Source organism: Petromyzon marinus, unplaced genomic scaffold (genome assembly GCF_048934315.1).
Source record: "Petromyzon marinus isolate PM22_M1 ecotype Great Lakes invasive population unplaced genomic scaffold, UKy_Petmar_22M1.pri1.0 PM_G_Scaffold_45, whole genome shotgun sequence".
NCBI lineage: Eukaryota > Metazoa > Chordata > Hyperoartia > Petromyzontiformes > Petromyzontidae > Petromyzon > Petromyzon marinus.
In genome coordinates this window covers 94,403-575,000 of record NW_027422997.1, presented here as the reverse complement: position 1 = coordinate 575,000, position 480,598 = coordinate 94,403, and the positions used below count along the sequence as shown (strand labels likewise).

Sequence of the window (480,598 nt, the reverse complement as noted above, 5' to 3'; positions counted from 1 at the left end):
GTCCATGTAGTCATTGATCAGACTCATCGGTGTGGTATCATCACCAATACAGAGATGGGTAACTCTAGGCCCATTTAGTCATTGATCGACTCATCAGTGTGGTATCATCACCAATACAGAGATGGGTAACTCTAGGCCCATTTAGTCATTGATCAGACTCATCAGTGTGGTATCACCAATACAGAGATGGGTAATTCATAATAAAGGTTTTTGGGTTAGATCGCGTTTATTTATAAATGTGTCGTAACCCTCCACCACCCGACATGGCCAATCAGCAAAAAAAGTGTCACGTTGACAAAAAGACAAATAGTTCACTACTTTAGCCTACCGGTGTGTTGAAGAGTGAATCCACATTTACAATTTGAGTACGACGTTTCGCTGGTAAATACATCCAGCAATCATCGGGCAATTCGCCAGAATGGTAAAGCCCTCGCTTGCTCCCGGTTTTATATAGAGCAGCAGGGTGACGTCATCACTTAACTCATATCAGGTGCAGTGATTAGAGGCGGAGGGGGGGGGGTATTGTAATTATATAATCGATTGATAATCAGTCAATGGTTATGATTAGTAATGAGTTGTAGATTAGTAATTCTTTAAATCAAAATGTAATGTGTATTATTTAATAATACGCTTCCAGGCCGCACTAAGCCTGTAGCTGTCAGAGCGATTAAAGTTATTCTTGTTCCTCTCAATTTCAATGGATTCTCTAATTAGTCTTTGCCAGTAATAATTCGTTTTACACACCACTGCAACATTGTCAAAATCAATTGAGTGTCCTTGTTGACAATCATGTTCTGCCACTGCTGACAGTTGTGTTTGAGATAATTTAATATTTATCTGATGTTCTTTTAGTCTTACGCTGATGTTACGTCCCGTCTGTCCAATGTAGCAGCTGCCACATAAACAATTAATCCGATATACACCTTCTGTTGATAATTTAGGTAATGCGTCTTTAGTGCAAGATACTAGTTTTTAAATTTTGTGTACTGTACCAAATCTTACTGTAATGTTTTGCTTTTGCAAAACACGGGCTAATTTGTCAGTTACTCCTGAGAAATATGGAATTTTTATTGTTTTAACAATCTGGTCGCTTTCAGCAGTATTGCTTTGCGATCGTGATTTGGCATTCAGTGCTCTGTTAATTTGAGCATTATTGTAGCCATTCTGTCGTAGTGCGTCTTTAACGTGTTTAATCTCTCTCACTAGACTCTCACCATCTGACACTGTTTTAGCCCGATGTATGAGCGTCTTGATAAGTGAGGATTTCTGAGCTGGATGATGATGTGATTCTGCATTCAGATAGGTATCAGTGTGCGTTTGCTTTCTGTAAACGCTGTGTTATTTTACCGTTTAGGCCATGTCCAAGCAAAATATCTAGGAATGGGAGTGTGTTATTCACCTCCATTTCCATGGTGAACTGGATGGCCGGGTTTTGTGCATTGAGATGATTTAGAAAATCATTAAGTGTATCTTTACCATGTGGCCAGACAACCAAAGTGCCATCCACATATCTAAACCAAAAGGATGGTTTCAATGTGCTCGAGGCAAGTGCTCTTATTTAAAAGTTTTCCATGTACAAATTTGGTATAGCAGGGGATAAAGGAGAACCCATTGCTGCTCCTTCCTTTTGTTTAAAGAAATCCCCTCTCCATAAGAAATAAGTGTTATTTAAACAATGGCCAGCAAGTTTCATAATATCTTTTGGTAAACCGGTATTCTTTACTAGTGTATCAAGTAATTTAAGCGATTCGTCCACTGGAACCTTAGTGAATAGAGAAATCACATCAGAGTAAGTTTAATATCTTTAATCACATTCACAAGATGTTCTGAATTTTGGTCGCGAAAGCCTATGTGTTAAACTAAACAGAGATGGGTAACTCTAGGCCCATGTCATTGATCAGACTCATCAGTGTAGTATCATCACCAATACAGAGATGGGTAACTCTAGGCCCATGTAGTCATTGATCAGACTCCATCAGTGTGGTATCATCACCAATACAGAGATGGGTAACTCTAGGCCCATGTAGTCATTGATCAGACTCATCAGTGTGGTATCATCACCAATACAGAGATGGGTAACTCTAGGCCCATTTAGTCATTGATCAGACTCATCAGTGTGGTATCATCACCAATGCTCACTGCAGTGAAGACTGCCTCTGGCAAGCCACACATGTAGAGTTACCACTTTCACACCGCGGGGTCAATTAGCTGGGCTAATTCAAAGCTGCTTGAGAAAAATACAATACAAACTCAGCGTCTGATGTCACGCTACTGCTAAGGCAAGATGAGCCTATCATAATAGTAACACTGTGTGTCTGTGTACACCTATGTTAATCACACTGTGTGTGTGTACACCTATGTTAATCACACTATGTGTGTGTACACCTATGTTAACCACACTGTGTGTGTACACCTATGTTAATCACACTGTGTGTGTGTGTACACTATGTTAACCACACTGTGTGTGTGTACACCTATGTTAATCACACTGTGTGTACACCATGTTAATCACACTGTGTGTGTGTACACCTATGTTAATCACACTGTGTGTGTACACCATGTTAATCACACTGTGTGTGTACACCATGTTAATCACACTGTGTGTGTACACCTATGTTAATCACACTGTGTGTGTACACCATGTTAATCACACTGTGTGTGTACACCATGTTAATCACACTGTGTGTGTGTACACCTATGTTAATCACACTGTGTGTACACTATGTTAATCACACTGTGTGTGTACACAATGTTAATCACACTGTGTGTGTACACTATGTTAATCACAGTGTGTGTGTACACCATGTTAATCACAGTGTGTACATTTATGTTAACCACACTGTGTGTACACCTATGTTAACCAAATGCCAACGTTGGCTCAACGTTGCATGTTTACTGGGTTTGAATTAAAATGTTGTGTTCTCGATGGAGTAATTTCTGCCCCTTCTAAAATTTTCAACGCTTTTACCGAACTTGATTCCTCTGTCTGTCGTGGTCAAAATTCGTGTAATAAAAATGTAGTCTACTTCCTGTCGTCCAATCAATTACACATGTTGCACGCGGTGACGATGCATAGCCTGTATTAAAATCGGCATCAATTCATCAATTCATCGCCTCCTTTCCAGCAATTAAAAATAAGATTTATGGACGGCATCTTTAAAAAAATTTGTGCAGGTGGGAAAAACGCCGCGGTCCCTAAACTGCGGAATCGTCTCGCGCGACGAGCAGGCGCCTCGTGTCTGAGGCGCGCCTGCTCCGTGTGCGTGTTAACGAGATACGGACAGCATCACACGCACACACAAAAAAGTAGCACGTTGAAGATTAATTTATAAAGTAATCAATCAATTAAGCGGCTCTTTTAAAGCAATTACAATTTTTTTTGTATGGACGGATTATTTAATTTAATGTTTTTTTGGCTAGGTCAATGAAACGCCGCGGTCCCTAAAGTGTGGAATCGCCTCGCCGGGGAAGCAGGCGCCACGTCCTTCTCTCACGGCGGTGAGTTATAAACTATTTAATTATTGTTGTTATTATTATTGTTATTATTGTTAATCTTTAAAGCTTGTGATCAAAACGTCGTCCACTTCCCGTTGCCCACTCGACTTCTTCTTTACCTTTTAGCGCACTTTAAAATAAGAAGGCGTTGTTTAATAATAAAACGTCGTTGTTGTTATTGTGTGTAAGGCGTTTCCAGGGTAGTCCTCGACTTACGACGGAGTTGCGTTACAGCGACCAACACCGTAACTCGGAAATATCGTCCTTAGCCTAGCCGGGAGTCTTACAGAATGGTGATAATTTAGCAAAAACAGAGATAATTTACAGTAGTACTGTATAAACTATATACCGCATGTATTTATTACAATACTGTATTGCACAGTGAAATGTAAAGTTAAACAAACAAGGTAAATTCTTAGACTATGAGCTGCAATTTAATATAAAGTTTTTTCCAGGAAACAATCCTATCTAAGCTATAACAACTTTAAACATGCATTGAACATAGCGTATCGTATGTTGTACTGTACTCGCCAAGATTCGTACCTCGCACGTCGCTGCGTTTGCCTGCCGCGCGAAATTTAAAATATTTTAACAATTTTGTCTTATCGTAAGATCGTAAGATCGAAATAGCGTAAGTCGGGGGTCGTCGTAAGTCGGGGACCGTCGTAAGTCGGGGACCTCGTGTGCTGCCCTGCAGGCTGTCACCACGTGTGATGTCACCTCGTGTGTTGTCACCACCACGTGTGTTGTCACCACCTCGTGTGATGTCACCACCACGTGTGATGTCACCACCACGTGTGATGTCACCACCACGTGTGATGTCACCACCACGTGTGATGTCACCACCACGTGTGATGTCACCACCACGTGTGATGTCACCACCACGTGTGATGTCACCACCACGTGTGATGTCACCACCACGTGTGATGTCACCACCACGTGTGATGTCACCACCACGTGTGATGTCACCACCACGTGTGATGTCACCTCGTGTGCTGTCACCACCACGTGTGATGTCACCACGTGTGCTGTCACCTGTTAATGAACTCCGCGTTCAAATCCAATTAAAATTAGTTTTATACATTTGTGGCGGCCCATTGTAAAACCTCAACACACTGAGATGTCTCAGAATATTGAAGTCAGCAACCCCCCCAAAGTCAAAATCCTGGCTCCTAGCCCACTGACCCTCCTCCACCTACAACACGTGGAGATCCCTTTATACAGCAGTGGCTTGGCAAAGAGTTGCAAATCATTATTGTTTTATATTTTTATTATTTTATTGTTTCCCTTCTACGTGGTGACTTTACCGAAAGAACCAAGAATATAATAATAAAACAATAGTAATATAATAATACAATATTAGAATAACATTTAATATATAATATAAAATATATAATAATTAAATATTTTAGTTACATATTATAATAGTGATATAATAATATAATAATACATTTTGATTTAAAGCTTTTGTGACTGCAGGGATTCATATTCTTGGTTCTTTCAGTAGAGTCACCTGCACGTAGAAGGGAAACAATAAAATAATGAAAATATAAAACAATAAAATTGTTCTTGCTGTGTTTTTTCTTGCTGTGGTTTTCACACCTGATGATGATTGCTTGTGTTGCAGTCGAAACGTCGTGATAATTTTATTGTTTTACATATTTTTTATTGTTCCCTTCTACGTGGTGACTTTACCGAAAGAACCAAGAATAATATAATAATATAATAATAATAGGGGTTATTCCTCTTATTTTTTCTGGCAATAAAAAGAAAGCCGTCCCTTGGTGTGGACCAATCAGTTTGAAGGACAATGCATCAAATATTATCATAGTATTTGTGTTTTGTTTACATTTTGACTGCAGGTATTGTGGTTAATGCAGTAACATGAATCCTTGTTAAAAGGTTTCAGTTTTGTTGCCAGAAAAAAAGGGGAAACCCCCCTCCCCTTATTATTGTTATTATTGTTATTATTATTGTTATTATTTTGGTTATTATTATGATGATGCAGTGATCACCTTTGTGTTGGGTGGTTTTGACTGTAGCCGCGGCGAGGATGACCCAGAGTCTGCGTGAGGGTTTTATGGTCCTCCTGCATAGACCCAGATGTTGATGAGGCCTGTCAACCCCCCTGCCAGCACCACCACCACCACCATCACCACCACCATCATCACCACCACCACCATCACCACCCTCACCATCACCACCATCATCACCACCCTCACCACCATCATCACCACCATCACCACCACCACCATCACCACCATCATCACCACCATCACCACCATCACCATTACCACCACCCTCACCACCACCATCACCATCACCACCCTCACCACCACCACCACCACCACCCTCACCACCACCATCACCACCATCACCACCACCATCACCCTCACCATCACCACCACCACCATCACCACCATCACCACCACCATCACCACCATCACCACCACCATCACCACCATCATCACCACCATCACCACCATCACCATTACCACCACCCTCACCATCACCATCACCTCCATCACCACCACCCTCACCACCACCACCACCACCCTCACCACCACCATCACCACCACCATCACCACCCTCACCACCACCATCACCACCACCCTCACCATCACCATCACCTCCATCACCACCACCATCACCACCCTCACCACCACCACCACCACCCTCACCACCACCATCACCACCATCACCACCACCATCACCCTCACCATCACCACCACCACCACCATCACCACCACCACCACCATCACCACCATCACCACCACCATCACCACCATCACCACCATCACCACCACCATCACCACCATCATCACCACCATCACCATTACCACCACCCTCACCATCACCATCACCTCCATCACCATCACCACCACCATCACCACCCTCACCACCACCACCACCACCCTCACCACCACCATCACCACCACCATCACCACCCTCACCACCACCATCACCACCACCCTCACCATCACCACCACCATCACCCTCACCACTGTTGTATACAGCCCCTTTTTCCACAATTAATATCCATAAGAATATTTACGGATGCATACACATAGATTTCTTTTTCCCTTCTTTCGTGACAAACAATATATTTTTTTAATAATGAATAAAACCCGTAAGCCCGAAAAACGAAAAACCAGATGTCGGTCATAAACAGGCCATATATATAAAGAAATAATAAAACTCTCAAGGCGAGGATGTAACAGCTATCGGCGAAAATCTCCAGATGAACAAGAGTTTGATGGGCCCCTTAGGAAAGGTCCCTCCGAGGTCAGAACACCAAGAGAGTAGACACCAGACGCCAACAGGGTAAATCGTATACAATTTTTTTGTTTCTTATGTCGGTAAAACAAAAATATATAATTAAAAGGCAACAACAAGAATAAGATCAAATTAACGGTCCTAACGCTCACTCCAATTAAGACCAGGCCACCAGATACATCAGTGAATTATTATCCGATAATTAATTCGCTATCAAATGATTTTCACCTTTAATACTTACTGTTAAAACAAAGCTTGGAGACAAATACCGAGTCACATCAAAGGTTTTCGAGAAGGAATGAGACAACGGGCAAACTTGCGAAAGAGTTTAAACAATATACCAAGCAACCCCGACCACCTTTGTCTCTCACAGCGCGGAGAAGCAGGAATTACACCTTATCACGAGGGGCCATCTGGAAAAACCAGCCGGGTTTGATGAGGAGGTACACCCCACCCCACACACGGCAATCAGGCAAACAAAGTTTTAAAGAAATTGCAATATAACATTAATAATAACGTGTTCACCTTACACGACATTCCATTATAGAACCTTACAGAACCAAGGGATATGGATTCCAACAATCAAGAAACGGACCTCTTAAACTCAGGATGATAATTATTTTTCTTTTTAATAATTCCATCATAACAATTCGAACCTCAGTAAAACCGAGAGGTGGCGGGAGGACGTAGTTACAAACACGAGTCTTGGCAAACATGGGACCAAATGGTATTTGAGAAATATAAGTCGAAAGTATAAAGAGATAGGTGCTCCCGACCACCTTTGTCTCTCCCGAAGAGCGCGAGAGAGGAATTTCACGCCAGGGCAAACAGATCGTTATCGCAGGAGCCATCTGCCACACACGGGACTTAGTAGTGGCCCCACCCCACCCTGCACACGGGCAGCAAAAGAGCGAGCGTGCTTTAAGTTAAATAAACTGTCACACATTTATAAACACAAAGTGACGAAAATTAAAAAAAACTAAGTAAGAGCCAAGGTAACGGGGTGGATTAGGCTGGTAGAATGTGGAGTCGAAATGATATTTGCAAAGTATAGAGAGATGGGAAGATCCCGGCCACCTTTGTCTTTCCCTGCAGCACGTGATAAAATGCATACGCTCGGAAGAGCATCTTCACTTGGAAACAAATCAAATACTATGAATCACAAGCATGATCATAACTGTGTATGATAAGATACCAACTGTGATGTGAAATGTTAAACTTAAAAAAAAATCGTAACCATTTCTTTGTGCGTCGAAAACGTGTACGAAAAGGGGGGGGAACCCGCCCCTCTCTCTGGGTGGATGGAGTAGACAACCAGACGCCTTCAAGATGAATCGAAGTGTCTGTTGTCTTGATGTTTATGGCTTGAGGAAAGACCCGAACAGAACCGTGTCATAAATGACACACACAAAAACATACACACTGACACACGAACCCCCCCCCCCCCCCACCACCGACACACGAACCCCCCCACCGACATACGATCAGATCAAAGATAGCTCCGCCTCGTGAGGGGGAGCCGAGAAGGAGAGAGATTTTTGGCATAAAAAGGAGCCGTTTCAGCATTGAAATCAACTCATCAGCCCTCGGGGGCAGCTCAACAGAAGAAGACTCATCTCAACTCAGCTCAACAAAAGAAGACTCATCTCTACTCATCTCAGCAGAAGACCCGCTCAACTCATCTCAGCAGAAGACCAGCCATCACCGACGCCGGAGACGCCTCTACAACTCGCCGAATTGGCGAGTGTCGCCGATTGGCGACCCGCTGCCGCTGTTAGCGGCCAGCGCCACCACGAGCGAATCGTGAGCCTGCAATCTACAACCGCCGACGACGGAGCACCAGCGTGCCAGCTGCTCGCAGACGCACTGCGCGCATTACCTACCGTCCGCGTACAACCGCGCCACTGCGGGCGTGCTTCTATCGCCATCTACCAGACGGTCATCGCAGCTACAACAACGTATCTACTCGTTCACCAACGTCCGTCGAGTCCGAACCAACTACTGAAAGAAGAATCAACTGATACGTATGATACACTGCCCCCCACTACACGACAAACCAGACGTCTGCTTGACGCAAAGAATCGATTCCGAATATTGGCCTACTCTTTCACCACTCATACCATTCAACACACACACGGGTCATTAACAAAGCCTAAAACCTCAAGCCATTGAATTATCCGTGATTGTGGAAACATCGCAACGAACGAGTGAATAATCCATCGTTTTTAAGAGTGTTCATAATTTTCCTCTGTAATATTGTGCTGGGGCTGTACTTCTAACCGCATAAATTACCAACTGACCCATTAACAAGGATTAATTCTTGGCACCTCACCACGGAGCGCCGCTCGCGGGGGTGAAGAGCGGGTTCAACCGGTTCCCTGTCAAGGGTCTGGCCACAATTAATTAAAAGATTTGCCCGAGATAAGGATCTCAAAAGGAAACATCGCCACCCATTGAGTTGCGTTGAGAAGTCGATTAGAAATACTTGAGTCGTTCGTTAATATTTTTCTTTCTACATAATCTTGCTGGTATCCACGAATGAAATAACGAATTCAAACGCATATTTGTGCCTCCAAGAATAATACTGGTTGGAGTGCCCTTTCAACGAGTAGCGTTGCATAATAATCAGTCATCCTATTGTTAACAACGTGACAATAATTGCATTAAAGGCCACGCATGATCAATGACCGAATGCTGTGTTGTGTGACAATTCAAGTAACGAAGCATTGCGGCCATCGAGTGGTGTTGATAAGGCAATTAGAAGTATTTCAGTCGAACGCTTTAAATTCATAATCGTTATGAATCAATGAACGAACATCAACGTGGTACTGTGCTGACGATTTCAAGCATAATAACTTCGCATATCAGAATGTATTAAGGATTGGATACGAATCAAAGACCAAGTGCCGTGTTGTGTAACAATTCAAGCATACGAGTTTGCATATTATAAAGTTAAGGTTTGATAGAATAGTTCGCATGTTTTTAATCTCTCTCTCAACAACCGATCGATTGCGTTACGCGTCGGGAATTAACCACAGGTGCCGCTATCGAGGTGAAACAACGCAATCGTGATGGTATCATGTTAACGCTGTGTTGAAATTCCAAAATCCCGAGATTGAGTTTTTATATTATCCAAAAATTAAAGTTAGCTAGAAATAAAATTGACTAAAGCAGAAGGTTTGTGTGTGCTTCTTCCTGAAATTCTGCATAATATTCTGCGTATGAGATCTGAATCCTGGGGACCTATCATAAGCACGCTATCACCACACATAATCCATAACACACATAATTCATAATGTTCAATCGAGAGTAATCGTATCCTTATCGATAATACGGAATTAAAGAGCAGAGTCGAATCGACTCTCTCTCATTCACGCTCACAACGCCTGCGTCACTGCATACGATTAATTGCGTTATTCCAATTCATAACACAATCCTCGTCACCGAGGCTCGACCTGATAATCCATAACGACCTGCATTGTCCTAACCATGCCCACTCGCATAAATTAATTCCACTATCTCTCGAATCAGCTTAATTTATGCACATAATTACACTAAATAACATAATTTCCGATAAATTATGTAAATCTCAAATTTCATTTAATTTTCATTATTTTCATCAATTTTCATAACACCTATATATACAACATATTGGGGGCGTCGTCCGGGATCTCTCGCAGACAGTTTATGCTTGAACTAAGGAACAAATCACTGTTGTATTAACCAAGGTATTATGATCTATATATACAACAATGTACTATGGTGTAGTGTTTACTGTAGTGTAGTGTGTACTATAGTGTAGTGTATACTATAGTGTAATGTGTACTGTAGTGTAGTGTATACTATAGTGTAGTGTATAGTGTAGTGTGTACTATAGAGTAGTGTATACTATAGTGTGTACTATAGTGTAGTGTATACTATAGTGTAGTGTGTACTATATACTATAGTGTAGTGTGTACTATAGTGTAGTGTATACTATAGTGTAGTGTATAGTGTAGTGTGTACTATAGTGTAGTGTATACTATAGTGTGTACTTTAGTGTAGTGTATACTATAGTGTACTGTATACTTCAGTGTAGTGTGCACTATATACTATAGTGTAATGTGTACTATAGTGTAGTGTGTACTATATACTATAGTGTAGTGTGTACTATAGTGTAGTGTGTACTGTATACTATAATGTATACTATAGTGTAGTGTACTGTATACTACAGTGTAGTGTGTACTATATACTATACTGTAGTGTGTACTATAGTGTAGTGTGTACTGTATACTATAGTGTAGTGTATACTATAGTGTCGTGTGTACTATAGTGTACTGTAGTGTGGTGTGTACTGTAATGTAGTGTGTACTGTAGTGTGGTGTGTACTATAGTGTAGTGTGTACTACAGTGTAGTGTGTACTATAGTGTAGTGTGTACTATAGTGTAGTGTGTACTGTAGTGTGGTGTACTGTATACTACAGTATAGTGTGTACTATAGTGTAGTGTACTGTATACTACAGTGTAGTGTGTACTATAGTGTAGTGTAGTGTGTACTATAGTGTAGTGTGTACTGTAGTGTGGTTTTGTACTATAGTGTAGCGTGTACTATAGTGTAGTGTGTACTATAGTGTAGTGTGTACTGTAGTGTAGTGTACTGTATACTACAGTATAGTGTGTACTATAGTGTAGTGTACTGTATACTACAGTATAGTGTGTACTATAGTGTAGTGTAGTGTGTACTATAGTGTAGTGTGTACTGTAGTGTGGTTTTGTACTATAGTGTAGCGTGTACTATAGTGTAGTGTGTACTATAGTGTAGTGTGTACTGTAGTGTAGTGTACTGTATACTACAGTATAGTGTGTACTATAGTGTAGTGTACTGTATACTACAGTATAGTGTGTACTATAGTGTAGTCTACTGTATACTACAGTGTAGTGTGTACTATATACTATAGTCAAGTGTGTACTGTAGTGTAGTGTGTACTGTAATGTGTACTATAGTGTAGTGTACTGTATACTACAGTGAAGAGTGTACTATATGCTGTAGTGTAGTGTGTACTATAGTGTAGTGTGTACTGTATACTATAGTGTAGTGTGTACTGTGTACTATAGTGTAGTGTGTACTGTATACTATAGTGTATACTATAGTGTGTTCTATAGTGTCGTGTGTACTATAGTGTACTGTAGTGTAGTGTGTACTGTAGTGTGGTGTGTTCTATAGTGTAGTGTGTACTGTAGTGTGTACTATAGTGTAGTGTACTGTATACTATAGTGTAGTGTGTACTATAGTGTAGTGTGTACTATAGTGTAGTGTGTACTGTATACTACAGTGTATTGTGTACTATATACTATAGTGTAGTGTGTACGATAGTGTAGTGTGTACTGTATACTATAGTGTAGTGTGTGCTGTATATTATAGTGTATACTATAGTGTAGTGTATACTATAGTGTACTGTATACTACAGTGTAGTGTGTACTATATACTATACTGTAGTGTGTACTATAGTGTAGTGTGTACTGTATACTATAGTGTACTGTAGTGTGTACTGTATACTATAGTGTAGTGTATACTGTATACTATAGTATAGTGTGTACTATAGTGTAGTGTATACTATAGTGTGTACTGTATACTATAGTGTAGTGTATACTGTATACTATAGTATAGTGTGTACTGTAGTGTAGTGTGTACTATAGTGTATACTATAGTGTAGTGTATACTATAGTGTAGTGTGTACTGTAGTGTAGTGTGTACTATAGTGTGTACTGCAGTGTATAGTGTAGTGTGTACTGTATACTATAGTGTATACTATAGTGTATACTATAGTGTAGTGTATACTAAAGTGTAGTGTGTACTGTATACTATAGTGTATACTATAGTGTAGTGTATACTATAGTGTAGTGTGTACTATAGTGTGTACTGCAGTGTATAGTGTAGTGTAATAACGCGGGTTTGTGACGGTGTCAGGGCCGCTGACGGCAGGGGGCAGTGCACACGTGGGCGTGAGGAGATCACGTGGGGAGCCCAGGACAAAGCTCTGCCCCCCCCCAAAAAAAATATAAAACATGATTCAAATCGCTTTAAACTATTGTTGTCATTGTAGTGCGTAGTTAATGTGGCGCTGCACTCTGATGTTGTAGGTAAAAAACATTAAAAAGTCTATTTAATTAAGTAGAACGTGTTGTCTATTTAAAGTTGCGCAATTTGATGTGACGTCACATTTCTCAAACCCCCCACCCCCCCCCCTGTCACACATCGTCACAAATGTCTGACCCCCCCCCCTAGGTGCGTGACGTCATTTACGGACGGCCCCTAACTGTCAACAGCCTCCACACGGAACAGGCAGTGACGTCACGCGTAACAGACCCAACATAGTGACGTCACGCATAACAGACCCAACATAGCAGTGACGTCACGTGTGTACAGACAACACAGTGACGTCACGCGTGTACTGGACCCGACACGGCAGTGACGTCACGCACGCACCGGACCCGACACGGCAGGGACGTCATACATCGCTACGCATATATAAGGTGTAATACAGTTTAGTGACGACGCCTAGCTCGCTGCTTTCTCGGCACTTGACGTTGATGGCACACCCGCCTTAGCGCAGTGTCAGTGGATTCACTCGAGGAGGAGGGTGCAGCCCCTCGTGCTACTGCTGGTCCGTCGTGCTCCCCACCCGCCCCTGGTCCATCATGGCCCATGCACCTCCTACGTACATCGTGCTCAATTCTACGCTAATTCCTTTGTCAAAGCGTTTTGCTTCCTCCCACACAGCTTAAAGGACGCGTCCTGGGCTTGGCTGTTTTCACTCCAACGCTGTCCTCGTGACAGCACGGTCCCCTTCACCTGATGAAGGCCACTTGTGTTGTGGCCGAAACGTCGTGATTTTTTGTTATTTTATTTTTTGTTGTCTTTTACGTGATTTTACCGAATAGAACCAAAGAGTATGGAGGGTGGAGCTCTGTAGACCCCCTCTAAAGGGGATTCCCAAGCTGCCTCTTCCACGTTGGTCAGATGTCTTGGAGGCGGTGGCAGTACCACGCGGTTTACTCCACCACACGCGATCTCTTGATTCATTCACTGTGGTGATGGACCCGTGGATACTGCTCTAGACGAGACTGTCTGGAGGACAGCGCTGGAGTGAAAAAGCCACGCTCAGATCGCGACCTTTAAGCTGTGTGAGAAAAAACAAAGCGCCTTAGAGTCGCGGCATCTGAGCGTGGCTTTGTTCACTCCAGCGCTGTCCTCCAGACAGTCTCGTCCCTTCACCTGATGAAGGCCGCTTGTGTTGTGGCCGAAACGTCGTGAGAATATTATTGTGTTATTTTATTTTATCAATTTATTATTTTATTCTCATTCTACGTGGTGGTGACTTTACCGAAAGAACCAAAGAAGATGAATCCTTGCAGTCACGAAAGCTTTAAATCGAAAAATAAAATGTTTCGCTCCGGATGAACGGCCGCAAAGTATTATCTGCGTTTTGATTTAGCGTGCCGATCTTAAAGGTGCATTGAGAAATGTGATACTCCGACCGATGCTCCTGTTGTTTGTGGAGTAACTCATGTAGCCAGCTATGGCTCTAGGATTTGGTGTTACATGTTGTTTATGTAGTTTATTGTTAAAAATTCGGTCACAGTCCCTATGATCACTGTTACGTTGCATTTATGGCTTTATTTTGGTGATTTCGAAAAGTTTTTTGGTTTGACTATGTTTTTGTTTATTGTAGTACGGAGTTAGACTGATGGCCTCAATCTAAGTTGTCTTTTCTAGATTTAAAGCTTTCGTGACTGCTAGGATCCATACTCTTTGGTTCTATTGGGTAAAGTCACGTAGGTGAAAATAAAATAACAAAAAAAATTAACAATTAATTGTCTTGTGGTTGTTGTTGTTGTTGTTTGACTTGCATCCCACTGGGATTATAGCACACAGCGTTGGTGTACGGTGCTTTTTCCAGGAATGTTTTTGCTGTTTTTTTTTTCCCATGGATTTTCTGTTTTTACGCAGTCAACACAAAGTCACTTTAAGATGTTTTTCTTGTTCGTGTTTTTGTTTTTTGTGTTTGTTGTGGTTGCACCCGATTCAAGAGCCGAATGGCTCACAGGGCTATACCAAAATAAACTGAACTGATTGCAATTCCAGAATTCCACCAAGGATCTCAATCTGCGACGGTGCAGAGTTAACAGTGACAAGGGGATTGGTAAAACAGACCTTGAACGCCATGTCAGACAGCACCTTGCTGAGGCCGTGAAGGCTAGCAGGCACGTGTCTGTGTCTTCTTAGGGCTGTAGCCCAGGCAATGGACGTACTGCAGTCTCCAGAATCAGATCAAAATGCAGTCTGCCGTGTGTTAACATTCACGACAGCTGCGTTTCATTAGGGATTTTGCTTTCATTTTTAATATTGTTGCTTCGGCCAATCAGCGCCCGGGGATTTCGACCCTCCCCCCACCCCCGGGAGGGGGAGTGGCTTAGAGTGGAGGGGGAGTGGCTTAGAGTGGAGGGGGGAGTGGCGTAGAGCACGTGGGCAAGTGACCCCCCCGGGGGGAGTGGCTTAGAGTGGAGGGGGGAGTGGCTTAGAGTGGAGGGGGGAGTGGCTTAGAGTGGAGGGGGGAGTGGCTTAGAGTGGAGAGGGAGAGGCTTAGAGTGGAGGGGGGAGTGGCCGTAGAGCACGTGGCAAGTGGCTCTGAGCAAGATGGCCCAGCTGTTGACACCACCAGGAAGGGGACCCACAATGACAACTCCCGCCCGGCCGCCTTTGTCTCTCTCGGCGCCACACGCAGGTACCGGGCTGCTGCTGCTGCTGCTTGTTACTCGCCCCGCGAGGTGTTGCTCACGTTAAGGGCTGCTAGAGGCATTTCTGTAGAGTCCACGATGGGCCAGGCGGTGGTGTTGGTTAGGGGGGCGGGGGGGTAAAGTGTGGGGGTCGGAAGCTCTCGGCCGAACGTCCAACTGTAGGTGCCAGGCTAGGTGCACGTACTGTCCACCAGCACGTACTAGTAATCGATGCTCGATTCCTATTAAACATAAATCGATTCTTCCACCGTTCAACAAAGGGGGGCGGTGGAATCGATTATATGAAACTATCATCGATTCCACGAATCGATTATCCATTGTTTTGTTTGGGGAGCGGTGGGTGTAGTGGTGAGCGCTGCGTTGCGCTACGAACCTGGCGACTTGGCTTGGGCAAGGTGAGGTAATTTACCTTTGTCACTGGGTAAAAGTGTAAAGGTAAAGGTGAAGTATTATCACCCGGTAAATACGGTGCCTTGTTTACCGCCACAAAGCTCCGTGGCCCTGTCCGTGGCCTACATTTAATAAGTAATATTAAAAAAAATGTTTTATTAAAAACACGCTTTAATGAAATGTGCGAGTAGTAATGTCAGAACTACCTATGAGATCTTCACTCAAAACTGCTCTAGAGGAGTTGTACACCCCTAGCTGCCACTGCTATTCAGTGGCCTAACATATGGCTCTAGATTTTGGTGTTATAATTTATTTACGTAGTTTATTGTAAAAAATTCGGTCACAGTCCCTATGATCACTGTTACATTGCATTTATGGCTTTATTTTGGTGATTTCGAAAAGTTTTTTTTTGTTTTGGCCATGTTTTTGTTTATTGTAGTACAGAGTTAGACTGATGGCCTTAATCTTAGTTGTCTTGTGGTTGTTGTTGTTGTTTGACTTGCATCCCACTGGGATTTTTTGCACACAGCGTTGGTGTTCGGTGCAATTTCAGGAATATTTTTGATGTTTTTTTTTCCCTGGATTTTCTGTTTGCACAGTCACACAAAGTCACTTTAAGATGTTTTCTTGTTCATGTTTTTTTGTGTTTGTTGCGGTTGCACCCGATTCAAGAGCCGAATATCTCACAGGGCTATACCAAACTAAATGAAACTATGAACTAACTATGAGAACTCCACCACGACTCCGGGCAGTGGGCCCGAGCTCGCCACGACGTAAGGGGCCGTGGGCAATTAGACGCAAACCGAAACATAACATGTACAAAATAATGTTCTTTGGTTCTTTCGGTAAAGTCACGTAGAATGATAATAAAATAATAAATTGATAAATAAAATAACACAATAATATTATTATTGTGTTATTTTATATATTATTATTTTATATATTATTATTGTGTTATTAAAATAACACAATAATATATTTTATATATTATTATTGTGTTATTTTATTTTATCAATTTATTATTTTATTATCATTCTACGTGACTTTACCGAAAGAACCAAAGAAGATGAATCATTGCAGTCACGAAAGCTTTAAATACAAAATAATGTTTAAGATATATTTTTATTTTATTTTTAATGATAGAATATGGTATTGTCATCAGTATGACATAAGTATACCGAGTTTTGCAGTCGATACCACATTGGGAAGTGGGTTAAAATTGAGTTACAAGATTTGAAGATACAACGACAGACAGAGTGAGTTAAAAGAAAGCGTGTACAATTGGAATCATTGAGAGTATTCTTTGGTTTTTCCGGTAAAGTCACGTAGAAATAATAAAATAAGATAATAGTGTATGGCGTTTCGATTGCAACACAAGCAATCATCATCAGGTACAGAAGAGCTAAATTTACGAGAGCGAGGAGACACGTAACCGCAGATATATGTACAGACACAGATACAACAGGGGATACAGCGAGAGAGAAACGTGGGAGCACACTAAATATAATTCCTGCAGTCACGAAAGCTCCAAATTCAAGTATCATTGAGAGTATTCTAAATGAATAAAGCACTCTACCTAGCGTGTACCTGCATGTGTAGTAGTACCCCAGTAATTACTACCCTGTAATGGGGTCATTTGTATGGGGTAAGCGTAAAAGGTCGGGTAAAGGTAGGCTCGTTGTTTTTAACCTTTAACCTTACCTGCTGAAGGGTAAAAGGTAGGTAGAGTGATTGTATTGTGGTAAGGTAAAAGGTAGGGAAAAGGTAGGCTCGTTGTTTTTAACCTTTTTCCTTACCTGCTGAAGGGTAAAAGGTAGGTAGAGTGATTGTATTGTGGTAAGGTAAAAGGTAGGGAAAAGGTAGGCTCGTTGTTTTTAACCTTTTTCCTTACCTGCTGAAGGGTAAAAGGTAGGTAGAGTGATTGTATTGTGGTAAGGTAAAAGGTAGGAAAAAGGTAGGCTCGTTGTTTTTTTACCTTTTACGTCACGACAACTTAAAATGTAGCAATGTGAGAGATCCTCGCCACGCGGTTGGCTAGGAGATGTTAACTCCCTCGCCTGGTCTACAGAGGTCCGTGGGTTCGATCCCGACCCTGGCGATACCTTCTGCTGCTGCTACTGAATGTTTGAAGTCTGTATCTCTCTGTCTCGCTCCCAGGTGCCCCTCGGACCACGAGGATGGAGGAGGAGATGAGGAGGGCCGGAGGTGGCGACCATCAGAGAGGAAGGGGAGGAGGTGGTGGAGGTGGTGGAGGTGGTGGAGGAGGTGGTGGAGGTGGTGGAGGTGGTGAAGAAGCTTGGGCGAGGATTTGGGCTGGTTGTGGAGGGTGGCGTGGACTTACCAGAGAGGGGGCCTGGTGGCACTATGATGGCAGTGGTGGTGGTGGATATGGTGGTGGCTATGGTGGTGGAGGTGGTGGTGGAGGTGGCTATAGTAGAGGTGTCTATGGTGGTGGTGGAGGTGGTGGTGGTGGTGGTGCCACGATCTGTGACGTGTTACAGAGACCCCAGCAGGTGCAGAGGGGATACGTGGAAGGAGGTGAAGGATCTGGAGGAGGTGAAGGAGGAGGTGAAGGATATGGAGGAGGTGAAGAAGCTTGGGCGTGGATGTGGGCTGGTTGGGGAGGGTGGTGTGCACTTGCCAGAGAGGGGGCCTGGTGGCGCTATGATGGCAGTGGTGGTGGTTGCTATAGCGGAGGTGTCTATGGTGGTGGCTATGGTGGTAGCTATAGCAGAGGTGTCTATGGTGGTGTCTATGGTGGTGGCTATGGTGGTAGCTATAGCGGAGGTGTCTCTGGTGGTGACTATAGCGGAGGTGGCTATGGTGGTGGCTATGGTGGTAGCTATAGCGGAGGTGTCTCTAGTGGTGTCTATGGTGGTAGCTATAGCGGAGGTGTCTCTGGTGGTGGCTATGGTGGTAGCTATAGCGGAGGTGTCTATGGTGGTGTCCATGGTGGTAGCTATAGTGGAGGTGTCTCTGGTGGTGGCTATTTGGTGTCTATGGTGGTGCCACGATCGGTGACGTGCTACAGAGACACCAGCAGGTGCAGGGGGGAGACGTGGGAGGAGGTGAAGGATCTGGAGGAGGTGAAGCAGCTGGAGGAGGAGGAGGTGAAGGAGAAGGTGAAGGAGCTGGAGAAGATGAAGGAGGAGGTGAAGAAGAAGGAGCTGGAAGAGGAGGAGGTGAAGGAGCTGGATGAGATGAAGGAGGAGGTGAAGGAGGAGATGAAGGAGGAGGTGAAGGAGGAGGTGGAGGAGGAGGGGGTGGAGGAGGTGGAGGAGCTGGAGGAGGTGAAGCAGCTGGAGGAGGAGGAGGTGAAGGAGCTGGAGAAGATGAAGGAGGAGGTGAAGGAGGAGGTGAAGAAGCTAGAAGAGGAGGAGGAGGTGAAGGAGCTGGAGGAGATGAAGGAGGAGGTGAAGGAGGAGATGAAGGAGGAGGTGAAGGAGGAGGTGGAGGAGCTGGAGGAGGTGGGGGGGTTGGGGGCCACCACCACCGTGGGAGGACAAGAAGGAGAGCGCCAACAGCAGAAGCAGGTGGTGAGTGTGGTGGTGGTGAGTGTGGTGGTGGTGGTGAGTGTGGTGGTGGTGAGTGTGGTGGTGGTGAGTGTGGTGGTGAGTGTGGTGGTGAGTGTGGTGGTGACCTACCTGATGTTCATCTTCTCTCTCTGCCCCCTCTGTCCACACTCCCCTCCCAGCTGACTCACCGCCCGGTGAGGAGTCAACGCGGCCTGACTCAACCTGGGGTCAATCTCCCCCCCTGGCGGAGTCGCTCCCAGGCGGTGTATCGCCAGGCTCCTGTCAGTCACCCCCAGCTGGTGAGCCGCCCCCAGCTGGCTCAGCAGCTGAGTTACCCCTGGATGATGAGCCCCCAGATCCAGTACCACTGGGTGATCCACCCCCCACAGCTGACTCACCCCCCCCAGCTGACTCACCCCCCACAGCTGACTCACCCCCCACAGCTGACTCACGCCCCCCAGCTGACTCAACCATGCCAGGTGATTTACCTACAGCTGACTCACCCCCCCAGCTGACTCAACCCCCAGCTGACTCACCCCCCCCAGCTGACTCACCCCCCCAGCTGACTCACCCCCCCAGCTGACTCACCCCCCCCAGCTGACTCACCCCCCCAGCTGACTCACCCCCCCCAGCTGACTCACCCCCCCAGCTGACTCAACCCCCAGGTGACTCACCCCCCCCAGCTGACTCACCCCCACAGCTGACTCAACCACGCCAGGTGATTTACCTACAGGTGACTCACCTCCCCCCAGCTGACTCACCCCCCTCAGCTGACTCACCCCCCTCAGCTGACTCACCCCCCCAGCTGACTCACCCCCCCAGCTGACTCACCCCCCCCAGCTGACTCACCCCCCCCAGCTGACTCACCCCCCCCAGCTGACTCACCCCCCCAGCTGACTCACCCCCCCAGCTGACTCACCCCCCCAGCTGACTCACCCCCCCCAGCTGACTCACCCCCCCCAGCTGACTCACCCCCCCAGCTGACTCACCCCCCCAGCTGACTCACCCCCCCCAGCTCACTCACCCCCCCCAGCTGACTCACCCCCCACAGCTGATTCACCCCCCTCCCAGGTGACTCACCCCCCCAGGTGATTTACCCACAGCTGACGCACCCCCATTGGGTGGTGTGGGATTGTCAGATGGTTCCTGCCATGGCCAGGACACGGCGCTCACCACACAACGTGAAGATGTAACGTGTACAGCCTGGGGTGTCAACAAGCCTGGAGTGTGGTACGTGTTGTGATGTTAGTAACGTTTTACTAAATATGGAAATGTAACATACAATCTGGATTGAGGTTGAATATTTTGTGATGTTTTAAAAGTTTTACTAAATATGGAAATGTAACATACAATCTGGATTGAGGTTGAATATTTTGTGATGTTATAAAAGTTTAACTAAATATGGAAATGAAACATACAATCTGGATTGAGGTTGTATATTTTGTGATGTTATAAAAGTTTTACTAAATTTGGAAATGTAACATACAATCTGGATTGACGTTGTATATTCTGTGATATTATAAAAGTTTTACTAAATATGGAAATGTAACATACAATCTGGATTGGCGTTGAATATTTTGTGATTTTATGAAAGTTTTACTAAATATGGAAATGTAACGTACAATCTGGATTGGGGTTGTGTATTTTGTGATGTTATAAAAGTTTTACTAAAAATGGAAATGTAACATACAATCTGGATTGGTGTTGTTTATTTTGTGATGTTATAAAAGTTTTACTAAATATGGAAATGTAACATACAATCTGGATTGAGGTTGTATATTTTGTGATGTTATAAAAGTTTTACTAAATATGGAAATGTAACATACAAACTGGATTGAGGTTGTATATTTTGTGATGTTATAAAAGTTTTACTAAATATGGAAATGAAACATACAATCTGGATTGGCGTTGTGTATTTTGTGATGTTATAAAAGTTTTACTAAATATGGAAATGTAACGTACAATCTGGATTGGGGTTGTGTATTTTGTGATGTTATAAAAGTTTTGCTAAAAATGGAAATGTAACATACAATCTGGATTGGTGTTGTATATTTTGTGATTTTATAAAAGTTTTAATAAATATGGAAATGTAACATACAATCTGGATTGGCGTTGTGTATTTTGTGATGTTATAAAAGTTTTAATAAATATGGAAATGTAACATACAATCTGGATTGGTGTTGTATATTTTGTGATTTTATAAAAGTTTTAATAAATATGGAAATGTAACATACAATCTGGATTGGCGTTGTTTATTTTGTGATGTTATAAAAGTTTTAATAAATATGGAAATGAAACATACAATCTGGATTGGCGTTGTGTATTTTGTGATGTTATAAAAGTTTTACTAAATATGGAAATGAAACATACAATCTGGATTGGCGTTGTTTATTTTGTGATGTTATAAAAGTTTTACTAAATATGGAAATGAAACATACAATCTGGATTGGCGTTGTGTATTTTGTGATGTTATGAAAGTTTTAATAAATATGGAAATGTAACATACAATCTGCATTGGTGTTGTATATTTTGTGATTTTATAAAAGTTTTAATAAATACAGAAATGTAACATACAATCTGGATTGAGGTTGAATATTTTGTGATGTTATAAAAGTTTTACTAAATATGAAAATGTAACATACAATCTGGATTGGCGTTGTTTATTTTGTGATGTTATAAAAGTTTAACTAAATATGGAAATGAAACATACAATCTGGATTGAGGTTGTATATTTTGTGATGTTATAAAAGTTTTACTAAATATGGAAATGTAACATACAAACTGGATTGAGGTTGTATATTTTGTGATGTTATAAAAGTTTTAATAAATATGGAAATGTAACATACAATCTGGATTGGTGTTGTATATTTTGTGATTTTATAAAAGTTTTAATAAATTTGGAAATGTAACATACAATCTGGATTGAGGTTGAAAATTTTGTGATGTTATCGTTTTACTAAATATGGAAATGTAACATACAATCTGGATTGAGGTTGTGTATTTTGTGATGTTATAAAAGTTCTAATAAATATAGAAATGTAACATACAATCTGGATTGGCGTTGTTTATTTTGTGATGTTATAAAAGTTTTAATAAATATGGAAATGTAACATACAATCTGGATTGGTGTTGTATATTTTGTGATTTTATAAAAGTTTTAATAAATTTGGAAATGTAACATACAATCTGGATTGAGGTTGAATATTTTGTGATGTTATCGTTTTACTAAATATGGAAATGTAACATACAATCTGGATTGAGGTTGTGTATTTTGTGATGTTATAAAAGTTCTAATAAATATGGAAATGTAACATACAATCTGGATTGGCGTTGTTTATTTTGTGATGTTATAAAAGTTTTACTAAATATGGAAATGTAACATACAATCTGGATTGGCGTTGTTTATTTTGTGATGTTATAAAAGTTTTACTGAATATGGAAATGAAACATACAATCTGGATTGGCGTTGTGTATTTTGTGATGTTAAAAAAGTTTTAATAAACATGGAAATGTAACACAATCTGGATTGGTGTTGTATATTTTGTGATTTTATAAAAGTTTTAACAAATATGGAAATGTAACATACAATCTGGATTGAGGTTGAATATTTTGTGATGTTATAAAAGTTTTACTAAATATGGAAATGTAACATACAATCTGGATTGACGCTGTATATTTTGTGATCTTATAAAAGTTTTACTAAATGTGGAAATGTAACATACAATCTGGATTGGCGTTGTGTATTTTGTGATGGTATAAAAGTTTTACTAAATATGAAAATGTAACATACAATCTGGATTGACGTATATTTTGTGATGTTATAAAAGTTTTACTAAATGTAGTGCCGTGAATTCACTCGGATGACAACCGTCTCTTTTTCCGCCATCACTTTTATTCCATCGTTCCGTACACACAGTAATTCTCTCCGTGCTCCACCAACTCGGACACTCCGATTTACTTCAGCATCGTCCGTGCATCCCCTTCCACACACAGTGTTAGGTGAAGGGACCGTGCTGTCATGAGGACAGCGTTGGAGTGAAATCAGCCAAGCCCAGGTCGCGTCCTTTCAGCTGTGTGGGAGGAAGCAAAACGCTTTGACAAAGGAATTAGCATAACAATGAGCACGATGTACGTAGGAGGTGCATGGGCCATGATGGACCCGGAGCGGGTGGGGACCATGACGGACTAGCAGCGGGGGGAGGGGGGGGTAGAGTGAGTGAGTGGAGTGAGTGGAGTGAGTGAGTGGAGTGAGTGAGTGGAGTGAGTGGGTGGAGTGAGTGGAGTGAGTGGAGTGAGTTAGTGGAGTGAGTGAGTGGAGTGAGTGAGTGGAGTGAGTGAGTGTTCATAGTTCATTTATTTGGTATAGCCCTGTGAGCCATTCGGCTCTTGAATCGGGTGCAACCGCAACAAACAACAAAACAAAAACGTGAACAAGAAAACATCTTAAAGTGACTATGTGCGACTGTGAAAACAGAAAATCCAGGAAAAAAAACATCAAAATATTCCTGAGATAGCACCGTACACCACCAACGCTGTGTGCAAAAATCCCAGTGGGATGCAAGTCAAACAACAACAAGAAAACTAAGATTAAGGCCATCAGTCTAACAAGGCCCGTGTGTCATTGGAACACACGGGCCGTCACGGATACGCGATTGTGTTGCCGTCACGTGACACGTCCCGCACAGTCACGTCGCACCCCCGTGTCGAGCCATTAACAAGAAAGCAACACGTCACACGATTGTGTCACTGCCACACTGCCGATGCAGTGTGGCTAAATAACGAGCAATTACATGTCGTAGAATCCATTGTTGTAGCGTGATCCCTGGACGAATTGCGCATTATAAATGTCAATTATTTTTATTACAATTCCCCCATTGTAATAAGATGGTTTTTTGGGTTCTTATTTTTGTTTTTGGGTTTGTTGATGGCTCACAGGGCTACACCAAATAAACTGAACTGAACTTAGTAATAGGTTTTTACCCTTTTATCTGGCACCAAAACTGACACCTTTATACAAGGGGATCATGTTTGCAATAACCACAACACAAGCAGTCAAAATGCAAACGAAAAAGAGACAACTCTGATAATGATATTGGCACTGTCCTTGAAGTTGATTGGTCCACGCCCGAGACGGCATTTCTTAGAGCCCAGTCTCCACTGGTGTTGGACCAGACGACACCAAAAGGCGTATCTTGCTACTGGCAAAGGAGGTCTCGTAATGACCTGAACTTAACCCGTGTCTACGCTCCTGGCCTTCAACACGGCGACACGGTGCAGGATACTCGCTGAAACCTCGCGCATCGTGCGGCGAGGGGAGACCTTCGTCCAGCAGCGGAGCGGAAGAGCAGCTGTCCGTGTGCGCAATGGGAACCGTCAATGAGACCGGGACGCGCATGGAGCTTTGTTTTCAAGGAGTCTTTCATTAAAGCCAGACGCCTGTTTGAACGATGAGCTCCTGCAGGCATATTGCCACGTGACGTTGGCGCTGATGTTACGTAGGCCAGGCGTTATTCGTAATGTTTGGGACGCTTTCAATCGGCAACCCAAGCAATCGGGATGGCGAGATTAATCTTCTTGGTTCTGTCGGTAAAGTCACCTAGAATGGGAATAAAATAATAAAATAATAAAAATAAAACATTAACTTAAGCGCTGTCTTCCCGACAGTTCTGTTTCTTCACCTGAGGAAGGCTACTTGTGTTGTGGCCGAAACGTCGTGAGAATTTTATTTTATTATGTTTTATTTTATTATTTTACTTCCATTCTACGTGGTGACTTTACTGAAAGAACCAAGAAGATGAATTCCTGCAGTCACGAAAGCTTTAAAAAGGCAAGATTAATGTTTAGTTTTTGGCTGCTACAAATTTGCACGTACAATCTTAATTCGTTGAGCTTTAATTTGAGATAGCAAGGTCGCTTCTGAAATAGAGCTATATAGCTCACTGGGCCTTACCTGGTAAAATAATAAATAGTTGTAATAGTTGAGTTGTAATGTACCATCCAAGGTTGGCATGCTTATATATGTGTGATATAACCTACCCTTGGTACATTAGCAGTGGGATGATTGGCTGCCACCGTGTTCTAAACTTGTGTTTACTACTGCACTTCTAATGACTATCGATCTATGACTTAAAGTTATCGCTTTTAAACTCCTGGGGAATTTGATTGGACAAGCGCACACACACATCTCATTTTCATTATTTCCTTTTGGGAGCACAAATCTGCTCTGGAGCTGATTTGTTCATGCGTCAGAGGTATTCCTGTGAGTTCCAAAAGCGTTCTGGTTCCATACACCTGTAAATATGATTAGAAGAACCAAACTTAGGTAAGAGAGGAAGGGCGGAGGTCAAGTAGACAATTAAACAAATATATGTTTTGGCTAAGGTTGGGGGTTAAATTTTGATTTAAAGCTTTCGTGACTGCAGTAATTCTTATTCTTAGCTCTTTCGGTAAAGTCAAGTTGAAGGGAAACAATAAAATAATAAAATATATATAAAACAATAAAAATTCTCACGACGTTTCGACCATAACACAAACGGTCGTCATCAGGTGTGTTGGTTTGCATAAATTTATTTATTTTCAAACAGCGCATTTATTTATTTAAAAAGCGTCAGCGCCACGTGCAGCGATTTGTCAGTTTATTTAGAAGGACGAGTCCATCTATGTTCTGAAAAGAGGAGGGGGGAGACGAAAAATTAATGTATGCTGTCTGAAAGCCACCGTAAGCGTGAACAATCAATTAAGACCTGAAATGGTTAATCAAATCTTTCCAATGATTGCTAAGCTAGAATCCATCTTTTCAGTTGAAATTGTCTCTGTGCTTGTATATGTGGATAGCCTCATGAACGAATCTCTCATGGTAGCCAGATGGCTTACAAAGAACCTCTGTCTTGGAAAAGTCAATGTCATGTGAGCCTACTGAATTATAACAGTGATCTGCCACGGCCGAGGTGTTGGTCCTACCGTGTTTAAGGTCTGCTTTGTGTTCATGAATGCGGTCCAAGACATTGTGTTTGGTTTCTCCAATGTAACTACTACCACAGAGGCAACTTAGTTTATAGACACCAGGGCACTGTATGTCCGGAATCACATCTTTTACAGACGGAACCAGATCACGGATTTTATGTAATGTGTTGAAACGGACCTGGATCTTGTGTTTATTCAAGATTTTGGAGATCTTTTTTGTGATCCCCGCAATGTAGGGTAAAGTGATGGTTTTGAAAGGCTCCTCAAGAGGGTCCTTCTTCATGGTTTGAGTGATAGCTTTGCGGATGGTATAGTCGGAGTAACCATTAGCCTTAAGAGCTTGGTGTACGTGCTTGAGTTCACTGCCTATGTGTTCCTGGTCGGATATGCATTGGGCTCTATGGTACAGAGTCTTGATGAGAGAATTCTTCTGTGATGGATGGTGGTGGGAATCCGGTTTCATATAAGCATCCGTATGGGTAGCTTTCCTGTAGACAGAGTGGCTCATTGAGCCATCAGGTCTCTTTTTAATTAGGACATCCAAAAAAGGTAGCTTGCCATCCTTTTCGACTTCCATGGTAAATCTGATGGCTGGGTGTATGGAATTTATGTGGTCGAAGAATTGGTCTAGAGCAGGCCGGCCATGTGGTCAGATGACAAAAGTGTCATCCACGTACCTCTCCCATAAGGTTGGGCGCAGAGTGGCAGTCTGGATGGCGTCAGTCTCAAATCTCTCCATGAAAATGTTAGCTATAATGGGAGATAGGGGGGAGCCCATTGGGGTGCCCTCAGTTTGTTTGTAGAACGTTCCGTTCCAAGTGAAGTATGTATTGGTTAAACAGTGTCTCACCAGGGGGGGTACCTCAGTGTTTAGTCCTTGATGAATAAAGTCTTCAATGATTGCGATGGTGTCAGGTACAGGAACTGACTGGTGTAGCTAGCCTGGTGGTCACCACCTGGCAAGATACACTAGTCACGTGATAACTAGTGTAGCTAGCCTGGTGGTCACCACCTGGCTAGCTACACTAGTCACGTGATAACTAGTGTAGCTAGCCTGGTGGTCACCACCTGGCTAGCTACACTAGTCACGTGATAACTAGTGTAGCTAGCCTGGTGGTCACCACCTGGCTAGCTACACTAGTCACGTGATAACTAGTGCAGTTAGCCTGGTGGTCACCACCTGGCTAGCTACACTAGTCACGTGATAACTAGTGTGGCTAGCCTGGTGGTCACCACCTGGCTAGCTACACTAGTCACGTGATAACTAGTGTAGCTAGCCTGGTGGTCACCACCTGGCTAGCTACACCAGTCACGTGATAACTAGTGTAGCTAGCCTGGTGGTCACCACCTGGCTAGCTACACTAGTCACGTGTCTCTGGTCTGGCGGGCACAGACCACGTGCAGCGAGACGCCGTACACTCAGTGTTGCTCTGCTACATCAGTTAGAGTTTTTAATTTCCGCCAACAAACCGCGTCAAATATATCCTCAGCTATCAACAACAAATTAAATACGTCATTTTATATTTTCCTCTCACTCTCTCTCGAAAAACGAACCGTATTCCAAATATGTGCACGCAATACACATTCGCGAAAATCAAACACGCATGAATATGAAATATCGCAACAAATATCGTGCCACACCGCGATGAATTGACCTGCAAGTCTCGTGGGGGGGGGACCTCCCTTGCAGTTTGCAGCGGCACGGCTGAGACGCTTGACTGGGAGGTACTCACTTGATGACTCCCACTAGCAAAGAAACCTCGTGTGCAATGTCTCTGAAGCATCGGGAATTAACGTAGCATTAGCCCGGGCAACAAAAGAAGCAGATCCCCCCCGTGGTAACCTTTAACAGACTGTTGGGGCAAGTGCCCGTTAGTGAGCACCTCGGAAGCAGAATGTTTTACACTGGAGAAATCCGATGAGCTATGAAGCTCTTTTTCACAGATGTCCAGTAGGCGCACGGGGTGAGAACGTTAAAACAACACAAAGTAGAATACGTGATGGTAGTGCAAAGTACAAAAATGGTAAATAAATCGCCCAAACACACACACGCACGCAACTAAACCATCCCCATCCTACCAGGCAAAGCCCAGTGAGCTGCTATTAACTTATTTTTCAGAAGCGATTTGGCCTATGAGGGTCGACTGACTGAGATGACTGGCCAATGCACCGCCATTGCCCCCCACTACACACACACAGTGTGTAGGTACACACACACACTGTACACACAATGATGTCCACGTTGTTGTTGCTGAGTTCACGCACCCAAGAGAGGGGGCAATGGAAAATGAATCTAAATCAACTTAAATTGCATCCCCGCTCTGTGACGTCACCACTCAGCATGACCTCATCGGCATGAAGTGCCAGCAAGCGGTGTACCTCGCTAGTGACGTCATGTCACCAAGGTATTCACACTCTCCCAACCCCGTCCACAGCGCTCTTGAGCGTGACGTCACCTCCGCTTGGGTCACTGCAGATATCAATCCAGTGGCAATCCTTATTTGGGCAAAGCTACGCCCAGTGACTCGCGGTTCATTAACATAATGTGTCCGTTGAAGCCGTCGCGAGTTTATTGCGACGGGTTCAGCTGCCACGCCCCATCTCTCGACATTTGGCCCGGACTCATTAACATAATTTGTTCAACGTGACTTTACGTGACTTTACCGAAAAAACTAAGAATATGAATTACTGCAGTCACGAAAGCTTTAAATCAAAAAATATAATTTGTTCAGTTACAGAGCAGCTCATTGTGGGAGGGGCGTGTCTCTTACTCCGGAAGTGACGTCATGTTACCTGCTTACACGCGTGACGTCGCCAGGTAACAGGAGGCTGCTGATCCGCGCTTGCACTGAAATCCGAGGTGAGAAATTATCATGGTAGTGGTGGTGGTTGTTGTGGTGGTGGTTGTTGTTGTTGTTTACCAAGGTAGAGCCTCTCTCTCGTAGGGATGTCAGTTGAGTAGCAGCGAGCATGGGAATCGATGTCCAGGTTGGAACTTTACAACGCGGGGCCTAGCCACGCGGGGCCTTGCCTCCTGCCCTCGCCTGATTGCATTCACTTTAATTATCTCTCTTAAGTTTAATTTGTCTTCACCCGGCTCGCCACTTTGTAACTTTGTTTTATTGTAAATATTCACGCAGTTTTTATTTTCTTTTGTTAGCAGGCCAAGCCCGCTTGAGCTGCTATACCGCTCTTGTTATCAGAAGCGACCTGCCCACAACAACACAAGGTGAGGCTTTGTCAACGTGTGTGAATGTTTTGACTTAAAACTTTGGTGACTGCAGGAATTAATATTCTTGGTTCTTTCGGTAAAGTCGCGTAGATAGAAAATAAAATAACAAAAATAAATGAAAAATATTTTTTTTTTAATAAAGTAATAAACCCACGACGTTTCGATCGCAACACAAATGGTCTTTATCTTATTAAATTTAATCTGTTATTTTTATTTTCTATCTACGTGACTTTACTGAAAGAACCAACAATACGTGTGTCAATGTATCTATCGATCAAAGACGCTAAGCGCGTGCCGCTGTTGACTCTGAATGTGTGGAGGGGAACACCTTCACCACGGGGAGAGAGACAGAGACACGGATAGCCTCGGCTATGTTGATGATCCTCGATTCATTACTTGGTGAAGTGAGGAAGAATTAATGCTGAGCAGATGAAGGTGGCCAGGCATGGTTCTGGTCACACCACCACCTGTTTACTCATGGCAGTGTGTGACAGTGTCAAGTTTGTGTTTGCAGTAAAGTCTATTAACTCTGTTGAACATGGAGGTTATATCAAAACAATAGTTTATTTTCCTCTGGAACTCTTTGTAAGAATGGAAACAGGAGGTGAACACAGCACACACATGCAGCTGAATTCGGAACTGTTCATCCCAGCATTCAAGGACATCTGAGCCTGGATTCACATCTCTTAAGTTGCGATTGAACAATAATTTATGCATAACACAAATAGTATTGTTTTCAACACCCTTTGCTATGTCAGCTGAATTTAGCTCTCATAAATATTCCTTTTGTAACCACAGCCGAAATTGTTTGCTTAGAGTTTTGGGTTAACATTCATCTTGAAGATATGAAGGCTTCCAGGCATATTAATGACATTTTCCCTCTCATTGTGTGCCCTAACAGCTCGTGGAGAGAAACCCTTCAGGTGCATTCTGTGCGGGAAGGTGATTGCAGATTCATCAAATTTGATGAATTAGGGAAACTTTTTCACTACATCATGAATATATTAATAAGTATAGACGTGTAAGTCACGTGTGCATTCATCTGTGCCTGACGTGTAGATGGTGTGGATATTCTTTTTTTATGTCTGCAGCTGACGCTTCCTCTGCAGAATTGTTCTGATGGAGCAAAGGCACTCAGCGCAGCTCGGTACGACAAGTCAACAATGCGACCAGTGTGCATACAGCACGGACCGGACTGGAAATTTGACACGGCACCAGAGAACTCACACAGGAGAGAAACCCTTCAAATGTACTCTGTGCGGCAAGGCCTTTTCAGATTCATGTTATCTTGTAACACACCAGAGAACACACACGGGAGAGAAACCCTTCAAGTGCAGTGTGTGCGTGAAGGCATTTGCACATTCATCTGATCTTGTAAAACACCAGAGAACACACACGGGAGAGAAACCTTTCAGGTGCACTCTGTGCGGGAAGGCGTTTACAGTTTCACCAAATCTTAAAGTACACGAAAGAATGCACACTGGAGAGAAACCCTTCAAGTGCAGTGTGTGCATGCAGGCGTTTGCACAGTCATATGCTCTTGTAAAACACCAGAGAACACACACGGGAGAGAAACCCTACAAGTGTACTCCGTGCGGGAAGCCGTTTGCAGATTCATCAAATCTTCGAAGACACCAGAGAACACAAAAGCATTACAAGGAGCGGAGTCGGAGTCTGAAATCAGCTTGTGAAAGTCAAAGTGCCGCAATAAGCCCATCCCTCATGAAAAAAGAACCGGACGAAAATCCCAGCTTGGACACTTTTAAAGGTATCAAGGTGAAATATGAAGAGGTGATGGTGAAATGTGAAGAAGTGATGAGCGAAGAAGTGAAGGTGAAATGTGAAGATGAAGATTCAACTCCAAAATGGGACCTTCACATCGTGAAGCAGGAGGTGAATTCTGACTGTGAGTCAGAGTGAGGCAACTCCCAGCAGTTTGTGGAAGTGGAGGTGTGGGTGGACTTGCTCCTAGACAATACAAAGTCAAGTGGAGACCCGGTAGATGTGTAAGCCAGAGACGATGTTGCCCCAATAGATGCACCTTTGTGACAGGCCTTTAATCACAAGAATGCAAAGTTGAACACTTTGTGGGCCCGTGGGTTGGGTAGATCTTTAACCAGGAGCGAGAGACAATAAGCCCCCAAGCATTCACTATGTTATCATAATAATTGCTTTTACATGGTGCTTGCTTAATTGCCTCAGCAACTCGGAGTTTTGTATCTCAAACGCTCGAAGAGCATCCCCAAGTAGCAGCTGCCCCTGTGTGGCACAAGGTTGTGGCCCTGCCTTGGCCTGCATGTGGACAAGAGCCTGTCAGTAGGGGGCGATGATTGATGTGTCATCTCAGTTCTGTAGTTTGTAGGTAATGTTTAGAATTTGCTCAATTTTCACTCAGATGCCAGCATGCAATGGCCTACTCGTTTTGAATGACACAACATTATGTTTTACATACACTGTGAAGCAGACTGCAGCTTTTTTTTAAAAGCTTGTTAATACGATGTAACGTGATGCAGTATATTTCACTGCAGTAATCCAATTTTGTTAATATGCCTGTCAATAATTTAGAATGAATACTTGTCTGGTTTTGTGCATTCTTGTAACATTTGATCTATAAGGGTCAAACATTGAATAAGTGATGTTAGGACAAAGTGTGTGTGTGTGTTTGGAACTAACCTGTACAGAGAACTCAGGTGATACCCGTTGTTCTTGTGATACAGGTCAAACAGTGTTTTTGTGTTCCACGAAGCGTCTGCCTCTGGAGCAACTCATTGTCTTTGAAATAGGGAGCACGCTCGGATCATTCATCATTTACAAGGCATACCACTTGAAAGTTACACGTATAGGAGGAGGTACATTCTCTACAACACGAATTATAGTTTTGTCTTACGTGTTGATGTAGATTTTGTCTAACTGGGACTAGAAATGCTCCTTGCTGATTCACGTCTGGATGTTCGTACCTATCGGTTGAAGCAAACCCCACTGCTGTTGTTGAGACGCTGTGCACCAATAATGGTCCAACACATTGACGGCCTTCAGGCCAGGAAAGTCACAACATTTGCACACGAAGGACGCATTCACGCAAGCACCCGGTGCTCCGGTTTGAAGTTTTAAAATGAAACATCTTTGAATCGTGTTGTGTTTTGAATTAGATGATTGTTATTTCTTTATTAAAAGCTTAAAAGTTCATTTTACACTCGGAAGGCTTCGTTGAGAAGGACATTTCGTGTGAATTTTCTCTCGTCGTTAAGTAGACGGCCTTGCCGGGGGTTCGGTTCGATGCGGACTTTCACCTGTTTGGGATTGCAGGATCGAGATAAGGCGACACGGAGCTGCTGGCCGTCTGCAGATCGATTCCAACGTAATCGAGCGTCTGTCCCTGCGCCTCCGTCGTTGGTACATGGGGTGCGTTTCTCCGTTGTGGAGTTTCTCGATAATGTTTGGAATTACCCCAATTTTTACCGTGAGACCAACATGCAATGACCTGTGCGTTGTGAATGACAACGTTATATTTTACATCTGCCGTTTAGCAGACTGCGCATATTGTGGTGAATGTTGCTGGGGTAGCCAGGTGTGCCTGTCGGATTTTAACCTTGAACCTCTGCAATAAATAGAGAATGTGCTACCACATTCTTGGTTCTTTCGGTAAAGTCACGTAAATAGAAAACAAAAAGAAAGGAAAAAACGCGTTTATTTTTATTATTTAAATCGTCAATTTCTTTTTTTCTTCAATGTAACATTTTTTTAATTTACGTGACTTGACGGAAAGAACCAAGAACGTTAATTCCTGCAGTCGCGAACGTTTTGAGTCAAAACAGAATGCGCCACCACTCGGCTCGCCTCAATCTGCGTGGAGGCATGGGGGTGGGGGTCAGACTGAGAGAGTTTCTCACCGGCGCAGAACTTTCACGCAGAGGCTCCACGCAGCTTCGTGCGGAGCGACAGGCCAGGCAGCTCCCACACAGCGTGGTGCAGCTCGTTAACATTTACAGTCTTGCTTCTTTCGGTAAAGTCACGTAGATAAGAAAAATTGGAAAGTAATAAATTGATGAAAAGATGCCCATTGGTCGACTGAGATGACTGCCCCCCACAGTGTACACACACACACAGTGTACACACACACACAAACAGTGTACACACACACAGCGTACACACACACAGTGTACACACACACACAGTGTACACACAGTGTACACACACAGTGTACACACACACAGTGTACACACACACACAGTACACACAGTGTACACACACACAGTGTGCACACACAGTGCACACACACACACAGTGTACACACACAGTGCACACACACACACAGTGTACACACACACACACTGTACACACACAGTGTACACACACAGTGTACGTGTACACACACAGTGTACACACACACACAGTGCACACACACACAGTGTGTGTACACACACAGTGTACACACACAGTGTACACACAGTGTGTACGTGTACACACAGTGTACACACACACAGTGTACACACACAGTGTACACACACAGTGTACACAATAATTTCAGTTTATATATTTTGGTATACCCCTGTGAGCCATTCGGCTCTTGAATCAAGTGCAACCACAACAAACACGAACAAGAAACACATCTTAAAGTGACTACTTTGTGTGTGACTCTGCAAACAGAAAATCCATGAAAAAAAACAAAATATTCCTGAAAAAAGCACCGTACACCAACGCTGTGTGCTAAAAATCCCAGTGGGATGCAATGTCCACGTTGTTGTTGCTGAGTTCAAGGGAGGGCGCAATTGAAAATGAATGTAAATCAACTTAAACTCCAACCCCGCTCTGTGACGTCACTACTCAGCATCACCTCATCGGCGTGAAACGCCAGGGGGAGTTGTCCCTCGCTAGTGACGTCATGTCACCAAGGTATTCACCCCACCCCGTCTACCGCGCCCTTGCAGCAAGCCGTGGTGCCTGTCGTGCTGGGATGGCCCTGCCGTGTGCGCGGCCAGCTGCCTCCTGTAGGGGGGGGGGGTTAGACAGGGGTGTGGGTGAGTGACTGTGTGGGTGGGTGGGTGAGTGAGTGGGTGACTGAGTGAATGTGTGAGTGACTGAGTGGGTGAGTGAGTGACTGAGTGAGTGGGTGGGTGACTGAGTGAGTGGGTGAGTGACTGAATGAGTGGGTGATTGAGTGAGTGGGTGAGTGACTGAGTGAGTGGGTGTGTGAGTGAGTGAGTGGGTGAGTGAGTGACTGAGTGGGTGAGTGAGTGACTGAGTGGGTGAGTGGGTGATTGAGTGACTGAGTGGGTGACTGAGTGGGTGGGTGACTGAGTGAGTTGGTGAGTGACTGAGTGAGTGGGTGGGTGACTGAGTGGGTGAGTGACTGAATGAGTGGGAGAGTGACTGAGTGAGTGAGTGACTGAGTAAGTGGGTTGGTGAGTGAGTGACTGAGTGGGTGGGTGAGTGACTGAGTGATTGGGTGGGTGACTGAGTGAGTGGGTGGGTGACTGAGTGAGTGGGTGAGTGAGTGACTGAGTGAGTGGGTGAGTGACTGAATGAGTGGGTGAGTGACTGAATGAGTGGGTGGGTGACTGAGTGGGTGAGTGACTGAGTGGGTGATTGAGTGACTGAGTGAGTGACTGAGTGGGTGGGTGACTGAGTGAGTTGGTGAGTGACTGAGTGAGTGGGTGGGTGGCTGAGTGGGTGAGTGACTGAATGAGTGGGAGAGTGACTGAGTGAGTGAGTGACTGAGTAAGTGGGTGGGTGAGTGGGTGAGTGAGTGGGTGAGTGACTGAGTGAGTGGGTGAGTGACTGAGTGAGTGGGTGAGTGAGTGAGTGACTGAGTGGGTGACTGAGTGAGTGGGTGAGTGACTGAGTGGGTGAGTGAGTGAGTGGGTGACTGAGTGAATGTGTGAGTGACTGAGTGGGTGAGTGAGTGACGGAGTGAGTGGGTGGGTGACTGAGTGAGTGGGTGAGTGACTGAATGAGTGGGTGATTGAGTGAGTGGGTGAGTGACTGAGTGAGTGGGTGTGTGAGTGAGTGAGTGGGTGAGTGAGTGACTGAGTGGGTGAGTGAGTGAGTGAGTGACTGAGTGGGTGAGTGGGTGACTGAGTGAGTGAGTGAGTGACTAAGTGAGTGGGTGGGTGAGTGAGTGGGTGAGTGAGTGACTGAGTGAGTGGGTGGGTGACTGAGTGAGTGGGTGAGTGACTGAATGAGTGGGTGAGTGAGTGACTGAGTGAGTGGGTGAGTGACTGAGTGAGTGGGTGGGTGACTGAGTGAGTGGGTGGGAGACTGAGTGAGTGGGTGAGTGACTGAGTGAGTGGGTGAGTGACTGAATGAGTGGGAGAGTGACTGAGTGAGTGAGTGACTGAGTAAGTGGGTGGGTGAGTGAGTGACTGAGTGAGTGGGTGAGTGACTGAGTGAGTGGGTGGGTGACTGAGTGAGTGGGTGGGTGACTGAGTGAGTGGGTGAGTGAGTGACTGAGTGAGTGGGTGAGTGACTGAATGAGTGGGTGAGTGACTGAATGAGTGGGTGGGTGACTGAGTGGGTGAGTGACTGAGTGAGTGATTGAGTGACTGAGTGGGTGACTGAGTGGGTGGGTGACTGAGTGAGTTGGTGAGTGACTGAGTGAGTGGGTGGGTGACTGAGTGGGTGAGTGACTGAATGAGTGGGAGAGTGACTGAGTGAGTGAGTGACTGAGTAAGTGGGTGGGTGAGTGGGTGAGTGAGTGGGTGAGTGACTGAGTGAGTGGGTGAGTGACTGAGTGAGTGGGTGAGTGAGTGAGTGAGTGACTGAGTGGGTGACTGAGTGAGTGGGTGAGTGACTGAGTGGGTGAGTGAGTGAGTGGGTGACTGAGTGAATGTGTGAGTGACTGAGTGGGTGAGTGAGTGACTGAGTGAGTGGGTGGGTGACTGAGTGAGTGGGTGAGTGACTGAGTGGGTGAGTGAGTGAGTGGGTGAGTGACTGAGTGAGTGGGTGTGTGAGTGAGTGAGTGGGTGAGTGAGTGACTGAGTGGGTGAGTGAGTGACTGAGTGGGTGAGTGGGTGACTGAGTGAGTGGGTGAGTGAGTGACTGAGTGAGTGGGTGAGTGACTGAGTGAGTGGGTGAGTGACTGAGTGAGTGGGTGGGTGAGTGAGTGACTGAGTAAGTGGGTGGGTGAGTGGGTGGGTGAGTGACTGAGTGAGTGGGTGAGTGACTGAGTGGGTGACTGAGTGGGTGACTGAGTGAGTGGGTGAGTGACTGAGTGAGTGGGTGGGTGACTGAGTGAGTGGGTGACTGAGTGGGTGAGTGGGTGAGTGACTGAGTGAGTGGGTGACTGAGTGAGTGACTGAGTAAGTGGGTGGGTGAGTGGGTGGGTGAGTGACTGAGTGAGTGGGTGAGTGACTAAGTGAGTGGGTGAGTGACTGAGTGGGTGAGTGAGTGACTGAGTGACTGAGTGAGTGGGTGGGTGACTGAGTCAGTGGGTGAGTGAGTGGGAGAGTGATGGGTTGTTGATTCAACGCTTAGCCGATCCCACGCGTGGACGATTCTACGGGTTATAGATTCACTCCTTGTTGATTCCACTCAGTATCGATTCCACTCGTCATAGATTCTATGATTTATAGATGCGAGTTATTGAACATTTGATTCAAGAATCGATCCGCGCGTGTCTGTACTAGAAATCACGGTTATTGGATGTAAGTCGATTGTTGGATCGAGTCTCGCCGAATTTGATGGCGTCAGGAATCGAATCGCTTGAGGCTGCAGTCTCCATGGAGACGCCGTTCGTGACGTTACCGCAAGATGGCGGCAGAGGAGCAGTGCGGTGAGTGATCTGGGGTCGTGGTGAGGGTTGTGGTGGTGAGGGTTGTGGTGAGTGACCTGGGGTGGTGGTGAGGGTTGTGGTGGTGAGGGTTGTGGTGGTGAGGGTTGTGGTGAGTGACCTGGGGTGGTGGTGAGGGTTGTGGTGGTGAGGGTTGTGGTGGTGAGGGTTGTGGTGAGTGACCTGGGGTGGTGGTGAGGGTTGTGGTGGTGAGGGTTGTGGTGAGTGACCTGGGGTGGTGGTGAGGGTTGTGGTGGTGAGGGTTGTGGTGGTAAGGGTTGTGGTGAGTGACCTGGGGTGGTGGTGAGGGTTGTGGTGGTGAGGGTTGTGGTGAGGGTTGTGGTGAGTGACCTGGGGTGGTGGTGAGGGTTGTGGTGGTGAGGGTTGTGGTGAGGGTTGTGGTGAGTGACCTGGGGTGGTGGTGAGGGTTGTGGTGGTGAGGGTTGTGATGGTGAGGGTTGTGGTGAGTGACCTGGGGTGGTGGTGAGGGTTGTGGTGGTGAGGGTTGTGGTGGTGAGGGTTGTGGTGAGTGACCCGGGGTGAGGGTGGTGGTGAGGGTGGTGGTGGTGAGGGTGGTGGTGAGGGTTGTGGTGAGTGATCTGGGGTGAGGGTGGTGGTGGTGGTGAGGGTGGTGGTGAGGGGTTGAGGGTGGTGGTGAGGGTGGTGGTGAGTGAGGGTGGTGGTGAGTGACCTGGGGTGAGGGTGGTGGTGGTGAGGGTGGTGGTGAGTGACGTGGTGGTGACGACGGTAGTGTTGAGGGTGGTGGTGAGGGTGGTGGTGACGGCGGTGGTGGTGAGGGCGGTGGTGGTGAGGGTGGTGGTGAGTGTGGTGAGTGTGGTGAGGGTGGTGAGAGAGGTTGGTGAGTGAGGGTGGTGAGTGAGGGTGGTGGTAAGTGTGGTGAGGGTGGTGAGTGAGGGTGGTGGTGAGGGGTTGAGGGTGGTGAGTGAGGGTGGTGGTGTTGAGGGTGGTGGTGAGGGTGGTGTTGAGGGTGGTGGTGTTGAGGGTGGTGGTGAGGGTGGTGGTGAGTGTGGTGGTGTTGAGGGTGGTGGCGAGGGTGGTAGTGAGGGTGGTGGTGTTGAGGGTGGCGGTGTTGAGGGTGGTGGTGAGGGTGGTGGTGAGTGTGGTGGTGAAACGTGGACCCCCCTAATGGAACATCTTCGCCGGTTAGAAACATTTAGGCTGGCCTGCCTACGATCCATCCTGGGTTTAACCAGACTGGATTGTGTGAGCAGCTCACAAATCCTTGAAAGATCTGGGCAAGGTCCCATCGGTGAGCTCCTCCGGCGGGCAAGGCTGCGATGGCTGGGTCATGTAGCCCGCATGCCCAGCCAACGCATGCCGAAACAGCTTTTGTTCGGCCGGATTGAGGGGGCTAAGCGGGCGTGGCACGGGCTAGAGAAGAGATGGAGTGATGTAGTACAGGAGGACGTGGAGCTGAGTGGACTTGCCGATGACTGGTACCAGCGGTGTCAAGATCGGCCTCTGTGGAGGAGGCTCGTGAAGGATGCTACTGGGCAGTTGGAGGTAGTCGCCCTCCAACAACAACGGAGGGCGGAGGAGCGATGCTCACAACAACGAGCGGAGCGCCGGGTGACTAAAGCACAGCAGGTTGGCACAGTAGGGGGCACAGGTGGTGCATCAGCCAGTCATCTCAGTCAGTCGACCCGTGGCACCTGGGTCTGCCCCGTGACCTCCTGCCAGCGGGCGTTCGACACTTCACGTGGCCTCAGGGTGCACATAGCCTGGCACAAGCATTGTGGTGACGTCACCGCCACTTAGTGGCGAATGGCGGTTGTTGTTGTGGTGGTGAGTGTGGTGGTGTTGAGGGTGGTGGTGAGGGTGGTGGTGAGGGTGGTGGTGTGGGTGGTGGTGAGTGTGGTGGTGTTGAGGGTGGTGTTGAGGGTGGTGGTGTTGAGGGTGGTGGTGAGGGTGGTGGTGACGGCGGTGGTGGTGAGGGCGGTGGTGGTGGTGGTGAGGGTGGTGGTGAGAGTGGTGGTGGTGAGTGTGGTGGTGAGTGTGGTGAGTGTGGTGAGGGTGGTGAGAGAGGGTGGTGAGAGAGTGTGGTGAGTGAGGGTGGTGGTGGTGGTGAGGGTGGTGGTGAGTGTGGTGAGGGTGGTGAGGGTGGTGGTGAGGGGTTGAGGGTGGTGAGTGAGGGTGGTAGTGGTGAGGGTGGTGGTGAGGGTGGTGGTGGTGGTGAGGGTGGTGGTGAGGGTGGTGAGTGAGGGTGGTGGTGAGGGGTTGAGGGTGGTGAGTGAGGGTGGTGGTGTTGAGGGTGGTGGTGAGGGTGGTGGTGAGGGTGGTGGTGTTGAGGGTGGTGGTGTTGAGGGTGGTGGTGAGGGTAGTGGTGAGTGTGGTGGTGAGTGTGGTGGTGTTGAGGGTGGTGGTGAGGGTGGTGGTGAGTGTGGTGGTGGTGACGGTGGTGGTGAGGGTGGTGGTGAGGGTGGTGGTGAGGGTGGTGGTGAGTGTGGTGGTGTTGAGGGTGGTGGTGTTGAGGGTGGTGGTGAGGGTAGTGGTGAGTGTGGTGGTGAGTGTGGTGGTGTTGAGGGTGGTGGTGAGGATGGTGGTGAGGGTGCTATTCGCTAACACCCATTAGGAAGCCACTGGAGCTTATCCCCTTTAAATCGAGAACGGCGTTTTGTGTGAAGTTCCTTGTCCCACCCCGCACCTCCAATTAGCATGGCTGGCTATGTACGGTGCGATAGAAGTTCAACATACATACAGACTCACACAGAGACCCACAGACTCACACAGAGACCCACAGATTCACACAGAGACCCACAGACTCACATAGAGACCCACAGACTCACACAGAGACCCATAGACTCACATAGAGACCCACAGACTCACTCAGAGACCCACAGACTCACACAGGGACCCATAGACTCACACAGAGACTCACAGACTCACTCAGAGACCCGCAGACTCACTCAGAGACAGACAGACTCACACAGAGACCCACAGACTTACTCAGAGACCCGCAGACTCACACAGAGACAGACAGACTCACACAGAGACCCACAGACTCACACAGACCCATAGACTCACACAGAGACCCATAGACTCACACAGAGACCCATACACTCACACAGAGACCCATACACTCACACAGAGACCCACAGACTCACACAGAGACCCACAGACTCACACAGAGACCCACAGACTCACACAGGGACCCATAGACTCACACAGAGACTCACAGACTCACACAGAGACCCACAGACTCACACAGAGACCCACAGACTCACTTAGAGACCTGCAGACTCACACAGAGACCCATACATTCACACAGAGACCCATAGACTCACACAGAGACCCACAGATTCACACAGAGACCCACAGACTCACACAGACCCATGGACTCACACAGAGACCCATAGACTCACACAGAGACCCATACACTCACACAGAGACCCATACACTCACACAGAGACCCACAGACTCACACAGAGACCCACAGACTCACACAGAGACCCATAGACTCACACAGGGACCCATAGACTCACACAGAGACTCACAGACTCACACAGAGACCCACAGACTCACACAGAGACCCACAGACTCACTTAGAGACCCGCAGACTCACACAGAGACCCATACACTCACACAGAGACCCATAGACTCACACAGAGACCCAAAGACTCACACATAGACACATAGACTCACACAGACACATAGACTCACACAGAGACACATAGACTCACACAGAGACTCACAGACTCACACAAAGATCCATACTCACACAGAGACCCACACAGAGACCCATAGACTCACACAGAGACCCACAGACTCACACATAGACACATAGACTCACACAGAGCCACATAGAATTACACAGAGACCTATAGACTCACACAGAGACCCACAGACTCACACAAAAACCCATAGACTCACACAGAGACCCATAGACTCACACAGAGACCCATAGACTCACACATAGACACATAGGCTCACACAGAGAAACATAGAATTACACAGAGACCCATAGACTCACACAGAGAACCACAGACTCACACAGAGAGCCACAGACTCACACAGAGACCCACAGACTCACACAGAGACTCACAGACTCACACAGAGATCCATAGACTCACACAGAGATACAGTACACGCAGTACACACGCAGTACACACAGTACACACACAGTACACAGTACACACACACAGTACACAGTACGCACACACAGTACACACAGTACACACACAGTACATACACACAGTACATACACAGTACACACACACAGTACACACACAGTATACACACACAGTACACACAGTACACACACGGTACACACACACAGTACACAGTACACACACACAGTACACACACACAGTACACACACAATTCACACACAGTTCACACACACAGTACACACACAGTACACACACACAGTACACACACACAGTACACACACACAGTACACACACAAAGTACACACACGGTACACAGTACGCACACACAGTACACACACAGTATATACACACACAGTACACACACACAGTACATACACACAGTACACACACAGTATACACACAGTACACACACAGTACACACACAGTACACACACAGTACACACACGGTACACAGTACACACACAGTACACACACGGTACACAGTACACACACACACACAGTACACACACACACAGTACACACACATAGTACACACAGTACACACAGTACACACACAGTACACACACGGTACACAGTACACACAGTACACACACACAGTACAACACACACAGTACACACAGTACACACACATAGTACACACGGTACACAGTACACACACACAGTACACACACAGTACACACACACAGTACACACACAGTACACACACACAGTACACACATTACACACACAGTACACACACACAGTACACACACGCACACAGTACACACACGCACACAGTACACACACACAGTACACACACACAGTACACACACATTTCACACACAGTACACACACACAGTACACACACACAGTACACACACGGTACACAGTACGCACACACAGTACACACACAGTATACACACAGTACACACACAGTACATACACACAGTACACACACACAGTACACACAGTACACACAGTACACACACAGTATACACACAGTACACACACACAGTACACCCACACAGTACACAGTACACACACACAGTACACACACAGTGCACACACACATTAGTACACACATGGTACACAGTACACACACGGTACACACACGGTACACAGTACACACAGTACACACACACAGTACACACAGTACACACACACAGTACACACACGGTACACAGTACACACAGTACACACAGTACACAGTACACACAGTACACAGTACACACACAGCACACACACACAGTACACACACACAGTACACACAGTACACACACACAGTACACACACGCACACAGTACACACACAGTACACACAGTACACACACACAGTACACACACACAGTACACACACAGTTCACACACACAGTACACACACAGTACACACACACAGTACACACACACGGTACACAGTACACACACAGTACATACACACACAGTACATACACACACAGTACACACACACACACAGTACACACACACAGTACACACACAAAGTACACACACGGTACACAGTACGCACACACAGTACACACACAGTATATACACACACAGTACACACACACAGTACATACACACAGTACACACACACACACACAGTACACACAGTACACACACAGTACACACACAGTACACACACACAGTACACACACACAGTACACACACAGTACACACACAGTACACACACACAGTACACACAGTTCACACACACAGTACACACACACAGTACACACACACAGTACACACACACGGTACACAGTACACACACAGTACATACACACACAGTACATACACACACAGTACACACACACACAGTACACACACACAGTACACACACAAAGTACACACACGGTACACAGTACGCACACACAGTACACACACAGTATATACACACACAGTACACACACACAGTACATACACACAGTACACACACACACACACAGTACACACAGTACACACACAGTACACACACAGTATACACACAGTACACACACAGTACACACGGTACACAGTACACAGTACACACACACAGTACACACACAGTACACACACAGTACACACACACAGTACACACATTACACACACAGTACACACACACAGTACACACACGCACACAGTACACACATGCACACAGTACACACACACAGTACACACACACAGTACACACACATTTCACACACACAGTACACACACAAGGTACACACACACAGTACACACACGGTACACAGTACACACACACAGTACACACACAGTATACACACACAGTACACACACACACACAGTACATACACACAGTACACACACACAGTACACACAGTACACACACAGTACACACACAGTATACACAGTACACACACACAGTACACCCACACAGTACACAGTACACACACACAGTACACACACAGTGCACACACACATTAGTACACACATGGTACACAGTACACACACGGTACACACACGGTACACAGTACACACAGTACACACACACAGTACACACAGTACACACACACAGTACACACACGGTACACAGTACACACAGTACACACAGTACACAGTACACACAGTACACAGTACACACACAGCACACACACACAGTACACACACAGTTCACACACACAGTACACACACAGTACACACACACAGTACACACACACGGTACACAGTACACACACAGTACATACACACACAGTACATACACACACAGTACACACACACACACAGTACACACACACAGTACACACACAAAGTACACACACGGTACACAGTACGCACACACAGTACACACACAGTATATACACACACAGTACACACACACAGTACATACACACAGTACACACACACACACACAGTACACACAGTACACACACAGTACACACACAGTACACACACACAGTACACACACACAGTACACACACAGTACACACACAGTACACACACACAGTACACACAGTTCACACACACAGTACACACACACAGTACACACACACAGTACACACACACGGTACACAGTACACACACAGTACATACACACACAGTACATACACACACAGTACACACACACACAGTACACACACACAGTACACACACAAAGTACACACACGGTACACAGTACGCACACACAGTACACACACAGTATATACACACACAGTACACACACACAGTACATACACACAGTACACACACACACACACAGTACACACAGTACACACACAGTACACACACAGTATACACACAGTACACACACAGTACACACGGTACACAGTACACAGTACACACACACAGTACACACACAGTACACACACAGTACACACACACAGTACACACATTACACACACAGTACACACACACAGTACACACACGCACACAGTACACACATGCACACAGTACACACACACAGTACACACACACAGTACACACACATTTCACACACACAGTACACACACAAGGTACACACACACAGTACACACACGGTACACAGTACACACACACAGTACACACACAGTATACACACACAGTACACACACACACACAGTACATACACACAGTACACACACACAGTACACACAGTACACACACAGTACACACACAGTATACACAGTACACACACACAGTACACCCACACAGTACACAGTACACACACACAGTACACACACAGTGCACACACACATTAGTACACACATGGTACACAGTACACACACGGTACACACACGGTACACAGTACACACAGTACACACACACAGTACACACACACACAGTACACACACACAGTACACACAGTACACACACACACAGTACACACACGGTACACAGTACACACAGTACACAGTACACACACACACAGTACACACACAGTACACACAGTACACACACACACACACACAGTACACACACGGTACACAGGACACAGTACACACACAGCACACACACACACAGTACACACACACAGTACACACACAGTACACACACACAGTACACACACACGGTACACAGTACACACACAGTATACACACACAGTACATACACACACAGTACATACACACACAGTACACACACACACACAGTACACACACAGTATACACACAGTACACACACAGTACACACACACAGTACACAGTACACACACAGTACACACCCAGTTCACACACAGTTCACACACACAGTACACACACACAGTACACACACGGTACACAGTACACACAGTACACACACAGTACACACACACACACAGTACACACACACAGTACACACACACAGTACACACATGGTACACAGTACGCACACACAGTACACACACAGTATACACACAGTACACACACACAGTACACACGCGCACACAGTACACACACGCACACAGTACACACACACAGTACACACACACAGTACACACACATTTCACACAGTACACACACACAGTACACACACACAGTACACACACGGTACACAGTACGCACACACAGTACACACACAGTATACACACAGTACACACACAGTACATACACACAGTACACACACACAGTACACACAGTACACACACAGTACACACACAGTATACACACAGTACACACACACAGTACACCCACACAGTACACAGTACACACACACAGTACACACACAGTGCACACACATTAGTACACACATGGTACACAGTACACACACGGTACACACACGGTACACAGTACACACAGTACACACACACAGTACACACAGTACACACACACACAGTACACACACGGTACACAGTACACACAGTACACACAGTACACAGTACACACAGTACACAGTACACACACAGCACACACACACAGTACACACACACAGTACACACAGTACACACACAGTACACACACACAGTACACACACGCACACAGTACACACACAGTACACACAGTACACACACACAGTACACACACACAGTACACACACACAGTACACACACAGTTCACACACACAGTACACACACACAGTACACACACACAGTACACACACACGGTACACAGTACACACACAGTACATACACACACAGTACATACACACACAGTACACACACACACACAGTACATACACACAGTACACACACACACACAGTACACACAGTACACACACAGTACATACACACACAGTACATACACACACAGTACACACACACACAGTACACACACACAGTACACACACAAAGTACACACACGGTACACAGTACGCACACACAGTACACACACAGTATATACACACACAGTACACACACACAGTACATACACACAGTACACACACACACACACAGTACACACAGTACACACACAGTACACACACAGTATACACACAGTACACACACAGTACACACGGTACACAGTACACAGTACACACACACAGTACACACACAGTACACACACAGTACACACACACAGTACACACATTACACACACAGTACACACACACAGTACACACACGCACACAGTACACACATGCACACAGTACACACACACAGTACACACACACAGTACACACACATTTCACACACACAGTACACACACAAGGTACACACACACAGTACACACACGGTACACAGTACACACACACAGTACACACACAGTATACACACACAGTACACACACACACACAGTACATACACACAGTACACACACACAGTACACACAGTACACACACAGTACACACACAGTATACACAGTACACACACACAGTACACCCACACAGTACACAGTACACACACACAGTACACACACAGTGCACACACACATTAGTACACACATGGTACACAGTACACACACGGTACACACACGGTACACAGTACACACAGTACACACACACAGTACACACACACACAGTACACACACACAGTACACACAGTACACACACACACAGTACACACACGGTACACAGTACACACAGTACACAGTACACACACACACAGTACACACACAGTACACACAGTACACACACACACACACACAGTACACACACGGTACACAGGACACAGTACACACACAGCACACACACACACAGTACACACACACAGTACACACACAGTACACACACACAGTACACACACACGGTACACAGTACACACACAGTATACACACACAGTACATACACACACAGTACATACACACACAGTACACACACACACACAGTACACACACAGTATACACACAGTACACACACAGTACACACACACAGTACACAGTACACACACAGTACACACCCAGTTCACACACAGTTCACACACACAGTACACACACACAGTACACACACGGTACACAGTACACACAGTACACACACAGTACACACACACACACAGTACACACACACAGTACACACACACAGTACACACATGGTACACAGTACGCACACACAGTACACACACAGTATACACACAGTACACACACACAGTACACACGCGCACACAGTACACACACGCACACAGTACACACACACAGTACACACACACAGTACACACACATTTCACACAGTACACACACACAGTACACACACACAGTACACACACGGTACACAGTACGCACACACAGTACACACACAGTATACACACAGTACACACACAGTACATACACACAGTACACACACACAGTACACACAGTACACACACAGTACACACACAGTATACACACAGTACACACACACAGTACACCCACACAGTACACAGTACACACACACAGTACACACACAGTGCACACACATTAGTACACACATGGTACACAGTACACACACGGTACACACACGGTACACAGTACACACAGTACACACACACAGTACACACAGTACACACACACACAGTACACACACGGTACACAGTACACACAGTACACACAGTACACAGTACACACAGTACACAGTACACACACAGCACACACACACAGTACACACACACAGTACACACAGTACACACACAGTACACACACACAGTACACACACGCACACAGTACACACACAGTACACACAGTACACACACACAGTACACACACACAGTACACACACACAGTACACACACAGTTCACACACACAGTACACACACACAGTACACACACACAGTACACACACACGGTACACAGTACACACACACAGTACATACACACACAGTACATACACACACAGTACACACACACACACAGTACATACACACAGTACACACACACACACAGTACACACAGTACACACACAGTACACACACAGTATACACACAGTACACACACAGTACACACACACAGTACACAGTACACACACACAGTACACACACAGTACACACACAGTACACACACACAGTACACACACAGTTCACACACACAGTACACACACACAGTACACACACACAGTACACACACACGGTACACAGTACACACACAGTACATACACACACAGTACATACACACACAGTACACACACACACAGTACACACACACAGTACACACACAAAGTACACACACGGTACACAGTACGCACACACAGTACACACACAGTATATACACACACAGTACACACACACAGTACATACACACAGTACACACACACACACAGTACACACACAGTACACACACAGTATACACACAGTACACACACAGTACACACGGTACACAGTACACAGTACACACACACAGTACACACACAGTACACACACAGTACACACACACAGTACACACATTACACACACAGTACACACACACAGTACACACACGCACACAGTACACACACGCACACAGTACACACACACAGTACACACACACAGTACACACACATTTCACACACACAGTACACACACAAGGTACACACACACAAGGTACACACACACAGTACACACACGGTACACAGTACACACACACAGTACACACACAGTATACACACACAGTACACACACACACAGTACATACACACAGTACACACACACAGTACACACAGTACACACACAGTACACACACAGTATACACAGTACACACACACAGTACACCCACACAGTACACAGTACACACACACAGTACACACACAGTGCACACACACATTAGTACACACATGGTACACAGTACACACACGGTACACACACGGTACACAGTACACACAGTACACACACACAGTACACACACACACAGTACACACACACAGTACACACAGTACACACACACACAGTACACACACGGTACACAGTACACACAGTACACAGTACACACACACACAGTACACACACAGTACACACAGTACACACACACACACAGTACACACACGGTACATAGGACACAGTACACACACAGCACACACACACACACAGTACACACACACAGTACACACACAGTACACACACACAGTACACACACACGGTACACAGTACACACACAGTATACACACACAGTACATACACACACAGTACATACACACACAGTACACATACACACACAGTACACACACAGTATACACACAGTACACACACACACACAGTACACACACACAGTACACACACACAGTACACACATGGTACACAGTACGCACACACAGTACACACACAGTATACACACAGTACACACACACAGTACACACACAGTATACACCCAGTACACACACACAGTACACCCACACAGTACACAGTACACACACACAGTACACACACAGTACACACATTAGTATACACACGGTACACAGTACACACACGGTACACACACGGTACACAGTACACACAGTACACACACACACATACAGTACACACACAGTACACACAGTACACACACACAGTACACACACGGTACACACACACACAGTACACACAGTACACAGTACACACACAGTACACACAGTACACACAGTACACACACACACACAGTACACACACGGTACACAGGACACAGTACACACACAGTACACACACACAGTACACACACACACAGTACACACAGTACACACACACAGTACACACACATTATACACACAGTACACACACAGTACACACACAGTACACACACACAGTACACACCCAGTTCACACACAGTTCACACACACAGTACACACACAGTACACACACACATTAGTACACACACGGTACACAGTACACACTCAGTACACACACACAGTACACACAGTACACACACACACAGTACACACACGGTACACAGTACACACAGTACACACACACAGTACACACACACGCACACACAGTACACACAGACAGTACACACATACAGTACACACACAGTACACACAGTACACACACAGTACACACACGGTACACACACACACAGTACACACAGTACACACACACACAGTACACACACAGTACACACACAGTACACACCCAGTTCACACACAGTTCACACACACAGTACACACACAGTACACACACACATTAGTACACACACGGTACACAGTACACACTCAGTACACACACAGTACACACAGTACACACACACACACAGTACACACACGGTACACAGTACACACAGTACACACACACACAGTACACACACACGCACACACAGTACACACAGACAGTACACACAGTACACACACACACAGTACACACACGGTACACAGTACACACAGTACACACACACAGTACACACAGTACACACACACACAGTACACACGGTACACAGTACACAGTACACACACACAGTACACACACAGTACACACACAGTACACACACACAGTACACACATTACACACACAGTACACACACACAGTACACACACGCACACAGTACACACACGCACACAGTACACACACACAGTACACACACATTTCACACACACAGTACACACACAAGGTACACACACACAGTACACACACGGTACACAGTACACACACACAGTACACACACAGTATACACACACAGTACACACACACACACAGTACATACACACAGTACACACACACAGTACACACAGTACACACACAGTACACACACAGTATACACAGTACACACACACAGTACACCCACACAGTACACACACAGTACACACACAGTGCTCACACACATTAGTACACACATGGTACACAGTACACACACGGTACACACACGGTACACAGTACACACAGTACACACACACAGTACACACACACAGTACACACACACAGTACACACAGTACACACACACAGTACACACACGGTACACAGTACACACAGTACACAGTACACACACACACAGTACACACACAGTACACACAGTACACACACACACAGTACACACACGGTACACAGGACACAGTACACACACAGCACACACACACACAGTACACACACACAGTACACACACAGTACACACACACAGTACACACACACGGTACACAGTACACACACAGTATACACACACAGTACATACACACACAGTACATACACACACAGTACACACACACACACAGTACACACAGTACACACACAGTATACACACAGTACACACACAGTACACACACACAGTACACAGTACACACACACAGTACACACCCAGTTCACACACAGTTCACACACACAGTACACACACACAGTACACACACGGTACACAGTACACACAGTACACACACAGTACACACACACACACAGTACACACACACAGTACACACACACAGTACACACATGGTACACAGTACGCACACACAGTACACACACAGTATACACACAGTACACACACACAGTACACACAGTATACACCCAGTACACACACACAGTACACCCACACAGTACACAGTACACACACACAGTACACACACAGTACACACATTAGTACACACACGGTACACAATACACACACGGTACACACACGGTACACAGTACACACTGTACACACACACACACATACAGTACACACACAGTACACACAGTACACACACACAGTACACACACGGTACACACACACACACAGTACACACAGTACACAGTACACACACAGTACACACAGTACACACAGTACACACACACACAGTACACACACGGTACACAGGACACAGTACACACACAGTACACACACACAGTACACACACACACAGTACACACAGTACACACACACAGTACACACACATTATACACACAGTACACACACAGTACACACACAGTACACACACACAGTACACACCCAGTTCACACACAGTTCACACACACAGTACACACACAGTACACACACACATTAGTACACACACGGTACACAGTACACACTCAGTACACACACACAGTACACACAGTACACACACACACAGTACACACACGGTACACAGTACACACAGTACACACACACAGTACACACACACGCACACACAGTACACACAGACAGTACACACATACAGTACACACACAGTACACACAGTACACACACAGTACACACACGGTACACACACACACAGTACACACAGTACACAGTACACACACACACAGTACACACACAGTACACACAGTACACACACAGTACACACACGGTACACAGGACACAGTACACACACAGTACACACACACAGTACACACACACACACAGTACACACAGTACACACACACAGTACACACACATTATACACACGGTACACACACAGTACACACACAGTACACACCCAGTTCACACACAGTTCACACACACAGTACACACACAGTACACACACACATTAGTACACACACGGTACACAGTACACACTCAGTACACACACACAGTACACACAGTACACACACACACAGTACACACACGGTACACAGTACACACAGTACACACACACACAGTACACACACACGCACACACAGTACACACAGACAGTACACACAGTACACACACACACAGTGCACACACGGTACACAGTACACACAGTACACACACACAGTACACACACACACACACAGTACACACACAGTACACACAGTACACAGCAGCACCATGCCCATCATTGTCTTCCAGGCCCCGCGAGTGATCTTTGCCCTGTTGACGTCACTGTCTGCCCCCCCCCCCCCCGCGTTGCCCTGTTGACGTCACTGTCTGCCCCCCCTGTTGACGTCACTGTCTGCCCCCCCCCCCCCCGCGTTGTCCGCCGCAGTCGTTTGCTCGAGCGACGGGGCCAGCGACGTGGAGATGTTCGCGTTCAGCGAAGCGACGTGAGTGTGTGTACGTGTGTGTGTGTACGTGTGTGTGTGTGTACGTGTGTGTACGTGAGTACGTGTGTGTGTGTACGTGTGTGTGTGTACGTGTGTGTGTGTACGTGTGTGTGTATGTGTGTGTACGTGAGTGTGTGTGTACGTGTGTACGTGAGTGTGTGTACGTGAGTACGTGTGTGTGTACGTGAGTGTGTGTACGTGAGTACGTGTGTGTGTGTGAGTACGTGTGTGTGTGTACGTGAGTACGTGTGTGTGTGTGTACGTGAGTACGTGTGTGTGTGTACGTGAGTGTGTGTACGTGAGTACGTGTGTGTGTGTACGTGAGTACGTGTGTGTGTGTAGGTGTGTGTGTGTGTGCACGTGTGTGTGTACGTGTGTGTGTGTACGTGTGTGTGTACGTGTGTGTGTGTACGTGTGTGTACATGAGTACGTGTGTGTGTGTACGTGAGTACGTGTGTGTGTGTACGTGAGTACGTGTGTGTGTACGTGAGTGTGTGTGTCCGTGTGTGTGTACATGTGTGTGTGTGTGTACGTGAGTACGTGTGTGTGTGTACGTGAGTGTGTGTACGTGAGTACGTGTGTGTGTGTACGTGTGTGTGTACGTCAGTGTGTGTGTGAGTACGTGTGTGTGTACGTGAGTGTGTGTGTCCGTGTGTGTGTGTACGTGTGTGTGTGTGTACGTGAGTACGTGTGTGTGTGTGTGTGAGTGTGTGTGTACGTGAGTACGTGTGTGTGTGTACGTGAGTACGTGTGTGAGTGTGTGTGTATGTGAGTACGTGTGTGTGTGTGTACGTGAGTACGTGTGTGAGTGTGTGTGTACGTGAGTACGTGTGTGAGTGTGTGTGTACCTGAGTACGTGTGTGTGTGTACGTGAGTACGTGTGTGTGTGTAGGTGTGTGTGTGTGCACGTGTGTGTGTGTATGTGTGTGTGTGTACGTGTGTGTGTACGTGTGTGTGTACGTGTGTGTACATGAGTACGTGTGTGTGTGTACGTGAGTACGTGTGTGTGTACGTGAGTGTGTGTGTCCGTGTGTGTGTGTACGTGTGTGTGTGTACGTGAGTACGTGTGTGTGTGTACGTGAGTGTGTGTACGTGAGTACGTGTGTGTGTGTGTGTACGTGTGTGTGTGTACGTGAGTGTGTGTACGTGAGTACGTGTGTGTGTGTACGTGAGTACGTGTGTGTGTGTAGGTGTGTGTGTGTGTGCACGTGTGTGTGTGTGTGTGTACGTGTGTGTGTACGTGTGTGTGTGTACGTGTGTGTACATGAGTACGTGTGTGTGTGTACGTCAGTGTGTGTGTGTGTGTGAGTACGTGTGTGTGTACGTGAGTGTGTGTGTCCGTGTGTGTGTGTACGTGTGTGTGTACGTGAGTACGTGTGTGTGTACGTGAGTGTGTGTGTACGTGAGTACATGTGTGTGTGTACGTGAGTACGTGTGTGAGTGTGTGTGTATGTGAGTACGTGTGTGTGTGTAGGTGTGTGTGTGTTCACGTGTGTGTGTGTACGTGTGTGTGTGTACGTGTGTGTGTACGTGTGTGTGTGTGTACGTGAGTACGTGTGTGTGTACGTGAGTACGTGTGTGTGTACGTGAGTGTGTGTACGTGAGTACGTGTGTGTGTGTGTGTGTACGTGTGTGTGTACGTCAGTGTGTGTGTGTGTGAGTACGTATGTGTGTACGTGAGTGTGTGTGTCCGTGTGTGTGTGTGTACGTGAGTACGTGTATGTGTGTACGTGAGTGTGTGTGTACGTGTGTGTGTGTACGTGAGTACGTGTGTGAGTGTGTGTGTATGTGAGTACGTGTGTGTGTGTGTACGTGAGTACGTTTGTGAGTGTGTGTGTACGTGAGTACGTGTGTGAGTGTGTGTGTACCTGAGTACGTGTGTGTGTATGTGAGTACGTGTGTGTGTGTACGTGAGTACGTGTGTGTGTACGTGAGTACGTGTGTATGTGTACGTGAGTGAGGGGGTAAACGGGGGCTCTGGACGGGTGCGAGGGGCTGGTAACCCCTCCACCTTCAATTAATTACCACGAAACCACGAGTTAAACTGAAATATATAACTAATAAGCTTGTGCCGGAGGCCCCGGGGGGCCAGGCGTCTATGACGTCTCCTGGCCAAACCCCAATTGGCGGAGCCAGGAGATTGAATATCCACCCTCGGGGCTCCTCCAGAAACAACGAAAAGCCTCTACGGGTGGCCACGTGGAATGTTCGAACGCTCACTGCGGAGGAGAGGCTGCCACTCCTCTGTCGGGAGCTGGACCGGTACCGCCTGGATCTATGCGGCATTCAGGAGGTCCGGTGGACCGGCTCTGGCTCCTGCCACCATGAGGGTTGGACAGTCCTCTACTCGGGGCAGCAGACTGCTAAACAACAGGGTGTGGCTCTTCTTTTGAACAAAAGAATGAAGGGGGCGTGGGAGCGTGGCGGTGAGGTGTGGGAAGCTGTAAGCCCCACGCTACTTTGGGCTCGCCTTCCCATCAACCGGAGGCGAAGAATGGTGGTCGTGGTTACTTATGCCTCCACCGAAGATGAACATCCGTGGAGGGATGCAGGCAAAGCCGATGAGTCAGATGCCTTCTATGACCTCCTGTCACAGGTGCTCGCTAAAGTGGCCCCTCGGGTAGAGTCATCATGTTGGGTGACTTTAATGCCCGAGTTGGTCATGATACTGGCACCTGGTCTGGAGTGATTGGAGGGCATGGGCAAGATCAGCTCAATAACAACGGTACAAGGCTGCTAGATTTTTGTGCAGCCCATGGGCTTGTAATTACCAACACGCTGTTCCGGCATCGGCGCATCCACACAACATCATGGATGCATGCCGGGTCCAAGCAAGAACATCTGCTGGACTACATAGTGACGGACCAGCGGATGCGAGCCTATGTCCTTGACACCAGGACCTACCGTGGAGCTGATCTGCCCTCTGACCATCGACTAGTCATCTGTAAGATGCGCCTGCCATTCTTCCACTCCGGTGGTGGGTGTACACCCAGGACCCCATTCCGACCTAAAGTGGCCTGGTCTCAGTTATCTGATTTGCAAGCGAGAATTTCATCATCGCTTGCGGCTGGGATTGGCATCGTCCCCGACTCCTCCTGATGTCGAGGGTAAATGGGCGAGTTTAGGACTGTGACTCATGCAGCTGCAATGGCTGCTTTGGGTACGCGGTCCAGACCTCCCCAGAGACCCTGGCTGACAGAGGAGGTGTTCAGGATGGTTGAGAAAAAGCGACAGGCCCACTGTCATCGGCTACAGAATCCCACGTCAGAGAATGAGGAGGCTTACCGCAGCCTTCGCTCGGAGGTTCGGAGAGCTGTGAGGCGCTGCAAGGATGGGTGGTGGTCGCGGGTTGCTGAGGAGATGGAGTCTGCCTCAGTGGCCCGCGATCACAAATCTCTATTTAACTCCATCAAAAAAGTAACCTGCAGCGCCACACCTATTACCATCATTAGGGGAAAAAACGGTGATCCAATCTCCGACCCCCAGGAACAGGTTTGCAGATTTGCTGAGCATTTCTGTGAGGTCCTGGGGGAGGGAAAATCCCTCAGCCAGGAAAACATCGTGGCACAAAGTGAGGATGACCCTGCTGAGGCTGTGGTGCCTCAAATATTGGAAGAAGTCACCCCCTGTGAGTGGCTGGCTGAGGTGCCATCTGTTGAGGAAGTACTGAAGGCGATCCGGAGTCTGAGACCAGGAAAGGCAGCGGGCAGAGATGATCTCCCAAGCAAAATGCTGAGGGAGGGTGGCGTTTGTGCACAGACTGCCCTATATGACATCATAACAACGGTCTGGGCCGCTGGACGGGTTCCGCAGGATTGGAAGGATGGCCTGGTGGTCCCCCTCTTTAAGAAGGGGGACCGCACAGACTGTAACAACTACAGGGGCATCTCACTCCTCAGTGTGCCGGGAGAGGTCCTGGCAAGGATTATTCAGCATCGCCTTGCCAGGCACGCTGAGGAGAGGCTTGCGGAGCCCCAATGCGGTTTCAGGAAAGGGCGGTCCTGCACAGATGCCATATTTTCTGTCCGTCTGCTACAGCAGAGGTGTAGGGAATTCCAACAAGACCTACATCTCTGCTTTATTGACCTGGTCAAGGCCTATGATACCATCAGTAGGCCTGGGCTCTGGGTCGTTCTTCGTGCTTTTGGAGTACCTGACCCTCTGCTCACGATCATTAAGGACATTCATGATGGTGAGCGGGCCCGGGTAAGACTACGTGGCCGGGAGTCAGAGCCATTCCCTGTACTCCTTGGGGTGCGACAGGGATGTCCTCTGGCTCCCACATTATTTAACATCTATTTTGACCACGTAGTTCGTGAAGCCTTCAATAGCTGTACCGGGGGAATCTTCATATGGTAGATATAATGGGAGGTTAATCGATGCCCGGGTGCGGTCAAGGGATGGCTCCCTATTGCTCAACCACGTTATGTATGATGATGATTTGGTAATAGCTGCTCAGTCAGAGGAGGAGTTGGAGACGCTGCTGCTGAGACTGGAGCGTGCCACTAAGAGGTGGGGCCTTACCATCAGCCCCACCAAAACTAAGCACCTGCCTGTGTGAGGAGCTCACAAATCCTTGAAAGATCTGGGCAAGGTCCCATCGGTGAGCTCCTCCGGCAGGCAAGGCTGCGATGGCTGGGTCATGTAGCCCGCATGCCCAGCCACCGCATGCCGAAACAGCTTTTGTTTGGCCGGATTGAGGGGGCTAAGCGGGCGCGGCACGGGCTAGAGAAGAGATGGAGTGATGTGGTACAGGAGGACGTGGAGCTGAGTGGACTTGCCGATGACTGGTACCAGCGGTGTCAAGATCGGCCTCTGTGGAGGAGGCTCGTGAAGGATGCTACTGGGCAGTTGGAGGCAGTCGCCCTCCAACAACAACGGAGGACGGAGGAGCGACGCTCAGAACAACGAGCGGAGCGCCGGGTGGCTAAAGCACAGCAGGTTGGCACAGTAGGGGGCACAGGTGGTGCATCAGCCAGTCATCTCAGTCAGTCGACCCGTGGCACCTGGGTCTGCCCCGTGACCTCCTGCCAGCGGGCGTTCGACACTTCACGTGGCCTCAGGGTGCACATAGCCTGGCACAAGCGTCGTGGTGACGTCACCGCCACTTAGTGGCGAATGGCGGTTGTTGTTGTTGTATGTGTGTGTGTGTGTACGTGAGTACGTGTGTGTGTGCGATCGTTGTTGTCATCGTTGTCTACTCTGGAGGAGGAATCCGATGAGCTCTAAAGTTTCCTTGTCACTCGGGCAACCACAGTCACCCTCAGTCAACCACAGTCGCCCTCAGTCAACCACGGTCACCCTCAGTCAGCTACAGTCACCCTCAGTCAACCACAGTCAACCACATTCAGCCACAGTCAGCCACGGTCAGCCACGGTCAACCACGGTCAGCCACAGTCAACCACAGTCAGCCACAGTCAACCACAGTCAACCACAGTCAGCCACAGTCAACAACAGTCACCCTCAGTCAACCACAGTCAGCCACAGTCAACCACATTCAGCTACAGTCAGCCACGATCAGCCACAGTCAACCACGGTCAGCCACAGTCAACCACAGTCAGCCACAGTCAACCACAGTTAGCCACAGTCAGCCACAGTCAACCACAGTCAGCCACAGTCAACCACAGTTAGCCACAGTCAGCCACAGTCAACCACGGTCACCCTCAGTCAACCTTGGTCTATCACGGTCAACCTCGGTCAACCTCGGTCTATCACGGTCAACCTCGGTCTATCTCGGTCAACCTCGGTCAACCTCGGTCACCCTCAGTCAACCTCGGTCTATCACGGTCAACCTCGGTCAACCTCGGTCTATCACGGTCAACCTCGGTCTATCTCGGTCAACCTCGGTCAACCTCGGTCAACCTTGGTCAACCTTGGTCTATCTCGGTCTACCTCGGTCTATCTCGGTCAACCTCGGTCAACCACGGTCAACCTCGGTCTACCTCGGTCAACCTCGGTCAACCACAGTCAACCTCGGTCAACCTCGGTCTATCACGGTCAACCTCGGTCAATCTCGGTCCGGCGCAACAGGGGAATTGGGGGATGCGGGTTTAATGGGGCACGGTGGTGGCTATGAGATGTTAACTACCTCGCCTGGTATACAGGAGGTCGTGGGTTCGATCCCGACCCTCACGCCTGCTGTATATTTGGAGTTTGCGTGTGGCTAGGAGATGTTAACTACCTCGCCTGGTATACAGGAGGTCGTGGGTTCGATCCCGACCCTCACGCCTGCTGTATATTTGGAGTTTGCGTGTGGCTAGGAGATGTTAACTACCTCGCCTGGTGTACAGGAGGTCGTGGCTTCGATCGCGACCCTGACGCCTGCTGCTGTATATTTGGAGTCTGCGCGTCTCTCTTCCCGTGTTCACTGCGCGGATTTTCCTCCGGGTCCTCCGGTTTTTCCCCCAACGCATTTCGAATCAACACCATCACGCGTTCAACAGTATTCGGCTGCTGTAAGTGTCCACGCGATGACCACCCGCTTAGTTTTCATCCGTGGCCAGGACACCTCTGAATGAGAGCTAATGGCACAGTGGGCCTCACCCGGTCAAATAAAGGCAATGACAGTGAACACCTCGGATGGCGAGCTATGATTCGTTCCGGAAACGTGTTCGTCACCCAAGGCAATCGCGCATCAAAGCACCCGCACATCTGCTGTGATCACGTGACGCTCGGCGGTGCAACGCGTCTACACGTCCACTACTCGTATCGCTAAGACCCTCGCTCGTGTATCAAATTAATATTTATTTAAAGATGTTGCTGCTCTCGCGAAACACTCACAGAGCAAGCCACTCGCAGCCCACAAAGGTTTTTACCTTGCAGTTACTTTGGTTCTGCCTGCTAAGGCCACACGGGGGATCTCCGTCTTTGTGTGCGTGCCGCAGGCCGGACTCCGTGGACGCGTCCTTCGACCTGGTCATCGGCCACCTGGAGGAAATCATCATGGGTAGCGTTGCAGTGTCCCCTCCCTCCGTGTCGTTCGTCCCTCCGTCCGTGTCGTCTGCCCTTCTGTCTGTGTCGTCTGTCTATCTGTCTGTGTCGTCTGCCCTTCTGTCTGTGTCGTCTGTCCCTCCCTGTGTGTCGTCTGTCCCTCTGTGTCGTCTGTCCCTCCCCCTGTGTCGTCTGTCCCTCCCTCTGTGTCGTCTGTCCCTGTGTGTCGTCTGTCCCTCCCTGTGTGTCGTCTGTCCCTCTGTGTCGTCTGTCCCTCCCTCTGTGTCGTCTGTTCCTGTGTGTCGTCTGTCCCTCCCTCTGTGTCGTCTGTCCCTCCCTGTGTCGTCTGTCCCTCCCTGTGTGTCGTCTGTCCCTCCCCCTGTGTCATCTGTCCCTCCCTCTGTGTCGTCTGTCCCTCCGTCCGTTTGTCTTCAGCGGCTGTCCTGATGCTCAGCGTGGAGCGGAGGGTGGAGGAGGTTGCGGCGGTGACGGCGGTGACGGCGGTGACGGCGGTGACGGCGGTGACGCGTGGTGACGGTGGTGACGGTGGTGACGGTGGTGACGCGCGGTGACGGTGGTGACGGCGGTGACGGTGGTGATGGTGGTGACGGTGGGGACGGTGGTGACGGTGGTGACGCGCGGTGACGGTGGTGACGCGCGGTGACGGTGGTGACGGTGGTGACGGTGGTGACGCGCGGTGACGGTGGTGACGCGCGGTGACGGTGGTGACGGTGGTGACGGTGGTGACGCACGGTGACGGCGGTGACGGCGGTGACGGTGGTGACTGCTGTGATGGCCGTGGTGACGCGCGGTGACGGCGGTGAAGATTATTTAGATAAATTCTCCACGCGATGATCTGCTACCTTGAGGCCATCATTTGAGTGGCCACGTGGCTGCGGCGAAAAGAGGCCCGTAGCTCGGTGGGCTTTACCTGGCCACGTCAAATGGCTTCGTGTTATTTCTGTACTTGTTGTTGTTGGTGATGTGCTCACCTCTCCTGCGCTTGGAACTCCTGTCGTGTGCTTCTGTTGCATTGTCCGTTTGCCGTAACGTTCTGGCCCTGCTGGACATCTGTTTTATAAAATATATATATAAAGAAGAGCTTTATAGCTCATCGGATTCCTCCCGTATGAATTAATATTTCTATTCAGAGTATTTGCTGCCTCAAATGAGTACCTGCTGCGGTGTGTAAACATCGCCACTGGGGAGACAAAGGCGGCCGGGCGTGGTGCTGGCCACCCACCCCCTCGTGTACCATTCCGGCCTTCATAGGTGCTGCTCACTAACAGCGCTTGCCCCTACAGTCTGTTACAGGCCACACGGGGGATCTTTGTCTTTGGTGATGGCAATGATGGTCCAGCAGCGAACATGGCAGTCCTGGTTCTCGGTGTAGAGGCGAGGTTGCGGTGACTCACTCTGTGATAGTGGTGGTGGCGGTGGTGATGACAGTATTTGTGATGGTGGTGGTGGTATGGTAATGATTCTGTGATAGTGGTGGTGGCGGTGGTGATGACAGTATTTGTGATGGTGGTGGTGATATGGTAATGATTCTGTGATAGTGGTGGTGGTGATGACAGTTTTGTGATGGTGGTGGTGGTATGGTAATGATTCTGTGATAGTGGTGGTGGTGGTGGTGGTGATGACAGTATTTGTGATGGTGGTGGTATGGTAATGATTCTGTGATAGTGGTGGTGGTGATGGTGATGACAGTATTTGTGATGGTGGTATGGTAATTATTCTGTGATAGTGGTGATGGTGATGACAGTATTTGCAATGGCGGTGGCGGTGGCTATGGTAAAGTATTTGCGATGGCGGTGGTGGCTATGGTAATGATGACGGCACTGGCCGTGGATAGTCCTGGCGTGGAGAGGAGCTTGCGAGGACTCAGCGAGTCGTGTTTGACCGTATATTATTTTCTACCCCCCCCGCCCCCCCTGCCCCCCCCCCCTGCTCCCCCCCTGCCCCCCCCCTGCCCCCCATGCGTGGCACTGGGCAGACGGAGGCTTCCAGGAGATGCAGCGTAGATTCATGGACGAGAACTACCGCGAGTTTGAGGACACGGAGGAGAACAAACTCAGCTACACACAGATCTTCCACCAATACGTACTACGCCGCACACACACACATACACACACATACACATACACACACACACACAGATCTTCCACCAATACGTATTACGCCGCATACACATATACACACATACACACACATACACATACACACACATACACACACACACATACACACAACAACAACAACAACCGCCATTCGCCACTAAGTGGCGGTGACGTCACCACGACGCTTATGCCAGGCTATGTGTACCCTGAGGCCACGTGAAGTTTCGAACGCCCGCTGGCAGGAGGTCACGGGGCAGACCCAGGTGCCACGGGTCGACTGACTGAGATGACTGGCTGATGCACCACCTGTGCCCCGTTCTGTGCCAACCTGCTGTGCTTTAGCCACCCGCCACTCCGCTCGTTGTTCTGAGCGTTGCTCCTCCGTCCTCCGTTGTTGTTGGAGGGCGACTGCCTCCAACTGCCCAGTAGCATCCTTCACGAGCCTCCTCCACAGAGGCCGATCTTGACACCGCTGGTACCGGTCATCGGCAAGTCCACTCAGCTCCACGTCCTCCTGTACCACATCACTCCATCTCTTCTCTAGCCCGTGCCGCGCCCGCTTAGCCCCCTCAATCCGGCCAAACAAAAGCTGTTTCGGCATGCGGTGGCTAGGCATGCGGGCTACATGACCCAGCCATCGCAGCCTTGCCTGCCGGAGGAGCTCACCGATGGGACCCTGCCCAGATCTTTCAAGGATTTGTGAGCTCCTCACACAATCCAGTCTGGTTAAACCCAGGATGGATCGTAGGCAGGCCAGCCTAAATGTTTCTAACCGGCGAAGATGTTCCATTAGGGGGGTCCACGTTTCGCAAGCGTAGAGAAGGGAGGGAATGACCGTGGCCGAGAAGACCTGAAGCTTAGTGCGGAGCGACAGACCAGGTAGCTTCCACACAGCGTTACGCAACCGATGAAAAGATATTGCCGCTCGACTGATTCGGAGTGAGACCTCTGCTGTTAAACTGGAGCCAGTCATAAGCACACTGCCCAGGTATGGGAAACTCTCCACTCTCTCCACAACTGCCCATCACCGATTGGGAGTTGTGGGGGTGGAGTGTCCGATGGTACAGAATACCCAGGCAGGTGCTTAGTTTTGGTGGGGCTGATGGTAAGGCCCCACCTCTTAGTGGCACGCTCCAGTCTCAGCAGCAGCGTCTCCAACTCCTCCTCTGACTGAGCAGCTATTACCAAATCATCATCATACATAACGTGGTTGAGCAATAGGGAGCCATCCCTTGACCGCACCCGGGCATCGATTAACCTCCCATTATATCTACCATATGAAGATTCCCCCGGTACAGCTATTGAAGGCTTCACGAACTATGTGGTCAAAATAGATGTTAAATAATGTGGGAGCCATAGGACATCCCTGTCGCATCCCAAGGTGTACAGGGAATGGGTCTGACTCCCGGCCACGTAGTTTTACCCGGGCCCGCTCACCATCATGAAGGCCCTTAATGATCGTGAGCAGAGGGTCAGGTACTCCAAAAGCACGAAGAATGACCCAGAGCCCAGGCCTACTGATGCGCACACACATGCACACACATACACACGCACACGCACACACACGTATACACATACGCACTTGCGCACGTACGCATGTACGTGCGCACACACGCACATACACACATATGCACACACATACACACGCACACACACACGCCTTGTGTGGGGTGGGGTGGAATTGTGTTGAGTTGGGTGGCGTTGAGTTGGGTGGAGTTGAGTTGGGTGGAGTTGTGTTGAGTTGGGTGGAGTTGAGTTGAGTTGGGTGGAGTTGAGTTGGAGTTGAGTTGAGTTGGGTGGAGTTGAGTTGAGTTGGGTGGAGTTGTGTTGAGTTGAGTTGTGTTGAGTTGTGTTGAGTTGGGTGGAGTTGTGTTGAGTTGAGTTGTGTTGAGTTGGGTGGAGTTGTGATGAGTTGAGTTGGGTGGAGTTGATTTGGGTGGAGTTGAGTTGGAGTTGAGTTGAGTTGGGTGGAGTTGTGTTGAGTTGGGTGGAGTTGAGTTGGGTGGAGTTGTGTTGAGTTGGGTGGAGTTGAGTTGAGTTGGGTGGAGTTGTGTTGAGTTGAGTTGGGTGGAGTTGAGTGGAGTTGAGTTGAGTTGGGTGGAGTTGAATTGGGGTGGAGTTGAGTTGTGTTGGGTGGAGTTGAGTTGGGTGGAGTTGAGTTGGGTGGAGTTGAGTTGAGTTGAGTTGGGTGGAGTTGTGTTTGGTGGAGTTGAGTTGGGTGGAGTTGAGTTGGGTGGAGTTGTGTTGAGTTGGGTGGAGTTGAGTTGAGTGGAGTTGAGTGGAGTGGAGTTGGGTGGAGTTGTGTTGAGTGAGTTGTGTTGTGTTGAGTTGGGTGGAGTTGAGTGGAGTTGTGTGGAGTTGAGTTGTGTTGAGTTGTGTTGAGTTGAGTTGGGTGGAGTTGTGTTGGGTGGAGTTGAGTTGGGTGAAGTTGTGTTGTGTTGAGTTGGGTGGAGTTGAGTTGAGTTGGGTGGAGTTGAGTTGAGTTGTGTGGAGTTGTGTGGAGTTGAGTTGTGTTGAGTTGAGTTGGGTGGAGTTGATTTGGGTGGAGTTGAGTTGAGTTGAGTTGGGTGGAGTTGTGTTGAGTTGGGTGGAGTTGTGTTGAGTTGGGTGGAGTTGAGTTGAGTGGAGTCGTGTTGAGTTGGGTGGAGTTGAGCTGAGTTGGGTGGAGTTGTGTTGAGTTGGGTGGAGTTGTGTTGGGTGGAGTTGAGCTGAGTTGGGTGGAGTTGTGTTGAGTTGGGTGGAGTTGAGTTGGGTGGAGTTGAGTTGGGGTGGAGTTGAGTTGTGTTGGGTGGAGTTGAGTTGGGTGGAGTTGAGTTGAGTGGAGTGGAGTTGAGTTGTGTTGGGTGGAGTTGAGTTGGGTGGAGTTGTGTTGAGTGGAGTTGGGTGGAGTTGAGTTGAGTTGGGTGGAGTTGTGTTGTGTTGAGTTGGGTGGAGTTGAGTTGAGTTGGGTGGAGTTGAGTTGGGTGGAGTTGAGTGGAGTGGAGTTGAGTTGTGTTGAGTTGGGTGGAGTTGAGTTGAGTTGGGTGGAGTTGTGTTGTGTTGAGTTGGGTGGAGTTGAGTTGAGTTGGGTGGAGTTGAGTTGAGTTGGGTGGAGTTGTGTTGAGTTGGGTGGAGTTGTGTGGAGTTGAGTTGGGTGGAGTTGTGTTGGATGGAGTTGTGTTGGGTGGAGTTGTGTTGGGTGGAGTTGTGTTGGGTGGAGTTGTGTGGAGTTGTGTGGAGTTGAGTTGAGTTGTGTTGAGTTGAGTTGGGTGGAGTTGTGTTGGGTGGAGTTGTGTTGGGTGGAGTTGTGTTGAGTTGGGTGGAGTTGTGTTGAGTGGAGTAGAGATGAGTTGACTGGAGTTGTGTTGGGTGGAGTTGAGTTGAGTGGCACGTGCCCCCCAGTGATGGTGATGGTGGTCATGGTGATGTTGATGGTGATGTTGGTGATGTTGGTGATGTTGGTGGTGATGTTGATGGTGATGTTGATGGTGATGTTGATGTTGATGGTGATGTTGCGATGTTGCAGATGGAGCTCATTGAGGGCTACATTACCGCTCAGCTGAGTGCGCGATTGCCTGGGTTCAGCATGGCTACATTCGTGCAGTCCCTCCCGTGAGTCAACATCACCAATATCACCATCAAAACCAACATCAACATCACCATCAACATCACCATCACCACCAACATCACCAATATCATCATCAACATCACCACCAACATCACCACCAACATCACCATCAACATCAACACCAACATCAACATCACCATCACCACCAAAATCACCAGCATCACCAATATCACCACCATCAACATCAACACCAACATCAACATCACCATCAACATCACCATCAACATCACCACCAACATCCCCATCAACATCACCACCAACATCACCATCAACACCAACATCACCATCAACATCACCATCAACATCACCACCAACATCACCAACATCACCATCAACATCACCACCAACATCACCGCCAACATCACCAACATCAACATTACCATCAACATCACCACCAACATCACCATCAACATCACCACCAACATCACCACCAACATCACCACTACCATCAACATCGCCATCAGCATTACCATCAACATCACCATCAACATCACCATCAACATCACCACCAACATCACCATCAACATCACCATCAACACCACCATCACCATCAACATCACCACCAACATCACCATCAACATCACCATCAACATCACCACCAACATCAACATCACCACCAACATCAACATCACCGCCAACATCACCATCACCAACATCAACATCACCCCCAACATCACCATCAACATCAACATCACCAACATCAACATCACCATCACCACCAACATCACCACCAACATCAACATCACCACCAACATCACCACCAACATCACCATCAACATCACCACCAACATCACCATCAACATCACCATCACCACCAACATCACCACCAACATCACCACTACCATCACCATCAACATCGCCATCAACATCACCATCAACATCACCACTACCATCAACATCGCCATCAGCATCACCATCAACATCACCATCAACATCAAAATCACCACCAACATCACCATCAACAGCACCATCAACATCAACAACATGAGCGTCTTCATCACCATCAACATCACCATCAACATTATCAATAACTTCACCAGCATCAATAACTTCACCGTCAACAGCATGAACAACGTGAATCACATAAAACACGGCATTATCAATAGCATCATCAACAACAAAATTGTCAACAACATTTTCAATAACATAATCAACAACAACATTGTCAACAACATTATCAATAACATCATCAACAACAACATTGTCAACAACATTATCAATAACAGTCATCAACAACATTGGCAACAACATTATCAATAACATCATCAACAACAACATTGTCAACAATATTATCAATAACATCATCAACAACAACAACATTGTCAACAACATTATCAATAACATCATCAACAACAACATTGTCAACAACAATATCAATAATATCAACAACAACATTGTCAACAACGTTATCAATAACAGTCATCAACAACATTGTCAACACCATTATCAATAACATCATCAACAACAACATTGTCAACAACATTATCAATATCATCAACAACAACATTGTCAACAACATTATCAATAACATCATCAACAACAACATTGTCAACAACATTATCAATAACATCATCAACAACAACATTGTCAACAACAATATCAATAATATCAACAACAACATTGTCAACAACATTATCAATAACATCATTAACAATAACATTGTCAACAACATTATCAATAACATCATCAACAACAACATTGTCAACAACATTATCAATAACATCAACAACAACATTGTCAACAACATTATCAATAACATCATCAACAACAACATTGTCAACAACATTATCAATAACATCATCAACAACAACATTGTAAACAACAATATCAATAACATCATTAACAATAACATTGTCAACAACATTATCAATAACATCATCAACAACAACATTGTCAACAACATCAATAATATCATCAACAACATTGTCAACAACATTATCAATAACATTAACAATAACATTGTCAACAACATTATCAATAACATCATCAACAACAACATTGTCAACAACATTATCAGTAACATAATCGACAACAACATTGTCAACAACATTATCAATAACACCATCATCAATAACAACGTCAAACAATATCATCATCAATAGAGTTATATCAGCAACATTATTGTCATCAACAGCATTATCAATAACAACAACATCATCAACATCATCAACAACAACAACTTGCAATGTCCGTCATGTAGCTCGGAGGTGATGACGGTGGTGCTGATGGTGGTGATAGTGGTGCTGATGGTGGTGATGGTGGTGCTGATGGTGGTGATGGTGGTGGTGTGGTTGGTGGTGGTGGGGATGGTGGTGGTGAAGATGGTTGTGGTGGGGATGGTGATGGTGGGGATGATGGTGGTGGTGGTGATGGTGCTGGTGGGGATGGTGGTGGTGCTGATGGTGGTGATGGTGGTGGTGATGGTGGTGGTGCTAGTGGGGATGGTGGTGGTGATGGTGGTGGTGATGGTGGTGGTGGTGATGGTGGTGGTGATGGTGGTGGTGCTAGTGGGGATGGTGGTGGTGGTGATGGTGGGGGTGGTGATGGTGATGGTGGTGATGGTGGTGGTGATGGTGGGTTGAGGTGATGGTGGGGGTAGTGATGGTGGGGGTGGTGGTGATGGTAGTAGGGGTGGTGGTAGTAGTGATGGTGGTTATGGCGGTGGTGATAGTGGTGGTGCTGGTGATGGTGGTGATGGTGATCGTGGTGATGATGGTGGTGATGGTGGTGGTGCTAGTGGGGATGGTGGTGGTGATGATGGTGGTGGTGGTGGTGGTGATGATGGTGGTGGTGGTGATGGTGGTGGTGATGGTGGTTTGAGGTGATGATGGGGGTGGTGATGGTGGGGGTGGTGGTGATGGTGGTGGTGATGATGGTGATGGTGGTGATGATGGTGATGGTGATGATGGTGATGATGATGGTGATGGTGGTGGTGATGATGGTGGTGGTGGTGCTGATGTCGCAGGGAGCACAAGGAGGAGATGACAGGAGACATCTTTGATCTCTTGTTCACATTCAGCGACTTCCTCGCGTTCAAGGACATGTTTCTGGATTACCGCGCGGTACGACACAGACACATAGACTCACACAGAGACACATAGACTCACACAGAGACCCATAGACTCACTCAGAGACCCATAGACTCACACAGAGACCCATAGACTCACACAGAGACCCACACACTCACACAGAGACACATAGACTCACACAGAGACCCATAGACTCACTCAGAGACCCATAGACTCACACAGAGACCCATAGACTCACACAGAGTCCCATAGAGTCACACAGAGACACATAGACTCACACAGAGACCCATAGACTCATACAGAGACCCATAGACTCACTCAGAGACCCATAGACTCACACAGAGACCCACACACTCACACAGAGACCCATAGACTCACGCAGAGAACCATAGACTCACACAGAGACCCATAGACTTACACAGAGACCCATAGACTCACACAGAGACCCATAGACTAACGCAGAGACCCATAGACTCACACAGAGACCCATAGACTCACTCAGAGACCCATAGACTCACACAGAGACCCACAGACTCACACAGAGACCCACAGACTCGCACAGAGATCCACAGACACACACATAGACCCATAGACTCACACAGAGACCCATAAACTCACACAGAGACCCATAGACTCACACAGAGACCCATAGACTTACACAGAGACCCACAGACTCACACAGAGACCCATATACTCACACAGAGACCCATAGACTCACTCAGAGACCCATAGACTCACACAGAGACCCACACACTCACACAGAGACCCATAGACTCACGCAGAGAACCATAAACTCACACAGAGACCCATAGACTTACACAGAGACCCATAGACTCACACAGAGACCCATAGACTCACGCAGAGACCCATAGACTCACACAGAGACCCATAGACTCACTCAGAGACCCATAGACTCACACAGAGACCCATAGACTCACACATAGACCCATAGACTCACACAGAGACCCACAGACTCACACAGAGACCCATAGACTCACACATAGACCCATAGACTAACACAGAGACCCATAAACTCACACAGAGACCCATAGACTCACACAGAGACCCATAGACTCACACAGAGACCCATAGACTCACACAGAGACACATAGACTCACACAGAGACCCATAGACTCACACAGAGACACATAGACTCACACAGAGACCCACAGACTCGCACAGAGATCCACAGACTCACACATAGACCCATAGACTCACACAGAGACCCATGAACTCACACAGAGACCCATAGACTCACACAGAGACCCATAGACTTACACAGAGACCCACAGACTCACACAGAGACCCATATACTCACACAGAGACCCATAGATTCACTCAGAGACCCATAGACTCACACAGAGACCCACACACTCACACAGAGGCCCATAGACTCACTCAGAGACCCATAGACTCACACAGAGACCCATAGACTCACACATAGAGCCATAGACTCACACAGAGACCCACAGACTCACACAGAGACCATAGACTCACACATAGACCCATAGACTAACACAGAGACCCATAAACTCACACAGAGACCCATAGACTCACACAGAGACCCATAGACTCACACAGAGACCCATAGACTCACACAGAGACACATAGACTCACACAGAGACCCATAGACTCACACAGAGACACATAGACTCACACAGAGACCCATAGACTCACACAGAGACCCACAGACTCACACAGAGACCCCTAAACTCACACAGAGACCCATAGACTTACACAGAGACCCACAGACTCACACAGAGACCCATAGACGCACACAGAGACCCACAGACTCACGCAGAGACCCACAGACTCACACAGAGACCCACAGACTCGCACAGAGATCCACAGACTCACACAGAGACCCATAGACTCACACAGAGACCCATAGACTCACACAGAGACCCATAGACTCACACAGAGACCCACAGACTCACACAGAGACCCATAGACTCACACAGAGAACCATAGACTCACACAGAGACCCACAGACTCACACAGAGACCGACAGACTCACACAGAGACCCACAGACTCACACAGAGACACATAGACTCACACAGAGACGCATAGACTCACACAGAGACCCATAGACTCACACATAGACCCATAGACTCACACAGAGACCCATAGACTCACACAGAGACCCATAGACTCACACAGAGACCCACAGACTCACACAGAGACCCACAGACTCACACAGAGACCCATAGACTCACACAGAGACCCATAGACTCACACAGAGACCCATAGACTCACACAGAGACACATAGACTCACACAGAGACCCATAGACTCACACAGAGACACATAGACTCACACAGAGACCCATAGACTCACACAGAGACCCACAGACTCACACAGAGACCCCTAAACTCACACAGAGACCCATAGACTTACACAGAGACCCACAGACTCACACAGAGCCCCATAGACTCACACAGAGACCCACAGACTCACGCAGAGACTCACAGACTCACACAGAGACCCACAGACTCACACAGAGATCCACAGACTCACACAGAGACCCATAGACTCACACGGAGACCCATAGACTCACACGGAGACCCATAGACTCACACAGAGACCCATAGACTCACACAGAGACCCATAGACTCACACAGAGACACATAGACTCACACAGAGACCCATAGACTCACACAGAAACCCACAGACTCACATAGAGACCCATAGAATCACACAGAGACCCACAGACTCACACAGAGACCCACAGACTCGCACAGAGATCCACAGACTCACACAGAGACCCATAGACTAACACAGAGACCCATAAACTCACACAGAGACCCATAGACTCACACAGAGACCCATAGACTCACACAGAGACACATAGACTCACACAGAGACCCATAGACTCACACAGAGACACATAGACTCAAACAGAGACCCATAGACTCACACAGAGACACATAGACTCACACAGAGACCCATAGACTCACACAGAGACACATAGACTCACACAGAGACCCATAGACTCACACAGAGCCACATAGACTCACACAGAGACCCATAGACTCACACAGAGACCCACAGACTCACACAGAGACCCCTAAACTCACACAGAGACCCATAGACTTACACAGAGACCCACAGACTCACACAGAGACCCATAGACTCACACAGAGACCCACAGACTCACGCAGAGACCCACAGACTCACACAGAGACCCACAGACTCGCACAGAGATCCACAGACTCACACAGAGACCCATAGACTCACACGGAGACCCATAGACTCACACAGAGACCCATAGACTCACACAGAGACCCATAGACTCACACAGAGACACATAGACTCACACAGAGACCCATAGACTCACACAGAGACACATAGACTCACACAGAGACCCATAGACTCACACAGAGACCCACAGACTCACACAGAGACCCATAGAATCACACAGAGACCCACAGACTCACACAGAGACCCACAGACTCGCACAGAGATCCACAGACTCACACAGAGACCCATAGACTAACACAGAGACCCATAAACTCACACAGAGACCCATAGACTCACACAGAGACCCATAGACTCACACAGAGACCCATAGACTCACACAGAGACACATAGACTCACACAGAGACCCATAGACTCACACAGAGACACATCGACTCAAACAGAGACCCATAGACTCACACAGAGACACATAGACTCACACAGAGACCCATAGACTCACACAGAGACACATAGACTCACACAGAGACCCATAGACTCACATAGAGACCCACAGACTCACACAGAGACCCATAGACTCACACAGAGACCCACAGACTCACACAGAGACCCACAGACTCGCACAGAGATCCACAGACTCACACATAGACCCATAGACTCACACAGAGACCCATAAACTCACACAGAGACCCATAGACTCACACAGAGACCCATAGACTCACACAGAGACCCACAGACTCGCACAGAGATCCACAGACTCACACAGAGACCCATAGACTCACACAGAGACCCATAGACTCACACAGAGACCCATAGACTCACACAGAGACCCACAGACTCACACAGAGACCCATAGACTCACACAGAGAACCATAGACTCACACAGAGACACACAGACTCACACAGAGACCGACAGACTCACACAGAGACGCACAGACTCACACAGAGACCCATAGACTCACACAGAGACCCATAGACTCACACAGAGACCCATAGACTCACACAGAGACCCATAGACTCACACAGAGACCGACAGACTCACACAGAGACCCACAGACTCACACAGAGACCCATAGACGCACACAGAGACCCACAGACTCACACAGAGACCCACAGACTCGCACAGAGATCCACAGACTCACACAGAGACCCATAGACTCACACAGCGACCCATAGACTCACACAGAGACCCATAGACTCACACAGAGACCCACAGACTCACACAGAGACCCATAGACTCACACAGAGAACCATAGACTCACACAGAGACCCACAGACTCACACAGAGACCGACAGACTCACACAGAGACCCACAGACTCACACAGAGACACATAGACTCACACAGAGACGCATAGACTCACACAGAGACCCATAGACTCACACATAGACCCATAGACTCACACAGAGACCCATAGACTCACACAGAGACCCATAGACTCACACAGAGACCCACAGACTCACACAGAGACCCACAGACTCACACAGAGACCCATAGACTCACACAGAGACCCATAGACTCACACAGAGACCCATAGACTCACACAGAGACACATAGACTCACACAGAGACCCATAGACTCACACAGAGACACATAGACTCACACAGAGACCCATAGACTCACACAGAGACCCACAGACTCACACAGAGACCCCTAAACTCACACAGAGACCCATAGACTTACACAGAGACCCACAGACTCACACAGAGCCCCATAGACTCACACAGAGACCCACAGACTCACGCAGAGACCCACAGACTCACACAGAGACCCACAGACTCACACAGAGATCCACAGACTCACACAGAGACCCATAGACTCACACGGAGACCCATAGACTCACACAGAGACCCATAGACTCACACAGAGACCCATAGACTCACACAGAGACACATAGACTCACACAGAGACCCATAGACTCACACAGAGACACATAGACTCACACAGAGACCCATAGACTCACACAGAGACCCACAGACTCACACAGAGACCCATAGAATCACACAGAGACCCACAGACTCACACAGAGACCCACAGACTCGCACAGAGATCCACAGACTCACACAGAGACCCATAGACTAACACAGAGACCCATAAACTCACACAGAGACCCATAGACTCACACAGAGACCCATAGACTCACACAGAGACACATAGACTCACACAGAGACCCATAGACTCACACAGAGACACATAGACTCAAACAGAGACCCATAGACTCACACAGAGACACATAGACTCACACAGAGACCCATAGACTCACACAGAGACACATAGACTCACACAGAGACCCATAGACTCACACAGAGACACATAGACTCACACAGAGACCCATAGACTCACACAGAGACCCACAGACTCACACAGAGACCCCTAAACTCACACAGAGACCCATAGACTTACACAGAGACCCACAGACTCACACAGAGACCCATAGACTCACACAGAGACCCACAGACTCACGCAGAGACCCACAGACTCACACAGAGACCCACAGACTCGCACAGAGATCCACAGACTCACACAGAGACCCATAGACTCACACGGAGACCCATAGACTCACACAGAGACCCATAGACTCACACAGAGACCCATAGACTCACACAGAGACACATAGACTCACACAGAGACCCATAGACTCACACAGAGACACATAGACTCACACAGAGACCCATAGACTCACACAGAGACCCACAGACTCACACAGAGACCCATAGAATCACACAGAGACCCACAGACTCACACAGAGACCCACAGACTCGCACAGAGATCCACAGACTCACACAGAGACACATAGACTAACACAGAGACCCATAAACTCACACAGAGACCCATAGACTCACACAGAGACCCATAGACTCACACAGAGACCCATAGACTCACACAGAGACACATAGACTCACACAGAGACCCATAGACTCACACAGAGACACATCGACTCAAACAGAGACCCATAGACTCACACAGAGACACAAAGACTCACACAGAGACCCATAGACTCACACAGAGACACATAGACTCACACAGAGACCCATAGACTCACATAGAGACCCACAGACTCACACAGAGACCCATAGACTCACACAGAGACCCACAGACTCACACAGAGACCCACAGACTCGCACAGAGATCCACAGACTCACACATAGACCCATAGACTCACACAGAGACCCATAAACTCACACAGAGACCCATAGACTCACACAGAGACCCATAGACTCACACAGAGACCCACAGACTCGCACAGAGATCCACAGACTCACACAGAGACCCATAGACTCACACAGAGACCCATAGACTCACACAGAGACCCACAGACTCACACAGAGACCCATAGACTCACACAGAGAACCATAGACTCACACAGAGACACACAGACTCACACAGAGTCCGACAGACTCACACAGAGACCCACAGACTCACACAGAGACCCATAGACTCACACAGAGACCCATAGACTCACACAGAGACCCATAGACTCACACAGAGACCCATAGACTCACACATAGACCCATAGACTCACACAGAGACCCATAGACTAACACAGAGACCCATAGACTCACACAGAGACCCACAGACTCACACAGAGACCCATAGACTCACACAGAGACCCACAGACTCACACAGAGACCCATAGACTCACACAGAGACCCATAGACTCACACAGAGTGCCACAGACTCACACAGAGACCGACAGACTCACACAGAGACCCACAGACTCACACAGAGACCCATAGACTCACACAGAGACCCATAGACTCACACAGAGACCCATAGACTCACACAGAGACCCATAGACTCACACAGAGACCCACAGACTCACACAGAGACCCATAGACTCACACAGAGACCCACAGACTCACACAGACCCACAGACTCGCACAGAGATCCACAGACTCACACATAGACCCATAGACTCACACAGAGACCCATAAACTCACACAGAGACCCATAGACTCACACAGAGACCCATAGACTCACACAGAGACCCACAGACTCACGCAGAGACCCCATACACTCACACAGAGACCCACAGACTCACACAGAGACCCACAGACTCACACAGAGACCCACAGACTCGCACAGAGATCAACAGACTCACACAGAGACCCATAGACTCACACAGAGACCCATAGACTCACACAGAGACCCATAGAGTCACACAGAGACACATAGACTCACACAGAGACCCATAGACTCACACAGAGGCAATAGACCCACTCAGAGACCCATAGACTCACGCAGAGACCCATAGACTCACATAGAGACCCATAGACTCACTCAGAGACCCATAGACTCACACAGAGACCCTTAGACTCACACAGAGACCCATAGACTCACACAGAGACCCACAGACTCACACAGAAACACATAGACTCACACAGAGACCCACAGACTCACACAGAGACCCACAGACTCGCACAGAGATCCACAGACTCACACAGAGACCCATAGACTAACACAGAGACCCATAAACTCACACAGAGACCCATAGACTCACACAGAGACCCATAGACTCACACAGAGACACATAGACTCACACAGAGACCCATAGACTCACACAGAGACACATAGACTCAAACAGAGACCCATAGACTCACACAGAGACACATAGACTCACACAGAGACCCATAGACTCACACAGAGACACATAGACTCACACAGAGACCCATAGACTCACACAGAGACACATAGACTCACACAGAGACCCATAGACTCACACAGAGACCCACAAACTCACACAGAGACCCCTAAACTCACACAGAGACCCATAGACTTACACAGAGACCCACAGACTCACACAGAGACCCATAGACTCACACAGAGACCCACAGACTCACGCAGAGACCCACAGACTCACACAGAGACCCACAGACTCGCACAGAGATCCACAGACTCACACAGAGACCCATAGACTCACACGGAGACCCATAGACTCACACAGAGACCCATAGACTCACACAGAGACCCATAGACTCACACAGAGACACATAGACTCACACAGAGACCCATAGACTCACACAGAGACCCATAGACTCACACAGAGACACATAGACTCACACAGAGACCCATAGACTCACACAGAGACCCACAGACTCACACAGAGACCCCTAAACTCACACAGAGACCCATAGACTTACACAGAGACCCACAGACTCACACAGAGACCCATAGACGCACACAGAGACCCACAGACTCACGCAGAGACCCACAGACTCACACAGAGACCCACAGACTCGCACAGAGATCCACAGACTCACACAGAGACCCATAGACTCACACAGAGACCCATAGACTCACACAGAGACCCATAGACTCACACAGAGACCCACAGACTCACACAGAGACCCATAGACTCACACAGAGAACCATAGACTCACACAGAGACCCACAGACTCACACAGAGACCGACAGACTCACACAGAGACCCACAGACTCACACAGAGACACATAGACTCACACAGAGACGCATAGACTCACACAGAGACCCATAGACTCACACATAGACCCATAGACTCACACAGAGACCCATAGACTCACACAGAGACCCATAGACTCACACAGAGACCCACAGACTCACACAGAGACCCACAGACTCACACAGAGACCCATAGACTCACACAGAGACCCATAGACTCACACAGAGACCCATAGACTCACACAGAGACACATAGACTCACACAGAGACCCATAGACTCACACAGAGACACATAGACTCACACAGAGACCCATAGACTCACACAGAGACCCACAGACTCACACAGAGACCCCTAAACTCACACAGAGACCCATAGACTTACACAGAGACCCACAGACTCACACAGAGCCCCATAGACTCACACAGAGACCCACAGACTCACGCAGAGACTCACAGACTCACACAGAGACCCACAGACTCACACAGAGATCCACAGACTCACACAGAGACCCATAGACTCACACGGAGACCCATAGACTCACACAGAGACCCATAGACTCACACAGAGACCCATAGACTCACACAGAGACCGATAGACTCACACAGAGACACATAGACTCACACAGAGACCCATAGACTCACACAGAAACCCACAGACTCACACAGAGACCCATAGAATCACACAGAGACCCACAGACTCACACAGAGACCCACAGACTCGCACAGAGATCCACAGACTCACACAGAGACCCATAGACTAACACAGAGACCCATAAACTCACACAGAGACCCATAGACTCACACAGAGACCCATAGACTCACACAGAGACACACAGACTCACACAGAGACCCATAGACTCACACAGAGACACATAGACTCAAACAGAGACCCATAGACTCACACAGAGACACATAGACTCACACAGAGACCCATAGACTCACACAGAGACACATAGACTCACACAGAGACCCATAGACTCACACAGAGACACATAGACTCACACAGAGACCCATAGACTCACACAGAGACCCACAGACTCACACAGAGACCCCTAAACTCACACAGAGACCCATAGACTTACACAGAGACCCACAGACTCACACAGAGACCCATAGACTCACACAGAGACCCACAGACTCACGCAGAGACCCACAGACTCACACAGAGACCCACAGACTCGCACAGAGATCCACAGACTCACACAGAGACCCATAGACTCACACGGAGACCCATAGACTCACACAGAGACCCATAGACTCACACAGAGACCCATAGACTCACACAGAGACACATAGACTCACACAGAGACCCATAGACTCACACAGAGACACATAGACTCACACAGAGACCCATAGACTCACACAGAGACCCACAGACTCACACAGAGACCCATAGAATCACACAGAGACCCACAGACTCACACAGAGACCCACAGACTCGCACAGAGATCCACAGACTCACACAGAGACCCATAGACTAACACAGAGACCCATAAACTCACACAGAGACCCATAGACTCACACAGAGACCCATAGACTCACACAGAGACCCATAGACTCACACAGAGACACATAGACTCACACAGAGACCCATAGACTCACACAGAGACACATCGACTCAAACAGAGACCCATAGACTCACACAGAGACACATAGACTCACACAGAGACCCATAGACTCACACAGAGACACATAGACTCACACAGAGACCCATAGACTCACATAGAGACCCACAGACTCACACAGAGACCCATAGACTCACACAGAGACCCACAGACTCACACAGAGACCCACAGACTCGCACAGAGATCCACAGACTCACACATAGACCCATAGACTCACACAGAGACCCATAAACTCACACAGAGACCCATAGACTCACACAGAGACCCATAGACTCACACAGAGACCCACAGACTCGCACAGAGATCCACAGACTCACACAGAGACCCATAGACTCACACAGAGACCCATAGACTCACACAGAGACCCATAGACTCACACAGAGACCCACAGACTCACACAGAGACCCATAGACTCACACAGAGAACCATAGACTCACACAGAGACACACAGACTCACACAGAGACCGACAGACTCACACAGAGACGCACAGACTCACACAGAGACCCATAGACTCACACAGAGACCCATAGACTCACACAGAGACCCATAGACTCACACAGAGACCCATAGACTCACACAGAGACCGACAGACTCACACAGAGACCCACAGACTCACACAGAGACCCATAGACGCACACAGAGACCCACAGACTCACACAGAGACCCACAGACTCGCACAGAGATCCACAGACTCACACAGAGACCCATAGACTCACACAGAGACCCATAGACTCACACAGAGACCCATAGACTCACACAGAGACCCACAGACTCACACAGAGACCCATAGACTCACACAGAGAACCATAGACTCACACAGAGACCCACAGACTCACACAGAGACCGACAGACTCACACAGAGACCCACAGACTCACACAGAGACACATAGACTCACACAGAGACGCATAGACTCACACAGAGACCCATAGACTCACACATAGACCCATAGACTCACACAGAGACCCATAGACTCACACAGAGACCCATAGACTCACACAGAGACCCACAGACTCACACAGAGACCCACAGACTCACACAGAGACCCATAGACTCACACAGAGACCCATAGACTCACACAGAGACCCATAGACTCACACAGAGACACATAGACTCACACAGAGACCCATAGACTCACACAGAGACACATAGACTCACACAGAGACCCATAGACTCACACAGAGACCCACAGACTCACACAGAGACCCCTAAACTCACACAGAGACCCATAGACTTACACAGAGACCCACAGACTCACACAGAGCCCCATAGACTCACACAGAGACCCACAGACTCACGCAGAGACCCACAGACTCACACAGAGACCCACAGACTCACACAGAGATCCACAGACTCACACAGAGACCCATAGACTCACACGGAGACCCATAGACTCACACAGAGACCCATAGACTCACACAGAGACCCATAGACTCACACAGAGACACATAGACTCACACAGAGACCCATAGACTCACACAGAGACACATAGACTCACACAGAGACCCATAGACTCACACAGAGACCCACAGACTCACACAGAGACCCATAGAATCACACAGAGACCCACAGACTCACACAGAGACCCACAGACTCGCACAGAGATCCACAGACTCACACAGAGACCCATAGACTAACACAGAGACCCATAAACTCACACAGAGACCCATAGACTCACACAGAGACCCATAGACTCACACAGAGACACATAGACTCACACAGAGACCCATAGACTCACACAGAGACACATAGACTCAAACAGAGACCCATAGACTCACACAGAGACACATAGACTCACACAGAGACCCATAGACTCACACAGAGACACATAGACTCACACAGAGACCCATAGACTCACACAGAGACACATAGACTCACACAGAGACCCATAGACTCACACAGAGACCCACAAACTCACACAGAGACCCCTAAACTCACACAGAGACCCATAGACTTACACAGAGACCCACAGACTCACACAGAGACCCATAGACTCACACAGAGACCCACAGACTCACGCAGAGACCCACAGACTCACACAGAGACCCACAGACTCGCACAGAGATCCACAGACTCACACAGAGACCCATAGACTCACACGGAGACCCATAGACTCACACAGAGACCCATAGACTCACACAGAGACCCATAGACTCACACAGAGACACATAGACTCACACAGAGACCCATAGACTCACACAGAGACACATAGACTCACACAGAGACCCATAGACTCACACAGAGACCCACAGACTCACACAGAGACCCATAGAATCACACAGAGACCCACAGACTCACACAGAGACCCACAGACTCGCACAGAGATCCACAGACTCACACAGAGACACATAGACTAACACAGAGACCCATAAACTCACACAGAGACCCATAGACTCACACAGAGACCCATAGACTCACACAGAGACCCATAGACTCACACAGAGACACATAGACTCACACAGAGACCCATAGACTCACACAGAGACACATCGACTCAAACAGAGACCCATAGACTCACACAGAGACACATAGACTCACACAGAGACCCATAGACTCACACAGAGACACATAGACTCACACAGAGACCCATAGACTCACATAGAGACCCACAGACTCACACAGAGACCCATAGACTCACACAGAGACCCACAGACTCACACAGAGACCCACAGACTCGCACAGAGATCCACAGACTCACACATAGACCCATAGACTCACACAGAGACCCATAAACTCACACAGAGACCCATAGACTCACACAGAGACCCATAGACTCACACAGAGACCCACAGACTCGCACAGAGATCCACAGACTCACACAGAGACCCATAGACTCACACAGAGACCCATAGACTCACACAGAGACCCACAGACTCACACAGAGACCCATAGACTCACACAGAGAACCATAGACTCACACAGAGACACACAGACTCACACAGAGTCCGACAGACTCACACAGAGACCCACAGACTCACACAGAGACCCATAGACTCACACAGAGACCCATAGACTCACACAGAGACCCATAGACTCACACAGAGACCCATAGACTCACACATAGACCCATAGACTCACACAGAGACCCATAGACTAACACAGAGACCCATAGACTCACACAGAGACCCACAGACTCACACAGAGACCCATAGACTCACACAGAGACCCACAGACTCACACAGAGACCCATAGACTCACACAGAGACCCATAGACTCACACAGAGTGCCACAGACTCACACAGAGACCGACAGACTCACACAGAGACCCACAGACTCACACAGAGACCCATAGACTCACACAGAGACCCATAGACTCACACAGAGACCCATAGACTCACACAGAGACCCATAGACTCACACAGAGACCCACAGACTCACACAGAGACCCATAGACTCACACAGAGACCCACAGACTCACACAGACCCACAGACTCGCACAGAGATCCACAGACTCACACATAGACCCATAGACTCACACAGAGACCCATAAACTCACACAGAGACCCATAGACTCACACAGAGACCCATAGACTCACACAGAGACCCACAGACTCACGCAGAGACCCCATACACTCACACAGAGACCCACAGACTCACACAGAGACCCACAGACTCACACAGAGACCCACAGACTCGCACAGAGATCCACAGACTCACACAGAGACCCATAGACTCACACAGAGACCCATAGACTCACACAGAGACCCATAGAGTCACACAGAGACACATAGACTCACACAGAGACCCATAGACTCACACAGAGGCAATAGACCCACTCAGAGACCCATAGACTCACGCAGAGACCCATAGACTCACATAGAGACCCATAGACTCACTCAGAGACCCATAGACTCACACAGAGACCCTTAGACTCACACAGAGACCCATAGACTCACACAGAGACCCACAGACTCACACAGAGACACATAGCCTCACACAGAGACCCATAGACTCACACAGAGACCCATAGACTCACACAGAGACACATAGACTCACACAGAGACACATAGACTCACACAGAGACCCATAGACTCACACAGAGACCCACAGACTCACACAGAGACCCACAGACTCACACAGAGACCCATAGACTCACTTAGAGACCCATAGACTCACACAGAGACCCATAAACTCACACAGAGACCCATAGACTCACACAGAGACCCATAGACTCACACAGAGACCCATAGACTCACACAGAGACACATAGACTCACACAGAGACCCATAGACTCACACAGAGACACATAGACTCACACAGAGACCCATATACTCACACAGAGACCCACAGACTCACACAGAGACCCATAAACTCACACAGAGACCCATAGACTTACACAGAGACCCACAGACTCACACAGAGACCCATAGACTCACACAGAGACCCATAGACTCACACAGAGACCCATAGAGTCACACAGAGACACATAGACTCACACAGAGACCCATAGACTCACACAGAGGCAATAGACCCACTCAGAGACCCATAGACTCACGCAGAGACCCATAGACTCACATAGAGACCCATAGACTCACTCAGAGACCCATAGACTCACACAGAGACCCTTAGACTCACATAGAGACCCATAGACTCACACAGAGACCCACAGACTCACACAGAGACACATAGCCTCACACAGAGACCCATAGACTCACACAGAGACCCATAGACTCACACAGAGACACATAGACTCACACAGAGACACATAGACTCACACAGAGACCCATAGACTCACACAGAGACCCACAGACTCACACAGAGACCCACAGACTCACACAGAGACCCATAGACTCACTTAGAGACCCATAGACTCACACAGAGACCCATAAACTCACACAGAGACCCATAGACTCACACAGAGACCCATAGACTCACACAGAGACCCATAGACTCACACAGAGACACATAGACTCACACAGAGACCCATAGACTCACACAGAGACACATAGACTCACACAGAGACCCATATACTCACACAGAGACCCACAGACTCACACAGAGACCCCTAAACTCACACAGAGACCCATAGACTTACACAGAGACCCACAGACTCACACAGAGACCCATAGACGCACACAGAGACCCACAGACTCACGCAGAGACCCACAGACTCACACAGAGACCCACAGACTCGCACAGAGATCCACAGACTCACACAGAGACCCATAGACTCACACAGAGACCCATAGACTCAATACAGAGACCCATAGACTCACACAGAGACCCACAGACTCACACAGAGACCCATAGACTCACACAGAGAACCATAGACTCACACAGAGACCCACAGACTCACACAGAGACCGACAGACTCACACAGAGACCCACAGACTCACACAGAGACACATAGACTCACACAGAGACGCATAGACTCACACAGAGACCCATAGACTCACACATAGACCCATAGACTCACACAGAGACCCATAGACTCACACAGAGACCCATAGACTCACACAGAGACCCACAGACTCACACAGAGACCCGCAGACTCACACAGAGACCCATAGACTCACACAGAGACCCATAGACTCACACAGAGACACATAGACTCACACAGAGACCCATAGACTCACACAGAGACACATAGACTCGCACAGAGACCCATAGACTCACACAGAGACCCACAGACTCACACAGAGACCCCTAAACTCACACAGAGACCCATAGACTTACACAGAGACCCACAGACTCACACAGAGCCCCATAGACTCACACAGAGACCCACAGACTCACGCAGAGACCCACAGACTCACACAGAGACCCACAGACTCACACAGAGATCCACAGACTCACACAGAGACCCATAGACTCACACGGAGACCCATAGACTCACACAGAGACCCATAGACTCACACAGAGACCCATAGACTCACACAGAGACCCATAGACTCACACAGAGACACATAGACTCACACAGAGACCCATAGACTCACACAGAAACCCACAGACTCACACAGAGACCCATAGAATCACACAGAGACCCACAGACTCACACAGAGACCCACAGACTCGCACAGAGATCCACAGACTCACACAGAGACCCATAGACTAACACAGAGACCCATAAACTCACACAGAGACCCATAGACTCACACAGAGACCCATAGACTCACACAGAGACACATAGACTCACACAGAGACCCATAGACTCACACAGAGACACATAGACTCAAACAGAGACCCATAGACTCACACAGAGACACATAGACTCACACAGAGACCCATAGACTCACACAGAGACACATAGACTCACACAGAGACCCATAGACTCACACAGAGACACATAGACTCACACAGAGACCCATAGACTCACACAGAGACCCACAGACTCACACAGAGACCCCTAAACTCACACAGAGACCCATAGACTTACACAGAGACCCACAGACTCACACAGAGACCCATAGACTCACACAGAGACCCAAAGACTCACGCAGAGACCCACAGACTCACACAGAGACCCACAGACTCGCACAGAGATCCACAGACTCACACAGAGACCCATAGACTCACACGGAGACCCATAGACTCACACAGAGACCCATAGTCTCACACAGAGACCCATAGACTCACACAGAGACACATAGACTCACACAGAGACCCATAGACTCACACAGAGACACATAGACTCACACAGAGACCCATAGACTCACACAGAGACCCACAGACTCACACAGAGACCCATAGAATCACACAGAGACCCACAGACTCACACAGAGACCCACAGACTCGCACAGAGATCCACAGACTCACACAGAGACCCATAGACTAACACAGAGACCCATAAACTCACACAGAGACCCATAGACTCACACAGAGACCCATAGACTCACACAGAGACCCATAGACTCACACAGAGACACATAGACTCACACAGAGACCCATAGACTCACACAGAGACACATCGACTCAAACAGAGACCCATAGACTCACACAGAGACACATAGACTCACACAGAGACCCATAGACTCACACAGAGACACATAGACTCACACAGAGACCCATAGACTCACATAGAGACCCACAGACTCACACAGAGACCCATAGACTCACACAGAGACCCACAGACTCACACAGAGACCCACAGACTCGCACAGAGATCCACAGACTCACACATAGACCCATAGACTCACACAGAGACCCATAAACTCACACAGAGACCCATAGACTCACACAGAGACCCATAGACTCACACAGAGACCCACAGACTCGCACAGAGATCCACAGACTCACACAGAGACCCATAGACTCACACAGAGACCCATAGACTCACACAGAGACCCATAGACTCACACAGAGACCCACAGACTCACACAGAGACCCATAGACTAACACAGAGAACCATAGACTCACACAGAGACACACAGACTCACACAGAGACCGACAGACTCACACAGAGACCCACAGACTCACACAGAGACCCATAGACTCACACAGAGACCCATAGACTCACACAGAGACCCATAGACTCACACAGAGACCCATAGACTCACACAGAGACCGACAGACTCACATAGAGACCCACAGACTCACACAGAGACCCATAGACGCACACAGAGACCCACAGACTCACACAGAGACCCACAGACTCGCACAGAGATCCACAGACTCACACAGAGACCCATAGACTCACACAGAGACCCATAGACTCACACAGAGACCCATAGACTCACACAGAGACCCACAGACTCACACAGAGACCCATAGACTCACACAGAGAACCATAGACTTACACAGAGACCCACAGACTCACACAGAGACCGACAGACTCACACAGAGACCCACAGACTCACACAGAGACACATAGACTCACACAGAGACGCATAGACTCACACAGAGACCCATAGACTCACACATAGACCCATAGACTCACACAGAGACCCATAGACTCACACAGAGACCCATAGACTCACACAGAGACCCACAGACTCACACAGAGACCCACAGACTCACACAGAGACCCATAGACTCACACAGAGACCCATAGACTCACACAGAGACCCATAGACTCACACAGAGACACATAGACTCACACAGAGACCCATAGACTCACACAGAGACACATAGACTCACACAGAGACCCATAGACTCACACAGAGACCCACAGACTCACACAGAGACCCCTAAACTCACACAGAGACCCATAGAGTTACACAGAGACCCACAGACTCACACAGAGCCCCATAGACTCACACAGAGACCCACAGACTCACGCAGAGACCCACAGACTCACACAGAGACCCACAGACTCACACAGAGATCCACAGACTCACACAGAGACCCATAGACTCACACGGAGACCCATAGACTCACACAGAGACCCATAGACTCACACAGAGACCCATAGACTCACACAGAGACACATAGACTCACACAGAGACCCATAGACTCACACAGAGACACATAGACTCACACAGAGACCCATAGACTCAAACAGAGACCCACAGACTCACACAGAGACCCATAGAATCACACAGAGACCCACAGACTCACACAGAGACCCACAGACTCGCACAGAGATCCACAGACTCACACAGAGACCCATAGACTAACACAGAGACCCATAAACTCACACAGAGACCCATAGACTCACACAGAGACCCATAGACTCACACAGAGACACATAGACTCACACAGAGACCCATAGACTCACACAGAGACACATAGACTCAAACAGAGACCCATAGACTCACACAGAGACACATAGACTCACACAGAGACCCATAGACTCACACAGAGACACATAGACTCACACAGAGACCCATAGACTCACACAGAGACACATAGACTCACACAGAGACCCATAGACTCACACAGAGACCCACAGACTCACACAGAGACCCCTAAACTCACACAGAGACCCATAGACTTACACAGAGACCCACAGACTCACACAGAGACCCATAGACTCACACAGAGACCCACAGACTCACGCAGAGACCCACAGACTCACACAGAGACCCACAGACTTGCACAGAGATCCACAGACTCACACAGAGACCCATAGACTCACACGGAGACCCATAGACTCACACAGAGACCCATAGACTCACACAGAGACCCATAGACTCACACAGAGACACATAGACTCACACAGAGACCCATAGACTCACACAGAGACACATAGACTCACACAGAGACCCATAGACTCACACAGAGACCCACAGACTCACACAGAGACCCATAGAATCACACAGAGACCCACAGACTCACACAGAGACCCACAGACTCGCACAGAGATCCACAGACTCACACAGAGACCCATAGACTAACACAGAGACCCATAAACTCACACAGAGACCCATAGACTCACACAGAGACCCATAGACTCACACAGAGACCCATAGACTCACACAGAGACACATAGACTCACACAGAGACCCATAGACTCACACAGAGAAACATCGACTCAAACAGAGACCCATAGACTCACACAGAGACACATAGACTCACACAGAGACCCATAGACTCACACAGAGACACATAGACTCACACAGAGACCCATAGACTCACATAGAGACCCACAGACTCACACAGAGACCCATAGACTCACACAGAGACCCACAGACTCACACAGAGACCCATAGACTCGCACAGAGATCCACAGACTCACACATAGACCCATAGACTCACACAGAGACCCATAAACTCACACAGAGACCCATAGACTCACACAGAGACCCATAGACTCACACAGAGACCCACAGACTCGCACAGAGATCCACAGACTCACACAGAGACCCACAGACTCACACAGAGACACATAGACTCACACAGAGACGCATAGACTCACACAGAGACCCATAGACTCACACATAGACCCATAGACTCACACAGAGACCCATAGACTCACACAGAGACCCATAGACTCACACAGAGACCCACAGACTCACACAGAGACCCGCAGACTCACACAGAGACCCATAGACTCACACAGAGACCCATAGACTCACACAGAGACACATAGACTCACACAGAGACCCATAGACTCACACAGAGACACATAGACTCACACAGAGACCCATAGACTCACACAGAGACCCACAGACTCACACAGAGACCCCTAAACTCACACAGAGACCCATAGACTTACACAGAGACCCACAGACTCACACAGAGCCCCATAGACTCACACAGAGACCCACAGACTCACGCAGAGACCCACAGACTCACACAGAGACCCACAGACTCACACAGAGATCCACAGACTCACACAGAGACCCATAGACTCACACGGAGACCCATAGACTCACACAGAGACCCATAGACTCACACAGAGACCCATAGACTCACACAGAGACCCATAGACTCACACAGAGACACATAGACTCACACAGAGACCCATAGACTCACACAGAAACCCACAGACTCACACAGAGACCCATAGAATCACACAGAGACCCACAGACTCACACAGAGACCCACAGACTCGCACAGAGATCCACAGACTCACACAGAGACCCATAGACTAACACAGAGACCCATAAACTCACACAGAGACCCATAGACTCACACAGAGACCCATAGACTCACACAGAGACACATAGACTCACACAGAGACCCATAGACTCACACAGAGACACATAGACTCAAACAGAGACCCATAGACTCACACAGAGACACATAGACTCACACAGAGACCCATAGACTCACACAGAGACACATAGACTCACACAGAGACCCATAGACTCACACAGAGACACATAGACTCACACAGAGACCCATAGACTCACACAGAGACCCACAGACTCACACAGAGACCCCTAAACTCACACAGAGACCCATAGACTTACACAGAGACCCACAGACTCACACAGAGCCCCATAGACTCACACAGAGACCCACAGACTCACGCAGAGACCCACAGACTCACACAGAGACCCACAGACTCACACAGAGATCCACAGACTCACACAGAGACCCATAGACTCACACGGAGACCCATAGACTCACACAGAGACCCATAGACTCACACAGAGACCCATAGACTCACACAGAGACACATAGACTCACACAGAGACCCATAGACTCACACAGAAACCCACAGACTCACACAGAGACCCATAGAATCACACAGAGACCCACAGACTCACACAGAGACCCACAGACTCGCACAGAGATCCACAGACTCACACAGAGACCCATAGACTAACACAGAGACCCATAAACTCACACAGAGACCCATAGACTCACACAGAGACCCATAGACTCACACAGAGACACATAGACTCACACAGAGACCCATAGACTCACACAGAGACACATAGACTCAAACAGAGACCCATAGACTCACACAGAGACACATAGACTCACACAGAGACCCATAGACTCACACAGAGACACACAGACTCACACAGAGACCCATAGACTCACACAGAGAACCATAGACTCACACAGAGACCCACAGACTCACACAGAGACCGACAGACTCACACAGAGACCCACAGACTCACACAGAGACACATAGACTCACACAGAGACGCATAGACTCACACAGAGACCCATAGACTCACACATAGACCCATAGACTCACACAGAGACCCATAGACTCACACAGAGACCCATAGACTCACACAGAGACCCACAGACTCACACAGAGACCCGCAGACTCACACAGAGACCCATAGACTCACACAGAGACCCATAGACTCACACAGAGACACATAGACTCACACAGAGACCCATAGACTCACACAGAGACACATAGACTCGCACAGAGACCCATAGACTCACACAGAGACCCACAGACTCACACAGAGACCCCTAAACTCACACAGAGACCCATAGACTTACACAGAGACCCACAGACTCACACAGAGCCCCATAGACTCACACAGAGACCCACAGACTCACGCAGAGACCCACAGACTCACACAGAGACCCACAGACTCACACAGAGATCCACAGACTCACACAGAGACCCATAGACTCACACGGAGACCCATAGACTCACACAGAGACCCATAGACTCACACAGAGACCCATAGACTCACACAGAGACCCATAGACTCACACAGAGACACATAGACTCACACAGAGACCCATAGACTCACACAGAAACCCACAGACTCACACAGAGACCCATAGAATCACACAGAGACCCACAGACTCACACAGAGACCCACAGACTCGCACAGAGATCCACAGACTCACACAGAGACCCATAGACTAACACAGAGACCCATAAACTCACACAGAGACCCATAGACTCACACAGAGACCCATAGACTCACACAGAGACACATAGACTCACACAGAGACCCATAGACTCACACAGAGACACATAGACTCAAACAGAGACCCATAGACTCACACAGAGACACATAGACTCACACAGAGACCCATAGACTCACACAGAGACACATAGACTCACACAGAGACCCATAGACTCACACAGAGACACATAGACTCACACAGAGACCCATAGACTCACACAGAGACCCACAGACTCACACAGAGACCCCTAAACTCACACAGAGACCCATAGACTTACACAGAGACCCACAGACTCACACAGAGACCCATAGACTCACACAGAGACCCAAAGACTCACGCAGAGACCCACAGACTCACACAGAGACCCACAGACTCGCACAGAGATCCACAGACTCACACAGAGACCCATAGACTCACACGGAGACCCATAGACTCACACAGAGACCCATAGTCTCACACAGAGACCCATAGACTCACACAGAGACACATAGACTCACACAGAGACCCATAGACTCACACAGAGACACATAGACTCACACAGAGACCCATAGACTCACACAGAGACCCACAGACTCACACAGAGACCCATAGAATCACACAGAGACCCACAGACTCACACAGAGACCCACAGACTCGCACAGAGATCCACAGACTCACACAGAGACCCATAGACTAACACAGAGACCCATAAACTCACACAGAGACCCATAGACTCACACAGAGACCCATAGACTCACACAGAGACCCATAGACTCACACAGAGACACATAGACTCACACAGAGACCCATAGACTCACACAGAGACACATCGACTCAAACAGAGACCCATAGACTCACACAGAGACACATAGACTCACACAGAGACCCATAGACTCACACAGAGACACATAGACTCACACAGAGACCCATAGACTCACATAGAGACCCACAGACTCACACAGAGACCCATAGACTCACACAGAGACCCACAGACTCACACAGAGACCCACAGACTCGCACAGAGATCCACAGACTCACACATAGACCCATAGACTCACACAGAGACCCATAAACTCACACAGAGACCCATAGACTCACACAGAGACCCATAGACTCACACAGAGACCCACAGACTCGCACAGAGATCCACAGACTCACACAGAGACCCATAGACTCACACAGAGACCCATAGACTCACACAGAGACCCATAGACTCACACAGAGACCCACAGACTCACACAGAGACCCATAGACTAACACAGAGAACCATAGACTCACACAGAGACACACAGACTCACACAGAGACCGACAGACTCACACAGAGACCCACAGACTCACACAGAGACCCATAGACTCACACAGAGACCCATAGACTCACACAGAGACCCATAGACTCACACAGAGACCCATAGACTCACACAGAGACCGACAGACTCACATAGAGACCCACAGACTCACACAGAGACCCATAGACGCACACAGAGACCCACAGACTCACACAGAGACCCACAGACTCGCACAGAGATCCACAGACTCACACAGAGACCCATAGACTCACACAGAGACCCATAGACTCACACAGAGACCCATAGACTCACACAGAGACCCACAGACTCACACAGAGACCCATAGACTCACACAGAGAACCATAGACTTACACAGAGACCCACAGACTCACACAGAGACCGACAGACTCACACAGAGACCCACAGACTCACACAGAGACACATAGACTCACACAGAGACGCATAGACTCACACAGAGACCCATAGACTCACACATAGACCCATAGACTCACACAGAGACCCATAGACTCACACAGAGACCCATAGACTCACACAGAGACCCACAGACTCACACAGAGACCCACAGACTCACACAGAGACCCATAGACTCACACAGAGACCCATAGACTCACACAGAGACCCATAGACTCACACAGAGACACATAGACTCACACAGAGACCCATAGACTCACACAGAGACACATAGACTCACACAGAGACCCATAGACTCACACAGAGACCCACAGACTCACACAGAGACCCCTAAACTCACACAGAGACCCATAGAGTTACACAGAGACCCACAGACTCACACAGAGCCCCATAGACTCACACAGAGACCCACAGACTCACGCAGAGACCCACAGACTCACACAGAGACCCACAGACTCACACAGAGATCCACAGACTCACACAGAGACCCATAGACTCACACGGAGACCCATAGACTCACACAGAGACCCATAGACTCACACAGAGACCCATAGACTCACACAGAGACACATAGACTCACACAGAGACCCATAGACTCACACAGAGACACATAGACTCACACAGAGACCCATAGACTCAAACAGAGACCCACAGACTCACACAGAGACCCATAGAATCACACAGAGACCCACAGACTCACACAGAGACCCACAGACTCGCACAGAGATCCACAGACTCACACAGAGACCCATAGACTAACACAGAGACCCATAAACTCACACAGAGACCCATAGACTCACACAGAGACCCATAGACTCACACAGAGACACATAGACTCACACAGAGACCCATAGACTCACACAGAGACACATAGACTCAAACAGAGACCCATAGACTCACACAGAGACACATAGACTCACACAGAGACCCATAGACTCACACAGAGACACATAGACTCACACAGAGACCCATAGACTCACACAGAGACACATAGACTCACACAGAGACCCATAGACTCACACAGAGACCCACAGACTCACACAGAGACCCCTAAACTCACACAGAGACCCATAGACTTACACAGAGACCCACAGACTCACACAGAGACCCATAGACTCACACAGAGACCCACAGACTCACGCAGAGACCCACAGACTCACACAGAGACCCACAGACTTGCACAGAGATCCACAGACTCACACAGAGACCCATAGACTCACACGGAGACCCATAGACTCACACAGAGACCCATAGACTCACACAGAGACCCATAGACTCACACAGAGACACATAGACTCACACAGAGACCCATAGACTCACACAGAGACACATAGACTCACACAGAGACCCATAGACTCACACAGAGACCCACAGACTCACACAGAGACCCATAGAATCACACAGAGACCCACAGACTCACACAGAGACCCACAGACTCGCACAGAGATCCACAGACTCACACAGAGACCCATAGACTAACACAGAGACCCATAAACTCACACAGAGACCCATAGACTCACACAGAGACCCATAGACTCACACAGAGACCCATAGACTCACACAGAGACACATAGACTCACACAGAGACCCATAGACTCACACAGAGAAACATCGACTCAAACAGAGACCCATAGACTCACACAGAGACACATAGACTCACACAGAGACCCATAGACTCACACAGAGACACATAGACTCACACAGAGACCCATAGACTCACATAGAGACCCACAGACTCACACAGAGACCCATAGACTCACACAGAGACCCACAGACTCACACAGAGACCCATAGACTCGCACAGAGATCCACAGACTCACACATAGACCCATAGACTCACACAGAGACCCATAAACTCACACAGAGACCCATAGACTCACACAGAGACCCATAGACTCACACAGAGACCCACAGACTCGCACAGAGATCCACAGACTCACACAGAGACCCACAGACTCACACAGAGACACATAGACTCACACAGAGACGCATAGACTCACACAGAGACCCATAGACTCACACATAGACCCATAGACTCACACAGAGACCCATAGACTCACACAGAGACCCATAGACTCACACAGAGACCCACAGACTCACACAGAGACCCGCAGACTCACACAGAGACCCATAGACTCACACAGAGACCCATAGACTCACACAGAGACACATAGACTCACACAGAGACCCATAGACTCACACAGAGACACATAGACTCACACAGAGACCCATAGACTCACACAGAGACCCACAGACTCACACAGAGACCCCTAAACTCACACAGAGACCCATAGACTTACACAGAGACCCACAGACTCACACAGAGCCCCATAGACTCACACAGAGACCCACAGACTCACGCAGAGACCCACAGACTCACACAGAGACCCACAGACTCACACAGAGATCCACAGACTCACACAGAGACCCATAGACTCACACGGAGACCCATAGACTCACACAGAGACCCATAGACTCACACAGAGACCCATAGACTCACACAGAGACCCATAGACTCACACAGAGACACATAGACTCACACAGAGACCCATAGACTCACACAGAAACCCACAGACTCACACAGAGACCCATAGAATCACACAGAGACCCACAGACTCACACAGAGACCCACAGACTCGCACAGAGATCCACAGACTCACACAGAGACCCATAGACTAACACAGAGACCCATAAACTCACACAGAGACCCATAGACTCACACAGAGACCCATAGACTCACACAGAGACACATAGACTCACACAGAGACCCATAGACTCACACAGAGACACATAGACTCAAACAGAGACCCATAGACTCACACAGAGACACATAGACTCACACAGAGACCCATAGACTCACACAGAGACACATAGACTCACACAGAGACCCATAGACTCACACAGAGACACATAGACTCACACAGAGACCCATAGACTCACACAGAGACCCACAGACTCACACAGAGACCCCTAAACTCACACAGAGACCCATAGACTTACACAGAGACCCACAGACTCACACAGAGCCCCATAGACTCACACAGAGACCCACAGACTCACGCAGAGACCCACAGACTCACACAGAGACCCACAGACTCACACAGAGATCCACAGACTCACACAGAGACCCATAGACTCACACGGAGACCCATAGACTCACACAGAGACCCATAGACTCACACAGAGACCCATAGACTCACACAGAGACACATAGACTCACACAGAGACCCATAGACTCACACAGAAACCCACAGACTCACACAGAGACCCATAGAATCACACAGAGACCCACAGACTCACACAGAGACCCACAGACTCGCACAGAGATCCACAGACTCACACAGAGACCCATAGACTAACACAGAGACCCATAAACTCACACAGAGACCCATAGACTCACACAGAGACCCATAGACTCACACAGAGACACATAGACTCACACAGAGACCCATAGACTCACACAGAGACACATAGACTCAAACAGAGACCCATAGACTCACACAGAGACACATAGACTCACACAGAGACCCATAGACTCACACAGAGACACATAGACTCACACAGAGACCCATAGACTCACACAGAGACACATAGACTCACACAGAGACCCATAGACTCACACAGAGACCCACAGACTCACACAGAGACCCCTAAACTCACACAGAGACCCATAGACTTACACAGAGACCCACAGACTCACACAGAGACCCATAGACTCACACAGAGACCCAAAGACTCACGCAGAGACCCACAGACTCACACAGAGACCCACAGACTCGCACAGAGATCCACAGACTCACACAGAGACCCATAGACTCACACGGAGACCCATAGACTCACACAGAGACCCATAGTCTCACACAGAGACCCATAGACTCACACAGAGACACATAGACTCACACAGAGACCCATAGACTCACACAGAGACACATAGACTCACACAGAGACCCATAGACTCACACAGAGACCCACAGACTCACACAGAGACCCATAGAATCACACAGAGACCCACAGACTCACACAGAGACCCACAGACTCGCACAGAGATCCACAGACTCACACAGAGACCCATAGACTAACACAGAGACCCATAAACTCACACAGAGACCCATAGACTCACACAGAGACCCATAGACTCACACAGAGACCCATAGACTCACACAGAGACACATAGACTCACACAGAGACCCATAGACTCACACAGAGACACATCGACTCAAACAGAGACCCATAGACTCACACAGAGACACATAGACTCACACAGAGACCCATAGACTCACACAGAGACACATAGACTCACACAGAGACCCATAGACTCACATAGAGACCCACAGACTCACACAGAGACCCATAGACTCACACAGAGACCCACAGACTCACACAGAGACCCACAGACTCGCACAGAGATCCACAGACTCACACATAGACCCATAGACTCACACAGAGACCCATAAACTCACACAGAGACCCATAGACTCACACAGAGACCCATAGACTCACACAGAGACCCACAGACTCGCACAGAGATCCACAGACTCACACAGAGACCCATAGACTCACACAGAGACCCATAGACTCACACAGAGACCCATAGACTCACACAGAGACCCACAGACTCACACAGAGACCCATAGACTCACACAGAGAACCATAGACTCACACAGAGACACACAGACTCACACAGAGACCGACAGACTCACACAGAGACCCACAGACTCACACAGAGACCCATAGACTCACACAGAGACCCATAGACTCACACAGAGACCCATAGACTCACACAGAGACCCATAGACTCACACAGAGACCGACAGACTCACATAGAGACCCACAGACTCACACAGAGACCCATAGACGCACACAGAGACCCACAGACTCACACAGAGACCCACAGACTCGCACAGAGATCCACAGACTCACACAGAGACCCATAGACTCACACAGAGACCCATAGACTCACACAGAGACCCATAGACTCACACAGAGACCCACAGACTCACACAGAGACCCATAGACTCACACAGAGAACCATAGACTTACACAGAGACCCACAGACTCACACAGAGACCGACAGACTCACACAGAGACCCACAGACTCACACAGAGACACATAGACTCACACAGAGACGCATAGACTCACACAGAGACCCATAGACTCACACATAGACCCATAGACTCACACAGAGACCCATAGACTCACACAGAGACCCATAGACTCACACAGAGACCCACAGACTCACACAGAGACCCACAGACTCACACAGAGACCCATAGACTCACACAGAGACCCATAGACTCACACAGAGACCCATAGACTCACACAGAGACACATAGACTCACACAGAGACCCATAGACTCACACAGAGACACATAGACTCACACAGAGACCCATAGACTCACACAGAGACCCACAGACTCACACAGAGACCCCTAAACTCACACAGAGACCCATAGAGTTACACAGAGACCCACAGACTCACACAGAGCCCCATAGACTCACACAGAGACCCACAGACTCACGCAGAGACCCACAGACTCACACAGAGACCCATAGACTCACACAGAGACACATAGACTCACACAGAGACACATAGACTCACACAGAGACCCATAGACTCACACAGAGACCCACAGACTCACACAGAGACCCACAGACTCACACAGAGACCCATAGACTCACTTAGAGACCCATAGACTCACACAGAGACCCATAAACTCACACAGAGACCCATAGACTCACACAGAGACCCATAGACTCACACAGAGACCCATAGACTCACACAGAGACACATAGACTCACACAGAGACCCATAGACTCACACAGAGACACATAGACTCACACAGAGACCCATATACTCACACAGAGACCCACAGACTCACACAGAGACCCCTAAACTCACACAGAGACCCATAGACTTACACAGAGACCCACAGACTCACACAGAGACCCATAGACTCACACAGAGACCCATAGACTCACACAGAGACCCATAGAGTCACACAGAGACACATAGACTCACACAGAGACCCATAGACTCACACAGAGGCAATAGACCCACTCAGAGACCCATAGACTCACGCAGAGACCCATAGACTCACATAGAGACCCATAGACTCACTCAGAGACCCATAGACTCACACAGAGACCCTTAGACTCACATAGAGACCCATAGACTCACACAGAGACCCACAGACTCACACAGAGACACATAGCCTCACACAGAGACCCATAGACTCACACAGAGACCCATAGACTCACACAGAGACACATAGACTCACACAGAGACACATAGACTCACACAGAGACCCATAGACTCACACAGAGACCCACAGACTCACACAGAGACCCACAGACTCACACAGAGACCCATAGACTCACTTAGAGACCCATAGACTCACACAGAGACCCATAAACTCACACAGAGACCCATAGACTCACACAGAGACCCATAGACTCACACAGAGACCCATAGACTCACACAGAGACACATAGACTCACACAGAGACCCATAGACTCACACAGAGACACATAGACTCACACAGAGACCCATATACTCACACAGAGACCCACAGACTCACACAGAGACCCCTAAACTCACACAGAGACCCATAGACTTACACAGAGACCCACAGACTCACACAGAGACCCATAGACGCACACAGAGACCCACAGACTCACGCAGAGACCCACAGACTCACACAGAGACCCACAGACTCGCACAGAGATCCACAGACTCACACAGAGACCCATAGACTCACACAGAGACCCATAGACTCAATACAGAGACCCATAGACTCACACAGAGACCCACAGACTCACACAGAGACCCATAGACTCACACAGAGAACCATAGACTCACACAGAGACCCACAGACTCACACAGAGACCGACAGACTCACACAGAGACCCACAGACTCACACAGAGACACATAGACTCACACAGAGACGCATAGACTCACACAGAGACCCATAGACTCACACATAGACCCATAGACTCACACAGAGACCCATAGACTCACACAGAGACCCATAGACTCACACAGAGACCCACAGACTCACACAGAGACCCGCAGACTCACACAGAGACCCATAGACTCACACAGAGACCCATAGACTCACACAGAGACACATAGACTCACACAGAGACCCATAGACTCACACAGAGACACATAGACTCGCACAGAGACCCATAGACTCACACAGAGACCCACAGACTCACACAGAGACCCCTAAACTCACACAGAGACCCATAGACTTACACAGAGACCCACAGACTCACACAGAGCCCCATAGACTCACACAGAGACCCACAGACTCACGCAGAGACCCACAGACTCACACAGAGACCCACAGACTCACACAGAGATCCACAGACTCACACAGAGACCCATAGACTCACACGGAGACCCATAGACTCACACAGAGACCCATAGACTCACACAGAGACCCATAGACTCACACAGAGACCCATAGACTCACACAGAGACACATAGACTCACACAGAGACCCATAGACTCACACAGAAACCCACAGACTCACACAGAGACCCATAGAATCACACAGAGACCCACAGACTCACACAGAGACCCACAGACTCGCACAGAGATCCACAGACTCACACAGAGACCCATAGACTAACACAGAGACCCATAAACTCACACAGAGACCCATAGACTCACACAGAGACCCATAGACTCACACAGAGACACATAGACTCACACAGAGACCCATAGACTCACACAGAGACACATAGACTCAAACAGAGACCCATAGACTCACACAGAGACACATAGACTCACACAGAGACCCATAGACTCACACAGAGACACATAGACTCACACAGAGACCCATAGACTCACACAGAGACACATAGACTCACACAGAGACCCATAGACTCACACAGAGACCCACAGACTCACACAGAGACCCCTAAACTCACACAGAGACCCATAGACTTACACAGAGACCCACAGACTCACACAGAGACCCATAGACTCACACAGAGACCCAAAGACTCACGCAGAGACCCACAGACTCACACAGAGACCCACAGACTCGCACAGAGATCCACAGACTCACACAGAGACCCATAGACTCACACGGAGACCCATAGACTCACACAGAGACCCATAGTCTCACACAGAGACCCATAGACTCACACAGAGACACATAGACTCACACAGAGACCCATAGACTCACACAGAGACACATAGACTCACACAGAGACCCATAGACTCACACAGAGACCCACAGACTCACACAGAGACCCATAGAATCACACAGAGACCCACAGACTCACACAGAGACCCACAGACTCGCACAGAGATCCACAGACTCACACAGAGACCCATAGACTAACACAGAGACCCATAAACTCACACAGAGACCCATAGACTCACACAGAGACCCATAGACTCACACAGAGACCCATAGACTCACACAGAGACACATAGACTCACACAGAGACCCATAGACTCACACAGAGACACATCGACTCAAACAGAGACCCATAGACTCACACAGAGACACATAGACTCACACAGAGACCCATAGACTCACACAGAGACACATAGACTCACACAGAGACCCATAGACTCACATAGAGACCCACAGACTCACACAGAGACCCATAGACTCACACAGAGACCCACAGACTCACACAGAGACCCACAGACTCGCACAGAGATCCACAGACTCACACATAGACCCATAGACTCACACAGAGACCCATAAACTCACACAGAGACCCATAGACTCACACAGAGACCCATAGACTCACACAGAGACCCACAGACTCGCACAGAGATCCACAGACTCACACAGAGACCCATAGACTCACACAGAGACCCATAGACTCACACAGAGACCCATAGACTCACACAGAGACCCACAGACTCACACAGAGACCCATAGACTAACACAGAGAACCATAGACTCACACAGAGACACACAGACTCACACAGAGACCGACAGACTCACACAGAGACCCACAGACTCACACAGAGACCCATAGACTCACACAGAGACCCATAGACTCACACAGAGACCCATAGACTCACACAGAGACCCATAGACTCACACAGAGACCGACAGACTCACATAGAGACCCACAGACTCACACAGAGACCCATAGACGCACACAGAGACCCACAGACTCACACAGAGACCCACAGACTCGCACAGAGATCCACAGACTCACACAGAGACCCATAGACTCACACAGAGACCCATAGACTCACACAGAGACCCATAGACTCACACAGAGACCCACAGACTCACACAGAGACCCATAGACTCACACAGAGAACCATAGACTTACACAGAGACCCACAGACTCACACAGAGACCGACAGACTCACACAGAGACCCACAGACTCACACAGAGACACATAGACTCACACAGAGACGCATAGACTCACACAGAGACCCATAGACTCACACATAGACCCATAGACTCACACAGAGACCCATAGACTCACACAGAGACCCATAGACTCACACAGAGACCCACAGACTCACACAGAGACCCACAGACTCACACAGAGACCCATAGACTCACACAGAGACCCATAGACTCACACAGAGACCCATAGACTCACACAGAGACACATAGACTCACACAGAGACCCATAGACTCACACAGAGACACATAGACTCACACAGAGACCCATAGACTCACACAGAGACCCACAGACTCACACAGAGACCCCTAAACTCACACAGAGACCCATAGAGTTACACAGAGACCCACAGACTCACACAGAGCCCCATAGACTCACACAGAGACCCACAGACTCACGCAGAGACCCACAGACTCACACAGAGACCCACAGACTCACACAGAGATCCACAGACTCACACAGAGACCCATAGACTCACACGGAGACCCATAGACTCACACAGAGACCCATAGACTCACACAGAGACCCATAGACTCACACAGAGACACATAGACTCACACAGAGACCCATAGACTCACACAGAGACACATAGACTCACACAGAGACCCATAGACTCAAACAGAGACCCACAGACTCACACAGAGACCCATAGAATCACACAGAGACCCACAGACTCACACAGAGACCCACAGACTCGCACAGAGATCCACAGACTCACACAGAGACCCATAGACTAACACAGAGACCCATAAACTCACACAGAGACCCATAGACTCACACAGAGACCCATAGACTCACACAGAGACACATAGACTCACACAGAGACCCATAGACTCACACAGAGACACATAGACTCAAACAGAGACCCATAGACTCACACAGAGACACATAGACTCACACAGAGACCCATAGACTCACACAGAGACACATAGACTCACACAGAGACCCATAGACTCACACAGAGACACATAGACTCACACAGAGACCCATAGACTCACACAGAGACCCACAGACTCACACAGAGACCCCTAAACTCACACAGAGACCCATAGACTTACACAGAGACCCACAGACTCACACAGAGACCCATAGACTCACACAGAGACCCACAGACTCACGCAGAGACCCACAGACTCACACAGAGACCCACAGACTTGCACAGAGATCCACAGACTCACACAGAGACCCATAGACTCACACGGAGACCCATAGACTCACACAGAGACACATAGACTCACACAGAGACCCATAGACTCACACAGAGACACATAGACTCACACAGAGACCCATAGACTCACACAGAGACCCACAGACTCACACAGAGACCCATAGAATCACACAGAGACCCACAGACTCACACAGAGACCCACAGACTCGCACAGAGATCCACAGACTCACACAGAGACCCATAGACTAACACAGAGACCCATAAACTCACACAGAGACCCATAGACTCACACAGAGACCCATAGACTCACACAGAGACCCATAGACTCACACAGAGACACATAGACTCACACAGAGACCCATAGACTCACACAGAGAAACATCGACTCAAACAGAGACCCATAGACTCACACAGAGACACATAGACTCACACAGAGACCCATAGACTCACACAGAGACACATAGACTCACACAGAGACCCATAGACTCACATAGAGACCCACAGACTCACACAGAGACCCATAGACTCACACAGAGACCCACAGACTCACACAGAGACCCATAGACTCGCACAGAGATCCACAGACTCACACATAGACCCATAGACTCACACAGAGACCCATAAACTCACACAGAGACCCATAGACTCACACAGAGACCCATAGACTCACACAGAGACCCACAGACTCGCACAGAGATCCACAGACTCACACAGAGACCCACAGACTCACACAGAGACACATAGACTCACACAGAGACGCATAGACTCACACAGAGACCCATAGACTCACACATAGACCCATAGACTCACACAGAGACCCATAGACTCACACAGAGACCCATAGACTCACACAGAGACCCACAGACTCACACAGAGACCCGCAGACTCACACAGAGACCCATAGACTCACACAGAGACCCATAGACTCACACAGAGACACATAGACTCACACAGAGACCCATAGACTCACACAGAGACACATAGACTCACACAGAGACCCATAGACTCACACAGAGACCCACAGACTCACACAGAGACCCCTAAACTCACACAGAGACCCATAGACTTACACAGAGACCCACAGACTCACACAGAGCCCCATAGACTCACACAGAGACCCACAGACTCACGCAGAGACCCACAGACTCACACAGAGACCCACAGACTCACACAGAGATCCACAGACTCACACAGAGACCCATAGACTCACACGGAGACCCATAGACTCACACAGAGACCCATAGACTCACACAGAGACCCATAGACTCACACAGAGACCCATAGACTCACACAGAGACACATAGACTCACACAGAGACCCATAGACTCACACAGAAACCCACAGACTCACACAGAGACCCATAGAATCACACAGAGACCCACAGACTCACACAGAGACCCACAGACTCGCACAGAGATCCACAGACTCACACAGAGACCCATAGACTAACACAGAGACCCATAAACTCACACAGAGACCCATAGACTCACACAGAGACCCATAGACTCACACAGAGACACATAGACTCACACAGAGACCCATAGACTCACACAGAGACACATAGACTCAAACAGAGACCCATAGACTCACACAGAGACACATAGACTCACACAGAGACCCATAGACTCACACAGAGACACATAGACTCACACAGAGACCCATAGACTCACACAGAGACACATAGACTCACACAGAGACCCATAGACTCACACAGAGACCCACAGACTCACACAGAGACCCCTAAACTCACACAGAGACCCATAGACTTACACAGAGACCCACAGACTCACACAGAGCCCCATAGACTCACACAGAGACCCACAGACTCACGCAGAGACCCACAGACTCACACAGAGACCCACAGACTCACACAGAGATCCACAGACTCACACAGAGACCCATAGACTCACACGGAGACCCATAGACTCACACAGAGACCCATAGACTCACACAGAGACCCATAGACTCACACAGAGACACATAGACTCACACAGAGACCCATAGACTCACACAGAAACCCACAGACTCACACAGAGACCCATAGAATCACACAGAGACCCACAGACTCACACAGAGACCCACAGACTCGCACAGAGATCCACAGACTCACACAGAGACCCATAGACTAACACAGAGACCCATAAACTCACACAGAGACCCATAGACTCACACAGAGACCCATAGACTCACACAGAGACACATAGACTCACACAGAGACCCATAGACTCACACAGAGACACATAGACTCAAACAGAGACCCATAGACTCACACAGAGACACATAGACTCACACAGAGACCCATAGACTCACACAGAGACACATAGACTCACACAGAGACCCATAGACTCACACAGAGACACATAGACTCACACAGAGACCCATAGACTCACACAGAGACCCACAGACTCACACAGAGACCCCTAAACTCACACAGAGACCCATAGACTTACACAGAGACCCACAGACTCACACAGAGACCCATAGACTCACACAGAGACCCAAAGACTCACGCAGAGACCCACAGACTCACACAGAGACCCACAGACTCGCACAGAGATCCACAGACTCACACAGAGACCCATAGACTCACACGGAGACCCATAGACTCACACAGAGACCCATAGTCTCACACAGAGACCCATAGACTCACACAGAGACACATAGACTCACACAGAGACCCATAGACTCACACAGAGACACATAGACTCACACAGAGACCCATAGACTCACACAGAGACCCACAGACTCACACAGAGACCCATAGAATCACACAGAGACCCACAGACTCACACAGAGACCCACAGACTCGCACAGAGATCCACAGACTCACACAGAGACCCATAGACTAACACAGAGACCCATAAACTCACACAGAGACCCATAGACTCACACAGAGACCCATAGACTCACACAGAGACCCATAGACTCACACAGAGACACATAGACTCACACAGAGACCCATAGACTCACACAGAGACACATCGACTCAAACAGAGACCCATAGACTCACACAGAGACACATAGACTCACACAGAGACCCATAGACTCACACAGAGACACATAGACTCACACAGAGACCCATAGACTCACATAGAGACCCACAGACTCACACAGAGACCCATAGACTCACACAGAGACCCACAGACTCACACAGAGACCCACAGACTCGCACAGAGATCCACAGACTCACACATAGACCCATAGACTCACACAGAGACCCATAAACTCACACAGAGACCCATAGACTCACACAGAGACCCATAGACTCACACAGAGACCCACAGACTCGCACAGAGATCCACAGACTCACACAGAGACCCATAGACTCACACAGAGACCCATAGACTCACACAGAGACCCATAGACTCACACAGAGACCCACAGACTCACACAGAGACCCATAGACTCACACAGAGAACCATAGACTCACACAGAGACACACAGACTCACACAGAGACCGACAGACTCACACAGAGACCCACAGACTCACACAGAGACCCATAGACTCACACAGAGACCCATAGACTCACACAGAGACCCATAGACTCACACAGAGACCCATAGACTCACACAGAGACCGACAGACTCACATAGAGACCCACAGACTCACACAGAGACCCATAGACGCACACAGAGACCCACAGACTCACACAGAGACCCACAGACTCGCACAGAGATCCACAGACTCACACAGAGACCCATAGACTCACACAGAGACCCATAGACTCACACAGAGACCCATAGACTCACACAGAGACCCACAGACTCACACAGAGACCCATAGACTCACACAGAGAACCATAGACTTACACAGAGACCCACAGACTCACACAGAGACCGACAGACTCACACAGAGACCCACAGACTCACACAGAGACACATAGACTCACACAGAGACGCATAGACTCACACAGAGACCCATAGACTCACACATAGACCCATAGACTCACACAGAGACCCATAGACTCACACAGAGACCCATAGACTCACACAGAGACCCACAGACTCACACAGAGACCCACAGACTCACACAGAGACCCATAGACTCACACAGAGACCCATAGACTCACACAGAGACCCATAGACTCACACAGAGACACATAGACTCACACAGAGACCCATAGACTCACACAGAGACACATAGACTCACACAGAGACCCATAGACTCACACAGAGACCCACAGACTCACACAGAGACCCCTAAACTCACACAGAGACCCATAGAGTTACACAGAGACCCACAGACTCACACAGAGCCCCATAGACTCACACAGAGACCCACAGACTCACGCAGAGACCCACAGACTCACACAGAGACCCACAGACTCACACAGAGATCCACAGACTCACACAGAGACCCATAGACTCACACGGAGACCCATAGACTCACACAGAGACCCATAGACTCACACAGAGACCCATAGACTCACACAGAGACACATAGACTCACACAGAGACCCATAAACTCACACAGAGACACATAGACTCACACAGAGACCCATAGACTCACACAGAGACCCACAGACTCACACAGAGACCCATAGAATCACACAGAGACCCACAGACTCACACAGAGACCCACAGACTCGCACAGAGATCCACAGACTCACACAGAGACCCATAGACTAACACAGAGACCCATAAACTCACACAGAGACCCATAGACTCACACAGAGACCCATAGACTCACACAGAGACACATAGACTCACACAGAGACCCATAGACTCACACAGAGACACATAGACTCAAACAGAGACCCATAGACTCACACAGAGACACATAGACTCACACAGAGACCCATAGACTCACACAGAGACACATAGACTCACACAGAGACCCATAGACTCACACAGAGACACATAGACTCACACAGAGACCCATAGACTCACACAGAGACCCACAGACTCACACAGAGACCCCTAAACTCACACAGAGACCCATAGACTTACACAGAGACCCACAGACTCACACAGAGACCCATAGACTCACACAGAGACCCACAGACTCACGCAGAGACCCACAGACTCACACAGAGACCCACAGACTTGCACAGAGATCCACAGACTCACACAGAGACCCATAGACTCACACGGAGACCCATAGACTCACACAGAGACCCATAGACTCACACAGAGACACATAGACTCACACAGAGACCCATAGACTCACACAGAGACACATAGACTCACACAGAGACCCATAGACTCACACAGAGACCCACAGACTCACACAGAGACCCATAGAATCACACAGAGACCCACAGACTCACACAGAGACCCACAGACTCGCACAGAGATCTACAGACTCACACAGAGACCCATAGACTAACACAGAGACCCATAAACTCACACAGAGACCCATAGACTCACACAGAGACCCACAGACTCACACAGAGACCCACAGACTCGCACAGAGATCCACAGACTCACACAGAGACCCATAGACTAACACAGAGACCCATAAACTCACACAGAGACCCATAGACTCACACAGAGACCCATAGACTCACACAGAGACCCATAGACTCACACAGAGACACATAGACTCACACAGAGACCCATAGACTCACACAGAGACACATCGACTCAAACAGAGACCCATAGACTCACACAGAGACACATAGACTCACACAGAGACCCATAGACTCACACAGAGACACATAGACTCACACAGAGACCCATAGACTCACATAGAGACCCACAGACTCACACAGAGACCCATAGACTCACACAGAGACCCACAGACTCACACAGAGACCCACAGACTCGCACAGAGATCCACAGACTCACACATAGACCCATAGACTCACACAGAGACCCATAAACTCACACAGAGACCCATAGACTCACACAGAGACCCATAGACTCACACAGAGACCCACAGACTCGCACAGAGATCCACAGACTCACACAGAGACCCATAGACTCACACAGAGACCCATAGACTCACACAGAGACCCATAGACTCACACAGAGACCCACAGACTCACACAGAGACCCATAGACTCACACAGAGAACCATAGACTCACACAGAGACACACAGACTCACACAGAGACCGACAGACTCACACAGAGACCCACAGACTCACACAGAGACCCATAGACTCACACAGAGACCCATAGACTCACACAGAGACCCATAGACTCACACAGAGACCCATAGACTCACACAGAGACCGACAGACTCACATAGAGACCCACAGACTCACACAGAGACCCATAGACGCACACAGAGACCCACAGACTCACACAGAGACCCACAGACTCGCACAGAGATCCACAGACTCACACAGAGACCCATAGACTCACACAGAGACCCATAGACTCACACAGAGACCCATAGACTCACACAGAGACCCACAGACTCACACAGAGACCCATAGACTCACACAGAGAACCATAGACTTACACAGAGACCCACAGACTCACACAGAGACCGACAGACTCACACAGAGACCCACAGACTCACACAGAGACACATAGACTCACACAGAGACGCATAGACTCACACAGAGACCCATAGACTCACACATAGACCCATAGACTCACACAGAGACCCATAGACTCACACAGAGACCCATAGACTCACACAGAGACCCACAGACTCACACAGAGACCCACAGACTCACACAGAGACCCATAGACTCACACAGAGACCCATAGACTCACACAGAGACCCATAGACTCACACAGAGACACATAGACTCACACAGAGACCCATAGACTCACACAGAGACACATAGACTCACACAGAGACCCATAGACTCACACAGAGACCCACAGACTCACACAGAGACCCCTAAACTCACACAGAGACCCATAGAGTTACACAGAGACCCACAGACTCACACAGAGCCCCATAGACTCACACAGAGACCCACAGACTCACGCAGAGACCCACAGACTCACACAGAGACCCACAGACTCACACAGAGATCCACAGACTCACACAGAGACCCATAGACTCACACGGAGACCCATAGACTCACACAGAGACCCATAGACTCACACAGAGACCCATAGACTCACACAGAGACACATAGACTCACACAGAGACCCATAGACTCACACAGAGACACATAGACTCACACAGAGACCCATAGACTCACACAGAGACCCACAGACTCACACAGAGACCCATAGAATCACACAGAGACCCACAGACTCACACAGAGACCCACAGACTCGCACAGAGATCCACAGACTCACACAGAGACCCATAGACTAACACAGAGACCCATAAACTCACACAGAGACCCATAGACTCACACAGAGACCCATAGACTCACACAGAGACACATAGACTCACACAGAGACCCATAGACTCACACAGAGACACATAGACTCAAACAGAGACCCATAGACTCACACAGAGACACATAGACTCACACAGAGACCCATAGACTCACACAGAGACACATAGACTCACACAGAGACCCATAGACTCACACAGAGACACATAGACTCACACAGAGACCCATAGACTCACACAGAGACCCACAGACTCACACAGAGACCCCTAAACTCACACAGAGACCCATAGACTTACACAGAGACCCACAGACTCACACAGAGACCCATAGACTCACACAGAGACCCACAGACTCACGCAGAGACCCACAGACTCACACAGAGACCCACAGACTTGCACAGAGATCCACAGACTCACACAGAGACCCATAGACTCACACGGAGACCCATAGACTCACACAGAGACCCATAGACTCACACAGAGACCCATAGACTCACACAGAGACACATAGACTCACACAGAGACCCATAGACTCACACAGAGACACATAGACTCACACAGAGACCCATAGACTCACACAGAGACCCACAGACTCACACAGAGACCCATAGAATCACACAGAGACCCACAGACTCACACAGAGACCCACAGACTCGCACAGAGATCCACAGACTCACACAGAGACCCATAGACTAACACAGAGACCCATAAACTCACACAGAGACCCATAGACTCACACAGAGACCCATAGACTCACACAGAGACCCATAGACTCACACAGAGACACATAGACTCACACAGAGACCCATAGACTCACACAGAGAAACATCGACTCAAACAGAGACCCATAGACTCACACAGAGACACATAGACTCACACAGAGACCCATAGACTCACACAGAGACACATAGACTCACACAGAGACCCATAGACTCACATAGAGACCCACAGACTCACACAGAGACCCATAGACTCACACAGAGACCCACAGACTCACACAGAGACCCATAGACTCGCACAGAGATCCACAGACTCACACATAGACCCATAGACTCACACAGAGACCCATAAACTCACACAGAGACCCATAGACTCACACAGAGACCCATAGACTCACACAGAGACCCACAGACTCGCACAGAGATCCACAGACTCACACAGAGACCCATAGACTCACACAGAGACCCATAGACTCACACAGAGACCCATAGACTCACACAGAGACCCACAGACTCACACAGAGACCCATAGACTCACACAGAGAACCATAGACTCACACAGAGACACACAGACTCACACAGAGACCGACAGACTCACACAGAGACCCACAGACTCACACAGAGACCCATAGACTCACACAGAGACCCATAGACTCACACAGAGACCCATAGACTCACACAGAGACCCATAGACTCACACATAGACCCATAGACTCACACAGAGACCCATAGACTAACACAGAGACCCATAGACTCACACAGAGACCCACAGACTCACACAGAGACCCATAGACTCACACAGAGACCCACAGACTCACACAGAGACCCATAGACTCACACAGAGACCCATAGACTCACACAGAGTGCCACAGACTCACACAGAGACCGACAGACTCACACAGAGACCCACAGACTCACACAGAGACCCATAGACTCACACAGAGACCCATAGACTCACACAGAGACCCATAGACTCACACAGAGACCCATAGACTCACACAGAGACCCACAGACTCACACAGACCCACAGACTCGCACAGAGATCCACAGACTCACACATAGACCCATAGACTCACACAGAGACCCATAAACTCACACAGAGACCCATAGACTCACACAGAGACCCATAGACTCACACAGAGACCCACAGACTCACGCAGAGACCCATACACTCACACAGAGACCCACAGACTCACACAGAGAACCACAGACTCACACAGAGACCCACAGACTCGCACAGAGATCCACAGACTCACGCAGAGACCCATAGACTCACACAGAGACCCATAGACTCACACAGAGACCCATAGAGTCACACAGAGACACATAGACTCACACAGAGAACCCATAGACTCACACAGAGGCAATAGACCCACTCAGAGACCCATAGACTCACGCAGAGACCCATAGACTCACATAGAGACCCATAGACTCACTCAGAGACCCATAGACTCACACAGAGACCCTTAGACTCACACAGAGACCCATAGACTCACACAGAGACCCACAGACTCACACAGAGACACATAGCCTCACACAGAGACCCATAGACTCACACAGAGACCCATAGACTCACACAGAGACACATAGACTCACACAGAGACACATAGACTCACACAGAGACCCATAGACTCACACAGAGACCCATAGACTCACACAGAGACCCACAGACTCACACAGAGACCCACAGACTCACACAGAGACCCATAGACTCACTTAGAGACCCATAGACTCACACAGAGACCCGTAGACTCACACAGAGACCCATAGACTCACACAGATACACGTAGACTCACACAGAGACTCATAGACTCACACGGAGACACATAGACTCACACAGAGACCCATAGACTCACACAGAGACCCATAGACTCACACAGAGACCCATAGACTCACACAGAGACCCACAGACTCACACAGAGACCCACAGACTCACACAGAGATCCACAGACTCACACAGAGACCCATAGACTCACACGGAGACCCATAGACTCACACAGAGACCCATAGACTCACACAGAGACCCATAGACTCACACAGAGACACATAGACTCACACAGAGACCCATAGACTCACACAGAGACACATAGACTCACACAGAGACCCATAGACTCACACAGAGACCCACAGACTCACACAGAGACCCATAGAATCACACAGAGACCCACAGACTCACACAGAGACCCACAGACTCGCACAGAGATCCACAGACTCACACAGAGACCCATAGACTAACACAGAGACCCATAAACTCACACAGAGACCCATAGACTCACACAGAGACCCATAGACTCACACAGAGCCACATAGACTCACACAGAGACCCATAGACTCACACAGAGACACATAGACTCAAACAGAGACCCATAGACTCACACAGAGACACATAGACTCACACAGAGACCCATAGACTCACACAGAGACACATAGACTCACACAGAGACCCATAGACTCACACAGAGACACATAGACTCACACAGAGACCCATAGACTCACACAGAGACCCACAGACTCACACAGAGACCCCTAAACTCACACAGAGACCCATAGACTTACACAGAGACCCACAGACTCACACAGAGACCCATAGACTCACACAGAGACCCACAGACTCACGCAGAGACCCACAGACTCACACAGAGACCCACAGACTTGCACAGAGATCCACAGACTCACACAGAGACCCATAGACTCACACGGAGACCCATAGACTCACACAGAGACCCATAGACTCACACAGAGACCCATAGACTCACACAGAGACACATAGACTCACACAGAGACCCATAGACTCACACAGAGACACATAGACTCACACAGAGACCCATAGACTCACACAGAGACCCACAGACTCACACAGAGACCCATAGAATCACACAGAGACCCACAGACTCACACAGAGACCCACAGACTCGCACAGAGATCCACAGACTCACACAGAGACCCATAGACTAACACAGAGACCCATAAACTCACACAGAGACCCATAGACTCACACAGAGACCCATAGACTCACACAGAGACCCATAGACTCACACAGAGACACATAGACTCACACAGAGACCCATAGACTCACACAGAGACACATCGACTCAAACAGAGACCCATAGACTCACACAGAGACACATAGACTCACACAGAGACCCATAGACTCACACAGAGACACATAGACTCACACAGAGACCCATAGACTCACATAGAGACCCACAGACTCACACAGAGACCCATAGACTCACACAGAGACCCACAGACTCACACAGAGACCCATAGACTCGCACAGAGATCCACAGACTCACACATAGACCCATAGACTCACACAGAGACCCATAAACTCACACAGAGACCCATAGACTCACACAGAGACCCATAGACTCACACAGAGACCCACAGACTCGCACAGAGATCCACAGACTCACACAGAGACCCATAGACTCACACAGAGACCCATAGACTCACACAGAGACCCATAGACTCACACAGAGACCCACAGACTCACACAGAGACCCATAGACTCACACAGAGAACCATAGACTCACACAGAGACACACAGACTCACACAGAGACCGACAGACTCACACAGAGACCCACAGACTCACACAGAGACCCATAGACTCACACAGAGACCCATAGACTCACACAGAGACCCATAGACTCACACAGAGACCCATAGACTCACACATAGACCCATAGACTCACACAGAGACCCATAGACTAACACAGAGACCCATAGACTCACACAGAGACCCACAGACTCACACAGAGACCCATAGACTCACACAGAGACCCACAGACTCACACAGAGACCCATAGACTCACACAGAGACCCATAGACTCACACAGAGTGCCACAGACTCACACAGAGACCGACAGACTCACACAGAGACCCACAGACTCACACAGAGACCCATAGACTCACACAGAGACCCATAGACTCACACAGAGACCCATAGACTCACACAGAGACCCACAGACTCACACAGAGACCCATAGACTCACACAGAGACCCACAGACTCACACAGACCCACAGACTCGCACAGAGATCCACAGACTCACACATAGACCCATAGACTCACACAGAGACCCATAAACTCACACAGAGACCCATAGACTCACACAGAGACCCATAGACTCACACAGAGACCCACAGACTCACGCAGAGACCCATACACTCACACAGAGACCCACAGACTCACACAGAGAACCACAGACTCACACAGAGACCCACAGACTCGCACAGAGATCCACAGACTCACGCAGAGACCCATAGACTCACACAGAGACCCATAGACTCACACAGAGACCCATAGAGTCACACAGAGACACATAGACTCACACAGAGAACCCATAGACTCACACAGAGGCAATAGACCCACTCAGAGACCCATAGACTCACGCAGAGACCCATAGACTCACATAGAGACCCATAGACTCACTCAGAGACCCATAGACTCACACAGAGACCCTTAGACTCACACAGAGACCCATAGACTCACACAGAGACCCACAGACTCACACAGAGACACATAGCCTCACACAGAGACCCATAGACTCACACAGAGACCCATAGACTCACACAGAGACACATAGACTCACACAGAGACACATAGACTCACACAGAGACCCATAGACTCACACAGAGACCCATAGACTCACACAGAGACCCACAGACTCACACAGAGACCCACAGACTCACACAGAGACCCATAGACTCACTTAGAGACCCATAGACTCACACAGAGACCCGTAGACTCACACAGAGACCCATAGACTCACACAGATACACGTAGACTCACACAGAGACTCATAGACTCACACGGAGACACATAGACTCACACAGAGACCCATAGACTCACACAGAGACCCATAGACTCACACAGAGACCCATAGACTCACACAGAGACCCACAGACTCACACAGAGACCCATAGACTCGCACAGAGATCCACAGACTCACACATAGACCCATAGACTAAAACAGAGACCCATAAACTCACACAGAGACCCATAGACACACACAGAGGCACATAGACTCACACAGAGACCCATAGACTCACACAGAGACCCATAGACTCACACAGAGATGCATAGACTCACACAGAGATCCATAGACTCACACAGAGACCCACAGACTCACACAGAGGCCCATAGACTCACAAAGCGACCCATAGACTCACACAGAGATCCACAGACTCACACATAGACCCATAGACTCACACAGAGACCCATAAACTCACACAGAGACCCATAGACTCACACAGAGACCCATAGACTCACACAGAGACCAATAGACTCACACAGAGACCCAAAGACTCACACAGAGACCCATAGATTCACACAGAGTCACATAGACTCACACAGAGACCCACAGACTCACAGAGAGACCCATAGACTCACACAGAGACCCACAGACTCACACAGAGAACCATAGACTCACACAGAGGCACATAGACTCACACAGAGACCCATAGACTCACACAGAGACACATAGACTCACACAGAGACCCATAGACTCACACAGAGACCCATAGACTCACACAGAGACCCATAGACTCACACAGAGACCCACAGACTCACGCAGATACCCATACACTCACACAGAGACCCACAGACTCACACAGAGACCCACAGACTCGCACAGAGATCCACAGACTCACACAGAGACCCATAGACTCACACAGAGACCCATAGACTCACACAGAGACCCATAGACTCACACAGAGACCCATAGAGTCACACAGAGACACATAGACTCACACAGAGACCCATAGACTCACACAGAGACCAATAGACTCACTCAGAGACCCATAGACTCACACAGAGACCCATAGACTCACACAGAGACCCATAGACTCACACAGAGACCCATAGAGTCACACAGAGACACATAGACTCACACAGAGACCCATAGACTCACACAGAGACCAATAGACTCACTCAGAGACCCATAGACTCACGCAGAGACCCATAGACTCACATAGAGACCCATAGACTCACTCAGAGACCCATAGACTCACACAGAGACCCTTAGACTCACACAGAGACCCATAGACTCACACAGAGACCCACAGACTCACACAGAGACACATAGACTCACACAGAGACCCATAGACTCACACAGAGACCCATAGACTCACACAGAGACACATAGACTCACACAGAGACACATAGACTCACACAGAGACGCATAGACTCACACAGAGACCCATAGACTCACACAGAGACCCACAGACTCACACAGAGACCCACAGACTCACACAGAGACCCATAGACTCACACAGAGACCCATAGACTCACACAGAGACCCATAGACTCACACAGAGACCCATAGACTCACACAGAGACACATAGACTCACACAGAGACTCATAGACTCACACAGAGACACATAGACTCACACAGAGACCCATAGACTCACACAGAGACCCATAGACTCACACAGAGACCCATAGACTCACACAGAGACCCACAGACTCACACAGAGACCCATAGACTCGCACAGAGATCCACAGACTCACACATAGACCCATAGACTAACACAGAGACCCATAAACTCACACAGAGACCCATAGACTCACACAGAGACACATAGACTCACGCAGAGACCCATAGACTCACACAGAGACCCACAGACTCACACAGAGACCCATAGACTCACACAGAGACCCATAGACTCACACAGAGACCCACAGACTCGCACGGAGACCCATAGACTCGCACAGAGACCCATAGACTCACACAGCAGAGACCCATAGACTCACAGCAGAGTCCCACAGACTCACACAGAGACACATAGACTCACACAGAGACCCATAGACTCACACAGAGACCCATAGACTCACACAGAGACCCATAGACTCACACAGAGACACATAGACTCACACAGCAGAGACCCATAGACTCACAGCAGAGTCCCACAGACTCACACAGAGACACATAGACTCACACAGAGACCCATAGACTCGCACAGAGATCCACAGACTCACACAGAGACCCATAGACTCACACAGAGACCCATAGACTCACACAGAGACCCATAGACTCACACAGAGACCCATAGAGTCACACAGAGACACATAGACTCACACAGAGACCCATAGACTCACACAGAGGCAATAGACCCACTCAGAGACCCATAGACTCACGCAGAGACCCATAGACTCACATAGAGACCCATAGACTCACACAGAGACCCATAGATTCACACAGAGTCACATAGACTCACACAGAGACCCACAGACTCACAGAGAGACCCATAGACTCACACAGAGACCCACAGACTCACACAGAGAACCATAGACTCACACAGAGGCACATAGACTCACACAGAGACCCATAGACTCACACAGAGACACATAGACTCACACAGAGACCCATAGACTCACACAGAGACCCATAGACTCACACAGAGACCCATAGACTCACACAGAGACCCACAGACTCACGCAGATACCCATACACTCACACAGAGACCCACAGACGCACACAGAGACCCACAGACTCGCACAGAGATCCACAGACTCACACAGAGACCCATAGACTCACACAGAGACCCATAGACTCACACAGAGACCCATAGACTCACACAGAGACCCATAGACTCACACAGAGACCCATAGAGTCACACAGAGACACATAGACTCACACAGAGACCCATAGACTCACACAGAGACCAATAGACTCACTCAGAGACCCATAGACTCACACAGAGACCCATAGACTCACACAGAGACCCATAGACTCACACAGAGACCCATAGAGTCACACAGAGACACATAGACTCACACAGAGACCCATAGACTCACACAGAGACCAATAGACTCACTCAGAGACCCATAGACTCACGCAGAGACCCATAGACTCACATAGAGACCCATAGACTCACTCAGAGACCCATAGACTCACACAGAGACCCTTAGACTCACACAGAGACCCATAGACTCACACAGATACCCACAGACTCACACAGAGACACATAGACTCACACAGAGACCCATAGACTCACACAGAGACCCATAGACTCACACAGAGACACATAGACTCACACAGAGACACATAGACTCACACAGAGACGCATAGACTCACACAGAGACCCATAGACTCACACAGAGACCCACAGACTCACACAGAGACCCACAGACTCACACAGAGACCCATAGACTCACACAGAGACCCATAGACTCACACAGAGACCCATAGACTCACACAGAGACCCATAGACTCACACAGAGACTCATAGACTCACACAGAGACACATAGACTCACACAGAGACCCATAGACTCACACAGAGACCCATAGACTCACACAGAGACCCATAGACTCACACAGAGACCCACAGACTCACACAGAGACCCATAGACTCGCACAGAGATCCACAGACTCACACATAGACCCATAGACTAACACAGAGACCCATAAACTCACACAGAGACCCATAGACTCACACAGAGACACATAGACTCACGCAGAGACCCATAGACTCACACAGAGACCCACAGACTCACACAGAGACCCATAGACTCACACAGAGACCCATAGACTCACACAGAGACCCACAGACTCGCACAGAGATCCACAGACTCACACATAGACCCATAGACTCACACAGAGACCCATAAACTCACACAGAGACCCATAGACTCACACAGAGACCCATAGACTTACACAGAGACCCACAGACTCACACAGAGACCCATAGACTCACACAGAGACCCACAGACTCACACAGAGACCCATATACTCACACAGAGACCCATAGACTCACACAGAGACCCACAGACTCGCACAGAGACCCATAGACTCGCACAGAGACCCATAGACTCACACAGCAGAGACCCATAGACTCACAGCAGAGTCCCACAGACTCACACAGAGACACATAGACTCACACAGAGACCCATAGACTCACACAGAGACCCATAGACTCACACAGAGACCCATAGACTCACACAGAGACACATAGACTCACACAGCAGAGACCCATAGACTCACAGCAGAGTCCCACAGACTCACACAGAGACACATAGACTCACACAGAGACCCATAGACTCGCACAGAGATCCACAGACTCACACAGAGACCCATAGACTCACACAGAGACCCATAGACTCACACAGAGACCCATAGACTCACACAGAGACCCATAGAGTCACACAGAGACACATAGACTCACACAGAGACCCATAGACTCACACAGAGGCAATAGACCCACTCAGAGACCCATAGACTCACACAGAGACCCATAGACTCACACAGAGACCCATAGACTCACACAGAGACCCATAGAGTCACACAGAGACACATAGACTCACACAGAGACCCATAGACTCACACAGAGGCAATAGACCCACTCAGAGACCCATAGACTCACGCAGAGACCCATAGACTCACATAGAGACCCATAGACTCACACAGAGACCCATAGATTCACACAGAGTCACATAGACTCACACAGAGACCCACAGACTCACAGAGAGACCCATAGACTCACACAGAGACCCACAGACTCACACAGAGAACCATAGACTCACACAGAGGCACATAGACTCACACAGAGACCCATAGACTCACACAGAGACACATAGACTCACACAGAGACCCATAGACTCACACAGAGACCCATAGACTCACACAGAGACCCATAGACTCACACAGAGACCCACAGACTCACGCAGATACCCATACACTCACACAGAGACCCACAGACGCACACAGAGACCCACAGACTCGCACAGAGATCCACAGACTCACACAGAGACCCATAGACTCACACAGAGACCCATAGACTCACACAGAGACCCATAGACTCACACAGAGACCCATAGACTCACACAGAGACCCATAGAGTCACACAGAGACACATAGACTCACACAGAGACCCATAGACTCACACAGAGACCAATAGACTCACTCAGAGACCCATAGACTCACACAGAGACCCATAGACTCACACAGAGACCCATAGACTCACACAGAGACCCATAGAGTCACACAGAGACACATAGACTCACACAGAGACCCATAGACTCACACAGAGACCAATAGACTCACTCAGAGACCCATAGACTCACGCAGAGACCCATAGACTCACATAGAGACCCATAGACTCACTCAGAGACCCATAGACTCACACAGAGACCCTTAGACTCACACAGAGACCCATAGACTCACACAGAGACCCATAGACTCACACAGAGACCCACAGACTCGCACAGAGACCCATAGACTCGCACAGAGACCCATAGACTCACACAGCAGAGACCCATAGACTCACAGCAGAGTCCCACAGACTCACACAGAGACACATAGACTCACACAGAGACCCATAGACTCACACAGAGACCCATAGACTCACACAGAGACCCATAGACTCACACAGAGACACATAGACTCACACAGCAGAGACCCATAGACTCACAGCAGAGTCCCACAGACTCACACAGAGACACATAGACTCACACAGAGACCCATAGACTCGCACAGAGATCCACAGACTCACACAGAGACCCATAGACTCACACAGAGACCCATAGACTCACACAGAGACCCATAGACTCACACAGAGACCCATAGAGTCACACAGAGACACATAGACTCACACAGAGACCCATAGACTCACACAGAGGCAATAGACCCACTCAGAGACCCATAGACTCACGCAGAGACCCATAGACTCACATAGAGACCCATAGACTCACACGGAGACCCATAGATTCACACAGAGTCACATAGACTCACACAGAGACCCACAGACTCACAGAGAGACCCATAGACTCACACAGAGACCCACAGACTCACACAGAGAACCATAGACTCACACAGAGGCACATAGACTCACACAGAGACCCATAGACTCACACAGAGACACATAGACTCACACAGAGACCCATAGACTCACACAGAGACCCATAGACTCACACAGAGACCCATAGACTCACACAGAGACCCACAGACTCACGCAGATACCCATACACTCACACAGAGACCCACAGACGCACACAGAGACCCACAGACTCGCACAGAGATCCACAGACTCACACAGAGACCCATAGACTCACACAGAGACCCATAGACTCACACAGAGACCCATAGACTCACACAGAGACCCATAGACTCACACAGAGACCCATAGAGTCACACAGAGACACATAGACTCACACAGAGACCCATAGACTCACACAGAGACCAATAGACTCACTCAGAGACCCATAGACTCACACAGAGACCCATAGACTCACACAGAGACCCATAGACTCACACAGAGACCCATAGAGTCACACAGAGACACATAGACTCACACAGAGACCCATAGACTCACACAGAGACCAATAGACTCACTCAGAGACCCATAGACTCACGCAGAGACCCATAGACTCACATAGAGACCCATAGACTCACTCAGAGACCCATAGACTCACACAGAGACCCTTAGACTCACACAGAGACCCATAGACTCACACAGATACCCACAGACTCACACAGAGACACATAGACTCACACAGAGACCCATAGACTCACACAGAGACCCATAGACTCACACAGAGACACATAGACTCACACAGAGACACATAGACTCACACAGAGACGCATAGACTCACACAGAGACCCATAGACTCACACAGAGACCCACAGACTCACACAGAGACCCACAGACTCACACAGAGACCCATAGACTCACACAGAGACCCATAGACTCACACAGAGACCCATAGACTCACACAGAGACCCATAGACTCACACAGAGACTCATAGACTCACACAGAGACACATAGACTCACACAGAGACCCATAGACTCACACAGAGACCCATAGACTCACACAGAGACCCATAGACTCACACAGAGACCCACAGACTCACACAGAGACCCATAGACTCGCACAGAGATCCACAGACTCACACATAGACCCATAGACTAACACAGAGACCCATAAACTCACACAGAGACCCATAGACTCACACAGAGACACATAGACTCACGCAGAGACCCATAGACTCACACAGAGACCCACAGACTCACACAGAGACCCATAGACTCACACAGAGACCCATAGACTCACACAGAGACCCACAGACTCGCACAGAGATCCACAGACTCACACATAGACCCATAGACTCACACAGAGACCCATAAACTCACACAGAGACCCATAGACTCACACAGAGACCCATAGACTTACACAGAGACCCACAGACTCACACAGAGACCCATAGACTCACACAGAGACCCACAGACTCACACAGAGACCCATAGACTCACACAGAGACCCATAGACTCACACAGAGACCCACAGACTCGCACAGAGACCCATAGACTCGCACAGAGACCCATAGACTCACACAGCAGAGACCCATAGACTCACAGCAGAGTCCCACAGACTCACACAGAGACACATAGACTCACACAGAGACCCATAGACTCACACAGAGACCCATAGACTCACACAGAGACCCATAGACTCACACAGAGACACATAGACTCACACAGCAGAGACCCATAGACTCACAGCAGAGTCCCACAGACTCACACAGAGACACATAGACTCACACAGAGACCCATAGACTCGCACAGAGATCCACAGACTCACACAGAGACCCATAGACTCACACAGAGACCCATAGACTCACACAGAGACCCATAGACTCACACAGAGACCCATAGAGTCACACAGAGACACATAGACTCACACAGAGACCCATAGACTCACACAGAGGCAATAGACCCACTCAGAGACCCATAGACTCACACAGAGACCCATAGACTCACACAGAGACCCATAGACTCACACAGAGACCCATAGAGTCACACAGAGACACATAGACTCACACAGAGACCCATAGACTCACACAGAGGCAATAGACCCACTCAGAGACCCATAGACTCACGCAGAGACCCATAGACTCACATAGAGACCCATAGACTCACACAGAGACCCATAGATTCACACAGAGTCACATAGACTCACACAGAGACCCACAGACTCACAGAGAGACCCATAGACTCACACAGAGACCCACAGACTCACACAGAGAACCATAGACTCACACAGAGGCACATAGACTCACACAGAGACCCATAGACTCACACAGAGACACATAGACTCACACAGAGACCCATAGACTCACACAGAGACCCATAGACTCACACAGAGACCCATAGACTCACACAGAGACCCACAGACTCACGCAGATACCCATACACTCACACAGAGACCCACAGACGCACACAGAGACCCACAGACTCGCACAGAGATCCACAGACTCACACAGAGACCCATAGACTCACACAGAGACCCATAGACTCACACAGAGACCCATAGACTCACACAGAGACCCATAGACTCACACAGAGACCCATAGAGTCACACAGAGACACATAGACTCACACAGAGACCCATAGACTCACACAGAGACCAATAGACTCACTCAGAGACCCATAGACTCACACAGAGACCCATAGACTCACACAGAGACCCATAGACTCACACAGAGACCCATAGAGTCACACAGAGACACATAGACTCACACAGAGACCCATAGACTCACACAGAGACCAATAGACTCACTCAGAGACCCATAGACTCACGCAGAGACCCATAGACTCACATAGAGACCCATAGACTCACTCAGAGACCCATAGACTCACACAGAGACCCTTAGACTCACACAGAGACCCATAGACTCACACAGAGACCCACAGACTCACACAGAGACACATAGACTCACACAGAGACCCATAGACTCACACAGAGACCCATAGACTCACACAGAGACACATAGACTCACACAGAGACACATAGACTCACACAGAGACGCATAGACTCACACAGAGACCCATAGACTCACACAGAGACCCACAGACTCACACAGAGACCCACAGACTCACACAGAGACCCATAGACTCACACAGAGACCCATAGACTCACACAGAGACCCATAGACTCACACAGAGACCCATAGACTCACACAGAGACTCATAGACTCACACAGAGACACATAGACTCACACAGAGACCCATAGACTCACACAGAGACCCATAGAGTCACACAGAGACCCATAGACTCACACAGAGACCCACAGACTCACACAGAGACCCATAGACTCGCACAGAGATCCACAGACTCACACATAGACCCATAGACTAACACAGAGACCCATAAACTCACACAGAGACCCATAGACTCACACAGAGACACATAGACTCACGCAGAGACCCATAGACTCACACAGAGACCCACAGACTCACACAGAGACCCATAGACTCACACAGAGACCCATAGACTCACACAGAGACCCACAGACTCGCACAGAGATCCACAGACTCACACATAGACCCATAGACTCACACAGAGACCCATAAACTCACACAGAGACCCATAGACTCACAAAGAGACCCATAGACTTACACAGAGACCCACAGACTCACACAGAGACCCATAGACTCACACAGAGACCCACAGACTCACACAGAGACCCATAGACTCACACAGAGACCCATAGACTCACACAGAGACCCACAGACTCGCACAGAGACCCATAGACTCGCACAGAGACCCATAGACTCACACAGCAGAGACCCATAGACTCACAGCAGAGTCCCACAGACTCACACAGAGACACATAGACTCACACAGAGACACATAGACTCACACAGAGACGCATAGACTCACACAGAGACCCACAGACTCACACAGAGACCCACAGACTCACACAGAGACCCATAGACTCACACAGAGACCCATAGACTCACACAGAGACCCATAGACTCACACAGAGACCCATAGACTCACACAGAGACTCATAGACTCACACAGAGACACATAGACTCACACAGAGACCCATAGACTCACACAGAGACCCATAGAGTCACACAGAGACCCATAGACTCACACAGAGACCCACAGACTCACACAGAGACCCATAGACTCGCACAGAGATCCACAGACTCACACATAGACCCATAGACTAACACAGAGACCCATAAACTCACACAGAGATCCATAGACTCACACAGAGACACATAGACTCACGCAGAGACGCATAGACTCACACAGAGACCCACAGACTCACACAGAGACCCATAGACTCACACAGAGACCCATAGACTCACACAGAGACCCACAGACTCGCACAGAGATCCACAGACTCACACATAGACCCATAGACTCACACAGAGACCCATAAACTCACACAGAGACCCATAGACTCACAAAGAGACCCATAGACTTACACAGAGACCCACAGACTCACACAGAGACCCATAGACTCACACAGAGACCCACAGACTCACACAGAGACCCATAGACTCACACAGAGACCCATAGACTCACACAGAGACCCACAGACTCGCACAGAGACCCATAGACTCGCACAGAGACCCATAGACTCACACAGCAGAGACCCATAGACTCACAGCAGAGTCCCACAGACTCACACAGAGACACATAGACTCACACAGAGACCCATAGACTCACACAGAGACCCATAGACTCACACAGAGACCCATAGACTCACACAGAGACACATAGACTCACACAGCAGAGACCCATAGACTCACAGCAGAGTCCCACAGACTCACACAGAGACACATAGACTCACACAGAGACCCATAGACTCGCACAGAGATCCACAGACTCACACAGAGACCCATAGACTCACACAGAGACCCATAGACTCACACAGAGACCCATAGACTCACACAGAGACCCATAGAGTCACACAGAGACACATAGACTCACACAGAGACCCATAGACTCACACAGAGGCAATAGACCCACTCAGAGACCCATAGACTCACGCAGAGACCCATAGACTCACATAGAGACCCATAGACTCACTCAGAGACCCATAGACTCACACAGAGACCCTTAGACTCACACAGAGACCCATAGACTCACACAGAGACCCACAGACTCACACAGAGACACATAGCCTCACACAGAGACCCATAGACTCACACAGAGACCCATAGACACACACAGAGGCACATAGACTCACACAGAGACACATAGACTCACACAGAGACCCATAGACTCACACAGAGACCCATAGACTCACACAGAGACCCACAGACTCACACAGAGACCCACAGACTCACACAGAGACCCATAGACTCACTTAGAGACCCATAGACTCACACAGAGACCCGTAGACTCACACAGAGACCCATAGACTCACACAGATACACGTAGACTCACACAGAGACTCATAGACTCACACAGAGACACATAGACTCACACAGAGACCCATAGACTCACACAGAGACCCATAGACTCACACAGAGACCCACAGACTCACACAGAGACCCATAGACTCGCACAGAGATCCACAGACTCACACATAGACCCATAGACTAACACAGAGACCCATAAACTCACACAGAGACCCATAGACACACACAGAGGCACATAGACTCACACAGAGACCCATAGACTCACACAGAGACCCATAGACTCACACAGAGACGCATAGACTCACACAGAGATCCATAGACTCACACAGAGACCCACAGACTCACACAGAGGCCCATAGACTCACAAAGCGACCCATAGACTCACACAGAGATCCACAGACTCACACATAGACCCATAGACTCACACAGAGACCCATAAACTCACACAGAGACCCATAGACTCACACAGAGACCCATAGACTCACACAGAGACCCATAGACTCACACAGAGACCCATAGACTCACACAGAGACCCATAGATTCACACAGAGTCACATAGACTCACACAGAGACCCACAGACTCACACAGAGACCCATAGACTCACACAGAGACCCACAGACGCACACAGAGAACCATAGACTCACACAGAGGCACATAGACTCACACAGAGACCCATAGACTCACACAGAGACACATAGACTCACACAGAGACCCATAGACTCACACAGAGACCCATAGACTCACACAGAGACCCACAGACTCACGCAGATACCCATACACTCACACAGAGACCCACAGACTCACACAGAGACCCACAGACTCGCACAGAGATCCACAGACTCACACAGAGACCCATAGACTCACACAGAGACCCATAGACTCACACAGAGACCCATAGACTCACACAGAGACCCATAGACTCACACAGAGACCCATAGAGTCACACAGAGACACATAGACTCACACAGAGACCCATAGACTCACACAGAGACCAATAGACTCACTCAGAGACCCATAGACTCACACAGAGACCCATAGACTCACACAGAGACCCATAGACTCACACAGAGACCCATAGAGTCACACAGAGACACATAGACTCACACAGAGACCCATAGACTCACACAGAGACCAATAGACTCACTCAGAGATCCATAGACTCACGCAGAGACCCATAGACTCACATAGAGACCCATAGACTCACTCAGAGACCCATAGACTCACACAGAGACCCTTAGACTCACACAGAGACCCATAGACTCACACAGAGACCCACAGACTCACACAGAGACACATACACTCACACAGAGACCCATAGACTCACACAGAGACCCATAGACTCACACAGAGACACATAGACTCACACAGAGACACATAGACTCACACAGAGACGCATAGACTCACACAGAGACCCATAGACTCACACAGAGACCCACAGACTCACACAGAGACCCACAGACTCACACAGAGACCCATAGACTCACACAGAGACCCATAGACTCACACAGAGACCCATAGACTCACACAGAGACCCATAGACTCACACAGAGACACATAGACTCACACAGAGACTCATAGACTCACACAGAGACACATAGACTCACACAGAGACCCATAGACTCACACAGAGACCCATAGACTCACACAGAGACCCATAGACTCACACAGAGACCCACAGACTCACACAGAGACCCATAGACTCGCACAGAGATCCACAGACTCACACATAGACCCATAGACTAACACAGAGACCCATAAACTCACACAGAGACCCATAGACTCACACAGAGACACATAGACTCACGCAGAGACCCATAGACTCACACAGAGACACATAGACTCACGCAGAGACCCATAGACTCACACAGAGACCCACAGACTCACACAGAGACCCATAGACTCACACAGAGACCCATAGACTCACACAGAGACCCACAGACTCGCACCGAGATCCACAGACTCACACAGAGACCCATAGACTCACACAGAGACCCACAGACTCGCACAGAGACCCATAGACTCGCACAGAGACCCATAGACTCACACAGCAGAGACCCATAGACTCACAGCAGAGTCCCACAGACTCACACAGAGACACATAGACTCACACAGAGACCCATAGACTCACACAGAGACCCATAGACTCACACAGAGACCCATAGACTCACACAGAGACACATAGACTCACACAGGACTCATAGACTCACGAAGAGACACATAGACTCACACAGAGACCCATAGACTCACACAGAGACCCACAGACTCACACAGAGACCCATAGACTCACACAGAGACCCACAGACACACACAGAGACCCACAGACTCGCACAGAGATCCACAGACTCACACATAGACCCATAGACTCACACAGAGACCCATAAACTCACACAGATACCCATAGACTCACACAGAGACCCATAGACTTACACAGAGACCCACAGACTCACACAGAGACCCATAGACTCACACAGAGACCCACAGACTCACACAGAGACCCATAGACTCACACAGAGACCCATAGACTCACACAGAGACCCATAGACTCACACAGAGACCCATAGACTCACACAGAGACCCACAGACTCACACAGAGACCCATAGACTCACAATGCGACCCATAGACTCACACAGAGATCCACAGACTCACACATAGACCCATAGACTCACACAGAGACCCATAAACTCACACAGAGACCCATAGACTCACACAGAGACACATACACTCACACAGAGACCCATAGACTCACACAGAGACCCACAGACTCACACAGAGACCCATAGACTCACAGAGAGGCCCATAGACTCACACAGAGACCCATAGACTCACACAGAGACCCACAGACTCACACAGAGACCCATAGACTCACACAGAGACCCATAGACTCACACAGAGTGCCACAGACTCACACAGAGACCGACAGACTCACACAGAGACCCACAGACTCACACAGAGACCCATAGACTCACACAGAGACCCATAGACTCACACAGAGACCCATAGACTCACACAGAGACCCATAGACTCACACAGAGACCCACAGACTCACACAGAGACCCATAGACTCACACAGAGACCCACAGACTCACACAGACCCACAGACTCGCACAGAGATCCACAGACTCACACATAGACCCATAGACTCACACAGAGACCCATAAACTCACACAGAGACCCATAGACTCACACAGAGACCCATAGACTCACACAGAGACCCACAGACTCACGCAGAGACCCATACACTCACACAGAGACCCACAGACTCACACAGAGACCCACAGACTCACACAGAGACCCACAGACTCGCACAGAGATCCACAGACTCACACAGAGACCCATAGACTCACACAGAGACTCATAGACTCACACAGAGACCCATAGACTCACACAGAGACCCATAGAGTCACACAGAGACACATAGACTCACACAGAGACCCATAGACTCACACAGAGGCAATAGACCCACTCAGAGACCCATAGACTCACGCAGAGACCCATAGACTCACATAGAGACCCATAGACTCACTCAGAGACCCATAGACTCACACAGAGACCCTTAGACTCACACAGAGACCCATAGACTCACACAGAGACCCACAGACTCACACAGAGACACATAGCCTCACACAAAGACCCATAGACTCACACAGAGACCCATAGACTCACACAGAGACACATAGACTCACACAGAGACACATAGACTCACACAGAGACCCATAGACTCACACAGAGACCCATAGACTCACACAGAGACCCACAGACTCACACAGAGACCCACAGACTCACACAGAGACCCATAGACTCACTTAGAGACCCATAGACTCACACAGAGACCCGTAGACTCACACAGAGACCCATAGACTCACACAGATACACGTAGACTCACACAGAGACTCATAGACTCACACAGAGACACATAGACTCACACAGAGACCCATAGACTCACACAGAGACCCATAGACTCACACAGAGACCCATAGACTCACACAGAGACCCACAGACTCACACAGAGACCCATAGACTCGCACAGAGATCCACAGACTCACACATAGACCCATAGACTAACACAGAGACCCATAAACTCACACAGAGACCCATAGACACACACAGAGGCACATAGACTCACACAGAGACCCATAGACTCACACAGAGACCCATAGACTCACACAGAGACGCATAGACTCACACAGAGATCCATAGACTCACACAGAGACCCACAGACTCACACAGAGGCCCATAGACTCACAAAGCGACCCATAGACTCACACAGAGATCCACAGACTCACACATAGACCCATAGACTCACACAGAGACCCATAAACTCACACAGAGACCGATAGACTCACACAGAGACCCATAGACTCACACAGAGACCCATAGACTCACACAGAGACCCATAGATTCACACAGAGTCACATAGACTCACACAGAGACCCACAGACTCACACAGAGACCCATAGACTCACACAGAGACCCACAGACTCACACAGAGAACCATAGACTCACACAAAGGCACATAGACTCACACAGAGACCCATAGACTCACACAGAGACACATAGACTCACACAGAGACCCATAGACTCACACAGAGACCCATAGACTCACACAGAGACCCATAGACTCACCCAGAGACCCACAGACTCACGCAGATACCCATACACTCACACAGAGACCCACAGACTCACACAGAGACCCACAGACTCACACAGAGACCCATAGACTCACTTAGAGACCCATAGACTCACACAGAGACCCGTAGACTCACACAGAGACCCATAGACTCACACAGATACACGTAGACTCACACAGAGACTCATAGACTCACACAGAGACACATAGACTCACACAGAGACCCATAGACTCACACAGAGACCCATAGACTCACACAGAGACCCATAGACTCACACAGAGACCCACAGACTCACACAGAGACCCATAGACTCGCACAGAGATCCACAGACTCACACATAGACCCATAGACTAACACAGAGACCCATAAACTCACACAGAGACCCATAGACACACACAGAGGCACATAGACTCACACAGAGACCCATAGACTCACACAGAGACCCATAGACTCACACAGAGACGCATAGACTCACACAGAGATCCATAGACTCACACAGAGACCCACAGACTCACACAGAGGCCCATAGACTCACAAAGCGACCCATAGACTCACACAGAGATCCACAGACTCACACATAGACCCATAGACTCACACAGAGACCCATAAACTCACACAGAGACCTATAGACTCACACAGAGACCCATAGACTCACACAGAGACCCATAGACTCACACAGAGACCCATAGACTCACACAGAGACCCATAGATTCACACAGAGTCACATAGACTCACACAGAGACCCACAGACTCACACATAGACCCATAGACTCACACAGAGACCCACAGACTCACACAGAGAACCATAGACTCACACAGAGGCACATAGACTCACACAGAGACCCATAGACTCACACAGAGACACATAGACTCACACAGAGACCCATAGACTCACACAGAGACCCATAGACTCACACAGAGACCCATAGACTCACACAGAGACCCACAGACTCACGCAGATACCCATACACTCACACAGAGACCCACAGACTCACACAGAGACCCACAGACTCACACAGAGACCCATAGACTCACTTAGAGACCCATAGACTCACACAGAGACCCGTAGACTCACACAGAGACCCATAGACTCACACAGATACACGTAGACTCACACAGAGACTCATAGACTCACACAGAGACACATAGACTCACACAGAGACCCATAGACTCACACAGAGACCCATAGACTCACACAGAGACCCATAGACTCACACAGAGACCCACAGACTCACACAGAGACCCATAGACTCGCACAGAGATCCACAGACTCACACATAGACCCATAGACTAACACAGAGACCCATAAACTCACACAGAGACCCATAGACACACACAGAGGCACATAGACTCACACAGAGACCCATAGACTCACACAGAGACCCATAGACTCACACAGAGATGCATAGACTCACACAGAGATCCATAGACTCACACAGAGACCCACAGACTCACACAGAGGCCCATAGACTCACAAAGCGACCCATAGACTCACACAGAGATCCACAGACTCACACATAGACCCATAGACTCACACAGAGACCCATAAACTCACACAGAGACCCATAGACTCACACAGAGACCCATAGACTCACACAGAGACCCATAGACTCACACAGAGACCCATAGACTCACACAGAGACCCATAGATTCACACAGAGTCACATAGACTCACACAGAGACCCACAGACTCACACAGAGACCCATAGACTCACACAGAGACCCACAGACTCACACAGAGAACCATAGACTCACACAGAGGCACATAGACTCACACAGAGACCCATAGACTCACACAGAGACCCATAGACTCACACAGAGACCCACAGACTCGCACAGAGACCCATAGACTCGCACAGAGACCCATAGACTCACACAGCAGAGACCCATAGACTCACAGCAGAGTCCCACAGACTCACACAGAGACACATAGACTCACACAGAGACCCATAGACTCACACAGAGACCCATAGACTCACACAGAGACCCATAGACTCACACAGAGAAACATAGACTCACACAGGACTCATAGACTCACACAGAGACACATAGACTCACACAGAGACCCATAGACTCACACAGAGACCCACAGACTCACACAGAGACCCATAGACTCACACAGAGACACACACAGAGACCCACAGACTCGCACAGAGATCCACAGACTCACACATAGACCCATAGACTCACACAGAGACCCATAAACTCACACAGATACCCATAGACTCACACAGAGACCCATAGACTTACACAGAGACCCACAGACTCACACAGAGACCCATAGACTCACACAGAGACCCACAGACTCACACAGAGACCCATAGACTCACACAGAGACCCATAGACTCACACAGAGACCCATAGACTCACACAGAGACCCATAGACTCACACAGAGACCCACAGACTCACACAGAGACCCATAGACTCACAATGCGACCCATAGACTCACACAGAGATCCACAGACTCACACATAGACCCATAGACTCACACAGAGACCCATAAACTCACACAGAGACCCATAGACTCACACAGAGACACATACACTCACACAGAGACCCATAGACTCACACAGAGACCCACAGACTCACACAGAGACCCATAGACTCACAGAGAGGCCCATAGACTCACACAGAGACCCATAGACTCACACAGAGACCCACAGACTCACACAGAGACCCATAGACTCACACAGAGACCCATAGACTCACACAGAGACCCACAGACTCACACAGAGACCCATAGACTCACACAGAGACCCATAGACTCACACAGAGTGCCACAGACTCACACAGAGACCGACAGACTCACACAGAGACCCACAGACTCACACAGAGACCCATAGACTCACACAGAGACCCATAGACTCACACAGAGACCCATAGACTCACACAGAGACCCATAGACTCACACAGAGACCCACAGACTCACACAGAGACCCATAGACTCACACAGACCCACAGACTCGCACAGAGATCCACAGACTCACACAGAGACCCATAGACTCACACAGAGACGCATAGACTCACACAGAGATCCATAGACTCACACAGAGACCCACAGACTCACACAGAGGCTCATAGACTCACAAAGCGACCCATAGACTCACACAGAGATCCACAGACTCACACATAGACCCATAGACTCACACAGAGACCCATAAACTCACACAGAGACCCATAGACTCACACAGAGACCCATAGACTCACACAGAGACCCATAGACTCACACAGAGACCCATAGACTCACACAGAGACCCATAGATTCACACAGAGTCACATAGACTCACACAGAGACCCACAGACTCACACATAGACCCATAGACTCACACAGAGACCCACAGACTCACACAGAGAACCATAGACTCACACAGAGGCACATAGACTCACACAGAGACCCATAGACTCACACAGAGACACATAGACTCACACAGAGACCCATAGACTCACACAGAGACCCATAGACTCACACAGAGACCCATAGACTCACACAGAGACCCACAGACTCACGCAGATACCCATACACTCACACAGAGACCCACAGACTCACACAGAGACCCACAGACTCACACAGAGACCCATAGACTCACTTAGAGACCCATAGACTCACACAGAGACCCGTAGACTCACACAGAGACCCATAGACTCACACAGATACACGTAGACTCACACAGAGACTCATAGACTCACACAGAGACACATAGACTCACACAGAGACCCATAGACTCACACAGAGACCCATAGACTCACACAGAGACCCATAGACTCACACAGAGACCCACAGACTCACACAGAGACCCATAGACTCGCACAGAGATCCACAGACTCACACATAGACCCATAGACTAACACAGAGACCCATAAACTCACACAGAGACCCATAGACACACACAGAGGCACATAGACTCACACAGAGACCCATAGACTCACACAGAGACCCATAGACTCACACAGAGACGCATAGACTCACACAGAGATCCATAGACTCACACAGAGTCCCACAGACTCACACAGAGGCCCATAGACTCACAAAGCGACCCATAGACTCACACAGAGATCCACAGACTCACACATAGACCCATAGACTCACACAGAGACCCATAAACTCACACAGAGACCCATAGACTCACACAGAGACCCATAGACTCACACAGAGACCCATAGACTCACACAGAGACCCATAGACTCACACAGAGACCCATAGATTCACACAGAGTCACATAGACTCACACAGAGACCCACAGACTCACACAGAGACCCATAGACTCACACAGAGACCCACAGACTCACACAGAGAACCATAGACTCACACAGAGGCACATAGACTCACACAGAGACCCATAGACTCACACAGAGACCCATAGACTCACACAGAGACCCACAGACTCGCACAGAGACCCATAGACTCGCACAGAGACCCATAGACTCACACAGCAGAGACCCATAGACTCACAGCAGAGTCCCACAGACTCACACAGAGACACATAGACTCACACAGAGACCCATAGACTCACACAGAGACCCATAGACTCACACAGAGACCCATAGACTCACACAGAGAAACATAGACTCACACAGGACTCATAGACTCACACAGAGACACATAGACTCACACAGAGACCCATAGACTCACACAGAGACCCACAGACTCACACAGAGACCCATAGACTCACACAGAGACACACACAGAGACCCACAGACTCGCACAGAGATCCACAGACTCACACATAGACCCATAGACTCACACAGAGACCCATAAACTCACACAGATACCCATAGACTCACACAGAGACCCATAGACTTACACAGAGACCCACAGACTCACACAGAGACCCATAGACTCACACAGAGACCCACAGACTCACACAGAGACCCATAGACTCACACAGAGACCCATAGACTCACACAGAGACCCATAGACTCACACAGAGACCCATAGACTCACACAGAGACCCACAGACTCACACAGAGACCCATAGACTCACAATGCGACCCATAGACTCACACAGAGATCCACAGACTCACACATAGACCCATAGACTCACACAGAGACCCATAAACTCACACAGAGACCCATAGACTCACACAGAGACACATACACTCACACAGAGACCCATAGACTCACACAGAGACCCACAGACTCACACAGAGACCCATAGACTCACAGAGAGGCCCATAGACTCACACAGAGACCCATAGACTCACACAGAGACCCACAGACTCACACAGAGACCCATAGACTCACACAGAGACCCATAGACTCACACAGAGTGCCACAGACTCACACAGAGACCGACAGACTCACACAGAGACCCACAGACTCACACAGAGACCCATAGACTCACACAGAGACCCATAGACTCACACAGAGACCCATAGACTCACACAGAGACCCATAGACTCACACAGAGACCCACAGACTCACACAGAGACCCATAGACTCACACAGACCCACAGACTCGCACAGAGATCCACAGACTCACACATAGACCCATAGACTCACACAGAGACCCATAAACTCACACAGAGACCCATAGACTCACACAGAGACCCATAGACTCACACAGAGACCCACAGACTCACGCAGAGACCCATACACTCACACAGAGACCCACAGACTCACACAGAGACCCACAGACTCACACAGAGACCCACAGACTCGCACAGAGATCCACAGACTCACACAGAGACCCATAGACTCACACAGAGACCCATAGACTCACACAGAGACCCATAGACTCACACAGAGACCCATAGAGTCACACAGAGACACATAGACTCACACAGAGACCCATAGACTCACACAGAGGCAATAGACCCACTCAGAGACCCATAGACTCACGCAGAGACCCATAGACTCACATAGAGACCCATAGACTCACTCAGAGACCCATAGACTCACACAGAGACCCTTAGACTCACACAGAGACCCATAGACTCACACAGAGACCCACAGACTCACACAGAGACACATAGCCTCACACAGAGACCCATAGACTCACACAGAGACCCATAGACTCACACAGAGACACATAGACTCACACAGAGACACATAGACTCACACAGAGACCCATAGACTCACACAGAGACCCATAGACTCACACAGAGACCCACAGACTCACACAGAGACCCACAGACTCACACAGAGACCCATAGACTCACTTAGAGACCCATAGACTCACACAGAGACCCGTAGACTCACACAGAGACCCATAGACTCACACAGAGACCCATAGACTCACACAGAGACACATAGACTCACACAGAGACACATAGACTCACACAGAGACCCATAGACTCACACAGAGACCCACAGACTCACACAGAGACCCACAGACTCACACAGAGACCCATAGACTCACTTAGAGACCCATAGACTCACACAGAGACCCGTAGACTCACACAGAGACCCATAGACTCACACAGATACACGTAGACTCACACAGAGACTCATAGACTCACACAGAGACACATAGACTCACACAGAGACCCATAGACTCACACAGAGACCCATAGACTCACACAGAGACCCATAGACTCACACAGAGACCCACAGACTCACACAGAGACCCATAGACTCGCACAGAGATCCACAGACTCACACATAGACCCATAGACTAACACAGAGACCCATAAACTCACACAGAGACCCATAGACACACACAGAGGCACATAGACTCACACAGAGACCCATAGACTCACACAGAGACCCATAGACTCACACAGAGACGCATAGACTCACAGAGACCCATAGACTCACACAGAGACCCATAGACTCACACAGAGACCCATAGACTCACACAGAGACCCACAGACTCACGCAGATACCCATACACTCACACAGAGACCCACAGACTCACACAGAGACCCACAGACTCGCACAGAGATCCACAGACTCACACAGAGACCCATAGACTCACACAGAGACCCATAGACTCACACAGAGACCCATAGACTCACACAGAGACCCATAGACTCACACAGAGACCCATAGAGTCACACAGAGACACATAGACTCACACAGAGACCCATAGGCTCACACAGAGACCAATAGACTCACTCAGAGACCCATAGACTCACACAGAGACCCATAGACTCACACAGAGACCCACAGACTCGCACAGAGACCCATAGACTCGCACAGAGACCCATAGACTCACACAGCAGAGACCCATAGACTCACAGCAGAGTCCCACAGACTCACACAGAGACACATAGACTCACACAGAGACCCATAGACTCACACAGAGACCCATAGACTCACACAGAGACCCATAGACTCACACAGAGACACATAGACTCACACAGCAGAGACCCATAGACTCACAGCAGAGTCCCACAGACTCACACAGAGACCCATAGACTCACACAGAGACCCATAGACTCACACAGAGACCCACAGACTCACACAGAGACCCATAGACTCACACAGACCCACAGACTCGCACAGAGATCCACAGACTCACACATAGACCCATAGACTCACACAGAGACCCATAAACTCACACAGAGACCCATAGACTCACACAGAGACCCATAGACTCACACAGAGACCCACAGACTCACGCAGAGACCCATACACTCACACAGAGACCCACAGACTCACACAGAGACCCACAGACTCACACAGAGACCCACAGACTCGCACAGAGATCCACAGACTCACACAGAGACCCATAGACTCACACAGAGACCCATAGACTCACACAGAGACCCATAGACTCACACAGAGACCCATAGAGTCACACAGAGACACATAGACTCACACAGAGACCCATAGACTCACACAGAGGCAATAGACCCACTCAGAGACCCATAGACTCACGCAGAGACCCATAGACTCACATAGAGACCCATAGACTCACTCAGAGACCCATAGACTCACACAGAGACCCTTAGACTCACACAGAGACCCATAGACTCACACAGAGACCCACAGACTCACACAGAGACACATAGCCTCACACAGAGACCCATAGACTCACACAGAGACCCATAGACTCACACAGAGACACATAGACTCACACAGAGACACATAGACTCACACAGAGACCCATAGACTCACACAGAGACCCATAGACTCACACAGAGACCCACAGACTCACACAGAGACCCACAGACTCACACAGAGACCCATAGACTCACTTAGAGACCCATAGACTCACACAGAGACCCGTAGACTCACACAGAGACCCATAGACTCACACAGAGACCCATAGACTCACACAGAGACACATAGACTCACACAGAGACACATAGACTCACACAGAGACCCATAGACTCACACAGAGACCCATAGACTCACACAGAGACCCACAGACTCACACAGAGACCCACAGACTCACACAGAGACCCATAGACTCACTTAGAGACCCATAGACTCACACAGAGACCCGTAGACTCACACAGAGACCCATAGACTCACACAGATACACGTAGACTCACACAGAGACTCATAGACTCACACAGAGACACATAGACTCACACAGAGACCCATAGACTCACACAGAGACCCATAGACTCACACAGAGACCCATAGACTCACACAGAGACCCACAGACTCACACAGAGACCCATAGACTCGCACAGAGATCCACAGACTCACACATAGACCCATAGACTAACACAGAGACCCATAAACTCACACAGAGACCCATAGACACACACAGAGGCACATAGACTCACACAGAGACCCATAGACTCACACAGAGACCCATAGACTCACACAGAGACGCATAGACTCACAGAGACCCATAGACTCACACAGAGACCCATAGACTCACACAGAGACCCATAGACTCACACAGAGACCCACAGACTCACGCAGATACCCATACACTCACACAGAGACCCACAGACTCACACAGAGACCCACAGACTCGCACAGAGATCCACAGACTCACACAGAGACCCATAGACTCACACAGAGACCCATAGACTCACACAGAGACCCATAGACTCACACAGAGACCCATAGACTCACACAGAGACCCATAGAGTCACACAGAGACACATAGACTCACACAGAGACCCATAGGCTCACACAGAGACCAATAGACTCACTCAGAGACCCATAGACTCACACAGAGACCCATAGACTCACACAGAGACCCATAGACTCACACAGAGACCAATAGACTCACTCAGAGACCCATAGACTCACGCAGAGACCCATAGACTCACATAGAGACCCATAGACTCACTCAGAGACCCATAGACTCACACAGAGACCCTTAGACTCACACAGAGACCCATAGACTCACACAGAGACCCACAGACTCACACAGAGACACATAGACTCACACAGAGACCCATAGACTCACACAGAGACCCATAGACTCACACAGAGACACATAGACTCACACAGAGACACATAGACTCACACAGAGACGCATAGACTCACACAGAGACCCATAGACTCACACAGAGACCCACAGACTCACACAGAGACCCACAGACTCACACAGAGACCCATAGACTCACACAGAGACCCATAGACTCACACAGAGACCCATAGACTCACACAGAGACCCATAGACTCACACAGAGACACATAGACTCACACAGAGACTCATAGACTCACACAGAGACACATAGACTCACACAGAGACCCATAGACTCACACAGAGACCAATAGACTCACACAGAGACCCATAGACTCACACAGAGACCCACAGACTCACACAGAGACCCATAGACTCGCACAGAGATCCACAGACTCACACATAGACCCATAGACTAACACAGAGACCCATAAACTCACACAGAGACCCATAGACTCACACAGAGACACATAGACTCACGCAGAGACCCATAGACTCACACAGAGACCCACAGACTCACACAGAGACCCATAGACTCACACAGAGCCCCATAGACTCACACAGAGACCCACAGACTCGCACAGAGAACCACAGACTCACACATAGACCCATAGACTCACACAGAGACCCATAAACTCACACAGAGACCCATACACTCACACAGAGACCCATAGACTTACACAGAGACCCACAGACTCACACAGAGACCCATAGACTCACACAGAGACCCACAGACTCACACAGAGACCCATAGACTCACACAGAGACCCATAGACTCACACAGAGACCCACAGACTCGCACAGAGACCCATAGACTCGCACAGAGACCCATAGACTCACACAGCAGAGACCCATAGACTCACAGCAGAGTCCCACAGACTCACACAGAGACACATAGACTCACACAGAGACCCATAGACTCACACAGAGACACATAGACTCACACAGGACTCATAGACTCACACAGAGACACATAGACTCACACAGAGACCCATAGACTCACACAGAGACCCACAGACTCACACAGAGACCCATAGACTCACACAGAGACCCACAGACACACACAGAGACCCACAGACTCGCACAGAGATCCACAGACTCACACATAGACCCATAGACTCACACAGAGACCCATAAACTCACACAGATACCCATAGACTCACACAGAGACCCATAGACTTACACAGAGACCCACAGACTCACACAGAGACCCATAGACTCACACAGAGACCCACAGACTCACACAGAGACCCATAGACTCACACAGAGACCCATAGACTCACACAGAGACCCATAGACTCACACAGAGACCCATAGACTCACACAGAGACCCACAGACTCACACAGAGACCCATAGACTCACAATGAGACCCATAGACTCACACAGAGATCCACAGACTCACACATAGACCCATAGACTCACACAGAGACCCATAAACTCACACAGAGACCCATAGACTCACACAGAGACACATACACTCACACAGAGACCCATAGACTCACACAGAGACCCACAGACTCACACAGAGACCCATAGACTCACAGAGAGGCCCATAGACTCACACAGAGACCCATAGACTCACACAGAGACCCACAGACTCACACAGAGACCCATAGACTCACAATGCGACCCATAGACTCACACAGAGATCCACAGACTCACACATAGACCCATAGACTCACACAGAGACCCATAAACTCACACAGAGACCCATAGACTCACACAGAGACACATACACTCACACAGAGACCCATAGACTCACACAGAGACCCATAGATTCACACAGAGACCCATAGATTCACGCAGAGACACATAGACTCACACAGAGACCCACAGACTCACACAGAGACCCATAGACTCACACAGAGACCCACAGACTCACACAGAGACCCATAGACTCACACAGAGACACATAGACTCACACAGAGACCCATAGACTCACACAGAGACACATAGACTCACACAGAGACCCATAGACTCACACAGAGACCCACAGACTCACACAGAGACCCATAGACTCACACAGAGACCCACAGACTCACACAGAGACCCACAGACTCGCACAGAGATCCACATACTCACACAGAGACCCATAGACTAACACAGAGACCCATAAAGTTACAAAGAGACCCATAGATTCACACAGAGACCCATGGACTCACACAGAGACCCATAGACTCACACAGAGACACATAGACTCACACAGAGACCCATAGACTCACACAGAGACACATAGACTCACACAGAGACCCATAGACTCACACAGAGACACATAGACTCACACAGCGACCCATAGACTCACACAGAGACACATAGACTCACACAGAGACCCATAGACTCACACAGAGACCCACAGACTCACAAAGAGAACCACAGACTCACACAGAGACCCACAGACTCACACAGACACCCACAGACTCGCACAGAGATCCACAGACTCACACATAGACCCATAGACTCACACAGAGACCCATAAACTCACACAGAGACCCATAGACTCAAACAGAGACCCATAGACTTACACAGAGACCCACAGACTCACACAGAGACCCATAGACTCACACAGAGACCCATAGACTCACACAGAGACCCACAGACTCACACAGAGACCCACAGACTCACACAGAGACCCAAAGACTCGCACAGAGATCCACAGACTCACACAGAGACCCATAGACTCACACAGAGACCCATAGACTCACACAGAGACCCATAGACTCACACAACGACCCATAGACTCACAAAGAGACCCATAGACTCACACAGAGACCCATAGACTCACATAGAGACCCATAGACTCACACAGAGACCAAAAGACTCGCACAGAGACCCACAGACTCGCACAGAGACCCATAGACTCACAGCAGAGACCCATAGACTCTCGCAGAGACCCACAGATTCACACAGAGACACATAGACTCACACAGAGACCCATAGACTCACACAGAGACCCATAGACTCACACAGAGACACATAGACTCGCACAGAGACCCACAGACTCGCACAGAGACCCATAGACTCACACAGCAGAGACCCATAGACTCACGCAGAGACCCATAGACTCACACAGAGACCCACAGACTCGCACAGAGACCCACAGACTCGCACAGAGACCCATAGACTCACACAGCAGAGACCCATAGACTCACAGCAGAGTCCCATAGACTCACACAGAGACACATAGACTCACACAGAGACCCATAGACTCACACAGAGACCCATAGACTCACACAGAGACCCATAGACTCACACAGAGACCCACAGACTCACACAGAGACCCACAGACTCACACAGAGACCCATAGACTCACACAGAGACCCATAGACTCACACAGAGACCCATTGACTCACACAGAGACCCATAGACTCACACAGAGACACATAGACTCACACAGAGACCCATAGACTCACACAGAGACTCATAGACCCACACAGAGACCCATAGACTCACACAGAGACCCATAGACTCACACAGAGACCCACAGACTCACACAGAGACCCATAGACTCACACAGAGACCCATAGACTCACACAGAGACACATAGACTCACACAGAGACCCATAGACTCACACAGAGACCCATAGACGCACACAGAGACCCACAGACTCACACAGAAACCCATAGACTCGCACAGAGATCCACGGACTCACACATAGACCCATAGACTAACACAGAGACCCATAAACTCACACAGAGACCCATAGACTCACACAGAGACACATAGACTCACACAGAGACCCATAGACTCACACAGAGACCCACAGACTCACACAGAGACCCATAGACTCACACAGAGACCCACAGACTCACACAGAGACCCACAGACTCGCACAGAGATCCACAGACTCACACATAGACCCATAGACTCACACAGAGACCCATATACTCACACAGAGACCCATAGACTCACACAGAGACCCATAGACTTACACAGAGACCCACAGACTCACACAGAGACCCATAGACTCACACAGAGACCCACAGACTCACACAGAGACCCATAGACTCACACAGAGACCCATAGACTCACACAGAGACCCATAGACTCATACAGAGACCCATAGACTCACACAGAGACCCACATACTCACACAGAGACCCATAGACTCACACAGAGACCCATAGACTCACGCAGAGACACATAGACTCACACAGAGACTCATAGACTCACACAGAGACACATAGACTCACACAGAGACCATAGACTCACACAGAGACCCATAGACTCACACAGAGACCCATAGACTCACACAGAGACCCACAGACTCACACAGAGACCCATAGACTCGCACAGAGATCCACAGACTCACACATAGACCCATAGACTAACACAGAGACCCATAAACTCACACAGAGACCCATATACTCACACAGAGACACATAGACTCAAACAGAGACCCATAGACTCACAGAGACCCACAGACTCACACAGAGACCCATAGACTCACACAGAGACCCACAGACTCACACAGAGACCCACAGACTCGCACAGAGATCCACAGACTCACACATAGGCTCACACAGAGACCCATAAACTCACACAGAGACCCATAGACTCACACAGTGACCCATAGACTTACACAGCGACCCACAGACTCACACAGAGACCCATAGACTCACACAGAGACCCACAGACTCACACAGAGACCCATAGACTCACACAGAGACCCATAGACTCACACAGAGACCCACAGACTCGCACAGAGACCCACAGACTCGCACAGAGACCCATAGACTCACACAGCAGAGACCCATAGACTCACAGCAGAGTCCCACAGACTCATACAGAGACACATAGACTCACAAAGAGACCCATAGACTCACAATGCGACCCATAGACTCACACAGAGATCCACAGACTCACACATAGACCCATAGACTCACACAGAGACCCATAAACTCACACAGAGACCCATAGACTCACACAGAGACACATACACTCACACAGAGACCCATAGACTCACACAGAGACCCATAGATTCACACAGAGACCCATAGATTCACGCAGAGACACATAGACTCACACAGAGTCCCACAGACTCACACAGAGACCCATAGACTCACACAGAGACCCACAGACTCACACAGAGACCCATAGACTCACACAGAGCCACATAGACTCACACAGAGACCCATAGACTCACACAGAGACACATAGACTCACACAGAGACCCATAGACTCACACAGAGACCCACAGACTCACACAGAGACCCATAGACTCACACAGAGACCCACAGACTCACACAGAGACCCACAGACTCGCACAGAGATCCACAGACTCACACAGAGACCCATAGACTAACACAGAGACCCATAAACTCACACAGAGACCCATAGATTCACACAGAGACCCATAGACTCACACAGAGACCCATAGACTCACACAGAAACACATAGACTCACACAGAGACCCATAGACTCACACAGAGACACATAGACTCACACAGAGACCCATAGACTCACACAGAGACACATAGACTCACATAGACACCCATAGACTCACACAGAGACACATAGACTCACACAGAGACCCATAGACTCACACAGAGACCCACAGACTCACAAAGAGAACCACAGACTCACACAGAGACCCACAGACTCACACAGACACCCACAGACTCGCACAGAGATCCACAGACTCACACATAGACCCATAGACTCACACAGAGACCCATAAACTCACACAGAGACCCATAGACTCAAACAGAGACCCATAGACTTACACAGAGACCCACAGACTCACACAGAGACCCATAGACTCACACAGAGACCCATAGACTCACACAGAGACCCACAGACTCACACAGAGACCCACAGACTCACACAGAGACCCAAAGACTCGCACAGAGATCCACAGACTCACACAGAGACCCATAGACTCACACAGAGACCCATAGACTCACACAGAGACCCATAGACTCACACAACGACCCATAGACTCACAAAGAGACCCATAGACTCACACAGAGACCCATAGACTCACATAGAGACCCATAGACTCACACAGAGACCAAAAGACTCGCACAGAGACCCACAGACTCGCACAGAGACCCATAGACTCACACAGCAGAGACCCATAGACTCACGCAGAGACCCATAGACTCATATATAGACCCACAGACTTGCACAGAGACCCACAGACTCGCACAGAGACCCATAGACTCACACAGCAGAGACCCATAGACTCACAGCAGAGACCCATAGACTCTCGCAGAGACCCACAGATTCACACAGAGACACATAGACTCACACAGAGACCCATAGACTCACACAGAGACACATAGACTCGCACAGAGACCCACAGACTCGCACAGAGACCCATAGACTCACACAGCAGAGACCCATAGACTCACGCAGAGACCCATAGACTCACACAGAGACCCACAGACTCGCACAGAGACCCACAGACTCGCACAGAGACCCATAGACTCACACAGCAGAGACCCATAGACTCACAGCAGAGTCCCATAGACTCACACAGAGACACATAGACTCACACAGAGACCCATAGACTCACACAGAGACCCATAGACTCACACAGAGACCCATAGACTCACACAGAGACACATAGACTCACACATAGACCCACAGACTCACACAGAGACCCACAGACTCACACAGAGACCCATAGACTCACACAGAGACCCATAGACTCACATAGAGACCCATTGACTCACACAGAGACCCATAGACTCACACAGAGACACATAGACTCACACAGAGACCCATAGACTCACACAGAGACTCATAGACCCACACAGAGACCCATAGACTCACACAGAGACCCATAGACTCACACAGAGACCCACAGACTCACACAGAGACCCATAGACTCACACAGAGACCCATAGACTCACACAGAGACACATAGACTCACACAGAGACCCATAGACTCACACAGAGACCCATAGACTCACACAGAGACCCACAGACTCACACAGAAACCCATAGACTCGCACAGAGATCCATAGACTCACACATAGACCCATAGACTAACACAGAGACCCATAAACTCACACAGAGACCCATAGACTCACACAGAGACACATAGACTCACACAGAGACCCATAGACTCACACAGAGACCCACAGACTCACACAGAGACCCATAGACTCACACAGAGACCCACAGACTCACACAGAGACCCACAGACTCGCACAGAGATCCACAGACTCACACATAGACCCATAGACTCACACAGAGACCCATAAACTCACACAGAGACCCATAGACTCACACAGAGACCCATAGACTTACACAGAGACCCACAGACTCACACAGAGACCCATAGACTCACACAGAGACCCACAGACTCACACAGAGACCCATAGACTCACACAGAGACCCATATACTCACACAGAGACCCATAGACTCACACAGAGACCCATAGACTCACACAGAGACCCACATACTCACACAGAGACCCATAGACTCACACAGAGACCCATAGACTCACACAGAGACACATAGACTCACACAGAGACTCATAGACTCACACAGAGACACATAGACTCACACAGAGACCATAGACTCACACAGAGACCCATAGACTCACACAGAGACCCATAGACTCACACAGAGACCCACAGACTCACACAGAGACCCATAGACTCGCACAGAGATCCACAGACTCACACATAGACCCATAGACTAACACAGAGACCCATAAACTCACACAGAGACCCATATACTCACACAGAGACACATAGACTCAAACAGAGACCCATAGACTCACAGAGACCCACAGACTCACACAGAGACCCATAGACTCACACAGAGACCCACAGACTCACACAGAGACCCACAGACTCGCACAGAGATCCACAGACTCACACATAGACTCACACAGAGACCCATAAACTCACACAGAGACCCATAGACTCACACAGAGACCCATAGACTTACACAGCGACCCACAGACTCACACAGAGACCCATAGACTCACACAGAGACTCACAGACTCACACAGAGACCCATAGACTCACACAGAGACCCATAGACTCACACAGAGACCCATAGACTCACACAGAGACCCACAGACTCGCACAGAGACCCACAGACTCGCACAGAGACCCATAGACTCACACAGCAGAGACCCATAGACTCACAGCAGAGTCCCACAGACTCATACAGAGACACATAGACTCACACAGAGACCCATAGACTCACAATGCGACCCATAGACTCACACAGAGATCCACAGACTCACACATAGACCCATAGACTCACACAGAGACCCATAAACTCACACAGAGACCCATAGACTCACACAGAGACACATACACTCACACAGAGACCCATAGACTCACACAGAGACCCATAGATTCACACAGAGACCCATAGATTCACGCAGAGACACATAGACTCACACAGAGTCCCACAGACTCACACAGAGACCCATAGACTCACACAGAGACCCACAGACTCACACAGAGACCCATAGACTCACACAGAGCCACATAGACTCACACAGAGACCCATAGACTCACACAGAGACACATAGACTCACACAGAGACCCATAGACTCACACAGAGACCCACAGACTCACACAGAGACCCATAGACTCACACAGAGACCCACAGACTCACACAGAGACCCACAGACTCGCACAGAGATCCACAGACTCACACAGAGACCCATAGACTAACACAGAGACCCATAAACTCACACAGAGACCCATAGATTCACACAGAGACCCATAGACTCACACAGAGACCCATAGACTCACACAGAAACACATAGACTCACACAGAGACCCATAGACTCACACAGAGACACATAGACTCACACAGAGACCCATAGACTCACACAGAGACACATAGACTCACATAGAGACCCATAGACTCACACAGAGACACATAGACTCACACAGAGACCCACAGACTCACACAGACACCCACAGACTCGCACAGAGATCCACAGACTCACACAGAGACCCATAGACTCAAACAGAGACCCATAGACTTACACAGAGACCCACAGACTCACACAGAGACCCATAGACTCACACAGAGACCCATAGACTCACACAGAGACCCACAGACTCACACAGAGACCCACAGACTCACACAGAGACCCAAAGACTCGCACAGAGATCCACAGACTCACACAGAGACCCATAGACTCACACAGAGACCCATAGACTCACACAGAGACCCATAGACTCACACAACGACCCATAGACTCACAAAGAGACCCATAGACTCACACAGAGACCCATAGACTCACACAGAGACACATAGACTCGCACAGAGACCCACAGACTCGCACAGAGACCCATAGACTCACACAGCAGAGACCCATAGACTCACGCAGAGACCCATAGACTCACACAGAGACCCACAGACTCGCACAGAGACCCACAGACTCGCACAGAGACCCATAGACTCACACAGCAGAGACCCATAGACTCACAGCAGAGTCCCATAGACTCACACAGAGACACATAGACTCACACAGAGACCCATAGACTCACACAGAGACCCATAGACTCACACAGAGACCCATAGACTCACACAGAGACACATAGACTCACACATAGACCCACAGACTCACACAGAGACCCATAGACTCACACAGAGACCCACAGACTCACACAGAGACCCATAGACTCACACAGAGACACATAGACTCGCACAGAGACCCACAGACTCGCACAGAGACCCATAGACTCACACAGCAGAGACCCATAGACTCACGCAGAGACCCATAGACTCACACAGAGACCCACAGACTCGCACAGAGACCCACAGACTCGCACAGAGACCCATAGACTCACACAGCAGAGACCCATAGACTCACAGCAGAGTCCCATAGACTCACACAGAGACACATAGACTCACACAGAGACCCATAGACTCACACAGAGACCCATAGACTCACACAGAGACCCATAGACTCACACAGAGACACATAGACTCACACATAGACCCACAGACTCACACAGAGACCCACAGACTCACACAGAGACCCATAGACTCACACAGAGACCCATAGACTCACATAGAGACCCATTGACTCACACAGAGACCCATAGACTCACACAGAGACACATAGACTCACACAGAGACCCATAGACTCACACAGAGACTCATAGACCCACACAGAGACCCATAGACTCACACAGAGACCCATAGACTCACACAGAGACCCACAGACTCACACAGAGACCCATAGACTCACACAGAGACCCATAGACTCACACAGAGACACATAGACTCACACAGAGACCCATAGACTCACACAGAGACCCATAGACTCACACAGAGACCCACAGACTCACACAGAAACCCATAGACTCGCACAGAGATCCACAGACTCACACATAGACCCATAGACTAACACAGAGACCCATAAACTCACACAGAGACCCATAGACTCACACAGAGACACATAGACTCACACAGAGACCCATAGACTCACACAGAGACCCACAGACTCACACAGAGACCCATAGACTCACACAGAGACCCACAGACTCACACAGAGACCCACAGACTCACACAGAGACCCATAGACTCACACAGAGACCCACAGACTCACACATAGACCCATAGACTCACACAGAGACCCATAAACTCACACAGAGACCCATAGACTCACACAGAGACCCATAGACTTACAGAGAGACCCACAGACTCACACAGAGACCCATAGACTCACACAGAGACCCACAGACTCACACAGAGACCCATAGACTCACACAGAGACCCATAGACTCACACAGCAGAGACCCATAGACTCACGCAGAGACCCATAGACTCACACAGAGACCCACAGACTCGCACAGAGACCCACAGACTCGCACAGAGACCCATAGACTCACACAGCAGAGACCCATAGACTCACAGCAGAGTCCCATAGACTCACACAGAGACACATAGACTCACACAGAGACCCATAGACTCACACAGAGACCCATAGACTCACACTGAGACCCATAGACTCACACAGAGACACATAGACTCACACATAGACCCACAGACTCACACAGAGACCCACAGACTCACACAGAGACCCATAGACTCACACAGAGACCCATAGACTCACATAGAGACCCATTGACTCACACAGAGACCCATAGACTCACACAGAGACACATAGACTCACACAGAGACCCATAGACTCACACAGAGACTCATAGACCCACACAGAGACCCATAGACTCACACAGAGACCCATAGACTCACACAGAGACCCACAGACTCACACAGAGACCCATAGACTCACACAGAGACCCATAGACTCACACAGAGACACATAGACTCACACAGAGACCCATAGACTCACACAGAGACCCATAGACTCACACAGAGACCCACAGACTCACACAGAAACCCATAGACTCGCACAGAGATCCACAGACTCACACATAGACCCATAGACTAACACAGAGACCCATAAACTCACACAGAGACCCATAGACTCACACAGAGACACATAGACTCACACAGAGACCCATAGACTCACACAGAGACCCACAGACTCACACAGAGACCCATAGACTCACACAGAGACCCACAGACTCACACAGAGACCCACAGACTCACACAGAGACCCATAGACTCACACAGAGACCCACAGACTCACACATAGACCCATAGACTCACACAGAGACCCATAAACTCACACAGAGACCCATAGACTCACACAGAGACCCATAGACTTACACAGAGACCCACAGACTCACACAGAGACCCATAGACTCACACAGAGACCCACAGACTCACACAGAGACCCATAGACTCACACAGAGACCCACAGACTCACACATAGACCCATAGACTCACACAGAGACCCATAGACTTACACAGAGACCCACAGACTCACACAGAGACCCATAGACTTACACAGAGACCCACAGACTCACACAGAGACCCATAGACTCACACAGAGACCCATAGACTCACACAGAGACCCATAGACTCACACAGAGACCCATAGACTCACACAGAGACCCACATACTCACACAGAGACCCATAGACTCACACAGAGACCCATAGACTCACACAGAGACACATAGACTCACACAGAGACTCATAGACTCACACAGAGACACATAGACTCACACAGAGACCATAGACTCACACAGAGACCCATAGCCTCACACAGAGACCCATAGACTCACACAGAGACCCACAGACTCACACAGAGACCCATAGACTCGCACAGAGATCCACAGACTCACACATAGACCCATAGACTAACACAGAGACCCATAAACTCACACAGAGACCCATATACTCACACAGAGACACATAGACTCAAACAGAGACCCATAGACTCACAGAGACCCACAGACTCACACAGAGACCCATAGACTCACACAGAGACCCACAGACTCACACAGAGACCCACAGACTCGCACAGAGATCCACAGACTCACACATAGACTCACACAGAGACCCATAAACTCACACAGAGACCCATAGACTCACACAGAGACCCATATACTTACACAGCGACCCACAGACTCACACAGAGACCCATAGACTCACACAGAGACCCACAGACTCACACAGAGACCCATAGACTCACACAGAGACCCATAGACTCACACAGAGACCCACAGACTCGCACAGAGACCCACAGACTCGCACAGAGACCCATACACTCACACAGCAGAGACCCATAGACTCACAGCAGAGTCCCACAGACTCACACAGAGACACATAGACTCACACAGAGACCCATAGACTCACACAGAGACCCATAGACTCACACAGAGACCCATAGACTCACACAGAGACACGTAGACTCACACAGAGACTCATAGACTCACACAGAGACACATAGACTCACACAGAGACCCATAGACTCACATAGAGACCCACAGACTCACACAGAGACCCACAGACTCACACAGAGACCCACAGACTCGCACAGAAATCCACAGACTCACACATAGACCCATACACTCACACAGAGACCCATAAACTCACACAGAGACCCATAGACTCACACAGAGACCCATAGACGTACACAGAGACCCACAGACTCACACAGAGACCCATAGACTCACACAGAGACCCACAGACTCACACAGAGACCCATAGACTCACACAGAGACCCATAGACTCACACAGAGACCCATAGACTCACACAGAGACCCACAGACTCACACAGAGACCCATAGACTCACAAAGCGACCCATAGACTCACACAGAGATCCACAGACTCACACATAGACCCATAGACTCACACAGAGACCCATAAACTCACACAGAGACCCATAGACTCACACAGAGACCCATAGACTCACACAGAGACCCATTGACTCACACAGAGACCCATAGACTCGCACAGAGATCCACAGACTCACACATAGACCCATAGACTAACACAGAGACCCATAAACTCACACAGAGACCCATATACTCACACAGAGACACATAGACTCAAACAGAGACCCATAGACTCACAGAGACCCACAGACTCACACAGAGACCCATAGACTCACACAGAGACCCACAGACTCACACAGAGACCCACAGACTCGCACAGAGATCCACAGACTCACACATAGACTCACACAGAGACCCATAAACTCACACAGAGACCCATAGACTCACACAGAGACCTATAGACTTACACAGCGACCCACAGACTCACACAGAGACCCATAGACTCACACAGAGACCCACAGACTCACACAGAGACCCATAGACTCACACAGAGACCCATAGACTCACACAGAGACCCACAGACTCGCACAGAGACCCACAGACTCGCACAGAGACCCATAGACTCACACAGCAGAGACCCATAGACTCACACAGCAGAGACCCATAGACTCACAGCAGAGTCCTACAGACTCACACAGAGACACATAGACTCACACAGAGACCCATAGACTCACACAGAGACCCATAGACTCACACAGAGACCCATAGACTCACACAGAGACACATAGACTCACACAGAGACTCATAGACTCACACAGAGACCCACAGACTCACACAGAGACCCACAGACTCGCACAGAAATCCACAGACTCACACATAGACCCATAGACTCACACAGAGACCCATAAACTCACACAGAGACCCATAGACTCACACAGAGACCCATAGACTTACACAGAGACCCACAGACTCACACAGAGACCCATAGACTCACACAGAGACCCACAGACTCACACAGAGACCCATAGACTCACACAGAGACCCATAGACTCACAAAGCAACCCACAGACTCACACAGAGACCCATAGACTCACACAGAGACCCACAGACTCACACAGAGACCCATAGACTCACACAGAGACCCATAGACTCACACAGAGACCCACAGACTCGCACAGAGACCCACAGACTCGCACAGAGACCCATAGACTCACACAGCAGAGACCCATAGACTCACAGCAGAGTCCCACAGACTCACACAGAGACACATAGACTCACACAGAGACCCATAGACTCACACAGAGACCCATAGACTCACACAGAGACACATAGACTCACACAGAGACTCATAGACTCACACAGAGACACATAGACTCACACAGAGACCCATAGACTCACATAGAGACCCACAGACTCACACAGAGACCCACAGACTCACACAGAGACCCACAGACTCGCACAGAAATCCACAGACTCACACATAGACCCATAGACTCACACAGAGACCCATAAACTCACACAGAGACCCATAGACTCACACAGAGACCCATTGACTTACACAGAGACCCACAGACTCACACAGAGACCCATAGACTCACACAGAGACCCACAGACTCACACAGAGACCCATAGACTCACACAGAGACCCATAGACTCACACAGAGACCCATAGACTCACACAGAGACCCATCGACTCACACAGAGACCCACAGACTCACACAGAGACCCATAGACTCACAAAGCGACCCATAGACTCACACAGAGATCTACAGACTCACACATAGACCCATAGACTCACACAGAGACCCATAAACTCACACAGAGACCCATAGACTCACACAGAGACCCATAGACTCACACAGAGACCCATTGACTCACACAGAGACCCATAGACTCGCACAGAGATCCACAGACTCACACATAGACCCATAGACTAACACAGAGACCCATAAACTCACACAGAGACCCATATACTCACACAGAGACCCACAGACTCGCACAGAGACCCATAGACTCACACAGCAGAGACCCATAGACTCACGCAGAGACCCATAGACTCATACATAGACCCACAGACTTGCACAGAGACCCACAGACTCGCACAGAGACCCATAGACTCACACAGCAGAGACCCATAGACTCACAGCAGAGACCCATAGACTCTCGCAGAGACCCACAGATTCACACAGAGACACATAGACTCACACAGAGACCCATAGACTCACACAGAGACCCATAGACTCACACAGAGACACATAGACTCGCACAGAGACCCACAGACTCGCACAGAGACCCATAGACTCACACAGCAGAGACCCATAGACTCACGCAGAGACCCATAGACTCACACAGAGACCCACAGACTCGCACAGAGACCCACAGACTCGCACAGAGACCCATAGACTCACACAGCAGAGACCCATAGACTCACAGCAGAGTCCCATAGACTCACACAGAGACACATAGACTCACACAGAGACCCATAGACTCACACAGAGACCCATAGACTCACACAGAGACACATAGACTCACACATAGACCCACAGACTCACACAGAGACCCACAGACTCACACAGAGACCCATAGACTCACACAGAGACCCATAGACTCACATAGAGACCCATTGACTCACACAGAGACCCATAGACTCACACAGAGACACATAGACTCACACAGAGACCCATAGACTCACACAGAGACTCATAGACCCACACAGAGACCCATAGACTCACACAGAGACCCACAGACTCACACAGAGACCCATAGACTCACACAGAGACCCATAGACTCACACAGAGACACATAGACTCACACAGAGACCCATAGACTCACACAGAGACCCACAGACTCACACAGAAACCCATAGACTCGCACAGAGATCCACAGACTCACACATAGACCCATAGACTAACACAGAGACCCATAAACTCACACAGAGACCCATAGACTCACACAGAGACACATAGACTCACACAGAGACCCATAGACTCACACAGAGACCCACAGACTCACACAGAGACCCATAGACTCACACAGAGACCCACAGACTCACACAGAGACCCACAGACTCGCACAGAGATCCACAGACTCACACATAGACCCATAGACTCACACAGAGACCCATAAACTCACACAGAGACCCATAGACTCACACAGAGACCCATAGACTTACACAGAGACCCACAGACTCACACAGAGACCCATAGACTCACACACAGACCCACAGACTCACACAGAGACCCATAGACTCACACAGAGACCCATAGACTCACACAGAGACCCATAGACTCACACAGAGACCCACATACTCACACAGAGACCCATAGACTCACACAGAGACCCATAGACTCACACAGAGACACATAGACTCACACAGATACTCATAGACTCACACAGAGACACATAGACTCACACAGAGACCATAGACTCACACAGAGACCCATAGACTCACACAGAGACCCATAGACTCACACAGAGACCCACAGACTCACACAGAGACCCATAGACTCGCACAGAGATCCACAGACTCACACATAGACCCATAGACTAACACAGAGACCCATAAACTCACACAGAGACCCATATACTCACACAGAGACACATAGACTCAAACAGAGACCCATAGACTCACAGAGACCCACAGACTCACACAGAGACCCATAGACTCACACAGAGACCCACAGACTCACACAGAGACCCACAGACTCGCACAGAGATCCACAGACTCACACATAGACTCACACAGAGACCCATAAACTCACACAGAGACCCATAGACTCACACAGAGACCCATAGACTTACACAGCGACCCACAGACTCACACAGAGACCCATAGACTCACACAGAGACCCACAGACTCACACAGAGACCCATAGACTCACACAGAGACCCATAGACTCACACAGAGACCCACAGACTCGCACAGAGACCCACAGACTCGCACAGAGACCCATAGACTCACACAGCAGAGACCCATAGACTCACAGCAGAGTCCCACAGACTCACACAGAGACACATAGACTCACACAGAGACCCATAGACTCACACAGAGACCCATAGACTCACACAGAGACCCATAGACTCACACAGAGACTCATAGACTCACACAGAGACACATAGACTCACACAGAGACCCATAGACTCACATAGAGACCCACAGACTCACTCAGAGACCCACAGACTCACACAGAGACCCACAGACTCGCACAGAAATCCACAGACTCACACAGAGACCCATAGACTCACACAGAGACCCATAAACTCACACAGAGACCCATAGACTCACACAGAGACCCATAGACGTACACAGATACCCACAGACTCACACAGAGACCCATAGACTCACACAGAGACCCACAGACTCACACAGAGACCCATAGACTCACACAGAGACCCATAGACTCACACAGAGACCCATAGACTCACACAGAGACCCATCGACTCACACAGAGACCCACAGACTCACACAGAGACCCATAGACTCACAAAGCGACCCATAGACTCACACAGAGATCCACAGACTCACACATAGACCCATAGACTCACACAGAGACCCATAAACTCACACAGAGACCCATAGACTCACACAGAGACCCATAGACTCACACAGAGACCCATTGACTCACACAGAGACCCATAGACTCGCACAGAGATCCACAGACTCACACATAGACCCATAGACTAACACAGAGACCCATAAACTCACACAGAGACCCATATACTCACACAGAGACACATAGACTCAAACAGAGACCCATAGACTCACAGAGACCCACAGACTCACACAGAGACCCATAGACTCACACAGAGACCCACAGACTCACACAGAGACCCACAGACTCGCACAGAGATCCACAGACTCACACATAGACTCACACAGAGACCCATAAACTCACACAGAGACCCATAGACTCACACAGAGACCCATAGACTTACACAGCGACCCACAGACTCACACAGAGACCCATAGACTCACACAGAGACCCACAGACTCACACAGAGACCCATAGACTCACACAGAGACCCATAGACTCACACAGAGACCCACAGACTCGCACAGAGACCCACAGACTCGCACAGAGACCCATAGACTCACACAGCAGAGACCCATAGACTCACAGCAGAGTCCTACAGACTCACACAGAGACACATAGACTCACACAGAGACCCATAGACTCACACAGAGACCCATAGACTCACACAGAGACCCATAGACTCACACAGAGACACATAGACTCACACAGAGACTCATAGACTCACACAGAGACACATAGACTCACACAGAGACCCACAGACTCACACAGAGACCCACAGACTCACACAGAGACCCACAGACTCGCACAGAAATCCACAGACTCACACATAGACCCATAGACTCACACAGAGACCCATAAACTCACACAGAGACCCATAGACTCACACAGAGACCCATAGACTTACACAGAGACCCACAGACTCACACAGAGACCCATAGACTCACACAGAGACCCACAGACTCACACAGAGACCCATAGACTCACACAGAGACCCATAGACTCACACAGCGACCCACAGACTCACACAGAGACCCATAGACTCACACAGAGACCCACAGACTCACACAGAGACCCATAGACTCACACAGAGACCCATAGACTCACACAGAGACCCACAGACTCGCACAGAGACCCACAGACTCGCACAGAGACCCATAGACTCACACAGCAGAGACCCATAGACTCACAGCAGAGTCCCACAGACTCACACAGAGACACATAGACTCACACAGAGACCCATAGACTCACACAGAGACCCATAGACTCACACAGAGACCCATAGACTCACACAGAGACACATAGACTCACACAGAGACTCATAGACTCACACAGAGACACATAGACTCACACAGAGACCCATAGACTCACATAGAGACCCACAGACTCACACAGAGACCCACAGACTCACACAGAGACCCACAGACTCGCACAGAAATCCACAGACTCACACATAGACCCATAGACTCACACAGAGACCCATAAACTCACACAGAGACCCATAGACTCACACAGAGACCCATAGACTTACACAGAGACCCACAGACTCACACAGAGACCCATAGACTCACACAGAGACCAACAGACTCACACAGAGACCCATAGACTCACACAGAGACCCATAGACTCACACAGAGACCCATAGACTCACACAGAGACCCATCGACTCACACAGAGACCCACAGACTCACACAGAGACCCATAGACTCACAAAGCGACCCATAGACTCACACAGAGATCTACAGACTCACACATAGACCCATAGACTCACACAGAGACCCATAAACTCACACAGAGACCCATAGACTCACACAGAGACCCATAGACTCACACAGAGACCCATTGACTCACACAGAGACCCATAGACTCGCACAGAGATCCACAGACTCACACATAGACCCATAGACTAACACAGAGACCCATAAACTCACACAGAGACCCATATACTCACACAGAGACACATAGACTCAAACAGAGACCCATAGACTCACAGAGACCCACAGACTCACACAGAGACCCATAGACTCACACAGAGACCCACAGACTCACACAGAGACCCACAGACTCGCACAGAGATCCACAGACTCACACATAGACTCACACAGAGACCCATAAACTCACACAGAGACCCATAGACTCACACAGAGACCCATAGACTTACACAGCGACCCACAGACTCACACAGAGACCCATAGACTCACACAGAGACCCACAGACTCACACAGAGACCCATAGACTCACACAGAGACCCATAGACTCACACAGAGACCCACAGACTCGCACAGAGACCCACAGACTCGCACAGAGACCCATAGACTCACACAGAGACACATAGACTCACACAGAGACTCATAGACTCACACAGAGACACATAGACTCACACAGAGACCCATAGACTCACATAGAGACCCACAGACTCACACAGAGACCCACAGACTCACACAGAGACCCACAGACTCGCACAGAAATCCACAGACTCACACATAGACCCATAGACTCACACAGAGACCCATAAACTCACACAGAGACCCATAGACTCACACAGAGACCCATAGACTTACACAGAGACCCACAGACTCACACAGAGGCCCATAGACTCACACAGAGACCCACAGACTCACACAGAGACCCATAGACTCACACAGAGACCCATAGACTCACACAGAGACCCATAGACTCACACAGAGACCCATCGACTCACACAGAGACCCACAGACTCACACAGAGACCCATAGACTCACAAAGCGACCCATAGACTCACACAGAGATCCACAGACTCACACATAGACCCATAGATTCACACAAAGACCCATAAACTCACACAGAGACCCATAGACTCACACAGAGTCACATAGACTCACACAGAGACCCATAGACTCACACAGAGACCCATAGACTCACACAGAGACCCATAGATTCACGCAGAGACACATAGACTCACACAGAGACCCTGAGACTCACACAGAGACCCATAGACTCACACAGAGACCCACAGACTCACACAGAGACCCATAGACTCACACAGAGACACATAGACTCACACAGAGACCCATAGACTCACACAGAGACACATAGACTCACACAGAGACCCATAGACTCACACAGAGACCCACAGACTCACACAGAGACCCATAGACTCACACAGAGACCCACAGACTCACACAGAGACCCACAGACTCGCACAGAGATCCACAGACTCACACAGAGACCCATAGACTAACACAGAGACCCATAAACTCACACAGAGACCCATAGATTCACACAGAGACCCATAGACTCCCACAGAGACCCATAGACTCACACAGAGACCCATAGACTCACACAGAGACACATAGACTCACACAGAGACCCATAGACTCACACAGAGACACATAGACTCACACAGAGACCCATAGACTCACACAGAGACACATAGACTCACACAGAGGCCCATAGACTCACACAGAGACCCACAGACTCACACGGAGAACCACAGACTCACACAGAGACCCACAGACTCACAGAGACACCCACAGACTCGCACAGAGATCCACAGACTCACACATAGACTCACACAGAGACCCATAAACTCACACAGAGACCCATAGACTCACACAGAGACCCATAGACTTACACAGTGACCCACAGACTCACACAGAGACCCATAGACTCACACAGAGACCCACAGACTCACACAGAGACCCATAGACTCACACAGAGACCCATAGACTCACACAGAGACCCACAGACTCGCACAGAGACCCACAGACTCGCACAGAGACCCATAGACTCACACAGCAGAGACCCATAGACTCACAGCAGAGTCCCACAGACTCACACAGAGACACATAGACTCACACAGAGACCCATAGACTCACACAGAGACCCATAGACTCACACAGAGACCCATAGACTCACACAGAGACACATAGACTCACACAGAGACTCATAGACTCACACAGAGACACATAGACTCACACAGAGACCCATAGACTCACACAGAGACCCACAGACTCACACAGAGACCCATAGACTCACACAGAGACCCATAGACTCACACAGAGACCCACAGACTCGCACAGAGACCCACAGACTCGCACAGAGACCCATAGACTCACACAGCAGAGACCCATAGACTCACAGCAGAGTCCCACAGACTCACACAGAGACACATAGACTCACACAGAGACCCATAGACTCACACAGAGACCCATAGACTCACACAGAGACCCATAGACTCACACAGAGACACATAGACTCACACAGAGACTCATAGACTCACACAGAGACACATAGACTCACACAGAGACCCATAGACTCACATAGAGACCCACAGACTCACACAGAGACCCACAGACTCACACAGAGACCCACAGACTCGCACAGAAATCCACAGACTCACACATAGACCCATAGACTCACACAGAGACCCATAAACTCACACAGAGACCCATAGACTCACACAGAGACCCATAGACTTACACAGAGACCCACAGACTCACACAGAGACCCATAGACTCACACAGAGACCCACAGACTCACACAGAGACCCATAGACTCACACAGAGACCCATAGACTCACACAGAGACCCATAGACTCACACAGAGACCCACAGACTCACACAGAGACCCATAGACTCACAAAGCGACCCATAGACTCACACAGAGATCTACAGACTCACACATAGACCCATAGACTCACACAGAGACCCATAAACTCACACAGAGACCCATAGACTCACACAGAGACCCATAGACTCACACAGAGACCCATTGACTCACACAGAGACCCATAGACTCGCACAGAGATCCACAGACTCACACATAGACCCATAGACTAACACAGAGACCCATAAACTCACACAGACACCCATATACTCACACAGAGACACATAGACTCAAACAGAGACCCATAGACTCACAGAGACCCACAGACTCACACAGAGACCCATAGACTCACACAGAGACCCACAGACTCACACAGAGACCCACAGACTCGCACAGAGATCCACAGACTCACACATAGACTCACACAGAGACCCATAAACTCACACAGAGACCCATAGACTCACACAGAGACCCATAGACTTACACAGCGACCCACAGACTCACACAGAGACCCATAGACTCACACAGAGACCCACAGACTCACACAGAGACCCATAGACTCACACAGAGACCCATAGACTCACACAGAGACCCACAGACTCGCACAGAGACCCACAGACTCGCACAGAGACCCATAGACTCACACAGAGACACATAGACTCACACAGAGACCCATAGACTCACACAGAGACACATAGACTCACACAGAGACCCATAGACTCACATAGAGACCCACAGACTCACACAGAGACCCACAGACTCACACAGAGACCCACAGACTCGCACAGAAATCCACAGACTCACACATAGACCCATAGACTCACACAGAGACCCATAAACTCACACAGAGACCCATAGACTCACACAGAGACCCATAGACTTACACAGAGACCCACAGACTCACACAGAGACCCATAGACTCACACAGAGACCCACAGACTCACACAGAGACCCATAGACTCACACAGAGACCCATAGACTCACACAGAGACCCATAGACTCACACAGAGACCCATCGACTCACACAGAGACCCACAGACTCACACAGAGACCCATAGACTCACAAAGCGACCCATAGACTCACACAGAGATCCACAGACTCACACATAGACCCATAGATTCACACAAAGACCCATAAACTCACACAGAGACCCATAGACTCACACAGAGTCACATAGACTCACACAGAGACCCATAGACTCACACAGAGACCCATAGACTCACACAGAGACCCATAGATTCACGCAGAGACACATAGACTCACACAGAGACCCAGAGACTTACACAGCGACCCACAGACTCACACAGAGACCCATAGAATCACACAGAGACCCACAGACTCACACAGAGACCCATAGACTCACACAGAGACCCATAGACTCACACAGAGACCCACAGACTCGCACAGAGACCCACAGACTCGCACAGAGACCCATAGACTCACACAGAGACACATAGACTCACACAGAGACCCATAGACTCACACAGAGACACATAGACTCACATAGAGACCCATAGACTCACATAGAGACCCACAGACTCACACAGAGACCCACAGACTCACACAGAGACCCACAGACTCGCACAGAAATCCACAGACTCGCACAGAAATCCACAGACTCACACATAGACCCATAGACTCACACAGAGACCCATAAACTCACACAGAGACCCATAGACTCACACAGAGACCCATAGACTTACACAGAGACCCACAGACTCACACAGAGACCCATAGACTCACACAGAGACCCACAGACTCACACAGAGACCCATAGACTCACACAGAGACCCATAGACTCACACAGAGACCCATCGACTCACACAGAGACCCACAGACTCACACAGAGACCCATAGACTCACAAAGCGACCCATAGACTCACACAGAGATCCACAGACTCACACATAGACCCATAGATTCACACAAAGACCCATAAACTCACACAGAGACCCATAGACTCACACAGAGACCCATAAACTCACACAGAGACCCATAGACTCACACAGAGACCCATAGACTTACACAGAGACCCACAGACTCACACAGAGACCCATAGACTCACACAGAGACCCACAGACTCACACAGAGACCCATAGACTCACACAGAGACCCATAGACTCACACAGAGACCCATAGACTCACACAGAGACCCATCGACTCACACAGAGACCCACAGACTCACACAGAGACCCATAGACTCACAAAGCGACCCATAGACTCACACAGAGATCCACAGACTCACACATAGACCCATAGATTCACACAAAGACCCATAAACTCACACAGAGACCCATAGACTCACACAGAGTCACATAGACTCACACAGAGACCCATAGACTCACACAGAGACCCATAGACTCACACAGAGACCCATAGATTCACGCAGAGACACATAGACTCACACAGAGACCCAGAGACTTACACAGCGACCCACAGACTCACACAGAGACCCATAGAATCACACAGAGACCCACAGACTCACACAGAGACCCATAGACTCACACAGAGACCCATAGACTCACACAGAGACCCACAGACTCGCACAGAGACCCACAGACTCGCACAGAGACCCATAGACTCACACAGAGACACATAGACTCACACAGAGACCCATAGACTCACACAGAGACACATAGACTCACACAGAGACCCATAGACTCACATAGAGACCCACAGACTCACACAGAGACCCACAGACTCACACAGAGACCCACAGACTCGCACAGAAATCCACAGACTCACACATAGACCCATAGACTCACACAGAGACCCATAAACTCACACAGAGACCCATAGACTCACACAGAGACCCATAGACTTACACAGAGACCCACAGACTCACACAGAGACCCATAGACTCACACAGAGACCCACAGACTCACACAGAGACCCATAGACTCACACAGAGACCCATAGACTCACACAGAGACCCATAGACTCACACAGAGACCCATCGACTCACACAGAGACCCACAGACTCACACAGAGACCCATAGACTCACAAAGCGACCCATAGACTCACACAGAGATCCACAGACTCACACATAGACCCATAGATTCACACAAAGACCCATAAACTCACACAGAGACCCATAGACTCACACAGAGTCACATAGACTCACACAGAGACCCATAGACTCACACAGAGACCCATAGACTCACACAGAGACCCATAGATTCACGCAGAGACACATAGACTCACACAGAGACCCAGAGACTCACACAGAGACCCATAGACTCACACAGAGACCCACAGACTCACACAGAGGCCCATAGACTCACACAGAGACACATAGACTCACACAGAGACCCATAGACTCACACAGAGACACATAGACTCACACAGAGACCCATAGACTCACACAGAGACCCACAGACTCACACAGAGACCCATAGACTCACACAGAGACCCACAGACTCACACAGAGACCCACAGACTCGCACAGAGATCCACAGACTCACACAGAGACCCATAGACTAACACAGAGACCCATAAACTCACACAGAGACCCATAGATTCACACAGAGACCCATAGACTCCCACAGAGACCCATAGACTCACACAGAGACACATAGACTCACACAGAGACCCATAGACTCACACAGAGACACATAGACTCACACAGAGACCCATAGACTCACACAGAGACACATAGACTCACACAGAGACCCATAGACTCACACAGAGACACATAGACTCACACAGAGGCCCATAGACTCACACAGAGACCCACAGACTCACACGGAGAACCACAGACTCACACAGAGACCCACAGACTCACACAGACACCCACAGACTCGCACAGAGATCCACAGACTCACACATAGACTCACACAGAGACCCATAGACTCACACAGAGACACATAGACTCACACAGAGACTCATAGACTCACACAGAGACACATAGACTCACACAGAGACCCATAGACTCACATAGAGACCCACAGACTCACACAGAGACCCACAGACTCACACAGAGACCCACAGACTCGCACAGAAATCCACAGACTCACACATAGACCCATAGACTCACACAGAGACCCATAAACTCACACAGAGACCCATAGACTCACACAGAGACCCATAGACTTACACAGAGACCCACAGACTCACACAGAGACCCATAGACTCACACAGAGACCCACAGACTCACACAGAGACCCATAGACTCACACAGAGACCCATAGACTCACACAGAGACCCATCGACTCACACAGAGAACCACAGACTCACACAGAGACCCATAGACTCACAAAGCGACCCATAGACTCACACAGAGATCCACAGACTCACACATAGACCCATAGACTCACACAGAGACCCATAAACTCACACAGAGACCCATAGACTCACACAGAGACCCATAGACTCACACAGAGACCCATAGACTCGCACAGAGATCCACAGACTCACACATAGACCCATAGTCTAACATAGAGACCCATAAACTCACACAGAGACCCATATACTCACACAGAGACACATAGACTCAAACAGAGACCCATAGACTCACAGAGACCCACAGACTCACACAGAGACCCATAGACTCACACAGAGACCCACAGACTCACACAGAAACCCACAGACTCGCACAGAGATCCACAGACTCACACATAGACTCACACAGAGACCCATAAACTCACACAGAGACCCATAGACTCACACAGAGACCCATAGACTTACACAGCGACCCACAGACTCACACAGAGACCCATAGACTCACACAGAGACCCACAGACTCACACAGAGACCCATAGACTCACACAGAGACCCATAGACTCACACAGAGACCCACAGACTCGCACAGAGACCCACAGACTCGCACAGAGACCCATAGACTCACACAGCAGAGACCCATAGACTCACAGCAGAGTCCCACAGACTCACACAGAGACCCATAGACTCACACAGAGACCCATAGACTCACATAGAGACCCACAGACTCACACAGAGACCCACAGACTCACACAGAGACCCACAGACTAGCACAGAAATCCACAGACTCACACATAGACCCATAGACTCACACAGAGACCCATAAACTCACACAGAGACCCATAGACTCACACAGAGACCCATAGACTTACACAGAGACCCACAGACTCACACAGAGACCCATAGGCTCACACAGAGACCCACAGACTCACACAGAGACCCATAGACTCACACAGAGACCCATAGACTCACACAGAGACCCATAGACTCACACAGAGACCCATCGACTCACACAGAGACCCACAGACTCACACAGAGACCCATAGACTCACAAAGCGACCCATAGACTCACACAGAGATCCACAGACTCACACATAGACCCATAGACTCACACAGAGACCCATAAACTCACACAGAGACCCATAGACTCACACAGAGACACATAGACTCACACAGAGACCTACAGACTCACACAGAGACACATAGACTCACACAGAGACCCATAGACTCACACAGAGACCCATAGACTCACACAGAGACACATAGACTCACACAGAGACACATAGACTCACACAGAGACGCATAGACTCACACAGAGACCCATAGACTCACACAGAGACCCACAGACTCACACAGAGACCCACAGACTCACACAGAGACCCATAGACTCACAGAGACCCACAGACTCACACAGAGACCCATAGACTCACACAGAGACCCACAGACTCACACAGAAACCCACAGACTCGCACAGAGTTCCACAGACTCACACATAGACTCACACAGAGACCCATAAACTCACACAGAGACCCATAGACTCACACAGAGACCCATAGACTTACACAGCGACCCACAGACTCACACAGAGACCCATAGACTCACACAGAGACCCACAGACTCACACAGAGACCCATAGACTCACACAGAGACCCATAGACTCACACAGAGACCCACAGACTCGCACAGAGACCCACAGACTCGCACAGAGACCCATAGACTCACACAGCAGAGACTCATAGACTCACAGCAGAGTCCCACAGACTCACACAGAGACCCATAGACTCACACAGAGACCCATAGACTCACATAGAGACCCACAGACTCACACAGACACCCACAGACTCACACAGAGACCCACAGACTCGCACAGAAATCCACAGACTCACACATAGACCCATAGACTCACACAGAGACCCATAAACTCACACAGAGACCCATAGACTCACACAGAGACCCATAGACTTACACAGAGACCCACAGACTCACACAGAGACCCATAGACTCACACAGAGACCCATAGACTCACACAGAGACCCATAGACTCACACAGAGACCCATAGACTCACACAGAGACCCACAGACTCACACAGAGACCCATAGACTCACAAAGCGACCCATAGACTCACACAGAGATCCACAGACTCACACATAGACCCATAGACTCACACAGAGACCCATAAACTCACACAGAGACCCATAGACTCACACAGAGACACATAGACTCACACAGAGACCCATAGACTCACACAGAGACCCATAGACTCACACAGAGACCCATAGATTCACGCAGAGACACATAGACTCACACAGAGACCCACAGACTCACACAGAGACCCATAGACTCACACAGAGACCCACAGACTCACACAGAGACCCATAGACTCACACAGAGACACATAGACTCACACAGAGACCCATAGACTCACACAGAGACACATAGACTCACACAGAGACCCATAGACTCACACAGAGACCCCACAGACTCACACAGAGACCCATAGACTCACACAGAGACCCACAGACTCACACAGAGACCCACATACTCGCACAGAGACCCATAGACTAACACAGAGACCCATAAACTCACACAGAGACCCATAGATTCACACAGAGACCCATAGACTCATACAGAGACCCATAGACTCACACAGAGACTCATAGACTCACACAGAGACACATAGACTCACACAGAGACCCATAGACTCACATAGAGACCCACAGACTCACACAGAGACCCACAGACTCACACAGAGACCCACAGTCTCGCACAGAAATCCACAGACTCACACATATACCCATAGACTCACACAGAGACCCATAAACTCACACAGAGACCCATAGACTCACACAGAGACCCATAGACTTACACAGAGACCCACAGACTCACACAGAGACCCATAGACTCACACAGAGACCCACAGACTCACACAGAGACCCATAGACTCACACAGAGACCCATAGACTCACACAGAGACCCATAGACTCACACAGAGACCCATCGACTCACACAGAGAACCACAGACTCACACAGAGACCCATAGACTCACAAAGCGACCCATAGACTCACACAGAGATCCACAGACTCACACATAGACCCATAGACTCACACAGAGACCCATAAACTCACACAGAGACCCATAGACTCACACAGAGACCCATAGACTCACACAGAGACCCATTGACTCACACAGAGACCCATAGACTCGCACAGAGATCCACAGACTCACACATAGACCCATAGACTAACACAGAGACCCATAATACTCACACAGAGACCCATATACTCACACAGAGACACATAGACTCAAACAGAGACCCATAGAATCACAGAGACCCACAGACTCACACAGAGACCCATAGACTCACACAGAGACCCACAGACTCACACAGAAACCCACAGACTCGCACAGAGATCCACAGACTCACACATAGACTCACACAGAGACCCATAAACTCACACAGAGACCCATAGACTCACACAGAGACCCATAGACTTACACAGCGACCCACAGACTCACACAGAGCCCCATAGACTCACACAGAGACCCACAGACTCACACAGAGACCCATAGACTCACGCAGAGACCCATAGACTCACACAGAGACCCACAGACTCGCACAGAGACCCACAGACTCGCACAGAGACCCATAGACTCACACAGCAGAGACCCATAGACTCACAGCAGAGTCCCATAGACTCACACAGAGACCCATAGACTCACACAGAGACCCATAGACTCACATAGAGACCCACAGACTCACACAGAGACCCACAGACTCACACAGAGACCCACAGACTCGCACAGAAATCCACAGACTCACACATAGACCCATAGACTCACACAGAGGCCCATAAACTCACACAGAGACCCATAGACTCACACAGAGACCCATAGACTTACACAGAGACCCACAGACTCACACAGAGACCCATAGACTCACACAGAGACCCACAGACTCACACAGAGACCCATAGACTCACACAGAGACCCATAGACTCACACAGAGACCCATAGACTCACACAGAGACCCATCGACTCACACAGAGACCCACAGACTCACACAGAGACCCATAGACTCACAAAGCGACCCATAGACTCACACAGAGATCCACAGACTCACACATAGACCCATAGACTCACACAGAGACCCATAAACTCACACAGAGACCCATAGACTCACACAGAGACACATAGACTCACACAGAGACCCATAGACTCACACAGAGACCCATAGACTCACACAGAGACCCATAGATTCACGCAGAGACACATAGACTCACACAGAGACCCACACACTCACACAGAGACCCATAGACTCACACAGAGACCCACAGACTCACACAGAGACCCATAGACTCACACAGAGACACATAGACTCACACAGAGACCCATAGACTCACACAGAGACACATAGACTCACACAGAGACCCATAGACTCACACAGAGACCCACAGACTCACACAGAGACCCATAGACTCACACAGAGACCCACAGACTCACACAGAGACCCACAGACTCGCACAGAGATCCACAGACTCACACAGAGACCCATAGACTAACACAGAGACCCATAAACTCACACAGAGACCCATAGATTCAACATAGACTCGCACAGAGACCCACAGACTCGCACAGAGACCCATAGACTCACACAGCAGAGACCCATAGACTCACGCAGAGACCCATAGACTCACACAGAGACCCACAGACTCGCACAGAGACCCACAGACTCGCACAGAGACCCATAGACTCACACAGCAGAGACACATAGACTCACACAGAGACCCATAGACTCACACAGAGACACATAGACTCACACAGAGACCCATAGACTCACACAGAGACCCACAGACTCACACAGAGACCCACAGACTCACACAGAGACCCACAGACTCACAAAGAGACCCACAGACTCACACAGACACCCACAGACTCGCACAGAGACCCATAGACTCACACAGCAGAGACCCATAGACTCACAGCAGAGTCCCACAGACTCACACAGAGACCCATAGACTCACACAGAGACCCATAGACTCACATAGAGACCCACAGACTCACACAGAGACCCACAGACTCACACAGAGACCCACAGACTCGCACAGAAATCCACAGACTCACACATAGACCCATAAACTCACACAGAGACCCATAGACTCACACAGAGACCCATAGACTTACACAGAGACCCACAGACTCACACAGAGACCCATAGACTCACACAGAGTGCCACAGACTCACACAGAGACCCATAGACTCACACAGAGACCCATAGACTCACACAGAGACCCATAGTCTCACACAGAGACCCATAGATTCACGCAGAGACACATAGACTCACACAGAGACCCACAGACTCACACAGAGACCCATAGACTCACACAGAGACCCACAGACTCACACAGAGACCCATAGACTCACACAGAGACACATAGACTCACACAGAGACCCATAGACTCACACAGAGACACATAGACTCACACAGAGACCCATAGACTCACACAGAGACCCAAAGACTCACACAGAGACCCATAGACTCACACAGAGACCCACAGACTCACACAGAGACCCACAGACTCGCACAGAGATCCACAGACTCACACAGAGACCCATAGACTAACACAGAGACCCATAAACTCACACAGAGACCCATAGATTCACACAGAGACCCATAGACTCACACAGAGACCCATAGACTCACACAGAGACACATAGACTCACACAGAGACCCATAGACTCACACAGAGACACATAGACTCACACAGAGACCCATAGACTCACACAGAGACACATAGACTCACACAGAGACTCATAGACTCACACAGAGACACATAGACTCACACAGAGACCCATAGACTCACATAGAGACCCACAGACTCACACAGAGACCCACAGACTCACACAGAGACCCACAGACTCGCACAGAAATCCACAGACTCACACATAGACCCATAGACTCACACAGAGACCCATAAACTCACACAGAGACCCATAGACTCACACAGAGACCCATAGACTTACACAGAGACCCACAGACTCACACATAGACTTACACAGAGACCCACAGACTCACACAGAGATCCCATAGACTCACACAGACACCCACAGACTCACACAGAGACCCATAGACTCACACAGAGACCCATAGACTCACACAGAGACCCATAGACTCACACAGAGACCCATCGACTCACACAGAGAACCACAGACTCACACAGAGACCCATAGACTCACAAAGCGACCCATAGACTCACACAGAGATCCACAGACTCACACATAGACCCATAGACTCACACAGAGACCCATAAACTCACACAGAGACCCATAGACTCACACAGAGAACCATAGACTCACACAGAGACCCATTGACTCACACAGAGACCCATAGACTCGCACAGAGATCCACAGACTCACACATAGACCCATAGACTAACACAGAGACCCATAAACTCACACAGAGACCCATATACTCACACAGAGACACATAGACTCAAACAGAGACCCATAGACTCACAGAGACCCACAGACTCACACAGAGACCCATAGACTCACACAGAGACCCACAGACTCACACAGAAACCCACAGACTCGCACAGAGATCCACAGACTCACACATAGACTCACACAGAGACCCATAAACTCACACAGAGACCATAGACTCACACAGAGATCCATAGACTTACACAGCGACCCACAGACTCACACAGAGACCCATAGACTCACACAGAGACCCACAGACTCACACAGAGACCCATAGACTAACACAGAGACCCATAAACTCACACAGAGACCCATAGATTCACACAGAGACCCATAGACTCACACAGAGACCCATAGACTCACACAGAGACACATAGACTCACACAGAGACCCATAGACTCACACAGAGACACATAGACTCACACAGAGACCCATAGACTCACACAGAGACACATAGACTCACACAGAGACCCATAGACTCACACAGAGACACATAGACTCACACAGAGAACCATAGACTCACACAGAGACCCACAGACTCACACAGAGACCCACAGACTCACACAGAGACCCACAGACTCACACAGAGACCCACAGACTCACACAGACACCCACAGACCCGCACAGAGACCCATAGACTCACACAGCAGAGACCCATAGACTCACAGCAGAGTCCCACAGACTCACACAGAGACCCATAGACTCACACAGAGACCCATAGACTCACATAGAGACCCACAGACTCACACAGAGACCCACAGACTCACACAGAGACCCACAGACTCGCACAGAAATCCACAGACTCACACATAGACCCATAAACTCACACAGAGACCCATAGACTCACACAGAGACCCATAGACTTACACAGAGACCCACAGACTCACACAGAGACCCATAGACTCACACAGAGTGCCACAGACTCACACAGAGACCCATAGACTCACACAGAGACCCATAGACTCACACAGAGACCCATAGACTCACACAGAGACCCATAGATTCACGCAGAGACACATAGACTCACACAGAGACCCACAGACTCACACAGAGACCCATAGACTCACACAGAGACCCACAGACTCACACAGAGACCCATAGACTCACACAGAGACACATAGACTCACACAGAGACCCATATACTCACACAGAGACACATAGACTCAAACAGAGACCCATAGACTCACAGAGACCCACAGACTCAAACAGAGACCCATAGACTCGCACAGAGATCCACAGACTCACACATAGACCCATAGACTAACACAGAGACCCATAAACTCACACAGAGACCCATATACTCACACAGAGACACATAGACTCAAACAGAGACCCATAGACTCACAGAGACCCACAGACTCACACAGAGACCCATAGACTCACACAGAGACCCACAGACTCACACAGAAACCCACAGACTCGCACAGAGATCCACAGACTCACACAAAGACTCACACAGAGACCCATAAACTCACACAGAGACCATAGACTCACACAGAGATCCATAGACTTACACAGCGACCCACAGACTCACATAGAGACCCATAGACTCACACAGAGACCCACAGACTCACACAGAGACCCATAGACTAACACAGAGACCCATAAACTCACACAGAGACCCATAGATTCACACAGAGACCTATAGACTCACACAGAGACCCATAGACTCACACAGAGACACATAGACTCACACAGAGACCCATAGACTCACACAGAGACACATAGACTCACACAGAGACCCATAGACTCACACAGAGACACATAGACTCACACAGAGACCCATAGACTCACACAGAGACACATAGACTCACACAGAGACCCATAGACTCACACAGAGACCCACAGACTCACACAGAGACCCACAGACTCACACAGAGACCCACAGACTCACACAGAGACCCACAGACTCACACAGACACCCACAGACTCGCACAGAGACCCATAGACTCACACAGCAGAGACCCATAGACTCACAGCAGAGTCCCACAGACTCACACAGAGACCCATAGACTCACACAGAGACCCATAGACTCACATAGAGACCCACAGACTCACACAGAGACCCACAGACTCACACAGAGACCCACAGACTCGCACAGAAATCCACAGACTCACACATAGACCCATAAACTCACACAGAGACCCATAGACTCACACAGAGACCCATAGACTTACACAGAGACCCACAGACTCACACAGAGACCCATAGACTCACACAGAGTGCCACAGACTCACACAGAGACCCATAGACTCACACAGAGACCCATAGACTCACACAGAGACCCATAGACTCACACAGAGACCCATAGATTCACGCAGAGACACATAGACTCACACAGAGACCCACAGACTCACACAGAGACCCATAGACTCACACAGAGACCCACAGACTCACACAGAGACCCATAGACTCACACAGAGACACATAGACTCACACAGAGACCCATATACTCACACAGAGACACATAGACTCAAACAGAGACCCATAGACTCACAGAGACCCACAGACTCACACAGAGACCCATAGACTCACACAGAGACCCACAGACTCACACAGAAACCCACAGACTCGCACAGAGATCCACAGACTCACACATAGACTCACACAGAGACCCATAAACTCACACAGAGACCATAGACTCACACAGAGATCCATAGACTTACACAGCGACCCACAGACTCACACAGAGACCCATAGACTCACACAGAGACCCAAAGACTCACACAGAGACCCATAGACTAACACAGAGACCCATAAACTCACACAGAGACCCATAGATTCACACAGAGACCCATAGACTCACACAGAGACCCATAGACTCACACAGAGACACATAGACTCACACAGAGACCCATAGACTCACACAGAGACACATAGACTCACACAGAGACCCATAGACTCACACAGAGACACATAGACTCACACAGAGACCCATAGACTCACACAGAGACACATAGACTCACACAGAGACCCATAGACTCACACAGAGACCCACAGACTCACACAGAGACCCACAGACTCACACAGAGACCCACAGACTCACACAGAGACCCACAGACTCACACAGACACCCACAGACTCGCACAGAGACCCATAGACTCACACAGCAGAGACCCATAGACTCACAGCAGAGTCCCACAGACTCACACAGAGACCCATAGACTCACACAGAGACCCATAGACTCACATAGAGACCCACAGACTCACACAGAGACCCACAGACTCACACAGAGACCCACAGACTCGCACAGAAATCCACAGACTCACACATAGACCCATAAACTCACACAGAGACCCATAGACTCACACAGAGACCCATAGACTTACACAGAGACCCACAGACTCACACAGAGACCCATAGACTCACACAGAGTGCCACAGACTCACACAGAGACCCATAGACTCACACAGAGACCCATAGACTCACACAGAGACCCATAGACTCACACAGAGACCCATAGATTCACGCAGAGACACATAGACTCACACAGAGACCCACAGACTCACACAGAGACCCATAGACTCACACAGAGACCCACAGACTCACACAGAGACCCACAGACTCACACAGAGACACATAGACTCACACAGAGACCCATAGACTCACACAGAGACACATAGACTCACACAGAGACCCATAGACTCACACAGAGACCCACAGACTCACACAGAGACCCATAGACTCACACAGAGACCCACAGACTCACACAGAGACCCACAGACTTGCACAGAGATCCACAGACTCACACAGAGACCCATAGACTAACACAGAGACCCATAAACTCACACAGAGACCCATAGATTCACACAGAGACCCATAGACTCACACAGAGACCCATAGACTCACACAGAGACACATAGACTCACACAGAGACCCATAGACTCACACAGAGACACATAGACTCACACAGAGACCCATAGACTCACACAGAGACACATAGACTCACACAGAGACTCATAGACTCACACAGAGACACATAGACTCACACAGAGACCCATAGACTCACATAGAGACCCACAGACTCACACAGAGACCCACAGACTCACACAGAGACCCACAGACTCGCACAGAAATCCACAGACTCACACATAGACCCATAGACTCACACAGAGACCCATAAACTCACACAGAGACCCATAGACTCACACAGAGACCCATAGACTTACACAGAGACCCACAGACTCACACAGAGACCCATAGACTCACACAGACACCCACAGACTCACACAGAGACCCATAGACTCACACAGAGACCCATAGACTCACACAGAGACCCACAGACTCACACAGAGACCCACAGACTCACACAGAGACCCACAGACTCACACAGACACCCACAGACTCGCACAGAGACCCATAGACTCACACAGCAGAGACCCATAGACTCACAGCAGAGTCCCACAGACTCACACAGAGACCCATAGACTCACACAGAGACCCATAGACTCACATAGAGACCCACAGACTCACACAGAGACCCACAGACTCACACAGAGACCCACAGACTCGCACAGAAATCCACAGACTCACACATAGACCCATAAACTCACACAGAGACCCATAGACTCACACAGAGACCCATAGACTTACACAGAGACCCACAGACTCACACAGAGACCCATAGACTCACACAGAGTGCCACAGACTCACACAGAGACCCATAGACTCACACAGAGACCCATAGACTCACACAGAGACCCATAGACTCACACAGAGACCCATAGATTCACGCAGAGACACATAGACTCACACAGAGACCCATAGACTCACACAGACACCCACAGACTCACACAGAGACCCATAGACTCACACAGAGACCCATAGACTCACACAGAGACCCATCGACTCACACAGAGAACCACAGACTCACACAGAGACCCATAGGCTCACAAAGCGACCCATAGACTCACACAGGTATCCACAGACTCACACATAGACCCATAGACTCACACAGAGACCCATAAACTCACACAGAGACCCATAGACTCACACAGAGACCCATAGACTCACACAGAGACCCATTGACTCACACAGAGACCCATAGACTCGCACAGAGATCCACAGACGCACACATAGACCCATAGACTAACACAGAGACCCATAAACTCACACAGAGACCCATATACTCACACAGAGACACATAGACTCAAACAGAGACCCATAGACTCACAGAGACCCACAGACTCACACAGAGACCCATAGACTCACACAGAGACCCACAGACTCACACAGAAACCCACAGACTCGCACAGAGATCCACAGACTCACACATAGACTCACACAGAGACCCATAAACTCACACAGAGACCATAGACTCACACAGAGATCCATATACTTACACAGCGACCCACAGACTCACACAGAGACCCATAGACTCACACAGAGACCCATAGACTCACACAGAGACCCACAGACTCGCACAGAGACCCAAAGACTCGCACAGAGACCCATAGACTCACACAGCAGAGACCCATAGACTCACAGCAGAGTCCCAGAGACTCACACAGAGACCCATAGACTCACACAGAGACCCATAGACTCACATAGAGACCCACAGACTCACACAGAGACCCACAGACTCACACAGAGACCCACAGACTCGCACAGAAATCCACAGACTCACACATAGACCCATAGACTCACACAGAGACCCACAGACTCACACAGAGACCCATAGACTCACACAGAGTCCCATAGACTCACACAGAGACCCATAGACTCACACAGAGACCCATCGACTCACACAGAGACCCACAGACTCACACAGAGACCCATAGACTCACAAAGCGACCCATAGACTCACACAGAGATCCACAGACTCACACATAGACCCATAGACTCACACAGAGACCCATAAACTCACACAGAGACCCATAGACTCACACAGAGACACATAGACTCACACAGAGACCCATAGACTCACACAGAGACCCACAGACTCACACAGAGACCCACAGACTCGCACAGAAATCCACAGACTCACACATAGACCCATAAACTCACACAGAGACCCATAGACTCACACAGAGACCCATAGACTTACACAGAGACCCACAGACTCACACAGAGACCCATAGACTCACACAGAGTGCCACAGACTCACACAGAGACCCATAGACTCACACAGAGACCCATAGACTCACACAGAGACCCATAGACTCACACAGAGACCCATAGATTCACGCAGAGACACATAGACTCACACAGAGACCCACAGACTCACACAGAGACCCATAGACTCACACAGAGACCCACAGACTCACACAGAGACCCATAGACTCACACAGAGACACATAGACTCACACAGAGACCCATATACTCACACAGAGACACATAGACTCAAACAGAGACCCATAGACTCACAGAGACCCACAGACTCAAACAGAGACCCATAGACTCGCACAGAGATCCACAGACTCACACATAGACCCATAGACTAACACAGAGACCCATAAACTCACACAGAGACCCATATACTCACACAGAGACACATAGACTCAAACAGAGACCCATAGACTCACAGAGACCCACAGACTCACACAGAGACCCATAGACTCACACAGAGACCCACAGACTCACACAGAAACCCACAGACTCGCACAGAGATCCACAGACTCACACAAAGACTCACACAGAGACCCATAAACTCACACAGAGACCATAGACTCACACAGAGATCCATAGACTTACACAGCGACCCACAGACTCACACAGAGACCCATAGACTCACACAGAGACCCACAGACTCACACAGAGACCCATAGACTAACACAGAGACCCATAAACTCACACAGAGACCCATAGATTCACACAGAGACCCATAGACTCACACAGAGACCCATAGACTCACACAGAGACACATAGACTCACACAGAGACCCATAGACTCACACAGAGACACATAGACTCACACAGAGACCCATAGACTCACACAGAGACACATAGACTCACACAGAGACCCATAGACTCACACAGAGACACATAGACTCACACAGAGACCCATAGACTCACACAGAGACCCACAGACTCACACAGAGACCCACAGACTCACACAGAGACCCACAGACTCACACAGAGACCCACAGACTCACACAGACACCCACAGACTCGCACAGAGACCCATAGACTCACACAGCAGAGACCCATAGACTCACAGCAGAGTCCCACAGACTCACACAGAGACCCATAGACTCACACAGAGACCCATAGACTCACATAGAGACCCACAGACTCACACAGAGACCCACAGACTCACACAGAGACCCACAGACTCGCACAGAAATCCACAGACTCACACATAGACCCATAAACTCACACAGAGACCCATAGACTCACACAGAGACCCATAGACTTACACAGAGACCCACAGACTCACACAGAGACCCATAGACTCACACAGAGTGCCACAGACTCACACAGAGACCCATAGACTCACACAGAGACCCATAGACTCACACAGAGACCCATAGACTCACACAGAGACCCATAGATTCACGCAGAGACACATAGACTCACACAGAGACCCACAGACTCACACAGAGACCCATAGACTCACACAGAGACCCACAGACTCACACAGAGACCCATAGACTCACACAGAGACACATAGACTCACACAGAGACCCATATACTCACACAGAGACACATAGACTCAAACAGAGACCCATAGACTCACAGAGACCCACAGACTCACACAGAGACCCATAGACTCACACAGAGACCCACAGACTCACACAGAAACCCACAGACTCGCACAGAGATCCACAGACTCACACATAGACTCACACAGAGACCCATAAACTCACACAGAGACCATAGACTCACACAGAGATCCATAGACTTACACAGCGACCCACAGACTCACACAGAGACCCATAGACTCACACAGAGACCCAAAGACTCACACAGAGACCCATAGACTAACACAGAGACCCATAAACTCACACAGAGACCCATAGATTCACACAGAGACCCATAGACTCACACAGAGACCCATAGACTCACACAGAGACACATAGACTCACACAGAGACCCATAGACTCACACAGAGACACATAGACTCACACAGAGACCCATAGACTCACACAGAGACACATAGACTCACACAGAGACCCATAGACTCACACAGAGACACATAGACTCACACAGAGACCCATAGACTCACACAGAGACCCACAGACTCACACAGAGACCCACAGACTCACACAGAGACCCACAGACTCACACAGAGACCCACAGACTCACACAGACACCCACAGACTCGCACAGAGACCCATAGACTCACACAGCAGAGACCCATAGACTCACAGCAGAGTCCCACAGACTCACACAGAGACCCATAGACTCACACAGAGACCCATAGACTCACATAGAGACCCACAGACTCACACAGAGACCCACAGACTCACACAGAGACCCACAGACTCGCACAGAAATCCACAGACTCACACATAGACCCATAAACTCACACAGAGACCCATAGACTCACACAGAGACCCATAGACTTACACAGAGACCCACAGACTCACACAGAGACCCATAGACTCACACAGAGTGCCACAGACTCACACAGAGACCCATAGACTCACACAGAGACCCATAGACTCACACAGAGACCCATAGACTCACACAGAGACCCATAGATTCACGCAGAGACACATAGACTCACACAGAGACCCACAGACTCACACAGAGACCCATAGACTCACACAGAGACCCACAGACTCACACAGAGACCCATAGACTCACACAGAGACACATAGACTCACACAGAGACCCATAGACTCACACAGAGACACATAGACTCACACAGAGACCCATAGACTCACACAGAGACCCACAGACTCACACAGAGACCCATAGACTCACACAGAGACCCACAGACTCACACAGAGACCCACAGACTCGCACAGAGATCCACAGACTCACACAGAGACCCATAGACTAACACAGAGACCCATAAACTCACACAGAGACCCATAGATTCACACAGAGACCCATAGACTCACACAGAGACCCATAGACTCACACAGAGACACATAGACTCACACAGAGACCCATAGACTCACACAGAGACACATAGACTCACACAGAGACCCATAGACTCACACAGAGACACATAGACTCACACAGAGACTCATAGACTCACACAGAGACACATAGACTCACACAGAGACCCATAGACTCACATAGAGACCCACAGACTCACACAGAGACCCACAGACTCACACAGAGACCCACAGACTCGCACAGAAATCCACAGACTCACACATAGACCCATAGACTCACACAGAGACCCATAAACTCACACAGAGACCCATAGACTCACACAGAGACCCATAGACTTACACAGAGACCCACAGACTCACACAGAGACCCATAGACTCACACAGACACCCATAGACTCACACAGAGACCCATAGACTCACACAGAGACCCACAGACTCACACAGAGACCCACAGACTCACACAGAGACCCACAGACTCACACAGACACCCACAGACTCGCACAGAGACCCATAGACTCACACAGCAGAGACCCATAGACTCACAGCAGAGTCCCACAGACTCACACAGAGACCCATAGACTCACACAGAGACCCATAGACTCACATAGAGACCCACAGACTCACACAGAGACCCACAGACTCACACAGAGACCCACAGACTCGCACAGAAATCCACAGACTCACACATAGACCCATAAACTCACACAGAGACCCATAGACTCACACAGAGACCCATAGACTTACACAGAGACCCACAGACTCACACAGAGACCCATAGACTCACACAGAGTGCCACAGACTCACACAGAGACCCATAGACTCACACAGAGACCCATAGACTCACACAGAGACCCATAGACTCACACAGAGACCCATAGATTCACGCAGAGACACATAGACTCACACAGAGACCCACAGACTCACACAGAGACCCATAGACTCACACAGAGACCCACAGACTCACACAGAGACCCATAGACTCACACAGAGACACATAGACTCACACAGAGACCCATAGACTCACACAGAGACACATAGACTCACACAGAGACCCATAGACTCACACAGAGACCCACAGACTCACACAGAGACCCATAGACTCACACAGAGACCCACAGACTCACACAGAGACACATAGACTCACACAGAGACCCATAGACTCACACAGAGACACATAGACTCACACAGAGACCCATAGACTCACACAGACACCCACAGACTCACACAGAGACCCATAGACTCACACAGAGACCCATAGACTCACACAGAGACCCATAGACTCACACAGAGACCCATCGACTCACACAGAGAACCACAGACTCACACAGAGACCCATAGGCTCACAAAGCGACCCATAGACTCACACAGGTATCCACAGACTCACACATAGACCCATAGACTCACACAGAGACCCATAAACTCACACAGAGACCCATAGACTCACACAGAGACCCATAGACTCACACAGAGACCCATTGACTCACACAGAGACCCATAGACTCGCACAGAGATCCACAGACGCACACATAGACCCATAGACTAACACAGAGACCCATAAACTCACACAGAGACCCATATACTCACACAGAGACACATAGACTCAAACAGAGACCCATAGACTCACAGAGACCCACAGACTCACACAGAGACCCATAGACTCACACAGAGACCCACAGACTCACACAGAAACCCACAGACTCGCACAGAGATCCACAGACTCACACATAGACTCACACAGAGACCCATAAACTCACACAGAGACCATAGACTCACACAGAGATCCATAGACTTACACAGCGACCCACAGACTCACACAGAGACCCATAGACTCACACAGAGACCCATAGACTCACACAGAGACCCACAGACTCGCACAGAGACCCAAAGACTCGCACAGAGACCCATAGACTCACACAGCAGAGACCCATAGACTCACAGCAGAGTCCCAGAGACTCACACAGAGACCCATAGACTCACACAGAGACCCATAGACTCACATAGAGACCCACAGACTCACACAGAGACCCACAGACTCACACAGAGACCCACAGACTCGCACAGAAATCCACAGACTCACACATAGACCCATAGACTCACACAGAGACCCACAGACTCACACAGAGACCCATAGACTCACACAGAGTCCCATAGACTCACACAGAGACCCATAGACTCACACAGAGACCCATCGACTCACACAGAGACCCACAGACTCACACAGAGACCCATAGACTCACAAAGCGACCCATAGACTCACACAGAGATCCACAGACTCACACATAGACCCATAGACTCACACAGAGACCCATAAACTCACACAGAGACCCATAGACTCACACAGAGACACATAGACTCACACAGAGACCCATAGACTCACACAGAGACCCATAGACTCACACAGAGACCCATAGATTCACGCAGAGACACATAGACTCACACAGAGACCCACAGACTCACACAGAGGCCCATAGACTCACACAGAGACCCACAGACTCACACAGAGACCCATAGACTCACACAGAGACACATAGACTCACACAGAGACCCATAGACTCACACAGAGACACGTAGACTCACACAGAGACCCATAGACTCACACAGAGACCCACAGACTCACACAGAGACCCATAGACTCACACAGAGACCCACAGACTCACACAGAGACCCACAGACTCACACAGAGACCCACAGACTCACACAGACACCCACAGACTCGCACAGAGACCCATAGACTCACACAGCAGAGACCCATAGACTCACAGCAGAGTCCCACAGACTCACACAGAGACCCATAGACTCACACAGAGACCCATAGACTCACATAGAGACCCACAGACTCACACAGAGACCCACAGACTCACACAGAGACCCACAGACTCGCACAGAAATCCACAGACTCACACATAGACCCATAAACTCACACAGAGACCCATAGACTCACACAGAGACCCATAGACTTACACAGAGACCCACAGACTCACACAGAGACCCATAGACTCACACAGAGTGCCACAGACTCACACAGAGACCCATAGACTCACACAGAGACCCATAGACTCACACAGAGACCCATAGACTCACACAGAGACCCATAGATTCACGCAGAGACACATAGACTCACACAGAGACCCACAGACTCACACAGAGACCCATAGACTCACACAGAGACCCACAGACTCACACAGAGACCCATAGACTCACACAGAGACACATAGACTCACACAGAGACCCATAGACTCACACAGAGACACATAGACTCACACAGAGACCCATAGACTCACACAGAGACCCACAGACTCACACAGAGACCCATAGACTCACACAGAGACCCACAGACTCACACAGAGACCCACAGACTCGCACAGAGATCCACAGACTCACACAGAGACCCATAGACTAACACAGAGACCCATAAACTCACACAGAGACCCATAGATTCACACAGAGACCCATAGACTCACACAGAGACCCATAGACTCACACAGAGACACATAGACTCACACAGAGACCCATAGACTCACACAGAGACACATAGACTCACACAGAGACCCATAGACTCACACAGAGACACATAGACTCACACAGAGACCCATAGACTCACACAGAGACACATAGACTCACACAGAGACTCATAGACTCACACAGAGACACATAGACTCACACAGAGACCCATAGACTCACATAGAGACCCACAGACTCACACAGAGACCCACAGACTCACACAGAGACCCACAGACTCGCACAGAAATCCACAGACTCACACATAGACCCATAGACTCACACAGAGACCCATAAACTCACACAGAGACCCATAGACTCACACAGAGACCCATAGACTTACACAGAGACCCACAGACTCACACAGAGACCCATAGACTCACACAGACACCCACAGACTCACACAGAGACCCATAGACTCACACAGAGACCCATAGACTCACACAGAGACCCACAGACTCACACAGAGACCCACAGACTCACACAGAGACCCACAGACTCACACAGAGACCCACAGACTCACACAGACACCCACAGACTCGCACAGAGACCCATAGACTCACACAGCAGAGACCCATAGACTCACAGCAGAGTCCCACAGACTCACACAGAGACCCATAGACTCACACAGAGACCCATAGACTCACATAGAGACCCACAGACTCACACAGAGACCCACAGACTCACACAGAGACCCACAGACTCGCACAGAAATCCACAGACTCACACATAGACCCATAAACTCACACAGAGACCCATAGACTCACACAGAGACCCATAGACTTACACAGAGACCCACAGACTCACACAGAGACCCATAGACTCACACAGAGTGCCACAGACTCACACAGAGACCCATAGACTCACACAGAGACCCATAGACTCACACAGAGACCCATAGATTCACGCAGAGACACATAGACTCACACAGAGACCCACAGACTCACACAGAGACCCATAGACTCACACAGAGACCCACAGACTCACACAGAGACCCATAGACTCACACAGAGACACATAGACTCACACAGAGACCCATAGACTCACACAGAGACACATAGACTCACACAGAGACCCATAGACTCACACAGAGACCCACAGACTCACACAGAGACCCATAGACTCACACAGAGACCCACAGACTCACACAGAGACCCACAGACTCGCACAGAGATCCACAGACTCACACAGAGACCCATAGACTAACACAGAGACCCATAAACTCACACAGAGACCCATAGATTCACACAGAGACCCATAGACTCACACAGAGACCCATAGACTCACACAGAGACACATAGACTCACACAGAGACCCATAGACTCACACAGAGACACATAGACTCACACAGAGACCCATAGACTCACACAGAGACACATAGACTCACACAGAGACCCATAGACTCACATAGAGACCCACAGACTCACACAGAGACCCACAGACTCACACAGAGACCCACAGACTCGCACAGAAATCCACAGACTCACACATAGACCCATAGACTCACACAGAGACCCATAAACTCACACAGAGACCCATAGACTCACACAGAGACCCATAGACTTACACAGAGACCCACAGACTCACACAGAGACCCATAGACTCACACAGACACCCACAGACTCACACAGAGACCCATAGACTCACACAGAGACCCATAGACTCACACAGAGACCCACAGACTCACACAGAGACCCACAGACTCACACAGAGACCCACAGACTCACACAGAGACCCACAGACTCACACAGACACCCACAGACTCGCACAGAGACCCATAGACTCACACAGCAGAGACCCATAGACTCACAGCAGAGTCCCACAGACTCACACAGAGACCCATAGACTCACACAGAGACCCATAGACTCACATAGAGACCCACAGACTCACACAGAGACCCACAGACTCACACAGAGACCCACAGACTCGCACAGAAATCCACAGACTCACACATAGACCCATAAACTCACACAGAGACCCATAGACTCACACAGAGACCCATAGACTTACACAGAGACCCACAGACTCACACAGAGACCCATAGACTCACACAGAGTGCCACAGACTCACACAGAGACCCATAGACTCACACAGAGACCCATAGACTCACACAGAGACCCATAGACTCACACAGAGACCCATAGATTCACGCAGAGACACATAGACTCACACAGAGACCCACAGACTCACACAGAGACCCATAGACTCACACAGAGACCCACAGACTCACACAGAGACCCATAGACTCACACAGAGACACATAGACTCACACAGAGACCCATAGACTCACACAGAGACACATAGACTCACACAGAGACCCATAGACTCACACAGAGACCCACAGACTCACACAGAGACCCATAGACTCACACAGAGACCCACAGACTCACACAGAGACCCACAGACTCGCACAGAGATCCACAGACTCACACAGAGACCCATAGACTAACACAGAGACCCATAAACTCACACAGAGACCCATAGATTCACACAGAGACCCATAGACTCACACAGAGACCCATAGACTCACACAGAGACACATAGACTCACACAGAGACCCATAGACTCACACAGAGACACATAGACTCACACAGAGACCCATAGACTCACACAGAGACACATAGACTCACACAGAGACTCATAGACTCACACAGAGACACATAGACTCACACAGAGACCCATAGACTCACATAGAGACCCACAGACTCACACAGAGACCCACAGACTCACACAGAGACCCACAGACTCGCACAGAAATCCACAGACTCACACATAGACCCATAGACTCACACAGAGACCCATAAACTCACACAGAGACCCATAGACTCACACAGAGACCCATAGACTTACACAGAGACCCACAGACTCACACAGAGACCCATAGACTCACACAGACACCCACAGACTCACACAGAGACCCATAGACTCACACAGAGACCCATAGACTCACAAAGAGACCCATAGACTCACACAGAGACCCATCGACTCACACAGAGAACCACAGACTCACACAGAGACCCATAGACTCACAAAGCGACCCATAGACTCACACAGGTATCCACAGACTCACACATAGACCCATAGACTCACACAGAGACCCATAAACTCACACAGAGACCCACAGACTCACACAGAGACCCACAGACTCACACAGAGACCCATAGACTCACACAGAGACCCACAGACTCACACAGAGACCCACAGACTCGCACAGAGATCCACAGACTCACACAGAGACCCATAGACTAACACAGAGACCCATAAACTCACACAGAGACCCATAGATTCACACAGAGACCCATAGACTCACACAGAGACCCATAGACTCACACAGAGACACATAGACTCACACAGAGACCCATAGACTCACACAGAGACACATAGACTCACACAGAGACCCATAGACTCACACAGAGACACATAGACTCACACAGAGACTCATAGACTCACACAGAGACACATAGACTCACACAGAGACCCATAGACTCACATAGAGACCCACAGACTCACACAGAGACCCACAGACTCACACAGAGACCCACAGACTCGCACAGAAATCCACAGACTCACACATAGACCCATAGACTCACACAGAGACCCATAAACTCACACAGAGACCCATAGACTCACACAGAGACCCATAGACTTACACAGAGACCCACAGACTCACACAGAGACCCATAGACTCACACAGACACCCACAGACTCACACAGAGACCCATAGACTCACACAGAGACCCATAGACTCACAAAGAGACCCATAGACTCACACAGAGACCCATCGACTCACACAGAGAACCACAGACTCACACAGAGACCCATAGACTCACAAAGCGACCCATAGACTCACACAGGTATCCACAGACTCACACATAGACCCATAGACTCACACAGAGACCCATAAACTCACACAGAGACCCATAGACTCACACAGAGACCCATAGACTCACACAGAGACCCATTGACTCACACAGAGACCCATAGACTCGCACAGAGATCCACAGACGCACACATAGACCCATAGACTAACACAGCGACCCATAAACTCACACAGAGACCCATATACTCACACAGAGACACATAGACTCAAACAGAGACCCATAGACTCACAGAGACCCACAGACTCACACAGAGACCCATAGACTCACACAGAGACCCACAGACTCACACAGAAACCCACAGACTCGCACAGAGATCCACAGACTCACACATAGACTCACACAGAGACCCATAAACTCATACAGAGACCATAGACTCACACAGAGATCCATAGACTTACACAGCGACCCACAGACTCACACAGAGACCCATAGACTCACACAGAGACCCATAGACTCACACAGAGACCCACAGACTCGCACAGAGACCCAAAGACTCGCACAGAGACCCATAGACTCACACAGCAAAGACCCATAGACTCACAGCAGAGTCCCACAGACTCACACAGAGACCCATAGACTCACACAGAGACCCATAGACTCACATAGAGACCCACAGACTCACACAGAGACCCACAGACTCACACAGAGACCCACAGACTCGCACAGAAATCCACAGACTCACACATAGACCCATAGACTCACACAGAGACCCACAGACTCACACAGAGACCCATAGACTCACACAGAGTCCCATAGACTCACACAGAGACCCATAGACTCACACAGAGACCCATCGACTCACACAGAGACCCACAGACTCACACAGAGACCCATAGACTCACAAAGCGACCCATAGACTCACACAGAGATCCACAGACTCACACATAGACCCATAGACTCACACAGAGACCCATAAACTCACACAGAGACCCATAGACTCACACAGAGACACATAGACTCACACAGAGACCCATAGACTCACACAGAGACCCATAGACTCACACAGAGACCCATAGATTCACGCAGAGACACATAGACTCACACAGAGACCCACAGACTCACACAGAGGCCCATAGACTCACACAGAGACCCACAGACTCACACAGAGACCCATAGACTCACACAGAGACACATAGACTCACACAGAGACCCATAGACTCACACAGAGACACGTAGACTCACACAGAGACCCATAGACTCACACAGAGACCCACAGACTCACACAGAGACCCATAGACTCACACAGAGACCCACAGACTCACACAGAGACCCACAGACTCGCACAGAGATCCACAGACTCACACAGAGACCCATAGACTAACACAGAGACCCATAAACTCACACAGAGACCCATAGATTCACACAGAGACCCATAGACTCACACAGAGACCCATAGACTCACACAGAGACACATAGACTCACACAGAGACCCATAGACTCACACAGAGACACATAGACTCACACAGAGACCCATAGACTCACACAGAGACACATAGACTCACACAGAGACCCATAGACTCACACAGAGACACATAGACTCACACAGAGACCCATAGACTCACACAGAGACCCACAGACTCACACAGAGACCCACAGACTCACACAGAGACCCACAGACTCACACAGACACCCACAGACTCGCACAGAGATCCACAGACTCACACATAGACCCATAGACTCACACAGAGACCCATAAACTCACACAGAGACCCATAGACTCACACAGAGACCCATAGACTCACACAGAGACCCACAGACTCACACAGAGACCCACAGACTCACACAGAGACCCACAGACTCGCACAGAAATCCACAGACTCACACATAGACCCATAGACTCACACAGAGACCCATAAACTCACACAGAGACCCATAGACTCACACAGAGACCCATAGACTTACACAGAGACCCACAGACTCACACAGAGACCCATAGACTCACACAGAGACCCACAGACTCACACAGAGACCCATAGACTCACACACAGACCCATAGACTCACACAGAGACCCATAGACTCACACAGAGACCCATCGACTCACACAGAGACCCACAGACTCACACAGAGACCCATCGACTCACAAAGCGACCCATAGACTCACACAGAGATCCACAGACTCACACATAGACCCATAGACTCACACAGAGACCCATAAACTCACACAGAGACCCATAGACTCACACAGAGACACATAGACTCACACAGAGACCCATAGACTCACACAGAGACCCATAGACTCACACAGAGACCCATAGATTCACGCAGAGACACATAGACTCACACAGAGACCCACAGACTCACACAGAGACCCATAGACTCACACAGAGACCCACAGACTCACACAGAGACCCATAGACTCACACAGAGACACATAGACTCACACAGAGACCCATAGATTCACACAGAGACACATAGACTCACACAGAGACCCATAGACTCACACAGAGACCCACAGACTCACACAGAGACCCATAGACTCACACAGAGACCCACAGACTCACACAGAGACCCACAGACTCGCACAGAGATCCACAGACTCACACAGAGACCCATAGACTAACACAGAGACCCATAAACTCACACAGAGACCCATAGATTCACACAGAGACCCATAGACTCACACAGAGACCCATAGACTCACACAGAGACACATAGACTCACACAGAGACCCATAGACTCACACAGAGACACATAGACTCACACAGAGACCCATAGACTCACACAGAGACACATAGACTCGCACAGAGACCCACAGACTCACACAGAGACCCACAGACTCACACAGACACCCACAGACTCGCACAGAGATCCACAGACTCACACATAGACCCATAGACTCACACAGAGACCCATAAACTCACACAGAGACCCATAGACTCACACAGAGACCCATAGACTTACACAGAGACCCACAGACTCACACAGAGACCCATAGACTCACACAGAGACCCACAGACTCACACAGAGACCCACAGACTCACACAGAGACCCAAAGACTCGCACAGAGATCCATAGACTCACACAGAGACCCATAGACTCACACAGAGACCCATAGACTCACACAACGACCCATAGACTCACAATAAGACCCATAGACTCACACAGAGACCCATAGACTCACATAGAGACCCATAGACTCACACAGAGACCAAAAGACTCGCACAGAGACCCACAGACTCGCACAGAGACCCATAGACTCACACAGCAGAGACCCATAGACTCACGCAGAGACCCATAGACTCACACATAGACCCACAGACTCGCACAGAGACCCACAGACTCGCACAGAGCCCCATAGACTCACACAGCCGAGACCCATAGACTCACAGCAGAGACCCATAGACTCACACAGAGACCCACAGATTCACACAGAGACACATAGACTCACACAGAGACCCATAGACTCACACAGAGACCCATAGACTCACACAGAGACACATAGACTCGCACAGAGACCCACAGACTCGCACAGAGACCCATAGACTCACACAGCAGAGACCCATAGACTCACACAGAGACCCATAGACTCACACAGAGACCCACAGACTCACACAGAGACCCATAGACTCACACAGAGACCCATAGACTCACACAGAGACCCATAGACTCACACAGAGACCCATCGACTCACACAGAGACCCACAGACTCACACAGAGACCCATAGACTCACAAAGCAACCCATAGACTCACACAGAGATCCACAGACTCACACATAGACCCATAGACTCACACAGAGACCCATAAACTCACACAGAGACCCATAGACTCACACAGAGACACATAGACTCACACAGAGACCCATAGACTCACACAGAGACCCATAGACTCAAACAGAGACCCATAGATTCACGCAGAGACACATAGACTCACACAGAGTCCCACAGACTCACACAGAGACCCATAGACTCACACAGAGACCCACAGACTCACACAGAGACCCATAGACTCACACAGAGACACATAGACTCACACAGAGACCCATAGACTCACACAGAGACACATAGACTCACACAGAGACCCATAGACTCACACAGAGACCCACAGACTCACACAGAGACCCATAGACTCACACAGAGACCCACAGACTCACACAGAGACCCACAGACTCGCACAGAGATCCACAGACTCACACAGAGACCCATAGACTAACACAGAGACCCATAAACTCACACAGAGACCCATAGATTCACACAGAGACCCATAGACTCACACAGAGACCCATAGACTCACACAGAGACACATAGACTCACACAGAGACCCATAGACTCACACAGAGACACATAGACTCACACAGAGACCCATAGACTCACACAGAGACCCACAGACTCACACAGAGACCCACAGACTCGCACAGAGATCCACAGACTCACACATAGACCCATAGACTCACACAGAGACCCATAAACTCACACAGAGACCCATAGACTCACACAGAGACCCATAGACTTACACAGAGACCCAAAGACTCGCACAGAGATCCATAGACTCACACAGAGACCCATAGACTCACACAGAGACCCATAGACTCACACAACGACCCATAGACTCACACAGAGACCCATAGACTCACACAGAGACCCATAGACTCACATAGAGACCCATAGACTCACACAGAGACCAAAAGACTCGCACAGAGACCCATAGACTCACACAGAGACACATAGACTCACACAGAGACCCATAGACTCACACAGAGACCCACAGACTCACACAGAGACCCACAGACTCGCACAGAGATCCACAGACTCACACATAGACCCATAGACTCACACAGAGACCCATAAACTCACACAGAGACCCATAGACTCACACAGAGACCCATAGACTTACACAGAGACCCAAAGACTCGCACAGAGATCCATAGACTCGCACAGAGACCCATAGACTCACACAGCAGAGACCCATAGACTCACGCAGAGACCCATAGACTCACACATAGACCCACAGACTCACACAGAGACCCACAGACTCGCACAGAGACCCATAGACTCACACAGCAGAGACCCATAGACTCACAGCAGAGACCCATAGACTCACGCAGAGACCCACAGATTCACACAGAGACACATAGACTCACACAGAGACCCATAGACTCACACAGAGACCCATAGACTCACACAGAGACACATAGACTCGCACAGAGACCCATAGACTCACACAGAGACCCACAGACTCACACAGAGACCCACAGACTCACACAGAGACCCACAGACTCGCACAGAAATCCACAGACTCACACATAGACCCATAGACTCACACAGAGACCCATAAACTCACACAGAGACCCATAGACTCACACAGAGACCCATAGACTTGCACAGAGACCCACAGACTCACACAGAGACCCATAGACTCACACAGAGACCCACAGACTCACACAGAGACCCATAGACTCACACAGAGACCCATAGACTTGCACAGAGACCCACAGACTCACACAGAGACCCATAGACTCACACAGAGACCCACAGACTCACACAGAGACCCATCGACTCACACAGAGACCCACAGACTCACACAGAGACCCATCGACTCACAAAGCGACCCATAGACTCACACAGAGATCCACAGACTCACACATAGACCCATAGACTCACACAGAGACCCATAAACTCACACAGAGACCCATAGACTCACACAGAGACACATAGACTCACACAGAGACCCATAGACTCACACAGAGACCCATAGACTCACACAGAGACCCATAGATTCACGCAGAGACACATAGACTCACACAGAGACCCACAGACTCACACAGAGACCCATAGACTCACACAGAGACCCACAGACTCACACAGAGACCCATAGACTCACACAGAGACACATAGACTCACACAGAGACCCATAGACTCACACAGAGACACATAGACTCACACAGAGACCCATAGACTCACACAGAGACCCACAGACTCACACAGAGACCCATAGACTCACACAGAGACCCACAGACTCACACAGAGACCCACAGACTCGCACAGAGATCCACAGACTCACACAGAGACCCATAGACTAACACAGAGACCCATAAACTCACACAGAGACCCATAGATTCACACAGAGACCCATAGACTCACACAGAGACCCATAGACTCACACAGAGACACATAGACTCACACAGAGACCCATAGACTCACACAGAGACACATAGACTCACACAGAGACCCATAGACTCACACAGAGACACATAGACTCACACAGAGACACATAGACTCACACAGAGACCCATAGACTCACACAGAGACCCACAGACTCACACAGAGACCCACAGACTCACACAGAGACCCACAGACTCACACAGACACCCACAGACTCGCACAGAGATCCACAGACTCACACATAGACCCATAGACTCACACAGAGACCCATAAACTCACACAGAGACCCATAGACTCACACAGAGACCCATAGACTTACACAGAGACCCACAGACTCACACAGAGACCCATAGACTCACACAGAGACCCACAGACTCACACAGAGACCCACAGACTCACACAGAGACCCAAAGACTCGCACAGAGATCCATAGACTCACACAGAGACCCATAGAGTCACACAGAGACCCATAGACTCACACAACGACCCATAGACTCACAATAAGACCCATAGACTCACACAGAGACCCATAGACTCACATAGAGACCCATAGACTCACACAGAGACCAAAAGACTCGCACAGAGACCCACAGACTCGCACAGAGACCCATAGACTCACACAGCAGAGACCCATAGACTCACGCAGAGACCCATAGACTCACACATAGACCCACAGACTCGCACAGAGACCCACAGACTCGCACAGAGCCCCATAGACTCACACAGCCGAGACCCATAGACTCACAGCAGAGACCCATAGACTCACACAGAGACCCACAGATTCACACAGAGACACATAGACTCACACAGAGACCCATAGACTCACACAGAGACCCATAGACTCACACAGAGACACATAGACTCGCACAGAGACCCACAGACTCGCACAGAGACCCATAGACTCACACAGCAGAGACCCATAGACTCACACAGAGACCCATAGACTCACACAGAGACCCACAGACTCACACAGAGACCCATAGACTCACACAGAGACCCATAGACTCACACAGAGACCCATAGACTCACACAGAGACCCATCGACTCACACAGAGACCCACAGACTCACACAGAGACCCATAGACTCACAAAGCGACCCATAGACTCACACAGAGATCCACAGACTCACACATAGACCCATAGACTCACACAGAGACCCATAAACTCACACAGAGACCCATAGACTCACACAGAGACACATAGACTCACACAGAGGCCCATAGACTCACACAGAGACCCATAGACTCACACAGAGACCCATAGATTCACGCAGAGACACATAGACTCACACAGAGACCCACAGACTCACACAGAGACCCACAGACTCACACAGAGACCCATAGACTCACACAGAGACACATAGACTCACACAGAGACCCATAGACTCACACAGAGACACATAGACTCACACAGAGACCCATAGACTCACACAGAGACCCATAGACTCACACAGAGACACATAGACTCGCACAGAGACCCACAGACTCGCACAGAGACCCATAGACTCACACAGCAGAGACCCATAGACTCACACAGAGACCCATAGACTCACACAGAGACCCACAGACTCACACAGAGACCCATAGACTCACACAGAGACCCATAGACTCACACAGAGACCCATAGACTCACACAGAGACCCATCGACTCACACAGAGACCCACAGACTCACACAGAGACCCATAGACTCACAAAGCGACCCATAGACTCACACAGAGATCCACAGACTCACACATAGACCCATAGACTCACACAGAGACCCATAAACTCACACAGAGACCCATAGACTCACACAGAGACACATAGACTCACACAGAGACCCATAGACTCACACAGAGACCCATAGACTCACACAGAGACCCATAGATTCACGCAGAGACACATAGACTCACACAGAGACCCACAGACTCACACAGAGACCCATAGACTCACACAGAGACACATAGACTCACACAGAGACCCATAGACTCACACAGAGACACATAGACTCACACAGAGACCCATAGACTCACACAGAGACCCACAGACTCACACAGAGACCCATAGACTCACACAGAGACCCACAGACTCACACAGAGACCCACAGACTCGCACAGAGATCCACAGACTCACACAGAGACCTATAGACTAACACAGAGACCCATAAACTCACACAGAGACCCATAGATTCACACAGAGACCCATAGACTCACACAGAGACCCATAGACTCACACAGAGACACATAGACTCACACAGAGACCCATAGACTCACACAGAGACACATAGACTCACACAGAGACCCATAGACTCACACAGAGACCCACAGACTCACACAGAGACCCACAGACTCGCACAGAGATCCACAGACTCACACATAGACCCATAGACTCACACAGAGACCCATAAACTCACACAGAGACCCATAGACTCACACAGAGACCCATAGACTTACACAGAGACCCAAAGACTCGCACAGAGATCCATAGACTCACACAGAGACCCATAGACTCACACAGAGACCCATAGACTCACACAACGACCCATAGACTCACACAGAGACCCATAGACTCACACAGAGACCCATAGACTCACATAGAGACCCATAGACTCACACAGAGACCAAAAGACTCGCACAGAGACCCACAGACTCGCACAGAGACCCATAGACTCACACAGCAGAGACCCATAGACTCACGCAGAGACCCATAGACTCACACATAGACCCACAGACTCGCACAGAGACCCACAGACTCGCACAGAGACCCATAGACTCACACAGCAGAGACCCATAGACTCACAGCAGAGACCCATAGACTCACGCAGAGACCCACAGATTCACACAGAGACACATAGACTCACACAGAGACCCATAGACTCACACAGAGACCCATAGACTCACACAGAGACACATAGACTCGCACAGAGACCCACAGACTCGCACAGAGACCCATAGACTCACACAGCAGAGACCCATAGACTCACACAGAGACCCATAGACTCACACAGAGACCCACAGACTCACACAGAGACCCATAGACTCACACAGAGACCCATAGACTCACACAGAGACCCATAGACTCACACAGAGACCCACAGACTCACACAGAGACCCATAGACTCACAAAGCGACCCATAGACTCACACAGAGATCCACAGACTCACATATAGACCCATAGACTCACACAGAGACCCATAAACTCACACAGAGACCCATAGACTCACACAGAGACACATAGACTCACACAGAGACCCATAGACTCACACAGAGACCCATAGACTCACACAGAGACCCATAGATTCATGCATAGACACATAGACTCACACAGAGACCCACAGACTCACACAGAGTCCCATAGACTCACACAGAGACCCACAGACTCACACAGAGACCCATAGACTCACACAGAGACACATAGACTCACACAGAGACCCATAGACTCACACAGAGACACATAGACTCACACAGAGACCCATAGACTCACGCAGAGACCCACAGACTCACACAGAGACCCATAGACTCACACAGAGACCCACAGACTCACACAGAGACCCACAGACTCGCACAGAGATCCACAGACTCACACAGAGACCCATAGACTAACACAGAGACCCATAAACTCACACAGAGACCCATAGATTCACACAGAGACCCATAGACTCACACAGAGACCCATAGACTCACACAGAGACACATAGACTCACACACAGACCCATAAACTCACACAGAGACACATAGACTCACACAGAGACCCATAGACTCACACAGAGACCCACAGACTCACACAGAGACCCACAGACTCTCACAGAGACCCACAGACTCACACAGACACCCACAGACTCGCACAGAGATCCACAGACTCACACATAGACCCATAGACTCACACAGAGACCCATAAACTCACACAGAGACCCATAGACTCACACAGAGACCCATAGACTTACACAGAGACCCACAGACTCACACAGAGACCCATAGACTCACACAGAGACCCACAGACTCACACAGAGACCCACAGACTCACACAGAGACCCAAAGACTCGCACAGAGATCCACAGACTCACACAGAGACCCATAGACTCACACAGAGACCCATAGACTCACACAACGACCCATAGACTCACACAGAGACCCATAGACTCACACAGAGACCCATAGACTCACATAGAGACCCATAGACTCACACAGAGACCAAAAGACTCGCACAGAGACCCACAGACTCGCACAGAGACCCATAGACTCACACAGCAGAGACCCATAGACTCACGCAGAGACCCATAGACTCACACATAGACCCACAGACTCGCACAGAGACCCACAGACTCGCACAGAGACCCATAGACTCACAGCAGAGACCCATAGACTCACAGCAGAGACCCATAGACTCACGCAGAGACCCACAGATTCACACAGAGACACATAGACTCACACAGAGACCCATAGACTCACACAGAGACCCATAGACTCACACAGAGACACATAGACTCACACAGAGACCCATAGACTCACACAGAGACCCATAGACTCACACAGAGACCCATAGATTCATGCATAGACACATAGACTCACACAGAGACCCACAGACTCACACAGAGTCCCATAGACTCACACAGAGACCCACAGACTCACACAGAGACCCATAGACTCACACAGAGACACATAGACTCACACAGAGACCCATAGACTCACACAGAGACACATAGACTCACACAGAGACCCATAGACTCACGCAGAGACCCACAGACTCACACAGAGACCCATAGACTCACACAGAGACCCACAGACTCACACAGAGACCCACAGACTCGCACAGAGATCCACAGACTCACACAGAGACCCATAGACTAACACAGAGACCCATAAACTCACACAGAGACCCATAGATTCACACAGAGACCCATAGACTCACACAGAGACCCATAGACTCACACAGAGACACATAGACTCACACACAGACCCATAAACTCACACAGAGACACATAGACTCACACAGAGACCCATAGACTCACACAGAGACCCACAGACTCACACAGAGACCCACAGACTCACACAGAGACCCACAGACTCACACAGACACCCACAGACTCGCACAGAGATCCACAGACTCACACATAGACCCATAGACTCACACAGAGACCCATAAACTCACACAGAGACCCATAGACTCACACAGAGACCCATAGACTTACACAGAGACCCACAGACTCACACAGAGACCCATAGACTCACACAGAGACCCACAGACTCACACAGAGACCCACAGACTCACACAGAGACCAAAAGACTCGCACAGAGACCCACAGACTCGCACAGAGACCCATAGACTCACACAGCAGAGACCCATAGACTCACGCAGAGACCCATAGACTCACACATAGACCCACAGACTCGCACAGAGACCCACAGACTCGCACAGAGCCCCATAGACTCACACAGCCGAGACCCATAGACTCACAGCAGAGACCCATAGACTCACACAGAGACCCACAGATTCACACAGAGACACATAGACTCACACAGAGACCCATAGACTCACACAGAGACCCATAGACTCACACAGAGACACATAGACTCGCACAGAGACCCACAGACTCGCACAGAGACCCATAGACTCACACAGCAGAGACCCATAGACTCACACAGAGACCCATAGACTCACACAGAGACCCACAGACTCACACAGAGACCCATAGACTCACACAGAGACCCATAGACTCACACAGAGACCCATAGACTCACACAGAGACCCATCGACTCACACAGAGACCCACAGACTCACACAGAGACCCATAGACTCACAAAGCGACCCATAGACTCACACAGAGATCCACAGACTCACACATAGACCCATAGACTCACACAGAGACCCATAAACTCACACAGAGACCCATAGACTCACACAGAGACACATAGACTCACACAGAGGCCCATAGACTCACACAGAGACCCATAGACTCACACAGAGACCCATAGATTCACGCAGAGACACATAGACTCACACAGAGACCCACAGACTCACACAGAGACCCACAGACTCACACAGAGACCCATAGACTCACACAGAGACACATAGACTCACACAGAGACCCATAGACTCACACAGAGACACATAGACTCACACAGAGACCCATAGACTCACACAGAGACCCATAGACTCACACAGAGACACATAGACTCGCACAGAGACCCACAGACTCGCACAGAGACCCATAGACTCACACAGCAGAGACCCATAGACTCACACAGAGACCCATAGACTCACACAGAGACCCACAGACTCACACAGAGACCCATAGACTCACACAGAGACCCATAGACTCACACAGAGACCCATAGACTCACACAGAGACCCATCGACTCACACAGAGACCCACAGACTCACACAGAGACCCATAGACTCACAAAGCAACCCATAGACTCACACAGAGATCCACAGACTCACACATAGACCCATAGACTCACACAGAGACCCATAAACTCACACAGAGACCCATAGACTCACACAGAGACACATAGACTCACACAGAGACCCATAGACTCACACAGAGACCCATAGACTCAAACAGAGACCCATAGATTCACGCAGAGACACATAGACTCACACAGAGTCCCACAGACTCACACAGAGACCCATAGACTCACACAGAGACCCACAGACTCACACAGAGACCCATAGACTCACACAGAGACACATAGACTCACACAGAGACCCATAGACTCACACAGAGACACATAGACTCACACAGAGACCCATAGACTCACACAGAGACCCACAGACTCACACAGAGACCCATAGACTCACACAGAGACCCACAGACTCACACAGAGACCCACAGACTCGCACAGAGATCCACAGACTCACACAGAGACCCATAGACTAACACAGAGACCCATAAACTCACACAGAGACCCATAGATTCACACAGAGACCCATAGACTCACACAGAGACCCATAGACTCACACAGAGACACATAGACTCACACAGAGACCCATAGACTCACACAGAGACACATAGACTCACACAGAGACCCATAGACTCACACAGAGACCCACAGACTCACACAGAGACCCACAGACTCGCACAGAGATCCACAGACTCACACATAGACCCATAGACTCACACAGAGACCCATAAACTCACACAGAGACCCATAGACTCACACAGAGACCCATAGACTTACACAGAGACCCAAAGACTCGCACAGAGATCCATAGACTCACACAGAGACCCATAGACTCACACAGAGACCCATAGACTCACACAACGACCCATAGACTCACACAGAGACCCATAGACTCACACAGAGACCCATAGACTCACATAGAGACCCATAGACTCACACAGAGACCAAAAGACTCGCACAGAGACCCATAGACTCACACAGAGACACATAGACTCACACAGAGACCCATAGACTCACACAGAGACCCACAGACTCACACAGAGACCCACAGACTCGCACAGAGATCCACAGACTCACACATAGACCCATAGACTCACACAGAGACCCATAAACTCACACAGAGACCCATAGACTCACACAGAGACCCATAGACTTACACAGAGACCCAAAGACTCGCACAGAGATCCATAGACTCGCACAGAGACCCATAGACTCACACAGCAGAGACCCATAGACTCACGCAGAGACCCATAGACTCACACATAGACCCACAGACTCACACAGAGACCCACAGACTCGCACAGAGACCCATAGACTCACACAGCAGAGACCCATAGACTCACAGCAGAGACCCATAGACTCACGCAGAGACCCACAGATTCACACAGAGACACATAGACTCACACAGAGACCCATAGACTCACACAGAGACCCATAGACTCACACAGAGACACATAGACTCGCACAGAGACCCATAGACTCACACAGAGACCCACAGACTCACACAGAGACCCACAGACTCACACAGAGACCCACAGACTCGCACAGAAATCCACAGACTCACACATAGACCCATAGACTCACACAGAGACCCATAAACTCACACAGAGACCCATAGACTCACACAGAGACCCATAGACTTGCACAGAGACCCACAGACTCACACAGAGACCCATAGACTCACACAGAGACCCACAGACTCACACAGAGACCCATAGACTCACACAGAGACCCATAGACTTGCACAGAGACCCACAGACTCACACAGAGACCCATAGACTCACACAGAGACCCACAGACTCACACAGAGACCCATCGACTCACACAGAGACCCACAGACTCACACAGAGACCCATCGACTCACAAAGCGACCCATAGACTCACACAGAGATCCACAGACTCACACATAGACCCATAGACTCACACAGAGACCCATAAACTCACACAGAGACCCATAGACTCACACAGAGACACATAGACTCACACAGAGACCCATAGACTCACACAGAGACCCATAGACTCACACAGAGACCCATAGATTCACGCAGAGACACATAGACTCACACAGAGACCCACAGACTCACACAGAGACCCATAGACTCACACAGAGACCCACAGACTCACACAGAGACCCATAGACTCACACAGAGACACATAGACTCACACAGAGACCCATAGACTCACACAGAGACACATAGACTCACACAGAGACCCATAGACTCACACAGAGACCCACAGACTCACACAGAGACCCATAGACTCACACAGAGACCCACAGACTCACACAGAGACCCACAGACTCGCACAGAGATCCACAGACTCACACAGAGACCCATAGACTAACACAGAGACCCATAAACTCACACAGAGACCCATAGATTCACACAGAGACCCATAGACTCACACAGAGACCCATAGACTCACACAGAGACACATAGACTCACACAGAGACCCATAGACTCACACAGAGACACATAGACTCACACAGAGACCCATAGACTCACACAGAGACACATAGACTCACACAGAGACACATAGACTCACACAGAGACCCATAGACTCACACAGAGACCCACAGACTCACACAGAGACCCACAGACTCACACAGAGACCCACAGACTCACACAGACACCCACAGACTCGCACAGAGATCCACAGACTCACACATAGACCCATAGACTCACACAGAGACCCATAAACTCACACAGAGACCCATAGACTCACACAGAGACCCATAGACTTACACAGAGACCCACAGACTCACACAGAGACCCATAGACTCACACAGAGACCCACAGACTCACACAGAGACCCACAGACTCACACAGAGACCCAAAGACTCGCACAGAGATCCATAGACTCACACAGAGACCCATAGAGTCACACAGAGACCCATAGACTCACACAACGACCCATAGACTCACAATAAGACCCATAGACTCACACAGAGACCCATAGACTCACATAGAGACCCATAGACTCACACAGAGACCAAAAGACTCGCACAGAGACCCACAGACTCGCACAGAGACCCATAGACTCACACAGCAGAGACCCATAGACTCACGCAGAGACCCATAGACTCACACATAGACCCACAGACTCGCACAGAGACCCACAGACTCGCACAGAGCCCCATAGACTCACACAGCCGAGACCCATAGACTCACAGCAGAGACCCATAGACTCACACAGAGACCCACAGATTCACACAGAGACACATAGACTCACACAGAGACCCATAGACTCACACAGAGACCCATAGACTCACACAGAGACACATAGACTCGCACAGAGACCCACAGACTCGCACAGAGACCCATAGACTCACACAGCAGAGACCCATAGACTCACACAGAGACCCATAGACTCACACAGAGACCCACAGACTCACACAGAGACCCATAGACTCACACAGAGACCCATAGACTCACACAGAGACCCATAGACTCACACAGAGACCCATCGACTCACACAGAGACCCACAGACTCACACAGAGACCCATAGACTCACAAAGCGACCCATAGACTCACACAGAGATCCACAGACTCACACATAGACCCATAGACTCACACAGAGACCCATAAACTCACACAGAGACCCATAGACTCACACAGAGACACATAGACTCACACAGAGGCCCATAGACTCACACAGAGACCCATAGACTCACACAGAGACCCATAGATTCACGCAGAGACACATAGACTCACACAGAGACCCACAGACTCACACAGAGACCCACAGACTCACACAGAGACCCATAGACTCACACAGAGACACATAGACTCACACAGAGACCCATAGACTCACACAGAGACACATAGACTCACACAGAGACCCATAGACTCACACAGAGACCCATAGACTCACACAGAGACACATAGACTCGCACAGAGACCCACAGACTCGCACAGAGACCCATAGACTCACACAGCAGAGACCCATAGACTCACACAGAGACCCATAGACTCACACAGAGACCCACAGACTCACACAGAGACCCATAGACTCACACAGAGACCCATAGACTCACACAGAGACCCATAGACTCACACAGAGACCCATCGACTCACACAGAGACCCACAGACTCACACAGAGACCCATAGACTCACAAAGCGACCCATAGACTCACACAGAGATCCACAGACTCACACATAGACCCATAGACTCACACAGAGACCCATAAACTCACACAGAGACCCATAGACTCACACAGAGACACATAGACTCACACAGAGACCCATAGACTCACACAGAGACCCATAGACTCACACAGAGACCCATAGATTCACGCAGAGACACATAGACTCACACAGAGACCCACAGACTCACACAGAGACCCACAGACTCACACAGAGACCCATAGACTCACACAGAGACACATAGACTCACACAGAGACCCATAGACTCACACAGAGACACATAGACTCACACAGAGACCCATAGACTCACACAGAGACCCACAGACTCACACAGAGACCCATAGACTCACACAGAGACCCACAGACTCACACAGAGACCCACAGACTCGCACAGAGATCCACAGACTCACACAGAGACCTATAGACTAACACAGAGACCCATAAACTCACACAGAGACCCATAGATTCACACAGAGACCCATAGACTCACACAGAGACCCATAGACTCACACAGAGACACATAGACTCACACAGAGACCCATAGACTCACACAGAGACACATAGACTCACACAGAGACCCATAGACTCACACAGAGACCCACAGACTCACACAGAGACCCACAGACTCGCACAGAGATCCACAGACTCACACATAGACCCATAGACTCACACAGAGACCCATAAACTCACACAGAGACCCATAGACTCACACAGAGACCCATAGACTTACACAGAGACCCAAAGACTCGCACAGAGATCCATAGACTCACACAGAGACCCATAGACTCACACAGAGACCCATAGACTCACACAACGACCCATAGACTCACACAGAGACCCATAGACTCACACAGAGACCCATAGACTCACATAGAGACCCATAGACTCACACAGAGACCAAAAGACTCGCACAGAGACCCACAGACTCGCACAGAGACCCATAGACTCACACAGCAGAGACCCATAGACTCACGCAGAGACCCATAGACTCACACATAGACCCACAGACTCGCACAGAGACCCACAGACTCGCACAGAGACCCATAGACTCACACAGCAGAGACCCATAGACTCACAGCAGAGACCCATAGACTCACGCAGAGACCCACAGATTCACACAGAGACACATAGACTCACACAGAGACCCATAGACTCACACAGAGACCCATAGACTCACACAGAGACACATAGACTCGCACAGAGACCCACAGACTCGCACAGAGACCCATAGACTCACACAGCAGAGACCCATAGACTCACACAGAGACCCATAGACTCACACAGAGACCCACAGACTCACACAGAGACCCATAGACTCACACAGAGACCCATAGACTCACACAGAGACCCATAGACTCACACAGAGACCCACAGACTCACACAGAGACCCATAGACTCACAAAGCGACCCATAGACTCACACAGAGATCCACAGACTCACATATAGACCCATAGACTCACACAGAGACCCATAAACTCACACAGAGACCCATAGACTCACACAGAGACACATAGACTCACACAGAGACCCATAGACTCACACAGAGACCCATAGACTCACACAGAGACCCATAGATTCATGCATAGACACATAGACTCACACAGAGACCCACAGACTCACACAGAGTCCCATAGACTCACACAGAGACCCACAGACTCACACAGAGACCCATAGACTCACACAGAGACACATAGACTCACACAGAGACCCATAGACTCACACAGAGACACATAGACTCACACAGAGACCCATAGACTCACGCAGAGACCCACAGACTCACACAGAGACCCATAGACTCACACAGAGACCCACAGACTCACACAGAGACCCACAGACTCGCACAGAGATCCACAGACTCACACAGAGACCCATAGACTAACACAGAGACCCATAAACTCACACAGAGACCCATAGATTCACACAGAGACCCATAGACTCACACAGAGACCCATAGACTCACACAGAGACACATAGACTCACACACAGACCCATAAACTCACACAGAGACACATAGACTCACACAGAGACCCATAGACTCACACAGAGACCCACAGACTCACACAGAGACCCACAGACTCTCACAGAGACCCACAGACTCACACAGACACCCACAGACTCGCACAGAGATCCACAGACTCACACATAGACCCATAGACTCACACAGAGACCCATAAACTCACACAGAGACCCATAGACTCACACAGAGACCCATAGACTTACACAGAGACCCACAGACTCACACAGAGACCCATAGACTCACACAGAGACCCACAGACTCACACAGAGACCCACAGACTCACACAGAGACCCAAAGACTCGCACAGAGATCCACAGACTCACACAGAGACCCATAGACTCACACAGAGACCCATAGACTCACACAACGACCCATAGACTCACACAGAGACCCATAGACTCACACAGAGACCCATAGACTCACATAGAGACCCATAGACTCACACAGAGACCAAAAGACTCGCACAGAGACCCACAGACTCGCACAGAGACCCATAGACTCACACAGCAGAGACCCATAGACTCACGCAGAGACCCATAGACTCACACATAGACCCACAGACTCGCACAGAGACCCACAGACTCGCACAGAGACCCATAGACTCACAGCAGAGACCCATAGACTCACAGCAGAGACCCATAGACTCACGCAGAGACCCACAGATTCACACAGAGACACATAGACTCACACAGAGACCCATAGACTCACACAGAGACCCATAGACTCACACAGAGACACATAGACTCACACAGAGACCCATAGACTCACACAGAGACCCATAGACTCACACAGAGACCCATAGATTCATGCATAGACACATAGACTCACACAGAGACCCACAGACTCACACAGAGTCCCATAGACTCACACAGAGACCCACAGACTCACACAGAGACCCATAGACTCACACAGAGACACATAGACTCACACAGAGACCCATAGACTCACACAGAGACACATAGACTCACACAGAGACCCATAGACTCACGCAGAGACCCACAGACTCACACAGAGACCCATAGACTCACACAGAGACCCACAGACTCACACAGAGACCCACAGACTCGCACAGAGATCCACAGACTCACACAGAGACCCATAGACTAACACAGAGACCCATAAACTCACACAGAGACCCATAGATTCACACAGAGACCCATAGACTCACACAGAGACCCATAGACTCACACAGAGACACATAGACTCACACACAGACCCATAAACTCACACAGAGACACATAGACTCACACAGAGACCCATAGACTCACACAGAGACCCACAGACTCACACAGAGACCCACAGACTCACACAGAGACCCACAGACTCACACAGACACCCACAGACTCGCACAGAGATCCACAGACTCACACATAGACCCATAGACTCACACAGAGACCCATAAACTCACACAGAGACCCATAGACTCACACAGAGACCCATAGACTTACACAGAGACCCACAGACTCACACAGAGACCCATAGACTCACACAGAGACCCACAGACTCACACAGAGACCCACAGACTCACACAGAGACCAAAAGACTCGCACAGAGACCCACAGACTCGCACAGAGACCCATAGACTCACACAGCAGAGACCCATAGACTCACGCAGAGACCCATAGACTCACACATAGACCCACAGACTCGCACAGAGACCCACAGACTCGCACAGAGCCCCATAGACTCACACAGCCGAGACCCATAGACTCACAGCAGAGACCCATAGACTCACACAGAGACCCACAGATTCACACAGAGACACATAGACTCACACAGAGACCCATAGACTCACACAGAGACCCATAGACTCACACAGAGACACATAGACTCGCACAGAGACCCACAGACTCGCACAGAGACCCATAGACTCACACAGCAGAGACCCATAGACTCACACAGAGACCCATAGACTCACACAGAGACCCACAGACTCACACAGAGACCCATAGACTCACACAGAGACCCATAGACTCACACAGAGACCCATAGACTCACACAGAGACCCATCGACTCACACAGAGACCCACAGACTCACACAGAGACCCATAGACTCACAAAGCGACCCATAGACTCACACAGAGATCCACAGACTCACACATAGACCCATAGACTCACACAGAGACCCATAAACTCACACAGAGACCCATAGACTCACACAGAGACACATAGACTCACACAGAGGCCCATAGACTCACACAGAGACCCATAGACTCACACAGAGACCCATAGATTCACGCAGAGACACATAGACTCACACAGAGACCCACAGACTCACACAGAGACCCACAGACTCACACAGAGACCCATAGACTCACACAGAGACACATAGACTCACACAGAGACCCATAGACTCACACAGAGACACATAGACTCACACAGAGACCCATAGACTCACACAGAGACCCATAGACTCACACAGAGACACATAGACTCGCACAGAGACCCACAGACTCGCACAGAGACCCATAGACTCACACAGCAGAGACCCATAGACTCACACAGAGACCCATAGACTCACACAGAGACCCACAGACTCACACAGAGACCCATAGACTCACACAGAGACCCATAGACTCACACAGAGACCCATAGACTCACACAGAGACCCATCGACTCACACAGAGACCCACAGACTCACACAGAGACCCATAGACTCACAAAGCGACCCATAGACTCACACAGAGATCCACAGACTCACACATAGACCCATAGACTCACACAGAGACCCATAAACTCACACAGAGACCCATAGACTCACACAGAGACACATAGACTCACACAGAGACCCATAGACTCACACAGAGACCCATAGACTCACACAGAGACCCATAGATTCACGCAGAGACACATAGACTCACACAGAGACCCACAGACTCACACAGAGACCCACAGACTCACACAGAGACCCATAGACTCACACAGAGACACATAGACTCACACAGAGACCCATAGACTCACACAGAGACACATAGACTCACACAGAGACCCATAGACTCACACAGAGACCCACAGACTCACACAGAGACCCATAGACTCACACAGAGACCCACAGACTCACACAGAGACCCACAGACTCGCACAGAGATCCACAGACTCACACAGAGACCTATAGACTAACACAGAGACCCATAAACTCACACAGAGACCCATAGATTCACACAGAGACCCATAGACTCACACAGAGACCCATAGACTCACACAGAGACACATAGACTCACACAGAGACCCATAGACTCACACAGAGACACATAGACTCACACAGAGACCCATAGACTCACACAGAGACCCACAGACTCACACAGAGACCCACAGACTCGCACAGAGATCCACAGACTCACACATAGACCCATAGACTCACACAGAGACCCATAAACTCACACAGAGACCCATAGACTCACACAGAGACCCATAGACTTACACAGAGACCCAAAGACTCGCACAGAGATCCATAGACTCACACAGAGACCCATAGACTCACACAGAGACCCATAGACTCACACAACGACCCATAGACTCACACAGAGACCCATAGACTCACACAGAGACCCATAGACTCACATAGAGACCCATAGACTCACACAGAGACCAAAAGACTCGCACAGAGACCCACAGACTCGCACAGAGACCCATAGACTCACACAGCAGAGACCCATAGACTCACGCAGAGACCCATAGACTCACACATAGACCCACAGACTCGCACAGAGACCCACAGACTCGCACAGAGACCCATAGACTCACACAGCAGAGACCCATAGACTCACAGCAGAGACCCATAGACTCACGCAGAGACCCACAGATTCACACAGAGACACATAGACTCACACAGAGACCCATAGACTCACACAGAGACCCATAGACTCACACAGAGACACATAGACTCGCACAGAGACCCACAGACTCGCACAGAGACCCATAGACTCACACAGCAGAGACCCATAGACTCACACAGAGACCCATAGACTCACACAGAGACCCACAGACTCACACAGAGACCCATAGACTCACACAGAGACCCATAGACTCACACAGAGACCCATAGACTCACACAGAGACCCACAGACTCACACAGAGACCCATAGACTCACAAAGCGACCCATAGACTCACACAGAGATCCACAGACTCACATATAGACCCATAGACTCACACAGAGACCCATAAACTCACACAGAGACCCATAGACTCACACAGAGACACATAGACTCACACAGAGACCCATAGACTCACACAGAGACCCATAGACTCACACAGAGACCCATAGATTCATGCATAGACACATAGACTCACACAGAGACCCACAGACTCACACAGAGTCCCATAGACTCACACAGAGACCCACAGACTCACACAGAGACCCATAGACTCACACAGAGACACATAGACTCACACAGAGACCCATAGACTCACACAGAGACACATAGACTCACACAGAGACCCATAGACTCACGCAGAGACCCACAGACTCACACAGAGACCCATAGACTCACACAGAGACCCACAGACTCACACAGAGACCCACAGACTCGCACAGAGATCCACAGACTCACACAGAGACCCATAGACTAACACAGAGACCCATAAACTCACACAGAGACCCATAGATTCACACAGAGACCCATAGACTCACACAGAGACCCATAGACTCACACAGAGACACATAGACTCACACACAGACCCATAAACTCACACAGAGACACATAGACTCACACAGAGACCCATAGACTCACACAGAGACCCACAGACTCACACAGAGACCCACAGACTCTCACAGAGACCCACAGACTCACACAGACACCCACAGACTCGCACAGAGATCCACAGACTCACACATAGACCCATAGACTCACACAGAGACCCATAAACTCACACAGAGACCCATAGACTCACACAGAGACCCATAGACTTACACAGAGACCCACAGACTCACACAGAGACCCATAGACTCACACAGAGACCCACAGACTCACACAGAGACCCACAGACTCACACAGAGACCCAAAGACTCGCACAGAGATCCACAGACTCACACAGAGACCCATAGACTCACACAGAGACCCATAGACTCACACAACGACCCATAGACTCACACAGAGACCCATAGACTCACACAGAGACCCATAGACTCACATAGAGACCCATAGACTCACACAGAGACCAAAAGACTCGCACAGAGACCCACAGACTCGCACAGAGACCCATAGACTCACACAGCAGAGACCCATAGACTCACGCAGAGACCCATAGACTCACACATAGACCCACAGACTCGCACAGAGACCCACAGACTCGCACAGAGACCCATAGACTCACAGCAGAGACCCATAGACTCACAGCAGAGACCCATAGACTCACGCAGAGACCCACAGATTCACACAGAGACACATAGACTCACACAGAGACCCATAGACTCACACAGAGACCCATAGACTCACACAGAGACACATAGACTCACACAGAGACCCATAGACTCACACAGAGACCCATAGACTCACACAGAGACCCATAGATTCATGCATAGACACATAGACTCACACAGAGACCCACAGACTCACACAGAGTCCCATAGACTCACACAGAGACCCACAGACTCACACAGAGACCCATAGACTCACACAGAGACACATAGACTCACACAGAGACCCATAGACTCACACAGAGACACATAGACTCACACAGAGACCCATAGACTCACGCAGAGACCCACAGACTCACACAGAGACCCATAGACTCACACAGAGACCCACAGACTCACACAGAGACCCACAGACTCGCACAGAGATCCACAGACTCACACAGAGACCCATAGACTAACACAGAGACCCATAAACTCACACAGAGACCCATAGATTCACACAGAGACCCATAGACTCACACAGAGACCCATAGACTCACACAGAGACACATAGACTCACACACAGACCCATAAACTCACACAGAGACACATAGACTCACACAGAGACCCATAGACTCACACAGAGACCCACAGACTCACACAGAGACCCACAGACTCACACAGAGACCCACAGACTCACACAGACACCCACAGACTCGCACAGAGATCCACAGACTCACACATAGACCCATAGACTCACACAGAGACCCATAAACTCACACAGAGACCCACAGACTCACACAGAGACCCACAGACTCACACAGAGACCCAAAGACTCGCACAGAGATCCACAGACTCACACAGAGACCCATAGACTCACACAGAGACCCATAGACTCACACAACGACCCATAGACTCACACAGAGACCCATAGACTCACACAGAGACCCATAGACTCACATAGAGACCCATAGACTCACACAGAGACCAAAAGACTCGCACAGAGACCCACAGACTCGCACAGAGACCCATAGACTCACACAGCAGAGACCCATAGACTCACGCAGAGACCCATAGACTCACACATAGACCCACAGACTCGCACAGAGACCCACAGACTCGCACAGAGACCCATAGACTCACAGCAGAGACCCATAGACTCACAGCAGAGACCCATAGACTCACGCAGAGACCCACAGATTCACACAGAGACACATAGACTCACACAGAGACCCATAGACTCACACAGAGACCCATAGACTCACACAGAGACACATAGACTCGCACAGAGACCCACAGACTCGCACAGAGACCCATAGACTCACACAGCAGAGACCCATAGACTCACGCAGAGACCCATAGACTCACACAGAGACCCACAGACTCGCACAGAGACCCACAGACTCGCACAGAGACCCATAGACTCACATAGCAGAGACCCATAGACTCACAGCAGAGTCCCACAGACTCACACAGAGACACGTAGACTCACACAGAGACCCATAGACTCACACAGAGACCCATAGACTCACACAGAGACCCATAGACGCACACAGAGACACATAGACTCACACAGAGACCCACAGACTCACACAGAGACCCACAGAGTCACACAGAGACCCATAGACTCACACAGAGACCCATAGACTCACACAGAGACCCATTGACTCACACAGAGACCCATAGACTCACACAGAGACACATAGCCTCACACAGAGACCCATAGACTCACACAGAGACACATAGACCCACACAGAGACCCATAGACTCACACAGAGACCCATAGACTCACACAGAGACCCACAGACTCACACAGAGACCCATAGACTCACACAGAGACCCATAGACTCACACAGAGACACATAGACTCACACAGAGACTCATAGACTCACACAGAGACCCATAGACTCACACAGAGACCCATAGACTCACACAGAGACCCATAGATGCACACAGAGACACATAGACTCACACAGAGACCCACAGACTCACACAGAGACCCACAGAGTCACACAGAGACCCATAGACTCACACAGAGATCCACAGACTCACACATAGACCCATAGACTCACACAGAGACCCATAAACTCACACAGAGACCCATAGACTCACACAGAGACACATAGACTCACACAGAGACCCATAGACTCACACAGAGACCCATAGATTCACGCAGAGACACATAGACTCACACAGAGACCCACAGACTCACACAGAGACCCATAGACTCACACAGAGACCCACAGACTCACACAGAGACCCATAGACTCACACAGAGACACATAGACTCACACAGTGACCCATAGACTCACACAGAGACACATAGACTCACACAGAGACCCATAGACTCACACAGAGACCCACAGACTCACACAGAGACCCATAGACTCACACAGAGACCCACAGACTCACACAGAGACCCACAGACTCGCACAGAGTACCACAGACTCACACAGAGACCCATAGACTAACACAGAGACCCATAAACTCACACAGAGACCCATAGATTCACACAGAGACCCATAGACTCACACAGAGACCCATAGACTCACACAGAGACACATAGACTCACACACAGACCCATAGACTCACACAGAGACACATAGACTCACACAGAGACCCATAGACTCACACAGAGACCCACAGACTCACACAGAGACCCACAGACTCACGCAGAGACCCACAGACTCACACAGACACCCACAGACTCGCACAGAGATCCACAGACTCACACATAGACCCATAGACTCACACAGAGACCCATAAACTCACACAGAGACCCATAGACTCACACAGAGACCCATAGACTTACACAGAGACCCACAGACTCACACAGAGACCCATAGACTCACACAGAGACCCACAGACTCACACAGAGACCCACAGACTCACACAAAGACCCAAAGACTCGCACAGAGATCCACAGACTCACACAGAGACCCATAGACTCACACAGAGACCCATAGACTCACACAACGACCCATAGACTCACACAGAGACCCATAGACTCACACAGAGACCCATAGACTCACATAGAGACCCATAGACTCACACAGAGACCAAAAGACTCGCACAGAGACCCACAGACTCGCACAGAGACCCATAGACTCACACAGCAGAGACCCATAGACTCACGCAGAGACCCATAGACTCACACATAGACCCACAGACTCGCACAGAGACCCACAGACTCGCACAGAGACCCATAGACTCACAGCAGAGACCCATAGACTCACAGCAGAGACCCATAGACTCACGCAGAGACCCACAGATTCACACAGAGACACATAGACTCACACAGAGACCCATAGACTCACACAGAGACCCATAGACTCACACAGAGACACATAGACTCGCACAGAGACCCACAGACTCGCACAGAGACCCATAGACTCACACAGCAGAGACCCATAGACTCACGCAGAGACCCATAGACTCACACAGAGACCCACAGACTCGCACAGAGACCCACAGACTCGCACAGAGACCCATAGACTCACACAGCAGAGACCCATAGACTCACAGCAGAGTCCCACAGACTCACACAGAGACACATAGACTCACACAGAGACCCATAGACTCACACAGAGACCCATAGACTCACACAGAGACCCATAGACGCACACAGAGACACATAGACTCACACAGAGACCCACAGACTCACACAGAGACCCACAGAGTCACACAGAGACCCATAGACTCACACAGAGACCCATAGACTCACACAGAGACCCATTGACTCACACAGAGACCCATAGACTCACACAGAGACACATAGCCTCACACAGAGACCCATAGACTCACACAGAGACACATAGACCCACACAGAGACCCATAGACTCACACAGAGACCCATAGACTCACACAGAGACCCACAGACTCACACAGAGACCCATAGACTCACACAAAGACCCATAGACTCACACAGAGACACATAGACTCACACAGAGACTCATAGACTCACACAGAGACACATAGACTCACACAGAGACACATAGACTCACACAGAGACCCATAGACTCACACAGAGACCCATAGACTCACACAGAGACCCACAGACTCACACAGAAACCCATAGACTCGGACAGAGATCCACAGACTCACACATAGACCCATAGACTAACACAGAGACCCATAAACTCGCACAGAGACCCATAGACTCACACAGAGACACATAGACTCACACAGAGACCCATAGACTCACACAGAGACCCACAGACTCAGACAGAGACCCATAGACTCACACAGAGACCCACAGACTCACACAGAGACCCACAGACTCGCACAGAGATCCACAGACTCACACATAGACCCATAGACTCACACAGAGACCCATAGACTTACACAGAGACCCAAAGACTCGCACAGAGATCCATAGACTCACACAGAGACCCATAGACTCACACAGAGACCCATAGACTCACACAACGACCCATAGACTCACACAGAGACCCATAGACTCACACAGAGACCCATAGACTCACATAGAGACCCATAGACTCACACAGAGACCAAAAGACGCGCACAGAGACCCACAGACTCGCACAGAGACCCATAGACTCACACAGCAGAGACCCATAGACTCACGCAGAGACCCATAGACTCACACATAGACCCACAGACTCGCACAGAGACCCACAGACTCGCACAGAGACCCATAGACTCACACAGCAGAGACCCATAGACTCACAGCAGAGACCCATAGACTCACGCAGAGACCCACAGATTCACACAGAGACACATAGACTCACACAGAGACCCATAGACTCACACAGAGACCCACAGACTCACACAGAGACACATAGACTCGCACAGAGACCCACAGACTCGCACAGAGACCCATAGACTCACACAGCAGAGACCCATAGACTCACACAGAGACCCATAGACTCACACAGAGACCCACAGACTCACACAGAGACCCATAGACTCACACAGAGACCCATAGACTCACACAGAGACCCATAGACTCACACAGAGACCCATCGACTCACACAGAGACCCACAGACTCACACAGAGACCCATAGACTCACAAAGCGACCCATAGACTCACACAGAGATCCACAGACTCACACATAGACCCATAGACTCACACAGAGACCCATAAACTCACACAGAGACACATAGACTCACACAGAGACCCATAGACTCACACAGAGACCCACAGACTCACACAGAGACCCACAGACTCACACAGACACCCACAGACTCGCACAGAGATCCACAGACTCACACATAGACCCATAGACTCACACAGAGACCCATAAACTCACACAGAGACCCATAGACTCACACAGAGACCCATAGACTTACACAGAGACCCACAGACTCACACAGAGACCCATAGACTCACACAGAGACCCACAGACTCACACAGAGACCCACAGACTCACACAGAGACCCAAAGACTCGCACAGAGATCCACAGACTCACACAGAGACCCATAGACTCACACAGAGACCCATAGACTCACACAACGACCCATAGACTCACACAGAGACCCATAGACTCACACAGAGACCCATAGACTCACATAGAGACCCATAGACTCACACAGAGACCAAAAGACTCGCACAGAGACCCACAGACTCGCACAGAGACCCATAGACTCACACAGCAGAGACCCATAGACTCACGCAGAGACCCATAGACTCACACATAGACCCACAGACTCGCACAGAGACCCACAGACTCGCACAGAGACCCATAGACTCACAGCAGAGACCCATAGACTCACAGCAGAGACCCATAGACTCACGCAGAGACCCACAGATTCACACAGAGACACATAGACTCACACAGAGACCCATAGACTCACACAGAGGCCCATAGACTCACACAGAGACACATAGACTCGCACAGAGACCCACAGACTCGCACAGAGACCCATAGACTCACACAGCAGAGACCCATAGACTCACGCAGAGACCCATAGACTCACACAGAGACCCACAGACTCGCACAGAGACCCACAGACTCGCACAGAGACCCATAGACTCACACAGCAGAGACCCATAGACTCACAGCAGAGTCCCACAGACTCACACAGAGACACATAGACTCACACAGAGACCCATAGACTCACACAGAGACCCATAGACTCACACAGAGACCCATAGACGCACACAGAGACACATAGACTCACACAGAGACCCACAGACTTACACAGAGACCCACAGAGTCACACAGAGACCCATAGACTCACACAGAGACCCATAGACTCACACAGAGACCCATTGACTCACACAGAGACCCATAGACTCACACAGAGACCCATAGACTCACACAGAGACCAAAAGACTCGCACAGAGACCCACAGACTCGCACAGAGACCCATAGACTCACACAGCAGAGACCCATAGACTCACGCAGAGACCCATAGACTCACACATAGACCCACAGACTCGCACAGAGACCCACAGACTCGCACAGAGACCCATAGACTCACAGCAGAGACCCATAGACTCACAGCAGAGACCCATAGACTCACGCAGAGACCCACAGATTCACACAGAGACACATAGACTCACACAGAGACCCATAGACTCACACAGAGACCCATAGACTCACACAGAGACACATAGACTCGCACAGAGACCCACAGACTCGCACAGAGACCCATAGACTCACACAGCAGAGACCCATAGACTCACGCAGAGACCCATAGACTCACACAGAGACCCACAGACTCGCACAGAGACCCACAGACTCGCACAGAGACCCATAGACTCACACAGCAGAGACCCATAGACTCACAGCAGAGTCCCACAGACTCACACAGAGACACATAGACTCACACAGAGACCCATAGACTCACACAGAGACACATAGACTCACACAGAGACCCATAGACGCACACAGAGACACATAGACTCACACAGAGACCCACAGACTCACACAGAGACCCACAGAGTCACACAGAGACCCATAGACTCACACAGAGACCCATAGACTCACACAGAGACCCATTGACTCACACAGAGACCCATAGACTCACACAGAGACACATAGCCTCACACAGAGACCCATAGACTCACACAGAGACACATAGACCCACACAGAGACCCATAGACTCACACAGAGACCCATAGACTCACACAGAGACCCACAGACTCACACAGAGACCCATAGACTCACACAAAGACCCATAGACTCACACAGAGACACATAGACTCACACAGAGACTCATAGACTCACACAGAGACATATAGACTCACACAGAGACACATAGACTCACACAGAGACCCATAGACTCACACAGAGACCCATAGACTCACACAGAGACCCACAGACTCACACAGAAACCCATAGACTCGGACAGAGATCCACAGACTCACACATAGACCCATAGACTAACACAGAGACCCATAAACTCGCACAGAGACCCATAGACTCACACAGAGACACCTAGACTCACACAGAGACCCATAGACTCACACAGAGACCCACAGACTCAGACAGAGACCCATAGACTCACACAGAGACCCACAGACTCACACAGAGACCCACAGACTCGCACAGAGATCCACAGACTCACACATAGACCCATAGACTCACACAGAGACCCATAGACTTACACAGAGACCCAAAGACTCGCACAGAGATCCATAGACTCACACAGAGACCCATAGACTCACACAGAGACCCATAGACTCACACAACGACCCATAGACTCACACAGAGACCCATAGACTCACACAGAGACCCATAGACTCACATAGAGACCCATAGACTCACACAGAGACCAAAAGACGCGCACAGAGACCCACAGACTCGCACAGAGACCCATAGACTCACACAGCAGAGACCCATAGACTCACGAAGAGACCCATAGACTCACACATAGACCCACAGACTCGCACAGAGACCCACAGACTCGCACAGAGACCCATAGACTCACACAGCAGAGACCCATAGACTCACAGCAGAGACCCATAGACTCACGCAGAGACCCACAGATTCACACAGAGACACATAGACTCACACAGAGACCCATAGACTCACACAGAGACCCACAGACTCACACAGAGACACATAGACTCGCACAGAGACCCACAGACTCGCACAGAGACCCATAGACTCACACAGCAGAGACCCATAGACTCACACAGAGACCCACAGACTCACACAGAGACCCATAGACTCACACAGAGACCCATAGACTCACACAGAGACCCATAGACTCACACAGAGACCCATCGACTCACACAGAGACCCACAGACTCACACAGAGACCCATAGACTCACAAAGCGACCCATAGACTCACACAGAGATCCACAGACTCACACATAGACCCATAGACTCACACAGAGACCCACAGACTCGCACAGAGACCCATAGACTCACACAGCAGAGACCCATAGACTCACGAAGAGACCCATAGACTCACACATAGACCCACAGACTCGCACAGAGACCCACAGACTCGCACAGAGACCCATAGACTCACACAGCAGAGACCCATAGACTCACAGCAGAGACCCATAGACTCACGCAGAGACCCACAGATTCACACAGAGACACATAGACTCACACAGAGACCCATAGACTCACACAGAGACCCACAGACTCACACAGAGACACATAGACTCGCACAGAGACCCACAGACTCGCACAGAGACCCATAGACTCACACAGCAGAGACCCATAGACTCACACAGAGACCCATAGACTCACACAGAGACCCACAGACTCACACAGAGACCCATAGACTCACACAGAGACCCATAGACTCACACAGAGACCCATAGACTCACACAGAGACCCATCGACTCACACAGAGACCCACAGACTCACACAGAGACCCATAGACTCACAAAGCGACCCATAGACTCACACAGAGATCCACAGACTCACACATAGACCCATAGACTCACACAGAGACCCATAAACTCACACAGAGACACATAGACTCACACAGAGACCCATAGACTCACACAGAGACCCACAGACTCACACAGAGACCCACAGACTCACACAGAGACCCACAGACTCACACAGACACCCACAGACTCGCACAGAGATCCACAGACTCACACATAGACCCATAGACTCACACAGAGACCCATAAACTCACACAGAGACCCATAGACTCACACAGAGACCCATAGACTTACACAGAGACCCACAGACTCACACAGAGACCCATAGACTCACACAGAGACCCACAGACTCACACAGAGACCCACAGACTCACACAGAGACCCAAAGACTCGCACAGAGATCCACAGACTCACACAGAGACCCATAGACTCACACAGAGACCCATAGACTCACACAACGACCCATAGACTCACACAGAGACCCATAGACTCACACAGAGACCCATAGACTCACATAGAGACCCATAGACTCACACAGAGACCAAAAGACTCGCACAGAGACCCACAGACTCGCACAGAGACCCATAGACTCACACAGCAGAGACCCATAGACTCACGCAGAGACCCATAGACTTCACACATAGACCCACAGACTCGCACAGAGACCCACAGACTCGCACAGAGACCCATAGACTCACAGCAGAGACCCATAGACTCACAGCAGAGACCCATAGACTCACGCAGAGACCCACAGATTCACACAGAGACACATAGACTCACACAGAGACCCATAGACTCACACAGAGGCCCATAGACTCACACAGAGACACATAGACTCGCACAGAGACCCACAGACTCGCACAGAGACCCATAGACTCACACAGCAGAGACCCATAGACTCACGCAGAGACCCATAGACTCACACAGAGACCCACAGACTCGCACAGAGACCCACAGACTCGCACAGAGACCCATAGACTCACACAGCAGAGACCCATAGACTCACAGCAGAGTCCCACAGACTCACACAGAGACACATAGACTCACACAGAGACCCATAGACTCACACAGAGACCCATAGACTCACACAGAGACCCATAGACGCACACAGAGACACATAGACTCACACAGAGACCCACAGACTTACACAGAGACCCACAGAGTCACACAGAGACCCATAGACTCACACAGAGACCCATAGACTCACACAGAGACCCATTGACTCACACAGAGACCCATAGACTCACACAGAGACACATAGCCTCACACAGAGACCCATAGACTCACACAGAGACACATAGCCTCACACAGAGACACATAGACTCACACAGAGACCCACAGACTCACACAGAGACCCACAGAGTCACACAGAGACCCATAGACTCACACAGAGACCCATAGACTCACACAGAGACCCATTGACTCACACAGAGACCCATAGACTCACACAGAGACCCATTGACTCACACAGAGACCCATAGACTCACACAGAGACACATAGCCTCACACAGAGACCCATAGACTCACACAGAGTCACATAGACCCACACAGAGACCCATAGACTCACACAGAGACCCACAGACTCACACAGAGACCCATAGACTCACACAGAGACCCATAGACTCACACAGAGACCCATAGACTCACACAGAGACACATAGACTCACACAGAGACCCATAGACTCACACAGAGACCCATAGACTCACACAGAGACCCACAGACTCACGCAGTGACCCATACACTCACACAGAGACCTACAGACTCACACAGAGACCCACAGACTCACACAGAGACCCACAGACTCGCACAGAGATCCACAGACTCACACAGAGACCCATAGACTCACACAGAGACCCATAGACTCACACAGAGACCCATAGACTCACACAGAGACCCATAGACTCACACAGAGACCCATAGAGTCACACAGAGACACATAGACTCACACAGAGACCCCATAGACTCACACAGAGACCAAAAGACTCACTCAGAGACCCATAGACTCACGCAGAGACCCATAGACTCACATAGAGACCCATAGACTCACTCAGAGACCCATAGACTCACACAGAGACCCTTAGACTCACACAGAGACCCATAGACTCACACAGAGACCCACAGACTCACACAGAGACACATAGACTCACACAGAGACCCATAGACTCACACAGAGACCCATAGACTCACACAGAGACACATAGACTCACACAGAGACACATAGACTCACACAGAGACCCATAGACTCACACAGAGACCCATAGACTCACACAGAGACCCACAGACTCACACAGAGACCCACAGACTCACACAGAGACCCATAGACTCACACAGAGACCCATAGACTCACACAGAGACCCATAGACTCAAACAGAGACCCATAGACTCACACAGAGACCCATAGACTCACACAGAGACCCATAGACTCACACAGAGACCCATAGACTCACACAGAGACACATAGACTCACACAGAGACTCATAGACTCACACAGAGACACATAGACTCACACAGAGACCCATAGACCCACACAGAGACCCATAGACTCACACAGAGACCCATAGACTCACACAGAGACCCACAGACTTACACAGAAACCCATAGACTCGCATATAGATCCACAGACTCACACATAGACCCATAGACTAACACAGAGACCCATAAACTCACACAGAGACCCGTAGACTCACACAGAGACACATAGCCTCACACAGAGACCCATAGACTCACACAGAGACCCACAGACTCACACAGAGACCCATAGACTCACACAGAGACCCACAGACTCACACAGAGACCCACAGACTCGCACAGAGATCCACAGACTCACACATAGACCCATAGACTCACACAGAGACCCATAAAGTCACACAGAGACCCATAGACTCACACAGAGACCGATAGACTTACACAGAGACCCACAGACTCACACAGAGACCCATAGACTCACACAGAGACCCACAGACTCACACAGAGACCCATCGACTCACACAGAGACCCATAGACTCACACAGAGACCCACAGACTCACACAGAGACCCATAGACTCACAAAGCGACCCATAGACTCACACAGAGATCCACAGACTCACACATAGACCCATAGACTCACAGCAGAGTCCCACAGACTCACACAGAGACACATAGACTCACACAGAGACCCATAGACGCACACAGAGACACATAGACTCACACAGAGACCCACAGACTCACACAGAGACCCACAGAGTCACACAGAGACCCATAGACTCACACAGAGACCCATAGACTCACACAGAGACCCATTGACTCACACAGAGACCCATAGACTCACACAGAGACACATAGCCTCACACAGAGACCCATAGACTCACACAGAGACACATAGACCCACACAGAGACCCATAGACTCACACAGAGACCCATAGACTCACACAGAGACCCACAGACTCACACAGAGACCCATAGACTCACACAGAGACCCATAGACTCACACAGAGACACATAGACTCACACAGAGACACATAGACTCACACAGAGACCCATAGACTCACACAGAGACCCACAGACTCACACAGAGACCCATAGACTCACACAGAGACCCACAGACTCACACAGAGACCCACAGACTCCCACAGAGATCCACAGACTCACACATAGACCCATAGACTCACACAGAGACCCATAAACTCACACAGAGACCCATAGACTCACACAGAGACCCATAGACTTACACAGAGACCCACAGACTCACACAGAGACCCATAGACTCACACAGAGACCCACAGACTCACACAGAGACCCATAGACTCACACAGAGACCCATAGACTCACACAGAGACCCATAGACTCACACAGAGACCCATAGACTCACACAGAAACCCACAGACTCACACAGAGACCCATAGACTCACAAAGCGACCCATAGACTCACACAGAGATCCACAGACTCACACATAGACCCATAGACTCACACAGAGACCCATAAACTCACACAGAGACCCATAGACTCACACAGAGACCCATAGACTCACACAGAGACCCACAGACTCACACAGAGACCCATAGACTCACACAGAGACCCACAGACTCACACAGAGACCCATAGACTCACACAGAGACACATAGACTCACACAGAGACCCACAGACTCACACAGAGACCCATAGACTCACACAGAGACCCACAGACTCACACAGAGACCCATAGACTCACACAGAGACCCATAGACTCACACAGAGACCCATAGACTCACACAGAGACCCATAGACTCACACAGAGACCCATAGACTCACAAAGCGACCCATAGACTCACACAGAGATCCACAGACTCACACATAGACCCATAGACTCACACAGAGACCCATAAACTCACACAGAGACCCATAGACTCACACAGAGACCCACAGACTCACACAGAGACCCATAGACTCACACAGAGACACATAGACTCACACAGAGACCCATAGACTCACACAGAGATACATAGACTCACACAGAGACCCATAGACTCACACAGAGACCCATAGACTCACACAGAGACCCACAGACTCACGCAGTGACCCATACACTCACACAGAGACCTACAGACTCACACAGAGACCCACAGACTCACACAGAGACCCACAGACTCGCACTGAGATCCACAGACTCACACAGAGGCCCATAGACTCACACAGAGACCCATAGACTCACACAGAGACCCATAGACTCACACAGAGACCCATAGACTCACACAGAGACCGATAGAGTCACACAGAGACACATAGACTCACACAGAGACCCCATAGACTCACACAGAGACCAAAAGACTCACTCAGAGACCCATAGACTCACGCAGAGACCCATAGACTCACATAGAGACCCATAGACTCACTCAGAGACCCATAGACTCACACAGAGACCCTTAGACTCACACAGAGACCCATAGACTCACACAGAGACCCACAGACTCACACAGAGACACATAGACTCACACAGAGACCCATAGACTCACACAGAGACCCATAGACTCACACAGAGACACATAGACTCACACAGAGACACATAGACTCACACAGAGACCCATAGACTCACACAGAGACCCATAGACTCACACAGAGACCCACAGACTCACACAGAGACCCACAGACTCACACAGAGACCCATAGACTCACACAGAGACCCATAGACTCACGCAGAGACCCATAGACTCACACAGAGACCCATAGACTCACACAGAGACCCATAGACTCACACAGAGACCCATAGACTCACACAGAGACCCATAGACTCACACAGAGACACATAGACTCACACAGAGACTCATAGACTCACACAGAGACACATAGACTCACACAGAGACCCATAGACCCACACAGAGACCCATAGACTCACACAGAGACCCATAGACTCACACAGAGACCCACAGACTTACACAGAAACCCATAGACTCGCATATAGATCCACAGACTCACACATAGACCCATAGACTAACACAGAGACCCATAAACTCACACAGAGACCCATAGACTCACACAGAGACACATAGCCTCACACAGAGACCCATAGACTCACACAGAGACCCACAGACTCACACAGAGACCCATAGACTCACACAGAGACCCACAGACTCACACAGAGACCCACAGACTCGCACAGAGATCCACAGACTCACACATAGACCCATAGACTCACACAGAGACCCATAAAGTCACACAGAGACCCATAGACTCACACAGAGACCGATAGACTTACACAGAGACCCACAGACTCACACAGAGACCCATAGACTCACACAGAGACCCACAGACTCACACAGAGACCCATCGACTCACACAGAGACCCATAGACTCACACAGAGACCCACAGACTCACACAGAGACCCATAGACTCACAAAGCGACCCATAGTCTCACACAGAGATCCACAGACTCACACATAGACCCATAGACTCACAGCAGAGTCCCACAGACTCACACAGAGACACATAGACTCACACAGAGACCCATAGACGCACACAGAGACACATAGACTCACACAGAGACCCACAGACTCACACAGAGACCCACAGAGTCACACAGAGACCCATAGACTCACACAGAGACCCATAGACTCACACAGAGACCCATTGACTCACACAGAGACCCATAGACTCACACAGAGACACATAGCCTCACACAGAGACCCATAGACTCACACAGAGACACATAGACCCACACAGAGACCCATAGACTCACACAGAGACCCATAGACTCACACAGAGACCCACAGACTCACACAGAGACCCATAGACTCACACAGAGACCCATAGACTCACACAGAGACACATAGACTCACACAGAGACACATAGACTCACACAGAGACCCATAGACTCACACAGAGACCCACAGACTCACACAGAGACCCATAGACTCACACAGAGACCCACAGACTCACACAGAGACCCACAGACTCCCACAGAGATCCACAGACTCACACATAGACCCATAGACTCACACAGAGACACATAGACTCACACAGAGACCCACAGACTCACACAGAGACCCATAGACTCACACAGAGACCCACAGACTCACACAGAGACCCATAGACTCACACAGAGACCCATAGACTCACACAGAGACACATAGACTCACACAGAGACCCATAGACTCACACAGAGACACATAGACTCACACAGAGACCCATAGACTCACACAGAGACCCATAGACTCACACAGAGACCCACAGACTCACGCAGTGACCCATACACTCACACAGAGACCTACAGACTCACACAGAGACCCACAGACTCACACAGAGACCCACAGACTCGCACAGAGATCCACAGACTCACACAGAGACCCATAGACTCACACAGAGACCCATAGACTCACACAGAGACCCATAGACTCACACAGAGACCCATAGACTCACACAGAGACCCATAGAGTCACACAGAGACACATAGACTCACACAGAGACCCCATAGACTCACACAGAGACCAAAAGACTCACTCAGAGACCCATAGACTCACGCAGAGACCCATAGACTCACATAGAGACCCATAGACTCACTCAGAGACCCATAGACTCACACAGAGACCCTTAGACTCACACAGAAACCCATAGACTCACACAGAGACCCACAGACTCACACAGAGACACATAGACTCACACAGAGACCCATAGACTCACACAGAGACCCATAGACTCACACAGAGACACATAGACTCACACAGAGACACATAGACTCACACAGAGACCCATAGACTCACACAGAGACCCATAGACTCACACAGAGACCCACAGACTCACACAGAGACCCACAGACTCACACAGAGACCCATAGACTCACACAGAGACCCATAGACTCACACAGAGACCCATAGACTCACACAGAGACCCATAGACTCACACAGAGACCCATAGACTCACACAGAGACCCATAGACTCACACAGAGACCCATAGACTCACACAGAGACACATAGACTCACACAGAGACTCATAGACTCACACAGAGACACATAGACTCACACAGAGACCCATAGACCCACACAGAGACCCATAGACTCACACAGAGACCCATAGACTCACACAGAGACCCACAGACTTACACAGAAACCCATAGACTCGCATATAGATCCACAGACTCACACATAGACCCATAGACTAACACAGAGACCCATAAACTCACACAGAGACCCATAGACTCACACAGAGACACATAGCCTCACACAGAGACCCATAGACTCACACAGAGACCCACAGACTCACACAGAGACCCATAGACTCACACAGAGACCCACAGACTCACACAGAGACCCACAGACTCGCACAGAGATCCACAGACTCACACATAGACCCATAGACTCACACAGAGACCCATAAAGTCACACAGAGACCCATAGACTCACACAGAGACCGATAGACTTACACAGAGACCCACAGACTCACACAGAGACCCATAGACTCACACAGAGACCCACAGACTCACACAGAGACCCATCGACTCACACAGAGACCCATAGACTCACACAGAGACCCACAGACTCACACAGAGACCCATAGACTCACAAAGCGACCCATAGACTCACACAGAGATCCACAGACTCACACATAGACCCATAGACTCACAGCAGAGTCCCACAGACTCACACAGAGACACATAGACTCACACAGAGACCCATAGACGCACACAGAGACACATAGACTCACACAGAGACCCACAGACTCACACAGAGACCCACAGAGTCACACAGAGACCCATAGACTCACACAGAGACCCATAGACTCACACAGAGACCCATTGACTCACACAGAGACCCATAGACTCACACAGAGACACATAGCCTCACACAGAGACCCATAGACTCACACAGAGACACATAGACCCACACAGAGACCCATAGACTCACACAGAGACCCATAGACTCACACAGAGACCCACAGACTCACACAGAGACCCATAGACTCACACAGAGACCCATAGACTCACACAGAGACACATAGACTCACACAGAGACACATAGACTCACACAGAGACCCATAGACTCACACAGAGACCCACAGACTCACACAGAGACCCATAGACTCACACAGAGACCCACAGACTCACACAGAGACCCACAGACTCCCACAGAGATCCACAGACTCACACATAGACCCATAGACTCACACAGAGACCCATAAACTCACACAGAGACCCATAGACTCACACAGAGACCCATAGACTTACACAGAGACCCACAGACTCACACAGAGACCCATAGACTCACACAGAGAACCACAGACTCACACAGAGACCCATAGACTCACACAGAGACCCATAGACTCACACAGAGACCCATAGACTCACACAGAGACCCACAGACTCACACAGAGACCCATAGACTCACAAAGCGACCCATAGACTCACACAGAGATCCACAGACTCACACATAGACCCATAGACTCACACAGAGACCCATAAACTCACACAGAGACCCATAGACTCACACAGAGACCCATAGACTCACACAGAGACCCACAGACTCACACAGAGACCCATAGACTCACACAGAGACCCACAGACTCACACAGAGACCCATAGACTCACACAGAGACACATAGACTCACACAGAGACCCACAGACTCACACAGAGACCCATAGACTCACACAGAGACCCACAGACTCACACAGAGACCCATAGACTCACACAGAGACCCATAGACTCACACAGAGACCCATAGACTCACACAGAGACCCATAGACTCACACAGAGACCCATAGACTCACAAAGCGACCCATAGACTCACACAGAGATCCACAGACTCACACATAGACCCATAGACTCACACAGAGACCCATAAACTCACACAGAGACCCATAGACTCACACAGAGACCCATAGACTCACACAGAGACCCATAGACTCACACAGAGACCCACAGACTCGCACAGAGATCCACAGACTCACACAGAGACCCATAGACTCACACAGAGACCCATAGACTCACACAGAGACCCATAGACTCACACAGAGACCCATAGACTCACACAGAGACCCATAGAGTCACACAGAGACACATAGACTCACACAGAGACCCCATAGACTCACACAGAGACCAAAAGACTCACTCAGAGACCCATAGACTCACGCAGAGACCCATAGACTCACATAGAGACCCATAGACTCACTCAGAGACCCATAGACTCACACAGAGACCCTTAGACTCACACAGAGACCCATAGACTCACAAAGCGACCCATAGACTCACACAGAGATCCACAGACTCACACATAGACCTATAGACTCACACAGAGACCCATAAACTCACACAGAGACCCATAGACTCACACAGAGACCCATAGACTCACACAGAGACCCATAGACTCACACAGAGACCCACAGACTCGCACAGAGATCCACAGACTCACACAGAGACCCATAGACTCACACAGAGACCCATAGACTCACACAGAGACCCATAGACTCACACAGAGACCCATAGACTCACACAGAGACCCATAGAGTCACACAGAGACACATAGACTCACACAGAGACCCCATAGACTCACACAGAGACCAAAAGACTCACTCAGAGACCCATAGACTCACGCAGAGACCCATAGACTCACATAGAGACCCATAGACTCACTCAGAGACCCATAGACTCACACAGAGACCCTTAGACTCACACAGAGACCCATAGACTCACACAGAGACCCACAGACTCACACAGAGACACATAGACTCACACAGAGACCCATAGACTCACACAGAGACCCGTAGACTCACACAGAGACACATAGACTCACACAGAGACACATAGACTCACACAGAGACCCATAGACTCACACAGAGACCCATAGACTCACACAGAGACCCACAGACTCACACAGAGACCCACAGACTCACACAGAGAACACATAGACTCACACAGAGACCCATAGACTCACACAGAGACCCATAGACTCACACAGAGACCCATAGACCCACACAGAGACCCATAGACTCACACAGAGACCCATAGACTCACACAGAGACCCACAGACTTACACAGAAACCCATAGACTCGCATATAGATCCACAGACTCACACATAGACCCATAGACTAGCACAGAGACCCATAAACTCACACAGAGACCCATAGACTCACACAGAGACACATAGCCTCACACAGAGACCCATAGACTCACACAGAGACCCACAGACTCACACAGAGACCCATAGACTCACACAGAGACCCATAGACTCACACAGAGACCCATAGAGTCACACAGAGACACATAGACTCACACAGAGACCCCATAGACTCACACAGAGACCAAAAGACTCACTCAGAGACCCATAGACTCACGCAGAGACCCATAGACTCACATAGAGACCCATAGACTCACTCAGAGACCCATAGACTCACACAGAGACCCTTAGACTCACACAGAGACCCATAGACTCACACAGAGACCCACAGACTCACACAGAGACACATAGACTCACACAGAGACCCATAGACTCACACAGAGACCCATAGACTCACACAGAGACACATAGACTCACAGAGAGACACATAGACTCACACAGAGACCCATAGACTCACACAGAGACCCATAGACTCACACAGAGACCCACAGACTCACACAGAGACCCACAGACTCACACAGAGACCCATAGACTCACACAGAGACCCATAGACTCACACAGAGACCCATAGACTCACACAGAGACCCATAGACTCACACAGAGACCCATAGACTCACACAGAGACACATAGACTCACACAGAGACTCATAGACTCACACAGAGACACATAGACTCACACAGAGACCCATAGACCCACACAGAGACCCATAGACTCACACAGAGACCCATAGACTCACACAGAGACCCACAGACTTACACAGAAACCCATAGACTCGCATATAGATCCACAGACTCACACATAGACCCATAGACTAACACAGAGACCCATAAACTCACACAGAGACCCATAGACTCACACAGAGACCCATAGCCTCACACAGAGACCCATAGACTCACACAGAGACCCACAGACTCACACAGAGACCCATAGACTCACACAGAGACCCACAGACTCACACAGAAACCCACAGACTCGCACAGAGATCCACAAACTCACACATAGACCCATAGACTCACACAGAGACCCATAAAGTCACACAGAGACCCATAGACTCACACAGAGACCGATAGACTTACACAGAGACCCACAGACTCACACAGAGACCCATAGACTCACACAGAGACCCACAGACTCACACAGAGACCCATAGACTCACACAGAGACCCATAGACTCACACAGAGACCCACAGACTCACACAGAGACCCATAGACTCACAAAGCGACCCATAGACTCACACAGAGATCCACAGACTCACACATAGACCCATAGACTCACACAGAGACCCATAAACTCACACAGAGACCCATAGACTCACACAGAGACCCATAGACTCACACAGAGACCCATAGACTCACACAGAGACCCATAGACTCACACAGACCCATAGATTCACGCAGAGACACATAGACTCACACAGAGACCCATAGACTCACGCAGAGACCCATAGACTCACACAGAGACCCACAGACTCGCACAGAGACCCACAGACTCGCACAGAGACCCATAGACTCACACAGCAGAGACCCATAGACTCACAGCAGAGACCCATAGACTCACGCAGAGACCCACAGATTCACACAGAGACACATAGACTCACACAGAGACCCATAGACTCACACAGAGACCCATAGACTCACACAGAGACACATAGACTCGCACAGAGACCCACAGACTCGCACAGAGACCCATAGACTCACACAGCAGAGACCCATAGACTCACGCAGAGACCCATAGACTCACACAGAGACCCACAGACTCGCACAGAGACCCACAGACTCGCACAGAGACCCATAGACTCACACAGCAGAGACCCATAGACTCACAGCAGAGTCCCACAGACTCACACAGAGACACATAGACTCACACAGAGACCCATAGACTCACACAGAGACCCATAGACTCACACAGAGACCCATAGACGCACACAGAGACACATAGACTCACACAGAGACCCACAGACTCACACAGAGACCCACAGAGTCACACAGAGACCCATAGACTCACACAGAGACCCATAGACTCACACAGGGACCCATTGACTCACACAGAGACCCATAGACTCACACAGAGACACATAGCCTCACACAGAGACCTATAGACTCACACAGAGACACATAGACCCACACAGAGACCCATAGACTCACACAGAGACCCATAGACTCACACAGAGACCCACAGACTCACACAGAGACCCATAGACTCACACAGAGACCCATAGACTCACACAGAGACACATAGACTCACACAGAGACTCATAGACTCACACAGAGACACATAGACTCACACAGAGACCCATAGACTCACACAGAGACCCATAGACTCACACAGAGACCCACAGACTCACACAGAAACCCATAGACTCGCACAGAGATCCACAGACTCACACATAGACCCATAGACTAACACAGAGACCCATAAACTCACACAGAGACCCATAGACTCACACAGAGACACATAGACTCACACAGAGACCCATAGACTCACACAGAGACCCACAGACTCACACAGAGACCCATAGACTCACACAGAGACCCACAGACTCACACAGAGACCCACAGACTCCCACAGAGATCCACAGACTCACACATAGACCCATAGACTCACACAGAGACCCATAAACTCACACAGAGACCCATAGACTCACACAGAGACCCATAGACTTACACAGAGACCCACAGACTCACATAGAGACCCATAGACTCACACAGAGACCCACAGACTCACACAGAGACCCATAGACTCACACAGAGACCCATAGACTCACACAGAGACCCATAGACTCACACAGAGACCCATAGACTCACACAGAGACCCACAGACTCACACAGAGACCCATAGACTCACAAAGCGACCCATAGACTCACACAGAGATCCACAGACTCACACATAGACACATAGACTCACACAGAGACCCATAAACTCACACAGAGACCCATAGACTCACACAGAGACCCATAGACTCACACAGAGACCCATAGACTCACACAGAGGCCCATAGACTCACACAGAGACCCATAGATTCACGCAGAGACACATAGACTCACACAGAGACCCACAGACTCACACAGAGACCCATAGACTCACACAGAGACCCACAGACTCACACAGAGACCCATAGACTCACACAGAGACACATAGACTCACACAGAGACCCACAGACTCACACAGAGACCCATAGACTCACACAGAGACCCACAGACTCACACAGAGACCCATAGACTCACACAGAGACCCATAGACTCACACAGAGACCCATAGACTCACACAGAGACCCATAGACGCACACAGAGACCCACAGACTCACACAGAGACCCATAGACTCACAAAGCGACCCATAGACTCACACAGAGATCCACAGACTCACACATAGACCCATAGACTCACACAGAGACCCATAAACTCACACAGAGACCCATAGACTCACACAGAGACCCATAGACTCACACAGAGACCCATAGACTCACACAGAGACCCACAGACTCGCACAGAGATCCACAGACTCACACAGAGACCCATAGACTCACACAGAGACCCATAGACTCACACAGAGACCCATAGACTCACACAGAGACCCATAGACTCACACAGAGACCCATAGAGTCACACAGAGACACATAGACTCACACAGAGACCCCATAGACTCACACAGAGACCAAAAGACTCACTCAGAGACCCATAGACTCACGCAGAGACCCATAGACTCACATAGAGACCCATAGACTCACTCAGAGACCCATAGACTCACACAGAGACCCACAGACTCACACAGAGACCCATAGACTCACACAGAGACCCATAGACTCACACAGAGACCCTTAGACTCACACAGAGACCCATAGACTCACACAGAGACCCACAGACTCACACAGAGACACATAGACTCACACAGAGACCCATAGACTCACACAGAGACCCATAGACTCACACAGAGACACATAGACTCACACAGAGACACATAGACTCACACAGAGACCCATAGACTCACACAGAGACCCATAGACTCACACAGAGACCCACAGACTCACACAGAGACCCACAGACTCACACAGAGACCCATAGACTCACACAGAGACCCATAGACTCACACAGAGACCCATAGACTCACACAGAGACCCATAGACTCACACAGAGACACATAGACTCACACAGAGACTCATAGACTCACACAGAGACACATAGACTCACACAGAGACCCAAAGACCCACACAGAGACCCATAGACTCACACAGAGACCCATAGACTCACACAGAGACCCACAGACTTACACAGAAACCCATAGACTCGCATATAGATCCACAGACTCACACATAGACCCATAGACTAACACAGAGACCCATAAACTCACACAGAGACCCATAGACTCACACAGAGACACATAGCCTCACACAGAGCCCCATAGACTCACACAGAGACCCACAGACTCACACAGAGACCCATAGACTCACACAGAGACCCACAGACTCACACAGAGACCTACAGACTCGCACAGAGATCCACAGACTCACACATAGACCCATAGACTCACACAGAGACCCATAAAGTCACACAGAGACCCATAGACTCACACAGAGACCGATAGACTTACACAGAGACCCACAGACTCACACAGAGACCCATAGACTCACACAGAGACCCACAGACTCACACAGAGACCCATCGACTCACAGAGAGACCCATAGACTCACACAGAGACCCACAGACTCACACAGAGACCCATAGACTCACAAAGCGACCCATAGACTCACACAGAGATCCACAGACTCACACATAGACCCATAGACTCACACAGAGACCCATAAACTCACACAGAGACCCATAGACTCACACAGAGACCCATAGACTCACACAGAGACCCATAGACTCACACAGAGACCCATAGACTCACACAGACCCATAGATTCACGCAGAGACACATAGACTCACACAGAGACCCATAGACTCACGCAGAGACCCACAGACTCGCACAGAGACCCACAGACCCGCACAGAGACCCATAGACTCACACAGCAGAGACCCATAGACTCACAGCAGAGACCCATAGACTCACGCAGAGACCCACAGATTCACACAGAGACACATAGACTCACACAGAGACCCATAGACTCACACAGAGACCCATAGACTCACACAGAGACACATAGACTCGCACAGAGACCCACAGACTCGCACAGAGACCCATAGACTCACACAGCAGAGACCCATAGACTCACGCAGAGACCCATAGACTCACACAGAGACCCACAGACTCGCACAGAGACCCACAGACTCGCACAGAGACCCATAGACTCACACAGCAGAGACCCATAGACTCACAGCAGAGTCCCACAGACTCACACAGAGACACATAGACTCACACAGAGACCCATAGACTCACACAGAGACCCATAGACTCACACAGAGACCCATAGACGCACACAGAGACACATAGACTCACACAGAGACCCACAGACTCACACAGAGACCCACAGAGTCACACAGAGACCCATAGACTCACACAGAGACCCATAGACTCACACAGGGACCCATTGACTCACACAGAGACCCATAGACTCACACAGAGACACATAGCCTCACACAGAGACCTATAGACTCACACAGAGACACATAGACCCACACAGAGACCCATAGACTCACACAGAGACCCATAGACTCACACAGAGACCCACAGACTCACACAGAGACCCATAGACTCACACAGAGACCCATAGACTCACACAGAGACACATAGACTCACACAGAGACTCATAGACTCACACAGAGACACATAGACTCACACAGAGACCCATAGACTCACACAGAGACCCATAGACTCACACAGAGACCCACAGACTCACACAGAAACCCATAGACTCGCACAGAGATCCACAGACTCACACATAGACCCATAGACTAACACAGAGACCCATAAACTCACACAGAGACCCATAGACTCACACAGAGACACATAGACTCACACAGAGACCCATAGACTCACACAGAGACCCACAGACTCACACAGAGACCCATAGACTCACACAGAGACCCACAGACTCACACAGAGACCCACAGACTCCCACAGAGATCCACAGACTCACACATAGACCCATAGACTCACACAGAGACCCATAAACTCACACAGAGACCCATAGACTCACACAGAGACCCATAGACTTACACAGAGACCCACAGACTCACATAGAGACCCATAGACTCACACAGAGACCCACAGACTCACACAGAGACCCATAGACTCACACAGAGACCCATAGACTCACACAGAGACCCATAGACTCACACAGAGACCCATAGACTCACACAGAGACCCACAGACTCACACAGAGACCCATAGACTCACAAAGCGACCCATAGACTCACACAGAGATCCACAGACTCACACATAGACACATAGACTCACACAGAGACCCATAAACTCACACAGAGACCCATAGACTCACACAGAGACCCATAGACTCACACAGAGACCCATAGACTCACACAGAGGCCCATAGACTCACACAGAGACCCATAGATTCACGCAGAGACACATAGACTCACACAGAGACCCACAGACTCACACAGAGACCCATAGACTCACACAGAGACCCACAGACTCACACAGAGACCCATAGACTCACACAGAGACACATAGACTCACACAGAGACCCACAGACTCACACAGAGACCCATAGACTCACACAGAGACCCACAGACTCACACAGAGACCCATAGACTCACACAGAGACCCATAGACTCACACAGAGACCCATAGACTCACACAGAGACCCATAGACGCACACAGAGACCCACAGACTCACACAGAGACCCATAGACTCACAAAGCGACCCATAGACTCACACAGAGATCCACAGACTCACACATAGACCCATAGACTCACACAGAGACCCATAAACTCACACAGAGACCCATAGACTCACACAGAGACCCATAGACTCACACAGAGACCCATAGACTCACACAGAGACCCACAGACTCGCACAGAGATCCACAGACTCACACAGAGACCCATAGACTCACACAGAGACCCATAGACTCACACAGAGACCCATAGACTCACACAGAGACCCATAGACTCACACAGAGACCCATAGAGTCACACAGAGACACATAGACTCACACAGAGACCCCATAGACTCACACAGAGACCAAAAGACTCACTCAGAGACCCATAGACTCACGCAGAGACCCATAGACTCACATAGAGACCCATAGACTCACTCAGAGACCCATAGACTCACACAGAGACCCACAGACTCACACAGAGACCCATAGACTCACACAGAGACCCATAGACTCACACAGAGACCCTTAGACTCACACAGAGACCCATAGACTCACACAGAGACCCACAGACTCACACAGAGACACATAGACTCACACAGAGACCCATAGACTCACACAGAGACCCATAGACTCACACAGAGACACATAGACTCACACAGAGACACATAGACTCACACAGAGACCCATAGACTCACACAGAGACCCATAGACTCACACAGAGACCCACAGACTCACACAGAGACCCACAGACTCACACAGAGACCCATAGACTCACACAGAGACCCATAGACTCACACAGAGACCCATAGACTCACACAGAGACCCATAGACTCACACAGAGACACATAGACTCACACAGAGACTCATAGACTCACACAGAGACACATAGACTCACACAGAGACCCAAAGACCCACACAGAGACCCATAGACTCACACAGAGACCCATAGACTCACACAGAGACCCACAGACTTACACAGAAACCCATAGACTCGCATATAGATCCACAGACTCACACATAGACCCATAGACTAACACAGAGACCCATAAACTCACACAGAGACCCATAGACTCACACAGAGACACATAGCCTCACACAGAGCCCCATAGACTCACACAGAGACCCACAGACTCACACAGAGACCCATAGACTCACACAGAGACCCACAGACTCACACAGAGACCTACAGACTCGCACAGAGATCCACAGACTCACACATAGACCCATAGACTCACACAGAGACCCATAAAGTCACACAGAGACCCATAGACTCACACAGAGACCGATAGACTTACACAGAGACCCACAGACTCACACAGAGACCCATAGACTCACACAGAGACCCACAGACTCACACAGAGACCCATCGACTCACAGAGAGACCCATAGACTCACACAGAGACCCACAGACTCACACAGAGACCCATAGACTCACAAAGCGACCCATAGACTCACACAGAGATCCACAGACTCACACATAGACCCATAGACTCACACAGAGACCCATAAACTCACACAGAGACCCATAGACTCACACAGAGACCCATAGACTCACACAGAGACCCATAGACTCACACAGAGACCCATAGACTCACACAGACCCATAGATTCACACAGAGACACATAGACTCACACAGAGACCCATAGACTCACGCAGAGACCCACAGACTCGCACAGAGACCCACAGACCCGCACAGAGACCCATAGACTCACACAGCAGAGACCCATAGACTCACAGCAGAGACCCATAGACTCACGCAGAGACCCACAGATTCACACAGAGACACATAGACTCACACAGAGACCCATAGACTCACACAGAGACCCATAGACTCACACAGAGACACATAGACTCGCACAGAGACCCACAGACTCGCACAGAGACCCATAGTCTCACACAGCAGAGACCCATAGACTCACGCAGAGACCCATAGACTCACACAGAGACCCACAGACTCGCACAGAGACCCACAGACTCGCACAGAGACCCATAGACTCACACAGCAGAGACCCATAGACTCACAGCAGAGTCCCACAGACTCACACAGAGACACATAGACTCACACAGAGACCCATAGACTCACACAGAGACCCATAGACTCACACAGAGACCCATAGACGCACACAGAGACACATAGACTCACACAGAGACCCACAGACTCACACAGAGACCCACAGAGTCACACAGAGACCCATAGACTCACACAGAGACCCATAGACTCACACAGAGACCCATTGACTCACACAGAGACCCATAGACTCACACAGAGACACATAGCCTCACACAGAGACCCATAGACTCACACAGAGACACATAGACCCACACAGAGACCCATAGACTCACACAGAGACCCATAGACTCACACAGAGACCCACAGACTCACACAGAGACCCATAGACTCACACAGAGACCCATAGACTCACACAGAGACACATAGACTCACACAGAGACTCATAGACTCACACAGAGACACATAGACTCACACAGAGACCCATAGACTCACACAGAGACCCATAGACTCACACAGAGACCCACAGACTCACACAGAAACCCATAGACTCGCACAGAGATCCACAGACTCACACATAGACCCATAGACTAACACAGAGACCCATAAACTCACACAGAGACCCATAGACTCACACAGAGACACATAGACTCACACAGAGACCCATAGACTCACACAGAGACCCACAGACTCACACAGAGACCCATAGACTCACACAGAGCCCCACAGACTCACACAGAGACCCACAGACTCCCACAGAGATCCACAGACTCACACATAGACCCATAGACTCACACAGAGACCCATAAACTCACACAGAGACCCATAGACTCACACAGAGACCCATAGACTTACACAGAGACCCACAGACTCACACAGAGACCCATAGACTCACACAGAGACCCATAGACTCACACAGAGACCCATAGACTCACACAGAGACCCACAGACTCACACAGAGACCCATAGACTCACAAAGCGACCCATAGACTCACACAGAGATCCACAGACTCACACATAGACCCATAGACTCACACAGAGACCCATAAACTCACACAGAGACCCATAGACTCACACAGAGACCCATAGACCCACACAGAGACCCATAGACTCACACAGAGACCCATAGACTCACACAGAGACCCATAGATTCACGCAGAGACACATAGACTCACACAGAGACCCACAGACTCACACAGAGACCCATAGACTCACACAGATACCCACAGACTCACACAGAGACCCATAGACTCACACAGAGACACATAGACTCACACAGAGACCCACAGACTCACACAGAGACCCATAGACTCACACAGAGACCCACAGACTCACACAGAGACCCATAGACTCACACAGAGACCCATAGACTCACACAGAGACCCATAGACTCACACAGAGACCCATAGACTCACACAGAGACCCACAGACTCACACAGAGACCCATAGACTCACACAGAGACCCATAGACTCACACAGAGACCCATAGACTCACACAGAGACCCGTAGACTCACACAGAGACACATAGACTCACACAGAGACACATAGACTCACACAGAGACCCATAGACTCACACAGAGACCCATAGACTCACACAGAGACCCACAGACTCACACAGAGACCCACAGACTCACACAGAGAACCCATAGACTCACACAGAGACCCATAGACTCACACAGAGACCCATAGACTCACACAGAGACCCATAGACCCACACAGAGACCCATAGACTCACACAGAGACCCATAGACTCACACAGAGACCCACAGACTTACACAGAAACCCATAGACTCGCATATAGATCCACAGACTCACACATAGACCCATAGACTAACACAGAGACCCATAAACTCACACAGAGACCCATAGACTCACACAGAGACACATAGCCTCACACAGAGACCCATAGACTCACACAGAGACCCACAGACTCACACAGAGACCCATAGACTCACACAGAGACCCATAGACTCACACAGAGACCCATAGAGTCACACAGAGACACATAGACTCACACAGAGACCCCATAGACTCACACAGAGACCAAAAGACTCACTCAGAGACCCATAGACTCACGCAGAGACCCATAGACTCACATAGAGACCCATAGACTCACTCAGAGACCCATAGACTCACACAGAGACCCTTAGACTCACACAGAGACCCATAGACTCACACAGAGACCCACAGACTCACACAGAGACACATAGACTCACACAGAGACCCATAGACTCACACAGAGACCCATAGACTCACACAGAGACACATAGACTCACAGAGAGACACATAGACTCACACAGAGACCCATAGACTCACACAGAGACCCATAGACTCACACAGAGACCCACAGACTCACACAGAGACCCACAGACTCACACAGAGACCCATAGACTCACACAGAGACCCATAGACTCACACAGAGACCCATAGACTCACACAGAGACCCATAGACTCACACAGAGACCCATAGACTCACACAGAGACCCATAGACTCACACAGAGACACATAGACTCACACAGAGACTCATAGACTCACACAGAGACACATAGACTCACACAGAGACCCATAGACCCACACAGAGACCCATAGACTCACACAGAGACCCATAGACTCACACAGAGACCCACAGACTTACACAGAAACCCATAGACTCGCATATAGATCCACAGACTCACACATAGACCCATAGACTAACACAGAGACCCATAAACTCACACAGAGACCCATAGACTCACACAGAGACACATAGCCTCACACAGAGACCCATAGACTCACACAGAGACCCACAGACTCACACAGAGACCCATAGACTCACACAGAGACCCACAGACTCACACAGAAACCCACAGACTCGCACAGAGATCCACAAACTCACACATAGACCCATAGACTCACACAGAGACCCATAAAGTCACACAGAGACCCATAGACTCACACAGAGACCGATAGACTTACACAGAGACCCACAGACTCACACAGAGACCCATAGACTCACACAGAGACCCACAGACTCACACAGAGACCCATCGACTCACACAGAGACCCATAGACTCACACAGAGACCCACAGACTCACACAGAGACCCATAGACTCACAAAGCGACCCATAGACTCACACAGAGATCCACAGACTCACACATAGACCTATAGACTCACACAGAGACCCATAAACTCACACAGAGACCCATAGACTCACACAGAGACCCATAGACTCACACAGAGACCCATAGACTCACACAGAGACCCATAGACTCACACAGACCCATAGATTCACGCAGAGACACATAGACTCACACAGAGACCCATAGACTCACGCAGAGACCTATAGACTCACACAGAGACCCACAGACTCGCACAGAGACCCACAGAATCGCACAGAGACCCATAGACTCACACAGCAGAGACCCATAGACTCACAGCAGAGACCCATAGACTCACGCAGAGACCCACAGATTCACACAGAGACACATAGACTCACACAGAGACCCACAGACTCACACAGAGACCCATCGACTCACACAGAGACCCATAGACTCACACAGAGACCCACAGACTCACACAGAGACCCATAGACTCACAAAGCGACCCATAGACTCACACAGAGATCCACAGACTCACACATAGACCCATAGACTCACACAGAGACCCATAAACTCACACAGAGACCCATAGACTCACACAGAGACCCATAGACTCACACAGAGACCCATAGACTCACACAGAGACCCATAGACTCACATAGACCCATAGATTCACGCAGAGACACATAGACTCACACAGAGACCCATAGACTCACGCAGAGACCCATAGACTCACACAGAGACCCACAGACTCGCACAGAGACCCACAGACTCGCACAGAGACCCATAGACTCACACAGCAGAGACCCATAGACTCACAGCAGAGACCCATAGACTCACGCAGAGACCCACAGATTCACACAGAGACACATAGACTCACACAGAGACCCATAGACTCACACAGAGACCCATAGACTCACACAGAGACACATAGACTCGCACTGAGACCCACAGACTCGCACAGAGACCCATAGACTCACACAGCAGAGACCCATAGACTCACGCAGAGACCCATAGACTCACACAGAGACCCACAGACTCGCACAGAGACCCACAGACTCGCACAGAGACCCATAGACTCACACAGCAGAGACCCATAGACTCACAGCAGAGTCCCACAGACTCACACAGAGACACATAGACTCACACAGAGACCCATAGACTCACACAGAGACCCATAGACTCACACAGAGACCCATAGACGCACACAGAGACACATAGACTCACACAGAGACCCACAGACTCACACAGAGACCCACAGAGTCACACAGAGACCCATAGACTCACACAGAGACCCATAGACTCACACAGGGACCCATTGACTCACACAGAGACCCATAGACTCACACAGAGACACATAGACTCACACAGAGACCCACAGACTCACACAGAGACCCATAGACTCACACAGAGACCCACAGACTCACACAGAGACCCATAGACTCACACAGAGACACATAGCCTCACACAGAGACCCATAGACTCACACAGAGACCCACAGACTCACACAGAGACCCATAGACTCACACAGAGACCCATAGACTCACACAGAGACCCATAGAGTCACACAGAGACACATAGACTCACACAGAGACCCCATAGACTCACACAGAGACCAAAAGACTCACTCAGAGACCCATAGACTCACGCAGAGACCCATAGACTCACATAGAGACCCATAGACTCACTCAGAGACCCATAGACTCACACAGAGACCCTTAGACTCACACAGAGACCCATAGACTCACACAGAGACCCACAGACTCACACAGAGACACATAGACTCACACAGAGACCCATAGACTCACACAGAGACCCATAGACTCACACAGAGACACATAGACTCACAGAGAGACACATAGACTCACACAGAGACCCATAGACTCACACAGAGACCCATAGACTCACACAGAGACCCACAGACTCACACAGAGACCCACAGACTCACACAGAGACCCATAGACTCACACAGAGACCCATAGACTCACACAGAGACCTATAGACTCACACAGAGACCCATAGACTCACACAGAGACCCATAGACTCACACAGAGACCCATAGACTCACACAGAGACACATAGACTCACAAAGCGACCCATAGACTCACACAGAGATCCACAGACTCACACATAGACCCATAGACTCACACAGAGACCCATAAACTCACACAGAGACCCATAGACTCACACAGAGACCCATAGACTCACACAGAGACCCATAGACTCACACAGAGACCCATAGACTCACACAGACCCATAGATTCACGCAGAGACACATAGACTCACACAGAGACCCATAGACTCACGCAGAGACCCACAGACTCGCACAGAGACCCACAGACCCGCACAGAGACCCATAGACTCACACAGCAGAGACCCATAGACTCACAGCAGAGACCCATAGACTCACGCAGAGAACCACAGATTCACACAGAGACACATAGACTCACACAGAGACCCATAGACTCACACAGAGACCCATAGACTCACACAGAGACACATAGACTCGCACAGAGACCCACAGACTCGCACAGAGACCCATAGACTCACACAGCAGAGACCCATAGACTCACGCAGAGACCCATAGACTCACACAGAGACCCACAGACTCGCACAGAGACCCACAGACTCGCACAGAGACCCATAGACTCACACAGCAGAGACCCATAGACTCACAGCAGAGTCCCACAGACTCACACAGAGACACATAGACTCACACAGAGACCCATAGACTCACACAGAGACCCATAGACTCACACAGAGACCCATAGACGCACACAGAGACACATAGACTCACACAGAGACCCACAGACTCACACAGAGACCCACAGAGTCACACAGAGACCCATAGACTCACACAGAGACCCATAGACTCACACAGAGACCCATTGACTCACACAGAGACCCATAGACTCACACAGAGACACATAGCCTCACACAGAGACCCATAGACTCACACAGAGACACATAGACCCACACAGAGACCCATAGACTCACACAGAGACCCATAGACTCACACAGAGACCCACAGACTCACACAGAGACCCATAGACTCACACAGAGACCCATAGACTCACACAGAGACACATAGACTCACACAGAGACTCATAGACTCACACAGAGACACATAGACTCACACAGAGACCCATAGACTCACACAGAGACCCATAGACTCACACAGAGACCCACAGACTCACACAGAAACCCATAGACTCGCACAGAGATCCACAGACTCACACATAGACCCATAGACTAACACAGAGACCCATAAACTCACACAGAGACCCATAGACTCACACAGAGACACATAGACTCACACAGAGACCCATAGACTCACACAGAGACCCACAGACTCACACAGAGACCCATAGACTCACACAGAGCCCCACAGACTCACACAGAGACCCACAGACTCCCACAGAGATCCACAGACTCACACATAGACCCATAGACTCACACAGAGACCCATAAACTCACACAGAGACCCATAGACTCACACAGAGACCCATAGACTTACACAGAGACCCACAGACTCACACAGAGACCCATAGACTCACACAGAGACCCATAGACTCACACAGAGACCCATAGACTCACACAGAGACCCACAGACTCACACAGAGACCCATAGACTCACAAAGCAACCCATAGACTCACACAGAGATCCACAGACTCACACATAGACCCATAGACTCACACAGAGACCCATAAACTCACACAGAGACCCATAGACTCACACAGAGACCCATAGACCCACACAGAGACCCATAGACTCACACAGAGACCCATAGACTCACACAGAGACCCATAGATTCACGCAGAGACACATAGACTCACACAGAGACCCACAGACTCACACAGAGACCCATAGACTCACACAGATACCCACAGACTCACACAGAGACCCATAGACTCACACAGAGACACATAGACTCACACAGAGACCCACAGACTCACACAGAGACCCATAGACTCACACAGAGACCCACAGACTCACACAGAGACCCATAGACTCACACAGAGACCCATAGACTCACACAGAGACCCATAGACTCACACAGAGACCCATAGACTCACACAGAGACCCACAGACTCACACAGAGACCCATAGACTCACACAGAGACCCATAGACTCACACAGAGACCCATAGACTCACACAGAGACCCGTAGACTCACACAGAGACACATAGACTCACACAGAGACACATAGACTCACACAGAGACCCATAGACTCACACAGAGACCCATAGACTCACACAGAGACCCACAGACTCACACAGAGACCCACAGACTCACACAGAGAACCCATAGACTCACACAGAGACCCATAGACTCACACAGAGACCCATAGACTCACACAGAGACCCATAGACCCACACAGAGACCCATAGACTCACACAGAGACCCATAGACTCACACAGAGACCCACAGACTTACACAGAAACCCATAGACTCGCATATAGATCCACAGACTCACACATAGACCCATAGACTAACACAGAGACCCATAAACTCACACAGAGACCCATAGACTCACACAGAGACACATAGCCTCACACAGAGACCCATAGACTCACACAGAGACCCACAGACTCACACAGAGACCCATAGACTCACACAGAGACCCATAGACTCACACAGAGACCCATAGAGTCACACAGAGACACATAGACTCACACAGAGACCCCATAGACTCACACAGAGACCAAAAGACTCACTCAGAGACCCATAGACTCACGCAGAGACCCATAGACTCACATAGAGACCCATAGACTCACTCAGAGACCCATAGACTCACACAGAGACCCTTAGACTCACACAGAGACCCATAGACTCACACAGAGACCCACAGACTCACACAGAGACACATAGACTCACACAGAGACCCATAGACTCACACAGAGACCCATAGACTCACACAGAGACACATAGACTCACAGAGAGACACATAGACTCACACAGAGACCCATAGACTCACACAGAGACCCATAGACTCACACAGAGACCCACAGACTCACACAGAGACCCACAGACTCACACAGAGACCCATAGACTCACACAGAGACCCATAGACTCACACAGAGACCCATAGACTCACACAGAGACCCATAGACTCACACAGAGACCCATAGACTCACACAGAGACCCATAGACTCACACAGAGACACATAGACTCACACAGAGACTCATAGACTCACACAGAGACACATAGACTCACACAGAGACCCATAGACCCACACAGAGACCCATAGACTCACACAGAGACCCATAGACTCACACAGAGACCCACAGACTTACACAGAAACCCATAGACTCGCATATAGATCCACAGACTCACACATAGACCCATAGACTAACACAGAGACCCATAAACTCACACAGAGACCCATAGACTCACACAGAGACACATAGCCTCACACAGAGACCCATAGACTCACACAGAGACCCACAGACTCACACAGAGACCCATAGACTCACACAGAGACCCACAGACTCACACAGAAACCCACAGACTCGCACAGAGATCCACAAACTCACACATAGACCCATAGACTCACACAGAGACCCATAAAGTCACACAGAGACCCATAGACTCACACAGAGACCGATAGACTTACACAGAGACCCACAGACTCACACAGAGACCCATAGACTCACACAGAGACCCACAGACTCACACAGAGACCCATCGACTCACACAGAGACCCATAGACTCACACAGAGACCCACAGACTCACACAGAGACCCATAGACTCACAAAGCGACCCATAGACTCACACAGAGATCCACAGACTCACACATAGACCTATAGACTCACACAGAGACCCATAAACTCACACAGAGACCCATAGACTCACACAGAGACCCATAGACTCACACAGAGACCCATAGACTCACACAGAGACCCATAGACTCACACAGACCCATAGATTCACGCAGAGACACATAGACTCACACAGAGACCCATAGACTCACGCAGAGACCCATAGACTCACACAGAGACCCACAGACTCGCACAGAGACCCACAGACTCGCACAGAGACCCATAGACTCACACAGCAGAGACCCATAGACTCACAGCAGAGACCCATAGACTCACGCAGAGACCCACAGATTCACACAGAGACACATAGACTCACACAGAGACCCACAGACTCACACAGAGACCCATCGACTCACACAGAGACCCATAGACTCACACAGAGACCCACAGACTCACACAGAGACCCATAGACTCACAAAGCGACCCATAGACTCACACAGAGATCCACAGACTCACACATAGACCCATAGACTCACACAGAGACCCATAAACTCACACAGAGACCCATAGACTCACACAGAGACCCATAGACTCACACAGAGACCCATAGACTCACACAGAGACCCATAGACTCACACAGACCCATAGATTCACGCAGAGACACATAGACTCACACAGAGACCCATAGACTCACGCAGAGACCCATAGACTCACACAGAGACCCACAGACTCGCACAGAGACCCACAGACTCGCACAGAGACCCATAGACTCACACAGCAGAGACCCATAGACTCACAGCAGAGACCCATAGACTCACGCAGAGACCCACAGATTCACACAGAGACACATAGACTCACACAGAGACCCATAGACTCACACAGAGACCCATAGACTCACACAGAGACACATAGACTCGCACTGAGACCCACAGACTCGCACAGAGACCCATAGACTCACACAGCAGAGACCCATAGACTCACGCAGAGACCCATAGACTCACACAGAGACCCACAGACTCGCACAGAGACCCACAGACTCGCACAGAGACCCATAGACTCACACAGCAGAGACCCATAGACTCACAGCAGAGTCCCACAGACTCACACAGAGACACATAGACTCACACAGAGACCCATAGACTCACACAGAGACCCATAGACTCACACAGAGACCCATAGACGCACACAGAGACACATAGACTCACACAGAGACCCACAGACTCACACAGAGACCCACAGAGTCACACAGAGACCCATAGACTCACACAGAGACCCATAGACTCACACAGGGACCCATTGACTCACACAGAGACCCATAGACTCACACAGAGACACATAGACTCACACAGAGACCCACAGACTCACACAGAGACCCATAGACTCACACAGAGACCCACAGACTCACACAGAGACCCATAGACTCATACAGAGACACATAGCCTCACACAGAGACCCATAGACTCACACAGAGACCCACAGACTCACACAGAGACCCATAGACTCACACAGAGACCCATAGACTCACACAGAGACCCATAGAGTCACACAGAGACACATAGACTCACACAGAGACCCCATAGACTCACACAGAGACCAAAAGACTCACTCAGAGACCCATAGACTCACGCAGAGACCCATAGACTCACATAGAGACCCATAGACTCACTCAGAGACCCATAGACTCACACAGAGACCCTTAGACTCACACAGAGACCCATAGACTCACACAGAGACCCACAGACTCACACAGAGACACATAGACTCACACAGAGACCCATAGACTCACACAGAGACCCATAGACTCACACAGAGACACATAGACTCACAGAGAGACACATAGACTCACACAGAGACCCATAGACTCACACAGAGACCCATAGACTCACACAGAGACCCACAGACTCACACAGAGACCCACAGACTCACACAGAGACCCATAGACTCACACAGAGACCCATAGACTCACACAGAGACCCATAGACTCACACAGAGACCCATAGACTCACACAGAGACCCATAGACTCACACAGAGACCCATAGACTCACACAGAGACACATAGACTCACACAGAGACTCATAGACTCACACAGAGACACATAGACTCACACAGAGACCCATAGACCCACACAGAGACCCATAGACTCACACAGAGACCCATAGACTCACACAGAGACCCACAGACTTACACAGAAACCCATAGACTCGCATATAGATCCACAGACTCACACATAGACCCATAGACTAACACAGAGACCCATAAACTCACACAGAGACCCATAGACTCACACAGAGACACATAGCCTCACACAGAGACCCATAGACTCACACAGAGACCCACAGACTCACACAGAGACCCATAGACTCACACAGAGACCCACAGACTCACACAGAAACCCACAGACTCGCACAGAGATCCACAAACTCACACATAGACCCATAGACTCACACAGAGACCCATAAAGTCACACAGAGACCCATAGACTCACACAGAGACCGATAGACTTACACAGAGACCCACAGACTCACACAGAGACCCATAGACTCACACAGAGACCCACAGACTCACACAGAGACCCATCGACTCACACAGAGACCCATAGACTCACACAGAGACCCACAGACTCACACAGAGACCCATAGACTCACAAAGCGACCCATAGACTCACACAGAGATCCACAGACTCACACATAGACCTATAGACTCACACAGAGACCCATAAACTCACACAGAGACCCATAGACTCACACAGAGACCCATAGACTCACACAGAGACCCATAGACTCACACAGAGACCCATAGACTCACACAGACCCATAGATTCACGCAGAGACACATAGACTCACACAGAGACCCATAGACTCACGCAGAGACCCATAGACTCACACAGAGACCCACAGACTCGCACAGAGACCCACAGACTCGCACAGAGACCCATAGACTCACACAGCAGAGACCCATAGACTCACAGCAGAGACCCATAGACTCACGCAGAGACCCACAGATTCACACAGAGACACATAGACTCACACAGAGACCCACAGACTCACACAGAGACCCATCGACTCACACAGAGACCCATAGACTCACACAGAGACCCACAGACTCACACAGAGACCCATAGACTCACAAAGCGACCCATAGACTCACACAGAGATCCACAGACTCACACATAGACCCATAGACTCACACAGAGACCCATAAACTCACACAGAGACCCATAGACTCACACAGAGACCCATAGACTCACACAGAGACCCATAGACTCACACAGAGACCCATAGACTCACACAGACCCATAGATTCACGCAGAGACACATAGACTCACACAGAGACCCATAGACTCACGCAGAGACCCATAGACTCACACAGAGACCCACAGACTCGCACAGAGACCCACAGACTCGCACAGAGACCCATAGACTCACACAGCAGAGACCCATAGACTCACAGCAGAGACCCATAGACTCACGCAGAGACCCACAGATTCACACAGAGACACATAGACTCACACAGAGACCCATAGACTCACACAGAGACCCATAGACTCACACAGAGACACATAGACTCGCACTGAGACCCACAGACTCGCACAGAGACCCATAGACTCACACAGCAGAGACCCATAGACTCACGCAGAGACCCATAGACTCACACAGAGACCCACAGACTCGCACAGAGACCCACAGACTCGCACAGAGACCCATAGACTCACACAGCAGAGACCCATAGACTCACAGCAGAGTCCCACAGACTCACACAGAGACACATAGACTCACACAGAGACCCATAGACTCACACAGAGACCCATAGACTCACACAGAGACCCATAGACGCAAACAGAGACACATAGACTCACACAGAGACCCACAGACTCACACAGAGACCCACAGAGTCACACAGAGACCCATAGACTCACACAGAGACCCATAGACTCACACAGGGACCCATTGACTCACACAGAGACCCATAGACCCACACAGAGACACATAGACTCACACAGAGACCCACAGACTCACACAGAGACCCATAGACTCACACAGAGACCCACAGACTCACACAGAGACCCATAGACTCACACAGAGACACATAGACTCACACAGAGACCCACAGACTCACACAGAGACCCATAGACTCACACAGAGACCCACAGACTCACACAGAGACCCATAGACTCACACAGAGACCCATAGACTCACACAGAGACCCATAGACTCACACAGAGACCCATAGACGCACACAGAGACCTACAGACTCACACAGAGACCCATAGACTCACAAAGCGACCCATAGACTCACACAGAGATCCACAGACTCACACATAGACCCATAGACTCACACAGAGACCCATAAACTCACACAGAGACCCATAGACTCACACAGAGACCCATAGACTCACACAGAGACCCATAGACTCACACAGAGACCCACAGACTCGCACAGAGATCCACAGACTCACACAGAGACCCATAGACTCACACAGAGACCCATAGACTCACACAGAGACCCATAGACTCACACAGAGACCCATAGACTCACACAGAGACCCATAGAGTCACACAGAGACCCATAGACTCACTCAGAGACCCATAGACTCACACAGAGACCCACAGACTCACACAGAGACCCATAGACTCACACAGAGACCCATAGACTCACACAGAGACCCTTAGACTCACACAGAGACCCATAGACTCACACAGAGACCCACAGACTCACACAGAGACACATAGACTCACACAGAGACCCATAGACTCACACAGAGACCCATAGACTCACACAGAGACACATAGACTCACACAGAGACACATAGACTCACACAGAGACCCATAGACTCACACAGAGACCCATAGACTCACACAGAGACCCACAGACTCACACAGAGACCCACAGACTCACACAGAGACCCATAGACTCACACAGAGACCCATAGACTCACACAGAGACCCATAGACTCACACAGAGACCCATAGACTCACACAGAGACACATAGACTCACACAGAGACTCATAGACTCACACAGAGACACATAGACTCACACAGAGACCCAAAGACCCACACAGAGACCCATAGACTCACACAGAGACCCATAGACTCACACAGAGACCCACAGACTTACACAGAAACCCATAGACTCGCATATAGATCCACAGACTCACACATAGACCCATAGACTAACACAGAGACCCATAAACTCACACAGAGACCCATAGACTCACACAGAGACACATAGCCTCACACAGAGACCCATAGACTCACACAGAGACCCACAGACTCACACAGAGACCCATAGACTCACACAGAGACCCACAGACTCACACAGAGACCTACAGACTCGCACAGAGATCCACAGACTCACACATAGACCCATAGACTCACACAGAGACCCATAAAGTCACACAGAGACCCATAGACTCACACAGAGACCGATAGACTTACACAGAGACCCACAGACTCACACAGAGACCCATAGACTCACACAGAGACCCACAGACTCACACAGAGACCCATCGACTCACAGAGAGACCCATAGACTCACACAGAGACCCACAGACTCACACAGAGACCCATAGACTCACAAAGCGACCCATAGACTCACACAGAGATCCACAGACTCACACATAGACCCATAGACTCACACAGAGACCCATAAACTCACACAGAGTCCCATAGACTCACACAGAGACCCATAGACTCACACAGAGACCCATAGACTCACACAGAGACCCATAGACTCACACAGACCCATAGATTCACGCAGAGACACATAGACTCACACAGAGACCCATAGACTCACGCAGAGACCCACAGACTCGCACAGAGACCCACAGACCCGCACAGAGACCCATAGACTCACACAGCAGAGACCCATAGACTCACAGCAGAGACCCATAGACTCACGCAGAGACCCACAGATTCACACAGAGACACATAGACTCACACAGAGACCCATAGACTCACACAGAGACCCATAGACTCACACAGAGACACATAGACTCGCACAGAGACCCACAGACTCGCACAGAGACCCATAGACTCACACAGCAGAGACCCATAGACTCACGCAGAGACCCATAGACTCACACAGAGACCCACAGACTCGCACAGAGACCCACAGACTCGCACAGAGACCCATAGACTCACACAGCAGAGACCCATAGACTCACAGCAGAGTCCCACAGACTCACACAGAGACACATAGACTCACACAGAGACCCATAGACTCACACAGAGACCCATAGACTCACACAGAGACCCATAGACGCACACAGAGACACATAGACTCACACAGAGACCCACAGACTCACACAGAGACCCACAGAGTCACACAGAGACCCATAGACTCACACAGAGACCCATAGACTCACACAGAGACCCATTGACTCACACAGAGACCCATAGACTCACACAGAGACACATAGCCTCACACAGAGACCCATAGACTCACACAGAGACACATAGACCCACACAGAGACCCATAGACTCACACAGAGACCCATAGACTCACACAGAGACCCACAGACTCACACAGAGACCCATAGACTCACACAGAGACCCATAGACTCACACAGAGACACATAGACTCACACAGAGACTCATAGACTCACACAGAGACACATAGACTCACACAGAGACCCATAGACTCACACAGAGACCCATAGACTCACACAGAGACCCACAGACTCACACAGAAACCCATAGACTCGCACAGAGATCCACAGACTCACACATAGACCCATAGACTAACACAGAGACCCATAAACTCACACAGAGACCCATAGACTCACACAGAGACACATAGACTCACACAGAGACCCATAGACTCACACAGAGACCCACAGACTCACACAGAGACCCATAGACTCACACAGAGCCCCACAGACTCACACAGAGACCCACAGACTCCCACAGAGATCCACAGACTCACACATAGACCCATAGACTCACACAGAGACCCATAAACTCACACAGAGACCCATAGACTCACACAGAGACCCATAGACTTACACAGAGACCCACAGACTCACACAGAGACCCATAGACTCACACAGAGACCCATAGACTCACACAGAGACCCATAGACTCACACAGAGACCCACAGACTCACACAGAGACCCATAGACTCACAAAGCGACCCATAGACTCACACAGAGATCCACAGACTCACACATAGACCCATAGACTCACACAGAGACCCATAAACTCACACAGAGACCCATAGACTCACACAGAGACCCATAGACCCACACAGAGACCCATAGACTCACACAGAGACCCATAGACTCACACAGAGACCCATAGATTCACGCAGAGACACATAGACTCACACAGAGACCCACAGACTCACACAGAGACCCATAGACTCACACAGATACCCACAGACTCACACAGAGACCCATAGACTCACACAGAGACACATAGACTCACACAGAGACCCACAGACTCACACAGAGACACATAGACTCACACAGAGACACATAGACTCACACAGAGACCCATAGACTCACACAGAGACCCATAGACTCACACAGAGACCCACAGACTCACACAGAGACCCATAGACTCACACAGAGACCCATAGACTCACACAGAGACCCATAGACTCACACAGAGACCCATAGACTCACACAGAGACCCACAGACTCACACAGAGACCCATAGACTCACACAGAGACCCATAGACTCACACAGAGACCCATAGACTCACACAGAGACCCGTAGACTCACACAGAGACACATAGACTCACACAGAGACACATAGACTCACACAGAGACCCATAGACTCACACAGAGACCCATAGACTCACACAGAGACCCACAGACTCACACAGAGACCCACAGACTCACACAGAGAACCCATAGACTCACACAGAGACCCATAGACTCACACAGAGACCCATAGACTCACACAGAGACCCATAGACCCACACAGAGACCCATAGACTCACACAGAGACCCATAGACTCACACAGAGACCCACAGACTTACACAGAAACCCATAGACTCGCATATAGATCCACAGACTCACACATAGACCCATAGACTAACACAGAGACCCATAAACTCACACAGAGACCCATAGACTCACACAGAGACACATAGCCTCACACAGAGACCCATAGACTCACACAGAGACCCACAGACTCACACAGAGACCCATAGACTCACACAGAGACCCATAGACTCACACAGAGACCCATAGAGTCACACAGAGACACATAGACTCACACAGAGACCCCATAGACTCACACAGAGACCAAAAGACTCACTCAGAGACCCATAGACTCACGCAGAGACCCATAGACTCACATAGAGACCCATAGACTCACTCAGAGACCCATAGACTCACACAGAGACCCTTAGACTCACACAGAGACCCATAGACTCACACAGAGACCCACAGACTCACACAGAGACACATAGACTCACACAGAGACCCATAGACTCACACAGAGACCCATAGACTCACACAGAGACACATAGACTCACAGAGAGACACATAGACTCACACAGAGACCCATAGACTCACACAGAGACCCATAGACTCACACAGAGACCCACAGACTCACACAGAGACCCACAGACTCACACAGAGACCCATAGACTCACACAGAGACCCATAGACTCACACAGAGACCCATAGACTCACACAGAGACCCATAGACTCACACAGAGACCCATAGACTCACACAGAGACCCATAGACTCACACAGAGACACATAGACTCACACAGAGACTCATAGACTCACACAGAGACACATAGACTCACACAGAGACCCATAGACCCACACAGAGACCCATAGACTCACACAGAGACCCATAGACTCACACAGAGACCCACAGACTTACACATAAACCCATAGACTCGCATATAGATCCACAGACTCACACATAGACCCATAGACTAACACAGAGACCCATAAACTCACACAGAGACCCATAGACTCACACAGAGACACATAGCCTCACACAGAGACCCATAGACTCACACAGAGACCCACAGACTCACACAGAGACCCATAGACTCACACAGAGACCCACAGACTCACACAGAAACCCACAGACTCGCACAGAGATCCACAAACTCACACATAGACCCATAGACTCACACAGAGACCCATAAAGTCACACAGAGACCCATAGACTCACACAGAGACCGATAGACTTACACAGAGACCCACAGACTCACACAGAGACCCATAGACTCACACAGAGACCCACAGACTCACACAGAGACCCATCGACTCACACAGAGACCCATAGACTCACACAGAGACCCACAGACTCACACAGAGACCCATAGACTCACAAAGCGACCCATAGACTCACACAGAGATCCACAGACTCACACATAGACCTATAGACTCACACAGAGACCCATAAACTCACACAGAGACCCATAGACTCACACAGAGACCCATAGACTCACACAGAGACCCATAGACTCACACAGAGACCCATAGACTCACACAGACCCATAGATTCACGCAGAGACACATAGACTCACACAGAGACCCATAGACTCACGCAGAGACCCATAGACTCACACAGAGACCCACAGACTCGCACAGAGACCCACAGACTCGCACAGAGACCCATAGACTCACACAGCAGAGACCCATAGACTCACAGCAGAGACCCATAGACTCACGCAGAGACCCACAGATTCACACAGAGACACATAGACTCACACAGAGACCCACAGACTCACACAGAGACCCATCGACTCACACAGAGACCCATAGACTCACACAGAGACCCACAGACTCACACAGAGACCCATAGACTCACAAAGCGACCCATAGACTCACACAGAGATCCACAGACTCACACATAGACCCATAGACTCACACAGAGACCCATAAACTCACACAGAGACCCATAGACTCACACAGAGACCCATAGACTCACACAGAGACCCATAGACTCACACAGAGACCCATAGACTCACACAGACCCATAGATTCACGCAGAGACACATAGACTCACACAGAGACCCATAGACTCACGCAGAGACCCATAGACTCACACAGAGACCCACAGACTCGCACAGAGACCCACAGACTCGCACAGAGACCCATAGACTCACACAGCAGAGACCCATAGACTCACAGCAGAGACCCATAGACTCACGCAGAGACCCACAGATTCACACAGAGACACATAGACTCACACAGAGACCCATAGACTCACACAGAGACCCATAGACTCACACAGAGACACATAGACTCGCACTGAGACCCACAGACTCGCACAGAGACCCATAGACTCACACAGCAGAGACCCATAGACTCACGCAGAGACCCATAGACTCACACAGAGACCCACAGACTCGCACAGAGACCCACAGACTCGCACAGAGACCCATAGACTCACACAGCAGAGACCCATAGACTCACAGCAGAGTCCCACAGACTCACACAGAGACACATAGACTCACACAGAGACCCATAGACTCACACAGAGACCCATAGACTCACACAGAGACCCATAGACGCACACAGAGACACATAGACTCACACAGAGACCCACAGACTCACACAGAGACCCACAGAGTCACACAGAGACCCATAGACTCACACAGAGACCCATAGACTCACACAGGGACCCATTGACTCACACAGAGACCCATAGACTCACACAGAGACACATAGCCTCACACAGAGACCTATAGACTCACACAGAGACACATAGACCCACACAGAGACCCATAGACTCACACAGAGACCCATAGACTCACACAGAGACCCACAGACTCACACAGAGACCCATAGACTCACACAGAGACCCATAGACTCACACAGAGACACATAGACTCACACAGAGACTCATAGACTCACACAGAGACACATAGACTCACACAGAGACCCATAGACTCACACAGAGACCCATAGACTCACACAGAGACCCACAGACTCACACAGAAACCCATAGACTCGCACAGAGATCCACAGACTCACACATAGACCCATAGACTAACACAGAGACCCATAAACTCACACAGAGACCCATAGACTCACACAGAGACACATAGACTCACACAGAGACCCATAGACTCACACAGAGACCCACAGACTCACACAGAGACCCATAGACTCACACAGAGACCCACAGACTCACACAGAGACCCACAGACTCCCACAGAGATCCACAGACTCACACATAGACCCATAGACTCACACAGAGACCCATAAACTCACACAGAGACCCATAGACTCACACAGAGACCCATAGACTTACACAGAGACCCACAGACTCACACAGAGACCCATAGACTCACACAGAGACCCACAGACTCACACAGAGACCCATAGACTCACACAGAGACCCATAGACTCACACAGAGACCCATAGACTCACACAGAGACCCATAGACTCACACAGAGACCCACAGACTCACACAGAGACCCATAGACTCACAAAGCGACCCATAGACTCACACAGAGATCCACAGACTCACACATAGACCCATAGACTCACACAGAGACCCATAAACTCACACAGAGACCCATAGACTCACACAGAGACCCATAGACTCACACAGAGACCCATAGACTCACACAGAGGCCCATAGACTCACACAGAGACCCATAGATTCACGCAGAGACACATAGACTCACACAGAGACCCACAGACTCACACAGAGACCCATAGACTCACACAGAGACCCATAGACTCACACAGAGACACATAGACTCACACAGAGACCCACAGACTCACACAGAGACCCATAGACTCACACAGAGACCCACAGACTCACACAGAGACCCATAGACTCACACAGAGACCCATAGACTCACACAGAGACCCATAGACTCACACAGAGACCCATAGACTCACACAGAGACCCACAGACTCACACAGAGACCCACAGACTCACACAGAGACCCATAGACTCACAAAGCGACCCATAGACTCACACAGAGATCCACAGACTCACACATAGACCCATAGACTCACACAGAGACCCATAAACTCACACAGAGACCCATAGACTCACACAGAGACCCATAGACTCACACAGAGACCCATAGACTCACACAGAGACCCATAGAGTCACACAGAGACACATAGACTCACACAGAGACCCCATAGACTCACACAGAGACCAAAAGACTCACTCAGAGACCCATAGACTCACGCAGAGACCCATAGACTCACATAGAGACCCATAGACTCACTCAGAGACCCATAGACTCACACAGAGACCCACAGACTCACACAGAGACCCATAGACTCACACAGAGACCCATAGACTCACACAGAGACCCTTAGACTCACACAGAGACCCATAGACTCACACAGAGACCCACAGACTCACACAGAGACACATAGACTCACACAGAGACCCATAGACTCACACAGAGACCCATAGACTCACACAGAGACACATAGACTCACACAGAGACACATAGACTCACACAGAGACCCATAGACTCACACAGAGACCCATAGACTCACACAGAGACCCACAGACTCACACAGAGACCCACAGACTCAAACAGAGACCCATAGACTCACACAGAGACCCATAGACTCACACAGAGACCCATAGACTCACACAGAGACCCATAGACTCACACAGAGACCCATAGACTCACACAGAGACCCATAGACTCACACAGAGACACATAGACTCACACAGAGACTCATAGACTCACACAGAGACACATAGACTCACACAGAGACCCATAGACCCACACAGAGACCCATAGACTCACACAGAGACCCATAGACTCACACAGAGACCCACAGACTTACGCAGAAACCCATAGACTCGCATATAGATCCACAGACTCACACATAGACCCATAGACTAACACAGAGACCCATAAACTCACACAGAGACCCATAGACTCACACAGAGACACATAGCCTCACACAGAGACCCATAGACTCACACAGAGACCCACAGACTCACACAGAGACCCATAGACTCACACAGAGACCCACAGACTCACACAGAGACCTACAGACTCGCACAGAGATCCACAGACTCACACATAGACCCATAGACTCACACAGAGACCCATAAAGTCACACAGAGACCCATAGACTCACACAGAGACCGATAGACTTACACAGAGACCCACAGACTCACACAGAGACCCATAGACTCACACAGAGACCCACAGACTCACACAGAGACCCATCGACTCACAGAGAGACCCATAGACTCACACAGAGACCCACAGACTCACACAGAGACCCATAGACTCACAAAGCGACCCATAGACTCACACAGAGATCCACAGACTCACACATAGACCCACAGACTCGCACAGAGACCCATAGACTCACACAGCAGAGACCCATAGACTCACGCAGAGACCCATAGACTCACACAGAGACCCACAGACTCGCACAGAGACCCACAGACTCGCACAGAGACCCATAGACTCACACAGCAGAGACCCATAGACTCACAGCAGAGTCCCACAGACTCACACAGAGACACATAGACTCACACAGAGACCCATAGACTCACACAGAGACCCATAGACTCACACAGAGACCCATAGACGCACACAGAGACACATAGACTCACACAGAGACCCACAGACTCACACAGAGACCCACAGAGTCACACAGAGACCCATAGACTCACACAGAGACCCATAGACTCACACAGGGACCCATTGACTCACACAGAGACCCATAGACTCACACAGAGACACATAGCCTCACACAGAGACCTATAGACTCACACAGAGACACATAGACCCACACAGAGACCCATAGACTCACACAGAGACCCATAGACTCACACAGAGACCCACAGACTCACACAGAGACCCATAGACTCACACAGAGACCCATAGACTCACACAGAGACACATAGACTCACACAGAGACTCATAGACTCACACAGAGACACATAGACTCACACAGAGACCCATAGACTCACACAGAGACCCATAGACTCACACAGAGACCCACAGACTCACACAGAAACCCATAGACTCGCACAGAGATCCACAGACTCACACATAGACCCATAGACTAACACAGAGACCCATAAACTCACACAGAGACCCATAGACTCACACAGAGACACATAGACTCACACAGAGACCCATAGACTCACACAGAGACCCACAGACTCACACAGAGACCCATAGACTCACACAGAGACCCACAGACTCACACAGAGACCCACAGACTCCCACAGAGATCCACAGACTCACACATAGACCCATAGACTCACACAGAGACCCATAAACTCACACAGAGACCCATAGACTCACACAGAGACCCATAGACTTACACAGAGACCCACAGACTCACACAGAGACCCATAGACTCACACAGAGACCCACAGACTCACACAGAGACCCATAGACTCACACAGAGACCCATAGACTCACACAGAGACCCATAGACTCACACAGAGACCCATAGACTCACACAGAGACCCACAGACTCACACAGAGACCCATAGACTCACAAAGCGACCCATAGACTCACACAGAGATCCACAGACTCACACATAGACCCATAGACTCACACAGAGACCCATAAACTCACACAGAGACCCATAGACTCACACAGAGACCCATAGACTCACACAGAGACCCATAGACTCACACAGAGGCCCATAGACTCACACAGAGACCCATAGATTCACGCAGAGACACATAGACTCACACAGAGACCCACAGACTCACACAGAGACCCATAGACTCACACAGAGACCCATAGACTCACACAGAGACACATAGACTCACACAGAGACCCACAGACTCACACAGAGACCCATAGACTCACACAGAGACCCACAGACTCACACAGAGACCCATAGACTCACACAGAGACCCATAGACTCACACAGAGACCCATAGACTCACACAGAGACCCATAGACTCACACAGAGACCCACAGACTCACACAGAGACCCACAGACTCACACAGAGACCCATAGACTCACAAAGCGACCCATAGACTCACACAGAGATCCACAGACTCACACATAGACCCATAGACTCACACAGAGACCCATAAACTCACACAGAGACCCATAGACTCACACAGAGACCCATAGACTCACACAGAGACCCATAGACTCACACAGAGACCCATAGAGTCACACAGAGACACATAGACTCACACAGAGACCCCATAGACTCACACAGAGACCAAAAGACTCACTCAGAGACCCATAGACTCACGCAGAGACCCATAGACTCACATAGAGACCCATAGACTCACTCAGAGACCCATAGACTCACACAGAGACCCACAGACTCACACAGAGACCCATAGACTCACACAGAGACCCATAGACTCACACAGAGACCCTTAGACTCACACAGAGACCCATAGACTCACACAGAGACCCACAGACTCACACAGAGACACATAGACTCACACAGAGACCCATAGACTCACACAGAGACCCATAGACTCACACAGAGACACATAGACTCACACAGAGACACATAGACTCACACAGAGACCCATAGACTCACACAGAGACCCATAGACTCACACAGAGACCCACAGACTCACACAGAGACCCACAGACTCAAACAGAGACCCATAGACTCACACAGAGACCCATAGACTCACACAGAGACCCATAGACTCACACAGAGACCCATAGACTCACACAGAGACCCATAGACTCACACAGAGACCCATAGACTCACACAGAGACACATAGACTCACACAGAGACTCATAGACTCACACAGAGACACATAGACTCACACAGAGACCCATAGACCCACACAGAGACCCATAGACTCACACAGAGACCCATAGACTCACACAGAGACCCACAGACTTACGCAGAAACCCATAGACTCGCATATAGATCCACAGACTCACACATAGACCCATAGACTAACACAGAGACCCATAAACTCACACAGAGACCCATAGACTCACACAGAGACACATAGCCTCACACAGAGACCCATAGACTCACACAGAGACCCACAGACTCACACAGAGACCCATAGACTCACACAGAGACCCACAGACTCACACAGAGACCTACAGACTCGCACAGAGATCCACAGACTCACACATAGACCCATAGACTCACACAGAGACCCATAAAGTCACACAGAGACCCATAGACTCACACAGAGACCGATAGACTTACACAGAGACCCACAGACTCACACAGAGACCCATAGACTCACACAGAGACCCACAGACTCACACAGAGACCCATCGACTCACAGAGAGACCCATAGACTCACACAGAGACCCACAGACTCACACAGAGACCCATAGACTCACAAAGCGACCCATAGACTCACACAGAGATCCACAGACTCACACATAGACCCATAGACTCACACAGAGACCCATAAACTCACACAGAGACCCATAGACTCACACAGAGACCCATAGACTCACACAGAGACCCATAGACTCACACAGAGACCCATAGACTCACACAGACCCATAGATTCACGCAGAGACACATAGACTCACACAGAGACCCATAGACTCACGCAGAGACCCACAGACTCGCACAGAGACCCACAGACCCGCACAGAGACCCATAGACTCACACAGCAGAGACCCATAGACTCACAGCAGAGACCCATAGACTCACGCAGAGACCCACAGATTCACACAGAGACACATAGACTCACACAGAGACCCATAGACTCACACAGAGACCCATAGACTCACACAGAGACCCACAGACTCGCACAGAGACCCATAGACTCACACAGCAGAGACCCATAGACTCACGCAGAGACCCATAGACTCACACAGAGACCCACAGACTCGCACAGAGACCCACAGACTCGCACAGAGACCCATAGACTCACACAGCAGAGACCCATAGACTCACAGCAGAGTCCCACAGACTCACACAGAGACACATAGACTCACACAGAGACCCATAGACTCACACAGAGACCCATAGACTCACACAGAGACCCATAGACGCACACAGAGACACATAGACTCACACAGAGACCCACAGACTCACACAGAGACCCACAGAGTCACACAGAGACCCATAGACTCACACAGAGACCCATAGACTCACACAGAGACCCATTGACTCACACAGAGACCCATAGACTCACACAGAGACACATAGCCTCACACAGAGACCCATAGACTCACACAGAGACACATAGACCCACACAGAGACCCATAGACTCACACAGAGACCCATAGACTCACACAGAGACCCACAGACTCACACAGAGACCCATAGACTCACACAGAGACCCATAGACTCACACAGAGACACATAGACTCACACAGAGACTCATAGACTCACACAGAGACACATAGACTCACACAGAGACCCATAGACTCACACAGAGACCCATAGACTCACACAGAGACCCACAGACTCACACAGAAACCCATAGACTCGCACAGAGATCCACAGACTCACACATAGACCCATAGACTAACACAGAGACCCATAAACTCACACAGAGACCCATAGACTCACACAGAGACACATAGACTCACACAGAGACCCATAGACTCACACAGAGACCCACAGACTCACACAGAGACCCATAGACTCACACAGAGCCCCACAGACTCACACAGAGACCCACAGACTCCCACAGAGATCCACAGACTCACACATAGACCCATAGACTCACACAGAGACCCATAAACTCACACAGAGACCCATAGACTCACACAGAGACCCATAGACTTACACAGAGACCCACAGACTCACACAGAGACCCATAGACTCACACAGAGACCCATAGACTCACACAGAGACCCATAGACTCACACAGAGACCCACAGACTCACACAGAGACCCATAGACTCACAAAGCGACCCATAGACTCACACAGAGATCCACAGACTCACACATAGACCCATAGACTCACACAGAGACCCATAAACTCACACAGAGACCCATAGACTCACACAGAGACCCATAGACTCACACAGAGACCCATAGACTCACACAGAGACCCATAGACTCACACAGAGACCCATAGATTCACGCAGAGACACATAGACTCACACAGAGACCCACAGACTCACACAGAGACCCATAGACTCACACAGAGACACATAGACTCACACAGAGACCCACAGACTCACACAGAGACCCATAGACTCACACAGAGACCCACAGACTCACACAGAGACCCATAGACTCACACAGAGACCCATAGACTCACACAGAGACCCATAGACTCACACAGAGACCCATAGACTCACACAGAGACCCACAGACTCACACAGAGACCCATAGACTCACAAAGCGACCCATAGACTCACACAGAGATCCACAGACTCACACATAGACCCATAGACTCACACAGAGACCCATAAACTCACACAGAGACCCATAGACTCACACAGAGACCCATAGACTCACACAGAGACCCATAGACTCACACAGAGACCCATAGACTCACACAGAGACCCATAGATTCACGCAGAGACACATAGACTCACACAGAGACCCACAGACTCACACAGAGACCCATAGACTCACACAGAGACCCACAGACTCACACAGAGACCCATAGACTCACACAGAGACACATAGACTCACACAGAGACCCATAGACTCACACAGAGAAACATAGACTCACACAGAGACCCATAGACTCACACAGAGACACATAGCCTCACACAGAGACCCATAGACTCACACAGAGACCCACAGACTCACACAGAGACCCATAGACTCACACAGAGACCCACAGACTCACACAGAAACCCACAGACTCGCACAGAGATCCACAAACTCACACATAGACCCATAGACTCACACAGAGACCCATAAAGTCACACAGAGACCCATAGACTCACACAGAGACCGATAGACTTACACAGAGACCCACAGACTCACACAGAGACCCATAGACTCACACAGAGACCCACAGACTCACACAGAGACCCATCGACTCACACAGAGACCCATAGACTCACACAGAGACCCACAGACTCACACAGAGACCCATAGACTCACAAAGCGACCCATAGACTCACACAGAGATCCACAGACTCACACATAGACCTATAGACTCACACAGAGACCCATAAACTCACACAGAGACCCATAGACTCACACAGAGACCCATAGACTCACACAGAGACCCATAGACTCACACAGAGACCCATAGACTCACACAGACCCATAGATTCACGCAGAGACACATAGACTCACACAGAGACCCATAGACTCACGCAGAGACCCATAGACTCACACAGAGACCCACAGACTCGCACAGAGACCCACAGACTCGCACAGAGACCCATAGACTCACACAGCAGAGACCCATAGACTCACAGCAGAGACCCATAGACTCACGCAGAGACCCACAGATTCACACAGAGACACATAGACTCACACAGAGACCCACAGACTCACACAGAGACCCATCGACTCACACAGAGACCCATAGACTCACACAGAGACCCACAGACTCACACAGAGACCCATAGACTCACAAAGCGACCCATAGACTCACACAGAGATCCACAGACTCACACATAGACCCATAGACTCACACAGAGACCCATAAACTCACACAGAGACCCATAGACTCACACAGAGACCCATAGACTCACACAGAGACCCATAGACTCACACAGAGACCCATAGACTCACACAGACCCATAGATTCACGCAGAGACACATAGACTCACACAGAGACCCATAGACTCACGCAGAGACCCATAGACTCACACAGAGACCCACAGACTCGCACAGAGACCCACAGACTCGCACAGAGACCCATAGACTCACACAGCAGAGACCCATAGACTCACAGCAGAGACCCATAGACTCACGCAGAGACCCACAGATTCACACAGAGACACATAGACTCACACAGAGACCCATAGACTCACACAGAGACCCATAGACTCACACAGAGACACATAGACTCGCACTGAGACCCACAGACTCGCACAGAGACCCATAGACTCACACAGCAGAGACCCATAGACTCACGCAGAGACCCATAGACTCACACAGAGACCCACAGACTCGCACAGAGACCCACAGACTCGCACAGAGACCCATAGACTCACACAGCAGAGACCCATAGACTCACAGCAGAGTCCCACAGACTCACACAGAGACACATAGACTCACACAGAGACCCATAGACTCACACAGAGACCCATAGACTCACACAGAGACCCATAGACGCACACAGAGACACATAGACTCACACAGAGACCCACAGACTCACACAGAGACCCACAGAGTCACACAGAGACCCATAGACTCACACAGAGACCCATAGACTCACACAGGGACCCATTGACTCACACAGAGACCCATAGACTCACACAGAGACACATAGCCTCACACAGAGACCTATAGACTCACACAGAGACACATAGACCCACACAGAGACCCATAGACTCACACAGAGACCCATAGACTCACACAGAGACCCACAGACTCACACAGAGACCCATAGACTCACACAGAGACCCATAGACTCACACAGAGACACATAGACTCACACAGAGACTCATAGACTCACACAGAGACACATAGACTCACACAGAGACTCATAGACTCACACAGAGACACATAGACTCACACAGAGACACATAGACTCGCACTGAGACCCACAGACTCGCACAGAGACCCATAGACTCACACAGCAGAGACCCATAGACTCACGCAGAGACCCATAGACTCACACAGAGACCCACAGACTCGCACAGAGACCCACAGACTCGCACAGAGACCCATAGACTCACACAGCAGAGACCCATAGACTCACAGCAGAGTCCCACAGACTCACACAGAGACACATAGACTCACACAGAGACCCATAGACTCACACAGAGACCCATAGACTCACACAGAGACCCATAGACGCACACAGAGACACATAGACTCACACAGAGACCCACAGACTCACACAGAGACCCACAGAGTCACACAGAGACCCATAGACTCACACAGAGACCCATAGACTCACACAGGGACCCATTGACTCACACAGAGACCCATAGACTCACACAGAGACACATAGCCTCACACAGAGACCTATAGACTCACACAGAGACACATAGACCCACACAGAGACCCATAGACTCACACAGAGACCCATAGACTCACACAGAGACCCACAGACTCACACAGAGACCCATAGACTCACACAGAGACCCATAGACTCACACAGAGACACATAGACTCACACAGAGACTCATAGACTCACACAGAGACACATAGACTCACACAGAGACCCATAGACTCACACAGAGACCCATAGACTCACACAGAGACCCACAGACTCACACAGAAACCCATAGACTCGCACAGAGATCCACAGACTCACACATAGACCCATAGACTAACACAGAGACCCATAAACTCACACAGAGACCCATAGACTCACACAGAGACACATAGACTCACACAGAGACCCATAGACTCACACAGAGACCCACAGACTCACACAGAGACCCATAGACTCACACAGAGACCCACAGACTCACACAGAGACCCACAGACTCCCACAGAGATCCACAGACTCACACATAGACCCATAGACTCACACAGAGACCCATAAACTCACACAGAGACCCATAGACTCACACAGAGACCCATAGACTTACACAGAGACCCACAGACTCACACAGAGACCCATAGACTCACACAGAGACCCACAGACTCACACAGAGACCCATAGACTCACACAGAGACCCATAGACTCACACAGAGACCCATAGACTCACACAGAGACCCATAGACTCACACAGAGACCCACAGACTCACACAGAGACCCATAGACTCACAAAGCGACCCATAGACTCACACAGAGATCCACAGACTCACACATAGACCCATAGACTCACACAGAGACCCATAAACTCACACAGAGACCCATAGACTCACACAGAGACCCATAGACTCACACAGAGACCCATAGACTCACACAGAGGCCCATAGACTCACACAGAGACCCATAGATTCACGCAGAGACACATAGACTCACACAGAGACCCACAGACTCACACAGAGACCCATAGACTCACACAGAGACCCACAGACTCACACAGAGACCCATAGACTCACACAGAGACACATAGACTCACACAGAGACCCACAGACTCACACAGAGACCCATAGACTCACACAGAGACCCACAGACTCACACAGAGACCCATAGACTCACACAGAGACCCATAGACTCACACAGAGACCCATAGACTCACACAGAGACCCATAGACTCACACAGAGACCCACAGACTCACACAGAGACCCATAGACTCACAAAGCGACCCATAGACTCACACAGAGATCCACAGACTCACACATAGACCCATAGACTCACACAGAGACCCATAAACTCACACAGAGACCCATAGACTCACACAGAGACCCATAGACTCACACAGAGACCCATAGACTCACACAGAGACCCATAGAGTCACACAGAGACACATAGACTCACACAGAGACCCCATAGACTCACACAGAGACCAAAAGACTCACTCAGAGACCCATAGACTCACGCAGAGACCCATAGACTCACATAGAGACCCATAGACTCACTCAGAGACCCATAGACTCACACAGAGACCCACAGACTCACACAGAGACCCATAGACTCACACAGAGACCCATAGACTCACACAGAGACCCTTAGACTCACACAGAGACCCATAGACTCACACAGAGACCCACAGACTCACACAGAGACACATAGACTCACACAGAGACCCATAGACTCACACAGAGACCCATAGACTCACACAGAGACACATAGACTCACACAGAGACACATAGACTCACACAGAGACCCATAGACTCACACAGAGACCCATAGACTCACACAGAGACCCACAGACTCACACAGAGACCCACAGACTCACACAGAGACCCATAGACTCACACAGAGACCCATAGACTCACACAGAGACCCATAGACTCACACAGAGACCCATAGACTCACACAGAGACCCATAGACTCACACAGAGACCCATAGACTCACACAGAGACACATAGACTCACACAGAGACTCATAGACTCACACAGAGACACATAGACTCACACAGAGACCCATAGACCCACACAGAGACCCATAGACTCACACAGAGACCCATAGACTCACACAGAGACCCACAGACTTACGCAGAAACCCATAGACTCGCATATAGATCCACAGACTCACACATAGACCCATAGACTAACACAGAGACCCATAAACTCACACAGAGACCCATAGACTCACACAGAGACACATAGCCTCACACAGAGACCCATAGACTCACACAGAGACCCACAGACTCACACAGAGACCCATAGACTCACACAGAGACCCACAGACTCACACAGAGACCTACAGACTCGCACAGAGATCCACAGACTCACACATAGACCCATAGACTCACACAGAGACCCATAAAGTCACACAGAGACCCATAGACTCACACAGAGACCGATAGACTTACACAGAGACCCACAGACTCACACAGAGACCCATAGACTCACACAGAGACCCACAGACTCACACAGAGACCCATCGACTCACAGAGAGACCCATAGACTCACACAGAGACCCACAGACTCACACAGAGACCCATAGACTCACAAAGCGACCCATAGACTCACACAGAGATCCACAGACTCACACATAGACCCATAGACTCACACAGAGACCCATAAACTCACACAGAGACCCATAGACTCACACAGAGACCCATAGACTCACACAGAGACCCATAGACTCACACAGAGACCCATAGACTCACACAGACCCATAGATTCACGCAGAGACACATAGACTCACACAGAGACCCATAGACTCACGCAGAGACCCACAGACTCGCACAGAGACCCACAGACCCGCACAGAGACCCATAGACTCACACAGCAGAGACCCATAGACTCACAGCAGAGACCCATAGACTCACGCAGAGACCCACAGATTCACACAGAGACACATAGACTCACACAGAGACCCATAGACTCACACAGAGACCCATAGACTCACACAGAGACCCACAGACTCGCACAGAGACCCATAGACTCACACAGCAGAGACCCATAGACTCACGCAGAGACCCATAGACTCACACAGAGACCCACAGACTCGCACAGAGACCCACAGACTCGCACAGAGACCCATAGACTCACACAGCAGAGACCCATAGACTCACAGCAGAGTCCCACAGACTCACACAGAGACACATAGACTCACACAGAGACCCATAGACTCACACAGAGACCCATAGACTCACACAGAGACCCATAGACGCACACAGAGACACATAGACTCACACAGAGACCCACAGACTCACACAGAGACCCACAGAGTCACACAGAGACCCATAGACTCACACAGAGACCCATAGACTCACACAGAGACCCATTGACTCACACAGAGACCCATAGACTCACACAGAGACACATAGCCTCACACAGAGACCCATAGACTCACACAGAGACACATAGACCCACACAGAGACCCATAGACTCACACAGAGACCCATAGACTCACACAGAGACCCACAGACTCACACAGAGACCCATAGACTCACACAGAGACCCATAGACTCACACAGAGACACATAGACTCACACAGAGACTCATAGACTCACACAGAGACACATAGACTCACACAGAGACCCATAGACTCACACAGAGACCCATAGACTCACACAGAGACCCACAGACTCACACAGAAACCCATAGACTCGCACAGAGATCCACAGACTCACACATAGACCCATAGACTAACACAGAGACCCATAAACTCACACAGAGACCCATAGACTCACACAGAGACACATAGACTCACACAGAGACCCATAGACTCACACAGAGACCCACAGACTCACACAGAGACCCATAGACTCACACAGAGCCCCACAGACTCACACAGAGACCCACAGACTCCCACAGAGATCCACAGACTCACACATAGACCCATAGACTCACACAGAGACCCATAAACTCACACAGAGACCCATAGACTCACACAGAGACCCATAGACTTACACAGAGACCCACAGACTCACACAGAGACCCATAGACTCACACAGAGACCCATAGACTCACACAGAGACCCATAGACTCACACAGAGACCCACAGACTCACACAGAGACCCATAGACTCACAAAGCGACCCATAGACTCACACAGAGATCCACAGACTCACACATAGACCCATAGACTCACACAGAGACCCATAAACTCACACAGAGACCCATAGACTCACACAGAGACCCATAGACTCACACAGAGACCCATAGACTCACACAGAGACCCATAGACTCACACAGAGACCCATAGATTCACGCAGAGACACATAGACTCACACAGAGACCCACAGACTCACACAGAGACCCATAGACTCACACAGAGACACATAGACTCACACAGAGACCCACAGACTCACACAGAGACCCATAGACTCACACAGAGACCTACAGACTCACACAGAGACCCATAGACTCACACAGAGACCCATAGACTCACACAGAGACCCATAGACTCACACAGAGACCCATAGACTCACACAGAGACCCACAGACTCACACAGAGACCCATAGACTCACAAAGCGACCCATAGACTCACACACAGATCCACAGACTCACACATAGACCCATAGACTCACACAGAGACCCATAAACTCACACAGAGACCCATAGACTCACACAGAGACCCATAGACTCACACAGAGACCCATAGACTCACACAGAGACCCATAGACTCACACAGAGACCCATAGATTCACGCAGAGACACATAGACTCACACAGAGACCCACAGACTCACACAGAGACCCATAGACTCACACAGAGACCCACAGACTCACACAGAGACCCATAGACTCACACAGAGACACATAGACTCACACAGAGACCCATAGACTCACACAGAGAAACATAGACTCACACAGAGACCCATAGACTCACACAGAGACACATAGCCTCACACAGAGACCCATAGACTCACACAGAGACCCACAGACTCACACAGAGACCCATAGACTCACACAGAGACCCACAGACTCACACAGAAACCCACAGACTCGCACAGAGATCCACAAACTCACACATAGACCCATAGACTCACACAGAGACCCATAAAGTCACACAGAGACCCATAGACTCACACAGAGACCGATAGACTTACACAGAGACCCACAGACTCACACAGAGACCCATAGACTCACACAGAGACCCACAGACTCACACAGAGACCCATCGACTCACACAGAGACCCATAGACTCACACAGAGACCCACAGACTCACACAGAGACCCATAGACTCACAAAGCGACCCATAGACTCACACAGAGATCCACAGACTCACACATAGACCTATAGACTCACACAGAGACCCATAAACTCACACAGAGACCCATAGACTCACACAGAGACCCATAGACTCACACAGAGACCCATAGACTCACACAGACCCATAGATTCACGCAGAGACACATAGACTCACACAGAGACCCATAGACTCACGCAGAGACCCATAGACTCACACAGAGACCCACAGACTCGCACAGAGACCCATAGACTCACACAGCAGAGACCCATAGACTCACAGCAGAGACCCATAGACTCACGCAGAGACCCACAGATTCACACAGAGACACATAGACTCACACAGAGACCCACAGACTCACACAGAGACCCATCGACTCACACAGAGACCCATAGACTCACACAGAGACCCACAGACTCACACAGAGACCCATAGACTCACAAAGCGACCCATAGACTCACACAGAGATCCACAGACTCACACATAGACCCATAGACTCACACAGAGACCCATAAACTCACACAGAGACCCATAGACTCACACAGAGACCCATAGACTCACACAGAGACCCATAGACTCACACAGAGACCCATAGACTCACACAGACCCATAGATTCACGCAGAGACACATAGACTCACACAGAGACCCATAGACTCACGCAGAGACCCATAGACTCACACAGAGACCCACAGACTCGCACAGAGACCCACAGACTCGCACAGAGACCCATAGACTCACACAGCAGAGACCCATAGACTCACAGCAGAGACCCATAGACTCACGCAGAGACCCACAGATTCACACAGAGACACATAGACTCACACAGAGACCCATAGACTCACACAGAGACCCATAGACTCACACAGAGACACATAGACTCGCACTGAGACCCACAGACTCGCACAGAGACCCATAGACTCACACAGCAGAGACCCATAGACTCACGCAGAGACCCATAGACTCACACAGAGACCCACAGACTCGCACAGAGACCCACAGACTCGCACAGAGACCCATAGACTCACACAGCAGAGACCCATAGACTCACAGCAGAGTCCCACAGACTCACACAGAGACACATAGACTCACACAGAGACCCATAGACTCACACAGAGACCCATAGACTCACACAGAGACCCATAGACGCACACAGAGACACATAGACTCACACAGAGACCCACAGACTCACACAGAGACCCACAGAGTCACACAGAGACCCATAGACTCACACAGAGACCCATAGACTCACACAGGGACCCATTGACTCACACAGAGACCCATAGACTCACACAGAGACACATAGCCTCACACAGAGACCTATAGACTCACACAGAGACACATAGACCCACACAGAGACCCATAGACTCACACAGAGACCCATAGACTCACACAGAGACCCACAGACTCACACAGAGACCCATAGACTCACACAGAGACCCATAGACTCACACAGAGACACATAGACTCACACAGAGACTCATAGACTCACACAGAGACACATAGACTCACACAGAGACCCATAGACTCACACAGAGACCCATAGACTCACACAGAGACCCACAGACTCACACAGAAACCCATAGACTCGCACAGAGATCCACAGACTCACACATAGACCCATAGACTAACACAGAGACCCATAAACTCACACAGAGACCCATAGACTCACACAGAGACACATAGACTCACACAGAGACCCATAGACTCACACAGAGACCCACAGACTCACACAGAGACCCATAGACTCACACAGAGACCCACAGACTCACACAGAGACCCACAGACTCCCACAGAGATCCACAGACTCACACATAGACCCATAGACTCACACAGAGACCCATAAACTCACACAGAGACCCATAGACTCACACAGAGACCCATAGACTTACACAGAGACCCACAGACTCACACAGAGACCCATAGACTCACACAGAGACCCACAGACTCACACAGAGACCCATAGACTCACACAGAGACCCATAGACTCACACAGAGACCCATAGACTCACACAGAGACCCATAGACTCACACAGAGACCCACAGACTCACACAGAGACCCATAGACTCACAAAGCGACCCATAGACTCACACAGAGATCCATAGACTCACACATAGACCCATAGACTCACACAGAGACCCATAAACTCACACAGAGACCCATAGACTCACACAGAGACCCATAGACTCACACAGAGACCCATAGACTCACACAGAGGCCCATAGACTCACACAGAGACCCATAGATTCACGCAGAGACACATAGACTCACACAGAGACCCACAGACTCACACAGAGACCCATAGACTCACACAGAGACCCACAGACTCACACAGAGACCCATAGACTCACACAGAGACACATAGACTCACACAGAGACCCACAGACTCACACAGAGACCCATAGACTCACACAGAGACCCACAGACTCACACAGAGACCCATAGACTCACACAGAGACCCATAGACTCACACAGAGACCCATAGACTCACACAGAGACCCATAGACTCACACAGAGACCCACAGACTCACACAGAGACCCATAGACTCACAAAGCGACCCATAGACTCACACAGAGACCCATAGACTCACACAGAGACCCACAGACTCACACAGAGACCCATCGACTCACACAGAGACCCATAGACTCACACAGAGACCCACAGACTCACACAGAGACCCATAGACTCACAAAGCGACCCATAGACTCACACAGAGATCCACAGACTCACACATAGACCTATAGACTCACACAGAGACCCATAAACTCACACAGAGACCCATAGACTCACACAGAGACCCATAGACTCACACAGAGACCCATAGACTCACACAGAGACCCATAGACTCACACAGACCCATAGATTCACGCAGAGACACATAGACTCACACAGAGACCCATAGACTCACGCAGAGACCCATAGACTCACACAGAGACCCACAGACTCGCACAGAGACCCATAGACTCACACAGCAGAGACCCATTGACTCACAGCAGAGACCCATAGACTCACGCAGAGACCCACAGATTCACACAGAGACACATAGACTCACACAGAGACCCACAGACTCACACAGAGACCCATCGACTCACACAGAGACCCATAGACTCACACAGAGACCCACAGACTCACACAGAGACCCATAGACTCACAAAGCGACCCATAGACTCACACAGAGATCCACAGACTCACACATAGACCCATAGACTCACACAGAGACCCATAAACTCACACAGAGACCCATAGACTCACACAGAGACCCATAGACTCACACAGAGACCCATAGACTCACACAGAGACCCATAGACTCACACAGACCCATAGATTCACGCAGAGACACATAGACTCACACAGAGACCCATAGACTCACGCAGAGACCCATAGACTCACACAGAGACCCACAGACTCGCACAGAGACCCACAGACTCGCACAGAGACCCATAGACTCACACAGCAGAGACCCATAGACTCACAGCAGAGACCCATAGACTCACGCAGAGACCCACAGATTCACACAGAGACACATAGACTCACACAGAGACCCATAGACTCACACAGAGACCCATAGACTCACACAGAGACACATAGACTCGCACTGAGACCCACAGACTCGCACAGAGACCCATAGACTCACACAGCAGAGACCCATAGACTCACGCAGAGACCCATAGACTCACACAGAGACCCACAGACTCGCACAGAGACCCACAGACTCGCACAGAGACCCATAGACTCACACAGCAGAGACCCATAGACTCACAGCAGAGTCCCACAGACTCACACAGAGACACATAGACTCACACAGAGACCCATAGACTCACACAGAGACCCATAGACTCACACAGAGACCCATAGACGCACACAGAGACACATAGACTCACACAGAGACCCACAGACTCACACAGAGACCCACAGAGTCACACAGAGACCCATAGACTCACACAGAGACCCATAGACTCACACAGGGACCCATTGACTCACACAGAGACCCATAGACTCACACAGAGACACATAGCCTCACACAGAGACCTATAGACTCACACAGAGACACATAGACCCACACAGAGACCCATAGACTCACACAGAGACCCATAGACTCACACAGAGACCCACAGACTCACACAGAGACCCATAGACTCACACAGAGACCCATAGACTCACACAGAGACACATAGACTCACACAGAGACTCATAGACTCACACAGAGACACATAGACTCACACAGAGACCCATAGACTCACACAGAGACCCATAGACTCACACAGAGACCCACAGACTCACACAGAAACCCATAGACTCGCACAGAGATCCACAGACTCACACATAGACCCATAGACTAACACAGAGACCCATAAACTCACACAGAGACCCATAGACTCACACAGAGACACATAGACTCACACAGAGACCCATAGACTCACACAGAGACCCACAGACTCACACAGAGACCCATAGACTCACACAGAGACCCACAGACTCACACAGAGACCCACAGACTCCCACAGAGATCCACAGACTCACACATAGACCCATAGACTCACACAGAGACCCATAAACTCACACAGAGACCCATAGACTCACACAGAGACCCATAGACTTACACAGAGACCCACAGACTCACACAGAGACCCATAGACTCACACAGAGACCCACAGACTCACACAGAGACCCATAGACTCACACAGAGACCCATAGACTCACACAGAGACCCATAGACTCACACAGAGACCCATAGACTCACACAGAGACCCACAGACTCACACAGAGACCCATAGACTCACAAAGCGACCCATAGACTCACACAGAGATCCACAGACTCACACATAGACCCATAGACTCACACAGAGACCCATAAACTCACACAGAGACCCATAGACTCACACAGAGACCCATAGACTCACACAGAGACCCATAGACTCACACAGAGGCCCATAGACTCACACAGAGACCCATAGATTCACGCAGAGACACATAGACTCACACAGAGACCCACAGACTCACACAGAGACCCATAGACTCACACAGAGACCCACAGACTCACACAGAGACCCATAGACTCACACAGAGACACATAGACTCACACAGAGACCCACAGACTCACACAGAGACCCATAGACTCACACAGAGACCCACAGACTCACACAGAGACCCATAGACTCACACAGAGACCCATAGACTCACACAGAGACCCATAGACTCACACAGAGACCCATAGACTCACACAGAGACCCACAGACTCACACAGAGACCCATAGACTCACAAAGCGACCCATAGACTCACACAGAGATCCACAGACTCACACATAGACCCATAGACTCACACAGAGACCCATAAACTCACACAGAGACCCATAGACTCACACAGAGACCCATAGACTCACACAGAGACCCATAGACTCACACAGAGACCCATAGAGTCACACAGAGACACATAGACTCACACAGAGACCCCATAGACTCACACAGAGACCAAAAGACTCACTCAGAGACCCATAGACTCACGCAGAGACCCATAGACTCACATAGAGACCCATAGACTCACTCAGAGACCCATAGACTCACACAGAGACCCACAGACTCACACAGAGACCCATAGACTCACACAGAGACCCATAGACTCACACAGAGACCCTTAGACTCACACAGAGACCCATAGACTCACACAGAGACCCACAGACTCACACAGAGACACATAGACTCACACAGAGACCCATAGACTCACACAGAGACCCATAGACTCACACAGAGACACATAGACTCACACAGAGACACATAGACTCACACAGAGACCCATAGACTCACACAGAGACCCATAGACTCACACAGAGACCCACAGACTCACACAGAGACCCACAGACTCACACAGAGACCCATAGACTCACACAGAGACCCATAGACTCACACAGAGACCCATAGACTCACACAGAGACCCATAGACTCACACAGAGACCCATAGACTCACACAGAGACACATAGACTCACACAGAGACTCATAGACTCACACAGAGACACATAGACTCACACAGAGACCCATAGACCCACACAGAGACCCATAGACTCACACAGAGACCCATAGACTCACACAGAGACCCACAGACTTACGCAGAAACCCATAGACTCGCATATAGATCCACAGACTCACACATAGACCCATAGACTAACACAGAGACCCATAAACTCACACAGAGACCCATAGACTCACACAGAGACACATAGCCTCACACAGAGACCCATAGACTCACACAGAGACCCACAGACTCACACAGAGACCCATAGACTCACACAGAGACCCACAGACTCACACAGAGACCTACAGACTCGCACAGAGATCCACAGACTCACACATAGACCCATAGACTCACACAGAGACCCATAAAGTCACACAGAGACCCATAGACTCACACAGAGACCGATAGACTTACACAGAGACCCACAGACTCACACAGAGACCCATAGACTCACACAGAGACCCACAGACTCACACAGAGACCCATCGACTCACAGAGAGACCCATAGACTCACACAGAGATCCACAGACTCACACATAGACCCATAGACTCACACAGAGACCCATAAAGTCACACAGAGACCCATAGACTCACACAGAGACCGATAGACTTACACAGAGACCCACAGACTCACACAGAGACCCATAGACTCACACAGAGACCCACAGACTCACACAGAGACCCATAGACTCACAAAGCGACCCATAGACTCACACAGAGATCCACAGACTCACACATAGACCCATAGACTCACACAGAGACCCATAAACTCACACAGAGACCCATAGACTCACACAGAGACCCATAGACTCACACAGAGACCCATAGACTCACACAGAGACCCATAGACTCACACAGACCCATAGATTCACGCAGAGACACATAGACTCACACAGAGACCCATAGACTCACGCAGAGACCCACAGACTCGCACAGAGACCCACAGACCCGCACAGAGACCCATAGACTCACACAGCAGAGACCCATAGACTCACAGCAGAGACCCATAGACTCACGCAGAGACCCACAGATTCACACAGAGACACATAGACTCACACAGAGACCCATAGACTCACACAGAGACCCATAGACTCACACAGAGACCCACAGACTCGCACAGAGACCCATAGACTCACACAGCAGAGACCCATAGACTCACGCAGAGACCCATAGACTCACACAGAGACCCACAGACTCGCACAGAGACCCACAGACTCGCACAGAGACCCATAGACTCACACAGCAGAGACCCATAGAATCACAGCAGAGTCCCACAGACTCACACAGAGACACATAGACTCACACAGAGACCCATAGACTCACACAGAGACCCATAGACTCACACAGAGACCCATAGACGCACACAGAGACACATAGACTCACACAGAGACCCACAGACTCACACAGAGACCCACAGAGTCACACAGAGACCCATAGACTCACACAGAGACCCATAGACTCACACAGAGACCCATTGACTCACACAGAGACCCATAGACTCACACAGAGACACATAGCCTCACACAGAGACCCATAGACTCACACAGAGACACATAGACCCACACAGAGACCCATAGACTCACACAGAGACCCATAGACTCACAGAGAGACCCACAGACTCACACAGAGACCCATAGACTCACACAGAGACCCATAGACTCACACAGAGACACATAGACTCACACAGAGACTCATAGACTCACACAGAGACACATAGACTCACACAGAGACCCATAGACTCACACAGAGACCCATAGACTCACACAGAGACCCACAGACTCACACAGAAACCCATAGACTCGCACAGAGATCCACAGACTCACACATAGACCCATAGACTAACACAGAGACCCATAAACTCACACAGAGACCCATAGACTCACACAGAGACACATAGACTCACACAGAGACCCATAGACTCACACAGAGACCCACAGACTCACACAGAGACCCATAGACTCACACAGAGACCCACAGACTCACACAGAGACCCACAGACTCCCACAGAGATCCACAGACTCACACATAGACCCATAGACTCACACAGAGACCCATAAACTCACACAGAGACCCATAGACTCACACAGAGACCCATAGACTTACACAGAGACCCACAGACTCACACAGAGACCCATAGACTCACACAGAGACCCACAGACTCACACAGAGACCCATAGACTCACACAGAGACCCATAGACTCACACAGAGACCCATAGACTCACACAGAGACCCATAGACTCACACAGAGACCCACAGACTCACACAGAGACCCATAGACTCACAAAGCGACCCATAGACTCACACAGAGATCCACAGACTCACACATAGACCCATAGACTCACACAGAGACCCATAAACTCACACAGAGACCCATAGACTCACACAGAGACCCATAGACTCACACAGAGACCCATAGACTCACACAGAGGCCCATAGACTCACACAGAGACCCATAGATTCACGCAGAGACCCACAGACTCACACAGAGACCCATAGACTCACACAGAGACACATAGACTCACACAGAGACCCACAGACTCACACAGAGACCCATAGACTCACACAGAGACCCACAGACTCACACAGAGACCCATAGACTCACACAGAGACCCATAGACTCACACAGAGACCCATAGACTCACACAGAGACCCATAGACTCACACAGAGACCCACAGACTCACACAGAGACCCATAGACTCACAAAGCGACCCATAGACTCACACAGAGATCCACAGACTCACACATAGACCCATAGACTCACACAGAGACCCATAAACTCACACAGAGACCCATAGACTCACACAGAGACCCATAGACTCACACAGAGACCCATAGACTCACACAGAGACCCATAGAGTCACACAGAGACACATAGACTCACACAGAGACCCCATAGACTCACACAGAGACCAAAAGACTCACTCAGAGACCCATAGACTCACGCAGAGACCCATAGACTCACATAGAGACCCATAGACTCACTCAGAGACCCATAGACTCACACAGAGACCCACAGACTCACACAGAGACCCATAGACTCACACAGAGACCCATAGACTCACACAGAGACCCTTAGACTCACACAGAGACCCATAGACTCACACAGAGACCCACAGACTCACACAGAGACACATAGACTCACACAGAGACCCATAGACTCACACAGAGACCCATAGACTCACACAGAGACACATAGACTCACACAGAGACACATAGACTCACACAAAGACCCATAGACTCACACAGAGACCCATAGACTCACACAGAGACCCACAGACTCACACAGAGACCCACAGACTCACACAGAGACCCATAGACTCACACAGAGACCCATAGACTCACACAGAGACCCATAGACTCACACAGAGACCCATAGACTCACACAGAGACACATAGACTCACACAGAGACTCATAGACTCACACAGAGACACATAGACTCACACAGAGACCCATAGACCCACACAGAGACCCATAGACTCACACAGAGACCCATAGACTCACACAGAGACCCACAGACTTACGCAGAAACCCATAGACTCGCATATAGATCCACAGACTCACACATAGACCCATAGACTAACACAGAGACCCATAAACTCACACAGAGACCCATAGACTCACACAGAGACACATAGCCTCACACAGAGACCCATAGACTCACACAGAGACCCACAGACTCACACAGAGACCCATAGACTCACACAGAGACCCACAGACTCACACAGAGACCTACAGACTCGCACAGAGATCCACAGACTCACACATAGACCCATAGACTCACACAGAGACCCATAAAGTCACACAGAGACCCATAGACTCACACAGAGACCGATAGACTTACACAGAGACCCACAGACTCACACAGAGACCCATAGACTCACACAGAGACCCACAGACTCACACAGAGACCCATCGACTCACAGAGAGACCCATAGACTCACACAGAGATCCACAGACTCACACATAGACCCATAGACTCACACAGAGACCCATAAAGTCACACAGAGACCCATAGACTCACACAGAGACCGATAGACTTACACAGAGACCCACAGACTCACACAGAGACCCATAGACTCACACAGAGACCCACAGACTCACACAGAGACCCATAGACTCACAAAGCGACCCATAGACTCACACAGAGATCCACAGACTCACACATAGACCCATAGACTCACACAGAGACCCATAAACTCACACAGAGACCCATAGACTCACACAGAGACCCATAGACTCACACAGAGACCCATAGACTCACACAGAGACCCATAGACTCACACAGACCCATAGATTCACGCAGAGACACATAGACTCACACAGAGACCCATAGACTCACGCAGAGACCCACAGACTCGCACAGAGACCCACAGACCCGCACAGAGACCCATAGACTCACACAGCAGAGACCCATAGACTCACAGCAGAGACCCATAGACTCACGCAGAGACCCACAGATTCACACAGAGACACATAGACTCACACAGAGACCCATAGACTCACACAGAGACCCATAGACTCACACAGAGACCCACAGACTCGCACAGAGACCCATAGACTCACACAGCAGAGACCCATAGACTCACGCAGAGACCCATAGACTCACACAGAGACCCACAGACTCGCACAGAGACCCACAGACTCGCACAGAGACCCATAGACTCACACAGCAGAGACCCATAGACTCACAGCAGAGTCCCACAGACTCACACAGAGACACATAGACTCACACAGAGACCCATAGACTCACACAGAGACCCATAGACTCACACAGAGACCCATAGACGCACACAGAGACACATAGACTCACACAGAGACCCACAGACTCACACAGAGACCCACAGAGTCACACAGAGACCCATAGACTCACACAGAGACCCATAGACTCACACAGAGACCCATTGACTCACACAGAGACCCATAGACTCACACAGAGACACATAGCCTCACACAGAGACCCATAGACTCACACAGAGACACATAGACCCACACAGAGACCCATAGACTCACACAGAGACCCATAGACTCACACAGAGACCCACAGACTCACACAGAGACCCATAGACTCACACAGAGACCCATAGACTCACACAGAGACACATAGACTCACACAGAGACTCATAGACTCACACAGAGACACATAGACTCACACAGAGACCCATAGACTCACACAGAGACCCATAGACTCACACAGAGACCCACAGACTCACACAGAAACCCATAGACTCGCACAGAGATCCACAGACTCACACATAGACCCATAGACTAACACAGAGACCCATAAACTCACACAGAGACCCATAGACTCACACAGAGACACATAGACTCACACAGAGACCCATAGACTCACACAGAGACCCACAGACTCACACAGAGACCCATAGACTCACACAGAGCCCCACAGACTCACACAGAGACCCACAGACTCCCACAGAGATCCACAGACTCACACATAGACCCATAGACTCACACAGAGACCCATAAACTCACACAGAGACCCATAGACTCACACAGAGACCCATAGACTTACACAGAGACCCACAGACTCACACAGAGACCCATAGACTCACACAGAGACCCATAGACTCACACAGAGACCCATAGACTCACACAGAGACCCACAGACTCACACAGAGACCCATAGACTCACAAAGCGACCCATAGACTCACACAGAGATCCACAGACTCACACATAGACCCATAGACTCACACAGAGACCCATAAACTCACACAGAGACCCATAGACTCACACAGAGACCCATAGACTCACACAGAGACCCATAGACTCACACAGAGACCCATAGACTCACACAGAGACCCATAGATTCACGCAGAGACACATAGACTCACACAGAGACCCACAGACTCACACAGAGACCCATAGACTCACACAGAGACACATAGACTCACACAGAGACCCACAGACTCACACAGAGACCCATAGACTCACACAGAGACCCACAGACTCACACAGAGACCCATAGACTCACACAGAGACCCATAGACTCACACAGAGACCCATAGACTCACACAGAGACCCATAGACTCACACAGAGACCCACAGACTCACACAGAGACCCATAGACTCACAAAGCGACCCATAGACTCACACAGAGATCCACAGACTCACACATAGACCCATAGACTCACACAGAGACCCATAAACTCACACAGAGACCCATAGACTCACACAGAGACCCATAGACTCACACAGAGACCCATAGACTCACACAGAGACCCATAGACTCACACAGAGACCCATAGATTCACGCAGAGACACATAGACTCACACAGAGACCCACAGACTCACACAGAGACCCATAGACTCACACAGAGACCCACAGACTCACACAGAGACCCATAGACTCACACAGAGACACATAGACTCACACAGAGACCCATAGACTCACACAGAGAAACATAGACTCACACAGAGACCCATAGACTCACACAGAGACCCATAGACTCACACAGAGACCCACAGACTCACGCAGTGACCCATACACTCACACAGAGACCCACAGACTCACACAGAGACCCACAGACTCACACAGAGACCCACAGACTCGCACAGAGATCCACAGACTCACACAGAGACCCATAGACTCACACAGAGACCCATAGACTCACACAGAGACCCATAGACTCACACAGAGACCCATAGACTCACACAGAGACCCATAGAGTCACACAGAGACACATAGACTCACACAGAGACCCCATAGACTCACACAGAGACCAAAAGACTCACTCAGAGACCCATAGACTCACGCAGAGACCCATAGACTCACATAGAGACCCATAGACTCACTCAGAGACCCATAGACTCACACAGAGACCCTTAGACTCACACAGAGACCCATAGACTCACGCAGAGACCGACAGACTCACACAGAGACACATAGACTCACACAGAGACCCATAGACTCACACAGAGACCCATAGACTCACACAGAGACACATAGACTCACACAGAGACACATAGACTCACACAGAGACCCATAGACTCACACAGAGACCCATAGACTCACACAGAGACCCACAGACTCACACAGAGACCCACAGACTCACACAGAGACCCATAGACTCACACAGAGACCCATAGACTCACACAGAGACCCATAGACTCACACAGAGACCCATAGACTCACACAGAGACACATAGACTCACACAGAGACTCATAGACTCACACAGAGACACATAGACTCACACAGAGACCCATAGACCCACACAGAGACCCATAGACTCACACAGAGACCCATAGACTCACACAGAGACCCACAGACTTACACAGAAACCCATAGACTCGCATAGAGATCCACAGACTCACACATAGACCCATAGACTAACACAGAGACCCATAAACTTACACAGAGACCCATAGACTCACACAGAGACCCACAGACTCACACAGAGACCCATAGACTCACACAGAGACCCACAGACTCACACAGAGACCCACAGACTCGCACAGAGATCCACAGACTCACACATAGACCCATAGACTCACACAGAGACCCATAAAGTCACACAGAGACCCATAGACTCACACAGAGACCGATAGACTTACACAGAGACCCACAGACTCACACAGAGACCCATAGACTCACACAGAGACCCACAGACTCACACAGAGACCCACAGACTCACGCAGTGACCCATACACTCACACAGAGACCCACAGACTCACACAGAGACCCACAGACTCACACAGAGACCCACAGACTCGCACAGAGATCCACAGACTCACACAGAGACCCATAGACTCACACAGAGACCCATAGACTCACACAGAGACCCATAGACTCACACAGAGACCCATAGACTCACACAGAGACCCATAGAGTCACACAGAGACACATAGACTCACACAGAGACCCCATAGACTCACACAGAGACCAAAAGACTCACTCAGAGACCCAGAGACTCACGCAGAGACCCATAGACTCACATAGAGGCTCATAGACTCACTCAGAGACCCATAGACTCACACAGAGACCCTTAGACTCACACAGAGAACCATAGACTCACACAGAGACCGACAGACTCACACAGAGACACATAGACTCACACAGAGACCCATAGACTCACACAGAGACCCATAGACTCACACAGAGACACATAGACTCACACAGAGACACATAGACTCACACAGAGACCCATAGACTCACACAGAGACCCATAGACTCACACAGAGACCCACAGACTCACACAGAGACCCACAGACTCACACAGAGACCCATAGACTCACACAGAGACCCATAGACTCACACAGAGACCCATAGACTCACACAGAGACCCATAGACTCACACAGAGACACATAGACTCACACAGAGACTCATAGACTCACACAGAGACACATAGACTCACACAGAGACCCATAGACCCACACAGAGACCCATAGACTCACACAGAGACCCATAGACTCACACAGAGACCCACAGACTTACACAGAAACCCATAGACTCGCATAGAGATCCACAGACTCACACATAGACCCATAGACTAACACAGAGACCCATAAACTCACACAGAGACCCATAGACTCACACAGAGACACATAGACTCACACAGAGACCCATAGACTCACACAGAGACCCACAGACTCACACAGAGACCCATAGACTCACACAGAGACCCACAGACTCACACAGAGACCCACAGACTCGCAACAGAGATCCACAGACTCACACATAGACCCATAGACTCACACAGAGACCCATAAAGTCACACAGAGACCCATAGACTCACACAGAGAGTGATAGACTTACACAGAGACCCACAGACTCACACAGAGACCCATAGACTCACACAGAGACCCACAGACTCACACAGAGACCCATCGACTCACACAGAGACCCATAGACTCACACAGAGACCCATAGACTCACACAAAGACCCATAGACTCACACAGAGACCCACAGACTCACACAGAGACCCATAGACTCACAAAGCGACCCATAGACTCACACAGAGATCCACAGACTCACACATAGACCCATAGACTCACACAGAGACCCATAAACTCACACAGAGACCCATAGACTCACACAGAGACCCATAGACTCACACAGAGACCCATAGACTCACACAGAGACCCATAGACTCACACAGAGACCCATAGATGCACGCAGAGACACATAGACTCACACAGAGACCCACAGACTCACACAGAGACCCATAGACTCACACAGACACCCACAGACTCACACAGAGACCCATAGACTCACACAGAGACACATAGATTCACACAGAGACCCATAGACTCACACAGAGACACATAGACTCACACAGAGACCCATAGACTCACACAGAGACCCACAGACTCACACAGAGGCCCATAGACTCACACAGAGACCCACAGACTCACACAGAGACCCACAGACTCACGCAGTGACCCATACACTCACACAGAGACCCACAGACTCACACAGAGACCCACAGACTCACACAGAGACCCACAGACTCGCACAGAGATCCACAGACTCACACAGAGACCCATAGACTCACACAGAGACCCATAGACTCACACAGAGACCCATAGACTCACACAGTGACCCATAGACTCACACAGAGACCCATAGAGTCACACAGAGACACATAGACTCACACAGAGTCCCCATAGACTCACACAGAGACCAAAAGACTCACTCAGAGACCCATAGACTCATGCAGAGACCCATAGACTCACATAGAGACCCATAGACTCACTCAGAGACCCATAGACTCACACAGAGACCCTTAGACTCACACAGAGACCCATAGACTCACACAGAGACCGACAGACTCACACAGAGACACATAGACTCACACAGAGACCCATAGACTCACACAGAGACCCATAGACTCACACAGAGACACATAGACTCACACAGAGACACATAGACTCACACAGAGACCCATAGACTCACACAGAGACCCATAGACTCACACAGAGACCCACAGACTCACACAGAGACCCACAGACTCACACAGAGACCCATAGACTCACACAGAGACCCATAGACTCACACAGAGACCCATAGACTCACACAGAGACCCATAGACTCACACAGAGACACATAGACTCACACAGAGACTCATAGACTCACACAGAGACACATAGACTCACACAGAGACCCATAGACCCACACAGAGACCCATAGACTCACACAGAGACCCATAGACTCACACAGAGACCCACAGACTTACACAGAAACCCATAGACTCGCATAGAGATCCACAGACTCACACATAGACCCATAGACTAACACAGAGACCCATAAACTCACACAGAGACCCATAGACTCACACAGAGACACATAGACTCACACAGAGACCCATAGACTCACACAGAGACCCACAGACTCACACAGAGACCCATAGACTCACACAGAGACCCACAGACTCACACAGAGACCCACAGACTCGCACAGAGATCCACAGACTCACACATAGACCCATAGACTCGCACAGAGACTCATAAAGTCACACAGAGACCCATAGACTCACACAGAGACCGATAGACTTACACAGAGACCCACAGACTCACACAGAGACCCATAGACTCACACAGAGACCCACAGAATCACACAGAGACCCACAGACTCACGCAGTGACCCATACACTCACACAGAGACCCACAGACTCACACAGAGACCCACAGACTCACACAGAGACCCACAGACTCGCACAGAGATCCACAGACTCACACAGAGACCCATAGACTCACACAGAGACCCATAGACTCACACAGAGACCCATAGACTCACACAGAGACCCATAGACTCACACAGAGACCCATAGAGTCACACAGAGACACATAGACTCACACAGAGACCCCATAGACTCACACAGAGACCAAAAGACTCACTCAGAGACCCATAGACTCACGCAGAGACCCATAGACTCACATAGAGACTCATAGACTCACTCAGAGACCCATAGACTCACACAGAGACCCTTAGACTCACACAGAGACCCATAGACTCACACAGAGACCGACAGACTCACACAGAGACACATAGACTCACACAGAGACCCATAGACTCACACAGAGACCCATAGACTCACACAGAGACACATAGACTCACACAGAGACACATAGACTCACACAGAGACCCATAGACTCACACAGAGACCCATAGACTCACACAGAGACCCACAGACTCACACAGAGACCCACAGACTCACACAGAGACCCATAGACTCACACAGAGACCCATAGACTCACACAGAGACCCATAGACTCACACAGAGACCCATAGACTCACACAGAGACACATAGACTCACACAGAGACTCATAGACTCACACAGAGACACATAGACTCACACAGAGACCCATAGACCCACACAGAGACCCATAGACTCACACAGAGACCCATAGACTCACACAGAGACCCACAGACTTACACAGAAACCCATAGACTCGCATAGAGATCCACAGACTCACACATAGACCCATAGACTAACACAGAGACCCATAAACTCACACAGAGACCCATAGACTCACACAGAGACACATAGACTCACACAGAGACCCATAGACTCACACAGAGACCCACAGACTCACACAGAGACTCATAGACTCACACAGAGACCCACAGACTCGCAACAGAGATCCACAGACTCACACATAGACCCATAGACTCACACAGAGACCCATAAAGTCACACAGAGACCCATAGACTCACACAGAGACTGATAGACTTACACAGAGACCCACAGACTCACACAGAGACCCATAGACTCACACAGAGACCCACAGACTCACACAGAGACCCATCGACTCACACAGAGACCCATAGACTCACACAGAGACCCATAGACTCACACAGAGACCCACAGACTCACACAGAGACCCATAGACTCACAAAGCGACCCATAGACTCACACAGAGATCCACAGACTCACACATAGACCCATAGACTCACACAGAGACCTATAAACTCACACAGAGACCCATAGACTCACACAGAGACCCATAGACTCACACAGAGACCCATAGACTCACACAGAGACCCATAGACTCACACAGAGACCCATAGATGCACGCAGAGACACATAGACTCACACAGAGACCCACAGACTCACACAGAGACCCATAGACTCACACAGACACCCACAGACTCACACAGAGACCCATAGACTCACACAGAGACACATAGATTCACACAGAGACCCATAGACTCACACAGAGACCCACAGACTCACACAGAGACCCATAGACTCACACAGAGACCCACAGACTCACACAGAGACCCACAGACTCGCACAGAGATCCACAGACTCACACATAGACCCATAGACTCACACAGAGACTCATAAAGTCACACAGAGACCCATAGACTCACACAGAGACCGATAGACTTACACAGAGACCCACAGACTCACACAGAGACCCATAGACTCACACAGAGACCCACAGAATCACACAGAGACCCACAGACTCACGCAGTGACCCATACACTCACACAGAGACCCACAGACTCACACAGAGACCCACAGACTCACACAGAGACCCACAGACTCGCACAGAGATCCACAGACTCACACAGAGACCCATAGACTCACACAGAGACCCATAGACTCACACAGAGACCCATAGACTCACACAGAGACCCATAGACTCACACAGAGACCCATAGAGTCACACAGAGACACATAGACTCACACAGAGACCCCATAGACTCACACAGAGACCAAAAGACTCACTCAGAGACCCATAGACTCACGCAGAGACCCATAGACTCACATAGAGACTCATAGACTCACTCAGAGACCCATAGACTCACACAGAGACCCTTAGACTCACACAGAGACCCATAGACTCACACAGAGACCGACAGACTCACACAGAGACACATAGACTCACACAGAGACCCATAGACTCACACAGAGACCCATAGACTCACACAGAGACACATAGACTCACACAGAGACACATAGACTCACACAGAGACCCATAGACTCACACAGAGACCCATAGACTCACACAGAGACCCACAGACTCACACAGAGACCCACAGACTCACACAGAGACCCATAGACTCACACAGAGACCCATAGACTCACACAGAGACCCATAGACTCACACAGAGACCCATAGACTCACACAGAGACACATAGACTCACACAGAGACTCATAGACTCACACAGAGACACATAGACTCACACAGAGACCCATAGACCCACACAGAGACCCATAGACTCACACAGAGACCCATAGACTCACACAGAGACCCACAGACTTACACAGAAACCCATAGACTCGCATAGAGATCCACAGACTCACACATAGACCCATAGACTAACACAGAGACCCATAAACTCACACAGAGACCCATAGACTCACACAGAGACACATAGACTCACACAGAGACCCATAGACTCACACAGAGACCCACAGACTCACACAGAGACTCATAGACTCACACAGAGACCCACAGACTCGCAACAGAGATCCACAGACTCACACATAGACCCATAGACTCACACAGAGACCCATAAAGTCACACAGAGACCCATAGACTCACACAGAGACTGATAGACTTACACAGAGACCCACAGACTCACACAGAGACCCATAGACTCACACAGAGACCCACAGACTCACACAGAGACCCATCGACTCACACAGAGACCCATAGACTCACACAGAGACCCATAGACTCACACAGAGACCCACAGACTCACACAGAGACCCATAGACTCACAAAGCGACCCATAGACTCACACAGAGATCCACAGACTCACACATAGACCCATAGACTCACACAGAGACCTATAAACTCACACAGAGACCCATAGACTCACACAGAGACCCATAGACTCACACAGAGACCCATAGACTCACACAGAGACCCATAGACTCACACAGAGACCCATAGATGCACGCAGAGACACATAGACTCACACAGAGACCCACAGACTCACACAGAGACCCATAGACTCACACAGACACCCACAGACTCACACAGAGACCCATAGACTCACACAGAGACACATAGATTCACACAGAGACCCATAGACTCACACAGAGACACATAGACTCACACAGAGACCCATAGACTCACACAGAGACCCACAGACTCACACAGAGGCCCATAGACTCACACAGAGACCCACAGACTCACACAGAGTCCCACAGACTCGCACAGAGATCCACAGACTCACACAGAGACCCATAGACTAACACAGAGACCCATAAACTCACACAGAGACCCATAGATTCACACAGAGACCCATAGACTCACACAGAGACCCCCAGAGACTCACACAGAGACACATAGACTCACACAGAGACCCATAGAATCACACAGAGACACATAGACTCACACAGAGACCCATAGACTCACACAGAGACACATAGACTCACACAGAGACCCATAGACTCACACAGAGACACATAGACTCACACAGAGACCCATAGACTCACAAAGCGACCCATAGACTCACACAGAGATCCACAGACTCACACATAGACCCATAGACTCACACAGAGACCCATAGACTCACACAGAGACCCATAGACTCACACAGAGACCCATAGACTCACACAGAGACCCACAGACTCACACAGAGACCCATAGACTCACACAAAGACCCATAGACTCACACAGAGACCCATAGACTCACACAGAGACCCATAGATTCACGCAGAGACACATAGACTCACACAGAGACCCACAGACTCACACAGAGACCCATAGACTCACACAGAGACCCACAGACTCACACAGAGACCCATAGACTCACACAGAGACACATAGACTCACACAGAGACCCACAGACTCACACAGAGACCTATAGACTCACACAGAGACCCACAGACTCACACAGAGACCCATAGACTCACACAGAGACCCATAGACTCACACAGAGACCCATAGACTCACACAGAGACCCATAGACTCACACAGAGACCCACAGACTCACACAGAGACCCATAGACTCACAAAGCGACCCATAGACTCACACAGAGATCCACAGACTCACACATAGACCCATAGACTCACACAGAGACCCATAAACTCACACAGAGACCCATAGACTCACACAGAGACCCATAGACTCACACAGAGACCCATAGACTCACACAGAGACCCATAGACTCACACAGAGACCCATAGATTCACGCAGAGCCACATAGACTCACAAAGAGACCCACAGACTCACACAGAGACCCGTAGACTCACACAGAGACCCACAGACTCACACAGAGACCCATAGACTCACACAGAGACACATAGACTCACACAGAGACCCATAGACTCACACAGAGAAACATAGACTCACACAGAGACCCATAGACTCACACAGAGACCCATAGACTCACACAGAGGCCCACAGACTCACGCAGTGACCCATACACTCACACAGAGACCCACAGACTCACACAGAGACCCACAGACTCACACAGAGACCCACAGACTCGCAAAGAGATCCACAGACTCACACAGAGACCCACAGACTCGCACAGAGATCCACAGACTCACACATAGACCCATAGACTCACACAAAGACCCATAAAGTCACACAGAGACCCATAGACTCACACAGAGACCGATAGACTTACACAGAGACCCACAGACTCACACAGAGACCCATAGACTCACACAGAGACCCACAGACTCACACAGAGACCCACAGACTCACACAGAGACCCACAAACTCACACAGAGACCCATAGACTCACACAGAGACCCATAGACTCACACAGAGACCCATAGACTCACACAGAGACCCATAGACTCACACAGAGACCCATAGAGTCACACAGAGACACATAGACTCACACAGAGACCCCATAGACTCACACAGAGACCAAAAGACTCACTCAGAGACCCATAGACTCACGCAGAGACCCATAGACTCACATAGAGAATCATAGACTCACTCAGAGACCCATAGACTCACACAGAGACCCTTAGACTCACACAGAGACCCATAGACTCACACAGAGACCGACAGACTCACACAGAGACACATAGACTCACACAGAGACCCATAGACTCACACAGAGACCCATAGACTCACACAGAGACACATAGACTCACACAGAGACACATAGACTCACACAGAGACCCATAGACTCACACAGAGACCCATAGACTCACACAGAGACCCACAGACTCACACAGAGACCCACAGACTCACACAGAGACCCATAGACTCACACAGAGACCCATAGACTCACACAGAGACCCATAGACTCACACAGAGACACATAGACTCACACAGAGACTCATAGACTCACACAGAGACACATAGACTCACACAGAGACCCATAGACCCACACAGAGACCCATAGACTCACACAGAGACCCATAGACTCACACAGAGACCCACAGACTTACACAGAAACCCATAGACTCGCATAGAGATCCACAGACTCACACATAGACCCATTGACTAACACAGAGACCCATAAACTCACACAGAGACCCATAGACTCACACAGAGACACATAGACTCACACAGAGACCCATAGACTCACACAGAGACCCACAGACTCACACAGAGACCCATAGACTCACACAGAGACCCACAGACTCACACAGAGACCCACAGACTCGCACAGAGATCCACAGACTCACACATAGACCCATAGACTCACACAGAGACCCATAAAGTCACACAGAGACCCATAGACTCACACAGAGACCGATAGACTTACACAGAGACCCACAGACTCACACAGAGACCCATAGACTCACACAGAGACCCACAGACTCACACAGAGACCCATCGACTCACACAGAGACCCATAGACTCACACAGAGACCCATAGACTCACACAAAGACCCATAGACTCACACAGAGAACCACAGACTCACACAGAGACCCATAGACTCACAAAGCGACCCATAGACTCACACAGAGATCCACAGACTCACACATAGACCCATAGACTCACACAGAGACCCATAAACTCACACAGAGACCCATAGACTCACACAGAGACCCAAAGACTCACACAGAGACCCATAGACTCACACAGAGACCCATAGATGCACGCAGAGACGCATAGACTCACACAGAGACCCACAGACTCACACAGAGACCCATAGACTCACACAGACACCCACAGAGTCACACAGAGACCCATAGACTCACACAGAGACACATAGATTCACACAGAGACCCATAGACTCACACAGAGACACATAGACTCACACAGAGACCCATAGACTCACACAGAGACCCACAGACTCACACAGAGGCCCATAGACTCACACAGAGACCCACAGACTCACACAGAGTCCCACAGACTCGCACAGAGATCCACAGACTCACACAGAGACCCATAGACTAACACAGAGACCCATAAACTCACACAGAGACCCATAGATTCACACAGAGACCCATAGACTCACACAGAGACCCCCAGAGACTCACACAGAGACACATAGACTCACACAGAGACCCATAGAATCACACAGAGACACATAGACTCACACAGAGACCCATAGACTCACACAGAGACACATAGACTCACACAGAGACCCATAGACTCACACAGAGACACATAGACTCACACAGAGACCCATAGACTCACAAAGCGACCCATAGACTCACACAGAGATCCACAGACTCACACATAGACCCATAGACTCACACAGAGACCCATAGACTCACACAGAGACCCATAGACTCACACAGAGACCCATAGACTCACACAGAGACCCACAGACTCACACAGAGACCCATCGACTCACACAGAGACCCATAGACTCACACAGAGACCCATAGACTCACACAAAGACCCATAGACTCACACAGAGACCCATAGACTCACACAGAGACCCATAGATTCACGCAGAGACACATAGACTCACACAGAGACCCACAGACTCACACAGAGACCCATAGACTCACACAGAGACCCACAGACTCACACAGAGACCCATAGACTCACACAGAGACACATAGACTCACACAGAGACCCACAGACTCACACAGAGACCCATAGACTCACACAGAGACCCACAGACTCACACAGAGACCCATAGACTCACACAGAGACCCATAGACTCACACAGAGACCCATAGACTCACACAGAGACCCATAGACTCACACAGAGACCCACAGACTCACACAGAGACCCATAGACTCACAAAGCGACCCATAGACTCACACAGAGATCCACAGACTCACACATAGACCCATAGACTCACACAGAGACCCATAAACTCACACAGAGACCCATAGACTCACACAGAGACCCATAGACTCACACAGAGACCCATAGACTCACACAGAGACCCATAGACTCACACAGAGACCCATAGATTCACGCAGAGACACATAGACTCACACAGAGACCCACAGACTCACACAGAGACCTGTAGACTCACACAGAGACCGACAGACTCACACAGAGACCCATAGACTCACACAGAGACACATAGACTCACACAGAGACCCATAGACTCACACAGAGAAACATAGACTCACACAGAGACCCATAGACTCACACAGAGACCCATAGACTCACACAGAGACCCACAGACTCACGCAGTGACCCATACACTCACACAGAGACCCACAGACTCACACAGAGACCCACAGACTCACACAGAGACCCACAGACTCGCACAGAGATCCACAGACTCACACAGAGACCCATAGACTCACACAGAGACCCATAGACTCACACAGAGACCCATAGACTCACACAGAGACCCACAGACTCACACAGAGTCCCACAGACTCGCACAGAGATCCACAGACTCACACAGAGACCCATAGACTAACACAGAGACCCATAAACTCACACAGAGACCCATAGATTCACACAGAGACCCATAGACTCACACAGAGACCCCCAGAGACTCACACAGAGACACATAGACTCACACAGAGACCCATAGAATCACACAGAGACACATAGACTCACACAGAGACCCATAGACTCACACAGAGACACATAGACTCACACAGAGACCCATAGACTCACACAGAGACACATAGACTCACACAGAGACCCATAGACTCACAAAGCGACCCATAGACTCACACAGAGATCCACAGACTCACACATAGACCCATAGACTCACACAGAGACCCATAGACTCACACAGAGACCCATAGACTCACACAGAGACCCATAGACTCACACAGAGACCCACAGACTCACACAGAGACCCATCGACTCACACAGAGACCCATAGACTCACACAGAGACCCATAGACTCACACAAAGACCCATAGACTCACACAGAGACCCATAGACTCACACAGAGACCCATAGATTCACGCAGAGACACATAGACTCACACAGAGACCCACAGACTCACACAGAGACCCATAGACTCACACAGAGTCCCACAGACTCACACAGAGACCCATAGACTCACACAGAGACACATAGACTCACACAGAGACCCACAGACTCACACAGAGACCCATAGACTCACACAGAGACCCACAGACTCACACAGAGACCCATAGACTCACACAGAGACCCATAGACTCACACAGAGACCCATAGACTCACACAGAGACCCATAGACTCACACAGAGACCCACAGACTCACACAGAGACCCATAGACTCACAAAGCGACCCATAGACTCACACAGAGATCCACAGACTCACACATAGACCCATAGACTCACACAGAGACCCATAAACTCACACAGAGACCCATAGACTCACACAGAGACCCATAGACTCACACAGAGACCCATAGACTCACACAGAGACCCATAGACTCACACAGAGACCCATAGATTCACGCAGAGACACATAGATTCACACAGAGACCCACAGACTCACACAGAGACCTGTAGACTCACACAGAGACCCACAGACTCACACAGAGACCCATAGACTCACACAGAGACACATAGACTCACACAGAGACCCATAGACTCACACAGAGAAACATAGACTCACACAGAGACCCATAGACTCACACAGAGACCCATAGACTCACACAGAGACCCACAGACTCACGCAGTGACCCATACACTCACACAGAGACCCACAGACTCACACAGAGACCCACAGACTCACACAGAGACCCACAGACTCGCACAGAGATCCACAGACTCACACAGAGACCCATAGACTCACACAGAGACCCATAGACTCACACAGAGACCCATAGACTCACACAGAGACCCATAGACTCACACAGAGACCCATAGAGTCACACAGAGACACATAGACTCACACAGAGACCCCATAGACTCACACAGAGACCAAAAGACTCACTCAGAGACCCATAGACTCACGCAGAGACCCATAGACTCACATAGAGACCCATAGACTCACTCAGAGACCCATAGACTCACACAGAGACCCTTAGACTCACACAGAGACCCATAGACTCACACAGAGACCCATAGACTCACACAGAGACCCACAGACTCACACAGAGGCCCATAGACTCACACAGAGACCCACAGACTCACACAGAGTCCCACAGACTCGCACAGAGATCCACAGACTCACACAGAGACCCATAGACTAACACAGAGACCCATAAACTCACACAGAGACCCATAGATTCAAACAGAGACCCATAGACTCACACAGAGACCCCCAGAGACTCACACAGAGACACATAGACTCATACAGAGACCCATAGAATCACACAGAGACACATAGACTCACAAAGAGACCCATAGACTCACACAGAGACACATAGACTCACACAGAGACCCATAGACTCACACAGAGACACATAGACTCACACAGAGACCCATAGACTCACAAAGCGACCCATAGACTCACACAGAGATCCACAGACTCACACATAGACCCATAGACTCACACAGAGACCCATAGACTCACACAGAGACCCATAGACTCACACAGAGACCCATAGACTCACACAGAGACCCACAGACTCACACAGAGACCCATCGACTCACACAGAGACCCATAGACTCACACAGAGACCCATAGACTCACACAAAGACCCATAGACTCACACAGAGACCCATAGACTCACACAGAGACCCATAGATTCACGCAGAGACACATAGACTCACACAGAGACCCACAGACTCACACAGAGACCCATAGACTCACACAGAGACCCACAGACTCACACAGAGACCCATAGACTCACACAGAGACACATAGACTCACACAGAGACCCACAGACTCACACAGAGACCCATAGACTCACACAGAGACCCACAGACTCACACAGAGACCCATAGACTCACACAGAGACCCATAGACTCACACAGAGACCCATAGACTCACACAGAGACCCATAGACTCACACAGAGACCCACAGACTCACACAGAGACCCATAGACTCACAAAGCGACCCATAGACTCACACAGAGATCCACAGACTCACACATAGACCCATAGACTCACACAGAGACCCATAAACTCACACAGAGACCCATAGACTCACACAGAGACCCATAGACTCACACAGAGACCCATAGACTCACACAGAGACCCATAGACTCACACAGAGACCCATAGATTCACGCAGAGACACATAGACTCACACAGAGACCCACAGACTCACACAGAGACCCGTAGACTCACACAGAGACCCACAGACTCACACAGAGACCCATAGACTCACACAGAGACACATAGACTCACACAGAGACCCATAGACTCACACAGAGAAACATAGACTCACACAGAGACCCATAGACTCACACAGAGACCCATAGACTCACACAGAGACCCACAGACTCACGCAGTGACCCATACACTCACACAGAGACCCACAGACTCACACAGAGACCCACAGACTCACACAGAGACCCACAGACTCGCACAGAGATCCACAGACTCACACAGAGACCCATAGACTCACACAGAGACCCATAGACTCACACAGAGACCCATAGACTCACACAGAGACCCATAGACTCACACAGAGACCCATAGAGTCACACAGAGACACATAGACTCACACAGAGACCCCATAGACTCACACAGAGACCAAAATACTCACTCAGAGACCCATAGACTCACGCAGAGACCCATAGACTCACATAGAGACCCATAGACTCACTCAGAGACCCATAGACTCACACAGAGACCCTTAGACTCACACAGAGACCCATAGACTCACACAGAGACCGACAGACTCACACAGAGACACATAGACTCACACAGAGACCCATAGACTCACACAGAGACCCATAGACTCACACAGAGACACATAGACTCACACAGAGACACATAGACTCACACAGAGACCCATAGACTCACACAGAGACCCATAGACTCACACAGAGACCCACAGACTCACACGGAGACCCACAGACTCACACAGAGACCCATAGACTCACACAGAGACCCATAGACTCACACAGAGACCCATAGACTCACACAGAGACCCATAGACTCACACAGAGACACATAGACTCACACAGAGACTCATAGACTCACACAGAGACACATAGACTCACACAGAGACCCATAGACCCACACAGAGACCCATAGACTCACACAGAGACCCATAGACTCACACAGAGACCCACAGACTTACACAGAAACCCATAGACTCGCATAGAGATCCACAGACTCACACATAGACCCATAGACTAACACAGAGACCCATAAACTCACACAGAGACCCATAGACTCACACAGAGACACATAGACTCACACAGAGACCCATAGACTCACACAGAGACCCACAGACTCACACAGAGACCCATAGACTCACACAGAGACCCACAGACTCACACAGAGACCCACAGACTCGCACAGAGATCCACAGACTCACACATAGACCCATAGACTCACACAGAGACCCATAAAGTCACACAGAGACCCATAGACTCACACAGAGACCGATAGACTTACACAGAGACCCACAGACTCACACAGAGACCCATAGACTCACACAGAGACCCACAGACTCACACAGAGACCCACAGACTCACGCAGTGACCCATACACTCACACAGAGACCCACAGACTCACACAGAGACCCACAGACTCACACAGAGACCCACAGACTCGCACAGAGATCCACAGACTCACACAGAGGCCCATAGACTCACACAGAGACCCATAGACTCACACAGAGACCCATAGACTCACACAGAGACCCATAGAGTCACACAGAGACACATAGACTCACACAGAGACCCCATAGACTCACACAGAGACCAAAAGACTCACTCAGAGACCCATAGACTCACGCAGAGACCCATAGACTCACATAGAGACTCATAGACTCACTCAGAGACCCATAGACTCACACAGAGACCCTTAGACTCACACAGAGACCCATAGACTCACACAGAGACCGACAGACTCACACAGAGACACATAGACTCACACAGAGACCCATAGACTCACACAGAGACCCATAGACTCACACAGAGACACATAGACTCACACAGAGACCCACAGACTCACACAGAGACCCACAGACTCACACAGAGACCCATAGACTCACACAGAGACCCATAGACTCACACAGAGACCCATAGACTCACACAGAGACCCATAGACTCACACAGAGACACATAGACTCACACAGAGACTCATAGACTCACACAGAGACACATAGACTCACACAGAGACCCATAGACCCACACAGAGACCCATAGACTCACACAGAGACCCATAGACTCACACAGAGACCCACAGACTTACACAGAAACCCATAGACTCGCATAGAGATCCACAGACTCACACATAGACCCATAGACTAACACAGAGACCCATAAACTCACACAGAGACCCATAGACTCACACAGAGACACATAGACTCACACAGAGACCCATAGACTCACACAGAGACCCACAGACTCACACAGAGACCCATAGACTCACACAGAGACCCACAGACTCACACAGAGACCCACAGACTCGCACAGAGATCCACAGACTCACACATAGACCCATAGACTCACACAGAGACCCATAAAGTCACACAGAGACCCATAGACTCACACAGAGACCGATAGACTTACACAGAGACCCACAGACTCACACAGAGACCCATAGACTCACACAGAGACCCACAGACTCACACAGAGACCCATCGACTCACACAGAGACCCATAGACTCACACAGAGACCCATAGACTCACACAAAGACCCATAGACTCACACAGAGACCCACAGACTCACACAGAGACCCATAGACTCACAAAGCGACCCATAGACTCACACAGAGATCCACAGACTCACACATAGACCCATAGACTCACACAGAGACCCATAAACTCACACAGAGACCCATAGACTCACACAGAGACCCATAGACTCACACAGAGACCCATAGACTCACACAGAGACCCATAGACTCACACAGAGACCCATAGACTCACACAGAGACCCATAGACTCACACAGAGACCCATAGACTCACACAGAGACCCATAGACTCACACAGAGACCCATAGAGTCACACAGAGACACATAGACTCACACAGAGACCCCATAGACTCACACAGAGACCAAAAGACTCACTCAGAGACCCATAGACTCACGCAGAGACCCATAGACTCACATAGAGACCCATAGACTCACTCAGAGACCCATAGACTCACACAGAGACCCTTAGACTCACACAGAGACCCATAGACTCACACAGAGACCCATAGACTCACACAGAGACCCACAGACTCACACAGAGGCCCATAGACTCACACAGAGACCCACAGACTCACACAGAGTCCCACAGACTCGCACAGAGATCCACAGACTCACACAGAGACCCATAGACTAACACAGAGACCCATAAACTCACACAGAGACCCATAGATTCACACAGAGACCCATAGACTCACACAGAGACCCCCAGAGACTCACACAGAGACACATAGACTCACACAGAGACCCATAGAATCACACAGAGACACATAGACTCACAAAGAGACCCATAGACTCACACAGAGACACATAGACTCACACAGAGACCCATAGACTCACACAGAGACACGTAGACTCACACAGAGACCCATAGACTCACACAGAGACCCACAGACTCACACAGAGTCCCACAGACTCGCACAGAGATCCACAGACTCACACAGAGACCCATAGACTAACACAGAGACCCATAAACTCACACAGAGACCCATAGATTCACACAGAGACCCATAGACTCACACAGAGACCCCCAGAGACTCACACAGAGACACATAGACTCACACAGAGACCCATAGAATCACACAGAGACACATAGACTCACACAGAGACCCATAGACTCACACAGAGACACATAGACTCACACAGAGACCCATAGACTCACACAGAGACACATAGACTCACACAGAGACCCATAGACTCACAAAGCGACCCATAGACTCACACAGAGATCCACAGACTCACACATAGACCCATAGACTCACACAGAGACCCATAGACTCACACAGAGACCCATAGACTCACACAGAGACCCATAGACTCACACAGAGACCCACAGACTCACACAGAGACCCATCGACTCACACAGAGACCCATAGACTCACACAGAGACCCATAGACTCACACAAAGACCCATAGACTCACACAGAGACCCATAGACTCACACAGAGACCCATAGATTCACGCAGAGACACATAGACTCACACAGAGACCCACAGACTCACACAGAGACCCATAGACTCACACAGAGACCCACAGACTCACACAGAGACCCATAGACTCACACAGAGACACATAGACTCACACAGAGACCCACAGACTCACACAGAGACCCATAGACTCACACAGAGACCCACAGACTCACACAGAGACCCATAGACTCACACAGAGACCCATAGACTCACACAGAGACCCATAGACTCACACAGAGACCCATAGACTCACACAGAGACCCACAGACTCACACAGAGACCCATAGACTCACAAAGCGACCCATAGACTCACACAGAGATCCACAGACTCACACATAGACCCATAGACTCACACAGAGACCCATAAACTCACACAGAGACCCATAGACTCACACAGAGACCCATAGACTCACACAGAGACCCATAGACTCACACAGAGACCCATAGACTCACACAGAGACCCATAGATTCACGCAGAGACACATAGACTCACACAGAGACCCACAGACTCACACAGAGACCTGTAGACTCACACAGAGACCCACAGACTCACACAGAGACCCATAGACTCACACAGAGACACATAGACTCACACAGAGACCCATAGACTCACACAGAGAAACATAGACTCACACAGAGACCCATAGACTCACACAGAGACCCATAGACTCACACAGAGACCCACAGACTCACGCAGTGACCCATACACTCACACAGAGACCCACAGACTCACACAGAGACCCACAGACTCACACAGAGACCCACAGACTCGCACAGAGATCCACAGACTCACACAGAGACCCATAGACTCACACAGAGACCCATAGACTCACACAGAGACCCATAGACTCACACAGAGACCCATAGACTCACACAGAGACCCATAGAGTCACACAGAGACACATAGACTCACACAGAGACCCCATAGACTCACACAGAGACCAAAAGACTCACTCAGAGACCCATAGACTCACGCAGAGACCCATAGACTCACATAGAGACCCATAGACTCACTCAGAGACCCATAGACTCACACAGAGACCCTTAGACTCACACAGAGACCCATAGACTCACACAGAGACCCATAGACTCACACAGAGACCCACAGACTCACACAGAGGCCCATAGACTCACACAGAGACCCACAGACTCACACAGAGTCCCACAGACTCGCACAGAGATCCACAGACTCACACAGAGACCCATAGACTAACACAGAGACCCATAAACTCACACAGAGACCCATAGATTCAAACAGAGACCCATAGACTCACACAGAGACCCCCAGAGACTCACACAGAGACACATAGACTCATACAGAGACCCATAGAATCACACAGAGACACATAGACTCACAAAGAGACCCATAGACTCACACAGAGACACATAGACTCACACAGAGACCCATAGACTCACACAGAGACACATAGACTCACACAGAGACCCATAGACTCACAAAGCGACCCATAGACTCACACAGAGATCCACAGACTCACACATAGACCCATAGACTCACACAGAGACCCATAGACTCACACAGAGACCCATAGACTCACACAGAGACCCATAGACTCACACAGAGACCCACAGACTCACACAGAGACCCATCGACTCACACAGAGACCCATAGACTCACACAGAGACCCATAGACTCACACAAAGACCCATAGACTCACACAGAGACCCATAGACTCACACAGAGACCCATAGATTCACGCAGAGACACATAGACTCACACAGAGACCCACAGACTCACACAGAGACCCATAGACTCACACAGAGACCCACAGACTCACACAGAGACCCATAGACTCACACAGAGACACATAGACTCACACAGAGACCCACAGACTCACACAGAGACCCATAGACTCACACAGAGACCCACAGACTCACACAGAGACCCATAGACTCACACAGAGACCCATAGACTCACACAGAGACCCATAGACTCACACAGAGACCCATAGACTCACACAGAGACCCACAGACTCACACAGAGACCCATAGACTCACAAAGCGACCCATAGACTCACACAGAGATCCACAGACTCACACATAGACCCATAGACTCACACAGAGACCCATAAACTCACACAGAGACCCATAGACTCACACAGAGACCCATAGACTCACACAGAGACCCATAGACTCACACAGAGACCCATAGACTCACACAGAGACCCATAGATTCACGCAGAGACACATAGACTCACACAGAGACCCACAGACTCACACAGAGACCCGTAGACTCACACAGAGACCCACAGACTCACACAGAGACCCATAGACTCACACAGAGACACATAGACTCACACAGAGACCCATAGACTCACACAGAGAAACATAGACTCACACAGAGACCCATAGACTCACACAGAGACCCATAGACTCACACAGAGACCCACAGACTCACGCAGTGACCCATACACTCACACAGAGACCCACAGACTCACACAGAGACCCACAGACTCACACAGAGACCCACAGACTCGCACAGAGATCCACAGACTCACACAGAGACCCATAGACTCACACAGAGACCCATAGACTCACACAGAGACCCATAGACTCACACAGAGACCCATAGACTCACACAGAGACCCATAGAGTCACACAGAGACACATAGACTCACACAGAGACCCCATAGACTCACACAGAGACCAAAATACTCACTCAGAGACCCATAGACTCACGCAGAGACCCATAGACTCACATAGAGACCCATAGACTCACTCAGAGACCCATAGACTCACACAGAGACCCTTAGACTCACACAGAGACCCATAGACTCACACAGAGACCGACAGACTCACACAGAGACACATAGACTCACACAGAGACCCATAGACTCACACAGAGACCCATAGACTCACACAGAGACACATAGACTCACACAGAGACACATAGACTCACACAGAGACCCATAGACTCACACAGAGACCCATAGACTCACACAGAGACCCACAGACTCACACGGAGACCCACAGACTCACACAGAGACCCATAGACTCACACAGAGACCCATAGACTCACACAGAGACCCATAGACTCACACAGAGACCCATAGACTCACACAGAGACACATAGACTCACACAGAGACTCATAGACTCACACAGAGACACATAGACTCACACAGAGACCCATAGACCCACACAGAGACCCATAGACTCACACAGAGACCCATAGACTCACACAGAGACCCACAGACTTACACAGAAACCCATAGACTCGCATAGAGATCCACAGACTCACACATAGACCCATAGACTAACACAGAGACCCATAAACTCACACAGAGACCCATAGACTCACACAGAGACACATAGACTCACACAGAGACCCATAGACTCACACAGAGACCCACAGACTCACACAGAGACCCATAGACTCACACAGAGACCCACAGACTCACACAGAGACCCACAGACTCGCACAGAGATCCACAGACTCACACATAGACCCATAGACTCACACAGAGACCCATAAAGTCACACAGAGACCCATAGACTCACACAGAGACCGATAGACTTACACAGAGACCCACAGACTCACACAGAGACCCATAGACTCACACAGAGACCCACAGACTCACACAGAGACCCACAGACTCACGCAGTGACCCATACACTCACACAGAGACCCACAGACTCACACAGAGACCCACAGACTCACACAGAGACCCACAGACTCGCACAGAGATCCACAGACTCACACAGAGACCCATAGACTCACACAGAGACCCATAGACTCACACAGAGACCCATAGACTCACACAGAGACCCATAGAGTCACACAGAGACACATAGACTCACACAGAGACCCCATAGACTCACACAGAGACCAAAAGACTCACTCAGAGACCCATAGACTCACGCAGAGACCCATAGACTCACATAGAGACTCATAGACTCACTCAGAGACCCATAGACTCACACAGAGACCCTTAGACTCACACAGAGACCCATAGACTCACACAGAGACCGACAGACTCACACAGAGACACATAGACTCACACAGAGACCCATAGACTCACACAGAGACCCATAGACTCACACAGAGACACATAGACTCACACAGAGACCCACAGACTCACACAGAGACCCACAGACTCACACAGAGACCCATAGACTCACACAGAGACCCATAGACTCACACAGAGACCCATAGACTCACACAGAGACCCATAGACTCACACAGAGACACATAGACTCACACAGAGACTCATAGACTCACACAGAGACACATAGACTCACACAGAGACCCATAGACCCACACAGAGACCCATAGACTCACACAGAGACCCATAGACTCACACAGAGACCCACAGACTTACACAGAAACCCATAGACTCGCATAGAGATCCACAGACTCACACATAGACCCATAGACTAACACAGAGACCCATAAACTCACACAGAGACCCATAGACTCACACAGAGACACATAGACTCACACAGAGACCCATAGACTCACACAGAGACCCACAGACTCACACAGAGACCCATAGACTCACACAGAGACCCACAGACTCACACAGAGACCCACAGACTCGCACAGAGATCCACAGACTCACACATAGACCCATAGACTCACACAGAGACCCATAAAGTCACACAGAGACCCATAGACTCACACAGAGACCGATAGACTTACACAGAGACCCACAGACTCACACAGAGACCCATAGACTCACACAGAGACCCACAGACTCACACAGAGACCCATCGACTCACACAGAGACCCATAGACTCACACAGAGACCCATAGACTCACACAAAGACCCATAGACTCACACAGAGACCCACAGACTCACACAGAGACCCATAGACTCACAAAGCGACCCATAGACTCACACAGAGATCCACAGACTCACACATAGACCCATAGACTCACACAGAGACCCATAAACTCACACAGAGACCCATAGACTCACACAGAGACCCATAGACTCACACAGAGACCCATAGACTCACACAGAGACCCATAGACTCACACAGAGACCCATAGACTCACACAGAGACCCATAGACTCACACAGAGACCCATAGACTCACACAGAGACCCATAGACTCACACAGAGACCCATAGAGTCACACAGAGACACATAGACTCACACAGAGACCCCATAGACTCACACAGAGACCAAAAGACTCACTCAGAGACCCATAGACTCACGCAGAGACCCATAGACTCACATAGAGACCCATAGACTCACTCAGAGACCCATAGACTCACACAGAGACCCTTAGACTCACACAGAGACCCATAGACTCACACAGAGACCCATAGACTCACACAGAGACCCACAGACTCACACAGAGGCCCATAGACTCACACAGAGACCCACAGACTCACACAGAGTCCCACAGACTCGCACAGAGATCCACAGACTCACACAGAGACCCATAGACTAACACAGAGACCCATAAACTCACACAGAGACCCATAGATTCACACAGAGACCCATAGACTCACACAGAGACCCCCAGAGACTCACACAGAGACACATAGACTCACACAGAGACCCATAGAATCACACAGAGACACATAGACTCACAAAGAGACCCATAGACTCACACAGAGACACATAGACTCACACAGAGACCCATAGACTCACACAGAGACACGTAGACTCACACAGAGACCCATAGACTCACAAAGCGACCCATAGACTCACACAGAGATCCACAGACTCACACATAGACCCATAGACTCACACAGAGACCCATAGACTCACACAGAGACCCATAGACTCACACAGAGACCCATAGACTCACACAGAGACCCACAGACTCACACAGAGACCCATCGACTCACACAGAGACCCATAGACTCACACAGAGACCCATAGACTCACACAGAGACCCATAGACTCACACAGAGACCCACAGACTCACACAGAGACCCACAGACTCGCACAGAGATCCACAGACTCACACAGAGACCCATAGACTCACACAGAGACCCATAGACTCACACAGAGACCCATAGACTCACACAGAGACCCATAGACTCACACAGAGACCCATAGAGTCACACAGAGACACATAGACTCACACAGAGACCCCATAGACTCACACAGAGACCAAAAGACTCACTCAGAGACCCATAGACTCACGCAGAGACCCATAGACTCACATAGAGACCCATAGACTCACTCAGAGACCCATAGACTCACACAGAGACCCTTAGACTCACACAGAGACCCATAGACTCACACAGAGACCCATAGACTCACACAGAGACCCACAGACTCACACAGAGGCCCATAGACTCACACAGAGACCCACAGACTCACACAGAGTCCCACAGACTCGCACAGAGATCCACAGACTCACACAGAGACCCATAGACTAACACAGAGACCCATAAACTCACACAGAGACCCATAGATTCACACAGAGACCCATAGACTCACACAGAGACCCCCAGAGACTCACACAGAGACACATAGACTCACACAGAGACCCATAGAATCACACAGAGACACATAGACTCACAAAGAGACCCATAGACTCACACAGAGACACATAGACTCACACAGAGACCCATAGACTCACACAGAGACACATAGACTCACACAGAGACCCATAGACTCACAAAGCGACCCATAGACTCACACAGAGATCCACAGACTCACACATAGACCCATAGACTCACACAGAGACCCATAGACTCACACAGAGACCCATAGACTCACACAGAGACCCATAGACTCACACAGAGACCCACAGACTCACACAGAGACCCATCGACTCACACAGAGACCCATAGACTCACACAGAGACCCATAGACTCACACAAAGACCCATAGACTCACACAGAGACCCATAGACTCACACAGAGACCCATAGATTCACGCAGAGACACATAGACTCACACAGAGACCCACAGACTCACACAGAGACCCATAGACTCACACAGAGACCCACAGACTCACACAGAGACCCATAGACTCACACAGAGACACATAGACTCACACAGAGACCCACAGACTCACACAGAGACCCATAGACTCACACAGAGACCCACAGACTCACACAGAGACCCATAGACTCACACAGAGACCCATAGACTCACACAGAGACCCATAGACTCACACAGAGACCCATAGACTCACACAGAGACCCACAGACTCACACAGAGACCCATAGACTCACAAAGCGACCCATAGACTCACACAGAGATCCACAGACTCACACATAGACCCATAGACTCACACAGAGACCCATAAACTCACACAGAGACCCATAGACTCACACAGAGACCCATAGACTCACACAGAGACCCATAGACTCACACAGAGACCCATAGACTCACACAGAGACCCATAGATTCACGCAGAGACACATAGACTCACACAGAGACCCACAGACTCACACAGAGACCCGTAGACTCACACAGAGACCCACAGACTCACACAGAGACCCATAGACTCACACAGAGACACATAGACTCACACAGAGACCCATAGACTCACACAGAGAAACATAGACTCACACAGAGACCCATAGACTCACACAGAGACCCATAGACTCACACAGAGACCCACAGACTCACGCAGTGACCCATACACTCACACAGAGACCCACAGACTCACACAGAGACCCACAGACTCACACAGAGACCCACAGACTCGCACAGAGATCCACAGACTCACACAGAGACCCATAGACTCACACAGAGACCCATAGACTCACACAGAGACCCATAGACTCACACAGAGACCCATAGACTCACACAGAGACCCATAGAGTCACACAGAGACACATAGACTCACACAGAGACCCCATAGACTCACACAGAGACCAAAAGACTCACTCAGAGACCCATAGACTCACGCAGAGACCCATAGACTCACATAGAGACCCATAGACTCACTCAGAGACCCATAGACTCACACAGAGACCCTTAGACTCACACAGAGACCCATAGACTCACACAGAGACCGACAGACTCACACAGAGACACATAGACTCACACAGAGACCCATAGACTCACACAGAGACCCATAGACTCACACAGAGACACATAGACTCACACAGAGACACATAGACTCACACAGAGACCCATAGACTCACACAGAGACCCATAGACTCACACAGAGACCCACAGACTCACACGGAGACCCACAGACTCACACAGAGACCCATAGACTCACACAGAGACCCATAGACTCACACAGAGACCCATAGACTCACACAGAGACCCATAGACTCACACAGAGACACATAGACTCACACAGAGACTCATAGACTCACACAGAGACACATAGACTCACACAGAGACCCATAGACCCACACAGAGACCCATAGACTCACACAGAGACCCATAGACTCACACAGAGACCCACAGACTTACACAGAAACCCATAGACTCGCATAGAGATCCACAGACTCACACATAGACCCATAGACTAACACAGAGACCCATAAACTCACACAGAGACCCATAGACTCACACAGAGACACATAGACTCACACAGAGACCCATAGACTCACACAGAGACCCACAGACTCACACAGAGACCCATAGACTCACACAGAGACCCACAGACTCACACAGAGACCCACAGACTCGCACAGAGATCCACAGACTCACACATAGACCCATAGACTCACACAGAGACCCATAAAGTCACACAGAGACCCATAGACTCACACAGAGACCGATAGACTTACACAGAGACCCACAGACTCACACAGAGACCCATAGACTCACACAGAGACCCACAGACTCACACAGAGACCCACAGACTCACGCAGTGACCCATACACTCACACAGAGACCCACAGACTCACACAGAGACCCACAGACTCACACAGAGACCGACAGACTCGCACAGAGATCCACAGACTCACACAGAGACCCATAGACTCACACAGAGACCCATAGACTCACACAGAGACCCATAGACTCACACAGAGACCCATAGAGTCACACAGAGACACATAGACTCACACAGAGACCCCATAGACTCACACAGAGACCAAAAGACTCACTCAGAGACCCATAGACTCACGCAGAGACCCATAGACTCACATAGAGACTCATAGACTCACTCAGAGACCCATAGACTCACACAGAGACCCTTAGACTCACACAGAGACCCATAGACTCACACAGAGACCGACAGACTCACACAGAGACACATAGACTCACACAGAGACCCATAGACTCACACAGAGACCCATAGACTCACACAGAGACACATAGACTCACACAGAGACCCACAGACTCACACAGAGACCCACAGACTCACACAGAGACCCATAGACTCACACAGAGACCCATAGACTCACACAGAGACCCATAGACTCACACAGAGACCCATAGACTCACACAGAGACACATAGACTCACACAGAGACTCATAGACTCACACAGAGACACATAGACTCACACAGAGACCCATAGACCCACACAGAGACCCATAGACTCACACAGAGACCCATAGACTCACACAGAGACCCACAGACTTACACAGAAACCCATAGACTCGCATAGAGATCCACAGACTCACACATAGACCCATAGACTAACACAGAGACCCATTAACTCACACAGAGACCCATAGACTCACACAGAGACACATAGACTCACACAGAGACCCATAGACTCACACAGAGACCCACAGACTCACACAGAGACCCATAGACTCACACAGAGACCCACAGACTCACACAGAGACCCACAGACTCGCACAGAGATCCACAGACTCACACATAGACCCATAGACTCACACAGAGACCCATAAAGTCACACAGAGACCCATAGACTCACACAGAGACCGATAGACTTACACAGAGACCCACAGACTCACACAGAGACCCATAGACTCACACAGAGACCCACAGACTCACACAGAGACCCATCGACTCACACAGAGACCCATAGACTCACACAGAGACCCATAGACTCACACAAAGACCCATAGACTCACACAGAGACCCACAGACTCACACAGAGACCCATAGACTCACAAAGCGACCCATAGACTCACACAGAGATCCACAGACTCACACATAGACCCATAGACTCACACAGAGACCCATAAACTCACACAGAGACCCATAGACTCACACAGAGACCCATAGACTCACACAGAGACCCATAGACTCACACAGAGACCCATAGACTCACACAGAGACCCATAGACTCACACAGAGACCCATAGACTCACACAGAGACCCATAGACTCACACAGAGACCCATAGACTCACACAGAGACCCATAGAGTCACACAGAGACACATAGACTCACACAGAGACCCCATAGACTCACACAGAGACCAAAAGACTCACTCAGAGAGCCATAGACTCACGCAGAGACCCATAGACTCACATAGAGACCCATAGACTCACTCAGAGACCCATAGACTCACACAGAGACCCTTAGACTCACACAGAGACCCATAGACTCACACAGAGACCCATAGACTCACACAGAGACCCACAGACTCACACAGAGGCCCATAGACTCACACAGAGACCCACAGACTCACACAGAGTCCCACAGACTCGCACAGAGATCCACAGACTCACACAGAGACCCATAGACTAACACAGAGACCCATAAACTCACACAGAGACCCATAGATTCACACAGAGACCCATAGACTCACACAGAGACCCCCAGAGACTCACACAGAGACACATAGACTCACACAGAGACCCATAGAATCACACAGAGACACATAGACTCACAAAGAGACCCATAGACTCACACAGAGACACATAGACTCACACAGAGACCCATAGACTCACACAGAGACACATAGACTCACACAGAGACCCATAGACTCACAAAGCGACCCATAGACTCACACAGAGATCCACAGACTCACACATAGACCCATAGACTCACACAGAGACCCATAGACTCACACAGAGACCCATAGACTCACACAGAGACCCATAGACTCACACAGAGACCCACAGACTCACACAGAGACCCATCGACTCACACAGAGACCCATAGACTCACACAGAGACCCATAGACTCACACAAAGACCCATAGACTCACACAGAGACCCATAGACTCACACAGAGACCCATAGATTCACGCAGAGACACATAGACTCACACAGAGACCCACAGACTCACACAGAGACCCATAGACTCACACAGAGACCCACAGACTCACACAGAGACCCATAGACTCACACAGAGACACATAGACTCACACAGAGACCCACAGACTCACACAGAGACCCATAGACTCACACAGAGACCCACAGACTCACACAGAGACCCATAGACTCACACAGAGACCCATAGACTCACACAGAGACCCATAGACTCACACAGAGACCCATAGACTCACACAGAGACCCACAGACTCACACAGAGACCCATAGACTCACAAAGCGACCCATAGACTCACACAGAGATCCACAGACTCACACATAGACCCATAGACTCACACAGAGACCCATAAACTCACACAGAGACCCATAGACTCACACAGAGACCCATAGACTCACACAGAGACCCCCAGAGACTCACACAGAGACACATAGACTCACACAGAGACCCATAGAATCACACAGAGACACATAGACTCACAAAGAGACCCATAGACTCACACAGAGACACATAGACTCACACAGAGACCCATAGACTCACACAGAGACACATAGACTCACACAGAGACCCATAGACTCACAAAGCGACCCATAGACTCACACAGAGATCCACAGACTCACACATAGACCCATAGACTCACACAGAGACCCATAGACTCACACAGAGACCCATAGACTCACACAGAGACCCATAGACTCACACAGAGACCCACAGACTCACACAGAGACCCATCGACTCACACAGAGACCCATAGACTCACACAGAGACCCATAGACTCACACAAAGACCCATAGACTCACACAGAGACCCATAGACTCACACAGAGACCCATAGATTCACGCAGAGACACATAGACTCACACAGAGACCCACAGACTCACACAGAGACCCATAGACTCACACAGAGACCCACAGACTCACACAGAGACCCATAGACTCACACAGAGACACATAGACTCACACAGAGACCCACAGACTCACACAGAGACCCATAGACTCACACAGAGACCCACAGACTCACACAGAGACCCATAGACTCACACAGAGACCCATAGACTCACACAGAGACCCATAGACTCACACAGAGACCCATAGACTCACACAGAGACCCACAGACTCACACAGAGACCCATAGACTCACAAAGCGACCCATAGACTCACACAGAGATCCACAGACTCACACATAGACCCATAGACTCACACAGAGACCCATAAACTCACACAGAGACCCATAGACTCACACAGAGACCCATAGACTCACACAGAGACCCATAGACTCACACAGAGACCCATAGACTCACACAGAGACCCATAGATTCACGCAGAGACACATAGACTCACACAGAGACCCACAGACTCACACAGAGACCCGTAGACTCACACAGAGACCCACAGACTCACACAGAGACCCATAGACTCACACAGACACACATAGACTCACACAGAGATCCATAGACTCACACAGAGAAACATAGACTCACACAGAGACCCATAGACTCACACAGAGACCCATAGACTCACACAGAGACCCACAGACTCACGCAGTGACCCATACACTCACACAGAGACCCACAGACTCACACAGAGACCCACAGACTCACACAGAGACCCACAGACTCGCACAGAGATCCACAGACTCACACAGAGACCCATAGACTCACACAGAGACCCATAGACTCACACAGAGACCCATAGACTCACACAGAGACCCATAGACTCACACAGAGACCCATAGAGTCACACAGAGACACATAGACTCACACAGAGACCCCATAGACTCACACAGAGACCAAAAGACTCACTCAGAGACCCATAGACTCACGCAGAGACCCATAGACTCACATAGAGACCCATAGACTCACTCAGAGACCCATAGACTCACACAGAGACCCTTAGACTCACACAGAGACCCATAGACTCACACAGAGACCGACAGACTCACACAGAGACACATAGACTCACACAGAGACCCATAGACTCACACAGAGACCCATAGACTCACACAGAGACACATAGACTCACACAGAGACACATAGACTCACACAGAGACCCATAGACTCACACAGAGACCCATAGACTCACACAGAGACCCACAGACTCACACGGAGACCCACAGACTCACACAGAGACCCATAGACTCACACAGAGACCCATAGACTCACACAGAGACCCATAGACTCACACAGAGACCCATAGACTCACACAGAGACACATAGACTCACACAGAGACTCATAGACTCACACAGAGACACATAGACTCACACAGAGACCCATAGACCCACACAGAGACCCATAGACTCACACAGAGACCCATAGACTCACACAGAGACCCACAGACTTACACAGAAACCCATAGACTCGCATAGAGATCCACAGACTCACACATAGACCCATAGACTAACACAGAGACCCATAAACTCACACAGAGACCCATAGACTCACACAGAGACACATAGACTCACACAGAGACCCATAGACTCACACAGAGACCCACAGACTCACACAGAGACCCATAGACTCACACAGAGACCCACAGACTCACACAGAGACCCACAGACTCGCACAGAGATCCACAGACTCACACATAGACCCATAGACTCACACAGAGACCCATAAAGTCACACAGAGACCCATAGACTCACACAGAGACCGATAGACTTACACAGAGACCCACAGACTCACACAGAGACCCATAGACTCACACAGAGACCCACAGACTCACACAGAGACCCACAGACTCACGCAGTGACCCATACACTCACACAGAGACCCACAGACTCACACAGAGACCCACAGACTCACACAGAGACCCACAGACTCGCACAGAGATCCACAGACTCACACAGAGACCCATAGACTCACACAGAGACCCATAGACTCACACAGAGACCCATAGACTCACACAGAGACCCATAGACTCACACAGAGACCCATAGAGTCACACAGAGACACATAGACTCACACAGAGACCCCATAGACTCACACAGAGACCAAAAGACTCACTCAGAGACCCATAGACTCACGCAGAGACCCATAGACTCACATAGAGACTCATAGACTCACTCAGAGACCCATAGACTCACACAGAGACCCTTAGACTCACACAGAGACCCATAGACTCACACAGAGACCGACAGACTCACACAGAGACACATAGACTCACACAGAGACCCATAGACTCACACAGAGACCCATAGACTCACACAGAGACACATAGACTCACACAGAGACCCACAGACTCACACAGAGACCCACAGACTCACACAGAGACCCATAGACTCACACAGAGACCCATAGACTCACACAGAGACCCATAGACTCACACAGAGACCCATAGACTCACACAGAGACACATAGACTCACACAGAGACTCATAGACTCACACAGAGACACATAGACTCACACAGAGACCCATAGACCCACACAGAGACCCATAGACTCACACAGAGACCCATAGACTCACACAGAGACCCACAGACTTACACAGAAACCCATAGACTCGCATAGAGATCCACAGACTCACACATAGACCCATAGACTAACACAGAGACCCATAAACTCACACAGAGACCCATAGACTCACACAGAGACACATAGACTCACACAGAGACCCATAGACTCACACAGAGACCCACAGACTCACACAGAGACCCATAGACTCACACAGAGACCCACAGACTCACACAGAGACCCACAGACTCGCACAGAGATCCACAGACTCACACATAGACCCATAGACTCACACAGAGACCCATAAAGTCACACAGAGACCCATAGACTCACACAGAGACCGATAGACTTACACAGAGACCCACAGACTCACACAGAGACCCATAGACTCACACAGAGACCCACAGACTCACACAGAGACCCATCGACTCACACAGAGACCCATAGACTCACACAGAGACCCATAGACTCACACAAAGACCCATAGACTCACACAGAGACCCACAGACTCACACAGAGACCCATAGACTCACAAAGCGACCCATAGACTCACACAGAGATCCACAGACTCACACATAGACCCATAGACTCACACAGAGACCCATAAACTCACACAGAGACCCATAGACTCACACAGAGACCCATAGACTCACACAGAGACCCATAGACTCACACAGAGACCCATAGACTCACACAGAGACCCATAGATGCACGCAGAGACACATAGACTCACACAGAGACCCACAGACTCACACAGAGACCCATAGACTCACACAGACACCCACAGACTCACACAGAGACCCATAGACTCACACAGAGACACATAGATTCACACAGAGACCCATAGACTCACACAGAGACACATAGACTCACACAGAGACCCATAGACTCACACAGAGACCCACAGACTCACACAGAGGCCCATAGACTCACACAGAGACCCACAGACTCACACAGAGTCCCACAGACTCGCACAGAGATCCACAGACTCACACAGAGACCCATAGACTAACACAGAGACCCATAAACTCACACAGAGACCCATAGATTCACACAGAGACCCATAGACTCACACAGAGACCCCCAGAGACTCACACAGAGACACATAGACTCACACAGAGACCCATAGAATCACACAGAGACACATAGACTCACACAGAGACCCATAGACTCACACAGAGACACATAGACTCACACAGAGACCCATAGACTCACACAGAGACACATAGACTCACACAGAGACCCATAGACTCACAAAGCGACCCATAGACTCACACAGAGATCCACAGACTCACACATAGACCCATAGACTCACACAGAGACCCATAGACTCACACAGAGACCCATAGACTCACACAGAGACCCATAGACTCACACAGAGACACATAGACTCACACAGAGACCCACAGACTCACACAGAGACCCATAGACTCACACAGAGACCCACAGACTCACACAGAGACCCATAGACTCACACAGAGACCCATAGACTCACACAGAGACCCATAGACTCACACAGAGACCCATAGACTCACACAGAGACCCACAGACTCACACAGAGACCCATAGACTCACAAAGCGACCCATAGACTCACACAGAGATCCACAGACTCACACATAGACCCATAGACTCACACAGAGACCCATAAACTCACACAGAGACCCATAGACTCACACAGAGACCCATAGACTCACACAGAGACCCATAGACTCACACAGAGACCCATAGACTCACACAGAGACCCATAGATTCACGCAGAGACACATAGACTCACACAGAGACCCACAGACTCACACAGAGACCCGTAGACTCACACAGAGACCCACAGACTCACACAGAGACCCATAGACTCACACAGAGACACATAGACTCACACAGAGACCCATAGACTCACACAGAGAAACATAGACTCACACAGAGACCCATAGACTCACACAGAGACCCATAGACTCACACAGAGACCCACAGACTCACGCAGTGACCCATGCACTCACGCAGAGACCCACAGACTCACACAGAGACCCACAGACTCACACAGAGACCCACAGACTCACACAGAGACCCATAGACTCACACAGAGACCCATAGACTCACACAGAGACCCATAGACTCACACAGAGACCCATAGACTCACACAGAGACCCATAGAGTCACACAGAGACACATAGACTCACACAGAGACCCCATAGACTCACACAGAGACCAAAAGACTCACTCAGAGACCCATAGACTCACGCAGAGACCCATAGACTCACATAGAGACCCATAGACTCACTCAGAGACCCATAGACTCACACAGAGACCCTTAGACTCACACAGAGACCCATAGACTCACACAGAGACCGACAGACTCACACAGAGACACATAGACTCACACAGAGACCCATAGACTCACACAGAGACCCATAGACTCACACAGAGACACATAGACTCACACAGAGACACATAGACTCACACAGAGACCCATAGACTCACACAGAGACCCATAGACTCACACAGAGACCCACAGACTCACACAGAGACCCACAGACTCACACAGAGACCCATAGACTCACACAGAGACCCATAGACTCACACAGAGACCCATAGACTCACACAGAGACCCATAGACTCACACAGAGACACATAGACTCACACAGAGACTCATAGACTCACACAGAGACACATAGACTCACACAGAGACCCATAGACCCACACAGAGACCCATAGACTCACACAGAGACCCATAGACTCACACAGAGACCCACAGACTTACACAGAAACCCATAGACTCGCATAGAGATCCACAGACTCACACATAGACCCATAGACTAACACAGAGACCCATAAACTCACACAGAGACCCATAGACTCACACAGAGACACATAGACTCACACAGAGACCCATAGACTCACACAGAGACCCACAGACTCACACAGAGACCCATAGACTCACACAGAGACCCACAGACTCACACAGAGACCCACAGACTCGCACAGAGATCCACAGACTCACACATAGACCCATAGACTCACACAGAGACCCATAAAGTCACACAGAGACCCATAGACTCACACAGAGACCGATAGACTTACACAGAGACCCACAGACTCACACAGAGACCCATAGACTCACACAGAGACCCACAGACTCACACAGAGACCCACAGACTCACGCAGTGACCCATACACTCACACAGAGACCCACAGACTCACACAGAGACCCACAGACTCACACAGAGACCCACAGACTCGCACAGAGATCCACAGACTCACACAGAGACCCATAGACTCACACAGAGACCCATAGACTCACACAGAGACCCATAGACTCACACAGAGACCCATAGACTCACACAGAGACCCATAGAGTCACACAGAGACACATAGACTCACACAGAGACCCCATAGACTCACACAGAGACCAAAAGACTCACTCAGAGACCCATAGACTCACGCAGAGACCCATAGACTCACATAGAGACTCATAGACTCACTCAGAGACCCATAGACTCACACAGAGACCCTTAGACTCACACAGAGACCCATAGACTCACACAGAGACCGACAGACTCACACAGAGACACATAGACTCACACAGAGACCCATAGACTCACACAGAGACCCATAGACTCACACAGAGACACATAGACTCACACAGAGACACATAGACTCACACAGAGACCCATAGACTCACACAGAGACCCATAGACTCACACAGAGACCCACAGACTCACACAGAGACCCACAGACTCACACAGAGACCCATAGACTCACACAGAGACCCATAGACTCACACAGAGACCCATAGACTCACACAGAGACCCATAGACTCACACAGAGACACATAGACTCACACAGAGACTCATAGACTCACACAGAGACACATAGACTCACACAGAGACCCATAGACCCACACAGAGACCCATAGACTCACACAGAGACCCATAGACTCACACAGAGACCCACAGACTTACACAGAAACCCATAGACTCGCATAGAGATCCACAGACTCACACATAGACCCAGAGACTAACACAGAGACCCATAAACTCACACAGAGACCCATAGACTCACACAGAGACACATAGACTCACGCAGAGACCCATAGACTCACACAGAGACCCACAGACTCACACAGAGACCCATAGACTCACACAGAGACCCACAGACTCACACAGAGACCCACAGACTCGCACAGAGATCCACAGACTCACACATAGACCCATAGACTCACACAGAGACCCATAAAGTCACACAGAGACCCATAGACTCACACAGAGACCGATAGACTTACACAGAGACCCACAGACTCACACAGAGACCCATAGACTCACACAGAGACCCACAGACTCACACAGAGACCCATCGACTCACACAGAGACCCATAGACTCACACAGAGACCCATAGACTCACACAAAGACCCATAGACTCACACAGAGACCCACAGACTCACACAGAGACCCATAGACTCACAAAGCGACCCATAGACTCACACAGAGATCCACAGACTCACACATTGACCCATAGACTCACACAGAGACCCATAAACTCACACAGAGACCCATAGACTCACACAGAGACCCATAGACTCACACAGAGACCCATAGACTCACACAGAGACCCATAGACTCACACAGAGACCCATAGACTCACACAGAGACCCATAGACTCACACAGAGACCCATAGACTCACACAGAGACCCATAGAGTCACACAGAGACACATAGACTCACACAGAGACCCCATAGACTCACACAGAGACCAAAAGACTCACTCAGAGACCCATAGACTCACGCAGAGACCCATAGACTCACATAGAGACTCATAGACTCACTCAGAGACCCATAGACTCACACAGAGACCCTTAGACTCACACAGAGACCCATAGACTCACACAGAGACCGACAGACTCACACAGAGACACATAGACTCACACAGAGACCCATAGACTCACACAGAGACCCATAGACTCACACAGAGACACATAGACTCACACAGAGACCCACAGACTCACACAGAGACCCACAGACTCACACAGAGACCCATAGACTCACACAGAGACCCATAGACTCACACAGAGACCCATAGACTCACACAGAGACCCATAGACTCACACAGAGACACATAGACTCACACAGAGACTCATAGACTCACACAGAGACACATAGACTCACACAGAGACCCATAGACCCACACAGAGACCCATAGACTCACACAGAGACCCATAGACTCACACAGAGACCCACAGACTTACACAGAAACCCATAGACTCGCATAGAGATCCACAGACTCACACATAGACCCATAGACTAACACAGAGACCCATAAACTCACACAGAGACCCATAGACTCACACAGAGACACATAGACTCACACAGAGACCCATAGACTCACACAGAGACCCACAGACTCACACAGAGACCCATAGACTCACACAGAGACCCACAGACTCACACAGAGACCCACAGACTCGCACAGAGATCCACAGACTCACACATAGACCCATAGACTCACACAGAGACCCATAAAATCACACAGAGACCCATAGACTCACACAGAGACCGATAGACTTACACAGAGACCCACAGACTCACACAGAGACCCATAGACTCACACAGAGACCCACAGACTCACACAGAGACCCATCGACTCACACAGAGACCCATAGACTCACACAGAGACCCATAGACTCACACAAAGACCCATAGACTCACACAGAGACCCACAGACTCACACAGAGACCCATAGACTCACAAAGCGACCCATAGACTCACACAGAGATCCACAGACTCACACATAGACCCATAGACTCACACAGAGACCCATAAACTCACACAGAGACCCATAGACTCACACAGAGACCCATAGACTCACACAGAGACCCATAGACTCACACAGAGACCCATAGACTCACACAGAGACCCATAGATGCACGCAGAGACACATAGACTCACACAGAGACCCACAGACTCACACAGAGACCCATAGACTCACACAGACACCCACAGACTCACACAGAGACCCATAGACTCACACAGAGACACATAGATTCACACAGAGACCCATAGACTCACACAGAGACACATAGACTCACACAGAGACCCATAGACTCACACAGAGACCCACAGACTCACACAGAGGCCCATAGACTCACACAGAGACCCACAGACTCACACAGAGTCCCACAGACTCGCACAGAGATCCACAGACTCACACAGAGACCCATAGACTAACACAGAGACCCATAAACTCACACAGAGACCCATAGATTCACACAGAGACCCATAGACTCACACAGAGACCCCCAGAGACTCACACAGAGACACATAGACTCACACAGAGACCCATAGAATCACACAGAGACACATAGACTCACACAGAGACCCATAGACTCACACAGAGACACATAGACTCACACAGAGACCCATAGACTCACACAGAGACACATAGACTCACACAGAGACCCATAGACTCACAAAGCGACCCATAGACTCACACAGAGATCCACAGACTCACACATAGACCCATAGACTCACACAGAGACCCATAGACTCACACAGAGACCCATAGACTCACACAGAGACCCATAGACTCACACAGAGACACATAGACTCACACAGAGACCCACAGACTCACACAGAGACCCATAGACTCACACAGAGACCCACAGACTCACACAGAGACCCATAGACTCACACAGAGACCCATAGACTCACACAGAGACCCATAGACTCACACAGAGACCCATAGACTCACACAGAGACCCACAGACTCACACAGAGACCCATAGACTCACAAAGCGACCCATAGACTCACACAGAGATCCACAGACTCACACATAGACCCATAGACTCACACAGAGACCCATAAACTCACACAGAGACCCATAGACTCACACAGAGACCCATAGACTCACACAGAGACCCATAGACTCACACAGAGACCCATAGACTCACACAGAGACCCATAGATTCACGCAGAGACACATAGACTCACACAGAGACCCACAGACTCACACAGAGACCCGTAGACTCACACAGAGACCCACAGACTCACACAGAGACCCATAGACTCACACAGAGACACATAGACTCACACAGAGACCCATAGACTCACACAGAGAAACATAGACTCACACAGAGACCCATAGACTCACACAGAGACCCATAGACTCACACAGAGACCCACAGACTCACGCAGTGACCCATGCACTCACGCAGAGACCCACAGACTCACACAGAGACCCACAGACTCACACAGAGACCCACAGACTCACACAGAGACCCATAGACTCACACAGAGACCCATAGACTCACACAGAGACCCATAGACTCACACAGAGACCCATAGACTCACACAGAGACCCATAGAGTCACACAGAGACACATAGACTCACACAGAGACCCCATAGACTCACACAGAGACCAAAAGACTCACTCAGAGACCCATAGACTCACGCAGAGACCCATAGACTCACATAGAGACCCATAGACTCACTCAGAGACCCATAGACTCACACAGAGACCCTTAGACTCACACAGAGACCCATAGACTCACACAGAGACCGACAGACTCACACAGAGACACATAGACTCACACAGAGACCCATAGACTCACACAGAGACCCATAGACTCACACAGAGACACATAGACTCACACAGAGACACATAGACTCACACAGAGACCCATAGACTCACACAGAGACCCATAGACTCACACAGAGACCCACAGACTCACACAGAGACCCACAGACTCACACAGAGACCCATAGACTCACACAGAGACCCATAGACTCACACAGAGACCCATAGACTCACACAGAGACCCATAGACTCACACAGAGACACATAGACTCACACAGAGACTCATAGACTCACACAGAGACACATAGACTCACACAGAGACCCATAGACCCACACAGAGACCCATAGACTCACACAGAGACCCATAGACTCACACAGAGACCCACAGACTTACACAGAAACCCATAGACTCGCATAGAGATCCACAGACTCACACATAGACCCATAGACTAACACAGAGACCCATAAACTCACACAGAGACCCATAGACTCACACAGAGACACATAGACTCACACAGAGACCCATAGACTCACACAGAGACCCACAGACTCACACAGAGACCCATAGACTCACACAGAGACCCACAGACTCACACAGAGACCCACAGACTCGCACAGAGATCCACAGACTCACACATAGACCCATAGACTCACACAGAGACCCATAAAGTCACACAGAGACCCATAGACTCACACAGAGACCGATAGACTTACACAGAGACCCACAGACTCACACAGAGACCCATAGACTCACACAGAGACCCACAGACTCACACAGAGACCCACAGACTCACGCAGTGACCCATACACTCACACAGAGACCCACAGACTCACACAGAGACCCACAGACTCACACAGAGACCCACAGACTCGCACAGAGATCCACAGACTCACACAGAGACCCATAGACTCACACAGAGACCCATAGACTCACACAGAGACCCATAGACTCACACAGAGACCCATAGACTCACACAGAGACCCATAGAGTCACACAGAGACACATAGACTCACACAGAGACCCCATAGACTCACACAGAGACCAAAAGACTCACTCAGAGACCCATAGACTCACGCAGAGACCCATAGACTCACATAGAGACTCATAGACTCACTCAGAGACCCATAGACTCACACAGAGACCCTTAGACTCACACAGAGACCCATAGACTCACACAGAGACCGACAGACTCACACAGAGACACATAGACTCACACAGAGACCCATAGACTCACACAGAGACCCATAGACTCACACAGAGACACATAGACTCACACAGAGACACATAGACTCACACAGAGACCCATAGACTCACACAGAGACCCATAGACTCACACAGAGACCCACAGACTCACACAGAGACCCACAGACTCACACAGAGACCCATAGACTCACACAGAGACCCATAGACTCACACAGAGACCCATAGACTCACACAGAGACCCATAGACTCACACAGAGACACATAGACTCACACAGAGACTCATAGACTCACACAGAGACACATAGACTCACACAGAGACCCATAGACCCACACAGAGACCCATAGACTCACACAGAGACCCATAGACTCACACAGAGACCCACAGACTTACACAGAAACCCATAGACTCGCATAGAGATCCACAGACTCACACATAGACCCAGAGACTAACACAGAGACCCATAAACTCACACAGAGACCCATAGACTCACACAGAGACACATAGACTCACGCAGAGACCCATAGACTCACACAGAGACCCACAGACTCACACAGAGACCCATAGACTCACACAGAGACCCACAGACTCACACAGAGACCCACAGACTCGCACAGAGATCCACAGACTCACACATAGACCCATAGACTCACACAGAGACCCATAAAGTCACACAGAGACCCATAGACTCACACAGAGACCGATAGACTTACACAGAGACCCACAGACTCACACAGAGACCCATAGACTCACACAGAGACCCACAGACTCACACAGAGACCCATCGACTCACACAGAGACCCATAGACTCACACAGAGACCCATAGACTCACACAAAGACCCATAGACTCACACAGAGACCCACAGACTCACACAGAGACCCATAGACTCACAAAGCGACCCATAGACTCACACAGAGATCCACAGACTCACACATTGACCCATAGACTCACACAGAGACCCATAAACTCACACAGAGACCCATAGACTCACACAGAGACCCATAGACTCACACAGAGACCCATAGACTCACACAGAGACCCATAGACTCACACAGAGACCCATAGATGCACGCAGAGACACATAGACTCAGACAGAGACCCACAGACTCACACAGAGACCCATAGACTCACACAGACACCCACAGACTCACACAGAGACCCATAGACTCACACAGAGACACATAGATTCACACAGAGACCCATAGACTCACACAGAGACACATAGACTCACACAGAGACCCATAGACTCACACAGAGACCCACAGACTCACACAGAGGCCCATAGACTCACACAGAGACCCACAGACTCACACAGAGTCCCACAGACTCGCACAGAGATCCACAGACTCACACAGAGACCCATAGACTAACACAGAGACCCATAAACTCACACAGAGACCCATAGATTCACACAGAGACCCATAGACTCACACAGAGACCCCCAGAGACTCACACAGAGACACATAGACTCACACAGAGACCCATAGAATCACACAGAGACACATAGACTCACACAGAGACCCATAGACTCACACAGAGACACATAGACTCATACAGAGACCCATAGACTCACACAGAGACACATAGACTCACACAGAGACCCATAGACTCACAAAGCGACCCATAGACTCACACAGAGATCCACAGACTCACACATAGACCCATAGACTCACACAGAGACCCATAGACTCACACAGAGACCCATAGACTCACACAGAGACCCATAGACTCACACAGAGACCCACAGACTCACACAGAGACCCATCGACTCACACAGAGACCCATAGACTCACACAGAGACCCATAGACTCACACAAAGACCCATAGACTCACACAGAGACCCACAGACTCACACAGAGACCCATAGACTCACAAAGCGACCCATAGACTCACACAGAGATCCACAGACTCACACATAGACCCATAGACTCACACAGAGACCCATAAACTCACACAGAGACCCATAGACTCACACAGAGACCCATAGACTCACACAGAGACCCATAGACTCACACAGAGACCCATAGACTCACACAGAGACCCATAGATGCACGCAGAGACACATAGACTCACACAGAGACCCACAGACTCACACAGAGACCCATAGACTCACACAGACACCCACAGACTCACACAGAGACCCATAGACTCACACAGAGACACATAGATTCACACAGAGACCCATAGACTCACACAGAGACACATAGACTCACACAGAGACCCATAGACTCACACAGAGACCCACAGACTCACACAGAGGCCCATAGACTCACACAGAGACCCACAGACTCACACAGAGTCCCACAGACTCGCACAGAGATCCACAGACTCACACAGAGACCCATAGACTAACACAGAGACCCATAAACTCACACAGAGACCCATAGATTCACACAGAGACCCATAGACTCACACAGAGACCCCAGAGACTCACACAGAGACACATAGACTCACACAGAGACCCATAGAATCACACAGAGACACATAGACTCACACAGAGACCCATAGACTCACACAGAGACACATAGACTCACACAGAGACCCATAGACTCACACAGAGACACATAGACTCACACAGAGACCCATAGACTCACACAAAGACCCACAGACTCACACAGAGACCCATAGACTCACACAGAGACCCACAGACTCACACAGACACCCACAGACTCGCACAGAGATCCACAGACTCACACATAGACCCATAGACTCACACAGAGAACCATAAACTCACACAGAGACCCATAGACTCACACAAAGACCCATAGACTTACACAGAGACCCACAGACTCACACAGAGACCCATAGACTCACACAGAGACCCACAGACTCACACAGAGACCCACAGACTCACACAGAGTCCCACAGACTCGCACAGAGATCCACAGACTCACACAGAGACCCATAGACTCACACAGAGACCCATAGACTCACACAGAGACCCATAGACTCACACAACGACCCATAGACTCACACAGAGACCCATAGACTCACACAGAGATCCATAGACTCACACAGAGACCCATAGACTCACACAGAGACCCATAGACTCACACAGAGACCAAAAGACTCACTCAGAGACCCATAGACTCACGCAGAGACCCATAGACTCACATAGAGACCCATAGACTCACTCAGAGACCCATAGACTCACACAGAGACCCTTAGACTCACACAGAGACCCATAGACTCACACAGAGACCCACAGACTCACACAGAGACACATAGACTCACACAGAGACCCATAGACTCACACAGAGACACATAGACTCACACAGAGACACATAGACTCACACAGAGACCCATAGACTCACACAGAGACCCATAGACTCACACAGAGACCCACAGACTCACACAGCGACCCACAGACTCACACAGAGACCCATAGACTCACACAGAGACCCATAGACTCACACAGAGACCCATCGACTCACACAGAGACCCATAGACTCACACAGAGACACATAGACTCACACAGAGACTCATAGACTCACACAGAGACACATAGACTCACACAGAGACCCATAGACCCACACAGAGACCCATAGACTCACACAGAGACCCATAGACTCACACAGAGACCCACAGACTTACACAGAAACCCATAGACTCGCATAGAGATCCACAGACTCACACATAGACCCATAGACTAACACAGAGACCCATAAACTCACACAGAGACCCATAGACTCACACAGAGACACATAGACTCACACAGAGACCCATAGACTCACACAGAGACCCACAGACTCACACAGAGACCCATAGACTCACACAGAGACCCACAGACTCACACAGAGACCCACAGACTCGCACAGAGATCCACAGACTCACACATAGACCCATAGACTCACACAGAGACCCATAAAGTCACACAGAGACCCATAGACTCACACAGAGACCGATAGACTTACACAGAGATCCACAGACTCACACAGAGACCCATAGACTCACACAGAGACCCACAGACTCACACAGAGACCCATAGACTCACACAGAGACCCATAGACTCACACAGAGACCCATAGACTCACACAGAGACCCACAGACTCACACAGAGATCCATAGACTCACAAAGCGACCCATAGACTCACACAGAGATCCACAGACTCACACATAGACCCATAGACTCACACAGAGACCCATAAACTCACACAGAGACCCGTAGACTCACACAGAGACCCATAGACTCACACAGAGACCCATAGACTCACACAGAGACCCATAGACTCACACAGAGACCCATAGATTCACGCAGAGACACATAGACTCACACAGAGACCCACAGACTCACACAGAGACCCATAGACTCACACAGAGACCCACACACTCACACAGAGACCCATAGACTCACACAGAGACACATAGACTCACACAGAGACCCATAGACTCACACAGAGACACATAGACTCACACAGAGACCCATAGACTCACACAGAGACCCACAGACTCACACAGAGACCCATAGACTCACACAGAGACCCACAGACTCACACAGAGTCCCACAGACTCGCACAGAGATCCACAGACTCACACAGAGACCCATAGACTAACACAGAGACCCATAAACTCACACAGAGACCCATAGATTCACACAGAGACCCATAGACTCACACAGAGACCCATAGACTCACACAGAGACACATAGACTCACACAGAGACCCATAGAATCACACAGAGACACATAGACTCACACAGAGACCCATAGACTCACACAGAGACACATAGACTCACACAGAGACCCATAGACTCACACAGAGACCCATAGACTCACACAGAGACCCATAGACTCACACAGAGACCCACAGACTCACACAGACACCCACAGACTCGCACAGAGATCCACAGACTCACACATAGACCCATAGACTCACACAGAGACCCATAAACTCACACAGAGACCCATAGACTCACACAAAGACCCATAGACTTACACAGAGACCCACAGACTCACACAGAGACCCATAGACTCACACAGAGACCCACAGACTCACACAGAGACCCACAGACTCACACAGAGTCCCACAGACTCGCACAGAGATCCACAGACTCACACAGAGACCCATAGACTCACACAGAGACCCATAGACTCACACAGAGACCCATAGACTCACACAACGACCCATAGACTCACACAGAGACCCATAGACTCACACAGAGATCCATAGATTCACACAGAGACCCATAGACTCACACAGAGACTCGCAGACTCGCATAGAGACCCATAGACTCAATCAGAGACCCATAGACTCAGACAGAGACCCACAGACTCACACAGAGACCCACAGACTCACACAGAGACCCCCTTGACTCACACAGAGACCCATAGACTCACATAGAGACCCATAGACTCACACAGAGACCCACAGACTCGCACAGAGACCCACAGACTCGCACAGAGACCCATAGACTCACACAGCAGAGACCCATAGACTCACGCAGAGACCCATAGACTCACACAGAGACCCACAGACTCGCACAGAGACCCACAGACTCGCACAGAGACCCATAGACTCACACAGCAGAGACCCATAGACTCACAGCAGAGACCCATAGACTCACGCAGAGACCCACAGATTCACACAGAGACACATAGACTCACACAGAGACCCATAGACTCACACAGAGACCCATAGACTCACACAGAGACACATAGACTCGCACAGAGACCCACAGACTCGCACAGAGACCCATAGACTCACACAGCAGAGACCCATAGACTCACGCAGAGACCCATAGACTCACACAGAGACCCACAAGCTCGCACAGAGACCCACAGACTCGCACAGAGACCCATAGACTCACACAGCAGAGACCCATAGACTCACAGCAGAGTCCCACAGACTCATACAGAGACACATAGACTCACACAGAGACCCATAGACTCACACAGAGACCCATAGACTCACACAGAGACCTATAGACTCACACAGAGACACATAGACTCACACAGAGACCCACAGACTCACACAGAGACCCACAGACTCACACAGAGACCCATAAACTCACACAGAGACCCATAGACTCACACAGAGACCCATTGACTCACACAGAGACCCATAGACTCACACAGAGACACATAGACTCACACAGAGACCCATAGACTCACACAGAGACACATAGACCCACACAGAGACCCATAGACTCACACAGAGACCCATAGACTCACACAGAGACCCACAGACTCACACAGAGACCCATAGACTCACACAGAGACCCACAGACTCGCACAGAGACGCACAGACTCGCACAGAGATCCACAGACTCACACAGAGACCCATAGACTCACACAGAGACCCATAGACTCATACAGAGACCCGTAGACTCACACAGAGAACCATAGACTCACACAGAGACCCATAGACTCAAACAGAGACACAGACTCACACAGTGACCCACAGACGTACACAGAAACCCATAGACTCACACAGAGACCCATAGACTCACACAGAGACCCATAGACTCACACAGAGACCCATAGACTCACACAAAGACCTATAGACTCACACAGAGACCCATAGACTCGCATAGCGACCCATAGACTCAATCAGAGACACATAGACTCACACAGAGACACATAGACTCACACAGAGACCCATAGACTCACACAGAGACCCACAGACTCACACAGAGACCCATAGACTCACACAGAGACCCACAGACTCACACAGACACCCACAGACTCGCACAGAGATCCACAGACTCACACATAGACCCATAGACTCACACAGAGACCCATAAACTCACACAGAGACCCATAGACTCACACAAAGACCCATAGACTTACACAGAGACCCACAGACTCACACAGAGACCCATAGACTCACACAGAGACCTACAGACTCACACAGAGACCCACAGACTCACACAGAGTCCCACAGACTCGCACAGAGATCCACAGACTCACACAGAGACCCATAGACTCACACAGAGACCCATAGACTCACACAGAGACCCATAGACTCACACAACGACCCATAGACTCACACAGAGATCCATAGACTCACACAGAGACCCATAGACTCACACAGAGACCCGCAGACTCGCATAGAGACCCATAGACTCAATCAGAGACCCATAGACTCAGACAGAGACCCACAGACTCACACAGAGACCCACAGACTCACACAGAGACCCCTTGACTCACACACAGACCCATAGACTCACATAGAGACCCATAGACTCACACAGAGACCCACAGACTCGCACAGAGACCCACAGACTCCCACAGAGACCCATAGACTCACACAGCAGAGACCCATAGACTCACGCAGAGACCCATAGACTCACACAAAGACCCACAGACTCGCACAGAGACCCACAGACTCGCACAGAGACCCATAGACTCACACAGCAGAGACCCATAGACTCACAGCAGAGACCCATAGACTCACGCAGAGACCCACAGATTCACACAGAGACACATAGACTCACACAGAGACCCATAGACTCACACAGAGACCCAATCGACTCACACAGAGACACATAGACTCGCACAGAGACCCACAGACTCGCACAGAGACCCATAGACTCACACAGCAGAGACCCATAGACTCACGCAGAGACCCATAGACTCACACAGAGACCCACAGACTCGCACAGAGACCCACAGACTCGCACAGAGACCCATAGACTCACACAGCAGAGACCCATAGACTCACAGCAGAGTCCCACAGACTCACACAGAGACACATAGACTCACACAGAGACCCATAGACTCACACAGAGACCCATAGACTCACACAGAGACACATAGACTCACACAGAGACCCACAGACTCACACATAGACCCACAGACTCACACAGAGACCCATAGACTCACACAGAGACCCATAGACTCACACAGAGACCCATTGACTCACACAGAGACCCATAGACTCACACAGAGACACATAGACTCACACAGAGACCCATAGACTCACACAGAGACACATAGACCCACACAGAGACCCATAGACTCACACAGAGACCCATAGACTCACACAGAGACCCACAGACTCACACAGAGACCCATAGACTCACACAGAGACCCACAGACTCGCACAGAGACCCACAGACTCGCACAGATCCACAGACTCACACAGAGACCCATAGACTCACACAGAGACCCATAGACTCATACAGAGACCCATAGACTCACACAGAGAACCATAGACTCACACAGAGACCCATAGACTCACACAGAGACACAGACTCACACAGTGACCCACAGACTTACACAGAGACCCATAGACTCACACAGAGACCCATAGACTCACACAGAGACCCATAGACTCACACAGAGACCCATAGACTCACACAAAGACCCATAGACTCACACAGAGACCCATAGACTCGCATAGACACCCATAGACTCAATCAGAGACCCATAGACTCAGACAGAGACCCACAGACTCACACAGAGACCCACAGACTCGCACAGAGACCCATAGACTCACACAGCAGAGACCCATAGTCTCACGCAGAGACCCATAGACTCACACAGAGACCCACAGACTCGCACAGAGACCCACAGACTCGCACAGAGACCCATAGACTCACACAGAGACACAGACTCACACAGTGACCCACAGACTTACACAGAGACCCATAGACTCACACAGAGACCCATAGACTCACACAGAGACCCATAGACTCACACAGAGACCCATAGACTCACACAAAGACCCATAGACTCACACAGAGACCCATAGACTCGCATAGAGACCCATAGACTCAATCAGAGACCCATAGACTCAGACAGAGACCCGCAGACTCACACAGAGACCCACAGACTCGCACAGAGACCCATAGACTCACACAGCAGAGACCCATAGTCTCACGCAGAGACCCATAGACTCACACAGAGACCCACAGACTCGCACAGAGACCCACAGACTCGCACAGAGACCCATAGACTCACACAGCATAGACCCATAGACTCACGCAGAGACCCATAGACTCACGCAGAGACCCATAGACTTCACACAGACTGCTTCCTACCCTCTGTTTGTGTCCTTGTATACAACGCCTGAATACTCCTCCTTTCTGCCTCCACCACTATCACCATCACCCGTCACCACCACCACCGTCACCACCACCGTCACCACCACCGTCACCACCACCACCACCGTCACCACCACCACCACTCTGTGTGTGCGCAGGAGAAGGAGGGGCGTGGGTTTGACCTGGGGTCTGGCCTCGTGGTCACCTCTCTGTCCGCAAGTTGGCAAGCCTTGCGATAGAGGCGCCCGCTCGCCCGCTCACTCACTCACTCGCTCACTCACTCACTCACCCGCTCACTCACCCACTCACTCACTCACTTACACACTCACCCGCTCACTCACTCACCCACTCACACACTCACTCACTCACCCGCTCACTCACCCACTCACACACTCACACACTCACCCACTCACTCACTCGCTCGCTCACTCACTCACTCACCCGCTCACTCACCCACTCACTCACTCACTCACACACTCACTCACCCGCTCACTCACTCACCCACTCACACACTCACTCACTCACCCGCTCACTCACCCACTCACTCACTCACACACTCACCCACTCACTCACCCACTCACTCACCCACTCACTCATTCACCCACTCGCTCACTCACCTACTCGCTCACTCACTCACTCAGCAGCTGTGAGCTCACTCACTCGCTCACTCACTCACTCACATACTCACTCACTCACACACTCACTCACTCACTCACCCACTCACTCGCTCGCTCACTCACCCACTCACTCACTCACCCACTCACTCACTCACACACCCACTCACTCACCCACTGACTCACTCACTCACACACCCACTCACACACTCACTCACTCACCCGCTCACTCACCCACTCACTCACTCACACACTCACCCACTCACTCACCCACTCACTCATTCACCCACTCGCTCACTCACCTACTCGCTCACTCACTCACTCAGCAGCTGTGAGCTCACTCACTCGCTCACTCACTCACATACTCACTCACTCACACACTCACTCACTCACCCACTCACTCGCTCGCTCACTCACCCACTCACTCACTCACCCACTCACTCACACACCCACTCACTCACCCACTAACTCACTCACTCACTCGCTCACTCACTCACTCGCTAACTCACCGGCTGTTAGCTCAATCACACAACCAATCCTCGACTGTGAGCGCATTCACCTAGCTGTGAACTCGCTCGCTCACCATCTGCTCACTCACTCTCTCACCAGCTGCGAGCTCTCACTCAGTCACCAATGCCAACACTATCAGTAGCCATAGGAGAGACATGCCCACGTGTCACAGTGTGTGCGCGGCAGCTGTTGGAGACGCAGCAGTAGCAGCAGCAGCAATGGAAACAGCTCATGCAGGAGCAGCAGTAGCAACATCAGCAATGAAAACAGCTCGTGTAGGAGCAGCAGTAGCAGCAGCAGCAATGGAAACAGCTCGTGTAGGAACAGTAGTAGCAGCAGCAGCAGCAATGGAAACAGCTCGTGTAGGAGTAGCAGCAGCAATGGAAACAGCTCATGTAGGAGCAGCAGTAGCAGCAGCAGCAGCAATGGAAACAGCTCATGTAGGAACAGCAGTAGCAGCAGCTGTAGCACAAGCTGTAGGAGCAGCTGCGGCAAATAGCTTTAGTTGAAACTGTATCAACAACAGCCGAACCAGCTGTATCATCAACTTAGCAGAACCAGCTGTATAAGCAACTGTAGCAGAACCAGCTGTATCAACAACTTAGCAGAACCAGCTGTATCATCAACTGTAGCAGAACCAGCTGTGTCAACAACAGCAGAATCAGCTGTATCAACAACAGCAGAACCAGCTGTATCATCAACTGTAGTAGAACTACCTGTATCAACAACAGCAGAACCAGCTGTGTCAACAACTTAGCAGAACCAGCTGTAGCATCAACTTAGCAGAACCAGCTGTATCATCAACTTAGCAGAACCAGCTGTATCAACAACAGCAGAACCAGCTGCATCATCAACTGTAGTAGAACTACCTGTATCAACAACAGCAGAACCAGCTGTGTCAACAACTTAGCAGAACCAGCTGTAGCATCAACTTAGCAGAACCAGCTGTATCATCAACTTAGCAGAACCAGCTGTATCATCAACTTAGCAGAACCAGCTGTATCATCAACTGTAGCAGAACCAGCTGTATCATCAACAGCAGAACCAACTGTATCAACAACATAGCAGAACCAGCTGTATCATCAACTTAGCAGAACCAGCTGTATCATCAACTGTAGTAGAACCAGCTGTATCATTAACTTAGTAGAACCAGCTGTATCATCAACTGTAGTAGAACCAGCTGTATCATCAACAGCAGAACCAGCTGTCAACAACATAGCAGAACCAGCTGTATCATCAACAGCAGAACCAGCTGTATCATCAACTTAGCAGAACCAGCTGTATCATCAACTTAGCAGAACCAGCTGTATCAACAACAGCAGAACCAGCTGTATCATCAACTGTAGCAGAACCACCTGTATCAACAACTTAGCAGAATCAGCTGTGTCAACAACTTAGCAGAACCAGCTGTATCAACAACTGTAGCAGAACCAGCTGTATCATCAACTTAGCAGAACCAGCTGTATCAACAACAGCAGAACCAGCTGTATCAACAACTTAGCAGAACCAGCTGTATCAACAACTCAGCAGAACCAGCTGTATCAGCAACTGCAGAACTAGCTGTATCAACAACTTAGCAGAACCAGCTGTATCATCAACTGTAGTAGAACCAGCTGTATCATCAACTTAGCAGAACCAGCTGTATCAACAACTTAGCAGAACCAGCTGTATCATCAACTTAGCAGAACCAGCTGTATCATCAACTTAGCAGAACCAGCTGTATCATTAACTTAGTAGAACCAGCTGTATCAACAACAGCAGAACCAGCTGTATCAACAACTTAGCAGAACCAGCTGTATCAGCAACTTAGCAGAACCAGCTGTATCATTAACTTAGTAGAACCAGCTGTATCAACAACAGCAGAACCAGCTGTATCAACAACTTAGCAGAACCAGCTGTATCAGCAACTTAGCAGAACCAGCTGTATCATTAACTTAGTAGAACCAGCTGTATCAACAACAGCAGAACCAGCTGTATCAACAACTTAGCAGAACCAGCTGTATCAGCAACTTAGCAGAATCAGCTGTGTCAACAACTTAGCAGAACCAGCTGTATCAACAACTGTAGCAGAACCAGCTGTATCATCAACTTAGCAGAACCAGCTTTATCAACAACAGCAGAACCAGCTGTATCAACAACTTAGCAGAACCAGCTGTATCAACAACTTAGCAGAACTAGCTGTATCAGCAACAGCAGAACCAGCTGTATCAACAACTTAGCAGAACCAGCTGTATAATCAACTGTAGTAGAACCAGCTGTATCATCAACTTAGCAGAACCAGCTGTATCAACAACTTAGCAGAACCAGCTGTATCAACAACTTAGCAGAACCAGCTGTATCAGCAACAGCAGAACCAGCTGTATCAACAACTTAGCAGAACCAGCTGTATCATCAACTGTAGTAGAACCAGCTGTATCATTAACTTAGTAGAACCAGCTGTATCAACAACAGCAGAACCAGCTGTATCAACAACTTAGCAGAACCAGCTGTATCAGCAACTTAGCAGAACCAGCTGTATCATTAACTTAGTAGAACCAGCTGTATCAACAACAGCAGAACCAGCTGTATCAACAACTTAGCAGAACCAGCTGTATCAGCAACTTAGCAGAACCAGCTGTATCATTAACTTAGTAGAACCAGCTGTATCAACAACAGCAGAACCAGCTGTATCAACAACTTAGCAGAACCAGCTGTATCAGCAACTTAGCAGAATCAGCTGTGTCAACAACTTAGCAGAACCAGCTGTATCAACAACTGTAGCAGAACCAGCTGTATCATCAACTTAGCAGAACCAGCTGTATCAACAACAGCAGAACCAGCTGTATCAACAACTTAGCAGAACCAGCTGTATCAACAACTTAGCAGAACCAGCTGTATCAGCAACAGCAGAACCAGCTGTATCAACAACTTAGCAGAACCAGCTGTATAATCAACTGTAGTAGAACCAGCTGTATCATCAACTTAGCAGAACCAGCTGTATCATCAACTTAGCAGAACCAGCTGTATCATCATCTGTAGTAGAACCAGCTGTATCAACAACTTAGCAGAACCAGCTGTATCAACAACTTAGCAGAACCAGCTGTATCAACAACTTAGCAGAACCAGCTGTATCAACAACAGCAGAACCAGCTGTATCAACAACTTAGCAGAACCAGCTGTATCAACAACTTAGCAGAACCAGCTGTATCAGCAACTTAGCAGAACCAGCTGTATCATTAACTTAGTAGAACCAGCTGTATCAACAACAGCAGAACCAGCTGTATCAACAACTTAGCAGAACCAGCTGTATCAGCAACTTAGCAGAACCAGCTGTATCATTAACTTAGTAGAACCAGCTGTATCAACAACAGCAGAACCAGCTGTATCAACAACTTAGCAGAACCAGCTGTATCAGCAACTTAGCAGAACCAGCTGTATCATTAACTTAGTAGAACCAGCTGTATCAACAACAGCAGAACCAGCTGTATCAACAACTTAGCAGAACCAGCTGTATCAGCAACTTAGCAGAACCAGCTGTATCATTAACTTAGTAGAACCAGCTGTATCAACAACAGCAGAACCAGCTGTATCAACAACTTAGCAGAACCAGCTGTATCAAAAACTTAGCAGAACCAGCTGTATCATCAACTGTAGTAGAACCAGCTGTATCAGCAATTTAGCAGAACCAGCTGTATCAGCAACAGCAGAACCAGCTGTATCAGCAACTATAGCAGAACCAGCTGTATCATCAACTTAGCAGAACCAGCTGTGTCAACAACTGTAGCAGAACCAGCTGTATCATCAACTTAGCAGAACCAGCTGTATCATCAACCTAGCAGAACCAGCTGTATCATCAACTGTAGTAGAACCAGCTGTATCATCAACTTAGCAGAACCAGCTGTATCATCAACTTAGCAGAACCAGCTGTATCAACAACAGCAGAACCAGCTGTATCAACAACTTAGCAGAACCAGCTGTATCATCAACTTAGCAGAACCAGCTGTATCAACAACAGCAGAACCAGCTGTATCAGCAACTTAGTAGAACCTGCTGTATCATCAACAGCAGAACCAGCTGTGTCAACAACAGTAGAACCAGCTGTATCATCAACTGTAGAACCAGGTACCTGCCGTGTGTACGTGCCATGTGTACGTGCCGTGTGTACCTGCCGTGTGTACCTGCCGTGTGTACCTGCCGTGTGTACGCGCCGTGTGTACGCACCGTGTGTACGTGCGTTGTCGTGTGCGCGTGGTGGTGGTGGTGGTGGCGGGGGGTGGAGCGGCAGTGCAGCGGTTAGTGCGCTGCGATGCCAAGTTGGCGACCTGGTCACCTGGTCACTTGGTCACCTGGTCACCTGGCGACCTGGCGACCTGATGACCTGGTGACCTGGCAACCTGATAACCTGGTGACCTGAAAACCTGGTCAACTGGTGACCTGATAACCTGGTGACCTGATAACCTGGTGACCTGATAACCTGGTGACCTGGTGACCAAGCAACCTGGTCACCTGGTGACCTGGCAACCTGATAACTTGGTGACCTGGTGACCTGGTAACCTGATAACCTGGTCACCTGATAACCTGGTGACTTGATAACCTGGTCACCTGGTGACCTGATAACCTGGTGACCTGGTAACCTGATAACCTGGTCACCTGGTGACCTGATAACCTGGTCACCTGGCGACCTGATAACCTGGTGACCTGGTAACCTGATAACCTGGTGACCTGATAACCTGGTCACCTGGCGACCTGATAACCTGCTCACCTGGTGACCTGATAACCTGGTCACCTGGTGACCTGATAACCTGGTGACCCGATAACCTGATAACCTGGTGACCTGATAACCTGGTGACCTGATTACCTGTTCACCTGGTGACCTGATAACCTGCTCACCTGGTGACCTGGCAACCTGATAACCTGGTCATCTGGCGACCTGATAACCTGGTGACCTGGTAACCTGATAACCTGGTGACCTGATAACCTGGTGACCTGATAACCTGGTGACCTGGCGACCTGATAACCTGCTCACCTGGTGACCTGATAACCTGCTCACTTGGTGACCTGATAACCTGGTGACCTGATAACCTGGTGACCTGATAACCTGCTCGCCTGGTGACCTGATAACCTGCTCACCTGGTGACCTGATAACCTGCTCACCTGGTGACCTGGCAACCTGATAACCTGGTCACCTGGTGACCTTGTCACCAGGTGACCTGGTGACACAGTGACCTGGCAACCTGATCACCTTGCGACCCTGGCGACCTGTTCACCCGACGACCTGGTTACCTGGCAACCTGGTGACCTGGCGACGCAGTTACCCCGCGACCTGGCAACCTGGTAACCAGGTGACCCGGTCACCTGGCAACCTGGTGACCCAATCATCTGGTGACCTGGTAACCTGGTAACCTGGTGACCCAGTCACCTGGTGACCTAGTGACCCAGTCACTTGGTGACCTGGTGACCCAGTCACCTGGTAACCTGGTGACCCAGTCACCTGGTGACCTGGTGACCCACTCACCTGGTGACCTGGTAACCTGGTGACCCAGTCACCTGGTCACCTGGCAAATCCGGCGACCCGGGTTCGATTCCCGGCTAACATTGTCGGCGATCGATAAATACGACCCTCCCCTAGGTCGACTCAGCCTCAAACGAGTACCCTGGTGCGATTTGTGAAGCGTCGGCACCCGGGGAGACAAAGGCGGCCGGCCGTGGCCCTGGTCACCCCTTCCCCCCACCCCCTCGTGTGCTGTGCTGCTCAGCAACACTTGCCCCATCAGCCTGTTGAAGGCTACACGGGGAATCTTTGTCTTGTGTGATGCGAATTAACGCGCACGTACGCCTTTTCCACTGGCCACACCCGAACCGAGCCAGCTCGTGGGGTCCCCTGGCACGGTACGGGTGGTGTTTTTCCACTGGCCACACCCGAACCGAGCCAGCTCGTGGGGTCCCCTGGCACGGCACGGGTGGTGTTTTTCCACTGGCCACACCCGAACCGAGCCAGCTCGTGGGGTCCCCTGGCACGGCACGGGTGGTGTTTTTCCACTGGCCACACCAGAACCGAGCCAGCTCGTGGGGTCACCTGGCACGGTACGGGTGGTGTTTTTCCACTGGCCACACCCGAACCAAGCCAGCTCGTGGGGTCCTCTGCCACGGTACAGGTGGGGTTTTCCACTGGCCACACCCGAACCAAGCCAGCTCATGGGGTCCCCTGGCACGGTACGGGTGGTGTTTTTCCACTGGCCAAACCCGAACCGAGCCGACTCGTATGGTCTCTGGCACGGCACGGGTGGTGGTTTTTCCATTAGCCACACCTGAGTGGAGGCAGCGCACCAGGCCCACTAACTGGCACAGTACGGGCGTTTTATGTTTTTTTTTCTTCCCGTTTGCCGAGCCGAGCTTGAACCGAACTGTGGTCGAGTCTCTACTGCTGCTGCCGCTCTCGCAAGACGACGACGACGACTGAGTCTTGACTCAGGCGTGGGGGGGGGGGGCAAGCAGGGCCAGGGCTGCGGGGGGGGGGGCAAGCAGGGCCAGGGCCGTGGGAGGGGGGGGCAAGCAGGGCCAGGGCCGTGGGGGCAGGGAGCTAAGGACGGAGTTCACTTTGCTGCGACGTCGCTACGCCCGCGCCGGCTGGGGAACATCTCTGATGTGCAGTGGTTAAGCGAGGGATGTTGGTGTGCGCGCGTGCGCGTGCGTGGTTACCGTTTTGACCACCGTTGTGTCAGCCGCCGCTTGTTGAGAGTCCACGCGTGCGTAGTTACCGTTTTGACCACCGTTGTGTCAGCCGCCGCTTGTTGAGAGTCCACGCGTGTTGGCGGGGGCGGCGGTGTTAGCCGCGACTTCGCGATAAAACAATAAAAGCGACTTCTTTTGTAACGCGTGGAGGAGCGTTGAGTGAACGGTGGCGTCCGGTTGGGGTTCTCTGGGTGGATGATCGCTGCCGCTGCCGCTGCCGCTGCTGCTGCTTCACAGCCACCAGCGGCATCGTCTCCAACATCACCAGCAGCAGCAGTAGCATCACAATCAATATCAGCAGCAGTCGCATCACAATCAATATCAGCACCAGTAGCATCACAATCAATATCAGCAGCAGTCGCATCACAATCAATATCAGCACCAGTAGCATCACAATCAATATCAGCAGCAGTCGCATCACAATCAATATCAGCACCAGTAGCATCACAATCAATATCAGCAGCAGTAGCATCACAATCAATATCAGCACCAGCGGCATCACAATCGATATCAGCACCAGTAGCATCACAATCAATATCAGCAGCAGTAGCATCACAATCAATATCAGCACCAGTAGCATCACAATCAATATCAGCACCAGTAGCATCACAATCGATATCAGCACCAGTAGCATCACAATCAATATCAGCATCAGTAGCATCACAATCAATATCAGCAGCAGTAGCATCACAATCAATATCAGCACCAGCAGCATCATAATCAATATCAGCACCAGTAGCATCACAATATCAGCACCAGTAGCATCACAATCAATATCAGCACCAGTAGCTTAAGCAATCAATATCAGCACCAGTAGCATCACAATCGATATCAGCAGCAGTAGCATCACAATCAATATCAGCAGCAGTAGCATCGCAATATCCGCACCAGTAGCTTCAAAATCAATATCAGCACCAGTAGCATCACAATCAATAGCAGCAGTAGCTTCACAATCAATATCAGCACCAGTAGCATCACAATCGATATCAGCACCAGTAGCTTCACAATCAATATCAGCACCAGTAGCTTCACAATCAATATCAGCACCAGTAGCATCACAATCAATATCAGCACTAATAGCATCACAATCAATATCGGCACCAGTAGCATCACAATCAATATCGGCACCAGTAGCATCACAATCAATATCAGCACCAGTAGCATCACAATCAATATCGGCACCAGTAGCTTCACAATATCAGCACCAGTAGCATCACAATCAATATCGGCAGCAGCATCACAATCAATATCAGCACCAGTAGCATCACAATCGGACATGTGAGCATGATAGTGCAATCCAAAGGACATGTGAGCATGAGATATCTAAGCGAGAGGCACAGAGAGACTCACAGAGTGTCGGAAATAACAGCTGACATATGCAGGTAGGATGGAAACATCACAGTCAGTTATGACTTGACCTGGCTAATAACGTCCTTCCAATGATTGCTCAGTTTGTACCGAATCTTCTCGCTTGAAGTTGTGTCTGTGTTCATATATCTGGATGGCTTCATGAACAAATCTCTGAAGGTAGCCGGCAGGTTTGCAGAGTACCTCCGTCTTGGAAAAATCAATGTCGTGCGAGCCCACAGCGTTGAAACAATGATCAGCAACGGCAGAGGTATTGGGCCTACCGTGTTTCAGATCCGCATTGTGTTCATGCGCGCGGTCCAAGACGTGTCGTTTCATATTCTTGGTTCTTTCGGTAAAGTCACATTGAAGGGAAACAAAATAATAAAATATTTTAATTAATTGTTTCCCTTCAACGTGACTTTACCGAAAGAACCAATAATATGCATAACTGCAGTCACGAAAGCTTTAAATCAAAACATGTCGTTTCGTTTCCCCGATGTCACTGTGCTGTGTTGAAACGAACCCAGATCTTGTTGTTTGTTTAAGATTTTAGAACTATGTTTGGTAACCCCTGCTATGTACGGCGAAGTGATGGTTTTGGTTGGATCCTCAGAAGGTTGACTCCCCATGGCTGGGGAGACAGCTTTGCGGATTGTACCGTCCGAGTATCTGTTCATCCTGAGGGGTTGGTGCACGTGCTCCAACTCACTGGCTAGGTGGCGCTGGTCGCAGATGCAATGTAGTGTTTTGATGAGGGAATTCTTCTGGGCTGGATGTTGGTGGGAGTCAGGCTTTAGATAGGCATCCGTGTGGGTGGCTTTCCTGTACACCGAATGTCCCGACGAGCCATCAGGTCTCTTCTCGATCAAAACATCCAGGAATGGTAGCTTTCCATCCTTTTCCACTTGCATGGTGAATCTGATAGACGGTTGTATGGAATTGATGTGGTTGAGAAATTGGTTCAGTGCTGGCAGGCCATGTGGCCAGATGACGAAAGTGTCATCTACGTATCTCTTCCACAGGGAAGGACGTAGGGTGGATGTCTGGATGGCATCTGTCTCAAATTTCTCCATGAAAGCATTCGCTACCACTGGCGATAAGGGAGAACCCATTGGGGTACCCTCATTTTGTTTGTAGAATGTACCATTCCAGGTGAAGTATTTGTTGGTAAGGCAAGCGCCTTACCAAAGTTGGTGCATCTGGATTCAGTCCCTGTTGGACCAAGTCTTCAATGATTGCAATGGTGTCAGGTACCGGTACATTGGTGAACAGAGAGACTTACATCGAAACTGACAAGCAAATCATCTGGAGGCAGTGAGATGTCCTTGATTAGAGAAACCAAGTGAGCTGAGTTAAGTACAGCTGAGGTGGACTTGCCCGTGAAAGGTTTTCAGGGTCTCAGACATTTGTACATCAGATTCGGGGTCTTTATTTCAGACCGCAGGAGGAATCTGATGAGCTATGAAGCTCTTTTTTTTTGGTTCACAGATGTCCGGTAGGAGCACGGGGTCACAACAGGCATCCGCATCTGCCATGGTTTTGCGCAGCGGATGCTGTTTAGGGTGGACCACGACCTTCGTGGGAGATCAAAAGCCAGGGATCTTCTGCGCTGGGTCCTTCACAAGGAGTGCGCTATGGTGGCTCGGAGATGTTGACTACCTCGCCTGGTACGCAGGAGGTCGTGGCTTCCACCACCATCATCATCACGATGGCTAGGAGATGTTGACTACCTCGCCTGGTATGCAGGAGGTCGTGGGTTCCACCACCATCATCATCACGGTGGCTATGAGATGTTGACTACCTCGCCTGGTACGCAGGAGGTCGTGGGTTCCACCACCATCATCATCACGGTGGCTATGAGATGTTGACTACCTCGCCTGGTACGCAGGAGGTCGTGGGTTCCACCACCATCATCATCACGGTGGCTAGGAGATGTTGACTACCTCGCCTGGTATGCAGGATGTCGTGGGTTCGATCCCGACCCTGACTATGCCTGCTGCTGCTGTATATTTGGAGTCTGCGTCTCTCTCTCATGATCATCACGGTGGCTATGAGATGTTGACTACCTCGCCTGGTATGCAGGAGGTCGTGGGTTCGATCCCGACCCTGACTATGCCTGCTGCTCCTGTATATTTGGAGTCTGCGTCTCTCTCTCTCTCATCATCATCACGGTGGCTAGATGTTTACTCTCTGGCCTGGTACACAGGAGGTCGTGGGTTCGATCCCGACCCTGACTATGCCTGCAGCTGCTGTATATTTGGAGTCTGCGTCTCTCTCTCTCATCATCATCACGGTGGCTATGAGATGTTGACTACCTCGCCTGGTATGCACGAGGTCGTGGGTTCGATCCCGACCCTGACGATGCCCGCTGCTGTATATTTGAAGTCTGCATCTCTCTCTCATCATCATCATCACGGTGGCTAGAAGATGTTGACTACCTCGCCTGGTGCACAGGAGGTCGTGGGTTCCACCACCATCATCATCACGGTGGCTAGGAGATATTGACTACCTCGCCTGACATACAGGAGGTCATGGGTTCGATCCCGACCCTGACGATGCTTACTGCTGTATATTTGCAGTCTGCATCTCTCTCTCTCTCATCATCATCATCACGGTGGCTAGGAGATGTTGACTCTCTCGCCTGGTACGCAGGAGGTCGTGGGTTCCACCACCATCATCACCACGGTGGCTATGAGATGTTGACTACCTCGCCAGGTGCACAGGAGGTCGTGGGTTCGATCCCGACCCTGACGATGCCTGCTGCTGTATATTTGGGGTTTGCGTCTCTCTCTCATCATCATCACGGTGGCTATGAGATGTTGACTACCTCGCCTGGTATGCAGGAGGTCGTGGGTTTGATCCCGACCCTGACTATGCCTGCTGCTGCTGTATATTTGGAGTCTGCGTCTCTCTCTCTCTCATCATCATCATCACGGTGGCTAGGAGATGTTTACTCTCTCGCCTGGTACACAGGAGGTCGTGGGTTCGATCCCGACCCTGACTATGCCTGCAGCTGCTGTATATTTGGAGTCTGCGTCTCTCTCTCTCTCATCATCATCATTGCGGTGGCTATGAGATGTTGACTACCTCGCCTGGTATGCACGAGGTCGTGGGTTCGATCCCGACCCTGACGATGCCTGCTGCTGTATATTTGAAGTCTGCGTCTCTCTCTCATCATCATCACGGTGGCTAGGAGATGTTGACTACCTCGCCTGGTACACAGGAGGTCGTGGGTTCCACCACCATCATCATCATCACGGTGGCTAGGAGATGTTGACTACCTCGCCTGGCATACAGGAGGTCATGGGTTCGATCCCGACCCTGACGATGCTTACTGCTGCTGTATATTTGAAGTCTGCGTCTCTCTCTCATCATCATCATCATGGTGGCTATGAGATGTTGACTACCTCGCCTGGGATACAGGAGGTCATGGGTTCGATCCCGACCCTGACGATGCTTACTGCTGTATATTTGCAGTCTGCATCTCTCTCTCTCTCTCATCATCATCACGGTGGCTAGGAGATGTTGACTCCCTCGCCTGGTGTACAGGAGGTCGTGGGTTCCACCACCATCATCATCACGGTGGCTAGGAGATGTTGACTACCTCGCCTGGTGCACAGGAGGTCGTGGGTTCGATCCCGACCCTGACGATGCCTGCTGCTCCTGTATATTTGGAGTCTTCGTCTCTCTCTCTCTCTCTCATCATCATCATCACGGTGGCTATGAGATGTTGAATACCTCGCCTGGTATGCAGGAGGTCGTGGGTTCGATCCCGACCCTGACTATGCCTGCTGCTCCTGTATATTTGGAGTCTTCGTCTCTCTCTCTCTCTCTCATCATCATCATCACGGTGGCTAGGAGATGTTTACTCTCTCGCCTGGTACACAGGAGGTCGTGGGTTCGATCCCGACCCTGACTATGCCTGCAACTGCTGTATATTTGGAGTCTGCATCTCTCATCATCATCACGGTGGCTATGAGATTTTGACTACCTCACCTGGTGTGCAGGAGGTCGTGGGTTCGATCCCGACCCTGACTATGCCTGCTGCTCCTGTATATTTGGAGTCTTCGTCTCTCTCTCTCTCATCATCATCATCACGGTGGCTAGGAGATGTTTACTCTCTCGCCTGGTACACAGGAGGTCGTGGGTTCGATCCCGACCCTGACTATGCCTGCAGCTGCTGTATATTTGGAGTCTGCGTCTCTCATCATCATCACGGTGGCTATGAGATTTTGACTACCTCGCCTGGTATGCAGGAGGTCGTGGGTTCGATCCCGACCCTGACTATGCCTGCTGCTCCTGTATATTTGGAGTCTTCGTCTCTCTCTCTCTCTCATCATCATCATCACGGTGGCTAGGAGATGTTTACTCTCTCGCCTGGTACACAGGAGGTCGTGGGTTCGATCCCGACCCTGACTATGCCTGCAGCTGCTGTATATTTGGAGTCTGCATCTCTCATCATCATCACGGTGGCTATGAGATTTTGACTACCTCGCCTGGTGTGCAGGAGGTCGTGGGTTCGATCCCGACCCTGACTATGCCTGCTGCTCCTGTATATTTGGAGTCTTCGTCTCTCTCTCTCTCATCATCATCATCACGGTGGCTAGGAGATGTTTACTCTCTCGCCTGGTACACAGGAGGTCGTGGGTTCGATCCCGACCCTGACTATGCCTGCAGCTGCTGTATATTTGGAGTCTGCGTCTCTCATCATCATCACGGTGGCTATGAGATTTTGACTACCTCGCCTGGTATGCAGGAGGTCGTGGGTTCGATCCCGACCCTGACGATGCCTGCTGCTGTATATTTGAAGTCTACGTCTCTCTCTCATCATCATCACGGTGGCTAGGAGATGTCGACTACCTCGCCTGGTACACAGGAGGTCGTGGGTTCCACCACCATCATCACGGTGGCTAGGAGATGTTGACTACCTCGCCTGGTATGCAGGAGGTCGTGGGTTCGATCCCGACCCTGACTATGCCTGCTGCTGTATATTTGGAGTCTGCGTCTACTATACACTATTATACACTACACTATTATACACTACTATACACTACAATATAGACTACAATATGCACTACTATACACTACACTATACACTACACTATACACTACACTACACACTATACACTACACTATACACTACTATACACTACTACACACTACTATACACTACACTATATACTACACTACTATACACTATTATACACTACACTACTATACACTACCATATACACTACAATATGCACTACTATACACTACACTATACACTACACTATACACTACACTATACACTACTATACACTACACTATACACTACTATACACTACACTATACACTACTACACACTACTATACACTACTATACACTACACTATACACTACACTACACACTACTATACACTACACTATACACTACACTATACATTACACTATACACTACACTACACACTACACTATACACTACACTATACACTACACTAAACACTATTATACTATACGCTACACTATACACTACTATACACTACACTATACACTACACTATACACTACTATACACTACACTATACACTACTATACACTACACTATACACTACTATACACTACACTATACACTACACTATACACTACACTATACACTACACTATACACTACACTACACTACTACACAGTACACAACTACACTATACACTACACTATACACTACTGTACATTACACTATACACTACACTGTACACTACACTATACACTACATTATACACTACTATACACTACTACACACTAGTGCTGCACTAGTCCCCAAACTGCAAAGACAAAGGCTCCCCAATGTAGACTGACGCATACACAGACCCACACGTGGACCCACGGACTCGCACAGAAACCCACGGACTCATCGACTCCCACTGGGCGTGCGCTGTTAGCGAGCACCGGTGAGGGTCGCAATGGAACAACACCAGGGGCTGGTGTGGACAGAACCACGGCTGGCCGCTCGTCTCTCAAATTCTGATGTTAACACCCCCACCCACCTCACCACCTCCTTAATTATGGCTGAGTCCACCTAAGTGACGCTCAGGACTGCTTCAGGTAAGGGGCCGACCTTAAATGACATCACGTGATTTTAGAGGATTTTTGACCCCCCCATCGTCACACGACGTCACACAAAGGCAGACCCCTCCCCCTCAAATATGACGTCACAAAGCTCTGCCCCCCCCAAAAAAAATATATAAAACATGCTTCAAATCGCTTTAAACTATTGTTGTAGTGCGTAGTTAATGTGGCGCTGCACTCTGATGTAGGTAGAAAACTTATTACAAAGTATATTTAATTAACTAGAACGTGTTTATATTCAAAGTTGCGCAATTTGATGTGACGTCACATTTCTCAAACCCCCCCCCCTCGTCACATCGTCACAAATGTCTGACCCCGCCCCCCCTAGGTGTGTGACGTCATTCACAGACGGCCCCTAATTGTCGCTGGTATTGGCCGTGGGTGCACGAATAAGCCCGCTCACTCGCCGCTGATGCAGGCAGGACGAATGATCTCGGGCTTACCTCCTGACGTGGAAGGCGAGGGAGGTCGGAGTGCACGTGTGAAGAGAGACGGCAAAGGGCGGGAGGAGAGGGGGGCGATCGGACTGAGCGGAAGCAGGAGGACGAGGGCAGGAGAGACAGCGGGGCCGTGGAGGAGTCTGGGCACGCTTGGTGGTGAAAGTTGACGTGGACGCACGCTGCAGAAGAGAAGAAAATCTTCACGCTCGGCGCCACACACAGCCAGACATAGCTCACCTCATCCATCTTGCTGACGATGTGAAGGACGACTAAACTCTGATTGCCTTGTAGCTCTGTAGAAAGAAGGAGAGGTGTCTTGGGTCCAACAAGGCCCTCTGCCACCGGTGTGGGCGGGGGGGGGGGGGTACCCTAGTGGAGGGCTGAGCGTGGGAGTGAGTCGAGGGGAGGGTGAGTGGTGGTTGACATGAATTTGAATTCTTATACATGCTATGTATTGTAACATTTATTGTATGGGTTTACATATGGTAGAACATATAGGCTATTAGACGAGGACCAATTCAGTACTAACATCGTTAACACGGACCCACATCGTCATCAGGGACCCACATCGCCAACAGGGATGCTCGCCTCGTCAATAGAGACCCACATCAAAAGGGACGCTCACCTCTTTAATCTGGACCAATATCTTCAATCGGGACCCACATCGTCAACAGCGACCCACAACATGAATATTGACACCTCGTCAGTAGGGACCCACATCGTCAACAGAGACCCACAACATGAATATGGACACTCACCTCGTCAGTAGGGACCCACATCGTCAACAGTGACCTACAACATGAATATGTTCACGTTTTTGTTTGTTGCAGTTGCACCCGAGTCAAGGGCCTCACGGCTCACAGGGCTCTACACCTGACACGTGAAACTTAAATTAAACTGAAGACGACGTCTCGCCAGCATGCATCTATCCTCCACGCGTGGTTTCTGTCACGCGACTTCCACGATTTCGCCTGAGTCTCCCGCCGCGTGCCCCCATAGGTCTTCTCCATCGGTCGCTCGACTCGCGTAGACCATTCATCCGCGTGGTCCACGTGGTCAAAGAAGAAGTTGGTACCAGCCAAGGCAGCACAACGCCAGTAACACAGACTTATGTTAATGGTCGATAAGAGTGAAGTACAGTACGTCATAACCCACTAATTTCAAATGTTTGCCACGTAATTCGTTGATATTGGTCACATAAAGAACTTGGAATTGCTAATGCTGTGCCACCTCAGGTTCTAAGGCAAAGGGAAATGTCTGCTCTGGGCTGGTCAAGGACACCATTTCTGGGATGAAACTATCTCACATTCACGACACGTGATAAAGCATATAAGCAGTATGCACTACTGTAACCTTAGCAGGTCCTACCACAGTCAGTATGCACTGCTGTAGTGAAAGTAGGTACCACTAGTCAGTATACCTGCTGTAATCTTAGCAGGTACCACCACAGTATGCCCCGATGTAATTATAGCAGGTACCACTAGTCGGTATGCCTGCTGTAATCATAGCAGGTACCACTAGTCGGTATACCTGCTGTAATCATAGCAGGTACCACCACAGCAGTATGCACTGCTGTAGTGAAAGTAGGCACCACCACAATATGCACTGCTGTAATCATAGCAGGTACCACCACAGTATGCACTGATGAAATTATAGCAGGTACCACTAGTCAGTATGCCTGCTGTTATCATAGCAGTACCACCACAGTCAGTATACCTGCTGTAATCATAGCAGGTACCACCACAGTATGTACTGCTGCAATTATAGCAGGTACCACCACAGTCAGTATGCACTGCTGTTATCATAGCATAAAAAATATATAACGATACTATCATAGAATGTTAACTAAACGAGCATACATTTCTAACTAATTTAGGATAAACATTAAACTTAATGAGTATGGATAAATGTACTGCATTAGCATTCAGATTGAAATTAATTAGCATACCAAAATTAGCATAGGACAACCGTTGACCAATCGCTGCGCACAATCGCCGGAGACGCTCCCAGGTTTGCCTCTCGACCAATCGGATCGCTGGCCCTCCCCCCCTCCCCACTTTGGCACGCGGCGACCAATCAGATCGCGGGAGGACGCTACCATTTTTAATGCCCTACACGCTGAACGCCGCGCGCCCATGTGCGTGTGAGTGTTTAGTTTTGTTTTAATTATTTTAATCATTAAAGTTCGCGAGTGTCAAGGTAAGCTACGTTGACTTTTTTTAAAGCATTTTCTCAAGAGAACCGTTGTTGCTGCTGCTGTTGTTGTGAAAGGCCCGGTACACCCTGAGGCCTTGCCTAGACTAGGACAGCCTTGATGTCACGTGGGTCCACACTTTTTGCGTCTTTTGGTAAAGTCACGGAGGTAGAAAATAAAATTTATTTATTACTTAATTTAATTACATTTTATTTTAAAATTTTAATTTAATTAAAATGTATTTTATACCTACGTATTTTTTTTATAAATTAATATTTTTTTATAATTTAAATACATTTTATTTTATACCTATGTTAAATTTTATTTAAAATTTTAATTAAGTTAATTGAAACTTATTTTATACCTACGTATTTTTTTTCATAAATGATTTTTTTATAATTTAAATTAAATTAATTTTATGTTATACCTACGTTAAATTAAATTTAATTTTGTAATAAATTAAATGATAGTTAAATTTATTTTATTTCATACCTACATAAAATTAAATTGAAATTTTTAATGAATTACATTTATTTAAATACATTTTATTTTATACCTACGTTAAATAATTTTTAAAATAAATAAAAAAATTTTATTAAAATTCAATTTATTTGATGCCTACGTTACATTTTTTACGAATTATTTTTTTATTTAAATTTATTTTATCTTATACCTACGTTAAATTAAATGTTTTAATAAATTAAATTTATTTTATTTAAATTGCATTTATTTTATTTAATGCCTACGTTTAATTTAATTTTTAAAATAAATTACATTATTTTATTTTATGCGTACGTTAAATAAAATTTTAATAAATTAAATTATTTAATTTAAATACATTTTTTTTAATTAATTACATTTATTTTATTTAAATTAAATTATTTTATACCTACGTTAAATTAAATGTTTTAATCAAATTTATTTTACATGTACAGTCATTTTAACCACTCTGACTGCTACAAGCTAAGTGCGGCCTGGAAGCGTATTATTAAGTAATACATTTTACAATTACAATTCCTTATAGAGGAACCCCATACTAATGGACTGACTACGCATCTATATAATTAAAAGACCGCATGCAGATACCGCAAAAGCGGACCCCGTTGTCAATGATATAATTCGATGTATGTACAGCAGTTGCTGTACGTACATCATTAAAATTACACCGATTGCAATACGTAACCAAAGACACAATTTTAATTTGACCCCCGGGTCTGATCGCGTTAACTGTGCAGGTGGCGGGGGTCGAGAGGTGACTTGCACGTGTGTGCAGCTTGTTGAATATTGACGTGCGATGACTTGTGGAGAGGAAGAATGATGATGATGGCAATGCAAGTCTTGAAGTCTGACGTTGTTCTCCGAGTCGTGTAGCCTACCGCGTGCAGCTTTGGGGATTGCGTAATGTCATTTTAGTTTCCTCTGTGGAACATTTTATTTTGTTGATCCTAACGATGTAACTGACGTAGGGTGGGCTTGGGAGCGGCGTTGACGATGTGTTTTGGCGTTGCACCAACCAGCACCTTTGCATTCAGAAGTTGGAGGTGCTTTGATTGTTACAGCGAGAGGTGGAATCATCACCGCCATCGTCATGGGTTTAAGTGGGCACGGAGCCCGTCAAGGGAATGGGTAGGTAGAGGAATGGGGTTGGAGAGTATACACAACTTGCAGTTCTAGTAATTTCAACAATTTATGGGCATGCGCATCATTAACAGTGTCCTGATTGATGAGCAAAACAAAATTATCAATCTATTGTCACAAATGAGTCCGAAATATCAATAGTCATGCTCAACCGCATTCCTATTGTTATAAAAAATCATTGTACCCCCATTCATGACAATTCCAATATGGTCATGATGCTCAGAATTACACTTATATTCTCAGAATCATGAACATTTATTAAAACAGCAGTGTGCTCAAAATGCTCATTTACCAATTGCAACATGTACACAATCAATTCCTAGATTCTAATCAAAGTAAGTCCTATGTATCGTGGTGTTTTCATGCTTATACATTATTGCGCGCCCCCCCAAAAAATATACAAAAGTCTATTTTTATAATGTTTGCACGGTGTACAGTCTGGAAATTACCCACATGGCAAATTTCAAGCTTGGTGCGTGTCGGGAAGTACGCTAAACATTTTGAACATACGCAGACATTCACAACTTTGCCTTTGATATATATGGAGATTAGTAATAAATTGTTAATTTTACTACTTTCATGTTGACGGATTGGAACTACGAATAGCACTGGCTCACCACGGGGCTTATCGCGTGGTATCTGGGCACTTTATTTGAAACGTAAACCCCACAGTTTGTGAGTACAATTCCTCGCAAGTTGCGTCCACAGAGACAGACAGACAATGACGTTTCTAGGTAAGAGTAAGAAATGAATCTACGTGTCGAGGAGAGACGAGAGAGCCAAGAGGTCACCTCGGGAGACGGGGCGGCGCGTCAACCTTAGTCACGTGACTGAAGGAGTGTGGGCGTGCCGTGCGTGTGTGTACTGCGTTTGTGTGTGTACCGTGTGTGTGTGTACTGTGTGTGTGTGTGTACCGTGTGTGTGTACTGTGTGTGTGTGTACTGCGTGTGTGTGTACCATGCGTGTCGTGTGTGTGTGTGTACCGTGTGTGTGTGTAACGTGCGTGTGTGTGTATTGTGTGTGTGTACCATGTGTGTACCGTGTGTGTGTACTGTGCGTGTGTGTGTGTACCATGCGTACGTGTGTGTGTACCGTGCGTACGTGTGTACCGTGCGTGTCTGTGTACCGTGCGTGTGTGTGTACCGTGCGTGTGTGTACCGTGCGTGTGTACTGTAAGTGTGTGTGTACCGTGTGTGTGTGTGTGTGTACCGTGCGTGTGTGTGTGTACTGTGAGTGTGTGTGCGTGTGTATGTGTACTGTGCGTGTGTGTGTACTGTGCGTGTGTGTACTGTGCGTGTGTGTGTGTACCGTGCGTGTGTGTGTGTGTACCGTGCGTGTGTGTGTGTCGTGCGTGTGTGTGTGTACTGTGCGTGTGTGTGTACTGTGCATGTGTGTGTGCGTACTGTGCGTGTGTACTGTGCGTGTGTGTGTGTACTGTGCGTGTGTGTCGTGCGTGTGTGTGCACCGTGTGTGTGTACTGTGTGTGTGTGTACTGTGTGTTTGTTCTGTGTGTGTGTGTACTGTGTGTGTACTGTGCGTGTGTGTGCACCGTGTGTGTGTACTGTGTGTGTACTATGTGTGTGTGTGCTGTGTGTGTGTACTGTGTGTGTGTGTACTGTGCGTGTGTGTCGTGCGTGTGTGTGCACCGTGTGTGTGTACTGTGTGTGTGTGTACTGTGTGTTTGTTCTGTGTGTGTGTGTGTACTGTGTGTGTACTGTGCGTGTGTGTGCACCGTGTGTGTGTACTGTGTGTGTACTATGTGTGTGTGTGCTGTGTGTGTGTGTACTGTGTGTGTGTGTACTGTGTGTGTGAGTATTGTGCGTGTGTGTGTAACGTGTGTGTGTGTAACGTGTGTGTGTGTACTGTGTGTGTGTGTAACGTGTGTGTGTGTAACGTGTTCGGCGGTAGTCTAGCGGTTAGTATGCTGCTCTACGAACATAACGACCCGAGTTTGATTCCCGCTCACAGCCAACACCCAGTGACGATTATTTGAACCGGTTCTGGGCCTCCCCTAGGTCCACTCAGCCTCAAGTGAGTAACCGGTGCGGTGTGTAAACATCATTACTGGGGAGACAAAGGCGGTCGGGCGCGGTGCTGGCCACCCACTCCCTTCGCGTGCCGCGCCGGCCTTCATAGGTGGTGCTGCTACTTGCTAACAACACTTGCCCCAGCAGTCTGTTAAGGCTACACGGGGGATCTTTGTCTTTGTATCACCACCCAGGAGTCACGGAGCTTTTGAGGCTCCGAGCCACGTGGGGATCCACAACAGCGTCAGGTGGTGCCACTCACAGGTGAGACTCGGGGATATGTGATTTCTAATCGATAGCCATCCGTCGGTTAACCCATCGCAACTGCTGAGTCTGTCACGCGACTTCCTCCTTCCAGCGAGCCTTTGACGCTTCACGTGGCCTCAAAGTGTACACAGTGTGTACGTATACACAATAATGTCCACGTTGTTGTTGCTGAGTTCACGCACTCAAGGGAGGGGGCAATGGAAAATGAATCTAAATCAACTTAAACTCCATCCCCATGACCTCATCGGCATGAAGTGCCAGCGGGAGGTGTACCTCGCTAGTGACGTCATGTCACCAAGGTATTCACACTCCCCCAACCCCGTCCACGGCGCTCTTGAGCGTGACGTCACCTCCGCTTGGGTCACTGCCGATATTAATCCAGTGGCAATCCTTATTTGGGCAAAGCTACGCCCAGTGACTGGCGGTTCATTAACATAATGTGTTCGTTGAAGCCGTCGAGAGTTGATTGCGAGGCGTTCAGCAGCCACGCCCCATCCCTCGACATATGGGCTGGGCTCATTAACATAATTTATTCAATTACAGCGCTGCTCATGGGAGGGGCGTGTCTCTTACCCTGGAAGGACGTCATGTTACCTGTTTACCCGCGTGACGTCGCGAAGTAAGAGGAGGCTGCCGATCCGCGCTTGCACTGAAATCCGAGGTGAGAAATTATCATGGTGGTGGTGGAGGTGGTTGTTGTTTACCAAGGTAGAGCCTCTCTCTCTCGTAGGGATGTCAGTTGAGTAGCAGCGAGCATGGGAATCGATGTCCAGGTTGGAACTTTATAACGCGGGGCCTAGCCACGCGGGGCCTTGCCTCCTGCCCTCGCCTGATTGCATTCACTTTAATTATCTGGCTTAAGTTTAATTTGTCTTCACCCGGCTCGCCACTTTGTAACTTTGTTTTATTGTAAATATTCACGCAGTTTTTATTTTCTTTTGTTAGCAGGCCAAGCCCGCTTGAGCTGCTATACCGCTCTTGTTATCAGAAGCGACCTGCCCACAACAACACAAGGTGAGGCTTTGTCAACGTGTGTGAATGTTTTGACTTAAAACTTTGGTGACTGCAGGAATTAATATTCTTGGTTCTTTCGGTAAAGTAACGTAGATAGAAAATAAAATAATAAAAATAAATGAAAAAATAAAAATAAAGCAATAAACCCACGACGTTTCGATCGCAACACAAGTGGTCTTTATCTTATTAAATTTTATCTGTTATATTTCGATTTAAAGCTTTCGTGACTGCAATGATTCATCTTCTTTGGTTCTTTCGGTAAAGTCACGTAGAATGAGAATAAAATAATAAATTGATAAAATAAAATAACACAATAATATTCTCACGACGTTTCGGCCACAACACAGCGCTGTCCTACCAGACAGTCTCGCCCCCTTCACCTGATGAAGGCCGCTTGTGTTGTGGCCGAAACGTCGTGAGAATATTATTGTGTTATTTTATTTTATCAATGTATTATTTTATTCTCATTCTACGTGACTTTACCGAAAGAACCAAAGAAGATTTATCTGTTATTTTTATTTTCTATCTACGTGACTTTACCGAAAGAACCAACAATACGTGTGTCAATGTATCTATTGGTCAAAGACGCTAAGCGCGTGCCGCTGTTGACTCTGAATGTGTGGAGGGGAACACCTTCACCACGGGGAGAGAGAGACAGAGACACGGATAGCCTCGGCTATGTTGATTGATCCTCGATTCATTACTTGGTGGCGTGAGGAAGAATTAATGCTGAGCAGATGAAGGTGGCCAGGCATGGTTCTGGTCACACCACCACCTGTTTACTCATGGCAGTGTGTGACAGTGTCAAGTTTGTGTTTGCAGTAAAGTCTATTAACTCTGTTGAACACGGAGGTTATATCAAAACAATAGTTTATTTTTGTTTTCCTCTGGAACTCTTTATAAGAATGGAGTCAGGAAGTTAACAGCACACACATTCAGCTGAAGTCGGATCTGTTCATCCCAGCATTCAAGGACATCTGAGCCTGGATTCACACCTCTAAGTTGCGATTGAACGTTAATTAATGCATTTCTGCATAACACAAATAGTGTTGTTTTCAACACCCTTTGCTATGTCAGCTGAATTTAGCTTTCATAAATATTCCTTTTGTAGTCAGACAGCCGAAATTGTGTGCTTAGAGTTTTGGGTTAACATTCATCTTGAAGATATGAGGGCTTCCAGGCATATTAATGACGTTTTCCCTCTCATTGTGTGCCATAACAGCCCGTGGAGAGAAACCCTTCAGGTGCACTCTGTGCGTGAAGGCGTTTGCACGTTCATCAAATCTGATGAATTTGGGAAACTTTTTCACTACATCATGAATATATTAATAAGTATAGACGTGTAAGTCACGTGTGCATTCCTCTGTGCCTGACGTGTAGATGGTGTGGATATTCTTTTTTTCTGTCTGCAGCTGACGCTTCCTCTGCAGAATTGTTCTGATGGAGCAAAGGCACTCAGCGCAGCTCAGTACGACAAGTCAACAATGCGACCAGCGTGCATACAGCACGGACTGGACTGGAAACTTGACACAGCACCAGAGAACTTACACAGGAAAGAAACCCTTCAAATGTACTGTGCGTAACAAGGCATTTGCATGGCCATCAGTTTTTCAGAACCACCAGAGAACACACACGGGAGAGAAACCCTTCATGTGCACGATGTGCGGGATGGCGTTTACACAGTCATGTAATCTTGTAACACACCAGAGAACACACACGGGAGAGAAACCCTTCAAGTGCACTGTGTGTGGGAAGGCATTTCCACAGTCATCAGCTCTTAAAATTCACCAGAGAACACACACGGGAGAGAAACCCTTCAAATGCACTGTGTGTGGGAAGACATTTTCAGATTCATCTACTCTTAAAACACACCAGAGAACACACACAGGAGAGAAACCCTTCAAGTGCATTGTGTGTGGAAAGGCATTTTCAGATTCATCTACTCTTAAATCACACCAGAGAACACACACAGGAGAGAAACCCTTCAAGTGCAGTGTGTGTGGAAAGGCATTTTCAGATTCATCTCATCTTAAAAGACACCAGAGAACACACACAGGAGAGAAACCCTTCAAATGCACTGTGTGTGGGAAGACATTTTCAGATTCATTTGCTCTTAAAACACACCAGAGAACACACACGGGAGAGAAACCCTTGAAGTGCAGCGTGTGTGGGAAGGCATTTTCAGATTCATCTAATCTTAAAAAACACCAGAGAACACACACAGGAGAGAAACCCTTCAAGTGCAGTGTGTGTGGGAAGGCATTTCCAGATTCATATATTAAAAAACACCAGAGAACACACACGGGAGAGAAACCCTTCAAGTGCAGTGTTTGTGGGAAGACATTTTCAGATTCATCTACTCTTAAGTCACACCAGAGAACATACACGGGAAAGAAACCCTTCAGGTGCAGTGTTTGTGGGAAGACATTTTCAGATTCATCTACTCTTAAAACACACCAGAGAACACACACAGGAGAGAAACCCTTCAAGTGCAGTGTGTGTGGAAAGGCATTTTCAGATTCATCTACTCTTAAAAAACACCAGAGAACACACACGGGAGAGAAACCCTTCAAGTGCAGTGTTTGTTCGAAGACATTTTCAGAGTCATTTGCTCTTAAAACACACCAGAGAACACACACAGGAGAGAAACCCTTCAAGTGCACTGTGTGTGGAAAGGCATTTTCAGATTCATCTACTCTTAAAAAACACCAGAGAACACACACGGGAGAGAAACCCTTCAAGTGCAGTGTGTGTGGGAAGGCATTTTCAGATTCATCTGCTCTTAAAACACACCAGAGAACACACACGGGAGAGAAACCCTTCAGGTGCAGTGTGTGTGGGAAGGCATTTTCACAGTCATCTGCTCTTAAAACACACCAGAGAACACACACGGGAGAGAAACCCTTCAAGTGCGGTGTGTGTGGGAAGACATTTTCAGATTCATCTGCTCTTAAAACACACCAGAGTACACACACGGGAGAGAAACCCTTCAAGTGCAGTGTGTGCGGGAAGGCATTTGCACATTCATCAAATCTTCAAGTACACCAGAGAACACAGAAGCATCAGAAGATCCACATGGAGTGCAGTCTGAAATCAGCTTGTGAAAGTCAAAGTGCCGCAATTAGCCCACCCCTCATGAAACACGAACCGGAAGAAAATCCCAGCTTGGACACTTTTAAAGGTATCGAGGTGAAATGTGAAGAGGTGATGGTGAAATGTGAAGAGGTGATGGTGAAATGTGAAGAGGTGATGGTGAAGAGGGAAGAAGTGATGGTGAAGAGCGAAGAAGTGAAGGTAAAATGTGAAGATGATTCAACTCCAAAATCGGACCTTCACATCGATGGAGGCAACGTAAAGCAGGAGGAGAATTCTGACTGTGAGGCAGAGCGAGGCAACTCCCAGCAGTTTGTGGAAGTGGAGGTGTGGGTGGACTTCCTCCGAGACAATACAAAGTCAAGTGGAGACCCGGTAGATGTGTAAGCTTGAGATGATGTCGCTCCAATAGATGCACCTTTGTCACAGGCCTTTAATGACAAGAACGTGAAGTTGGACACTCAGTTGCTAGGTGCAACCTGCAGAGTAAGAGCGGCCAGTCTTTGTGGACCTGTGGGTTGGGTAGATCTTTAACCAGGAGCGAGAGACAATACGGCCCCCAGCATTCACTATGTTATAATTGCATTTACACGGTGCTTGCTTTATCGCCTCGGCAACTCGGAATTTTGTGTCGTACCTCGTCTGAAACACTCGAAGAGCATCCCCAAGTAGCAGCTGCCCCTGTGTGGCACAGGGTGGTGGCCCTGCACCAGTCTGCATGTGGACAAGAGCCTGTCAGTAGGGGGCGATGATTGATGCATCATCTCAGTTGTGTAGTTTGTAGGCAATCTTGATTTCGAAGCTTTCGTGACTGCAGGAATCCACACTGTTGAGTTCTTTCGGTAAAGTCACCACGTGGGTAGAAACATAACAGACCACGGCGTTTTGATCACAACACAAGCAATCGTCATCAGGTGGGACAACCACAGCAAGAGAAACTGCTGAAGTAGTAGGCGCCTACTCCAGCAGTTTCTTCTTGTTGCTGCTGTGCTTGTCCCACCTGATGACGATTGCTTGTGTTGCCATGGAAACGCCATCATCTATTATTTGTAGCGTAATGTTTTAAATTTGCTACATTTTGACCCAGACGCCAGCATGCAACGGCCTAGTCGTTTTGAATGATGCAACAATAGTACGTTGTACATACACTGTTAAGCAGACGGTGCGTATTTGTTAAATAACTTTTTGTTAATATGATGTAACGTGATGCAGTCAATTTCGCTGCAGTAATCCAATGTTAATATGCCCGTCAATGATTTAGAATGAATACTTGTCTGATTGTGTGCGTACCTGTAACATTTTGTATGAGGAACAAACATTGAATAAGTGATGTTAGGACAAAGTGTGTGTGTGTTTTGGAAGTAACCTGTACAGAGAACTCGGGTGAGACCTGTTGTTCTTGTGATACAGGTCAAAGGGTACTTTTGTGTTTCACGAAGCGTCTGCCTCTGGAGCAACTCATCGTCTTTGAAATAGGGAGCACGCTCGGATCATTCATCAGTTACAAGGCATACCACTTAAAAGTTACACGTATAGGAGGAGGTACATTCTCTACAACACGAATTGTAGTTTTGTCTTACGTGTTGACGTAGATTTTGTCTAAGACTATAAATGCTCCTTGCTGATTGACGTCTGGATGTTCGTTACCTATCGGTTGAAGCAAACCCCACTGCTGTTGTTGAGACGCTGTGCACCATTTAATGGTCCAACACATTGACGGCCTTCAGGCCAGGAAAGTCACAACATTTGCACACGAAGGACGCATTCACGCAAGCACCCCATGCTCCGTTTTGAAGTTTTAAAATGAAACATCTTTGAATTGTGTTGTGTTTTGAATTAGATGATTTAATTTCTTCATTAAAAGCTTGTATCAATTTACATCTGGAAGACTTCATTGAAAAGGACATTTCGTGTGAATTTTCTCTCGTCATTAAGTAGATGGCCTTGCCGGGGGTTCGGACACAAACAGTGTACACACACACAGTGTACACACACAATGTACACACAGTGTACACACAGTGTACACATGCACACAGTGTACACACACAGTGTATACACACATAGCGTACACACACACAGTGTATACACAGTGTACACACTGACAGTGTACACGCACACAGTGTATACACTGTACACATACACAGGGTATACACTGTACACACACAGTGTACACACATACAGTGTATACACACAGTGTACACACACAGGGTACACACACAGTGTATATACACACACAGTGACACACACACAGTGACACAACAACAACCGCCATTCTCTACTAAGTGGCGGTGACGTCACCACGACGCTTATGCCAGGCACAGTGACACACAGTGTACACACACACACAGTGTGTACACACACTGTACACACACACAGTGTACACACACACAGTGCACACTCTGTGTACGTGTACACAGAGTGTACACACACACAGTGTACGCACACACAGTGTACACACACAGTTTACATACACACAGTGTGTACACAATAGTTTCAGTTGATATATATTTGGTATACCCCTGTGAGCCATTCGGCTCTTGAATCAAGTGCAACCACAACAAACACAAACAAGAACAAAAAACACATCTTAAAGTTACTACTTTGTGTGACTCTGCAAACAGAAAATCCATGAAAAAAACAGCAAAATGTTCCTGAGAAAAGCACCGTACACCAACGCTGTGTGCTAAAAATCCCAGTGGGATGCAATGTCCACGTTGTTGTTGCTGAGTTCAAGGGAGGGAGCAATGGAAAATGAATCTAAATCAACTTAAACTCCAATCCTGCTCTGTGACGTCACTACTCAGCATCACCTCATCGGCGTGAAACGCCAGGGGGAGGTGTACCTCGCCAGTGACGTCATGTCACCAAGGTATTCACCCCACCCCGTCTACCGCGCCCTTGAGCGTGACGTCACCTCTGCCTGGGTCAACTTGCGTTATCTGTTCAAGTACAATCCTTATTTGGGCAAAGCTACGCCCGGTGACTGGCGGCTCATTGACATAATATATTCGTGTCGACTGTCGCGAGTTTATTGCGACGGGTTCAGCACCCACGCCCCATCCCTCCACGTATGGGCCGGGCTCATTAACATAATTTATTTAAATTAAGACCCGCTCGTTGCGGGAGGGGAGTGTTCTTGTACCACGCAAGTGACGTCACCTACTGCTGCTGCGTGACGTCACGAGGTAACAGAAATCTGCCGCTCCGTGCGTGAACTGAAATCCGAGGTGAGAAATTCTCATCGCGGTTGTGGTGGTTGTGGTGGTGGTTGTTGTTTACCGAGGTAGAGCCTCGCTCTCTCGTAGGGATGTCAATTGAGTAGCAGCGAGCATTGGAATCGATGTCCAGGTTGGAACTTTACAACGCGGGGCCTAGCCACGCGGGGCCTTGCCTCCTGCCCTCGCCTGATCGCGTTTGCTTTAATTATCTCGCTTAGTTGAGCAATCTTTGTAAGAAAGTAATCTACCAGGCTTTGCGTTTATTGTGTGTTGATCGACTCTCAGTGTTGCATTGCATTACATTTCCAAGTTTTACTCAGTTTGTTTGATTAAGTGAGCTTTTGATTTAAAGCTTTCTTGACTGCAGGGATTCATATTCTTGGTTCTGTCGGTAAAGTCACCACCACGTAGAAGGGGAACATTAAAATAATAAAAATATAAAACAATAAAATTATCACGACGTTTCGACTGCAACACAAGAAGCAATCATCATCAGGTGTGAAAACCATCAGCAAGAAAACCATCAGCAAGAACAGGGGGAGATCATACAAACTCCAATCACTCCCTCTGTAGCACAGCAAGAGATCATACAAACTCCACTCACTCACTCTGTAGTACAGGGGGAGATCATACAAACTCCACTCTGTAGAACAGGGAGAGATTATACAAATTCCACTCTCTAACTATGTAGAACAGGGGGATATCATACAAACTCCACTCTGTAGAACAGGGGGAGATCATACAAACTCCACTCTCTAGAACAGGGGGAGATCATACAAACTCCACTGACTCTGTAGAACAGGGGGAGATCATACAAACTCCACTCTCTAGAACATTGGGAGATCATACAAACTCCACTCTCTAGAACAGTGGGAGATCATACAAACTGCCCTCACTCTGTAGAAGAGGGGGAGATCAAACAAACTTCACTCTTTAGAACAGGGGGAGATCATAAAAACTCCACTCTCTCACTCTGTAGAACAGGGGGAGATCATACAAACTCCACTCACTCTGTAGAAGAGGGGGAATCATACAAACTCCACTCACTCTTTAGAACAGGGGGAGATCATATAAACTCCACTCTCTACAACAGGGGGAGATCATACAAACTCCACTCTCTTACTCTGTAGAACAGGGGGAGATCATACATACTCCACTCACTCGTAGAACAGGGGGAGATCATACAAACTCCACTCACTCTGTAGAAGAGGGGGATATACAAACTCCACTCTCTAGAACAGGGGGAGATCATACAAACTTCACTCACTCTGTAGAACAGCGGGAGATCATACAAACTCCACTCACTCTGTAGAACAGGGGGATAACATACAAACTCCACTCTCTAGAACAGGGGGAGATCATACAAACTCCACTACAGGGGAGATCACACAAACTCCACTCACTCTGTAGAACAGGGGGAGATCATACAAACTCCACTACAGGGGATATCATACAAACTCCACTCTCTAGAACAGGGGGAGATCATACAAACACCACTCTCTTAGAACAGGGGGATATCATATAAATTCCACTCTCTAGAACAGGGGGAGATCATACAAACTCTACCCTCGCTCACTTTGCAAAACAGAAGGATATAATACAAACTCCACTCGCTATTATCAGGTAAGCTACTTTACGTAACTTTCAGCCACGGATTATTCAATGCACACTATAACTGTAGTTTGTGTGTTTTTATGGTTTTGGTCGAATAGTTGGTTAATATAGCAGCAGACACAACACCATGCATTACTAGGCCCGACCCAGGCTCTTCCACGTGGGCGACCCACTAGGCCAGGGGTCGGGAACCTATGGCTCGCGAGCCAGATGTGGCTCTTTTGATGATTGCATATGGCTCGCAGATAAAACAAAATATTCTCACTTGTTTTAATCCATCCATCGATTTTTCACTGCGCATGTCCTGTTCAGGGCTGCAGGAGCAATTGTCCATTATTTTAATTGGATGATACTGGCCTACGTTTGCCGTTGCTGGGTAAAACAGGTAAACGCCCCCTTTTGAATCAGTCTGAGACTGCGTCTGCTCGGTCATTAGCTCAAAGCTAACCCTTCGACGAAGAAGATGGCGAAAAGAAAAAAATACGACGAGTATCGTACATTTCAGGACGAATGGACCGAAGAATTCGCCTTTGTGGAGAGAGCGGGTTCTGCGGTGTGTCTAATTTGCAATGACAAAATTACATCGTTGAAATGATCGAATGTAAAGCGGCACTTCGACACGCGCCACGCTACCTTTGCATCAAAATACCCTGCGGGAGACAGCAGAAAGAAAGCGTGCCAAGAGCTTCTGAGCAGGGTGCAAGCTAGCCAGCAGCAACTCCGCGTATGGACCCGGCAAGGTGACTATAATTCGGCTAGCTTTGCTGGTTCTTTAGCAATAGTGAGGAACGGAAAACCATTCACAGATGGCGAGTATGCTAAAACGTTCATGCTGGATGTAGCCAATGAACTTTTTGATGATCTTCCGAACAAAGACAAGATAATCAAACGGATACAAGACATGCCTCTGTCGGCAAGAACTGTTCATGATCGTACCATCGTGATGGCAAACAAAGTGGAGGAAACGCAAGTGAAGGACATAAATGCAGCGCCGTTCTTTTCTCTGGCTTTGGATGAGTCAACAGACGTGAGCCATTTGTCGCAGTTCAGCGTGATTGCAAGATATGCTGTTGGTGACACACTGCGCGAAGAAAGTCTTGCTGTTCTGCCATTAAAAGGGTCCACAAGAGGTGAGGATTTATTCAAGTCTTTCATGGAGTTTGCTCAAGAAAAAAGTCTACCTATGGATAAACTTCTCTCAGTGTGTACTGATGGTGCTCCGTGTATGGTGGGGAAAAACAAAGGATTTGTGGCGCTTCTCCGTGAACATGAAAATAGACCCATCCTAAGTTTCCATTGCATTATACACCAGGAGGCACTTTGTGCTCAGATGTGTGACAGGCAGTTTGGCGAAGTGATGTCGCTGGTCATTCGTGTGATCAACTTTATTGTTGCCCGAGCCTTAAATGATCGCCAGTTTAAAACACTGCTGGATGAAGTTGTAAATAACTATCCTGGTCTGCTTTTGCACAGCAATGTGCGTTGGTTGTCAAGAGGGAAGGTGCTTAGCCGTTTTGCGGCTTGCCTGAACTAAATCCGGACTTTCCTTGAAATGAAAGGCGTCGGGCATCCTGAGCTAGCCGACACCGAGTGACTCCTCAAGTTTTACTATCTCGTAGATCTGACTGAACATCTGAACCAGCTCAACGTGAAAATGCAAGGCATTGGAAATACAGTGTTATCCCTTCAACAAGCTGTATTTGCTTTTGAAAACAAGCTGGAGCTTTTCATCACGGATCTTGAAACAGGTCGTTTACTACATTTTGAAAAACTGAGCCAATTTAAAGATGCATGCACAGCAAGTGAGCCCATTCAAAACCTTGATCTCCACCAGCTAGCTGGCTGCACATCCAGTCTCCTACAGTCCTTCAAAGCACGCTTTGGAGAATTTCGTGAGCACACTCGTCTTTTTAAGTTCATCACCCATCCAAACGAGTGTTCACTGAACACAGCCGACCTGAATTACATCCCTGGTGTCTCCGTCAGAGATTTTGAAGCAGAAGTGGCTGACCTGAAGGCCTCAGACATGTGGGTGAATAAGTTCAAGTCACTGAATGAAGATTTGGAAAGAATCACACGACAGAAAGCGGAGTTGGCGAGCAAGCACATGTGGACAGAAATGAAAAAACTCCAACCCGAAGAGCAGCTGATTCTCAAAACTTGGAACGCGCTTCCTGTCACATACCACACACTGCAGCGTGTGAGTATTGCTGTATTGACCATGTTTGGATCTACGTATGCATGTGAGCAGTCATTCTCACATCTTAAAAACATCAAGTCCAACCTACGATCACGTTTAACGGATGAAAGCCTCAACGCTTGCATGAAGCTTAACCTCACCAAGTACCAACCCGACTACAAAGACATCAGCAAATCCATGCAGCACCAGAAGTCGCATTAATGGTGAGTGTTATAACAACATTATTTAAAATAATAAATTCAGAGGCTTATTATACTGACATTTAGTTGAATTCACTTTTAAAATATATTATATGGCTCTCACTGAAATAAATTTCCAATTTTTTTGCTTTCATGGCTCTCTTAGTCAAAAAGGTTCCCGACCCCTGCACTAGGCCCAAACTCGTGGTCGGCGAGGCACCGATGTCCGTGTAGACGTGGAACCGTGCCTCTAATGCTGTTCTTGCCGTTGTTGTTGCTGCTGCTGTTGTTGCTGTGACACCTCTCAGCGTGGTTGTCTCTTTTTCGTCTCATTGGGCACACTGCCTCGTGTCTCTAGTCCGGAAAACTCCACCATCCATTTCAACTGGGTGGACCCCGTGCCCTCTGAATCTGGTTAGACCTTCACACATTCGAACCTCATGGTGGGACCTCGGGGTCCCGTAAGCCCCTGGCTCTCGCACGAACTGCGTTGCGACGTCATTTTATATCTGTTCAAGGCGAACTATTCCTCTCGACGAGCTTTACACGATGCGCTAATCAAAATTTTGTTCAGTCTGCGCATTCGTCCTCGCTGCTGTGCTTGGACGACGCACCATGACGAGGACAGAATTATCTCAGCGCCAGGTGGGTCACGGCGTTTACGTGCGCGGTGGGGACGGAGTCGCCCAAAATAAACGAATTTCGATTTTTACTTCCGTTTGGTTCATTTCACGTCAGGGGCCCTCCAACAACATTGACCGCCACTGAGTTGTCACGTGACTGTTCATTACTGCACCCCCCACCACCTCCCACCCCCCCCTTTGCATTTTACAATTCTCACGAAGAAAAATTAGTTGCAAAGAAAAATAAAATACAAACATCATCCCAATGTCTGTGTTCACTTTCATTATTTTTTTTGTATCTCGAAACTTAAACTCAAAATGTCAATGCCAAGACAACTATCTCCCCATCCCCATGTAGACTGTAACAGGTTGTAGGGGCAAGTGGTGCTAGTAGCGAGCAGCAGCACCTACGGGGGCACCGCCCTCGGGGGGGGGGGGGCAGGGTCAAGGTCAGGCACGGGGTAAAGGTCAAAGTCAGGAGCATCAGGGTCAAGGTCACGAGCGGGGTGATGGTCAAGAGCCAATCCAGCTCGTGCCCTCACCCTTGGGGAGCAGGACACCTCTGGAGGCTGCAGCTCCACGCCACCAAATCGCTGCACCGCCACCGCCGCTCCCACAACGCAGCAGGGACGTTGCAGCAGTCAGAACAAAGGGTTTGGATATCCACTGCGGTCATTCTCAATGCAGCAACGGACGGAGGCCTCCACCCACCCCCCACTTTACATCGCCGTCGGTAAATCACGCGTCACGCATTGAGACTCACACGAGCACCGTCAGTAGTGGGCGCAGTGGTGGCTGGGAAGTCGTGGGTTCGATCCTGACCCTGACGATGCCTGCTGCTGCTGCTGTATATTGGGAGTTTGTGTGCCTCTCATCACGGTGGCTATGAGATGTTAACTACCTCGCCTGGTGTACAGGAGGTCGTGGGTTCGATCATGTCCCTGAGAGATGTTAACTACCTCGCCTGGTGTACAGGAGGTCATGGGTTAGATCATGTCGCTGAGAGATGTTAACTACCTCGCCTGGTATACAGGAGGTCGTGGGTTAGATCATGTCCCTGAGAGATGTTAACTACCTCGCCTGGTATACAGGAGGTCGTGGGTTAGATCATGTCCCTGAGAGATGTTAACTACCTCGCCTGGTATACAGGAGGTCGTGGGTTAGATCATGTCTCTGAGAGATGTTAACTACCTCGCCTGGTGTACAGGAGTTCGTGGGTTAGATCATGTCCCTGAGAGATGTTAACTACCTCGCCTGGTGTACAGGAGGTCGTGGGTTCGATCATGTCCCTGAGAGATGTTAACTACCTCGCCTGGTGTACAGGAGGTCGTGGGTTAGATCATGTCCCTGAGAGATGTTAACTACCTCGCCTGGTATACAGGAGGTTGTGGGTTAGATCATGTCCCTGAGAGATGTTAACTACCTCGCCTGGTGTACAGGAGGTTGTGGGTTAGATCATGTCCCTGAGAGATGTTAACTACCTCGCCTGGTGTACAGGAGGTCGTGGGTTAGATCATGTCCCTGAGAGATGTGAACTACCTCGCCTGGTGTACAGGAGATCGTGGGTTAGATCATGTTTTTGAGAGATGTTAACTACCTCGCTTGGTGTACAGGAGGTCGTGGGTTAGATCATGTCCCTGAGAGATGTGAACTACCTCGCCTGGTGTACAGGAGGTCGTGGGTTAGATAATGTCCCTGAGAGATGTCAACTACCTCGCCTGGTGTACAGGAGGTCGTGGGTTAGATCATGTCCCTGAGAGATGTGAACTACCTCGCCTGGTGTACAGGAGGTCGTGGGTTCGATACTGACCCTGACGATGCCTGCTGTTGCTGTATATTTGGAGTTTGTGTACCTCTCATAATGGTGGCTATGAGATGTTAACTACCTCGCCTGGTGTACAGGAGGTCGTGGGTTCGATCATGTCCCTGAGAGATGTTAACTACCTCGCCTGGTGTACAGGAGGTCGTGGGTTAGATCATGTCCCTGAGAGATGTTAACTACCTCGCCTGGTCTACAGGAGGTTGTGGGTTAGATCATGTCCCTGAGAGATGTTAACTACCTCGCCTGGTGTACAGGAGGTCGTGGGTTAGATCATGTCCCTGAGAGATGTGAACTACCTCGCCTGGTGTACAGGAGGTCGTGGGTTAGATCATGTCCCTGTGAGATGTGAACTACCTCGCCTGGTGTACAGGAGGTCGTGGGTTAGATCATGTCCCTGAGAGATGTCAACTACCTCGCCTGGTGTACAGGAGGTCGTGGGTTAGATCATGTCCCTGAGAGATGTCAACTACCTCGCCTGGTTTACAGGAGGTCGTGGGTTAGATCATGTCCCTGAGAGATGTTAACTACCTCGCCTGGTGTACAGGAGGTCGTGGGTTCGATCATGTCCCTGAGAGATGTTAGCTACCTCGCCTGGTGTACAGGAGATCGTGGGTTAGATCATGTTTTTGAGAGATGTTAACTACCTCGCCTGGTGTACAGGAGGTCGTGGGTTAGATCATGTCCCTGAGAGATGTGAACTACCTCGCCTGGTGTACAGGAGGTCGTGGGTTCGATACTGACCCTGACGATGCCTGCTGTTGCTGTATATTTGGAGTTTGTGTACCTCTCATAATGGTGGCTATGAGATGTTAACTACCTCGCCTGGTGTGCAGGAGGTCGTGGGTTCGATCATGTCCCTGAGAGATGTTAACTACCTCGCCTGGTGTACAGGAGGTCGTGGGTTAGATCATGTCCCTGAGAGATGTTAACTACCTCGCCTGGTCTACAGGAGGTTGTGGGTTAGATCATGTCCCTGAGAGATGTTAACTACCTCGCCTGGTGTACAGGAGGTCGTGGGTTAGATCATGTCCCTGAGAGATGTGAACTACCTCGCCTGGTGTACAGGAGGTCGTGGGTTAGATCATGTTTTTGAGAGATGTTAACTACCTCACCTGGTGTACAGGAGGTCGTGGGTTAGATCATGTCCCTGAGAGATGTGAACTACCTCGCCTGGTGTACAGGAGGTCGTGGGTTAGATCATGTCCCTGAGAGATGTCAACTACCTCGCCTGGTTTACAGGAGGTCGTGGGTTAGATCATGTTCCTGAGAGATGTTAACTACCTCGCCTGGTGTACAGGAGGTCGTGGGTTCGATACTGACCCTGACGATGCCTGCTGCTGCTGTATATTTGGAGTTTGTGTGCCTCTCATCATGGTGGCTGAGATGTTACCGACCTCGCCTGGTGTACAGGAGGTCGTGGGTTCGATCCTGACCCTGACGATCATCACGGGGGCTGTGAGATGTTAACTACCTCGCCTGGTGTACAGGAGGTCGTGGGTTAGATCATGTCCCTGAGAGATGTCAACTACCTCGCCTGGTTTACAGGAGGTCGTGGGTTAGATCATGTCCCTGAGAGATGTTAACTACCTCGCCTGGTGTACAGGAGGTCGTGGGTTCGATCATGTCCCTGAGAGATGTTAACTACCTCGCCTGGTATACAGGAAGTCGTGGGTTAGATCATGTCCCTGAGATATGTTAGCTACCTCGCCTGGTATACAGGAGGTTGTGGGTTCGATCCTGACCCTGACGATGCCTGCTGCTGTATATTTGGAGTTTGTGTACCTCTCATCACGGTGGCTATGAGATGTTAACTACCTCGCCTGGTATCCAGGAGGTCGTGGGTTCGATCCTGACTTTGACGATGCCTGCTGCTGCTGTATATTTAGAGTTTGTGTGCCTTTCATCACGGTGGCTGTGATATGTTAACTACCTCGCCTAGTGTACAGGTGGTCGTGGGTTCGATACTGACTTTGACGATGCCTGCTGCTGTATATTTGGAGTTTGTGTGCCTCTCATCACGGTGGCTATGAGATGTTAACTACCTCGCCTGATGTACAGGAGGTCGTGGGTTCGATCCGGACCCTGACGATGCCTGCTGCTGCTGCTGTATATTTGGAGTTTGTGTCTCTCTCTCCGTGATCGTGTGGATGTTTCTCCGGGTCCTCCGGTATTTGGCTGCGATCCATGTCCACGTGATAAGCCAACTAAGTTGAACTTTCATTTGTGGCCAGGTCGCTTCTGAAAAAATAGCTACGTAGCTCTGTGGAGACTTATAAATATATTTTTTTATGTAAAAAATGGTTTATTATAACATATTAAATATAAAATATAATATATCCATTAAAACAAAATGCTATATTATATAAAATAAATCTATAAAAAGAATTACGAACAAAAAGGTGTATTATATATTTAATATTATAACATGAAATATAATAAAACCATTAAGGGGCCATTCATTTAGTAGACACGCAAAAATCTGTCAAAACTTGACCACCTCTCTCCCTCCCTGTACGCACGCGGAATTTTTACACCACCACCACCAGCACCACCCATCAGCACCACCCACCACCAGCAGCACCAGCAGCACCACCACTACCAGCACCACCAGCAGCAGCACCACCACCCATCAGCACCACCCACCACCAGCACCACCCCCCTCAGCACCACCACCAGCAGCAGCACCACCACCATTACGATCCACTACCACCACGATCCACCAGCACCACCACCACGATCCACCAGCATTACGATCCACCACCACGATCCACCAGCACCACGATCCAGCACCACCACCATCAGCTCCATGGCCTCGGGATTTGTCCGCACGGCGTCTCTGTACAGCAGCAGCAGCAGGAGGAGGAGGAGGAGGCGTCTGGGGTCTCTCCCGGGGTCTCTCCTCGCAGTCTGTGTCGCCGCCACCGCCGTCTACGCGGTGGTGACCGCTCACGAAGGTAACGAGACGAGTGGGGAGCTCACAAAGTGTGTCACACTGTCACACACACTGTGTGACAGTGTGTGTCACTTTGTGTTAGTAACACTGTTACACACAGTGTGTGTGTTACACACACTGTGTGTGTGTGTTATACACACACAGTGTGTTACATACAGTGTGTATATAACACACTGTGTGTATATAACACACTGTGTGTATATAACACACTGTGTGTTATATACACACAGTGTGTTACACTGTGTTATATACACACAGTGTGCATTACACACACACACTGTAACACTCCCTCTCCTCCCTCCTTGACCCCGTGACCCCCGACGCTCGTCCTGACCCCGTCACCACCCGGGGGGCGGCTCCCCCCTCCCCCCCTCCCCCCTCCCCCCGGCGTGCAGGGCGGGGCCAGCCCCAGCGCCCCTCCCTGCAGGACGGCCTCCCGGCCAACGTCACGGCGGTGGTGGGGAGCGACGCTCAGCTCCGCTGCGTCGTTCTGAAGGGCAGCAATGGTGGCGATGAGCACCACAACAACCACCACCACGTGCAGTGGCTCAAGCACGTGGAGGTGAATGGGAGTCTGGAAGCACCCAACGGCTCGCCCTACGTACGCATTGTCACGGTGAGCGAGCGAGGCACGAGGGGACTCACTCACTCACCACTCACCCACCCACTCACTCACCCACTCACTCACTCACCCACTCACACACTCACACACTCACTCACCCACTCACCCACTCACACACTCACTCACCCACTCACACACTCACACACTCACTCACCCACTCACACACTCACTCACCCACTCACACACTCACTCACCCACTCACTCACTCACCCACTCACTCACCCACTCACCCACTCACCCACCCACTCACTCACTCACCCACCCACTCACCCACTCACTCACTCACTCACCCACCCACTCACACACTCACCCACTCACTCACCCACTCACTCACTCACCCACCCACTCACTCACTCACTCACCCACCCACTCACCCACTCACCCACTCACCCACCCACTCACTCACTCACTCACCCATCCACTCACCCACTCACTCACTCACCCACTCACTCACTCACTCACCCACCCACTCACACACTCACCCACCCACTCACTCACCTACCCACCCACCCAAACTCAGCGGAGGCCGACGTCGCCCTCAACACAACAGGACCCAGAAGCTCCCGGCTTGGCTCAGACTCTACGCGTTCGCTGAGTAACAACAAATACAAAAAAATGAACCCCACGTTGGCGTGGGAACGCAAGATTCTGACTTCCTCCCGCCTCGCTCTCTCCGTGCCGGCCGTCGGTTCGCGTCAAGACGGTCGGAGTGGAGGTCACGGACGTGGAGGCGAACGTCCTCTACCTGCGCAACGTCAGCACGGACGACTCGGGCCGCTACACCTGCCTGGCGGTCAACGCCGTGGGGTTCGCTCGGCGCTCCGCCTGGCTGCTCGTCGTGCCGGGCGAGACGCCGGCGGGGGGCCGCACACTCGCCGCCACGACGACCTCGGGGGCCGGGAAGATGTTGACTACCTCGCCTGGTACGCAGGAGGTCGTGGATTCCATCCCGACCCTGACGACGCCTGCTGCTGCTGTATATTTGTGGAGTTTGCGTCTCTCTCTCTGTCATCATCATCATCCTCACGGTGGCTAGGGAGACGTGACAACAAGAGTGACCCCGGCAGTGTCGTGTGTCACCGTGTGTCACCGTGTGTGTGTCACCGTGTGTCACCGCGTGTCACCGTGCGTGTGTCACCGTGTGTCACCGTCTGTGTGTGTGTGTGTCACCGTGTGTCACCGTGTGTCACCGCGTGTCACCGTGTGTCACCGTGCGTGTGTCACCGTGTGTCACCGTGTGTGTGTCACCGTGTGACACAGTGTGTAACACAGTGTGTGACACAGAGTGTCACACACTGTGTGACACTGTGTGTCACACTCCCTCCCTCCCTCTCCTCCCTCCCTCCTTGACCCCGTGACCCCCGACGCTCGTCCTGACCCCGTCACCACCCGGGGGGTGGCTCCCCCCTCCCCCCTCCCCCCGGCGTGCAGGGCGGGGCCAGCCCCAGCGCCCCTCCCTGCAGGACGGCCTCCCGGCCAACGTCACGGCGGTGGTGGGGAGCGACGCTCAGCTCCGCTGCGTCGTTCTGAAGGGCAGCAATGGTGGCGATGAGCACCACAACAACCACCACCACGTGCAGTGGCTCAAGCACGTGGAGGTGAATGGGAGTCTGGAAGCACCCAACGGCTCGCCCTACGTACGCATTGTCACGGTGAGCGAGCGAGGCACGAGGGGACTCACTCACTCACCACTCACCCACCCACTCACTCACCCACTCACTCACTCACCCACTCACACACTCACACACTCACTCACCCACTCACCCACTCACACACTCACTCACCCACTCACACACTCACACACTCACTCACCCACTCACACACTCACTCACCCACTCACACACTCACTCACCCACTCACTCACTCACCCACTCACTCACCCACTCACCCACTCACCCACCCACTCACTCACTCACCCACCCACTCACCCACTCACTCACTCACTCACCCACCCACTCACACACTCACCCACTCACTCACCCACTCACTCACTCACCCACCCACTCACTCACTCACTCACCCACCCACTCACCCACTCACCCACTCACCCACCCACTCACTCACTCACTCACCCATCCACTCACCCACTCACTCACTCACCCACTCACTCACTCACTCACCCACCCACTCACACACTCACCCACCCACTCACTCACCTACCCACCCACCCAAACTCAGCGGAGGCCGACGTCGCCCTCAACACAACAGGACCCAGAAGCTCCCGGCTTGGCTCAGACTCTACGCGTTCGCTGAGTAACAACAAATACAAAAAAATGAACCCCACGTTGGCGTGGGAACGCAAGATTCTGACTTCCTCCCGCCTCGCTCTCTCCGTGCCGGCCGTCGGTTCGCGTCAAGACGGTCGGAGTGGAGGTCACGGACGTGGAGGCGAACGTCCTCTACCTGCGCAACGTCAGCACGGACGACTCGGGCCGCTACACCTGCCTGGCGGTCAACGCCGTGGGGTTCGCTCGGCGCTCCGCCTGGCTGCTCGTCGTGCCGGGCGAGACGCCGGCGGGGGGCCGCACACTCGCCGCCACGACGACCTCGGGGGCCGGGAAGATGTTGACTACCTCGCCTGGTACGCAGGAGGTCGTGGATTCCATCCCGACCCTGACGACGCCTGCTGCTGCTGTATATTTGTGGAGTTTGCGTCTCTCTCTCTGTCATCATCATCATCCTCACGGTGGCTAGGGAGACGTGACAACAAGAGTGACCCCGGCAGTGTCGTGTGTCACCGTGTGTCACCGTGTGTGTGTCACCGTGTGTCACCGCGTGTCACCGTGCGTGTGTCACCGTGTGTCACCGTCTGTGTGTGTGTGTGTCACCGTGTGTCACCGTGTGTCACCGCGTGTCACCGTGTGTCACCGTGCGTGTGTCACCGTGTGTCACCGTGTGTGTGTCACCGTGTGACACAGTGTGTAACACAGTGTGTGACACAGAGTGTCACACACTGTGTGACACTGTGTGTCACACTCCCTCCCTCCCTCTCCTCCCTCCCTCCTTGACCCCGTGACCCCCGACGCTCGTCCTGACCCCGTCACCACCCGGGGGGTGGCTCCCCCCTCCCCCCTCCCCCCGGCGTGCAGGGCGGGGCCAGCCCCAGCGCCCCTCCCTGCAGGACGGCCTCCCGGCCAACGTCACGGCGGTGGTGGGGAGCGACGCTCAGCTCCGCTGCGTCGTTCTGAAGGGCAGCAATGGTGGCGATGAGCACCACAACAACCACCACCACGTGCAGTGGCTCAAGCACGTGGAGGTGAATGGGAGTCTGGAAGCACCCAACGGCTCGCCCTACGTACGCATTGTCACGGTGAGCGAGCGAGGCACGAGGGGACTCACTCACTCACCACTCACCCACCCACTCACTCACCCACTCACTCACTCACCCACTCACACACTCACACACTCACTCACCCACTCACCCACTCACACACTCACTCACCCACTCACACACTCACACACTCACTCACCCACTCACACACTCACTCACCCACTCACACACTCACTCACCCACTCACTCACTCACCCACTCACTCACCCACTCACCCACTCACCCACCCACTCACTCACTCACTCACCCACCCACTCACCCACTCACTCACTCACTCACCCACTCACTCACTCACCCACCCACTCACACACTCACCCACTCACTCACCCACTCACTCACTCACCCACCCACTCACTCACTCACTCACCCACCCACTCACCCACTCACTCACCCACTCACTCACTCACCCACTCACTCGCCCACTCACCCACCCACCCACCCACTCACCCACCCACCCACCCAATCTCAGCGGAGTCCGACGTCGCCCTCAACACAACAGGACCCAGCAGCTCCCCGCTTGGCTCAGACTCTACGCGTTCGCTGAGTGACAACAAATACAAAAATATAAACCCCACGTTGGCGTGGGAACGCAAGATTCTGACTTCCTCCCGCCTCGCTCTCTCCGTGCCGCCCGTCGGTTCGCGTCAAGACGGTCGAAGTGGAGGTCACGGACGTGGAGACGAACGTCCTCTACCTGCGCAACGTCAGCACGGACGACTCGGGCCGCTACACCTGCCTGGCGGTCAACGCCGTGGGGTTCGCTCGGCGCTCCGCCTGGCTGCTCGTCGTGCCGGGCGAGACGCCGGCGGGGGGCCGCACACTCGCCGCCACGACGACCGCGGGGGCCGGGAAGATGTTGACTGCCTCGCCTGGTACGCAGGAGGTCGTGGGTTCCATCCCGACCCTGACGACGCCTGCTGCTGCTGCTGTATATGTGGAGTTTGCGTCTCTCTCTGTCATCGTCATCATCGTCATCATCACGGTGGCTAGGGAGGTGTGACAACAAGAGTGACCCCAAGGTCACCGTGTGTCACCGTGTGTCACCGTGTGTGTGTCACCGTGTGTCACCGTGTGTGTGTCACCGTGTGTCACCGTGTGTGTGTCACCGCGTGTCACCGTGTGTCACCGTGTGTGTGTCACCGTGTGTCACCGTGTGTGTCACCGTGTGCCACCGTGTGTCACCGTGCGTCACCGTGTGTCACTGTGTGTCACCGTGTGTGTGTCACCGTGTGTATCACCGTGCGTGTGTCACCGTGTGTCACCGTGTGTCACCGTGTGTGTGTCACCGTGCTCACCGTGTGTCACCATGTGTGTGTCACCGTGTGTCACCGTGTGTCACCGTGCGTGTGTCACCATGTGCTCCCCGCTTGTCACCGTGTAACACCGTGTGTGTGTCACCTTGTGTCACCGTGTGTCACCGTGTGTGTGTCACCGTGTGTCACCGTTTGTCACCGTGTGTCACCATGTGCTTCCCGCGTGCGTCAGCGATGTTTACCAACGTCCCTGTCACAGTGGAGGCGGGGTCACCGTGTGTGTGTCACCGTGTGTCACCGTGTGCTCCCCGTGTGTCACCGTGTGTCACCGCGTATCACCGTGCGTGTGCTCCCCGTGTGTCACCGTGCGTGTGTCACCGTGTGTCACCGTGTGTGTGTGTGTGCTCCCCGTGTGTCACCGTGTGTCACCGTGTGTCACCGTGCGTGTGCTCCACGTGTGTCACCGTGCGTGTGTCACCGTGTGTCACCGTGTGTGTGTGTGTGTGCTCCACGTGTGTCACCGTGTGTCACCGTGTGTCACCGTGTGTGTGTATGCTCCCCGTGTGTCACCGTGTGTGTGCTCTCCGTGTGCGTGTCAGCGATGTTTCCCGATGTCTCCGTCACGGTGGAGGCCGTCTCGGCCGCTCCCTTGACGGCGGGCGACGTTTCTTGCACCGCCGGCTTCCTCCTGCTGACCGCCATCGCCGGCGTCGCCGCCTTCTGCCTCACGCAGACGCGGAGGGCGAGGAGAGAGTCGACCGGCGGAGAGGTGGAGATGCAGGTACAGTTGAGGTGGTGGTGGTGGGGGTGGTGGTGGTCGTGGAGGTGGTGGTGGAGGTGGTGGTGGAGGTGGCGGTGGCGGTGTGTTGTGGTGGTGGTGGCGGTGGAGGTGGCGGTGACGGTGTGTGGTGGCGGTGGTGGCGGTGGCGGCGGTGGTGGTGGCAGTGGCGATGGCGGAGGCGGCGGCGGAGGCGGAGGCGGCGGCGGCGGTGGCGGTGGCGGCGGAGGCGGTAGTGGCGGTGGTGGTGGCGGTGGCGGAGGCGGTGGAGGTGGCGGTGGCGGTGGAGGTTGTGGTGGAGGTGGAGGTGGCTGTGGCGGTGGTGGTGGAGGTGGTGGTGGTGGCGGTGGTGGTGGTGGTGGAGGTGGTGGTGGTGGTGGTGGATTGGCAGTCACTTGTAAGTGCAATAAACTAGTTTTAATAACAATGATAATGATAAAAACAACGATAATAATGGTAACAATGATAATAAAGGGGGAGTAGTTTGCATGTCTCTGCCATCATCATCATCATCCTCATCACGGTGGCTACGTAGATGTTCACTGTGAAAAGAGTGACCCCGGCACTCTTTTTCACAACATTAAACAAACGTTAAACAAACGTTTGGCGCTGAGCAGTAATGTTTAGTGTGCCTCCCAACATGCAAAACAAACTTGAAATTTGGCATTTGGGTAGCTTCCAGACTGTACACAATGCAAAAAGTATAAAAATAGACTCGTGTATTTTGCACGTCAAGTGAGCGGTGACGTCGCGTCTGTGATGTCACCGGCATGCGGCAGCGTCACGCGGTCTGCCTGCTGACGTCATCCCTCCCCAAGCCTCCGCGTAGGCCGTGTGTCCCGCACAGACGCGCCGCATCGTTGTCTCGATGTTCTGAGTCAACGCGGCTGTTTCCAGTTCGCCCTCATAAACACAAAGCAGAAGGTTCATCTTCTTAGCTCTTTCGGTAAAGTCACGTTGAAGGGAAACAATAAAATAATAAAATAAAGTCTTCTTTCGTTCTTTCGGTAAAGTCACCACGTAGAATGAGAATAAAATAATAAATTGATAAAATAAAATAAGACAATAAAATTATCTTATTTTATCAATGTATTATTTTATTCTCATTCTACGTGATGGTGACTTTACCGAAAGAACCAAAGAAGATGAATCCTTGCAGTCACGAAAGCTTTAAATCGAAATAAAATAAAGATTCGTCTGTTTGTGCGAAGCGGCAAAAAACTCTCGAACGCTGACCCTCCAACGTCATGAAATTTCGTTTTTGGTTCTTTCGGTAAAGTCGCCGCGTAGAATGAGAATAAAATAATAAATTAATAGAATAAAATAACACAATAAAATTCTCACGACGTTTCGGCCACGACACAAGTGGCCCTCTTCAGGTTGGACGACAGGTCTGTTCCTTTCACCTGAAGAGGGCCACTTGTGTTGTGGCCAAAACGTCGTGAGAATTTTATTGTGTTATTTTATTAATTTATTATTTTATTCTCATTCTACGTGTTGGTGACTTTACCGAAAGAACCAAAGAAGATGAATCCTTGCAGTCACGAAAGCTTTAAATCGTCATGAAATTTGCACAGCTTACGCCGTCTGGAATTTCTAAGGGAGCGCGACGATTCTCAGCTCGCCACATCATTCCATTTCCGAGTTGCCTGGTTAAGGTTCAATTTCCTTGAGTGAAAGACATCCGATTTAGTTAAATTGATTTGTTTCGGATGTTTTTCTTTCTTGCAGGCATCAATGTTTTATTCAGGGTTTTCCAGTGAAATAAAAGGGAATATTAAATTAATCCAAGACGATAATCCAAGTCCCGGGCGAAGCCGGGTAGTAAAGCTCGTTCGTAATAAAGGCTGTCACAAGTCCTACCTGCCTCACGTGGATTTACAATTCCATTTACGTACGAATAAGGTGCGCAGAGGTTGATCAAATACAACTGTAAAAGCGAGGTATTGTTGTATAAGCTGCGTGGAATTAACTGCGTATAGTCTTACTCGGGGTCAAGAGGTTGATCAAATACAACTGTAAAAGCGAGGCTATTGTATAAACTGAGCGGGATTAACTTCGTATAGTCTTACTCGGGGTCAAGAGGTTGATCAAATACAACTGTAAAAGCAAGGTTATTGTTGTTTAACCTGAGCAGGATTAACTGTGTATAGTCTTACTCAGGGTCAAGAGGTTGATCAAATACAACTGTAAAAGCGAGGTTATTGTTGTTTAACCTGAGCAGGATTAACTGTGTATAGTCTTACTCAGGGTCAAGAGGTTGATCAAATACAACTGTGAAAGCGAGGTTATTGTTGTATAAGCTGCGCGGGATTGACTGCGTATAGTCTTACTCGGGGTCAAGAGGTTGATCAAATACAACTGTAAAAGCGAGGTATTGTTGTATAAGCTGAGCAGGATTAACTGTGTATAGTCTTACTCGGGGTCAAGAGGTTGATCAAATACAAATGTAAAAGCGAGGCTATTGTATAAGCTGCGCGGGATTGACTGTGTATAGTCTTACTCAGGGTCAAGAGGTTGATCAAATACAACTGTAAAAGCGAGGTGTTGATGTATAAGCTGAGCGGGATTAACTGCGTATTGTCTTACTCGGGGTCAAGAGGTTGATCAAACTCAACTGTAAAAGCGAGGTGTTGTTGTATAAGCTGAGCGGTATTAACTGTGTATAGTCTTACTCGGGGTCAAGAGGTTGATCAAATACAACTGTAAAAGTGAGGTGTTGTTGTAAAAACTTAGCTGTATTAACTGCGTATTGTCTTACTCGGGGTCAAGAGGTTGATCAAACACAACTGTAAAAGCGAGGTGTTGTTGTATAAGCTGAGCGGTATTAACTGCGTATAGTCTTACTCGGGGTCAAGAGGTTGAACATTCAAATGAAAGTCGAAGTTCGACTTGGGCCATAATCCGTCAGAGGTGATAACAAAAAAACCGAGCACCACAAAGGCCCTTCTCTCTTAAAAAACACATCCCGAGTAGGTGTATGTATTAATATATAACGCGAGACACGGTCGTGCACACATCAAACTCTCCCGTACTGCAGCCTGAGCTGCCAATGCGCCCAGTCGCCGCTATCCACATCTTCAGTTGCATTGTCGTTGTAAGACGCTGTTTGTAATCGTGGTCGTCTTTCGCGTCGCAGCAATGAGGGATCTTCACGACGAGCTCACAGCTGCCAATCTGGGAAGGGTGGCGGCAATGCTTGGGTGAGCAGCAGCAGCAGCAGAAGAAGAGACGCTTTGAAATGGGTTCCATTGGCAAAGAAGTCAGCGGCTCTCGTCTGGTACGGCCACCGAGGGAGGAGGAAGTGGGGCAAGCCCCCCCAAGTTCGGGGTTTGCTCCGACAAGCCCACAGCTGCGAGCCACAGCGGTCTCCGCCGCTGGCAGCAAACTCTGAGTCTGAACCGACGACGTTCCACAAATACGCAGCCCCCTACGCGCCAACACCGACGTCGCATCGAACAAACATCCACTGAATTAATCTTTGGTTTTTTCGGTAAAGTCACGTAGAAATGAGAAAAAATAAAATTACATAATATACGACTTTTCGATTGCAACGCAAGCAATCATCATCAGGTAGAGGAAACACAACCGCAGATATATATACTGACCTTAAGGAGAAGGAATTAACACAGATATACCAGGGGATACAGAGAGACGGAGCATCACACTTATCAAACAGGGTTTAGCAAAATTTGGAAACTGTACAAAGCAACACAGACGGTCGGTTAAAACACAACGCATGGTCTGGTTGAATACGCTATTTCAAAGATTGTTAAATTGTAAGTTGAGCGTGAAATTTAAGATAGTGATAGAATACATACCGTAGAGAGACCTATGGGGGGAGACACGCAAACAGTTAAGAGGTGAAGCAGCTCTGTACCGAGGCCTTAAATAGCCAGAGATGGAGGGACTGGGTTTCAGAGACAATGGGACACAAATTAGCATGTACCGAGGCGCAAACCGTTTAGCTATTGCGAATCGTGTGTTGTGTTTCACATCGATATTCTCGGTTCTTTCGGTGAAGTCACGTAGACGTAGACGGCAAATGAGGAATATTTTAATTCCTGCAGCCGCAAAAGTTTTCGGTGAAAATTTCATCTTTCAATAACGCGTGGGGTGGAGCGGTTGTCGCCGCGGTGAGCGCGGTGCGCGATGAACTCCACCGCCCGAGTTTGAGTCTCCGTCACGGCTAACCGTCAAGTGGCGGAGTGACACCTGAGCCAGACCTGGACACCGCCTCATTCAGTCAACCCGCACACTGTGTGTACACGCACAGTGTGTATGTACACAGTGTATACACACTGTATACACACTGTATACACACTGTGTATACACACACACAGTGTGTACACACAGTGTATATGTACATTGAGGGAAATAAGTATTTGATCCCCTGCTGATTTTGTACGTTTTCCCGCAGACGAAGAAATGATCAGTCTGTAATTTTAATGGTAGGTTTATTTGAACAGTGAGAGAACAGAATGACAACAAAAAAATCCAGAAAAACGCATGTCAAAAAATGTTATAAATTGATTTGCATTTTAATGAGGGAAATAAGTATTTGACCCCTCTGCAATTTGTCGCTAATGTTTAGAATTCGCCAGCATGCAATGGCCTACTCGTTTTGAATGACACTACAATAGTATGTTTTACATCCACTGTTAAGCAGACGCTGCATATTTTTTTAAATAGCTTCTTAATCAGATATTATCTGATGCAGTATATTTCACTGCAGTAATTAAATGTTGTTAAAATGCCTGTCAATTATTTCGATTAAACACTTGTCTGATTTTGTGTGTACATGCATCATTTCATTTATAACGGTCAAATATAGATTAAGTGACGTTAGGACAAAGTGTGTGTGTGTTTGGAAGTAACCTGTAGAGAGAACTCAGGTGAGACCCGTTCTTGTGATACAGGTCAAAGGGTACTTTTGTGTTTCACGAAGCGTCTGGAGCAACTCATTGTCTTTGAAATAGGGAGCACACTCGGATCATTCATCAGTTACAAGGCATACCACTTAAAAGTTACACGTATAGGAGGAGGTACATTCTCTACAACACGAATTATAGTTTTGTCTTACGTGTTGAGGCCACGTGATGTGTCGAAGGCTCTCTGCCAGCTCACAGGACAGACCCAAGTGCCGTGTGCTCAATAAGATGACTGACAGAGGCACCACTGCACCGACTTGGTGTGGCCGGCGCTCCGCTGGTTGTTGTGAGCGTCGCTCATCCGCCCTCCGTTGTTACTGGAGGGCGACTGCCTCCAACTGCCCAGCAGCGTGCATCACGAGCCTCCTCCACAGAGGCCGATCTTGACACCGCTGGTACCGGTCATCGGCAAGCCCACTCAGCTCTACATCCTTCTTGTACAGCATCAGTCCATACATCTTTAAGAGGGTTATCGAAATGCCATGCTACAGACAGATGGGCAGTTATGAACGAACAGAGCTAATGCATTAACATCTCAAACTTGGTTGGAAAGCGTTAAAAAGGAATGTCTTATTTGACCTGAACTGCATATTGATTGATTTGCATGTAATTTCTAAGACAATGCAAATTTGGCCCAATATATACAAATCTTTTCCACTAAGCATACATGTTCCAGGCAACGGTTATTCACCGTGAAACGCGATGCAGTGAAGGACAATAAAAACAACTGTAATACAGAAATCGTGCACTCACATCAGTCTGGGTTAGCCCGTGAGAGGATCTGTAATACTATGATCTTCTTCTTTGGTTCTTTTGGTAAAGTCACGTAGAATGATAATAAAATAATAAATTGATAAAATAAAATAACACAATAATATTCTCACGACGTTTTGGCCACAACACAAGCGGCCTTCATCAGGTGAAGGGGGCGAGACTGTCTGGTAGGACAGCGCTGGAGTGAAAGAGCCACGTTCAGATACGGCCTTTAAGCTGTGTGAGAGGAACAAAGCGCCTTGACAAAGGAATTAGCATATAATTTAGCATTGAAATGGCTGAATGATTAGCTTGTGACTGGTCACAGAAATAGCTATGTTAAAAGTTAAAGCATACACACCCGCAGAGGCACCCATTGTTAAAGGGATTAGCATAGAATTTAGCATTGAAATAGCTAAGTTAAGGCATACACATCTTGACAATGGAATTAGCATAGAATTTAGCATTGAGATAGCTGAGTGGTTAGCTTGTACCTGCTGCAGAATACGGAGACAAATTGGCATTAATGCAGATTTGAGGCTATGCGGATGGCTTTGAACCCAATGCACCCTTCAATGGTAATGCACATAATAGAGACATGCTTTGTTCACTTTTTTAAACCCATGCTTTTAAAATAATCTCAAGCAATTTTCTCTGCCAGTCATTGCCTGATCTTATTGCACACACTCACTCACACACTCACACACACACATAAAGATCCCCCGTACAGCCTTCAACAGACTGCTGGGGCAAGTGCTGATGGTGAGCTATAAACGCCGGCACGCACGGCACTCTAGGGGGAGGGTGGCCAACACCGCACCGGGCCGCCTTTGTCTCCCCTGATATTTACACACCACACTCGGAAGTCATTCAAGACGACATCGATGTAGGGAAAACCCAGGACTGGTTTAAATATCTGCCACTGTTGTGTGTCATGAGCAGGAATCCAATTTGGGTCACCGGTTTAATGAGTGCAGTGCGATAGCCACTAAATTACCGCTCCCCACTCGTACACAACGACAAGAACAAAGATCCCCGGTAGAGCATTAACAGACTCTAGGGGCAAGTGCTGTTAGCGAGCACCTATGAAGGATGGCACGGCACACGAGGGGGTGGGTAGCCAGCACCGCGCCCGGCCATCTTTGTCTCCCGAGTGGCGATGCTCACATCACACTGGGTACTCATTTTTAGGCTGAGTCGACCTAGGGAAGGCCCAGGACCGGTTCAGATAATAGTCACTGGCGGTGTTGGCCGTGAGCGGGAAACGGTCCCGGGTCTCCGGGTTCGTAGCGCAGCGTAGCGCTAACCGCTGCCCTACCGCTCGTACAAAGATACGTTTAAACACGCGCACGCAAATACACATTCTGTTTGACTAACACTTCTTTCAAACCGTACGTAGCCAAACATTTCCGTTGTAGAGTTTCTGGACAATGTTTGGAATTAACCACAATTTTTGACCGTGACACCAGCATGCAATGACCTGTGCCTTGTGAGTGACACAATACTCTGTTTTACATCCGCCGTGAAGCAGAACAGCGCATATTGTGGTGAATGTTACTGGGGTAGCCAGGTGTGCCTGTCGGATTTGAACTTTGAACCTCTGCAACAAATAGAGAATGCACTACCATATTCCTGGTTCTTTCAGTAAAGTCACGTAAATAGAATACAAAAAATAAACTAAATTAAAGATTAAAAAATAAAAAATATACAAATAAATAAAAATAATTTTTCTAAATCAATTGCTGATAAGAAGCCATGGGTCGACTGACTGAGATGACTGGCCAATGCACCGCCTTTGCCCCCCACTACACACACACAGTGTACACACACACAGTGTACACACACAGAGTGTGTACGTACACACACACAGTCTGTACGTGTACACTGTGTACACACACACATACAGTGTGTGTGTACACACACAGTGTGTACACACACAGTGTATTCACATAGTGTACATACACACAGTGTACACACACACTGTACACACAATAATGTCCACGTTGTTGTTGCTGAGTTCACGCACTGAAGGGAGGGGGCAATGAAAAATGAAGATAAATCAACTTAAACTCCATCCCCGCTCTGTGACGTCACCACTCAGCATGACCTCATCGGCATGAAGTGCCAGCGGGAGGTGTACCTCGCTAGTGACGTCATGTCACCAAGGTATTCACACTCCCCCAACCTGCTTCCGCGTGACGTCGCGAGGTAACAGGAGGCTGCCGATCCACGCTTGCACTGAAATCCGAGGTGAGAAATTCTCATCGTTGTGGTGGTGGTCGTTGTTGTTTACCAAGGTAGAGCCTCTCTCTCTCGTAGGGATGTCAGTTGAGTAGCAGCGAGCATGGGAATCGATGTCCAGGTTGGAACTTTACAACGCGGGGCCTTGCCTCCTGCCCTCGCCTGATTGCGTTTACTTTAATAATCTCGCTTAAGTTTAATTTGTCTTCACCCGGCTCGCCACTTTGTAACTTTGTTTTATTGTAAATATTCACGCAGTTTTTATTTTCGTTATTTTTTTCACCAGGCCAAGCCCGCTTGAGCTGCTATACCGCTCTTGTTATCAGAAGCGACCTGCCCACAACAACACAAGGTGAGGCTTTGTCAACGTGTGTGAATGTTTTGACTTAAAACTTTGGTGACTGCAGGAATTAATATTCTTGGTTATTTCGGTAAAGTCACGTAGATAGAAAATAACAATGAAAATAACAATAAAATTAAATGAAAAATATATATATTTTTTTAAATAAAGCAAAAAACCCACGACATTTCGATTGCAACACAAGTGGTTTTTATCTTATTAAATTTAATCTGTTATTTTTATTTTCTATCTACGTGACTTTACTAAAAGAACCAACAATACGTGTGTCAATGTCTATCGGTCAAAGACGCTAAGCGTATGCCGCTGTTGGCTCTGAATGTGTGGAGGGGAACACCTTCACCACGGGGAGAGAGAGAGAGAGACACGGATAGCCTCGGCTATGTTCATTGATCCTCGATTCATTACTTGGTGGAGTGAGCAAGAATTAATGCTGAGCAGATGAAGGTGGCCAGGCATGGTTCTGGTCACACCACCACCTGTTTACTCATGGCAGTGTGTCACAGTGTCAAGTTTGTGTTTGCAGTAAAGTCTATTCACTCTGTTGAACACGGAGGTTCTATCAAAACAATAGTTTATTTTTGTTTTCCTCTGGAACTCTTTATAAGAATGGAAACAGGAGGTGAACACACCACACACATTCAGCTGAAGTCGGAACCGTTCATCCCAGCATTCAAGGACATCTGAGCCTGGATTCACACCTCTAAGTTATGATCGAACGTTAATTTATGCATTTCTGCATAACACAAATAGTATTGTTTTCAACACCCTTTGCTTTGTCAGCTGAATTTAGCTTTCATAAATATTCATTTTGTAGTCAGACAGCCGAAATTGTGTGCTTAGAGTTTTGGGTTAACATTCATCTTGAAGATATGAAGGCTTCCAGGCATATTTATGACATTTTCCCTCTCATTGTGTGCCATAGCAGCCCGTGGAGAGAAACCCTTCAGGTGTACTCTGTGCGTGAAGGCGTTTGCACAGTCACCACATCTTAAAGTACACCAGAGAACACACACGGGAGATAAACCCTTCAAGTTGCAGTGTGTGCGTGAAGGCATTTGCACGGTCATCAAATCTGATTAATTTGGGAAACTTTTTCACTGCATCATGAATATATTAATAAGTATAGACGTGTAAGTCAAGTGTGCATTCCTCTGTGCCTGACGTGTAGATGGTGTGGATATTTTTTTTTTATGTCTGCAGCTGACGCTTCCTCTGCAGAATTGGTCTGATGGAGCAAAGGCACTCAGCGCAGCTCGGTACGACAAGTCAACAATGCGACCAGCGTGCATACAGCACGGATCGGACTGGAAACTTGCCACGGCACCAGAGAACTCACACAGGAGAGAAACCCTTCAAATGTACTGTGTGTAACAAGGCATTTGCATGGCCATCAGTTCTTCAGACCCACCAGAGAACACACACGGGAGAGAAACCCTTCAGGTGCACGATATGCGGGGTGGCGTTTGCACAGTCATGTAATCTTGTAACACACCATAGAACACACACGGGAGAGAAACCCTTCAAGTGCAGTGTGTGTGGGAAGACATTTTCATGTTCATTTGTTCTTAAAACACACCAGAGAACACACACGGGAGAGAAACCCTTCAAGTGCAGTGTGTGTGTGAAGGCGTTTTCACGGTCATCTGCTCTTAAAACACACCAGAGAACACACACGGAAGAGAAATCCTTCTTGTGCAGTGTGTGGGAAGACATTTTCTGATTCATCTGCTCTTAAAACACACCAGAGAACACACACGGGAGAGAAACCCTTCAAGTGCAGTGTGTGTGGGAAGGCATTTTCACAGTCATCTGGTCTTAAATCACACCAGAGAACACACACGGGAGAGAAACCCTTCAAGTGCAGTGTGTGTGTGAAGGCATTTTCACGGTCATCTGGTCTTAAATCACACCAGAGAACACACACGGGAGAGAAACCCTTCAAGTGCAGTGTGTGCGGGAAGGCATTTGCACATTCATCAAATCTTCAAGTACACCAGAGAACACACAAGCAATAGAAGATCCACAAGGAGTGCAGTCTGAAATCAGCTTGTGAAAGTCAAAGTGCCGCAATGAGCCCATCCCTCATGAAACACGAACCGGAAGAAAATCCCAGCTTGGACACTTTTAAAGGTATCGAGGTGAAATGTGAAGAAGTGATGGTGAAGAGTGAAGAAGTGATGGTGAAGAGCGAAGAAGTGAAGGTGAAATGTGAAGATGAAGATTCAACTCCAAAATCGGACCTTCACATTGGTGGAGGCAACGTGAAGCCAGAGGTGAATTCTGACTGAGGCAGAGCGAGGCAACTCCCAGCAGTTTGTGGAAGTGGAGGTGTGGGTGGACTTCCTCCGAGACAATACAAAGTCAAGTGGAGACGCGGTAGATGTGTAAGCCAGAGACTATCTCGCTCCAATAGATGCGCCTTTGTCATAGGCCTTTAATGACAAGAATGTGAAGTTGAACACTCATTTCCTAGGTTCAACCTGCAGAGTAAGGGCGGCCAGTCTTTGTGGACCTGTGGGTTGGGTAGATCTCTAACCAGGAGCGAGAGACAAGCCCCCAAGCATTCACTATGTTATAATAATTGCATTTACACGGTGCTTGCTTAACGCCTCAGCAACTCGGAGTTTTGTATCTCGTCTGAAGCACTCAAAGAGCATCCCCAAGTAGCAGCTCCCCTGTGTGGCACAGGGTGGTGGCCCTGCACCGGCCTGCATGTGGACAAGAGCCTGTCAGTAGGGGGCGTTGATTGATGCGTCATCTCGGTTGTGTAGTTTGTAGGCAATATTGACTCGAAGCTTTTGCGACTGCAGGAATCCACACTCTTGAGTTCTTTCGGTAAAGTCACCACGTGGGTAGAAACATAACAGGTCACTGCGTTTAGATCACAACACGCACAATCGTCATCAGGTGGGACAACCACAGCAAGAGAAACTGCTGAAGTAGTAGGCACCTACTCCAGCAGTTTCTTCTTATTGCTGCTGTGCTTGTCCCACCTGATGACGATTGCTTGTGTTGCCATCGAAGCGCCCTCATCTATTATTTGTAGCGTAATGTTTAGAATTTGATACATTTTGACCCAGACGCCAGCATGCAACGGCCTACTCGTTTTGAATGCCGCAATAGTACGGTGTACATACACTTTTGATTTAAAGCTTTCGTGACTGCAGGGATTCATATTCTTTGTTCTTTTGGTAAAGTCACGTAGAAGGGAAACGATAAAATAATAAAAATATAAAACAATAGTATTCTCACGACGTTTCGACTGCACTGAGAACCAAGAATATGTACATACACTGTTAAGCAGACGGTGCGTATTTTTAAAAATAGCTTCTTGTGAATACGATGGAACCTGATGCAGGATATTTCACTGCAGTAAATCAATTTTGTTAATATGCCTGTCAATAATTAAGAATGAATACTTGTCTGATTGTGCGTGTACATGTAACATTTTTTCTATGAGTGTCAAACATTGATTAAGTGTTCAAATCTAGATTAAGTGATATTAGGACAAAGTGTGTGTGTGTTTGGAAGTAACCTGTACAGATCACTCGGGTGAGACCCGTTGTTCGTGTAATACAGGTCAAAGGGTACTTTTGTGTTTCACGAAGCGTCTGCCTCTGGAGCAACTCATTGTCTTTGCAATAGGGAGCACGCTCGGATCATTCATCAGTTACAAGGCATACCACTTAAAAGTTACACGTATGGGAGGAGGTACATTCTCTACAACACGAATTATAGTTTTGTCTTACGTGTTGACGTAGATTTTGTCTAACTGGGACTAGAAGTGCACCTTGCTGATTGACGTCTGGATGTTCGTTACCTATCGGTTGAAGCAAACCCCACTGCTGTTGTTGAGACGCTGTGCACCATTTAATGGTCCAACACATTGACGGCCTTCAGGCCAGGAAAGTCACAACATTTGCACACGAAGGACGCATTCACACAAGTACCCGATGCTCCGTTTTGAAGTTTTAAAATGAAACATCTTTGAATTGTGTTGTGTTTTGATTTACATTATTTCTTCATTAAAAGTTCATTTTACATCTGGAAGACTTCGTTGAAAAGGACATTGCGCGTGAATGTTCTCTCGTCGTTAAGTAGACGATGGCCTTGCCGGGGGTTCGGTTCGATGCGGACTTTCACCTGGTAGGGGATCGCGGGATCGAGATAAGGCGACACGGAGCTGCTGGCCGTCTGCCGATCGATTCCAACGTAATCGAGCGTCTGTCCCTGCGCCTCCGTCGTTCGCATGCAGGGGGCGCATGTAGGTTTACAGCGCCCCCTGCAGGAAAACGACAAAGTGCAGCGTTCATCACGGATAAAGTTGTGCGCTTATATATTAAATGTTATTCTTTTATAAGTTGATGTTGATATCGACAACTGACACATAACCGGCATGCCATAAATAGGAAATTAACTCTGCTTATTCGAATCAATGTATTCATATATGTTGATAAACTGTTTCAAGCAGATTTTGTGTCTCTAAGGACGACTACAGGGACCACGTGATTGTTTAAAAATGTCTTTGATTATAACTATAATTGCCTACAATTCGTCATGTGTAGCTTATTTAGACTATAATTTATTCACTACCCAAAATGTATTTACTTGAAAACATAGAGCTGATATTTGTAAGCAATGATTTTTATTTATACGTTTGAAAAAAATATTTGCACAAATTGAACTTGTTCATCAGATACAAGGTGAATTCACAAGACTTTGTTAAAAATCCAATATTTCAGAATTTTGCCTTAACGGAGAATATTTTAAAAAATGTTAGTAAAAATAAAGATTCAGAAATATATATTGTGCCGTGTATACAATTTTATTGTAAAGTGGAATTGGTAAAAAAACATTATTTGTACACGTAGAGGCGTTGTGGTCCATAAGTCTGGTGACACAGGCGTTGTGGTCCATAAGTCTATGGGCAGTGTTGAGTCTATGGCAGTGTTGAGTCTATGGCAGTGTTGAGTCTATGGACAGTGCTGCGTGTATGGGCAGTGTTGAGTCCATAGTAGTGTTGAGTCTATGGGTGGTAGTGTTGAGTCTATGGGTGGTAGTGTTGAGTCTATGGGTGGTAGTGTTGAGTCTATGGGTAGTGCTGAGTCTATGGGCAGTGCTGAGTGTATGGGCAGTGTTGAGTCTATAGTATAGTGTTGAGTCCATGGGTAGTGCTGAGTCTATGGGCAGTGCTGAGTGTATGTGCAGTGTTGAGTCTATAGTAGTGTTGAGTCTATGGTAGTGTTGAGTCTAAGGGTGGTAGTGTTGAGTCTGTGGGTGGTAGTGTTGAGTCTATGGTAGTGTTGAGTCTATGGTAGTGTTGAGTCTATGGGTGGTAGTGTTGAGTCTGTGGGTGGTAGTGTTGAGTCTATGGTAGTGTTGTGTCTATGATAGTGTTGAGTCTGTGGGTGGTAGTGTTGAGTCTATGGTAGTGTTGTGTCTATGGTAGTGTTGAGTCTATGGTAGTGTTGAGTCTATGGTAGTGTTGTGTCTATGGTAGTGTTGTGTCTATGGTAGTGTTGAGTCTATGGTAGTGTTGAGTCTATGGTAGTGTTAAGTCTATGGTAGTGTTGAGTCTATGGTAGTGTTGAGTCTATGGTAGTGTTGAGTCTACAGTGAGGGAAAAAAGTATTTGATCCCCTGCTGATTTTGTACGTTAGCCCCATGACAATGAAATGATCAGTCTATAATTTTAATGATACGTTTATTTGAACAGTGAGAGACAGAATAACAACAACAAAATCCAGAAAAACGCTTCGCTACGTGGCCACGAGTGACGGTGAAATATGAAGGGGCGACCTTGAAGCGTGAAGGTCAGGAATCTTCTCCGGGTGCTCATCCTCCCACGTTTGCAGTCGCCTATCAACGTCATCACAGCATCCCAATGGCAGTATTCTCGACACGAATATCTCGAGACTGAAGGAGGCTATTCTGGACAAAAATCATTCGCGTTATTATGATTATTGTAATCCTCATGTGTGTATGTTGAACTTCTTTCGCGCAGTACGTAGCCAACCTTGCTATACATCTTAAATAGAATAGAAGAGTCATCCTATGCAGAGACCGGTGCCTGCCAATAAATGTGTAACTTCCACCCTCGAGCTCAGATAGATGTATATTTGACAATGGTGACACTTTGCTTTGTGTTTCTGGATAAGGTTAACATATAGGTTGCATTTTGCATTCAAACATGATTATACAGGAATACAGCTTCTGACCTTCAAGTGTGCATAACGTTAATTTTATTTAAGCCGAGATGCCATTCATTAATGTGAATGGAAATAAGCTCAAATATACGTTTTATGAAAGTATACCACATTGATGAAATTTATGGTGTGCATTATTGAAGGTCTGTGAACTTTCTAACAGTCTTCCCAGGAAGTTGAAGAAATTTGTCAAGCATTTCTAAAACACTTTATATAAACAAGGTTAATGTTTTAATGGTATCTGTGAAAGCAGAGGATGGAGCTCTTTTTTTCATCAGCGGAGTACGGTGCCCACACTCCTCTTACACAGCAACTCTGAGTTTATGGATCACGCAGAGATCGTAAAACTCTGCACGCCCGACTTGCAGGGCAGCACTGTGGTGTCTGTAAGAGCATTCATTTTTATCTATGCACGTAGTCTTCAGTCTCGGTGGTGCTTTCCTGGGTAAATATTCTAATGAAATATGGATGATGAATGTTAGCAACTGCTCAATCTGCTGTGTGTATATTTACATTTCTGCTCTAATTTGATGCGTGAGAAGGGGAGATCCATTTTTCACTTAATGGGAACCAGTCTTCCCGAAAAAAGACTGCAGTATAGTGGCTGTACAAATATACTTACAGCTTTGTTGAACAGCACCATTCACCTTCATTACAGTGGAGATAACCCATGTATATCGGTTCACCAACATTGATCTGTTGTTCACACATTACTAAGGTTGTGGTTATGGTGGTGGAGGCAGAAAAATGCGCATTTGTGGGGGCTACCATCCCCCGCCATCACCGAATTGTCGGGGCCGTTGGCCCCCGACTCCTCCGTTAAATTCATACCACTACCACAACTGCAACACCCGGTGTATGATTATGCCCGTGGGTACCCGTGTACCTCACGGCGCAGCTCTACTCACGCGGTAACCACCGCCAGCAGCATCGCGTGCTTGAATTGTGTAATCTTGTTTCATTTACCTTCGCAGCCGGTCGGAAGCAACAAATTAGGCTGCGCTGCGGAATACCCGCTCACCAATTGATCTCTACGGCGCGTGCCGTGAGCGCCGCTGCTCCTGCACGCCCCCGTACTGGCGCGGGCGAAGTGCAACCAGTACCACACGATGCAGAGGCTCACTACACCACGCACGAGTGCATTTAATGATCGAAGGACCCGTACTTTAATTCCCAGGGCGATAGCACGTTACTGCTGCCCCGGCATGCGCGTCGAGCCCCGAGTGGACCCACCCGTGCGGGCGTAAACACGTGGGTAAAATTACTCACTCACGCGCAAACAAAAGAATCACCGTGGGTAGGCTCGCCACACCATGCACCGCCCCTCCGTAATCACAGAGACAACAGGACACGGTTTATACCCTACAGACGGTTTATTCCCCACGAATAAACGAACTAGACTGTGCGTGTCAGTACGGACCAGCAGGACAGGTCTAACCTATCTCGCTACTGCCTGATACCTAATCGACCTGTCTGCCCTCTATTTTCTCTCCGAATTTCGTCCCTTTGTCTTACCTCTCTCCCTCGTACTTACGGTCCAACCTCGCAGCGATGGAGGTCGCGGATAAATGATGCTGTAAACAGAATCTGGCTGTTCTCTTCCCCATCTCACGGACGTGCAAGTAACAGTCAGGTGACGGCTCCTCGATCCCTCCCTCCTGTTGATCTCCAGTCAAATAAAAAAAATGGCCCGTGCTTCCCCAAAGCGTCCCTTTTTATGCTCCTTTCAAAGCCCTCGCACCGCCCATCCGCGGTGCATCACGGGTCAGGCCGTTAATCCGCGGTGCATCATGGGTAGAGACGCTAGCCCGCGGTGCACCATGGGTAGAGACGCTTAACCCGCGCTGCCCCGCTCCCCACCTGTCTGCTGGTCCGCGTGTGTCTTGAGCATCTCCTCACTGCGGTTCTCAGTGAGTTCGCCGTGGTCATTTAATTCTAAGTTAAGCCACGGCGCCGCAGTGCCATTTGGCCTGGGGGGGGGGGGTGCCAATTCCCTGACCCTGAGAAACCGTGGAGCATCCCCACGAGGGGGCCTCTCGGGTAACAACTCAGGGCAGGTGCCCCCCCCCCCTCCCCATGAGGCCCTACTTGAGTGTGTGTGTGTTTAGGTGGGGGGGGGGGGGGGGGTGGCGGTTGAAGTGCTGTGATGGGAGCCGGGTGGCTTCTCGGTCGCAGCAGCACAGCGACGGCCCCTATTTCGACGGAGCGGCTTCGCTGTTGTGGCACCACAATTACATCCAGCATCATCGGGCAATTCACCAGAATGGTAAAGCCCTCGCTTGCTCCCAGTCTTAAATAGAGCAGCAGCAGGCTGACGTCATCATTTAACTCATATCAGGTGCAGTGATTAGAGGCGGATGGGGGGTATTGAAATTATATAATCGATTGGTAATCAGTCAATGGTTATGATTAGTAATGAGTTGTAGATTAGTAATTAGTTGTAATGTGTGTTATTGTGATTATATGCTACGTTAGTAGTCCGTTTATTAGTATGTGTTTCCCCTATAAGGAATTGTAATATGTATTATTTAATAATACGCTTCCAAGCCACACTAAGCCTGTAGCTATCAGAGCGATTAAAGTTATTTCTATTCCTCTCAATTTCAATGGATTCTCTAATTAGTCTTTGCCAGTAATAATTAGTTTTACACAACACTTCAACGTTATCAAAATCAATTGAGTGTCCTTGTTGACAAGCATGTTCTGCCACTGCCGACAGTTGTGTTTGAGATAATTTAATATTTCTTTGATGTTCTTTTAGTCTTATGCTGATGTTACACCGGTTGATAATTTTGGCAATGCGTCTTTAGTGCAAGATACTAGTTTTTGAATTTTGTGTACTGTACCAAATCTTACTGTAATGTTTTGCTTTTGCAAAACACGGGCTAATTTGTCAGTTACTCCTGAGATATATGGAATTTTTATTGTTTTAACAATCTGATCGCTTTCAGCAGTATTGCTTTGCGATCGTGATTTGGCATTCAGTGCACTGTTAATTTGAGCATTATTGTAGCCATTCTGTCGTAGTGCTTCTGTAGAGGTGTTAACTACGCGCTGTTGCGTAACCTGCATTGCCACCAGGGCAGTGCAGCATTACCCCTGGGTACAACGGTTGGGGTCAGTCGAGGTGAAACGGATCGTGGCCAGGGTTTGGTGCGAACCAATCAGACGGTTCCACGTGGGAATGTATGATTGGTTCTACCTGGCCACGAAGGGGTATAAGACGGGTGACCCAACGGACCTCGGGGAGTTCTCTCCCCGCACGAAGATAGAAGACTGGGCTGAAGCCTAGCTAGGACCCTGGACCAGCCCTTCAGCTCGGCATACCCAGTGGTCAGGACCCACCGGGCCAGCGGTGGGTCAGATAGCCTCCCCTAGGTCCTAGCCGGAGGACTAGGATAGCGGTAGACGTGTGAGTCCCGCCAAGTCCGGAGGTTGTACCTCCTTAGGTATCAAGGAGGTTAGCGGTAGACGTGTGAGTCCCGCCAGGTCCGGAGGCTGTACCTCCCTAGGGTATCGGGTGAGGGGACCGAATATCCCTCTGTGTGTGTTAAGCATTGTATAAGGAAATAATACAATAAACAGAGTGTGCCTCCTAAAGAAGTCTGCTCGTCCTTACAACACTACAACTGGAGTCAGAAGTGGTTGGAAATGGAAACCAGAAGTTCAGCCCACGCGCGGAGCCAAAACGAAGATAACGCTGTCTCACCTGCAAGCACCGCCAGCTCCGCTGAAAACACTGCCGCGTTGACGGCCGCCCAGCCACCGGTTGAGCAGCCGGTTGCTCCCCCTGCCATGGGGGACGGACTCAGGGCAGCACACGGCCGTCTCGCTCAACTCCTACACGCCGCGGCCTCCATTTTCGAAGAGATCAACTTGGAGGTTGCGGGCAGGCCGAGTCAACAGCCGGCAGACGTTCCCGCCATCGGCCAGGGCAGACATTTTGATTTTCCCGCCGGGGAACCACGTGATTCCGCCGGAAGCGGAAGCCAGGGGCATCCTGGGAACGCGGGGGGCCAATCACAACCCGCAACGTCATCAGCACGCGACGCTGCGGATTCAAGTTCCTCAGCGGACGGCGCGTCATCACTGTACCGACACGGTACAGTAGACTCTATCGGCCGGGAAATCGCCGATCTCCGGCTCGAGACGGTACAAGCTGAGGGGGAGACGACGTCCGCCCTCCAACAACGCCTGCCCATCTTCCGAGAATTCACATCTGAAGGGGGCGACTGGGCGGCGTTCCAGCGTCGCTTCCTGAGCCACCAAGAGATGGTGGGCTGGTCGGACGCACAGGCGCTCCGAGCACTACCGGCCACTTTGGATGACGACGCTCTCGCCTCGCTCCTCACCATCCCCAGGCAACAAAGGGCGACTCTTCAATCGGCCCTCTGACGGATGTCCGACGTGTACGGGCCTCCATCCGACGTCCGCAGCCGATTTTACGACAGGCGACGCCGCCCTAAAGAGCCTCCATTGGCATTCCGGACTGCTCTACTGGCGATGGCAAGAGCGGGTTACCCTCGCATGGACGACGAGGCCATCGATGCCATCGTTCTCCAGAAGATGCTGGAGCTGGCACGCGAGCTGCTCATCGTCATCCAAGCGGTGGACGACGACGGTATGTGCTCGCTACGAGCCGCTCGGTGCATCCACGCACATTTGCTGCTCCACACGGAATCGACCATCGCCGCCTCGGCTTCGACGTCGGAGCCTGCCAGCAGGGGCGCCGAGGTCTCCCCCAACCGGGCCTTCATGGCGACCAGGTCAACGGGCCGGCGATCGTCCGACCACGCTGGTCGCCGCAACGACCAGCAGCGGGGACGGCCTGCTCCACGCGGCGACTTGACGTGCTTCAACTGTGGCCGACGAGGCCACATCTCCTCTGACTGCCGTGCGCCTCGACGACGCCCCTCCGCCTCCCGGGGCCAGGACTACAGGACGTCCACGGCATCGCGGCAAAACCAGGCAAGTCGCGACGCCTCTCACGCTCGGCCCTCATTCACACCATACACACTGCAACGCACCATAAGAAGGGCTCGCGATTCGGCGTGTGATGGGGGGTATTCTGGCGTTTGTTCGTGGCCACTCAAACCTGGGCAGTGGTCTGAGTTGGCCCATAGGGTAGTCGCGGCGACGGCAGGTTCGTCCGTGGTTGTCGGATCAATCGAGGGTGTGGAATTTCGCGTGTTGGTCGATACTGGTGCGTCGGCTACGATCATTTCGGATCTGATTTACAATATACTGCCCGTACGATGCCGCCCCTTGGAACGGGTTTCTATCCCGTGTTTCGCCGCTAATGGCAGTTCACTTGGCATTATTGGGCAAATTCGGGCGCAAATTTCGATTGGAGACATTAAATTGGCAGGGCCTATTTTGGTCTCTTCTTCCCTCGCCGTGCCGTGTTTGTTAGGCACTGATTTTCTCGCGAAAATGCCTATTAAGATCCTTGTAGATCAAGGCTGCATCGAACTCCCGTCGGGTTGACGGATGGCGTTCTTGCCCACACCCTCACATCCGCGCATGGCTAGTGCCTCGGTGCAGGTGTTTGTTGCGAGCACAGTCCGCATTCCGCCAGGGACACAAATGCTCGTGCCCTTGCAACTTAAAAAAACCGCTAGCCCCGGAGGCCTCGGCACATGGCATTTTGCTGGGGCCTTCAAACGCAGCTGCTAAGGGGTTAGATTTGGTGGCTGCACAGACCCTCGTAGCAGCCGACAGGGAGCCGTTCTTGCAGGTTTTGAATGTCGGATTGTCCACAACCGTCATTCCGCAAGGAACTGTGCTCGCTCACGCGACCCCGGTGCCGTTGGGGACCGGAGTCTCGGGACACGTGCATGACACGCCGCAGGTCCCACCTCCTTCCGAATCGGATGAGAGATGGTTGGACGCGCTCTGCACAGACACGGGTGATCTGTCTCATTCGCAGCGAATTAAATTGCGCGCTCTTCTGCGAGAATTTTCCGATGTCTTTAGTAAATCTAAATTTGATATTGGCTGCACCAAGCTGCTGCGTCACCACATTGATACTGGTGACGCTGCCCCGATTCGACAAAACCCGTTTCGGCTTAGCCCGGCGGAGAAACAGCATGTTAAATCGGCTGTGGATGACATGCTGAAGGCCGATATAATTTCTCCCTCCACTAGTCCCTGGGGTGCTCCAATAGTGCTGGTCAAAAAGCACGATGGTAGTCTCCGTTTTTGCGTTGATTTTCGGTGCCTAAATAAAATCTCGGTAGCGGACGCCTACCCTCTTCCTCGTATGGACGAGTCATTGGATGCCCTGGCAGGGGCGCACTATTTCTCCACCTTGGACCTTCTGTCGGGGTTTTGGCAACTCCCCCTCGACGAATCGTCAAAACCTAAGAGTGCTTTTCGGACACCACAGGGCCTTTTCGAGTTTAATAGATTGCCCATGGGTCTCCACTCGGCCCCAGCGACGTTCCAGAGGCTCATGGAGCTGGTCCTCGCTGGGCTCCAGTGGGACTCATGTCTCATTTATCTTGACGACGTCATCGTCTTTAGCCGCACGTTCGGCGAACACATCGAACGGTTGCGTGCTGTCTTCTTGAAAATGCGGGCCGCTAACTTGAAATTCAAGCCGCAGAAGTGTCACCTTCTGCGTGAGTCTGTGCGCTATCTGGGCCACATAGTTAGCCGCTCGGGCATCTCTACCGACCTTGAAAAAACCAAATGTGTTCAACATTGGCCGACCCCTACATCTGCGGGCGATGTTTGTAGTTTTATTGGTTTTGCGTCGTACTACCGCCGGTTTGTTGCTGGCTTCGCGACGATTGCCAAGCCGCTCCACGCCCTTACGTCAAAAGGGGTGGCGTTTCATTGGGGGGACGCAGAACAGGCTGCGTTCGACTCCTTGCGGAACGCGCTCGTGATGGCACCGTCCCTTGCGTACCCCGATTTTTCCGTGCCATTCGTGTTGGACACCGACGCTAGCAATACGGGGATTGGGGGTGTTCTGTCCCAAAAAGTTGATGGCATTGAAAGGGTTGTTGCCTATGGTAGCAGAGTCTTGTCTCTTGCTGAATAAAGATACTGTGTGACCAGACGTGAGCTGCTGGCCATTGTGTTTTTTATTCAGCAATACAGGCCGTACCTGTATGGTCAGCATTTTACCGTGCGATCTGATCATTCGGCTTTACAGTACGCTCTGCGGGTTGACCAACCGTCCGGGCAGCTTTCTCGGTGGCTCGAAGTCCTTCAGGACTACGATTTCAATGTCACTTACCGTAGGGGTGCACAACACACGAATGCCGATGCGTTGTCTCGCCTTCTGCCGGCTCAAAAATGTGCGTGTTTTTTGGGCTCGGGCCGTTGTAAGCCGCCACTGCCTGCGCAGGTCGCGCCTCTCACAACGGTGTCAGCCGCACTTCCCGCCGCCTCAGCGCCGATGTTGGATCACGCAGATCCAATGGCCAGTGACGATTTGCTGGGGCTAACTTTGACCAAATGGGGTCGGCACCAGGGCGAGGACATGTCGTTATTGAGGTTGCGTCGCCACGCGAATAATGCGGTTCCAAGACAGGGCAAATTTAATTCATTTGTCATGAAGCGCGGCTTGTTGATGCATTGGGATGCTGACTCGTGTCAACATAAAATCGTCGTGCCATCCGCCTTGCGATGCAAGGCCGTATGGGCGGCACATGAGCGTTTATTGCACCTGGGTGTTCATAAGACCATTGGGTTGTTGCGGTTGCAATTTTTCTGGCCGGGCATGCTGCGCGACGTCACTGACATTTTGCTGGGGTGCACCCATTGTGCGCAACGTAAACCGCCGGCTAAACCGGCATGTCCACCCCTGCAACCCATTTCGGTCTCTCGTATAAATGAGTTGGTGGCTCTCGATATTTTGGGCCCTTTTCCTACTACGCCACGGGGTAATAAGTACCTTCTGGTTGGGGTAGAGTATTTTACACGGTGGCCTATGGCCTGGGCCCTCCCCAACCAGTCGGCGGCGGCCGTTGTGGACGCCTTTGTTCAAGGCTACGTCCTGGACAAGGGCGCACCAGAACGGTTGCTGACCGATCAGGGAAGAAATTTTTCGGGAGCCTTGCTGACTGATGTGTGCCGCCTGTTGGGCACTAAGAAAGTGCGCACTTCGCCCTACCATCCCCAGACCGACGGCATGGTGGAGCGCCTTCATAGAACTCTCACCGCTATGTTATGCCATCAGGTCGATGAATCCCACCTCGATTGGGACTTGCAGGTTCCGGGGGTCCTCACCGCATACCGTATGGCACCTCACGCGGCGACGGGATTTTCCCCGTTCTTTCTAATGTACGGCAGGGATGCCTTTCCTCCCGCCGACGTTCGGCTGGAAATCCAACAGCCACCGCAAAAGTCAAAGCTCGTTGACCACTTGCGATTCAACCTCCGTAAGTTGGCCGAGGCACGGGAGGCCGCCATTGAAAATTCGGCTTCCCGCCAACGGGCGAATTTGCGACTGCGGGACCCTCGGTCGTACACGCATCGGTGGGCACCGGGAGACAGGGCATGGCTCCACTGCCCCCAGGTGCCGGTGTCCACGTCGGCCAAACTCCTCAGACCATGGCGAGGCCCGGTTGAGGTAGTGGAAGTCCTGCGTCCCCAATGTGTTAAAATTAGCTGGGGACGGCGTCGCTGGTGCGTTCACCCCTCTCGGTTAAAACCCTTCGTCACGCCACGCGTCCCTCCACAACACACACGACATGGGGGCCGAGTGTGCGACGCGTCCGACGAGCCGGATGTTGCCCCGTTGGTGCCTAACCCACAGCGCAGGCGTGTCATTCCTCCTGCAGATGACGCGGGAGTGACGGCTCCATGCAGGCCACGTTCGGCCTCAATGGACCGTGGAGCAGCAGGTGTCCCCGTGGAGATGCCTAAAGGCCCACCGGATGCTCTGGCTCATCCTCCTCCTTCCCTTGTGCCGCCGACAAAGCCTGCCATCCCCTACGATGGCCCCGCGAAACGCACGCGCGCGAAATCTCGCCGGTTGTTATAATGTTTTTTTTGGCATGTCTAGTGCCTTGTACATACGTTATGTTGTTAAGGGGGGTATTTATAGTGGTTTAATTGTTCTTGTTGTTCGTGAGGCACACTCACAATTCTTCTACCATTGATAATTTCGGAGTTTCCCATTGTTGCAGCCGGGACGGCTGGAGCTTCCGAAGGAGGGGGTGATGTAGAGGTGTTAACTACGCGCTGTTGCGTAACCTGCATTGCCACCAGGGCAGTGCAGCATTACCCCTGGGTACAACGGTTGGGGTCAGTCGAGGTGAAACGGATCGTGGCCAGGGTTTGGTGCGAACCAATCAGACGGTTCCACGTGGGAATGTATGATTGGTTCTACCTGGCCACGAAGGGGTATAAGACGGGTGACCCAACGGACCTCGGGGAGTTCTCTCCCCGCACGAAGATAGAAGACTGGGCTGAAGCCTAGCTAGGACCCTGGACCAGCCCTTCAGCCCTTCTAAGGGCTAAGGCTCGGCATACCCAGTGGTCAGGACCCACCGGGCCAGCGGTGGGTCAGATAGCCTCCCCTAGGTCCTAGCCGGAGGACTAGGTTAGCGGTAGACGTGTGAGTCCCGCCAAGTCCGGAGGTTGTACCTCCTTAGGTATCAAGGAGGTTAGCGGTAGACGTGTGAGTCCCGCCAGGTCCGGAGGCTGTACCTCCCTAGGGTATCGGGTGAGGGGACCGAATATCCCTCTGTGTGTGTTAAGCATTGTATAAGGAAATAATACAATAAACAGAGTGTGCCTCCTAAAGAAGTCTGCTCGTCCTTACAACACTACAGAACCAAACAGAGTATAGCAAGATTTGGAAACCATATAATGCAACACAGACGGTCAAAACACAACGCAAGGTCAGGTTGATTACGTTATTATTACTGGTAGGAACGAAGTTGTAAACTGAGTGTACCAGCCTGCAATAGATTAATGTGTCCGTCCGTCCGTCCATCCGTCCCCTTTCAATACTTTAGAAGTGAAATCTCGTGCTGTTGGGTGTAACAAAAAAATCCAATGTTCCTACCAGCCCACCCTGCAAGGACCTGTTAATTTATCTTCCGTCCTGCTGTCCACGCCCCCACGCTACTCTCCCACTACTTCCTGTCTCCCTTCCCCCCTCTCTCTTCACCCACTTGGGGTAAACTGTCCCTCAAGGATCGTAGATCGAAGCCCCCCACCGCACCTCGCTCTCTCCCTCCCTGGCCCCCCATCTCTCTCCCTCCCTGCCCCCCCGTCTCTCTCCCTCCCTGCCCCCCCGTCTCTCTCCCTCCCTGCCCCCCCGTCTCTCTCCCTCCTTCCCAACTGAACCCCCCTAACCTCTCGCTCACAAGTCGCTGAAGGTGAGGCGCCCTCTGATGTCTCTCTCTCTCTTCCTGCCGTGCCCTCGCCTCCCCGTCTCTTTGCCTCTCTCTCGCCACGTCTTTGCCCCTCGACTCTTCCAGCCCCGTCGTCTCTCTCGCTCCTTCCGAACTGTGCGCCCCTAACCTCTCCCTTAAAAATCGTTGCATGAAATTGCTCTGATGGCGATCTCTCTCTCTCTCTCGCTGCATCCCCCACGCCGTCAGGTCTCGCTGCCTCCCGCTCGCCACGTCTCCGCCCCTCGACTCCTGCCTCCCCATCTCTCTCTCCCCTCTTCCCCTCCCGCTCCCCGGTTCCGCCAAGTTCCTGTGCCCCTCGAAGCGAGCCCCGGTCCCTCGCTGCCGTTCGTCCGCCCCCCTTCGATGCTCTCCCTCAGGCCTCCCTCGCCCCGTTCCTTGGCCCCCTCTCTCCCTCGCCCCGCTCCCGCCTCTCTCCATGGAAGCTCTCCGCGGGTCGCGTCTCCTCACTCCTCCGGACGCCGTTCGGCCTCCTGCGCACACCTCCTGCACCGCCGCCACCGCCAAAGATCCCCCGTGCAGCCTCGAACAGGCTGTCGGGGGCAAGCGCTGTTAGTGGCGAGCAGCAGCACCTACGAAGGCTACCGGCACTGTGGCACACGAGGGGGGTGGGTGGCCAGAAACCACGGCCGGCACCCCTTTGTCTCCCCAGTGGTGATGTTTTACACGTCCCACAAGGTACTACTTTTAGGCGGAGTCGATCTCGGGGAGGCCCACGACCGGTTCATATAATTGTCACACTTCTAGATTTTTGTTGTTTTTATTTTTTTACCTACGTGACTTTATCGAATAGAACCAAAGAGTATAATTGTCACACTGTTTTTGGGCCGTGAGCAAGGAAATCCAACTCGGGGTCTCTGCAGAGTTCGCTCGAGTTTGCAAACGAAAAAACTAAAACGTGTAGCGCTAAACGACCAAATCGGTGATGACAATTCCTGCTGAACGCCGCAGAAGACCAGGCCCACAACGTGGATAGCAGAGCCACGCCCCACCGGCATCAAACTCTGCCCACACATTGTAAACAAATGCAACTCGTGTAACGCGTAGGCTTTTCGCAAGCAGCATTATTCGTGAATGTTTTTGGGGGTTAGTTCGCGTTATTGTTAATGTGTCGTAACCCTCCACCACCACCGCCCGACACGGACAATCAGTAAAACAAATGCCATTGCTCCACTGTAGGGGCGGCCAGGTGGATTTTCAAGAACGCCAATGTTGGTTTCACTGTTGTTAGATTTACACATTTTGGCCGAGGAGGCGAAAATCCACGAGTTGTTAATTCACGTCAAAATCTGAGAATTCGCGGTGAATCCACAAATTTGGCCTAGTCTGCTGTATCCATCAGTCACTTTCCGCATCAGATATTAACCAACATATCCATGATGCAACGTAACAACTGCAGTCTAACTGCATTTTAAATGGATTAAATAAGCATGGACTGAATGACCATTCATTATGAATATCCCGAGGTAACACCAAAACACACTTTACGCACATTCAACAATCTAACAACAATTCTACACTATGTGCCTGTGTTCAACCAAGTTAGCGATCTTAAAACCATTCAAACTCACCACCACCACCACCACAACCAAACCACCAGAATCGTCAAATCGAAATCCCAACGAAGCGAACGGCGGTCCACAGAAGTACGTCCTGGCACGAGAAAACATTCCCCGCTCAAACACAAAGAACACCACCACCCATACACTCCACACCACCACCACCACCACCACACCACCACCACCACACCCCACACCACCACCACCACCACACCCCACACCACCACCACCACCTCCCCTACACCACCACCACCACACCCCACACCACCACACCCCACACCACCACTACCACACCCCACACCACCACCACACCACCACCACCATACCCCACACCACCACCACCACCACCACACCACCACCACCACACCCCACACCACCACCACTACCACACCCCACACCACCACCACACCCCACACCACCACCACCACACCACCACCACCACTACCACACCCCACCACACCCCACCACACCACCACCACACCCCACACCACCACCACCACCACACCCCACACCACCACCACACCACCACCACCACACCACCACCACCACATCCTACACCACCACACCACCACCACACCACCACATCCCACACCCCACACCACCACCACCACACCACCACTACCACACCACCACACCCCACACCACACTACCTCCCCTACACCCCACACCACCTCCCCCACCCCACCACAACACACCACCTCCCCTACACCCCACACCACCACACCCCAAACCACCACACGCTACACCACCACTACCACACCCCACACCACCACCACACCCCACACCACTACCACACCCCACACCACACTCACCACACACACGCTCACCACACTCACCACGCTCACCACGCTCACCACACACACCACACTCACCACACACACACCACACACACCACATTCACCACAAACACACACCACACACACCACACTCACTCACCACGCTCACCACAAACGCTCACCACACACTCACCACACACACCACACCACACACACTCACCACACACTCACCACACACACACCACACACACACCACACACTCACCACAAACACACACCACACACACCACACACTCACCACAAACGCTCACCACACACTCACCACACACACCACACTCACTCACCACACTCACCACACACTCACCACACACACACACCACACTCACCACTAACACACACCACACACCACACACTCACCACACACTCACCACACACACACCACACTCACAAACACCACACTACACTCACCACACACTCACCACACCACACTCACCACACTCACCACAAACGCTCACCACTCTGTTCACACACACTGTTCACACACACTGCTCACCACACTGTTCACACACACTGTTCACACACACTGCTCACCACACTGTGCCCCGGAGAGGCCTACCCACCTGCTGGGAGGCCTACCCACCTGCCGCTGGGAGGCCTACCTACCTGCTGGGAGGCCTACCCACCTGCTGGGAGGCCTACCCACCTGCTGCTGGAGAGGCCTACCCACCTGCTGGAGAGGCCTACCCACCTGCCGCTGGGAGGCCTACCCACCTGCCGCTGGAGAGGCCTACCCACCTGCCGCTGGAGAGGCCTACCCACCTGCCGCTGGGAGGCCTACCCACCTACCGGGAGGCCTACCCACCTGCCGCTGGAGAGGCCTACCCACCTGCTGGAGAGGCCTACCCACCTGCCGCTGGGAGGCCTACCCACCTGCTGGAGAGGCCTATCCACCTGCCGCTGGGAGGCCTACCCACCTGCTGGAGAGGCCTACCCACCTGCCGCTGGGAGGCCTACCCACCTGCTGGGAGGCCTACCCACCTGCTGCTGGGAGGCCTACCCACCTGCTGGAGAGGCCTACCCACCTGCTGGGAGGCCTACCCACCTGCCGCTGGGAGACCTACCCACCTGCCGCTGGGAGGCCTACCCACCTGCTGGGAGGCCTACCCACCTGCCACTGACAGTGGTACCTGGAGCGTGCTGACGCTCAGCTGATGTGTCACACCGTGGCGAACCCCGCAGCTAACTCATTCACGTGGAGCAGGCCAAGAAACGACATTCCAGTCGTGGGCTGAGCTCAAAAGGGCTAACTCGAGCACCATCCTGCGGCGGGGAAAGGAGGCGGTGCAAGAGGTTCAGCCGAGCCCACAACAGCCAAGAATCTGCTGTCTGGGAGAGGGGGGTGGGCGCTGTTAAACCCTAGCACATGGGCGAGAAGCCGTGCATGTGTGACGAGTGCGGCAAGACGTTTTTCTCACGCTCGGCCTACAAGTATATATATTTTTCTATTCCACTTGTGTGTAAATCTGTGTATACCCCGGATATTTTAGAGATGGCAATTCTCCTGCTGTGTGTCCTACTGCTGTCCCTCCCGGCCATATCTAGTGTCACACTCAACTCTACAAACGGCTACCCTCGTTATTTTGCGTCAATACTTGTTGCTCGATTTGCCACTACACCTGCAAATGAAACAGCTCATAGACACTTCTACACTCCATCATTGTATCCTTTTAAACCCTATCTTTGTCCCATTACTTCACCAGCACTCCTTCCAAACTTCATTTTGCTCTTAAAAATAACACCATCTGCGAGCTGCTGCTATTCGTCCAAGGTTCGCCGCTCTTCATCCTTTCACAGAAAATACTTATGCAAACTGTTAATTCTACATTTCTTATTCCTGGGTGGTATTGAGCTTCATCCAGGCCCAAATGAAAAGAGCTCGTATAATTCTGTAGATTTTTCTGGCAGGAAAGGTGTTGGTGTTCTACATATCAACATCAGAGGGCTTGTGATTAAATTAAGTCAACTAAAACTAGAAGTGGCAAATCTTGATCCGGACATTTTTTGCCTAACAGAAACATTTCTCACTCCTGCCGTCAATAACTTGCAGATTACGATTGAAAACTACAACCTTTTTCGGCTTGACTGAGGATCTAAAGGAGGTGGAATTGCCATCTATGTTCGTAACACTATTGCATGTTCACCAGCTCACTCTTTGTTTAAAAAATGTTGCTTTGAAGGTCTGGCTCTCAGAATAACTCTCCCAAATAATCAACAGATATTGGTAGTGTGCTGCTATAGACCGCCTTGTGGGAAGGATGTTGAAGCTGCATCGGCACTGAGAGAGCTTTTTGGGGGCCTCCCTAAAGGTGAAATAATTTTAGTGGGTGATCTAAATTGGAATTGGCTAAACCCGCCGGCCGTGGCCACAAATTTTACAGATGAATTTAACTTGTTTCAATTAATAAATGTCCCCACAAGACCCAACCTAAAAAATCCGGGACAGTCAACTCTGCTTGACGTCCTATTGACAAATGCCCCTCACAATTTCGCACTGACTGGTGTTCTGGGTAATAACCTTAGTGATCACTCCTTCATTTTTGGTGTGAGATCATCAGCCAGACCCAAAGCCCCCCTAAAATTGTTGAGAAGCACTCTTTGAGGCACTTCAGCACTCAGGCATTTACAAATGATGTGCTTCACTCGGATATTGATAAGGTCTGTGATATACCCAACCTGACTACGGCTTGGGAGACTTTCAGGTACACATTTCTCCAAATTCTTAACAAACATGCTCCGTTGGTTAGATTTAAAACTAAAGGCAACCGCCCACCATGGTATGATCCTTTGATTACAAAGCTCATGAAAACTAGGGACAAGGCTTGGGCATGTGCTCAGAAAAGTAATTTGGTAAATGACTGGCTAGAAAACAGGATTTTAAGGAATAGATGCGTAAAAAATACGGCATGCAAAAAATGCCTATTTTTCCTCCACTCTCCTGGAATCACATGGAAATGCCAGGATTTTTTGGAAAACAATCAAATCTATCGAAAAGGCATCCAAAACAGAAAATCTGCCCGTTGAGCTTCACCGAAATGGGGAATATTTTTCAGATCCCAAAAAAATAGTTGACAATTTTAACCTTCATTTTTCTGAAGCTGGTAATCTTTTTGATAATGTATTGGGAGTCACCCCTGCTCCTGCAAATTCCTACACCCCTGTCCAAACATTAAACGAATTTAGTTTCCAACCAATCCACGAAAGTAATGTTCTGAAACAACTGTCCTACCTCAAAGGGTCCTCCTCTACCGGAGCAGATAGTTTTCCCGTCTTTGCTCTACTGTTGGTCACCTAATATACAAACCTATAGCCCATATTTTCAACCTGTCCATCAAAGAAGCATCAGTTCCTCTAGAATGGAAACATTCCTATGTCCGCCCACTTCACAAAGGGGGCCCTAAAGATGATCCCAATAACTACCGACCTATCTCAATTTTGTCCCCATTGATGAAAATTTTTGAAAAATTATTGAACTACCAAATTAGCAGTTTCCTGTCCACCAACAATCTACTACATCTAAAACAATCTGGGTTCCGGAAAAAATACAGCACCACATCTGCTGCATTAGACTCTTTGAATCAAATTTACAATAGCCTTGATAATAAGCAGTACTGTGTCTGTCTTTTTCTTGACCTGTCCAAAGCTTTTGATACAGTTGACCACAACACCCTGCTTAGTAAACTAAGTTGCCTCGGTTTTTCCGAGAACACAGTACAATGGTTAAAAAATTACCTCTTTTCTCGCACCCAAACTGTATTCACAGATGGTTGGAGGTCAAACAGTGTTAAGATAACAAAAGGGGTTCCACAGGGTTCCATCCTCGGCCCCCTCTTGTTCTCTCTTTATGTCAATGACTTGGGCACTGAACTGGATCATTCCAGGGTAAATCTTTTTGCAGATGACACGATACTGATTACTGCTGGCCGCTCTCCGGATGACGTGATTGCTAAGCTCCAGGGTGATTTCAACAAACTACAACATCAGCTAGTTTCTCTTAAACTAGTCCTGAATACCTCCAAAACCAAGGTGCTATGCTTCTCTCCGGGACTAATGCAGGAAGTTATTTTTCCCCAATTACATTCCTTGAATAATTATCAAATAGAGCAAGTCAAGATCTATAAGTATCTTGGGGTCATCCTGGATTCAAAACTTAGTTTTGAAGATCACATTGATTATATTGGTAAAAAGACAAAAATAAAAATTGGTTTTCTGTATTGACACAAGCACTGCTTCCCCCCAATGTTCCGTTTGGAATTGATAAAAGCTACCATACTGCCTCTACTTGACTACTGTGACATCGTGTATAAATCAGCCCCAAGTACTGTACTGAAGAAGCTTAATTCCATCTATCACTCGGCCTTAAGATTTGCATTGAACTGCCCATATAGGACTCACCACTGTGATCTCTACATTGAGTCAAACTTAACATCTCTTAATGTTCGACGGCTTGTGCACCAGATCTTATTTATTCACGATGTCCTTACAAAAAATTCCGCAGACTACCTACTGGATCTCCTCTCTGTTTCAAAGAACAAATATGACCTCAGGTCTTCGCTCATTTACCAGCTTCACATTCCCTATTGCCGTACAAAAACTGGAGGAAGGTCCTTTGCTATTGATGCCCCCAGGGTCTGGAATGCTATTGCCAATAAACTGCAACTTAAATCACTACCTATGAGATCTTCACTCAAAACTGCTCTAGAGGAGTTGTACAACCCTAGCTGCCACTGCTATTCAGTGGCCTAAAATATGGGTCTAGATTTTGGTGTTATAATTTATTTATGTAGTTTATTGTAAAAAATTCGGTCACAGTCCCTATGATCACTGTTACATTGGATTTATGGCTTTTATTTTGGTGATTTTCGAAAAGTTTTTTTTTGTTTTGGCCATGTTTTTGTTTATAGTAATACGGAGTTAGACTGATGGCCTTAATCTTAGTTGTCTTGTGGTTGTTGTTGTTATTTGACTTGCATCCCACTGGGATTTTTGCACACAGCATTGGTGTACGGTGCTATTTTAGGAATATTTTGATATTTTTTTCCTGTATTTTCTGTTTGCACAGTCACATAACCACTGTAAGATATTTTCTTGTTCATGTTTTTGTTTGTTGCGGTTGCACCCGATTCAAGAGCCGAATGGCTCACAGGGCTATACCAAATAAATGAACTATGAACTATGTCCTAGTTCGACAAAATCTACGTCAACACGTAATACAAAACTACAATTCGTGTTGCAGAGAATGAACCTCCTCTACGTGTAACCTTTGAGTGGTATGCCACGTAACTGATTAATGATCCGAGTGTTCTCCCTATTTCAAAGACAATGAGTTGCTCCAGAGGGAGATGCTTCCTGAAAACACAAAAATACCCTTGTTTGGTTCTTTCCTCCAGACAGTCTCATCCCTTCACCTGATGAAGGCCACTTGTGTTGTGGCCGAAACGTCGTGAGAATTTTATTGCGTGATTTTATTTTATCAATTTATTATTTTATTCTCATTCTACGTGGTGACTTTACCTAAAGAACCAAAGAAGATGAATCCTTGCAGTCACGAAAGCTTTAAATCGAAAAACAAAAATACCCTTTGACCTGTATCACAATAACAATGAGTCTCACCTGAGTAAGCTGTACAGGTTACTTCCATAACACACACTTTGTCCTAACATCACTTATTCAATGTTTGACCCTTACAGACAAAATGTTACATGTACGCACACAATCAGACAAGTATTAATTCTAAATTATTGACAGGCATATTAACAAAATTGAATTACTGCACTGAAATATACTGCATCAGGTTACATCGCATTAACATGAAGCTATTTTTAAAAATACGCACCGTCTGCTTAACAGTGTATGTACAACGTGCTATTGTATTGTCATTCAAAACGAGTAGGCCATTGCATGCTGGCGTCTGGGTCAAAATTGCTCAAATTCTAAACATTACCTACAAACTCCACAACTAAGATGCCACATCAATCATCGCCCCCTACTGACAGGCTCTTGTCCACATGCAGGCCGGTGCAGGGCCACCACCTTGTGCCACACAGGGGCAGCTGCTACTTGGGGATGCTCTTCAAGTGTTTGAGACGAGATACAAAACTCCGAATTGCCAGAGGCGATTAAGCAAGCACCATATAAATGGATTTTAAAACCGAGTGAATGCTTGGGAGCTTATTGGCTCTCGCTCCTGGTTCGAGATCTACCCAACCCACAGGTCCACAAAAACTGGCCGCTCTAACCATGCAGGTTTAACCTAGGAACTGAGTGTCCAACTTCACATTCTTGTCATTAAAGGCCTGTGACAAAGGTGCATCCATTGGAGCGACCAGAGTGGAGTCGGCTCCGGGAGAGGCAACCACCTTGCCCCACGGCGCTCCTCCACTTCGAGGTCTGCGGAGTACTTCGCCACCACCACCAGCGTGGCGATCTTCACGGCTGTGCTCACTTTGGTTCTGCTGCTATCGCAGCCAGTGGTGGAACTCCTCGGAGGATCTCGGCGTGGGGGTTCGAACATCAACGGCTCCAACACCACCACCACCACCACGATCAACAACTACTCGGGACTCGTGAAGGACGTCTCTCCACCGGCAGCGGTCGCCACCTGGGGACCGATGTTCACCAGTGCCAGGACATAGTGGACAGCGTGCTCCCTGCTCTACTGCAGGCTATGGGTCAGCTGAGCGGCAGCTGCCAGGACATAGTGGACAGCGTGCTCCCTGCCCTGCTCCACGTCGTGCGTCAGCTGTACAGCGGCTGCAAGGAGGCCATCGGCTCCACCGTGCCGCTGAACACCCCGCACATCGCCGTGCGTCTCCGGCGTTTCGTACGTCGCAGAGTTGAGTGAGCAACATCCATCGTCGTCGTCACCATCAGCCACGGTCAATCCACTAGCGGGTAGAGACCTCCCCCGTGCCGTCGCCACCTCCCACGATGCCGCTGTGCGGTGATCCACCCAGCGCCTGACACGTGGAGCGATTTCATTGCTTGATCTCCCCACTGGGCATCCTCTCGGATGACCCCCTTGCCGCCCATCGGCATCACTCGCCCCCTTCGCGCCCTCCACCGTCACCCTCAACTCTACTCGCGGTTAAATTTTGATTTAAAGCTTTTGTGATTGCAGTAATTCATATTCTTAGCTCTTCCGGTAAAGTCATGTTGAAGGGAAACAATAAAATAAATATATATAAAAATATAAATTCTCACGACGTTTCGACACACCGGAAGACGACCGTTTGTGTTATGGTCGAAACGTCATGAGAATTTTTATTGTTTTATATATATTTTATTATTTTGTTTCCCTTCAATGTGACTTTACCGAAAGAGCTAAGAATATCCACTCACGGTGTTTTCAACAGCCTGGTTGGGCACTGGAACGGTATCCCGGACAGTACCGGATTAAGCTCGTGCGGGTCCTGTGGCATATATTATAATGGTGCCCAAAATAAAATAAAAAACACAATTATTAAAACGCAAAGTTTACACATCTACCGGGTCTCCACTTGACTTTGGATTGTCTCGGAGGAAGTCCACCCACACCTCCACTTCCACAAACTGCTGGGAGTTGCCTCGCTCTGCCTCACAGTCAGAAATCTCCTCCTGCTTCACGTTGCCTCTGTCGATGTGAAGGTCCCATTTTGGAGTTGAATCTTCATCTTCACATTTCACCTTCACTCCTTTGCTCTTCACTTCTTCACATTTCACCATCACCTCTTCATGTTTCACCCCGATACCTTTAAAAGTGTCCAAGCTGGGATTTTCTTCCGGTTCTTGTTTCATGAGGGATGGGCTCATGGTGGCACTTTGACTTTCACAAGCTGATTTCAGACTCCACTCCTTGTGGATCTTCTGATGCTTCTGTGTTCTCTGGTGTACTTGAAGTTGTTGTTGCTGTGCAAACGTTATCCCGCACGGAGTGCACCTGAAGGGTTTCTCTCCTGTGTGTGTTCTCTGGTGTACTACAAGAGTAGATGAATGTGCAAACGCCTTCACGCACATACTGCACTTGAAGGGTTTCTCTCCCGTGTGTGTTCTCTGGTGTTCTACAAGAAGAGATGAACGTGGAAACGCCTTCATGCACACACTGCACTTGAAGGGTTTCTCTCCCGTGTGTGTTCTCTGGTGTGCTACAAGAGTAGATGAATGTGAAAACGCCTTCATGCACACACTGCACTTGAAGGGTTTCTCTCCCGTGTGTGTTCTCTGGTGTGCTACAAGAGTAGATGAATGTGAAAACGCCTTCCCACACACAGTGCACTTGAAGGGTTTCTCTCCCGTGTGTGTTCTCTGGTGCTCTGTCAAATTTCCAGTCCGGTCCGTGCTGTATGCACACCGGTCGCATTGTTGACTTGCCCTACCGAGCTGCGCTGAGTGCATTTGCTCCATCAGACCAATTCTGCAGAGGAAGCGTCAGCTGCAGACAGAAAAAAATAATATCCACACTATCTACACTTCAGTATCGATGCACAGAGGAAAGTATATACACACAGTAACACGTGACTTACACGTCTATACTTATTCACATATTCATGATATAGTGGAAAAGTGTCCCAAATTCATCACACGGACTGTTATGGCACACAATGAGAGGGCAAATGGTTATAAACATGCCTGGAAGCCCTCGTATCTTCAAAATGAATGTTCACCAAAAACTCCGAGCACACAATTTCAGCTGTCTGGCTACAAAAGGAATATTTATGAGAGCTAAATTCAGCTGACATAGCAAAGGGTGTTGAAAACAATATTATTTGTGTTAGGCAGAAATGCATAAATTAACGTTCAATCGCAACTTAGAGGTGTGAATCCAGGCTCAGATGTCCTTGAATGCTGGGATGAACAGTTCCCACTTCAGCTGAATGTGTGTGCTGTGTTCACCTCCTGTTTCCATTATTATAAAGAGTTCCAGAGGAAAACAAAAATAAACTACTGTTATGATAAAACCTCCGTGTTCGACAGAGTTAATAGACGTTACTGCAAACACAAACTGTACACTGTCACTGGGTAAACAGGCGGTGGCGTGTCTAGAATCATGCCTGGCCACCTTCATCTGCTCAGCATTAATGCTTCCTCACTGCACCAAGTAATTAATTGAGGATCAACGAACATAGCCGAGGCTAACTGGAGTTTGCGTGTCTCTCTCCGTGGTGAGATGTTAACTACCTCACCTGGTATACAGGAAGTCGTGGGTTCGATCCCGACCCTGACACCTGCTGTATATTTGGAGTTTGCGCGTCTCTCCGCTGAGTGTCTTTGACCGATAGACATTGACACACGTATTCTTGTTTCTTTCAGTAAAGTTACGTAGATAGAAAATAACAATAACAGATAATAGAATTACATTAAATAAAGACCATTTGTGTTGCGATCAAAACGACGTGAGTTTTTTTGCTTTATTCACAATTATTTATTTATTGTATTGCTATTTTTATTTAATTTTCTATCTACGTGACTTTACCGAAAGAACCAAGAATATTAATTCCTGCAGTCACCAAAGTTTTCAGTCAAAACATTCACACACGTTGACAAAGCCTCACCTTGTGTTGTTGTGGGCAGGTCGCTTCTGATAACAAGAGTGGTATAGCAGCTCAAGCGGGCTTGGCCTGCTAACAAAAGAACGAAAATCAAAACTGCGTGAATATTTACAATAAAACAAAGTTACAAAGTGGCGAGCCGGGTGAAGACAAATTAAACTTAAGCGAGATAATTAAAGTGAACGCAATCAGGCGAGGGCAGGAGGCAGGGCCCCGCGTGGCTAGGCCCCGCGTTGTAAAGTTCCAACCTGGACACTCCTCCACTTCGAGGTCTGCGGAGTACTTCGCCACCACCACCAGCGTGGCGATCTTCACGGCTGTGCTCACTTTGGTTCTGCTGCTATCGCAGCCAGTGGTGGAACTCCTCGGAGGATCTCGGCGTGGGGGTTCGAACATCAACGGCTCCAACACCACCACCACCACCACCACCACGATCAACAACTACTCGGGACTCGTGAAGGACGTCTCTCCACCGGCAGCGGTCGCCACCTGGGGACCGATGTTCACCAGTGCCAGGACATAGTGGACAGCGTGCTCCCTGCTCTACTGCAGGCTATGGGTCAGCTGAGCGGCAGCTGCCAGGACATAGTGGACAGCGTGCTCCCTGCCCTGCTCCACGTCGTGCGTCAGCTGTACAGCGGCTGCAAGGAGGCCATCGGCTCCACCGTGCCGCTGAACACCCCGCACATCGCCGTGCGTCTCCGGCGTTTCGTACGTCGCAGAGTTGAGTGAGCAACATCCATCGTCGTCGTCACCATCAGCCACGGTCAATCCACTAGCGGGTAGAGACCTCCCCCGTGCCGTCGCCACCTCCCACGATGCCGCTGTGCGGTGATCCACCCAGCGCCTGACACGTGGAGCGATTTCATTGCTTGATCTCCCCACTGGGCATCCTCTCGGATGACCCCCTTGCCGCCCATCGGCATCACTCGCCCCCTTCGCGCCCTCCACCGTCACCCTCAACTCTACTCGCGGTTAAATTTTGATTTAAAGCTTTTGTGATTGCAGTAATTCATATTCTTAGCTCTTCCGGTAAAGTCATGTTGAAGGGAAACAATAAAATAAATATATATAAAAATATAAATTCTCACGACGTTTCGACACACCGGAAGACGACCGTTTGTGTTATGGTCGAAACGTCATGAGAATTTTTATTGTTTTATATATATTTTATTATTTTGTTTCCCTTCAATGTGACTTTACCGAAAGAGCTAAGAATATCCACTCACGGTGTTTTCAACAGCCTGGTTGGGCACTGGAACGGTATCCCGGACAGTACCGGATTAAGCTCGTGCGGGTCCTGTGGCATATATTATAATGGTGCCCAAAATAAAATAAAAAACACAATTATTAAAACGCAAAGTTTACACATCTACCGGGTCTCCACTTGACTTTGGATTGTCTCGGAGGAAGTCCACCCACACCTCCACTTCCACAAACTGCTGGGAGTTGCCTCGCTCTGCCTCACAGTCAGAAATCTCCTCCTGCTTCACGTTGCCTCTGTCGATGTGAAGGTCCCATTTTGGAGTTGAATCTTCATCTTCACATTTCACCTTCACTCCTTTGCTCTTCACTTCTTCACATTTCACCATCACCTCTTCATGTTTCACCCCGATACCTTTAAAAGTGTCCAAGCTGGGATTTTCTTCTGGTTCTTGTTTCATGAGGGATGGGCTCATGGTGGCACTTTGACTTTCACAAGCTGATTTCAGACTCCACTCCTTGTGGATCTTCTGATGCTTCTGTGTTCTCTGGTGTACTTGAAGTTGTTGTTGCTGTGCAAACGTTATCCCGCACGGAGTGCACCTGAAGGGTTTCTCTCCTGTGTGTGTTCTCTGGTGTACTACAAGAGTAGATGAATGTGCAAACGCCTTCACGCACATACTGCACTTGAAGGGTTTCTCTCCCGTGTGTGTTCTCTGGTGTTCTACAAGAAGAGATGAACGTGGAAACGCCTTCATGCACACACTGCACTTGAAGGGTTTCTCTCCCGTGTGTGTTCTCTGGTGTGCTACAAGAGTAGATGAATGTGAAAACGCCTTCATGCACACACTGCACTTGAAGGGTTTCTCTCCCGTGTGTGTTCTCTGGTGTGCTACAAGAGTAGATGAATGTGAAAACGCCTTCCCACACACAGTGCACTTGAAGGGTTTCTCTCCCGTGTGTGTTCTCTGGTGCTCTGTCAAATTTCCAGTCCGGTCCGTGCTGTATGCACACCGGTCGCATTGTTGACTTGCCCTACCGAGCTGCGCTGAGTGCATTTGCTCCATCAGACCAATTCTGCAGAGGAAGCGTCAGCTGCAGACAGAAAAAAATAATATCCACACTATCTACACTTCAGTATCGATGCACAGAGGAAAGTATATACACACAGTAACACGTGACTTACACGTCTATACTTATTCACATATTCATGATATAGTGGAAAAGTGTCCCAAATTCATCACACGGACTGTTATGGCACACAATGAGAGGGCAAATGGTTATAAACATGCCTGGAAGCCCTCGTATCTTCAAAATGAATGTTCACCAAAAACTCCGAGCACACAATTTCAGCTGTCTGGCTACAAAAGGAATATTTATGAGAGCTAAATTCAGCTGACATAGCAAAGGGTGTTGAAAACAATATTATTTGTGTTAGGCAGAAATGCATAAATTAACGTTCAATCGCAACTTAGAGGTGTGAATCCAGGCTCAGATGTCCTTGAATGCTGGGATGAACAGTTCCCACTTCAGCTGAATGTGTGTGCTGTGTTCACCTCCTGTTTCCATTATTATAAAGAGTTCCAGAGGAAAACAAAAATAAACTACTGTTATGATAAAACCTCCGTGTTCGACAGAGTTAATAGACGTTACTGCAAACACAAACTGTACACTGTCACTGGGTAAACAGGCGGTGGCGTGTCTAGAATCATGCCTGGCCACCTTCATCTGCTCAGCATTAATGCTTCCTCACTGCACCAAGTAATTAATTGAGGATCAACGAACATAGCCGAGGCTAACTGGAGTTTGCGTGTCTCTCTCCGTGGTGAGATGTTAACTACCTCACCTGGTATACAGGAAGTCGTGGGTTCGATCCCGACCCTGACACCTGCTGTATATTTGGAGTTTGCGCGTCTCTACGCTGAGTGTCTTTGACCGATAGACATTGACACACGTATTCTTGTTTCTTTCAGTAAAGTTACGTAGATAGAAAATAACAATAACAGATAATAGAATTACATTAAATAAAGACCATTTGTGTTGCGATCAAAACGACGTGAGTTTTTTTGCTTTATTCACAATTATTTATTTATTGTATTGCTATTTTTATTTAATTTTCTATCTACGTGACTTTACCGAAAGAACCAAGAATATTAATTCCTGCAGTCACCAAAGTTTTCAGTCAAAACATTCACACACGTTGACAAAGCCTCACCTTGTGTTGTTGTGGGCAGGTCGCTTCTGATAACAAGAGTGGTATAGCAGCTCAAGCGGGCTTGGCCTGCTAACAAAAGAACGAAAATCAAAACTGCGTGAATATTTACAATAAAACAAAGTTACAAAGTGGCGAGCCGGGTGAAGACAAATTAAACTTAAGCGAGATAATTAAAGTGAACGCAATCAGGCGAGGGCAGGAGGCAGGGCCCCGCGTGGCTAGGCCCCGCGTTGTAAAGTTCCAACCTGGACACTCCTCCACTTCGAGGTCTGCGGAGTACTTCGCCACCACCACCAGCGTGGCGATCTTCACGGCTGTGCTCACTTTGGTTCTGCTGCTATCGCAGCCAGTGGTGGAACTCCTCGGAGGATCTCGGCGTGGGGGTTCGAAGATCAACGGCTCCAACACCACCACCACCACCACCACCACGATCAACAACTACTCGGGACTCGTGAAGGACGTCTCTCCACCGGCAGCGGTCGCCACCTGGGGACCGATGTTCACCAGTGCCAGGACATAGTGGACAGCGTGCTCCCTGCTCTACTGCAGGCTATGGGTCAGCTGAGCGGCAGCTGCCAGGACATAGTGGACAGCGTGCTCCCTGTCCTGCTCCACGTCGTGCGTCAGCTGTACAGCGGCTGCAAGGAGGCCATCGGCTCCACCGTGCCGCTGAACACCCCGCACATCGCCGTGCGTCTCCGGCGTTTCGTACGTCGCAGAGTTGAGTGAGCAACATCCATCGTCGTCGTCGTCACCATCAGCCACGGTCAATCCACTAGCGGGTAGAGACCTCCCCCGTGCCGTCGCCACCTCCCACGATGCCGCTGTGCGGTGATCCACCCAGCGCCTGACACGTGGAGCAATTTCATTGCTTGATCTCCCGACTGGGCATCCTCTCGGATGACCCCCTTGCCGCCCATCGGCATCACTCGCCCCCTTCGCGCCCTCCACCGTCACCCTCAACTCTACTCGCGGTTAAATTTTGATTTAAAGCTTTTGTGATTGCAGTAATTCATATTCTTAGCTCTTCCGGTAAAGTCATGTTGAAGGGAAACAATAAAATAAATATATATAAAAATATAAATTCTCACGACGTTTCGACACACCGGAAGACGACCGTTTGTGTTATGGTCGAAACGTCATGAGAATTTTTATTGTTTTATATATATTTTATTATTTTGTTTCCCTTCAATGTGACTTTACCGAAAGAGCTAAGAATATCCACTCACGGTGTTTTCAACAGCCTGGTTGGGCACTGGAACGGTATCCCGGACAGTACCGGATTAAGCTCGTGCGGGTCCTGTGGCATATATTATAATGGTGCCCAAAATAAAATAAAAAACACAATTATTAAAACGCAAAGTTTACACATCTACCGGGTCTCCACTTGACTTTGGATTGTCTCGGAGGAAGTCCACCCACACCTCCACTTCCACAAACTGCTGGGAGTTGCCTCGCTCTGCCTCACAGTCAGAAATCTCCTCCTGCTTCACGTTGCCTCTGTCGATGTGAAGGTCCCATTTTGGAGTTGAATCTTCATCTTCACATTTCACCTTCACTCCTTTGCTCTTCACTTCTTCACATTTCACCATCACCTCTTCATGTTTCACCCCGATACCTTTAAAAGTGTCCAAGCTGGGATTTTCTTCTGGTTCTTGTTTCATGAGGGATGGGCTCATGGTGGCACTTTGACTTTCACAAGCTGATTTCAGACTCCACTCCTTGTGGATCTTCTGATGCTTCTGTGTTCTCTGGTGTACTTGAAGTTGTTGTTGCTGTGCAAACGTTATCCCGCACGGAGTGCACCTGAAGGGTTTCTCTCCTGTGTGTGTTCTCTGGTGTACTACAAGAGTAGATGGATGTGCAAACGCCTTCACGCACATACTGCACTTGAAGGGTTTCTCTCCCGTGTGTGTTCTCTGGTGTTCTACAAGAAGAGATGAACGTGGAAACGCCTTCATGCACACACTGCACTTGAAGGGTTTCTCTCCCGTGTGTGTTCTCTGGTGTGCTACAAGAGTAGATGAATGTGAAAACGCCTTCATGCACACACTGCACTTGAAGGGTTTCTCTCCCGTGTGTGTTCTCTGGTGTGCTACAAGAGTAGATGAATGTGAAAACGCCTTCCCACACACAGTGCACTTGAAGGGTTTCTCTCCCGTGTGTGTTCTCTGGTGCTCTGTCAAATTTCCAGTCCGGTCCGTGCTGTATGCACACCGGTCGCATTGTTGACTTGCCCTACCAAGCTGCGCTGAGTGCATTTGCTCCATCAGACCAATTCTGCAGAGGAAGCGTCAGCTGCAGACAGAAAAAAATAATATCCACACTATCTACACTTCAGTATCGATGCACAGAGGAAAGCATATACACACAGTAACACGTGACTTACACGTCTATACTTATTCACATATTCATGATATAGTGGAAAAGTGTCCCAAATTCATCACACGGACTGTTATGGCACACAATGAGAGGGCAAATGGTTATAAACATGCCTGGAAGCCCTCGCATCTTCAAAATGAACGTTCACCAAAAACTCCGAGCACACAATTTCAGCTCTCTGGCTACAAAAGGAATATTTATGAGAGCTAAATTCAGCTGACATAGCAAAGGGTGTTGAAAACAATATTATTTGTGTTAGGCAGAAATGCATAAATTAACGTTCAATCGCAACTTAGAGGTGTGAATCCAGGCTCAGATGTCCTTGAATGCTGGGATGAACAGTTCCCACTTCAGCTGAATGTGTGTGCTGTGTTCACCTCCTGTTTCCATTATTATAAAGAGTTCCAGAGGAAAACAAAAATAAACTACTGTTATGATAAAACCTCCGTGTTCGACAGAGTTAATAGACGTTACTGCAAACACAAACTGTACACTGTCACTGGGTAAACAGGCGGTGGCGTGTCTAGAATCATGCCTGGCCACCTTCATCTGCTCAGCATTAATGCTTCCTCACTGCACCAAGTAATTAATTGAGGATCAACGAACATAGCCGAGGCTAACTGGAGTTTGCGTGTCTCTCTCCGTGGTGAGATGTTAACTACCTCACCTGGTATACAGGAAGTCGTGGGTTCGATCCCGACCCTGACACCTGCTGTATATTTGGAGTTTGCGCGTCTCTCCGCTGAATGTCTTTGACCGATAGACATTGACACACGTATTCTTGTTTCTTTCAGTAAAGTTACGTAGATAGAAAATAACAATAACAGATAATAGAATTACATTAAATAAAGACCATTTGTGTTGCGATCAAAACGACGTGAGTTTTTTTGCTTTATTCACAATTATTTATTTATTGTATTGCTATTTTTATTTAATTTTCTATCTACGTGACTTTACCGAAAGAACCAAGAATATTAATTCCTGCAGTCACCAAAGTTTTCAGTCAAAACATTCACACACGTTGACAAAGCCTCACCTTGTGTTGTTGTGGGCAGGTCGCTTCTGATAACAAGAGTGGTATAGCAGCTCAAGCGGGCTTGGCCTGCTAACAAAAGAACGAAAATCAAAACTGCGTGAATATTTACAATAAAACAAAGTTACAAAGTGGCGAGCCGGGTGAAGACAAATTAAACTTAAGCGAGATAATTAAAGTGAACGCAATCAGGCGAGGGCAGGAGGCAGGGCCCCGCGTGGCTAGGCCCCGCGTTGTAAAGTTCCAACCTGGACATCGATTCCAATGCTCGCTGCTACTCAACTGACATCCCTACGAGAGAGAGCGAGGCTCTACCTTGGTTAACAACAACAACCACCACCACAACCACCACCACCACGACAACCACAACAACCACAATCGCAATGATAATTTCTCACCTCGGATTTCAGTGCAGGAAGCGATAGTTTCCTGCTACCTCGTGACGTCACCCGGCAGCAGGTGACATGACGTCACATCTGGGGTACGAAACACGCTCCTCCCACAATGAGCCGCTCCGTAACTGAATAAATTAGAGAATGAATAAATTATGTTAATGTAACATGTCCCATATGTCGTGGGCAATGAACCCGTCGCAATAAACTCGTGACGGCTTTAACGAACACATTATGCTAATGAGCCGCCAGTCACTGGGCGTAGCTTTGCCCAAATAAGGATTGGCACTGGAACGCAATCGGCAGTGACCCAAGCGGAGGTGACGTCACGCTCAAGAGCGCGGTGGAATACCTTGGTGACATGACGTCACTAGCAAGGTACACCTCACCCTGGCGTTTCACGCCGATGAGGTAATGCAGAGTGGTGACGTCACAGAGCGGGGTTGGAGTTTAAGTTGATTTAGATTCATTTTACATTGTTCCCTCCCTTGGGTGTGTGGGCTCAGCTACAACAACGTGGACATTATTGTGTATACACTGTGTGTGTGTGTACACTGTGTGTGTATACACTGTGTGTCTGTGTATACTGTGTGTGTGTGTACTGTGTGTGTGTACACTGTGTGTGTGTACACTATGTGTGTACACTGTGTGTGTGTACAGTGTGTGTGTGTGTACACTGTGTGTGCACTGTGTGTGTGTACAGTGTGTGTGTGTGTACACTTCTAGATTTAAAGCTTTCGTGACTGCAAGGATCCATACTCTTTGGTTCAAAGGGTAAAGTCACGTAGGTCAAAGATGTTGTACTGTCCCCTGACGATATCCTTGTCAGCTTCGATGTGGTCTCTTTGTTCACCAAGGTCCCAGTACCTGATACCATTGAAATAATTGAAAATTTGGTCCAACATGGACTAGACCCCGACACACCTGCACTGGTTAGGCACTGCCTCAACAATACCTACTTTACTTGGAATGGCTCCTACAAACAAAATGAGGGTACCCCCATGGGATCCCCCTTATCACCAGTGATAGCCAATATTTTCATGGAGAAATTTGAATCAGACGCCATCCAGACTTCCACCCTCAGACCTTCCCTGTGGAAGAGATATGTGGATGACACTTTCGTCATTTGGCCACATGGCCTCCCAGCTTTGAACCTTTTCCTACACCACATCAATTCCAAACATCCCGCCATCAAATTCACCATGGAAGTGGAGAAAGATGGCAAGCTACCATTCTTAGATGTTCTGTTTGAGAGGAGACCTGATGGCTCATTGGGGCATTCTGTCTACAGGAAACCCACCCACACAGATTCCTACTTGAAACCTGATTTCCACCACCACCCAGCCCAAAATAATTCTCTCATCAAAACTTTATACCATAAGGCTCATTGCATTTCGGACGAACACCACCTGACCAGTGAATTAAAACATGTACACCTGGCCCTCAAAAGGAATGGTTACTCTGACCGTATCATCCGCCAAGCTGTTTCTCCCTCCATACAGAAACAACAACTTGATACTCCGGTCAAAACCATCACACTACCATATATAGCAGGCGTTACTAAAAAGATTTCCAAAATTCTAAACAAACACAAGATCCAGGTCCGGTTCAATACAGTACACAAAATTCGTGATCTGATCCCATCCGTGAAGGATGTCATTCCTGACTTACAGTACCCCGGGGTTTACAAATTGAGTTGTACCTGCGGTGATTGCTATATCGGGGAGACAAAGCGACATGTCTCTGACCGAATCCGCGAGCACAAATCAGATTTGAAACACGGCAAAACGAATTCTTCTGCCGTGGCTGATCACTGTTACAACGCTGTGGGTGATCACGATATCATTTTCTCCGATACCAAGGTTCTTTGCAAACCCACGGGTTTTTATCAGAGATTTGTTCACGAGGCAATTCAGATCTACAAACACAGACACAATTTCAACCGAGATGGTTTCAAATTTAGCAACCATTGGAAAGATGTTCTAAATCGAACTAAACATTAAACTAATTTCAATGGTACAGTATATTTTTCAAGTAGTGGTACCCCAAACTTTCGCAGCTCTTATAAATTCCCTTTTCACACCATCAATAGGTAAACTCTCCCCCCCCCCCCCCTCCCGCGCCAAACGGCAAGTCCACCGGCACGTACAACACCTCTTTTCTAAAATCGGCCAATCAAATGCTAATTTTTATGCTAATTTCTTTGTCAGGACACCATGTTTGCTCGCACAAAGTTTAAAGGTCCGCGGTCTGAGCGTGGTTGTGTTTCGCTAAATTCTCCTGTTTGATTTGTACTAGGTGCCTCAGTGAATGTATATGCTCTGACTTTAACATAGCTATTTCTGTGACCAGTTACAAGCTAATCATTCAGCTATTTCAATGCTAAATTCTATGCTAATTCCTTTGTCAAGGGGTGCCTCTGCGGATGTGTATACTTTAACTTATCTATTTCAATGAGCCATTTCAATGCTAAATTATATGCTAATTCCTTTGTCAAGGTGCTTTGTTTCTTCTCACACAGCTTAAAGGTCGTGATCTGCGCGTGGCTTTTTCCACTCCAGCGCTGTCCTCCAGACAGTCTCGTCCCTTCACCTGATGAAGGCCGCTTGTGTTGTGGCCGAAACGTCGTGATTTTTGTTATTTTATTTTTTACCTACGTGACTTTACCCAATAGAAGCAAAGCGTATGGATCCTAGCAGTCACGAAAGCTTTAAATCTAGAATAGAAATGTAATGCAATACAACACAGAGAGTCGGCCAACATAAGAGTCAACACCCCACCTTGTTGATAACGTTCTTCCAAAGATTGCTCAATTTGAAAGAGAGACAAAACACAGACAAGGAGACACACAGACAGAGAGAGATAGAACACAGAGACACACAGAGAGAGATACACACATACAGTGAGGGAAAAAAGTATTTGATCCCCTGCTGATTTTGTACGTTTGCCCAATGACAAAGAAATGATCAGTCTATAATTTTAATGGAAGGTTTATTTGAACAGTGAGAGACAGAATAACAACAAAAAAATCCAGATAAACGCATGTCAAAAATGTTATAAATTTATTTGCATTTTAATGAGGGAAAAAAGTATTTGACCCCTCTGCAAAACATGACTTAGTACTTGGTGGCAAAACCTTTGTTGGCAATCACAGAGGTCAGACGTTTCTTATAGTTGGCCACCAGGTTTGCACACATCTCAGGAGGGATTTTGTCCCACTCCTCTTTGCAGATCTTCTCCAAGTCATTAAGGTTTCGATGCTGACGTTTGTCAACTCGAACCTTCAGCTCCCTCCAGATTTCCTATGGGATTAAGGTCTGGAGACTGGCTAGGCAACCCCAGGACCTTAATGTGCTTCTTCTTGAGCCACTCCTTTGTTGCCTTGGCTGTGTGTTTTGGGTCATTGTCATGCTGGAATACCCATCCACCATCCATTTTCAATGCCCTGGCTGAGGGAAGGAGGTTCTCACCCAAGATTTGACGGTACATGGCCCCGTCCATCGTCCCTTTGATGCGGTGAAGTTGTCCTGTCCCCTTAGCAGAAAAACACCCCAAAGCATGTTTCCACCTCCATGTTTGACGGTGGGGATGGTGTTCTTGGGGTCATAGGCAGCATTCCTCCTCCTCCAAACACGGCGAGTTGAGTTGATGCCAAAGACCTCCATTTTGGTCTAATCCGACCAAAACACTTTCACCCAGTTGTCCTCTGAATCATTCAGATGTTCATTGGCAAACTTTAGACGGGCATATATATGTGCTTTCTTGAGCAGGGGAACCTTGCAGGCGCTGCAGGATTTCAGTCCTTCACGGTGAAGTGTGTTATCAATTGTTTTCTTGGTGACTATGGTCCCAGCTGCCTTGAGATCATTGACAAGATCCACCCGTGTAGTTCTGGGCTGATTCCTCACCGTTCTCATGATCATTGCAACTCCCCGAGGCGAGATCTTGCATGGAGCCCCAGGCCGAAGGAGATTGACAGTTTTTTTGCGTTTCTTCCATTTGCGAATAATCGCACCAACTGTTGTCACCTTCTCACCAAGCTGCTTGGCAATGGTCTTGTGGCCCATTCCAGCCTTGTGTAGGTCTACAATCTTGTCCCTGACATCCTTGGAGAGCTCTTTGGTCTTGGCCATGGTGGAGAGTTTGGGATCTGATTGATTGATTGCTTCTGTGGACAGGTGTCTTTCATACAGGTAACAAGCTGAGATTAGGAGCACTCCCTTTACGAGTGTGCTCCTAATCTCAGCTCGTTACCTGTATAAAAGACACCTGGGAGCCAGAAATCTTTCTGATTGAGAGGGGGTCAAATACTTATTTCCCTCATTAAAATGCGAATCATTTTATATTTTGACATGCGTTTCTCTGGATGTTCTTGTTGTTATTCTGTCTCTCACTGTTCAAATAAACCTAACATTAAAATTATAGACTGATCATTTCCTTGTCAGTAGGCAAACGTACAAAATCAGCAGGGGATCAAATACTTTTCTCCCTCACTGTAGGCACACAGAGAAACAACGCCTCTGTGTCGAGGCCTTAAATAGAGAGAGAGGGGTGCAGAGAGAGAGAGGGGAGGGGTTTAGAGAAATCCGCGAGTCAATGCAAGGCCGTAGCCATGGAGTCAACATTGGGGGGGGAACAAATCTACCAGGGGCTCTGGGGTCTCCCCCCCCCAGAAAGAAAATCTAAATTTGAAAACTAATTTTTAAAATATTGAAAAATTTCACTAACACATGGGATGGAATTTGTATTATTTGATACGATATTGTATAATATTGTATTGTATTACATTGCTCTGTTGTTTATTTTTTAACTTTTCTTGTTTCATAGTATGTAATGGCAGAGATTAGGGATTCATAAAGTACAACGCAATCATACAAACACAAATCTACACATTGTTACATGAAGACAAGTCCACATTTTGTGGCCAAGGTTTAGCAAATTGTTTTTATTAACATAGCATAGCAATTATTATTTTAAATAATATTTTTATAGCAATAAATTGGGGGAGACATTTTGAGCATGTTTGATTATTGTGGGGGGATATGTCCCCCACCAATATATATTATAATTATTATAATATATTATAATTACGGCCTTGTGTCAATGAGAGATTTGGAACTTTGGTGACTGCAGGAAATAATAATAACACGAGTACACGCAGAGAGAGAGAAAGCACACTTATATTCTTGGTTCTTTCGGTAAAGTCACCACGTAGAAGGGGAAACAATAAAATAATTAAAATATTAAACAATAAAATTCTCACGACGTTTCGACTGCAACACAAGCAATCATCATTAGGTGTGAAAACCACAGCAAGAAACCACAGCAAGAAAATGTTCTTGCTGTGGTTTTCACACCTGATGATGATTGCTCGTCTTGCAGTCGAAACGTCGTGAGAATTTTATTGTTTGATATTTTTATTATTTTATTGTTTCCCTTCTACGTGGTGGTGACTTTACCAAAAGAACCAAGAATATGAATCCCTGCAGTCAAGAAAGCTTTAAATCAAAAGCACACTTAATCAAAGAAACTGAGTAAAATTTTTGAAATGTAATGCAATGCAACACAGAGAGTCGATCAACACACAATAAACGCATAGCCTGGTAGATTACTTTCTTACAAAGATTGCTCAACTAAGCGAGATAATTGAAGCAAACGCGATCAGGCGAGGGCAGGAGGCAAGGCCCCGCGTGGCTAGGCCCCGCGTTGTAAAGTTCCAACCTGGACATCGATTCCCATGCTCGCTGCTACTCAACTGACATCCCTGAGAGAGAGAGCGAGGCTCTACCTTGGTAAACAACAACCACCACCACAACAACCACCACAACAACCACGACCACCAACACGATAATAATTTCTCACCTCGGATTTCAGTGGAAGAGCGAAACGAACGCTCCCTGTTACCTCGTGACGTCGCGCGGCAGCAGGTGATATGACGTCACGTCCGGGGTACAAGACACTCCCCTAGCACGAGCGGCTCCGTAACTGAATAAAATTATGTTAATGAGCTCGGGCCATATGTCGAGGGATGGGGGCGTGGGTGCTGAACCCGTCCCAATCAACTCGCGACGGCTTTCACGAACTCATTATGTTAATGAGCCGCCAGTCACTGGGCGTAGCTTTGCCCAAATAAGGAATGTACAGGAACAGATATCGGCAGTGACCAAGCAGAGGTGACGTCACGATCAAGGGCGCGGTGGACGGGGGTGGGGTGAATACCTTGGTGACATGACGTCACTAGCGAGGCACACCTCCCAACGGCGTTTCACACCGATGAGGTCATGCTGAGTGGTGACGTCACAAGCAGGGATGGAGTTTAAGTTGATTTAGATACATTTTCCATTGCTCCATCTCTTGAACAGAGACCCTTGCGTGCGTGAGCTCAGCAACTACAACGTGGACATTACTGTGTGTACACGCTGTTTCTGTGTGTACACACTGTTTCTGTGTGTACACTGTGTACAGACTGTGTGTGTACACAGACTGTGTGTGTACACACACACAGTCTGTACACACAGAAACAGTGTGTACACAGTTTTTGTGTGTACACACTGTTTGTGTGTACACACTATGTGTGTACACACAAACAGTGTGTACACACATAGTGCACACACTATGTGTGTACACTATGTGTATACACTGTGTGTGTGTACACTGTGTATACACACTGTGTGTATACACTGTGTGTGTACACTGTGTATATACTGTCTACACTGTGTGTGTGTACACTGTGTGTACAGTGTGTTGTGTGTACACTGTGTGTACACACTGTGTGTGCCTGTATCTCTGTGTGTGCCTGTGTCTCTGTGTGTGTGCCTGTGTGTGACACCTGATAATGATTGCTTCTGTTGCAGTCAAAACGTCGTGAGAATTTAATTGTTTTATATTTTTATTATTTTATTGTTTCCCTTCTACGTGACTTTACCGAAAGAACCAAGAATAAATATCAGCTCTATGTTTTCAAGTAAATACATTTTGGGTAGTGAATAAATTATAGTCTTAATAAGCTACACATGACGAATTGTAGGCAATTATAGTTATAATCAAAGACATTTTTAAACAATCACGTGGTCCCTGTAGTCACCGTTAGAGACACAAAATCTGCTTGAAAACAGTTTATCAACATATATGAATACATTGATTCGAATAAGCAGAGATAATTTCCTATTTATGGCATGCCAGCTATGTGTCAGTTTTCGATATCAACATCACCTTATAAAAGAAAAACATTAAAAAAATAAGTGCACAACTTTATCCGTGATGAACGCTGCACTTTCCGTCATTTTCATGCAGGGGGCGCTGTAAACCTACACGCACCCCCTGCATGCGAACGACGGACGCGCAGGGACAGACGCTCGATTACGTTGGAATCGATCTGCAGACGACCAGCAGCTCCGTGTCGCCTTATCTCGATCCCGCGATCCCTTACCAGGTGAAAGTCCGCATCGAACCGAACCCCCAGCAAGGCCATTGTCTACTTAACGAGGGAAAATTCACGCGAAATGTCCTTTTCAACGAAGTCTTCCAGATGTAAATTGATACAAGCTTTTAATGAAGAAATAAAATAATCTAATTCAAAACACAACACAATTGAAAGATGTTTCATTTTAAAACTTCAAAACGGAGCACGGGGCGCTTGCGTGAATGCGTCCTTCGTGTGCCGTAAATGTTGTGACTTTCCTGGCCGAAGGCCCTAAAATGCTTGGACCCTTATTGGTGCACAGCATCTCAACAACAGCAGTGGGGTTTGCTTCAACCGATAGATACGAACATCCAGACGTGAATCAGCAAAGGGCATTTATAGCCCTAGTTAGACAAAATCGACGTCAACACGTAACACAAAACTACAATTCGTGTTGTAGAGAATGTACCTCCTCCTATACGTGTAACTTGTAAGTGGTATGCCTTGTAACTGATGAATGATCCGAGCGTGCTCCCTATTTCAAAGACAATGAGTTGCTTCAGAGGCCGACGTTTCGTGAAACACAAAAATACCCTTTGACCTGTATCACAAGAACAACGGGTCTCACCTGAGTTCTCTGTACAGGTTACTTCCAAAACACACACACGCACTTTGTCCTAACATCACTTATTCAATGTTTGACCCTCAGACAAAATGTTACATGCACACGCACAATCAGACAAGTATTCATTCTAAATTATTGACAGGCATTTTAACAAAATTGAATTACTGCAGTGAAATATACTGCATCACGTTACATCGCATTAACAAGAAGCTATTTTTAAAAAATATGCGCCGTCTACTTAACAGTGTATGTACAACGTACTATTGCCATTTGCACGCTGGCGTCTCGGTCAAAATTGATAACATTCTAAACATTACCTACAAAGTCACGTAGAAGGGAAATAATAAGATAATAAAATAATCAAATAAAATTCTCACGACGTTTCGGCTTCTTGCGAGCGTCGTGAGAATTTTATTTCGTTTCATTTTTATTATGTTACTTCCCTTCTACGTGACTTTACCGAAAGAACCAAGAAGATGAATCCCTGCAGTCACGAAAGCTTTAAATCGAAAAATTACCTACAAACTACACAGCTAAGATGCCACATCAACCAACGCCCCCTACTGACAGGCTCTTGTTCACATGCAGGCCGGTGCAGGGCCACCACCTTGTGCCACACAGGGGCAGCTGCTACTTGGGGATGCTCTTCGAGTGTCTGAAACGAGATACAAAACTCTGAGTTGCTGAGACAATCTTGATTTGAAGTTTGTGACTGCAGGGATCCATACTCCTTGGTTCTTTCGGTAAAGTCACGTAGAGGCGATTAAGCAGGCACTATATAAATGCAATTGATAAAATAGTGAATGCTTGGGAGCTTATTGGTGCTCGCTCCTGGTTAGAGATCAACCCAACCCACAGGTCCACAAAGACTGGCCGCTCTTACCATGTAGGTTGAACCTAGGAGCTGAGTGTTCAACTTCACATTCTAGTCATTAAAGGCCTGTGACAAAGGTGCATCTATTGTAGCGACATCGTCTCTGGCTTACACATCTACCGGGTCTCCACTTGACGTTGTATTGTCTAGGAGTAATTCCACCCACACTTCCACAAACTGCTGGGATCCATACTCTTTGGTTCTATTCGATAAAGTCACGTAGGTAAAAAATAAAACAAAAAATCACGTTTCGGCCACAACACAAATGGCCTTTTTTGTTGTTTTATTTTTTACCTACGTGACTTTACCTAAGAGAACCAAATAGTATGGATCCTTGCAGTCACAAAAACTTCAAATCTAAAACTGCTGAGAGTTGCCTCACTCTGCCTCACAGTCAGAATTCTCCTCCTGCTTCACGTTGCCTCCATCGATGTGAAGGTCCCATTTTGGAGTTGAATCTTCATCTTCACATTTCACCTTCACTTCTTCCCTCTTCACCATCACTTCTTCACATTTCACCTTCACTTATTTCCTCTTCAGCCATCACCTCTTCATATTTCACCTCGATACCTTTAAAAGTGTCCACGCTGGGATTTTCTTCCGGTTCGTGTTTCATGAGGGATGGGCTCATGGTGGCACTTTGACTTTCACAAGCTGATTTCAGACTCCACTCCTTGTGGATCTTCTGATGCTTCTGTGTTTTCCGGTGTTCTATAAGATGTGGTGACTGTGCAAACGCCTTCCTGCACAGAGTGCACCTGAAGGGTTTCTCTCCCGTGTGTGTTCTCTGGTGTATTACAAGAGCAGGTGACCGTGAAAATGCTTTCCCACAAACACTGCACTTGAAGGGTTTCTCTCCCGTGTGTGTTCTCTGGTGTGCTACAAGAGTAGATGAATGTGCAAACGCCTTCTCACACACATTGCACTTGAAGGGTTTCTCTCCTGTGTGAGTTCTCTGGTGCCGTATCAAATCTCCAGTACGATCCGTGCTGTATGCACACTGGTCGCATTGGAGCCTTGTCCTACCGAGCTGCGCTGACTGCCTTTGCTCCATCAGACCAATTCTGCGGAGGAAGCGTCAGAGGAAGCGTCAGCTGCAGACAGAAAAAAATATCCACACCATCTACATGACAGTATCGAGGCACAGAGGAATGCATATATAGTCACATGTGACTTACACGTCTATACTTATTCATATATTCAGGATGTAGAAAAAACGTTTCCCAAATTCATCACAGGGCTGTTATGGCACACAATGAGAGGGCAAATGGTCATAAACATGCCTGGAAGCCCTCGTATCTTCAAAATGAATGTTCATCAAAAACTCCGAGCACACAAATTCAGCTGTCTGGCTTCAAAAGGAATATTTATGAGAGCTAAATTCAGCTGACATAGCAAAGGGTGTTGAAAACAATACTATTTGTGTTATGCAGAAATTCATAAATTAATGTTCAATTGCAACTTAGAGGTGTGAATCCAGGCTCAGATGTCCTTGAATGCTGGGATGAACAGTTCCGACTTCCGCTGCATGTGCGTGCTGTGTAAACTCCCTGTTTCCATTCTTATAAAGAGTTCCAGAGGAAAACAAAAGTAAACTACTGTTATGATATAACCTCCGTGTTCAACAGAGTTAATAGATGTTACTGCAAACACAAACTGTACACTGTCACTGAGTAAACAGGCGGTGACGTGTCTAGAATCATGCCTGGCCACCTTCATCTGCTTGGCATGAATGCTTCCTTACTCCACCAAGTAATTAATTGAGGATCAACGAACACAGCCGAGGCTAACTGGAGTTTGCGTGTCTCTCTCCGTGGTGAGATGTTAACTACCTCACCTGGTATACAGGAAGTCGTGGGTTCGATCCCGACCCTGACGCCTGCTGAATATTTGGAGTTTGCGTGTCTCTCCGTATAGCGTCTCTGACCGATAGACATTGACACACGTATTCTTGTTGATTTCGGTAAAGTTACGTAGATAGAAAATAACAATAACTGATAATACAACTACATTAAATAAAGACTACTTGTGTTGCGATCAAAACGACGTCAGTTTTTTTAGCTTTATTTACAATTTTTTAAATTATTTTTATTATCTGTTATTTTTATTTAATTTTCTATCTACGTGACTTTACCGAAAGAACCCATTATATTAATTCCTACAGTCACCAAAGTTTTAAGTCAAAACATTCACACACGTTGACAAAGCCTCACCTTGTGTTGTTGTGGGCAGGTCGCTTCTGATAACAAGAGCGGTATAGCAGCTCAAGCGGGCTTGGCCTGGTGAAAAAAATAAAAACTGCGTGAATATTTACAATAAAACAAAGTTACAAAGTGGCGAGCCGGGTGAAGACAAATTGAACTTAAGCGAGATAATTAAAGTGAATGCAATCAGGCGAGGGCAGGAGGCAAGGCCCTGCGTGGCTAGGCCCCGCGTTGTAAAGTTCCAACCTGAACATCGATTCCCATGCTCGTTGCTACTCAACTGACATCCCTACGAGAGAGAGAGGCTCTACCTTGGTAAACAACAACAAAGACCACCACCAGCACCACCATGAGAATTTCTCACCTCGGATTTCAGTGCAAGCGTGGATCGGCAGCCTCCTGTTACCTCGCGACGTCACGCGGGTAAGCAGGTAACGTGACGTCACTTCCGGGGTAAGAGACACGCCCCTCCCATGAGCAGCTCTGTAACTGCATAAATTATGTTAATGTTAACTGGCCATATGTCGAGGGATGGGGCGTGGCTGCTTAACCCGACGGCCTCAACGGATAGATTATGTTAATGAACCGCCGTCACTGGGCGTAGCTTTGCCCAAATCAGGATTGCCACTGGATTGATATGCAGTGACCGAAGGGGAGGTGACGTCACGCTCAAGAGCGCCGTGGACGGGGTTGGGGGAATGTGAATACCTTGGTGACATGACGTCACTAGCGAGGTACACCTCCCGCTGGCACTTCATGCCGATGAGGTCATGCTGAGTGGTGACGTCACAGAGCGGGGATGGAGTTTAAGTTGATTTAGATTCATTTTCCATTGCCCCCTCTCTTGGGTGCGTGAACTCAGCAACAACAACGTGGACATTATTGTGTGTACGTACACACTGTGTGTGTGTGTGTAGTGTACGTACACACACACACATTTGAGGCTGAGTCGACCTAGGGGAGGCCCAGAACCGGTTCAAATAATCGTCACTGGGTGTTGGCTGTGAGTGGGAATCAAACTCGGGTCGTTATGTTCGTAGTACAGTGCACTAACCGCTAGACTACCACCACACACGTTACATACACACACGTTACACACACACAGTACACACACAGTACACATACACACACGTTACACACACACACGTTACACACACACAGTACACACACAGTACACACACATACACGTTACACACACACACACAGTACACACACACAGTACACACACACGTTACACACACACAGTACACACACACACGCACGGTACACACACATGCACGTTACACACACACAGTACACACACACACAGTACAGACACGCACGGTACACACACACAGTACACACACACAGTACACACACACACGGTACACACACACAGTACACACACACACACAGTACACACATACAGTACACACACACGCACAGTACACACACACGCACAGTACACACACACGGTGCACACACACACGCACAGTACACACACACACTCACAGTACACACGCACAGTACACACACACACACACGGTACACACACACGCACAGTACACACACACACAGTACACACACAGTACACACACACAGTACACACACACGCACGGTACACACGCACAGTACACACACGCACAGTACACACACACACGCACGCAGTACACACACACACGGTGCACACACACGCACGGTACACACGCACGGTACACACACACACAACACACACAGTACACACACACACGGTGCACACACACACAGTACACACACACAGTACACACACATGCACAGTACACACACAGTACACACACACGCATAGTACACACACACACAGTACACACACACAGTACACACACGCACGGGACACACACACAGTACACACACGTACGCACGGCACGCCCACACTCCTTCAGTTACGTGACTAAGGTTGACGTGCCGCCCCATCTCCCGAGGTGACCTCTTGGCTCTCTCGTCTCTCCTCGACACGTAGATTCATTTCTTACTCTTACCTAGAAACGTCATTGTCTGTCTGTGTCTGTGGACGCAACTTGCGAGGAATTGTACTCACACACTGTGGGGTTTACGTTTCAAATAAAGTGCCCAGATACCACGCGATAAGCCCCGTGGTGAGCCAGTGCTATTCGTAGTTCCAATCCGTCAACATGAAAGTAGTTAAATTAACAATTTATTACTAATCTCCATATATCAAAGGCAAAGTTGTGAATGTGTGTCTGTTCAAAATGTTTAGCGTACTTCCCGACACGCACCAAGCTTGAAATTTGCCATGTGGGTAATTTCCAGACTGTACACCATGCAAACATTATAAAAATACACTTTTGTATATTTTTTGGGGGGGGGGGGGGGGCGCGCAATAATGGATAAGCATGAAAACACCAAGATACATAGGACTTACTTTAATTAGAATCTTGGAATTGATTGTGTACATGTTGAAATTGGTAAATTTGCATTTTGAGCACACTGCTGTTTTAATAAATGTTCATGATTCTGAGAATATAAGTGTAATTCTGAGCATCATAATGACCATATTGGAATTGTCATCGTGAATGGGGGTACAATGATTTTTATAATAGGAATGCGGTTTTGAGCATGACTATTGATATTTCGGACTCATTTATGACAATAGATTGATGATTAAATTGCGATTTTGTTTTCCTCATCAATTAGGATACTGTTAATGATGCGCATGCCCATAATTTGTTGAAATTACTAGAAATGCAAGTTGTGTATACTCTCCAACCCCATTCCTCTACCTACCCATTCCCTTGACGGGCTCCGTGCCCACTTAAACCCATGGGGATGGCGGTGATGATTCCACCTCTCGCTGTAACAATCAAAGCACCTCCAACTTCTGAATGCAAAGGTGCTCGGTTGGTGCAACGCCAAAACACATCGTCAACGCCGCTCCCAAGCCCGCCCTACGTTAGTTACATCGCTAGAATCAACAAAATAAAAAGTTCCACAGAGAAAACTAAAATGACATTACGCAATCCCCAAAGTCGCACGCGGTAGGCTACACGACTCGGAGGACAGCGTCAGACTTCAAGACTTGCATCGCCATCATCATTCTTCCTCTCCACAAGTCATCGCACGTCAATATTCAACAAGCTGCACACACGTGCAAGTCACCTCTCGACCCCCACCACCTGCACAGTTAACGCGATCAGACCCGGGGGTCAAATTAAAATTGTGTCGTCTTTGGTGACGTATTGCAATCGGTGTAATTTTAATGATGTACGTACAGCAACTGCTGTCGATGTACGTACATCGAATTATATCATTGACAACGGGGTCCGCTTTTGCGATATCTGCGTGCGGTCTTTTAATTATATAGATACGTAGTCAGTTCATTAGTAGGGGGTTCCTCTATAAGGAATTGTAATTGTAAAATGTATTACTTAATAATACGCTTCCAGGCCGCACTTAGCTTGTAGCGGTCAGAGCAGTTAAAATGACTGTACATGTAAAATAAATTTGATTAAAACATTTAATTTAATTTAACGTAGGTATAAAATAAATGTAATGTAAATTAAATAAATGTAATTCATTAAAAAAGTATTAAATAAAGTAATTTAATTTATTAAAAATTTAATTTAACGTAGGTATAAAATAAAATTTATTTAAATAAAATAATGTAATTCATTAAAAAAATTAAATTAAACGTAGGTATTAAATAAAATAAATGTAATTTAAATAAAATAAATTTAATTTATTTAAAATTTAACTTAACGTAGTTATAAAATAAAATTAACTTAAATAAATTAAATTTATAAAAAAATTCAATTTAATTTTACGTAGGTATGAAATAAAATAAATTTAAATAAAATTTTATTTATTACAAAATTAAATTAAATTTAACGTAGGTATAACATAAAATAAATTTAATTTAAATTATAAAAAATGTTCATTCATAAAAAAATACGTAGGTATAAAATAAGTTTCAATCAACTTAATTAAAAATTTAAATTAAATTTAACGTAGGTATAAAATAAAATGTAATTAAATTAAATAATGAATAAATTTTATTTTCTACCTCCGTGACTTTACCGAAAGAAACAAAGAGTGTGGACCCACGTGACATCAAGGCTGTCCTAGTCTAGGCAAGGCCTCAGGGTGTACCGGGCCTTTCACAACAGCAGCAGCAACAACGGTTCTCTTGAGAAAATACTTTAAAAAAAAAGTCAACGTAGCTTACCTTGACACTCGCGAACTTTGAAGATTAAAATAATTAAAACAAAACTAAACACTCACACGCACATGGGCGCGTGCCAAAGTGGGGAGGGGGGAGGGCCAGCGATCCGATTGGTCGAGAGGCAAACCTGGGCGCGTCTCTGGCGGTGGTGCGCAGCGATTGGTCAACGGTTGTCCTATGCTAATTTTGGTATGCTAATTAGTTTTAATCTGTATGCTAATGTAGTTTATTTATCCATACTCATTAAGTTTAATGTTTATCCTAAATTAGTTAAAAATGTCTGCTCGTTTAGTTAACATTCTATGATAGTATCGTTATATTTTTCATGCTATAACAGCAGTGCATACTGGCTGTGGTGGTACCTGCTATGATTACAGCAGTGCATACTGACTGTGGTGGGACCTGCTAAGGTTACAGCAGGCATACTGACTAGTGGTACCTGCTATGATTACAGCAGTGCATACTGCTTATATGCTTTATCACGTGTCGTGAATGTGATAGTTTCATCCCAGAAATGGTGTCCTTGACTGGCCCAGAGCAGACATTTCACTTTGCCTTAGAACCTGAGGTGGCACAGCATTAGCAATTCCAAGTTCTTTATGTGACCAATAGCAACTAATTATGTGGCAAGCATTTGAAATTAGTGGGTTATGACGTACTGTACTTCACTCTTATCGACCATTAACATAAGTCTGTGTTACTGGCGTTGAGCTGCCTTGGCTGGTACCAACTTCTTTGACCACGTGGACCACGCGGATGAATGGTCTACGCGAGTCGAGCGACCGATGGAGAAGACCTATGGGGGCACGCGGCGGGAGACTCTCAGGCGAAATCGTGGAAGTCGCGTGACAGAGGCCACGAGTGGAGGATAGACGCATGCTGGCGAGACGTCGTCTTCAGTTTAATTTAAGTTTCATGTGTCAGGTGTAGAGCCCTGTGAGCCGTGCGGCCCTTGACTCGGGTGCAACCGCAACAAACAAAAACATGAACATATTCATGTTGTGGGTCACTGTTGACGATGTGGGTCCCTACTGACGAGGTGAGTGTCCATATTCATGTTGCGGGTCACTGTTGACGATGTGGGTCCCTGATGACGATTTAGGTCCGTGTTAACGATGTTAGCACTGAATTGGTCCTCGTCTAATAGCCTATATGTTCTACCATATGTAAACCCATAAGACAATAAATGTTACAATACATAGCATGTATAAGAATTCTAATTCATGTCAACCACCACTCACCCTCCCCTCGACTCACTCCCACGCTCAGCCCTCCACTAGGGTACCCCCCGCCCACACCGGTGGCAGAGGGCCTTGTTTGACCCAAGACACCTCTCCTTCTTTCCACAGAGCTACAAGTCAATCAGAGTCTAGTCATCCTACACATTGTCAGCAAGATGGATGAGGTGAGCTACGTCTGGCTGTGTGTGGCGCCGAGCGTGAAGATTTTCTCCTCTTCTGCAGCGTGCGTCCACGTCAACTTTCACCATCAAGCGCGCCCAGACTCCTCCACGGCTCCGCTGCCTCTCCTGCCCTCATCCTCCTCCTTCCGCTCCGTCCGATCGCCCCCCTCTCCTCCCGCCCCTTGCCGTCTCTCTTCACACGCGCACTCCGACCTCCCTCGCTTTCCACGTCAGGAGGTACGCCCGAGATCACTCGTCCTGCCCGCACCAACGGCTCACCCATCGTCTGGCCGCGTCTCCGTTCATGCAGGTAAGGGCACCATCACGGCGTAGCGGTTAGCGGCGCTGCGCCATTCTCGCTCACGGCCAATACCAGCGACAATTAGGGGCCGTCTGTGAATGACGTCATGCACCTAGAGGGGGGGGGGCGGGGTCAGACGTTTGTGACGATGTGACAAGGGGGGGGGGGGGTTGAGAAATGTGACGTCACATCAAATTACGCAACTTTAAATAAATATAAACGCGTTCTACTTAAATAGACTTTGTAATGTTTTCTACCGACAACATCAGAGTGCAGCGCCACATTAACAACGCACTACAATGACAACAATAGTTTAAAGCGATTTGAAGCATGTTTTATTTTGGGGGGGGGGGGCAGAGCTTTGTGACGTCATATTTGAGGGGGAGGGGTCTGACTTTGTGACGTCGTTTGACAATGGGGGCGGGGGGGGTCAAAAATCCTCTAAAATCACGTGACATCATTTAAGGTCGGCCCCTTACCTGAAGCAGTCCTGAGCGTCACTTAGGTGGACTCAGCCATAATTAAGGAGGTGGTGAGGTGGGTGGGGGTGCTAACATCAGAATTGGAGAGACGAGCGGCCAGCCGTGGTTCTGTCCACACCAGCCCCTGGTGTTGTTCCATTGCGACCCTCACCGGTGCTCGCTAACAGCGCACGCCCAGTGGGAGTTGATGAGTCCGTGGGTTTCTGTGCGAGTCCGTGGGTCCACGTGTGGGTCTGTGGATGCGTCAGTCTACATTGGGGAGCCTTTGTCTTTGCAGTTTGGGGACTAGTGCAGCACTAGTGTGTAGTAGTGTATAGTGTAGTATATAGTAGTGTAGTGTATAGTGTAGTGTATAGTAGTGTAGTGTATAGTAGTGTAGTGTATAGTGTACTGTATAGTAGTGTATAGTAGTGTATAGTGTAGTGTATAGTAGTGTATAGTGTATTGCATAGTGTAGTGTATAGTAGTGTATAGTGTAGTGTATAGTAGTGTATAGTGCAGTGTATAGTAGTGTGTAGTGTATAGTAGTGTAGTGTATATTGTAGTATATAGTGTAGTGTATAGTAGTGTATAGTGTAGTGTATAGTAGTGTGTAGTGTATAGTAGTGTAGTGTATATTGTAGTATATAGTGTAGTGTATAGTAGTGTATAGTGTAGTATATAGTGTAGTGTATAGTGTATAATAGTGTATTGTATAGTAGTGTATAGTGTAGTGTAAAGTAGTGCATATTGTAGTGTATAAGTGTATAGTGTAGTGTATAATAGTGTATTGTACAGTAGTATATAGTAGTGTATAGTGTAGAATAGTGTTTAGTATAGTGTAGTGTATAGTAGTGTAGTGTATAGTGTAGCGTATAGTAGTGTATAGTGTAGTGTATAGTGTAGTGTATAATAGTGTTTAGTATAGTGTAGTGTATAGTGTAGTATACTAGTTATCACGTGACTAGTGTAGCTAGCCAGGTGGTGACCACACCCGTGCGTGCATCTCCACTCGTCCATGTTTGCAAGTAAGCGCTCGTGTGTGTATGTGCACCCACGTGTTTGTTCGTGTCTGTATGTACGCACACTGTTGCACATGGTTCGCTCGTGTGGGTGTGTAGTGGAACGCACTGCTCATGAAAACATTGCCTTGTTACGCGGTAAATGATGCGGCACAACAGGAGGGAACTGCAGGGATGAGGCTCTCCGCTCTTGGTGCTGTGAATTAAAACAGCGCCAGGGTGGAGCGTCCCGTCCCTACAGCTCGTAGCTGTGACGGAGTGAGAGTGATCAGCGGACAGCCACCATGGTTGCCAGGTAAGGGGAGACTTCTCCCGGAACTCTCCTCCACACGTGTTCCCCTTGAACATTGTGGCAATAAACGTACGATCAGGAATCTTTAAAATATCCGACCTTTGTCGTTCCGCACGAATATTAACGCTCAAACTCGTATCGAACTCTTCATGAATTCACTCTGTCAAAACAGTTCAGGTACTCGGCAAAGCATTTCACCACCCGATATGCAACAGTTAAACAATCTACTCCAAATCAACACCGAAATGTCAAATTATCATCCACCATTGACTTCCACATCGATGGAAGCCATTTGCCATGACGTCCAAGCCATTAAACACAGGAACAACGAACGTGCCATTTAAGTACATCTTGAAACGCACTATCTGAAGTAGTTTGTATTAAACAATAACTAAATAATAGAAACACGTTTACAATATTGAGCGAAGTTATAGTCACGGACTCTTTCCAACTTTAGCTCAACAGGACCACAAAAGCTCAAATATGTGGTTCATAATAAATGAATCAATCTGATTGCAATCATGAACTGGCCAAACACTTTTCGTTTTCAACATCACCTTATAAAAGAATAACATTTTAAATATAAGCGCACAACTTTATCTATCTGTGATGAGCGCTGCACTTTCCGTTTTCATGCAGGGGGCGCTGCAAACCTACGCACCCCCTGCATGGACGATGGAGGCGCAGGGACAGACGTTCGATTACGTTGGAATCGATCTGCAGACGGCGGTCTTCTCGCACGGCTAGCTCCGTGTCGCCTTATCTCGATCCCGCAATCCCAAACAGGTGAAAGTCCCCATCGAACCGAACCCCCGGCAAGGCCGTCTACTTAACGACGAGAGAACATTCACACGAAATGTAATTTTCAATTAAGTCTTCCAGATGTAAATTGATACAAGCTTTTAATGAAGAAATAAAATCATCTAATTCAAAACACAACACACTTCAAAGATGTTTCATTTTATAACTTCAAAACGGAGCAAGGGGTACTTGCGTGAATGCGTCCTTCGTGTGCAAATGCTGTGACTTTCCTGGCCTGAAGGCCGTCAATGTGTCGGACCATTATTGGTGCACAGCCACGTTCAGATCACGACCTGAACGTGGCTCTTTCACTCCAGCGCTGTCCTACCAGACAGTCTCGTCCCTTCACCTGATGAAGGCCGCTTGTGTTGTGGCCGAAACGTCGTGAGAATATTATTGTTATTTTATTTTATCAATTTATTATTTTATTCTCATTCTACGTGACTTTACCGAAAGAACCAAAGAAGATGAATCATTGCAGTCACGAAAGCTTTAAACCATTTGACCTGTATCACAAGAACAACGGGTCTCACCTGAGTTCTCTGTACAGGTTACTTTCAAACACACACACTTTGTCCTAACATCACTTATTCAATGTTTGACCATTATCGATCAAATGTTACAAGTATGCACAAAACCAGACAAGTATTCTAAATTATTGACAGGCATATTAACAAAATTGGATTACTGCAGTGAAATATACTGCATCACGTTACATCGTATTAACAAGAAGCTTTAAAAAAAAAATTGCAGTCTGCTTCACAGTGTATGTAAAACATACTATTGTGTCATTCAAAACGAGTAGGCCATTGCATGCTGGCGTCTGAGTGAAAATGTAGCAAATTCTAAACATTACCTACAAACTACACAACTGAGATGACACATCAATCATCGCCCCCTACTGACAGGCTCTTGTCTACATGCAGGCCGGTGCAGGGCCACCACCTTGTGCCACACAGGGGCAGCTGCTACTTGGGGATGCTCTTCGAGTGTTTCAGACGAGGTACGACACAAAACTCCGAGTTGCTGAGGCAGTTAAGCAAGCACCGTGTAAATGCAATTATTATGATAACATAGTGAATGCTTGGGAGCTTATTGGCTCTTGCTCCTGGATAGAGATCTACCCAACCTACGGGCCCACAAAGACTGGCCGCCCTTACTCTGCAGGATGAACCTAGAAACTGAGTGTTCAACTTCACATTCTAGTCATTAAAGGCATGTGACAAAGGTGCGTCTCTGGCTTACACATCTACAGTTTGTCTCCACTTGACTTTGTATTGTCTAGGAGCAAGTCCACCCACACCTCCACTTCCACAAACTGCTGGGAGTTGCCTCACTCTGCCTCACAGTAAGAATTCTCCTCCTGCTTCACGATGTGAAGGTCCCATTTTGGAGTTGAATCTTCATCTTCACATTTTACCTTCACTTCTTCGCTCATCACTTCTTCACATTTCACCTTCACCTCTTCATATTTCACCTCGATACATTTAAAAGTGTCCAAGCTGGGATTTTCTTCCGGTTCTTGTTTCATGAGGGATGGGCTCATTGCGGAACTTTGACTTTCACAAGCTGATTTCAGACTCCGCTCCTTGTGGATCTTCCGATGCTCTTGTGTTCTCTGGTGTCTTCGAAGATTTGATGAAGCTGCAAACAGCTTCCTGCACAGAGTGCACCTGAAGGGTTTCTCTCTTGTGTGTGTTCTCTCGTGTTGTTTAAGAGCAGATGACCGTGAAAATGCCTTCCCACAAACACTGCACTTTAAGGGTTTCTCTCCCGTGTGTGTTCTCTGGTGTACTTTAAGATGTGGTGACTGTGCAAACGCCTTCCCGCACACAGTGCACTTGAAGGGTTTCTCTCCCGTGTGTGTTCTCTGGTGTGTTTTAAGAGTAGATGAATCTGAAAATGTCTTCCCACACACACTGCACCTGAAGGGTTTCTCTCCTGTGTGTGTTCTCTGGTGTTTTTTAAGAGCAGATGACCATGAAAATGCCTTCCCACACACAGTGCACTTGAAGGGTTTCTCTCCTGTGTGTGTTCTCTGGTGTGTTACAAGAGCAGATGACTGTGCAAATGCCTTCCCACACACACTGCACTTGAAGGGTTTCTCTCCCGTGTGTGTTCTCTGGTGTTCTACAAGAGCAGATGACTGTGCAAATGCCTTCCCACACACACTGCACTTGAAGGGTTTCTCTCCCGTGTGAGTTCTCTGGTGTATTTTAAGAGCAGATGGGTATGAAAATGCCTTCCCACACACAGTGCACTTGAAGGGTTTCTCTCCTGTGTGAGTTCTCTGGTGCCGTGTCAAATTTCCAGTCCGATCCGTGCTGTATGCACGCTGGTCGCATTGCTGACTTGTCATACCGAGCTGCGCTGAGTGCATTTGCTCCATCAGACCAATTCTGCGGAGGAAGCGTTAGAGGAAGCGTCAGCTGCAGACAGAAAAAAAGAATATCCACACCATCTACACGTCAGTATCGAGGCACAGAGGAATGCATATATAGTCACATGTGACTTACACGTCTATATTCATATATTCATGATGTAGTAAAAACGTTTCCCAAATTCATCACACGGGCTGTTATGGCACACAATGAGAAGGCAAATGGTTATAAACATGCCTGGAAGCCTTCGTATCTTCAAAATGAATGTTCACCAAAAACTCCGAGCACACAATTTCAGCTGTCTGGCTACAAAATGAATATTTATCAGAGCTAAATTCAGCTGACAAAGCAAAGGGTGTTGAAAACAATACTATTTGTGTTAGGCAGAAATGCATAAATCATCGTTCAATTGCAACTTAGAGGTGTGAATCCAGGCTCAGATGTCCTTGAATGCTGGGCATGAACAGTTCCGACTTCAGCTGAATGTGTGTGCTGTGTTCACCTCCTGTTTCCATTCTTATAAAGAGTTCCAGAGGAAAAAAAAATAAACTATTGTTATGCTATAACTTCCATGTTCAACAGAGTTAAACAAACACAAGATCCAGGTCCGGTTCAATACAGTACACAAAATTCGTGATCTGATCCCATCCGTGAAGGATGTAATTCCTGTTTTACAGTACCCCGGGGTTTACAAATTGAGTTGTACCTGCGGTGATTGTTATATCGGTGAGACAAAGCGACATGTCTCTGACCGAATTCGCGAGCACAAATCAGATTTGAAACATGGCAAAACGAATTCTTCTGCCGTGGCTGATCACTGTTACAACTCTGTGGGGGATCACGATATAATTTTCTCCGATACCAAGGTTCTTTGCAAACCCACGGGTTTTTATCAGAGATTTGTTCATGAGGCAATTCAGATCTACAAACACAGACACAATTTCAACCGAGAGGATGGTTTCAAATTAAGCAACCATTGGAAAGATGTTCTAAATCGAACTAAACATTAAACTAATTTCAATGGTACAGTATATTTTTCAAGTAGTGGTACCCCAAACTTTCGCAGCTCTTATAAATTCCCTTTTCACACCATCAATAGGTAAACTCCCCCTCCCCCCCTTCCCCCCCCCGCACCAAACGGCACGTACACCACCTCTTTCCTAAAATCCGCCAATCAAATGCTAATTTTTATGCTAATTTCTTCGTCAGAACACCTTGTTTGCTCGCACACAGTTTAAAGGTCCGCTGTCTGAGCGTGGTTGTGTTTCGCTAAATTCTCCTGTTTGATGAGTACTAGGTGCCGCGGTGAATGTATATGCTCTGACTTTAACATAGCTATTTCTGTGACCAGTTACAAGCTAATCACTCAGCTATTTCAATGCTAAATTATATGCTAATTCCTTTGTCAAGGGGTACCTCTGCGGATGTGTATACTTTAACTTAGCTATTTCAATGAGCCATTTCAATGCTAAATTATATGCTAATTCCTTTGTCAAGGCGCTTTGTGTTTTTTTTCTCACCGTCCCTTCAACTGATAAAGGCCGCTTGTGTTGTGGCCGAAACGTCGTGATTTTTTGTTATTTTATTTTCACCTACGTGACTTTACCCAATAGAACCAAAGAGTATTAAATCTAGAAGAGTTAACAGACTTTACTGCAAACACAAACTGTACACTGTCACTGAGTAAACAGGCGGTGGCGTGTCTAGAATCACGCCTGGCCACCTTCATCTGCTTGGCATGAATGCTTCCTCACTCCACCAAGTAATTGAGGATCAACGAACATATCCGAGGCTAACTGGAGTTTGCGTGTCTCTCTCCGTGGTGAGATGTTAACTACCTCACCTGGTATACAGGAAGTCGTGGGTTCGATCCCGACCCTGATGCCTGCTGTATATTTGGAGTTTGAGCGTCACTCCGTTTAGCGTCTTTGACCGATAGACATTGACACACGTATTCTTGTTGATTTCGGTAAAGTTACGTAGATAGAAAATAACAATAACAGATAATACAATTACATTAAATAAAGACCACTTGTGTTGCGATCAAAACGACGTGTTTTTTTTGCTTTATTTACAAATTATTTTTGTTATTTTTATTTAATTTTCTATCTACGTGACTTTACCGAAAGAACCAAGAATATTAATTCCTGCAGTCACCAAAGTTTTAAGTCAAAACATTCACACACGTTGACAAAGCCTCACCTTGTGTTGTTGTGGGCAGGTCGCTTCTGATAACAAGAGCGGTATAGCAGCTCAAGCGGGCTTGGCCTGGTAACAAAAGAACGAAAATAAAAACCGTGTGAATATTGACAATAAAACAAAGTTACAAAGTGGCGAGCCGGGTGAAGACAAATTAAACTTAAGCGAGATAATTAAAGTGAATGCAATCAGGCGAGGGCAGGAGGCAAGGCCCCGCGTGGCTAGGCCCCGCGTTGTAAAGTTCCAACCTGGACATCGATTCCCATGCTCGCTGCTACTCAACTGACATCCCTACGAGAGAGGCTCTACCTTGGTAAACAACAACAACCACCACCACCACAACCACCACCACCACAACGATGAGAATTTCTCACCTCGGATTTCAGTGCAAGCGCGCACACGGCAGCTTCCTGTTACCTCGCGACAGCAGGAAGTAGTATGACGTCACTTCCCTCCCACGAGCGGCTCTCTAACTGATTAAATTATATTTTGATTTAAAGCTTTCGTGACTGCAGTAATTCATATTCTTAGTTTTTTCGGTAAAGTCACGTTGAAGAGAAACAACAAAATAATAAAATATATATAAAACAATAAAAAATTCTCACGACGTTTCGACCATAACTCAAACGGTCATCTTCAGGTGTGTTGGTTTGCATAAATTTATTTTTATTTTTAAACGGCGCATTTATTTATTTATAAAAAAACGTTGGCGTCACGCGCAGCGATTTGGCAGTTTGCCCAGGACTAGTCCATCTATTTTTTTTGAAAAGAGGAGGGGGGAGACGAAATTTTTTATAATGTATGAGGCTATCCACATATACAAGCACAGAGACAATTTCAACCGAGAAGATGGATTCTATCTTAGCAATCATTGGAAAGATTTGATAAACCATTTCAGTTCTTAATTGATTGTTCACGCTTACAGTGGCTTTCAGACAGCATACATTATAAAAAATTTCGTCTCCCCCCTCCTCTTTTCAAAAAAAATAGATGGACTAGTCCTGGGCAAACTGCCAAATCGCTGCGCGTGACGCCAACGTTTTTTTATAAATAAATAAATGCGCCGTTTAAAAATAAAAATAAATTTATGCAAACCAACACACCTAAAGATGACCGTTTGAGTTATGGTCGAAACGTCGTGAGAATGTTTTATTGTTTTATATATATTTTATTATTTTGTTGTTTCTCTTCAACATGACTTTACCGAAAACAACTAAGAATATGATACATTATGTTAATGAAGCCGGCCCATATGTTGAGGGATGGGGGCGTGGGCGCTGATCCCGTCGCAATAAACTCGCGACGGCTTTAACGGTCACATTATGTTAATGAGCTACCAGTCACTGGGCGTAGCTTTGCCCAAATAAGGATTGCCACTGGAGCGATATCGGCAGTGACCCAAGCGGAGGTGACGTCACGCTCAAGAGCGCGGTGGACAGGGGAGGGATGAATACCTTGGTGACGTCACTAGCGAGGTACACCTCACCCTGGCGTTTCACGCCGATGAGGTAATTAAGAGTGGTGACGTCACAGAGTTGGAGTTTAAGTTGATTTAGATTAATTTTCCATTGCTCCCTCCCTTAGGTGTGTGAGCTCAGCAACAACAACGTGGACATTATTGTGCATACACTGTGTGTGTGTACACTGTGTGTGTCACTGTGTGTCACTGTGTGTGTCACTGTGTGTCACTGTGTGTCACTGTGTGTGTACACTGTTTGTGTACACTGTGTATACACTGTGTGTGTGTACACTGTGTGTGTACATTGTGTGTGTACACTGTGTGTGTGTACACTGTGTGTATACACTGTGTGTCACTGTGTCGCTGTGTGTGTCACTGTGTGTGTGTCACTGTGCCTAGCACAAGCGTCGTGGTGACGTCACCGCCACTTAGTGGCGAATGGCGGTTGTTGTGTCACTGTGTGTCAGTGTGTGTACACTGTGTGTCACTGTGTCACTGTGTGTACACTGTGTGTATATACTGCGTGTACACACACAGTGTACACACAGTGTACACTGTGTGTGTACACTGGGTGTGTGTACACTATGTGTATACACTGTGTGTGTACACTGTGTACACTGTGTGTCACTGTGTGTACACTGTGTGTGTGTACACTGTGTGTACACTGTGTGTGTGTACACTATGTGTGTGTGTGTACACTGTGTGTTCACTGTGTATGTACACTGTGTATACACTGTGTCCACTGTGTGTGTACACTGTGTATACGGTGTGTGTGTACACTGTGTGTGTACACTGTATACAGTGTGTGTACACTGTGTGTGTACTGTGTGTGTATGCTGTGTGTGTGTACACTGTGTGTGTGTGTGTCCACATTGAACCGAACCCCCGGCAAGGCCATCTACTTAATGACGAGAGAAAATTCAAACGAAATGTCCTTTTCAATGAAGTCTTCCAGATGTAAATTGATACAAGCTTTTAATGAAGAAATAAAATCATCTAATTCAAAACACAACACAATTCAAAGATGCTTCATTTTAAAACTTCAAAACGGAGCATGGCGTACTTGCGTGAATGCGTGCTTCGTGTGCAAATGTTGTCACTTTCCTGGCCTGAAGGCCGTCAATGTGTTGGACCATGAAATGGTGCACGGCGTCTCAACAACAGCAGTGGGGTTTGCTTCAACCGATGGTCACGAACATCCAGACGTGAATCAGCAAGGAGCACTTCTAGTCCCAGTTAGACAAAATCTACGTCAACTACAATTCGTGTTGTAGAGAATGTATCTCCTCTACGTGTAACTTTTAAGTGGTATGCCTTGTAACTGATGAATGATCCGAGCGTGCTCCCTATTTCAAAGACGATGAGTTGCTCCAGATGTTTCGTGGAACACAAAAGTACCCTTTGACCTGTATCACAAGAACAACGGGTCTCACCTGAGTTCTCTGTACAGGTTACTTTCAAACACACACACACTTTGTCCTAACATCACTTAATCAATGTTTGACCCTTACAGATCAAATGTTACAAGTATGCACAAAACCAGACAAGTATACATTCTAAATTATTGACAGGCATATTAACAAAATTGGATTACTGCAGTGAAATATACTGCATCACATTACATCGTATTAACAAGCTTTTTAAAAAAGTTGCAGTCTGCTTCACCGTGTATGTCAAACATACTATTGTGTCATTCAAAACGAGTAGGCCATTGCATGCTGGCGTCTGAGTGAAAATGTAGCAAATTCTAAACGTTAATTACAAACTACACAACTGAGATGACACATCAATCATCGCCTCCTACTGACAGGCTCTTGTCCACATGCAGGCCGGTGCAGGGCCACCACCTTGTGCCACACAGGGGCAGCTGCTACTTGGGGATGCTCTTTGAGTGTTTCAGGCGAGTTACGACACAAAACTCCAAGTTGCTGAGGCGATTAAGCAAGCACCGTGTAAAAGCAATTATTATAACATAGTGAATGCTTGGGAGCTTATTGGCTCTTGCTCCTGGTTAGAGATCTACCCAACCCACGGGCCCACAAAGTGTTCAACTTCACATTCTTGTCATTAAAGGCCTGTGACAAAGGTGCATCTATTGTAGTGACATCGTCTCTGGCTTACACATCTACCGGGTCTCCACTTGACTTTGGATTGTCTCGGAGGAAGTCCACCCACACCTCCACTTCCACAAACTGCTGGGAGTTGCCTCGCTCTGCCTCAGTCAGAATTCTCCTCCTGCTTCACGTTCCCTTCATCGATGTGAAGGTCCCATTTTGGAGTTTCATCTTCACATTTCACCTTCACTTCTTCCCTCTTCACCATCACTTCTTCCCTCTTCACCATCACCTCTTCATATTTCACCTCGATACCTTTAAAAGTGTCCAAGCTGGGATTTTCATCCGGTTCTTGTTTCATGAGGGATGGGCTTATTGTGGCACTTTGACTTTCACAAGCTGATTTCAGACTCCACTCCTTGCAGATCTTCTGATGCTTCCGTGTTCTCTGGTGTACTTGAAGATTTTATGAATGTGCAAATGCCTTCCCGCAGAGTGCACCTGAAGGGTTTCTCTCCCGTGTGTGTTCTCTGGTGTACTTTAAGATGTGATGACTGTGCAAACATCATCCCACACAGAGTGTACCTCAAGGGTTTCTCTCCTGTCTGTCTTCTCTGGTGTACTTGAAGATTTGATTAATGTGCAAATGCCTTCCCGCACACACTGCACTTGAAGGGTTTCTCTCCCGTGTGTGCTCTGGTGTTATTTAAGAGCAGATGACCGTGAAAATGTCTTCCCACAAACACTGCACTTGAAGGGTTTCTCTCCCATGTGTGTTCTCTGGTGTTTTTTAAGAGCAGATTAATCAGAAAATGTCTTCCCACACACACTGCACAAGAAGGGTTTCTCTCCTGTGTGTGTTCTCTGGTGTGTTTTAAGAGCAGATGACCGTGAAAATGTCTTCCCACAAACACTGCACTTGAAGGGTTTCTCTCCCGTGTGTGTTCTCTGGTGTTTTTTAAGAGTAGATGAATCTGAAAATGTCTTCCCACACACACTGCACCTGAAGGGTTTCTCTCCCGTGTGTGTTCTCTGGTATTTTTTAAGAGCAGATGAATCAGAAAATGTCTTCCCACACACACTGCACAAGAAGGGTTTCTCTCCCGTGTGTGTTCTCTGGTGTGTTTTAAGAGGAGATGACCGTTAAAATGCCTTCACACACACACTGCACTTGAAGGGTTTCTCTCCCGTGTGTGTTCTCTGGTGTGTTTTAAGAGTAAATGAATCTGAAAATGTCTTCACACACACACTGCACTTGAAGGGTTTCTATCCCGTGTGTGTTCTCTGGTGTGTATTAAGAGCAGATGACCATCAAAATGTCTTCCCACACACACTGCACCTGAAGGGTTTCTCTCCCGTGTGTGTTCTCTGGTGTGTTTTAAGAGTAGATGAATCTGAAAATGTCTTCCCACACACACTGCACTTGAAGGGTTTCTCTCCCGTGTGTGTTCTCTGGTGTCTTTGAAGATGAGATGAATCTGAAAATGCCTTCCCACACACACTGCACTTGAAGGGTTTCTCTCCCGTGTGTGTTCTCTGGTGTGTTTTAAGAGTAGATGAATCTGAAAATGTTTTCCCACACACACTGCACTTGAAGGGTTTCTCTCCCGTGTGTGTTCTCTGGTGTCTTTGAAGATGAGATGAATCTGAAAATGCCTTTCCACACACACTGCACTTGAAGGGTTTCTCTCCCATGTGTGTTCTCTGGTGTGTTTTAAGAGCAAATGAATCTGAAAATGTCTTCCCACACACACTGCACTTGAAGGGTTTCTCTCCCGTGTGTGTTCTCTGGTGTCTTTGAAGATGAGATGAATCTGAAAATGCCTTTCCACACACACTGCACTTGAAGGGTTTCTCTCCCGTGTGTGTTCTCTGGTGTTTTTTAAGAGCAGATGAATCAGAAAATGTCTTCCCACACACACTGCACAAGAAGGGTTTCTCTCCCGTGTGTGTTCTCTGGTGTGTTTTAAGAGTAAATGAATCTGAAAATGTCTTCACACACACACTGCACTTGAAGGGTTTCTATCCCGTGTGTGTTCTCTGGTGTGTTTTAAGAGCAGATGACCATCAAAATGTCTTCCCACACACACTGCACCTGAAGGGTTTCTCTCCCGTGTGTGTTCTCTGGTGTGTTTTAAGAGTAGATGAATCTGAAAATGTCTTCCCACACACACTGCACTTGAAGGGTTTCTCTCCCGTGTGTGTTCTCTGGTGTCTTTGAAGATGAGATGAATCTGAAAATGCCTTCCCACACACACTGCACTTGAAGGGTTTCTCTCCCGTGTGTGTTCTCTGGTGTGTTTTAAGAGTAGATGAATCTGAAAATGTTTTCCCACACACACTGCACTTGAAGGGTTTCTCTCCCGTGTGTGTTCTCTGGTGTCTTTGAAGATGAGATGAATCTGAAAATGCCTTTCCACACACACTGCACTTGAAGGGTTTCTCTCCCATGTGTGTTCTCTGGTGTGTTTTAAGAGCAAATGAATCTGAAAATGTCTTCCCACACACACTGCACTTGAAGGGTTTCTCTCCCGTGTGTGTTCTCTGGTGTCTTTGAAGATGAGATGAATCTGAAAATGCCTTCCCACACACACTGCACTTGAAGGGTTTCTCTCCCGTGTGTGTTCTCTGGTGTGTTTTAAGAGCAAATGAATCTGAAAATGCCTTCCCACACACACTGCACTTGAAGGGTTTCTCTCCCGTGTGTGTTCTCTGGTGTTTTTTAAGAGTAGATGAATCTGAAAATGCCGTCCCACACACACTGCACTTGAAGGGTTTCTCTCCCGTGTGTGTTCTCCGGTGTCTTTGAAGATGAGATGAATCTGAAAATGCCTTTCCACACACACTGCACTTGAAGGGTTTCTCTCCCATGTGTGTTCTCTGGTGTGTTTTAAGAGCAAATGAATCTGAAAATGTCTTCCCACACACACTGCACTTGAAGGGTTTCTCTCCCGTGTGTGTTCTCTGGTGTCTTTGAAGATGAGATGAATCTGAAAATGCCTTCCCACACACACTGCACTTGAAGGGTTTCTCTCCTGTGCGAGTTCTCTGGTGCTGTGTCAAATTTCCAGTCCGATCCGTGCCGTATGCACGCTGGTCGCATTGTTGACTTGTCGTACCGAGCTGCTGTGCTGAGTGCATTTGCTCCATCAGACCAGCGTCAGCTGCAGACAGAAAATAAGAATATCCACACCATCTACACGTCAGTATCGAGCCATGGAGGAATTAATATATACAGTCACACGTGACTTACACGTCTATATTCATTCATGTATTCATGACTAGGTGTACTACCCGGCTCCGACCGGGACTTGGATCCACCACGTTCGGCCGCCTTTGTCTCCCCAGTGGCGATGTTCACACCACAGCAGTTACTCGTTTTAGGCTGAGTCGACCTAGGGGAGACCCAGAAGCGGTTGAAATAATTGTCACCGGTGGTGGCCGTGAGCGAGAATCGAACTCGGGTCGCCGGGTTCGTAGCGCGGCGTAGCGCTAACCGCTACACTGCAATGCGTTACGCTTCCACACACACACAGACACACACACATACACACACACAGACAACGCTAACCGCTACACTACAATGAGTGACGCTTCCACATGCGAGGGTCACGTGACAGATTTGACGTCACAGCTCACTAGCCGTGAAAAAATCTATACATTATTGAGCTCCCCCCCCCCCAAAAAACCCCACAAAAGTGTATTTGTATAATGTTTGTATGGTGTACAGTCTGGAAAGTACCCACATGGTAAATTTCCAGTTTGTTGCATGTCGGGAAGTACGCTAAACATTTTTAACAGACACAATCACAACTTTGCCTTTTATATATATTTGTAGATGCAGTGAAAAACTTTCCCAAAATTCATCACGCGGTTTCAGTTTTTTGATTTTCAGTTTGATTTATTTTGGTTATAGTCCCGTGAGCCATTCGGCTCTTGAATCGGGTGCAACCACAACAAGCAACAAAACAAAATCACGACCAAGAAAAACATCTTACAGTGACTATGTGTGACTGTGCAAACAGCACTGTCATGGCACGCAATGAGAGGGCAAGTGTCATAAACATTCCTGTAAGCCCTCGCATCTTCAACATTAATATTGCCATAGAAACGTTGTGGGGTTTTTTGCTTCATTGTAAAAAAGAAAAATCATTATCCGTTATTTTTATTTTATTTTCTATCTACGTGACTTTACCGAAAGAAACAAGAATATTAATTCCTGCAGTCACCCAAAGTTTTAAGTCAAAACATTCACACACGTTGACAAAGCCTCACCTTGTGTTGTTGTGGGCAGGTCGCTTCTGATAACAAGAGCGGTATAGCAGCTCAAGCGGGCTTGGCCTGGTAACAAAAGAAAATAAAAACTGCGTGAATATTTACAATAAAACAAAGTTACAAAGTGGCGAGCCGGGTGAAGACAAATTAAACTTAAGCGAGATAATTAAAGTAAATGCAATCAGGCGAGGGCAGGAGGCAAGGCCCCGCGTGGCTAGGCCCCGCGTTGTAAAGTTCCAACCTGGACATCGATTCCCATGCTCGCTGCTATTCAACTGACATCCCTACGAGAGAGAGAGCGAGAGGCTCTACCTTGGTAAACAACAACAACCACAACAACCACCACTACCACCACGATAATTTCTCACCTCGGATTTCAGTGCAAGCGCGGATCGGCAGCCTCCTGTTACCTCGCGACGTCACGCGGGTAAGCAGGTAACATGACGTCACTGCCGGGGTAAGAGACACGCCCCTCCCACAATGAGCGGCTCTGTAACTGAATAAATTATGTTAATGTTAACTGGCCATATGTCGAGGGATGGGGTGTGGCTGCTGAACCCGACGGCTACAAAGGATACATTATGTTAATGAACCGCAGTCACTGGGCGTAGCTTTGCGCAAATAAGGATTGCCACTGGATTGATATCGGCAGTGACCCAAGCGGAGGTGACGTCACGCTCAAGAGCGCTGTGGACGGGGTTGGGGGAGCGTGAATACCTTGGTGACATGACGTCACTAGCGAGTTACACCTCCCGCTGGCACTTCATGCCGTTGAGGTCATGCTGAGTGGTGACGTCACAGAGCGGGGATGGAGTTTAAGTTGATTTAGATTCATTTTCCATTGCCCCCTCCCTTGGGTGCATGAACTCAGCAACAACAACGTGGACATTATTGTGTATACACTGTGTGTGTGTTTACGTACACAACACAAGCGGCTTTGTGTTATGGCCGAAACGTCGTGAGAATTTTATTGTGTTATTTTATTTTATCAATTTATTATTTTATTCTCATTCTACGTGGTGACTTTACCGAAAGAACCAAAGAAGATGAATCCTTGCAGTCACGAAAGCTTTAAATCGAAATTTATTATTTGTATTTGTTATTTGTATTAACTTTTTCATTTTTAAATATTTTATTTTGTTTATTTTTTGTTTTATATCTACGTGACTTTACCGAAAGAACCAGGAATATGGTAGCGCATTCTCTATTTATTGCTGAGATTCAAGGTTCAAATCCGACAGGCATATCTGGCTACCCCAATAACATTCACCACAATATGCGCTGTCTGCTTAACAGCAGGTGTCAAACAAACCACTGTGTCACTCACAACGCACATTGCATGTTGGTGTCACGGTCAAAATTGTGGCAATTCCAGTAACACTATCCAGAAACTCCACAAGGGAGATGACGCGTCAATGATCGCCCCCTACCGACAGACTCATGTCCACGTGCAGGCCGGTGCAGGGCCACCTTGTGCCACACAGGGGCAGCTGCCACTAGGGGGCGCCCTTCGATTGTTTGAGATGAGGTTCGATACGAAACACCGAGTTGCTGAGGCAATTAGGCAAGCGACTTATAAGTGCAAATATGTTGTTTATAACGTAGTGAATGATTGGGATCTTGTCTCTCGCTCCTGCTCACAGATTTACCCAGCCCACAGCTCCACAGATACCAGCCGCTCCTCCTGGGCAGGTTCGGTTACGTACGGTGCGAAATAAGTTCCAGATACACACACAGAGACTCACACAGAGACCCATAGATTAACACGGTTGGCTAGGTATGGTGCGAAAGAAATTATGTACACACACACAGAGACCCATGGATTAACACGGTTGGCTACGTACGGTGCGAAAGTTACAGATAAACAAGTTTGAGTCGCGGGCCGTGGAAGTTGATCAGGCGCGTGTTGCTACTGACAGTCGTTGAATACGGTTGGATAGACGCTGATAGAGAGACACACACAGACAAGACAGGCGGACAGACACAGACAAGAGGAACACAGAGACAACAGAGAGACACAGGCAGAAAGAAACACAGAGGCAAACAGATGACACAGACGGACAGAGACAGAGAGATGTTGAATCGAACACACTGAACTCGCTCCATTGAAAGAGATTCCTCGATCATCGCAATGCCCGGAAGTCGTTATTTTTATTGATTTAATTGCGTGTGGTGTGTACGTGCAAGCAATGTGGGATATCGCTGTATACAGATATGAACTAGATCAGCAGATAAGACGTCTTTAATTTAATCGGTCTCTCCACTAAACAAAGGAATGTTGAACACGAAATATAAATCCCACGGCCTTCGTGCGAGTCCATAATTACTGCAGCATTGATTAAGTGCAAGCCAACTGTGGACCGGTTTTGGTGGACAATGTCTCAACAGTAGTGGGGCTTGCTTCAAGCCATGGTTGTGAACATCCAGACGTTAATCAGCAAGGAGCATTTCTAGTCCAAGTTCGACAAAATCTACGTCAACACGTAAGACAAAATTACAATTCGTGTTGCAAAGAATGTATCTCCTCTACGTGTAACTTTTAAGTGGTATGCCTTGTAACTGATGAATGATCCGAGTGTGCTTCCTGTTTCAAAGACGATGAGTTGCTCCAGATGCTTCATGAAACACAAAAATACCCTTTGACCTGTATCACAAGAACAACGGGTCTCACCTGAGTTATCTGTACAGGTTGCTTACAAAACACACACACTTTGTCCTAACATCACTTATTCAATGATTGACCCTTATAAATGAAATGATGCATGTACACACAAACGCTGCTTAACAGTGGATGTAAAACATACTGTTGTGTCATTCAAAACGAGTAGGCCATTGCATGCTGGCGAATTCTAAACATTAGCGACAAATTACATAACTGAGATGAAACATCAATCATCGCCCCCTACTGACAGCCTCTTGTTCACATACTCTTTGGTTTTTTCAGTAAAGTCACGTAGGTAGACAAAATAATAATAGATCACGACGTTTCGATCGTAACACAAGCGGTCGTCCTCAGGCGGAAAAAAATAATAAATGCAGGCCGGTGCAGGACCACCACCCTGTGCCACACAGGGGCAGCTGCTACTTGGGGATGCTCTTCGAGTGTTTCAGACGAGATACAAAACTCCGAGTTGCCGAGGCGATTAAGCAAGCACCATGTAAAAGCAATTATTATAACACAGTGAATGCTTGGGAGCTTATTGGCTCTCGCTCCTGGTCAGAGATCTCCCCAACCCACAGGTCCACAAAGACTAGCCGCCCGCTCTTACTCTGCAGGATGAACCTAGGACCTGAGTGTTCAACGTCGCATTCTTTTCGTTAAAGGCCTGTGACAAAGGTGCATCTATTGTAACGACATTGTCTCAAGCTAACACATCTACCGGGTCTCCATTTAACTTTGTATTGTCTAGGAAGTCCACCCACACCTCCACAAACTGCTGGGAGTTGCCTCGCTCTGTCTCAGTCAGAATTCTCCTCCTGTTTCACGTTGCTTCCATCGATGTGAAGGTCTCATTTTGGTGAATCTTCATCTTCACATTTTACCTTCACTTCTTCGCTCTTCACCATCACCTCTTCACCATCACCTCTTCACATTTCACCTCGATACCTTTATGTGTCAAAGCTGGGATTTTCCTCCGGTTCTTGTTTCATGAGGGATGGGCTCATTGCGGCACTTTGACTTTCACAAGCTGATTTCAGACTCCACTCCTTGTGGATCTTCTGATGCTTCTGTGTTCTCTGGTGTACTTGAAGATTTGATGAATTTGCAAACATCTGCCTGCACAGAGTACACTTGAAGGGTTTCTCTCCCGTGTGTGTTCTCTGGTGTACTATAAGAGCAGCTGACCCTGCAAATGCCTTCCCACACACACTGCACTTGAAGGGTTTCTCTCCCGTGTGAGTTCTCTGGTGTGCTACAAGAGCAGATGACTGCGCAAATGCCTTCCCACACACACTGCACTTGAAGGGTTTCTCTCCCGTGTGTGTTCTCTGGTGTTCTACAAGAGCAGATGACCCTGCAAATGCCTTCCCACACACACTGCACTTGAAGGGTTTCTCTCCCGTGTGAGTTCTCTGGTGTGCTACAAGAGCAGATGACTGCGCAAATGCCTTCCCACACACACTGCACTTGAAGGGTTTCTCTCCCGTGTGTGTTCTCTGGTGTGCTACAAGAGTAGATGACTGTGAAAATGCCTTCACACACACTGCACTTGAAGGGTTTCTCTCCCGTGTGTGTTCTCTGGTGTATTTTCAGAGCAGATGGCCGTGCAAATGCCTTGTCACACACACTGCACTTGAAGGGTTTCTCTTCTGTGCGAGTTCTCTGGTGCTGTGTCAAATTTCCAGTCCGATCCGTGCTGTATGCACGCTGGTCGCATTGTTGACTTGTCGTACCCAGCTGCTGTGCTGACTGCATTTGCTCCATCAGACCAATTCTGCGGAGGAAGCGTCAGAGGAAGCGTCAGCTGCAGACAGAAAAAAATAATATCCACACCATCTACACGTCAGTATCGAGGCACAGAGGAATGCATATATAGTCACATGTGACTTACACGTCTATACTTATTCATATATTCATGATTCAGTGAAAAAGTTTCCCAAATTCATCACAGGGCTGTTATGGCACACAATGAGAGGGCAAATGGTCATAAACATGCCTGGAAGCCCTCGTATCTTCAAAATGAATGTTCACCCAAAACTCCGAGCACACAATTTCGGCTGTCTGGCTACAAAAGGAATATTTATGAGAGCTAAATTCAGCTGACATAGCAAAGGGTGTTGAAAACAATACCATTTGTGTTATGCATAAATTAATGTTCAATGCAACTTAGAGGTGTGAATCCAGGCTCAGATGTCCTTAAATGCTGGGATGAACAGTTCTGACTTCAGCTGAATGTGTGTGCTGTGTTCACCTCCAGTTTCCATTCTTATAAAGAGTTCCAGAGGAAAACAAAAGTAAACTATTGTTGTGCTATAACCTCCGTGTTCAACAGAGTTAATAGACGTTACTGCAAACGCAAACTGTACACTGTCACTGGGTAAACAGGCGGTGGCGTGTCTAGAATCACGCCTGGCCACCTTCATCTGCTTGGCATGAATGCTTCCTCACTCCACCAAGTAATTAATCGAGGATCAACGAACATAGCCGAGGCTAACTGGAGTTTGCGTGTCTCTCTCCGTGGTGAGATGTTAACTACCTCACCTGGTATACAGGAAGTCGTGGGTTCGATCCCGACCCTGACGCCTGTTGTATATTTGGAGTTTGCGCGTCACTCCGTTTAGCGTCTTTGACCGATAGACATTGACACACGTATTCTTGTTTCTTTCGGTAAAGTTACGTAGATAGAAAATAACAATAACAGATTATACAATTACATTAAATAAAGACCACTTGTGTTGCGATCAAAACGACGTGAGTTTTTTGCATTATTTACATTTTTTTCCATTTATTTTCATTTTATTTTCTATCTACGTGACTTTACCGAAAGAACCAAGAATATTAATTCCTGCAGTCACCAAAGTTTTAAGTCAAAACATTCACACACGTTGACAAAGCCTCACCTTGTGTTGTTGTGGGCAGGTCGCTTCTGATAACAAGAGCGGTATAGCAGCTCAAGCGGGCTTGGCCTGGTGAAAAAAATAAAAACTGCGTGAATATTTACAATAAAACAAAGTTACAAAGTGGCGAGCCGGGTGAAGACAAATTAAACTTAAGCGAGATAATTAAAGTGAACGCAATCAGGCGAGGGCAGGAGGCAAGGCCCCGCGTGGCTAGGCCCCGCGTTGTAAAGTTCCAACCTGGACATCGATTCCCATGCTCGCTGCTACTCAACTGACATCCCTACGAGAGAGGCTCTACCTTGGTAAACAACAACAACAACCACCACCACAACCATCACCACCACTCCCATGAGAATTTCTCACCTCGGATTTCAGTGCAAGCGCGGATCGGCAGCCTCCTGTTACATCGCGACGGCACGCGGTAGCAGGTAACATGACGTCACTTTCAGGGTAAGAGACACGCCCCTCCCATGAGCAGCTCCGTAACTGAATAAATTATGTAAATGAGCCCGGCCCATATGTCGAGGGATGGGGCGTGGCTGCTGAACCCGTCGCAATAAACTCTCGACGGCTTCAACGGACACATTATGTTAATGAACCGCCAGTCACTAGGAGTAGCTTTGCCCAAATAAGGATTGCCACTGTATTGATATCGGCAGTGACCCAAGCGGAGGTGACGTCACGCTCAAAAGCGCTGTGGACGGGGTTGGGGGAGTGTGAATACCTTGGTGACATGACGTCACTAGCGAGGTACACCTCCCGCTGGCACTTCATGCCGATGAGGTCATGCTGAGTGGTGACGTCACAGAGCGGGGATGGAGTTTAAGTTGATTTAGCTTCATTTTCAATTGCCCCCTCCCTTGGGTGCGTGAGCTCAGCAACAACGTGGACATTATTGTGTATACACTGTGTGTGTACGTACACACGGTGTGTGTGTACGTACACACTGTGTGTGTCTGTACATACACACACACTGTGTGTGTGTAGTGGAGGGCAAAGGCGGTGCATTGGCCAGTCATCTGAGTCAGTAGACCCATGGCATCTTATCATCAATTAATTTTTTTAAATGTATTATTTTTATTTGTTATTTGTATCACATTTTTTCATTTTTTTATCTTTTATTTTGTTTATTTTTTGTTTTCAATCTACGTGACTTTACCGGAAGAACCAGGAATATGGTAGCGCATTCTCTATTTGTTGCAGAGGTTCAAAGTTCAATCCGACAGGCACATCTGGCTACCCCAGTAACATTCACCACAATATGCGCTGTTCTGCTTCACAGCGGATGTAAAACAGAGTATTGTGTCACTCACAACGCACATTGCATGTTGGTGTCACGGTCAAAATTGTGGTAATTCCAAACATTATCCAGAAACTCTACAACGGAAATGTTTGGCTACGTACGGTTTGAAATAAGTGTTAGTCAAACAGAATGTGTATTTGCATGCGCGTGTTTAAACGTATCTTTGTACGAGCGGTAGGGCAGCGGTTAGCGCTACGCTGCGCTATGAACCCGGAGACCCGGGTTCGTTTCCCGCTCACGGCCAACACCGCCAGTGACGATTATCTGAACCGGTCCTGGGCCTTCCCTAGGTCGACTCAGCCTAAAGATGAGTACCCAGTGTGATGTGAGCATCGCCACTCGGGAGACAAAGGCGGCCGGGCGCGGTGCTGGCTACCCACCCCCCTCGTGTGCCGTGCCAGCCTTCATAGGTGCTCGCTAACAGCACTTGCCCCTAGAGTCTGTTAATGCTCTACCGGGGATCTTTGTTCTTGTTGTTGTGTATGAGTGGGGAGTGGTAATTTAGTGGCTATCGCACTGCACTCCGTAACTCGGTGACCCAAATTGGATTCCTGCTCATGACACACAACAGTGGCAGATCTCTACATCGATGTAGTCTTGAATGACTTCCTAGTGTGGTGTGTAAATATCAGGGGAGACAAAGGCGGACCGGTGCGGTGTTGGCCACCCTCCCCCTCAAGTGCCGTGCGTGCCGGCGTTTATAGCTCACCATCAGCACTTGCCCCAGCAGTCTGTTGAAGGCTGTACGGGGGATCTTTATGTGCATTACCATTGAAGGGTGCATTGGGTTCAAAGCCATCTGCATAGCCTGAAATCTGCATTAATGCCAATTTGTCTCCGTATCTGGTAAGATCATAGTATTACAGGAGGTCCTCTCACGTGCTAACCCAGACTGATGTCAGTGCACGATCTCTGTATTAGTTTTTTATTGTCCTTAACTAAAATCAAACAATTTGCAGTTCAGGTCAAATAAGACATTCCTTTTTAATGCTTTTCAACCAAGGTTGAGATGTTAATGCATTAGCTCTGTTCATTCATATCTACCCATCTGTCTGTAGCATGGCATTTCGATAACCCTCTTAAAGATGTATAGACTGATGCTGTACAGAAGGATGTGGAGCTGAGTGGGCTTGCCGATGACCGGTACCAGCGGTGTCAAGATCGGCCTCTGTGGAGGCGGCTCGTGAAGCACGCTGCTGGGCAGTTGGAGGCAGTCGCCCTCCAGTAACAACGGAGGGCGGATGAGCGACGCTCACGACAACGAGCGGAGCGTCAGCCACACCAAGTCGGTGCAGTGGTGCCTCTGTCAGTCATCTTATTGAGCACATGGCAACTTGGGTCTGTCCTGTGAGCTGGCAGAGAGCCTTCGACACATCACGTGGCCTCAACACGTAAGACAAAACTATAATTCGTGTTGTAGAGAATGTACCTCCTCCTATACGTGTAACTTTTAAGTGGTATGCCTTGTAACTGATGAATGATCCGAGTGTGCTACCTATTTAAAAAGACAATGAGTTGCTCCAGATTCTTCGTGGAACACAAAAACACCGTTTGATCTGTATCACAAGAACAACGGGTCTCACCTGAGTTCTCTATACAGGTTACTTTCAAACACACACACACTTTGTCCCAACATCACTTATTCAATGTTTGACCCTTACAGATCAAATGTTACAAGTATGCACAAAACCAGACAAATATACATTCTAAATTATTGACAGGCATATTAACAAAATTAGATTACTGCAGTGAAATATACTGCATCACGTTACATCGTATTATCAAGAAGCTTTTACAAAAAAGTTGCATAGTCTGCTTCACAGTGTATGTAAAACATACTATTGTGTCATTCAAAATGAGTAGGCCATTGCATGCTGGCATCTGAGTGAAAATGTAGCAAATTCTAAACATTACCTACAAACTACACAACTGAGATGACGCATCAATCATCGCCCCCTACTGACAGGCTCTTGTCCACATGCAGGCCGGTGCTGGGCCAGCACCTTGTGCCACACAGGGGCAGCTGCTACTTGGGGATGCTCTTCGAGTGTTTCAGATGAGGTACGACACAAAACTCCGAGTTGCTGAGGCGATTAAGCAAGCACCATGTAAAAGCAATTATGATAACATAGTGAATGCTTGGGAGTTTATTAGCTCTTGCTCCTGATTAGAGATCTACCCAACCCACGGGCCCATAAAGTGTTCAACTTCACATTCTTGTCATTAAAGGCCTATTTACAAAGGTGCATCTATTGTAGTGACATCGTCTCTGGCTTACACATCTACCGGGTCTCCACTTGACTTTGTATTGTCTAGGAGGAAGTCCACCCACACCTCCACTTCCACAAACTGCTGGGAGATGCCTCACTCTGCCTCAGTCAGAATTCTCCTCCTGCTTTACGATGTGAAGGTCCCATTTTGGAGTTGAATCTTCAACTTCACATTTTACCTTCACTTCTTCGCTCATCACTTCTTCACATTTCACCTTCACCTCTTCATATTTCACCTCGATACCTTTAAAAGTGTCCAAGCTGGGATTTTCGTCCGGTTCTTGTTTCATGAGGGATGGGCTCATTGCGGCACTTTGACTTTCACAAGCTGATTTCAAACTCCACTCTTTGTGGATCTTCTGATGTGTTCTCTGGTGTACTTGAAGATTTGATAAATGTGCAAATGCATTCCCGCACAGAGTGCACCTGAAAGGTTTCTCTCCTGTGTGTGTTCTCTGGTGTTTTTTAAGAGTAGATGACCATGAAAATGCCTTCCCACAAACACTGCACTTGAAGGGTTTCTCTCCCGTGTGTGTTCTCTGGTGTAATACGAGATTATACGACTGTGTAAACGCCATCCCACACATCGTGCACCTGAAAGGTTTCTCTCCCGTGTGTGTTCTCTGGTGTGTTACAAGATAACATGACTGTGTAAACGCCATTCCGCACATCGTGCACCTGAAGGGTTTCTCTCCCGTGTGTGTTCTCTGGTGTTTTACAAGATCAGATAACTGTGCAAATGCCTTCACGCACACACTGCACCGGAAGGGTTTCTCTCCTGTGTGTGTTCTCTGGTGTTTTACAAGATCAGATGACTGTGCAAATGCCTTCACGCACACACTGCACTTGAAGGGTTTCTCTCCTGTGTGTGTTCTCTGGTGTTTTTTAAGAGTAGATAAATCTGAAAATGCCTTCGCACACACACTGCACTTGAAGGGTTTCTCTCCCGTGTGTGTTCTCTGGTGTACTTGAAGATTTGATGACTGTGAAAATGCCTTCCCGCACAGAGTGCACTTGAAGGGTTTCTCTCCTGTGTGTATTCTCTGGTGTTTTTTAAGAACAGATGACAGTGAAAATGCCTTCCTACACACAGTGCACTTGAAGGGTTTCTCTCCTGTGTGTGTTCTCTGGTGGGTCTGAAGAACTGATGGCCATGCAAACGCCTTCCCACACACAGTGCACCTGAAGGGTTTCTTTCCTGTGTGAGTTCTCTGGTGCCGTGTCAAATTTCCGGTCCGATCCGTGCTGTATGCACGCTGGTCGCATTGTTGACTTGTCATACCGAGCTGCGCTGAGTGCATTTGCTCCATCAGACCAATTCTGCGGAGGAAGCGTCAGAGGAAGCGTCAGCTGCAGACAGAAAAAAATAATATCCACACCATCTACACGACAGTATCGAGGCACAGAGGAATGCATATATAGTCACATGTGACTTACACGTCTATATTCATATATTCATGATGTAGTAAAAACGTTTCCCAAATTCATCACACGGGCTGTTATGGCACACAATGAGAGGGCAAATGGTCATAAATATGCCTGGAAGCCCTCGTATCTTCAAAATGAATGTTCACCCAAAACTCCGAGCACACAATTTCGGCTGTCTGGCTACAAAAGGAATATTTATGAGAGCTAAATTCAGCGGACATAGCAAAGGGTGTTGAAAATAATACTATTTGTGTTGTGCAGAAATTCATAAATTAATGTTCAATCGCAACTTAGAGGTGTGAATCCAGGCTCAGATGTCCTTGAATGCTGGGATGAACAGTTCCGACTTCAGCTGAATGTGTGTGCTGTGTTAACTTCCTGTTTCCATTCTTACAAAGAGTTCCAGAGGAAAACAAAAGTAAACTATTGTTATGATATAACCTCCCTGTTCAACAGAGTTAATAGACGTTACTGCAAACACAAACTGTACACTGTCACTGGGTAAACAGGCGGTGGCGTGTCTAGAATCGCGCCTGGCCAGCTTCATCTGCTTGGCATGAATGCTTCCTCACTCCACCAAGTAATTAATCGAGGATAAACGAACATAGCCGTGGCTAACTGGAGTTTGCTTGTCTCTCTCGGTGGTGAGATGTTAACTACCTCACCTGGTATACAGGAAGTCGTGGGTTCGATCCCGACCCTGACGCCTCCTGTATATTTGGAGTTTGCGCGTCACTCCGTTTAGCGTCTTTGACCGATAGACATTGACACACGTATTCTTGTTGATTTCGGTAAAGTTACGTAGATAGAAAATAACAATAATTGATAATACAATTACATTTAATAAAGACCACTTGTGTTGTGATCAAAACGATGTGAGTTTTTTTGCTTTATTTGGAATTATTCATTTATTTTATTGCTATTTTTATTTAACTTTCTATCTACGTGACTTTACCGAAAGAACTAAGAATGCTAATTCCTGCAGTGTTGTATACGGCCCTTTTTCCACAATTAATATCCATAAGAATATTTACGGATGCATACACCTAGATTTCTTTTTCCTTTCTTTCGTGACAAACAATATATATTTTTTAATGAATAAAACCCGTAAGCCAGAAACACGAAAAACCAGATGTCGGCCATAAACAGGCCATATATATAAAGAAATAATAAAACTCTCAAGGCGAGGATGTAACAGCTATCGGCGAAAATCTCCAGATGAACAAGAGTTTGATGGGCCCCTTAGGAAAGGTCCCTCCGAGGTCAGAACACCAAGAGAGTAGACACGGAGACGCCAACAGGGTAAATCGTATACATATTCTTTTCCTTATTTGCCAGTAAAATAACAGTGTCTGAGGGATTTAACGCTGCAAAATCTATGACCCAGTGTGCAGACGAGGATCCTCGGGATTATCTCATGCGATTTAAAAGAGCGTACTACGCAGGTGATGTGGATCAGTATCACGAAGGTGACAAAAGGTTCAAAATTATGTTTTTTGGATCTTTGAGTCCAGAGATTACAGAAATTGTGGGAATGGTCTTGAGTCCAGAGACAGCCTCCTTAGACCACATAGTGGATCGGGCACACATGGCTTGGCAGTACCGGGCTAAAAACAATGATTCCACAGCACACAGAGAATGGGGCAAGGTAACCAGCCTATCAGAGGAAAAGAAAAAACATGTGAGGCATTTGATGCACGCAGGCCCACAGTGCAGAAAACAAAAAGCACCCACGGATTACCAACATAATTACATACACGGGTGGTCAGATAACAATTACACGAGACAATGGCACGCAGACCGAGAGCGATCGCAGCGTGCAGGGACGCGTATTTGCGACAATCGCAACGTGTAGAGACCACGAGCAAAGTCAGACCAGTGCCCAATTCCACGGCACACAGACCAGGAGCGATCGCAGCATGTAGGGACGCGTATTTGTGAGAATCGCAACGCGTGGAGACCACGAGCAAAGTCAGACCAGTTCCCAATTCCACGGCACACAGGCCAGGAGCGTTCGCAGCGTGCAGAGACGCGTATTTGCGACAATCGCCACGGGTGGAAGCAAAGAGCAGGACCATATCTTCACCCAAAGCAGCGGCACACAGCCGGCCAAAATTACCCACACAGATGGCGAGATAACAATTACGGTCGACAGTGGCACATAGAGAATGGGCGGCCATGACACACAAAGACACATAATCGCGAGAATCACGGCGTGTATAGGCCAAGAGCAGAATCATGCCGATTCCCCATTCCACGATACAGAAGGGGCACACATGGCTTGGCTGTAACAAAGAGGGTGACATGGGCACGTGATAAATCGCTCACACTGGTTGAGAGGAAAATGACAGGGAAAGAGGTGTCCGCTGATCTGAAAAAAAAATCACAGCCCTTTGAAAAAATCAAGCAGGTTGGAGGTTACAAACAGAACCAGGAGGGGAACCATGATTGTGGAAAACTAAATGCGTCATGCACCCGCTCTGATAATCTGGTGGAGAACGCGAGAGTCGCTCCCGTGGTGAACACACCTATTGAACAGGGAAAAATAACCATTAAGTGTGATCCAACAGGAAATGATAACCAACAGGATCGGGAGGAGAAACATGCTTGTTTGGTAAATGGAAAAGCGATCAATTGTGTCGCAAAATTGCGTGAGAGTACTGTGAAAATGCCAGGGAAACGCGCTACGGAGACAAAAATCCATGATGGATCGGGGAATGTGTGGAAATCCAGCACACGCAAAAACATGGAATCGAATCGAGGCATCGAATCGTGGTAGGGAGTCAGCAAATCTGCACCTGGCTGCGGAGAAGGCAAATGACCCCAACAGTCGAGCACGGAAACTCGTATTGTGTACTAATCCTGGTGGCGCTCGACATGGCTTCACGCCACATAAACCCACAGGGAAGGCGAGGGATAAAAAAATTACCGATACGAACCAAGGAACCGTGCTCATTTGGCTAAAGCCATACCGACGATGAACCAAAACGACGATGTGATTATGTTGCATGGAAAGGTCACAGGTTACTCTAAAATACCTGGCCATGAGAAAAATTATTCTGCACTCTTGACCAAAGGTGGCAGTAAGGTTGCCAATAACTTGGTAAACATTAAACAAAGAGGTGAATGGAGGGAAACGGTGTACCACCGGGCTCAAAACCGCTATCCAGTGTTTCCCAGGAACTGAAACAAAAATCAAAGTAGCAATAATTGATAACAACCGATGTAACATGTTGCCTTTATTTTTTTTCTTTTTCCTGTTCTTTTATTTTCTTATTTCAAATGTAATCATGCTGTGACACGTACGCGCGCGTTGTAAGGAAAAATCAGTCAACTCGAGGAATGTCGATGGTTCGAGATGGAAAAGGCATTTTTCTTTTATTTTTAAAAATAATCCGTGGCAGACCACCGATCATTTTTAAAAGGGCGGTGTGTTGTATATGAGCCTTTTCCAAAATTGATATTAACAATATTTGCGTTATATATAATATTTTTTTAACAAACAAAAAAATAATCAATAAAACCCGTAAGCCAGGCACACGAAAAACCAGATGTCGATCATAAACAGACCATTAAAAAATAAAGAAATAATAACACTCTCGAGGCGAGGATGTTAGCAGCTATCTGCGAAGATCTCCAGATGAACAAGAGTTTGATGTGCCCTAAGGGAGGTCACGCAGAGGGAAGCCCTCCGCAAGCCAGAAACGAGGACGCCCACGGGTTAAACCATATATTTTTTTCCTTTGTCATTAAAACAACGGTTCAAATTTAAAATGCAATAACAAGAATAAGCTAAATTTAGCGGTCCTCGCGCTCACTCCAATCAAGACCAGGCCACCAGATACATCAGTGAATTATTATCCAATAATTAATTCGCTATCAAATGATTTTCACCTTTAATACTTTTACTGTTAAAACAAAGCTTGGAGACAAAATACCGAGTCACATCAAAGGTTATCGAGAAGGAATGAGGCGAACGGGCAAACTTACGAAAGAGTTTAAACAATGTCCCAAGCAACCCCGACCACCTTTGTCTCTCTCACAGCACGGAGAAGCAGGAATTACACCTTATCACAAGGGGCCATCTGGAAAAGCCAGCCGGGTTTGATGAGGAGACACACCCCACCCCACACACAGCATCCAGGCAAACAAAGTTTTAAAGAAAATTGTAATATAACATTAATAATAACGTGTCAACCTTAAACAATATTCCATTATAGAACCTTACAGAACCAAGGGATATGGATTCCAACAATCTGGAAACGGACCTCTTAAACTCAGGATGAAAATTATTTTTCTTTCTAATAACTCCATCATATCAATGCGAACCTCGGTAACCCGAGAGGGGTGTCGGGAGGACGTAGTTACAAACACGAGTCTTGGCGAACATGGGACCAAATTGTATTTGAGAAATATAAAGTCGAAAGTATAAAGAGATAGGTACTCCCGACCACCTTTGTCTCCCGAAGAGCGCGAGAGAGGAATTTCACGCCAGGGCAAACAGATCGTTATCGCAGGAGCCATCTGTACACACACACACACGAACTCACACACACAGACCCCGCCCCCCCTTTTCCACTGCGCAGAGAGAATTGTCTTTGAATATAACGGTCAGCCGCATTTTCAAAAGTCAGTGGAGTTAAGTCAAGAGTCAAGACAGATCAGCGAGTCAAGACGTCCACAGGACGAGCAGTCGCATGGAGCGGCTGGCTCCGAGCCTCGCTGAGTAGCGAGGATCGCTGAGTCGCGATGTATCAACAAAAGTGAGTCATACAGCAGTGGAGCATCTCCACAAAGAAAGCACGTGCAACGTGGCTCAACCAGCAGAGGAAAAGCACGAACAGCCGCCAAAAACTTCAGCAAACCAGTGACCAAGCGCGTGCGATTTGAGTCATACAGCAGTGGAGGAAACCTGCTGTCAGAGAGCCGCCAACAACCTCAACAAAGAGAGTGCGTGCGACTTGGCTCACTCAGCAGGAGAAAAACTTGACCTGTCGCCCGCGAGCGCAGCGTCAGATACTACAGCAGCGGAAAGAGCGCGCACCGGCGCAGCTCATCCAGCAGTGGAGGAAACTGCTGTCGGCGAATCAGCACGGGCGCGTTCGCGCATCTTCAAGGAGAAAGAGCGCGGCCAGCAACGCCAAGCAAGAGCGTGCAGCAGCTCAGCCAGCAGTGGAGAGAAACTGCTATCAGCGAACCAGCACGGGCGCATTCGCGCATCTTCAAGGAGAAAGAGCGCGGCCAGCAATGCCAAGCAAGAGCGTGCAGCAGCTCAGCCAGCAGTGGAGAGAAACTGCTATCAGCGAACCAGCACGGGCGCGTTCGCGCATCTTCAAGGAGAGGGAGCGCGCGCCACCAGCGTGCCATCAGCACCAGCATCAGCACCAGCGCGTGCCAACAGCGCGCCACCAGCGTGCCACCAGCACCAGCACCAGCGCGTGCCAACAGCGTGCCACCAGCGTGCTACAGCGCGCAACTTCGCGTCACCAGGGCTGAGAGGGAAGCGGCCCCGCACTCAACACCCATCGGCGCGACGACGGCGAGCGTCGTGCTGACTCATCCAGCCAGCGGTGGACAGAAACTGGCAGTCGTTCGTATGCCCCTCCCCCACATTCCCTCCTCACTCCCCCACCGCTACACAACGAACAAACATTTTTTTGACAAGGAAATCAACCTAGGCGTTTGCTCAACGCAAGAAATCAACAACCCTCCCATTAAACATACAAGACTCATGATAACTGCGTCAACTATTAGCTGATAACTAAAAACATCGCCACCCATTGAGTTACGTTGATGAGGCAATCAGAATTATTTCAGTCGAACGCTTTAATTGCATAATCGTTGATGAATCAATGAACGAACATCGCCGTGGTACTGTGCTGACGATTTCAAGCATAATAATTTCGCATATCAAAATGTGTTAAGGATTGGATACGAATCAAAGACCGAGTGCCGTGTTGTGTAATCATTCAAGAATACGAGTTTGCATATTATAAGGTTAAGGTTTTGATAGAATAGTTCGCTTGTTTTTAATCTCTCTCTCAACAACCGATCGATTGCGTTACGCGTCGGGAATTAACCACAGGTGCCGCTATCGAGGTGAAACAACGCAATCGTGATGGTATCATGTTAACGCTGTGTTGAAATTCCAACATCCCGAGATTGAGTTTTCATATTATCCAAAAATTAAAGTTAGCTAGAAAATAAAATTGATCAAAGCAGAAGGTTTGTGTGTGATTCTTCCTGAAATTCTGCATAATATTGTTCTGCGTATGAGATCTGAATCCTGGGGACCTATCATAAGCACACTATCACCACACATAATCCATAACACACACAATTCATAATGTTCAATCGAGAGTAATCGTATCCTTATCGATAATACGGAATTAAAGAGCAGAGTCGAATCGACTCTCTCTCATTGACGCTCACAACGCCTGCGTCACTGCATACAATTAATTGCGTTATTCCAATTCATAACACAATCCTCGTCACCGAGGCTCGACCTTAGAATCCATAACGACCTGCATTATCATAACCACGCCCACTCGCATAAATTAATACGATTATCTCTCGAATCAGCATAATTTATGCGCATAATTACACTGATTAACATAATTTCGGATAAATTATGCAAATCTCAAATTTCATTTAATTTTCATTATTTTCATCAATTTTCATAACACCTATATATACAACAGCAGTAGCGGTATTAGTAGTGGTAGTCATGGTGATAGTAATAATGGTGGTAGTAGTGGTAGTTAGTGGTGATAGTAGTGGTGGTAGTAATAGTGGTGGTAGTGGTGATCATAGTAGTGGTAGTAATAGTGGTGATCATAGTAGTGGTAGTAAGTGGTGGTAGTAGTGGTGGTAGTAGTGATAGTAGTGGTAGTAGTGATAGTAATAGTAGTGAGAGTGGTGGTAGTAGTAGTTAGTGGTGGTAGTGGTAGTTAGTGGTGGTAGTAGTGGTAGTAATAGTAGTAATAGTAGTGGTAGTAGTGGTAGTAAGAGTGGTAGTTAGTGGTGGTAGTAATAGTGGTGGTGG

The 480,598-nt window shown here is 48.9% G+C and overlaps 2 protein-coding genes and 1 long non-coding RNA gene across 3 annotated transcripts; all 3 read left to right on the top strand.

The window, feature by feature from the left end:
* The first annotated feature begins 30,194 nt into the window (after positions 1-30,194).
* Positions 30,195-33,704, top strand: LOC142917311 (uncharacterized). Its single transcript, XR_012936964.1, has 2 exons — positions 30,195-30,591; positions 30,741-33,704. It is a non-coding gene; the product is annotated as an uncharacterized LOC142917311 (long non-coding RNA).
* A 3,665-nt stretch (positions 33,705-37,369) lies between these two features.
* Positions 37,370-345,301, top strand: LOC116938480 (ADP-ribosylation factor-like protein 2-binding protein). The gene is made up of 7 exons (XM_076061941.1): positions 37,370-37,420; positions 53,542-53,599; positions 60,484-60,545; positions 62,526-62,632; positions 66,155-66,240; positions 69,222-69,318; positions 342,634-345,301. The coding sequence occupies exons 1-7, from the start codon at positions 37,399-37,401 to the stop codon at positions 342,712-342,714; spliced, it is 513 nt and encodes a 170-aa protein (XP_075918056.1). The 5' UTR covers positions 37,370-37,398; the 3' UTR covers positions 342,715-345,301.
* Positions 345,302-371,594: 26,293 nt separating this feature from the next.
* LOC142917310 (fibroblast growth factor receptor 4-like) lies at positions 371,595-391,819 on the top strand. Its single transcript, XM_076061940.1, has 10 exons — positions 371,595-371,663; positions 380,639-381,046; positions 381,441-381,661; positions 382,368-382,590; positions 383,099-383,319; positions 384,026-384,248; positions 384,757-384,977; positions 385,648-385,870; positions 386,851-387,032; positions 390,169-391,819. Exons 2-10 carry the CDS (start codon positions 380,899-380,901, stop codon positions 390,172-390,174), a joined length of 1,668 nt encoding a protein of 555 aa, XP_075918055.1. The 5' UTR covers positions 371,595-371,663; positions 380,639-380,898; the 3' UTR covers positions 390,175-391,819.
* The last annotated feature ends 88,779 nt before the right edge of the window (positions 391,820-480,598 follow it).

Coding starts and splice junctions, on each gene's coding strand:
- LOC116938480 (XM_076061941.1), top strand. CDS start 37,399: ATGGCGGCAGAGGAGCAGTGCG. Junction 37,421..53,541: donor GGCGGCAGAGGAGCAGTGCG/GTGAGTGATCTG, acceptor TGTCCGCCGCAG/TCGTTTGCTCGAGCGACGGG. Junction 53,600..60,483: donor TTCGCGTTCAGCGAAGCGAC/GTGAGTGTGTGT, acceptor TGCGTGCCGCAG/GCCGGACTCCGTGGACGCGT.
- LOC142917310 (XM_076061940.1), top strand. CDS start 380,899: ATGGCCTCGGGATTTGTCCGCACGGCGTCTCTGTACAGCAGCAGCAGC. Junction 383,320..384,025: donor CCTACGTACGCATTGTCACG/GTGAGCGAGCGA, acceptor GTTCGCGTCAAG/ACGGTCGGAGTGGAGGTCAC. Junction 384,249..384,756: donor GATGTTGACTACCTCGCCTG/GTACGCAGGAGG, acceptor CCCGGCGTGCAG/GGCGGGGCCAGCCCCAGCGC.